The sequence below is a fragment of the Canis lupus genome, chromosome 9 (genome assembly GCF_003254725.2).
Source record: "Canis lupus dingo isolate Sandy chromosome 9, ASM325472v2, whole genome shotgun sequence".
In the NCBI taxonomy this organism is placed as follows: Eukaryota; Metazoa; Chordata; class Mammalia; order Carnivora; family Canidae; genus Canis; species Canis lupus.
This window is the reverse complement of record NC_064251.1, coordinates 54,907,324-55,475,476: the sequence shown is the minus strand read 5'-3', so window position 1 is coordinate 55,475,476 and position 568,153 is coordinate 54,907,324. Positions and strand designations below refer to the sequence as shown.

At 48.7% G+C, this 568,153-nt stretch overlaps 12 protein-coding genes, 2 long non-coding RNA genes and 2 pseudogenes across 60 annotated transcripts; 7 read left to right on the top strand and 9 right to left on the bottom strand.

The window, feature by feature from the left end:
• Window positions 1-11,294: 11,294 nt before the first annotated feature.
• On the bottom strand, window positions 11,295-14,509 carry LOC125755846 (uncharacterized). Its single transcript, XR_007413253.1, has 2 exons — window positions 13,816-14,509; window positions 11,295-12,005 (listed from the first exon to the last, which is right to left on the bottom strand). It is a non-coding gene; the product is annotated as an uncharacterized LOC125755846 (long non-coding RNA).
• Window positions 14,510-24,758: 10,249 nt separating this feature from the next.
• Window positions 24,759-32,158, bottom strand: C9H9orf50 (chromosome 9 C9orf50 homolog). 10 transcript variants are annotated; one of them, XM_025475434.3, is made up of 7 exons: window positions 31,459-32,150; window positions 30,890-31,079; window positions 30,672-30,785; window positions 27,381-27,544; window positions 25,609-25,777; window positions 25,250-25,352; window positions 24,759-24,958 (listed from the first exon to the last, which is right to left on the bottom strand). In XM_025475434.3, the coding sequence occupies exons 1-7, from the start codon at window positions 31,964-31,966 to the stop codon at window positions 24,851-24,853; spliced, it is 1,356 nt and encodes a 451-aa protein (XP_025331219.1). In that variant the 5' UTR covers window positions 31,967-32,150; the 3' UTR covers window positions 24,759-24,850. The 10 variants fall into 10 exon arrangements, with proteins under 10 accessions (XP_025331219.1, XP_025331216.1, XP_025331218.1 ...); XM_025475431.3 differs by having other exon boundaries at window positions 25,250-25,421; window positions 31,459-32,148; XM_025475433.3 differs by having other exon boundaries at window positions 25,250-25,421; window positions 27,381-27,493; window positions 31,459-32,148.
• Window positions 32,159-35,148: 2,990 nt separating this feature from the next.
• Window positions 35,149-44,342, top strand: NTMT1 (N-terminal Xaa-Pro-Lys N-methyltransferase 1). Of its 6 annotated transcripts, XM_025475446.3 has the most exons (5): window positions 35,363-35,528; window positions 38,050-38,217; window positions 41,036-41,247; window positions 42,016-42,268; window positions 43,432-44,342. In XM_025475446.3, the coding sequence occupies exons 2-5, from the start codon at window positions 38,202-38,204 to the stop codon at window positions 43,686-43,688; spliced, it is 738 nt and encodes a 245-aa protein (XP_025331231.1). In that variant the 5' UTR covers window positions 35,363-35,528; window positions 38,050-38,201; the 3' UTR covers window positions 43,689-44,342. The 6 variants fall into 6 exon arrangements, with proteins under 6 accessions (XP_025331233.1, XP_025331232.1, XP_025331231.1 ...); XM_025475448.2 differs by lacking the exons at window positions 35,363-35,528; window positions 38,050-38,217 and adding an exon at window positions 35,149-35,288; XM_025475447.3 differs by lacking the exon at window positions 38,050-38,217 and having other exon boundaries at window positions 35,356-35,528.
• A 172-nt stretch (window positions 44,343-44,514) lies between these two features.
• Window positions 44,515-50,120, bottom strand: ASB6 (ankyrin repeat and SOCS box containing 6). Of its 2 annotated transcripts, none has more exons than XM_025475442.3 (6): window positions 49,869-50,120; window positions 48,186-48,367; window positions 47,091-47,197; window positions 46,876-46,984; window positions 46,174-46,260; window positions 44,515-46,049 (listed from the first exon to the last, which is right to left on the bottom strand). In XM_025475442.3, the coding sequence occupies exons 1-6, from the start codon at window positions 49,979-49,981 to the stop codon at window positions 45,382-45,384; spliced, it is 1,266 nt and encodes a 421-aa protein (XP_025331227.1). In that variant the 5' UTR covers window positions 49,982-50,120; the 3' UTR covers window positions 44,515-45,381. The 2 variants fall into 2 exon arrangements, with proteins under 2 accessions (XP_025331227.1, XP_025331229.1); XM_025475444.3 differs by lacking the exon at window positions 49,869-50,120 and adding an exon at window positions 49,496-49,751.
• A 15,891-nt stretch (window positions 50,121-66,011) lies between these two features.
• PRRX2 (paired related homeobox 2) lies at window positions 66,012-119,163 on the top strand. The gene is made up of 5 exons (XM_025475451.3): window positions 66,012-66,065; window positions 67,995-68,598; window positions 112,637-112,824; window positions 113,488-113,666; window positions 114,788-119,163. Exons 1-5 carry the CDS (start codon window positions 66,012-66,014, stop codon window positions 114,921-114,923), a joined length of 1,161 nt encoding a protein of 386 aa, XP_025331236.2. The 3' UTR covers window positions 114,924-119,163.
• A 6,644-nt stretch (window positions 119,164-125,807) lies between these two features.
• Window positions 125,808-136,593, bottom strand: PTGES (prostaglandin E synthase). Its single transcript, XM_025475452.3, has 3 exons — window positions 136,324-136,593; window positions 132,288-132,370; window positions 125,808-126,374 (listed from the first exon to the last, which is right to left on the bottom strand). Exons 1-3 carry the CDS (start codon window positions 136,450-136,452, stop codon window positions 126,125-126,127), a joined length of 462 nt encoding a protein of 153 aa, XP_025331237.1. The 5' UTR covers window positions 136,453-136,593; the 3' UTR covers window positions 125,808-126,124.
• Window positions 136,594-171,451: 34,858 nt separating this feature from the next.
• TOR1B (torsin family 1 member B) lies at window positions 171,452-177,620 on the top strand. Of its 2 annotated transcripts, XM_025475453.2 has the most exons (5): window positions 171,462-171,706; window positions 172,287-172,552; window positions 174,454-174,629; window positions 175,263-175,390; window positions 175,724-177,620. In XM_025475453.2, exons 1-5 carry the CDS (start codon window positions 171,508-171,510, stop codon window positions 175,963-175,965), a joined length of 1,011 nt encoding a protein of 336 aa, XP_025331238.1. In that variant the 5' UTR covers window positions 171,462-171,507; the 3' UTR covers window positions 175,966-177,620. The 2 variants fall into 2 exon arrangements, with proteins under 2 accessions (XP_048970945.1, XP_025331238.1); XM_049114988.1 differs by lacking the exon at window positions 175,263-175,390 and having other exon boundaries at window positions 171,452-171,706.
• A 2,813-nt stretch (window positions 177,621-180,433) lies between these two features.
• TOR1A (torsin family 1 member A) lies at window positions 180,434-187,802 on the bottom strand. Its single transcript, XM_025475454.3, has 5 exons — window positions 187,561-187,802; window positions 186,887-187,152; window positions 185,407-185,582; window positions 185,182-185,309; window positions 180,434-181,053 (listed from the first exon to the last, which is right to left on the bottom strand). The coding sequence occupies exons 1-5, from the start codon at window positions 187,736-187,738 to the stop codon at window positions 180,803-180,805; spliced, it is 999 nt and encodes a 332-aa protein (XP_025331239.1). The 5' UTR covers window positions 187,739-187,802; the 3' UTR covers window positions 180,434-180,802.
• A 1,241-nt stretch (window positions 187,803-189,043) lies between these two features.
• Window positions 189,044-195,999, bottom strand: C9H9orf78 (chromosome 9 C9orf78 homolog). Its single transcript, XM_025475456.3, has 9 exons — window positions 195,811-195,999; window positions 195,413-195,472; window positions 194,409-194,460; window positions 194,207-194,277; window positions 193,371-193,448; window positions 192,433-192,630; window positions 191,436-191,572; window positions 191,244-191,342; window positions 189,044-189,697 (listed from the first exon to the last, which is right to left on the bottom strand). Exons 1-9 carry the CDS (start codon window positions 195,891-195,893, stop codon window positions 189,606-189,608), a joined length of 870 nt encoding a protein of 289 aa, XP_025331241.1. The 5' UTR covers window positions 195,894-195,999; the 3' UTR covers window positions 189,044-189,605.
• Window positions 196,000-196,053: 54 nt separating this feature from the next.
• USP20 (ubiquitin specific peptidase 20) lies at window positions 196,054-239,364 on the top strand. 7 transcript variants are annotated; one of them, XM_049114987.1, is made up of 27 exons: window positions 196,054-196,203; window positions 208,838-208,954; window positions 210,136-210,232; window positions 213,861-213,930; window positions 214,077-214,130; window positions 215,803-215,865; window positions 216,232-216,363; window positions 217,473-217,569; window positions 218,047-218,116; window positions 219,654-219,767; window positions 221,393-221,471; window positions 224,098-224,545; window positions 224,923-225,063; window positions 225,287-225,402; window positions 225,693-225,865; window positions 226,372-226,466; window positions 231,803-231,836; window positions 232,036-232,081; window positions 232,982-233,162; window positions 233,235-233,361; window positions 233,857-234,026; window positions 234,109-234,190; window positions 235,216-235,324; window positions 236,164-236,266; window positions 237,465-237,536; window positions 237,927-238,101; window positions 239,160-239,364. In XM_049114987.1, exons 9-26 carry the CDS (start codon window positions 218,058-218,060, stop codon window positions 238,085-238,087), a joined length of 2,310 nt encoding a protein of 769 aa, XP_048970944.1. In that variant the 5' UTR covers window positions 196,054-196,203; window positions 208,838-208,954; window positions 210,136-210,232; window positions 213,861-213,930; window positions 214,077-214,130; window positions 215,803-215,865; window positions 216,232-216,363; window positions 217,473-217,569; window positions 218,047-218,057; the 3' UTR covers window positions 238,088-238,101; window positions 239,160-239,364. The 7 variants fall into 7 exon arrangements, with proteins under 7 accessions (XP_048970944.1, XP_048970943.1, XP_025331242.1 ...); XM_025475458.3 differs by lacking the exon at window positions 213,861-213,930 and adding an exon at window positions 205,078-205,237 and having other exon boundaries at window positions 196,066-196,203; XM_025475459.3 differs by lacking the exons at window positions 196,054-196,203; window positions 213,861-213,930 and adding exons at window positions 201,588-201,703; window positions 205,078-205,237.
• A 3,507-nt stretch (window positions 239,365-242,871) lies between these two features.
• Window positions 242,872-395,026, bottom strand: FNBP1 (formin binding protein 1). Of its 19 annotated transcripts, none has more exons than XM_049114978.1 (17): window positions 383,827-384,060; window positions 329,445-329,560; window positions 316,782-316,838; window positions 315,939-316,086; window positions 301,648-301,710; window positions 301,128-301,232; window positions 274,028-274,156; window positions 272,578-272,724; window positions 270,480-270,674; window positions 269,348-269,530; window positions 263,536-263,550; window positions 259,327-259,436; window positions 254,018-254,150; window positions 252,174-252,295; window positions 251,762-251,901; window positions 250,178-250,336; window positions 242,872-246,079 (listed from the first exon to the last, which is right to left on the bottom strand). In XM_049114978.1, the coding sequence occupies exons 1-17, from the start codon at window positions 383,848-383,850 to the stop codon at window positions 246,072-246,074; spliced, it is 1,854 nt and encodes a 617-aa protein (XP_048970935.1). In that variant the 5' UTR covers window positions 383,851-384,060; the 3' UTR covers window positions 242,872-246,071. The 19 variants fall into 19 exon arrangements, with proteins under 19 accessions (XP_048970935.1, XP_048970938.1, XP_048970937.1 ...); XM_049114981.1 differs by having other exon boundaries at window positions 251,762-251,898; XM_049114980.1 differs by lacking the exons at window positions 242,872-246,079; window positions 383,827-384,060 and adding exons at window positions 392,139-392,291; window positions 394,885-395,026 and having other exon boundaries at window positions 246,822-250,336.
• LOC112677738 (U6 spliceosomal RNA) lies at window positions 268,007-268,101 on the bottom strand (annotated as a pseudogene).
• Window positions 384,624-389,034, top strand: LOC112677327 (transcriptional adapter 3-like; annotated as a pseudogene).
• A 27-nt stretch (window positions 395,027-395,053) lies between the features above and the next one.
• On the top strand, window positions 395,054-475,474 carry GPR107 (G protein-coupled receptor 107). Of its 6 annotated transcripts, XM_049114984.1 has the most exons (21): window positions 395,124-395,264; window positions 412,848-413,077; window positions 416,167-416,302; window positions 424,193-424,315; window positions 424,634-424,684; window positions 424,934-425,013; window positions 425,973-426,112; window positions 427,675-427,712; window positions 429,288-429,344; window positions 433,784-433,894; window positions 434,214-434,347; window positions 438,458-438,533; window positions 440,025-440,098; window positions 440,511-440,628; window positions 443,667-443,797; window positions 447,179-447,222; window positions 449,439-449,507; window positions 461,152-461,201; window positions 462,354-462,437; window positions 463,267-463,385; window positions 470,562-475,474. In XM_049114984.1, the coding sequence occupies exons 3-21, from the start codon at window positions 416,279-416,281 to the stop codon at window positions 470,656-470,658; spliced, it is 1,620 nt and encodes a 539-aa protein (XP_048970941.1). In that variant the 5' UTR covers window positions 395,124-395,264; window positions 412,848-413,077; window positions 416,167-416,278; the 3' UTR covers window positions 470,659-475,474. The 6 variants fall into 6 exon arrangements, with proteins under 6 accessions (XP_025331268.1, XP_025331267.1, XP_025331269.1 ...); XM_035721050.2 differs by lacking the exon at window positions 416,167-416,302; XM_025475483.3 differs by lacking the exons at window positions 412,848-413,077; window positions 416,167-416,302 and having other exon boundaries at window positions 395,054-395,264; window positions 449,442-449,507.
• A 10,819-nt stretch (window positions 475,475-486,293) lies between these two features.
• On the bottom strand, window positions 486,294-493,967 carry LOC112677330 (uncharacterized). Of its 2 annotated transcripts, XR_007413083.1 has the most exons (4): window positions 492,194-493,963; window positions 489,367-489,573; window positions 487,298-488,188; window positions 486,294-487,171 (listed from the first exon to the last, which is right to left on the bottom strand). It is a non-coding gene; the product is annotated as an uncharacterized LOC112677330 (long non-coding RNA). The 2 variants fall into 2 exon arrangements; XR_003146988.3 differs by having other exon boundaries at window positions 486,294-488,188; window positions 492,194-493,967.
• On the top strand, window positions 491,165-540,888 carry NCS1 (neuronal calcium sensor 1). The gene is made up of 8 exons (XM_025475487.3): window positions 491,165-491,313; window positions 514,245-514,269; window positions 525,426-525,564; window positions 526,780-526,858; window positions 528,059-528,147; window positions 528,508-528,585; window positions 530,126-530,243; window positions 537,380-540,888. The coding sequence occupies exons 1-7, from the start codon at window positions 491,250-491,252 to the stop codon at window positions 530,222-530,224; spliced, it is 573 nt and encodes a 190-aa protein (XP_025331272.1). The 5' UTR covers window positions 491,165-491,249; the 3' UTR covers window positions 530,225-530,243; window positions 537,380-540,888.
• Window positions 540,889-568,153: the final 27,265 nt, after the last annotated feature.

Genomic DNA, 568,153 nt, shown 5'->3' with positions numbered 1-568,153 from the left:
GGCGTCCTGTTTCGTTTTGTTTTTTACGATTTTATTTATTGATTTGAGAAAAAGAGAAAGAGCAGGAGCAAGGGGAGGGGCAGAGGGAAAGGGAGAACCAGGCTCCCTGTTAAGCAGGGAGCCCCATATGGGGTTTCATCCTAGGACCCCTGGATCATGACCTGAGCCGAAGGCAGACTCTCAATGGATTGAGCGACCCAAGTGCCCCTGTGTCTCAGTTTTCTTACCTGGCTAGCAGGAAGGCGTTTTTTTTTTTTTTTTTTTTTTTTTTTTTTATTTATGATAGTCACACAGAAAGAGAGAGAGAGAGGCAGAGACATAGGCAGAGGGAGAAGCAGGCTCCATGCACCGGGAGCCCGACGTGGGATTCGATCCCGAGTCTCCAGGATCGCGCCCTGGGCCAAAGGCAGGCGCTAAACTGCTGCGCCATCCAGGGATCCCAGGAAGGCGGTTTTGATGCTTAGGTGTCATTGTCTTCTCTCGGTGCTCCCTCTAGCAGGAGCAAATCTGTGGTCCTGGGACCCTGAGAACCTGCAGGGTGGGCTCTTCAGACCTGGGGAAGGTGGCGCTAGGGCCCTCAGCAGTAGTCACAAAGCTGTGCTCCCTCTGGACCCACAGGCAGGTCATATGGTGAGGATTTGGTTCTCTTGGGAACTCACCGAAGCACACCCTAGGTGACCAGCTGAATGTTTACAAAGTGAACCCACTTGTATAACCAACATCCAAATCAAGAAATAAGCTATATTTCTCCACTCCCCAGAAGCCAGGGAGAGTGGGTATTTACATAAAGCAATCCCAGTCCCCACAGACCAGCATGTCCATCTGGAGCTTTGTCTTCCCTTGTAGACAGCAAAGGGATACTCAGCTCTGCAGACCCCTTTGCCCCAGGCTACCCCACCCTCATCTCACATTAGCCAGGGTCGGAGCAACCCACATGGATAAGAGGCAAGAAGATCTAGCCAGGCCCCACCCTCTGGCCCTGCCCCTCCTCTTCATCAGATCAGGGCTCCTGTGGCCAGCCAAGGGGCCTCCACCTCCCCTATCAGAGGGGAGATCTTGTTTCAGATCTTGAGCACATCTCTGGAGCCCCACTTTGGGAGCCAGGGAAGAGCCCCACTCCGTGAGGCGGAGTGGAGAAGCAGGAAGGAGAACAGAGCCTGAGTTCCTATACTGCCCAGCTCCTTCCACTGAGCCACTTGTTGATACCACCCAAGGTCCCACTTTAAGGAAATACTCGAACACAGGGCCGACCCACTCCAAACCCCATAGCTCCTTCAGCAGTGGAGATCATTACCGTTATTTTACAGATGAGGAAACTGAGACTCAGAGAGACCAAGAACAGAACCAGGACTCCCATGCAGGATTTTGGAATGTCAGGCATCCAGGTGAGGGACTGAGCTTGACCTTGGCATTCCCCTGCTCAGAGCCCTCCACTGGGGACAAACCTTCCTAGATCCCTAGCCCTCCATAGCCTGACCCTGCCAACCTCACCTCTCCTCCCCTGCCCACAAGCACACTGGTCTTTTCCTGATGGACCGCCAAGTGCCTTTTGGACTCCAGGTATCCATATGTGGCTGTGTCATGACTTACTGAATACCCAGCTTACCCTGAAAGAGCAGGGATTGGGGCTGTCTTGCTTTCAGCTGGGTGTGCTATGCCTGGCACAGTTCCGGGCACACAGTGGGTCCTCAATGGAGATGTGCTGGAGGGGTGGATGAGGCTGCAGCAGACAGGCAGGGAAGGGATGGCAGAGGCAAGGTGCATTAGCACAAAGCAGCCTTGGGGGCACAAGGTCTAACTCCTCTTTGCAGGAGGCCTGGGGAGGGACAAGGACTTGTCCAAGGCCACTCACTGGTGTGTGGAGGGTCAGGATGGAAACTCAGATCCTCCGCATCCTCCAGACAGTTCTGGGTGGGGAGGCCCTTCCCTCCTCATTTCCCTTCCCCTCTCTTTCCCTCCTCCCTAGAGGCTGCAGGGCCAAGCTGCCCTAAGACAAGGGGCTGGGGGCCCCTAACCTGACCTTCCTTCCTCCTTCCCAGGCTCTGGGATATGTCAGCAGCCTACTGAGAAGACCCCCCTGCAGTGTCCCCTCAGAGAGCTGGCTCTGTAGAGTCTAGGGCCACTAGCTCACTGTGTGGCCATAGATGAGGCCTCTCCCCTCTCTGAGCTTAGTTTTCTCATCTATAAAATGGGGATATGACGCCCGTCCTAGAGGCGTTGGGGAGACTCTGGTATAAGGACGAAATAAACCCCCAGCAGGCTCCTGAGAAGCGGCAAGCGCAGGCACTTCTCTTGAACCTGCCCGTAGCGTCCTCTCAACACGCAAGATGTGGGAACTACCCCGGTTTATAGATGAGGCTCGGAGAGGTCACGCACCTCCGCAGACCGCAGGGTCCCAAAGCCCGTCTCGTCGGGCCAGGACAGGCTCCCGCGCTTGGCGCCTGCCGCCCTCTCTCCGCGGGAGCCACCCTGCCCCGCCCCTGGCGTCCGTCCTTCCTCGCGGCGGGCTGGCGGCTCCCCGGGGGCGGGGGCGGGGGCGGGGGCGGGGGCGGGCAGTGGAAGGGGCGCCGGTCCGCGCCTGCCCGCGTGGGTCGATACTGCGGCGGGATGAATGGGAGAGGAGAGCAGGGCGGCGGGGGGAGGGGGGGAGGGGGCAGGGGAGGAGGGGGAGGGCGGCCCCCCGCCCAGCGGGCCCGGCCCGGGTGTGCAGCCGTCAGCGCCGAGCGCGGCCCCGCGGCCCCGCCGAGGGATCGATAACTAATTTCACCGCAGCAGCCGCCCCAGTTTTTTCCCGATAATTGTGCGCCGGCAGCTGCGAGCGAGGCCCCCAGCCCGGCGCGCGGCCCCCGCCCGCTCCCGATCAATTGACACCGCCACCGGGCGGCAGGAAAACTCATTTTTCTCTCCCTCCCCGGCTCCCGGTGGGCGCGGGCTAAGCTCCGCCTCGGGCCGGGGGCTGGGAGGGGCGGGACGAGGGGGAGTCGGGGAGGGTCCCGAGAGGGGGGCGCGGACCGGCTCCCCCACCGACTCGGGTTTGGGAAGGAGGCTTCCAGCGAATCCGAGGAAGCCCGGGGTGGGCGTGGGCGTGCCTCAGTTTCCCCAGTCTACGCGTAGGGGGGTGGCCAAAGGCGGGGGCGCAGGACTGACTCCGCCCCATCTCGGTATTCCCCGGCCACCCCTGGCGGCTCCGAGGAAGGGCTGAGCGCGCAGGCGCCGGGGTCCGCCGGGCGCGAGGGTTCGAGTCCTGGGTCCAGCGCTCACCGCGGTGACCTTGGATTCGTCCTTGCCCTTGAGCCCTTCCTCTGTGAGCCTGTTTGCGCATCTTCCCAGAGGGGCCCGGCAGAGTCCTGGGCACACAGCTGTTGATCAGAGGCAGTGAGGCAGCGCACAAGAAGGCGCCCCGTACGCCATGGCCCCCCTTAGCTCCCATTAGCGAGCGAGTGGGAAGGAAATCGTCATCGCTTGCTCACTGAGCACCTACTGTGCGCCGGGCTGTTCTAGGCGTTGCGCGGACAGAAATCGCTGCCCCTGCGGAACTGACGTTCTCAGAAGAGGATGAGGGGATGGCTGATAGATATAATAGATAAGTGAACAGTGAGAAGATGGGAAATGCCATGGAGAAAAATAGAGCAGGGCAAGTGGGACAGGGCTTCGTCGGGAGAGAGGCCCCCTCGCAAAGCTCTGAGCTGCCAGCTCTGCTCTCAACCTGCTGGCTGCTCAAGGTCGCGGGAAACCTGCAGACTTGGCATTCTCAGAAGAAGGTGGTCAGGAGGAGGGAGAGAAAGAGGAGGGAGAAGGCAAGATATGGAGCAGGGTGAGGGGAGGGGGGGCGGAGAGGGGGCACAGGGCAGGCCAGAGGGGCCAGAGAGAAAGGGGGTGCAGACAGAGGGAGGAGAGAAGACAGAGTTCTGATGGCCAAGGCGTCCTGGAGGGTCGGTGTCAGAAGGGACCTGTCCCAGCTGCGCCACTGAGGTGGGCTCCTGGGTCCTGTCTCCAGACCCTGGGGAAGGATAAGACTCTCCAGAACGGAGAGAAGAGGGAGTGGTGTGGGCGGCGGCCCGTGGGCTGGGTCAGGGGATGCTGGGGAGCCTTGCCGGGCCTCTGAGGCAAGCCAGAGCTTCACGGACTGTGTTGGTACAACTCCTACAACTTCAGGAGGAGTCGGAATGACTGGTTGGGGTTCAAGGAACCCCTACTGCTGACCAGATCCTTCCTGTGCGCATGGCCCAGGCCCCACGGTCCAGGCCCCACCGCCCGGCCCCGCCCCCGCCCCGCCCCCAGGCCTTGGCCCCGCCCACGACCCGGCCCCGCCCTGCCCCGACAAAGGCAGACTAGTTCCCAAAATCTGACCGAGAAGTCCTAAGGCTTTTTCCCCACAGCGGTCGGTGAGCCAGGCAGGGCTGGGGGCCCACGGCTACTGGAGGGAGGAGGAGTGGGGGGACACTCTAGGGCCGAGCAAACCTCAGGACTCTCCCCCTGCTTCCGTTTTCTCATCTTGAACAAGGTCAGGTGGTGCTGAGGCTCTGAGGTTCTGTCAATCTTTCTTCCCTCCAAATTCCTGGCACGCCAAGCCGGCAAGGGGTTGAGAGCAGTGACTCCGCAGAATTGAAAGGGAGATTGCTAGCAAGCAGATGAGGCTAGCTAAGGAGGGGAGGGCAGGGCTGGCTGGCTGGGGCTTGGAACAATGGGGGGGGGGGCGGAGGTCCCGCCCACCTGCTTGTCCAACTGTCCGTCCCTCCACCCACCCAGACTTTTGTTGTCATCCAGCACGTATTTAGTAAGTACCAACTCTATGTGAGGCACCATGGAGGGGAGTAGGCATAAGGTCCCTAACTGTCCCAGCCTCTCCCTTTCCCCATGACCTCCACATTTTCTCTTGGAGTGTGGATTGGATCTCTTGGAGCACTGGATTGGGAGTCAAGGCTGGACTTAGGCCCACCTGGTGACCTAGGCAGCCTCTTTGGCCTCTTTGTACCTTGGTGTTCTGGTACCCTGTTAGCTGGACCCACAGTCCAGAACCAAGCAGCGGACACAGGATTGCCCACTCTGTCCCAATGCTTCCCCTCCCTCATAGGATTTGTGCTTCTCCCTGCAGCTTTAGGTTTGTCAGTTCAGAGGTCCTGGTTACCTGGGCTAGGGGAGGAAGACAGAAATGGGGAAGCCAGGAAGCCCCAAACAGCATGGGTCTCACTGAGCTCAGAGCTGTGACTATCACCTTGACCACTTTGGGATCCGTGTGCCAGAGATCAGCAGGCAAAGGGGGGAGTGACTGTTCAGGCGCGGGTAATCTACCCCAGATGTAGCAAACTGTCTGCATAAAGTCTTGCAGGACCTGCAGATAGCCAGCAGGAAGGGGGCATTAAAGGCCTGGACCCCGTGGAAGACAGGGACAGAGCTGAGTGCTGCAAGGGGCAGACTGTATGAACATCTCTGAACATCTCTTGCACACAACTTGAAACCCTTAATCCAGGCCAGCTGTGGTGTCGGCCCCTGCCGACTTTGGCCAGCTTGAGGCAGCCACAGCCTGATGATGATGCTTCAGGCTGAAAACTGCATCTCGCTTTCTGCCCTGGGGCTTTTTGGATGTCCTGTGTGGGTACCCCTCCCTGCCCCAGGAACCCACTCAGGACCCACACAGGGCCAGATACAGTACCCTATAGGCCAACCCTTGATCCAGGGTGGAGATGGAACCACAGAGTAAAAGCCTCCCCCTTTCTTCTTCAGGCAGATGGTCCTGAGACATACTTCATAAAGAATCTCAGACAATCCCAGGGGACTGGCCACCCAGACCTCCATAATAATGAGCTCAATAATGTATGTTTATATCTGCTCTTTCCTGTTTCACTACCCACCTCCTCATCCCTCACTCTTGCTCCTGGGAATATGCTTGCAAACAAACTCCCAGGCCCTTCCTTTAGCCTGCTTTCAGGGAACCCAGACCAAAACAGGGATTATGGACTAAAGCATGTCCCCCCGGAATCCATATGGTGAAGTCTTAACCCCCAGACCTCAGAATGTGACTCTATTTGGACACAAAGTCTTTAAAGAGGTAATTAAGGTTCAGTGAGGTCATTAGGATGGGCCCCAATCCAATATGACTGGTATCCTTAAAGAAGAGGAAATAGGACATAGACACACACAGAGGAAGGACCATGTGAAGACGCTGGGCACAGGTGGCTGTCTACAGGCCAAGGAGAGAGGCTTCAAAAGAAACCAAACTGGCCCACACCTTGATCTTGTACTTCCAGCCTCCAGACCCCCCAAAAATAAATTTCTGTTGTTTGAGCCCTACCTCCACCCACAGTGTGTGCTACCGTGTTACAGCTGCCTGCCAGACATATGTTCTGTTATCACCCCAATTTTATAGCCAAAGAAACTAAGGCTTCAAAAGGCAAAGGACTCACCCAGGGTCACAGAGCTAGTAAGTAGAGAGCCCGAAGTCAAACTGGGATCTTTGGGTGACAGAGTGCCAGCCCTTGACACTAAGGAACCAAGTGAGACCATCTGGCTCAAAAATCCTCCTCAAAAAAAAAAAAAAAAAAAAAACTAAAAAAAAAACTAAAAAAAAAAAAAAAATCCTCCTCACTTCTGGCAGGTTTGAGAAGCCCCTCCTTCCTTCCTGGCCCTCCCCCTGCACCCCCCAGACATGCCCGCTTGGATTGCACTGCTCTTGCAGAGGCTCCTGGAGCTCCCTGCCTCTGGGCCTCTGGTTTCACTGCTGCTGCAGAGCTGAGCTATTCCAGCTCATCCCCTTCCTCCCCTCCTCTGAAGGCTCTTCCTTACCAGCTAGCTCACTCACAGCACACACACACACACACACACACTCAGTTCTCACCTCCCTTTGGCAGCCACTCTGAGGCTCTCTCTACCGCCTTCACTAATGCCTGCTGCAGACTAGCTGCAGAGCAGCTTTGGGGGTACCCCCCTGAAGACCACACTCTGCTCCTCCCCGTGCCCCTGTTGCCTGTGAGCCCCCTCCTGCCTGAGCAGCACGCCAGGAAAATGTGCACAGATGGTCTCATTGACTCTCACCCCCCTGTAGCAGGGACTGGTACCATCTTCATTTCATACACTAGGACTTGAGGCCCAGAGAAGGGCAGGGCTCTGCCTCAGGATACACAGCAGAGAGTGGTAGGGCTGGAATTTATCCTGGCCAAACTCAGAGAATGGAATTTATTCCAAAATGTCATGGCTTACATGGGACCTTCCCTGAGAGCAGGTTGTAATTGGGGGCAGAGGGCAGGGACCCAGCAGGGCAGCCAGAGGTCACCCCCCCTACCTCCCGCGCCTGCCACTTGCCCCTTTGGAGCATTCTCATTCCTCAAAGGACAAGTATGAACCTCCACCCAGTCCACAATCATTCCTGTGTGGCCACCTGCCCCTCAGGCAAAAGGGTGCCCTACACAGACCCTCAAAGACTCCTGCTGTAGGCGGAGGGATACTGGCCATGACCAACCTTCTGTGAGCACCTCCTCCATGCCATGGTCTTTGTTGTGTTGTAGCAATGGAAAGGGGAACCAAGCCAGGCCTGACCACCCCCCAACCCAGAGCTTGGTCTAGTGGAGAAAACACACCCAATTATCCCACTAGCAACTATAACTTTCTGACTCGGGGCATCAGGGTGGCTCAGTCCATTAAGTGGCTGACTTCAGCTCAGGTCATGATCACCTGGGAGTGAGTCCCACATTGCTGCGTGCTTGGTGGGGAGTCTGCTTCTTCCTCCCCCTCTGCTCATACTTGCTCTTGCTCCCTCTCAAATATATTATATATATATATATAATATATATATATATATTTTATATATATATATAAATTTCTGACTCAACAATGCTGGGAGGGATGAAGTCAGTCTGTGAGGGGAGTAGCAGATCTGGAGAATGAGTAACAGTTAATCAGATGAAGAGGGAAGGAATAGCATGTGCAAAGGGCCTGTACAGGGAGGGTCAGAGAAGAGGAGAAGGCCTGTGCCCTGGAGCTCTGGAGGCTTCTGGAAGGTGTTAAAAGGGCTCCCCAGGGCTGGGCCAGGCAAGGTCCAGTGAGCCATCTTAAAGGCTCTCATCTTTATTCAGCAGAGAATTGTGTTTTGAAGACCCTTGCCCCAGCTCTGTGTGATGGAGAAGAGGGTCAAAGCACAGAAGCAGGTAGAAAAGAGAGAGGTTGGCTTGTGTCCAGGTGAAAGAGGCCTTGGGAAAATGACAGCTGGCATGAATATTAAAAAAAAAAAAAAAAGAAAAGAAAAAGAAAAAGAAAAAGAAAAAAAGACCAGGACTCAGCAACAGAGGTAACACAAACAGCCAGTCTTGATTTCAAAGTGGGAGTGATCTTGGAGATTGCCAGTTTACGGACACACAGTTTTACACATGAGGAAATGGAGGCCCAGAGAGGAGCTGTCTTGCCTCCACGTGACTCTGCTGGTTCATTCATTTGACATTTACTGAGCACCTACTGGGTGCCAGGCACTGTGCTAGAGGCTGGGGACAGCACACAGGTGAGCAAGACAGATCTGTCCTGTTGTGCCAGTGCCACACCAGCCAAACCTGTGTGGTCCTGAGGGCTGGAGGGGGAGGGAGAGACAGGGAAATGATAATGATGATGACAAAATTTTACTTACCAAGCATTTTCCATTGCCAGACATTGTGTCAAGCCTTCTGTAAACATGATCTCATTAATTGCTACATTGCTACAAACAAGTGCTGTTGGGCCATTGTACAGATGACAGGATTAAGGGTCAGAGAGGTGGAGTGACCTACCTCACCAGTGAGGGCCAGGACAGGCCCTCACCCCACCTTGCCACAGATCCTGCCTTGTCAGGCCCTCTGGCCAGACCAGGTCCTCCTGGGGCCCCAGACCTGAGGCTGCTGGGGGCGGGGGAGGGTGTGGGGGATGGTGGTGCACAGAGGGGCATCCAGAAGTGCCTTCCCCTGGGGACACTGGAGGTTCTTGCCCCTTCCCCGTTCAGTGGAGGGGCCCAGGCTGGCTGGGGGTCAGAGGGAGGTCAGGAAGGAAGCAAGGAGAATGTGTCAGCACTGAAGCTGCAGCCTGCAGGTCCCCCTTCCCGCTCACTCAGCTCTCCTCCCCTCCAACAACAAGCAACCTCAGTAAGTCCACTCAGCCCAGGGGAGATGGGACCAGAGTAGGGAGCCGCACACTCTGGTCACCCCCTGCTCCAGCCCTCTCCAAGGCACAGTCTGGGCCAAATCACTGTCCCTCCTCCTCCATCAGTAACTGGTGCTGCCTACCCCTCCCAGGTTGGGCAAGCATGCATGTGCACACGTATGTGGTTGCAGCCTCCCTGCTCACTCATCCAGACATGCACACTCCTTCATTCACTCAATAAAGCTTTGAGTACCTGCTCTGGGCTGGACCCTGTGCTGGGTACTGGTGACAGGGGTGGACGCAGCATTCTGTGTTCCTGCTATCAGATGCCTGTGGGCTCAGAGGGAAGAAGGATGCTCATGAGCCATTATTGTACAAGGCCGTGCTGAGACCAGAAGAGGACACAGGTGGGAGGGACCAGGGAGGAAACGAGAGAGACAGTCACCCCAGCAGGGGTGACAGTCAGTGAAGGCTACTTGAAGGAGGTGATAACTTTCTAAGACCCTAAGACTGGATAGGAGCTAGTCAATAAGATGGAGAAAGGAAATGTGAACCAGACAGAAGGAAGAGCATGATAGAAGGCCTGGACTCCCTTGGGACCATGCCCACTTGAGGAATGGAGAAGAGGTGGTCAGGGTTGGTTCTTGGAGGAACAAACTGGGAAGTTGAGGGTAAGGCTTAGGGGCTGCATGGGACGCATGGGTGGCTCAGTGGTTGAGCATCTGCCTTCCGCTCAGGTTGTGATCCTGGGGTCCTGGGATCGAGTCCCACATCAGGCTCCCTGCAGGGAGTCTGCTTCTCCCTCTGCCTGTGTCTCTGCTTCTTTCTCTGTGTCTCTCATGAATAAATAAATAAAATCTTTTTTAAAAAAGGCTTAGGGGCTGCAGGAGTTCCAAAGCCAGGAGCTAGACTGGGCTGGGTCCTGTAGGCCATGTGAAGATTTGAACTTCTCCCTTGGGAAGTGAGGCCAGGGAGCAGGGAAGTGATAGGTCAAAGGTGAATTTCAGAATGCTCATCCAGGCTATGTATACACCTGCTCACTCCTGTACCAGCCTTCACGTGTGTACCTGTTCACAAGTACCCGCACAGCCAGACACACACAGGGATCCACCTGTGTGCCCGACCCTGCGCAGAGCTCTTCACAAACACAGCCCCCTGTCAGGCCCTACAGCTAGGTTGTGTCTAGTGTCTGCATTTTACGGAGGACGACACCAAGGCTCGAGGGTCGGAGAGGTGGAGAGTTTGCCCAGAGAGACACATGATGGCTCAGCAAAGCAGAGACTCCACGCCTGGACAACTGGCTTCCAGCCTGTGCTTGTGACCACCGGGCAGAGAGCAACCCAGAGAGAAGCAGCAGTTCTGCTTTGGAAGGACAGGCTGGAGTTCCTCCTGCTTGCCTTGTAGGCTTTGCCCCAAGGTCCAGCCCGTCAAACAGCTGGGGTGTGTTTCCTGGGGAAACTAGAGATGGAAAGTCCCAGATAGGCACCCTGGGATGACTAGGCTGTTCATGAAGCTCCCATTCCTGCCCCTTGGCCCTGTAATCGTTTATACAGCAGGGTTACTCATATTATTTCTTTTCATTCTGGAACTCTGAGCTGGCTAAGACCCGGCTAAGCTGGAGAAGATGTGGTACAGCCACTCTGTATCAGTTTCCCATTGCTGCTATAACAAATGACCACAAATGTAGTGGCTTTTTCTTTTTTTTAAAAAAAGATTTTATTTATTTGTTCATGAGAGACACACAGAGAGAGGCAGAGACATAGGTAGAGAGAAAAGCAGGTTCTCTGCGGGGAGCCCGATGTGGGACTCAATCCCAGGACCCCAGGATCATGACCTGAGCCGAAGGCAGATGGTCAACTGCCGAGCCACCCAGGTGCCCCTGTAGTGATTTAAACAACACAAATTTGTTCTCTTTCAGCCTGGAGGTCATATGTCCCAAAGTCAAGGTGTTGAAGGGCTGTGTTCCTTTTGTGGACTCTAGAAGAGAATCTGTTTCCTTGTCTTTTCTAGCTTCTTTTTTTTTTTTTTTCTTTTCTAGCTTCTTGAGGCCACCCACCGTCCTCAGCTTGTGGCTCCTTCCTCCTTCTCCAAAGCCAGCAAGAAAGCATCTTCCAACTTCTCTCTCTCTGACTCCAACCTTCCTGTATCTCTTTTTTTTTTTTTAAATATTTTTTATTTATTTATTTATGATAGTCACACACAGAGAGAGAGAGAGAGAGAGAGGCAGAGGGAGAAGCAGGCTCCATGCACCGGGAGCCCGACGTGGGACTCGATCCCGGGTCTCCAGGATCGCGCCCCGGGCCAAAGGCAGGCGCCAAACCGCTGCGCCACCCAGGGATCCCTCCTGTATCTCTTTTATCAGGACCCTTCCTCACTACTCCTTTTAAGACCTGCTGCTGGATCTTGTTAATGCTTAATAAAGAAGCACATTTATTATGACATCATGAATGTAATCTTTAAAAATCCCGATAGCTGTATTTCAAGTTAACTGGCTTCCTGTGTAATCAATCCTATGTATTTGTTATGCTTTTACAAACAAGGCAAGGTATGAAAGTGTCACCAAATGCTCCAGTCATCCGTGGCATGGAAAAAGTCACAGACATTCGCACTGCCCAGGAAAGTCTTGGGATCTTGGATATGTGGCCAAGAAGCTGGGCCGGAGGACTTTGGGGGTACCTGTCTGGAGCCTGGAGGATGGGTGACTTCAAAAGCTCCAGGAGGTAGCCTCTCTGAGTCCCCTTGGATCAGGTCAGGCTCAGTCCTGGAGGCCACAGCCCAGGCCCTGAGGCAGGACAGGAGGAGGAACTCAGATGAGGGGGGCACCCAGTCCATTGATGGGGCACACAGAGACGAGAGCAAATTCCATCGGGTTAGTTGTTCCTTCTACAGCAAATCCATGCAAGCAAGCGCTGCAGAGATGCAGAGAAATATCAGTGCTAGAGCCAGACGGCCTTAGGTTCAAATCCCAGGTTTGCTACTTGTCACCTGGGGGGCCAGGGCAGCTAATCTGGCCAATACTACCTTTCAGTTTCCCTACCATGAGGTGTGGTGAGGATTAAATGAATGACTTCAAAGAACAATACTAAATACACATCTGTCTGTCCGCTGTGACCCACTGCAATGATGATGGCGATGACCATTCTGACCTCTATTGTCTATTGACCATTCTGACCTCTGCCCTGGCTGCCAGAGCTCTTTACTCCTATAAGAAGAGTGTATTCCGAAGAAAAGGTGTTCTAGGCCAGTGGGCAGAGTGGGGCCTCCTGGGCTGGATTCTGTGGATTCCCAGGTCCTGCAAAGTCCTGTTCCACCTACCCAGCTCCCAGGTGCTCCTCCCCGCCCCCCCCCCCCCCCCCCCCCGCCCGCCCGCCTGTGTCCTTCTCCCTCCCACAGAGCCTTCCTCTCTGTCCCCCTGACACAATCCAGCCCTCTCACCTTGCCCCTGCCCCTCTCACCACTCACCCTCCCCACCCTAGCCTTGGTTTTAGAAAGCCTAGCCACTTTCTCCAGGAAGCCTTCCCTGCTGTCTGTGGCTGGGTTCGAGATTTTTCTCTGAGCTTCCTGTAGTTCTATCATCGTGGCCTGTATTTATGGGCCTGTTTATCCCATTCAATGATAAATCCATCCTTGCACAAGCTGGCACATAGTAGGTGTGCAGCAAACACTTGTTAAAGGTAGGAAGGAAGGAGGGGGTTAGTCCAGCCCTTCAGGAACCATGAGACAACAGGCTGAGGAGCTTGACGGGGGTAAGGAGTGGGGGTCAGCTCTCAGCCTGCGGCCCCCCAAGGGCAGCCAGCCCTCTGTTCCCTCTCTGTCTGCCTGCTGATCCCCAGGGACAACAGAATGGGGTGGAGTGGCGGCAGCGGGAGTGGTGGTAGGGGGTTGTAGACAGAATACCCAACACCCTGGGGAGGGGAAGGCTGAGCTCTGAGGTCTCTAGAAAAGCTGGAGCAGGTGGGGAGGGGAGGCTGAAGCTCATATCTGGCTTTGCCCACCCAGGCAGCAGCTCCTGCAGGCAGCACATTCATCCCTGCATCACTGCCACCCTCTACCCCCCTCCTGCTCCTCCCGGGGAGGCACTAGAGGCCCCTTTCACGGCCGCCCTTGGGTCTGTGTGCACGTACAGCCAGTTATGCAGACTGTGTGTATGAAAACCTAGTTCCTGAGACATTGCAATTTACTTGAGGTTCCTGCCAATTTGCTCCTGTGTCTCACTTAGGGAAGCCTCCCCACCACCGAAGGATGGTGCTTGGGCCTGGGCTGGCTCATGCTCCCAGGCACCTTGGTTGAACAGAGTCCTAGGGTGGAGTGTAGCCTAGGGGTAGGAAAGGAAAGGCTCTTTCCTGAGCCCTGGCACTGCACTGGGAGAGGTCGCCTGGATCACCAGACTCGGCACAGGGTTGAGCAAGCAGCTGCGGAGCATCATGGGATTCTGGGGCAGGGAATCCAGAGGCCGGGGCTTTCTGGGGGCTGTCAGTGGCTGATCTCAAGAGCGGAGACAGCAGCTGGAGCGCTGTGCAGAGAGGGCAGGACTCTGGCCGGAGATAGGGGAAGGGCTCCCCAGCTTGGTATCCGAATACCTGGCTCTGGGGAGCCAGGAGCCTGTGATGTCCTCGAGGAGCCTAAATTCTTGCTGCCGCCACCCTCACATTGGCTTGCCCCAAAGCCTTATTATTATCACGATTGGTATTGTCCTTTTCTCCCCCAACATCTACCCACCCAGGTCCAGGCTGGCTGCTGCAAGGGTGCCCTCCTGGAACTCTGGGGCTAGGAGTCTGCAGGTTGCGGATGACCAGAGTCTGTGCCCCTATGGGGGTCGCTGAGGCCGTGGAGCCGGGGAGGGGGTGGGGGGTGGTTTCTGGGAAAGCCCACAAGAAGAGTGGAAGCCCAGACCCTAAGGCAAATAGCCAAAGACCGGAAGGGGGTTTCTGGCAGGAGGAACATTAAATGCCAGGGCCCGGGATGGGGCAATACCTGGGAACCACAGTTATTCTGTCCGCGGCCCAGGGTTCTGGGGGTTAGCGAGGCACTGGGTGGCGGAGGCAGGGCACCCACGGGCAGGGCCTTGAACGCCGAGGACAGCGCGCCCTCCCGCTCCTTGGGCGGGGCCTGCCCCCACCGGCGCCCCCCACCTCTGTGCCCCCCCAGCCCGCCTCCTCTCCGTCTCCTTCGGGCGGGCCCGGGGAAGGCTATGGACGGCCGCGGCGCCCTTTCAAGTCCGCCTCCCGGAGGCTCCCGAGCCGGCCGGGCGCGGGGGCCGCTGCGCCGACATCAAAGCCCGGCGCCCCCGGCCAGATCCGGTTGCGGAAGGGGCGGGCGAGCCGGGAGGGAGGCAGGTTTCGGCGGATTCCGCTTTCATCCCCCGGCTCGGCGGCCGCGCACCTCCGGGGGCCCCGCACGTCCCTGCTGGGCGAGTCCGCGCAGGGCCGCGAGCCGCGCCGCGGGGCCGGGCGGGGCCGGGCGGGGCCGGGGGGCGGGGGGCGGGGGGCCTCGGGCGGGGCCGGGCCCGGCTCCGAGCCTCGGGCACCCTCCCCGCCCCGGGAAGCCCAGGCCGGGTGGGGGCGGGGCGGGGGGCGGGGAGACGCCTTTGGGGAGCGGCTCCGGGAGGCGCGGGAAGTCTGGACCGCTGACACCTGGCGGGGACGGGGCCTGGCGGGGGTGCACCTGCGCCCTGCTCGCCCAGGCCGCGGGGAGGGGGGGGGGCGGCCGCAGAGTCCCCTGCAGGATCCCACGCTCCCCGCCTCTGCGCCTCTGGCCTCGGCTCCCTAGCGGGCCTCGCTCGTCCTTCCTTCTTGCGAAACGGCTCTGCCTTCTGATGTCACAACAGTAAGAATGACAGGGGCCACACATTGTCCCCGCTGTTCCCAGCGTGGTTGACTCAGGACTTCCTTTCTCAGCTGCGCAGCCTGGGGCTCAGGGAGGGGACTTGACTTGCCCCGGGGTCACACAGCCAGGAAATTGGAGCCAGAGGTAGGCTCCGTGGCCAGGATGCACTTGGTTTCTGTGGCCTCTGTCCTCCACTGTTCCTGCCTGCTGCCCCCCCTCCCACCCCGGATTGATCACAACACAGGCATGGAGTAGGGGTGAGGCCGGGCTGGGAACAATGACAGCAGACACTGATTTGGCAGCACCCCAAGAGGAAGGTGTATCTATCACCCCCATTTTACAGACGGGAAAGCCGAGACACGAGGAGGTCACACAGCCAGCTAAGGAGCAGGGCCAGGTGTTGACCTAGTTTTTGGCTCCAGGGACTTGAGGCTTGGCCACCGCTGAGGGAGGGTGAGACAAGCAGAGCCCCCAGAGCACTTACTGTCTGTCAGCCCCAGGCCAGGAATCAGCTGAGTCAGCCCATGAACCTCAGCTGGGTGTGTGGGGGGTGCTGCTCTATGCCGGCTATTCAGCAGAGGGACTCAGACACAGGGAAGTGAAGCATGGGCCACAGCGGCCAGGAAATGACAGTCAGGCTTTGCACACGGCCTGTCTGGCTCCTGCCTTGATAGTTGTGGTGGCGAGAGGGGCACTAGCACCGCCACCCTACCCCCACCCCCACCGGCCACGCCGCTCAGTTGTGGAGCCCTTGAAGGGCTTCTCTGGGCAGGGCCTTGTCTGCCAAGAGGGGGCAATTTTAATGGGCCTCCCCAGGATGCCAGGTGCACTCAGGCTGGTGGGATGGGACCGGTGCCCGGGTATCAGGCAGATGCCACCCCAACCCAGAGATTTAAAATTCCTCCCTGGAAAATCAGATAATCAAGGAAGTCAAATACCGTGAAATGAGTGTGATCCTTGCCAGAAACCCAGAGGGAGCATCAGAAAATCATCACATGGCAAGTGCAGGCGTGTGACCCACCTCCTTGTTTTACGGGCAGGGAAACTGAGGCACAAGACACAGCAGCATCTATCGAGGGCCTCCTTTGTGGCCAGCTGTGTGTTGGAACCTATTCAGTGCCTGCGCTCCCTGAGCTCGGAAATGTGCTGAGACTGGTTCCTTATGTGCTAGTAATGTTACCATTATTCAATTCTGATCCAGGAAGCCTTCCCTGAGGAGGACACATCCATGGTGAGACCTGATCTTAAGTAGGAGTCAGTGAAGCTGGTGAGAAACACAGTTCAGGCAGAGGGGAAGGCATGTGCAAAGGCCCTGGGGTGTGAAGGAGTTTGGCGCAGGAGAATAAAGAGGCTGGAAGACTGTTGCAAGAGTGAGGGGGAGAGGCACAAGCATGGAGAAGCCAGGGAGAAGGCAGAGGGCGCAGGACCTTGGGGGTTTGGAGGAGCCTGCCTAGGCCAGTCAGTGCTGGATGGAGGGAGAGGAAGCAAGCAGGGGGAGTCAAAGCTGACAACTAGGAATCCAGCCCACAGTGACCAACGTCAGGAGAACCCTGGCTGGGAGCAGGAGAGAGGAGGGAGCTGTCTCTAGTCCTGTTTTAAATCCTGCTCTGTTGAGCTCCTGAAAGAAAAGGGGAGATCAAAAGGTAAAATTTGCAAGTTAGATTTACCCTCAATTCTATTAAAGCACCGAAAGCTGTTGAAAAATAGTATTAGGGTCTTAATTCCACAAATGTTGGAAATCCCAGCCTGGAAGGCCCTGTCCTCCGCATGGGAGGAAGGAGGATGGGGCAACTGCCTGGCCTGTGGGCTCAGCTAATGTGGGCCAACAGGAAGCTGCCGAGGAGAATCCATGGCTACCCAGACTGGGTTTGGGCTTCTCAGAAGGGTGCTGTATACACAGTTGGGCTGTTTGGACCATAGGATGCCCAACTGCTGATGAGTGGGGTGGGGTGGGGGCAAGTCTTATCTTTGTCCCTGGGTGGGGAAGGGGGAAGGAGGGAGAGGGAGGAAGAGGGGCAGAGAGGAAGGAGAGAGAAGGAAGGGAAGGAGAGGCCCATGCTGGGTAGCAGTCACTGCCATGATGCGTCTGCTCTTGGGACCCACACTGTCCCTTCCTTCCCTGGTGGAACAGCATCTCCGCCGAGGGGGTGGGGGGCTGTGCTGGCCCCAGGCCCTCATCTGATCCTCACAGAGGTCTGGACCCCAGTCACCCTGCTCAGCCAGACACCAAGCCTGGGCACCTAACCTGGGACTCTGCACCCCGGTCTCTCTTGGGGCCTCACCCACAGCTGTCCGGCACCGTGTGTGTGTGTGTGTGTGTGTGTGTGTGTGTGTGTGTGTGTGAGCACGCATCTGCAGATGTTAGGTTAGGAGTGCAGACTGGACCAGACTGGCTGGGCCTAAATCCTGGCTCAGCCACTTGTGATCTGTGTGACCTTGGGTGAGTGACCCAACCTCTCTCTGTGCCCCAATTATGTGGAGGTAATGAGTTAATCTGAGAAACCCCATAGCATAGCCCTTGAAATAGAGTACGTGCTCTATGTTAGCTACTAAAAGGCTGACAATAAGATTCCTTCAGGAAAAGGCTCTAAACTGAAGGGAGGGGGTCTCAGAAGGTTCTAGAAGCTCCTGAATTAACTACAAAGCTTTGTGTGCAGGTATGTTTTTTCGGAATCGAGAAGGTCCTTAGCTTTCATCACAAAGTCTCATGACCCCCTCAAAAGCTGAGCAACCTTGAGGCAGCATTGACAGCCTCCCCCGTGCCAGGAGGGTCCATTTTCACGCAACATTTGAGGGGCTGCCTGTTGCCTGTCAGCCCGGGCAGGTGGGTCTTCAGCTGTCCTGCAGAACCCCACTGGCACCCACACATGGGGGGCCATGTGTGCGCAGGGACACTGAGCCCCTAACTCCAGAGGAATTATTTTTAAGGCTGAGAAAACACTGCACATTGTACCCAAACCAGCTCCTTTCTTCAGGATGGGGAGGCTCAAAAACAGACTTCAAAGGCAAGCTTTGAATAAACAAAACACAATAAAAATAACTCTTGGAACCCAAATGCTGAATCACAGCCCCAGGCACACTAAGCCAGTGATGCCAGTCCTCCCTGACGACAGGGACAGGCCCTCGTGCTGGGGCCTAGGAGGCCAGGCATCCTCATTTGCCTTACCTCCCAGCAGGCCATCCTGCCCAGCCTCACCCTCCAGGCCTTGCTGGAACTCCCACCAGCTCTATTCTGGTCGCTCTGTCGGGTTACAAGGGTCCTTTGCCCAATTCTTACCTGCTGAAGTGAGGGGCTTCCCTGTCTGGCTGATATCAGGGAGGCTGTGAGTATATGGTACCTGGCAGTGCCGCCCTGGGGAGCAGGAACCTGCTCCTAGGAGGCAGTGTGGCTTTAAGGATTCTGATCTGGGTTGGGCTGTGTGACCCCAAGATGGTCTCGGAGCCTTGTAGAAATGGGAATGACACAGCACCCCTTTCATGGCAATCCTTGCAATGAGGACAGGAGAGTAGCTGTGGGGGAGGCCTGGGTGTATGGCCAAGGCCAGCTCCCAAGCATGGGTGACCAGAACACCCACACTTACTGTGTGACACTCGGTCCCACTTTCTCCATCTATAAAATTGAATGATCTTGAAAGATCCTTCTATGAGATCTCGGATTGGGAAATGCGAGCATATTAGGTGTTAAATAGTGAGATGCCTGGGTGGCTTAGTGGTTGAGTGTCTGCCTTTGGCTCAGGGCATGATCCCGGGGTCCCGGGATCGAGTCCCACATCAGGCTCACTGCATGGAGCCTTCTTCTCCCTCTGTCCATGTCTCTGCCTCTCTCTCTCTGTCTCTCATGAATAAATAAATAATATCTTTTTTAAAGTTTAAAAAATAAAATAAACTAGCATGTACCATACAGAATGTACATACAGTTGATATTACAGAATAAATATATGGGCATGTTGGGGCGCCTGGGTGGCAGAGTCAGTTGGGTGTCAGACTCTTGGTTTGGGCTCAGGTTGTAATCTCTGGGGGGTCAGGAGATCGAGCCCCCCATCAGGCTCCATCCTCAGTGTGAAGTCTGCTTGGGATTCCTTCTCTCCCTCGCCCTCTGCCCCTCCCTACCCTCGATTGTGCCCTCTCTCTCAACCAAATAAATAAATCTTTTAAAATATAGGCATGTCTGTACTTCCTTGTATGTGCACAGAATACCTCTGGAAGGTGCCCAGGAAATGGGGTTACCAAGTGGGAGGGACCATGGCCAGGTTGGGGGGTGGCTGGGAGGGGCTTGGGGCTTGTGTCTGCCAATGCCGTGCCACACATGGACATTATCTAGTACAGACATGCAGGTGGATTTTTTTTTAAGTCCTTTTGGAGGTTTGATGGTCCCGACTCCTGCCTGATGCTGACCCAACTCCCAGGAGCTGCCCTGGGGGATCCAGGGACCCATGACAGGGATTTGGGGTGACAGCAAAGCCCATTCCTTGGTGTCATCTCCTGGGATCTGCTCCCCTGTCCTCAGTCTGGTCTCTTGTCTCTTGGCCCAACCAGCTGGAACTCCTCACAAGCCTTCAAACAAGCCAGGCAGGGCCTTGCCTTCAGGCCAGTCCACCTGCAAGTGTCTCCAACCCCCTTCTCCCAGGTGGTCTGTGGGCCCCCCATACACCATTTGTGCCGATTAGTATCTGTGTCCAGGACCAGCCACACAATTTGCCAGGGCCCAGAGCAAAATGAAAACACAAGGCCCCTTGTTTAAAATTGATTGAGAATTGGGCACCTGGGTGTCTCAGTCCGTTGAGCATCTGTCTTCTGCTCAGGTCCCCAGATGGAGTCCTGCATTGCGCTCCCCACTTAGGGGGAGTGTCTGCTTCTCCCCCTGACCCTCCCCCCTCTTGTATTCTCTCTCTCTCTCTCTCTAAAATAAATAAAGTCTTTTAAAAAATTGAGAATTTCAAGAGGACACTAGAAGACCGATAAGCCTGGTGTATTCTCCTGCAGGGGCCATACCTCTGTGAAGCCAGCCCCATCTGTATCTCCCTCACCAAGACATGGGCTCCCTATTCAGAGAACTCAGGACAGAGTTTGGTACACAGTAGATGCTCAATTAATGTGTCCTATGAAGGAAGGAAGGAAGGAGCAGTAGAGCAGTAGAGCAGAGGAATGGCAAAGTTTGCCAGCCACGGCCAGCCTGTGTACATTGGCTACAGCCCTGCCCTCTTGGCTGGAGGAAACCTGAGCCAGCTTCCAGGAGGAGGAAAGCTCAGCCTCAGAGGAGGCATCTGCCCCTGTGCTCCCGGCACACCTGCCTGTGCTTGTCCCCATCACAGCACTTACCACTGGTTTCTTCTCTGGGGCTTAGCTGTGTGACCCTGGGAAAGTGACTTACCCTCTGTGCCCTGGTTTCTTTATAGGGCATATTGGGCTAGGGGTGGTGCCTCCTTCATCACAGAGTTGTGCCCTCCTTCGTGGAGAAGTCAGTTCTAAAACTGGCAGTCTTTAGACCCCATCTGCACATGGCACCGGCTCAGTCATGTCCATTGTTACTCCTCGGTGATTCCTGGCTGCACTCTAAGCTCCTGTGGACTCCTGCTCGCCCTGGTTAATATTACAGAAAGCCTGTGGCTGGTGGAAGTCACCTGTGAGCCGACCTGGGGAGGCATCCTCCCCTGGGGGACACAGACTGGGTCCTCAGGGTGCCTATGAAGTACCTGAGCCAGCAGGTTCCTGTAGAAGATTCTTTGGGGGGTTTGCTGGCTCTGCAGCCAGGAGAGCTGGAAGTCTGCCCAGAGCCCAGTGGGGGGCTCCCTGGGCACTTGGGGGTGTCACCGCAGTCCCCAGAGCTGCCAGGTGCAGACAATAAACCAAGGAAACCCTGGTGAGTGAGTCATTAGTGGTCCCCTGTGCCTCGTGATGGGAGATGGCAGGCAAGCTGCTCCTGGTTGCTGCTCTTGGGGTCCAAGTGCCACCGTTCAGGAGGGTTCCAGAGCCCAACCTGGTGGGTCAAATCCCTGCTTCTGGGGTGGACTCTGCCTGGCACCCAAAACTGGTTCCCATGGGTCCCAGTGGCACAATGACCACCAGCGGCTGACCACCAGTCGCCCCTGCTTCCTGAGGCTGTTTATAGGGGACGCTGAGGCTTACACGGGGCTGCCTGGAGGTGGCAGCGTGCACTGTCTCCGTGGAGGCCTCTGAAGGCCTTCACCAGGGTCCCCTGGAAGATGCAGACCATCTGTCACTTAGGACATATTTAGAAGAGAATGACAAAGGGACCCAAAGAGGCAGAAATGTTGGGGAGGGGGATTTAGATAATGGCAGACAAAGGCAGAGGGACTGGGAGGAGCAGTGGGCAGCCCCTCTGGGCTGGGGGACACCGGCCTTTCCCTCTGTCCAGGCAACAGCCCTCCTGAGCCCCTGGCCCCAGCCCCCTGCCCGTGTTGGGAACTGTGGCACCAGCCTGGCTGCAGAGACTGTGGCAGTCACCGCCCCCCCATCCTGGCTTCTGTCCTCTGTCCAGGTCTCATCACGCCCCCACCTCATGGCCCTGGAGAGTCCCAGTGTCCACCCCCTGCCCTGCGCAATGGCTCAGGTCCCCCACTCTGCGCCCCCAAATCCCCAGGCCTCCCACCCTCGCACTTGCCACTCCATCCTGGAATCACCCATTTGAGTCCACATCCTACACCAGACCCCAGACTGTGACCTCCTGAGAGCAGAGTCAGTCATGCGGGTGCCTGCTGTGTGCCCAGGGCCCAGCATGTGTGTGGCACACGGTAGGTGCTCAACAAACTGCACAATGAAAGTGGGAGTCCACGGGGCAGCTCGTGTCCCCAGAGCTCCACCTGCAGTTCCCATCTTCAGTGGCTCCCCATGGCTACAGAGCCCCTCTCTGGGTGCCCCCAGCACTGCCTTTCCTGCTCCATTCCCTTGGGAAATCTTGAGGCTTCCTGCCTCTGTTGGGGGGGCTGGGGGGGTTGGGAGGGGCTTGGGCTCTTGCATTGCACTTAGGCTTATCTTGTCTTCACATCCTCCCCAAATTCCATCTGCTCTGAACAAATCTCTCTCTTCCCCTGACCTTGCTCGGTTCACCCTGGTGCTCCTTGTGCTAGAGTATAGATACCCAGGAAGGGACGGTCCTCCAGATCACCCCATTTTGGGGTTTGAGGAGAGGGAGCCCACATGGCAAGGCTTTCAGCGGTTGACACGGGGAGTTGCATGTTGGGGTCAGTCTCCTGGCCAACACTTAGTCTGTGTGACCTTGGCCCCCAGCTTAGCCTCTCTGGGCCTTGGTTCCCCTCCCCCACCCCCACCAGGAATGGTTGTACTGAGTAGCTCGAGAGAAGAGCTGGAGGCGGGGCGCTGGGGTAGGACAGCTGAGGGCCTCGCCTCAGCTCCAGCTCCCACGCCTGTGCCAGCCGGAGCAGGACCCCCTAACCTCTCTGGGCCTTGGAGTCCTTATCAGCAAATGGTGCTCAGGAGATGCTCTCACAGGGCGGAGGGCTCCAACCAGGGAGGGAGGGAGCATTCAGGGGAAAGGAGCAGGGATTTTCCTGCCTCTCCATCACTGCCTTCTGCCCTGGGTAGAGTCATTCCTCCCAGTCTGCCACCCACCAGCTAGACCCAGGCCCCACCCGGCCTGGCCCAGGTCTGCACAGGGCCCAGGACAGGGTCACTGGTGCGGGGATGGCATGGGACCTGGGGGTGTGATTATTCCAGGGGAGATGGCAGACTGGAACTGGGAGGACTGGGATGAGTGGGGGCAGGGATACAATTGCCATGCTGCACCCTCCTACGGGTGGGTCCGGGGTGACAGGAGAACAGAAGCCACCACGGCCGCTTTCTGGGTCCTTCCAGACATGAGGCTGCCTGGATCCCAGGTGGCCAGCCCTGAGTGGAAGTGTCCCAGTGAAGGGGACCCTACTGTGCCCCCCAGGACCCTGGGTGCCCCCATCCCCATGCAGCACCCCCGTGTGCTCCCTTCCCGTTCGATGTCGCCCAGAGGCAGGTGGGACCCAAGCAAGGAACGCAGCCGCGCATGTGGGGCCTGTGGGGCCTGTGGGGCCGGCCGCAGGGAGGGGCCGCCTGCGTGTGCTGTGGCCCGTGTGTGCGTGTGCGGGGTCTCTGCGGCCTGGGCCTGCAGGGGGCTGTGGCCGGGGTCCCCGTCTGTGCGCGCTGTGAGAGGCGGGATGGGAGGCTCGAGGCCCCTGGACACGGAATCCCCGTCGTGGGGGGGGGGGAGGGGGGGGAGGGGGAGGGGGAGGGAGAGGGGAGCAGAGCCGGCCGGTCCGAGGGGAAAGCAGAAGCCAGAGCGCTCTGCGGGGACCGGGTCGGGAAGGGCACCGGGGCCGCCGGGAGGCGGGGCGGGGCGGGGCGGGCCCGGGGTGCGGGGCGCGACAGGGCGCCCCTCCCCGCCCCGGACGCCGCGGGCTCAGGTCCCGGCGCCCCCGCCCCCGGGAGCTCTTCGCGGGCCTCGACTTCCAGCCTGGTCGCCCGCAGCGCCGCTGCAAGCCTAGCACTTTTTGGCTCAATAGCAACAAAAAGCAGCGAGAGAAGGGGGGGCCCGGGCCAGCGGCGAACCCGGGGCAGGTGGAAGGCGGCGCGGCGCGGGCGGGAGACGCGGGCGCGGCGCGAGGGGAAAAGTTTCCGACCCGGAGCCGGAGGCTGCGAAGTTTCGGCCGCGCCGGGCGGCGCCAAAGCCAGGCCAACACTGCCCCCGCGTGGGCGCGGCGCGGCCCTGCAGCGGGCAGCCGGGGGAGGGCCCGCCGCGGCCCTTGGGGAGAAACTGAGGCTCGGAGACGGGGGGCGGGGGGAGGTGGGCGGGGCAAGGTCACGGGGGAGGGGGCGCGGCAGAATCAGGCCTCCTCTGAGGCCCGCAAGCTCTCGGAGAAATGGAAATCCTAGGGCGGGGTGGGGGTGTCGTGAAAGCCCAGGAAGGAGGGTGCAAGGGCGTCATCCCAGGCAGGGAAGCCTCATCCAGTGCCCAGGGAAGGGGAGTTGAAGTGTTGCCCCCATCCCATCCCCCGCAGGGTTTCTCCAAACCGCCTAGATCTGTGACCTTTCTTCTGGAGGCAGGGCACCCCTGCCTGTGAGTTGCATGCAAATCCTCCCCATCCACTACCCTCCTGGCCCTAAATCCCCACCGCCGGCCCCCAGCCCAGCACCCCGCTACCTATCCTTTCTGCGGGGCGCCTGGGTGTGGATTCCGTGGCTGTTTCCTCACTGGCCAGGAGGTGGCGATAAAGACCTGGATCTTGGGCTTGGCGAGAGGTTGGGGCCCGGCCGCTTGGACACAGGGGAGGACAGGAGGCTTCAACTTTGCCCGGGAGGCCAGTGCAGCGGTCAGATCAACCCACCTGGTCCTTTGCCACCACTCGATGTGATTTTGAACACTGCCCATGCCTCCTCCCCCCACCACTAGGAAAGCAACATCTGGTACCCACCCGGGATGCTTGCCCTCCAGGGACCAGATGGTGTGAACCTGGCCTGGGGAATGCAGTGCGGAAGACAAAGGTTTGTCCACTCCTTTGGAGTCTGGACACCCTCATCCCATGGTGGAGGTCAGCAAGTGGCCTTTGGTTCCAGTCAAAGATGGAAGCTGGCGGGGCCTCAGGGCAGGTGTCTGTTTCAGGTGTGGGTTGATCTGGGTTGACAGAGGCTTGGTCCCAGGTTTGAAGTGTGTGTGGAAGGCTTCTCGCCTTCCAGAAGAGGGGTTCACCTGGAACAAGCCCTGGCCCCATGAGGATGCCTTGCCCCCACCCCTCAGCCTCATCTCAGCCATGACTTTGTCCTCTCCTTCTCCTAGGTCCAGGAGCCTTGGAGCCCAGCAACTTGTAGGGTGAGACATAGCAGGTCCCAGCCACTTGAAATGCATGTTTATTTGTGGGGCAAGAGAGGCCTCTCCTCACCCCCTGGCCCGTGTCCACACATGGGCTGGAGCTCCAGTAGCCATTCACCCAGGAGCCTGCTGTGACTTCGTGGAGGGCAGGAGCAGCCGGTAGCCCTTAGGGCGGCCTCGCTTCAGGATTGTGTGCAGCACCAAGCTGGGCAGGAAGGATTCCTAGAGAGACAAGGAGGACTGACTGGACGCTCCAGGGGCCTCTGGGCAGGAGATCCCAGGGGGATTCTATACCCCCAGTCCAAAGGGGTGGGCACTGGAGTCAGCCCCAACGTACAGATGAGGAAACAAATGCAAAAAGCCCCCAGCACCTGCAAGTATGGAGCTGGGAATCTGAACCCAGCTCAGCTCGAGACCCCAGCCCTCAGCCACATGCAGGGAGGCTTCACTCGGTACCCCAGCCACCCCCTGGGCAGGAGTGCTCTGGGTGGTTGGCTGCCAGCAGGTGCTCACCAGCTTCTGGCTCCAGGAGCAGGGCGATTTGCCCACTGGCTCCAGAGTGTGGTCGGTGTCCAGCAAGGTTTTGAGGTCACCTTGCTGCCTCTGTGTGCTGGCCCTGGGGATGAAGGGCAGGCTGTTCATGAAGGCATCCTCAGACAGGTGACTCTGTGGCTCCTGGGTGGGCCTGGGGAGGGTGGGGACAGGAGCCTGTGAGTTGCATGGACTCTGAGTTCCAGGTCCACCCATGGCTGGCAGGGCCCTCAAGGGCCCCGACCCTTAGCCTGCCCGCCACTGGGTGGGGTAGTCGACAGGGTGAGGAGAGGGCGCCCTGGCAATGCGTAGGAGTCCTGTCCCCTTCCCCGAAGCCTCACAGGCCGGGGCACTCCCAGCAGAACAACGAGACGCTGGCCATGGCCTCCTCCTGGGCCCTGGGGCTTAGGGCTTTGGGCAAACTCTCCAGCCATCTCCCGACACTCCCGGACACCCGTTCTGATGTCGATGATCGGGTGGCTATCCCATTCTCGATGTTGCTCTGCCGGACTGGAGGAGAGAGGGCTCCAGTGAGATCTCTACCTGGCGGGGCTCTGGCACCCCCACTCTCCCCTCCTCCCTCTCTGGCAGGCAAGGCTGGGCAGAACCCTGTCTCCATGGCAACCCGAGGCTCCCCCGTGCCGTCTGGCTGCCTCCAGAGAAGGCTCAGGTTTTAAAACTATCTTGCGTGACTGTTTCTGCCTTTATGACCCAAACTGTGCCCCCACACACACCATACCCCCTCCTGCTGCAGCCCCAGATGGGCCTTCTTTCCCATAATGGGAAGGCCAGTCACGCCACCGTGGAAACCCAGAGACAATGCCGAGCCTCCTGCAGGGGTGGAAGGGCTGAGAGTCTTTCTTGCCCAATAGCTGCCCTTCTGGCTGGTCAGGGACCCCAAATTCCCCAATGGCTGCCTCAGGATGGAAAGGGCTGGGAAGCAGTCAGCTGGGCCCCGCTCTGGTGCCCTGGGACGTGACCACAGCTCCCGTGGCCACGGCGGACAAAGAAGCTTCTCCTGTGTCAGCTAACTGCCATTGGCCTGAAACTTTCTCCAGTGTTTGTCTGGGGACACTCTGGCTTCTCTTCTCGGCCGCCGTGTCACCTGCTCTCTGGGCTTTGGCTTCCCCATTAACCAAGAAGTTAGACAAAACTGCAGCTTTTATTTCCAACTTCCTATGACCTTAAGGGGCCTGAGTAGGGTCCCTCCTGAGTCAGTGAAGGTCCTGGATTTTAGGGCTTTACCCACAGCTAGGCTTTGGAGCAGCCGTTTCCTGAAACTGCACACAGGAGGTGGTCAATAAATAGATGGAAGCTCTTGGAGGCCCTGGGGCTGCTATATCCTGAGAAGTGAAGAGGCCGGGCTGATGGAGAAAGGGGTGGGAGGAGGATTGGTAAAGGTTATACCAGAGCAAGGACACGGATTCTTCCCATCTGCCTCTTGACACCCTTTTCAGAAAACACTGAAAACCGTGCCAAAGCAGACACCATCACATCCATTCCCAAATTGCTGAGAGCAAACTTCTATTCCCAAACCCAGGTCTGGTGGTTCCTAGCTTCTTTTCTGGCCTTCCCCAGAGAGAAGGTTGGATCTTCTAGACCTTTCTGGGCAACTCCTCAGACAGCCAGCCTCTCTGGGCAACTCCTCAGCCAGGTCTTCTAGACCTTTCTGGGCAATACCTTCATGGATATGGGCAGAAGGTGCTTTAAGTGCCTTTGCCACCTTCTTCAGCCCCTGTAAGCCATGGAAGGGGCCAGACAGGGGTCGGGAGGCCATGGGTGCCACCTGTTCCAAGGTGGGCAGATATGGCACTTCCTGAGAACCCCTGGCAGCAAGAAGTCCTGCAGCGGTGACCAAGCCTGGGTAGCCATTGTTTCCTGCACTGTGGCTGCTCTCTGGTGCCACCCATATTCAGACACCTCTGCAGGACCTCAGACACTCTACACGGTCTTCGAGGTCCTCCTAACACTCTCTGGAGAAGCCTTCTCGGCAGCGTCAGTGGATTCCTGGCCTTTGCAGGCCGGCCCTTACTCCCAGGGCCATAGCCTCTGCTCTCTGGGCTCCAAGCTGGAACTTTCTGGAGTCCTGGCGCTCCCCATCCTGTCTGCCTACCTGCACAGTTGCGCTCCCAGTAGCGGAGTGCTGTGTCCCGCAGGGTTTCATCAGCAAATCGCACTCGGAAGGGGCAAAACCGCCTGCACCGCCCTGAGTCTTCCCCTGAGGAGCTGTGGGTGAGCACAGTCTTGAGCTTAGGAGCCTGTATATTGTGGGACCTGCTGGGAGAGGTGAGAAGGGCAAGGGAGGGCCAGGGTCTGAGCCCCCAGCCCCACATTCCACCCCAACAGCACACATCCACTCAACCAGAGCTCGCTGTGTATCCTGACAACCACAATACCTGGCCTTTTCAGGGAACGCTTTGCCTGCCAAGGAGGTGGATCAGGCCTGTCACATGCATCAGCCCACCAAACCCACACAGCTCTGGGAAGTATGATTATTCTCCCCATTTTGCAGATGAGTAAACTGTGGCACAGAGATGTTTTACAACTTGCCCAAGGTCATGCAGCTCGTAAAAGGTAGAGCCAAGATTTTTTGTTATTTTTTTTTATTTATTTATGATAGTCACAGAGAGAGAGAGAGAGAGAGAGGCAGAGACACGGGCAGAGGGAGAAGCAGGCTCCATGCACTGGGAGGCCAATGTGGGATTCGATCCCGGGTCTCCAGGATCGCGCCCTGGGCCAAAGGCAGGCACCAAACCACTGCGCCACCCAGGGATCCCGATTTTTTGTTATTTTTGAGCCAAGATCTGAATCTTAGTTCCAGAGCCGGCATGCTTATATATCAAGCAATTCAGCAGAGAGAAGAAAGAGAGGAAGTTGAGAGTCAAGTCATCCTGGGTTTCCAGCCTAACTCTTTGAAGCATCAGTTTCTTTATCTGTAAAATGGGGCTCATTACCACATGGGGTGGTGAGATGAAACGGATGGCAAAGCACTCCACCTGGATGTGTGGTGCCCAGAGTAATCATTTCTAACTTCTAATTGCTCTTTTTTTTTTTTTAAGGTTTTACTTTATTTATTCATGAGAGACACAGAGAAAGAGGCAGAGACATAGGCAGAGGGAGAAGCAGGATCCCTGCAGGGAACCCGATGCGGGAGTTGATCCCAGGACCTCGGGTTCGCGACCTGAGCCGAAGGCAGACGCTCAACCACTGAGCCACCCAGGTGCCCCTCAAACTGTTTTTATAATCATTAGTCTCAGTTATGCCCTTTCTCAGGCACATGAGCTTGGGCAGACCACAATCAGGTCTCCATTTTGCAGTTTTCCTCTTTAAATTATGTATTATATATTGTAGAGCAATATAATAATAGCCTCCTTCTAAGAGTTTGGAAAGTATCAAATAACTTATGGGAGGCGTCTAGTACAAGGCCTGGCATGGGGCCTGCACTCAATAAAGGGCATTCTGTTGTTGTTACATTTATTAATTTTAGCCTCAAGGGCAAGCCTGCAGGAGGGCCTGCTTGATCCATCTGTGGCTCTGTTATTCAGAAATGTCACGTTCCACCTTAAGGACACACATATTGATGTATCTACATCCATTTATCTGACTACTTCTTTTTTTTTAATTTTTTTAAAATTTATTTATGATAGTCACACACAGAGAGAGAGAGAGAGAGAGAGAGAGAGAGAGGCAGAGGGAGAAGCAGGCTCCATGCAGGGAGCCCGACGTGGGACTCGATCCCGGGTCTCCAGGATCGCGCCCTGGGCCAAAGGCAGGCGCTAAACCGCTGCGCCACCCAGGGATCCCCCTGACTACTTCTTTATGTCTGTGTGGACACGTAAAGGATGCTTTCATCAGCCCACTAAAGAGCCAGGCAGACAGGAGACGGCTACAGGTGTTGGGACCTACTTAGTGATCCGATAGTTGCCTGCTTATCAAGGCCCAGTCTGTGCTAGCCTCAGGGCCAGACCCAGGTGCATCCTGGCTTTGCCCAGAGGACTGAAGTCTCAGCTTCTCCTGTCAAAGGCTTCTGGAGCCCATTCCAGGGCACCCCGGTGTCCCCTGTAGGGCCTACCAGACAATCTCACACACCATGAAGTGCTCAAGTATTAGCTCTTAAATGTGAAACACTGTGATTATGTCCATCCCTGCTGTTTGTCATATTTGAGATAATGAGTTCCATACTTGTACTTATTATGTCTTAGGAGAAGTAGTGTGTTTCTTTGGGGTGATTGATTTAAAGTTCCTGGGTTGGCAAATGTGTTTCACTTCTGGCACCTATTCTGATCCACTGGTAGCGTCTGCCTGGAACACTGTGTCAGGAAGGGTTTGAGGCCCAGTGGGGGAAAAATGCTGGGGTCAAATAATACTGTCAGCCATGGGTCCAAAAGGAGAAGGGATGGCATGTATGTAGTGCATTTACTTTCCTTGCTCTTTAAACTCATGGGCAATGCTCTTCACCTTTCACCTCTGTTTAAGCCTGTTTATGCTGGAGGAGTTTTTTTTTTTTTTTTTTTTTTTTTCTACATTCTTTTCCTCCATTAGAGCTATGGCATTGAGATCCAGGTAAGCTATACTGCCCAGGCTCTTCTACCTCCATTCCTTATCTTATTTCCCCCAACATTTGACACGTAGCAAAACCTAATAAAAGCTAGAGGAAGAAATGGACGAATTGATGGTGGGATGAGTAAAAGGATGGAAGATTAGGTGGGTGGATGGATGGATGGACTCATGAATGAGTTAATGAAAAGGTCTGAATAGGACTGGATGTTAGAGGGATGGGTAGATGTATGGATAAGTGGATGAATGCTTCTGTATATGGGTATGTGGACTCGTAGATGGCTTCATGACAAGATTATAGATGGACAGTACCCTGGATTTACAAGTGCATGGAAGGATTTGTAGGTGACTAATCACTGGATTCAGGGATGGATAGAACCGTAGAGTTTGTGGATAGAAAGATGACTGGCTAGATGGATGAATGGATGGATAGATGGATGGATGGGTGCGTGGGTGGAGAGAGATTCATGGATGCATTGTATAACACCTGGTTCGCAGAGAAGCTGTATGCAAAGATGGATAGGTGAATGGGAGCAGGAATATCTGAATGGATTCATGGATGGATTATGAATATGTTGGTAGAGGCCTGATGAATAAATGGGTGGATGGATTCATAGATGTTGATGGATAATCCTTGGATAGGTTGGGAGGAGACCTGCTCTGGGATAGATCTCTGGGTGGATGCATGGACGGATTATGGATTTGGCAGAAGACCTGATTCGTGGATGGACACATAGATGGATGTATAGGTGGACAGATAGGTAAATTCATGGGCAAAAGACAATAGGAAAGAAAAGAAGGAATGCTCCTTTTCCCCACCCCCTACCGCCAGGCTCCTGTAACTCACTGGTTGCCTTTCTTGAGGGTGAATTGTGAACGATCTTTCCTCAGGGTCCCCGCGGCAGGTATCTGATGGAGCAAAATCTTCTTAAGACTATCCTGGAAGTATGATGACTGGCCCCTTGAAGATAAACAAGCCACACCTGGCATGAGTGGTCAGGGTCCTCCCCACCTTCGGATCATTGTCAGCAACCCTGTCCCCATCAGCAGGTAATGGATACTTACCTCAGGTCTGGAAGGAAAGAACAGTGGGGACACTGGGGAGAATTGTGGCATTGCTCTGACACACTCCTTTTGGGTCGTGATGCTGAGGATGCTAGCCAGGAGGAGGTGGAGATAGCCATGAGCCTTTGCTTGGGGACGGTCCTTACGAGGCTCTCCCTAGTTATATGGCCTTGGGCCTCGGTTTCCTCAACTGTACAAAAGGGGCAATGGGGGACACCTGGGTAGCTCAGCGGTTGAGTGTCTGCCTTTGGCTCAGGGCGTGATCCCGGGATCCGGGATGGAGTCCCACATCGGGCTCCCTGCATGGAGCCTGCTTCTCCCTCTGCCTGTGTCTCTGTCTCTCTCTCATTGTCTCTCATGAATAAATAAATAAAATCTTAAAAAAAAAGGGGGGGGGCAATGGGAGACCCGCCCTCCAGGGGTGGTCGGCAGGACTTCGGCGGGCGGACTCCGCTAGCAGTAGTAGCTCCATTCGCTCCGGAAATGACTCCGCCCCGCCCCCGCCCCCCGCCCCGCCCCGCCCCCGCCCCCGCCCCGCCCCCCCGGGGCCGACCCGGGCGGGGCCTCACCCGGCGGCGGCCCTGCGCGCTCTGCCCGCCGCTGGTGCAGGAACTCGCGGACCCTGCTGGGGAGGAGCTCTCCTAGGAGACCGCGCAGCGAATCCGGGGCCTCCCAGGCCGCGCCCCGCCAGGGATCCTCGCTCTCCCCCGGCCTGGCGCGCGGGGGCGCGGGTTCCCGGGGCGCCCTGGCCAGGAGCGGGGGCGGCAGCAGGAGTGACCTCAGCTTTGTCCGGTTCTGCGCCGCCCGCTGGGCCGCGGTGGGCAGGGCTGGCAGGCGCAGCGAGGGGCTCCTGACGCCCACGCCCATCTCCGGGTACGAGGACCCGCTCGGCCACCACCCGCCGCCGCCTACCCCCGAGGCCCTCCAGCTGTCGGGGACCCCCGCGCCCGAGACCTTGCGGAGCTGCGGCAGGGGCAGGCTGGGCAGCAGCGGGCCTCCCCTTCCGCGAGCGCCGTCGCCGGGGAGCCCCTTGAACGCCATCTGCTGGGCCCCGGGGTTGGGGAGACGCCTGGGCATTGTCTGGCCCTGCGCTCAGCTCAGGGCATCCTCACGCCAGAGGGGGGGCGGGGGGTGCCGTGTGAAGTGGAGAGGAGGGCATAGGCCAGCCCCCAAGCCATAGTGCCCGGGGTGGGGAGGGACTTGTGGTTAGGGGGTAACGCCACTGTCTCTCTTCTGGCCGCCAGTGGCTTCAGGCCAGAGCTTGCCCAGCCTCTGTTTCCTCACCTGCAAAATGGTCACGTCAGAGTACATGCCTTTCTGAGTTGCTGTGACGTTTAGGTGAGTGAGCACGTGTAAATGGCATAGAATAGTGCCAGGCACTTTGTGCATGCTCAATTAAAGCTAGCTGCTACTATTGTTGTTATAATTACTTTAAAATTGTTATTTAGGATTTCGTCTCAGTTCCACTACTTATTAGCTTTGCAACCTTGGACAAGCCAATTGATTCACTTCTCTCATGCCTTTATCTGTAGAATGGGGATAACAGAGCACCTGCTCCTCTGTGACTAAGCACACTGGAGTGTTCAAGGTCTATTATGCTATCTATTAGCACTCCACCGGGAATTAGGAAACCTGGAACCAGGTTTGAAAGGAGACACCTGCCTAGCAGTTGCCCAGTCCTGCTGGGCCGTTAGGGCCCCTTGGGCGGAGAGCTTGTTGAGAGTACAGATGCCTCAGATTCTGATTCAATAGGTTTGGAGCCAAGATACATATTTTTTCTTTAAGATTTTATTTTTAAGTAATCTCTACCTCCAATGTGGGGCTCAAACTCACAACCCAGAGATCAAGAGTCACAAGCTCTACTGGCTGAGCCAGCCAGGCGCTCCAAGACACATATTTTTAACAAACTTGCCCTTTGGGAGACAGAGTCCTACACTTGCTCCCAGCTTTTGACACAGGGGGGGGGGGTGTCTTAGAGCCTGCTGCCTCCCTACCACACTCTCCTCCCAGATTGTTATCTCTGAGCTGGCTCCTGGTGTTACACTTACCTTAGTGGGGCTTCTAGTGGATCCAGAGAAGGTCCCTTGAGTTTAGAGCCCCCTAATCGGTGGGCTGGTCCTTGGGAGATCCCATCTTCCCAGCCTGGTCTCTCTGCTGCACCCTCCCTGCTGCCTCAAGGGCCTGTTCAGGGTCATTGTGATCTGCCCCTCACCCAAGGCCATGTGAGGAACAGTGGGCTTTTGGGCCTGAAGACAGAAGGTGGGGCTTTGTGCTCAGGAAGCCAAGGCTATATTCACAAGGGAGTTGGTGGAACTCCTGACCAGGGCAGCCAGGCCCAAGCCAGGGGCAGAGGGCTCAGGGTTCCACTTCCCTCTCTGGATCTGGGAGGCCCAGGTGGGTCAAGTTTGAGCTGGGCAGCTCTGGAAGTACAATTTCAACCAGAATCCTGGGCAGTAAGAATATAGTAGGCCTGGAAATGAAGAGAACCAATTTCAGATCCAGGCTCTGCTTCTGTTTGCTGTGTAATGCTGGAAAGTCTGTCTGTTCTCAGGGCTCCATAGTAAAACAGACTGTTGGGCCCCATCTGTGACTCTTGACTAGGAAGGGCAGGGGAAAAGCTTATTCTGTGAAACATGAGTGGGGGAGGATTGTTTGGACCAGCAATTTCACTGGAATGATATCATTTTACAATTTTGTAAGTCAGCCTGGAGGAGGCATCATAGCTGATGTATTCCCATTTTCTGCAAATACTCAATGGGATGGAAGGGCATACCTCCTCAGGAAATTGGAATATTGAGTGGGGAAGGTGAACCTTTTTTATATTTATTCTAAGAGCACATGAGTTTTTAGAAAATGGATGAGGAGCACCTCACTAACTAGATGATTTCTAAAGAGCCCTCCAGCCCTTGGCATGCTGCAAACATTTCTTGACCAACTACTGTGTGCAAGGCTTGGGAATTCAGTGATGCAAGAGGCTTTGAGGTTGGAGCTGTCCAGATCTGGAAAGGCCTCAGAGACCAGGTGTAGGGAAGGGACTTTCTCATCCATTGACAGGAAAAAAAAAAAAAAAAAAAAAGGTGGGGGTGGATTTTTAGGCACCCCTAAAAGAGCCGGGCTCAGAGCTGCCCCCAAAGGAAAATTATAGATGCACCTAGCATTTGAGATTGCTTAGGATTTATCCCCTTCTCTTTAACGTATGGAAAATGAAGCTTAGGACAGGGGCCCAGGTCAGGGAAACCAAGTCTGACCTGGAGTACTCTGGAGAGGATGCCATATAATATATACATAAACGGATTTGGAGGACTCCACAGCAGTCAGCAGCTCCCCCTCCCATAGCTTTCACTTCGTTAAACACTTTTTTAAAAAAGATTTTATTGATTTATTTGTGTGAGAAAAAGCATGAACAGGGGGAAGGGGAAGAGGGAGAAGCAGACTCCCTACTAAGCAGGAAGCAGGAAGCTGGATGTGGGACTCAATCCTAGGACCCTGTTATGACCTGAGCAAAGGCAGACGGTTAACCAACTAAACCACCCAGGTGTGCGAGCAAACACACTTTTAAAGAACCTCCTGTGTGCAAAGCCCAGAGGAAGGCACTGTAAATCTAAGACCAGAGCATCAGTTTGGGAAAAATGAACTAATGATAAATACTATTTACTGAGAGCCCCCTGCAGGCACAGGGCTGAAGGTTGGACCTGGGCTATCCTACACATTGAACACTGGCAGAAGAGGAGACTGAGGCTTGGAGAGGTTCACAAGGCCTACCCACCTGCAAACTCACATTCCATCAAGGTTGTTTCAGGGACTCCTCCAAAATTTCTATATATGGGAGGAGCCTATGGGAGGGCAGGTTTTTTGGAATGGAAACTTCAAGAACTAGTTCTGTGTATTTGGGCTAACAGCCCCTTGGCACTGTCAGGGATATCTTCCTTTCTTTCTCTGTTCTTTCCTTCTTTCCTTCCTTCCTTTGATCTGTATGTTTTTATTTTTTATTTTTAAAAAAGATTTTATTTATTTATTCATGAGAGACACAGAGAGAGAGAGGCAGAGACATGGGCAGAGGGAGAAGCAGGCTCCATGCCGGGAGCCCGATGGGGGACTCAGTCCTGGGACTCCAGGATCACGCCCTGGGCCAAAGGCAAGCGCTAAACAGCGGAGCCACCCAGGGATCCCCATGCATATTTTTTTTAATGCAAATTATTACGGGTGCAATTTGGGTAATAAGGCACCTCCTCCCCCTCGCCCCGCCTCTTTTTACCCAGTGGAAACCTACAGAACGTTCGCTTTCAAAAGTCCAGCCTTCAGCCTCTAACCGCACTGGTGCGCGTGCTGGAGGCAGGAGAGGCGCGGCGCGGAGGCTCCAGGCCCGAGAGGTCCTGCACGGACCCAGAAGTCAACTGAGGTCAGCAGCCCGCGGGGCGGGGCGAACCGGCCGCGGGGCGGGGCTAGCGGCGGCCCCGCCCCGGGCTCCCGGAAGTGACGTGTGGGGACAAAGGCAGCGCGCGCCGCGAGGTGTCGCGTTTGTCCGCGGTCTGTCGGAGCTGGTGGTGGGCTTGTGGGGTCTTCGCCGCCGCCGCCGCCGCCGTCTTCCGCATCCTCTTTCCCGTCCTCTTCTCCCGGGTCCCGGGAGCCCCCGCCCGGGGTGAGTAGCGCGCGGCGGAGCGGGGAGCCGTGGCCGCCGGGGGAGGGGAGGCCCCGGTCCCCAACTGCCTCGGCGCCCTGAGGCCCCGGCTCGTCACGTGACCCGGCGCGAGCTGCCCGAGCCCCACGTGCGGGCCCCGGGGTGGTCGGACCTGGGCCACCGGTGGCGGCGGGTGGGGGAGGAAGGTCGAGGCGGCCGGACCCTGGACGGGGCACTCCCCCGGGGGTGCGTCCGGGGACCGTAGCTAGGCCCTTTCCCATCTGAGCCTCAGTTTCCCCTGTGAGAAACGGGGATTAAGGAGAGCACGCACTCGGAGGGGAGGTGTCAGGAGTCAGTAAAATGCTCAGGTCAGAGCCGGGCACAGTAGTGCCCGTTGCATGGGAGTCGCTATCGTATTTCACCTTGGACCCAGCTCCCGTTCCAGTTCCCCACTGGTGCCACTCAGAAGGCAGCTCCCCGCGAGAGCCCTTGGAGCCAAGGTCAGCCTGTTTGCCCAGGGGCTGCCAGATGGAACCAGAGGCCCAGGCTCTGCTGCCCATCAACAGCGGGATCTCTCTGGGATAGAAACAGCCGGTGTCAGAGGCCCTGGCAGTGGGGCGGGTCGGTCTTGTACAAGGTCTGAATGTGTAGAATGATGGCCCAGAGAGAGAGGATGATCCCCTGGGGGATGGGGCCCTTGACTGTGTTAAGGGGTCTGAATTCCCTCCTTGGCTGTTCTTGGTTTCCTGTGTGTGTTTGTGTTAAGGCACAACACCCCTTTAGTGGAATGGCTTTCTGTCGGTCAGCTGGGGCCTGGGGGAGGGTTGGAGGTACATGCAGAATGCGTTGGTGGGGCCCAGAAGCCATAGGGTCACAGAGGTAGCATCTCCAGAATCTCTGCACTGTTTCTGTGCTGGAACAGATGGGAAGCTCACTCCCCTCCACTGCAGGTTTGCAGAGCTGTTTGTCTGCTGGACCGACCCCCCAGCATAACAGTAGTGATCCCTTAGGTGTTGCCAGCACTCTACAGTTCATAGGGCACATCACTGCATTTTTCCCATTTGATCTCTACAATTGGCAGAGAGAATTGATGAGAATTTCATTTGACAGAGATTTCTGAACTTGAGATAATATGTACCTGCCACTGTACAGATCACTGGATGCTTTCACACCGACCTGTGACGATTGTCACAGCGTTTCTGTAAAGTCAACATTGCTGTTTCCATTTTATAGATAAACTTAACTGAAGTTAGGTGTCTTATCTGAGATTAGACAGCCAGAGAAAAGCAGAGCCAGGATTCAGATGTGGTTCATTTGACTCTACCAGAGCCTTAGTTTGGTTTCAAACACCCCATCTCTCCTCCTCCGTCACGCCTTTTTTCGTCTTGTTTACTTCCTCCTTCCCTTTCTTTTTCATAGAGCACCTTGCCATTCCCATATGTCCAGCTGCTGTCACAGATCCAGGGAGAACAGGCCCTGTCCAGTAGGCTGCAAGAGGGAGGAAGTAATGTCAAGCAGGCTCTTGCCTCCTGTTGCTTCCAGGTTTTTTCTTAGAGGCTGGTAAATGAGGAGGATGTGATGCCTCCCCAAAGCACTGATGGTGACAGTTCAAACACCATTTTTTTCCATGGACCCTGGGAGAAGTAGTAGCTGGGGCGGCTGCCTAAACACCTTGGAGGGAAAGAGGAGGTGGCTGCATGACCATGAATGATGGACAACACGTTCTACCTGCTGAAGAGCATAGTCCACTGTGAACAAAAGGCTTCTCTTCCCATCCAAGCTAGCTGAGGATGCACACAAAGCCAGATTGTGTCCAGGCCTTTTCCCACCCCTGCAGCCACATAGCTCCTCACCACAACCTGGGCAGAGTAAAGGAGGACTTACTGCTATTTGACTGACAACCCCACTGTTCCCTTGGACTCCTAGGGTCCTCTTTCCCACTCTGATCTGGACACTGGGAGATAAAGTGTAGACAGGGCCCCAAGGAGTCATGTTTACTAATTAATCAGCTGTTGGAACAAATGTCAAAATTATACTTGCCATTTCCCATCCTGGATGTTCCTCCCCTGGCTTGTTCCTAGAATCTGCCTGTAAGTGGAGTTCTTGTAAATTAGATTATTCAGAGGACCTTGACATTTAAAGAAATCATGTTGTAAGGCTTTTGGTAAAGCAAAAAATTACATTGTCGGTAATGCTTTCAATGTTACCAGTTTTGAATGGTTGGATTTTTATAAGACTTTTTCAGAAGTGGAGAATGTAACCACAGAAAGCTCATTCTTTGAATCCTTCAACAATTAGCAAACCCCCACCTTGTATCAGGTGCTGGGCTAATGGGGTATGAGGTCCTGTCCCTGTCCCCAAGAAGCTTGCTTCCTTGGAAGGGAAGGCAGACAGGCAAAGAGAGTACAGCCAGGTGAGTGGGCCCACATTTATTCTGTTCATTTAGTGGGGATTGAATTTTTTGTTGAATGCCTGTATGCTACATGGGATATGAGAGAAATAACAGTGATGCATCTCAGGATATTGCCACTGTTTTTCTAAGGAGCTCCCAGGCTGGTGGAGACAGATATGAAGACAAAACCAGCAGTTTGCCAAGACTGGCGGGCAGTGATGGGGACGGAGTTGGTGTTGCCGAGCTCCCGTCTGAGTGCTGAGTAGGAGCTCTGCTGGCATGCTGTGAAAGAGCTGGCTTTGATGCCATCTGTCCTGGGTAATGGTGGAGAGGCTGTGACATGGTGGCTGTGGGTCCTGTTGATGGGGGCTGGGCAGCCCCAGACTGAGCTTTGTGGTGACATTCAGGCTGGTGGCCCTCTTTCCTGTCAGCTGTCCGGGAAGTACAGTGATCTTCATTCTACCACAGCTGGCATTTCTGGGTGTCGGCAGGTTTCTAGTTCTCTGGCTTACCATGTGACTCAGGGCTGGAGCGGAAGTTCATTCCTGTTGAGCTGTGTGCCACTTTCTCTCTAGGGGGTGGAGGAATAGCCTCGGGTGCTAGGACACTGGTGTGGGACATGGCGGTGAGCCAGGGTGAGGGGATGCTATATTTAGAACCAGGGCCCCCCAGCCTGTTACCCCAAAGGGCTCTTCGAGTGACACAGTAGTTGGAACTTGCCTTCACTGCAGTCCCAGACTCTTGTACCTGAACGAAGAAGCTAGAGCATCAATCTGAGAGCTGATTCAAGAATCTGAAGGGGCACAAAAAAAAAAAAAAAAAAGAATCTGAAGGGGATTGAAGGACTCTCCACACAGCAGAAGGGCTCCAGAGGACGGAAACAGTGACAATCACAGATCTAAGAACTGGACCTGCTAGGGCATGTGGATGCTGTCGCTTTTCTTCTGATTCCTTAGAGGGCTAGTGTGTGGCCTTGTCCCTGAGGAACATACAAATTCAGGAAGAAGCCAGGGGTTGGGGAGGAGGACCCTCCCCTGATGCCCCTACTGGCTAGCTGGGTTCCCTAGAAAGGGCTGACCTGATGGAAGCAAGATTGCACCAGTGAGGAGCATTCCTGAGTTGTTGGGTGGAATTGGGCCTGCCGCTTCTGGAAGGCTCCTTGTCTTCTAGGACAGGTTCAGAGTACAGTTGTGCATTGGGGACTAGTAACAAACATGGCCAATGAAAATTCTGTCCTTCTAGTCAGAATGTATTGAGGGCTGTATGCTTGTCCTTAGGGCACTTTTCTGTTTCCCATCTGATTACTTCTCTTGAAACTCTTAAAGCATTCGTGCATCCTCGGGGTTTTTTACTTGTTTTTGAACACTATTCTGGGGTTCCACATGAAGCTTTCTGTGTTAACCCCATCTTCCAGGAGTCCTGTGACCCGTGCACTGAGGGACTCCTGTGGGCTCAGTGCTGGGGACACAGTGGTGAAAAGGCAAGGTCATGCCTCTGGAGCTTCCATCCCACTGGAGGCTAGACAGTAAGTAAACAGTGTAATATAGAAATATACATTCTGATGGCAGGAAAATGTGGGGATTGGATCGAGGTGTTGGAGGAAGCCACTCTCGCTGGGCTGCTCCTGGAGGGCCTTTGGGGATGTGACCCCTGAGCTGAGAGCCTGTGATGGGAATGTGCCCCTGTTGCTATCTTCCTACAGCGCTGCTGCTCCTTATCCCAACTGCCAGGGTGGCTCCTGCTGTTCCCACTCTGCCAGTTGGTCCCACCCAAGCTTATATCCCAGCATACCTTGGGCCCTTCAGAAACTCTCAGCTCATTGGTTTTCCATTACCAACAGGCTAGACCCATGGCCCCCAGCCTGTTGCTGGAGCCTCTTGTACCCAGGACCAGTCTGCCCATCTAAGCTCATCTCCCCATAATAACCCTCTTCCTCTGCATTCCAGTCAGCCCAGGCCATCACAACAGTCTTGTGGGTGACACACGTGCCCTGCCCCCTCTGTGTCTCTTTGTGCTGCCCTCCCCCCCCCCCCCCCCAGCATTACTTGTCTTCCAGGGACTAGCTCAGGTTGCCTTCTCTCAGCCGCTCCCCTGTCTGCCATTTGGAAAGGAATCCTCCATTCTTTAAGTTTCCATAGTACTTTTGGCTCAGTGCAGACCCATTTTGATGCATGCAGATGCCTCAGGGTAGAGATCTGACCCTTCTGTCCCTCCCTGGCATGAGTGGCTGGGCTGGCTGGGTGTGGAGCTGCCAAACCCTCCCCTCTCCCAGGCCCAGGCTCTTGCTTTGTCATTGCCTCTCCACCTGTTCTGACAAACACCCTCTTGTTGCATCTGCTCTCACTCTCGCCCTGGAGTCCACACAGCTTGTCAACTGAGTTCCAGAAACACATCTCTTGTCACTTCCCTGCTTGACTCTCGAGTAGTTTAAGCTCCCTGCTCTTTAGCGAGGAGTCTAATCTACAGATGTGCTCCCCTGACTATGTATTTCCAGTTGCAGGGGCTCTCTATGTGCTTTTCATGCCTTTCTTCCCGGAGCAGGCTTGCCTGGTTGGCTTAGTGAACCCTTCCTCATCCTTAGTTTTAGCTGATGGTCGTCACTCCTCAGGGAAGCACTTCCTCTGGGGTGTGTTGTGCTTATGTCTTGTACTTGTCTGCAGCCCTGCACAGTTGCCATTGTGTGCATGGAGCTATAGAGAGTCCTGGCACCTTAACAAAGGACCAGACCCCACAGTGAGCTTCATTCTGTGCTCTAGAGTGAGAGGGGAGGCATGCAGACTCCCCAGACCCCTCCCACAATCAGCTGGAACATCCACTGTGGAAGGTGGGGTTCCCTGCTTCACTTTCCTCAAGTGTAGACTGGGGGTTCTCGATACCCTAGAGTTAGAAGCCATCGGGTCAGGTGTCATGTATAGTAAGGAAAGGACTAGAAGCCCAGGACTCTGGGTCTTCTCCTCTGATACAGAGGTAACTTTGCAAAATGTCTTGAATACGAGAGACAGCACTGTCATCCAAGGAATAGCAGTTTTGGGGACACTGGACATCTCTCTGCATTGGACAGGGTTGCATGACCAGTGAAGCGTGGGGTGAGACTGGGGCCCTTGACTTGGCTGATTTGCTTTTTTTTGTTGTTCAGGAGGCACTGCTGCTGGGTTTGGTGCCCGAGCTGACTCGGTTGGTGACAGCATGACAAGTGAGGTGATAGAAGATGAGAAACAGTTCTATTCAAAGGCCAAGACGTACTGGAAGGAAGTCCCGCCCACAGTGGACGGCATGCTCGGGGGGTATGGCCACATCTCCAGCATCGACATCAGCAGCTCCCGGAAGTTCCTGCAGAGGTTTTTGAGGGTAGGCAGGTCTGGTGTGCTGTCCAGGAGCAGAGGATGTGGCCCTGGTGGCCCTCCCTGTTCTGCACGGGGCGCCACTTTTCACACGGATCACCGCAGGGTTTTTGGTTATCTGTTGGCGTCGACCACCCAGGCCTCGAAGGCTGGGGCGGGGGCAGCATGTGACTGGGGCCTCTGTCTCAGGGTTGTCAGATGGGAGCTGGTCACTGTGCGAGGGTTTCCGGCACCAGCACGGAGTCTCACTTTAACCGTTCCGTTTTGTCTGGATTGAATCCTTCACTCTCTTGCCATGTTTGCGGGCTGTTGGGCTGTGGGTGCTGGCTGTTCTGCTGAAGGCCGGCTCCTAGTTGTTCACCTGCCCTGCCCTCCTCTGTGCCAGGCTGGCGTGTGCCCAGCTGTGGCCTCCCCTGGTGAGCGTCAGAGGCTGGTGCTTGCTCCTCATTCTCTGCTCCTCTCTGCCCACTTTCCGTCTTCCATTCTTTCACTGCTTAAATTTTTTCCATCCTGTTGTTTTAACGGGGCTCTGGGAGTGAGAGGAGATCAATGCGCCTATTCAAATTACCCATCTTTAAGTGGAAGTCGGCTTTTTAGACAGGTGGCCCAGGACAGGCACAAGGTGTGCTCCTGCCCACTGGCGACCCCACAGCCTACATGCCTGGTCCTACTGGAGTGACCTTGGGAGCGTGGGAGGAACAGCCCTTCCTAGGGACAGGGTCCCTCGGGCTTTTTGAGCCTTCCTTACGGAGTCTGTGCCTTCTCTGCTTCTTAGGAAGGCCCAAACAAGACGGGCACCTCCTGTGCCCTGGACTGCGGAGCCGGCATAGGCAGGATCACCAAGAGGCTGCTGCTGCCGCTCTTTGGAGTGGTAGACATGGTGGACGTGACAGAAGATTTTCTGGTTAAAGCCAAGACGTATCTGGGGGAAGAGGGCAAGAGGGTGAGGAACTACTTCTGCTGCGGCCTCCAGGACTTCAGCCCCGAGCCGAACTCCTACGATGTCATCTGGATCCAGTGGGTGATAGGTGAGCTTTCCCCAGCCCTCTCCACCTTCCACACACCTCCTGCCACAGAGGTGGTCCCCCCGGAGTCCTGGAAGCCACCGCCCCAGGGCACCTGCAGCAGGCAAGATGGCAGGGGTTTCTCTAGTCTTCCCAGGGCTCGCCACGACTGTGGAAGGCACTCCCTTAAAGTACACCTTCCATGTTTTATCAGTACCTTTTATGACCCTTTTGGGTGCAGTTTTTTTTTTTTTGTTTTGTTTTTTTTTTTTTTGTTAAAGATTTATTCATGAGAGACACAGAGAGGTAGAAACATAGGCAGAGGGAGAAACAGGCTCGCTGCAGGGAGCCCAATGTGGGACTGGTCCCAGAACTCTAGGATCATGCCCCAAGCTGGAGGCAGACACTCAACCGCTCAGCCACCCAGGCATCCCTGGGTGCAGTTTTTTGGTGAAAAAGTGGAAATGAACAATAACTTACTGCATTCAAAGAACTTGGAAATGAGTTTTTATAAGTAAATGTTTTTTATTAAAGGAAATATTGAAGCCTTGGCTGCTCCTGCTGTTCACAGTGAGTAAGCCGTGCTTTACCGTCCATCCTGCACCTACTTAGCCTAGCAGCACACCCAAGGCACTCTTCCTGGGCTGCTGACTTGGCAGCAGGTGCGGGGGGGAGGGGGGGGAGGGCACCGTACCAGCATTTGGCCACCCACTACATACTCCATAACAGATACCACAGCCCTGCTGGGGACACACTGGGTCTGGCCCTATATTTTGTGGTCCCTAAAAGCCTATCTGGAGGTGTTTTTCTTGTTTTGTTTTTTTGCCTGTCTGGAGTTCTAATTAGGGAAGGGAACAGTTTGGTATGTTCCCCTAATCCAGGCCTCAAAGCAGGGGGATTGGCATGGAGCGTAGGTGTCAGGCAGGGCCCAGAAGTCGTCCACTCAGGGTGAAATCCCAGCTGTGTACTTTGTGACTGCTCTCTGGTGAGTGGCTTCTGAGCCAGCTTCCTCTTACATGGAATGGGATTTGGTAAGCTTCTCTGGACTGCTGAGAGCCAGGGAGGCCCTGTGTGTTTAGACAGCTCAGTAAGGCAGTGAGAGGAGGCGGAGAGCCATGTATGGCCAGTGACATATACGTGCTTGGCACCACTCCCTCCCTAGTGACCCCAGCCTCTGTTGTCCCCAGGCCACCTGACTGATCAGCACCTGGCTGAGTTCCTGCGGCGCTGCAAGCAGGGCCTACGCCCCAATGGCATCATTGTCATCAAAGACAACATGGCCCAGGAGGGTGTGATCCTGGATGACGTGGACAGCAGTGTGTGCCGGGACCTCGAGGTGGTCCACAGGATCGTCCGCAGTGCAGGCCTCAGCCTCCTAGCCCAGGAGCGCCAGGAGAACCTCCCCGATGAGATCTACCACGTCTACAGCTTAGCCCTGAGATGAGCGGGGGCTGGCAGGAAAAAGGGACCAGTGTGGGGTGGGGACTGGCAGCCGGGCAAGACCCAGAGGCTCCATGACGATGGTTTGGGAGTGTTGAGCAAGACCGCTAAATATACCTGTCTGCCGTCCATCACTAGACTCTTTTTCAAAAGACATAATGGGACCCAGTGAGGAAGGGTGCCCCTGAACGGAGCAGTGAGGCTGGAGCCTGGCTCTGCTGCTTCTCTGGGCAGTGCAGACTCGCGTGACTTCAGGGCCCCTGGTGCTCCCCACTGGGAATACAGTGATCCCATCAGAAGTGGAGATTCCCTGGATCTCCCTTGTACCACCTGGCCTTCCAGCTGTAGGCCTGGCTGCCTTAAGAGGAAGAGAACTCTCGGTCATAGAGGACTTTTTTCCCTTGGGGGGAGGAGAGGAGCCGGGCCTGGAGCTGGCACTGTCACCCTGTTGCTACGGCGAGCCTGGGCAGGCCTGCTACCTCCTGCAGCTGCTGGGGATGTTTGCTTTCTGAGGCCTGTGTGGTGATGGAGCCCTGGTGTCCCTAATGTGATCGTTACAAGTCTGCAGCCTCACTCCTGGCTGGGCCTGGCAGCTCCTCCTCGGTGAGCATTTTCAGTCAGAAAATAAAAGGGTGAATCCTGTAATGGGAAGGCCCTAGCCAGTGTGGAGTGGTACTCTTTTTTAACTGGGACAGCAGTGCTGTGTTAATTGTCCCCACCAGATGCTGCCGTCCCCTAGTGCTTCTCACCTCTTAATGGCTGCAGTGGGAGCCTTTATCTGAGGCTGGGGAAGGGTGAGGGGCCAAAATGTCACCTTGAAGGCCAAGAGAAATGTTTTACTTTATAATGTATCTTTAGTTGCCTCAGCTTGCTTCCCCAGCATTTACACAATTCATAAGGGCCCATGTGCCTGGGACTCGGCTTTGTGAGGGCTCGGCCTGGGCAGTACAGTCAGCTTTCAGCAGTGTAGCTTTCTTCATCAGATGGACCCCTCACAAAATTGTGAGACATTTTGGAAAGGACTGTCTCTGGTCATGCAGAATTGCTTTTAGCAGAAGACATGGTCTCCCAAGGTCCCAGGTTTGGCACAGACAGCTGCCACCAGAGTCCAGTCCCGTGCCTTGGTGGCTGGGCCGTGGGTGACCTGGTCCCAGAACGGCCAAAGGTGGCAGGGGTCAGCTCAGCTTTCTCCCTAGCCCACCAAAAGCACTTCTGTATGTGACATAATCTAGCATGAGGAGAGGCTGGGAGTGAAGGGCCTTGCAGGGTTGTCCCCCACAAGCCTACCATGCTTCCTTCTGGCTTTAGTTGGGCCCCATGCAAGACAGACCAGCCTCCTACAGTTCTCAGGAGGACAGAGACTCAAAGCTACCCTGCCTGATGCTCCCTGCAGACGAGGTGTACACTTGTCCCAAATCTACACCCTGTCCCTTTTCCCAATGTGGTTGAGACTTGGGGGTTCTGGCAGACAGAAGGGGGGGCAGTCCCCCTGGAAGACAGAGTTTTTTTCCCACAGGAATGACCGCAGCTGCTGGGCTCCACCTGTGTTCTTGGTACACAGTTAGGATCAAGTCTCCTCTCCCAACCTGTACCTTCCGGAAGATGGCCAGAAGGTTCTCCCCTAAGGCTGCCACAGGTACCAAAATCCACCAGCAGGCTGAGCTGCCCAGACCCTGCACCCTTCCATCCGGGAGTGGTCAGATGTCCTCTTCAACGGTACCACTATGCTCACTGAGGAGGTACCATTTCAGCCTGTCAGGCAGAGGTAGGGCTTTGACCTTCGCATCCACAGGCCAGGGCTGAAGATAGAGCCGGATGTAAACCCGACATAGGTGCTTGAGGGATGGAGGATAGCTCTCCAGCTGCCTCAAGGAGAAGTGAAGGGCCTGGATCTTCTCTGCTAGACTGCCCACAGGATGGATATCGAAGTTTTCAGGCAGCTGGAGTTTCTGGGAATTCGTCACCATGAGATCTAGGACGGTCTCAGCTTTGCGCAGGAGGTCCACGTGGCTCTCATCTTCAGCACAGCCTGGGTGGGAACAGAGCCTCTCAAAGATGATGTGGAAGCCAGACCAGCAGGATGCACCATGGAGGGAACAGTTATAGGCAGCTCCAGACTCCAGCAGGAAGCGCAGGAGAGGGAAATGCAGTTTGAAGCTCTTGAGGCAGATGTGTGTGAGGGACTCGTGGGCTGGGCACTCGCTGGGGTCAGCCCCATGGGCCAGGAGCAGCTGTGTGACTTGGAAGCAGAAGCGGCTGATCATCTGGGCCTCTTCTTTGTCCCCTCCCACCGTCTCACCAAGCAGGAAGATGATGCAGGTGAACACAGTGTCCCCGTCTTTGGTGGTAGCCTTCACATCTGCCCCTACAAGAGCCAGTCAGGAAAAGAGAAAACAGGAGAAGGTCTTAAATCCCTGCAAAGTAATGCTTCATGTTTAATGGTGGGAAGAAAGAGAAGGGCCTGGGAACAGCCTGTGGACCAGCCTCACCTCCTTCCAGTAAGAGCCGGATATTCTCAGTATTATAGATCTGCACCCCGTCACTGCTGGCCAAAGCATGGAGCAGAGCAGTCTTTCCTATGGAAGGAAGAGAATGAGGAGTGTGGACCAGGAAACCAAGGTCAGGACCACCCCTCAGGTGCAGGGGACACCACAGGATGAGAAAGTGGACTTTGTTTTGTCCTCAAGGATTTTAAGTAATCTTTACACCCAACATGGGGCTTGAACTCACAACTCTTGAGATCAAGAGTCACATACTCTACCAACTGAGCCAGCTGGGCACCCCCAGAAAGCAAACTTTAAAAAGGACCAACTTCTCAGCCAAGGTGGAGGGTGATCGGTTTCTAGTCATTCCCTTTCCACCAACACAGAACCAAGAGCAGAGTGGCCAGAAGACGTGGGATATTTCTGGACACGCAGATGCTGCTACCTGAGACCCGGGCTTAGTCTCTGCCAAGAAGTGCTAACTCTGCCTCAGAATCTGACCACATGCATGCCCTACTTCCTCCTGCAGACAGACCTCAAGGGGCTGGCGTGGGGCCAATGGCTGCACCACTTCCTGAAAGCTTCTGCAGGTCAGCAAAATGCAGCAAAATCTAGCCTGCACACCTAGCCACTGTCCTGGGGTGCTCTGGCTTTCCCTCGCAAAGCACCCGGTGCCAGGTGCCCTGCTTTCCTGTGGGAGGCACCCACCATGCTTATCAGCCGCGTTGACGTCTGCTCCAAGATCCAGGAGGCGCTGCAGGCAGGGCAGGCGCTCGGGCTCCTCACTGGCCAGGTCCAAGGGGCTGCTCTCATGGATCTGAGCCAAGAAAGCATAGCTGAATGGGCCTGGGGGCCTGTGAGGCTGCCCATAGCCCCCCACTCACCACATCCCTGCTTCAGAGCAGGCTGGACCCAGCCCTTACCCGGTCCCTCCGGTTAATGTCGGCCCCGTGGCGCACCAGCAGCTCCACCATGTCCGGCTGGTTTCGCAGGACGGCGATATGCAGGGCCGTGTAGTAAGTGACAGGGTCTGCAGGCACAGACACAGCTCGTCTAAGTCCTATCGGCCCCAGCCCTCTTTCCTGAGGAGACCCAGGCTTCTGTCACCATGAGGGGTCAGGACAGAGCCATCCTCATCAGGTGCCAGCGCACAGGCTCTGGAGTCAGACCTAGGTCAGGATCCTGGGGGCATCCTAGTGGGCGCAGCACCTCACCTGTCTGGGCTTTAGTCTCTTCTGTAAAATGGAACTGTAAGGGGGCCTCTTCTCAGGCTGTTAGGAGAAGCACCCGGAGTGACAGCTTCTGAAGCCTGGTAGTAACAGCCACATCCTCGAAGCCAGTCTCCAAATGACTGACTTCCTAACAGGCCCCGTGCCCCTCAGCTCCTCAGCCCTCCAGGAGCCTAGCACCCTCTGAGCCTGTCCTCAGACGGGGAGGGGAGGCGTGCCTGGCCATGTGCTGTGTCGGCTCAAAGACCAACTCAGTCGCAAGTCAGCCCTGTATGTCTCCTGGCTGACCCTGCCCACCCTGGTAAGAAGGCCAGAGAAGTAAACTGGCTCCATCCCCATCCCCTGGCCCTCTGGGCTAGAAGCTAACCCAGCCCTGTCGTGATTTACACCCAGTGTCACTTCCGTGTTTTTCCCTCTCCTGTGGCATGAACAAAAATGCGAGATGGCTCTGAATAAGTGGCAGAAAATTGCTCTCCCTGAGCTCTGGGCACAGTGCCAGCAACCACATTTTCATGTTAATGGAACCCAGGATTTAGCTGGGCAAGTGTGCTGATCAATCACATGGTGGAAGCAGCAACCAACTCGCCCTTGAAGCAGAGGTGGTAAGAACCATCTGAAAGCCCACAGGGGGATGGGGTTCCTTAGTCACCACCCATGGAAGAAATAAGGAAAGTGGCTCCCAGGAGAACAGGAGAAGCAGTGCCTGAAGGCTTGGCTCCCCACCCAAGGCAGAGCCCCACTTAAGCCACCTATCCACCCCACCCCCAGCCCCTCTGGGCTCCAGCTGACCTTCAAAGTTGAGGTTGGCCCCATTGCGCAGGAGAACGTCGGCGGCCCGGGTCAGTCCCAGCTCGGCCATCTTCAGCAGGGCATTGCTCACACCTTCCTGGTAAAATGGAGAGTGCGCCTTTCTCTCCAGCAGCTCGGTGAGAACAAGGATTCGGCTCTCCTCGCTGGCAACATAACTGGGCCTGGGGCAGGAGAGAGGTGGACCAGTTGGGGTGTGGGGGGGGGATGGCTGTAGGACTAGCTAGCCTGCACACCCTGTGGGTGGGTGGTCTGCTGTCATCACCCCCATCCCCCACCCCCAGGGAGGATCCTGGTTCTGCGAGGGCAGGAAGTCTCTTTGGAAAAAGGCCCGTGGTATAGCAAGCTGGATCTTTTAACTTCAGATGACTCCTTGCGTTTGCTAAGAACTGGGGCTGTCTCCAGCCTCCTCTCCAGTTGCCCAGACAGTCTGGTCCCTGGATTGAGTACAAAGATTCACAGCTATGGTGCTGGGCCTGAAGGGGAGCCTTTGCAGCCAGGTGCAAGAAGCAGACATTGGCACCCTTTCCCCTGACACTGACTGTCCCTGAGCTGCAGAGGAGGCCAGACCAGGCAACCCCCACAGCCAGGGCAGCCCAGGCCCTCCTGTGCTCACACTCAGATGTCTAACCCCCCAGGCCCCAGAAGGCTGAGTGCACACGTGGCCCTTCACACCCCAGCACCAACCCAACCTGTCTTCCAGCACTGACCTCCAAGAGCTGCTGTGGCTTTCTCCAGAAGCTCAGGCCTGCAGGCAGCTCCTTCACAGGCCACCACCTCTGGGTGAGGCCTCGCTTCCTCACCGATGCTCCCTACTCCCCTTAGCCTCACCCCTCTGGGACCCTTCAGTTGTCAGAATCAAAGTCCGACCCCCCACCTGGGCAGGATTCCGACTGTTTCCCCAGCCTGGGAGGATGCCCGGTGCTGGACGGATACACAGCAAAAATTCTGGTACTAGGAAAGGCCACACAGCAGGCCCTTTGCTGCCCCGCCCTCACCCTCACAGCAGCCTTAAAGTTAAGGAAACATCTCACACTGTTTTCAAAACAAGCCTCAAAGCCAACAGCAGCGAAGAAGCAAGCCTGCTTCCACCGAAGTCCCCAGGGAGACGCATGAAACCCACTGGGTTTGAAATCCCAAGGGATCCCAGAAACATGCCTGCTTCTCTCCGTTACACCGAACGGACACACACCCGACTAGGGACCGTCAGTCTCTCCCCTCTGAAGTATGAGCATCCCCGAGGCTGGGGGTTTCCTTTAGCTCACTGATGCATCCCCGAATACCTTTCCCACCTGCTCGTCTATGTAAGATGCAAACTCAGCTGCAGAATTCAGTTTCGCACGGCTCTCGGGTAAACACTGAGGCCCGCAGACTCCTCCCTGCTCCCTTGCAACTGGCAGGCAGGGCCGAGGGTGGGGCATCGAGGCGGAGGCCCCGCCGGCACCCCACCCTCCCGGCCTCCCTGCGCGGGCCTGGAGCACGCTCCACCCTGCGAGGGGCAAGACCTGGGCCAGGTGCAGGAGCTCAAAGCAACGCAACCCCGGCCTCCGCCCGCCTCTGCATCCGTACAGCGGGGACACAGCCACCCCCCCCCCCGCCACGCCTGTGGAGACCATTAAGGGGGGCAGCGCCGGGTCGGCCGCCGGCGGCAGGGAAGCTAGTTACCCGTCCAGGGGCTCCTGCCGCTCGGGGTCCTGGATCCCCAGGGAGCCCAGGATCGCGTCCACCAGCGGCTGGTACTCGAAGATGATCCTCCGGAAGCCGTGCAGGAACGGCATCGCGGCGGCCTCGGCGGCGGCAGGGCGGCCGCACCTTCCCCGGAGGCCGAGGGGCCGACAGGCGCGTCCCGGCGGCCGCGGGCTCCACTGGCTCCTGCGGGACCAGCCCCCGCGCCCCGCCGGCCCGCCGCCCGCCCCGCTGCTCCGCGGCGGAAGCGCGAGGGCCACTTCCGGCCCGCTCCGGCTAGGGAAGCGGCGGGCGGCGACAGCGCCCCCTGCGGGCTGGGAGGGCCGCGGCGCGCCCCGGAGCGCGAGCCGGGGCCTCCGGGCTGCAGCCCCGGCCGAGTGGGGGTCGCGGATTTGCCGGCACAGCGGATCCCCGCCCGGCGCTGCGATCCCGCCCCCGCCGCTGGGCGCCGCCCGAGCTCCGCCCCTTGCGCTCCCCGGCCGGTCGCTGCCCAAATTCCCGGGCGTAGAGGTGCCTGGACCCCGGGCGGCGCCCCCGGGTCACACCTCCTAACGGCGGGCCTGGCGCTCGCCTCCCGGCGCAGGTGGACGCCCCCCCCCTCCCCGTTCCGGACTCTCCCCCGCAGCTCCTGGCCCTGCAGGCCGCCAGCTCCTTCCACTCTCCGCCTCGATGGACCCCGTGAACCCGAATTTCTCCTCCGTAAGACGCGCAATCGTACCCACCGAGGGCTGGGTCGGGAGCTCTGCGGGTGTCAGGGCGGGGCGGGGCCTCTTGCCCTAGGTCATCGCTGCGACCTCCACCTCCTGGAGCCCCACATCGGAGCCCGGCCGCCCTCCGGGACCCCAGAGTCCTTCCTCGAGAGCTGTGCGGTCGCGGTCCCGGCCTCGCACCCCGCCACGCGCCCCTGGGCTCTCGCCCATCCGGCACCTGCCTCGGTGAAGGAGAGGAGGCCTAGGGAGCCGTTCGAAGACAGTCTTCCGCCCCCACCAAGGGCCGAACAGATTCACCCGGGAAACCCAATCCTAAGCGTCTGGCTACAGGGACCCAGCAGGGGCCAGTCTGCGGCAGGGGCTGCATAATTAATCCTTGCTGTTATCGTTAAGTTTACAAGGTTGCTGCACAGATCAAATGACAAGCTATCAAAACCTCCATTGGCACTCAAAACACCTTTTTGCCTCTGCCTCTGTTGCCTGGAAGGGCCAGAAGGAGGGGTGGGAGGGGTGGGCAGCTTGGACTTGGCTGGAGGGGCTCCAGACCACCGGGTCCATGCCTCCCAGCACACGCTTGCCTTGATTCTCACTCCAGGAAAGTGTGTCTGTGTGAAGATTTTACCTATTTGAGAGAGAGAGGGAGAAGCAGGCTCTCCGCTGAGCAGGGAGCCCAATGCAGGGCTTGATGCCAGGACCTCAGGATCAGGACCTGAGCTGAAAGGCAGACGCTTCACCAACTGAGCCCAGGCACCCCAAGAAGTGTCTTTGTGAGCGACATTGAGAAATTTTGCTCACACTGATCTGGAGCTTTCCATCTTATCCCATAAAATCAGAAGATTGGGTCCCTGGGCCCAAATTCCCATCTGGCAACAACAAGCATCTGAGTGGGGCACTTGCTCCAGTGTGCCTCAGTCTCCCCAGGTGTTAGTCCCCGCCCCCCAGGGGAGGGGGTTGGGAATGTCTACCCCTCTTTGAAGTGTCCACACCCTGCCTCTCCATCCTGAGGTCCTCAGTGGTGTGGCAGCTGATAGGCAACCAGAGGCTTCTCAGCCCTTCCCATTTGATTCAGGGTCACTTGCTCCATGGCACAGGTCAGGGGCCTGACTTGCCCCTGGGAATGTGGTGAGGAGGCCTGTTCGGATGGGGCCCAGCACAGACCTGGGGGGACCACATGGGCTGAGGCCCACTGCTACCTGGCTCCGCTGGTTTCCTAAGGCCGTCATAGCAAAGCATCGCAGGCTGGGCAGCTGGAAACAGCAGTGTATTCTCTCCCAGTTCTTGGAGCGAGAAGTCTGAAAGCAAAGCGTCAGCAGGCAGAGACTTAGCTCCATCCAAAGACTCTAGAGAAAGTTCCTTCCTAGCCTCTGCTGGCTCCTGGAGGCCCCCGGCTTTCCCCGGCTTGTGGCAGCTCTGTTGCCATTTCTACTCCTGTGTTCACGTGGCCTTCCTCCCCATGTCTCCCAGATCTTGTTCTTTCTAACTGACTCCAGTCATTGGATTTAGGACCCACCCTAATCTCGTACAAATTCATTTTAACTCGATTACATTTTTGGGACGCCTGGGTTGCTCAGCAGTTGACTGTCTGCCTTCAGCTCAGGACGAGATCCCGGGATCCAGGATCGAGTCCCACATCTGGCTCCCCTCAGCGAGCCGGCTTCTCCCTCTGCCTGTGTCTCTGCCTCTCTCTGTGTGTCTCTCATGAATAGATAAAATCTTTAAAAAGAAAAAAAAAAACTTGATTATATTTGCAAAAATACCCTATTTCCCAATAAGTTCACCAGCAAAAGTACCAGAGGCTCTGATGGATGGACCCCCACCCTCCATGGCCCTCTGGTCTCGGGTCTCAGTTTCCTCACTGAAGGCCCTTCAGCTGACAATCTTGCAGCCCATAAAGAGGTCCTTGGTGTTGCTGGTGGGCTCTGCCAACAAGAAAGCTAATTATCTTGTGACCAATAAAGTAACGGTAATGAGTTAGCGGTTACTTACTGACACTTTCTGATGTGCCAAGCTCTGTGCTAATCTCAGTCAACTCCATTAAGTAAATGATGGTGTCGTACTATTTTTCAAACAAGAAAACAGGGCTCAGAGAGGTTTGGAGGCTCCCCTGACGTTGCACAGCTGGGTTGAGGGACGTGGGTGCTCCTCCCTCCATCTGGTGTTTAGGAGTGGAGTGACCCCGCAGCTCCTCTGGGTGTGGACCTGAGCGGGTCTGCAGAAGCAGGGGTAAGGAGCTGATCCCTGCTCTGTCACGGCCCCTGGGCACCACACTGTGGAGCCAGGCCCCGCCGCCTGCCTGTCGCCCAGGCTCCTGTCTTTAGAAAACTCCTTGACCTCTGACCTCCCTCCTGTCAGCAAGGGCAACCTTGTTTCCTCCATCTGTCTCCCATTAAGGCTCTGTCACTCAGAGCCTCTGATTTAAGTTCCGAACCTTCTCTCTTCTTTCCTTGCCACTGCCTCTCACTGCCCTGCCAGCCTAGCCACTTCCTCCCGCCTAATTCCAGGATTCCTGAGCAGCCTGGGGGTTCTGGAGCCAAGCCCCTGGTGCTCAGACTCTGGCTGGGTCTGCCCCCTGCCCCAGGGAATTTGGGAGTCCCTCTGACTGTCTGGTGTACAGAGAGGGCTAACCTTAATATATAAAGAACTATTAAAAATCAATAAGAAGAAGGCAGAAACACTAACAGAAAAACATGCACAGGTGAGTCCCAAAGGATGAAAAACTATTAACCTCGAGAAGTTTAGCCTCTCTGGCTGACATCAGCAGGGGTAACAGCTGATGTGGGACTTAGCTCACGTGAGACTCTGCTCTATAGCAGTTGAACAAAGCCAGTCAGAGAAAGGAGGTACTATGTGATTTCCACTTAGGAAGAACTGGCGTGTGCGTGTGTGCACCCGTGTACCCGTGGGTACGTAAGCAGGGCTTTGTTGATGGCCCTATGCTAGGATGTTGGTGGCTCTTTCCAGTGCTGGGATCTGAGGAACTTTTATCTCTTTTTGTGTTTCTGTGTATTTTCTTCCTTTATATCAATGAGTGTCTTGCGGGAGATTCAAGACATTGAATCAGCCACAGGCGGGGAATCAGGCCCTGCACACTCCTCCTGTACCTAGGGTCGAAGAGAAGGCTTTGAACGCCAGAGCCAGGCCCCGCTCTGTCCACAAAATCCTTCTCCCAATGCCGTCAAGTGACATCCTTCCCAGCATGCAGGTCACCTGCCCTGGTGGCCCCCCAGCCAATGGCAGCCATGGTGGAGTGTCCCGTGTCCCGTGAATTAGATTAGAGGCTCGATGTGCACGATCTCACCGACTAGTCATAAAACCCCAGGCAGGAAGGAGCAGCAGGATTCCCACATTGCGGTCCGAGGCTCAGAGGCCAGCGAGTTCCTGAGGGGCCCCATCAGGAATCAGGATTCACACCCGGAGCCTGGCTCTTAACCTCTCCCCGGAGCCACCCGTCCAGCCCCTGCCCTGCTCACATGCTCTGGCTCACACACTCGTAGACCCTCACACGCTCAGGCACGCATACTCTCTCACACTCACGCATGTACTTGGGCCATGGACTCTCACACATGGTCCTGAAGGCTCACACGTGTGCGCAAACCGATGGCCACACTCACGAGCCATCCTCACACCCTGTACACTCTTGCCAACATCTTTTCACACAGGCACATGCTTCCTCAGCCTGGTCTCTATTGGTCTCTATTTAACCTCGCTCACATGGTCTCTCTCTCTCTATCACACACGTGCACACACGTGCACACACTCGCACACACAGGGTGGGCAGCTCCGGGGAGGGGCTGGGCCTGCTCCATTCCCAGGACCCTCACCAACCCAGACTCCTGTGCCCACAGCAGGGAGGGGTGTCAGCAGCCAGGTCTGTCCCTTTTAAGGCCCTCGTTGGGGACATTGGGTGAAAGGCCCCCCTTTCATTTCTTTTGATTTGGCCGAGGTTCCGTAAAGTGAGATGTTTGGACACGTGGCCACCCGTCTGCAGGAATATTGCCTCCTCTTGTTTTTGGGGCTGCCGCCAGCCTCAGCCCCTGGCATGTCCTAGGGGCACCGAGGCACAGAGATGGAGGGTGGGGAGGATTGGTGATGGGAGCGGGGCCACAGTCATGGGACAGGTCACCCCCGGGGCTTCCTCCGGTCTGCCCTCCTTCGGCCCCCTCTTCCTCCCCCTCTCCCTTCCCCTTCCCCTCCCCCACACCCTGACCCCACCCTGACCCCTGACTCTCATGGCCAGAGCCTGCTGGGGGCAGGGGTGCTGCTTGGAAGGACAAGGCCTCAAGTCTCTGCTCCCAGAAGCTCAACCCTCTGTGGGCTCAGGGGGTAAACTGAGGGACAAGGAGGCCGGGAGGAGGAGGGGACGGTAGGATCTTGAGGCCAGGGAAGACTTCCCTGCCCCTCCCGCCTTCCATCTGTTCTCCTAAGATGCCCCTGACACCCAAGACCCCCCAGGTCGGCTGGCCAGAGCCGGCTCCGAGGGCAGCCTCCCCCGGACACGGTCCCTGCTCCACACGGATGCAGCAGGTGCTCCCTCAACCGGGCAAGTCCCAGGGGTGCTCCGTGAGTGCTGACCCCAGGTGGACAGGCTGCGAAGGTGCTTGGAGCCTGCCTTAGCTACTCTGGTTGCCACAACAAAATACCATGGGCTTGGGGCGGGGCGGGGGGTGGGGGGGACTTACACAAGGGCCATTTATTCTTCAGGGTTCTGGAGGCTGGAGGTGGAGGGGCGTCCAGGATCAGGGTGCTGGCAAGGGACACTTCACCCTGAGCCTCACTGCTTGGTTAACAGGTAGCCACCATCTTCCCATGTGCTCACCTCTTCCTTGCATCCACATGCAGAAAAGGTATGCTGGGGGCTGGTCCTCTTCTTAGAAGTGCAAGAGGGGTGCAAAGGGGGATCCCCTTCTGGGGGGGTGTCCATGCTCATGACCTCATCTAACCTAATTACCTTCCAATGGCTCCACCTTCTACTCCCATCACCTTGGAGGTTAGAGCTTCGATATATGAACTTGGCAAAGGGGGGCAGTGGGGGCCACAAACATTCAGTCCACTACACAGCCCTTCAGCCCCTTGCCCCAAGACAGGAGGGCTTCTGGGGCTCAGGCTCTGGCCTGGCCCTTTCTCAACCTTACCGCCCCATCTATATAAGAGGATGGTGGTTTGGGGGCTTGCCCACATGCTCTCCTGCTCCAAAAATCAGGGGGCCTCCTGAGACTGACCTTTAGCCGCACGTGGGGGAACCATCCCAAGATGTAGCGCCCAGGCCTCTCCCTGGCATCGTCTCACCTCCCAAATCCTGGTCAGCCTGCCTCTGTCTCTCTGGTCCCTGGCAAGCAGGGCCATGTGGTCTCAGCCCAGGCCTCGCCCTCTCTGAGCCAAATGGGTGTGGGGAGGGTCCCTGGGAGGTCTGAGCCTGCCTCATCTCTGGCTGGTCCATGAACCCAGAGTCCTGATTCCAGAGACTCTCCCTCCTGAAGCCGCTGGTACCCCGTTGGCACCAGTTCCTGGCAGGCCAGCCCAGAGGCAAAGCTCAAAGGAAGGGACCACTGGGCCCCCTCCAGCCACTGTAGCCAGGCCTGGTCAGGCTGTGCCAAGGGAGGGCTCAGATCCCTCGGGGAAGGAGAGAGGGCTGAGGCGGGCAGAGGGTCCTTTGTGCTCCCCAGAAAGCCCTCCTCTCCACCCCCCACTGGCCCTGCTTGGCAGAGCAGACACAGAAGGAATCTGGTCCGCCATCCGTCAGGGAGACAGAGTGGGCCCGTTCGAGGAGGGGAGCCGGGAAATTTGATCATTAAGAAACCCTCCTGGCTGTCTGGGGGAATTTAATTAAATTGCTGGAGAAAGCTATGAGAAGACCACATCTGGAACCAATATGTGGGCTTTGATTTTTTTCCTCCTCTCTCTCTCTCTTTCCCTCTCTCCCTCTCTCTCTCCCTCTTCCCTCCTTCCCTCTTCCCATCTCACTGCATAAAGGGAACACAGTAGAGCCCCGGAGCATTGGTTCCTCTGGGATAGGATTCCTGGCAGAGGCAGAGAGAATCCCCAGGCAGGGACCCAGGCACAGAATGGGGAGAACAGAGGTGAAGTCTGAGACAGAGACGAGGAGAGAGAGCCGGGGAGGGAGGGCTGTGTGGCCTGGCTGCGCCTGGGGTTCTGGCTGTGAAGTTGTCAGCAGTGACAAAAGGTAAAGGCCTACTTTGTAGACGAAGAGAGTCATTCTAGAGGATTCCAGAAATCAATGCACCTGGCCAAGAGTCCGTCAGGCAGCCAGCATTTATCAAGCCCTTGAACTGCTTGAAACACCCATGGTGGGGTGACTCATCCCCATACCCTGAGGCATAGATCCCCCATTTACAGATGAGAGGGAAGTTACTTGCCTAAGGTCACGAGTCACAATGGCAGTGCGGGAGTGGTGGTGGTGGTGGTGGTGGAGATCTCGGGCCTATCTGGATGCTGTCTAGACAGCCGTGTGGGTCACTCTGATTGTTATTACTTCACTCGGTGGCTATTTGTTTCATGCTTGCCACTGCCGGGCACTGGGCTGGGCTCCGGGGAGGCAGGAAGCTCAGCAGGTCTGGGAGGGGCTGGGTACTGACAGGGACCAGGACAAGGGGACCTCACCCAGGCAGAGTCAGTGGCGGTGAATGTGGGTCCTGTGCCTGGATGGGAGTCGGCAAAGGGAGGAGGTGGCAATGGAGGCATTGGGGTCTCTCTGTTGCCCTCATGGAGCAGGACCCAGGTGCATTGATTTCTGGAATCCTCTAGAATGACTCTCTTGGTCTACAAAGTAGGCCTTTACCTTTTGTCACGGCTGACAACTTCACAGCCAGGCCCCTGCCCTGCACTGGGCCAGAGTGGGTACCCATAGGGGTGGAGATGAGTGGACAGCTTCCCAGCCTCGTTCCCCTGGCTGAGCCATTGACAAGGGCCTAGTCCCCTCTTGCAGCCACATAGCAATCCTGTCCCTGGTCTCCAAGCCTACCCTGTCCCCCAAGATCCTAGACCCCTTGGGCCCAAACAAGGTTCCCAAGGGCCAGGGCTGTAGGGGGAGGACACGGTCCCCACTCCAGGCAGGCAAACTTCTCCTAAAGCCCAGCTCCCACTCTGCAGCCCGCATAGCCAGGAAGGGGGGTGGATGAGGGGGTGAGGCCTTCTTGACCCCACCCCACCCCAGGATGCTGAAGTCCTACTCACATGCGGTATCCACTTATCCACTTCCCCCTCCCTCTGCAGGCTGTGAGGGCTAGGGGTCTGAGGGTGCGAGCCGGCTCCAAGCAGCGCCCAGCAAAGGCTCAGGCCCAGCCCCAAGAGCAGGCACAGGAAGGAGTAAGGCACACATTTGTGGAATGGGTGTCTCACAACCTTGGTGCACACAGAGCAGATAATCATGTAATTGAAGCTCAAGAGCTTGGCAGGGAGTGGAAAATGAGTCACAGTGAGGCCAGAGAGGATGCTACTGCAGGCCCCTTGGATCCAGTCAGGTAGGAGGCTCTGTGGGTCCTCTGCACATGCTGGGCCCCCTGCCCAGTCACCCTAGACCCCAGCCCCTCTCACCTGCTGAATCCTGCTTCCACCACAGGAGTTAGCTCAATGCCACTTCCTCAGGGAAGCCCTCCTGGCACCCTTCCCCCATGAGCCCCAGATCTTCTCACTGTTTCTCTACTCTCTCTGGGCTGTCTGGGTCACCACTCCATCCCTGAGCCCCAGCCCGGCCCCAGAACTGGAAGGCAGTCCATGACAATGTGTGGATAGAGGTAATGAGCCAGGCATTCAGGTGCCCCTGGCTTGTGAGCTGGGGGAGGCAGGGAAACAGGTCAGGTCCTGCCTGCAGGCTCTGCTCTATGTCTGGGGAGGCCAGGAACAGCGGTGGTGACAGTGGCTATGGCCGTAAGTGGACATGTACCATGTGCTGTGGACCAGGCAGGTGCTAGGGATGCCCAGACAGAACCTTCTTACAGCCTCATGGCAACCCCAGGAAGGGAGAGTGGGTCACTCTTATTAGCCCCATTTGGCAGATAAAGAAGTGAAAGTTTGGGGAAACTGGGCTGCTGGCCCACAGCCCAGAGCTTGAAAGGCTGAGCCTGGGGCAGAGCCATCATCCCCCTGGTGCAGGGAGGAAGGCCTCCAGGAATCCGAGGGACCCGAGGGACTTGCTCTGAGCAGCAAGAGGTAGGTAGGCTCTGGGGAAGGAAGAGGGCGTGAGGCCGAAGGGCTGTGCTAAGACCTGGGTGATCGGGTGGGGGGTGGGGGGTGCAGGACAGGGGCACAAAATGCAATGATCAAGGCTCCAGGAAGCGGGTGAGCAGGAGACCAGGGGCCACCAGACTGCGGGCCATCCGCGGCCCCGCTAACCCGAAACAAACACAGAGGGAGACGCAGGGTCCCTCTCGTAGGCCCTGACAGGGTGATGATATACAGAGTTTTAAATAAATGTATCTCATTAGGGACATATTGTCTGGCAGGAGAAAAATGATGCCCTTTCCCACCCTGGCCTCCCCTCCCCCTCCCCCCCAAAAAAAGGTGGGGGGAGGAGGAAAAATCCAATGCTGCAGCTAAAAAGGAAATTGCATTAATACAGATTGTTTTATTTAAAAAACCTTGACCTCCACTTCAAAAAAAGTCATTAGACATTCTCCTTCTCAAAGGCTGCTGGAGCGGTTATGGGGAGGCCTGTTCATTCTTCAATGACTTACTGTTCCCGCGCTCGGGGAAATGTGTGAGGGATCGGGGAGTAATTTAAGGCTCCCTGCAGAAAGGTGTGTAAATCTTTGCATGTCTAAAGAAACTTTACCAGACCACTAAGTCAGAGGAAAAGAAAACTGGGGGAGCCCCCCCCACCGCCGCCACCACCCTTTTTTCCGTTTCTTGCCTTTGGAACTCTGATCCCTTTGATGGTAAAAATGGTCATATTTCACCCCCAAAATATCAGCAATCAGCGAACTAAGGAAGTAGAAGCCCATGGGGAGTTTCACTGCCGATTAGGCCCTTGGTTTAATTATTTAACGCCTGCCTGGATTGTGCAGGCTGTGAACACACTCGCCTGGCGTGAGTTCAAGAACAAGTTATAAATAATAATAACCATTATATCCTCAATTAAGCTGGTGAGCTGAAAGCCTCTTCCCCCCTCCCCCGCTTCCATCCCCACCTTGTCGTCAGCCACTGCCCCCACCTCGTGGCACAGCCCCCCCCCCCCCCATGCTGTGTGCAATGAGAAGCCCCACAAGCCCCACCCCACTCACCACAACGTAATCACAGCAAGATGTTGCAGGGCCCAGGAGGGAGCTGGGGCAGGCCCGGAGGGCTCCGGAAGCCTTTGTGAAGGTTCAGGGCTCCCCAGGCTTCAGCCTGGGCCCCTGGCCCCTGGCATCCTTCCCCAGACTCCCAGAGAAGGCAAGGCTGCAGTGGGTAGGAGCAGTCTTCCAGAAGACGGCCCTGGAGACCTGCATTGTGAGGCGGGTCCCCAGTTTGGGATTGGTCCTTTCCCCTTTGGGCCTCGGTTTCTCTACCTGTGACAAGAGGGAATTCTCCAGCAGGGGTCGTCCTGGTTATTACATGGGTCCCAGCAGCCCGAAGCCCACAGCTTGGCAGGCAGGTTTGCTGTAACAGGGTGGCCAGCCCAGTGAAGTCTAGTCTGGGATGCTCAGGCTCCGAAGGCGGACAACACCTACTTAGAGTCCTGCCAGTGTGTACGGCCTGGTGCTCTCCCAAGATCACAGTAGGTGCTCAATAAATCACTGTGGAATGAGTTGTTCAGGACTGTTTCCTGTTGCCCTATCTCCCCCAGGAAGTGGGGAGACCCCACAGGGTAGCAAGAGGGTTGCTGCAGGCCTGGAGCCTGCCCTCTGGGAACCCTGCATACACTAGGTATTCAACAGGAGCCTGTCAGGCCCTAGGCCTGGAGACTGGCCTATTCTGGCCCCACTGGGTCCTCAGGACTCCAGACCTGCCTTAGTGTCCCCCTGGCACCAGCCCATGCGCAGTCTACCGTGCTGGCTGGGCATCTCCTGGGCGGTGGGGCTTCAGGCCCCCCGCTCCACTCCCATGCAACCAGCCATTCACGCTCAGGAAAACCATGTATGAGTCCTACTGTGTGCAGGCAGGGCCTGCATCGGCTTCTCCTTTTTTCCCTTCTATGCGAGGTTCTGGGGACACAATGATGAGAGAGGAGGAGAGCAGGCAGTTTGCCAATAGGACAGGAAGCCGAGGCGCAGTGGGAAGCCCGTGCTCACAGTGACAGCAGGTGCACAGCGGGGCGGGGCTGGCGGCAAGTCCTGTCCAGTCCTCCCCCCGTCTAGGTCAGGTTCCGTGTGCTCTCCTGGCTTTATCAGAGACTTTTCTTCGTACCTTCATACCTTTTCTTCATATGTTCGTCCACCATTTCCCACGTGCCAGGCTCACTCCATGAGGTGGGCCCTGTCGTTACCTCCGGCTGACAGGTGAGGAAACAAATCCAGAGAGGGACCTGAAGGGACCCATTCCCACCACTGGAAAGTGTCAAACACAAGGTCGCTGCATCCAAAAAATCCAAAACCGAAATGGGAAAAGAAAGGGCCATGTGCAGGCTGGTCTGAAGGTAGTGGGTTATCTCAATTTCAGCCAGTTACAGATGGGGCTCCTTGTCCTGATCTTTCCTCTCTGCTCATGACTACATTGGGCTAATCTTAGAAAAAGAGAGAGAGAGAGAAGAAAGAAAAGAAAAGAAAAAAGAAAAGAAAAGAAAAGAAAAGAGAAAAGAAAGGAAAGGAAAGGAAAGGAAAGGAAAGGAAAGGAAAGGAAAGGAAAGAAAAGAAGAAAACAAAAAGAAAAAGAAAACAAAAAGAAAAAGAAAAAGAAAAGAAAAAAGGGGCACTTGGGTGACTCAGTCCTTTGAGTGGCTGCCTTCAGCTGAGATCATGATCCCGGGGTCCTGGGATCGAGTCCCATGTCGGGTTTCCTGCTCGATGGGCAGCCTGCTTCTCCCTCTCCTTCTGCCCCTGCTTGTGCTCTCTCTCTGTCAAATAAATACATAAAATCTCAAAAAAAAAAAAAAAAAAAGCCACGTGGAAAGAAAAGAGAAGCTAATACACTGACTTGCCATCGGGACAGATAAAGTTACTGTGATTATGTCCTCACCTTAGCTCTGGGCTTCCTGGTTAGCAAGGCAAAAAGGGAAATGCCACAATTGACCAGGTCTCCTTAGTTTGGTTTTTTTTTTTTTTTTATTGTTGTTATTTAGTTGTTTTCTTTTTAAAGTAGCGATCATAATTCTTCCAGAGGAACACGGAACTTCCTAGTCCTAAATTCTCACAGAACAATTTGGCATGATGGTTCGGGGCCTCACAGACTTAGTGGGACACGGAGCGTATGCTTTCTGAGGCTCAGTTTCCCCTCCCGGCACGGTAGTTGTGAGGATGCTGCAAGACAGCATGGTGGGCGCATCGCCTGGCTCACAGTAACACTCGTGGACTGCAAGCCCCTGGGATCACTGAGCGCATCTCTATCTCTGGATTTGCAGGTGAGGCAGAAACATTTTTCGAAGCTAGAATATTTCAACCCTTGCCAAGAGGTAAGAACCAGCCACTCAGCGGGACATCCAGGCCAGGAGATCCCCAGGGAGGAAACCGAGACTTGGGAAAAGTCTGGGGCAGTGAGCGGAGGGAGAGGGCCAGATGTCCTGCCCCGTTGGGCTCGACTCCACTTCCCACAGGGTGGACCGGCATCCGGGATGAGCGGGGAGCCCTGCTGTGACTGCAGCCTGACACAATATTTACAGAACCCTGTGATCTGTCATGGTCATGCCTGGTCACGTCTGAGTCACATCAGCCTGCAGTGTTTACGATTCCCTAGACGCGCGAGGGTGAACACAGTTTAGCTTGTGTACCACTGTGTGCCGTCCCTCCTAAATCATCTCCTTTGAAAGAGGCTCCTGGGTACGTGGCCACCGGGGCTGATCAGGTGACCCAGAAGAGCCTCAAGTTTCTGTGTCATCCTTGGTCTTGGCTTACCCGTCTGTGAAATGGGCCCAGTACTTGAGTGATTGACAGCCAAGTGTCCTGCAGAGGCTGTTGTGACCAAAGAATGACATCAGTGTAACTCCTGAAGAAATAGCACTGCAGGAGGAAAATGGGTAGTGACCATTAAACCAACATCTTGCAAATAAATGCAAAAGGTCATTAAATACCAAAAAATATATTTACCTTCCGCGATAATTCAATATATGCAGGTTGAAACAGGAAATGCCTTTCAAATTTTAAAATAAATTATTATTACCATTCCAGCTCAGCGCTGCCGATAGAGAGGGACAGCCACGTACTCCGCCGCATCACGCTGCCCGTGACTGGCATTGACCACAGGATGCAGAGGAGATTCAGGAGCTGGCTCTTGATGCCAAACAGTGGTTAGAAGAGTGACTGCCACCCAGTGGCTTCCAGAAATTTCTGGCTCACAACATCAAGGAGCTTGAAGTAACAATGCTGGTGAGCAACGGATCTTATTGTACAGGGGGTCGTCAACACCAGGCTGCCTGGGGAAGAACATGAGTAGGTAACTCATGTGCATGTTTTATTTGATTTGTTTGACAGAGAGAGAGAGAGAGAGAGAGAGAGCACAAACAGGAGGAGCAGCAGGCAGAGGCAGAGGGAGAAGCAGACTCCCGGCTGAGCAAGGAGCCCAGTGTGGGGCTCGATCCCAGGACCCCGGGATCATGCCCTGAGCCGAAGGCAGATGCTCAAATCAGACTGAGCCACCCAGGTGCCCCTATTTGTGTTAAATAAAACCAGAAAGACATTGTTGCCATAAGCAAGCAAACAAAATAGCTCAAGCAAACCGGGATGCAGAGACACTACCCAGGAGTAGAAATTGATACAACCTTTCTGGAGGCTACATGGCAATGTGATCAAAAGTCTTAAATCTTTTGCAGAATCTTTGACTCAGCTTGTGAGTTTTCTATTTGCTGCTGAAACCAACTTTCCGATCTAGAGATCAGATAGTCCCGGGCTAACATCAAGGCAGGGCTGGGCAGGGCACACTGGCCGCAGGCTCTGGGGAAGAATCTGTTTCCTTGCCTTTCCCAGCTTCTAGAGGCTACCTACCTCTTTTGGTTTCTACCTTCCTCCTTCAAAGCCAGTACCGGCCAGTTGAGTTTTTCCTCACACGGTGTGACTCTGACACTGGCTCTCCTATCCTCCCTCTCCCACTTTAAAGGACCTGTGTGATGATGCCGTGATCTAAAAGCATCTCCTGTGTTAAGGTCACCTGACAGGCAAGCTTAATTCCATCTGCTACCTTAATTCAGCTTTACCAAATCCACAAATTCCGGGGATTATGATGTGGATGGACATCTTTGGGGAGGCTATTATTTGCCGACCACATCCAGATATCCTAGGTATTTATCATCAAGAAAAGAAGTATGGATGTACAGCAGTAGAGAATGATGTATTGGGATCCCTGGGTGGCGCAGCGGTTTGGCGCCTGCCTTTGGCCCAGGGCGCGATCCTGGAGACCCGGGATCGAATCCCACGTCGGGCTCCCGGTGCATGGAGCCTGCTTCTCCCTCTGCCTGTGTCTCTGCCTCTCTCTCTATATCTGTGTGTGACTATCATAAATAAATAGAAATTAAAAAAAAAAAAAAAAAAAGAGAATGATGTATCACCGGGCTTTCATTAAAAATAGTGGTGGAGGGGGATCCCTGGGTGGCTTAGTGGTTTAGCACCTGCCTTTGGCCCAGGGCATGATCCTGGAGTCCCGGGATCGAGTCCCACATCGGGCTCCCTGCATGGAGTCTGCTTCTCCCTCTGCCTGTGTCTCTGCTTCTCTCTCTGCTCTCTGTGCATGCTCACGAATAAATAAATAAAATCTTTAAAAAAATAAAATAATAAAGTATTAAAAAATAGTGGTGGACAAGACACAGTGAGCAAATCATAAAAAGTTGACTTTTTTTTTTTTTTTAAGATTTTATGTATTTATTCATGAGAGACACAGAGAGAGGCAGAGACCCAGGCAGAGAGAGAAGCAGGCTCCATGTGGGGAGCCTGACATGGGACTCATCCGGGGACCAGGATCACGCCCTGAGCCAAAGGCAGACGCTCAACTGCTGAGCCACCCAGGCATCCTGTTAGCTTGACTTTTAGAAAATATTTTATTTATTTATTTGAGAGAGAGAGAGAGATAGTGAGAGAGATAGAGATAGTGAGAGAGCATAAGCAGGGAGGAAAGGGAGAAGCAGGGAGCTTACCGCTCGAGCTTGGGGCTCCATCCCAGGACCCTGGGATCACAACCTGAGCTGAAGGCAGACACTTAACTGACAGAACCACTGAAGTGCCCCAATTGTAGCTTGACTTTTAAAATATGCATATCTTTGTCTGCCTAGAAGGTACATATAAGCTAGAAAGATATATTGTAAAATTATTTTTAGCTCATTCCTTTTCCTTGTCTTATTGCTTTCCTTGGCCTTACTATTGAATAAATATAGTGACTATCCTCAATCTCTTTCATTAAACTAACTTTCAAAAAATGTATTAAATACCTGTTATGTGTCAGAGAGCTCTGGGAGTGGGATATATGTGATTTTTATTTTATTTATTTATTTTTAAGATTTTATTTATTCATGAGAGACACAGAGAGAGAGAGAGAGAGAGGCAGAGACACAGGCAAAGGGAGAAGCAGGCTCCACGCAGGGAGCCCGACGTGGGACTCGATCCCGGGTCTCCAGGATCATGCCCTGCGCTGAAGGCAGCGCTAAACTGCTGAGCCACCCGGGCCACCCTGATTTTTTATTTTCTTAATTTTACTTATGTTTTCTAAAATCTCCACATTAAACATCTTATTTCGGTGATAAGAAAATTAACTTTTCTTTTCTTTTCTTTTCTTTTCTCTTTTTTAAGTATGTGAGCTTTTGAGACTCAGGCAAATATGCACTTCCATTCATGGTCAGACCTAGGATCTAACCTCCAATGGAGCCACCAATTAAGGATCAGCTCTTTCTCCATGGAATCTTCTCTGGCGAGCAGGGACCATCTCTGGCCCCTTCTGTTTGTCCTCATCTCCACTGCCTGGAGCAGGGCCTGGTTCGGGAAGTCCTATTTGAACTGAGGTTCCCAAATAGGGTCCCTTTTACCCTTAATTCCCTGCTCTGGGTTAACATAATAGCATGGATCTAAATCATCACAGAAATTATTATTTCTTTTCTAGCTGTATCTCTTTGGGGTAATGAGTTCTGTCTTCTTGGGGTTACCTGGCCTTTCCTTGGGTGCATTTCCAGGCTCCAACAGGCCTGGAGCTCTTGCCCCACTCTGCCCTCCCCGTACCACCCTGGCCCCCAGCTCCAGGATTGGCAAGGGTGGTAACAACTCAACAGCAACAACAACAATAATAATAATAATGTCAAATTCGCGAAAATTCATTTGGGTTGGTCCCTTTATTATCCCTATTACGGATGATGGATCAGCCTCAGAGAGAACTAGTGAGTGACCTCTCCAAGGCCACACAGCTAGTAAGTGGCAGGGAAGAGATTCAAAGCCCTATCCCCTCAGCTCCAGAGTCTGAATTTGCTATCACTGCCCAGCACTGCTTCTTGGAATAAATGTTTTAAAAATAATAATTGTTGACACTGAGTGCTCATTATATGCCAGGTGCCCCACTATATATGTATGTATGTATATCAACTTACTGAATCCTTCTAACAGCCCGTTTTACAGATGAGCTAACCGAAAGAAACAGTCTAAGGACACTTCTAAGATCCATGCCTAGGAAGTGCAAGATCTAGATTTGAATCCAGAAGCCTGGGGCCTGAGCACCATCATCGTACACAGATACAGGACATTACTTTTTTTTTTTTTTAAAGATTTTATTTATTTATTCATGAGACACACACACACACACACACACACAGAGAGAGAGAGAGAGAGAGACAGGCAGAGGGAGAAGCAGGTTCCATGCAGGGAGCCAGATGTGGGACTGGATCCTGGGACTCTGGGATCATGCCCTGAACCAAAGGCAGAGGCTCAACTGCTGAGCCACCCAGGCATCCCAGGACATTACCTCTTTGTCTTTCTCTGCATGTAGGATGAATGAATGACCGAGTTGATGGAGGAAGCCACTGTGATGGAGACCCAACCACTCTAATTCTCAGGCCTGGGCCTCAGTTTATCCATCTGTTCAATGGAAGGGCTTGGACCGAACAATTTTCATGGTTCTCACAGCTCTGGGAGGAGCCTCTGATTTTGTTGCCTCGGTTTCCCCATCCAAGGGAACAGGATATATACAGTCCCTCAGGCCCTTCCCAGCTCCACAGGCCCATATTGACAGTGCCCTCCCTGTATTCTAGGCCACGGGCAGGGTGGGGAGGCCCTCCCGGAGAGTTCCCAGAGCCCACTCACAGCCCCACTCTGCTCCACTGTCAGGAAGTTGTTGAGCCACACACGCCATGTGTCCTGCCACCTCTTCCGCCAGCTTTTCTCACTGGGCACACCTGGGGGCAGCGCTCCAAAGAAGAAAAACCCCGTTATCTCCAAACCCTCAATCTCCCCATGTGCGTACCTCCAGGACTTGCCCTGGTTAACATCACTTGGGGGACACTCAGCCTCATTTTAGGGGTTTGCCCATTGTCTCTGGGGTGAAAATGATTCACGCAGGATGCAGTGTGCTGGTCTGCAGCTTCTCAGGCCTGTTCCTGATGGGCTTGTTTTTGTGGCTGGGACATCTTGGTGGTGTGGGGATGGCAGGAGGACAGGGCCAGGGCCCCCCACAGTAGCCTGGGGAAAGAGCTGTGGCTCCTGAGGGCTTTCAGTCTCAGCTCTGCCACCGGAGGCATCTTTTCCTTGAAAAACAAAAACAAGAGCAGAGACCCAAGCCTGCCTCTCCCTCTTACCTTGTCACCCATCTGTCAGTCTGGCTGTCGTCTGGCTGTCTATCCTCTGTGTGTAAACTGGGAACTCTGGAGGGAAACTCTTTCCTGAGGGCTTGGTCTTCCTTGGGGAGGGCCTGGAGTATCCCGGAGGTGGGGTACCAGGGGTGTACTGGGGGCGGGGAATGCCTACCCCCCAGAAGTTTGAGAATGTGCTGCTTTCCGGAGTGGGGTCCAGGTGGAGCGAAGGAAGTGCACCTCGGCTTCTTTCCGGCAGCTTAGGAAGGAGTTGGGGTGCACGGGGGCCCGAGGGTGGAGCTGGCTGGGAGTTGGGCTCTTCCCCGGCAAGCGTCTCTGAGTCGCCCCCCTTCACCCTCGAGGAGAAATTTGTGAACGGAAGGGGCGCTGGGGGGGGCGGGGGGCGAGGGGGGGTGCGGCCGCTCCTTCCACTGCCGCCTCCCCCGACACTTGTTGGGGGACTCCGCAAACCCCCGAACCCCGAGCTTTCCCCTCCTCGCGATGTGGGTGGGGAGGGCGCAGGGAGGACCCCCTCCTTCCCGCTCTCCCCGCCCCCAGCCTCCCGCCGGACTCGGCGCAGGACCCCCTCCCTCCCGGCGGCCGCAGGGTGGGGGCGGGCGAGGCGCGGCGCAGGGAGGCGGAGAGGCCGGGCGAGGTCGGCTTCAAGAGGGGGCGTGTGGCCCGAGGAGCTCGCGCTCTAGCAACTCGGGGCGGGCGACGCGGCGGAGGAGGGAGAAAGTTTGCTTCCCCGACGTCAGCGCCGGGCGGGCCGCGCGGCGGCCGGGGCGAGGAGGCGGCGGGAGCGGGGCCGAGCGCGGGGCGGCCGGGGCGCGCTCGCTCCCACCCGCGCCTGCCACCCGCGCCCGCGACCCCGCGGCCCTCGCGGGCATGGACAGCGCGGCCGCCGCCGCCGCCGCCGCCGCCTTCGCCCTGGACAAGCCGCCGCTGGGCCCGGGGCCGCCGCCGCCACCGCCCGCGCTGGGGCCCGGCGACTGCGCCCAGGCGCGCAAGAACTTCACGGTGAGCCACCTCCTGGACCTGGAGGAGGTGGCGGCGGCCGGGCGGCTGGCGGCGCGCCCCGCGGCCAGGGCCGAGGCGCGGGAGGGCGCGGCGCGGGAGCCGTCCGGGGGCAGCAGCGGCAGCGAGGCGGCGCCGCAGGACGGTGAGTGCGGGCGCGGGGGGCCGGGGCCGGCGGCGTGGGAACCGAGGCGCGGGGCCCGCGGCGGGCGGGGGCCGGGGGTCCCGGGGTCCCGGGGTCCGGGGTGGGGCGGGGGCCGGGGGGTCCCGGGGTCCCGGGGTGGGGCGGGGGCGGGGGGTCCCGGGGTCCGGGGTGGGGCGGGGGCCGGGGGGTCCTAGGGTCCCGGGGTCCCGGGGTGGGGCGGGGGCCGGGGGGTCCCGGGGTCCGGGATGGGGCGGGGGCCGGGGGGTCCTAGGGTCCCGGGGTCCGGGATGGGGCGGGGGCCGGGGGGTCCCGGGGTCCCGGGGTCCGGGGTGGGGCGGGGGCCGGGGGGTCCCGGGGTCCGGGATGGGGCGGGGGCCGGGGGGTCCTAGGGTCCCGGGGTCCCGGGGTGGGGCGGGGGCCGGGGGGTCCCGGGGTCCCGGGGTCCCGGGGTGGGGCGGGGGCCGGGGGGTCCCGGGGTCCCGGGGTCCGGGGTGGGGCGGGGGCCGGGGGGTCCCGGGGTCCCGGGGTGGGGCGGGGGCCGGGGCGCTGGCGCGGGGCCCGCGGGGGTGCGGCTGCCGGGCTGGCCCCGCGGCGGCGGACGGACGCTGGAGGTCGTCTGTCTGTGACCCTCGGGGTGGGCCCCCGACGCGGGGAGGGGCCCGGCCGGGACACCGCGGCCAGTCGTGGGAACGGGGGAGGCGTGCTGCCTTTGTGCGGGTCCGGGCGGCCCTCGCGGCGCTGCCGAGTCGCCGCCGCCGCCGGGGAGGTGGGTGTGATGACTGCCGCGTCGCCGCTGGGGAAACCGAGGCTTCCGAGGGGCAGAGCAGCCGAGGCACGCAGCTGGGTTTCGAGCTCGGCCCGGCTCCTCCGATCCCACTCCAGCGACTGCTAGGTCTTACGATGGGTTCCTCGGCTAGAGTGGCGATGCCTGCCCCCCCCCCCCCCCCCCCCGACCCAGGTTGCCCCCCTAGCAGCTTCCTAGGTGGAATGGCCCAACCTCAAGGAGTCAGCTAGGCCTCTCTCCTCTGCCGAGGTGAAAGGTCATCAGGAAAGGAAAGGGCTTTAAAAACAAACAACCCACCCAAGTGGCTTTTTTTTTTTTTTTTTTTTTTTTCCAGAAAGTCACACTGGATCACAGGGGCCAGAGCCCTTGGTGAGGAGGGGGAGGGGAAGCTAGAGCAGGAGAAGATAAAGATAAGGCGGAGGTTCCCTTCCCTAGACAGTTTCATGGGGGCAGAGGAGAGCCCTGAGTCCCCACAGCTCCCCTACAGCCTGCAGAGGAGGTGGGGTAGCTGAGACCACAGCTCCGGCCTTAGCTCTGGAGAGTAGGCTGGCCTGCCACCAGAGGCTCTGGGCCCCTAAAAAAGTCACCCAGTTGACTCTAGTGGCCTTCCCACCTGCTCCCGGGGACCCCCACTTCCAGCACCAGCCGCCAGGTCTCAGCTGAAAGCCCCAGCTGGCTGCATGCCCTGCTTTGCAGATGAGAGGAGATGCAGGGGAAAACTGAGGTAACTTCAGCCTCATTTGAAACCTTGTCCAGGAGCACGTGCATACGTGAGGCATGTCTGACACACAGCTGCACCCCAGAGAGCACCCAGCTGGTGCCAGCTGCATCCAGTGCTGCCTGGCCCCCTCCCAGTGGTGCCCACTGCCCAGCAGCCACAGCGGACTGGGATCTCTCTGCACCCTCCAGGGTGAGCACGAAGTGGGCAGACCCAGTCCTGGGAGTTGGAGTTCCCTGATGGAAAAGTGGAAGTGGAAGAGTGGATGGGGGTCAGGTGGCGTGCCTCCTGGTGCAGGAGGAGAGGTGCTCTCTCAGCCTGAGTTTCTTCCTGAGAGGAGGGGCTGGCTCTGAGCCAGCTTCCCCTAAGGGTAGAGGAGAGGTCTCTGGTTTTTCCCTGACAATTGGGGGGCCCCCTTGGGAGTAGGGAGCGAAGGAGGAGCAAACTGAAGGTGAAGCAAAGAACCGGGGGAGAAAAGGAAGGAGAGGAGAGAAGAGAGGCATGCAGGAGTGATGGGGGGAGGAGGGAAGGAGGCACAGGCTTTCTGTACTCAGTCCTGGCCAGGGGCTGGGTGCCTTTTTCCACCCTGGCCCCCAGCCGTGGGGAAAGACAGTGGAAGGCATTGCTTCTCTTGGACACAGCGTAGAAGGTTTCCAAATTCAGGGTTTTTCTGGGGAGTTCCAAAACAGCTTGTGTCAACTGGGGACACAGCGCCTGGACCGGGCCACTGGCAGCCCCCAAGCAGCTCTGTGGGTAGTGGGCCTCCCCAGCAGCCCCCTGGGGCCCAGCCACCCTCAACAGGAGCCCTGGTGGGGCTTTCCTGAGGTGAGGTTTCCGCATCCCCCCCAGGGCACGCAGGCAACTGAGAACTGAGAAGGCCTTGGGTGTGGGGTCAGGTGGGACTGGATGAGAGCAGCATTGATCCGCCCCAGAGGTGGGCATCTCCTTCCCCTCATCTGGGAGAGACAGAGGGGCTGCAGGCAGAGTTGGGCCAAGCTCACCCAGGGCACCTAGGGCTGCCTCCTACCTTGGAACCCCCGCCCAGCGCCACCTGGAGATGTGCAGTCCATCCAGCTCAATGCTTCTGGCCCACGGGGGGATTTTCTCCAAGGCTTCTGAAAAGTGAAGCAGACGGGACAATATGGAGAGTTCTTGGGGAAGCTGCATGTTTCAGTTTAAAGGATTCTGTGTGTTTGGGATTATATCCTTCTTCCTGGCTTTTGGTGTTAAAACGCCCTTCCTTTTATGAACCAGGGATCATAACTAGAGATTGTTTTATTTTAATGTCCTTACTTGGCAAAATTAAAAGGAGGTAACCCTATACTCATTCCTTAGATTGAAAGCAAATCACTAGTCCATGAAATCCAAATGTTTTATATAGAGTCAAGCATCTCCCCAAGGCCAACTGGGCGCGTTCCAGGGGTGCCCGCTGCCAGGCAGAGTTCCCCTGGAGAGGCAGGCGGGGCGGCAGAGGCGGGGGCACTGTGTGGCCGCCCTGGCCTTCGAGAATCCGTCGGCCCCACTGTCTGGGTCTGGGCCTGCAGAGAGACGGCAGAGGCCAGCTGCCCTGCTCTCTTTCCATATCCTTCTGTCTCTGCCAGGTACCCACTCCCACTGCCACTCAGTGTGGATTCCCGAGTCTTGAAGTCTCCAAAGTGGGAGAGAAGGAACCTCTCGGTGGGCCCAGCCTGTGTCACTGGACCCCTTCCCTAATGGGGCAACTAAACCTCAGAGTGCCGGGACTCTGGACCCCAAGCCAGCAGGCACAGGTCCTGGGCTGTGACCTTGTCCCCTAGTCCTGGGCCTGCCAGGTGTGCTGGCGCCTCGCTGAAGATTTGGACATGCTCAGAAGTGGGTTTTCCTGTGGCTTCTGGAGCTGTTCCTGGGTCCAAAGAAAGTAATGGACACCAAAGAGAGATGAGAAGGGACCCTTATTAAAAATTAGGGGCTAATGGGGAAACTCATGAGTTAGAAAACTGATACATTTTCAAATATGCCAGGATAGCAAGGCTCAAAAAATGTTTTTTAAAATATTTTTTTCTCTTTTATTTTCACAAAGCCACCAGTAGATGTAGCCCATTCTTGCCAATGATTTTCCCAGAGCAGGCGCCCCCGGAACTGGCCTGGAGGCTGTGGCTCCGCTGGTGACTCAGAGCAAACCGGGGTCTCACGTTCCTCCCAAATCAAACGCTGAAGTCTGCGCCGGGCGCTGAGCTATGCCAAGCACGTTAGGAAAATAAACCCTCGTTTGCTGCCTTTGCAGTGACTTACAACAAAAGAAACCACATTAATAACTGAGATTTTCTTTAAAGCATTCCCTCCTGTGGGCAGGGCGGAAACAGGGATGCGGACACACTGGGAAAATAAACAAAGCCCCTGGAGCCAGGCAGGAGAGGCCCCCCGGCCTGGGAGCACCCCACCCCCTAGCCTTTGCAGGGCTGGTACCTGTTTCAGAGACCTCAGGACCAAGCGATACACTTCCCAGAGGGTCAGGGCAGCCTGGTGCTCGGAAGCTGAGGCACAGGCTGGAGCCCCTGGGCAGGGGAGGCTGGGGAACCCTTCTCGGAGCTGCTCCTCCAGACACATCTGCTAATGCAGGGACAGGAAGCCGAGGGTGAACCTGGTTTGAGGTGTGGACCTGCCCCTTCCCCTTGCCAGTGATGGGCGAGAAGGGCCCAGTGTCTGAGTAGAGGACTCGAAGGGACCATTGAGTTCTAGGATCGGCAGACTTGCCTTCAGGTTCTAAAATGTTTATTCTAAAATATGCCCAATGGAAGATTTCCCACTTTCACCATTTTTAAGTGCATCGTTCAGGGGCACAAAGCACCTTCACGCTATTGTGCAACCCTCAGTACCGTCTGTCTCCAGGACTTTTTCATCTTGCCAGAGTAGAGTTCTGTACCCGTGAAGCCCTGACTCTGCATCCCCCTCCCTCCACGCAGCACCCAGCGCTCTCCTCTCTGTCCTTATGAAGCCAACGACTCTAGGGACCTCGTGTAAGGGGAAGCTCACAACATTTGTCCTTTGGTGTCTGGCTGATTTCACTCGGCGTGACATCTTCCAGGTTCCTCCACGTGGCAGCAGGTGTGAGAAGCTCCTTCCTTTTGAAGGCTGAGTAATATTCCAGGGAGCATGTGTGCGTGTGTGTGTGCATGTGTGCATACGCATGTGTGCCAAGTTTCGACTGTAATTCATCTGCCAATGGACATTTGGGTGTTTCCACCTTCTGGCAGTTGTGACTAATGCTGCTGTGAATGTGGGCGTGCAAATACCTCTTCAAACCCCTGCTTTCTCTTCCCTGGGGTTTATACCCAGAAGTGGAACTGCTGGGTCATGCAGTAATTCTATGTTTAGTTTTTTTGAGGACCTGTCGCACTGTTCTCCGCAGCTGACCTCAGGACTCAGCCGCCTCCCTCCCCAGCTTGCTGTGATAGGTGGCAGCGCAGCCCGTGGGGCGGAAGCCAGTGACCCGGACAGGAGCTGGGCTGGTGCAGGGCAGACAGAAGGGTTTCGCCAGAGCCGTGCCTCTTCAGAGCGAGCCCAGAGCGAGCCTTTCTTCCCTCTTCCCCTTGCTTTCCCTGCCTCCATTTCTGGGGGGCTGGGGGGCAGAGCCATCTGCTGTGGGCCCTGGCTCTTGCTGCCCCCTCCGTGTGTGACCTTGAGCATGTCACATCCCTTCTCTGGGCTCAGTTGCCACCTGAACAATGAGAGGCAGGACACAGATGTTCAGAGAGGCCCCCTCCTGTCCTTCATTGTGATTTGATCCAGGCTGGGAGAATGCCCCCTGGGAACGTGGAGTCCCCGGGGTCTGGGTCCTGGCAGGGCCTAGAGAGGGCAGCCCTTGGCACGTGCCCTGCGCAGGAAGAGAGGAGGAGGTTGAGTGAGAGGCTGAGGAGCCAGGCCCAGGAGCTGAGAGCCCAGGGAAATTCAGTTTGAGAGCTGCTGGGCCTACCAGGGTGGCTGGTGGGAGGGCTGCTTCTCTGGCTTTTTGTCAGCAGGGTGGGTTCTTGCTTTGGTGCATTGTTCTCAGCTCCAGGGTGGTCTCATGCCTCTAGTAGATCATCTGCGTGGAGCTTGAGGGTGTGGCACAGGAACCTTGGACCAGCTAGTGCCCCACGAGGGCCCTGCCCCATGGGCAGAAGTTCAACAGGGCTGGAGGTGTTCCCTCCCAGAAGACTCTGGAAAAGTAGCTTTGGAGCCGTAGCAATAATGCCGGTTTGCACGGTGCACGCGAGGCCCAGAAAGCATCCCGAGGCTTAGCGTTGGTATCCATGAGATGGGACCACGGACAGCGATGTCTCTGTTATAAGCGAGCTGAGCCCTCGCCTGGGAGATGGCACGCAGCAGGTGCTCAGTAAAGGGGCTCCGTTATAGTTCATTGAGATGTTCACAGCAACCCTGTGCATCAGGCGGGGCTAGTGATTTGCCATCCCTATTTTTTGGAGGCCCAGAGAGGCAAAGCAACCTGCCCAAGGTCTCCCCGCTAGGAAGGGAGGCGTGGGATTTGTTTGGGGAACTAAAGAGGGCAAAGAGGCAGGAGGGGATAGGTCTTGAGGGCTGCACACAGTGGGGCCATTGGGTCAGTTGTGCCATGTTCAGGGTTTCTAAATAGGTAAAGACAAGAAGGAGGGGTTGTGGTGGCTTGTCCTGAGCAGGAATGTGAGGTCAAATGGACGAGGCAAAACAGTGCCTGGCCCTAGGTGGAAGTGAGTCTTGGGGGTGACTTAAGGGGGAGCCGGTGGGTCCCCTGAACACATCCTACAAATGGCACGTCAGCGTTGGGACCTGGCCAGGAGCTGTGGTGGGGTTGGAGGCTGTGGGAGTTGAGAGGGACGTGCCAGTGACGTGAGAGTGGCCAGCGGCCCTCACAGGCATGTTCGCCAAGTGCTCACTGTGCGCCTCTCAGGGCGCCACTTGCCTCACCCCTGTTGTCATCCCACCGTGGAAGTGGGTCCTTTTATCATCCCCGTTTTATGCGGGTGGGGAAACAAACCACTTGCCAAGGTCACATCTTCCTGTGAATGTAGGGTTCCAGCCCCGGTCTGTCCTGCTCCGGCCCCTGTTCTCTGCCACTACTGGAAGCCATCCCTAGAGCCCCTGGGATGCTGGGTGGTCTGGCCGGGGATGCCCCCCACCCCTGGGCAGGTGTGGGCTGCACTCAGTGGAGGGGTCCCTTGGGTCACAGGCCTGTGGGAGATGGTCAGGCCTGGCAGTGTTGGGGACTGCCCAGCTTGGGTTTGGGAAGGTGGGAAGTAAGTGGGGGGTCCTCTACCCCTCCTGCCCACAAACATCTAGAATGACCTGCCTCACTTACGCAGGCCCGTCTCCAGTCTCCTGGACCCAGGAGAGCAGTGGAAGGTCCCTGACCCTGAGGAACATCTATAGGATGGCTCCCTTCCCAGGCTAGCCCAGCCCCCTTGCTCACTCACTTACTCACTCACTCAATCCTTCCCAGGCTAGCCCAGCCCCCTTGCTCACTCACTTACTCCTTCCCAGGCTGGCCCAGCCCCCTTGCTTGCTCACTCCCTCACTCACTCACTCACTCACTCACTCCTTCCCAGGCTGGCCCAGCCCCCTTGCTCACTCACTCACTCACTCACTCACTCACTCACTCCTTCCCAGGCTGGCCCAGCCCCCTTGCTCACTCACTCACTCACTCACTCCTTCCCAGGCTAACCCAGCTCCCTTGCTCACTCACTCACTACTTCCCAGGCTAGCCCAGGCCCCTTGCTCACTCACTCACTCCATTATCCTTTCCTGAGTGCTAACTATGTGTCAGGCCTTGAGGTCCTGCCGCCTGCCTAGACTTTAAGATTTGAGGTTTCCAGGGGCTGAGAGGGACTAGCACGAAGTTGCCCAGAAAAGCCATGTACTCACAACAACCACCGTCCTGCTGCCTCCGGTCCTTTTATCCAAGAGAAAAACCTGCAGCATCTCAGGGGAAAGACTGATCCCCAAAACTGACCTTATCTAGCTTTAAAAAGTCACAAATTGCCCCTATTTTTCTCATTTTGAGGTAGTCAGTGAAGACCTACATGGGCTGGCATTTGGGAACCACATGGCAGACTCGTTTTCCCAGACACACAACCAGAGATGCACCCTCATGCACACACACTCATGCACACGCTCACCTCACAGTCACACAAACCTATTCTCTCACGCACACAATCACACTCACATTCAAACCTGCTCACAACTCACACATCCCAATCACACATGCCCTCTCACGTACACACAACTCACTCACCCACACACAAACTGGCACACATGCACACACACAAACCCTTTCACCCCCCCAACTCCACTCACACACAGAACCCCACTCACACATTCACATACAAACCTAGTCACTTGCATACACACACCCCTTCATCAACACACACTCACATGCACCTGCACACACTCACACTCAAACCCAAACCCACACACTCACACCTCCTTGTGAGAGCTCCAGTCTGGCCCACATGACCAAGTCCAGGCTCTTAGTGGGTAGGGCGGCTGCAGGCGGCCAGTGAGCAGTGAGCAGCCATAAGGGTTAAGGGTTACAGGCCAAGGGTTAAGTGCCTTTTGTGAGGTGGTGAGTAGGAGAGCACCCTGGGAGCTTCCTGTTTAGACAGGGAGGAAAGTTATGCGTCCAGCTCCCAAGCTGAGCAGTCAGGATGCTCCCGGGGCTAAGCAGGGGCACGTGGAGCCAGGGGCATGTGGCAAGGTGCTCCTCACCCAGGGGCTGCTGCCCAGAAGAGTCCATGACCTCCCTGGGAACGTGGGCCTGCTGGTGGCAGCGGGGGCAGGGCCCACCCTGGCCAGAGCCCAGGAGTCAGGGCACCGCAAGATGTCCTGACCACGAGGTCACTAAACCACTCTGATGCTCTCAGTGCCCCTTGCTCTGTGTCCCTTCCACATCTGGGAAGCTGCCTGGCCCCAGCCTGGCTCCGAGGGGCCACTGCGATGACAGGTGCCGTCCACATGGGGTACTTTACAGCCGGTGATATCTTTTATTGCATCCTAAAAGATGAAGCAGGCTCTGCATTATTTTTGGTCCCTCCTGTGATCCATTCTGCTTTTCTGTCATGGAAGGGGCTGCTGGAAAAAAAAAAAAAAAAAAAGGAAGGGGCTGCTGGGACCTTCGGGTTTGAGGGACAGTGGGTGCACGGAGTTCTAGAGAAGCGCGGGCCTGGCGGCCAAGAGGTGGACAGGGGCCGCTGGGCATACTGTGGGCGCTAGGGAAGGTCCTTGGTGCGGGGCAGTGAAAAGGCAGGGAGACCTGGAGGCTTCCACAGAGGCCTCTTCCACCCCAGAGCTGAGCCAGCACCTGGGTTGCTGGAGCCTGACCAGGTGAAGGTGTGTCACCTCTGTGAGATGGCTGCCCAGGAGGCAGTAGGTGGGGCCCCAGCCATGGCCTCTCGCTGGTCTCAGGGGGTTTGGACCATCTGTTTGTCAACAATTTCTGGTGGTCCCAGAAATCACTACATTCAAATCACTCTGGCAGCTGGTTGAAATGCATGTTCTTTTTAAATTAATTTTATTTGAATATTTAAATATTTATTTATTTATTTGAGATGCATGTTCTTAGGCTCTGCTGCAACCCATGGAATGACACTCCATGGGGCCTGGGCTGGGGCATCTGCATTTACCAGGTCCTTTCTGGGCATTGCAGGGTGAGCATCTCTGCACTCTCAAAGGCCCTTTCTACCAACTCTGCTCCTCTACCACCTTCCTTGGCTTGAGTGGAAGATGGTACTCGTGGGGGGTGGAGAGGCCAGGTGGAGCCTCCGTGGGAAGCCAAGGAAGCACCTGAAAGGGTCCAGTGTCCAGGAGGGCAGGGAGCTGCCGGGCGTCCCCAGAGACCTGACCTCAGGCTAGGAGAAAGCCATTGCTGTGGACCATCCACAGCATTCTTTGAGCACCTACTGAATACCACCAGCCCAAGGCGGCTCTCGGGGTTGGAGGGGGGCGGGGATGTGGCCACAGGGGAAGGCTTCGGTCTCCCTCTCAGGCATCCTGACTCCCTCCAGCTGTCAGCAGGGGGGCACGGGGTGGGGGGTCAGAAGCCTCTGCTGAGCTGGGCTCCCCGCCACTCCATCCCTGTGAAGGTCCCCTGCCCACCTGCTGCTCTCTGGCGGGGGGGCCCCAGGGATAGCCCCTGCTCTGGCCCCAGGTACTGTACGCCACCCGCTCCCCCTCCCCATCCATCCCCCCGTCTTGCCGTGGGCGCAGACGTTTCCACACCAGAGATGGCGTTATTAAAAGTGACATTTAACCAGAGCTGGAATTACCACGCGGATGGCTGCAACCCGCCGAATCAAAGCGGGAGCCGCCGGGCGTGCCTGGCAGGGCCCGGGCCTCTCCTCCACCGCCCGGGGAGGGCCGCCTCCCGTATAAACCCCCGCAGAACCCGAGGTCTTGAAAGCCAGTGCACCTCCTTTCATTAGACTAACAAATAACACGTAACAGAAAACATCTGTTAACAGCAGCCCCTAATGCTCTCAAGATGGGGCCACAGGCGGCCGGTCCAGCTAGCGGGGCGGCAGGGGGCCTGGGTTCTGGCCGCCCCCTCCCAGGGTGGGTGTGGGCCCCGGGGAAGAGCCCGGCCCCTCGCTCCCCGCCCTCCGGGGCCTCCTGGCCACCCCCTACCCAATGGAAGCTGGGGGCCCCCTCCTCCCATCCCATTCTCTTCTTGCTGATGACAAGGAGTCATCCGAGGGTCTGTTTGCATGGAGACAGGGCACTGCAGTCCTCTACACCAGCCGTGTCGCCCAGGCAGGTTTCTTCCTCTCTCTCAGCGCCTTGTTGGCCAGTGAGTGAGGAGAAGACCGTGCCTCCGTGCGGGGTGGCTTTACAGATTTGGGGAGAGGCTGAAGCAGAGTGCAAGTGGATGCTGGAGTGATGCTTAGCAAGGGCATCTCCAGTTATGATGACAGTTGGAGAAACAGAGGCTAAGAGAAGTTGAGTAACTTGCCCAAGTTACATGGTGGGTGGAGAAGCGAGGTTTGCTTGTTTGTTTTATTTATTTATTAAGATTTTATTTATTTATTCTTGAGAGACACGGGAAAAAAGGCAGAGACACAGGCAGAGGGAGAAGCAGGCTCCCCTCAGGGAGCCTGATGCAGGACTCTATACCAGGACCCCGGGATCATGACCTGAGCCAAAGGCAGATGCTCAACCAGTGAGCCACCCAGGTGCCCCAAGAAGTCTACCTCCTTTTCGAGACCCTGCGATGCAGAGTGAAAGGCACAATGCCCAGCACCTTGGGCATCCTGCTGCAGTCCCCTCCCTGCAGCTGATGGCGGAGGACCAGCTCATCCCCGAGCACAGGCTGAGCCTGCCCTCCCTGAGGCCCCACATCCCCTCCCAGCCCCACCACTCGCCCCATGGGCTTGGAAGCCAGAGAGGCCTCTAGATGCCACGTCTTCCCAGATGGGGGCCGGGAGACCTGGCTGCCTCTCCGGGACCTTGAGCACCATCCTCTGGCCCCAGACCCAGAGGAGAAAAGGCTGCCTCCCACACCAGGGAAGGGCCGTCCAGAAAAACATCCCAACAGTGGGAGAAAAGACAACTTGGCACTGTGTCCCCTGTTTCCCCTTGTGGTAAAGCTACAGAGAACAGGCCTTTTGCCTTCCCCCGAGAGACTTCTAAACTCCATACCTCCCCAGGCCCCTTCCAAGAGACACCTTGCTTTGGAGTTCCAAGAACACTGGATGGGATTCATTAATTAGCCCATTCATTCAGGGCACACGTGTGTTTTGAGACATCGTGCTGGGAAAACCCCAGGGGACAGGCGAAGCCTGCTCCCTCACCAGGGACTGGAGCATGCTGCCTGTGGTTCTGTCCAGCCTTTCACATCTGCCTGGCTTCCAGCTTGGCATCTCACAGAAAAGGAAACTGAGACTCAGAAGGGCAAAGTGACTGCCCAAAGCCACAGAGGACACATGCAGTGATCCCCAGAGTCTAGGGACAAGGCTGGCCACTCCATGCTGGGACCCCAGGTAGCCAAGGAGCTGCAGCCATCTCTTGTTGGAAGCAGCCCAGGCCCTGCCAGGAAGGGACTGTTCTTCCCATCTCCTACCTGGAAACCTCTGCAGTGCCCTGAGGAAGGCACTGCTTTTCCAGGGACACCTTGGTGCAGAGCCTGCCCCATAGCAGTCAGGCAGGAGGACCCTGGGCTGTGCTGTGATGGAGAGACTGGGGCTGGGCTGGGCTGGGGCTGGGGGGGGTGGGGGTGGGGGAACAGGGAGGGACCCTAGCCTTTGGGAATCTCGTGTTTCCAAGAGACATCGTGTTTTAATTGGAAGGCCAGCCTCTCCTGCAGAGCCAGCTGCCCTGCCACGACAACCCCAGGCGGGGAGAGTGTCAGGGCTTGAAGCGGGAAATTGTTGGAGACAAGAAGGACTGCTCTGGTTTCACCGGGAAGGAATAAAGGAAAGGCGAAGATCTAATGTGGCTGAAAGCGAGGTCATTGTTTCAGGCAACTGTTGCTGTTGTGGTGAACTCAGGTCTGGGCTGAGCAGTGCTCTCGAGACAGCGGCCTTTTCAAGGGCCTGATTTCTCTCAGGGGAGGAAGAATGAGGGAGGCATCCTACAAATGCTTCCCTCCTTCCTTCCTGCCACAAATATTTGCTGAGCACCTACTCCATGGCAGGTGTGGGCTGGATACTGGGATCCCGGTAGGGATCAAGGGAAGTGTGGTCCCTGCCATGAAGGAGACGCCCCGGCTGCTATGAGAACAGAGAATCAGACCCCCTACGTGGTCTGGAAGTTCAGGGAAGGCTTCCTGGAGGAAGCCGAATTTCAGATGGGACCTAAAGGGTGAGTGGAGTTGACCAAAAGAAGAGGTTGGGAAGGGTGCTTCAGGTGGCCGGAAGAGCAGATACAGAGGTTCAGAGGTGAGAAAGAGATTGGCTGTTCCAGGAGCGGAGGAAGGAGCACCGTGGGAGTGATCCAGTGAGCAAGGCCTGGTCTAAGACTTGTCATTGTTGTATTAAGAGCTGTGGGAGCACTTTCTACTTGTCTGTGGGTGTCTGGAGTGTGCAGAGCATCTAGGCCTTCCCGGTAGCTGCCTCGGTGAGCCAGTATTCCCTGTTTTGTGGGAAATGAGTGGCTAACTTGGGAATAGCAGGAGTCCTGGCTACCCAGAGCCTCCAGGGTGCCCCTTTCTCCAAAGGAGCTGATCACAAGCCCCAGCTGGCTGCCCTGGGTCCAGTGGCCCTGAGATCCGAGATCCCAAGTTGGGGAGGAGAGGCTCCAGGAGCTGTTCAGAACCAGAGACGAGACAGGTCCTATTACCAGCATGGGGCTCACTAACCTGCCATCTGCCAGATGGATCCAACACTAGGGCTTCGTGCCACAGGGGACACAATGACCCTGAGATGGAAGCTTCCTTAGCAGACCTGCAAACTAGGCGAGGAAGGCTGCCCCAGGCCATCTGACTACAAATCGTGCATCCCCAGAGGGATGGAGGGAACGTGGGATGCTTGTGGCTGAGTCAGGGCAGTGGAGCTGGCTGACGTGTGGGTGTGTTCACCTTCAGCATCATCATCACTGAAATCCCAAAAGTCAGAACCTTTTATTGTGCAGCTAGTATGTGCTAAACCCTCCGTGGTTCATCTCATTCATTCCTCCCAGATCCTCTAGGAGGTCGGTAGTCTTCTGGCCCTGTTCTCCAGACACGGAGGCTGAGGCTCTGAAAGATAGACTGTGTATTGAGAACATGGGGGTGCCAGGTCTGAGGTCCTTGTCCTTGGCATGTTCCCCAGCCTGGCTGGCCCAGAGCCTCACTCAAGCCTCACCCAGCCTCTCCAGGTTTGCTTAGGAAGGGATGGGCAAGGGGTGCCATGGTGCTGGAGCAGAGGCTCCAGCTTGACCCAGGCAGGTGGGCTGGGAGCCTGGAACAGGGGCAGCCTCCCTGGTCCCCTGTGTAGCTCGATGGTGACCCTGGTATAGAAACAGAGGGCTGGCCCCAGAGAGTTCCAGTGAGCCCCCCGTCTCCTCAGGAGCAGGACATGCTGCTGATAGGGCCTGGCATGGCTGTGGGATTCTGGTGCCAACCTCACCCCGATTTCTGATGATCTTGGGAAAGTGTCTTATTTCCTTGGCCTCAAGTCCTGCATCTGCAAAATGGGTGTCATGATAGCACCCAGGGCATGGGTTGTTCAGAGGAGTTGATGAAACGAGGCAGACAGGGGCTCGGTGCTATGCCCACCTGGCCAATCTGTTTTCTCTTTTACTTTCTCTGATGCTTGGGAGTAGGAGGCAGATGCACAGCTTAGCACCTCCAACCCCTCTCACAGGTGGAAAAACCAAGGAGGGTGAGGTTTCCTAAGGCCCTGCAGGAAAAGGAGCTGAGATTAGGACCAGAGCTCTGGGTCCCAGGAACTAGCTCTAGTGGCCTTTGCTGGTACCTAACTATGCTTTCTAGAGAGGACAGATTATCTAGCACTGGGCACCCCCACCACCACACACACACACACACACACACACACACACACACACAAATGACCCTGCCTGGTGACCTAGGGTCCCCTGGAAGGACAGCATTGATTTGCTGCTGCCCCAGCCTGGCTGGTACAGACTGCTACTCCCATGCAGAATGAGCATCTTGCTTTATTTTCCACCGCACAAATTGTAACCATGTATAATTTCATGACAAATACTGCCTATAAAACACAACACAACTATTTTTATAATGTGGCATTTGAGGTTAAAAATTCAAATTAGAGATTAATTGCAACTTCTAGAAGGTCTGTGGATAAGATGGTGGCTCGGGGAGAAAGGCTGAGATATTCAGATATGCTCCCTCAGGGATTACAGATGGGTTCTTGCCACATAGCCAGAACACGTGTGTGTATGCGTGCGCGTGTGCACGCACGCACACACACACACACACACACACACACATATGCATACTCAACTGATCCCCAGGCTCCAGCAGAGCTGGTTTCGACATGGTGTTTGCACTCATGGGAAAGCTGCTCTTGATGCTGGCTTCTTTCTCTGCCCATGACCCCAAAGTCCAAGCAGCCATCCAAAGCAGATTCCATGTTGATCAAGCAGCCCTGGGTTTGTAGAGGCAGATGGCAGAGGGAAATGCACAGAGCTTGGGGCGCCAAGAAAATAAGTTAAGGTATCAGGTTTACCTCTACCGGTGCCAGGCTTTCAGCTTCTCCCGAAACCCTCCCCGCCTCCATCTCTCAAAAACCAGAACCAGATGGAAATCTAAGTGAATAGTGGGTCCGTGGACAGGGCAGACGGCATGGGAGGGAGTCCCAGGCAGAGAGGAGGGGGAAAAGCCGAGCAAGCCCTATTCCAAAGAGGCCAGGGGTGGGGTGTATCTCCTTTGGCACCCAGGGGCCAGCCCAGAGCCCCCACAGTAGAACCTTGGGGTTCTGGAGAGCTCCCTAGCAGCTTCTTGGGCTCCACAGATCATGGTGAATGTTCGCTGCTTTCTTCAAACTGGGGTCCTCTGCGCAACAGGTTTTCATCTCTACCTTCCCCTGGTACAGGCAGGTCTCGGAGGAGGAGGAGGCCTGGCCCCCGTGAGGGAGGCAGCAGTTCTGAGGAGTTCATAGCCAAGGGCTGGGTCCTGGTGGCCTTGTGTGTCTAGAGGGCCCCAGGGAGAGGAGGTCCAGAGTGGGGCTGGTGAGTCAGAGCAGGCCCAAGTGGCTCCCTGGGGCACAGGGCTTCCCCCTTTGGGCCTCAGTTTCTTCATCTGCAAAGGAAGGGTAATGACAAGTGGGTCGTGAGGACGCAGAAGGAGGAAGCACTTGGTGAATGTTACTGGCACATGGCCAGCTGCTGCCTCATCACTGCCCATGTGGGTCCCTAGGGTCCCTGCCTCACCCCTGGCAGCTGCTGATCCCTAGGGTCCCTCCTCTCCCCAGCAAGAGACAGAAACTGTCCCGGCCCAAATCAGCTCCGTATTAAGGCGACAACTCTCCCTCCACCCTGAGCCCCTCTAGGGACCGGGCAGGTGCATGGGCTTGTTTATCCCCACTGTCTGCTGGCACTTCGGGGCGGGGTGGAGGGGAGGGGGCACAAGCAAAGTGTCCACCCCGCTCTCAGCAGGGGCCATGTCCACGCAGGGGGACTGCTCGGCCGTCCGCAGTGCTACCCAGCCGTGGACACGGCACCTCCAGGAACCTGGGCCGGCACAGCAGGTCAGGTCAGGAGCAGCCCAGGGGCAGGGGGAGGGTGAGAGCTTCCAGCCCACAGTGGAGACCTCAGCCCATTACCTGCATTCCCCCCTCCACCTGCCTGTCCCTGCCACTCCCCATTATCACCACTTCTGTGGGTGAAGTCACTGTCCACAGGGACCCCTGTGGCACCCCCCTTCGTACCATGACAGATCATCCCCCTGGGGAGGCTCCCACTTGGGCCTAAGCCCGGGGCACAGTCTCTCCCTGCCAATCTTTACAGACGCCTACCAACATTCCCATTTTACAGGTGAGAAGTAGAGGTTCCCCTACTCAACAGATATTTCTTGAGCCCTGTACCAAATGCAGGCACCAGGCGGAAACCACCCATCAGCCTTTAGGAGCTTCCGGATAACGGGAGGTAGGGAATTGGCTGGTAATGACCCAGACAGGTGATGAATTGCAGTGCCGGTAAATTCCACCAAGTTTTGATGCACGGGGGCCCCTCTCGGGCTCAGAGACAGGAGCTGCCATCCCCAGGTTGCACAGCCAGCACCTGGCAGAGGTGGAGTGGGACCCCGGAGCCCTCTCATCCTTGCTCTCCCCATGGTGCTGCGCTGTGGCTGATGAGAGCCCCTCTGAACAGGCTGCAAAGAGCCACACCCCAGATGCATGGGACAGGGGCCCACGACACGCAGCACACAGGGCAGGGGCAAGGCTGGGGGCAGAGGAGACAGAGTTCCAGAGGTGGGGCCCTCTGGTGCTGTACTTGGGGGGAGGGGGTGGCCCCCATGGGGAGCACATGGCTCTAGTTCTGCCAGGGTAAGGACGGAGGTCCGGATGTAGGAGAGGCTCCAGCTGTGTGCTTGTCAGCACTGTCACCTACAATGGAGAGGAAAACGGCCCCCAGTGGCTTGAGCAAAAGTAAGATAGTGAAGTGCTTAACTAAAAAAAATCCAGGGCGGGACTTCAGGCACTACGGGATCCAGGGCTGAAATAAGGGAGCAGCCAATATTCCTCACCCAGGGTCTTGCCCTGCACCTGAACCCCATGGACCGGGACGGAGAGGGAGGCTACTCTCCAAAGGGTCACTGTCTGGTATAACAGAGCTTACATTTATAAGGAAGAGTTCCCCAAGTGGCACTGGGGCCTGCTTTGCATGCTTTCCACATAGTATCTCACCTAACACTCACAGGGGGACTTTTATATGCCCGCTTTATAGACGAGGCAGCCAAGGCTCAGAGAGGTCAAGTAACTTTCCCAAGGTCACCTACCTTGTGGATGGAGGAGCCTGGGCTCACTCCAGGGCCTCTGTCTCAACCTTGGCCCTCAGAGCAACCAACATCCATCCAGCTGGCCTGGGCAGCTGGCACTGGGACCACCCTTCTGCCGTCTTATCCCCTTCCACCAGCAGCAGGCAGTTGTGTCACCAAGGCCCCACACCCCACTGTTCCTGGGGCTAAGTGTGTCTGTTTGGCCCTGTGGGTCTGTCCAGCTCCCGAAGAACCTGAGCGGTCTGCATCCTGGGCTGAAGGCTGGTGGCGGGAAGCTATGGAGGTAGCTTCAGCAGAGGTCGGTCACTGCCCTTGCCTGGGAGCTGGACGTGCTAGGGTCTTGCTGGGCACAGGACCCCCTTCCAGGAGCAGTGTCCCCGTCCCCCTCCCTTTAAAAACCCTCCGTGGCAAATATACTTTATCCACAGCCAAGAGTGGTGGTGGATTTCGGTTGTCCAGCTGCCATGCCATCATGTGTGGCCAACATGTCATTACCCATCTGTTAATTACCCTGCCACATTGTATTCTCGAACCAATAAAAAAAAAAATGTATTTTGGGTCTTCTACTTTCCTGGGCCTTTAAAAAGCTCCTGGGCCAGGGTGCTTGGGTGGCTCAGTGGTTGAGCATCTGCCTTCAGCTCAGGGCGTGATCCCAGGGTCTTGGGATCGAGTCCCACATCAGGCTCCCCACAGGGAACCTGCTTATCCCCCTGCCTGTGTGTCTGTGTCTCTCATGAATAAATAAATAAAATCTTTAAAAAAAGAAAGAAGAGGGGATCCCTGGGTGGCTCATGTCTGCCTTTGGCTCAGGGCATGATCCTGGAGTCCTGGGATCGGGTCCTGCATCAGGCTCCTGCATGGAGCCTGCTTCTCCCTGGGCCTGTGTCTCTGCCTCTCTCTCTCTTTGTGTCTCTCATGAATAAATAAATAAATAAAATTTAAAAAAAAAAGAAAAGAGTAAAAGGCTCCTGGACCTTAGGTTTTGTGGGTCTAAGGGCTAAACAGAGCGGGGCTGTGAGTCATTCATGCATTCATTCAGTGTTTATTGAGCACCTACCTTGTGCCAGGCACCACTGTCAACACAAACAACCCCGGAGAAGGATAGAGGGAAACAGGCTGGTCTGGTCCAGGGGAGTTTAATTGATGACTGTAAGGTGGCTGGGGGTGGCAGACAGGCCCCCAAGCCTTTGTGTGGTGGGGTTCCTATTGGAAGCGGTGCCTAAGGTGAGAGGTGAAGCCTGGGTTGAGCTTCAAGGCAAGGGTGGAAAAGTGTTCTAGCCAGAGGGAACAGCAAGTGTGAAGACAGAAAGTGACAGAGTGTGGCTGGCGAGAGGTTTGTCGGGGGGTGAGCAGGAAACCAGATGAGGTTCCATTGGGAACGGAGTCAGGTCCTGAGTCTGGGATCCAGACTGGTCTGGCGTTTTGGCTCTTCTCTGGGTCTTGCTCAGGACCAGGGTAAGGAGAGTGAGGCATTCGAGGCACAAAACATCAGAAGGTGCTCGCTGTCGGGGCTGTGCCAGGGAAGGGTGGACATCTGAGAGGGTGCCTCACCCTGGCTTGGCGTCTGCTCACTCACAAAGGATCCCTGCTCTTCGGGAGCCTCAGACTTTGTCTTCACAATCAGTGGCCCCTCCCCCCCGGAGGTCCCCTCCCCCCCTCTCTGAAAGCACTCCAGCGGCCTGATTTTCTGAGCAGGGGGCCTTGGTGGGTCTGGTAGGGGGAGGGTCTCGGCAGAATGCTAATGAAATCAGAGCTGCCCAGGTGGGGGCCAGGTCCCAGTTAGGGTAGAATTAAGCAAATGTGCCCAACCTGTTGCAAACTTTTTTCCATTCTTGATTGATGCTGGCTGGGGGACAGCCACCCGTCACGCAGCCCCCTGCAGAGGGAGATGGGGGCACGTGATTGGTGGGGAGCAGGTTGCTTCCTCAGTCCTGGGAGCCTGTAGACATGGGCTACGCTGGGCATTCAGGGAGGCTTTGTGCAAGAAAGGGGCCAAGATGGGCCTTCTGGCTGGCAGGGAGCTTGGCCTGTCCAGCCCACCCCCTCCGGACAGGTGAGGTGTACAGGAGGCCAACCTTATGCTTGTCAGCCATAGTGACACCTGTGGGTTCCCTATCTTGACTTCTTTCCAGACATCACCCTGCAGAATCCTCACAACAATCCATGAGTGATGTGTTACCCAGACAGGGAGACTGAGGCACAGAGCAGTGAAATGATTTGCCAAGGTTGAGAACCAGCAGCCTGGTTGCTGCAGCCCCATTTGGCCACCGTACCCGAGTCCATGGAATCAGCACAGCAACCCGGTGGGGAGGGTACTCTTATTATAGTCACTCGAGATTTGGAAGCAGACGGGTAATATGGCCCAGGCGCTAAGGGCAGGTAGACTTTAGCTCACATCCCAGCTGGCCAAGCCTGAGCAGGCCACATCGACTCTCTGGACCTGTTTCCCCTCTTGCAAAGCAAGGTCATGACCATATCCCCCTTGCACCATCTCTAAGGGTGGATGAGAGTGGGTTTTGAGGGCTGGAAGGGTTCCCTGATGTGAAGAGCCACCCTCCACCCGGGCTCCATGTGTTGGCACGGACCGTGAGCTGCCCACCTCCTGCTCTGCCGCTCCCTCTGTGCCTTCCTCCCTGCTCCCCAAACAACTACAATAGCATATCAACCTCCTGTTTTCTCCAAGAAGCTCTGTCGGTGTCAGGACAGGGTCTAATGGACTCTGAAGGAGAAATGTGTGGCTCCCAGGGCCCACATTGCTGCTGCTCTGTCTACCTCTGTCCAGTCACTCTGGGCCCAAAAAGGCAGCTGGGAGCTCACAGCCTAGGAGACTCAGGACAGGAGCCCAAGCCTAGAAACGAGTCTTGAGGAGGCCGAAGCAGACATATGCACGAGGGGTTCTGGGCATCAGGGGGGCTTTTCATGTAGGGTCTTGTAGGACAAGGAGTGTTTAGTTCACAGTTCCGTGCTGCACCGCTGTCTGCCCGAGTGGCTTTGGGTCTAGCATACCTCCCCCCACCCCTCTCTCATTCATAGAATGGCACAGAAAGTAGCTGCTCTGCTGAGACTCCCCAGACATTATGGACAATGAGGGTCTCACAGGAAGGAGGTGAAGTATGCACGTTGTTGCTTTCCAAGAGGCCTATGGCTTAGGGGGGCTGTTCCCCTGGCACAGGGAGACACTCCTGTGCTCCTTGCCACACCCCCATCTCCCCTCCAAATCTCTCCTCTTTCAGCTTTCCTGTCTTCTCTGGGCTCCCTGGGCACTCATGTCTAGAGCCAGAAGCCTGCCCACTCTGGTCTGAATCCTGACTCTGCCTACCAGCTAGCCGATGACCTTGGGCAGGTCCTCATTGTTCCTGAGACTTGGGCCACCCCCATCCGTAAAAGGGGAATGAGTGATGGTGTTTATCTCCCAGGATGGTGTGCTTGGCTCAGGGCCCTGCACGTGGGGATTGGTCCACACATGGGTGAGGACAGATTCCATCATTTCACGTCCTCCCACCTTATACCTGGCACTGTGGTGCTTGGGCACCCAAGTTATCGTGTGGGACAATCCACTTCGCAGCTGGAGAAATAGGCTCATTTTGGCTAAGTGGGCTGTGGCCCTAGGTCCGGGGCTCCATGAGGCTGGTCTGATGCCCCAAGACCATGCCCCAAGACCATGCCTTTGGCATTGTCAGTGAGTGGTTCTCAACCCCAGCTGCACAATAGCTTTACTTGGAAGTGCTCAATGAACACTCACGGCCAGGCCCCAGCCCTGAGTCAGACTCTTGAGGGTGGGGAGATGGGTGGGGCTGGGCGCATTATTTTTAAATCCCCACCCAGGGATTGTGCTGAGCACCTACAGCTAGGACCCCTGTTCTACCTGGCCGCCTCCATCCCTCCCACTGTACCCAGCCCATCCTTCCCCCGGGCATCTGTTTTGGAGGCGTGCACCCCTCTTCCCCTGATAATCGGTATGAAACCTGAGTTTCCTCTGACACGTTTGAGGCAATGACTCACTTTAGAGAGGCTCAGGTGTTCAGAACAGGTGATATTAGACGCCTGCATTGCGTCAGGTCACTGGGAAGGATCTGAACCCTGGCGACCATGTAAGCAGGATGTGGGGGCTTGACCCCCCATCATATAAGTTTACAATTGCACAAGTTATATTTATTTATTTATTTTTAAAGACTTTATTTATGCATGAGAGACACACAGAGAGAGGCAGAGACACAGGCAGAGGGAGAAGCAGGCTCCGTACGGGGAGTCTATATGGGACTTGATCCCAGCACCCTGCCCTGACCCAAAGGCAGCCAGGCGTCCCTGTACAAGCTATATTTAAAACGAAAGCAGTATATACTCAAAAACTCACCTCTTATCATTTTACTACATTTACTATGATTCATATTCTTGGGATTATTCACATCTGTGGCATCTGGACAGTGTAAATACTGTACCCAGGTGTGCTTCTGCGCATGCCCTCCTGATTTTACCTTCATGAGTGTCACACTGTAGCTAGAACCTGGCCATGGTGGAAGCATTTATACCCCAGGGATTGGCAAACATAAATCCAGGGTCCCTCCTCACAGAGAACCAGTTGTTACCATTTCGCAGCACACCACCGGCTAGAATTAATTTATTTTCCTTTTTGTTTTCCCTTTTTAATACTTTATTTTATTTTATTTTTAGAAGTTTCAAGTTCACAGCAAAATTGAGCAGGAAGTACAGAGAGTTCCTATGACCCCTCCCCTCACACACATGGTCGTCCCCACTCTCAACACCCTGTGCCAGAGTGACATGACTGTTAAAATTCATGAACCTAAATTGGTGCGTCATTGTCACCCAGTCCATAGGGTTTGGAAAAATAGAGGATGACAGACATCTCCCATCGTAGTATCATACAGAATAGTTTGCTGCCCTCAAAATCCTGTGCTCCACCTGTTATCCCTTCCCTGTCTGGCAACCCCTTTTTACTGTTTGTATAGTTTTGCCTTTTCCAGAATGTCTATAGTTGGAATCATACAACATATGGCCTTTTCAGATTGGCTTCTTTCACTTAGTAGAGGGCACTTAGGGTTCCTTCAAGTCTTTTCATGCCTTGATAGCTCACTTCTTATTTTCTTTTCTTTTTTTTTCTTCTTCTTCTCCTCCTCCTCCTTCTCCTCCTCCTTTTCTTTCTTCTCTTCATCCTCTTTCTCCTCCTCTCCTTTTTCTTCCTCTTGGTAGAGAGAGAGCACAAGCAGGAGGAGGGGTAGAGGGGGAGGGAGGGATAGAATCTCCAACAGACTCCCTATTGAGTGCGGAGCCCAACTTGGGGCTTGATCTCAAGACTCTGAGATCATGACCTGAGCCGAGTCAAATGCTTATCTGACTGAGCCACCCAGGTGCCCCAATAGCTCTTTTCTTTTAACACTGAATAATAGCCTATTGCCTGGCTGGACCACGGTTTATCTGCTCCCATCCTGGAGGACATCTTGGTTGATTCCCAGTTTGGGCAGCAAGGGATGAAGCTGCTAGAAACATCCACCTGTGGCTTTTGGTATGGACATACAGTTTCAGCTCCTTTGGGTAGATACCAAGAAGCGTGACTGCTGGCTCATATGGTAAGAGTAGGGTTAGTTTCATAAGAAAACTGACCCACTGTCTTCCAGAGTGGCTATATCATTTTGCGTGCTCATCAGCCATGAACAAGAATTCCTGCTGTGCCACATCCTCATCAGCATTTGGTATTGTCAGTGTTCTGGGTTTTTTGTTTCAGGTTTTTATTTTTATTTATTCATGAGAGATAGAGAGGTAGAAATATAGGCAGAGGGAGAAGCAGGCTCCCTGTGGGGAGCTTGATGTGGGATTCGATCTAGGACCCCAGGATCATGACCTGAGCTGAGGGCAGACGCTTAACCACTGAGCCCCCCAGGTGCCCCTCGTGTTTTGGGTTTTGACTGTTCTAGTAAGGATGTGGTGGTTATCTTGTTGTTGTTTTTTTAAATATTTTATTTTTTTATTCATGAGAGACACAGAGACAGAGAGAGAGGCAGAGACACAAGCAGAGGGAGAAGAAGGCTGTGCAGGGAGCTTGACATGGGACTCCATCCCGGGTCTCCAGGATCACGCCCTGGGCTGAAGGCAGCGCTAAACCACTAAGCCACCGGGGCTGCCCATCGTTGTTGTGTTAACTTAAAATTTCTAATGGCATGTAATGTGGAGCACCTTTTCCTATGTTTGTTTGCTATCTCCATCTCTCTTCTACAGTGAGGTGTCCTTTAAGGTCTTTGACCTAGTTTTTTAAAAATCAGGTTGATTATAATTTAGTTTTGTCAAAAAAAACTTTCTCATGGTGGCATCTTTTATTTTATTTATTTGAGAGACAGAGAGACAGTAAGCAAGAGAGAGAACATGAGCCAGGTAAGGAACAGAGGGAGAAGCTGGCTCCCTACTGAGCAGGGAGCCTGACATGGGGCTCAATCCCAGGACCCTGAGATCATGACCTGAGCCAAAGGCAGCCACTTAACTGACTAAGCCACCTCAGATGCCCCTCATGGTACCATTTTAAAAATAATTGTTCTCTCACAGCACAACTTGCCTTGCCAACATGACCTAGCAGGGTGATATTTCTGTGCCAGGGCCAGAATATTGTCCTTCGTATATATATATATGTCAAAGGAGGTAGGATGATTTCTCTTGCCACCACTGAAGCCCTGGATGAGGGTTGCTTCCTGGCAATGCCAGATTGCTGCTCCTTTAGTTCCTTAAAGAGGCAGAACTGAACATATCTCCCTCCAAATGTATTTCTGTGACCTATGTGGAACTTCCCAAATGAATGTGTCAGGGGTCAATGGGCAGCGAGATGGTGGCACTTGCAAACACTGCTCTTGAGGTTGAAAGAGCCCAGAGAGGGGAACAGAACATATGTTCCCTTCTCTGGCTTTGTTCAGAAGTCTCCCAGCACCCTTGGGCAAGTCACGCCTCTTCTCTGGGCTCCATCTTCTGCATCTATAGAACCAGGACATTGGAACCAGGCTCAGGATTGACAATGTCCGAACACCCTCTTCCTGAGCCCGTAGCAAACAAGGCTAATCTACAAGGGCCCTTCAAAATCTCCTTTAACGCAGTGTTCCAAGCAGCTACTAGCTGGACTTTAGAAGTTGTTGGGGGATGACACCCACCATGAGGCAGCCCTGGTCTGAGTGCTCTCTAGAGCCCCTTTCGACTCTACCTATGTGGCCTCCTGCCTGGGGAGGGGGAGGACGTGTGTACACACTCACCCACACTCAGCAGGAACATGGACCCCATCCCAGCAGGAGGCAGTATGGTTCAATGGTTAAGAGCTGGGGTGCTGATGTCTGGTGTGTCAGGCTGTGAGTCCCTAATTAGTCTCCCATGAATAGGCTCTGTGGCCTTAGAGAACTTATTAGTCCTTTCAGATCGTATTTCTTCACCTGCATGAGGGGCTGATGATGATATGTCTGTTTTCTGGAGTTGCAGGTGTGAGGACTCTGCAACGTCATGTGTATAAAGTAGCTGGCACATAGGGGAGGGCAGCTGGGGGAGCCCCTTTCGGAAGCATGACAACTAGTATGGTGTTTACACACGGTCCTCATAGCTGGGCCAGGCCTCTAGCTTGGGAAGTTCAATGCCCCTCGGCTCTCCAGCCACCCACCCCAGCCTCTGCCTGTCTGTAGCTTCCAGATGAAAGGGGCTCAGCATGCATAAGAAATGGGGCATGCTATAGGCCTCACAGACAGGTCTAGGGGCAGGGCCACAGCTCCCACCAGTTAATCTTTGGGTGTCACCCGGAAGCCTGGGGAGGAACTCAACACCTCATGGACCAGAGGCTGGGCTTGGTTGGGGCCAGGGCCTCACAAAGTCCCAGGGCCTGGAAGTTCCAGAACTCCCACTTCCAACCCCCACCCTGGAGGCTGGACTCTGGCACCTGCAATCAGCATCCCCTCCACCAGTTTCTGGCTGAGGAGGAGGGAGGGGAGGCCACCAGCTGGAAGGGAAGATGCTGGAAGGGGATGGAGTTCTGTGACCAGAAAGGGCCACCAGCTCTAGTACCAGGAGAAACTGCCTTCGCTGAGAGACTGGATGCAGAAATGGTAGATGCTTTGTGCAGAGCCAGCTTCCCTGCAAGTTAATTGTCACTTGCTTTCTACTTGGCCAGTTTGTTTGTGGGGCTTGGTTTTTACACCTGGAGCTGACAGGCTCCCAGGCCCACCCAGCATGTCTTACCAGGGAATGAGGGGGGGTGGTGGGGGGTGTTTCACATGGGAGGGGGAAGTAAGGGCTGGGAGCTGGGTTAGGAGCCCCCCAGTTTGCTGGAGCCCCCCTTTCTGCACTGCGCTGCTCTGCTCCCAGCCCCACCTTCTGGGTGGCGGCAAGGGGTGGGGAACAGGGCCCCACGAGCCCCGATTTTAACATAGGACTTGGCTGGAAAGTAAAACCAGAGCGCTTCTGACGACGCCTGGGCACATTCACCAAGGCCATTACAGAGCCTATTACCTTCAGGCTGGGAACTTTTTAAAAGTGTGGTTTTGTTCTAAAACCCAGAATTTCTGATGGCCCAAGTTAACAAGCCCCCCAAGTGAATTCAGAGGGTATTAATGAGAAAGTTCTGAACAGAATGGAGGCATGTTGTAAGCAGCTCAGAAAAAAAATGCTCTTCTTCTAGTTTAAGGGCGAGTGTGGTACTTTGATGTGGGTCCATTTTCTTATAAAGTCCCCTCCAAGGTGTGTGGGGGGGTAATGCTAAAATTTAACCTGGAGCCAACAAATTACTTGCAATTTGCAAGCACACGTGCTTACCCTTAGGGGCTAAAGGGGATGGATGGATGGATGGATATATAAAGACAGAGAGAAACCCACTACCACTTAACTGATCCCTTTAGCCCACTCAGATTGAGATCCTTTAATCTGGACAGTTCCTTTTTTTTTTTTTTTTTAAGATTTTATTTATTTATTCATGAGAGACACACAGAGAGAAGCAGAGACACAGGCAGAGGGAGAAGCAGGCTTCCTGCAGGGAGCCGGATGGGGACTTAATCCCAGGACCGGAGCCAAAGGCAGACGCTCACCCGCTGAGCCATGGGGGGGGGGGGGGGGGGGGGGGGGCTCTGTCCTATCCGGACAGTTCCTAAAGATCATAGCTTCCTTTCAAAGGCAAAATGCATCGTGTCAGACACCCCTGGAATAATAAAAAAGGAGCTTCCAAGACAGAGCGGTCCCCTCCAGAGCGGGAGTGGGCCCGGAGTGCACCCTTCTGGTGCAGGGTTTGATCCAGGGAGTGACTCTGACGGAGGAGCCGTTTTGGAACCTTGCCAAGAGTCAGGGTCCACCCAAATTGGGGGAGTACCCCCGGGAGCCTCACCACCTCCGGGTGCTTGGGTCAAAGGACCTCAGCTCACGGCTCTGGGGCGCACAGCTGAGGAGAGGTTCCCTGGGGGGGGGGCGCCCCAGGTCCCAGGTAAGGGCCTGTGTGGCCACCGACTTTGGAGAGACCCTGGGATCCAAGTGGCTGCCTGCAGGCGGAGTTGAGGAAGGGGCAAAAGCCGGTGCGGATCTGCTTGGGGGGCCGGGATCCAACGGCCCGGTTGAACGCCAGCTCGGTTGCCTTGTCGCCGGACGGCCTGCGGCGAGTGACCGCTCCGGCCTCAGTGTCCCGGCTGTGGACGGTGGCAGCGTCTCGTCGCCTCGCGGCGTCCTGGGCGGCGATGCGCCCTGGCCGCGCCCGGCCCAGCACTGGGCCCTCCGTGCGCCCCGGGCCAGCGGGCCGTGCCTGTCACCAACGGGGGGTGGACTTCCGCGAACTCCGGTTTCGCGGGACAGGGAAGGGCCGTCCCGGTTCCCAGCCGGGACCTAGCGGAGGCTGGGCCGGGGGGCGGGGGTGGGGGGTCGGGCTGGAGGGCCGAGGGGCGGCGGGGAGGGGACAGGGCGGGCGCAGCGCCCGGGGCCCCGCGCGCCCCGCGCCCACCCCTCCGCGCGGGGCCCGGGGCGCACTCCCACCGAGCGGCTTGGCGGCGGCGGGCGCGGGCCGCGCGGGGCTGGGCGCGCCGATCTATTAACGTCTGTGTGTCTGGGCCGCGGGTCTGCGGCGAGGCAGGCGCCAGGGGCTCGCCTGGAACCAGATGTGCCGCGGCGCCGCTCTGGCCGCCACCGGCGCGGCGCGCTCGCACGCACGGGCTGGCGCGCACATGGCCGGGCGGGGCGGGCGGCGGCTGGCGCGCCGGGCCGGGCACCCCCTGGCTTTCGGGGCGCCCCGCGGCTGCGTACGAGCCACCCCGGCCCCGCCCGGCGAGGAGAGCGACCCCCGGGACGCCGGGCTTCCCCGGGTGGGTGGGGTGCGCCCAGCCTGCCGCCTGCCTCCTTCCCCGGGGAGGGAAGGGTGGCCTCTCGGAACGCCCGGCCCCACCCCCAGGACCGGGGACTCTTCCCGCCTCCCTCCCTCCCCCCCAAAGTTTGTTTTCTTAAGTTTGTGTGTAAGATTTTTAAAGTTCTGAGTCAGAGCTTCCCCTACGATGAGGACTTTGGGCCACACTGAGAAATGCCAGAGGGGGGCAGGGGAGCAGGAAATGGGGCGAAGGAAATGTAGGGGTTGGCGGATTCGTAAGGGAGCTTTTTCAACCCACTGGGGTCAATAGAGGGATTTCTCTGAGGCCTGTCCCAGCTTGGCACCGAATCAGCATCAACCACGAGGTGGTCTTCAGCCCTGGCTGTGTGTCAGCCTCTTGCCCCATCCCCCTCCAGGGCAGCTTGGGGTGCCTTGGGTGCTGTGCTCTTCCCCACGCCTCCTTCCCTCCCTGGGCCTCCTCTGTGATGGTGTGGTGATCAAGGGACCTAGGCCCTGAGCTCTCTCAGGTCTCAGCAGTGCTCTCACCTTACAGGCTCCCAGAAGTGCCCTGACAGTGACTACTCCCAGGAGGGAAAGTTGGGAAGATGGGGGTGCCGGGGTGGGAAGGGGGCATTTTGGTCTCCCCAGATGGAGGCCCCATTGAGAGCCAGGACAGGGTGGTGCTGTGTGAGCCAGCCCAGTCTGGCTGCAGAAGAGGCAGCCTCACCCAGGGCCATGGGGTTTGGGGTGGTCCTCTTGGTTTGCAGTCCTTCCCGGACTTGTGGGAAGAGTGTTGCATAGAAAACCTTTGAAGATATGTGGAAAGAGTGGATGTTCTTGGCCTTGCTGCCTTCCTTGTTCTGGAAGTGGGGAGCCAGGATACTGAGTGGGAGAAGGGAGTGTCAGCCCCAGAAAAATCAACACTGGAAGGTGAATCCCCATTAGGTGCCTGTGGGGTGGGGACCCCTGCACCGCCTCCAGGAGCTCAGGATGGCATGGAGGAAGCGAGACCCAGAGGCCCAAAGCTCTGGTCAGTTGGGCAGTGCTGCAGTGGACGCTCCCTTGTGCAACACTGCCGTCTTGTTGGAACACATCACATTGCTCTCAAGGAAACCGAGGCCCAGAGAGGAGACAAGCTCAAGGTCATAGAGCTGTAAAGTAGAGGAGGTGGGATAAATTCCATCCCAGGCTGTTGGACTCTGGAGATCAAACTTTGGGATTGGGATCAAATCTCCTTTGCATTTGGAGGCTCAAGGAACAAGGCAGTTCCTGACTTTTGGAAGGGAGGATGCTGGACCCAGTTGGAGAGGGCATCGGGGTAGTCAGCTGCCTGTACCTCCAGTCCAGTCCCGCCATCCCTCACCTTTCAGGGCAGGGAGAGGTGGCTCCAGCCCCCCACTACCCAGCTCCCCTACAAGAAGAGGAATGCTCCTGTTCCTTTGACCTTGAGCACCAGCAGAGCCAGGCTGAAGCCTTTCCCTTTGGGAGGGGCATTTCTCTGGATCATGCTCTAGCCCTTAAATTTAGAGCAACAATAAATATATTAGATTCTATAGATAGGAGGGTCAGGAAAGTGGGAGAGCTTCTAACACTTTATCCCAATCTATAGTGCAAAAAAAGTCTTCACATATTTGGGCGGGCACAGAATTGGGATCACCTCCCCTGGGACCCAAATCCCGTTCATTCATTCATACATACATTCAGCCATTCATATATTTTTCTTTCAGTATTTATTGAGCACCTACTATGTGCCAGGGTGCTGAGAATAAAGAGACAAGTTCAGTCTGTGACTGGGAAGGCTTCCTCCTGGATCCAGCCGCACTTCTCTGGAAGCATACATGACAGACAGATTCCTGAGGCAGCTTCAGGGCAGCCTCTGTTTTGTGTGTGTGTGTGCACTGGCTCTGGAGATAAGGCATCCTAGTTATTTAGGAGTGAGACTTTAGTGTGCCAGGCACACAGTTGCCCAAGATACTCTCAATAGTCAAAGTCTTCACTCCACAGATACAAACATGAGGTTCAGAGAGGTTAAGTAACTTGCTGGAAGGTTGCACAGGCAATATATGGTGAGTTTGGAACTCAAACCTAGACCCATCTGACTCCAAATAAATATACTAGTGGTTAATGTGATTTAGTATTTAACCAGGTCCCAGGCACTGTTTTAAGAATTTTATATATGGTAGCTCATCTAATCCTCAGCTAGCTCTATGAGGGAGATTGGAAAACTCACAGAGAAAGGATCACACAACTGTGAAGCTGGGATTTGAACCCCAGGCAGGCCAATTCCAGAGTCCAGCTCTTAACCATTGACCCGGGTGAATCAGCCTTTATACTTGTGTGGGGAGCCTGTTCTGGTTGACTTGGTGTCAAGAAAGAGCCTGGAAGGTCCTGGCAGAGATGAGGCTGTGGTTGTGAGAACTTCTACTGAAGTAGGTGGGGCTTGAAAATCCAGTGGAAGGACAAAGAAACAAGCCATTTCCACATCATTTACAATAGAGAAAAATTGCAAAGAACCATAATGTCCAAGAGGGGAAGGACCAGTTAAGCAGGTTCGGTATTCCCACCAGGTGAAATGAGGCAGCCACTCACAATGATCCTGTGGAAGAGGGTGGAGATTAAGTGAGCACCAAGCAACAATGTGCTGAGCCCTGATTGGTGCCACTCCCAGCAAAGGGCTCACTGGATCTGCTCCATAAAATCGTGAGGTAGACAGATGCCTGGATAGCTCAGTCGGTTAAGCATCTGCCTTCGGCTCTGGTCATGATCCCAAGGTCTTGGGATCAAGCCCCACATGGGGTTCCCTGATCAGCGGGGAGCCTGCTTCTCCCTCTGCCCCCCACGCGTGTTCTCATTCTCTCTATATCTCAAATAAAATAAGTAAAATCTTAAAAAAAAAAATCATGAGGTAGTAATAGTCGCCAACATAATAGCAAAGCGACTCGTGCGCTTCCTAGGTGCCAGGTATTGTCTAAGTAAGCACTTTAGGGACTGCTGTTTCCATTTACAGCGAGGAAACTAGACTCAGAGGTGAAGTCACTTGTCCACAGAGCTCACATAGCTGGTGCAACATGAAGCCGGAACCTGAATGCAGCTATTTCTAGAAAGCAGATAGAGTCTAAAGGGTTGTCCACTGAATAACTATAGGGGGCACCAGCTACACTGTTATCTATAGGGATGGTGCCCTTGGCGTTGTGCAGTGCACAACGTGTGAAACCATACATGCTGTCGCCTGGTATGTCTGATCTTAATCCTGGCCTTTTCATCAATGTCCCATCCAAAAAAGAAAATGATATTCATGCACCCTGTAAGTGGGCTCACGTGCAGGCTGGGTACATGTGGATATAGGCCAAAAAGTCCACAAAAAATTAGACAGATATGCTGACGTGGTGGGATTTAGGGATGATTTTTCTCCTCTCAAATGTCCTTTAATGTTGATCTTTGTTGTGGTTGTTCCCTTTCCATTAAAAAAGAAGAAAAATTGGAATTCTAGAGCAGCTCCATCCGGTATGACTTTCTGCAATGGTGAGAATGTTCCCTATCTATGCTGTCTGGTGCGGGAACCACTGGCCACCTGTGGCTATCGAACCCTTGAAATGTGGCCAGGGTGACTGAGGAACGGGATTTATATTGTCATTCCAGTCAAATCAATGCAAATTTAGACGGCTGTGGGTAGCTGCCTGGGATGGTGCAGAGCTAGAGCGTGAATCAGTATTTTTGATATTTTTATGTCGAGCCATGTTTTTCCCTTTGCTCTCCTGATGCTCACAGTTGCTAAACTCGTGGGTGAAAGTCTGCTGCAGATTCCCAGCTTGCCTGGGGCCTGCTGGATTGGAATCCCACAGGATGCGATGGGAATGTCCTTTAAAAAAAAAAAAAAAGATTGTATTTATTTATTTGAGAGAGAGTGAGTACGAGTAGGGGAGGGGCCGAGGGAGAAGCAGACTCCCTGCTGAGCAGGGGGCCCAATGCAATGTGGGACTCAATCCCAAGACTCTGAGATCATGGCCTGAGCCAAAGGCAGACGTTTATCCGACTGAGCCACCCAGGTGCCCCCAGGAACGTCCATTTTTAACAAGCTTCCCTGATGTTCTGAAGCAAATGGTCAATGGACACCCCTTTGAGAAATTAGGACGAGCTGGTGTCACCCCAGGGGTGGTGAGAGGGGCAGGGAGTTTCCCAGAGTCGAGCATAAAGGCGCTGGAAAAACTGTCTTCAAGTGTTAGCAGCCCTGCTGGAGAAGGGTCCCCATGTGCTGCCCTCAAAGCATGAACCCCGGACCACTGGGGGACCCCCAGGGATATGGATTATGGCTCACCATAGCAGAGACCTTTCTGGAGTCAGGGTTGGTTGTTCGAGGGTGTGACCAGGAACACACTAGGCGTGTCCCAGATGGCTCTGTGCCCAGGTTCTGAGAGTGCATGCTGCTGGGGAGGCTGGTGGGTGCTGGGATGCAGACAGGCACCACCCTGTGACACATGTCAGGGGATCGCCAGGCCCTCGAGGGCACCAGGACCTGGGAGCCTGGTGGGCAGGTGTGGGCAGAGGGATCAGATTTGCTCAAGGAGCAGAGAGGCCAACCGGGCTGCAGAAATCCAGGGCATCTCTGCACCCAGCCATCAGTGCTCACACTGACTCCCAGCAGGTGCAGGCTGCCGCCCTTGAGAGGCTCTCGGGCTCCACAGTGAGAGAGAAAACCCACATGGGGCCTTAGCAGCAATGTCACTGTGGTCTAGAAATGGTTAACAAGGGCTGCTTTCCTCCAGAGAGCAATGGCTTTGGGGACAGACAGGAGTGGGCATAAATCACTGCTTCATTGCAGCCTGGCTGTGTGACCTGGGTCGGTTGCTTCGCCTCTCTGAACCGTACTGTCCCCCACTGGGTAAGGCTACAGACTGTGCCTTCCGCATTTCAAAAGGCAGGACTCTATACCCCAGTGCCAGGCATGTCATAAAATTTAGTAAATGGGAGCCAAACAGGGAAATAAAGGTGGGGGGGGGGGGAGTGAGGAAGGAGTCCTCTGTCCTCACCCACAGGCCCAGCTGTGGCGGGAACACTCAAGACGGCCCTTAGAGCTCCTCGGAGCCTCAAACACATTTTCCAGCGTGCCTGGAACTCAAACGGGTCGTAAAAACCCTCCAGCGATGCTTTAAAGGTCAGCCTCTGTGGGAGCACAGCAGGTCCCAGAGCCAGCCTCCGAGGAGGGGCTGCTGGGCCTGGCCTTGCTCTTGGCTGCTCTGCTCCCTGTCCGGAGGGAGGCCGGTGGGGACCCCAAAGTGGAACGGGGGCAGAGCGGCAGGCTCTCCTGGGGCAGAAGAAATGTGACTTTCCATCAGGCTGACATTACAGGGTGAGGTCTGTGGACGGGATTCAGAGAGTCTATGAATCACCCAAAGTTCCAGGCAAAACTGCGTGTGCACCTGTGTTTTTCTGGGGCCGGGGCCCATAGAATTCCTCAGATTCCTTAAGGGGTTCGCGCGCGAAAGAGGGGAAGGACCAGTGAGCCAGGACCTGGGTTTCGTTTGGGAAAGAATAATAGTGGGGAGAACTCGAAGCCCCACCGTGTTTAGCATGTACTCGGGAAAGCCCTAGACTGTTTGGTCCTCTCTGTGTCACCCTGAATTGGGGGGGATTGTAACTGTGGTCTCCCCATTGCACAGATGGGGAAAGTGAGGGCCCAAGAGGAAGGGGGAGGGGGTTTTCCCCATTCTCAGATGCAGGAGGGGCAGGGGGAAGCAGTCATTTGCTCTCTGGGTGGGCTGCTGCTAGCCCGTCCCCCTCAGCTCCCAAGCATGCAAATTGCTGTGTCAAAGGTCAGCTGCTGTGGGTCCTCCCCCATCCTTCACCCCCTCCAGGGACCTAGGGATGGAAGGAGCAGAGAGGAGGCAAATCCTCAAGGGTGGGACCACAGTGGGCAGAACTTGGGATCCCCTCTCCTTGCTGGGAGCCCTTGGGCCAGCCACTGTGTCCCCTCTTTGCCTCAGTTTCCCCATCTGCAAAAAGAAAGGGCTTTGACAGATGGTCTGGAAAGTCCCTTCAGGTCTGAGTCCTTGAGAAGACAAAAGAGTCACAGGCTTGAGCCCCAGAGCTGTTTGCGGGTTTGCTTCAGAACCAAGCTGCGGGGAAATCGGAACATGTCTCTCCCTGGCCAGCCGCGCTCCCGGACTCCCAGCAGGTGCTGGCTCCAGGCCTCGAGAGGCCTGAGAGGCTCGCAGGCGCCTCGCTGGGAGGTGGACCCCACACTGGCCCCCGAGCGGCAACCTCACTCCGGTCTGGAAATGGTTAACGAGGGCAGCTTTCCTCCAAATACCAACCCCTTATTAAAATGTAGGTCTTACAATAAATTTGGCATTTGGCCACCAGCCTTAGATTAAAACCAGACGGACAGACGCTAACCTCCTTCTTAGACCAGTTTTTGAGCAGAGGGCTGCTCTTCTTCCTCCTGAGTGACTTCCTGATCCCCATCTCCTCCCTGAGCCCCCACTTCAGCCAGGGGCCCCCAACTCTCTGGAGGTGGTTTCAGGGTCTGAGGAGGGGAGAAGGCTGGGCCAACTACAGATGTGGCCTGAGGAGGCTGGAAGTTTGAACCTGTGGCTCTCGGGCTGCTGTCACTAGAGGCGGTCAGGCCCCAGAGCCCAGAGGCCTGGGAGGCCCAAGGGGAGGCTCGGGAAATCCAGAGACTTTGAGGTGGTCAGCTATAGCTGGCCTTGACCTCCTGGCCCTTTTCTGGGCCTGAGAATAGGACACAGATATCCTGTCTCTGCTCCCGCCTTGGCCCAATGACCCCCTTTGTTCAAAGGCTCCTGGGCCGGAGAAGTTTTGTCCTCCCCTGTATCCATCACCAGGCCTCCCCAGGGGGGCCTGCTATGGCAGCCCCCACAGTGGAGACGTTCTGTCCCAAGAACCCCGCCTGGTAGCAGCTTCCTCACTGAGGGTCTCCCCAAAGACTGAGACCCAGAGAGGCTCTGGGGCTAAACTGGCCGTGCTGAGCCATCATCTGGGCCTTAGCTCTGGGAAGGGCCTCGCATATCCAGGGAGGGCTCCTTTCCGTGCCATCTCTGCCAATCCCAGTGGCTCTGTCTGCCACTACTTCTTTTTATAGAACAATTTATTGAGATAAAATTCACATACCATACAGTTCCCCCATTTAAAGTGTGCACGTCAGTGATTTTTAACATATTCAGTTGTGCAACCGTCACCACAATTTTAGAGCATTTCCGTCAGCAGCCCCCCTTAAAAAACCCTGCCAGCCTTAATCATCATCCTTCCTCCCCGATGCCACCCTTCCCCAGCCCCAGGCCTGAACAGCCACTGTCTCTATGGATTTACCTGTTCTGGATATTTCTTTTCTTTTCTTTTTAAAGATTTTATTTATTGATTATTGATTTATTTATTGAGAGACACAGAGAGAGGCAGAGACACAGGCAGAGGAAGAAGTAGGCTCCCTGAGGGAGGAGCCTGATGCAGGATTGGATCCCAGGACCCTGAGATCACTACCTGAACCAAAGGCAGACCCTCCACCACTGAGCCACCCAGGCACCCCTGGACATTTCTTAAAATTGGCATGCATCATGTGACCTTTCATGGATGGCACCGACTTCTTTCACTTAGCATGATATTTTTAAACATAAGTAATGTTTTTAAGGGTTTGTCTATGTTGTAGCATGAGTCAGCACTTAATTCCTTTTTACACTCAAAAAAACATTCCCTTGTGTGGACAGACTACGTTTTGTTTACCTATTTATCCGTTGATGGACATTTGGGGTGTTTCCAAGTTTGGGCCATTACGAGTAACATTCATTCGTATCCAAGTTTTTGTGGGGCTCTGTGTCTCGCTTCTTTTGGGTATGTACCTGTGGGTGGAATCGCTGCGGCCGATGGTAACCATATTTAACATCTTGAAGACCCTCCAGAATCTTTTCCAAAGTGGCTGCACCACCACCTTATATTCCCACCAGTGGTGCACGAGAGTTCCGATTTCTCCACATTCTTGCCCACGCTTGTTATTATCCGTCTTTTGATTCTAGCCATGGTGCTGGGTGTCAAGTGCTGTCTCATTGTGGTTTCGATTTGCATTTCCCTGATGACTAATGATGAGCATCTTTCCAATGCCCGTTGGCATATTGATATATTTTCTTTGGAGAAATGTCTATTCAGATGCCTTGCTCATTTTTTTTTAAAGACTTATTTTACTTATTTTAGAGAGAGAGAGCATGCATGAGGGGAGGGGCAGAGGGGGAGGGAGAGGATCTCCAGCAGACTCCGTGATGAGCATGGAGCCCAACAAGGGGCTCGTTCCCACCACCTTGAGATCATGACCTGGGTCGAAATCAAGATGCAGACACTTAAGTGACAGAGCCAGCCAGGCACCCCAACTCTTTGCTCATTTTTAATTGGATGACTTGTTTCTTTATTGTTGCTTTTAAGAGTTCTTAATATTTCCTAAATACAAGTCCCTTACCAAACATGACTTGTGTCCGTTTTTCCCATTCTGTGGGTTGTCTTTTTACTTTCGTGTTGGTGTTGACCCAAGTTTTAATTTAGGTGAAGTCTGATTGATCTTTCTCTTTTTAGTTGCATATGCTTTGGGTGTCACATTTAAGTAACCGTTGTCTGGCCTTTGGGAGGGGAAGGCAAACTGGCTTTGGAAGTCGGGACTTCCCATTATTTTCTGGAATGAGGCATTCCTTCATTTATATAACCACTCAGTCATAAATATTTTTGAAACCAAACTTCTTGCCCGGTCCTGGTGATAAGGAGGTGACAAGGCAAACCCAGCCCCTGCTTTCCTAAGAGCTGAGTTAAATGGAAGAAATAGCACAGAGTAGATAACCAAAACAGAAGAATGGCTTAATTACAGCTGTGTAGGAGAGGGAGAGGGCCCAGGAGCCTGTAACAGGGAGAGCTGGCCTGGCCTGGCCTGGATGCTGGGAAAGTCTCTCAAGGCAGGGAATTTAGGCTCAAACTAAAACCTGGGTAAGCCTGAGTCAGACAGAAGTGGTGCAGTGCTCCAGGCAGAGGGAACAGCATGAGCAAAGGCCCTGAGGTGAGTAGGAGCTCATGCTGTCTAGTAAAGCAGATCCCACCAGTGTCTGGCCCCTCCACTGGGTTTTCTTGGGGGGTCCAGTCATCCTATGGAAGTGTGTGCAGCACACCATGGCCTTTGTGCATGGAAAGATCCAGAGAGACCCAGCAGGGCTCTACTGAAGTTTCTAAGGAACTGTGGGAGCCTCCTTTAGCCTCCTCCAGACTCTAGGGCCAGCCCAAGCCTGCTTAGTCCCCCTTGTAACCACACCAGTCACTGACCTGGGGGTGTGTGGGTGCGACAGGCCCAGGTTGTTCATTCATGCATTTACTCAACACTCAGAAAATATCTGTGAGGAGTTTACCTTAAGCCAGGCCCGGGATGGGTTCCAGAGAGACCAAAGAACCAGTAAGTTCCAGTCTCTGTTGGACAAATGACCCCACATTTACTCTACAGTATGATACAGCTACGACGGGGGTTCTGGGATGGCTTCCTGGAGGAGGTGGGATTCTACTGAGACACGCAGGTGAGTCAGGGAGGGAGAGAGGAGGAGTTGCAAGCCCAGGAATGGTATGCACAGAAGTCCACTTGTGAGGAATGTGCGTGTTCAGTGCAAGTACCGACCTCGAGGAGGTCACAAACTCGGGACAGCAGTCCTGAGCCCTCCTGAGTTCCGGGCCCATCCAGGGGGTAGAGCCAGAAAGGCCCTGTAGAGAAAGCCTCCATCCTTCCGTTGTGTTCACCATCAGATTTGTTCCGGGGCTGGGCTGGGGGCTGGGGGTGGGGGCTGGGGCTACGTCCTCTCTCCATTATCCCTGGCAACTGGTTACCAGGGATGTATCAAGAAAAGAAAGGGCTAGGGGATGGGCTTTCCTTGCTGTGTGACCCTGGGTAGGTCCTGAATCCTCTCTGGGCTTCCCTCTGTCTTCTCTCTCTCGGACAGAGACAGACCTGCCTGCCCCTCCGAGGCTGCTGGGGACCTCCAGGGAGGTGATGCTGGGAAGCCTGCCTGTGTGATCTCACTAGAGGACCTGAGCCCCTCCTTTGGGTCTCAGTGTCAGGGACCAAGGCCAGCTTGATTGGACATGAAACCAGCTCTTATGTCCCTTGCTTTGGATCCTGGCTGGAGTGTGGCTGGCCGCCTAGGGAAGCTCTTCTCCAGAAGGCTCTGGGGACCATGTTTCTTCTCCTTCCTCCTCCCTCCTGTCATTCCTTCCTTTCTTCCTCCGAATGCTGGCCTGACTCGGTGCCATGCCTCACCCTGGCCCTGGTAGGTCTCACAGGCTGGGCAGCCTGCACGCTTTTGCCTCCAGCATGCACCCCACACAGCTCCAGAAACACCTCCGTGGCCTTCGGCCTTCCTCCTCCTGGTGGTCCCATTCACCCTAAGTCCACAGAGAGACCCTCAGAACCTCCCTGAAGAAGGAATGGAGGTCGGGGGATGCAGGCCCTCCTAGGACCGGGTGCCCTGTGCCCAGATGGTTACAAGCTTGGGATCCTTGCCCATCCGCAGGTTCAAATCCTAGCCCCGGCCTTTACCAGTCATACAGCTTTGACATGCTGCTTAACCCTGTGAGCCTCAGTTTCCTTATCTGTAACATCAGGCTAAGAGCCCCTGTGTAGGTTAATGAGGTAGCCTCTGTTATTCTCGTTTTTCAGTGAGATTCTGGAGGCTGGGAGCTGTTCAAAGGCTTGCCCTCAGCCACTCTGCTGGTGATTGGGGGGCCTCTTAACCACTGGGCAGTACTGCCTCTCTCTTCTCACCCCAAGAGGTGAGAGCTAGTACCCTCAGGTCCCTCCGGGTGGCACTCAGTGGCAGCCCGAGGACGGTTTCCAGAATTCCTGCCTGAGCCCGAGACACAGGAGAACCAGGGGTCCTTCAAAGGAACCCTCCTCTCTTCCAGAAGACCTGGGGGTGGGCGCCGAAGCCTTTGCAGGCCCCTCTGGGCCCTCCACCTCCACTTCCTTCCTCAGACTTTCCTGGCTGTAAATATTTCTGCAGCTTGGAGCTCCTTTGACCAAGGCCCGGTGTTAATTTGTTAAATCCACATCAAGGTCCCGGGGACCCGTTGTTTATTTTTGTGAACGTGTTGGCAGAGATCACGTTGGAGGGGGGAGAGGGGGCTGCTTATTTGGTCAGAATAGATGCTAATTAATAAAAGTTATTTATTTGGGTTGGAGCTCGCCGCGGCCCCGGGGTCAGGCGCAAACTGACTATTTGAAGCAAAAACAAACAGAGAGTGTCTCTCAACGGCTTGAGAAAGGCAGAAATGAAGAGGCCGGGTTTATTTGTCTTAGGAAGAATTTGCAGTTAATTCCCTCCAGACTATTTAGACCCTTAAATCACATGGAATAAGAAAAACCATGGGTGCAGGGGAGAGGAGCCAGGAACACTTGATCATTTGGCCGAGAGCAGGGTTTTTAAACGTCTTTGGCTTGCAGTCAGCCAAATAAATGGTATGTGTGAAATAATTTAATGGCAGAAAACTGTGCACAAGTCATTTTTTTGTATTGTAATGTAATCGGGAACGAAGTAATTTGGTTTGAAGGGAGAGAGGACGGCAGGCCGGGCCCCATCCAGCCCCTCACCACGGCACCTGAGCAGCCTGTGAAAATGCAGGCGGTTTCAGGCTTTATTTTGAACCCCAGGAGAAAAGCAGGACTCTTTCCTGAACAAAAGGAAATTTGGGGCACAGCCTGACTTGGAAAGAGTGGAGCCCCAGCAATCTCTGGCCGGAGGCTTAGTGAGTATTTATTTCTTTTCCAAATGCTTTCAAGTCCCAGCCCAGAGCCCCCAGGGGGACACACACGCCCACCAGGATACATTTCTCAGGAGGTGACGCAGGAACTTCAGGTCACAAATGGCCAGCACATCCGCCAGGAAGCAGAGGCCAGCCCGTGGGTTCGAGTCCCGGGTCACTGTGAGGACGCTGCTCCAGCTGTCCTCAGCCTCGCCTGCATCTCAGCCTCTGGCTGAAGCAGAGACTTTGGATTTGCCTTTCCACGACGGGGCTGGGGCCAGGGGACCCAAGGGCCCTTGGAGAAAGACCCTTGACCTCGGCCATGAAGCCATTTGCACATAAGCACCGATGCTAAGGGCAGTGACCATTTATTGTGCAATTACTATGCTCTTGGCACGGAGTCAAACTCTGCTCTTTGGGCATGAGTGTGACTTTGGGTAAGCTGCTGTCCCTCCCAGCTCCCAGAGGGGAGGTCTTCCTTTGGAACAAAGAGGTGCTGAAGATGGGGGCCCAGGGGCATTTCTGCATCCGGGAGGTGCTGTGAGGCTGGAGGCCTCCTAGAGCCAGGACTGTCTCACCTCCCCCAGGAGCAGGTTGGGTGAGGGAGGAGACCCCCACAGCCTGAGCCGGCTGAGCCTTCTGACAAACAAGAATTCCCACCCAGAGGTACAAGCTCAGCCTCAGTTTCCCAACGTGTGAAGTGGGGTAACACCTCATATGGTGGGGGCAGAGATCCAGTGGGTGGAAGCATGTGTGGCACCTGGCACCGCTCGTGGGCCAGCCAAATCAGTGTTTGCTGAGCATCCCCCATCGGAGCTGCCCTGATGAGACCCCAGAGAGAGCGGACCCCAGACCTGCGGGGAGCCTAGCTGGTGTTCGTGGGGGAGGCCTGGGCTTGTTGGGGGGGCCCCGGTGATAAACGCCTTTGCGTGAAGATTTCAGCTCCAAGTCACACAGTTTAACTGGCAGAGAGAGCTGGGTTGTTTCTTCCGGCACCCACTTGGCGGGGCGAAGGCTGTGAAATGGTTTTCATTTAAACACCCTCAGTTTTGAATTGCTCAGAAACTTCTCGAAAAAGTCTCCTTTTTTGGCTGAAATGCCTCCCGCATTGGGTGCGTGCCCAAACAGCATTGCCTGGAGGGGGACGGAAATCGTCTCTGGGATGGCTAGTGTTCCAGAAACTTCCGTCCTGCTTTTGGGCTATTGACCACCACCCGGTTTTCAGCTCATGGGCCCTTGTTGTTTTGGTTTAGCTCTCTTCTCCCTCCAGGGGACGGGGATGCGGGGCAGAGACATTCGCAGGCACCAGACATTCTCATCCATCTTCGCCTTTTCTTGGAGGAAAGGGGTGAGGAGAGAAGGCTGGAGCCCAGCCAGGGGACGAGGCGCCTCCCTTGGGGCCACTCGCATTCCCTGCCACTGCCCCCACACCCCATCCTGTGTTTGCAACAGTTCTTGAGCATCCTGCTAGCCCAGAGCTCTGAGCATCGTGAACCAGATGATTCTTCGGTGTGGGGGCCTGTCATTGTCCTGAAGGGCTGACCGGCCTCTACCCGTTCGATCCCCATAGCACCTCCAGCCCCAGGGTCCTGACCATCAAAAATGTCTCCAGACACTGTCAGGTGTCCCCTGGAGGCAGATTGCCCCCAGTTGAGAACTCCTGGGTCAAACTCAGATGTAAAGTCATCTTTTCCCAGGCACCGCCCTGAGTCCTGCCTGACGAGACCCCCCATCTGCTCTCATGATCACTATTTACCAGTCTCCTGGAACGTTTCCGCCTCAAACTGAATCAGTTGGTTGCTCAAGGGTCAATTAACCCTGCTAATGTGGGACCTTATTTAAAAGCAGGGATTGAGGAGTATCCACCGTGGGGCCTGGAATGTTCTAGAGGCTTAGCAAAGCAAATGCCCAGCATTGTGCAAAGAACATTGGATGTGTTAAGGGAATGTGTTGCTGGAGAAGCAAAAATGCAAGGTATGGACTCAACTTCAAAAGGCTGACAATATGTTCTGCTGTCCAAACCAGGCGAAGCAGACCTTCCCATACACCACTGGTGGGAAGCCTGGGGGGGGGAGGGGTGCAGATTCTGGCCATTTCTAGTATTTTTCTCACTGGCCTAGCAATCCCGCTTTTAGGAATCTGTCCCAAATATGCACTGGCAAAAATAGAAAATCATGTTTGCATGAGGTTCTCCACTGGCATCCTTTCAGTTGCAAAGGATTGGAAATGTTGCAAGTGCCCATCAATAGAACTCCAGTGGAACAAACCACGGGCGATCCCCCAGCCAAGTGCTTTGGGAATGTATAACTGGGAAAGCAAAAATACAAGGTATGGACTAAATCCCAAAAGCTTGACAATATGTTCTGTTGTCCTAACTAAGCAAAACAGACCTTCCCATACACGGCTGGCATATAAACCACTCGCTATAGAAAGGAGGGTGAATGATTTCTATGCATGGGATGGAAGGATCCCTGGGTTCTGCTGCTAAGTAGGAAAAGGTGATGTGCGGAACAGTACATGGTATGCTCCTTTCTGATAGATGAGGGGGAGAAAATATTATATGTATTTTATTATATTTGCAAAAAAGCTATGCTGGCTGGGAGGATAAAGCAAGAATTGCTTTAAAAGATCAGTTCCTTCAGGAGCACCGGGGTGGCTCAGTGGTTGAGCATCTGCCTTCAGCTCAGGGGGTGATCCCGGGGTCCTGGAATTGAGTCCCCCATTGGGCTCCCCACAGGGAGCCTGCTTCTCCCTCTGCCTGTGTCTCTGCCTCTCTTTGTGTGTCTCTCATGAATAAATAAATAAAATCCTTAAAAAAATCAATTCCTCCAGGTGGAGGGAGGGAACACGACAGAAAAGAGAGTGTGGGGAACAATCCAAATAAAGAAGGTTACGTTTGTTGTGCTGAGATGGAATGGTATCTGGAATATTATCAAGCGAAAATAGGCAAGTTGAAGCACCAATGTGTTCAGCATGATCTCATGCTTGTAAATTTTTTAAAATGTGCATTTGTAATCTTGTAAAGCATGGGGAGTGGAGCTGGGGAGAGGGGAGTATTTTGTTTTACTTTTTACCCTTCTCTGGTATATGAATCCATTACTGTGACAAGCAGTGACATTACTTGGTTATTAAAATATACATTTTTAATAAAATCAGATACATAAGGAAGTGCTGAACGTGGTGGTGTTGCACGCATGCTGGGTGAGTGCAGGAGGGGATCCCACGTGGACCCAGGTGGGCCAGGAGGACCCAGGTGGGTCAGGAGGGCCTCCTGGAGGAGTGGGCAATGACCTGGGCCCTTGGGGACAAAGAGTCAAGTTCTGCCCCTCAATAAACTTGAAATGTGGCAATAGTGTCTGTAAGCTCTCCCGACCTGCCCCCTCCAGGGAGAGGACGGGTCTAAAAGGTAATAGTTGCTGACCCCAGGCCTTCCCCAGGGTTATGCTGGGCATCCTTACCTGAGTTGCTGACTCTGCACCAGAGGCCAGCACGGACCCGTGGTCAGCTCCTCCGCTGGGACTCACCCCCTGGTCATTTCCACCTCTTGTGCCTTGCCTCAAGTGCCCTCCTCCCTCCCTCTCTCTGATCTGATTGGAAAGTTCTTGTACCTCCTTCAAGATCCAGTTCAAAGCACCACCTTTCTGAGGAGCCTCCGCTGATCATCTCCCACTCGCTCACCAGAGCCGAGTATCCTCCCGCACCCTGGCCACCCTGGTGTGACTTTTGTCGCAAGCCACTGAGTGTCTTATCCTGGGGCCAGCCTCCCTCAATCTGCTCCATCTCTCCCCAGTACCCAGCACAGCCCCTGGCCCATACTGGGTGCTCAGGGTGCTCTAACATGTCTTTCTGCCTTGTGCTGTCAGCAGCTGGCAAGTTTGGTGAACAGGACCAGGATTCTGGTGCCAAGCTGATGGTTCAAATCCCTTCTCTACCACTGGGTGCTTGAACTTTTGCCAGAGGCCTTGGCCTCCCTGAATCCCTCTCCCTTGTCCCTCTGTAAGTTGGGGGTGATGAGCATGGCACCCCCTGTCTATATAGGATTGCTGTGAGCAATGATCACAGGTGCTAGGGAGCCTGTGAGCCGTGGCCCGGTGCAACTGACTCCTACTGCTCTTTGTCATGTGTTATGTTAGTTGCACAACAAATATCCACAGAGGGCTTACCATGCCCAGAGCCCAGGCCAGGTGCTGAGGACACTCAAGTGCCTCCTGGGCCTCCCTGACCTGGTCAGTCGTCCCTCCTGGCAGGGGGCAGCTTGTGCCCTGGCTTCAGGTTAGAGGTCCGATGGTTTTTGTTCATTATTACATTCCTTGTGGGCACTGCGCCTGCCACATAGTAACTGCTCAGTTAATAGGTATTGAAGGGGGACACCTGGGTGGCTCAGTGGTTAAGCATCTGCCTTCAGCTCAGGCCAATCCCCGGTTATGGGATCGAGTCTCGCATGGGGTCCTCATGGGGAGCCTGCTCTCCCTCTGCCTGTGTCTCTGCCTCTCTCTCAGTGTCTCTCATGAATAAATAAATAAAATCTTTGGGACGCCTGGGTGGCTCAGTGGTTGAGTACCTGCCTTGGGCTCAGAGCATGATCCTGGGGTCCTAGGATCGAGTCCCACATCGGGCTCCCTGCATGGAGCCTGCTTCTCCCTCTGTCTGTGTCTCTGCCTCTCTCTGTGTCTCTCATGAAGGAATAAATAAATAAATAAATAAATAAATAAATAAATAAATAAATAAAATCTTATAAATGAATGAATGAATGAATGAATGAATGAATAAATAAATAAATAAATAAATAAATAAATAAATAAATAAAATCTTTAAAAAAATAAGTGTTGAAGGAGTGCAGGAAGGGATGAATGAAGGGATGAAAGGAGTGGATTCCAGGGATCTGCTCCTGCTCTGGGAGCCGCACCATCCATCTGCAGTGGGGGAGACACACAGCGCTCAGGGCAAACTGCCCGGCTAGTGCCTGTGGGCGCTGGCACCTCCGCACCCTGGGGCTCAGGGCAGGGGCCTCGCCTGCGGCCAACCAACCTGCTGACCCTCACGGCCCCCCCATCCGCCCCGCAGGTGAGTGCCCCAGCCCAGGGCGCGGCGGCGCCGCCAAGCGGAAGAAGAAGCAGCGGCGGAACCGCACCACGTTCAACAGCAGCCAGCTGCAGGCGCTGGAGCGCGTGTTCGAGCGCACGCACTACCCCGACGCCTTCGTGCGCGAGGAGCTGGCCCGGCGGGTCAACCTCAGCGAGGCGCGCGTGCAGGTGAGCGCTGCGCACTGGGGCATCCCACCCCACCCCATCAAACCCCCATCCCATCCCACCCCCACCCACCCCACCCCATCCCACCCCACCCCGTGGGAGCGCACCGCCACCTATCACTTGGGGCAACGGAGCTGCTGGGGGTGGGGGGAGGCATTTAAGAGCAGGAGTATCTGAGCCCCATAGGACTGAGGTTCAAATCCAAGGCCGGCCCCTCGCCAGCTGTGTGCCTTGAGCGGGTCCCTCAACCTCTCTGTGGTGAAAGTATCCTCCCTGTCAAGTGGGGATCACGTGGGCCTATTTTATAGAGTCCTTCTGAGAATGAGAGGAGCTAACATATTTGTCAAGTGCTTAGCACAGTGCCTGGCGAAGGGTTTTGATAAATCAGAGTCACATTAAAGTGTTAAATGCTGCTCTGCCCCGGCCCTGAGCCAGTGCTTTGTAGGTGAAGTGCTCGGCTGCCTTCTCATTCCTTCCTCCCCCGTCTCTGAGGCTGCTCACCCCGCAGCAGGGTCATCCCCCTTTTACAGATAAGGAAACCCCCCGGCCGAGGTGAAGCTGGCAGTCCAGAGCTGGTGGCGCAGGGGGCACATCCCACATCCACCAGGGTGTGGGTCCCCTCTGCAGCCTGCTGCACCCCGTCCAACACACCTCCCCCGCCCCCAGGTCTGGTTTCAGAACCGCAGGGCCAAGTTCCGCCGAAACGAGAGGGCCATGCTGGCCAACCGCTCGGCCACGCTGCTCAAGTCCTACAGCCAGGAGGCCGCCATCGAACAGCCTGTGGCTCCCCGGCCCACAGCCCTGAGTCCAGATTACCTGTCCTGGACCACCTCGTCCCCCTACAGGTGAGAGCGGAGCCCCTTCCAGCAGGGAGGCCCGGGGCCACTCAGGGTCCAGACTTCTTGGAGGCTCTGGAGGGAGCTGTGAGTGGTGCCCAGGCACCCCTGAAGCCAGGGCCTACCAAGCAGTGTGTAGCCGGTGCGTGTGTGCTCATGAGTGTATGCGTGTGTGTGTATTGGAGGAGCATGAGCATGTGCACACAAGTGTGTTCTTATAGCAATATATGCATGTGATTGTGAGTGTGCATGCACGTGCTTATGTGTGCATGAATATGCATGTGCATGATTGTACATGTGCATGTGAATGTGTAGGGGCAAGAAGATAAAGCCTGTCTGGACGGGAAGCAAAGAACTCATGTCACCCTGAGGACACTGGAAACCAGGAGGAAGATTTCTGGGCTGGCACAGAGCCCCAGCACCCTGTGCAGGCCTCCTCAGCCAGGAGGGCTGAGGGAATGGCCTCCCCATCTCAGAGGGCATGGCTGGGGTCCAGAGCCAAGGTCTGGGGCAGTTTTGCCACAGTCAAAGCTGGATAAAGGTGGCAGGGCAGGAAGAGGGAAGAGGTGCTAGGGAGTTCTGTTTCTGTACCCACAACTCCAGGGGGCACCACCAGTCCCTTATCTGTGTGAGGCACTCTGCTGGAGCCCTGGTCTTGTGGGAGGCAAGATCCAGCAGGTGGGCCTGTGGGGTCAGAATCCTCATGCTGCCCGTGGTGGCCAGCTCTCCTGCCCCATCCTTACCTGGAGCAAGAGCACCACTGAGAAGCATCCTCTGTACATGTTCACACCATCTCCACCCCGCTGTGCGCAGGGCCCAGCGCAAGACTGGGGGTGAACACGACCCAGGCTCTGCCCTCAGGAGGCTCCTAATCTAGGGAGAGAGGCCTACAAACCCGCAGGGGCTGTCCTGTGGCCCAGTGCCATCTGTGGGTGTTTTTGACTCCTACCCAAATCCTACAGCCCCCAAGTTATGTCCTGCCCCTGGGGGGAGGGCTTCCCAGGAAAGTAAACTGAGGTGGGGAGGCAGGGGGACCAGAGGCCAGGGTCCGGGGTTGGCAGCCAGAAGTAGTCAGCTTTGGGCAGCATGCCAGCTGCAGCTGCATGTCCTTTTACCTCTGTCACCCCCAGCACGGTGCCACCATACAGCCCTGGAGGCTCGGGCCCTGCGACCCCGGGAGTCAACATGGCCAACAGCATTGCCAGCCTCCGTCTCAAGGCCAAAGAGTTCAGCCTGCACCACAGCCAGGTGCCCACGGTGAACTGATGGCCAGGCCACCAGGACCCAGCTGCCTCCTGGCCTAACCATGGCCAAGAGGGCGGACATGCGGGGAAGCGACCTTCTCCTGTCCACCATCTCTGAGACAGGCTGCTTGGGCTCTCTTGCCCCCTCTCTCCAATCCAGACTCCTGGGCCCGAGAGGCTGCTGGGATGCCAGGAGCCTGGCTCAGCCCCTGGTCTGCAGCCGTGGGAGACTTTGGCCCCTGACCTTTGGAGGAGTTGGCCAGAGGCGGAACAGGAGCCCACCAAGGACTGCATCGATTTTGTGTATTAAAACCGAAAAGCTTTTGTCTTTAAGAAATAAAAAAAAAAAAATTTAAGCCCCCCAAAATTTGAGGGAGGGCGGGTGAGGGCAGCAGAGCAATTGAGTGAGGGATGGCCTTCTGGGGCTCTGCCCTAGCCTGCAGCAGCCGCAGGAACTGCTCTGGGTCCGGCTCGGACCCACAGCTGTGGCAGGGCCAGATGCCCTCACGTCTGAGCCTTCTTGTGAACGAAGCCCTGGGTTGCCCTGCAGAGCCCCACACATGGGAAGTCGGCTAGGAGAACAGAGACCCACACCTAGGTGTTTGGGAGAAGCCCTGCTGTGTGACTCAGGACAGGATCCCTTCCCTGTCTGGACAGGGGGTGTCCCCTCTGCCCTATGGTGGGAGGCAGGGCAGGTGACCATGGATTTCTGGACTGGTCAGACTGTGGGAGGAGGGTGCAGATGCTGCAATGAAATCTCTTATCTCTGGGCATGCAGAGGGTGTGGGACCTTCCTGGGCACTTGACTGTAGGGGGCCCTAGTCAGATGGTCTAGGAAGTGGGTGTGCAGAGTGGGGGTCCCAGGTGGCCTCCCAGGACAGAGGATTGCTCCTAACAGCCAAGGACACCAGAAGACCTTGTCCAAATACCCCCCCACCTTTTGGTAGATGATAACTGGGGGTGACAGAGGACACATACGCCACCAGCTAATGACATCACTTACAGGGAGTTTGCAGGAAGCTGGGGTGAAGGGAGTGGTCTGAAGCCAGCCTTTTCCCCCTGCCCCCATACCACTCCTTCTGTGGGTGCACACCCTCTGGGGGAAGTTCAGAGTCATCTCTGTCTGGATAGTGACCTCAACCGGCCCCTAAGAAGTAGGACAGCACTCCCTGATCCCCAGAGAGCACAGATGACCAGCCCTTCCCGGTGAGGGCCCTGTACTGACACAGCAATCACACCCGATGGAGTCAATCAGCTGGACCTTTTCCCAAGGTCTGCCTTGCCCATGCTGCAGCAAAGTGCCCCAAGGTGTCAGCCCTCCCCACTGTGGCCACATCTCCTAGATGACCTCAAACACCTCAAAGCCTTATCATGGTCCTTGTGTGAGGGACAGTCCCCGTTTTTTTGTTTTAGGAGGTATGGTAATTCTAACTATGAGTGAAGTGAGGACCCCTCCCCATCCCCCATCCCTCCCATCCCCCCCCATATCTTCTTCTCCACACTTTGTCTGTGATTTCACCCTGAATACTGGGTTCCTGTGAGCTGAGCTTTGCCCTTTCCAGATGTGCAAACAAGCCCCAGGACGCTCACCACGTGACTTCCTTGCGGCTGGACAGTTGGGACTCTGTCAGCAGCAGAGTATGGGGCACCGATGAGGGTGAAGGCGTGGGGAGGAGGTATTCTGCTGTCTGAAGGGGGCTCAGGCTTGCCTGACTATGAGAGCCAGAGAGGGGGAGACACCTGTGCCCTGGACTGGGGTGGGGGGCAGAGGGTGGTGAGTGGTTTGGACGCAGCCAGAGCTATATTAGTTTGGCCTCTGCCTTGGCTAAATGATTTCTGGGCCCCCGCTTACCCTTCATTCACTGAACAAATATGACATGTGTGTGCCAAATTTGTGAACAAATTTGTGACATATTTGTGAACAAATATGATATGCTTGCTGTGTGCCAGGGCTCTGCCCTGGGCCTAGAGAAGAGAGCAGAGAACTGACCTGGGGTCCCTTGCTGCAGAGGCCATGCCAAACACGGGGAGCCCCAAAGCTAGTCTAAGACATCTGGGCAGTCTTCCTGGAAGAGGAGTCCTGGAAGGGTGAAGAGTTTGCCGCACAAAGAGAGTGGGGGAGAACATTGTTTCTGGCTAAGGGAACAGTGTGTGTGAAGGCCCTGGGGGAAGCAAGCCAAAAGCTGTTTCTCTGCACCAGTGGGATAATTGCAGGGCTGGATCTCTTGATGCAGGATGAAGGTGGAGAGAAGCAGAGGCTGGCTCCTGTGGGGCCTGCGTGGCCAGATCTAGAAGTTGGATGTCATCTTGCCAGTGGGGAGCCGTGGAGGGGATTGGCTGGGTGGAGGGACACCCCCGCCCCAGGTTCTGTGTGGAGGAGTGGCCATAGGGCTAGGAGCAGAGGCAAAGAGACTCCTGCAGAGGCCAGGGCAGATGTCCAAGGAGGGGCGGCAACGGCCTGGACCAGATGGGGACAGAGAGCGCAGATGTGGGAGGTGTCCCAAACACACCAGGGGCACAGGTAATGATCGGATGATGAGCTGAGGGAGCCAAGGGAGGCTAGGGGCACCAGGATTGGGCTTAGGCACACAGAAGTGCCGGGGAGGAAGAAGACCCTGGAAGCAGGACCTGCCGGGCAGAGGTGTCGGGAAGATGCTGGCCTGCCCTTCCACCCAGACAGGAGCTGGGGCCTCCCTCGTGAGCAGCTCACCATTCCCCCTACCCCAGGAATCTGCACCAGCCAAGGGCCGGCCTACCGGGCCAGAGCAGCCCTCCGGGCAGGGCAGCCAAGCAGGCCTCTTTCCTCCCCAGAAGCACTCAACCAATAGCAAGTGACAGGCCAGCCCAGGCACTGGCCAGCGCTCCAGAGCTCAGATGGGGGCACAGCGGTCTTTCTAATCCAAAGGGAGGGTGCCATGGAGCATCGCCAGGCTGGGGCTGCCGGCAGCAGGGATGGGGTCACCCTGGGAAGAAGGCTCTGGTTGGGGCCTAGAAGGTAGGTCCCAAGAACACCAGCTTCGGAAAAAGCTGGGGACCTGTTTCCCACGGAGGCACTGGCCCTGCCATTGGGCCACAAGGACGTCAATGTCACTTCCTCCCAAGCATGCTGGAGAAAACAAACCGGCTTAATCGTTTACACATGCTCCTCCTGGGAGCGAGGGAGGGGACACAGCAGCCCTCCCTGCAACAGGCTGTCGCTATTGTCGCCCTAATTGCAGGGCTGTGTGGGCAGCCTCCTGGGCACCCGTCCCAGGATAGAATTTTCCATGAGGATAAGGTACCCAAGGCCTTGGCCCAGGCTGGGAGAACTTGGAATCTTCCTCTGTCCGACTCCTTCTGCCCATTTGGCCAAGCAGGCTTGGGAGAGGACATTGTGTGCATTTGCTGCTAGTTTTTTGTTTGAAATAAAAGAACTTGATTGAAAGAAAGAGAAAAGGCAGTCTGGCTCTTGCAAAACCCCAAACCTGAGAAATAGAGACCAGTTTTACCTTGGGCACAGCACTTCTGCAAGCCTTTTCTGTGAAATGGGCCTGGCAACAGGTAGCAAGCACCCAAGACACCTCACGGGATTGTCGCACAGTTACTTTCTATAAATGGACACTTGGGTGTTTATGATCAAGGGGCACAGAGTAGAATTTGAGGGAGTCAGAACACTCCACGTCCTGGGGTGCAATAGCACTTCTCCTGACCCCAGGACTCAGCACACGCGCTTCAGCGGCTCTGTCCCGTCCCTTCCATGCCCACACTCCAGGAGCGCCCTTGAGGACCAGAGCAAAGTGGCATTCCCTGCCCTTGTACCCCTGTCATCTGCCCCTGGAGGGCGCTGTGAGGTCGCAACTGGGCGCAGAGTTGGGTCCACCCAGCCTTCTCTTCAGAGAAACAAGCAAATCCCAAATCACCAGCAGGGGTCACAGCATAAAACTCGGCACCAGCCTTCCAGAAAATGTCCCGACAGTCGTGAAAATGTTCACATGCCGTCACCAGGAATTCCATCTCTAAGCCCCACTTGGAGAAAGAATCCAAAATTGGGGGTAAAAAGCCAGTATGTGCTGACCTGTTAAGCACACATCTCATCCACGCGATGTAGAAACTCTGGGAAGGCACAAACACAAATATAAATATTATAGTTTAAATTGTTATACTGGCTTGCAATCCGCTTGTCTGTGTATTTTCTGTGATGTGGCTAATATCCTCATAGAGAAACAGAACGAGCAGGCCTGTGTAGTAATCTCAACTGCATAAAGAGCTCCTTTTTTTTTTTTTTAAGATTTTGTTTGCTTATTTGAGAAAGACTGAGAGAGCACACACACACAAACAGGGGGAAGGGGCAGAGGGAGAGGGAGAAGTGGACTCCCCCACCCTACGTGGGGCTGGATCCCAGGACCCACTAAGCCACCCAGACGCCCCTCATAAAGAGCTCTTAAAAAAAAAAAAAGATTTTATTTATTTATCCATGAAAGACACAGAGACACAGGCAGAGGGAGAAGCAGGCTCTACGCAAGGAGCCCGACGTGGGACTCGATCCCGGGTCTCCAGCATCACGCCCTGAACCGAAGGAAGAGGCTCAACCGCTGAGCCACCCAGGTGTCCCGAGAGCTCTTTAAAGATAGAAAATGCCCACATTAGCTTCCTGTGGGGAGCCTGCTTCTCCCTCTGCCTGTGTCTCTGCCTCTCTCTGTGTGTCTTTCAAGGATAAAGAAATAAAATCTTTAGAAAAAATAAAGATGGGAAAAAATAAAGAAAAAATAAAGATGGAAGATGTGCTTGCTTCGTGCTGTGGCCCCCGTAAGGAGCGGCCCCCTCCAGAGCTGGGCACTCCGCTGCTTGTTACTCTGCCCTCACTCCTGCAAGTCTCAAAGCTGTGTGGTCGTCAGTACCTCTTTTCTGCATTGCAGAGAGTGTGTTTGGGGGCTTCTTAACCCTCAGGCCACACCGTGGAAGGACTGAGCTTGAGATACGAGGGGTCAGGCACGGGCACCTTGAGATTAGAAGGAGCACTCAGAGGAGAGGTGGGGTGGTAGGCATCATTCTGCAACGGCCCTGGGTTCTCACCCAGGGAGCTGCAGTGCGGTGTAACCCCTGTCCTGTGTGAGTGTGGGTGGAAACTCTGACTTGCTTCTAACCAAAAATGAAGTTAGCAGGTTTAGCTAAGTTCCCTCATCAGTTGACGTGACTTGATCAAAAGGGAGACTGATGCTCCTGGGTGGGCCTGACCTGAGCAGGTGAGCCCTTTAAAGGAGAGTCAGGTGTTCCCTGAAAGAAGGGATCCAGAGCAGAGAGATGTTCTTCTGCCCGCCGGCCTTATGACCCAACAGCCCTGTGGCGAGCTGCCTGTGGAGGGGCGGCCCCCAGCAGCAGAGGGCCTCAGGCTGACAACCACCGCACCCAACTCAGTCCTGCCTATAATCTGAATGAGCTTGAAGAGGATGCTGAGCTCCAGACGAGGCCTCAGCCCAAAGTCCTTGTTGACTGCAGCCTGGTGAGGCCCTGACCAGAGGAACCAGTCAGGCTGTGCCCCAACTCCTCACCTGTAGAAATTGTAAGATCATGAGTGGGTGTTGTTTTAAGCTGCTACGACTATGGCAGCTTGTTAAGCAGCATAAAAAATGAATTCAGGTGGAGATGGAGCTTGGACGTCCACCTGCGCTTGGCCTTCCTTCCTCTGCCCGTGGCACACCCAACAACCCCAGACCCACTACAGAGGAGACACGAAGCCTGTGCTCAAACTATCTGCCAAGACACAGGGAGAGCCTCCTGTCTTATCTCCTTTCAGGCCATTCAGCACAAGCTGACAGATTTCTTACCCTAAAACCCGGCTTTGATCATGTGCCTCTGCTGTCCAAAGCCTCCTGTGTCTCCCTAGGGCTCTCTCAGCAATGTTCCATCACCCAGGTCAGGTGTTTGAGGCTCCACCATCTGGCTCTGCTCTCCCTGTCCAGCCTCAGCCCTCACCTTGTCCCCCACCCCAGACCCTCCAGACAGTCCCTCTTCCCTGCCATGCTCCTTCCTCAGGCCATTTCCCCTATGGCCGTGAGTATGCCTTCCAACAGGGGTTACAAAAGAGGGTCGACTTTTTTAAAAACAAAGTCAAATTCTAGACAGTCAGCAGATACCTCTGCGTGTCTGGGGAGTTCTGTGTAGTTTGAAAAAAGAATAATTCAGTGTTATAATTTTGTATTTGGAAATGGGAAGAAAAACCCTATTATTTTCATAATTCACACTTTAAGAAGTGAAGTTATTCAAAGTTTTCTTGGCTGGCACAGGTGCTGAGGGGAGCAAGCCTTGTCCCGGGGGTGGCACTTGGCGGGCCCCCAAGGAGCAGAGGTAAAGAACCATGGCATACCTCACAATCTCTTTGGAGACATATATATGTACACACACACTAATATAGAGTGTATATAAATATATGCGTATTAAATACATATAACTATTATATGCATATTATATGTATTTAATATGCACAGATACAAAATACATACCATGCCCATTACATACAATATGCATATATACAATATGCATAGTAAAAAAATCTGGAAAGTAATAAGCCATAATATGCACAATGATTTTCTTGGGGACATGGGATTGTGGGTGGTCTCCATTCCTTATATATACACTTGTAAATTTCCCTACTTGGGTACTAAAACTTGACAAAACTCTTTTAAAAATCCCATCCAAATTGGAACCATCTTTTTGGAGGACAACATATACCACAAACACTAAAAATGTGCTCAGTAATTCCACTTCTAGAATTTTACTAAGTAACTCTCAGTAATTCTACTTCTAGAAACGGACCTTCAAGAAACGGACCTGCACAGAAATCTCTGTGCAAAGATGCTCGTGAAAGCATTGCTAATGCTGACGCATCCTGGAAAATTAATTTCTCTTTTTAAAAATTTTTATTTATTTATTCATGAGAGACACAGAGACACGGGCAGAGGGAGAAACAGGCTCCCTATAGGGAACCCGATGTGGGACTCGATCCTGGGACTCCAGGATCACGCCCTGAGCCAAAGGCAGATGCTTAACCACTGAGCCATCCTTAATTTCTCCAACAATAAGGGCAAATTAAAGAAAAGATGAGGTTACCCAGGATATTGGAATATCAGGGAGCTGTTAAAATTCACGTTACCGACCATCAAAAGCCCAGGGAGGAAACGCAGAGGTGCCGTTAGGGAGGATCTCAAACGATGACAGAAGAGCCAATCTGACCTATAGCTGCAAGCTTGTGAGCCACAGATGCCACCCACATCTGTGACACACCGTCTCCCCAGCGCTGAGAAACCTATGACAAACACTTTTTGTCGTGGAATCACACGCTGGGGTAAAAGCGCCCCTAAATCCGTATCTCCATATTATACCTACACAAGCGCATAGGCACACACAACACACACACACACATTTTGCACACCACTCCTTCACTTTGAGAGACATCCTAGGAGCCAGGTGCTCTTCCAAGACCTGGGGACACGGGTACCGTAGGACCCAAACCCCTGACTCCCAGAGGCACACAGTCTAGAGGGAAAGACCAACAATCGAGAAGATGAAGAAGATGCCAGCCTCCCGGGGAGGAGGCTGCTGGAAGCCACCAAGGCTCAGCACGCAGGCGAAGCGTCTGGCTCAACGTGGGGAGTGCACGGTGGGGTGGGGCCGAGGGGATGCTGACAGGCTGGGAATCCCGATGGGGAGCCGCTACAATGACCCAGGCCCTCATGGCAAGGGGCACAAACCTGGAAGGTGACCCAGGATGGCCTCTGTGTGCTGAGAGTATGGAAGGTGTTTATTTTCTTCTCTGAGCTTTTCTGTAGTTTCTAAACCTTCGACGTTGACCCTTACTCGTACAGTTTAAAAAACAAAAACAACCCACCCCTTTTTTGGGTTCCAGTTCAAAGGACAGCTGTCCTGGGAAGCCTGGCTGGATTCCACCTGCCAGACAGACACGCCCTGTTCCGCGACTGCCCGAGGCCCAGCCCACTCGGGAGCAGAAGTCAGTCTTTCTGTGAAATCAGGATTCTTTGCCCTTTCAACACTTGCCTATTCCTCTAAGTCCCTCTCACACCAGGGAAGCTCTTGGAAGCCTTGAGCCAAGAAATCCATTGGAGGAGGGAGCCCCAGGAGCTCCTGGGGGGGCCCATCATGGGACAGAGACCATCAGCCATCACCTGTCCCAGGCTTCCTCCGTGGAGGGTGTGTGTACTGGAGACAGGTGGTGGGAGGTAAAGGTTCTATAGCATCAGACAAAGTAGGCAACATTTTGAGGGGAAGGTCCCAACTTGCAGCCCAGCACCCTGACCCTGGGGTGTGTGTGACACCCCAGCCTGGCTCTGGCCTTTCCGGCTTACTTGGGGACCACAAGAAGATGCCCCCAGGCCCTGCATCCCAGCCAGGGGCAGCTCAGCTTTCCAGGCCCGGGCTGGGGCCCAAAGTCCTTGCTCACCACTCACACATCACACCACCCCCAACGCGTGGGGCTAAATCCGGGCGGATGGTGGTGGGCATGTGCACTGCAGAGACGAGGGCTGGACAACTCGCACTCTGTGCCCTGTGCCCGAGGTGGCCTCGGGGATGGCCGAGTGCGCTGCCTCTGGCCAGGTCAGCAGATGTGGACTGGTCTTGGGGACCTTGCCTGGCTTGTGTCCCCTGCTAGGAAACAGGTGCTGGCTTCCCTGGGCCTGGGTGTGCAGCCCTGGGGGAGGGGGCAGCTGCTGCCAGGGGACCGCTCCCAGCCCTCCCCCATCCCGGACTACGTCCCCCTGGGGGGTAGGAGCAGATCAGGCCCCTGGGCATCTGTTTCCCTGAAAAACCCTGCAGCTCCTGCCCTCTGCCCCCTGACAGCGCTCGGGGCTGGCCCCTCCCTGCTCTCTGCTCACACCTGCCTCTCCTGGGCGAGCAGGGTACTGTCCGCGGCACCCAGGGAGCAAGGGCCCCTGCCTGGCTCTCAACCCCACTTTGCCAGCTTTCTCAGAGATGCTCTTAGGACACAAACCCAGCTACGCTGATCCCCCCTCCAATGTCCCCAACATGGCCCCAAAGCCTCAGGGGAGCCCCACTGCTGCTGACCCCTTCAGCCCCATTCCCTGCATGTCCCCACCCCCTTCATCTCCCCTCCACCCCTCACCTTCCCTCATTCTCACCTCCTCTTTTCCCTTCCACCCCCACCTCCCTGGACCCTTCCTCCCCTCCACCTCCCTATGCCCCCACCTCCCATTTCCCCTTCATCCTCCCACCTTCCCTCCATCCCCACACCCCTCCACCCTCCACCTCTCGTCCACTTCCCTGGTGCTCCCACTGCTCCATCTCCCCCCATTAGGGTGCTGGCACTTGGGATTGTCACTGTCTGTTGTCCTGCTGCCCCCACACACATTGCAGCTGCCTCCCCCAACATCTAGGGAGATTCCAGAGATGAATGGTGTTGCACAGGGGCTCCACGGGCCAACCCCTTCACACCGGTCCCATGTTCACAAGGTTTCTGTGGTGCCGGGTGGCTCCAGAGTTAGGCGCTGTGCCCCCTCAGCCCCTTTCCCCAGGAGAGAAAATATTACAACATAAAAATACATCCTAGGTCTGCTCCTCTGGCCTAAACCATATCCCAGCTCAGGGACCTTGGGCTTGGGCGTGACTGCTCTCCGCCCCTCGAGCCTTCCTTCCCTCAGCAAAACACAGAGATGCCCCTCTCCAGGGATGGGGGATTTAAGAATCAAGTGAGCCAGGGCTTAGCAAACAGCAGGCTCCGCAGCAGCAGTGGAGACTAGAGGCCCGTCTCGCCACCAGGGGGGAGTGTCATCCATTCCTGGCTCGGCTCGGAGCGCGGAGCTTGGAGCGCGGGGCTAGTGGCTCAGGGTCCCCTGAGCCCCCATGAGGCCCCCACCCAGCAGGCCCATCAACCCACCAGGGCAGTCCAGGGGCTGCAGCCTGTGGGGAGACACACCCGGGGGCTTCCCAGATCCTGGGGAAAGGGGGCAGCCCTGGGGAGGAAAGTAGGGGGACGGAGGCCATGGGGGACAGCAGCCACAGCAGGGCGTGGGAGCCCAACAGGCTGGATCCACGGCTGGCCCTGTGCTTCAGGTCCGCCCCTCAGTGTCCTCATCTGTGAAAACTGAGTTGATAGACCATTTTACTCACAGGAGGCAGGAGGGGTCAGGTGTCAGAGCAGCTTATTGCTGCACAGCTCAACACACCCAGTCAGGGTGTGTTTGTGTGTTTGCCAGAGACGGTGTCCTGTCAGTTTGGCCCCCACACACATACCAACAAAACTATCCAGCGAAAATTACCAACTTGGGGGGTGGACCCCAGGAACAGGCAGCCGGGATGTCCTACGGTGGTGGGCCGAGCTGGACAGACTCCTTTTAATGACGAAAGCCACATATATCTCAGAACAAGAGTATGGGAGACACACTCACAGACTCCCCACGGGGGTGCTCATTTGTGGGTTTTCAAACCTTGTAGTTACTAAAGGAGCTGGAAATTTCCTTTAGGTTGTTAGTGTTTCAAGGCCCAATGTCCTAGCTTGACAAGCCTTTAGGGGACACTGACTCCTCGGAAAGAGAAGCCAACTGTACTGGGGGCCCCTCCTATGGGCATCTGCACCTAGAAGATGATCCCGGGAAGGATGAGGACTGAGCCGAAGGGGGGTCAACCAGACACAGAGGAACATAACCCTACCTTCACCTTGCTAAACTCCCACCACCCTATCCTGGGCCCTGCTTCTGGAGGGACCTGGCAGCAGTGGCTCCCAGGCCTGGCCATCAGTGGGACACGGGGGGAGCTTTTGTAAAAATGTGGATGCCCAGGGCCTGCTCTGAACTAGCTAAACTGGAATCTCTGGGGTGGCTCTTAGACATTTGCATTTATCATAGCCCTGGATCTGGATGGTCGTCTGGTTTAGGAACCTGGACTGAGTCTCCTCCGATTCTTAGCAACAAAGAAAGAATGTGGTTTTTAATGCTCTGGTATTTGAGTGGAAGGATTTTCTAGCAATCCTGACATCTCTACGTGGTCCAATCAGCCACTTCACCCGGAAATCCAAGGAGCACGCACACATACATGTGCATACGTTCATGCCAACACACGCAGGCCTGCGGTGCCCGGGATCCTGTGTTCAGCACGCTGCCAAGAAGCCAGGTCCTGGGAGCCTATCACAATCTTGAAGGGATGCCCAGTCCCCCAGGTACAGTCACAGCGGCTCATGGCCAGTGGTCTGGTGGCCGAGGCGGTGTCAGCTGCAGGTCACAGGTGGCAGGCTGCTTCCCAGACGATCTGCAGGGCCATGGAGGCACAGGGGAGCTGGGCCACGGTGTAGGCCAGGGAGCGGGTGGGTGCCCGCAGCTTCCCCAGGTAGGCCACGGTGTGCACCATGCGGCCCAGGAAGAAGACGAGGAAGTGCATCTGGGCGATGAAAGGGTCAGGCCCCAGGAAGGAGTAAACGAAGCCCAGGAACAGGAAGGGGTAGATGGTCTCCATGTCATTCCGGTGGGCTCTGGGAAGGCAAGAGCACATGGTCAGTCAGGTGTCGGCATTGATAACATCATGGGGGCTGCAGCCCCCTGCCCTGAGAGGCCTCGCACCACCGGGATCATCTCAACATGCCAAGTCCTTTCACGGCCAGGACAAAGAGATACCACGGAGGCAGGAGGGACAGCAGCTCCAAGCTGGCACCTGCCACAGCTGAGGGATGAAGCCCCGCTTACAGGCTAGGAGCCAGGACAGGCAGCAGGCTGGGGTTTCCTTATTTCCTTAGGAAGCTCTCCAGGACTTGCCCCCCCCCCCCACTCCCCACCGTCTTCCCCTCTGGCCTTGGACACCAGGTGGGAAAAGTGGGGCTCTGAGGGTTTGAGAGCTGGGTGGAGTCCGACTCGAGCCTGTGCCCTTTACCGCCAGGCAGGGCTTCTCTGAGGCCACCCTCCTGAATGCAGGTGCCTGGGCACTCCTGAGTGGCATGGGCTAGAGCCTAAGAGCATGCATCTGAAACACTTGCCTGATTGTTCTATTCTGCCCCTGAATACCAGCAAACCCTCCTTCCCCTTTCGGGGACCATAACAGAGCTACTTCCACTCGCTGGAGCTGACCCACCGCTGGTCGTTGGTGAAGCTCTTCCTTTCATCATGCTATCCCTGTTGTTGTTGTTGTTGTTGTTTTAATTTTGTTTAAAATGATCAAGCGTGTGAGTATGTGTGGTGGTGGGGGGTGCAGGGTGGGGGGCGGAGTGGGAGGGCTGTGCATAACCCCGCCATAAATAAATGACCAAGAAAGAAAACTCATCCACTTCTGCAAAGAGTTAGGTTCACATTTTCCATGACTCCTGCTAATAGGCAGTTTCCTTGGGAAGAGGTGGGGAAGGTCAAGTCCCATAAATTAGAGGCTGAGCCAGCGATTGAGGCCATAGATGGTTCGTTGGAGGATAAACAAGAAGTGGGCTCCGGGGCTGTGACCTCCCCCAAGGACAGGCCATGTGTACTGAGGCCTGGGGACTCTGCTGGAACCAGAGCACTTTCTTCAGGTCCTTCCAGCTGGAAGGCATTTCACCAATACGGTGCCAGCAGGCCAGGCCCAGCCCCACAGCTCCCAGGTGCTGGGCCTGCTGCAGAGTCCTTCCCTCCCACTTGCAAGGAGAGCCTGGGGCAAGGGCTGACCTGGGCCTTCCCTCCCACTTGCAAGGAGAGCCTGGGGCAAGGGCTGACCTGGGCCGGGCAGGGCAGGGCAGGGCAGGAGGAGGCATTCCTCAGAGGCAGCCCAATGCTGCTGGGGTCTCAGCCCCAAGACTGCGGTAGGTGTGGTCCAAGCAAGACATTTGCCCTAAAGCCTGGATAAGGAGTCATCCACAGGTTGCCCCGACAAGGGAAGAACTTCCAGGGAATGAGATTGGCAAGCACAAAGGCCTCGAGGTGGGGATGAGCATAAGCTGTTCAGGGCACACAGTGACCCAAGCGTCTGGAGAGTGGTGGAATGAGAGGGAGCAAGGCAGGATGAGGGCAGGAGAGAGGTCTTGTGAGTGGGGTACTGGAGCCTGGGTACTATATAGAAGCTTCCATAATCCCAGGGGGTCTGGATCTTCCTCAGGTCAGACTCAGGACATAGTTGGCGTCTGTCCTGTCTTGGAGTCTACAGGAGCCCTAGTTTCTCCTGAGTCTCCACTGTGGGACCCGGCCCCGGGGAGAGCAAGTCTGCAGCAGGGCACATCTCGCCCAGCTCGGGGGAAGGCTGCTGCTTGCCCGTCCCTGCCCTGGCCACAGGAAAGAACTAGACGGGGAGGCTAGGCCGGGGGCCACCCCAGCTCCCTGGGCAAGCAGGTCCCTTACCTTACTTGTGTGGTCTGACTGGGGGAGGGGACAGCAGGAGCTCCCCTAAAACGGCTCTTCCTGAAGGAAATGGGGCTTTGTACCCCGGCATACCCCAATACACTATTAGAGACACTTTTGGAAAACCTGTTCTAAGACAGTGAGTCAGTTTTTAGAACGCTGTTAAGAGAGTCATGGGCCAAGGACCCCTGGGTGGCTCAGCGGTTGAGTGTCTGCCTTCAGCTCAGGGCATGATCCCAGGGTCCCGGGATCAAGTGCCACATCGGGCTCCCTGCATGGAGCCTGCTTCTCCCTCTGCCTGTGTCTCTTGAATAAATAAATAAAATCTAAAAAGAGAGAGAGAGAGAGAGAGAGAGAGAGAAACATGGGCCAAACTCCAAAGAGCAGATGAGGGGGAGCAGGGTGGAGAGGAGGGTAAGATGAGCCAGGTTCATGGCAGGTGAGGGGCATCCCCACTCTTCAGGGCAGAACAGAGAGGCCAGGAAATGAATATCCCCCGCCCACCCCCCACCCCCCTCGCAGAAAACCAAGCAGTGGTGCTGAGCCCACCTCCTAGCTCCGGGGACCCAAGGGCGCAAGGGTCACCAGTGAGGGAGGAGAGGTGGCCATGAGGCTGAGATAGCCCTGAGGCTCTGACTCTCAGTGTCCCAGGCTGGCACACACGTCCCTCCTCCCTCGGGTAGGTCTCCAACCACAGACGGAGGCCCCCACGAAGCCACAAGTGGTGCCAAGGGCAGGAGGCTGTGGGGAAACCAAAAGTGAGGCAAGAAAATACTTCCCTTCCCTGGGGGCCTGGATATACACTGGCAGACATGGAGGGAGTCACGTACAGGAGAGACGCCTCAGCAAAACGTGTCATTCCAATAATAACCACTTTTTAACGTAAAAGTCACCCAAAGCCAGTCCCTGCTAGACTGGACTTGCTGGGCCTCCCGCAGCACCAGGCCGCCTCTCCCCCTCTCCAGATGTTGCAACACACCCGCTGCAGGGGTGCAGGTGACGGGTGGAGAGAGGGAGACCTGCGGGTACCCCCAGGCAGCTGGCAGGGGCCACTGCGGTCTGTCCTCTTCCCCGGTCCCCCTGCCGCCCACACAGCCATGCGGTTAAATGCAGGCCTCACGGTTGCTCAATCTCAAAGGCAGGTAACAAGTAGAGTACAGTCTCATTCCTTTTTATTTTATTTTTTTAAAGATTTTTTCCATCCATCCGTGAGAGACACAGAGAGAGAGAGGCAGAGACACAGGCAGAGGGAGAAGCAGGCTCCATGCGGGAGCCTGATGTGGGACTTGATCCGATCCGGGGACTCCAGGATCACGCCCTGGGCCAAAGGCAGACGCTCAACCTCTGAGCCACCCAGGTGTCCCTAAAGTCTCATTCCTGCAGAGCCAAGGGGTCAGACGGCCTGGGCCAGCCCCTCCTGGGGACATGTCTACGAAGTGCTTGGAACACTGCTGCCCCCAGGGGGCTGTGTGCCTGATTAACTTGCCATCCTCCTCATCCTCCTCATCCCCCTTGTTGCCCTTGCCAGCCTTGTCCTGGACGTGACTGTTAAGGCTCATTCCACCCTTGCCGGCCTCCCCCCTCCCCCCCCCCCCCCCCCCGCCCCCGGGGCGCCTTGGCCAGGTGAATGAAAGTCCCTTAGGGAGCAGGAGAAAGGAAGGCCTGGCAGGAGCCTGCAGTCTGTTCCTGGGCCTCAGGTCACCATCCACAAAATGAACCTGCTGGATGGATGATGTCTAGGGGCCTTCTAGGGTTGTGGTTTAGGGCCCAATCTCCTGACAAACTGGTTCAGTCAGATTAAGGATTAAGGCTGCACGCTCCAAATTTAGGTGGAAACTTTGCAAAGCATGAGTCAGGTGTGTGTCTTCCTTCTTTGGGGCCACTCAGGTACTTCCTCACTGCACTTTCATACACCTAGGCTCAGGATTTGGCCTGAATCCATGTCACCAGGGAACTCAGAGAGCGATCATGGAAGATGCTGGATTTCATCGTTTCCCTTGAAACCTGGTTCTGACTTCTCCCAGAGTTTCTGCTCCAGCGGTGTTGCTAATCTGCAAGGCAAATTTATCCTCCAAAGACCAAGGCCTAAGGGCTTTCCTGTCTGTGCAGAAGAAGAATGGACTGCATCACACACTCTGGGCTAATATTTAACCAGCTTGCTTCTAGGGCAAGTCCTCCTCAGGTTCCAGCTTCTCCGGCAGTGGATGATGGGATGTGTGATGTTCTGAGCTCTGCACCTTGGAGGTGCCATGATGTTATGTGAAGTCAGGAGGAGGGGGAGGAGGAGGAGTGCCAGGGGACTGCCAGGGGACCAGGAACCTCCAGGTCTGGGCTGATGAGTCCCCAATACCTGTGCAGCAGGTTCCCCCCACCAATAGACACTTGCCGAAAGGATATAAAATGTTATTTGATAAGAGGTCCTCGAAAAGTGCTGAATTGAAATTCCAGCCATTTGAGCATCACTCTTATGGAGAGTGGGTCATTTGGATCAGAAGGAAAAATTGCATTGGGTGGGTGGAAACATCTGGGCACCATGTGGGTCTGTTGGTTACAGTCGCTAAAAAGAAACTAAAGGTCCTGTAAGTTCCTGTAACCGCTCTGTGCCACAAGTAAGCTTGCTGCACAGAATCCGCGAACCCTGGGAGAAGCTGGGTGTACCCCACAGTAGGCAGCCTGCTGCCTCAACTCATGCCTTTCTCCACTGCCCAGGAGAGTCAAGCCAACCAGGGCGAGGGTGAGATAAGGGTCACCAGTATGGCTTCATGTAGGGGTAAGGCTTTGGTCACTAATGTACAACCAGCACTTAGCACAGTGCCTTGCATTAAGTGCTCATTGCACGTTGGATGGACGGATGGACGAATGGATGGATGGATGGATGAACCTCATATGAAGAACTACACACTGGAGTTTTATTAGAAAGGATGGAACACGAGGCGCCTGGATAGCTCAGTTAGTTTAGTGTCTGCCTTCAACTCAGATTCCAGGGTCCTGAGATCAAGCCCCGCATCAGGCTCCCTTCTAAGCACAGGGTCTGCCTCTCCCCCTGCCCCTGGCTCTGCTCGTGCTCTCTCTCTCTCAAATAAATAAAATCTTTAAAAAAAAAAGAAAAAGGGTGGAACAGCAAAGAATTTTACTTCCCACATTTACTTTACACATTTCTGTAATGTTTAACAACCACAGGTATGTATATTATTTTCAATGGCCAAGAAAACGCAAAGAAAAAAAAAACACACCCCACTCTCTTTCAATAAAAGAATCTCTATTATTCATAGCACAGCATCCCACCCATCTGCCCGTGATGCATGGGAATACACTGAGAATTATCAGACTGTTCGCCTCCTGCCTCCCTCCTGGACAGCCTCCCAGCCTCCCACTTCTCCCCCCAGCTCCGATGCTGGTCCCTCTCCCCTGGAAACGCTGCCGCCTCACTCTCTAGCCCACTGGTATGAACTGCAGCAAACTGCCAAACACTTGCTCTGTTATGAACAGTGCCTCAAAAGCCCTCGCACTGCCTTAGTGTGTATGTGTGAACAAAACCGCAGGATGCATTTAAGCGGGAAGAAATATTGCTGAATGGTGCACAAATCGACTTTCACCACAGAGAAAGCCTGAGAACGGCCTTAATGCCCATTGGAGGGGAACAGGCCAGACAGCTAAGAACCATCCCTTCGGCAGGGTAATGGCCTAAGTCTGACAGCGCTGACCCAGTAGGTGAGACCCTGCTGTGAGCTGATGGGGAACACCCCCTGTGAATGGACCAGTGGGTGAAGGTTACCCTTTGGGGGTAAAAAGGAAGCAGAATGAGTCCCTGAGAAGATGCAGAGACGCCCTGTGTTTGCCCCCCAGAGGGTAGAGCTGGGTGGGGCCTGGAGGTCAGAGGGGAGGTGGGGACTGAGTTCTCACTGAGCATCCTTCTCCAACTCTGGGCTCCTGAGTCATGAGCATGTATTACTTTTCCACAATTAATTAGTTATTAAATCCATGAGTAAATCAGCACTGTCTGAGGGGCTCAGGAAGGCAGAAGACCTGGGTCCTCTGGGTGTCCCCAGCCCCACGGCCCAGAACAGGCCAGATGGAGCCCCATCAGTACTTGCCTGAGGCAGCGATCCACATCCTGGTCACTCCGGCAATACTGGAGGCCTCCGTGTCTCAGGGCGTCCTCAGGGTTGGCAAAAGCCTGGAACGTATCAGCCAAGAATTACTGTTTGAGCTCCAGGTGCTGGCACTTGTCATGAACGAGGCTGCTGTGGACTGAATGCATATGCTCCGCAAATTCATATGTTGAAAGGTAAACTCCAAGGAGGTGGGGTGATTGGGCCTTGGGGGTAGAGCCCTCGCAGATGGGTTCAGTGCCCATTAAGAGACATCCCCACCCCCCCGAAAGCTCCCTTGCCCCTCTGCCACTGGAGGACACAGTGAGAAGATGGCCATCCTGTGAACCCAGAAGGGAGCCCTCAACCAGACTCCAAATCTGCTGGGACCTTGGACTCAGACTTCCCAGACTCTGGGACCATGAGAAATAAATCTGTTTGTAAGCCCCCGCCGTCCACGGTCTGCTGTTATAGCAGCCAGAACAGACTAAAGCAAAGGCCCTCCTGCCCCTGCTCTTGGGAAATTGCCTATGAACACTGGAGGCCTCCGTGTATTGGGAAATTGCCTATGAACCGGGGAAGACCAGGTGGTGAGTGTTCAAAAAGAGAAGACCTTTAAAAAAAAAAAAGGGATCCCTGGGTGGCGCAGCAGTTTGGTGCCTGCCTTTGGCCCAGGGCGCGATCCTGGAGACCCGGGATCGAATCCCACATCGGGCTCCCGGTGCATGGAGCCTGTTTCTCCCTCTGCCTGTGTCTCTGCCTCTCTCTCTCTCTCTCTCTGTGACTATCATAAATTAAAAAAAAAAAAAAAAAAAAAACAAAGAGAGAAGACAAGTTTGGCCTTGAGGATGTTCACAGGAGACCTGACCACGTCTGGGGGTCAGAGAAGACTTCTGTGGCCAAGCTTTGAAGGATCCAACATTAACCAGATGAAGGCAGGGTTGGAGAAATAGCATTGAAGATATACAGAATAGCACATACAAAGGCCCTAGGGTCAGAAGATAGACATGTGTGAAGGACAGAAAACCAGTGTGGCTGGAGTATAGAGAGCAAGGCCCAAGATGAAGTTGCTGGGGTCCTGGAGGCACTCTTAAAAATGTGGACTTTGAAGTAACAGCAATGAGAGTGTTTGATAGTCAAGGGCAGGGAACCCCAGTTCTTTACTGACTAGCTGCACATTTGTTTTAAAGATTCATTCATTTGAGAGAGAGAGAGAGTTCATATATGTGTGTATGCATGGGGGCTGGGGGCGTAGGGTGAGGGGGGAAAGAGATGGGAGGAGAGATGGGGCGGGGGAGAGGGAGAGGATCCCAAGCAGACTCCCCCGTGAGCACAGAGCCCAACATGGGGCTCCATCTCATGACCCTGAGGTCATGACCTGAGCCAAAAATCAAGAATCAGGTGCTCAACCGCCTGAGCTTCAGCTCCCTCATCTGTGAACTCTGGATTCAATGGAGGTCCTTTCCTATGTGAAGAGTAAAGGAGAGAACTGGAGAGGCCTTTGCACGACGCTTGGCACTAGGCGGGGGTTCCATGAATGGTCTGTGGGCAGGAGGGACTTAAGGTGAAACTTAAGTCGTTGGAGGCCCACACCCCGCACCCACGTGCCTCTGGCAGGCCAGCCCCCCAACTCCACAGCCACCCCGAATCTCAGCAGCAGGCTTTCTCAAGCACCCATCCAACAGGGCAAATCCTGCTGCCTCGGACTCTGGAGCCCTGGTGACCTCTGTCCCCAAGGCGCTGATCTGTCCCACCCGGTGGGGCTGCCCCTGCCCCACCCCAGAGCTGAACGGGCCCATGCCTGAGGCCTGTCATGGCCAGGATCCGAACCCCCACACCCAGAAGTCCTCTCCACTGGCCTTTTGGTCAGGGACTCGCCAATTTGGATGGCTCCATCCAGCCATGGTTTCCTTCCAAGGATCCTAGCGTTTAGCAGGGACCTGCTTTTGAAGTTCAGGGTTCTGGGGTTGCTCACTCCTAAAGGCAGGACTGGAATCCAAGCCCCTGCTGTCAGAAGCTGGAGAGCTCCCTCTAACTGGGCCGGGGGTGTAGAGAGGCTGGCTGGCCTCAGTGTACCCCCCTGAGTGAGCTGTGGCTGCTGCCTTCAACTGAATTCCAGTTTTTGTTGTTGTTGTTGTCTTAAGATTTTATTTATTTATTCATGAGAGACACACAGAGAGAGGCAGAGACAGGCAGAGGGAGAAGCAGGCTTCAGGCAAGGAACTGGACGCGGGACTGGATCCCGGGACTCCGGGATCACGACCTGAGCTGAAGGCAGATGCTCAACCACTGAGCCACCCGGGTGTCCCTGAATTCCAGTTGTTAATAAGTCATGAGAACTTTGGTGGAGCATTTGTTGTGTGCCAGGTGCTGACTTCTGGCTCTACCATGACTACCCTGTTTCCAGATGAGGAAACTGAGCTCCCGCCCTCAGTCCAAACTGGTGGGCGGAGGAGCCAGAGGCCCACATCCATCATCTCCCTGCAGGGTGACTCCTTAGCAGAAACGGGAGGGAAGTTCTCAGATAGTAAGGAGCCTCAGGGGACAGCCTAGGGGCTGGGAAGGTTTCTCTCTGCTCCTCCCCAGGACACTGGGGAAAGGCAGTCTCAAGTCGTCCCTTACAATCCCTGAATTCACAATGAAAAGGAAGCTCTTGGCCCCTGCAGCTTGTGCTGAGAACTCTATGCCCCCAAGTTTATGGAGCCAGACACTGCCCCCCACCCCTACTTCAACCTCTGCTCTGTGGCCTCCACAGGTAGAGTCTCCTCTCAGCCCAGGGTCCTCACCTGAAAACAAGGTGAAGTAATTTCCCCCCCTCCTCCCCCAGAATCAGGGTGTGGATTAAACACTCAGCTCCAAGGAAGGACTCAATGGGTGAATGCAGCTGTCCCTGCTGGGTGCCTGGTGGGTGCCTGTATCCCACACCCAGGATGGATCAAGGCAGGGGGAGGGCAGAGGCCATCCTTGTGCCTGTGCCTCTGCCTCTGGGCATAATTTCCCCCACGGAGCTGCTCTGCCTTGAACCCTGCCTGCACCTGTGCCATGGGCTGAGTCTGACTTCCCAGTAAGATCCGGGCTCCCCGGTGTCCACCCCCCAGAGCTAGCTAGCCTTGCTTTGCTTTTGAACTGGACAAAGGGGCACAGCTTCTGGAAACGATTCCTCTATTGAATAATGGGACTGCTGGCCAGCTTGGCCTGAAACTTCTTGGGCTCGGGCTGTCCAATGCGAGCCGAGTTGTTCTGAATGGGTCGTCCCGCCCACCGGCTCACCCCGGCTCAAATCTCAACCTCTTTATTGTTTTGGCTCTGGGATTTGGATTAGTGGGAGAAATTCCTCCTTGAAAATTCCAGTGGAGGGGTGCCTGGGTGGATCAGTCAGTTGAGGGCTAAGCATCTGACTTGACTCAGGTCATGATCCTAGGATCCTGGGCTGGAGCCCTGGGCTGGCTCCCTGCTCAGCAGGGAGTCTGCTTCTCCCTCTGCCCCTCCCTCGGCTCGTGCTCTCTCTTTCTCTCTCAAATAAATAGATAAAATCTTTTTAAAAAGAAAAAAATTCCAACGGAGCCTGGCGAGACCCGGCCTCTGGAGGCTGCGGTGGCTTTGTACGCAGCCTTGCCACTGAGTTGGGAATTTCCACTTTTAAAGAAAGGTTTCTCAGCTCCTGTGTCATTAGTTCCCACTCCACCCAAATAACCAAATATCAGATCTCCTGTGCTGAGAAGCTTCCAGGTTGGATGGAGGCTTCGTCCTGTCTCACTCCACACTCAGGGACCTGCTTCTCTATGAGACACAGCAGCACTCACCATGCCAGTACTTACCTGGTGGCACAGCAGTGAGTAAATGCTCCTTGGAACAGAGGACAAGAAGGTGTGGGCCCGGCCATCTCACAGGACTGGAAGAGGCACCTGGGTCCCCCCGGCCCTCACACCCTGGCCCTGAACACACGGTGGCCAAGCTCCCCATCCCCACACCTTCCCAGCAGGGCAGCCAGAGAGCCTCCACGTGGGGAGGTGGGGCTCGGGACTCCGGGGCGGCATACCTTCTTCCGAAGCCTCACTTGGCCGGTGATGACAGCCACCACGTACATCTTGATGACCAGCAGTGTGCTGCAGAGCAGGAAGGCTGGGAGCGCCTGGCCACTCACCAGCGCCAGGACAGGGGGAGGCATGTCGATGCGCAGGCGGGAGCTCTGGGAGAGACGGCGGAGCAGCAGGCGTGTGGCTCAGTCTCCAGGAGGTGGGGAGGTGGAGGAGGCGGGGAGAACCGGGAGGAGGCTTGTCTGCACTCAGCCCCCGCCCACTCTCAAGGCAGAGGCAGCTTCTGTCCCCAGATGCTGGGAGAAGCAGAGGGCTGAGAGGTGGCCCCGATCCAGGCTCCGCCCCCAGACTACCCTCTCCGGGGGGCCAAATCTTAAAGATTTTCTGTTTCCTCATCTGTAAAATGGGGGTGTATAGCAGTGCCTGCCTTCTGGGGGTGTGACAAAGCTGGACATCTGGCAGGAGCTCCCCAGGTGGCAGTTGTTGCTGATCTGTGTGTGCTTCCCAGAGGGTCAGGGCAGGTGGTGGGCATGAGAACTGAGCCATCTGTCCCCACTCTCAGCCTGGACATTTGAACCACAGCCATAGATACCTTGATGTGACTTTGCCTTTTTGTAGTGCGTTGCCTAATGGCACCCCAAAGATGTCTACAGTCCCTGGAATCTGTGACTATGTTCCCATACATGACAACAGGGACTTTGCAGATGGGATTATGTTAGGATCTCGAGACGTGGGTGAATTCAATTCAATCACAAGAGTCCTGGGCAGCCCGGATGGCTCAGCGGTTTAGCGCCAACTTCAGTCCAGGTCATGATCCTGGAGTCCGGGGATCAAGTCCCACGTCAGGCTCCCTGCATGGAGCCTGCTTCGCCCTCTGTCTGTGTCTCTACTTCTCTCTCTGTCTCTCATAAATAAATAAAATAAAATAAAAAAATCACAAGAGTCCTCCGAGAGAGAGAGAGGCAGTCGAGAGAACAGATGAAAAGACAGAAACTGAGGTCAGAGCGGAGAGAAGAATGCCATACTGCTAACTTCTAAGATAAAGGGGGCAGGCCATGACCCAAAGGATGCAGGCGACCTATAGAAACTGGAAAAGACCAGGAAACAAATTTCCCCTGAAAGCTTCCAGAAGGAATCAGCCTTGGGATACCTTGATGTTTTGGCTCACTAAAATTGGTTTGGGACTGCTGGTCTCCAGAACTGTAAAATACTGTTGTTTAAAGCCATGACATGTGTGGTAATTTTTTACAGTCGCTATGAGAAACTAGCACACCATTCTCCTTTGTTCTGTAGCATCTCTGGGCAGCCATCCCTTGGAGATGTTGCGGGTTCCATTCTCAACCATGGTGATAAAGGGAGTATTACAATAAAACGGCTCAAATGAATTTTTTTGGTTTCCCAGCAGGTGTAAAAGTTATGTTTACTACTGCACTGTAATCTGATAAGTGTGTGAGAGCAGTACTTCTAGAAAATAGGGCACAGGGGCGCCTGGGTGGCTCAGCGGTTTGGTGCCTGCCTTAGCCGGGGGTGTGATCCTGGAGTCCTGGGATCAAGTCCTGCATCGAGATCCCTGCATGGAGCCTGCTTCTCCCTCTGCCTGTGTCTCTGACTCTCTCTCTCTCTCTGTCTCTCATGAATAAATAAATAAAATCTTTAAAAAAAAAAAAAGAAAATAGGGCACATACCCTTATTTAAAACTGCTTTATTTCTATATAATGCTAACCATCATGCCAGCTTCCACTGAGTCATCATCACTGAGCGCAGATCACCATAACAAATATAATAATAATAAAAAGGTTTGAAATATTGTGAGGATTACCAAAATGCAGCAGAGACACAAAGTGAGCAAATGCTATTGGAAAAGTGGGGCTGACAGGCTTGCTCAACATAGGGTTGCCACAAACCTTCAATTTCTTAAAAAAAAAAGAAGAAAGAAACAAAACCAAAAAAAAAAAAAAAAAGAAAGAAAGAAAGAAACAAAACCAAACCAACTCCAAACCCACAGTATCTGCAGAGTGCAATAAAGCAAAGCGCAATGAAATGAAGAATCCCTGTACTTTTCTGGGAGACTCCCGGGCAAATGGTTTTATTACTTACAGGAACTTCCCAAAAGATCCATCGGCTCTTCAACAAAAAACGCCAACAGTCTGTGCCCTAAAATCTTTGAAACTCTGGCTTCAAAATCCTCACCTTACTGTGTCCCCCACCCCTCCACCCCTTTTTCCTGCGTTTGCAGCAGGACCTCCGAAAAGGCAGGAATCTTGTCCCTTTTGTTTTCCCAGCATCACTTGCTTTGCTGGGGGGGTGCCCTAGGGCGGTGGGGAAGAGGGAGAATTCAGTCTCCAGTATCTTCTTCACCCTTGGGCCTGTCCAGAGGGATGGAAATATCAGTTTGGGCTGGGTCCAAGGCAGCAGCAGAGAAGGACTGGCCACAGGGCAGAGACCCCTCCATGGGCTCTTGAGCCAGACTCAGCTGACGCTCAATCCCAGAGCCAGCCCTTGGTGGCTGTGGCGCCGGGCAAGCAGGTTCCTTCTTTGAACACTTGTTTTCGGCTGTAACACACCGCTGATTGTCACTCTGCACAGCAGTTGAGAGAACTGAAGGGAGTCATGTTTAGGTATTAAGCAACTGGCACAGAGTAAGCCCCCGTCTGTATGAGTTTCTGAGCCTCAGTTTCCTCTTCCTCAAAATGGGGATAATGCTTGGGTTGCCAGGAGGGAGGCTCTTGGAAACCCTAGTCCTTGCTGCTGGGGTAGGGAGTGGAGTGAGGGAAGATTGCTTGTCTGTTTGCTCTGAGCCCAGCCTTCCATTATCTGGATAAAAGATGTGCTTGTAAATCTACACCCATGTTTCTGGAACATGGGCTGCCAGCCCAGGGTTGTCCCAGCTCCGCAAGATAAATGATAGGTCATGATCAGGGACGGGACCTAGAAACTATCGGGTGTCCTGAATTAGGTTTTAGCCCTGCCTGTATGTTTGAAGAAATCGTGCAAGCTTGCTCCCTGCTGACGTTTCTGAGAACAGAGGATGCCTATCCATCTTGTCTCTGGATGGGGAAAACCACCGGAGATGGCTGTCTGCCCTTTCAAAAACTTCAGTTGTGGGGTTGGGGTCTGGTGGCTGCACCACCCCCAGAATCGTGGACCAGACATGGCCCAAAAGGGGTGTTCACCCTTTCCCGGACTAGGCGGCAGGCTCTGCCCTGCTTGGTCTTCTGAAACACGATGGAAACATCACCAGCAGAGGCTAGGAAAAACCAGTGTGGGCAGAGTGGATTATTACCCACCCTTACCTGGAGCAAAAGTCAGAGGGACCTTGTGGGGAAGCCCTTCTGACTGATAAGCATGACTTCATGGTAGGAATCTTTTCCTCGTCGTAGGCTGGAATGAACCAACTAAGCCAGGGCCTGGCAGTGAGGACAGCCCTCTGATCTCTAGCAAGAATTTCCCTAAAGCCTCTGTCAGCCAGTGGAACCCCCTGCTGTTGTTTTTGGTGGTGATGGGGTGAATGGGGGGGCAGGTACTTCTCTCTGAGCTCCGGTTAGGTTCTTTGCCCCTAAGAGAAGTGCCCCTGACATGCAGGGTGGGCCAGCGAAGCACTGGGTGGGGATGGGAGTGCTGGCCTGGCCCTGGTCTTGGGGCTCCAGGAAAATACAACAGTGATGGTAAGAGAAGCTCCAGGGCTGCCCAGGAGGAGACACCTGGGGTGTCAGAAAGGTGTTCATATGTGGGACGCCTGGGTGGCTCAGTGGTTGAGCGCCTGCCTTCAGCTCAGGGTGTGATCCCGGAGTCCCGGATCGCGTCCACATCAGGCTCCCTGCATGGAGCCTGCTTCTCCCTCTGCCTGTGTCTCTGCCTCTGTGTCTCTCATGAATAAATAAATAAAATCTTAACAACAACAACAACAAAAGGTGTTCCTACCACCCCTGGGTGGTGGTCATGCAGGTGACTGTAAAGATTCGCTCCGATGTATCTGCACAAGTTGTGCCTTTCCTGTGTTGACGCACAACAACCCCCACAGGAGTTCTCTGGTGGTGGGCTATAACCCCCGAGCAAAGAGCAGCCGCTTCTTCCAGCTCACCCTGCCCGGCATTTCCTGAGCATCAGAGGCCCAGCTCTCGGGCTGTCTGGGACTTCAGAGCAGCTTCAGAGAGAAGGGAAGTGGCCCCACCTCGGCCACCGGTTCCTGACCCGGCTGAGCGGTGCTGGGGCTTTCTCCAGCCAGGGATGGGGAAATGCAGCGATCAAAGAAAGTGACTGTGGCTGCAGTGAGTGACCTCGGAAGTCGGATCCCTACTGCGGTCAGCGCGGCTTCCACCGCTTCTCACCCTGGAGAAGGGGCGTTTGGGAAACGCGGCCTGCGGGGTGCGGAAGGGGTGCGGTGCAAACACGGGTCAGCGCGCTTCCTGCGGCGCAGCCCCTGCGGGGGCAGATATTCCCCCCCCACCCCCCCCCGGAGTCCAGGAGCAGCAACCCCGCGGAGGGCTGTTGTTTTGCGCGGCCAGCTCACCTCTCCCTCCTACCTTCTTCTGGGAAATCGCAACTTTCCTTTCAGGAACCGGACCCCCATTGCCTGTAATGCTAAGTGGCACAGCCAATCAGAGGACGCCTTTTCTTGGGAGGGGTGGCCACGTGACACGGGGAGCCAATCACAAAGTCCCTGACATCGGGCTACTGTGATTGGTCCGAGCAGAGCCAATCAGAGACTTTCCCCAGGAGTTTATATGGCGACGCGGCCCTCAGACCCCGATTGGCTCCAGGACTGAGCCCCGGGGCCGTGGTCTCCTGGAGCTGCTAGTGGCTCTTGGTTTCCTGCTCCCTGCGCGCCGGGAGCCTGTGTCCTGGAGGCAGCAAGGCCCCAACCTCTGACTCACCCCGGGGCCTGGGAGTCTAGGAATTTCCTTCTTTGCTTAAACAAAACATCAGTCAAATCACGCTTGTTCTTGGCTCCAAACTGTAGTGGCTCCCATCTCGCTCTGAAGAAAAGCCAAAGTTTGGATGATGGCCCGTGGCCCCATCCCATCTGGTCTCCATCTGGTTCTCCCTGGATTCCTTCTCCGCTCACTTAGCCTCACTGCACTGTCCTTGCTGGACCTCATGCATGCCAGACACTGGCCTTGACTGGGCCTTCACTCTGGCTGGTGCCTGTGCCTGGAATTCCCTCCCCACCCTGGGTATTTGCTGTGTAGACACCTCACCTTCAAATATTTGCTCAGATGTCAGCCCCTCCAGCCCCTTTGACCACCTTCATGCTCTCCAGTGCACCCTCACCCCACCCGCAGCACCTTGGCTGCCACTTCCATGCCCCTGCTTTCCCTTTACTTTCCATAGCTCATTTCACTCAATGACACCCCATATAATTCATGTATTGTCCTTACTGTCTAACACCTGGCTTTCCTAGGGCAGGAGGATTGGCTTTGTTTGCCAATAAACCACAAGCATGGGTCTCATGCCTGACATAGAGGCCCAACTGTAATTTGTTGAGTTGAATTAAGCTCCTTTGGTTAGAATTCCTTTCTTTGTAACCGAAAGAGTCCAGACCAAGATAAGTAAAAAGCTCCTGAGTTTGTTTTTGGGTCCTGCTCCTGCCCGCCTACTTCCTGGAATGCCTGGGGGAGCCTGGCTCCCTCTCCTGACAGGCACAGAGCCAGGGAAGAGGCCTCTGTGTCTCTTGAGTGGGACAAGCTGCCAGGCAGGCTGGGACCAGAACAACATAACCCGCCTCTGGTGCCCAGTCAGTAGTGCCGGAAAGAAAATGCAATTTCAGATTGAGCTCAGTTACATGCAAAATCTCTCACCCAGCAGGGCAGAAACATAGTAGCTGACATTTACTGACAAGGATAAACGGTGAACACTAGAGGCTATATGTACCAGGCCGCTTCCCTGGGCTCTCAAGCTCCGCCTGGCCCCTAATCCCATTCCTGAGACCGCCAAGATTGCCTTGGGAGATGGTGTCATCTTGTTTAAGGACACTTAAACAAGGACATCTTGTTTAAGATGGGGGTCATTTGGTCACAGGATCGCTGGGCAATGCTCTCACACTCAGCACTGGCCTAATCACAGATGCCATCGTATTTAATCCTCCTGAGCGAGATAAGGCTCTTGGACCCATTTTTCAGATATGGGGCCCAAGGCCTAGGTGGGTGATTGGACTCACCTTGGGGCCCACAGCTGGGTTTTGATCCAGGTGGATGTTCTTGTCACAGAGGCGGTGCTGTTCTAGTTGTGGGGCTGTGGACTCCAGCCTGGGGGAACTGGTATGTGGTAAGCACTCAAGAGGCAGCAATCTTTTATGTGTAACATAAAGTTCTTCTACTCTTAGTATTCTTCCCCGAGTCAGAAAACTCCCAAGGAGCTCTTCTCCTCTTGGGAGTGAGGAATAACAAGGTTGCTCAGCTGGAAAGCCCAGTGGTGAGGAAAGCCTGGCCAGCCACACAGTAGAACACTGAGCCACCCAGTAGAACATCGTTCAGCCTTCAGAAGCACCTACTATCACCACACGCTACAACGTGGATGAGCCTGGGAAACATCAAGCTAAGGCGCCAGACACAAAAGGCTGCTTAACATGTGATTCTACTTATAAGAAATGTCCAGGATGGGCAAATCCATAGAGGCAGAAAGCAGATCGGTGGTTGCCAGCGTGAAGGTGGAGGGGGAATGCGAGTGACGATTTAAGGCATATGGGGCTGAGGCTTTCTTTTGGGAAGACAAGAAAGTTCTAGCAATGATGCTGATGGTTGCACAACAGTGTAAATGCACTTGGTGCCACTAAACTGATACACTTTAAAATGCTTACTCTTATGTCGAAAAGAAAGAGAAAAGAAAAACTGGGCCCCTGACTTATTCACAGCTGTGTGTATGGCGCCTGGTGAGGTGTCTGCACGGGGCTGTGCTTCCTAAGTATCTGTTGAAAGATGGGCCACCTGAATGTGTGCCTGAGATGCTGTGAATTCCTGGGCCACCCTCCTCCTGTCCCAGCAGGGAGAAACACACTGTGGCTCTTCCGTGCTTTGAGCTAGCACAGCCCTTGACGGAGCCCATCTGCTGCTCCCTGCTCCCTGACCCCAGGCCTCAGATCCTGTTACTGATGCGCAGAGCTGCGGTCAGGCAGGAGCATTTCCTGGATGCTTTTTGGGGACAGCACAGAGCTGACAGGAGAGGCGGGTGGGGGACGAGAGATGAGAGAAATGTTTGTCTCAGCACAAATCCCTGCCAAGACATTTCCAGAGAAGCTGCAGTCCTCTGAGTGTGGCTCGAGAGGCAAGAGGCTTGGGGTCAGGGAGAGCCAAGAGCTTCCCAGGCCCAGGCTGCCAGTGTACACACGCACATCGCCCCCGGATGCTTTCCCGGGGCATTACCAGCGTCCGGCTCTGGACACAGAAGGAACCCATTTCCTAGGAGACCCCAGGAGGGGAGCTTTGCATTCCTGGGATCACAGTTCAGCCAGTCCTGGCTCAGGGGACTTTCAGCTGGACGGGGCTTTCAAGTGCAGGAAGGATGGGAGCCCTCCTGCTCCTCAACTCCAAACTTCCTCAGTTCCCCCAGAAGCACCACCGTCTTTCCGTTGGGTCTTTGTCACAAAAAAAGGAGTTTATGATTGCGGGTTTTTAAGCTAATCATCCAAATATGCCAGATGCTGAGATGGTTAAGGGGGCAAGGGGTGTGCTTGCAGCCCCACGATGGTCCATCTCAACTTGAACCCTGCCAATCTAGGAGACTCACTACTTTACAGTAATAACCACAAACAGTAACAACAAGAACAACAGCAGGCAGCTATCATGGAGGTAGTCACATTTATGTGCTTTTTTTTTTTTTTTCAAGATTTTACTTATTTATTCATGAGAGACAGAGAAAGAGAATGAGAGAGGAAGAGATATAGGCAGAGGGAGGATAAGCAGGCTCCTCGAAGGGAGCCCGATGTGGGACTCGATCCCAGGACCCCAGGATCACACCCTAAGCCAAAGAGACGCTCAACTGCTGAGCCACCCAAGAGTCCCACGTTTATGTGGTTTATGTATAAATTCACCTTATTTTATCTTCAGCATCATCACCCTGTATCATGGAGCTTTATCAAGACACTGTTATAGGTAGAAAAATGGGCTTGGGACTGTGAATGACTTGACCTAAGGTCACAGATCTGGGCAGAGGTGGAGCTGTTTGCAGCCAGAGCCTGGGCTCCTCACTCCCAGGCAGAGTTGAGGTTTGAAGTCAAGTCAGCTATTCCCTTTCTTGCACAACTCCTGTGCAGAAAGAACTTTTTACTCATGCTGAGCTGGAGCTGCCCTTTGGGGCCACAGAGGACATGCATGCTCGCTTCTCCTCCCCACAGCCCTTAGATTTTTTTTTTTTTATGATAGTCACAGAGAGAGAGAGAGAGAGAGAGGCAGAGACATAGGCAGAGGGAGAAGCAGGCTCCATGCACCGGGAGCCTGATGTGGGATTCGATCCCGGGTCTCCAGGATCGCGCCCTGGGCCAAAGGCAGGCGCCAAACTGCTACACCACCCAGGGATCCCCCCACAGCCCTTAGAAATTGGAAGACACCGCCAGGTTGACCCTAAATCCCCTCTTCCAGGCAAAACAAATGCCATCCCAATCAGCTCGTCCTTGGACCCCATGTTTTCCCAGCCCCCGTGACCTAGTTTGTAAAAGTCCCTCTAAGAGGGGCCATGACCCTGTGTGCCATGGGCCATGGGCAGGCCAGAGGGGGACCACCACCCCTTGCGGAGACTCCTCCTTGCTACAAGCACAGGACAAGCTGTGCCGCCAAGCAGGTCTGGCTACATCATTTGTGGGGCCCCATGCAAAATGAAAATGCAAAACCCCTTGTTCAAAAGTTATTGAGAATTTCAAGCTGCTGACAGTGGAGCATTAAATTGGGCGCATGGGACCCTGTGTGACTACATGAGCTGGCCCTGATTCTGAGCTCAGGGTCACTCAACATGAGATGAGTAAGGAAGGCGTGTCTGATTCAAAGCCAGAGAAAGAATAACATCAAAGCTTGATAGAACTTTTCATCACCTCTGTCTAATATAATAGATGCCAACATTTTATCATAAATAACAACGTGAACAAGAGCAGCTTCCCAAGATTCAGGCAACATGCAGTACTTTTTTATTTTTATTTTTTTTAAACAACACTTGTACGTGGGCACCTGCTAGCTCAGTTGGTGGAACATGTGACTCTTGATCTTAGCATCATGAGTTTGAGATCCACGTTGTAGGTAGAGGTGACTTGACCAAAAAAAAGTAAAGAGGAAGAAAGGAGGGAAGGAAAAAATGAAAGAAAGAAAGAAAGAAAGAAAGAAAGAAAGAAAGAAAGAAAGAAGAAAGAAAGAAAGAAAGAAAGAAAGAAAGAAAGAAAGAAAGAAAGAAAGAAAGAAAGAAGAAAGACTTATATAACACACACGATGTTTCTGGGAAATGATAACAATCTTCAACATCCAGTTGAGGTAGGTATGATGATTCTTCCCCCTTCACAGATGAGGAAGCTGAGATATGGGGCAGTTGAGTAACGCACCCAGTCACACAACTAATAACTGGTCTCACACCAACATGGTGGGGTCGGTCCTCATAACGCCCTTACCTCCAGTTTTCAGAGCAGATGCCTGAGCCTCTTGGGAGAGGAAGCAACCATAGTAAAGAGGTCATGAGTGGAGGGATCAAACTCAGGACCACACAGTTGGGAGGCCCACACCCTCTGCAGTCTGGCCTCTGCCAAAGACCAAGTAACAGGCTTGTAGTGTACTGAATAGTGTCCCCCAAAGAGCTGTGTCCAAGTCCTAACCCATGATATCTGTGAATGTGGCCTTACTTGGAAAGAGGGTCTGTATTAGTCAGGGTTCTCCAGAGAAACCAAACATATACAATCACTCGTGCAATTATAGAGGCTGAGAGGTCCCACACACGTGCTCTGCCATCTGCAAGCTGGAGGTGCACAAAACAGTCTGTCCAAAGGCCTGAGAACAAGGGGAGTGGATGGTGTGAATCCCAGTCCGAGGGCTGGAGAAAATGGTAAAAGATGTCCCAGCTCCACAGTGAGGCAGTCCGCTTTGTTCTATTCAGACTCTCAGCAGATTGGATGAAGTCCATCCACACCGAAGAGGGCAGTCTTCTGGGTCTGCTGATTCCAATGTTAATCTCATCTGGAAACATCCTCATAAACACACCAGAAGTAATGTTTAATCTGGGCACCCCGTGGCCAGTCAAGTTGACACATGAAATTAAGCATCACAGGGTCTTTGCAGATATACTGAAGTTGAGGACCTCAAGATGAGACCACCTCTGAAAGTGGACTCTGAATCCAATGATCTGTGTCCCTATAAGAGGAAGCAGAGGGAGACTCGGACATGCAGAGGTTGGAGCAATGTGGCCACAAGCTGGGGAATGCCACGGCTTGCAGGCAGCCACCAGAAGAGAGCCATGAAGTGGAGCTCACCCTCAGAGCCTCCAGAAGAAACCAACCCAAGCCAATAGCTTGATTTCAGATCTCCGGCCTTCAGGACTATGAGAGGATACAGTTCTATTTGTTTTAAGCCACACAGTCTGTGGCTTAAAACATATGCTACAGCAGCCCTAGGACACTCGCACACTCCTTCTTGTGTTTTTAGAGGTGTTTGCATGTTCACAGAACATGGGTACCTCCTGGTTGGATCTCCAGAGAAAGCTTCCTTTGTATAATTCAGCCAAACACTAAAGATTCATTTAACTGATACTGCTGATTTGAAAATAAATCTACAGACTCCATCTTGGACTCTCAGGGACCTGAGGACTTCAGATTGGAGCTGTGGCCCTGACTCAACAACTTGTTTATAAACAAGGAGCCTGAGAGGGGAAGTGGCTTCCCTGTTATGGTTCCAGAAGAACAAGGAGGGGCTGAGCCCTTCTGGACTCCTGTTGCTCCAGAGAGTGCTGTCCAGCAGACACAGAATGCACACCCCAAGTGCAAGCCACACAGGTCATTTGAAATTTTCTCATAGCCATATTAAAAAAAAAAATGAAACAGAGGCACCTGGGTGTCTCAGTTAGTTAAGTGTCTGCCTTCGGCTCAGGTCATGATCTCAGGGTCCTGGGATCCAGTCCTGCATGGAGCTCCCTGCTCAGCAGGGAGCCTGTTTCTCCCTCTCTCTCTCTCTCTCTCTCCCTCGGCCCCTCCTTCCTGCTTGTGCTTTCTCTCTGTCTCGAATAAATAAATGCAATCTTAAAAAATAATAATAAAAATAAAAATCTTTAAAGAAATAAAAATAAGTGAAACAGATGAAATTAATTTCAGTAACGGTAGGAGATTCCTGTGGCCACTGTGACAAGTTACCAGAAAATCTGTGACTTAAAAGAACAGAAATGTAATCTTTCACAATTCTGGAGGCCAGACATCCAGAAACCAAGGTGCTGGCAGAGTGTGCTCCCTGCCACAGCATCAAGGGGAGACACTGCTCCTTGCCTCTTCCAGCTCCTGGGGATGCCAGCATTCTTTGGCTTGCGGCCACATCACTCCAGCCTCTGGCTCCACACGCCTCTCTCCTCTTCTCCGGGTGTCTGTGTAAATCTCCCTCGGCCTCTCACTTATAAAGACACGTGTGACCACATTTGGCATTTACCTGGATAATCCAGGATAATCTCCCCATCTCCAGATCTGTAACTGCATCACAATGGCAAAGAAAGATGCCTCTTCCATACAATGTAAGACTTACAGGTTCCAGAAATTAGAAACTGGTATCTTTGGGATATTATTCAGCCTACTCGAATAATGTAATTTATTTAACCCAATATGCCAAAAGTACTATTTTACATGTAGTTAATACTTTTAGATTATTAATGAGATTTTTTTTTTTTTCTGCATTAAGTCTTTAAAAATCGGCATGGGTTTTGCAGGCTGGGAACATCTCCGTTTGGACTCAGCAGGTTTGGGGAGCTCGAGGACCACATCTGGTTGTGGCTGCCACCGTGGACAGTACCCCTGTACATACGAGGCTGGCTAATGCCATTTACCTCTTGCTGTGCCATAAAGTGTTCTAGGACTTTCTGGTTTTTTATTTCCTTAAGACACGTGGCACAAAGGGCACAGATGTGATCAGACTCTCAGATGAAATGCATGCCTCAGTTCAGATCCTAAGATGGGGGAATCAAGATGTCAAAGCTGTCCTTGAGGTATGTGCCCAAACCATGGGTGGAATGGACTTATAGGTCAAGTCTGCAAAGCCTGATTTATTGCTGAAAGAACAGCAAAACTCCTCTTCCCATGTGTGATAATGCCCACTTAGGCAGCTGAGGAGCAGGGAGGAGCACGAGCCCGGAACCAGGGCCTGGTTACTCTCAGGTACCACTGCCTCCTCACTGAGCCCCATACTTCCCCTCTCCAAGCCTCACTTTCTCCATTTCTAAAATGGGCGCGATGGTAGATCTTCCTTCGAGGATGACTAAAATAATCTAGGCGGCCTGTGGAATTGTGCCTAGCATTAAACATAAACTATCAGAGCTGCTGCTGTTTCAATAACTGAGATTCAACTACGCCGAGTCTCTCCAGAGGCAGACCCCAGGGGCTGGAGATGCGAGTGTGAGGGTCCGTCCCCACCCCTGCTCCAAGAAGTTATCAGTCCAGGGCCCGTAGAGTCTGGTAAAGAACTAATTACTTCACAGCAGGATAAGGATCATAATGACGTGTGTGTATCAGGTGAGAAGCTTGGGGGGAGGAGGAGGGGCTTTTGCTGGGTCCTCCGGGAACCGGGTTAGCTGGTTGGAGGCTAGAGGGTGGATGTATACGGGACTGGGCCTAGAACGAGAGCCCTGCCTGAGCCCCCGTGAGGAGTCCCCCGTACCCCCAACACTAACACAGCGAGACACACCTCCAGCAAGGAAGCAGCCCAGGCAATTCCTGGGGCTGAGCACCACAGCCACAGCTGACTGGACAGTGCAGAGCACCCGGCCACAGGCAGCCGGTGCGGAGGCCTAGCCAACAGCCAATGGATGAGGCAGCCCGATGCTCCTCAGGTGTAAACAGAAGAAACCCGGAGAGAGATGGAAGGGTGCACATGGGCGTGGGAGGAGACTGAGCAGAGCACCCCTGGGGTGGGGGGGGCAGGGGGCTCTGAGCAGCAGCTGCAGTGCAGAGAACCTTGACAGAAAAACCCGTCTGTGAATCCACTTCTGGTCCTGGCCAGCGCTGGGGTCCTCACCTGTGTTCCCACACCCAGTCTAAGAAGTTCCCCTTGTACCACGAGCATCCTCACCGTAAGCCCCTCTGTCCCAGAATGCTCAGACGGTTCTGCCCTCGGGACAACAAAAGGAGCCAACTACCACTAACCAGAGCTGGTTGACATGGGTCCAACACCTGCTCTACAGGGTGCGGGGCTCCACCAGGAGCCAAAGCCCCTCCGAAGGCCTTTTTGGATCCTGTTTGTGTTCTGGGCACTCTAGGGTGAGACAACATTTTCTATGCAAGCCAGCTCCCCAACTCTAACTCCACCACTGTGAAGGCCTCCCTGCTCTCACCTTGTCTCAAGAGCCAGATCCTCCCTGGCTCAGAGGAGCACAGTATTGGCCCAGGTGAGCCCCTTGCAGCCAGCAACCCTCTCTGCACTCTGTATTTCTTACCAGACTCTTCTCTGGGCACAGTTCTGACTACCTGGACCCAACAAAGGCCTCTGGGGTGGGAGGCTGGGGTTGTCATGCCGAGCATGTCAGAGGCAGCGGCTCCCTGGGCAGGCACAAACTTGTCTAAGACACACATAGGACCTGGTGAAAGAGAACAGGTTTTTCCCCTTCTGGACAGGGCCGCTGAGAGACAGAGCTTCAGCTGGAGTGGGGAACGTGAGCTGGGCAGTAAAACTTGGTGATAAAATAACAATTATCATATAACCAAAGTAACGATATTGCCAAACTTTACCTGCCAGACACCGTGCCCAGTGCTTTATACATATGAGCTCAGTGTCTTCTCATAACAGTCCTAGGAGGTGGGTCTATTATCCCCATTTTAAAGATGAGGACACCGAGGTTTAGAAGAGTGAATCTGTTTCTGTGCTAAACCACAGTGCCAGGGACACATACGTGATAGGTGTATGTGGTGAAGACCCATCAGGGAGCCCAGGGGCGGAGGACTTGGTTGGGAAGGGGCCGCTCCCCAGAGCAGGTGTGGAGAGCCCTCAGGCTGATCACCCCTGGGCCCAGCTGGATGCTCTGACCTCCCTCAGGGCCACCAGGTTTCCATCTTGACTGTGCATCTCAGAGCTGCAGGTGGTGACACTTGTGCTGTCATCTGAGTGCTCAGCCCCGGGCACTGGGCTGGGGGGAAGGTGTCCTGGAATTGTTCTGAACTCAGAGCCTAGAAAGGACCAGATAGGTCCCCTGCTGTCCTCACCAGGCCCCAGGAACCCAGGTGACCCAGTGTGATGGTCCTGGGAGGCCCTGGCCCTTCATCCCATCCTGGGGACAGTAGTTTTTGGCCTCTGAATTACCCAACATTATCCTGGAGGGGAGCGAATGCTTCTTCCTTCTGGCTGGATGTCGAATTTGTACCTGGTCCTGGCCAGCACTGGGGTCCTCATCTGTGTTCCCACACCCAGTCCAAGAGGTTCCCCTTGCACCACGAGCATCCTCACTGTAAGCCCCTCTTTCAGTAACCCCTCAGCTCTGCAGAGTGAGCCACACACCTGAGTCTGTGAAAATGGTAGGCTTGTGACCACAGTGCCAGGGTGAGTCCTGGTGAGAACCAGGGATGTGTGAGGTCCCAGCTATTTCTGGGGGTTATAGAATTAAAGTAGGGGAGGGCACCCAGCAGAGGTGCCTTTCTGGCTCATTCATCCCTTCAACCCCTGAACCCTGAGCACTAAAGTGTGCCAGGCATGGTGCCGGGTGCTAGGGACACATGACTCATGTCAGAGGCGTCCTGACCTTGGCAGTGGTTTGGAGCTGTCTACCTCCTGACCTCTCTCCAACCACATCTCCACCCCATGACCTCTCTCCAACCCAGGCCTGGAGTTCCACTGGGCCAGCCTCAGCCTTCCCTGTTCTCAGAAGCCGCTGCCTGAACTCATGGGTGATGACTTCAGAGATGTCACACCCAAGGCCTGGGCCGGCTTGATGTCTGAGGGGCTTTGGGTTCTTGCCTTCCCCTCCCTCTCTCTCTAGCATGACTCAGCAGGGACAGGCCCCAGGCTGTGGTAAGACTCTCCATTTTTATGCAACCGCTTTCTTCTTGCCTGTCTCTCAGTCGCCTGCCTCTCAGCCCTCTGACGTCGGTATGCCCAGATGCTGGGCAGATAGAGGTCCTCACTTCTGCTGAGGTCAAGGCCAGTGTTTTGTCATATCCGGGGACTCAGGGGGAGGGGGTACCCCCAGAGAGGGGTCCAGTGAGGAGGCTGGTGCTGTCGCCCGGATGAGAGGCGATGGAGCCCGAGGAGAACTGGAACAGAGAGAAGTGGCAGACGTCAGTGGCCGGCTGGCTGTCAGGTTTAGAAACGGGAGGGAGGGGGCAGCCCTGATAGCCTAGAGGTTTGGCGCCGCCTTCGGCCCGGGGTATGATCCTGGAGACCCGGATCCAGTCCCACGTTGGGCTCCCTGCACGGAGCCTGCTACTCCTTCTGCCTGTGTCTCTGCCTCTCTCTCTGTGTCTGTCATGAATAAATAAGTAAAATCTTAAAAAAAAAAAAGCACCTGGTGAATCCTTAAAAAAAAAAAAAAAGAAATGGGAGGGAGGTGAAAACAGAATGCCAGTAGCAGTTGGAATAGTGGTTACCTCTGGGCAGAGGAGGGGGATTGACTGGGATAGGACCCTAAGGAACTTCTTGGGTGCTGAGAGATTTCTGTCTCCATCTGGGTGGATTTCATGAAAAAAAAGAAAGAAAGAAAAGAAAAGAAAAGAAAAGAAAAGAAAAGAAAAGAAAAGAAAAGAAAAGAAAAGAAAAAAGAAAAGAAATAAAATCCCAGTGGCCCAGATCTGACTCGAATAGCTAAGTAGGAAGGGATGCCACTTACTGCAGGGAGAAGGCCTGGAAGAAATGCTGACTTGAAGAAAAGATTAAGCATTCCATTTTGTGTTTAACCAATCGCTGGACATCTAAATTGTTCCCAGTGCATTCCCCAGGATAAACAATGCCAAGATGAGCATCTGTGTGCATTCAGATGAATTCCTACAAGTCGTATTTCTGGATCAAAGTGTGCCCTTAAGACTTTGGCTTCCCATTGCCAATGAGGTTGTCTCAATTTGCATTCCTATCAGCGTTCATTTATTTGTTCATCCATTCCTTCTATGAGTGCCAGGCCCTGTTCTGGGTCCTAGACACGTGGTGGCAAAGGAGACAGGGAGATTGCTGCCCATCCTCTTCCCTGGAACTCCCGACCTGGGATGGGAAACAGGACAGGAAGAAGGGCCCTCTTGTTCAGAGGGATCCATTCAACTCTGAATGGGTGCACACATTGGAAATATGCTTGCCCACAGCCTTGGCCTGAAACCAGTCATCAGCTGTTTGTAGTGGCTTTTCTTCTATAGCCAGAGAGAGACAGTTATATTAGAGAAGGCTTGGGTGGGGTGCGGGGGAGGGGTAAGAAAGCACAGAATGTGCAAAGGTCCTGCAGTGAAGAGTATAGGGCAGGGAAGCAGGGCCAGGCAAGAGGTATGAGCTTCATCCCCAGAGCAATGGGAGCCACAAGAGGATTTTCAGCAGCCAAAGGACTTGGATTTTTAAAAGATCATCTGACTGCATTAGGGGAAAAGCTGGCAGGGATAGGGGTGGGGGGAGGAGTGGAAAGTGTGTTGAATAAGTTAGATGCTCTTTTGTCCACAGCAGAATTTGCATTGAGGTCCTCCACACTTGCCACTAGCTAGCTGGCAGCTTATTCACAAAAGAAGCATGGCCTTTAGTCAGCAAAATTAGTGTGATGTTAGGTTATATTGACAGAGGTTCACTGTCAAGACATGGAGAGATGGTCACATTTTTTTTTTTGATGGTCACATTTTTTTTTTTTAAGTTCCAGAACAATAGCTGTTGTGTCAAATCCTTTTTTGGTACAAACCAAAGCAAATATCCACACATAGAAACAGTCCTTCACTTAAAAAAAAAAAAAGATTTTATTTATTTATTTATTCATGAGAGACACACAGAGAGAGGCAGAGACACAGGCAGAGGAAGAAGCAGGCTCCTCAAGAGGTGCCCGATGTGGGACTCGATCCCGGTACTCCGGGATCCTGACCTGAGCCAAAGCCAGATGCTCAACCACTGAGCTACCCAGCCGTCCCTAAACAGCCCTCCACTTGTTTGTTTTTTTAAAAGATTTTATTTATTTATTTATGAGAGAGAGAGAGAGAGAGGCAGAGACACAGGCAGAGACACAGGCAGAGGGAGAAGCAGGCTCCATGCAGGGAGCCTGACGTGGGACTCGATCCTGGGTCCCTAGGACCATGCCCCGGACTGAAGGCGGCGCTAAACCGCTGAGCCACCCGGGCTGCCCTCTCCACTTGTAAAAGCAGAGAAAAATTTCTGGAAGTAGGAACAGTCAGCCAGTAACTGGGTGTCTCTGGGGGGAAGGACCAGAAAGGTGGGGGTCTGACATGTCTCCTTAATTACACACTTCTGTATTGTGGGAGATTTTATTAAATTTTTAAGCAAGATTTATATACCTATTTGAGAGAGAGAGAGAGAGAAGTGGTGAGGGGCAGAGGGAGAGGGAGAGAAAGAATCCTCAAGCAGACTCAGCTGAGCGCAGAGCCTGACATGGTGCTGGATATCATGACCCCGAGATTAAAACCAACTCAACTGACTGAGCCACCCAGGCACCCCAGAATTGTAGGAGATTTTAATCACAGGCTCATCTTTCACACCATCCAGACTTACTTTAACTTCCAGTTTAGAGAAAATACGAGGGATGGAGGAATAAGTTAGATCACACCAAGAGGCAGCAAGGGACAAATCCGGAGGTTGGGGCTTCCCTGGAACACCTGGCCCCATCTCTCTGACAGATTACAGACAGATTACAGCAGGTCATAAAACAATATATTTTGTTCAGTCCCCCAGATGAAACCACAACAAGATCATTACATTGACCCCGACATCCTCCTATCCACAGCACCCCCTCATCCAGTGATCTGGTCGTGTGAGGTCTCAGGAAGGAAAACAAAGCCCTAGACTGGGTAGACACCTGCCTGGTCAAAGATCTGGAAGTCTCTGGTATTTGAACAGCCATGTCTGGGTGGTGGCGATGTGACATTTTTGTTTGTTTTTGCTTGTTTATTTGTATTTTCTCATTTTCTTCACTCACATGTCCTGTTTCTGTGATTTAAAAAATATTTTAGGAAAAAATAAAAATAAAAAATATTTTAGGGCAGCCCAGGTGGCTCAGCGGTTTAGCGTCACCTTCAGTCCAGGGCATGGTCCTGGAGACCCGGAACGAGTCCCATGTCGTGCTCCCTGCGTGGAGCCTGCTTCTCCCTCTGCCTCTCTCTCTCTCATTCTCTCTCTCTCTCTCTCTCATGAATAAATAAATAAATAAAATAAACTGCTTTAAAATAAATAAATAAATAAATAAATAAAATATTTTAAAATACACACACACATTATGGTACTTTATTTTTTTTTTAAGATTTTATTTATTTATTTATTCAGGAGAGGCACACACAGAAAGGCAGAGACACAGGCAGAGGGAGAAGCCGGCTCCCTGTGGGGAGCCCGATGCAGAACTCCAGGATCATGGCCTGAGCTGAAGGCAGATGCTCAACCACTGAGCCACCCAGACGTCCCTGTACTTTTTATTTTTTAAAGCTCTCAAGTCAAAGGAAATGATGTGTGGCAGCCTAAGGCATCTCCACGGTTAGACCCTTCTCTCTGTTGTTCAGGGTCTTTCCAAAAACCTATGTGAGGTCTGAGATGGAGGAGAGATGCCCGCCTACCACCCCTAGGAAACCTTGCAAGGAGCCAGGGCCCAAGCCCTGTGCCCAGAACCATGCATCCTGGGGCCCTGCGTCTTGGCTTCGCCCCAGCGGTGCCTCTGGATCATGCATTTGGTTTGCTCTCAGTCCTGGCGTCCCACCTGCTGTATTTACCCTTGCGATCTCCCCGCCTCGGATGCCCCCCCATCCCGGCCTGATCCCACCCCCACCTGTCACAGAGGTGTTGGTGTTTGCAAACCCTGAGCTGGGCTGGAGGGAAGTTGGTGCCATGTGGAGCACAGTGGGCACAGGACAGCACCCCGGATGGGACAGAGATGCAGGGTCAGCAAAGCAAGCTGTGAAGCCAGTGCTTCAGCGTCGCAGTGCTCAGAGTTGGCTAGAGTTGGTTCAAATCCGGGCTCCCCCACTCTCAAGCCTGAGGACTCGGAGCAAGGCTCTACTACACTGGGGTGATAGCAGCTCAGCTCTATGATTAGGACACAACCCCCCACCTGTCCTCTAAATGTGGGCAGCAGCCCCCACCTGGCTGTTCCAAGAGTTCCCCGAGATGCTCTGTGCACAGTTCTTCCCTCAGGTGCCTGGCTCCTTCAACTTCTCACACAAGCTAGCAATTTTCATTAATTTTGGTTCAATTCCAAATCTGGCTTCCCATGACAACCAAATGCAAGACTTAGTCCTTGATTAGATCTTGGGATTGTTTTTTTTTTTTTTTTTAAGATTTATTTATTTATTTATGATAAACATAGAGAGGCAGAGACACAGGAGGCGAGAGAAGTAGGTTCCATGCCAGGAGCCCGATGTGGGACTCAATCCCAGGACTCCAGGACTGCGCCCTGGGCCAAAGGCAGGTGCTAAACCGCTGAGCCATCCAGGGATCCCCTAGATCTTGGGATTAAAACAAACAAACCTCTAAAGGACAGTACTGGGGTAATTGGGGGAATCTGAATGTGGGTTGCATTATTGATAATATTATATTGAAATTAAATTGTGTAGGGTAGTGGTTTATGGTTTTACAGTTGTCCTTAACCACAGGAAATATGTGGGATACCTGGGTGGCTCAGTGGTTGAGCATCTGCCTTTGGCTCAGGTCGTGATCCAGGGGTCCTGGGATTGAGTCCCCATCAGGCTCTCTCCATGGAGTCTGTTTCTCCCTCTGCCTGTGTCTTTGCCTCTCTCTCTGTGTCTCTCGTGAATAAATAAATAAAATCTTAAAAAAAAAAAAGTAGGAAATATGCAATGAAGGATTCAGGGTTAAAGTTTAGTGATGTCTGCAAAGCGCTTTCGAACTGGTCAGCGAAAGGAATAGAGATGTGGCCCAATGGCAGAGCATTCATATTGGGTGGATCCATGTGAAGGACACGTGAGCATTCACTGTAGTATTCTTTCTATTTTTCTGTAGGTTCAGATTTTTCCCCAAAAATAAAATGCTACCAATTTTCTAAGAAGGAGGCTCTTGCTTTCTTGTTGCATTTGGGATGGTGTTGGGAGCTTTACTCTCCTCTCTTTCCCCTGTATCACCCTGGGGCATACAGTTGGGTGTGAACATACGTGGTGGGCTAGCCTGGGAACCCTGGCACTCTTTTTTTTTTTTTTTTTTTAAGATTTTATTTATTTATTCATGAGAGACACACAGAGAGAGAGGCAAAGACACAGATAGAGAAGCTGGCTCCATGCAGGAAGCCCAACGCAGGACTTGATCCCGGGACTCCAGGATCACACCCTGGCCAAAGGCAGGCGCCAAACTGCTGAGCCACCCAGGGATCCCCAACCCTGACACTCTTTTTTTAATGCTGTTCCCAGGGAGAACTGGTACAAGCACACTTCCAGAAGCACCCACCTGCATCCTTACTGGGCTGGTGCAGCCTGGGCATTGGTTCAGGATCATGTCACTTTGGTCATTGCTGGGCCACTGTCCTCCAGCTTCCACCAGGAAACACTCTGAGCAGGGTCCCCACACAGAGGCCCACATTCTTTGACCAGAATGATAAAGAACACCACCTAATTTAGACTGACCTCACTGAAGCAACTTCACTTAGTCCAGAGTCGTGCTTCTCTATATGGGAGGATGGTCACGGTACCCTCTGAGAGTCTGAAAATTATAGAACTTCTCCCAGAAAAATCACACACACTCATTTTGTGTGTCAAGAAACTGACAGATTGTGTGAAGTCCACTCACTGGCCTTAGGTTAAACTTTTTTTTTTGCAAAATATTTATTTATTTATTTATTTGAGAGAGAGAGAGAGAGAGAGAGAGCGTGAGCACAAGTGGGGGGAGTGGCAAAGGAAGTTGAGCTGAGCCAGGAGCTCTATCCTAGGACCCTGAGATCATGACTTGAGCCAAAGGAAGACACTTAATTGATTAACCCACCTAGGCACCCCCCACACCCCCAGGGTTAAAATTTGATGTACCAGACAGAAATGGGACACAACCTAAATGTCCTTATAATGGGGTACTATTCAGCAATAAAGAGTAGTAATCGACAGATACATGCTACGACGTGGATGACCCCTGGAAATAGTGTGCTCAGGGAAAGACGCTGAACACCAAGGACCATATGTTATTGACCTATTTACGTGAAATGTCCAGAAAAGGCAAAGCTATGAAGATAGAAAGTAGATTCGCGGTTGCCTGGGGGTGAGGACAGGAAACAACAGAAAATGTGCAAGAGGGAGCATACTGAAGAGATAAAATGACTTAACACTGGGATGGTTGCACAACTTGGTAAATTTGCTGAAAATCACTAAATTGCACACAGGAAAAGGGTGAACTTGGTATGCAAATACGCCTCACTGATGTTATTTTAAAATGTCACTGGGCTGGGTCATATTGACTAATTGTGTTTTGTTGTTTTGTTTTGTTTTGTCTTGCTTTGTTTCAGAGAGATTTCTTTTTGAAAGGCCTGCCTGTCATATAGGGCCTCATGATTCGGACTCATGATCTTATCCTCAACCTCACATCCTTTGCCCCCAAAGCCTCACACATTTGCTCTGCCCCAGCTGGGCCATGCATCACGGGGGCGGGGAGGTGGGCGGGGGGGGGGGGGGGGGGGGGGGGGAGGGGGGAGGGGCAGAGTCTGGCTTACTCACCACTGTGTCCCAGGGCCTACACAGGAAGCTGGCTTCTAAACACTTGTGTAAGGAGTGAAAGGAGAGAATGGTGTCACCACCCCCACCTCCCGCCCCGAAGAAGTGCAGGGTTTCCAGCTGTTCCTTGTACATGATCATCACACATCCAACGACTTTCCTTCCCCGGCTGGGTGCTTGGGGATATCTTTACCCCTCCAGAAAGCATTAAACTTTGTCCACTGTGTTGCTGGCTTGACACCCCGTCCTTGCTCCCAGGGACGACTTGCTTTAGAATGGCGTGAGCATTAGTACCTAATGTTTCTTCCGTTCAGTAAAGGCCTACTATGTGCCCGGGGCTCCGAGTGTGTGATCACATTTAACCCATATAACAGTCCGGGGTAGCTACTATTATTGCCCCCAGTTGGCAGATGGGAAAACTGAGGCCCAGAGAGGTTAAGACTAATCAGCCAAGGTCACACAGCTGGTCAGAAGCAGAGCCAGGATGTGGACTTAGGGCCTTTATGCCAAAGTCCAGACACTTGCGACTAAAAGCGGATCATTCCACCTTCCAGAGGGTACCTATACACCTCTGGATCATTCAGTGGATGGGAGGGAGATGATACCAGCAGGCATGGGGGTGGGAGCTGGACCCCTTGCTGACCTGACACCTGTAAGGCCGAAGAACTGCATCTTGGGTAATTTCAAGGAGTCAGAAGTCTGAGTGGTATTGCTGCGTCAGCCAGCAGGCCTTTTGTTACCTGGGTGCGGGTTTCTACCTCTACCTGCCTCTCCTGCTCTCAGATACGTCCCCCGCCTCCCTCCGCGGCGGGCTCGGGAGAGCTGCTTCTTCCCCCTTCTGGGTTGCTGGCGCCATCTGGTGGCCAGACTTGGGAACTACACCAGCCTCCCTCAGCCTCCCTTCAGGTGAGGCAGGGTTTGAGGAAATTCACTCCTTCTAGCCCTTCCCTCCTGGGCAGAAAGAGCAGCATTCTTCAGCTTGCCAGATTCTCCAGCTGTGTTCAGGCTGCCTTTCTGGAGGCCACTCTAACTCTCGTATTTAATCATGAACTATTTCATCGAAGGAAAGAACAGACCAGCCCAGATGTAACAGATGCTACTTTATACCATCATAGTTCCCTCAGCTCTCTGTATCTTTTTTTTTTAAGATTTAATTTATTGGGATCCCTGGGTGGCGCAGCGGTTTGGCGCCTGCCTTTGGCCTAGGGCGCGATCCTGGAGACCCGGGATCGAATCCCACGTCGGGCTCCCGGTGCATGGAGCCTGCTTCTCCCTCTGCCTATGTCTCTGCCTCTCTCTCTCTCTCTCTCTCTCTGTGACTATCATAAATAAATAAGAATTAAAAAATAAAATCTTAAAAAAAAAAAAAGATTTAATTTATTTATTCATGAGAAACACAGAGAGAGAGGCAGAGACACAGGCAGAGGGAGAAGCAGTGACCCCAGACCCAGGATCCTGGGATTACGACCTAAACTAAAGGTAGACGCTCAACCACTGAGTCACTCAGGTGCCCCTTCTCTGTATCTTTCATAAAAGGAAAGCTCCAAGCCCCATCCCTTTGGTCTTCCTCCCCAAAAGTCATCTCTATGCTGAGATTGGAGTGTATCAATTCCTTGTCATCTTTTGTTTTTATTTTAGATGTACTTGGATCCATAAACAATGTGTAGCACATGTGCATTTTTTATTACAATTTTATTTTAATTCCAGTAGAGTTAACATACAGCATTATATTAGTTTCAGGTGTATAATATAGTGACTCAACAATTCATTACTCTGTGCTCATCATGATGCGTGTTCTCTTTGACCCCATCACCTATTTCCCCACCCCACCCCACCCCAACCTCTCCTCTGGTCACCGTCAGTGTGTTCTCTATAGTCAAGAGTCTGTTTCTTGGTTTGTCCCCGTTTCCTTTTTTTCTTGGCTTGTTTGTTCTGTTTCTTAAATTCCACATGAGTGAAATCATATAGTATTTGCCTTTCTCTGACTTATTTCGCTTAGCATAATATTCTCTAGATCCATCCAGATTGTTGTAAATGGCAAGATTTCATTCTTTTTTATGGCTGAATAATATTCCACAGTGTGTGTGTATCACATCTTCCTTATCTATTCAGCAATAGATGGACACTTGGGCTGCTTCTGTGGTTCGGCTATTATAAATAATGCTGCAACATATATAGGGCTGTCTGTATCCCTTTGAATTAGTGTTTTTATATTTTGGGGGTAAATACCCAGTAGTATGATTATTAGATTGTAGGGATAGTTCTATCTTTAGCTCTTTGAGGAGCCTCCATACTGTTTCCCATAGTGGCTGCACCAGTTTGCATTCCCACTAATAGTGCATGAGGGTTCCTTTTTCTCCACATCTCCAACACTTGTCATCTTTTGCCTTGTTGATTTTGGCCATTCTGACAGGTGTGAGTTGATACCTCACTTTTTAAAATTTACATTTCCCTGGTAATGAGTGCTGCTGAAATAGCATCTTTTCATGTATCTGATGGCCTTCTGGATATCTTCTTTGGAGAAATGTCTGGTCCTGTCTTCTGCCCATTTTTAAATTGGGTTATTTGGTTTTTGGGTGTCAAGTTGTATCAGTTCTTTGGACACTAACGTTGATCAGATATGTCATTTGCAAATATCTTCTCTCATTTTATAGGCTGTCTTTTAGTTTTATTGATTGTTTCCTTTACTATGCAGACGTTTTTTTATTTTGATGTAGTCCCAATAGTTTATTTTTGCTCCTCAGGAGACATATCTAGAAAAATATTGCTATGGCCAATGTCAGAGAAATTGCTGCCTGTGCTCTCTTCTAGGATTTTTATGGTTTCAGGGCTCACATTTAGGTCCTTAATCCATTTTGAGTTTATTTTTGTATGTGGTATAAGAAAATGGTCCAGTTTCATTCTTTTGCATGTAGCTGTCCAGTTCACCCAGCACCATTTGTTGAAGAGACTATCTTTTTACCATTGCATTTTCTTTCCTCCTTTGTTGAAGATTAATTCACCATATAATTGTGGTTTTATATTCTATCAATCTATGTGTCTATTTTTGTGCCAGTACCAAACTGTTTTATTACACCTTTGTAGTATAACTTGAAGTTGGAGCACATGTGCATTTTTAATATGTAAATAAATGGCGTGCTGTGCTGTATCCTTTTGCTACTTTTTCACTCAACTCTAGTGCCTGAGATTTACAGACATTTGTACACATAGTTTAAGCTCATCCATTTTTACTTGCCACGTAATATTCCATTGTAGGACTAGACAATGGTTTGCTTATCCATTCCCCTAGTGATGGAAAATTAGTTTTGCTTCCAATTTTTAATATTATAAACAGAGCCTCAACAAATATCCTCAAGTGTGCTTCCTGTGCACAGGTGTGAGTCCCATTAGGACTTGGGACTCCATGCTATGAATGGGCTGCAGGTGGGCAATTGGCAGCCAGAGCCCTGACCCCAGTCCCCTCATCCAGCAGCCCCTCCACTGATCCCAGTGGGATGTACTCGTTCTTTCACTTTCTTTTTTCATTTTAAGATTTTATTTATTCATTCATGAGAGAGAGATAGAGAGAGAAGCAGAGACACGGGCAGAGGGAGAAGCAGGCTCCATCCAGGGAGCCCGATGCAGGACTCGATCCTGGATCCCAGGATCACGCCCTCAGCTGAAGGCAGACACTCAACCGCTGAGCCACCCAGGCGTCCCTCTTTCATTTTCTTCATGTGCCATAACATGATGAAAGCTTGAAGAGTGGAATTTTTGGGTCACAGGGCACATACATCTTCAGTTTTGCCAGGTATTGCCAAACTGGTCTTGTCCTCTCTCTTATCTCTTTAACTGACTTCAGAGGGGAGCTCTTGCTCCCCAAAAAGATCGGGGTGATTGCTATTTCCTGGTTATGTAGCTGAGAACTGCAGAGCATCCAACCGTTCATTCATTTCACATATATTTATTGGCATCTGTGCCATGAGTAATTAAGTCCCCATCTCTGGCCTAGAAAGCTCATGTCTTTGACAGCCCCTATGAAGCTGGAAGGCCAGCATGGGATCTTGCAAGCAGGGTGAAATCTGAGCCCCTTTGCCATTCTTGACAAGACACCCCCTTCCCCACCATGTGCAAAGCACTATCATAAGCCCGAAGGGTGCAAAGAGAAGGGTCACCCTTGGTCTATTTTGAAGGGTCTGATGGTTAATTTTATGTGTAGCTCAGTTAGGTCATGAGGTGCCCATATGTTTCGTTAAACATTATTTCTGGGTGTGTTTGTGAGGGAGTTTCTGGGTGAAATTAACACTTGAATCAGTAAACTGAGTAAAGAGTAAAGCAGATTGCCCCCCTCCATGTGGGTGGACCTCATCTAATCTGTTGAGGGTCTGAGTAGAACCAAAGGCTGAGTAAGAAAGAATCCTCTGGATGAGTGAATGAATGAAAGGACTTAGGTTTGGAATGGTGCTGAGCAGGGCTGTTGGACAGAGTGAGAATGATTGGCAGGCATAGGGATCGTGCTGGAGGGCACCAGGAGATCCACACTAGAGGAGGATCCCTTTTCGGGAGCAGTCCTTTCCTCACTTGCATGGGCCATACCAGGGGATGCTGTCCCCACCCCAGACCACAGCTGGCTGGATTGGGGGGCATCTGACCCAGGCTGGGCCAATCAAACCTCTTCCCTGAGAATTTGGAATTGGGGTTGTGAGTGGAGAGGAGAGAAGAAGTCAGTGAGTGTGTGGTCTCTGGGTGTCTGGAACAGCACACACAAAGCCAGGTGCTATGCAGAGAATGAAGCAGATGCACAGAAGGAAGGTGATGAAAAAGAAGGAGGGGGAGAGGCAGGCACTCTGGACATGACTCAAGTCCCTCCCTTGGCCCTGAGCACCTCTGCATGTTAGGGGAGGTCCTGTGAGTCTCCGTCAGCCTGATGATCCAGTTCCTTTTGCTGCTTAAACCAGCACTGGAGTCTTCTTTAGCTCGACACCGATAGCCCCTATGGATGCCATCCATGAACCATCTTCTCTAACGTTGGGTTTGGACCTCAGAGGTGCGTGATCCATCTAGGCAGCAGATTTCCTTTGCCTGTCATGTTTTGCCTAACAAAAGGTTGGCAGACCTTGAGCCCACATCCATGGGAGGTCAAAAGGGGGACCCAGAGGGAGAAGAAGCCAGCTTTGGGTTAAACACATTCTGCAGAGAACCCATGAGTAAATATCTGAGACTTGACTGGAAATAAGTGCGGAGGACACACAGCCTCCAGTGGTGTGGCTGGGTTTCCAAGCCAGGCCAGTCATTCTACAGCCCAGCCCTAGGTCATCTGTCTGTGGTTGACTGGGGGACTGGAGGTGGCACTTGGTCAGGGAACTATAGTGAGGAGCTGGAGTGGTATGTGTAAGCACAAGGAAGACAGAGCTTCAGATCAGCTTCAGTAGTAGCAGTAGCAACACCTTGGGGTGTTTTTCAATAATATTGTGTTCATAAAGAACTGTCCATGGGGCAATTGTTTGGTCTTAAGTGACATTGGTAGAACTTGGAGGAAAAAAGTTTCAAGGGTGGGGGTGCCTGGGTGGCTCAGCATCTGCCTTCGGCTCAGGTCATGATCTCAGGGTCCTGGGATTGAGCCCTGTACTGGGGCGGGAGGGTCCCTGCTCCTTGTGGGGCATGCTTCTCCCTCTCTCTCTGCCCCTCCCCTGCTTGTGTTCTCTCCTGATCTCTCTCTCTCAAATAAAATAAAATAAAAGTTTCAAGGGATTATAAATGGGAAACGGGAAATATTTACCCCTGCCATGGTACAGACAACGCTAAATTATAATTGCTGGGATGTGCCGACTCCCACAACCAGATGGGAGCCCTGCTGGGTGGCACCAAGTCTTTCTTACTCACTGGGAATCCTGAGGAGGCAGGCACAGTGCCCAGGAAGATTTTGGCCCCTAGAAGATGAAAAGAGCACATTTCCAACATGAGCAGAACAGACAATAGCAGTCCAGGAGTTCATGATATCAAGGAGATACCTTCCCAGAAGTCTTGTTTCCCACACCAAGGCCTCCTTACTGCCTCCCTGGTTCCTGTCGTGCACTGCACGGCTGTCTGGCTGCACTTACATCCCACACCATGACCCCGTATTCAGTCATCCTGCCCAAGCCAAGTACGGTGCCCCCACACTCATCATCTCAAGTGACCCTGAGGGCAACCCTGTAAAGAAGACACTATTGTTACAAACATTCTACAAATGAGGAACCTGCACCTGGAGAGGCTCAGTAACCTGCCCAGGGTCATACACATGGTCATAGCAGAAGCAGAATTTGAACCCAGGTAGCTTGTCTCCTGCTTGGTGAAGGAGAGAGAGGGGCAGATCGGTGGGTGGGAGCTTAGGGGAAGGGAGCTCCGGATGAGCGGAGTGTCCATGCTGGTTCCACCACTTTCTACTCCTATAGTAAGCATCCCAGGCACATTAGCTAACCTCTCTGGATCTCAACTTCACCTATAAAATGGAGATTTCCACTGCTATTTCACAGGGTTGCTTTATTTATTTATTTTAAAGATTTTATTTATTTATTCATGAGAGACACACACACACACAGAGAGAGAGAGAGAGGCGGAAGGAGAAGCAGGCTCCATGCAAGAAGCCCGACATGGGACTGGATCCTGGGAACTCCGGGATCATGCCCTGAACCAAAGGCAGATGCTCAACCGTTGAGCCACCCAGGTGTCCCACAGTGTTGCTTTAGAATTAAATGAGATAATGACTTAATGTACCCGGAACCTGGCATTTAGTGTAAAGCATTTAACAAACAAAATAATACATCATGTTATTTCTAAAACATGCAATATTCTATGAAAAGCATACTAATCTACAGTGATAGAAAACAAATCAGTGGCTGACAGGGGAGGGACATGGGGGGCTGGATGAGAAGGAAGGATGACAAAACGACAAGAGGAATCTTCTGGGGGTGCTGGTCCCAGTCTTGATTGTGGTGATAGTTTTGTGAGAGTATACAGATGTTAAAACTCATCAAACTGCACCTGGGCCTTTAAAAAGCTCAGGGCAGGGGCACCTGGGTGGCTCAGTGGTTGAGCATCTGCCTTTGGCTCAGGTTGTGATCCTGGGGTCCTGGGATGGAGTCCTGCATCGGGCTCCCTGCATGGAGCCTGCTTCTCCCTCTGCCCGTGTCTCTGCCTCTCTTTCTGTGTCTCTCATGAATAAATAAAATCTCTAAAGATTAAAAAATTAAAAAATAAAAGCATATGTAATGTTCTATAGCTGTAAGATTTCCTAGAAACAAAATGGGTATCATTGTATGCAAAATAACAAACAAGAGAAGGAGCACACCAAACTGTGGAGGCCGAGAAAATTAAGGCCATTCCACCTTAAGTTCATCGTTAGCACAGGTACAGCCATCTCAGGCCCTAGTGAATAAGACCTGAACTTTACCTCAGTTAAGCCCCATATTAGAATGAGAACAGCTCAATGCCAGTGGCAGGAAGCCTCATATTAGAATGAGAACAGAGCTTAATGCCCTTGAAAGCCCCATATCAGAATGTAAACAGAACTTGAGAAATTCCTCCACCCCTTCTGGAGCTCCCCTAGACCAGCCCATAAAACTAAGCTGGAACCCACCTCGGGGTCCAAGTCCCTGCTCCGTTGTGTCGGGTACACTTGGACCCAAGCTCGAGCTTGTTAATAAACCCTCGTGTACTTGCATGGGTGTCGGCTCCTCGGTGGTTTCTCGGATTCGCAATCTTGGGCACAACAAAACACTGTGCACTATATACACTGATAAGACTTGGATGAGAACAAGGGTTAATGTAAACATTGGCATTTTAAATAATCTGGGCTTTTGAGCTCTTTTGGTTGTCATTATTTTCTGTGACCTTCTGAAGGTCGAAGCGGTGGTAAGTGGTAGAGTCAAGATTTGAATGGGCCTCTCTGAGTCCTCAGACCAGCAGCTCACGAGCACCCTCTAGTGCTTCCCTCCCCAGGTCTTCCCAGAGCCCGGCCGAGCCCCACCCAGTCTATCCGGTAGGGACACCTCTCTGGGCAGTCAAACCCAAAACTCTCTGGAAAAATAGGTGCGACCAGGGACGCTGTCTGTGGTCCTGAAAATCTCAGCCCGCGGGGAAACCAGAGGGCCGAGCCCTGCCTCCAGCAGAATCACCTTCCAAGGCTTTTCTGGTCGCTCTTTCAACTTATGACAGCCTGTAGGAGTCAAACTGGTGCTTTTGAATGCTTTTGACCAACAATTTAAACACTGAAGGCAATACTCCAACAGATCGATGACAGAAAGAGTAAAGGGAATGGTACAACATGAGGGCCAGGGGATGGGTGGAGGGTGAAGAAGGCAGCCGGCTTCCAGTTACAGTGACATGAAATGGCAGCCAGCACAGGCTTGGGAAATTTATGAAAACAGAACATACAGCCTTAGGATAGAACGAGGATCTAAATACCCAGAATCACTCCCCTTTGTAAGATTTGTAACAAAAATGAATATGAATGGAGTAGTAGTTCTAATGGAGTGGCCACCCAAGAGCCATATCAGTGCCAGCAAAATGGCAGAGTTCGCGTAGCATCAAAGGTATCCTACAAAAGCTTTGGTGTCTATTGATGTCTTAAAAAAATATGGAACTCCCTCAGCCACCGAAGGACAGTATTACAGCAATTAATAAAAAAGAACCATAAGCTTCCACTACCTTCCCCCTGATCTGAGTTACACAGTCTTCATTTTCTATAGAAGCTAAGTTTCTAGGTATATTTTACAGACCTCAGAGCATTGGAAGTTCCCATTCTAAGGGAATGTATCCTAAGATACTGTATATGATAGTATTTTTTTGTCCATTTGAAATATATAAGTTGTTTTATTTTTTTTTAAGATTTTATTTATTTAGGGACGCCTGGGTGGCTCAGCGGTTGAGCACCTGCCTCTTGCTCAGGGTCGAGTCCCACATCAGGCTCCCTGCCTGGAGCCTGCTTCTCCGTTTGCCTATGTCTCTGCCTTTCTCTCTGTGTGTCTTTCACGAATAAATACATAAAATCTTAAAAAAAAAAGATTTTATTTATTTATTTGAGAGAGAGCAGGAGCAAGGGGGAGAGGCAGAAGGAGAAGGGGAAACAGACTCCTCCTGAGCAGAGAGCCCAATGTGGGGGTTGATCCCAGGACCTTGAGATCATGACCCAGGGTGAAGGCAGACACTTAACCTGCTGAGCCACTTAGGCAACCTACATAAGTTATTTTATGGGACAACTTAAAAAATTTTAGGGACGCCTGGGTGGCTCAGCAGTTGAGTGTCTGTCTTTGACTAAGGGCATGATCCTGGGGTCTAGGATAGAGTCCCATGTCAGGCTCCTGTAGAGAGCCTGCTTCTCCCTCTGCCTATGTCTCTGCTTCTTTCTCTGTTTCTCATGAATAAATAAATAAAATCTTAAAAAAATAAAACTTAAAAAATTTAAAATTTCTTGGAGTGTCTGTGTTGGCTTAGTTGGTTAAGTATCTGCCTTCAGCTCAGGTCATGATCTCAGGGTCCTGGGATCAAGCCCTGCATGTGGCTCCCTCCTCCTCCCTCCTTCTCCCTCTGCCTACTGCTCCCCTTGCTCGTGTGTGCTCTTGCTCTTTCTCTTGCTGTCAAATAAATGAATCAAATCTTAAAAAAAAAAAAAAAAACTTTTAAACTTTTTTAAAAGAGCAGGAGTGGAATGCAAAGCAGTATCAGGATGGTTATTAGTTGGGGGGCAACTGTGGGGTTCTGCTATATCCACTCCTGGGGCTCCAATGCATCTTGGACCCCAGCAAGCTCTTTGGGAGGGGGCTTTGAGGCCATTACTCTTGTGGCCATCTTCCCACTTGCCATGGATGGATTCCAGTGTCCAACTTCATGATAAATGACCAAAGGACAAGTCAGGAAATATTCACATTTTTAGGGAAACATAATGTCATAGAAATATGTAAAATAGTACAAAGTGGGGGCTGCTCTGGCACAACAACACCCTTGCCCATGGTTAGTAGACACAAGATCGAGATACCTGACCCAGGTTGGGCCAATCAGATTCTCTTTTCATGAGGACAGTGCCAGAGCATCAAGGACCCAGAGCTCCCGCCACTGTGCCTGCACAACCCACACCTGGGATCCTCCCTTCTTTTCATGGATATAAAATAGTTTATCCATTTCACATATGCTGCATTTGGTCTTTTGAGCATTTCTGCCCATGAAGTGCAATTTACTCACTTTCACAGACCAACTTCAGTTTAAGAAGAATTAAAGCTTCTGTGATGATGATTTTTTACAATATCACTGATGGTCAGATAGGAGCACACACAAAACTGCTTTTTTTTTTTTTTTTTTTAAGAAAGGAAACCTTTTATTTTGGATTTACAGAAAATCTGCAGATAGTACAGACAATTTCTATACAGCTCCCACCCAATTTCCTGTATTATTAACATCTTCCTGTTAAGGGCTCCATCCTTATGACCCAGCCACTTCCCAAAGACCCTTCCTCCTAATACCATCACATTCAGAATATGAATTTTGGGGGATGAGAACATTTAGTCCATAGTGGCATCCCAAGCCCTCAGATCAGAGTCTGCCCTATTAGAGAGTATGCGATACTTGAATGTTAAACATATTTATTGAACACCTACTGTGTATGTGGCACAGTTGAGAATTAGAGAAACAGAACACACGGATACTGTCCTCCTGAAGTTCTAGTCCAGAGTGAGAGATAGACAATAGAAAAGGACACAACTGGGGTGATAGGGGCAGTAGGCCACTGGTGGTGGAAGTGGGGGTTCCTTTAGATGAGGCAGGTGGGCTTCAAGCTGAGGCCTGAAAGTTCTTTACCAAGTGAGACTCTGAAGCAAGAGTCCAGGCAGAGAGGACAGGGGTCTCCTTGCTCAGGAGAGGGAAGGGGTTGTGAGATCGGAATACAAAGGGTGTTTTTTTTCCTAAGGGCTTTTGGAAGCCATTGACAGGTTGAGCAAAGGAGTGACAAGATCCAATTTGTTGTGAAAACGCCACCGGTCCCTTTTATCATGGGGAGTATGGATCAGAGAGGACAAGTGCAGAGGCAGGGGACTCCCTGGGGGCTACTGTGGCCATCCATGATGGAGGCTTGGACTAGGAGTGGCCAAGAAGATGGAGATGGTGACTGAGGAGCTCTGGATAGGTTTTGGACGTGAGGTCAGCAACCTGCTGATGGATTAGAAGTGGGGGCTGGGGGAGAAAAGAATCCAGGACAAGTGCTAGCTTTGGGTCTAAGCAACTGCTGGAAATGAGTCCACTTCCTGAGATAAGGACCATGGGGGAGGGACATGTTTGCAGAAAACAATTAAGGCTTCTGTTTGACTCTATGGGTGCTGACATGTCTGGGGAATAGCCAAATGGAGATATCCAGTGTGCAGCCAGATGCAGGGTCTTGAGGGAGAAAGTTGGGGCCTTTCACCCAGGGAGAGAGGAGGGAGAAAGAAGGGGTCTAGCAGAGAGCCTCAGGGCAGGCTAGGATTGTAGAGTGGGGAGACAGGGAAGATGTGGCAACAAAGAGGCTGATGGTGGAAAGGAAGGAGGCCATCTGGCCAGAGAACCAAGCTCTGGATCCATACATAAGTCCTTTCTTAGCCACTGCTAATCCAGAAGGGAGGCACCAACTACATAAATTCAGTGCAGAGCTAACATGAAGGATGAAGAGCCAATGACTACCAAGCAGGGTATGCTTTCCAGAAGGGGTTGTCACATGTTTTTTGCTCACACATACTCCGTGCATTTTTAGACTGACGTTGAAAATTTTCATCATAACTTTAAATGGTTACAGAAGACCCGATTTCCTGTCTATTGTATCAACATCTTAAGATGATACTGTTACTTTGCTCTTCTAGTGTAATTCAGTGGAATCTAACCCCACAGCAATGTTACTCCATTGTTCAGGTCTACACTGAGACATGGAGGGGAGCCTTCCCCAGGCTGCAGACCGGGTGAGGTGCCTCCTCTGTGCATCCTACATCACAGCACAGACCACACTGGATGTAACCCATCTGCTGCTCGTCTGGCTTCCTCACTGCAGACCGAGAGCTCTGTGGAGACAGGTCTCTGTCTGCCCTGCTCCTGCTGTATCCCCAGCATATGGCATTCTGACACAGAGCTGGTGTTCATTAAACGTCTGTTGAAAGGTTAGCTGATGGGTAAACTCAGCTAATTTCAGCAAAGCCTGGGCCAGCTTCCTTACTGAACAAAACAGCCAGAGGGATCTCTGTGTGAGACGCCGCTCCCTGTGCGAAACCTTCTGTGGCTCCCTATGGTCCCCAGAACAGGGGGCGGACTCCTTACAGCACTTGCAGCCTTCCCATTCCAGTATCTGCTGGCTCCGCATCCTCATTCTCATCAGCCTCATGCACGTGAAATACTTCCCCCAATTGCACTTTTCCTTCTTCTTCTTCTTCTGTAAGATTTTTGTTTATTTGACAGACAGAGAGAACACAAGCAGGGGGAGCAGCAGGCAGAGGGAGAGGGAGAAGCGGGCTCCCCGCTGAGCAGGGCCTCCCCGGGATCAAGACCTGAGTGGAAGGCAGACTTCACCCACTGAGCCGCCCAGGCGCCCCTTGCACTTTCTGTTCTGTGTAGACGGCCCACTCCTCACTTCTTGACCAACTCCTTGGATCCCCAGTGTAGACGGAAGCCTTCCTTCGCTGCTCCACGGCCCCGGGGCTCCAGCCGGCCAGGGCCCACCCCCCTCCTTCACCGCCGCGTCCCCCTGTCCCCCGGGCACCGGCTGGGGCCGGCCTCGCAGCAGGAGCAATGGCACAGCGGGCTTGGGCCGGACTGTGCGCCGGGGACCGCAGTCGTGGTGCCTCCCGGGGTGGGGTGGGCCCAGGTGCCCAGGGCGCAGGGCAGCTGTCTCAAGGAGGCAGGCAGGTGGGCATTCGTGGAGAGGGTCACTACGGTCCAGGGGAAGGGCTGGCAAAGGCGGGCGTGGGGCGCGGAGAAGGCAGGGCGCAGAGCGGTGAGAACAGGGCGGGGCCGGGGCGGGGCCGGGGCGGGGCCGGGGCCGGGGGGCGGGGCCGGGCTCACGACAGCCGAGGCCCTGGACCGCGCTCCCGCCACGCACAAAGATGGCGGCGCGCAGCCCCGCCCCCGCTCCGCCCCCAGGCCGCGGCCGCGCCGAGGGGTGGGTGGGCCTGCGGGGCGGAAGTGCCGGGGCCGGAAGTCCGGCCGGCGCCTCGGTGAGCGGGCGGCGCGGCGCTGAGGCTGGCGGGCTGCGAGCGGGGCGATGCGGCGGGCGGCGCGGCCCGGACGTGCGGCGGCGGTGGGGCTGCTGCTGGCGGCCCGCGCGGTGGCGGGGCTGGAGCCCATCAGCGTGGGCATCGCCATCGCGGCCGCGTCGGCGCTCACCGGCTACCTGTCCTACACGGACCTGTTCTGCCGCTTCGCCGAGTGCTGCCTCGAGGAGCAGCGGCTCAACGCGTCGGGTAGGGCGGGTGGGCCCGCGAGGGGCGCGGCGCTCCCCCGGAGCTCGGGCGGGCGGGAGGACGGACGGGGCCTCGGTCCGGACTGCAGCCCTGGAAGCCGTGCCCTCTGAGATCCATGCTCCCGGTCGTGGGGCTCCGCCCAGCCTCCTTCCTGCAGGCCTCGGATTCCCTGCGAGTACAGTAAGAAGAAGCTGAGAGCAGCGTGCCCAGCTCTCTGCACCGTGGCAGTCCTATTAAGTAGTTTTCAGACGTGCAGCGGCTGCCCAGAAAGCCCACACGTGGCCCTTGGTTTTCTTACAAGCCAGCAGGGGTGTCTGGGGAATAGCATGCAGGTCACTCAAGAGAGGGCTCATCCCTGGATGAATGAACACGTTTAGCTTCCTTATCAGACACTGGAGTATTAAGGAGGACATCCGTGGAAGTGGCATCTGCCTCCGGGCCAGCCCTGGGGTTTGGCAGGCACCCTGCTGAACTGCTTACTAATATGTGCCTTTCGCTTTGGCCAGCTGGGGAAAGTGCTGCTTTTCTGGTGCCTGTTTAATGTGTGTTTTTCTCTCTGTTCTCCGGCTGGCTCCTGCAGCCCTCAAGCTGGAATTAGAAGAGAAGCTCTTTGGGCAGCATCTGGCCACAGAGGTGATTCTCAAGGCGCTGACTGGCTTCAAGAACAACAAAAATCCCAAGAAACCGCTGACTCTTTCCTTACATGGCTGGGCTGGCACGGGCAAGAATTTTGTCAGCCAAATTGTGGCTGAAAATCTTCACTCAAAAGGCCTGAAGAGTAACTTTGTCCACTTGTTTGTCTCGACTCTGCACTTCCCTCACGAGCAACAGATAAAACTGTACCAGGCAAGAGAATCGTGTTATCCTATCCACAGGCCACTTGGACTGGTCTGGGCCACCTGCTCACTAACTCCGGCCTCTGCTGCTGCTTTTTGCACTGCAGTAGTCCCAGGCCCCATTGAGTTAAGGCACACTTGCCCCCAGTAACCTTTTGCTATTTGCAGAGCTCTCCCACGACTTTTTTTTTTTTTTTTTCCATTTGATTACAAAATAATACAGTGGGACAGGTGAATTTATTTCCATTAAAAGATTGAGCCAAGAGAGGCGAGGGCACTTGCTCCTTATCCCTCTGGCCTTGTGGGAAATCAGAAACTTGGGCCCAGCTCACCAACTCTGGGTTTGCAGAGTAACCACGTTCTACAATGAATGAACGTGTTCAGATTTCTTGTCCCAGCCCTTGATGAAGGAAGGGGAGCAGTCTTTTTATTTTTTTTATTTTTTTTTATTTATTTATTTTTTAAAGGTTTTATTTTATTTTATTTTATTTTTATTTATGATAGTCACAGAGAGAGAGAGAGAGAGGCAGAGACACAGGCAGAGGGAGAAGCAGGCTCCATGCACCGGGAGCCTGACGTGGGATTCGATCCCGGGTCTCCAGGATCGCGCCCTGGGCCAAAGGCAGGCGCCAAACCGCTGCGCCACCCAGGGATCCCTTTTTTTTTTTTTTTTTAAAGATTTTATTTATTCATGAGAGACATAGATTGAGGCAGAGACATAGGCAGAGGGAGAAGCAGGCTCCCTGTGGGGAACCTGATGTGAGACTCAATCCCAGGACTCCGGGATCACAACCTGAGCCAACGGGAGACGCTCAACCACTGAGCCACCCAGGTGCCCCTGACATGGAGCAGTCTTAAATGATTTGTTCTGACATGGCTTCATGAAAGCCTCCCACCTATGATGCAGTGTCTGTAGTTAACACTCTGCATTTAGCACTGTAGACTAGAGGATTTTTTTTTCCCTCAGTAGCTGTTATTTCCTTTGTTCTTCCCATCCAAATCCTTGGTGTTGCTTTCTTTCTTTTTTCTTTTTTTTTTTTTTTTGCTTTCTTTTGTCAAATGAAAGCCTCGCAGAATTGACCCTTTATGATCATTCTTCCTTTTGAGATATTATTTCTACATTTAATTTCTATTAAGTTGTCTAGTAGGGTTCTTGTTTCAGTGGCCTTCGTTCTTATAAAGGTTAATAGCCCCAGTGTTAGGTGGGGACCTAGATAAGAAACAAACTGAACTGAACAAGGAAATGACAGTGGCTATTTGCCACACAAACTGAGCTGGGAAATTGCTGAAAAGAAATAATTTTGGTTTCCTGAATTCTTTCATGAATCTCTAGGAAAACAGTAAATAGATGAGGGTGCCTCTGGAGCCTTTCATGTGTTGGGGTGTAGGGCTTGTTGCTTGGATATCTTTGTCTCAGGAAAGCATAGGAACAAATGCTTTCCATGGAATGCCAGCTCAGTTTGTTCCCTGCATCGGTATAGGCACAGCTTGAGGGCACTGCAAGCCTGAGTCCAGCTTCTTATTCCTCAGTCTGTCTGCTAAAATGAACTTGAGATTTCAGGCCACAGTGAGCTAAAATTATGGGCTGGTTAACAGTGAACTGATGAATATCCATGCTTCTTGCTCTTACACCTTTAAAAAGTAACATTTAGCAAACCATTTGAGTTAGGGTGGGGAAAAAAAACAACTTTGCATTTTAGCACCTATCTGCCAGTTTCCACTTTTTATAGATAAAGTTCCGGAAAAGCTGTTACCCAGTGAATGGACGTTAGGGGGCATTTTCCAAGCTCTTACTGAAATCCCAGAGAGCTCGAATTTGTCATCTCGCAGAGCATGAGGAACCGTGCTGTGCTTCTCCCCTAGCCACAGCCTTTGAGCCTCTGCATCCTCTTTCTTTTATGGTTGGTCTAGGACCAGTTACAAGCATGGATTCGGGGTAACGTGAGCGCATGTGCGAGCTCTGTGTTCATATTTGATGAGATGGACAAACTGCACCCTGGAATCATCGATGCAATCAAGCCGTTTCTAGACTACTACGAGCAGGTTGATGGCGTGTCTTTCCGGAAGGCCATCTTCATCTTTCTCAGGTCAGCGGGATGTGGCTTCTCAGGGGCACAGAAGCCATTCATTCTCCCGGTGCTAGAAGGAGGTCCTGGCATTCTGTTGCCCAGGGACAAAGGTAGCTGGCAAAAGTGAATTGCTGACTTTTACTTTGGGGTTGCTATTATTGGCATGGCATGGAGTGTGGGCAGGAGAAAATGCATTAGATACTGCTGGTAACAGGCGATTTTGTTACCTGCACATGCCTCTGAGGGTTATCAAAAGACAGCATTATGCGGCAAGTTCTGGAAAAGCAGATTTCTTTTTCTAAAAATATTTATTTATTTGAGAGGGAGAGGGTGCACAAGCAGGGTGAGCAGCAGGCAGAGGGAGAGGGAGAAGCTGGCTCCCAAATGAGCAGAGAGCCTGATGTGGGGTTCCATCTCAGGACCCCATGATTATGACCTGAGTTGAAGGTAGACGCTTAACAGACTGAGCCACCCAGGTGCTCCTGGAAAAGCAGATTTCAAGCTCTGTAAGGGCAGATGCTTACTTTGTCCTTTTCCAGGAACACTTAGTAAATATTCCTCAGTTAAGAATAAACCCAAGAGCAGGTATGATTCTTGATCAGACACAGAATCTTAGTATGTAATCTTACTCTGCTACTTTGGCAAATTCAGCAATGCAGGTGGGGACCTCATAACTAAGATTGCCCTTGACTTTTGGCGGGCGGGAAGAAAAAGGGAAGACATTCAGCTGAAGGACCTGGAACCCGTGCTGTCTGTCGGCGTCTTCAACAATAAACACAGTGAGTCTCCCAGGCTGAGGAGCCCCCTAGCCCTCCCTGCAGAGTCACCTCTTTCTTTAAACCTTCCACAAAGCCACCGAATCCATGTGCCTCTGTCTTCACTGAAGTAGGGACTTAATCTTCCAGCATTCTATAATAGAAGCCAGTTAGCAGGGGGTAACTGACAGTCCTTTTACCAGGCTTGTTACACACTTGAGAAAAAGAGAATCTGGAGGGGTATAGGCATGAAGAATGCACTGTGGATCAGGATCAGAGTGGGCCCTGTAAGAGCAGTGAGCTTGGCTGGGTGACAGCGACAATGATGGGAAGACCCAGCTGTGTCTTGCTTTGCAGGTGGCCTGTGGCACAGCGGACTGATAGATAGGAACCTCATCGATTACTTTATCCCCTTCCTCCCCCTGGAGTACAGACATGTGAAGATGTGTGTACGGGCAGAAATGAGGGCCCGTGGTTCTGCCATAGATGAGGATGTTGTCACCAGAGTGGCAGAGGAAATGACATTTTTCCCCAAAAGCGAGAAAATCTACTCAGACAAGGGCTGCAAGACTGTGCAGTCACGGTTGGATTTTCACTGACCTCATTCAAGTGGAGTAAGAGGCCGCTGGGAGCTGAGCGAGAGTCTTGCCTTATGGAAGCACTTTGGAGCCCTCTTTGGGGTTTGCACATTTGCACCTGTGGACTTTCGGGATGTAGAAGTTTCTAAGAGTTGAATTTTGAAAAGACACTAATCTATTGAGTGTTTTGGAGCTGACAGCAATCCGTCTGTTAACTGCGGTGGAAGATGAACTTTTAAAAACACATCCCCACACACACCTCCTTGCTGACCTTGAGGAAGTGCCTTGCAAACAAGCTGTGTGAGACCTAGAGCTGGTTCTGACCCCACAGTACCCACACCTCAGAAGCTGCTGCTCTAACTCAGGGAGTCAAGGGCCCTGCCGCAATCCGTGGAGCAGTTTGCATCTACTGAAAACCTTCTCTGTTTCTTTGCACAGAGAGTGTTCACTGGCTTGACGTATCTCAGTTGAAATCGGTGGCACCTTCAGGTGGACAGTGTCCGGTGGGGATGTGGGCTGCACACAGAGCATTCTCGACCAGGTGACCTGTCTGTCTGTGCTGTGGGGTCTCCATCCAAGGCCTCTGCAGCAGGCCTGTCTGTTCTTTGCTCTGGCTGGTCCTGGAATTCCTCTGCCGACTCTCCCTTGGTTTTGATCTCAGCCTTCCTTGTACCACTTCTCCTGAACTTCAGTCACTTCGAGATTTGCCCCCAACCACTTGTCATCATTAGAGTCAAATCAGAATGGGACTGTTGGTTTTGAATTTGAGTCTTGGTTCCCACGATGAATTGTCTGTAATAATTTATGCCTGGGGCCATCTCTCACTTTAGAGAATCATTTGAAATCCATAGGACACACTCAGTCTTCATGGATGACATGTGCCACTGAGTGGTCAGCTTGCAGATTCTGCATTGCCAAAGAAGTGTAAGTATCGTACACCACAAATGCTGGAATTTTCAAGGATATGTTTGTTTTTTTATAATGTTTTTACTTGTGAATCTCAGATAATAGAAAAATACAGGACATAGCTTATTTTAAAACATGTGAAGGACATACACAAAAAAGGAATAATTGCCTATTCCTTTATCAGAAACTCTTTAACAGAAACACTATACATTTTTATCGTTAAATGCGTGGTAATACCTGGTCACTGTTATAGATTGAACAAGGTCAGTGTGAAGCAGCGGGTCCTGGGTGTCCTCTGCTGAGAACACCCTTTATGGCAGTGGCAGGCTGGACTGCCCTGGTCACCAGAAATAAAATGGATTCCAGCCCATGTGAATTGTTGTCTACGTGTCACAGCTGTGATGTGACCACAGAACAATGTGCAGTGTGTTTATATGTAAGATGTAGAAGGCACATCTTTACGACACAGGAGTGCCTTACAGAGGGTCACATTTAGTCTTTTAAAAATGCCAAGTTCAGGCTTAAAATTTTTAGAACGTGTTCTTACATTGGAGCCGGGTTACTTTCTTTCGTAACCCTGTGAGTATCTGGTCAGGCAAGACCAGGTTTTCCCTGTTCATAGTGACGCAATTCACCACGTGTGGGCCACCTTTGGACTTGTAACCCGAAGAGGTTATGGCTGACAGCCCAGCCTCCCTCACCCCATGTAAGAGGTAGACAAGAACTTGAATTGACCTACTGTAAAATAAAGCCTAAATTTTATCATGTGACACGTTCCTTGCAAACATTTTTTCCCTCTAGTTTATTTGGTAGCTCTGAAAAGTTTGAGCTTGGGATAAAGGCTGTCAGGGTGTGGTGTGAGGCTTGCCACGCCCCGGATATGCTGGCAGGTAGTCTGTATGTCAGTATTTACCTTCAAGGCTGGTATTGCCAAACACAGTTACATTGGATTAGGTGATGGGTTCACCATATTTCCATGGATGAAAATGCCACGTGGAGCTTCTTCCTAGTAAGTTTTTTCTCCTAAGATTAACACAGGAAGGAAATTGAGGCAGTGGGAAAACATGACTTCCTGCTGACATTCTGAACCCAAGCAAGGCTGGGCTCAGACGAAAAATTAGAACTGGTAAAGTGAAATCCTAGAGAAGCTAACCAGGTATCAGTTCGGTCGCACTCCACCTGGCCTCTTACCTGTGAGTGAATCGTTAATACCAACCCTCTTTCCAGGCCTGAGGATGAGCCAGCTACTTTCTAGAAAGTTCAAACCCTCTTCAACATCTCACCTCTTCCCCTCATTTGTCACTTGAAGGTGCTCAAGTCCTGAGACAGAACTTTCCGGGTCTGCTTCCCAGCCTGGTGCAGTTTCTGCTCCACCCTGTACTGCCTCATCTACAAAGACTGAACTTGCTGAATTAAGTCAGGGGACTCCTGTGTTCCCTAACTAGGGGCTCTCAGGTGCTGGGGCTGCCTCTCAAAACAATTAGCCCCATCTGTGACTCCTGGGAACAGGCCAACAGGCCAACTTCTGCTCTATATAAACCTTCCCACACTTGGGGCACCTGTGTGGCTCAGCCGGTTAAGCCTCTGCCTTCGGTTCGGGTCATGATCCTGGGGTCCTGGGATTGAGCCCCACATGGGGTTCCCTGCTCATCAGGGAGTCTGCTTCCTCCTCTCCATCTGACCCTCCTATCTTATGCCCTCGCCCTCTCAAATGAATAAATAAAAAAATCTTAAAAAAGAAAAAAAAAAGACCCAACACTTGCAGCTGTCCTTAGGAGGCCTGGACGCCCTTAAAGATTAAGGAGGCTCTGGGGATCCCTAGGTGGCGCAGCGGTTTAGCGCCTGCCTTTGGCCTAGGGCGCAATCCCGGAGACCCGGGCTTGAGTCCCACATCGGGCTCCCGGTGCATGGAGCCTGCTTCTCCCTCTGCCTGTGTCTCTGCCTCTCTCTGTGACTATCATAAAAAAAAAAAAAAAATTAAAAAAGATTAAGGAGGCTCTTTGCAGGCCAGGTACCACGAGGCAGAGGGGTCCTGTGGCAGCGAGGTGCCAGCTGGTCCTCGGCCTGCAGGCACACGTGGATGTTACATACAGGTATGTGCAGCCTCCTAACAGTGGTCTATACTCCGCCTGGCATCTCAGGTGGGATTATGTCTCTAGATTTGACTCCACAGCTGGGTGTCAAGAGTGCCATGAAGCCCAATGCAGCGGAGCAAAGAGCAAGTAGGGATCCTCAGAGTCCCTACACTAGACTTCACTCCAGCCTGCACTGCACCGGTTAGGTCTTACTTCATAGCTGAGGCACAGAAGATCTATACTGGAGGGCTTTTTTCTCCTTCAAAGGTGTATTCACAAATTATAATTTTATTGTAAAATAGTAGCTGTTTGAAGTTGTAAGTAAAAAACACTATTCTTGGCATCCTCGGGGTGGATGGGGGGCAGTTAAGCTTTTCTAAGAGGTTTTGGGGGTTCTCATTAAACAACAAAAATTAATGGGGCACCTGGGTGGCTCAGTTAAGTGTCTGCCTCTGGCTCAAGTCATGATCTCAGGGTCCTGGAATCAAGCCCTGTGTCAGGCTCCCTGCTCAGTGGGCAATCTGCCTCCCCTTCCCCGCCCCTTGCCCCCCACTTGTATTCTCGATGTCTCTCTCAAATAAATAAAATATTTTTAGAAGGAAAAAGGTCAAAAGAAAGAAAGAAAGAAAGAAAGAAAGAAAGAAAGAAAGAAAGAAAGATAGATAGATCCTGAGAGACATGATAAGAGAGAGAGGCAGAGACAGGCAGAGGTAGAAGCAAGCTCCATGTGGGACTTGATCCCAGGACCCCCGGGATCACGACCTGACCCAAAGGCAGCCACTCAACCACTGAACTACCCAAATGTCCTAAATAAATAAAATCTTTAAAACAAAATTACAAAGGCTAATAATGAGTGCAGTTTTTAAAAATATGGCAAAACTTGCCAGACAACACATGGCTCATTCAGGAATGGAAAGCAGAGAAGGGTCTTCCTTTGCAAAGCTGAATGACTGGCAAGTGACAAGCTGGAAAGATTTTTCTTTTCTTTTTTTTTTTTTTTTTTAAGATTTTATTTATTTATTCATGAGAGACACAGGCAGAGGGAGAAGCAGGCTCCATGCAGGGAGCCTGATGTGGGACTCGATCATGGGTCTCCAGGATCAGGCCCTGGGCTGAAGGTGGCGCTAAACCACTGAGCCACCAGGACTGCCCAGAAAGACTTTTCTTTCAAGGAAACTGTTTCTAACAAATGTTCACAATGTTGCTAAGATCATTCCCATAGTTCACAATGTTACTGAGATTGGAAGTTGGAAAGGGGATTTAAGGCTTATCTGTGACTTGCCTGAGTGTTCTCTTATACACTTGTCCTTTTATTTAAACACTTCCTTGCCCCTTGCTCGCGATGGTCATCCCGTGACAGGTCTGACCACTGCTCCAGCCTTCGTCCCCGGGTATGCCATCTTAGGGACTACATGCCAAGGACCCAGGCTTGTGCTTTTTTGCAGTAAAGACAAAACATTAGATGATATGGTGACAGGAACTTAAAAAAACACACAAAGCCAGCAATGTAGAGCCTGAAAAGTTTCTCATAATGTTAAAAACCATTTTAAATAAAGTTACCACATTTTCAATAAAACTTAGACGTCCTTCCTTGAAACAGAAACACTTAAGATTAAAACATGATTTTTAAAAAATCATGAGCCCTGGGCCGAGTGGATTGGGAGCTGCTTCCTCCTCTGAACGCTCTGGGGGCTCTTTCGAAGTCCACGATCTGTAGGGTAGGACACTGGCAAGGCTCTCTGGATGAACACTGCCTGGGGCAATGCCTGTCCTGTCCCACAGGAAGCATTCACTTTAGTCCTCTTCCAGTGTATGGAGCTGGGGGAGATATGGGAAAAGAGCAGAGTGTTCCAACTTGAAGCAACTCCAGTGCCGTGTCAGTCATCGTAGTAGTAATCTAACTTGGTGAACACGGTTTTGCAGCCTTTGTCAGAGAAAACTCTCTCTTCTTTGGGGAAAAATGTCATCTCGTCGGCCACTTTGGTGACAATGTCCTCATCAATATCAAAGCCTCGGGACTGCATTTCAACTCTGATGCACATTTTTAGGTGTTTATATTCCAGGGGGAGGAAGGGAACAAAATAATCAATGAGATTTCGGTCAATTAGGCTGCTATGCCAGAAGCCACCTGGGAAAAAGAAAAAGGGGCTGTTCATCCATTGTCCACCTGCCCACCCATCCATCCCTCACACATCCACTAGGCGCCAGACACGGAGGTGGGGCCCACGATCCAATGAGGCAGAAGTAACCTGGGACCTGTCCATGGGCACAATCAAGCTGTGATGCCTTCATGAGAGTAAAGCACAGGTGACGTGGCACCTTCCTTATGCCTCGGGCTCAGGGGAGGTTTCTTGGATGGACTTACAGATCTGAAGCGGGAGAGAGACAAACGAACCCAGGCTGCTGGGAACAAGCAGAGGCAGAGGGCAGTACGGAGGGGACCAGGTCTCCAGGCTGGCAGGGTTTCAGAGAAAGCTCAAGGAGAAGGGAGTCCCCAGGGAGGGACTAGCCACTCCTTTACTTGGGGAACCCGGACTCACTGGACTTTTGGCAGCTGGATCAGCAACAGGGCAGAAACCGGCACCGCTGCCCGCACGTGCAAAAACACAGCACATCCAAACCACATGGGGCATTGAGAGACCGAGAACTAGAACCCTCAGCACCATACTGTGTGAACACAGCACTCTGGTGCGGCCACAGGGTACAGATTTTGCTGCGTGTTTTCACCAAGGATGAGTGCTGGCTCTATGTGCACCCACCCACTGACCCAGTCACATCCCCTCCTGGATTCCCGGGGGGACCCAGCACACGCTCCCTCCTGACAATAGCTCACCTGCTGCTGGATCACACCCAGCACTTCCACACTTGGAACAGTTTCTGTTCCGCTTTGCTGCTTAACTCTGGTGCCTTAATTCTGGTCTCACTCTGACACCAATTCTGACATGTGGAGGGTTTTTTTTTTTTTTTTTCCACACCTTTAAGCAATTCTCCAATACTAGCTGGGTGTGCTACAATTCAGTTCAGTAAAAGCCTATCACCCAGATGGAAGAGACGCAGAGGGCAGGGAATGCAGAAAGGATGTGAGGCTTCTATGCCCCCTCCCAGGGGACCACTCTCCCCCCACCCTCCATGCGTTCAAACTGGAAGCTCTCTGAACCTCCATTCTTTTGTATATTTATGGAAGCTTCGTTACATAGGCATGTCTGATCAAATCCCTGATTGCCACTGGTGACTGATTCCAACTCCAGCCCCTGGCCTCTCCCCAGGGGTCACGGAATGGCGCTGAAAGTTCCAACCCTCCAGGTACAATGCTTGGTTCCCCTGGAAACCGGAGCATGCCCCTTAGATGCTTCCCCAAAGTCCTCTTATTTACACAAACTCATGTTTGGTTAACAAGTTTGTTATAAATATCAAGACATCTTTATGGCTCTTGTTACTTAGGAAATTCTGAGTGTTTTAGGAGAATTGTACCAGAAATGGTGACAAAGAGCTAATTCATATTTCTTCTTATAAATCACAAAAAACATACTCTTTCCTTTCTTAGCAGTGCTTTGCATGGAACTGGTGCTCAATAACGATCTCACTGCCTGGATGGGGTGGAGTATGGCCATGGGAAAGAACGCTAGTGGCTAACAAGTGGGACAGCTCATTTCCTGAAGGCCTGCTGTGTCAGGCAAGGCAAGCCCTACACCCTGGGGAGAGAGCATGGAGCCAGGCAGACATGGATGCTGCCCTCAGGGATTCACACCCTGATAAGCCGGTTCACAATTTCAGATAGTGACCGGGGCTGTGAGCACTGAAATGGGGCGAGTGGGCAAGGAGGACAGGCTACTTGGCCAGGGTGGGCAGCCAAGGCCCAGCTGAGAAGGTGACCTCCGCGCAGAGCCCACACGGCCAGAACAGCACCACGGGAAGTGCTCTGGCAGGACAAGGATCTCAGTGTCTTGAGAAATCACCTATAGACGACCACTCCCCAATCTGTACCCTTAGCTGAGCACCCCTGGGGAACCCCACTGAACAGCCAAACATCTACCCTGATCTCTACAGGGGTGCCTCGCTCACCGTCCACAACTGTCTCCATCTCCCATCTGGCCCCACAAACTTGCAATTCCATAGTCTGTCCCCTGAAATGGCAGTGCCACCCTTTCCACTGAGCAAGCCGGATCCCTGATTCGGTGCTCTCTCATTACCACACCGATCCTTCAGGAAATGTGACTGCACCTTCTAAATGTTTCTCCTTTCAAAATGCATCCTCATCACACCATGTCGCCCGATCCCACTGCTGGCACAAGGACACTGTCTACACTGTCGGACAGCTCCTGCCTGTGTCCCTGCCTCTGCTGCCTTCAGTCTGTTCACTTAAAACCAAGCCTGGTCATGTCACTGTTTGCTCAAAACACTCTAGGGGCTCCCTCCTCCATTAGGAGTCAAACCCAAAGCCTCTCAATGGCTCTCTGGGCCTTCCATGACCAGTACTGCCAGTGCAAGTCTCACCTCTTATCTGACCCCCTCTTCTCCTTTGTTCCTCCTGGACCCCCACAGGAATCCTGGGCATACCCCCACCTCAGGGCCCTGCATGTGCTGTTCCCTCTGATGGAATGCTGTTCCCTGTGGTATCCACATGGCTCACACCCTCATCCTTGGAACAGCTCAAATGTCACCCTCACAGTGAGCCATTCCTGACCACTCTATTTAAAACTGTAGCCCATCCTTAGTCCAGTACCCTCAAGCCCTCTTTATTAACTTACTTTTTACCTATTGGGGGTGGAGAGGAAAACATATCTCTATCTCTACATAGATACACATATCCCATCATCCGACCCACTTCCTTCCTTATTTATTACCATTAGGATATAAACTCCTTGAGGATAAGGATTTGCTTTTGTTCACTGCGATGTCCCCAGCTAGACTAGTGCCTGTTACCTAGTAGGTGCTCAATAAACATCTGTGGAATGAATGAATGAATGAGTTCAGCCATCTGCCTGAGGCCACAATCAGAAATGGCCAGGTCCGTCAATTCTGAAGCTTATTCTCTGGAACCCTTTGTAACCTCCCAGCACATGGGTTCTAGGCAACTGGCCTCATCTTGCTGCAGCATTTAGGCTAAGGCTTCTCGTGCATGTGTTCATACTGCTTGCATGCCAGGAAACCATCCGACAGGTTACAAAATATCCTGGCTTTCAGAGTAAATACTCCAGCTACACAAACAGATATAAAACACTCCATACTGGGCAGCCTGGGTGGCTCAGCGGTTTAGCGCTGTCTTCGGCCCAGGGCCTGATCCTGGGGACCTGGGATCCAGTCCCACATCGGGCTCCCTACATGGAGCCTGCTTCTCCCTCTGCCTGTGTCTCTGCCATTTTCTCTCTCTGTGTCTCTCATGAATAAATAATAATAATAATAAAAAAACAAAAACACCCCATACTGTTCACATATTTCTGCAATACCACAAATTCCTTATTTCAAAGGAGAATTTTTGTTTTCTAAGCTCATGAAGGAAACTGAACAAAGCAGACTTTAATGGTAACAGCCCGCATGGCTCCCAGGTAACCTGGTGAATCATTCTGCATTGTGGGGTCTTCCTCCCTCTAAGGGTTCAAGGTCAAAGGTGTGTGAGTACACTGGGAAAACCAGGAGTTTGGCAGTGAAAGGCTCAGGCTCTGGGATCAAAGACACCAAACAGGCTGGGCGGCCTAGGGCAAGTGGCTCCCTCTGGGCCTCAGTTTCCTTGGGGACAGTGACAGTTTCTACCCCACAAAGTTATTGTGGAGATCAGAGGATATCTGCAGGTAGAACATTCTACATGGTGTCCAGTGCAGAACAAGGGCCCACCCACTGCTTGGCTGTTATTCTTGTGCACAGAACCTCAGTTCCTGGGCAACACAGAAAAGAAAGGGACCTGAGAGGTCCTCTCTTTTGGAGGCACAACTACAGCAGCCCTTCTTTGCTCAGCTGCCTGCTTTTCTTCCACAAAGAAATAGGATATAGCTAAAGAAAACAAGGAACTAGTTTTTAAGACCTTGGTAATCAAGAACGTCCCTCTTTCTTTAGAACAGCACTTTCCAAACTTTAGGGTATATAAAAGCCACTTGGAGCTTAACACAAATTCTTCCAAGAAATTCTGCCTCAGTAGGTCTGAAGAAGGGACTGAGAAGTGGCATTTCTAGCCAGCTCCCGGGCCACGGTGATGCCAATGATCTACAGCTTAGTGACAGAGAGTCATGAATGAGAGAGGTTAGTAAAAGCGGGCACTTACTGTTCTTGTTATTGAAGGCCGACACAGACAAGGCCGGCTCCATGTCTTTGAGCCGGATCTCTTCCCTCTGCTTTCCACTCCTCCAGAAGTCCAAAGCCACGTCTGTGATCCTTTCTGCTCCAGCATTGCTGCAACAGAATGCCGGTGAGTGAGGACTGGGCTTTGTTCCGAAGCCCACGGACTTGGGCTCAGGGTTCTTCAATCATGTCCCGGCCTGGACCTTACCTGAGAAATATGAAGATGGCTTTCTGGTAGGAAACCCCATCCACATGATCATAATAGTCTAGGAAAGGTTTGATGGCATCTATGAGGCCGGCATGCATCTTGTCCATCTCATCGAATATGAAGATGGATCTGGCACAGGCGCTCACGTTGCTACGTATCCACAATTGTAACTGGTCCTTGAGTGACAAAGGGGAAAAGCCAACACAAAGTTCTCAGCAAGTACAATGGAAAACAACTGGCATAAGCGTCAACGCTACAACTGTTTCCACAATGGCCGTGTTTACGGAAGGCTCACTGCGTGCTCGGCACTGTACTAAGAACTTTACACACAAGCTCCTTGGTTCCTCACAACTCCATGCAGCGCATGTTATCATACCCATTTTATAGATAAGGAGACTGAGGTACAGAGCTTCATCATCTTGCCCAAGATTACAAAATTAGTACGTGGTAGAGCTGGGATCTGAACCCTGCCCTGCCTGACTCCAAAGCCCCACGTTGATTGTAATTCCTGTGCTGTGCGGATATCATAGTGATGCCGTGTCACTGAATTGCTGGTCCTTCTCATTAAAATGGCGATGTTAATACGTATCCTGTGTGCACACCAGGCTTCTTCAGTCCCAAGATGACACAGCTGGCAAGTGGGAGAGTTAGGACTCACAACCTGGTGTGTCTGCCGCCAAAGTCGAGGTTATTAATCAGTGAGTTAAACCGTAAAAGCAGTTTGTAACACTTCAACTAAACAGCCTTAGGCCTTTCTAGAAATGTGTCCTCTTTTACACACTGAGTGAAATGTGATGCTCCTTAGGTTGGACGTAATGACATTCACCTCTAACCCCACTTACTGGACTGAGAATCATACCGGGCCGTTTTCAGCAACCACCGCAGAGCCTGGATGGTATAACCGCCCCATACATGTCAAACCCTCCTAACTTCCACACCTTTCAAAGGGGGAACCCACACGTGTAGACGTCTTCAGGGCTCACTCATTCTTTTTTTATTTTTTTTTTTAAAGATTTATTTAGGGATCCCTGGGTGGCGCAGCGGTTTGGCGCCTGCCTTTGGCCCAGGGCGCGATCCTGGAGACCCGGGATCGAATCCCACATTGGGCTCCCGGTGCATGGAGCCTGCTTCTCCCTCTGCCTGTGTCTCTGCCTCTCTCTCGCTCTCTCTGAATAAATAAATAAATCTTTTTTTTAAATTTTTTTTAATTTTTATTTATTTATGATAGTTACAGAGAGAGAGAGGCACAGACACAGGCAGAGGGAGAAGCAGGCTCCATGCAGGAAGCCCAACGTGGGACTCGATCCTGGGTCTCCAGGCCTGGGACCGCCGGGCTGCAGGCAGGCGGCGCTAAACCACTGTGCCACCGGGGCTGCCCAGGGCTCACTCATTCTAACTCACAATCCCCAAATCCTACCCCACAACAAAGAAACCCCCAACCCTGCATCATCCAGGAAGGATTCCAAAATTCTGCTCTTGCCTTATACAGGGTGATGTTGGAGGCATGTGGAAAGTGCAGGGTGGCCACAAACAGGTGGACATAGTCACTGTTCAGACCTCCCTCGTAAATATTCTCCGCGATGATCTTGCTGACAAAATTTTTGCCCGTGCCCGTCCACCCGTGCAGAGAAAGGGTGAGAGGTTTCTTCGGCTTCGGGTTGCTTATGAAGCCAGACACAGCATTTAAGATGACTTTCTTTGCGAGATGCTGTCCAAAGAGCTTGCTGTCCAGATCCTTCTGCAGCGCTGGGAAAAACAAAGCTAGTCAGCGAGGGGGTGTCTGTGTCTGGCGCGAGCTGGCCGAGGCGCGTACAGGCGCGTGGGGCCGCGGGCGAGGCCGGAGAAGCTGCTGGAGCACCCGGCGAGCCGCGGGGGGCGGGGGGCTGGAGGCTGGAGGCTGGAGGCTGGAGGCCGCGCCCCGCCCCGCCCCGCCCCGCCGCGCAGGAGGGGGCCGCCCGGACACTTCCCACCACCCCTCCCGCCCCAGCTGGGAAGAAGCGAAACTCTCGGCGGAGGAGGCGGCCCGGCCCGCAGCCCGCCTGCTCGGGTCTGCGACCAACGCTGGCCCGTCCCCAGTCGTGGCCGGGAGCCGCTCCGGCTGCGGCCCCCGATCCCCCGGCCCGGCCTCGCCCCGCGGCCGCCCGCGCGCCCTACCCTCCCGGCTGAGGCTCCGCTTCTGGCCGCAGCACTCCGTGAAGAGGCAGTAGAGGCGCGGGTAGATGTAGCCGGTGAGGACGCCGGCCAGGGCCAGTCCCAGGCTGATGGGCTCCACCGCCCGCACCGCCAACGGCGCCAGCAGCAGCAGGCCCAGCACGGCCCGGCCCAGCTTCATGCCCGGACCCGCGCCGCCCCGCGCGTTCTGGCGCTGCCGCGGACCGGCGCTACGGCCAGACCGCGCTTCCGGTTCCTCCCCGACGCGGCCGCCATCTTTGTGCGGGGCGGGCCTCCTCGCGTCGCCATCTTTGTGCGGGGCGGGTCTCCTCGCGTCGCCATCTTTGTGCGGGGTGGGGCGGAACCTTCTCCCGCTTCCGGGAGGCGAGCACCTGAGCGCCGGAGGCCGCGGGGGTGGGGGCGGCACTATTTTAAAAGTAAGCCTATTTTCTGGGAACAATTTTAGCTATATGGAAAAGTTGAGTAAGTACAGCGAGGTATGCCCTCCCACGTAATTTCTCTTATTAACATACTAGTATGTTATATTCATTTAAAATAATGAACCTATATTGATACAACTAAAATTTGTTCAGTTTTCCTTAAGTTTTTACCTGACGTCCTGTATCTGAGCTAGGATCCCATCCACGATACATTATATTTCGTTCTCATGTCTCCTTAGTCTCCTCCTTGGCTGAGACTTTCTCAAGCTCTCCTTGGTTTTGATGACCTTGGCAGTTTTGGGGGAGTGTTGGTCAAATTTTTTGTAGGATACCCCGCTGTTGGGATGGGATGTTTTTCTCATTATTAGACTGGGGACAACAGCGTTGGGGAGGAACATTCTAGATGTGGGTACGGTGCTATTTTCATGACATGATATGAATGATACAGCAACATGATTTATGACTATTATTGACCTTCACCACCTCGATGAGGTCGTGTTCCTCAGATTTCTCCAGAAAAATTACTTACACTCATTCACTCAGGGTTTTGAGGATTCCCCATGTGTCGGGTTATGGACTAGACTTTGGGGATTTAAGAAAATGAGGTAGATGTGATTCCTGCCTTCACTGACCATGCATTTTAATGGAGGAAAAAATACAAAAATAAAACACTGTCTCCATTTTACAGATGAGAAAACAAGCTCAGAGGGAAAGAGATCTGTCCAAGGGCAAAATAGGCTGTGAACAGGGCTCAGCTCAGACTCCAAGCCAAAGTCTCTAACCACAACATCCACTCTAAAAATCAGCCCAAAGGTCAACCAAACTGGCTCTTTTCTCATCTCAACTTGTATAAGTGCTCAGGTAAATGAAAGCACAGGGGGCACTGCCCCCAACAGCCAGCTGATTGGAGCCTGCCGAAGTCTTTTAAACTCGAAGAGAAAATCTCTCAGTAAACAAATTTTGCTTTTGAGCTACCAACCCCCACCTCCAGGCTCACAACACATTACCTAGTGTTAGTATAAGGAGACACAATACAAACAAGAAGGTTGGATTCATTTCATATTTAATACTTAAGTCCTAAAAATGATAGAAACTGTTTCTCTTTCTTAGTGAAAACAGGTGACTGTAAAAGTCAAAAAATATCAGTGTCCCTTTGATCCCATCCTAGATTTTCCTGCTGTCAGGTGGATCCATCATAAACAGTGAAGGATGTATCTCTGAACTCCAGGTATTTGAAAGTAGAAGACACGATTGCATATATAATAATTAGCAGCACAACCTAAAGAGTTTATCTCACTCTGAACAGCTGTTTCCTCCAGACTCAGGGCCAATATTAAGAGAAAGTCAACATATTTACAAACAAGATTTAATAACGCTCACAAGAATAGAATTTGTCCCCAAATAGGGAAACTACACATTGTTTCAGAAGGTTATAAATGCAGTGCCTGAAAAATCCAGCAGGTAAGCAGCAGGACTGTCTGTTTTTGGAATGGTCTGCTAGCAAATAGAACAGAAGCAAACTTCTGTTCAAGAAGCATTTTGTCAAGGGAGTATGGGAGGGACAACACTATTTACATCCCAGTCTGCAACTTCTCCCTTCTCCCACCCTTAGTACCGTCTGTTCATCTTCTTGAACTTCTCATAGTGATAGTCGTCAGTGGCCTTCTCATTAGCAGGACGCTTGCGGTTAGGAGGGGACCCTGCAAAGGAAGAGGAAAAGCTGTTTGCCGTGTTGGAAGCCACTGATGGGTTTCAGCTCTGCTTAGGCTAGGACCAAGCCCGTCTCATTCCCCACAGGAGCCCCAGTGCCTACCTTGGTAAATAGGAACCTGGTAGGGCCTCAGTAAATACTTGTTATTGAGTGAATGAAAATTAACATAGGGTGGAGTCAAGTGATAGTATGGTGGTATATGCAGATGTCAGCAGCAGACTAGGTGGCCAGACAGTCGGTGTTTCACTGCAGTGAGAATCTGGCTATGTACAAGGCCTGGTGCTTAACACTTTCAGATATGACTTCTTTTAACCTTCACAGCAATTCGAACAGGGGCATGTTGCCATCACTGTCCAGAGTGACTTCCTCAGGGTCGCTCAGAAAGCAAAAGTAGGTTGAGAGTTGAACCCAAGTCTGGTGACACCAAAGTCCTTGCTTACTATGTGTGAATAACACAAAACTCTGGCAATCAAAGACTATGCAACCAAGATGGTACAGAAAATAATTTCCCAAGTAGGAGGGAAAGGAAAACAATAGCCTGCTCAGCTTTTCCTTAGGATCATCCCCCCTCCTCCCACTGGTGCTGGTTAGCAAGAGGGAAAGGGACACAGCTGGATGTTGCTAGTGGGGGAACAAATCACCCCACTTTTAGAGGAGCATTTGGTGACTTCTTGGCCTGGAGCCTAAGGACATGATATAGGCAAAAACAGTGTTTAAAAGGGAAAGATGAGGGGATCCCTGGGTGGCGCAGCGGTTTGGCACCTGCCTTTGGCCCAGGGCGCGATCCTGGAGGCCCAGGGCGCGATCCTGGAGACCCAGGATCGAATCCCACATCAGGCTCCCGGTGCATGGAGCCTGCTTCTCCCTCTGCCTATGTCTCTGCCTCTCTCTCTCTCTCTGTGACTATCATAAATAAATAAAAAAATTAAAAAAAAAAAAAAAAGAAAAGGGAAAGATGAAAAAAAAAATAAATAAATAAAAGGGAAAGATGAGAAACAACCTAAGTGTCCAGCCAGAGGGAACTACAGTATATCCCTACAGTAGAATATGAGATGGCCACTCAACAGTAAAATATCTATCTACTGTCATAGAGAGACATGGAGGGCACACTACTGAGTAAAAATCTATGAGATCCTATTGTATGTATACAGTATATGTTTCTATACACGTTTTTTTAAAGTCTGGAAGGTTATACATAAAAATGTTAGCAGCGCATATCTTTGGGTGAAACTGTGAGTAACTTTTAATTTATTTTTGCTCATTGAAATGTCCTAGTTTTTTAATTCTCTATTGTATTTGATAGCCCAGTGAATCCTCGGAGCAACCCCAAATGTGTGGTTTTATTACTATCCCCATTTACAGATGAGTAAACCGAGGCCTGGAAAGGGGAAGGCACATGGCCATGGTCCAGAGCACAGAGTGGAACCCAGGTGCCCTGGCCCCACAGCCCAGGCTCTACCCCAGCCAAAGTCAACCCTGCCTCCACGGGCCCCAATGACTGCTCCAGGCAGCTCTTAGGCCTCTGATACACTCACGCTCAGGCTCTGGCTTCTCGGTGTCACCCACTCTCAAGGGTCGGGCTTTGGGCTCATCTTTGTTTCTCCGTACGGGGGCATTGAGCTCCTCATGATAAACTGGATCAAAAGAGACCAGGGAATGTGTCAGACAAAGTATGGGAACGAGGGGACGTCACACCAATGTGGCAGGGCTACTTCCCCAGAGCTTACATCGGTTGTGCTGCACATAATTCACGGCCATGTTGGTGGGCACGAAAGATGTCTCACTGTCTTTCTTCTTGTTCTGCTGCTCTGCCAGCAGACGGGCCTTGGCATCCTCCGTGGAAATGATATTTTTTATTTTAGCACTGTGGGGAAAAAGGAGCCACATGTGTTAGATTGCCTTACCTTTGGTCCTCAGACAGAATTAATGGTCAGGCTAGAAGCCCACCAGTGCATAAGGAGATCCACTTTCTTGGAGCACAGTGCTCTACAGTTTACCAAAGCTAGAAGTCCAGAAAAGAGGAGGGAATCTAGATGTCTTCCAACTTCCTACAGCACCCAAAGAGGATTCTGACCATCGTATTTCTTCCATAACAATCCTGTGTTAGAGCAGAGGTTTTGCAAAAAATAAAAAGGAGGATCATGGGGTAGGTAAGCCTTCAACATTGCTCCTGCTAGAATAAAAGAGAGGAATACAAGGGTCTGAATAGAACTGAAGAGCTGTGAACAAAGAATAAAAGCAAACACTTGTATACAAATATCGAATCAGGGATCCCTGGGTGGCGCAGCGGTTTGGCGCCTGCCTTTGGCCCAGGGCGCGATCCTGGAGACCCGGGATCGAATCCCACGTCGGGCTCCCGGTGCATGGAGCCTGCTTCTCTCTCTGCCTCTCTCTCTCTCTGTGAGACTATCATAAATAAAAACAACAACAACAACAAAAAACCCAAATATCGAATCATTATGTTGTATACCTGAAACCAATATAATGCTACTGTATCTCAAGAAACAAAACAGCACACTTTTGCTTTCAGGAGACTGTCCCTTAAGTCTCATAACACCAACTAATCCTCCAGAGACACTGTGGGCACAAACATCTCAACCTGCCAGAGAAAATATAGTTGTTATTTGTGAGTTTCCAAGGAGACAGTCCCCTTAACTGGAAAGCAGAGCGCTCTTCAGTGGGCTAGGGGCAGGAGAGAGGCCAGACCAGGAGTCTGAAACGTACTCGATGCCCAGGTCCACCTCGGGGATGCCGCTCAGCATCTGGTTGGAAAGCATCTCTTCGGTCTTCTTTGCTGAGGAAACACGGATGTTTTCTGGAAGTTCGTAGAGACAGTCCTCTGCATTCTTTGGCTTGACTTTCTGTTCTTCATGTTCCACAATCCCTTTCCTCTTTTTCAGCTCTGTCTCAATGTACTTCATCCTGAAATGAGAAAGCCACAGGCCTCAGGGAGAGGCAGGAAGTTCACAAAACATGTCTTTGAAATTAGTGATCCCCAACACTGGCCCACAGGGCAGTGATGGTCCATGAAGTTTTCATCAGTTCATGGAAAAATGAGATACAGAAAAATAACTTGAATTTTTTCATCAAGCAAACTTTTTTCAACTTAAAGCAGTAACCTCTATTATGACATTATGCCCTCCCAATCTATTGATGTTAATAGATGTAAGGCTCATTGAAGACAGAATGATAATGGTAGATGTAGTCATTTGTTTAAGTCTTGTTAACAAAAAAGTGGGCAAGTCCGATGTTTCTTCCTACAATGTTCAGGAAAATATTACTAGTCAAGGAATCTAAAATCCCAAGAACCACCCTTTTAAAGAATTTTTAGGGGGATGCCTGGGTGGCTCAGCGGTTAAGCATCTGCCTTCGGCTCAGGTCGTGATCCTAGAGTCCTGGGATCGAGTCCCACATCGGGCTCCCTGCATGAAGCCTGCTTCTCCCTCTGCCTGTGTCTCTCTGCCTCTCTCTCTCTGTCTCTCATGAAGAAATAAATTAAAAATCTTAAAAAAAAAAAAGAATTTTTAGGAAAGCCTAGGTGGGGTGACAGGCCAACTTTGCTGCCTTTGGATAATTCTGGATAATGTCATCTGTGACTAAATATTTTGGATTCTATCTGGCTGGAGTCAACCCCTAATCACTCACAGCAAACTGATACCCACATGTCGGCATCCTCATCCCTTCTGTTGGTTTCTGCGGAAAATGACGTCCCCAGGTGGAGGTCTTCCTCTTCACTGATCCTGAAAGGAGAAGCAATGAAGCAGTCTTAAAGTCACAACTCAGTGAGGCCAAATTTGATATTATACAAGCAAAACGTGCTCAAAAAAGTACTTATGGTTGGGGAAAAAAGTGCTTATGGTTGGGAAAAAATATATATATGATACATAAGTAGAAGAAACAGAAGAAAGCAAAACTGTTGGCCTCTGGAGATTTCTCTGGGGAATGAGTAGATACTTTTATTTCTTACTTTTCTACTATTTTTATAATTGTGTTTTTATGTTCTTTTTAGGACATAAAAAAAAAAACTTCTACAAGGATTTGAAACACACTAAACAATGCACCTTTATGAAAGGAGAGTATCTGTAGCACACTAAGCTAACTTTTCAAGAGTTTTTGCTTTTGGGGTGCCAGCAGGGCTCAGTTGGTTGAACATCGAACTCTTGATTTCGGCTCAGGTCCAGATCTCAGGGTTGTGGGATCAAGTCCCCCGCTGGGCTGCATGCTCAGCAGAGTCTTCTGGAGATTCTCTCCCTCCCTCTCCCTCTGCCCCTCCGCCAGCGCATGTGTGTGCACACACATACTCTCTAAAATAAATAAAATCTTAAAAAAAAAAGTTTCTGCTTTCATTTGTTTTTAAGCTACATACCCTTTACAAAGCACAAAGGAAACTTCAGGATGTCTCACTAAAGCTGCTGCTGCAGGCCCCAGCTCTCTGGGGTCACACAGACCCAGGCAGGGCCTATAGGTTAATGTGTATCTCAGTGATGCCTGCACTTACTTATCTTTGCCTCTTTCCTTCAGTTTCTTCATGTCCACCATACCACCTGTCTTCATCTGAAAGGGATCATCCTGCAGAAAGCAAACACAATTAAAAGGAAGCATCTATATAATTGGCAGTAGCCTTCTTTTTTAAAAAACACAACCACCCACTGGAGAGCAGCCACAGCTTCCCATTACCCAAGGAGGACCCCACAACTTACCACTAGGGTAGTCTCTTCTTGTACCTTCTCTCCTACCAGCAGGGCCACAGCACTGAGCAAAAACAAAAAAGGAAAAGTGAGAGAGTGAGAGTGAGAGAGAAATGGCACAACCGAGATATGAGAAAAAACACTTAGGAAGTTTGTACGTTTGCAACATTAGAGCAAAGGCAAGGTCTGAGGAGTGGGCCTCAAAGCCAGATGGGAAAGCCTACAAGCATGAAACGGAGTTCCGCGAGCACTGGGTTGGGGGCGGGGAGGGTGAAGTGGTACACTCTCTTACAAGGCCATTTGACATTATCTTGGCATGGAAACCTCATTACTAAGATTAGCCTTTGGGCAAAATGAAGCTGAAGGCAGATGTAGAAAAATACCTATTGCACCCTTATTTGGTGATCATTTACGTTTTGGCCCCTACTAAGTAGGGGATTAACTGACAAATTATGGCACATGCACGTGGCAGAATACTATGCTGCCCCTAAAAAGTTTTTTTGGAAAAATAACCCACAATGTTAATGCCCGAAATGTGAAAATGAGTTGCAAACAGCATAGAAGGAAAGCACTCACAATCTCTACAAAAGAGACAAAACAGATTGGCCAGAACATTGAATGCTAACACTGGTTACCTGTGGATGGGAGAAGTATGGGCGCCGATTATTTTTCTGATTACACTTTTCTAAATTTTCCACACTTCTAACAGTAAATGTGCATTTCACAATCGGGTCCAAGAAAAACATGAGTTAATATATCGGGTGCAATAAAACCACGAGTTAATAACCCGTTTCTGCAGCTCTGGAGCAAACCTCAAGACCACACAGCTGAGACCATCTCCTGATTAAACATCTTTAAACAACGCTGCACTCCTTTCAGGGCAGTGGACGCCCTACAGTGTGTCAAGAGAAGAGGCTCTGAGGTCATCGCGACGGCGACCCAGGCGGGGGCGTATCCCTGCCACCACCGCCTCCTCCTCCTCCTCCTCCTCCTCCGGGTCCCCCGGTGGTACCCACCTCACCCCGTTGGGCCTCTTCCTCAAGTTTTGCACCTCGCGAGTCTCTTCCAGTTTTAATCTGAAAAAAGGCAACGCACAGACTTAGAGACCCTCGGCGGAACCCAGCCTTAAAAGGCGGCTTCGACGGGTGCCCGGCCCAGATGCCGAACGGCCGGCACAATGGTCCAGGAGACGACCCCGCGCTTAGAACCACTGGGTGTCAGATCCACTGTGCATCCTGGGGTCACCTCTCCCAACCGTGCGGCCTTGCGGCGGGGGCCTCAACCCTAGGAGCCTCAGTTTTTTTGTCTGCAGAAAGGGACAACAATCTCGGCTCACAAAGAGGCGCCTCGCGGGGGCGGAGTCCCACGGGCGGCTCTCTCTTCTTGCCCCTTGAAAGCCCCATCCCAAACGCACCGAACCTCCTCTGAGTCCTGCTCATCTTCCTCCGACTCCGAGTCGGCCCGGCGCCGGCGGAAACTCTTGCCGGTGACCGGCATGGTAGCGCCGGCCCCGCGGTCCCGCCGCCGCGCCCCAGTTCCCGGGCCGGGGCTGCTTCCGGCGCGTAGCAGTGCGGTCAGAGCGCAGCGAGCCCAGCGCCGGCCCCGCCCGGCCCCGCCCCACGCTCGTCTGGCCCCGCCCCCGGCCCACACTGCCCGCCGGCCCCGCCCCCAGCCGTGGCGTCCGCCTCTCCGATTGGGCGGCCGAGGGGCAGGAGGCGGGGCGCGGTCCGCGGGTCCCACGGCCCTGCGCCCTGCGGCTGTGGGTGCGCTTAACTGACAGGCGGCGGCGGCGCGGTTGCGACGGCAGGTGAGTTCCGGGCCGCAGCCGGCTGCTTCGGGGGCCGGGCCTCTCCCGGCAGGGGCCCCCCTGGCCTGGCTGCGGGCCGGATGGGGCCTGGCCCTGCCGGGTGCGCAGGACGCCGCTGCCCGGTGAGCGGAGCCCGGGACCCCCGGCCGCTGCCGCCCTCTCCCCTCCTCCGGCGGCGCCGGGGGGTGCCCTCGGGGCCCCGATGCCCCACTTGCAACCCTGGGGGGCTCGTTGCTGCTCCGGAACTGGGGGCCGCCATCTCCTATTTCTGCGGCGCCCGACCCAGCACGAGTTGAAAGCGCGAGTGCGGCGTCTGGGGGCGCTGACTTATTCCCCCAGGGTCTGGGCCTTGACGTGCATTTTTTTTCTTTAGGGATAAAAGATGACCGCCTCTTAGCAATGGTAGATTAAGGTCCTGGCGCCGACTGCCCCGCTAGTGGGGGCCTCCAGCCACTTCATCCCTGCGTCCGAGGTTTCGAACCCACTCCGGGGGGTTTGAGGGCAGAGAGAGGGCCCTTTGTCGTGTGCTTGCCGGCCGCCTCCCCGGACCTGCAGGGGCCTTGTTTTCGTCCTTTGTCACGACGACTGTCGCCCTGCCCTCCGCCTTTCCACCCCGAGGATGCTGTGAGGATTACGTTTATTTGAAAAGAAACAGGCAAACAGGCATCAACGAACCGCTTAGGAGATAACTAAATGTATCGAGGATGGCTTACAGGACTTCTAGAAACCTCTTAAATAGTTTTCCCTTTCTCAGTATAGGCCGGTCCTTTACCCCGAAAGCACTGCCTCTTACTAAGCACTGCTGTGTGGCAGGCACCGGGCTAAGCATCGTCTCTGTGAACTCCCACAATCCTATGAAGTAGATCGAGTTATTTTTCATTTCGCAAGCGAGGAGACTTTGGCTCAGAAAGGCAATAGGTGCCTAAGGTTACCCAGCGCGAAGGTGGAACAGGGATCAGTGGCAGGCCCACCTCTGCTGCAGGTTGTGCACAGTAGAAGCTCAGTAAATGTTTGCTGTAGCTGTTGTGATGGTTGGTTGGGGGGAGGCGCTGATGGAGACTGTTTTGGTTTCCTCTTCTGGAAGACCATTCAGAAGCAGGGCAGCACTTCTGGAATGCCTTCCTTTTCTCTGGAACAGTCTCTCGAGATTGCTGCTCTTTTTCCTTGGACCGAGACAGATGGACTCAGGACTTCTTGGAACAGCTTTTTGGCTTTGGTCAAAAGCCATATATTAAAATCTCAAAGTCTTGCCTTCTGCAGTCTGGTTCAGCGAGCCCCAGATGCACCTGGGAATCACTGGACACCCTGTCCCTGCTGGCTGAAGGGGAGGCTCCCTGGGCACTGCTGCGGGAACCCAGGGAGTTCCATGTCTGCAGACGTCACGCTTTTCAGAGGTGGCTCTGATTTTGCCCACCCAGCAACCCTCCTACTAGGAGGTATTGGACAGCACTAAGGAGAGGGCCAGAAGGCCAAGGACATTTCTAGACCCCTCTTCTCTTCTGACATCCCAGGCAGGAGCACCTGGTACCAATGAGCTGTCCCTGCTTGGCAGGGCCAGAGTGCCCCGTGCTACTCCCCTCCTGGGTTGTGGCAGGTCTGAGATCTGTTTAGCAAAAGCAGTGCTTGGAAAGTGGCAGTTGTGAATCTGGCAGTGGGTGGCTGGGCAAAGGGGCTGCAGACTCTTTAAGTGTTGCTGGGCCTTTTTGGGGGGTGAGATGAAAGTGCTTCTCAGAGGGAGCCTCCAGGAAATTTGGGTTCTCTTTAGAGATGTGTCATGTTTTGGTTTTGACAGTGGTGGTTTAAGGAAATGTATGGGTTTGGCTCATTTTGGGTTGGTTTGCTAGCAGCTCCTTTCTGGAGTCAGACTTGTTTCAGGGTTCAGTGAACATTAATGTCTAGGTAGATTTGGGATGAAGCAAAGCCATTGCAGTTCACAGCCTGGCTGCAGTAAGTGTTCAATAAAATTTTGTTGGACTAATTTATTTATTCAGGTATTTCCTGAGCTTTTACTATATGAAGCAGGCACTGTTCTAGGTGCTTGAAGTATGCCAGGGAACAAAAGAGATGAAAGATCCCTGATCTAGTGGACTTTAGGTTGTTGTTGTTGTTGTTGTTGTTGTTTTAAGATTTTATTTATTTGAGAGAGGGAAAATGAGAGCATGAGGAAGGAGGGGATAATGGGGAGGAGTAGAGGAAGAGGGACAAGAGGACTCCACACTGAGGGCGGGGCTCTCTATCCCACGACCCTGAGATCATGACCTGAGCAGAAATCAAGAGTCAGACGCCCAACCAACTGAGCCACCCAGGCACCATGGACGTTAGGTTCTAATAACATAAGTATGTAAAGTATATTAGCGGGTGATGACTGGTATGGAAATAGAGTGAGGTGAGGGAATCACGAATAGGAGGTGGGACCGAATTGCAAATTTAAATTGATATATTCTCATTTGTGGTTAGGTCGGTAACATGATATAACAGTAGAGTGAATTCTAGGTCCTGACTCTCAGTTCAAGCCCCAGCTCTGCCAATTTACCATGTGACTCTGGGCATGACCCTTCCCTTCTCTGAGCCTCTTTCCCCACTGGAGTCCCTGTTCTGCCATTTGCTGTCTATGAGACTTTTGGCATGAACCCCTCTGCGCCTCTCCTGCTTTGCGGTTTCAGGGTTTTTCAGTCTATATTTCTGCTTTTACTTGAGCACTCCAGGGTTTGTGGCTTCTCAGTGGCCGGGACCAGTCACTGCTTCCAGCCTACTAACCCCACAAAACTGCCAGCCTGAGGTGGCCCCAAACCCATGCCCTCTCCAGTGAACTGACTCTTCTTCCAGAGCCTGGAACAAGTTGCAGTGCCAGGCTTCAGAGGTATTCTCCTTGACTTCAGGAGTTTAAGTTGAGAAGAAAAGTGCTTTGTGAATCATGACTCAGAAATGGCTCCTGTGAAGGAGGCCAGAGGAAGCTGCCCTTGGAATGAGGGTTTTGGCTGGGAGGAGGTAAAGATCGTCCCCACTTCAGGCTGGCTGGAGCTGTTTGGGAGAATGTGGAGCTGACAGTTCAGAACACTGACTTCAGGGAGGGCAGTCCTGGGTTCAAAACCTGGATCAGCAGCTCAGTAGCTGTGTGACCTCCAGCCAGTTACTCCACTTCTCTGACCCTCAGCCTCTCCTCCTTTAGTGATGGAGGTGGAGGTGGAGATGGATTGAGCACCCGGTGTTGCCTGCCTTCCAGGACAGCGGTAAGGATTCAGTGAGTGCCGTTAGTATCAGTTTCACTGCATGGGGCCATTCTAGGCAGGGGCGAGGTGAGTAAGGCAAATGAGAACGGAGGTGTGGGGGAAGCAAGACTTGTCAAGGCCACTCCCAAGGCAGTGGGTTCTGCTTGGGTGTCAGGAGGATGTTGAACTCTAGGGAATTAGGACTGGGTTGATGGAAGGGATGTATTTGGGCTTTAGGGGAAATGGAGTTGCTTGGAAATAGGAGAGAGAGAAGAGGGCAGGAGGAAGGAAAAGGGATCATACTCTGAGGGTCTGAGGGGTATGGGCAGGTGTGTGGAGTGTGAGATGGCTGGTATGATAAGGATCAGGGCAGGTAGGTGTCCCCGTGTTGGCAGGGGCTTGGCAGCATCCCATCTCCCGTCCTAAGGAACTGGGCTCCCAGCTGGGAGGAGGAGGTAGCCAGAACTGCCAGGAAAACGATGAGTAATGGGCACCCTAGGCCTGGTCTGAGTGGCTGGTGCCCGGCCCAGAGGTGCTGCCTGTCTGCCTGGCTGGAGCACTTCCCCCCTTCCTTGCTGCAGGTTCCCCTCATGCTGAACCCTATCGGAAGCCTCACTGGGGCCTGACATGGGTGGGCTCTGTGCCAGACCTGCCAGGGCCTCTTTCCTGCAGCTTTCTCTGCCCCAGGAGAGGAGGCCAAGCGTTCAGAGCAAGTTGCTGAACGCAGGGCTAGCTGTCTCATTGCCTCCTTCAATTAGGGTCAACCCTGAGGCTAACGTATGTGAAAGCAGCCAGCATGGGGTATGAGCACAGGAAAAGGTGGCTGCCACTAGTAACGATCACATCCCCAGTGGCTGCAAACAGCTACCCTGGTGTTGAAATACAGGCCTATGTGCCCATGAGGGCAGGGCCCAAACCTGGCATGTGTCCCATTACCCCAAGCCAAGCCAGTTGGGTACCAAGATAAAACGAAGTGAAAGCTTCTAGGCAGTGGAGATAAATGCAACACAGGCCTGTTGACCAGGTGCTTCTGACATTTCAGGTGCTGTGTGCAGAACAGTAAACACCCACGGTTTACGGTACTGCCACTCAGCTTTTCCTTCCATACACACTGATGTTTTTAACCATCAGCTCTGAAAAAAAATGTTAATCAACTTCAAACTTTTCTTTTTTTTTTAATATTTTATTTATTTATTCATGAGAGGGAGAGAGAGAGGCAGAGATACAGACAGAGGGAGAAGCAGGCTCTATGCAGGGAGCCTGATGCGGGACTTGATCCCAGGACCCCAGGATCATGCCCTGGGACAAAGGCAGGTGCTAAACCACTGAGCCACCTAGGGATCCCAACTTCAAACTTTTCTGTTGGGCGTGCTCCTTGGTAGGCAGATAAATTTAGATAGTGGATCTAGGAGGAATTTTGTCAATATGTATCCAGAGCCTTCAGAACATACATTTTGACCCAGTAATTTTTCCTGGTTCAAAGATGTAGTCAAAGATTTATATCCCAAAATATTTCTCACTGCCTTTTTTATAATCATAACACACACACACACACACGCGCGCACACACACACACACACACACACACACAAATATCCTAAGTGGCTAAGAGTAGGAAAGCAGCCAAGTAAGGGGTAGCTTAAATTGTTTTCTTTTTTAAAAAATTTTATTTATTTACTCTTGAGAGACACAGAAAAAGAGGCTGAGACATAAGCACAGGGAGAAGCAGGCTCACCACGGGGAGCCTGATGCAGAACTCATCCCAGGATCATGCCCTGAGCCGAAGGGAGAAGCTCAACCACTGAACCACCCCAGCATCCCAGGTATAGCTTAAATTGTATGTGAGATGTTATTCAGCCATTAGAAATGAAGTTGTTGAAAAGAAGTTTAGTGACAGGAAAAATCTACATGATATAAACAGAAAAACCTTGTATACAAACTGTATCTGTTACATTCTAGTTTCATTCATACACATGAACAAGAGTAACTAACACAGTAACCACCACCACCACCACCACCACACCCCTGAGGATCCCAGGTGATTTTTATGCCATTTTATGTTTGTCAGTGTTCTCCAGCTTCTACAGAGGTGTATATTAATTTTATTGAAGCCACGTAAAAAGCCTTTTTCTATTTTCAGGATAGGCGGGAGGAGATGAAAAATTATAATCTAACACGGAAGTTAATAAGACAAAAACAAAGGCATTAAGAGAGGATCTTCAAGTGAATGAGTCACATGGTGAAGGGTTAGACTTTCAAGACACTCAGCAGCTGAGGCACTTCCTCTGTCAGGTATTTTGGGACCACTCAGGTGCTGCCCCCTCTCTAAAATGGACCTCAGGTGTCCTGTTTAGGGTCTGGAGAGCCCCCAGGGAATGGAGGTCAAGCTTCCCCAGTGTTCTCTCAGGGATCTGGGGAAAAGCAAGGGCCCAGGAGGGACAACTTATGTACCAACTAGGCCAGACAGACTTTCTTTTTATTTTGGAAACTTTAAAGATACTTACAAGTAACCTATCAGGTTGTGTATTGTGTATTACAAAAGCAACATCAGTTCATTGTTAAAATGCAGACAAGCAAAAGAGAAGGAGACAAAAATCACTTTGATTCCATCCCCCTGGAATGATGATAACATCATCGTAGGCACAAAGCAAGATTAGTTTATCAAAGTGGAATTTTTCTGTGGTGGTGTTTTATGGCTTTTTATACTTTTGATCCATCCAACAAGTATTTACTGAGAAGTCACTGTTTTAGATGCCATTCTAGGTATTTGGGCTGTAGCAGTGAACAAAACAAGTCCCTGCCCTTGGGGGGAATATGTGTGTGTGTGTGTGTGTGTGTGTGTGTGTGTGTGTATGCAACCTCAGAAATTTTTTTTATTTTTGAAAAATTTTTTGAAATATCATTAAAATACATATAAAATGTAGCATCTTGGTCATCTTTAGTGTGCAGCCTCTTGGCATTAAAGCACATTCACACTGTTATGCAACCATCACCCCCATCCATCTCCAGAACTTTCCCTTCTTCCCAGACTGAAATTTCGTCTCCATTAAGCATGACCCCTCCCTCTCCCTGGCAACCACCATTCTACTTTCTGTCTCTATAGATTTCATTCCTTTAGGTAGTTCCTAGAAGTGGAATTGTATAGTATTTATCTCTGTGTCTGGCTCATCTTACCTAGCATAATGTCCTCAAGGTTCATCTTTGTTGAAGTGTGAGTCGGAATTTTCTATCTTTTTAAAGCTAGAGAATATTCTGTTGTATGGATATAGCACATTTTTTGTATCTGTTCGTCTTTTGACGGACCCTTGCATTGCTTCCTCCTTTGGTTCTTGTGACTAATGCTGCTATTAACATGGTGTATGAATATCCAAGTCCCTGCTTTGAGTACTTTGGGGTGTATACCAAGAAGTGGGGGGCACCTGGGTGGCTCAGTCAGTAGAACATGTGGATCTTAATCTCAGGGTCACGAGTTCAAGTCCCACATTGGGCACAGAGCCTACTTACAAATAAAGTAAAAGAAAAAATCTTTAAACAAAAAGGGACTTTTGATCAACTTTATTGAGCTATAATTTACATGCACCAAAATGCATGCACTTTAAAGATGCAATTCCTGAGATTTCATAGGTATAGAGACCTGGCTAAATCCCACCCCAGTCAAGATCTAGAACATTCCAACACCACAGAAAGTTCCCTCTTGCCTCTTTATAGTATGGACTCACCCTCTGCCCCAGGCAACCACTGACCCAGTTTCTAATGCCTTAGATTAGTTTTATCTGTTTTGAAATTTCATATAAAGAGAATCATAGACTATGTACTCTTTTGTAACTGACTTCTTTGACTCGGTTTAATGTGCTTGGAATTGCCCCTGTTGCTGTATATCCTGGGCTCTTTTTTTTTTTTCTTTTCTTAAGATTTTATTTATTTATTCATGAGAGACACACAGAAAGAGAAGCACAGACACAGGCAGGGGGAGAAGCAGGCTTCATGCAGGGAGCCTGATGTGGGGCTCGATCCAGGGACTCCAGGATCACGCCCTGGGCTGAAGTGCCTGCCTTCAGACAGACGGCTGAGCCACCCAGGGATGCCCTATCCTGGGTTCTTTTTGATGCTGAGTAGTATGTCATTCTATGAATACACTGTTAGTTGGCTTCAGTCTCCTGTTGTTGGACCCGGGGAGGTCTTTGCAATTTTGAGCTGTTACATATAAAGTTACTATGAATGTTTGCATACAAGTCTTTGTGTAGAGGTATGTTTTCATTTCTCCTGTGCAAATATCCAACAGTGGAATTGCAGGGACATGTGACAAGTATATGCTTGACTTTGTAGGAAACTGCCAAGCTATTTTCCAGCTTTTGACATTGTTTTACAGTCCTATTAATGAAATTCTTTCACATCTTCAGCAACACCTGGTATTATAGATTTTATTAGTTTTAGATGTCCTTGGTGTTGTGAGATGTTATCTCAAAAACAATGTTGAGGGATCCCTGGGTGGCGCAGCGGTTTAGCGCCTGCCTTTGGCCCAGGGCGTGATCCTGGAGACCCGGGATCGAATCCCACGTTGGGCTCCCGGTGCATGGAGCCTGCTTCTCCTTCTGCCTATGTCTCTGCCTCTCTCTCTCTCTCTCTCTGTGACTATCATAAATAAATAAAAATTTAAAAAAATAAAAATAAAAATCTTAAAAAAAAAAAAAAACAATGTTGAGCATGCCTTTATGTGATTGTTGGCCATTCTTACCTGGTGAAGTACTTGCACAATCCTTCACCTATTTCACAAAATCGGACAGTTTATCCTTCCACAGAGGAAGTGAACACTTTATCCTCCTTTGGTTGTATATATTTTGGATATTTGTTAGATACATGTAATGTGAACATTTTCTCCAAGTCTGTAGTTTGCTTTTTCATTTCCTTAATGGCATCTTTTGAAAAGAAAAATGTTTAATTTTGAAAAAGCTCAGTTTTTCAATGTTTCCTTTTATAATGAAGACCTTTTGTGTCCTAAGACATTGCGGACTCCAGACTTGCAAAGGTTCTCTCCTATGATTTCCTCTAGAAGTTCTAGAGTTTAAATATTTACTGCTGTGAAGTCTGAGACCAGAACTGGACACCTGGACTATGCCAGGGCTTGTCATGGGGGAATCAGGGATGTGGGATCACTCAGATCCACCCCTACTGAGGGAGGTGCATCTGCAGCAGCACCCTGGTAGCTCCACGGATGGACCTTGAAGGCTCTGCGGCATTTGCAAAGCTCCCAAACCAAGTATACAGAAAATTGGTGGACAGGGGCTACCTGTCACATTATGGCTATAGGTTAATCTGGATTGGGAACGTGGATGTTAATCAACTCCTATTCTTCACAGATTTGTAGTCTCCAGGGCATTCAGGTACTTCCCACGGTAAAAAAGACTGCACAGGTAGAACAGTACAGAGTTTTAATCAAAGGAGGTGATGTTGGGGCACCTCGGTGGCTCAGTCATTAAGTGTCTGATTTTGGCTCAGGTCATGATCTCAGGGTCGTGAGATTAAGCCCCGTATCGGGCTCTCTGCTCAGCAGGGAGTTGACTTGTCCTTCTCACTCTGACCGCCCCCCCCCCCCCCCCACACACACACTCACTGCTCATGCTCTCTCTCTCAAATAAATACATCTGGGTTTTTTTTTTTTTTTTAAGGAGATGGTGTTCAGTTGCTGCTCACAATAGCTGATACCCCAGGATTTGGAGATACAGCCCATAATGTAATTGCTGGCAGCCTGTTTTTGACCACATTGCTAGTAAATTTGAAGACTAAGTGCAGAATTTCCGGTGAACGGACATCAGAAGCCTGATAAAGGTGCGGTGTTGCTCTACTTCATTGCTCCTTCAGGACATAAGCTTAAACCGTTGGACATTGAGTTTATGTGAAAATGAATGTCATCTCACTTATTGCCAAAGCAGACATGCTCACTCACATCAGAGGCTTGCCAATGGTTTTAAAAAAAAAACAGATAAAGAAATACAAGCACATAAAATATATTGGGGGTCCCAGATGGTTCAGTCAGTTACGCATCTGCCTTTGACTCAGGTCATGATCCCGAGACCTTGGGGTCAAGCCCCACGTCAGGTTCCCTGCTCAGTGCAGCATTTGCTTCTCTTTCTCCCTCTCCCTCTGCCCTCCCCCACCTCCCACTTATGCTCTCTCTCTCAAATAAATTAATAAAAATCTTAAAAAAAGAAAAAGAAAACATACTGAGTTTATGGAAACAGAAGGTGAGGAAGAGAGAAGGCTTGTTAAAAACACAAAGGACTAAAAAAAAAAAAAACACAAAGGACTAAAAAAAAAAACAAAAACAAAAACAAAAACACAAATGACTGTTTAGCCCTCGTTATGGCAGGTAGCAATCATGTGAATGAAGTGAGAGGCAGAAGAGTTGGAGGAAGGCAGGGTGCTGCCGGGGTTGAGAATGGTGAACATTGGGGCTTTACAATTCTAAGAAGTATGTTGATAAAAACACATGCATAAGCCTTGAAAGATGTCACTGATCACGTATGCTCTGAGAAGGGCAGTGGCAGGAAATAGCAGCGGGGTCTGGTAATGGAGGAGCCAGGCAGCATGCCCAGAGCCCTCCAGCACAAATGGAAGAAGGGAGTGTGTGGCTCGGGGAGGATCTGCAGATGCAGCAGATGACTGATGTGAAGGCCAGAGAAAAAGGGGAAAAACTGAAGGACTCTGGAGCTGAGCTCTGGCAGTGCCATGAGCAAACGAAGAACTAGAGGAAAAAGAATTAGGGGAAGATGTCACATCAATTTGAAAATGGGAAAGCAATCTGTGCATCTCAATGATGTATATTGGAATAGCCCGACTATTTGAGAACCTTGGAAAAGAATAAGAAGAAAGAGAAGATCTTTTAAAACCTCTATTGGCCACCAATTACATAGTCTGTGTTCTATTTCTAAATAAGCTTTGTGTATGATGTGAGGTAGGGGTTAAAGGTAATTTTGTCTCCCATATAGAGAACCTCTATTGAAAGGACTGTCTTTTGCCTGTTGAATTATATCCGTACCTTTAAAAAGAAAAGATTTTATTTATTTAAGAGAGAGGAGAGGGGAGAGAATGAGCAACGGGAGGGGCAGTGACAGAGGGAGAAGCAGACTGCCCACTGAATGTGGAGCCCAATGCAAGGGCTAGAACCCAGGACTCCAGGATCATAGCCTGAGCTGAAGGCAGATGCTTAAATGAACCACCCAGGCACTGCTATCAATACCTTTTTTGAAATCATTTGACCACATATGTGCAGGTCTAACTCCAGACGCTCGCTTCTACTCTCTTGAGCTGTGTGTCCGTGTTTGAGTTAATGCCACACTGACTTGATGATTGAATCTTTATAGAAAGTCCTCACTCAGATGGTCTAAGTTTTTCATCCTTGTCCTTTTTCCAAATTGTTTTGACTTTTTTCTGTATGCATTTTAGAACTAGCTTGACAATTTCTACAAGAAAGCTTGCTGGAATTTTGACCGAGATTGCATGGAATCTGTAGACCAATTTGGGCAGAATGGATATCTCAATATGGAGTGCACCAATCCACAAACATGGTGTATCTCTCTATATACTTAGATCCAGTTTAATTTTGTGGATAGGAAGATTCAATATTTACATTTCTAGTGGCTGCACAGTACAACAGAGTGTGGGTGTGTCATTATTTGTCTGATACCTGTTGTCATTAGCTTAGATTATGTCCAGTTCCCCCCATTATAAACAGCACATATCTTTTATCATTCTGTCTTTGCACACACCCTGAGTATTTACTTGGAAAAAATCTGGAGCCACGTTAAACCTCTGGACTCTTCTTTGCTATTTACCTTATTTAAGATGGTGATTTGCTGTGAAACGTGGAATGTCCGTGAGCCAGGCTCATTTTGGTGAGATCCCAACAGCACAGTAATTTAGAACAGGAGGCAGTAAGCTATGGAAGCAAGCCCAGGTTATTTTGCAGAGCTCTCAAGCTAAGAATTTTTTTAAAGATTTTATTTATTCACGAGAGACACAGAGAGAGAGAGGCAGAGGGAGAAGCATGTGGGGAGCCTGATGCGGGACTTGATCCCAGGACCCGGGGATCACGATCTGAGCCAAAGGCAGGTGCTCAACCACTGAGCTACCCAGGTGCCAAAGAATTTTTTTAAAAAATTATTTTAACACATTTTTTTTGTTTTAATACATTATTAAAAAAATACAAAGAATGTGTGATAAAGATTAACATGGCCCACAAAGCCTAAATTATTTACTGCCTGGTAGTTCCTAGACAAGATTTGCCAAGCCCTGATTCAGAGCATGGCTCTGTACCAGATAATCTGATCAAATACCCACCCATGACTTACTAGCTAAGGATTGACTGTGGCCAAGTCCTATAGTTAACTAAGCTCTAGTTTTGTTTCTTCTGTAAGACAGGGGCAATGAGGGTATTTGGAGGGTTGTTGGCCACAGGGCTCTTTTCCCCCCCATCTGGATTTGGAGGAACTTAAGTAGTCTGATTGCACATGTGAATCAAGACGGGCCTGTCACCATCATCCTTGTCCTAAGCATCGTTTGTAGCTCTGGGCATCAAGCTCATAAGCTGGCTCTGTGATCTAGCTGGAGAGATGGGGCACACACCAAAGACCCTCCCTCCCCACTCTGCCCATCCCCCACATGTACTGCAGCTTGCCAACCCCGTGCACTTAACCTCAGTGGAAATGGGGAAAAAAATTAAAAAAAGCAAAAACCCAAAACCCTAAAAATCTGGCTTCAAGTGAGGAAGCTTGGAATTTAGAACCTTGAACCCATCATTGTCATGTGACTATTTTAAGTGTTAGCTTCTAACTGCCTCTCCCGTTTTGAACTGCCCACATCTGGGAGACTGTGGCCCAGTAGGGAAGTGGGGTGGGGGGCAGTGGTGACATATGGATGGGCTCCGTTGTGCCTCTAACCTGGGGTTGCTTAAGACTTGAAGGTTGGGGATTCTGAGCAGCACAGGATCCTTGGAAGAGGCACAAAGAATGATCTGAGGGTCCCAGTGGCATGCGTGAGAGGGGCTGAGCCTTCTGCCTGGAGGGTTAATGTGCTGTGGCTGCCAGAGGGAGCAGTAGCTGGAGAGGCCCTTGGCCTCTCTTATAGACCCTTAAAGGTCAGTGCTCTCAGGGATCATAAAAGTAATGCCCAGCAGTGGCTACTGAAGGGTTGCACACCCTCAAGGTGGGGCTGGCTCTATTTGCCAGCTCTATACAAGCCTTCTTTCGCTATCCAGGTAGTGGTGTGTTTTTATTGTCCAGCTTATAGGTTGCCCAAATATCCAAAAATTCACTTGCCTCCCCCCACCGCCCCCGGAGGAATTTGGGCCAATTTTCAGCCTCTGGTCGGTGCAAAGAGGGATTTTAAAATAATAGAGCTGCATGAAGTATAGCTGGTTTGTCTTCCCAGGTGCCCTGCCTGAGGCCTCCACTCACCCCTGCTGACGCGGCCACCACTGTTGGCTCTCCACTGTCCACGGAGGATGCAGATGTCAGCTGCTCCCTGGGGGTGTCGCTTTACACAGAGGTAGGCCCACAACCTTCCTGTCTCCAGGGTAGCCCTTAAACACGGACTGAGGAAGAAATTCTTTTGGGTGAAATAACGGAACTGTGGTTATATCTTTTTTCTTCTTTCAAACCCTTATCTTTTAGAAGAACGTGCACAGATGAAATGGTGTCGTATCTGGGAATCTCCTGCCAAAAAAAAGAGGAAGTGGGGGGTTGGGCTGAAGCAGGGTTGGCCATGAATGGCTCATGGTTGAAGCCAGGTAACGGGTGCATGGGAGGGAGCTGTGCAGTTTTGTCTGCTTCTGCGTGTTTACATTTTCCCAAGTTAAAAGAGAGCGAACATGGGCAGGGCCTTGGCTGTAGCACTCCTTCCTGTGAGACATGAGCTAAGAAGGACGCCCCGTTTCCTAATCTGTAAAATGGGGTGAACCACAGCTGCCTCGAAGATGGCTGGGGAGGTTTGTAATGAAATAATGCATGGAAACCACTCAATGTGCTACCTGGAACCTGATGGCACCCGTGGCACCTGTTCTGGCTGGGAGCCTGGGCTAGTTGCCCCCTGGCTGACCATTTCTGATTGGGAGGGGCCTTCCAGGAGAGGTAGGGGTCAACCTCCTGTGGTGGACACAGACCCTCTGGCTTTGATTAAACCACCTTGATGCCACTCAGTCCTTGGTTGGTTTGGACCTTTTGTGGCAATGGTTTGGAGCTAGAATCAGCAGTCAGGTGGGGGTGTGATTTCTGCTGAAGTTTTGAGTGGCTAAAGTGAATTCCATTTTTATACATTTTCTTTTGAAATAGTAGTAACTCTCAGGGCGTTGCCATAAATGTGCTGGGAGGTCCTAAATACATTTCACTCGGTTTCCCCCAGTGGTACCATATCTTTGATATGTCTATAGTACAGCATTCCAACCAGTAAAGTTGACATTGGTACAACCCACAGGGCTTATTCACATTTCACCAGTTTCACATGTAGCCATTTGCGAGTCCTTGAGCAACCCGTTGGGATCAATGTCACTGTCAGGCCCAATTCCCAGAGAAGGACACTGAGGCTCAGAGAAGTTAGGTAGCTTCCTCGAGTCACCAGATGATATGTGGCAGAGCCAGGATTCAAGACCGAAGTCATGTGGTGAACCAGTAGCCCCTGCCTCCCTCCAGCAGTGGCTGCCATTAACCCAGGCTCCCTGTGTTTTCTTGTAGGTGAGACCAGGCCAGAATGGGGGACTCCAGGGACTTTTGTCCTCACCTTGACTCTATAGGGGAGGTAACCAAGGAAGACTTGCTGTTCAAATCTAAGGTAAAGGGTCAGGCTTTACAGGGCTGGGGCCCACACCTGGGGCACTGCAGTCCTGAGGTAGAGGTGTTTCCAAAGGTTTATGGAAGATCTGGCTTCCCGACAGTCTCTGCTTAGCCTTTTGTGTAAATGGAAGGGCTGGCGTCTGTTTCCGGGGGCTGTGTCTTAATAGCCGTTAATTATCACTTAGCCCACTCCATTTGGAAGCCACCGATGCTCAGTGCATTAGCTGCCAGAGTGGGAGCATGGAGCCTTTCCAAGGCAGAGAATGAATCATGTTTTGAGAGTCCATGGGCATTTTGACACCTGTGACCTGAGGAGGGCCCTGAGAGGCCCAAAGCGCAGGTGGGCCTCTCTGACTGGGGTTTCCTGTGGTTCAAAATCAAACAATATGAAAATATCAATGTCGAGAAATCCCCCTCCCACCCTATGCTCACTCTCCCTGTCCCACCTTTAGGGAGCCACTTAGTTTCTTTTGTTCCTTTTCAGACTTTTTAAATACAAATATGCTGATTTTTTCATTTCCCCCTTCATTACCTAAAAGGTAGCATACTGCAGATACTTTTGTAACTTGCTTTATTCACAGGACAGTGTATCCTGGAGCTCTTCCAACCCTGTGTACATAGACAGTTTTCTCGGTCTTTGCCCTGTAATTGCATGGTATCTCGTTGTATGAGCCCCATAACTGAGCCTCCATGGGTGGGCACTCTGGCTCTTCTTCTCATGTGGGGGATATGATGCTGTGATGAAGGGTCTCCTGGAAATGCCATTATGTGTAGGGGGTGGTGGGGAGGACAGATCAGAGGGTAGAACATGTGGAGGACACACTCCCCGGGAATGGGGTCCAGGGTCAGATTCCTAGACAAATTGCCAGCTCTTCTTTCCGGGCACAGGTCCTGGGTTTGGCCTGAGCTGGCTTCATCTGAGCCTGCAGGCAGGATCAGGTCTTCAAAGTACCTGTGGCTTCTTTTGAAGTAGTTTCTCGCTTCTCTGTGGTCTGGAGGAGGGGTGGAGTGAGGCTGTGGTGTATTGCACTAACACTGGGTTCTCTCTGAGTCTGCACAAAGGAATAAATGAGACAAGCCAAGGGCATTTTCCTCCAGAAGAGACAGGAATAGGGGGACCTGAGGGCAAAGAGGGGAGCAAGGAGGGAAGATCTGGACTGGGTCATACAGCCTTTTGGAAGTGTTAGTGCTTCTGGAGCTGGAAGACTGAGAACATCTGGAGATGTCTCAGGCCTGTATTTCGGGGAGCGTGTCTTCCACCCTTCTCTGAGCATCCAGGAATCTACAAAATGAAACCATGGTTGTTTTTAAAATACCGGAAGAGGTAGGGATAGGAACAGGTCACAGTGGAGGAGATACAAATGGCCAAGAAACTTCTAAAAGAAGATACTTGACTTCACCAGTGGCCAGGGGTATTGCTGGTGATAGCAAGGTGATGGCATTTTCATCTGCCGGGTGAACCACAGGCCAAAGCGATCAGCGCTGACAGTGATGGAGGGAAGGAGACCACACACATGCTGGGCTAGGTAGGCATTCCTGTTCATTCGGAGATGCTATTCCACTTCTGGGAGTTTATCCAGCAGAGACATAAATAAGCACCAGTTATAAAGATACAAATGCAGCAGTCTTTATCAAGCATCATTTGTAAGAGAAAACTGGCAGCAGTCTGAATATTCATCAAGAAGGGAGGGGGTCAATTGTGCTGTGCCTACAGGGTGGAGCACCTTGTGGTCATTGCAAAGGACGAGGTGTGGTGTCTGTGTACAGACTTGGAAAGGTGACCACAAAAAGGTGGCAGAAGCATGAGTCAGAGGAATACGTATAGTATGAGCTTATTTTTCCTACAAATCACACCCCTTGCCCTAAATATGTGCATATACATCTGTATCAGAAGAAAGTATGAAGGGACATGGTTTACATTATTCCAGCACATAGATGCTTTCTGCATTTATATTCTCTCCTTTTTAAAAAATATTTTATTTATTCATGAAAGATACAGAGAGAGGCAGAGACACAGGCAGAAGAAGCAGGCTCCATGCAGGGAGCCCGATGCGGGACTCGATTCCGGGACTCCAGGACTGCGCCCTGAGCCAAAGGCAGGCGATAAACTGCTGAGCCACCCAGGGATCCCCCTGCATTTATATTCTCTACTTCAAATTGTGTATCGTGTGTATGTGTCATCTGGACTATTAGAACAAGCATACCCAGTGCCTGGCTGGCTCAGTCAGTAGAGCACGTGATTATGGATCTCGTGGTCTTGAGCTTGAACCCCACAGAGACTCAGAGCCTACTTAAAAAAAGAGAAGTGCTTGATACTGTTGTCATTCAAATGACTGAAGCAAAAAGGACGCCCTGGAAGATGGAAGTGAATTGTTGAAATCAGAAAATCACAAGAGTTAACAAATTCAGGAAGGTTAGGGGCTACTGCTTCAAGGGCATGAAGTAAATGGGTCTCCTGCTGCCCATGGCAACCTCAGCAGGAGACCCTGTCAGGCTGTGAACCTCTGTTCCAACTTTCTTCACCTCAACCCGACAGAGCCATAAACTGTGCTTCATGAGAATGAGAAGTTCCCCTTGGAAGCATGGGAGGAGGAGGTCTGCTTTGCTGGTGGGGGCTCGATGACTCAGCCTCCCCAGCTTCCCTTTCCCAAGCCTGCTCTGTAGCCCAGCAGGACCTCAGAGCCTCAGTTCCTCATCTGTCCAAAAGGAGTGCAGCATAGAGTGGCGGGAATAATGTGAGCAATGTGTGAAGGACTTGGCCATGGTCATCCTCAGCAGGTGTCCCTCTTGCTCTGACTGAGCCCCATGCTGTATGTAACTGCTGTCAGAGCTGGCACTTAGAACCCACCTCCACTGATTGAGGCCCCTTGGGCACTGTGGAGGCTTACCTGGGAATTGCTGTTTGACACATGTGCAGACAAGATTATTTAGGGCACATTTTAAGTTGTAATGAGACCCTGAGATACAGTATCTTTAATGTGGTAGACGTTTCCTTTTCTCTCCTGGAACAGTCCAGAGCTAGGTGGGATGGCAGGCGGGGTGGCGCTGCCATTCTTAACACATGGCTTTCATCTCTGAGTGCAGAGTGCTTGCCTCTGCTCCTGCCTTTGCATTTGCCTTCCAGCCAGTGGAAGAAGGAGAAGGCATTGGGGGTGGGGGGGCGCACGCGCGTGTGAGTGTGTGTGTGTGTGTGTGTGTGCATGCACAGCCTAGAAGTGGCACATATCACTTCCATTGTCACTGTGTCCAGAACTAAGCCTGGTAACCACAGTGAAGGTTGAGAAATAGTCTGCGGCTGGCTGGCTGTGTGCTCAGCCCAGAGCCATGCATTCTGTTACTAAAGCGAGAAGGGGAGACACTGGTAGACAAGAAGCAGGCTCTGCCACCCAGAAGACCAGAGCACTCAGTGTTTTCTGTGGTCAGCAAACATAGTGATCTCCCAGTTTGTACCAGGCTCTGTGAAGTCACAAGGGTAGACAAAGACCATCCCTCTTTCATGGAGCCCAGAGTCTAGATGGGGAGAAAGGCTTACACGGTCATCAAAGGAAGAGTGGAGGGCGCGATAAAAGAGCATATTAACAGGTCTCTTTAAGTTTCAGATGATTTTATGGAAAATGTTTTTGCAGCACATGATGAAATAAAATTCAAACAGTAAAGTGTAAAGTGCCCTGTGAGGAAGGACATTTAGATTGGCAGGTGGGTGAAAGCCTTTTCAAGGCAAAAAATAAGCCTTTAAGTGGAGAGCTTTGGGGTACAACCGTTGGCAATGGTGGGGGTGTGTGGCACCTCTGGCTGGAGTGGCTCCTTCAGGCTGCTCACTCTTGGCCCTTCCTCTCACACAGGGAGCCTGTCAGTCGTGTGGTGTTACTGGACCAAACCTGTGGGCCTGTCTCCAGGTAAGGCATCCTTGTCGCCTTTGGGAGTGTGGAGCTTGGTCTAGACTCTGGGCTGGGAGCGTCTGTCTCTGGTGGGTACTCCTGGAAACCTCAGGCAGGGACACGGGGCCTGGATGTCTCAGGTGCATGGCCCAAACCAAGAGGGCGCCAGAGACCGCACATCCCCCAGCTGGCCACCTGGCAGCCACTACAAATAACAAGAGAAAACAGGAGGTTGTGGAAGACCCTGGTGTAAATGATCCCATCTGTGCGAAAGGCAACATCTATACTCGCACATCTATGTGAGACTTGCTGTAGGCATCTCGGCTTGGCTCTGAGCCCTGGCTCTCCTTAGTAGCAGCCTGTCCCTGGGCCAGCCTGGGTCTTGTCTCCCAGCCTGTAAAGGAGGGGCCACATGCTGGGCAACTGTCCCTGCCTCGTGCATGGGGTTAGGGGAGATTTGATGAGATATGATGCCTGTGATGGGTTCAGCGGGGTGCATGGCCCATAGACCATGCCCAGTAAATCTGGTCACGTCTCATTGTTATTGCTTATTAAAAAGAGTAACAGATATCTAAGCATGGCAGTTTTCTGTCGGGGGTAGTAGGGGGGTGGAATTTGGGCTAGTTTCCATTTTGTTTCTGTAATTCTGTAGTATTTTCCAAATTTTCTAAAAGTATGTATTTATTGCATTTTATAATCATGCCAAAAATGACTGCCACTTAAAATTTCTTTAAAAACAAATACAAGGGCAGCCTGGGTGGCTCAGTGGTTTAAGCGCCTGACTTCAACCCAGGGCATGATCCTGGAATCCTGGGATCGAGTCCCATGTCAGGCTCCCTACATGGGGCCTGCTTTTCCCTCTGCCTGGGTCTCTGCCTCTCTCTCTGTGTGTGTCTATCATGAATAAATAAATAAATAAATAAATAAATAAATAAATAAATAAATAAATAAAATCTTAAAAAAAAAAAGTTTTAAAAACAAATACAAAAAAAACCCCAAAAAACCCTGACCTGAGCAGGTAAGGACATCACAGATCAAGTCTGTCTTTGCAGAAGACACAGGGGCCAGCCACCAGGGCACTCTGGTTTCATCCTCTAGGATCTATCACTCCGTTATAAAGTAGATCACAGGGTACAGCCTGGGCCCTCGGGGGACAGCAAGAAATGTGAGACATGGTCCTGCCTTCTGGAAGCCCTCTCCCCTAGGAGAAAATGACACATCCTTTGTGACCAGAGGTCCTACAAGCCTGTATAGTGCTGATCTGTGGAGAAGCAGGCTGATCACTGGGCTGGATGCCTGCAGTTCGGCACAAGGGAGCACAAGGCCAAAGGCGAGGTCATCAGGAACATACAGGCCCCTCTGTGGGCCACAATTGTGGTCCAGTTTGTGGGTCCTAATTACTGCCCCAAAAGGAAGTGTGGGAGAGTGCTGGGTGCCACATAGCCAAGCCTCAGCTTGGCCCGCATCTAGCTGTGACCCCACCTGGGGTCTTTGCAGGAGGCCTATAGCCCAGGGCACCCTGCCCACCTCACTCAGAGGTCAGGGGCAGCTTTTATGGTAGCCATCCTGTCCAGCTGGAACTGCAGGTGTGTAAACCTGTTGTCCCATGGAGTGGCAGGGCCTCAGTCACTTGTGGGTCCTGATGGCAGAGATGAGCCAGCCCCAAGCCTCTCCCTTTCCCTCTCTGCAGGTCGCCTGCCCCTATGTTGGCTGCGGAGAATCCTTCGCTGACCACAGCACCATTCATGCTCAGGTGAGTGCTGTGGCCAGGAGCGTGGGCCCTGCAGGTAGCTGGCCCCGAATTCAGGCCCTGGCTCCAGCAGCCTCTGAGCTCCATCTGCCCCCTCTGGGCCTCAATGGCTATGTCTGTAAAATAAGAATAAGCATAACCGGGTTCCTATAAAGGAGCAAGTGCTGATATGCAGGTGCAAGCTTATAGCATATGCATGTGTTTGATCAGTGGTGGCCCTTGGCGTTCCTGGCTGGAGGATGAGCAGATTCTGAGCTTCCAGGCGTCTGTCCCAGCAGGGCCTTTTACTGAGGCTGCCCTGCTGCAGCCTCAGGGCACCTGCTACTAGGCCAGTGTGTCTTCAACCTCATTTTGGATCTTGCCCTCTAGGCAAAAAAGCATAACCTGACGGTGAACCTGACCACATTCCGGGTGTGGTGTTACGCCTGTGAGAAGGAGGTGTTCCTGGAGCAGAGGCTGGCAGCCCACCCAGCAGGCCCCTCACCCAGGTTCTCGGAGCAGGTAAAGGGGGTGCAGTGGGGTCAGTGCAGGTGGTGATGACACATGTCGAGGGCAGGGCCTTGTGACCCAGGTGTTGGTAGAACAGGGATTGGTGGGTCCCAGATGGCATCTGTTCCTGGACAGTGTTCTCAGGTGCCAGGAAATGCGTACTGAGCCCTGACTTTGGGCTAAGGCTCACGTTGGGGGTTGAGGACACAAAGGTCCTCTTGGGAAGGGCCTCCCTTTGGGAGTTCATAGGCCATGGGGAGGCTGTGGGCAAGTACAGGGCTTGTGGGAGCCCTGGCCTGGGGCCTGTGGAGAGCCCCCGCAACCCCAGCTCTAAGATATATCCCACGGGAACCCCCAGTGGTCACCACGGCATGTTTCTATGTGGGAAATGTCTGGAAACCCTCCTAACGATGCTCCAAGCAGGACCCTGTGCAGCACTTGTAGGTGGTGGGCCCAGCAAGCCCACGCCTGGAGGCCAGCCTCGGGCTAGGGTCAGTATGCTGGCTGTCAGATTGGCCAGCTGGAGTGGGAGCTCAGGGAGGCCTGTGCATGTGTGTGTGTGTGTGTGTGTGTGTGTGTGCCGTGACTCAACATTTACATGGCCACCATCACCTACTAGGCACTCCATGAGTGTTTATGGAATATGTTTGCAAATATGGTAGATGTTTATGATTTTTTACAGAAAAGACTATAAGACAGTATGTGTACAGTATTTTATTTGGGGGCCTGTGTGTGCTAATAGTTAAAAATCTGCATAGCCGTGTATATGATTGTCTATGCATATGAGGTAGAGTGATTGTCTCAGGAAAGTTGCATTGTCTTTTGCTATTGTTTTCTATTTTTTGCCAAATCTATTACAAATAAGATTATTTTTTAATTCTTGTAAATAAAATACACGTTCCCAGGGTAAGGCCGTCGGTGCCATCTCTTTCTGGGGTGTCCTCTGCTCAGATGGGCTGACTGGTGCAGGCTCGTAGCTAGGGGCTGGGCTTCCTTTTCCCCTGTGGGTGGTGGGGGAGGGGCGGGGGCCGGGCAGTGCATGGGGCTCTGACCCCCACCCCTCCCTCCTTACCTCCTTACCTGTGTTAAGGAGTGTTCCTCACTCTACATCTTTCACACAGGACTCTCCACTGCCCTCCCATCCACTGAAAGCTGTCCCTATTGCTGTGGCCGATGAAGGAGAGTCCGAGTCAGAGGATGATGACCTGAAGCCTCGAGGTAGCTGACCCCAGAACAAGGGGGTGTTGTTGGGCCGGACGGGGGGGCCTCAGCTGTGGGTGTGCCTTGCGCCGCATGGGCAGGGAAACGTGGTTCGATCGATATCCTGTAGAGCAAGGTGGCTTCCCTTGGAGTGCTGGCCGTCCAGCTGAGTCCTAGCAGCCTGCCATCCTCATCCTCCATCTCAGCTGTGTGCTTCGTGGGCAGGCTGGCCCCTCTGCTCTGGGCCTCCTCACCTGTGCAGTGTGGATGGTGGGCCGGGCTGGGTGGAAGGCAAAGGAGTCCGCCTATTTGAAACACTCAAGCACCCACAGCTGTTGTGAGCAGGAAGCACATTAACTCACTTGGCAGATGTCGGGGGTGGAACACCAGCCTCCCATGTCCTCCCCTGGTTGGGGCCTGGTGGCTCAGGAGCCACAGCTCATGTAGGAGGGGCAGGACCCTCACCTTCTGTCCTCCATGTGCCTTGGTTCCTAGGCCTCACGGGGATGAAGAACCTCGGAAACTCCTGCTACATGAATGCTGCCTTGCAGGCCCTGTCCAACTGGTAGGTTGTTACATCGTCTGGGAGCTGGAGGCCAGGAGCTGCCGCCCGGCGCCCTGGAAGTAGCAGCAGCCCCCAGGCTGTGCTGTGTGTGTTTCCCACAGATGCATGTATACGGTTGTGCGTCAGAACCCTTAGAACACACATGCCCTTTGACCCAGCAATCCCTCCTGTCAGAATTAATCCTGGGAAGGTCATCTGAGAAGTGGAGCACGCCCTGGGGGGATGTTCCTATCTTGTTGTTTATGGGGAACCGTTTAATGGTCTACATTTAGTTTTTTAAAAGATTTTATTTATTTATTTGAGAGAAAGAGAGAGCATAAGCAGGAGGAGGGGCAGAGGCAGAGGGAGAAGCAGATTCCCTGCTGAGCAGGGAGCTCGATGTGGGGCTTGATCCCAGGACCCTGAGATCATGACCTGAACCTAAATCAAGAGTTGGCCGCTCAATTGACTGAGCCACCCAGGTGCCCCAATGGTCCACATATTTTTTTTTTTTAAGATTTTATTTATTCATGAGAGACAGAGAGAGAGGCAGAGACACAGGCAGAGGGAGAAGCAGGCTCCCTGCAGGGAGCCCGATGTGGGACTCCATCCCGGGTCTCCAGGATCATGCCCTGGGCTGAAGGCGGCACTAAACCACTGAGCCACCCGGGCTGCCCTCAATGGTCCACATTTAAAGGCCAGCTTTACAGTGAGTGCAGGACAGTATTTACTAAATTGGAGGGGGTCAGAATATGGCGAGGGGAGGAAGGAGGTCATGAAGCTTTGTGTGGCGCAGTCCCATTTGGGGGAGAAATGCCTAGTTTCTCTCTAGGATAGGCTGCTAGCTCCGCGAGGCCAGGGCATTTCCTATGCCTGGTACACAGACGTCTCACCTGGTAAGGATTCAGTACCTGCATATGTGTAGGAGGGAGAGGATGTGTGCCTAGGAAAGTCTGGAAGGCTATGAGCCTAAAATCTTCAGAGTAGTTGTCTTCACATGGTAGGATTAAACTCCCTTACTGTTTGCCCATCTTCAGGTAGGGGAAGGTTTCCACAGAGTGGGCTGGTGGGAGGAGCAGGTACTGGATCCTGTCACGGCTGGGCAGCAGCCGTCCATCCCCTGACCCCACGGGCCCTGAAGTGGACAACTCGGCAGCCCTGAGAGAGGGAAGGGGGCCGTTTAGTGTCTCGGGGTGGCCTCTCTTGACTTCTAGATGGCGACCTTCTCTTTGTGTCTTCATGCCATCTTCTCTCTGGGCATGTTTATGTCCCATCTCCTCCTCATGTAAGGACACCAGTCATACCAGACTGGGGCCCACCCTGAGGACCTCATTTGAACCTAATGACCTGTCTCGAAATACAGTCACCTTCTGAAGTCTCCAACATGTGAATTTGGGGAGACACATTTCACCCCATGACAGGTCATCTGCAGACATTTCTTGCTCAGAGGCAGCAGTATCCCCCTCCCCCCCAGAGGCTTTTGGTTCTCTACCCAGTTCTTTCTCACCAATGCTACGTGCCCCTCCTTTTCTGAGCCGGCTCTTTCCCTTGCCCTTAGCCCTCCACTGACCCAGTTCTTCTTGGAGTGTGGAGGCTTGGTGCGCACAGACAAGAAGCCAGCCCTGTGCAAAAGTTACCAGAAGCTGGTCTCTGAGGTCTGGCACAGGAGACGGTGAGTGACTGAGCCCCTGACCTTGGGCGGGTACGTGGGGCTGGGGATTTTTCTCTTGGCCCCTCGCTGTGTACTTGGCCACACTTCACATGTGTGATTCTCATGGCAACCTTGCTTTACAAATTGGGGGAACTGAGGTGCAGAGAGGTTTATGTGTCTGGCTCAATGTCATCCAGCATGTGAAAGATGGAGCTAGAATTTGAATGTGACATTTCCTAGAGCTTGCGGCCACTTCCCAGATATGGATACCAAGGCCCAGAGACATGCGCCGTGACTCCTCCCAAGTCCCAGCCACCACCATGCATGTGGGAGAGACTCGCACAAGTGGTGGCTGGTGCTGACGGGGCAGGGGCTTAGTTCAGTATGAATTGAATTTATTTATTTATTTTTTAAATGTTTTTTATTTATTTATGATAGTCACAGAGAGAGAGAGAGAGAGAGAGGCAGAGACACAGGCAGAGGGAGAAACACGCTCCATGCACCGGGAGCCCGACGTGGGATTCAATCCCGGGTCTCCAGGGTTGCACCCTGGGCCAAAGGCAGGTGCTAAACCGCTGCGCCACCCAGGGATCCCAGTATGAATTGAATTTAAAGACTAGAAGTTTGGAGTAAACCTGTTTCTCCAGGAAAATTGGGAGTAGCTTAAAATGAGAGCGTAGAAATAAATATGCCATGTGTAAAAGCAGATGATAAAACAGTGTGATGGAATATAATTCCAGTTCTGTTAGAAGCCAAGTTTGTTTTCTTTCTTTTTTTTTTTTTTAAGATTTTATTTATTCATTAATTCATGAAAGACACACAGAGAGAGAGAGAGAGAGGCAGAGACACAGGCAGAGGGAGAAGCAGGCTCCATGCTAGGAGCCCGATGTGGGACTTGATCCCGGGTCTCTAAGATCACACCCCGGGCCAAAGGCAGGGGTCAAACCGCTGAGCCACCCAGGGATCCCCCCAAGTTTGTTTTCTCCCTGTGTCTGTTTATAGGGAAAAATCTGGAAATCTTTTTTATTTTTTAAGATTTTATTTATTTATTGGAGAAAGAGAGCAGAACAAGAGAGAGAAGGAGGGGCAGAGGGAGAGGGAGAATCAGACTCCCCCCTGAGCAGGAACCCCAACTTGGGGCTTGATCCCAGTACTCTGGGATTGTGACCTGAGCCGAAGGCAGACGCTCAGCCGACTGAGCCATCCAGGTGCCCCAAAATCTGGAAATCTGAATGGTATTTATCTCTGGGTGGTGCTATTAGTGGTGATGTTTCCTTATTGGGCTTTTCTGAAATTTTAGATTTTACAATAATAAACATGTATTACTTTTGAAATTAGAAAAAAACACCATAAGTATTTCAGAAAGAAACCAGTTTTAAAGTAGGCTTGTCCTCGACTAAGGGGAAATGATGCTGAGCCAGTCAAGAGTTCTTTGCCTGGTTGAGCGGTGACTTGACATTTTCCTTGTTGACTGTGGGGATATGGGAGCTGGCAGGGACTTCTGGCTGAGTTAGGATGTCCCAGAGTTTCAGGAGACACTTCACTGAGTCTGATGCAGCCACCCTGGTCCATCTGCTTACCAACCCTCATGGGATCATGTGGCTCCGAGTGGGCCACCTGCGCTAACAGGTCTGGTCTTTCTACAGCCCAAGCTATGTGGTTCCCACCAGCCTGTCTCACGGGATCAAGTTGGTCAACCCGATGTTCCGAGGCTATGCTCAGCAGGTAGGCCATCCGAGCTGTGCAGGGGATACCCAGGGCCATTACCAGGGCCAACTCTGAAGCCCAGACCAGCATGGAAGACAGCAGGGCAGCTCGGCATTACAGGGCAGGTCTCCTCACACTGCCTGAGCCGTTCGTGTGTGTGAGGACACGGTAGCCTCTGGGTGTTCTCTCTACTTGACGGTATGGAGGCTGAGTCACTTGCCCTGGCCACGTGCCTGGTACATGGCGGAGGGGAGATTGGACCCTCAGCAGGCTGGCTGCAGAGTCTGACTGCGTGCAAAATGGCACATGCTTTCTCATTCCCCAATCACAGGCAGACTTTCACTTTTATTAAAGGAAGATGTTTGATTACAAGTTTTTATAAATCTAGGGGACCCTTTGGAAATCAGTGATACTTTCTATTGCATAAACTCAGGACCAAGACGAAGCAGAATGCAGCCACATGTTTACCCTGGTCCCAGGCTGAGCTGATAGTTCAGATGGTCTGGTCCCCGGGTCAGATGCCACACGGCCTAGGGCTTCACTGCAGGCTTGCTGGTAGAGCTGGGTCTGTCTGGGTGGCTGTCCCTGCAGCCTGAAGGTGGGGGCCAGGAAGAGAGCAGCGGTCAGACAAGGGATGCCTTCCATCCTCTCCCTTGGCCCCCACTACCCTGCCTGCCGTCCCTTTCCAGGATGAGGGTTGCTGGGCATTCCTCTCCCTACACCCTCAGTTGGATGAACACCAGGCTCCTGACTGAGAAGCTAGCACTACCCGAACACCACCCTTTTTAGAAAGTGACCGTGTCCTCCATGATCACAGTTCACCATCTCCCATTTATTAGGTTGTCACTTCCTGCCACACAGGGACAGCCCTGTTTATCCTTGCAGAGCTTTCCTGAGGGGGGCCCTGTCATCACCCCCATGTTATAGGTAAGGAGCTGAAGCTCAGAGAGGTTCTTCAGCTTGCTCAGGTTACACAGCACAGAGCAGCAGGGTGGGACACAGGCCGAGCTGAGCCATTCCCCAGGCTCTCTATGAGGACACCATGGAGCAGGCTGTTGCCTGACACTCACCGGGCTCCAGAAGCATCCCTGTCTCTGGTTCTTACATGTAACACAGGGAACATATTTCTGAGTCTGAAACGTAGATGCAGCTGTGGACCTCTGTTAATGACCAGAGCATGCTGTCACGTTTCCACAGGGCTTGAGATTTTAGCAACAAACACAGTACCATTATCAAAAGGAAGAACCAGAAAGAAAAGTAGATGGCATTTCGATGGCCCATTTCTTTTTTTTTTTTTTTTTAAGATTTTATTTATTCATGAGACACACACAGAGAGAGAGAGGCAGAGAAACAGGCAGAGGGAGAAGCAGGCTCCATGCAGGGAGCCTGACGTGGGACTCGATCCCAGGTCCCCAGTTTCAGGCCCTGGGCTGAAGGTGGCGCTAAACCGCTGAGCCACCTGGGCTGCCCTCGATGGCCCATTTCTTAAACCTTCCAGGGCCCCTGACACAGGACCCATGAATCCCTCCCCCCAACTCCCCAGTGCAGGATAAGCTAGTGATTAATTTTTCTGATCTTTGAGTTGGACGTTTTGCCTGAGGAAAATCATCTAGAGCCCTCCTTTCCCTGACCCAAACTGAGAGAACGAGGCCCTTCTCTTTATACCCTTGATGGAAGGCTGGGGAGGCTTGGCTGGGTGCAGCTACTCCGTGATCCAACATGGTGTTGATCAGGTGTTGGGCAGGGGGTACTGCTGCTGATGCCGGGCACCGTGAGGGGCAGGGCCTTGAATCCAGTGGCCCAGCATGGCACCAGTTACCCCAGCCATTGGAGACCAGCCGCCGCCACTGGCTCCTGGCCTTCTGAAGCACCTGTGTGTGTGCACCTCTTGGCTGGGCTCCGTGAACAGGTGTGGGCAGCCTTGCCACCCAGGCTTTCTGCTCGGTGTGGAGATTTAGTCAGAGGTCATAATAAAAGTGCCACTGCTGTGATTCGAGGCCCAATCAGCCTGAAGGGTCAGCTTCAATAGGTCATGCTCATGTCTCTGGAAGGGTGCCATCCTGCCTCCAGAGCCTGTCCCCATACCACACAAGCCACAATGGTGAGGGAAGGAGTGGGCCCACGGACTGGCAGAAGGGTGGGGAGAGCAGGGAGGACCGGAGGAAGGGTGGGGTGGAGGGTGCAGGCCCCTGGCCTGCTGCCTGGCATCACCCCTGCAAAAGTTACCTGAGCTGTCACATACACATGGGTCTGTCACCTTCATCCTTCCCAGGGTCCCCTCCTGTAGACAGCAAGGTGACTCCGAGGCCGAATGCAAACCCCTCCGCTCTTTCACACTGAGTGGAAACAGGGCTATAAGTGCTTAGCATGAGCTGGGGAGTCACACGGACCCAGTGGGGATCTTGGACCTGCCACTTCACAGCTGCATGACTGAGGAGGGGTCACTTACCCTCTCGAGGCCGCAACATCCTCAGTAGAGCAGGGGTTGGGACAGAGCTGCCATGGAGGCCACTGTCAGGGCCACCCAGTGCATCTGCACATGCAGGATGGATCCACTGGTGACCTTGGCCGCGGAAGCAGCGGGATGCTTGCGGCAGGTTCCTCTGCGCCGGGGAAGCCCTGGTGACGCGGCCCCTGCTTCCAGGACACCCAGGAGTTCCTGTGCTGCCTGATGGACCAGCTACATGAGGAGCTCAAGGAGCCAGTGGTGGCGGCTGCCGCGGCGCTGGTAGAAACACGGGACTCAGACTCGAGTGACACAGACGAGAAGCGGGAGGGCGACCGGAGCCCATCAGAGGATGAGTTCCTGTCCTGTGACTCGAGCAGCGACCGGGGCGAGGGTGACGGGCAGGGCCGCGGCGGGGGCGGCTCGCAGGCTGAGGCGGAGCTTCTGATCCCCGACGAGGCGGGCCGCGCCATCTCGGAGAAGGAGCGCATGAAGGACCGCAAGTTCTCCTGGGGCCAGCAGCGCACCAGCTCGGAGCAAGTGGACGAGGACGCTGACGTGGACACGGCCATGGCTGCCCTTGACGACCAGCCATCGGAGGCCCAGCCACCATCGCTGCAGTCCCCCAGCCCCTGCCGGACCCCAGGTGCCAGACAGCTGCTTGGGGATCCCCACCCGCTTTGTCCAGCACGTCCCACGTGCCAGGCACCGACTTGTGCTGGCCCGCTGGCCTGTCCCTCCCTGTAGGGCCCCCCATCAGAGCCCCTCTGGGGCGAGGACCACGTAGTGTGCAGACTCACTCAGGAGGGGTGTGGCTCAGCCTGCCCTGTGGCCCCCACTGGACACGAGGACATGTGTCCTGCAGGTTTGGTGGGCACCAGGGCGGCGGGGGTCAAAAGGCAGAGGACACCTGGTGGGCTCTGGCCTCGGGCCACAGTAGATGCTGGCAGGTCCCCTTCCTGATCAGGCCACGGAGCTGGAGTGGCTCCCCAGGCCCAGCAATGGTCTCCTGTCTGCCCGTAGAGCCAGACAACGAGGCCCACATGTGGAGCACCTCCCGTCCCTGCAGCCCCGTACATCACCACGAGGGCCACACCAAGCTGGCCAGCAGCCCTCCTCGGGCAAGCCCTGTGAGGATGGGGCCATCGTACGTGCTCAAGAAAGGTTTGCAGGGTGGGGCAGGGAGGGCGGGTCAGCAGGGCATCCACAGGGGTGCGAGTGGGGGCTCCCCATCTTAACTGACAGTGTTCCAGGCTCTGGGAGAGAGCTGCATACCCCACCATGTGACACAGACATGACCCCAAGTCCCCGCCAAGCAAACCCCAGTGCCACTCCTTGCCCCAGACTAGCTGGTGGGGCTGGGCCTAGTCCTGTGCTGTGCCCCCAGCCCAGGTGTTGAGTGCAGGCAGCCGCAGGCGGAAGGAGCAGCGCTACCGTAGCGTCATCTCTGACATCTTCGACGGCTCCATCCTCAGCCTCGTGCAGTGTCTCACCTGTGACCGGGTGAGCCCTGGGAGTAGAGAGGCCCAGGCCAGCCTTCAGTGGCCCTGGTGACCAGGTTGGGGGTGGGTGAATGGGTTGGGGTGGGTGAATGGGTTCTTCACCAGGGGGCCCCTGCCTTTCTGGATGGGGAGGGCCCTGATGGCCTGGCTCCCATGTCCAGGGGCTGGGGAGCCAACCCTCTGTCCTCTACCTGCCATCTGGTGGCTGGGCTTCGGGCTGCAGACTCTGCTTGGTAAGGGCAGGGCGGCACCCTGGAAGGTGGAAACCCAGGCTGACCTTTAACCTCACAGGTGTCCACCACGGTGGAGACATTCCAGGACCTGTCGCTGCCCATTCCTGGCAAGGAGGACTTGGCTAGGCTCCACTCGGCCATCTACCAGAATGCGCCGGCCAAGCCGGGTGCCTGTGGGGACAGCTACGCCGCCCAGGGCTGGCTCGCCTTCATCATGGAATATATCCGGAGGTAGGCCTGCCTTCCTGCCTGTTGGAGACACGATGTGCGGATGTTGGTTGAGTGGGGCGGGAGCTTCCTCAGCCACACTGGGATGGCCTGGATTGGGTGGGCCTTATCTGAAGGGAGGGAATGTCAGGGGAGTCACCAGGCGGCAGCTAGAAAGGATGACAGCAGCTGGAGAGCAGGCCTAGCCCGGCAGGGAGAGCGGTAGGCAGCTTTCCGGAGCCCCCACTGTGTGCCACGAGGCCTGCAGATGGCCAGGGGAGTCCCATCGGCCTAGAGGATGGGCCGGTGCGACCAGAGCCACTTCACAGATGTGAAGATGAGGCTCAGGGAGAGGTGATGTCACTCTCCCAAGGACACTGGGCTGCTGGCTGGTGGGCCCAGGTGTTTGGCTCCAGACCTCTGCCCATTCCACCCACCAGGCTGAGATGCCTCTCTGGGCCCAAAGTGGCCAAGTCTTTGTCTCGCCCAGACCCTGGCAGTACCCTGCCACCTGCTTTCTGTCTCCCTAGGTTTTTGGTATCCTGTACCCCCAGCTGGTTTTGGGGGCCAGTCGTCACACTGGAAGACTGCCTTGCTGCTTTCTTTGTTGCTGATGAACTGAAGGGTAAGTGGTATGTGCTGGCTGGGTAGGGGATTGCTGGGTGAGCATGCAGCTGGTTTCTGGAACTCACTGTTAGTATCAGCCCCCCTCACCGCCCCCATGTCCTGCTGGGCTTGGGACTGCATATCCGCCCAGTCCCACCACCTGGAGCTCTTAGGGCTTCATCTGTTTTTCTTTTGCTTACCCATTTAGTGGACAGAAATGATAACTGTGCTTTCATTTTGTATTTCCTTGGTTACTGATGAGCTTGGACAGTTTGCATAAGTGTTTTGACTCTTTGATTTCCTATTTTGAAATTCCCCATTCCTGTCCCTTTCCTATTTTTCTGAGTGCTTGGCATCTTTCAAACCTTTGGGAAAGCTCTTTTTAAAAATCAGATGAATTGTGATAAAACACACATAACCTAAAATTTATCATCTTCATCATTTTTAAGGATACAGTTTAGTAACATTGATGGTATTCACATTGTTGTGCAATCAATCTCCAGAACTGTTTCATTCTACAAAATGGAAACTGTCTACCCCTGTGACAGCACCTCTCTATTTTCTCCCTCCCCTGGCCCCTGGCGCCCACCATCCTACTTCCTGTCTCTAAGAACTTGACCACTTTAGGCACCTCATCTAAGTCAACTCATGTGGTATTTGTCTTTTTGTGAGTGGCCTGTTTCACTCAATGTGATGTCCTCTGGGTTCATCCGTGTTGTAGCAGGTGTCAGAATCTCCTTCCTTTTTAAAGCTGCGTCGTATTCCACTGGTAGACCATGTGTTACTTATCCGTTCAACTCTCAGTGGTCACATGGGTTGCATCTGCCTTTTGGCTTTTGTGAGAATGATGCTGCAACAAACATGGGTCTGCATCTGTCTCTTCTAGACTGATTTTATTTCCTTTGGATGTATACCCAGAAGTGGGGTTGCTGGATCGTATGGTGGTCCTATTTTTAATTTTTTGAGGAACCTCCCTGCTGTGTTCCACGATGGCTATGTCAACTTCCATTCTAGCAGTTATGCACAAGATCCCCTTCTCCACATCCTTGCCAGCACCTGTTCTCTCACTTTTTAAAAATTTCTTTTTGATTAGAGGTATTCTAACAGATGTGGGGTAATATCTCATTACGGTTTTTATTTGAGTTTCTCCTGATGATGAGTGATGTTGAGCATCTTTTTTATGTACCCGTTGGTCATTTGTTTGTCTTCTTTGGAAAAATGTCTATTCAGGTCCTCTGCCACTTTTTGAATGGATTATCTGGGGGCAGGGTTTGGCTATTGATTTGAATTAATTCCTTATTTATTCTGGATATTAACCCCTTATCTGATATATGGTTTCCGGATATTTCCCACCATTTCTGTAGGTTGCTTCTTTATTTTGTAAGTTGTTTCCTTTGTTGTGCAGAGCTTTTTAGTTTGATTTATTTTTGCTCTTGTTGCCTACGCTTTGGTGTCCTGCTTGTTTATTTTTGCTCTTGTTGCCTACGCTTTGGTGTCCTATCCGAAAAATCATTGCCAAGACCAATGTCAAAGAGCATTTTCCCTGTTTTCTTTTTTTTTTTTAAAGATTTTATTTATTTATTCATGAGAGACACAGAGAGAGAGAGGTAGAGACACAGGCAGAGGGAGAAGCAGGCTCCATGCAGGAAGCCTGATGCAGGACTCGATCCCAGGTCTCCAGGATCACACCCTGGGCCAAAGGCAGGCGTTAAACCACTGAGCCACTCAAGGACCCTCATTTCTGGGCTTTCAATTCTGTTCATTGGTCTGTGTCTGTTGTCATACCAGTACCACACTGTTCTGATTACCGTAGTTTTGTACTATAGTCTGAAATTAGGAATTGTGATGCCTCTAGCTTTGTTCTTTCTCAAGATTGTTTTGGCCATTTAGGATCTTTAGTAGTTCCATATGAATTTTAGGTTTTTTTTTTTTTAATTTCTGTGAAAAATATCACTGGACTTTTGATAGGATTCCATTGACTCTATCGATGGCTTTGGGTAATATGGACTTTTTGACAGTATTTATTGTTCTGACCCATGAATGCAGGGTATCTCCTCATTTGTCTGGTCATTGTGTAGGAACAACTCTGTCTTTGTCCTATCACTCTTACAACACTCCTGACACCAGATGTGTGGTGGTTTCCCATACCAAGCAGTTTCGTGACACCAGCTGGGTATTGAGAATTCAACTCCATTGTGACACTGTCTACCTGGAGACAGCATCAGATCCCCCAGGTTAAGGACTCAGTCCTACAGGATTTCCCCTCCCCAACTTGAGGCCAGTCATAAGTCCTGGTTGTCGCCTGTGCTTCTGATTGACCAGCTATAGATTGAAGGTCCTCCTCCTCCTTGAGCTTGAGTAATTTGCTAGAGCTGTTACTTACTAGATTACTGGTTTATTGTAAAAGGATGTAACTCAGGAACAGCCAGATGGAAGAGAAGCACAGGGCAAGCTATAGAGAAGGGGCACAGAGCTTCCACATTCTCTGAGCTCTCTACTTTCCCTGTCTCCATTATGTTCACCAACTTGGAAGGTCTCCAAACCCCTTGCCATTGAGATTTTTCCTCATGTAGGCAGGATCAGTTATAAACTCTCTGTGTAGAACATGAATGTGGCTGAAAATTCCAAACTTTTTGTTTAAAGATTTTATTTATATATTCATGACAGAGAGAGAGGCAGAGACACAGGCAGAGGGGAAACAGGCTCCATGCAAAGATCCTGATGGGGGACTCGATCCTGGAACTCTGGGATCACGCCCTGAGCCGAAGGTAGATGCTCAACTGCTGAGCCACCCTGGTGTCCCTGAAAATTTCAAATTTCTAATCATGGTTTGGTCTTTTTGGTGACTAGCTCTGATTCCAGAGCCATCCAGAGTCATCGTGTTAATTTTTTTTTTTTTAGGATTTTATTAACTTTATTTTAGAGGGAAAGAGAGAGTGGGTGCACATGTGAGCAAGGGGAGGGGCAGAGGAAGAGGGAAAGAATCCCCAAAAGCCTCCACACTGAGCAGGGAGCCCGATGCTGGGCTCAATCTCACGACCCATGAGATCATGACCTGAGCCAAAACCAAGAGTTGGATGCTTAACCCACTGAACCTCCCAGGCACCCCCAGGTCATCTTGTTAGAATGAAAGTTAACTGCCAAAAGTTAACTGCCATCACCTAGGGAATTCTGAGGGGCTTAGGAATTTTGTGTCAGGAAGCAGGGTCAAAGAGCAAATATCAGAACAAATGGTGCTCCTAGTACTCTTACCACTTAGGAAAGTATAACGACTTTAGGAGCTCTGAGCCAGGAACCTTGGGCTATGTTTTCTATAGTCTCACAGCTATTTTTGTTAGTGCCACGCAGGCATCCCTCAAATGCCTTTTCTGTTTCTGTTGAGAGGATCAGATGATTTTTATCCTTTATTCTATGAATGTAGAGTATCATGTGTACTGATTTGTGTATGATAGACCATACTTGCCTCCCAGGGTTAAATTCCATTTAGTCATCCTTTGTGTGATCCTTTTAATATGATGCTGGATTTGGTTTGCTAGAATATTGTTGAGAATTTTTCCATCTATATTCATCAGGATATTGGCTCATAGTTTTCTTGTAGTGTGCTTATCTCACTTTGGTATCAGGGTACTGCTGGCCTCATAATGAGTTTGAAAGTGCACCCTACTCAGTTTCTGGAAGAGTTTGAGGATTTGTGTCAGTTCTTTTTTAAATGTTTAGTAGAATTCACCAGCAAAACCATCTGGTCCTGGACTTTTGTTTGTTGGGAGGTTTTTTTTATTTGTTTGCTTGTTTTGTTTTTTATTGCTTCAATTTCCTTACTCATTATTGGTCTATTCAGATTTTCTATTTTTTCATGATTCAGTCTTGCTAAGTTGTATGTTTCTAGGAATGTATCCATTTCTGCTAGGTTGTCCAGTTTGTTGGTGTACAGTTAATTGGCCAAAGTGCTTCTTATGTTCCTTTGTGTTTCTGTGGCATCAGGCATAAAAGGCATAAGAGTCCTCTTCCATTTATAATTTATTTGAGTCCTCTCTCCCTCTCTCTTTCACTCTCTCTCTCTGTCATTTTGCTAATCTAGCTAAAGTTTTTTTCAGTTTTCTTTTCTGAAAACCAATTCTTAGTTTCAGTGACCTTTTTTCTGTTCTTTTCCTCATCTCTGTTTTATTTATTTCTGCTCCAATCTCTATTATTTCCTTCCTTCTGCCAAGTTTGGGCTTAGTTTATTTTTCATTTCCTAAATCAGGTTGTTCATTTGAGATCTTTCTTTTTTTCTTAATATAGGCATTTATTGCTATGAAATTCCCTCTTTGAACTGCTTTTGCTGCATCCTATATGTGCCAGTATGTTGTGTTTTCATTTTTGCTTGTCTTGAGATACTTCCTGAGTTCCCTTTTGATTTCTTTGACTTGTTGGTGGTTGAGACGTGTATTATTTGTGAATTTTTAAGTTTTCCTCCTGTTAATGGTTTCTGGTTTTATACCACTGTAGTTGGAAAAGATACTCAATATGACATTCATCTTCCCAAATTCATTAAGGCTTGTTTTGTGACCCAGCTCCTGGAGCTGTTCTGAAGAATGTTCCATGGGCACTTGAAAATGTGCATTCTGGGGCAGCTCTGGTGGCTCAGTGGTTTAGCACTGCCTTCAGCCCCGGGTGTGATCCTGGAGACCTGGGATCGAGTCCCACGTCGGGCTCCCTGCATGGAGCCTGCTTCTCCCTCTGCCTGTGTCTCTGCCTCTCTCTGTGTGTGTGTCTCTCATGAATAAATAAATAAAATCTTTAAAACAAAACAAAACAAACAAACAAAAAAAATGTGCATTCTGGTGCAGTTAGATGTAGTGTTCTGTATATGTCTGCTAGGTCCATTTGGTCTATACTCATTCAAGTCTGGTTCCCTTATTCATTTTTTGTCTGGACGATCTGCCTGGTGTTGAAAGTGGGGAATTAAAGTCCCAACTATTAATTGTAGTGCTTACTATTTCTCCCTCCAATTGTGTTAATATTTGCTTTAAATATTTAGGCACTGCGGTGGTGGATGCATATATTTACAATGGTTACCTCCTCTTGTTGAATTACCCCTTTATCACTATATAGTGACCCTCTCTGTCTCTTGTGACAGATTTTGACTGAAAGTCTCTATTATTTGGTATCAGTACAGCCACCTCTGCTCTGTTGGTTTCCATCCGCAGGGAATGTTTCCTTCTGTCCCCATCTCTCAGCCTCTGTGCCCTTAAAGCTGAAGTGAGTCTCTTGCAGGCAGCATATTGGGTTATGTTTCGTAAGCATAAATCATTATGTTCACCTCTGTTCCCATTTCCTGTCACCGTTCACTGTTGTCTGCATTTACTGCCCTAGGTGATAATATGTACAGCTGTGAACGGTGTAAAAAGTAAGTATGTGTGTTCTGGGGGTTCTCCCCAACTTCCCGTCCCGACCCCACTGTCTATCTGTGTCCCGTGTACTTCTCTGGTTCCTCCAGAGAGTTTGATCCTGACCTCACAGAGGTGACCATGTTGGGAAGGTGCTCATTGGGCCCTGTTGCCCCCACATGGGATGCTCACCACTTCTCACCCGTTCTTCCCTGCCAGGCTGCGGAATGGGGTGAAGTACTGTAAGGTCTTGCGGCTGCCCGAGGTGAGTAGAGCAGCCTCTCGTTGTCTCTGCCTGCCACTGACATGTGGTGGAGTGTAGGACAGAGGGAAACCCCTTTGCCTCAGGGAGCCTGAGCTGAAGAGGCCCAGGGCTGGGGGGAGTCTACTGCTTTGGCTGAGAGACCTACAGGGAGGGGAGGGTCCGGCAGGTGGAGGGTTTCATCTTTCACTTTGTGGCTTAGGACTCTCCCTCAGTGCCTCCTATGCTCTGCAGGTGTGGGGCAGGTGTGGGCCGAGGGTGCCACTTGGAGGAAGGCAGGTGTGTGGGGAGGGATGTGGCCACTATGCTGTCCCTGTCAGGGAACACCTTTCTGTGGAAGTGGGGCTGAGTGAGCCCTGGGCCCCCAGGGACTGGTGTCAGCCTCGTGGGGGGAGAATGAGGAAGGAGCCAGTGGCAAAGCTCTGAGGCAGGAACGGGCTTGGCCAAACCCAGGAAGGCCTGTGTGGCTGGAGCAAAGGAGACTGGCCCAAGACAGCAGGTGCTGGGGGTGGTGCTGAGCAGGGTTGGGAAGCCCGTGGGAAAAAGCTGTCTAAAAGTCAGTGCCACAGAACTGGTTGTCAGAGTTCTGACAGCCAGCTTCCTGTACCAACCAGCGCAGCTCTCGGGGACAGCCTGTCTCTACAGCCAGTGCTGTCAGTGTGGCCCTGCCATCACGTGCGTCTCTGTGAGGGGACATGAGGTGACCCCTCAGCTGGCCCAGCCTCTGGAAGGCTCTAGCTGCTAAGTTTCCTGTTTTCACCTGGTTGATGAGATCTGGGTGGGTCCCACAGTGGGCCAGTGGGGGTCCCAGAGTCCAGCCTTGAGACCCTGCTTGGTTAGCAGGGGCCACAGGGCCTGGCCAGCCCTGCCTGGAATGACCTCTACCTCCCTCGCCTCCCCCAGATCCTGTATATCCACTTGAAGCGTTTTCGGCATGAGGTCATGTATTCGTTCAAAATCAGCAGCCATGTCTCCTTCCCCCTCGAGGGACTGGACTTGCGTCCCTTCCTTGCCAAGGAGTGCACGTCACAGATCACCACCTACGATCTCCTGTCAGTCATCTGCCACCACGGCACAGCAGGCAGTGAGTCCAGCCACCCCTACCTCATCCCCGCCCCCTAGGGTATCTGTGACCAGCCTACCTCTCCCGGCACAGGTGGCCACTACATCGCCTACTGCCAAAATGTGATCAACGGGCAGTGGTATGAGTTCGACGACCAGTATGTCACTGAGGTCCACGAGACGGTGGTGCAGAGCGCTGAGGCCTACGTTCTCTTCTACAGGTGGGACCCTGGGCAGGCCGTCGTGGTAGGGCTGGGTCTGGCTAAGGAACAGACCGGTGACCTGGGGGCCTGGATGTGCGTGGAGGCAAGTGGTGCCTGGGAGGGTCCTAGGCCCGGGCAGTTAGGGTTTCAGTTTGTAAGAAAGAATCTTCTGGCTGAGGGGAAAGTGGGAAACCCAGGAAGTTGAGTTTGGGCTTTCTGTGGGGGTCCTTTGGAAGGTGATATGGCCAGAACTCTGGCAGGGGTGGCAAGGCTGCTGGGATGCTGCTGGGTCGCTGAGGGGTTGGGGAGGGCAGTGATAGGTGGCTCCAGACACGCCCCTGGCAGGTGTGGCTGGTGCCCCAGCATGGAGAGAGTCTGAACACAGCAGCTCCTGATTTTCCTGCCCCACCCCTGTCCCACCCCTGTCCCATCCTTGCCCCATCTCTGCTCTACCCTGCCGTACCCCTTGCTCTGCCTACCTGTGCCCCACCCCTGTCCCATCCCCTGCTGCAGGAAGAGCAGTGAGGAGGCTGTGCGGGAGCGGCAGCAAGTGGTGTCCCTGGCTGCCATGCGGGAGCCCAGCCTACTGCGGTTCTACGTGTCTCGAGAATGGCTCAACAAGTTCAACACGTTTGCTGAGCCAGGGCCCATCACGAATCACACCTTCCTCTGCTCCCATGGAGGTGAGGGCGCTTCCTCTGGGATTGGGGTGTGGGACGGGCGGCCGAGCCCCCCAGCCCTCCATCCCTATGCCTCCCTCCACAGGCATCCCGCCCCACAAATACCACTACATCGATGACCTGGTAGTGATCCTGCCCCAGAACGTATGGGAGCACCTCTACAACAGGTAGGGTGTCGTGCCGGCTCCTGTCCTAGCCAGACATCAGTGGGGTAGAGAGGGAAGCTGGGGAGCAAATGCCACCATGGTCCCCACCCTCCCACCCCCGCCCAGGCAGCAAAGCAGCATGTGACTGCAGCAAATGAGACACGTGCGGGCATCCCTGGGATCCTCACAGTCGGGAGGGAGAGAGACCGGCCCAAGCAAAAGCAAGCAAGTTCCCCTTCCAGCTAGTCCTGGGAGTGCCGGCTCGGGGCGGCCCAGGCTCTGTGGCCGTGGGTCTTCCAGAAGGTTCAAGTCCCTCACGACCAGAAGCATGTGGCTCTCGTGTTGAGGACCTGCCTAGGCCCAGGTGGCTCTGCAGATGGGCAGACAGGATGCATCATGCCGGGAGAGTGGCCAGACAGGTTGGGAAGGCCCCTCCTAGGACAGGCTTTGCCACCTCCTCTGGCGGGTCAGGTGCAGACTCAGCCTGGTTGTCAGTTGGCGGGGGGGGGGGGGGGGGGGGGGGGGGGGTGCGGGTCAGAGCCCCACAGAGAGCTGTGTCCCCATATCCCATGAGCATCCACCCTCCTATCTGCAGACAAGACAACCTTCTGCCTCCCTCTGAATGTGGGCTCTTGGCCACAGCAGCTCATGCCCAGTAGCCCGGAGAGGAAACGAGAATGCTCATCTGTCCTTTGGCCTTTAAACAAATATTTGTGACACAGCTGCCCTGGGGCAGGCACTGTGCTGGACGCTGGGGCACACCAGCACGCAGGTCCCCTTGCCAGTCTAGTGAGGAAGACAGAAAGGCAAACAGGCTGTGCACAGAGCACCCAGAGCTGCCCGGGGGGCGGGGGGCGGGTGGCAGCATCTAGGAGCCATGGAGGAGGAGAAGGAGGAGGAGGAGGAGGAGAAGGAAAAGAAGGAGGAGAAACTCACCACCTGGCTGGAGGTTCTTGGCCAGCTCTAAGGCCTCCCCTACTGGAACGCTCCCCTCAAGGGCTGTGTCTCTCTCTCCCTCTCTCTCCCTGCCCTCCCTCTGGGTGCAGGTTTGGGGGCGGCCCTGCTGTGAACCATCTGTACGTGTGCTCCATCTGCCAGGTAGAGATCGAGGCACTGGCTAAGCGCAGGCAGATCGAGATCGACACCTTCATTAAGGTGTGTGTGGGTGCGGGAGGGTGTCATGCCTGCAGCCTCTGTTGGGGACACATGGGGATTTGGGGGCCAAAGAGCCATGTGCAGTCAGGCTCTCTTTGCAGGGCCTGTCTTGTGGGAGAACAGTGACCAGGCATTTCAGATTTTACTGGCAGGAGGGTCGGGTTCAGGAGGCTGAGGTCTCTCTGCTTGGTGTGCTATTAAGCCACTGTGGAAAGAGCAGAGTGCTGCTGTTTGGGGCTGGGGGATTCTTTATCGTGGGGACTGTCCTGTGTGTGATAGGACAGTTAGTGTCCCCACCACGCCCCAGTGAGAACCATGGGGTTCTACAAACCAACAGGGCAGGTATATTAAGTGAAAAAAGCAAGTGGCAAAACAGGACCCAGGATGATCCCATTTAGGAAAGGGGCTTCTGCACTGGAAGTAGGTGTGTGTGAGGCCAGGGTGGGTGGGGGGTCCTGAGCATGACCCCGCCTGGGCCTGGGGCTGCTCAGAACCGGGTGACCTGGGACCACCCGCCATTCAGTCAGTAGTGGAGCGTGGGTAAAAGACCGTTGGAAACGTGGAGCTTTGTGCCCCTGAGAAAAGGATGCGTCAGTATAGTTAATGAGGGAGCAGATCAGTGTGTCCTGTTAAGTGGAGGGAACCATGCCTGCCTGTAATCTCAGTTCAAGAGATTCACCAACATGTTACCTGCGGGACCACGGGAGAGGTTTCTTTGAGCTTGTCTGGGAGCTCCTTGAGGATCCGGTGTTTTCTAAGGGAGGAGGGGAGGGGGGAGGGCAGGGGTGTTGGGGCCCTGGAGCTGACCCTCCCTTCTGCTCCCCCTGGTGGCCGCCCAGCTGAACAAAGCCTTCCAGGCGGAGGAGTCTCCCAGCGTCATCTACTGCATCAGCATGCAGTGGTTTCGGGAGTGGGAGGCCTTTGTCAAGGGCAAGGACAATGGTGAGTGGAGCATGCGTCTGGCACACCGCCTCCAAGAGAGCCACCAGGCTTCAGATCTGCCGGGAGTGCTGGGGGAGTGGGGGGCCCTGGGTCTGTGGCTGCCCAGCAGGTTTTAGGTGCCACCCTTCAGGCAAGTGTCTGCCTCCTACAGGAGCAGAGAGCACAGGTGTTCTTCTGGCCCCAGGGCTGGGGTCCCTGTCCACCCCCTTGCCGCCTCCCATGCCCCGGGGCCAGGTCACCCCATACCCCATGCCCCAGGGCCAGGCCTTCTTGCTGCAGTAGGATAGGAGCCGTCTTGCTCTGCCCCTTCCCTCACGTACTGTCCCTCATGGTACCAGACAGGGCTGCCTTCCACCTGCTGGGCCCTTTCCTTTGTGGGGTCTCTTGACCTAAATCAAGATTTAAGTGGACAGACGGCTTCAGACTCTTAGGAAAGCACATGGACATGGTGTCCTCTGACCTCTGGCCTTACAGAGGCGGAGGCAGCCTCCCGCAGATCCGGCAAGAAAGAACGGAGCTCAAGCTCTGGCCTGCCAGCGGCTGCCTCACCACCCCCAAGCCCCACATGCAGGGTCGGCAGGGCCAGCAGGCTCTGCAGGGGACATTTGCCCTTCAGGGCCTAAGTCCTAGCCTGGCCTCAGGGCAAGGAGAGGGGCCTCGCTGCCATCCAGCCCCATACAGGGGTGCCCGAGGGCTCCCTAGTGTATGTGGAGGCGGTCACGCCTGGCTGTGGTGTCGCAGCCTTGCCCTCGGGCCCTGGCATGGCCTCCTGCCAGCTTTTCCCTGGGCAGTCCTGTCCCCTGCCTCTGGAAACAGCTCTCGAGTCATGTGATGTCGAGGATGACATGAGGTCTGGAGAAGGGTGCTCAGCGAGTGGCCACTGCCATCAGCAGTGAGGGGTCTGAAACTAGTGCACATGTCCCAGAAGTCCCCTTTGCAGGCTCCAGGGATACTCCGAGTCCCTTCTGGCTCTTCAACTTCTGTGGATGAGCCTCTGGTGCCCAAGCTCCTGTCCCTGTAAGGACGTTACACAGACCCCTTGGGCCCCGGACAGCCCCTCCAGGGTCACAGTGTAGGGGTCCCACCTTGAGGCTGTCTCTTACCTGTGGAGAGGTAGAGGGCCGTGGTGGGGGGCTGGAGTCTCTTCCTGCTGCTGCAGAGGCCCAGAGGCACTAAGCCTGAGCCACGTCTGTTCCAGAGCCCCCGGGGCCCATTGACAACAGCAGGATCGCTCAGGTCAAAGGAAGTGGCCACATCCAGCTGAAGCAGGGTGAGTCTCGCCGGCGCCAGCCCTGACCTCCCAGGCCCACCAGGCTCCCCACGGTCCTTCCAGGCCGCCAGTCACAGGCCCAGGGACCCCGCTGCTCATACCCATACCCTGTGCCGGCCTCTGCCTGTCCTTTGCGTGAACCCCACACCCCAGAAACGGCAGCAGCCAGAGATGTGCCTTCCCGGGTCCTCAGAGGATGGATGTCCCACTGGAGCATCCTGAGAGTGCTATTTAACAGCTGTGCGGGGAGGTGCAAGGTTGCCATCCCTCCCTTTTGGGGCCTGGACCTCCAGGAGCCCCCCCACTGCCAGGGACCCTGACTTCACTGAGGGGGGGCCTGCAGGTTAGCACAGGCCCAGCCTCAACCAGGTGGCCTCTTGGGCCCCGCAGGAGCCGACTACGGGCAGATTTCAGAGGAGACCTGGGTCTACCTGAACAACCTGTATGGTGGTGGCCCGGAGGTCGCCATCCGACAGAGTGTGGCCCAGCTCCAGGACCCAGAGAGCTTACACGGGGAGCAGAAAATTGAAGCCGAGACCCGGGCCGTGTGACTTGGTGCCAGTCTGTAAGTCCCTTCCCTTTGCAGAGACCCTCTCCTGCCCCTGTGCGTTGGAAGAACGCATCCCTCAACACACCTTCTGTGAGGCTGTTTGGAAAAACACTCCTGTGGGCCCCGCCGGGCTGAGTGACCCAGGTGTCCCCACAGGCCCCTGCCTCTGCCCCCATCCCTGTGGAGGGTGTATCTGTGCCTGGAAGAGAGGCAGCCGCTTTGGAAACCCAGATGTGTAAAGAGGCAGAAAAGTTGTTTGGGTTCCAGTGAATAATGTCACAACCAGGAAACATCTACTTCAGGCTCTTCACACGACCAGGGCTCCTTAACTTCCTGGGTCCTTAACTGGGGCCTTTGTGTCCACTTGTTACTGTCATCGGGGCCCAGCTTTGGTCCCTGGAGCTGCAAGTCAGGGGCTGTGGCCTAGAAATGAAAGGGCGGGAGGGGCTCCAGGAGATGCTGGGAGCTGGGGTGCTGGAGTGCTGGAGCCGACTCCTCCCCAGCCCCCGCTTCGGCCCCATCCTGGGGATCACAGGAAGGCTCCGGAACCCTGGGCTGCTCTCGGCGTTTCACCTCAGACTGACAACTCGGGGCTCATTTGTGATGGGGACCCAGGGTGAGGGCCTGGGTCTGTCGGTAGAGGTGGTTTCTGGAGGCAGCTGGTCCCGGTGTCCCCGGCTGCCCGTGCTGCCCCCACCAGGGAACCAGACAATGGGACAGAAGCATACCCCGCTTCACTGTCCTTTGCTGTGAATGCAGCTTCCAGGGTGGGGACTCCCCCTTTCTCCCTGCACTGTCCTGGGGAGCCTGGGGAGGTGCGGCTCTGCTGCAGAAGCCCACCCTGGATGCTCAGTGAGGCTGCGCTGGGGTGAGCACAGGGGGCCGGGTCTTGTCTCCGGTGGCCCCCAAGCCCCTGGACGAAGCCACTGGGGCGAGCTGCCCACCTGGTCAGGCCCAGAGTGCATGGGAGCCAGGTCCCCGCACCCCGTGGCCTTCAGGCTCTAGAAGCAGATGGGGCCGGGATCCTGGCAGCGCCCTGCAGCTTATCCGGTTCCTTCCCCGCTCCCCCCAAGGTAGCATGTGGTCCAAGAACAAGCGCCCTGGAAATCCCTTGACATTTGCTACAGTCTATTGAAAGTTCCTGCTGCAGCCGGCTGCCGGCTGCAGGTCGCCCCCCGCTGGTGACAGAGGTTCCGCGCCAGGTTGCAAACTCGCCGATGTCTGCGAGGCCTGTCCATGGTCAGACTGTCCTAATAAAGACTTGTGCGTTCCCCTCGGCCCACACTGTCGTCTGTGTGCCACGCTCGCTTTGTTATTGGAGGGAGGAGGGGGGGTCTGCATGGGGTGGGGGTGGGGGCCGCACCGGGTGACCAGCCTTCCAGACCACGGCATGCGGGCGTGGGCTCGCGGGCGTGGGCTCGGCGGGGCTTGGAAACCAGGCTGCCCCTGGATCCTGCAGGAGTGGGCGAGGAAGAGGGGCCACGAACACAGGCCTTCCTCTCCTGGAACCGGGCCCAACCCCAGAGAAGTGAGGCCAGATGTGGGGTGGGGGTAGGGCAGCACACCCCAGGGCCTATCCCCGATTGGCACCGCACCGTGCCCCGGCCACTCGGGGTATACCCTGCAAGCTGGGAGCACCCTCCCCCTGGCTGACGGCGGACATTGGTGCCTCCGATCACAGCATCGCAGTTGCCGGGGTCCTGTGCGGGGAGCTCCCTGATGTTTAATGATACTAGTGTTTTATTTTCCCTGTGGCTTTGGTTGGGTTTTCTTTACACTTCTTGGGGTTTGGTGGGGAGAGAAGAATTGGAGATTTTTATGTACTTCTGGAAACACACATATACTTGGGAAATCCCATCAGATGTGAGTGTGCAGACCCATCACCGGTCCCCACGAGCCCCCGTGGGTCCCTCCTGAGCACAGCTACCCCCTCCACCCGCAGGGTTAGCTCCTGGCCTGTCCCTCATCCCCCACTTTTCTTTATAACTTTCCCACGTCCATGTGTATCTGAATCTAAGCACTGTTTTCAACTTTGCTCACTTTTGAATGTCATATACGTGGAATTCCACGGTACAGATTTTGGGATTGGCCTTTCTTGTTTACTGTGGAAGATGGGAATGAAGAAGTTCTGTCTGGAACGTAAAGACTGCTAACTCTGGGAAACGAACTGAGTGTGGTAGAAGGGGAGGAGGGCGGGGGGTGGGAGTGAATGGGTGACAGGCACTGGGGGTTATTCTGTATGTTGGTAAATTGAACACCAATAAAAAATAAATTAAAAATAAATTCTTATCAGAGGGAAAAAAAAAGTTCTGTCTGGAGGATTGAGTGATTTTGGAGGTTTGGAGACACACGGTATCTGAACTATAGGAAGGTGCGGGAGACAGGGAGGTACCACTTGACCTTAAAATCCTCCTTTATATTTTCCGTTGACACACCGGGCTTTTAAGTGGTTCTGCCAAACTTTGATGCTGGATTCTGGAGACAAAGCAGGAAGCCTCAGGTGTTCACCTCACAGACCTAGTGGGGTCAGGAAACTGGGCAGCAGGGGGGCCCCCTCTGGTCTTTCTTCCACATGTACCCCCCCCCTCCCCTTAGGCTGGTCCAGCAGCATCTTTGAGAGGAGCCAGAGCCCTCACTGGGCGGGCAGGGGAGCATGAGGCCCAGCTGCTGCAGAGTGCGCAGGCCTTTCTGTCTGCCCACTTCTGCCCACAAACCTGCGTCAGAAAATGCATTTGCAAGGTACAAGCCACCCAAAAAGTGTAGCTTCCTACCTTTCGTTCTAGATAGAATTCAGTGCAAACATAAATGACCCTGCAGGTCTCACCCCACCTCATTTTGAGCCCCACAGAGCCTTGGGGAAGCAAGTGGTGGTTTGGAATCACCCCAGCTCTTTTCCCTGCTGCAGAGAGGGGCATTGGTTGCTGTGGAGGAGCAGGGTGCAGAAAAGAGGACCGCCCTTAGGGGAAGCTATGGAAAGGGCAGTCCACGTTGCAGACAGTGTGTGTTTCTGAAAACTGTCCTGTCCTGAGGACGCCTTAGGATGCCAGCCCCAGCCCTCCCCTGGATCTGAGACCAGTGAGCAGCCTGGCCTGGGCAGTGTCTGGGGTGCCTGGGGTGACGGAAGTGGGGACAGGGCTCCGCCTGGTACAGTGGGAAGGTGTGCACACCGAGGGGCAGATGCTGCCCAGGATCCTCCCAGCCCCTCCCGCACTCTACCCTCTCCTGCACCCCCTCCTCCCCTCCAGTGTGGGGGGAGGGGGCTCTCAGATTCTGCTCCACCTTTTGTGGCACAGCAATGCCCCCAGCTGGTGGGAAGTCATTTATAAGTAAAGGTCACTCACCCTGGACAGGTAAGGTTGAAACCAGGCCCTAATGGACACACCTCTGGGAATGTAGCTCCTGATGTACACGGAGTGGCTGCTGAGTGCCGGTTCACAAACTGCGCTTTATTTAAGATTTCATTTATTCATTAGAGAGCACAGCAGGGGCAGACACAGGCAGAGGGAGAAGCAGGCTCCCTGGACCCCCGGGATCATGACCTGAGCCCAAGGCAGACACTCAAACAACTGAGCCACCAGGCACCCCCAGATTTTGCACTTTAATCCCGGGTCCAAGAGGGTGCTTGCCACAGCCTTACTGCTTCCCCTTCTTAGAACAGCAGGGGCCAGGGAGGAAGGGGTGGCCTCCTGTAGCCAGGACAGGGGGACCTTGGCCCCACTGAGCTAGGCCTGCTTCGTTTCTGTTCCAGGGGGCCCCTCCACCTTCGCTCATGATTCAGAGTTGGGGCCTACAACTCCAGAAACTTCTTTTGCTTTAAATAAAAAAAAAAAAAAAAAAAAGGGGACACTCGACACCCCTCCCCCCCAGCCTACTTCCACCCAGTACCCCCGCGTGGCGTCTTGCCTGGTTCACTGGCCCCTCTCCTGCTAGGGGTTGCCACTGCCCTAGCGGCGAGCGGCCGTGTGGTTGGGCTGGGTGCGCGCTGGGTGTGGCCAGGAGAACGGGCCAGGCCCTGCGGGGGTGGGGGTGGCCCCCCCCCCCCCAAGGCTGCCCGACCCACCAGTCGGCTGCCTCCTGAGTCAGGAGCTCTAGCTTTTTTAAAGGCCACTCACATCGGATTGTGGGAAGAGGCTAGGGCCGAGGGGAGGCCTGGCCTCTTCTTGGTGGCCTCCCCTCCCAGCTCTCGGCAGCTCTGCGGCCGCTTCACTCTCTCCCGACTGTTCTCAGCGGCCCGAGGTCCTGCAGAGGCTGCACACAGACCGCGTACCATCCCCCGAAGCCTGGGGTGGGATTCCCCGAGCTGGCGGGGAAACGGAGCCTCCCGCGGCGCACATCCTGTGGGCCCCCACCCTCCGGTGTCCCACCCCCGCGCTGGAGCCTGCGGGTACTGCCGAGCCACCGAGATGCCAGATGCCGGCAGACTGGCCACGGGATGCAAGTGTGCCCTGTGGTCCCTGCACCCCCACCCCACACATCAGGGTCCCTGAAGACCCAGAGTAGCTGCTGGCTGAATGCACGTGGAAAAAACATTTCCTGCTCCTAAGGAGCCTTCCCCAATCCGTCCTGAATCACCCTGAATCCCACATCACAGTGGCCCCGGCAGGCAGGGGTGGTGGTTAGAGCGAGCTAGGTTGCAAGCCGGCCAGAGGGGATGGCAACGGGACTTGTCTTGGGTTCACACAGTACATCAGTGAGGTGCACATGGGCCCAAGCCCCCAGCTCAGGGGCCCTGCCTGCTTCCGGGACCCGGGTCACCTCTCCGCGTGACAAAGTCCCATGACAACATAACAGAGATTATACTTTTATTTAACATTTAGAGGATTAACATATAGTTACAAGGTCAATATATAAGCCTTCCAATGGAAGCACTTTATTTGGTTTAATTCCATCTCCAGAGACAAATGGGCAGTTCCAGAACCTTCACAATGGCAATGGGCCGTGACAACACTGAAATGCCTTCAAAGTTTAGGATTAGTGCCACACACACAAATAAACCAGAAAGTTTAAAGGTGCTCAACATCAGATTAAAATAGAATTTTGGATCACTCTTTAAAGAAGTGTTGTGACGATACAAGCATGGGAGGCAGAGGCATGAGGAAGTATGAAACTAAGATTTCTGGAAAAATACTTAGCATCAATGTAACTTTTTCATGTTCAGTAAACTTTCTCCTGTAGTTACAGATGTCACCAGAAGGCATGAGGGGCCTCTGTGCTGTGGCTAGCGAGATAAGTAAGCCTCAGCTTATCTGGCCTGAGCCCGGAGGTGAGCACGATAAAAACCCAAAGGAAAATCCCATTACAGCTTTCCATGCTTTTTTATCTTGCAAAGGAAAAACCGGGTAAATGACAAGTTCCTCTCTTTCGTTTTGTTTTCAGGTCATGTTCAGGGCAGGTGCTTTAAAACTTAGTCATTCTTAAAAACAACACTATTCTAGCATGGGCGTAGACACGACAGGCATCGGGGGTGAGGGAGGAGCTGAGAAGCAGATGGGAAAGTTCCCCGTCTCTACTCTACGTGAACTGGTCCATACTCATATATAGATGAGTTCCCAGGAGGATTCCCAGAGTAAATGATACAGTTCAACTATCCTATAATAACTTATCTCCTGTAATGAGCTTGGGTTTGCAGCATTGCCCTTCCCATGCAGCTGTACAGACTGGCTGGGAGGCAAACACCCAGGTTAACACTGAGAAGCGCTTATGATCCATTCTCTTCTGGACACAGGTGGTACAGAAGGAAAAAAAATGGGGGGGGGGTTGCACAGGGGTTACAAGATACGAGCATATTCTATATTGGGCTGAACAGACATTAAAAGAACAAATCACTGCAGCTTATACCATTTTCTCTACATTGCGAGAAATTAATCTATCCTGACCCAGAATATGAAAGATGCAACGCACATGCATTACTGAGGCTCTAAAATCAATTTTATAAAAAGACCATTTAGCATCCTTGTGGAGCGGAGGAGAGTGGCCAGCTTGGGGTGGTGAGATTCAGAAGGCCCTGGAGATTCCTGATCATCCACCCACCCGCTGGAGGAGGAGCCCTTTGTGGGGCCGCCAGGACTGCCCATCCTAACCACATGCCTGTGGGTTTTGCAGGGATGCAGGGGAGGCCCGGCTTCTAGGGCATCGGCCAAGCCAGCCCTCTCACGAGATGGGGTGGGGGGTGGCTCGCTACAGGTGGGCCGCCGCCATGGGGAAGGGGCACTGTTGCCCATGTAGCAGCCCCGAGACACCCATGGTGTATGCTGCTCCGGCAGGGAGGCTGGTAGTCTTCAACCCAAGGGCCTAGCCCCCCTTCAGGGCAAAAGACGAACAGAGACAGAGACAGAAAGAGACAGAAGAGGAGGGGCTCATGCTGGCTGGCTCGGCTCAAACCCAAAGCCACTTCCTCTTTACCTGCTTTACCCCAGGCATTTGCTGGCTGGAGGCTTCTAGTCACTGATTTGCTCTCAGAGGGTGGGGTGTGATCAACCCTGGTTTGCTGAGAGGAACCACTCTTTGGGGGCCACTGAACACAGGCCCAGCCCTTAGCACCTGTCGTTTCTGCCCTGGTCCCTTCAGCTCCTATAAGACAGCCTTGTCTTAGACTCATAAAAGTCAAGAAGAATTGAGGATGAACGAACTGACCACCCAGTTACCAGAAGCCAAACGAGAGAAGAAAGAGGCCCGATTTCCTTCTTGGGCTTCGGATGGTGCCTCATTCACAGAAATGCACAGCCAATGATTTCTCTCGACTGTATCTGCACCAGAGAAGAAGGGGCTACTGCTGCTCTAAGGCATGAGTGGCCATGAGCTACATGACCTCATGTTTTCCTCAAGGATCCATAAGAAGAAGGAAACTTAGGTCAAAAAGCCAACTCGATCCCGTCTCTGGGGCCTGCGGGGCACGTGAGCATATGCAGAAGCCATCGCCACAGATCACCCGAAGGACCACACGTAGCACAGGCTCTTTGGTGAGGAAAGCACTAAAATCTTAAGATGCAAATCTCGGAATTCATGGGAAGATGGGAATTGTCACCTTGTGACGAGCTAACGCCGAGCTGTGATGCTTGTTTATAAAGTGCCACGATCTGCCATTCTCATTGACGGGGCGATGACAGGGAGAAGGTGGGCTAGGTCCTCCCTGGACCCCACGGAAGGTGGACACAAGAGTGTGTGGCCCTCGAGATGGAATTGGACTTCGAGTGGAGACTTCTCCAAGCCAGAGCACAGGCGCCAAATAAAAATGCCTGTGTGTGTGTGTGTGTGTGTGTGTGAGTGTGTGCGTGAATGTGAGTGAGCTTGAGTGCAAGCCAGAGGGGGATGCATGTGTGCATGTGTGTGCATGTGCGCGCCTGCCCCAGGACCCCCCATGGACAATCTCAGGCCATGAAATGTCGTCTAGTACAAGGTGAGGACCCATAACCAGAAAAGGATCACTGAATGGTCAACGGACTCGGGATACATCTATGACACTCAGGTGCTCAGTCCACCTGAGCACACCTGACCCTCCTTGTCCAGATTCTGTCGGTCTCCCCAGGGGGAGGCCAGTGGCGAAGTTTTCACGAAAGGCACAGTGTGAACCATGGATGGGCCAGGATGCTCCAGGTAGACCAAGGGCCAAGGCAGGGGCCCGGGAAGGAGGGAGCACGTGTCTAGCTGTCTTCCGTGGCCCCACACGCACGCTGGGGACAGGGATGAGGACACGGGACAGACCTGCTCCCGGAGAGGTGGCTGGGCTGGGCCACGGAGGAGGAGCTGGGCCACGAGAAGCATGCTGTCAAAAGAAAGGAATGAAAAAGGCAAGCAGCCGCGTGGCAGGGGCAGGTTAGGAGGGATGTCGCTTCAGGCTGAGATGTCGCAGGGCCACCGGCCCGCCCAGCCCGGGAGCAGTCTGCGTGCGCGCGGGCGCCCAGGCCTGTGGAGACAAGCAGACCGAAGGGTTTCTCCTGGGAAGGCTCACCGAGGCTCCGGCTCCGGCTCCGGCTCCGCAGCGGCCTCTAGGAATCTACAACACAAAAAGACAGAAAGAGAAAGACCTTTAGAGGGAGGCGGGCGGTCAAGGGCGGGCATTCTGCGGCCTGGCAAACTGCACCGCCGGAGGGGACAGCTTGAGAGCGGTGGGTTGTTCCCCCAGTGGGGTGCGGGGGGCACATCGGAGATAAGGAACTTTCACGGTTTCAGGCGGGCTCAGGAGCTAGCCTTCCCTTCCCTTCCCTTCCCTTCCCTTCCCTTCCCTTCCCTTCCCTTCCCTTCCCTTCCCTTCCCTTGGGGCGGTGGGGGGAGAGAGCCCCCACCGGAGACCCTGCGCCCATCCACCCCGACCCCTCTTTCTGGGGACACTGAGTTTCGGAGGAAAGAAACAGGCCTGGCTTCCCAGGAGGATTCAAGGAACGTTCAAGGCCCGATTCTGTCCCCAACCGACACTCAGACCTTTTATGAAAACATGGAACATCTTGGCGAAAAGGAAACACTTGTCACTCAATGTCGACTCAGCAATCAACAGTGAAAGTTCTTCATCTTGAGGGGGCAGGAGAGGAAGGGGAGACAGACTCTTGAAGCCCTCAGGTGCGTACAGGGCGAGAAACAGAGCAGGTGTCATCATTTAAAAGGGGGAGCAAGGGCAGATTTTTAAAAAAGCATTTGGCTGGAAAAAGTTCCCCATTACTGAAGACAAAAAGAGTTAAATCCCCGTATGACACAGAATCATTTTCTCGGAAAGGTGACAAATCATTTAAAATACACAACACTGAGAAAAATACGTTTATTAGAGAGGCAGGTACGAGGGTACAACTAAAAGGTGCCAGACAGATTCTTTTCTTTTAGGGTAAGGAGAGAGAGAGAGAGAGAGAGACAATCATGTTGGCCGTATTGGAGCAGAACTTACTCAGAACACAAGTGTCTACAATAAACTCAAGCGCGGAGCTGCCGGCCGGGGACCTAGTCCTCCCGGCTTCCCCAGTGGTTACAAAAACAAAAAAGGTCATTAGGCAGGAGAATCACCAATAAAACAAACAGATAAAAGAGTCAAACGTTAAAACAATGAATTCAAGTTATCTTTTAGTTTTTAAATGGCAGTATATACAAATATCTGGAGGGGGAGTGGCTGAGGGCTGGGGATTACGGAACGTATTTAACAAGAAAACAATTTAAAAAACAAAACCAAAATCATAAAGGAAGATAGTCACAATCCAACTGACCCACTGGACGTTCCTCTAGTCTAAATATTTTGGCAATTATTAAATAGTCATCGTAGATAACACACACACACACACACATGCACACACACAAATGCACAAGCACAGAATAGCTGCTTGGAGATCTGGGCGTTGGGAAGCAGCAGCCCCACGGGCTGGGATGGGTTTGGGGGGACAGTGTTCTTGGGGGTGCCAAGCAGATTGAGAAACCAGGTGGGGAGGACAGGCTTCTACACATACACTAGTCCCCTCTAAATGTGTCTCAAAAGGAGAAAACTTTCTAAACAAGTTGAGACTTGGCTTCTTTCATTTTATCAGAAATAAAATTTAGGAAAGAAAACCAAAGTATACGGTGGGCAGAAATGGGGATTCTGATTCTTTGGGAATGGTTTCAGGACTTCTTCGAATACTTGGGGTGCACTGACCGGCTGGCACTGAGCTGTGAAGTGTCTTTCACTGTTCTGTCCCTACCCTGAGCTGTCTCTGCTAAGGCTTGGGGCACACAACTTAAAATCATGAATGTTAACTTATGTGCCCAAACCCGACCCCCAGCTCCCACAAACCAACTGATCCAATTTCTGAATCAAATTGGTGCAATTGTTAAGGAAAAAAAAAATAAAGTAAAACCACAACAACGTCACAGACGCCATACTTTCCAAGGGAGGCTTCAAAAGGCTCATGTTGTCTTGGCCGTTTTAAGGCTTTTTCACTGTTTGGTTTGCTTCCTGCTGCAGTTCATAGGCTGGAGCTGAGTCCATCACTGGACAGAAAGCTCTGATTTTAATATCTTAGGTCCCCCATTCGCTTGGGTCCATGCCTAGTGCTGTGACCGCCCCCTGCTCCTGAAGAGGAATCCCTGTGGTTTCAGGGTCAGCTGAGTTACTTGCTGCAAATATTTATTTATTTATTTATTTATTTATTTATTTATTTATGCTGCAAATATTTAAAAGGGGGAACAGAAATGATTTTCCTGAGGGGTCTGGGGTCCAAGGTGAATGGCTTTATCAATGTTATGTCAGTAAAGGTAGAATAAGGCAAAAGAAATCTGAATCATGAAATTATATTTCAAAAAGCAGGCTGACCCACGTCTGTTTCCTGCTTTTGGTATTATACTACAGTTATGTCAGAAGCCACCGCTGGAGGACCCTGGCTGAAGGGCACAGGGATCGATCGGGTTTTGCTGTCTTTGCAACTTTCTATTATTATTTTTAAAGTAAAACGTGTGTTAAAAATCAGGCTGCCATTAAAATTTATTAAATTTCATTTCTGGCGGTCCTTGGGACATGTAGTGACCTTTCTGCTAGAATCCAAACAAGCACCTTTAACTCCCGCCAGGTGTCAGACTCCTGATGAGCTGCTGCTGCTTCATAAATCAGCTTTTTTTTTGGGAGGAGGGGGTAAAGTCAGCTTTAAATTGACTTGAGTTTATAAAAGGGGTTCACAATGTAAAAGCAAGGAGCTAATTTTCTACTTCAAAGTAGGAAGGACATGAATAAGTAATTCTCAAAACCAAATAAAAAGAAAATCTGAGCCTGACACCTTTACTGTGAGCCATTCATAGCTGGTTCTCTGCGATCTCAGGGTAGATTCCCGGAGTGGGCACAAACAATGGGTTTGGTACCCATCTACATGTGACCGACTTCACTACGGATCTTGCCAATTTGAAAAATGCACATCCCCACGTGACCCAGATTCCTTTCAAGGTGGTGAAATACTTTATTTCAGTCTGGCAATGATTAATTATATAAATGAGCTAGCAATTCTAAAATGACTTTCAGTGAATTCATGTTGGGTCTTAAAGATACCAACGATTAAAACAAACCAACCAACAAACAAACAAAAAACCTAACAAACCCAAAACACTTCTGAGAAGTGATGAGCTGGGGTCTGTGTGTCGAAGCAGCTGCTGCACCAGATTCTTTTTACAGCCCCACCTGGGGACGTGTGAGCTGAATACAGCTCCACTTGCCACCAAACCTCCAACACAAGCATGCTAGGTTTTTTTGTAAGTTCTCGAAACAGTACCAGGGAATCTGATCAACCCTGTCAATGGCAGAGGGGAGCTCAGTGGCCTTTTTTTTTTTTTATTTTTTAAGTGGTCTTAAGTAAAAAAAGTCAACTGGTTCATTGTTACCAGGCTTTTCTCCGGATTGCAACTAGTTGTTTGGGATCATGCAGATGTGATAGAATGATCACAACGATCTACCAATGATCTTAAACACGTTTAAGGAAAACTATACACTTTCAGTACCAAAATAGGAATCATCTTATTCTTTCAAGCAGGGGGGGAAGGTTTTATTTACGACTTCCTCCGAAGCAAGTGACTGTAAGATTAAACAAACTAGGGTAGTTAAAAAACAAAACAAAACAAAACAAAACAAAAAAACCCAAAACCTAGAGTAGTTCAATGTGTTAAGTTACCAAATATAACATTCTCAGGTGGTTCAATTTATGGCAGATTATGGCAGATGCTTGCTAGAGATACGAGAACCAAAGTCTTACCCGCCCCTCTGATGTGTGTGGACTTTTTAAATCCAGAGATACCAATTAGAAGCTAAAGGCAACTTTTTTTGGGATACCTACAGATACTGCCAAAGTACGAAATGTTTATCAGATTTCAAATGACAGAACCGTAAATTGGCAGTTGGCAGCTTTCCACATCATATTTCACGAGCAAGAGAAACATGATTATAGTCAAAACTAGCCAAGGAAATTCGGGTGTTCAGTGGATGCCTACAAGTCCACCGTGTGGCCATGTGACAACATGCACTCCGGTGTCCTCCATCCAGGCTTTGGAAGAACCGCCTATAACAGTCCTAGTGGTAAGGAGAGACAACTCCATTTTTTTTTTTAACAGTTTTTGTGGGTTTTTTTTTTTTTTAAGTGGTATTAAATATAAGTCTTAGCACCTTTGGCATTTTTGTCCAAATAGACTTCGACGTACGAAGTAGGGACATAACCCTCTTCATCTTCATTTCTCCGGATGCGGGTCCATCCGTCACCTTTGTCTTCCTCTATCACGTACAGTGTTTCTCCTTCCACGACGGAGACGGTCCCTTCGTTCTGACCTGGAGGAGCAAGAACAGAACCTGTCAGGCAGGCTTCTGTCAAAACAAGGCGGAGCACACAGGGGAGCAAAGCAATGAGTAGACTGCAGCAAGCGACAGAGGCATGGACCCTTCCGGGTCCCTGCAAGGGCTCCTCCCACTCGGAAGCTTCCAGGCCCTCACCCTGCGGCTCTCCAGCTCTTCAGAGAGCCCCCCTCCCCCACCCAGGAAGCCAGGTGTTTCCCCAGGGAACATCTTTGCTCTGCTCTTCCTCTGTCTCTAACTTTAATGACACCTTTTCAGACACTATCCCCGCTTCTCTTTGTCTGGCCCTGGTTCTTGTCAGGAGCTCAGGTTCCACTTCTGCCTGAAACACACGTCCACCTCCATGTTGCCCTGAACCTGGGTGGGCTGTGTCTCCTCCCAAACTATAACTTCCTCCTACCTTCCCACGTAGGTGGGGCCCTAGGAAGGCACCTTCGAGAATCCTCACTTCCCATCAGCCATGGGTCTGAGCAGTTTGTTGACCTCGGCATCTCCGGGCCAGCTCTTTAACCAGGGTCCCCAAGGCCACTTGCAAAGACCAGCGTCCCACTGCGCACACAGCATTCTGGAGGGCAGATTGTCTGGGGAGCAGCCTCCAGGGGTGCCGTGGGGGCAGGGCTGAGGCCTGGGAGTGAGGTAAAGTCGGCAACACTGAACCTGGTGCTTTCTTGTCGCATTGAACGTGTAGCCTGGCGTGAGGACATCCGTAAGCTCCCTCTGTCCTGGAGCTCCCCAAATCTCCCTGAGCTTGGACTGCTTCTTACACAGCATCCTTAATATCTTTCTATGGTACAGCGTTCTGGCAACTCTGGGCTGGTTTTTCTTTCTTTCCTTTTCTTTCTTTCCTTTTTTTTCTTTTCTTTTCTTTCTTTCTTTTTCTTTCTTTCAGGTTATTCATTTATTCATGAGAGACACTGGCAGAGGGAGATGCAGGCTCCATGCAGGGAGCCCAAGGCAGGACTCCATCCCAGGACCCCAGGATCACGCCCCGAGCAAAAGGCAGACACTCAACCACTGAGCCACTCAGGTGCCCCTGGGCTGGTCTTTCTAACCCTTTATCCCTGTTCTCAGATTGGCCCTACGCACATGATGATAAATGTCCTAAGGTACAGCTCTCATGGTATCATCATCAAGACAAGAGCTCCAGAAATATTGGATGAATGGATGAAATAATCATTATTCCATGCTATGTGCTGCAAATAAGCTCCCCAAAAGCTGTTGTTCCTTTGTATGGACCAGTGGGCAAAGTACACAGCCATGAATTAGATAATGATGGTGATGACCATGAGCAGAACAACAGGGTAAGAAGAGAGAGAAAGATCTGGAAGGCTTCGGAAGAAGGTCCAATCACAGCAGAAGGGTCAGTGTGCGCAAGCAGGGAGCCAGGCGGACGCAGGTTACCTTCGAACGTGTAGAGGGCTTTGCAAGTCCCGATGGCGGGCAGGGGCTCCTCCTCATCAAACTCGTCATCGAAGTCCGTGGCCAGCACCTTCACCTCACCCTCCTGACTCTGCTCCTCCGTGTAACTGCCATCCGGGCTGCTCAAGAAATGAAACCACACAGCAACTATAGCGACTGCCCAGCAACACTCACAGCCCCTGACTGCTGTCACAAAGGCCATCTCAGGTCACCTCGTGTGCTCTGTCACCAACCCACATGGCACCAGGGACCCAAGTGGTGGGGAAAGGTCAGGTCAGGCACCACTGGCTCTTTGGTACAGAACAAGCACCTTACACTCATTTCCAGACATGGGACATGAACACAAAGCAAACTTGCTTCCTGCCGGACAGCAGGCTCGGTACAGATACTGTACCTCTCACGGTCCTGAGCACAGCTGTTGACAGTGGCCGGGTTCTGGGCATCGAACATTCCACTCTGCCGGCGGCCCTGCTCACTGCGCGCTGGCAGCCTGCCTTCCACCTCAGCCAGCCAGGCCTGCAAGCAAAAGCCACCAAAGACCTGGTCTGAGCTCAGCTGAGGGCTGGACCATAGAGTCTGAAGGCCCCAAATGAGGGGGGGCTCAATGGTCACTGAAGCTGAGATTCGAGAACAATCACATGGGGTAGGGGGCCCCAGTGTATCTGCATTCAGCTATATAAGGGACTCACAGGCAACTGCTTCCAGTTCATCTCACCTTGGAGAGATAGAAGCAAATGTGTTTAGACAACGGTCACAATGCGACAGAAAGAGCACTGGACTGCATTACACTCTTGGGCTTTTTTTTTTTTTTGCATGGACCTCGAATTCACAACTGTGAGATCAAGACCTGAGCTGAGATCAAGAGCCAGATGCTCAACCTACTGAGCCCCCCAGGTGCCCCTCTACTCTTAGGCTTTTGAAAACACCTGTGTGATTTCAGATAAGTCACTTCTAGTTCCTTCTGGTTCCACAATTCTGTGACCGTGAGGTCACACCGAGAACAGGAGGGCCCGGTCACACGTAAGCAGTGACTCAGTGTGAGAGCCACATTCTTCCCCTCGCCTTTTTTTTATGGACTGTCACTCTTTTTAATAGTAAAGAAACCTGTATAGAGGAAGTCAAATAAGGTAAAATTATCTTTGGCAACATCTGAAATAGTGTAAAAAAAAAAAAGACGGGATCCCTGGGTGGCACAGCGGTTTGGCGCCTGCCTTTGGCCCAGGGCGCGATCCTGGAGACCCGGGATCGAATCCCACATCGGGCTTCCGGTGCATGGAGCCTGCTTCTTCCTCTGCCTGTGTCTCTGCCTCTCTCTCTCTCTGTGACTGTCATTAAAAAGACAAAAGGATAAAAATGACCAGAAAAGGATATTTCTAGGTTCTAAACACTCCAACAGTAATAACTGACTTACAGATTCTAGCAAGACTTTTTTTTTTTTAAATATATTTATTTATCCATGAGAGACAGAGATACAGGCAGAGGGAGAAGCAGGCTTCATGCAGGGAGCCTGACGCGGAACTCGATCCCGGGTCTCCAGGATCACTCCCTGGGCTGAAGGCGGCGCTAAACTGCTGAGCCACCCAGGGATCCTTAAGAACACTTTTAAAAAGCCGTATCTGATCCTTCATTGCTAGAAGTAACACCTACTTGGCCTGGAGCAATCAGTCACTGACGTATTTTTCCATGTTCTGTAGTCTCTAAATTTATAGATAAAAGAAGCCTTTTGTCCATAGTTCTTGAGTGCTCCTCTCTCTTTTTCTCTCTCTCCTTAAAACATTTATTATTTATATTCCCCACTCATTTCTCATTTGTGTCTCTCACCAGGTTTAACATATATAACCCTTTGATAACGTGTCCTTTGTAAGAACCATATTTGACATGATTTCTTTAACTTCTGGACTCACGATCGCATGCTCCCAGCTGGACCCATTATCAACAGGCGCTGAAGCAGGATAAGTACTAAGTGATACACTTAAACCAAAGAACAACATATACAAATACAGCTTTGATCAGTGTAGGTTTTAGGGGACATTAGGGACAGAGGGGCAGAACAGCCAGTGAGTGACTACTTTTCCTTTTATCATGACTCGAGACACACCCTGCTGCAAATCCAACTGCACCTCTTGCAGCGCACGACGCATGGGTGCTCTAGAGCATCCCCATGCCGCGCCCCCACCCCCAGCCCTTACCCTGTTTCTTTTTTTCCGACAGAGCTTTTCAACCACAGCTTTTTCATACCTCAAATTTCTGGGCTTCTAGCCGCAGTTTTTCTATATTTTGGCTGACTTCTGCTAATTTGTGATCCAAACTGGCTGGGTCTCCCATCTGAGGATTCTTTAGGTAAACATCTTTCATTTTTGTTATGGCATCTCTGAAAAAAAAAAAAAGAAAGAAAGAGTAGGACACAGTGAAGGTGATCAGCCAAGTGGATTCTCCTACCACCCTGAACACTGTGCGAATGGGAGCACATGAAGACTGTGTCACAGTATGGGATGGAAGGGAGGACTGGGGCCTGTTTTCATCCTAAAACTCTCTAAGAATCCTGCTCCCCAAATCTGTATAATCCAGAGCCAGATATGAAATTTTTGGTTGCCTTTTCTAAATGGTATCTGGTACCTCCCAGTGCCCTCAGCAACTGAGAAACATAAATCAGTCCTGTCCCTCCCTTCACCCCAAACAACAACAAAAACAAACAAAACCCAAATAGCCAGGTGCACATTCTTGGTGCAAACCAAAGCTACAGCTGGCATCTTGGGTCTTCTGGGCTACCATCTGTTCCCCTCATGGAGAAGCACAGTTAACTGCTTTGGAAATTTCATTATACACTTTAAACGGTTGAGAAACCAAACCCACAGTTGGTATCCACGACAGGCAGGCAATGCAGCCTCAAAGCTACATATCGCAAGATTCCACACTCTTCCTGAAGTCTACTTGGAGGCGCGCCCACAGCAGCCTGAGTAAATGAATCCCTACAGAAGTGCTGCAGCTATGCTTGGGGAGATCTTCAGGCCCAAAGGGCTCTATTATTTTTGAACTCTGGCTTCCAGGGACTTTCAGAAGGGTTCGAGATGTAAAAAGTTCAGGGCAAATGACTCAGCAGGTGGTAATGGGTCAACTTTAATGAGCTTCATTCAGTGAAAAAAGCAGTCTAAACCTGCTATACACATAAGACCAACGAACCAAGCCATATTTTGAGTCATGGGAAATAGTTTCACTGAAAATACAGAAATATGAGGAAGAGAATTTCCATCAGTCCTCACCACGCCTCTGCTCATCCTCACCCCTCCATCCTCACCCCTCCATCCTCACCCCTCCATCCTGCTGCTCCTTTGGGGGTACACTTCACTTTCCCTGAGGCTGCATCTCCATTACAGCCCTCCATCCACCTGCGCTCACCGCCCCCTGACTTTGCTCCACTTCTTTCTCACAGTGTGTATACTTCCCGACATTATATAACTTATTATTATGCTTATTATTGTTGGTCTCTTCCTACTAGAATGGAAGCTGTCTGAGGAAGCACTATGAGCTCAAATTCTTTTGTTAACTCTGTTATCTCCCCGGGGCGGGACAATACTTGGCACACAATAGATGCTCAGTAAGTATCTGAGATGAACAAATGTTCTTACAGCAAACAAACTGTAACGTCCACCTTTAACAAATTCCTCTCTTGACTTTATGGCTACACCTCCAGCTACAGCCCTATCTCTCTGCAAAACTTCTCAAAAGACTTGTCAAGATTCATCACCTTGGATTCTTCTCCTTCTGTCTCTCCTGATAGGTCTCTCCAGAAGTTTAATTTTATGCATCTTTTCAAAGAACCAATTCTTGGATTTGTCGATCCTCTGTGATGAGTGCATACTTTTTTCCTATGTCATTAATTTACACTCTTTCCTGGCTTCTGTTTCCTCTGGTTCCCCACTTGCTGTGTTTTTTCTAACTTCTTAAGATGGATACTCAGCTCACTGATGTTTACTGCTTTTTGTTTTCAATATGTATAGAAAGCATAAACTTCCCTTTCTGAGCATTGCTTAGTAACTGAGGTGTACAATGTGGGTTCGGGTTCAGCTCTGCTCTATTTTCCAATATTTCTTAGGATTTCTTCTTTAGTCTCTGAGTTATCTGGAGCTACAGTTCTTTTTTTTTTTAAGAGTTTATTTATTTATTTATGAGACACAGAGAGAGAGAGAGGCAGAGGCACAGGCAGAGGGAGAAGCAGGCTCCATGCAGGGAGCCCGACATGGGACTTGATCCCAGGTCTCCAGGTTCACGCCTAGGGCTGAAGGCAGCGCTAAACCCCTGAGCCACCCAGGCTGCCCTGGAGCTAATTAGTTCTTAATTTCTAAATGTTCTAAGCTTTACTGCAGGCTTCAGAGAACACATCTTGAACGGTGTCTACCCTTGGATGTTTGTTGAGATTTGCTTCATGAAAACAGGACATGCTCAATTGTTGGAAATGTTCTATGTGTGCTTGAGAAGAATGTGCACCATGCAATTATTGGATAGATGTGTACAAGGCCAATTTTATCAATTATATTATTTAAATATCTTACCCTGAACCTGTTAATCTGTTCTATCAGTTACTCAAGAGAAGTGCGTTAAGAATCTCCCCCCACAACAATGTGTTTTTAAAAAAAAATTTTTAACAATGTGTTTGCATTTCTTGCACATACTCATGTCAAAGGGCTAATCGCAAAACCTTTTTTATGTTTTGAGGTCATACAGTCGTACAGCTTGAAACTGAGCTGTATGTTACTTGAAGCACTTATTATTATGAAGTTGATCTTCTTGAGCTGACTAGTTCGAGGGTTTTTTGGCCTGTAACTCAGTCTTCCTTTGGTTGGCACTGGCCAACCAGTGCATAGTGTAACTTTTTCCATTCTTTTGGGGTTTTTTTTGTTTGTTTGTTTAAAAATTTTATTTATTTGAGACAGAGCAGAGAGAGACAGAGAGCATGAGCAGGAGGGAGAGGGACAAGCAAGACTCTTCACTGAGCAGGGAGCCTGATGTGGGGATTGATCCCAGGACTTTGGGACCATGACCTAAGCCGAAGGCAGACACTAAACCTACTGAGCCACCCAGGTGCCCCAATCTTTTTCCATTCTTTTATTTTCAACCTTTCTATACCTTATGAATTAGATGTGCCTTTTGTAGGTAGTATACACGTGGATTTTGGGTTGTTGTTGGTTTACTCTGAAAATCTAATTGGCACATGTAGTCTGTTTACATTGAACATATTTTATTTCATTTCATTTTACACATATTATGTGCCAGCTATTGGTTCAAGCACCTCCCACACACTGACACATTTAATCCTCATTATTAACTTCCTTTTCAAGATGAGGAAACCGAGGTAAGGTCAAAAGGTTAAGCTCAAGAAGAGCTTAAGAAGGTTGTCCAAAGTCGGCAACAGAAATAGGTGGAACCGAGAATAGGTTTGAACCCAGGGTATTTTAATATTTTTTAAAGTTTTATTTATTTAAGTAATCTTTACACCCTACATGGGGCTGGAACCCACAACCCCAACATCAAGAGTGGTATGCTCCTCTGACTAAGCCAGCTGGGCACCCTTGAACCCCAGGGCATTTTAAATCTACCCTCACACTTTGTGATTTGATTAGTCCTGCCTTGTTCCTCTTGTACAAAGTGTAAGTTGCATGAGGACAGAGGTTTTATTTATTTTTTTTAAAGCTTTTATTTATTTATTCATGACAGACAGAGAGAGAGAGAGAGGCAGAGACACAAGCAGAGGGAGAGGGAGAGAAGCAGGCTCCATGCAGGGAGCCTGATGTGGGACTTGATCCCAGGTCTCCAGGATCACACCCCGGGCTGAAGGCGGCGCCAAACCGCTGTGCCACCGGGGCTGCCCTGAGAACAGAGGTTTTTATGTGTTTTGTTCTTCGCTTTATTTCCAGGGTCTAGGATATTTCCTTGTACACAGTAAATGCTCAATAAACAGTCATCTAGTGAATGGTTAAACAGGACTTACCTTGTTACCAGCAAGGCTACTTTGAAGGTTATAAAGTTAACCAGCTTCCAAGGCCACAACCCAGCGGCAGAGAAATTTCTCTGCATAATTATTGGACAATTTCTACAATGTTGTTTCAGATACCTGGGTCAGAACTTCTTATTCTCGTACAGAATGTAACTGCTCACCCACTTGGGGCACCTGGGTGGCTCAGTCGGTTAAGCGTCTGACTCTTGACTTCAGCTCACATCATGATCTCAGGGTCGTAGGATCGAGCCCCATGTCAGGCTCTGTGCTGGGCGTGGAGGGGTCTCTGCTTCAGGTTCTCTCTCTCCCTCTGCCCTCCACCCCCACCCCCATATGCTCTCTCTAAAAAAAATAAAAATAAAAGTAAGTAAATAAAGCCACCCATTTCTCAGAAGTTGCTCTACGAGGGGTAAAAGAACAAACAAGTACTTTTCTTTTGCTATGTACTAAAATGGTACTGCCTAACTAATTTTGTTTGTTGGTTGGTTGGCTTTTTGCATAACCAAATTTTAACCCCAGCTTTGCCATAACTGCATTTATGTAGCATCACTTTTCAGCCTATTTACAGAGCACAAAATCTCAAGTATATCTTTTAGAAAATCTCAAATAGATGAATGATTCACCTAATTCACTCAGAATCTATAAGGTGAAAGACAGTTAATAAAGGGGTTTTCAATCAGGATCGTTAGCAAGTATCCCCTAAGTGGTAGAAAAGATCTTCAAGTTATAAATGTGGGGAGGGAAGTGCAAATGAAAGGAGATATCAAATCTTTTCTTCTTATTATTTTTTTGTATGTGTATCATGCTGGGATCAAACTTCTAAAACAGCTCAGAAAACCAGGACCCCCAGCAGCGGGATCCTGATGCAGAAGCTTCTCAAGAGCAAGCAAATACCACACCTCTGACGGCTAGCAGTGTGTGTAATAAGACATACCGTGATTTGTTTTCTAGACATCATTAATACGCTTTATAAAAAGGTAAAGAGACATGAGAAACTGGGAAGGTTGATTGTCACTTATTCTCAAATAGAAAAGACAAGGGCATCTTGGACTCAAAGCTGGGATGTGGGGCAAGGAAGGCGGTAGGAAGAGAAATGCCACGTTTGTCTTCCTCACTTGTACAAAAAACTCAGCTACACACTCATGAATAAAAAAAAAGAAGAAGGTGGGGGATGGGGGAAACAGTGTCCCAAGGGGACACTTAATGCACTGAGTGATGTATAGAAGTGTTGGCTCACTGTACTGTACACTTGAAACTAACATAACACTCTATGTTAACTCTACTGTAATTAAAATTTTAAACTTAAAAAGAAAAAAGGAGAAGTGTTGAAATACAGAAAAAAAAAAAAGATAACCAAATGTATTTTGTTCCCCAAACTCAGAGTAAAAACCTCTTTGTTAAAAGAATTCTCCCGATCTGTAATGAAGCCATCCAGTAGACCCTCTGTGACAAAACACAGGGCTGAAATAATCACTTCTCTTGAAGCTATTTTAGGGTTTCCCATCTTTCTACACTGAAGCTGAATTTCTTAATAAGTCGTATCACTCCACTCTACCTTTGATCCATCTCCTTTTGAATTTCTTTATTTAATTCATCGACTTTCTGTTGCAGCTTTTTCCTTCTCTGCTCAGGTGGGAGGTTGCTGAAATCCTCCGGTGTGGCGCCCTGCAAATGCAAACATGCGTGAGCCAGTGGCACTCCTTGAGGACAGACACTAAGTGAAGCCTGCAGGACAGATTCCCCAGACACCAGGGGATGCAGATGTCTGCGTGTGTTTTCATGAGCTACAGTGAAGCTCTTTCCCACGACACCCAGCTGAGATGTGAGTTCAGTGCATGCAAACTGCAAAAAAGTCCCACAAACCGGTTCGGGGTTCGGGTTTGCTGGCCAAACCACCACTGCAAAGGCAAGGAAGCAAGGCCACAGAAAGAGAGTGGGGAAGAAAAAATTCTGACCCCTGCGAGAATGGATGAAAAACCAGTTTTGAAGCGGATTCTTCACTTGACCGGCAGTGCTGGTAGCAACCCTGAAGTGTGAAGGAAGTTTGAAGTTTCTGCTTCCTTCATGCAACAGGGACAAGTACCCCCAGCGACTGTTTCATGTCCAAGGCACTGCTTTACTCCCTAGTCTTTCTTCCCACTTCTTCACACAGGCTGAGGCCAAACATTTCCATACCCAAGTGGCAGAGGGGACATCTGGTTCCTTGGAGAATGTGGGTGAAAGGGACATGAAAACATTGATGTTTCCTCTCCCTGCTGCCTCTAAAAGTCTGGTCACTCCTTTTTGACATCTGTAGGGTGACCTCACAAAATCCATGTAGAATGCGTGCTCCTTGACCTCCGCACCAACTTCCCAGCGCACAAAATCCATGTCAGCTGTTTCCAATCCAGCAGAAGGAGCCTATTTTGATATCTTGATCCCCTTTCAGAAACAATTACTGTCTTTCCAAGGTGCGTGCCATCTAAATAGAGCTTGCAGACTTCCTCAGATGCTTACATGTCAGAAGCTGTGGCTAAGCCACTGGTTATCAAGTGCTTTTACTTCAATGAAGCGTTTTCATAAGGAAAGAGAAGCGTATTCAACAGCTAAGGATAAGCCAAGAAATTTAAAAAAGAGGTTTTACTTTAGAACCAGTTAAACACACTGGTTTGGGAGTGTGGGTGGAAAAGAGAGGACCTGGATAATGGAATTCCAAAATCGAGCTGAAATTGTTAAGCAGCTGACATGATGCTTGTGACCGAGGCTCCCTGGCTGCTTATGACAGAAGGCCAGGCTGCTGTGCTGGAAGCGTGTGATTTAGTAATTTACCGGAAGGCCATGTACAGCCCTTTCAGTGGAGTTTCTCAGACTCGTGTGTGTGTGTGTGTGTGTGTGCATGTGTGCACATATGTAAGAGAGAGAGAGAGGGAGATGAGAGAAACCAGAGCACAAATGGCTATTCCCTCATGGCAAGCCAAGCAAGCTTAGTTGCCTCTAAAACTAAGATGATCCAAACTCATCTTCAATATGGAAATAAATCAGACTTGTTTTCTTCTGTCCCATATGCTATTACCATCTGTAATACTTGAGACCCAAATTGTGTGCTTGTCACTGAGCCCGAAAGCACGATACCTCGTATGTACTCATGCTGAGTTTACTTAAATTGGATCAGCATGTTTTCCAAAATTAAGATTTGTTTTGTTTTTTTCCAGTGCCAGAATGCACCATAACACAGGGCAAGACACGCTGCTTCAGAAGCCAGGAAATCCAGTGAGTGCTCCATGTTAACTCATTAAGAGTTACTAAGCCTAACTAACTAGGGGCTAGCAGGCCCAAAGAATTTTTTTCCTACAAAGAATGGAAAAGTTCTCATCTCTGCACTAGTCAGTACAGTAGCCACACATGGTGCAATGGTAGAACTGAATTTTACATTTTTATTGCATTTTAATTAACTAAAATGTAAATAGGCACACGTGATGGGTAGCTACCGTATGGGATGACATGGGTGTAGACTATGAGCAGGTGGTGGGTTTGCAGTGGTGCGTAAACACAGTACTTGTGACTTATAAACAAGTTCCCTATACAGTGAAACACTTTAATTATTATTAAATTATTAATTATTAACTTTAATTATTTATGAAAACTAAAAACAGTTAAATAATAAACCAATGAATTAAGTCCCTTCCAATAGATATTCTGTGTTTCTGTATCATTATTTAGAAACTAATCTTATGAGCAATGCCCCAAACAGACTTCGCATTGCTTTCAGGTCATGGCTTCTTCTAGATCCAAAGGATCATAAGGTGTCTGGAACTACCTTAAAAGGCCATTGTGTCCAATTAGCCTTTTAGGGCTTGGATTATTTTAAACAATACACTGACCTATGATTCATTTTGCCATGAAGGGATTTATATTTCTAGCTTTGAGTCAGAGTAGACGTTCTGAAATCTTTGGAGGGGCCCAGTTTGCAAAGAGACTGGCCACACCTATGTCACTGGTTTTGCAAGAGGGGATCAATGCGTGTGGGGATATTTTATATGGTTGTGGCTCTAGGAGGAGCTTGTTTTACACACTTCGGGAAGCAAACTCTTGCTCCTGAGCATCTCCCCCCGATAGCACAAGCAATAGCTAGCTGCTTCTTGTGATTTTACTTTTTTTCCACCTCGGGCATCTTTGGGGAACACTTCCTTTCTTTATTAGCTTCAAAGTAATGGTATAAAGCACCAATTCAATACCAGATCAGTAAAATGATTCCCATGTCAGACAGAAAGATCGCCTAATATTATTATTAATATTATCTTTTGCTGCTAGCACCTCAGCAAAAGAAGAAATACAGGGGTGTCTGGGCGGCCTGACGCAGTGGCTGAGCCTCTGCCTTTGTCTCGGATCATGATCCCGGGGTCCTGGGATTGAGTCCCACGTGAGGCTCCCCATGGGGCACCTGCTTCTCCCTCTGCCTGTGTCTCCGCCTCTCTCTGCATCTCTCACCAACAAATCAATCAATAAGTAAAATCTTAAAAAAAAAAAAAAAAAAAAAAGAAGAAATACAGAAACAGCAAGGAAGGAACCCCGGTACCTTAGAGATTCCTACTTAATTGACCCAATTTCTCCCAAATTCATGCTGCCGCCGAACGTAGTTCATTGAAACATTTAGAATGTTTTCCTTCTCACGGAGACCTTAATTAAGGACTCGTCTGGGGATTTTATTTCACGGTCTAAGAAATATGTTCCATTTAATAAAATATTCATTTCCTCCTGGGTTGGGTTGGTTGCCAAATACTGAGTCAGGCTGAAAAAATTCTGGGTATTCACACATATGCGTATCCCTGTACACACATACAAATATGTATATAAGGATAACCCAGAAACCACCATCCAGCATTAGCAGCAGCAGTGCCTAAAGCAACTGACCTGTTTGATCCCGGGTTTTGGCACCAGAAAAAAAATAAATAAATAAAAAAATAAAAAATAAAATAAAATAAAATAAAATAATAAAATAAAATAAAATAAAGGAACTGACTCTATTCCTGGTTGAATTGTTGCAGTTTATCATTGTTCATGATTTTAGGACATTCTCAGCTGTGGTGGTGAGAATACTATGTAACTTACACATATCTGCAGTATAGTTAGGGGTTATAAAGTTAAGAGTTTCTTTTAATAAATTAAATGATTAGTCTGACTGTTTACTAGGGCTACGCAATTAGGTAGGAACGACACGGAACACTAAGTCAATTATTTTAGAAAGGCTTAGGAGGCTCTTTTCACTGTCCATAAAGTCACCTTGTGATTTCTTCAATCAGCTACTCACAAGGCACCCTCGTGTTTATGAAGCAACTTAGATTCCGTGGTTTGGGATTCTCACAGGCCGCCTTGGACCTGAGTTGAGACTGGCACCATTTCTGCACGTCTCCTTCAGGTTCTGCGCATTTTTCATCTGCTTCTGTGGCTCCCAGGGAGGAGCATCTTCAGCTGTCAAATTTACTTTTACTCCAAATGATCCAATAAATAAACTCCCCCATATTAATATTTATATTTATGCTCACATTTAAATAAAGTTTACTAACATTTGCCATCCTCTTAAGGCCCCAATCAGAAAAGAAACCAAATCATCAGTTAAGCGTTAATTTTCTTAGCAACTGGAAAAGATTAAGACCACCTTTAGTAGATTCTGGACCTTTGTATGGCAAAGGTCTAATGAAGAAACACCAACGAAAGCACACGCAAGAGAAACATACACCAAAAAACCTGATAAGATTCAGGACATGCATAGAATAATTGTGCTTACCAGCTTGAGAGAAAGCTTCATGTAAAAATTGGAGACGTAACAGGGGGGAGAAAAGAGAGAAAGAGACAACACATCAGAAGAAGAGGAATTCGGTCAGTTGCACCGTATTAACATAACACATAAATTCACCTGTCGCTTGTGAAAATGACTGCAGCGGATCTGTGCAAACGTTCACAAGAGGGGCTGGCCCCTGCCAAAACCTTCCTGTAGCTGCCACGTTGCCAGGGCAAAGGATAAAGACAGAAAAGGAGACTTTCTATTCACAGTTCTGTATGGGTCACATCAGCCTGGATATAAGCTAAAATAAGTTCGCAGTTGGTGACACATGCTGATAATAAAAGACAAAAATAATCACGTAGGCTTTTTGTTCACCGCATTTACATGGAAAGTTTTACTCGCAGGGGGTCTGAAGAGCAGTGACTTCCACAATGTACAAGTAATGTATTTATCTTAAGAAACTCTAATAAATATGAACTCTTGAAGGCATTGAGGCAAATTCTTGAATGGGTGAACAGGTAACCAGGGACTGCAAGCTGCTCTAGGAAACCACCCGCAGGAGCCAGGAAGCTTCTCTGCATGAGGCTGGAGGCAGGACAATGCTCTTGCACCACTTAGAAGGTGTATTCAGAGGCTCTCCATCCACTCTGAGGCCTACCCATGGGGATAACATAGTATTTGGGAACTGACGGGGGTAGCTGCCCTGAGAGTTACTGTTAGGAAACAGAGAGTCAACTATCTCAACTACCAAGGAGGTAAGCCTTGCTATGGATTTCCTGACAATTATCAGGACATAGCAGGTGTAATTCTCCTGGGTCTGGGGATTAACAAAGGCATAGTGATCACTGGACATGAAACAGATGAGAAGGCATCTCAAAATTAGAAAAAAAAAAAAACAAAACAAAACCCAAAACATCTGGTTCTCCATTAATGCCTGAGACATGCTCTGTGGCTGTAAAGCAGTGTTTTGTGAGTGTGGTGCATTTTTACTCAGCGGGCATCAATCCTAAAAGTTCAGGCAGTTGTGGTAGGATCAAAAATATGTTGGAGACAAAGTACCAAAGAAAGCGCCCTTTGATTTTATTTTTTTTATTTTATTTTTTATTATTTTTTTATGCCCTTTGATTTTAAAATGAGCTGGAGGGTGTTAAAAATTCCTTAAGCAGATTTAAAAAAAATCTTATACATAAGATTAACTCAAAATTGACACTTCTTTTTTTTTTTTTTTTTTGACACTTCTTTTTAAATAGGCATCCCACTTTTAAAGAAATTGCCCCTGTGGGGAAAAAGACTTGGAGGAAAGAAGAAACAAGACAAAACTTTTGGGAGAACAAGGTATATCCTGGCATACTCATGACTGTTCTCATGGGCCTCTCCTGTGAGCTTTAGCACAGATCGATTTGTCACATCTTGAGTTCTTTACAGACAACACTGGGTGCACAGCGGAAAACTTTGCAAATATCTTCCTTATAAAGCACGCTACCACCTACAAATGTCTTCTCACACGTTACTATCTAAATGTCACTAATTCAAAGACCCGACATTTGCCCTCTGTACACTATCTGGTCTCTATTTGGGTACTTCTGTTACTCGCAGGCATAGATAAATTAAATATTCTTCCTTAAGCATTCCAAAAGAAGAATTCTAACATCGGAACTAATAGCAGAGGAATATTACCACTTCGTAATAACAATGAGTTATGGGGACCGAAACGAAATCTGAGTACCAAGAGGAAATATCGGATTTTCGAGACAAATTCAATTTTCTGAAGTGCACAGTGATGGGTCATCTACAAGGAACACCATCATGGGATGTGGTCTTCTTGTAACAATCACAAACCAGTTTCCGGTCTTAAGTTGGTAAGCCAGCCAGTTAGATCACTTAACATTAGAAACCGAATCATTTAAGAGAATACTTTTAAAGATTGCATTAAGTGCATTGCAAGACATCTGAGGAACTAAAAAGCTGTCAGTTTCAGGCAATAATTATGGAGCCTTGGGAGCCACACATGTCAATAACACATGAGGGAACACAGAGCTAGCGGATCCATGTGTTACTGTGCAGCCACAGGTACTAACCTCCAGTACGAAGAAAGGGGACAGTGAAAATAAACATATAAGTAAATGGGTTTAAGGTCCATGCAAAGCCACATTACTACTCCGTGACCTTGCTCATACTCCAGTGATCATTTTGGTTCTGCAAGTTTTAGGGCATCACCCCCTTACGGATCCACCTCTTTCAAACGGGGATGTGGGTCCTCGTGCAACACAACTGCCGTCTGTTAAGAGTGTCCTTCTGCTGTGACCACACTCTGCAGTTGCATTTATGGGTGCGATTCTGCTGTAAAATCGTACCCAGTGACATCTTCTCAGATGGCAGTCGCGGTCAACACAGAGGGGGGAAAAGCCAAGCTCAGTTCATTGGCATTTTGAGGAAGTTTGGTTGTCATTGGGAAGTTGGTTCTTTCTCCCACCCAAGTTTTCCAGATGAAGTAGGTTGGGGTTGAATTTATACTCATAATTAGGCCTTTTCTGGGTCCAGATCTCCCAGTGGAGAATTTCATCGCTGGGTCCCCAGTCTTGGTGCTCTCATAGGGGTTAGTACCTGTGCTGTGACCGTATGCCGTGGCCGTCACAGGTAAACTTACAACATAGTCCCTAGCTTCAAAAGCATACGTGGGTTTCCCTATTGTCCTCTTCATGAGTTCTTTGTGAAAACAGAAAGACTGAGTCTGCCAATAATCAGCAAGAGAACAAGATAAATAAAATTAAAGTGACCACAAAACTGTAACATCTGAAACAATCAGTAAGGATTTTCCAAATCTTTTGATCAACTTTCATGGGATTTTTCCATGCAATGAATTCTAAAACATGGGGAAACTATGTCCATAGTTTAGTTCTAGAAGGACCTTGCCCAGACCAGAAAAATACATCTTAATTTAAGACAATAAGATTACATTTGTAAATTGTAAATGGAGATCATACTATCTAGTTTCATTTTTCCTTGACTTACATAAAGATGAAAAAACAGTTAATAATGCTCAGGTGGCATACTTTAGAAATGTTCAGTGAAACAAAATTTCCTTACAGATGCCAACAATTTACAACAAAAAACATTTTATCCTGTTTACTTAGACACAAAATCGGCTATGCTAAGAAATGTCTGCATAGGATTTATACAGTAATAGAAACAAAAGATTGAAATCTGGGTCTGAAAGCTGCAAAACATGATAAATTAAAAGATGTGTTAAAATCACAGATTTATTATTCTAGGACACTTTTCCTATCTTTGGTACAATAGTCTTAGAGTTAAAAAAGAAGAATAAATGAAAATAAGGACAGTATCATTTTCGTCATGGGCCCTGTAATCCATATTCCTTCCGTGTTGAGATTGCTTTAAAATCAAATTTATTTCCCCAAACTTCAGATTTGCTTTTTATTTTTGAACTTCCTAATTTTACTTCTGTGATGCATTTCCTTTTTCTTTCTTTCTTTTTTGTTCACTGCTACTTCCTGAAGGAAGGGACCTCAAATCTGACCCTTGCTAAGAAAAGGCTGATCAAAAAAGAGGGAAGAAGAAACATGTTTCTATTCATTTACTAATGCTTCTAGAATGCGTCTGTGTGCACGTTAACTCTCAGGAAAACACACTCAGCATTGAGAAAAAAAAAAGTTTTTTTTTTAACTGTTTTTGCTGAGCCCAGATTTAAAGAGTAAGAAATAGAACTCATTTGCCAATTAGCAATTTTTAAAAGAGGGGGTTTCCTTTAAATCATAATAGCCTGTTTCTCATTTCACTGGTTTTTTTTTTTAAGGCTTGTATTTTTCCTAGCTGTCTTTCCTGTACACTTATTGATTACTGACATTCTTTGGTCTTTTCCTAAACATTTAGAGAACATCAGGAAACACAGATTCGGAAAACCATTTGCAACCAACAGACTGTGTAGTGCCGAGAGAATGGAACAGACACAGAAACAAATGGTAAACAATCACAAATATTCAACATACTCCATCGTGAGATTCCAAAAGACCATTCAGAGGTACTTATTAGAAACACAATAAATGAGTGCTCTATAAAGGTCCTGCAAGTGGCAGAGATGGTTAACTGACTTACAGTTAATGTAAAACTTTATAGTCCAGCAAAAACACCCTGGCCAGATGTTGGCAATTCTTCCATGAGCAAGCAGGATGGACGGGGAGTTTTAAAAGCCAGCCTGATCCAGCCAGGAACTGAGATCTAATTATAGAGCTCAACGCGATCTATCATCCACTTCTGAAGCTCTGCCTTCTAACAATGGCTCTCTTGAAATCTTGAGGAAATTGATTTCTAATTCTTAACCTGATATGCTGAGTAATCTTAAGAAAAGGTAATTTCACCAACTATATGTATTCTTCCCATAAAACGTTGAGATTGAACTCTGTGTATAAAGAAATGGGGGGGGGGTTGTCCCTCATTCTATTTATTTACTTATTTTTAAAACATGGAACACCACAAATTTGAGTGCCGTCCACAAGCAGGGGACATGCTAATCTCCTCCGTATCCTTCCAATTTTAACATATGTGCTGCCCCCTTGTTTTAGTCAATTATACATTTACATTCTTTTTTACCCAAAGGAAGGAAGAGTAAAAATTATGTTTGTATGAAAACACATCCCACAACCACTGTACCACAATTCCCAAAGGTCAGGATAAAAGACCTTAGTGGAAATGTCAGCACACATGCCTGTTTACTCTTGATTACCACGTTTCATTATTTATTATAAAGGATATCTGGGGATGGCTTAGACTATGCTGCTCAGTTAGATTTCTTCGGGAAGCTCCAAATGACTTTATTCCAGTCTTTTCCTATAAACCAAACTGGTAACTCTTTTTGGTTACTGGATCAATTTCACAAAGCCCTGTGAGCTAGGCACAATCATAATTGAATGGCAAACTGGAGTCTAAACGACATCCACTCATGAGTCAACCATATCTATATAATAGATGCTCCCTGAATGTGGACGTCACAGAACCTCAGACTAAGAGCAGCCTCTCTGGCTTCACCTCTTCCGAACTTCATCTTTTTAGGCCTTGGTTTTCTTACCAGTAAAATAAAGATGTCTTAGTACCCAGGGTCCTAGGCCAGTTGAAGGAAAGTAAGTGGTCCCATGGAAGAGAGTCTGGTACATCATAAGTGCTCAGTAAATGTCAGCCACTTATTATCTTAGCCTCTAAAGATAAATCCGGCCTTAGGCCTTTCCAGCAACAGATATTTTAGCACCATCATATAAATTCACCATCATATAAATTCACCAACATAGCTAAAGAAATCCCTGTAAACTCGTGACATTTCCCCTTTGAACCCTGAGGCTTAGCTCAGAGAGAAGTATCTTTGTGACGCTTGCATTATTGCAGCAATTATCAAGCAATTATTTTCTGAGTATACAGTGACTTCCAATTCCTCATCTCGTCTGCTGCTGGCTTTAGCAATTGAATCTAAGCTTCCTTTTTTGGTAAAATCAAGGTAGAATATTAATGACTTAGATGTGTTCAAAGGGAAGTGGAGAAAAGCCTTTCTAAAATGTGCTCGAGACATAAAGGACTCTGGGCTGGCTTGGCTGGCTTTCTCTTCTTCTTCCCATCCATTCTGCTTCCTTCTTTCTTCTCTCCTCTTTCTATCCTTGTTCTTCTTTCTAGCTATGGTGAATCACAGGTCCTTACCGGTTCATGTTATGGGGAAAACACAATGGGTTCATTCACAAACAAAATGGGTTATGCAGAACAACACATGCAACCAGAGCGCACAAGAGACACACGATTCCAGAGCAGAACTTACCCCACGCTTTAAACTCCTGAAGCAGTGCATTTTGGGTTTGGAGGTCATGAACTCGTTGAAGCGATGGGAGAGGGGTTCCTTTTGCTGCTTGGGAGACTGGGGGCCGTTGGGAACAGCAGAGGGTGAGGCAGAGGCAGGGGGAGGAGGGGGAGGCTGATGGGGGGATGTTAAAAGGGACATAAGCTACATGTAAGAGATGGAGCAGTGACAGAGTAAAATCAGAAACAAGAAGATAAGACACAAAACAAAAATAAGCATCAAATCATATTTGAAATCCAAAGCAAGTCAAACACAAACGATTAAATATTTAGGCCATGGTCCAAAAGAAAACATGTAGAATATGACGAAAGTGGAAGTTTTAGTAGTCAAGCAACAGAAGAAGAGCAAGAAATCTCTGACAAGAAGCTCATGCAGACTCTCACATGCAAACTGTTTCTGATTAGTTATGCTAAACCAGTTAAGGCCAGAAGGGTAGAGATTTCTAAACCACCTAAACCAAGAGAGCTCGATGAGAGCAAATAAAGGACCTTAGATGCCAAGGTTATCAAAACAGCAAGACAGTCTTTGAAAATTAAATTCGAAGTTATTGTCAGGAGAGTGCAGTAGTGCTGCCTTGACCGCATGTGATGCCCAGGTTAAAGCTGTCATGCACCTATGTATCACGCTACCAAAAGAAAACGCAAAATGTTCATGGAAGCACATGGTTAACATGAATTCAGACCAAGTTTTAGCCCATGGAAACGATTTCAATCAGAGCTGCCAATAAATCGTTCTAGAAATTCTGCGCAGTGTCCCCTCTCCCAGCCGAGGTGACCAGGTGGCTAGGAGACTTAGCAGTGAAAGGCATGATGGGAAATGGCCGAGAGGTCAGTAGAGGTCAGTGTTAGTGTGGTTGACACCATACAAGTGGCAATGCATCCGAAATAAGACAAATGGCCATGGCAAAGGTACCACCACCAAAGAAATAATAATTTAAAATAAAATAGCACACTAGCTAGCTAGCTCTTTTTTGCATTCTGCAAACTACAGGTTTAAGTTCTTAGGTTTTTGGTTTTTTTAAAGACTAACAGAGAAAGTAAAAAGTCTCCACATTTTATAAAACCCATTTCACACTGGGTCCAACCATCAGTACCTTATTTTTCTTGATGAATGGCCATAACTTTCCTTTGGATTTGCCACCAAATTTGAGCTCTGATTTGCCTTCTCTGGAATTCGAAAGGCTGTTATCCGACACAGTGCGCTTCATGGGCTGAGTGTAATCCTCAAATTCAATGTCCCCGGGAGGTTCAAACCCGGACTTATAAGCTTCTATTACCAGCTGCGAATCCTGAAATTACAATATATTATATTATATAATATAACCATATTATATATGGTTTCCTGGGAATCAAGTGAAGGAAGAGCAGGTAGGAGAGTGTTTGAGTGGGGGCCGGTGCTGCTAATAGTTCAAGTTCTTGAATATGAGCTTGAATGAAGACCTAGAAAGACTCTTGGATTTAGTAACATAAAGGTTGTAGGTGAAACAGAATGATCAGTGATATAATGGGAAAACAAGGCTCCCATAATGGGAGAAATATCCTAAAGATCTAGGGTGCTCACAATTTCCCATATAAAAATGATCAAGGGAAACCATCATTCAGACATGATCTTATAAAACTGTGAAGTTTCAAGGAAAAAGACATTTCCAAGCTTCTAATACAAAAAATTAAAATCAGGGTTGTTTCAGAATTTAATCAATGCCAGAAGTCAATGAAGCTAAGAAAAAAAGCCAAGATTCAATAGAGGTGAAAGCTTACCTATAAATCTCACGATTATTATTTCCCTTTAAAAGATCCCTCCCTACAGTCATTTATTGGCGACTGCTGACATTTTAAACACTGTGATGAGGGAAAACCTCACCAAGACTATTTCTCGATCTCTCTCCATGAGCCAGGCATCTATGAGCCACCAAAAGACTTTGTCCAAAGCTGAGGATGCAAAGATGTCCAAAATCAATGAAGTAACAGCGGTAAGAAAATGGAAAAGGCACTCATACCATGGAAAACTGGACTGCATGGATGCATGACCAGTCACGTGTCTCAACCAAGACTCATGTTCAGCAAAAGGACTTAGAGGTGCTTAAAGGAGATAAAACCATCAAATAAAGAGATTTTCAGTGTAAGAAAAGGATGGTTTGATCACTTACAACTACTTCTTGGCATAATGTAGCTTTGTGGGGGAAACACCATCAATTAAGAAGCATCAGTAATTTCCCCCAAAAAAGTTAGCTGAAATCACCAAAGAAGGAGGCTTTGGCAAATAGATGTTAATAAAAATAGAGATCGAGGAATTCTAAAATAAAAAGAATATGCCTGCTACTGGAACTATTCTTTCTACAAACACTATCATTTAACACATTTGGAAGTATTTCTGCACATTGGATTGATAACAATTTTTTTACACATATGGCCTTAAATGTTAATACACCTAAAATGTCCTTAGGGCAATGAAGAATCTATATGCTAAGATATGCTCATATCGGAAAGACAGCTTTGATTCCTTGCCTGGGCTCATTCCAAGATGCTCTTATGACAAAGAATACTCTTGACATTGCTTTTTGTTAAATATTTGGTTTTGCAAATTAATAAATGTTTGTAAAAGCCTACAGTGGTATCCTAGTTATTTTTGTTGAGGGAAATAGGTAGGTTTCTAGGAAAGGAATCCAAATGAATGACACTGGCCCTAAGTAGTGTTCTCAGATGGAGACGATTGTGTCCTGCAAGGGACATACGGCAATGTCTAGACACTTCTGATACTTATAACCCAGGGAAGGGTGCTACTGGCATCTGGTTAGTAGAGGCCATGGATGATGCTACTACACACTCTGAAGTCCTCAAAACAGGCCCCTACAATAAAGAATTATCTGACCTGAAATGAAACAGAGCCCTAAAGAACCAGATCCCAGTGTGTGGGGTTACTCAGCTAACTGACAGGAAAACATTTCAATTTAATTCTGTAATGTCCCAGACTTATCTGTGTTTTTTTGGAAAAGAAATGTGAGAGCTAAATCCAAAATACTAAGGCTGAACAGAACACTCTAAAATGGTGTTACTATGGCTGCAAAGTACTCGTAAGAACTGGAAACAACTATCCATCTTGAGATAATTCAGCGAGGTCACTGTGGACAGAAGAGAAGAAATAATGGAACCAGAATCCTTCGTTGTAAATTAAGTTCAAACTACAATACTTACATTCTTCTGATCGATTGATTCAGCTGCCTTTACTATTTCATCCAAGCATTTCCCAATGATCGGAATCACCTGCCGATCAACCTCCGCGTAGGTCTTCATTGATTCTCCGATCCGCACTATCCTCCGTTCTTCCATCTCCTGTATTTTCTGCAACATTAGATTTTGCATGAAATCAATCTGGTCCACTATGACTCACAGAAGTTGCTTTCAGTGGCATTGTTACCTTGAGCAAACAGTCTGGGAGGGAAATAGGCCGATCGGTAGGGTTAAGGCTATACTTTCATTATGATTATTGCCTCTGTCTTGGTCAGCTGTACACATCTTTGATGAGTTGTTAGGCTGCCCAAATGTATACTTTATGGGATTCCATTCCAATTTCAGTGAGAACCCCAAGCTCAAGTACTTTTCCCGTTGACACCATTTGGTGATACATTTCAAACATCTCTGCCTTTGATCTGCTACTTCACTCTACCAAAAGCCTGGTGTCGGTTAACGGTCTCAACCCAACCCAGGCTGAAATGTAACGAGTGTATCTTCCCTCTACTAGTTGGAGGTTCTCGTCTGCTGTCTGCTATGTGTGTAGACACTAAGAGGCAAATACTTGTTATTTTTTTCTACAATGGGACACGAGTTGTAAAAGATTCCCAGTGTGGGAGAACAGGTCTATAACTTTTCTCATGCCATTTCTGACAACCTAAAGTACCCAGAAGAAAAACAATGTAAAGAAAAAGACTGTCAGGGATCCCTGGGTGGCGCAGTGGTTTAGCGCTTGCCTTTGGCCCAGGGCGCGATCCTGGAGACCTGGGATCGAATCCCACGTCGGGCTCCTGGTGCATGGAGCCTGCTTCTCCCTCTGCCTATGTCTCTGCCTCTCTCTCTCTCTCTCTCTCTCTCTCTCTCTGTGTGACTATCATAAATAAAAAAAAAGAAAAAGACTGTCATGTGTTCAAATCCTACAGCCGTATGGATTCTGCTAGGACTCCTAAAATTTAGTTGGCATTTTATAATCTGAATGGTCCTTTTAGCAAAGAGGGTGCTAATCTAAGACTTGTACTTCTAAGACTGGCAAAGAAGGCTGCAGTTGCAAACTAAGGACATCTACAAAGGTCATTGATTAACCCTGAGATTAAGATTATATTTCTTCTTATTGCCAGTCAATGCTTGATCTGGATGCTCGATTTGTTTGTTTATATTTTTATTTTTTTTAACTAGGCTCCAAGCGCAGAGCAGAGCCCAACTCAAGGCTTGACCTCATGACCCTGAAATCAAGACCTGAGATCAAGAGTCAAGTGCTTAACCGACTGACCCACCTAGGCACCCCCTGGATGCTTCAAAAAGTGACTTCAGCTCAAGGAAATGCAGAATTCTGTAAATACTCATAAGCCCAGCAATCATGATTCCAAATGTGTCTCTAAAGGCAAAGCCAATCTGAGAAGCCTGAATCACTTACCTGAAATATGTTGGGGATGTGAGTGTGGTAATATTCGTGCTGCTCATGGTTGAATTTCTGGAGAATTGATGAGTAATCTGCTTTGCTGTCCTCTGCCATTTGGTGACGTACTTGAGCTTGTTGTCGAGCCTTGGGGAAAAAAAAACGAGAGTATCCAAATGTTTACATATGATAAGAGCCTGGAGTTGCAAACTGGAGGGGTTTGCAGGCAAATCGACCTCCAATGCATTATATTTAGCAGGTATTATTTTCTAGAAATTGTTTAGATCTTGAATTTAGTTTAGGTAAGGATGTGCACCCTAGTTTTTCACAAACCCTACCATTCTCTATTGTCTTAACTTGGCATTACTTTCTAGTTTGACACAAGTGCCCCTATTCTTTATTGTTTGTGCTTGGCCCAATTCACATATTTATGTTACCTAGATGGCCCTTGTGAGAACCTGTGCTTAGATAGATAGATAGATAGATAGATAGATAGGAGGGGATGGAGGAATCCAGAATTTTTTTTAAATTTTTATTTATTTATGATAGTCACAGAGAGAGAGAGAGAGGCAGAGACATAGGCAGAGGGAGAAGCAGGCTCCATGCACCGGGAGCCCAACGTGGGATTCGATCCTGGGTCTCCAGGATCAAGCCCCAGGCCAAAGGCAGGCGCTAAACAGCTGCGCCACCCAGGGATCCCCAGAATTTTTTTTTATGCAATTCTCAGTGGAGTTCATGAATTACAAAGGCATGGAACCAGTGATCCTTATGGACCTAACACTCTCCACGATGTTTATTATTATTATTATTATTTTTAATCTCTACACTCAACATAGGGCTTGAACCCAGAGATCAAGAGTTGCATACTCTACAGCTGATCTAGGGAGGTGCTCAGATGTTTACTTTTAGTGTATAGTTTAAAGAAGTAGTAAATATGGCACCTTCTTTGTGTTTTACTGCATTGATTTTCTCCTAAATAATCAATAATAAAATTCATGCATTTGTTTCTCTCTTCTAATTCACATTTTGGTTAATTACACACCTACGCAAAAGGGGGCAGTTGTCGACAAACTGCAGAATCAATTTTATTTATTTTTATTTTGTAATTAAGCAGGCTCCACGCCCAACATGGGGCTTAAACTCATGACACCAAGATCAAGAGTCGCACACTCCACCAACTGAGCCAACTGCGCATCCCTGCAGAATTGATTTTAAAGCTTGAACAAGGGACGCCTGGGTGGCTCAGTGGTTGAGCACCTGCCTTTGGCTCAGGGCATGATCCCACAGTGCCAGGATCTAGTCCCACATCGGGCTCCCTGCATGGAGCCTGCTTCTCCCTCTGCCTAGGTCTCTGCCTCTCTCTCTGTGTCTCTCATGAATAACTAAATAAAATCTTTTTTAAAAAAGAAAAAAAAAGTCACATTTGAACAAAAATGCCTGAAAACTCTGAAGTCATTCACAAATACCACTGATGGTTATGCTGGTGAGCCCACTATAGATTCATCTAGCACTTTGGAGATGTCTGGAGAAGTATGACCTCATGAATCTCTAACACAGTCTGAATTCATGCAGGGCAAAAACTACCCCCTGCCAGATGAAGAGGTGGCTTGGCCCGCAGGTGACTTGGCCGACTCCCACACTGAGCCAAAAACACAACAGGAAAAGAGCCTCGTTCCAACATAACCAAGAGAACTTTTTGTTTCTTTGTTTTTTGTCTTGTTTTAGTAAACCCAATCATTTTTAAGGACAAAAAAAGAACACAGACATGTTCAAATGTAAAGCCGGTGCCCCACTTTCTGCCTGACCACCGGGAGCACCTACTATCAGATTTTCAGCATCTTGGTGTTCTGTAGGGTTTCCTGCCTCTGTGACTTGGAGGCCTCACCTGATTTTCACTTCCTTGACACATTTCACTCATCTGCGTGTTGGTGAAAGCTCAATGTGGTTGTTCAGAGTTGCTTCCTTCATCCTACTCTCCAACACGTCTCAGACAAAGGTTAACAATATAAATATTTCCAAACTGATTTCCTGATTACCTGAGGGTTTTTTTTTCTTGGTTTCTCAAGGGCTTTAGAGATCTCAAAACCCTCAAAATCTCATTTTTATATACTTCTCATCTCCCCTTGGTTACTTCAACGGCCATATTCTTCCTCTTTGTCGGCCGTCTGTTAACTCCCTTCCTGACCATATGCTCTAGCTTCCGCTTCTACTGTGTCCACTAGTAAATATATGAATCTGGTCCCCAAAATGTTAAGTCCCCAGCTACCCTCAAAAATCCATGCCCTTTCAGTATACTCTAGGCCTCCTCTGTTTAAATAATAGCTTTCCCACCTCCGTGCATACCATCTGTTCTCCTAATGATTCCAACACAAAAAGCCTTTAACTCTTTCAATTACTTAGTTTTATCATGTATCGCTTTGTTGTGACTATGAAAAAAAAAAAAAAACAAGGAAACTCCCAGGTAGACCTTAAATTTCTTAAAAATTCTCTATTTCATTTATAAACCTTCCTCAGAAAAAGTCTTACAAAAATTCAAGGGGGACGGGTTGTTTCCTCATCTCCTTTGTAAATAAGAGTAACAAGTTACAAGATGGAGTCCCCTTATTTATTTTGGAGAAATTATTCTAACTTGGTGAATTTTTAAAATAGCTTGAGCTCTGAAACAGAGAGCAAAATATCATCATTATGCATGTGTAGGTAGGTACATACACACACACACACACACACACACACACCCCGAGCAGATACAAGCTTCCTGACAATACACCCAACATATTAACCATGGAATGTTTCACTCATAACTGGAGCACCCTGCCAGAGGTACCCCACCACCATCTGTTTGGAAGTGGCAGCGATCACCTCCTCAGTTCCCCCGAATCCCTAATAATACTGTGTTCACTTGGATTACATAATTGCTTTCATGAGCATATTAACTCGTAATAGTTTCACGATGCCCTTTACAAGCTTTATCTGCAGTGATCCTGGAACCTAACTAGGGACCACTAGATGGGAGCTGAAGAAGCTGAAATCAGGAATGATTCATATAAACCTCCAGCCTGGAAAGCTAGCTGAGTAGAAGAAAACAAATCAGACAAACATATGTCAGAGGGAATGGTCTACCTTTTATGTTAAAGAAGCATCATCTCCCTGGGAGATTTTCTTGAATGCAAACATGTGGACGTAAAGTTGCAAAGTGTATGTGTGTATGTATTATTTTCCTACAGTCTCTCTCTCCTCCCTCTCTCTCTAATTGGACAGAGAAGCACTTAAAGGCAGTAAAATATTGTCCCACATCAAATTCCTGCAGGGCTGGGGCAGGAAGACAGGACAGTCTTATTCTCAATCCCAGCATCCAGCTGCTTTGAATTAATACCCACTTTTGAATCCCGGGCCCAGGAATGTGCCATTGTTTGAGCAAGTTTTACTATGGAAAATCTATTTTTGTTTCATAAGCTCTTATGTTAATTTTGTGATGGAACTTAGAAGAGTCTCTAAAACTAGCCTTGAGTCGGTTACTCACGTTTACAAATACGTTTTTAAAAATATCTTTAAAAGTGCTTTCAAAAACTCATCCGGAGTGACCCGTAAGTCACTATATATTTTAGAGAGTGTATCTCCTAGTCTAAGGCTAAATGAAGATCATAAAGACCACTTTTTCTCATCTCTGTTTAAGTCATTCTAAAAATAGTGACTATTATCTTCAAGAGGTATTTCCTTCCCAAGCCAGACCATAAGCTGTATCTTGCAATTAAATTAAAGTTCTTGTTCTAAGAATACAAGACATTACATCTTATAGCAACATAACTGTAGGGCCAAGAGAAGTTCAGAGGGTTCTGGGGTTTTGTTTTTCTTTAATGAGTCAGTCATAGAATTTAGAGAAAATATTCTTAAAAAATCCAGAATGACCACAATTGCCTAAGGCTGTAAATCACAGACATCTTTGAATAAGATCTAAGCCACTTCCACTGTCAATCAGAAAGACTGAATTTAAACTTCAGAATTTCTTTGACAAACCCTTGGGAATCTCCCCAAAGAAATCCAAACAGGCCTAAGTATGTACTGCTTGAACATGACTTCACTGCATGGTTGCTCTTAACACAGCTCCTCTAAATGTCCTATGGAAGTAAAGCTGGATTGCCTGAAAGGTCAGAGTTGAAGTATCTAAATAAGGAAAACAATAATTTAGAAATTGAACTGCAGCCCGATGCTTCTAAATCCTTACGGGTTTAAAGATAAAAATACTATAATCCATTTAGTTAGTTAAATTTAGACTATTAGCATTGGCCAAAATGTGCAGCTACTTCCTGTTCAGTTCAGTGTTATTTTTTCCCTTAATATTTCAGATATTAAGGGAAGAAAACAACGCTGTTAGCCGAGTCTCAGCTGTCATAAGTAGAAAATGTAGGGTGTACTAAGAAATGTGTTCACTTTCATGTGGGGAACATGGTTGATTTGCTTAAGAAATTACACACTCACATTTTTTCTCAGGGCTGCTCATGGCTTTTGACCTTTTCACAAAAATGGGCAAATACATACTGGTTCCATTTACATATTTACCGTAAATAAATAATGAGATTTATTAATTTTTTGAACATGGCCTCAGATCTCCTGCATTTTTATATATGCTCCTATTTCTTAAATGATAAACCATTTAGTACAGCAGTGTTCAGAGGTTTAGGAAAGCCACTTTTAACTTTGTTAAAGGCATGTAATAGTATACATTTAAAAGGCGCATCTTTTACTCCCAGAAATCTGGGGACAGCAATGAGGAATAATTTACAGTCACCATGGTAGCTCAAATGACAGTAAATGTTTTTTCAGAGCAGCTATACTTTCAATGTGTTATTTTATCATTATCATAAAAAGAAACCAACTGTATTCTAGGCTGGACAGAAAAGGGGACTAAATCGAGATTTTATTTGGAATTCATGATTTTGCATTATTGCCAGGGTGCCCATAATCATTATCCAATAGCTGGAGACTGAGGCAGCTCCACCCAGGGAGCAGATGGGCTTGACCACTATCCCCAGGATCCAGAAGGGTGAGTGGCCTGGGCTTCAGGCACAGCAAGGATCCAGTAGGGCTCTTGGCTTCAAATGTACCCCCTTTAAACTACCTGAGCCACTGATTTAATATTGTGGATAAAACTGGGGAGCCTGGCTAGTTCAGTTGGTAGAGCATGTGACTCTTGATCTCGGGGTTTGTGAGTTCGAGCCCCATATTGGGTGTAGTAGAGAAGATTTTAAAAAGATAAAGTCTTAAAAAGATATATCATGGATGAAATAAAATCTACAAATTTGGTAACCTGGGTTATCTGGCCTCTCTCCATCATTAGTTCTTTTTTCACCCAGTTACAAAAATTTGCTTGCTGTACATGATTCCCATTTACAGAACTGTGTGGTTTAGAAAGTAAAAGTGCCTGTACATTCCACCCTCTGACAACCACTGGGAACATGACAACCTGGAGTCCTTCATCTGTGATCTGTGAAAACACCAACAGCAGGTAAGGCAGCCCGGGGCAAGCCCTGGACAGTCCAGAAGCACAGCTACATGATGCCATGCAATGACACCAGCACATTACAACAATCCCCAGTCCACAGATGGCAAACTTGGGGATTCTCAGATTGGCAAGGAGCTCTGACCACCAGAGCACCCCTTCCCTTTGGACTCAGGGTCAGGGTTAAAGAGAAGCACACACACTTTGGCAGCACACAAAGAAGGAAGGGGCCACTGAATGCTCTAACCTATATTCTAGGCATTTGAGACCCATTAAAACAGCAACCAGCCCAGAATCCCTGAAAACTAGTTGGTATACTAGATTTCTCTAGGATTTGTCAGTGATTAGGAGTAAAACTTATGTTTCCTAGTCCTTGACTCAGCATCTGTACTTCTGGGAATTTATCCTAATGAAATAATTTAATTAATTCATTCATTTTTATGTGTATTTATTTTTTAAATCATCTCCACACCCAAGGTGGGTCTTGAACTCACAAATCCAATAACAAGGGTTGTATGTTCCACCAAATGAGCCAGTCAGGAGCCCCCCTAATGAAACCATTTCATTTTTCTTTTTCTTTTTTTTTAATGAAACCATTTCAAATGTCCACAAAAGATATCCATCATAGTATTATTTATAATAGACAATAACTTGAAACAAATGCCTAGTAATATCATTGGTTAAATATGTCATATCCTTGATGACCTAAGATGCAGTCAAATATATATATATATATATATATATAAAAGAGTATTTAATGATTAGGGAAAATGAAAGCTGTATGTGATTTTAAAAAAATTTTCTTGGGCAGCCCGGGTGGCTTAGTGGTTTAGCGCCACCTTTGGCCTGGGGCATGATCCTAGAGTCCTGGGATCGAGTCCCATATCGGGCTTCCTGCGTGGAGCCTGCTCCTCCCTCTGTCTGTGTCTCTGCCTCTCTCTGTGTGTCTCTCATGAATACATAAATAAATAAATAATCTTAAAAAAAATTTTTTTTTCTTGGGCAGCCCGGGTGGCTCAGCAGTTTAGCGGTGTGATCCCTGGAGGTCCAGGATCGAGTCCCAGGATTGGGCTCCCAGCATGGAGCCTGCTTCTCCCTCTGCCTGTGTCTCTGCCTCTCTCTCTCTCTGTGTGTGTGTGTGTCTCTCATGAATAAATAAATAAAATCTCTAAAAAATAAAAAATAAAAAGTTTTCTTAAGTTTCCAAAACAGCATTCTCAGCATAATTATTGTGAAAATAAAACATTAATAGTGATCACTTCTTAAAAGAGTAGTTAAGGAACATTTTATTTTGTCAAAAAGATTAAAGAAACAAATTCTAATTCCAAAATATTAAAAATTGAAGAGGCATGGGTTGCCTTTGAGATAGAAGAAGAAGAAGAAGAAGAAGAAGAAGAAGAAGAAGAAGAAGAAGAAAGAAAGAAAGAAAGAAAGAAAGAAAGAAAGAAAGAAAGAAAGAAAAGTAATGAAAGAAAGAAAGAAAAAGAAAAAAGACTCTAAAAAGAAAATGTAGTAGGAGGGATACTAACAAAGGAAGAGATGAAGAAGTTCTCTGTCTGGAACAATGTTATTGTATGATAAATGGCATTGTTTAAATTTCCCAGCAAACTGTTGCATCTAGAATGCATTTTCAAGTTCAAGACTAAGAATGCATTTAAAAATTCCTATTCAGATGGAGTGCTGGGAGTTTTTGTTGGAGACTTCCAAGCCTGGGACTTGCCAAAACAATGAGTCTGTCTTTGATAAATTATAAAGGCAGCTAAAATACAAAACAGAGAAAAACTTCAAAATAAGTTAACCAAAGAAATATGCTTAAAATATTTCAGCAATTTCCTGATTTTTTTTTTAACAGTCTTACAACTTCTAGCTCCAGGATTGTAGGTTACTTTGGTGCACAGTCACTGAAATAGAAGAAGAAGAGAACACAGGAAGATAGCAAATGAGACTAGCATCTCAATCCCACATGGGCCATTCACTTGCTAAACAGTTTTAAGAAAAGGCCTTCTGTTTCCCTATACTCTGGTTGCCTTGTTTGAAAAGTAGAAATTGAAATATCCATTTACTCAAGGTGAGTGACCATTTTTGCTAAAAGAGAAGCCAAAGCTGATCTCGTTCATCTTAAGGTTGGCTCTGTCTCAAAGTAGGCTGGTCAAAAATTCAGTATGAGCTCAGAGAGCTTGGTAAAATATAAATCATGGTCTCCAAGAGTTGGCTCCCTCTCTTCCCCAGTTTCTAATGCATTGTCATTGGCAAGAGACTTGGCTTTCAGTTGTGGCAGTGTAAAAATTGATGATCTCTTTCTCTTCTCCCTCTACTCTCAATAATAACTTCACCCCAGAATATGACACTCATAAGGTTTCAAATACAGCTGAAGATGACAGCCTGGATTCTAGAAAGTTAATGCCCAAAGAATCATTCTCTATGGCTGTGGTGTTACCGTAAAGAACAAAAATACTGAAAGCACTTGAATGCAGTTCTAGAAAAGATACATTCCTCGGAAGAGGAAAAAAAAAAAGTAGTCATGTTACATTCCCCAGGGAAAGAAAAGAAATACAGGCTTCCTGTTCTAAGAAATCTGATGTGTTTGGTGGTAGGTTGGCAGCTGTTCACCCTTAGGACCCAAGTCACAATAGATGTTTAATCAGTAAGGTTTAATACTAAAAATCTTCCACGTGGTATTCAGCATATACCATCAGTGAGTTCAAGACATAAGACCACAGGCCCTTTCTTTACTTTAATCTCAATGTTCATCTTCTCTGCTTTTCTTTCAGCGAGGTCATACCTAACAAAATTTCTCTAGTGACCAGAGAAGACAGCAAGGAAGCTTGTTAAGGTCTCAGGCAATGTGGTGGAGTAGAGGAAGTGCATCCTCTGAGAAACAAAATCTTAAACTTGTATCTATTATTACAGATGGTACAAGAATTCCCAACCCAAGTAATTAACATAAAAATTAGTCCCAGGTTGCCTGGAAGAAACCGATATAAAAACCTTGCTGGGTTCCATATAATCCTGCTTTTATGAGATTCTCAGAGAGAAATAAAAAACAGCCCTATTGAAGACATGCTCATACCAAAAAGACAATAATCATAAATGCACAAGGAAATAAACTACCATGAGAGGTGACACAATAGAGAGAAAAATTATCACCATAAGAACTTGAGCTAAAAGAACAATTTGGAAGAAAATATAAAACAAGAATATTCAAATACTTTATTTAATTAATTTGTCTATTTGAGAAAGAGAGAGAGAGCACGGGAAGAGGGGCAGAGAGAGAAGGAAAAGCAGACTTCTTACAGAGAAGGGAGCCCAATGTGGGGCTTGATCCCAGGACCCTAGGATCATGACTTGAGCTAAAGGCAGACACTTACCAACTAAGCAACCCAGATGCTCCCCCTCCGCTTTTTAAATACTATATTTTATGTATTTATTTATTAGAGAGAGAGAGAGAGAAAATGAATATTAAAAATAATTGAAGAAATAAAAGAAGAAATAGAACTCATGAAAATAATGACATTATAAAGTTGAAGCGGGGCAGCCCTGGTGGCGCAGCAGTTTGGCACCGCCTGCAGCCTGGGGTGTGATCCTGGAGACCTGGGATCGAGTCCCACATCGGGCTCCCTGCATGGAACCTGCTTCTCCCTCTCCCTCTGCCTGTGTCTCTGCCTCTCTCTGTGTGTCTATGAATAAGTAAATAAAATATTTAACAAACAAACAAAAAGTTGAAGCATATGTGAAAAAGAACCAAATAGAATATCTAGAAACTAAAAATACAGTCACTGAAATTTTAAAATGTAATAGGTGAGTTAAATAATAGAATAATTAGGGAGGCCTGAGTGGCTCAGTGGTTGAGAGTCTGCCTTTGGCTCAGGGGGTGATCCTGGGGTCCTGGGATCGAGTCCCACATCAGGCTCTCCGCAGGGAGCCTGCTTCTCCCTCTGCTTATGTCTCTGCCTCTCTGTGTCTCTCATGAATAAATAAATGAAATATTAAAAAAAAACAGAATAAAGAGAATTCATGAAGTAGCTAAGAAAGTTACATAAAATGTAATATATAGAGATAAAGAAAGGGAAGGAATGAAAACAAAGCTAGGAGGCACATGAAATAGAATGAGAAATTTCACACACATCTACTATGAGTCCCCAAACCAACAATTTGAGAGAATGAAACACAGGCAACATTTGAAGAGTTAACACCTGAAAGCTGTCCCCACATTTACAAAAGGAACAAATTCCCATTTGAACCCAAAGTAGAAAAACTAGAAAGGAAAAAAATCTATACTTTGAAACATCATAGCGATGCTACAAAACACCAAAGGCAGAGATAGTCTTAACACCTGGGGCAGGAAAGTCACATATCTACAAAGGAATGCAATTAAGTACACAGCCAACCTCCCAAGAGGAATGATCAATGATCAAAGACAATGGGATGATATTTCAAAATATGTTTAGGGATCCCTGGGTGGCACAGCGGTTTAGCGCCTGCCTTTGGCCCAGGGTGCGATCCTGGAGACCTGGGATCGAATCCCACGTCAGGCTCCCGGTGCATGGAGCCTGCTTCTCCCTCTCCCTCTGCCTATGTCTCTGCCTCTCTCTCTCTCTCTGTGTGTGACTATCATAAATAAATAAAAATTAAAAAAAATATATGTTTAGAGAAAATAATTGTCAGCAGAGAATTCTATATCTAGCTAAACTATCGCATTCAAGTGAAGGCAAAATAAAGACATTTCAGACAAATAAAGAACTTACTGCTCACAAACCCTCATGGAAAAAAAGTAAAACAACCTCTCATCCAGGAAAGAAGAAATTTAATCCAGAAAGGAATAATAGGTAAGAAGTAACAACTTGAGGCCTGCCCCACATGTCTAGAGCTGTGGGGATGGGTGGTAAACAGATGGTGGCTGAGGCCAATCCCTGCCTCTCCTCCTTGACTCCTTGATACTGAGGCCTCATGTCAATTGCTATTTATCATATCATTCCAACTCACTAGCACCTGCATAATTCCATAGGTAAGAACAGTGGTTAACAGTAAAGAGCTCATTTAACATAATCAGTAGTGAAGCCATATGGTCCTCTAAATTTGATGCATAGAAATGTGCTTCAATCTTGGCTGTGTCATATCCAGCAGGGCCACTGTAGGCTGTGATAATTCAACGTTTTATAGCCTTATCCTTTTCATCTAGAAAGGGACAAAAGAATTCTAGAGAGGATTAAAACACTTTTGGAAAATATAAAGCACTTTTCTAGTGTGAGTTTTTTGAGAGGTTCCATAGCATTTAATCAGGGTCACATTCATTTTGCCATTTGGCTTTTAATATCCATCGTAATCTGTTCTCATTTCATCTCTGCAGGAGATTCTATTCAGTCGCCTATCCCACCAGGCAGGTCAACATGGGCAGCATGTTCCCCTCAGAGCCTAGATGGGGTTCTTTCCACTGAGTTGCTCTCTGTCTGCTCCATCTTTTCAATTTCTGCACATCGTTCATCTTCATGCCCCAATTCTGTCCTCAGGCCTATCTCAACAACCTGTAATCTGCATAGAGCTTTTAGAGATGCAGAATCCACAAACAACTTTGAATTCCTAGTATCTGCTGCTTAGAAGGCCAGGTAATTTTATATACAATGTATTTCATAAACTAATTTTTAAACTGCTATTGTTCTAATTATCTTCACCACGCAGGTTTGCATATAACATATGATACTCTATCTTATTCTCCAATGGACTCAAGTTTTTTTTTTTTTTTTAAGATTTTATTTATTTGGGAGGTGGGCGGGGGGTGGGAGTGACTGGGTGACGGGCACTGAGGTGGGCACTTGACAGGATGAGCACTGGGTGTTATTCTATATGTTGGCAAATTGAACACCAATAAAAAATAAATTTATATATAAAAAAAGATTTTATTTATTTATTTATTTGAAAGAGAACATGAGTGGTGGGGAAGGACAGAGGGAGAGGGAGAAGCAGACTCCCAGCTGAGCAGGGAGCCCAATGGACTCAAGTTTTCCTTGTCTCTCCATTTCATCATTATTGGCTAACCAGGGGCCTCACGAAACACACCTTTTATAATCTTATTGATGCTGTGCACTATTTGTTCAATAAATATTCTTGTGGAATGCCTAGAGTCCTAGAATATTCAAAATATACCCAACTGATTCACAGTAGGTTGGGGGCAGAGGAACAGAGGAGGAAGGAGCTAAAAGTAATCAAAAGAGAAGGGCACAAAAAGGCAAAATACAGATGAGGAAAACAGTGTTGACCAATTAACTGCAATCCAAAAAAAAGCCTCTCCTTTATATATATCACATACCACTGGAACCTCACCACAAGCCCTTGAGGTGCACAGTATTATCTTTATTTCATAGAATAGGAAACACACTCAGAGATGAAGCAAACTGTCTCATGCCGTACCATTAGTGAGTGGTATAAAGAAGAAATGAACCCACTTCTATATAGTAGCAAGATTATAACAAGCTCTTGCTTGGATATTTACTATCAGTGAAAATTAAAATATTTTATTAAACAAGAGGTTCCTGGGTGGCTCAGTCAATTAAGTATCTAACTCTTGATTTCAGCTCAGATTGTGATCTCAGGGTCCTGAGATTGAGCCCAGAGTTGGGCTCTGCACTGAGCATGGAGATTGCTTGGGATTCTCTCTCTCTCTCCCCTTTTCTCTGTCCCTACCCTCTCTCTCACTCTCTAAAAATAAAATAGAATAAGATAAAATAAAATAAAAATATTTTGAGTGGGATCCCTGGGTGGCGCAGCGGTTTGGCGCCTGCCTTTGGCCCAGGGCGCGATCCTGGAGACCCGGGATCGAATCCCACATCGGGCTCCTGGTGTATGGAGCCTGCTTCTCCCTCTGCCTGTGTCTCTGCCTCTCTCTCTCTCTGTGACTATCATAAATAAATAAAAAATAAAAAATTAAATTAAAAAAATTTAAAAAAAAATAAAAATAAAAATATTTTGAGTTGCCATATGAAAGCCTTTAAAACAGCGAGAGCCAAGTGTCTAAAGCTACACACTATCACACACACCTCAATAAGTGAATATCACTTTAATGTATTTAATTCATTTTTATTTTATATGTGTATTCATATGTTCATAAATATTATGAATACTTATATTTGTATTATTATTATTATTTTAATAATATTTTTTTTAATTTTACTTATGACAGTCACACAGAGAGAGAGAGAGAGAGAGAGAGGCAGAGACACAGGCAGAGGGAGAAGCAGGCTCCATGCACCGGGAGCCCGACGTGGGAGTCGATCCCGGGTCTCCAGGATCGCGCCCTGAGCCAAAGGCAGGCGCCAAACCGCTGCGCCACCCAGGGATCCCTTGTATTATTTTTATTTAATTCATCTTAATCGTCAGGTCTGGGGTATAAGAATGATCGCTATATCATCTTACTGGGTTCTACTGCTATTTTGCAGATTAACATGGAGGTTTGTCAATGGTTATGCTTTTAGGAACACTAAAACAAGGCTAAGGCAGATTCTCATGTCAACATTTTAATGTAAATGAAATAATGCAAACTGGAAATATTTCCTTGAAGAGACTTTTATATGTATTTCATCTCTATATAAATTCACTTTTGGTAGCACTTCCACCCCCAACATTCCTGATACTCTTGAGATTTTGACATTTTGACTTCCTTGTTTCTTTTTGGATGTTTATTTAACCAACTCCATTTTTCTTTTTAGCATAAAAACCACTACTTCAGAAACAAATAAATGAAAATTAAGGTTTACGATATAGAGATAGTAACAAATGCTAGCAAATGAATTAAAACTTGGAGCTGGGCAGCCCTGGTGGTCCAGCAGTTTAGCACTGCCTTCCACCCAGGGGTGATCCTGGAGTCCCAGGATTGAGTCCCACATCGGGCTTTCCACATCGGGCTTTCCGCATGGAGCCTGCTTCTCCCTCTGCCGGTGTCTCTGCCTCTCTCTCTCTGTGTCTCTCATGAATAAATAAATAAAATCTTAAAAAAAAATTTAACTGTAGTAAATAAGGCATGTTTCAACATTCCTATCACATATTCATTTATTTAAGTTTATTTATTTTTTTAAGTAATCTCTACACCCAACATGGGGCTCAAACTCACGACCCAGATATCAGGAGTTGCACACTTTACCAACTAAACCAGCCAGGTGCCCCCACAAATTCATTTTTAATGGTATAACTAACATTAAGTGTCATAGCCTTTAAAAAAAACACAAAACTCATCCTACTAATATTCCCTTATGATATAGATCAAAGTTATGTCCTGTTTCCAAATATAAATACATTTATTTTTACACCTAATAATTGCAGAAAATTTTCATTAAATTCCATTGCCCATGTGAAGTGTCAAAAGAGGAAAACATATCCATTATCACCCAGGACAAATATTAAGAATCGAAACAACTGAAACCATTCAGGATGTTCATTTAATACAGGCAAACTGAGAGACAAAATAGACAGAATATAAACTCTACAGATAGATATGTAAACAAGAGAATAGCAAAAGTGTTTTCTCCAGAATCTTTGAGTTGAACATTGATTCACTTATAGCAACAATATCCATTTTTGAGAGTCTTTTTTTAATTGTACACATTTTTCTCTCATTGTAAATAAAAAGCATTTTCAACCAAAAGATCAAGCTGCAGTTGCAAAATTTGTTTCCTGTATTCATATTGACCACTTCCTCTTTCAAAAAAAATTTTTTTTTGCTGTTTTCTTAATTGTTACAGTGAATAATTCCCTCAGATAACCAGTCAGGCATTTTATATGAAATGAATTTGGGAAAAGTACTCAAGATATTACCATGTTCAATAAAGATGTCAAACCTCATAGTTAGAGCAAGGGCAGTGAAAAAATTCAATACTACAATTCCTTATACGTACAATGACTAAAGTAGTCTTCTTACAAGAGGCTGTTTCCCCAAATGGTAAAAAAATTTAACACTCTGCTATTCAGCTGGCTTCAGTTAGAATAGAAGCAAGCCTTTCCTGCCAGGACTTTACAGAGCCTTCCACACCACTTCCAACTGAAGAAGCCTTCAACTGGTACATTTCATTTGCTTTATTGAGATAACTATCAAACAGATAATCATTCCAAGTAAATTCCTTCATTCTTGTGTAAAATTAGCATAAATTATTATACTTTAATTTTTCTCTTTAAAATATTCAATTATATAACATATGGCATACAAAAGAGCCCATGTGTATTTTATTATCATTGGAAACGTGAAGTTTTATCACATACTTCTTACAATTCTACTTTCCTTCATAAATGGCTCAGAAGTTCCTAATCTACTTCACAATAGGAACATCTCTATAGAATTTAAAAGCTAAGAACATTCACAGCCACATATTTTAGGAGGCATAATATTACACAAAAATGGAAATGCAAACTCCCTGAGAAGCTGATCCACATTTCTAAGTGCTGATGGTTGGGATTTGAATTTAATTTAACTTTTAAAACATTTCCTCAAATCAGGTTATATAACAAGACTCAGGAGTAAACCCAGTAAGGGAACCTCTTGCATTGTATGAAGAGAATTCTTCTGGTTGGTCAATACTCAGAATTGCAATGAACTTGAATAAAGAAGCCACGGTTAACTGTTTCATGACAAACAACTGCCTATAAAATTCTGATTCTGGCAGTAAAAGAATCATACAAGATAAATGAAACTGGACCTATATGAAAGGGAGAAACTGACACCAGAGTTTAAAAACATAAATTGAACTCACTCACAATTATTGTAGCTACTTGTAACCACGAACTGCAGTTTTGGTTAAACAATATCCTATTTTGCATTTAGAAATTATGTAAGAGCCAACAGTCACAAGGCAAGGGTGAATTAGAGAAAGGGAATTATTCATTGCCTGACATGGATGAACTCCGTGTAATGCATGCATTTAGAAAACACTGTTCTCTCTGTTCAGAAATATTAGTTCACATTCCATTCATTTTGATAACCTTTTCCTTTTTCATCCCAACACCACACTAACCAACGGCAGCTCTATCAGAATGCAGAGATTAGGCACTGCTCCTCACCCAACTTTGTCTAGCATGCTATTCTTCCAAAGCAGAGTGACAGATAAAACCTGACTATAAAGACTTTGTCACCAAAATGCCATTGAAGAGTTGGTTAGAGGGCAAATGGGAAAATTCACAACAAAGAGAGCTGACTACTAGGAAGAAAATGAAAGGCAAACTCCTGAGAGTGGACGAATGTGTGATGTGATTACATGCTGGTGTTCATGCCACTCCCACACCTGGCCAGCACGCGATTGTGAGATAATGGGTCGGGGAATGGATGGGTGAGCATGAACATTTTGCAACTCAACCCGTTAAATGTTTTTTGAAAATGAGACTAAGACCAAGAATATTTGGTCATGATTCTAATATCATGATTCCATTAGAATTCCCTAAAATTAAAACAAAAACCAAAAACAACAAAAATAGCAGGGAGGGGAGCATGTGAAAATAGAAACAGACAAATTCAGAATTTAGTTGGATAAAAAGCTCTACCAAGCAGAAGCAAAGTGCAAGAAAAGAATGAGTAGAAACATTTTTTTAAAACAAATGAATGCTTGAATTCTGATTCTCTCGAAGTAATCTCCAAATTACATAAAGGTTGAAATATTGACTCCATTAAATTGCCCACTTGTCTACACACTAAGCTCTAAACCTAAAAAAAAAAAAAAAAAGGAGACTAGATGAAGAGTTTAATTGCTCAGGGTGTCAATGAACAACGGTCCTTTGGCACCATGTCAGTTCTGATGGCGCCGGGCTTCTGAGAGATGGGGCCAGGGAAAGACAGGCTCTCTGTACTAATAAGTATGATCCTTAAAAATGTGTGACTTGGAAACAATAATATTCTGCGCGTCAAGGCTTTTCCATTGCACAAGGATATTTTGATAGCAATGATGAAAATTATAAGATAAACATCACCCCCCTATCAGTTAAAGGTATACCAAAAGATTTTACTGGAATAAGTAAAGATATTTTAAACAGAAAACAATAGGTACCAATCTTTTAAAAATATACTGGTAAAAAAAATAAATAAATAAAAAATAAAAATATACTGGTAAACTGGACTTCATTAAAACTGGTAAGTCAAAACAAACAAACAAACAAACAAACAAAAAACTGGTAAGTCATGTTCATCAAAAGACACCAGACACAAAAGCATACTGTATAAGAATATACATACCTATGAACATATGTATAAACACATACATATACACACTCATAAAGAATGTCTATATACCAAAAAGAAGAAAATCTATTTTTATTTTTTTTAAGATTTTATTTATTTATTTATTTATTTGAGACAGAAAGCAAGAGCAGGGTGGAGGGCAAAGGTAGAGGGAGAAGCAGACTCCCTGCTGAGCAGGGAGCCTGACGCAGGGCTTGATCCCACTACCCTGAAATCATGACCTGAGCTGAAGGCAGACACTTAATCGACTAAGCCACCCCGTCACCCTGAAAATCCACTTTAAAATGAGCAAAAGGGGATCCCTGGGTGGCGCAGCGGTTTAGCGCCTGCCTTTGGCTCAGGGCGCGATCCTGGAGACCCAGGATCGAATCCCACGTCAGGCTCCCGGTGCATGGAGCCTGCTTCTCCCTCTGCCTATGTCTCTGCCTCTCACTCTCTATCTCTGTGTAACTATCATAAATAAATTTTAAAAAATTAAAAAAAAAGAGTGGGTTCATGAGATCCCAAATGTTTAAAAAAAAATAAATAAAATGAGCAAAAGATTTGGTCACTTCATAAGACAGGTTATTCACATGGCTCAAAAAAATGCTCAACATCATTCTTGATCAAGAAAATGGAAGCGCAAATTAAAACCACTACAAGATTCCACTCTTCACTCATCCCAAAGGCTAAAATAAAAAGACTGATAACACCTATTGTTGGTGAAGATGAGGAGCAATCCCTGCAGGAGTGTCCATTGGTACAGCCACCTTGTCGAGCTCTATAACAGCAACCAGAGCCAGGTACACACCTATACCCAAGAAAAGTGAGAGACCATGTCCACCAACAGACATGTATAAAACTGTTCATGGTAGCTTCTTCCTTAATTTAGCCTCAGTATGGAAGCAATCCAAATGCCCATGAACAGGAGAATGGATAAGCAGATTGTAGTATATCCACACGTGGAACACCAGATGGCAATAAAAAATGGGCAACACCATCTATCACCATATGCAACAAAATATGAATCTCACAAACATAATATTGAGTCAGAGAAGCCAGACAGAAGACTATCTGTTGAATAATGTATATAAAGTACAGAAGCAGGCTAAACAAATATATGATAGAGGTCAGAATAATAATTACCTTTGGGGCAGGGGAGTGTTCAAGGGAGCCTATGGAAGTTCTGGAAATGTCTCCTATGTTAGATGGTAGCACATGATTTCACATATGTTTGAAAACTCAGTGAGCTGTCCACTTGTGATGTGGCCACTTTATTGTATGTAGGTTCACCTCAATACAAAAACTTTTTTTTAAGTAAGCTCTATTCCCAATGTGGAGCTTCAACTAATGACCCCAAGATCAGGACTTGCATGCTCTACCAAGTGAGCCAGCTAGGTGCCCCAATTAAAAACTATTTTAAACATTTTTAAAAAAGATTTTATTAATTTATTCATGAGAGACATACAGAGAGAAGCAGAGACACAGGCAGAGGGAGAAGCACGCTCCTTGCAGGGAGCCCAATGCAGGACTCCATCCCAGGACCCCGGGATCATGCCCTGAGCCAAAGGCAGACACTCCACTGCTGAGCCACCCAGGCATTCCTAAAAAACTATTTTTAGGAATAGTTCTATTCTAGAAGGATACATACCAAGTGGCAAGAGTGATTGCTTCTGAGGAGGGCCTGGGATTGGGGAAGGTGTGACAGCATAGGATACTTTCATCTTATCCTCATTATTTTAGAGGAGAATTCTATATTTGAGTAAGACACAGATGGTTTGATTTTTCCATGTTCCCTTGCAGTCCTTTGACTTCTCAATATTACAAGAAAGATAGTAAGGATTATATTTTTCACCTCATTAAAAGGAAGGAAAGTGCTGGTTTTACCTTCTACTTAAGCACATGGGTCATACCTATTCTAACATATATTGGTTCTTTTGCAAATCCCTATCGCCTAATTCCTAATCACTAGAACTCATGTTAAGTCTTCAAGTTCAAAACTTTCTGACAGCTGCATCTTGGCAAAGGGATACTTTGCATACTTCCTTGAGTTTCTTTCTTTCTTTCTTCTTTCTTTCTTTCTTTCTTTCTTTCTTTCTTTCTTTCTTTCTTTTCTTTTCTTTTTTTAAAGATTATTTATTTATTTATTCATGAGAGACACAGAGAGAATGAGAGAGAGAGGCAGAGACACAGGCAAAGGGAGAAGCAGGCTCCATGCAGGGAGTACCATGCGGGACTGGATCCCGGGATTCCAGGATCACGCCCTGGGCCAAAGGCAGGCGCTAAATCACTGAGCCACCCAGGGATCCCACTTCCTTGAGTTTCATCACCAATAAAAACCGTTCCTTCCCTCATCATTCCTTTGAGGAACATGGCATCCTCACAGCATCCAAATCTATTAACTTGCCCAGAGATAAAACCACCAGTTTTTTTAATGTCTATTTTATAAATATAAATTTATTTTTAGTTAAGCTGGGTGCCTCATGGACAACACAAACCCTCTTACAAACAAATTACTAGATATCTGGCCGCATACTGACGCTGAACATGAAGCAAAAGTCTACTGTTGCCCCACACGGACTTGGACAGGTTTAGGTGATTTCAACACTGTGTTTAGGAAAAGTGCAGGAATCAGGCTGAAACCTAGATCCTAAGTAGCTCAAAAGATGCATGCACATATAATTCACATTACCTGGATCATCAAACACAAACACAATTTAGAAAAGTCCATTCTGCCAATAGTGGGAAGAGTTGTGTCTTTGTAACCACAGTTATATCATTCCAAGTGTTGCAGAGCTGACTGCTGCACAAGAGGATGAGAATTATTTCTAATATAATTGGATAATTTAATCATTTGCAGAAACTGGGGGAAAAGACATTTATATTAGATTCAAAGACTGTCAGAAGTCACAATGGGAAATTACATATATAGCAATAAGAACTGAAACACCACATCCTTTCAGCTTGATACTGAGAAGAGGCTTAACCAGCGATAAAGCAGAGCATTGATACAACAGTCAAACTGCTGTTTGGGGAAATTATAGTGTTCCAAGTCACACTCTTAGGCAAAATAACTAACTAATTCCAATGTTTTGACACTGCTATACCTGCTTCAATGTTTGTGATGCTAAAATCGGGTAATTTATCATATCCTTGGAGAGGAGATAAGTGGTACTTGCATAAAAATAATAAGATGATGTTCTCAGGATAAGAAAAAGTAATATATCCTTGGAAATAGTAAAATAGTCAAGGAGAATAATTCAATTTGGCCAGGACCTATCAGAAAGTCCTAAATCCATACCTGGATTCAGCAATTGGACTTTTGATAACTAACTTGAGTCTGACCTGAGGGAGAAAAACAAAGAAAAAAAAAATCATTGTGGAAATTTCTAAACCACATAAAGGGCCAGAACTCACACAGCATGTGTGGATCTCAAACCCCAAGCTGGAAATTTAGATTGATGCAGTCCTGGCTTGGTAGGGACCCCAGGGAATGCCAGATTCCCAGAGAACCCATTTTATACCTAGGCCACAGATAAAAATCTCAAGGAACACACATTCATAATCACGCCATCTGTTCTGTGTGCCTCACATATTTTTCTGCTGTGATTTATACTTTTTTATAGGACTGAAATATAGGGCCATGACACTGGTATAACACACAAGCCTTGCTAACCATATGCAATTTTTCACGGTATGTTTATGTTAACTGGGAAGATATTTCTTGCTGTGTGAAAATGATGGATAACTGCCAAAAACTACCTCTTGGATCAGAATTCTCATTTTGACGAAAGTAGTCTCATTAGAAATGAATGCTCCCAAGGACCTATATCTCTGGAGGTCCTAATACTTGGAAGGACACACATCTCAAAAACAAGAGTTATGATGCTCGATACAGATGGCTAGTTTTAGTAGGGTTGTTGTTTGGTTGGTATTTTGGTTACAAAATTCTCTAACTGTTGAGTGATCTGTTTCTAGGCCTATTTTCCCTAGAAGCAATGCTTGTTATTTTTAGAAGTGTTCTAGCAGAATGGAAGGTTTGCAGCAATGCATGTATGGGATTATAGCAGAAATGTATGTATCACAAAATACACAAGGAAATAAGTCACCATGAGCAAGTCAGCAGAAACAACAAATTGAAGAATCAAGCTCACAAAGATTATAGATACTGAAATCAATCAAAGAGGGAATATAAAATCAGTATGTTAATACGTTTCAAGAAGTAAAATATGACATAGAAGTGTGACAAAGTCACCAGAAAATAACAAAAAGACTACACAGATTTTAAAGGGAGCCTAAAGGCACTTCTAGAAGTGAAAATGTAACAACTGAAATGAGAGAACTAAGGGATGCATTAAACCACAGATTAGACACAGCTTAATAAAGAATTAGTGAAATGAAAATTATATCTGAAGGAATTAGATGGAGCACAGCAGGGAGAGACAAAGATGAGAAATATAAATGCAGGTTAATATAATAGGCAGAAAGGATACAGAGTAGAAGTTTTAACCTGCACCTTATAATCAGAGTTCCAGAAGAAATAGCAGAATGGGAGATAGACATGCTTTGGAAAAACTCTAACCAAGAGCCAATAAACTCACTGAATCAAAAGCAACATGAAAAAGAAATTCACAGTTAGATACATTATAGTGAAATTCAGTGAAGAACAAAGACCCAAAAAATATCTCTGTAGTTACCAAGAAAAGATATTATCTTCAAAGTATTAACAGTCACACTGACTTCTTGCCCACTGTGACTTCTCAACACAAATGAGAGCCAGAAGATGGTGGAATTAAGTTCCTCCTCCAGGTACAACACAATTGTCCTGACATTGTATACATGGAGAAATCATCTTTCAAGAATGAGAGTGATGACCATTCCAATCAAGCAAAAACAGATTTTACTGCAATAAATCTCTGCTAAAGGCAGTTCTAAAGGATGCCCTTTGGGAAGAAGGAATAAGATCCCAGATACAAAAAGAAATGATAAACACAGAAAATAGAAGGCATACTTACAGGACTGTATGAAACTACAAAAGCCTAACTTGTATAACTGAACCCCAAATACTCACAAATAAATTACAGTAGTCAAAGGGAGCTGGTTTAGTTAAAGTGTTGGTTGGGAAAACATTAGTAAATATCCTAAAAGACTACATAGTTTGAGCTGAATATGTACATTAAAATGTCTAGGAAGCACAGAAAGGGAATACATAATCTCCAAAGTGGTATAGGTAAAAATATGGAATGAAGAAAGTAAACAAAACAAAAATTTCAAAATGCAAGAAGGCAAGAAACAAAGAGTATCAGAGCAAGAGGTAAGAGAACACAGGGAAAATGAGACAAAGAGGAAAGAAAATGAGATGGTCAGTATACATGAATCCAGCCAGATTCTCCAGGGAGAGACAAAGACCATCAGACTGAATTAAAAAGAAATTTAGCCATGTGCCATTTATGAGGGCCCCATCTAAATATGAGGACAAAGAAACAAAACATGTAGAGTAAAAGTATCGGGAAGATTCTCCAGGCAAACACTAGCCCAAAGAACTGATATAAAACAGGCAAAACAGACCTCAAGGCTGAAAGCATAACTGCAGAAAGAAGTTCACTACACATGCATGAAAAGTCAAAACACACTAAAGATATTACAGTTATAAAATTAATTAATTAACTAATTTATTTATTTATTAAAGGCTTTCTTTTTTTTATTTAATTTTTTAAAAAAGTAATCTCTGCACCCAACGTGGAGCTCACACTCACGTCCCCGAGATCAAGAGCCAGCTAGGCAGCCCTCAAATTTATTTTTTAATAAAATAACTTTACAATAGACCTAAGTGTAAGTGTAAAGATTAACGCAGTGAATACTCTCATCAGTCCTGTTCTTTTGTGTTCCCATTCTACAGACAGGAAAAGCAAGGCATACAGAAGTCACACATCTGTCTCAAAAAATTATATAACAAATGGCAAAAAAAAAAAAAAAAAATCTTCATGGGATGCCTGGGTGGCTCAGTGGTTGAACGTCTGCCTTCGGCTCAGGTCATAATCCTGGAATCCCGGGATTGAGTTCCACATCAGATTCCCTAGGAGAGCCTGCTTCTTCTCTCCCTATGTCTCTGCCTCACTTTCTGTGTCTCTCATGAATAAATAAATAAAATCTTAAAAAAAAATCTTCATGATGGGAAGATTTGCATAAATCCTCAGCATATTGGATCTAATGAAAATATGTAAAGATGGATAATACACATTCTTTTCAATTATTTATAGAATGCTGGTAAAAGCTGACCATGTACTGGGCCATAGAACAAGTTTCAACAAACACCAAAGACTCAAACTCAGACTTCCTAGAATGATGATGCAATTAAATTACAGAAATCAATAATGAAAAGACAAATTTAAATATGTCATACAATTGGAAATTTTTACTTTTTTTTTTTTTTTTACAAAAGATTTATTTATTCATTTGAGAGACTGAGAGAATGGCAGAGGGAGAGGGAGGAGCAGACCCCCACTGAGCAGGGAGCCTGATACAAGATTTGATCTCAGGACCCCGAATCATGACCTGACCCCAAGGCAGATGCTTAACCGACTGAGTCACCCAGGAACCCACAGGTGGAAATTCTTTTTTCTTTTTTTTTTCACAGTTGGAAATTCTTAAATAGGCTTCCAAATAAATCACAGGAGAGATTCAACAGTAAAGGAAATGAAAAGTATCTCAAAATAAACGATAGTAGCACTCCATATCAAAATTTGTGGGTTGCAGATAAAATTGTATGTGAATGAGAAATGTGCTACTTTCTTTTCTTTTCTTTTTAAAGTAGTCTCCCAACACAAGGCTTGAACTCATGACCCTGAGATAAAGACTTGAGCTGAGATCAAGCATTGGACACAACCGACAGAGCCACCCAGGCGCCCTGAGAAATGTGTTAAACGTTCACACTACAAAAGATGAAAACCTGAAATGAGGTCGGCAAGAAGAAAGAAATTTCTGAAAGGGCAAGAGGATACATCCAAAGAAAAGGAAGAAGAAGAAGAAAAAGAAACTAAATGAAATAGAAAATAAAAATAGATAAGGGAAGCTCCACAACGGTAAGTTTGGGGTTCTCGGAAAACGTGAATGAAAATGATTTCAGGAAAGAGAAAATCGTATAAATAAGCAATATTAGGAGTCAGTAAAGAGGAGGACACAACAACAGAGGCAGCAATATTAGAGAGAATATTATAGGCAACCTGAAGGCAATAAATTTGAAAACTTAGAATAAATGGGTCTATATCTAGAAAAATACAATCTGCCATATGGACCAAAGAGGAAGCAGACAACAATGAAGGAATTGACTCAGTAGTCAGAGACTTTCCCGCAGTGAAGTATTATGAAACATTCAAGAAACAATTTCAACTTACATGCATTATTTCAGAGAATAGGGGGGAAAAAAGCAATATTTTGAAACTAATAAGTAAAACAAACTAGGGCGGAAAAGAAAGAGAAACATTATAGATCAGTTTCAATGAGAAAAGATTCAAAACTCTAAAGTAAAATATTCACAAAACAGATTCAGATTATGCATTTAAAAAAACCATCACCACCTAGCTGGATTTGTCACAGGATTGCTAATTTGGTTCAATATAAGAAAACCAACTGTGTAATCTATAGCATTAATGGATTAAAGAAAACAGAAAAAGTATTTGATAGTGTTCAATATCAAGTCAAGTTGAAAGAAAAACTTCATGACAAAAAAGGAAAAGAAAGGAATCCCTTAGTTTGATGAAGGCTTTATTAAAATCACGCTCAATGGAGAAACATTCGAAGTATTCTCTTCATAATCAAGAATCAGGATAAGGAGGGCCATGACAACTGCTTCGGCCAGCACAATGGCGGTTATGACCAACAGAGCCAGATAAGAAAAACAAAGAAAAACCATAAGGATTTAAAAATAAGAAATAGGGGCAGGGGATCCCTGGGTGGCTCAGCGGTTTGGCGCCTGCCTTTGGCCCAGGGCGCGATCCTGGAGACCCGGGATCGAGTCCCACGTCGGGCTCCCGGTGCATGGGGCCTGCTTCTCCCTCTGCCTGTGTCTCTGCCTCTCTCTCTCTCTCTCTCTGTCTCTCATGAATGAATAAATAAAATCTTTAAAAAAAGAAAAATAAAGATGAGAAATAAAACTGTCATTATTTGCTGGTGATAGGACTGTCCCTACAAAAACAAAAACAACCCACAAAAAAACCAAAGTGGAGATAAAAAGAGTTTAGCAAGGCATCTGCTTCCAACATTAATGTATAAAAGTCACATGCTCTATACTCCATGTGAATTAAGTAAAAAAAACATAATAGTGAATGAAAAAAAAATCAAGTCCAAAGAAAATAAATGAAAGTATGATTTTGTTTACATAATGGAAGAAATTATAAATATGCTCTTTGGAAATACATATGCCTGTGGTAAAGTTGGGACAAACAGCATGGAGGCGATTAACACCAAATTAAAGATAAAATACACCTGTAGGGTGGGGATCAGGAACAGGAAGTTAGGGACAGACTTCAAAGGCATCAATAAGATTTTCTTTCTTAAACTGGCTTCTAGATTAAAAGTGTTCTTTTGGTTCTTATTCTTTACACTGTACTTATACTTTTTTTTTTTTAAAGAAAAGTCTCTGAAAGGTAAAATAACTTTTATTAACAATAGTTGGATGTTTTAATATTTTTCCCCCTTTAGCTGCTTGCAGTTTCAGTTCTTTCTTTCTTTCTTTCTTTCTTTCTTTCTTTCTTTCTTTCTTTCTTTCTTTCTTTCTTTCTTTCTTTCTTTCTTTTTTAAGATTTTATTTAGTTATTCATGAGAGACACACAGAGAGAGAGAGAGAGAGAGAGGCAGAGACACAGGCAGAGGGAGAAGCAGGCTCCAAGCAGGGAGCCCAACATGGGACTCGATCCCAGGTCTCCAGGATCACACCCTGGGCTGAAGGCAGCGCTAAACCACTGAGCCACCGGGGCTACCCTCAGGTATTTCTATAATAAGCATGGATAGGTTTTATGTTAAGAAAAGGCCATGAAAGTAATTTCCTTTTTTTTTTTTTTAAGATTTTATGTATTTATTCATGAGAGATATAGAGAGGCAGAGACACAGGCAGAGGGAGAAGCAGGTTCCCTGTGGGGAGCCCGATGTGGGACTTGGTCCCAGGACCCTGAGATCATGACCTGAGCTAAAGGCAATCGCTCAACCACCGAGCCACCCAGGTGCTCCTAAAAATAATTTCAAAAAAAAAAAAAGGTCTTTAAATGAATACAAATCACTGTGATCTTACCTTTAGGATAATAAAATATTTGATAAAGGATGCATACCTTTGCTAGATATGTTATACATATACTGACATACCTCATTTAGCCCCGAACAATTTTTTGATAAACTCTGGATCAACGTATTTTATGAGTCACATTTTAAATCCTTTGGGGACTGGGTGATTTCATAGGAATTTATAACAAATTGATGGTAATTTATGGTAACTTTATCAGCACATTAATATATCTTTTGGTAAAGTATCCCCACTCAAGCTCAAATAGAGACACCAAGGATGTGTATTTTAATATATTAGATAATTCTCAAGGAAGGTGTGCTAATATAAACGTAGGCTTTAAGCAAGGAATTTGGCAGCCTTGGACAAATAACTAAACAATCTATACTGTTTTTCAACTAAACTCATCTCTCATGAATCTGGCAAAAGTGAAAGAAATCTATGAAAACTGTTGGGCTTCTCCCCACGTAAAGCATGACGCTGCAAGATGCCAAAACAGCCCCGGGGAAGCCATGGGATGAATACAGTCTTTTAACAGCCTAATGTTGTTTACACTGTATTGATGACTTTTAGAAAAAGAAAATTCAGCTTCTAGGGAAAAACACATATGAAACCACAAGAAGGTACAGTACTCGCTTTATCATATTCCTAACTGCAACGCAAGTCCGTTTGGAGAAAAGCCCCTGATGGGACACAACCTGCCAACAACCTGAGTGTATCAACTGCAAGTCAGGCTGGCCTGCGAGTCCCTTTATCTCCCTAGCGGAAGCATTATAAGCAAGCCGAGCTCTTCCAGATGGTGCTGAGCTGGTCTGCTCTGGCTATTAAAGGGGTTGACTTTTTTCTTTGAAAAGCCATTAAGGGAAAGCCACAGCCTCCGGAAGCTCCCCCACCCCACCCCAGCCACTCCTGGGCTAAGCCTCTGTGTTATCATCCTGGGACTATGCAGGTCAACAAACTACCCCAATCATTAACACTGGAGACTCCCCAGAAGTCAGCTTCTGGTCCCCACGACAAGTGACACAAAATGTTAACAGCTGATCCTAGGTTCAGTGGGCTTTTCGGTGACATCAGAAAGGAGAGCCAGGGTACAGGCAGTCTGGAGGAGGCGTGACAGGCACGCAGAAAGGAAGTGAAAGAGGAGCTCTCACTTTCACCTCACCTTTTCAACATCTGCTTTGGTTACATTGATGTCAGCGTCCATCTTCTCAAAGTACTGCTGTGCCCTGTCCGCCTCTTTGCAGTCACGTTCAAATCGTCTTTTACTCTGAAAGTAGAGGCAAGTGGTGGCAGGAGAGCAGTTGTTAATGAAACCTCAAGATTCCTAGGAGAAGCTATAATTTTATCTAAATCCCCCAAAGAGCTTTCTCCTCTGAGCTGATTTGTTACATGTCCTATTTTCAAAGAGTTATTCTACAATCTGCATTTATTTCCACCCAAACTGTCTAACCTTTGTTCTTTCCACATGGTTTATTAGAAAATCACTCTGCTTGAGCTCTTTGGGCTCAACATTTTAGCCTCGATGATGGTGTCTAGAAACACCATCAATTTGGAAAAATCTCTAAAGGCATCTCTTTGGCCTTATTTTTTACGCTGTTTTTGTTTTACACGGGCTGATCTATTCAAGCCCACATTCAAAATAGAAAGTCTACAGACATTTCTTGAGTTGTTTGTTCACTTACTGATTCAAGTTGCTTCCAGCAGATCTCTATGTGCTGTTGTGCTTTCCGCCCATCATGAAAGTACTGGAAGCAGAAAACACAGTAATTAGCACCCCCTTTTTCTCATATTCACACGTGAGAAGAAAATTCATCCACTTAAATTATATTTAAATTTTTTTTAAAGTAGGCTCTACACCCAGCGTGGGGCTTGAACTCATGACTCTGAGATCAAGAGTCACGTGCTGTACCGACTGAACCACTTAGGTGCCCCTCAATCACATTTAAATACTGAATCTCTAGCACATGCACCCCAAAGAAACATAAGAGTTAAAAAAATAAAGAGGAAGTGAAAATGCAAATGGTCACGGAGTTCCCTTTAAGACTTCAGATATGATAATATTGAATTCTAAGACTTACAGACACCACTTGTAAAAATGACAGGAATGTTTGTTAAGACAGCAATCACTTAGATCTTTATTTTTAATTGCTTTGAGAAGGAATTCATATACCACACGATTCACCCATTTAAACTCTACAATTCCATGCTCTTTGGTTTAGTCACAGAATGATGCAATGATGACCACAATTTGAGAACATTTTTATCCTCCCAAAAAGAGAGCCTGTATCTCTTAGCTGTGGTCCCCACCTGCATCCTCAGCCCTAGGCAACCACCGCTCCACTTTCTGTTTCTATAAATTTGCCTGTTCTGGATTATTTCCTATGAATGGAATCACACAATATGAGGTCTTTTGAGACTGGCATAATGTTTCCATTAGTACATAATGTCCACTTAGCAGAAATGTCTTCAAGGTTCATCCATGTTGTCACGTGTATCAGTACTTTATCTCTTTTTACTGCCAAGTGACACTCCTTTGTATGGATATATACACATTTTATCCATTCACAGCCCATGAACATTAGGGCTTTCCCAGTTTGGGGCTATTATAAATAATGCTGATGCAAATATTTTTGTAAAACTTTTGTGTGGATGGATGTTTCCATTACTTAGACCTTTTTAGATTTAAAAATAAATTCACTCCTCCTGCTATCTGTGAAGTCTCTGAGGCAGATAAGTGCCTTGTGTTGACTAAGTAAGGATCCTAGAGTGCTAGACCAGGGTGAGCCTCAAGTATATTAGGAAAGGGGGTCAGAGGAGAAAGAACCAGACTGTATAGAGTCTTGTAGACTTTTCATCTGAATGAGCTGGGAGCCATGGTTCACTCTGAGTATAGACGGGCCATGTTATGAAGGAAGGTTCTAGGTAGGAGGCTTTCTCCAACCCTAGAGGCAGGAGACTTGGACCACAGGGTAGCAGTGCAGGTGGTGAGCAGGGGTCAGAATCTAGGTGTCCTTTGTTCAGGAAAACCCCAGGATCAGATGTGGGCAGACACTGAGCTCTGAGGTTGCTGGTCAGAGCTTTAGGAGAGAGGCAGGCCTGAGGGAATTGGACACAGCTTTAGATGTGTTAGGCTGACATTCTAAGAGACCCCCAAGTGGAGGCCTAACAGGTAGCTGGATGGTCAAGGGCGAGCTCAGACGGTGGTCAACGCTAACACACCAGGGTGGGCATCAGCAGCAGCAGGTGGGTGGTTAGAGCCACAGCCTCGATGAGATCACCAAAAGAACGACCAGTTGAGAACACATGGAAATATTAAGAAAACGGTGTTCTTTCCATCCAGTGGCCTACAATCCCCAGTGTTTCTTAAATCCTGCCATATCCTATATCTGTGACATCACCAACTTTCTCAATGTGGCAGGGATTTCCCAAATCCATTCTCTGCCCTGTTCCGCGTCCCCAGAGGCAGGCTTGCATGGATCACACACAAGCTCCCTTGCCCTCCAATCCTGTCAGATATGCTACAGAGGCTTGGGCACATCAGAGGGCATGAATTATTTATATATCTATATCTATATCTGTATCTATATCTATATCTGCAGCTTCCTCTTGCTAAGATGCTCTAGGTTGGCTGGGTCCTCAACTCAAGGCCACAGCTCCAGCCAAGCACTCCCGCCTGCCTCTGAAGTGCCTGCAATGCTCCCTTTCCCCCATAAGACCCAGGGGCCATGGCAGCTTGCCACCCTGACTAGTTCCAGGGTTCTGCACCCTACTGCTTCTCCTACACCCCCTCCACAGCAAGGTGAATGCTCCTTTTACTAGACAACCTCTCTTCAATGGCGGGGCTTGAATGTGCTGTGTTCAGAGGGACAAGGCAGGCCTCCGTGGTGGGATGTGCCATGGCCAGGAGGCAGGTGGAAAACATGACCCATGGAACAGGTCTCCTCAGCACAGCCTCAGACCTCTCTGTCCCCACAAGCCAGAACGCAGGCTGAGTCACCAAGGAGGGCTGGGGACTGGGGAGGACAGGAAGGAGGAGACCAAATCAGATTTTGTCTTTTTAAGAACAGTGCTCTTGTATAAGGGATTGTTTTCTTGTCTGTCTTTTGAGACCACTTTTCACTGTTTTAAGCTCCTTTTTACGGCAAGTTTTATCCATCCAGCAATTTTTTTTTCTTTTTTCTTTTTTTCTTTTTTTTGGTCTCTATGAATCCAAGAGAAACCCCTGGGGGCTTCATTCCTCAAGTTTCGTAACAGACACAGGGATGACACCAAACAGAGATTGAGTCTAAGGTTAGAAATAAACAAGCGAAACAGGATGAAGGCCACGGATGTAAGAAGTAGAGCTGAGGGCAGAGCTCGGAAAATCTTGAACTTTGGAGGAAATACAAAACGCAGGCGAGTTTTCTGAAAGCCACATAGATCACTTGAACACTGAATGGAGGGCAGGACTGAGGGAGGCCCTGGCGGCGGTGCGCGGAGACACAGACAGGAAGGCAGAGAAACAGGCTGAGCGGTGCCCTCTCAGGGAGGTCCCAGGGGCTCTGGGAGTCCCGCCTGGTCAGAACCATGATGTTCTTGAATTGTCCAGGGGATGATCCCTTATTTTGCAAGCAGGATCAGTGTGTTCTGCGATTTGTGGAAAAGATCTCCCCATTCTCCCCCCAATTTTATTTTGAGATTTAGACAGACCCAAAGCAAGGGGGAAAAACACCCCTTAGGGCCAAATCAGAGCTACACTCTAGGTTCATGCTATTGAAATTAATGTTTTCACAAAATGCGAGACTGGTCCTGGACCTAGAGAGGAAACGCACACACAAGAACACGCAGATAGTGAGTGACACGCACTGCCAGGAAAGGTTGACTCGGCTTTATCATCAAAGAAATCTTCTCTGAAGACAATAGAGATTTCCCCTCCCTTCCTAAAAGATCACATTCTGGGAGCGTGAGGGCTGAAATTAATTGAAAACCCACATCGTAAATTATCTTGCTACTCTTGCACTTAATATTAAAAATAAATATGAATTTATTTTTCAAGCACAGGTGTGGAGCTTGACTTCACTGACGAGCTTTCTCCCACAAAGGACTGCACAGTTCTTTTTTTTTTTTTTTTTAAGATTTTATTCATTCATTCACAGAGAGAGAGAGAGAGAGGCAGAGGGAGAAGCAGGCTCCACGCAGGGAGCCCGACTTGGGACTCGATCCCGGGTCTCCAGGATCACAGCCCGGGCTGCAGGCGGAGCCAAACCGCGGCGCCACTGGGGCTGCCCTGCACAGTTCTATCCAACTAAAATAATCGTCTGAGAACTACACTTGAGATCCTAATGTCTCCTGTGATGTAAGGAAAAATCAAGGTGTCAGTCACTTTCCTTCATATGTATCTCTCATAGTATGTGTTCCTCTAAAGTTCATTTGGGTACAACACACCCAAAAATATGTGGTGCTGCCCAATTCCTTAGGAAATCAGAAGGTGGAACCGAAGCCCTCCTGACCATCCAGGGCATCCAGCGACCTAGGCAGCAGTCATCTGTGTCCTCCTTCAATCGGAAAAGCTAGTTAACAGTTACAAAGATAAACAAACAAACCAGCTTGCCAGATGTGTTTGTGACTTATTCACAAACAATGGCAAAGCATTTCTTCGCTGGACAGTGAGCAAGTGTGTCTCCAAAAAGTGTGCCTCCGAGCTCTAAATAAAGAGGAATTGTTCTCGAGAGAAAGATAATAAGTCTTTTGGTGCCACAAAGTGAAGTCATCATGGTGCTTTTCTCCTATCAGCAGAGACGGGAAATGGCCTCTCTAGAGACCCAGAGAAATGCTCCTGACTTTCTCTTGCAAGCAAGATGTTTCATGTCTCTTCAGATGTAATAACAGACTTGTGAAAATGCCTGATGGTATCTCAGCTGACAGCTAAACCTACTTTCCTTTCAACTTTTTGGTTGAACCTCAAAACTATACAGGTAAAACCTATACAAATAATAAAAGCATCCTTCCAATTTTTTGTTAGGATTCTCCCAGCGACCAGGGGCAGCTGAGATAAGAATCACAGGGAACCTAAAATAAGCAAGCACTAACTTAAAGAAAAACTACAATGACAAAGCTTCCAAGAAGGTTTCACTGCACTGCAAGAGATTATACTTAGGCTGTGAAGATGGTTATTATTCACACTCCACAATTAGGTACAACAGCTGCTTGCTTTTACTCTATTTATATATAATTGACCATTAATTCTTAAAACTCCATAAAAAAAGCAAAATATGGCATTGATGTGAGAACAGCCACTTCCAAAAACAAAGTGGAAAAAAAAAGAGAATAAACACTCAATTGAGGACAGTCAACCATCTGGAATTTTAAATAAGACTCAGATTCCACAGATGAAAACAAAGGAACACAAGACTTGAAAAGGGCAAAGAAAAAAGGAGCTTGCAGAAAATATGTCTGTGACAAATATTATAATTTCCTCAAAATCCACAGTGTGGTGGGTCTGAACACTAGCAGCCTCTAAGCCTGACTCCGGATTAATTAATGCAACTCTGCATCTCTGTGGCAGAGGCATGGATGGGGACCCTGGAGGAAACTCAAACATTGTCAGCCCTGCTTCAGGGAGGACTTCACTCCCTCACTCCAATCCCAAACCATAAACCTTGAAGTGTGATGGCAGTCAAATTCTGATTTACCCAGTATGGTCAAATGATTAAATCAATATGATTTATTCAGGAAGGTCCATTTTCTCCAGTCCATTTATAACACAAATACCTTTTCAGTGAACTTATTTCAAGTTCCTAACATGCCTACTTCCCAGTGTCATGCTTAGTTAACCACTCATCCCCCACCGACCATCTGGGCACCGGGCAGGGGACCCCATGCATGGTCCAGCAGCCAGTGCCAACTTGCCTTTACTCTGTCTCCCGGTGTGCCTTTTCCCCACTGCTCCTGTCATTCTCATGCTGGCTTTTGCTACCCAGACCGCTCCACACTTCACAATTTACCTGGAATCCAGGAGGCTTTTGTCCCTTCTTCAGAATAATCCCTTCTTTCATATTCCTTAAAATTCTCATTGTTTTGAAGAATCTTAATGAACCAATTTTTTTTTTTTTTAAGTAAGCTGGATGCCCAATGCTGGGGGGCAGAGGAAGGAGCTTGAACTCATAACTCAGAGATCAACAGTCACATGCTCTATGGACTGAGCTAGCCAGGCATCTCCTGAATGACTCTTAGGATGAAAGAATCTTAAAATGATCAATATCAAACAGTGAATGAATCATGTCCTTCACTTGACCCCTTCTGCTACTTCCAAACCCAGACAAGGAGAATCACCATCAGTAAGTTTCAGACACAGTGCCAGGTTGACCAAGGGTGAGACTTTAGGGGTGGTAATTCCCCCCCCCCCCAGGCTGAAAGCTCTTACAACCGAATTCAGTCATTCATTCTACGCATATTAACTGCATGTCCCCACGTGCAGGTTGCTGCTCATGCCAGGTGGTGTCCTTTTAAAACCTATTGGACAGAGTGGTAAGAGAAAGAGGGCAAGGGAATGGGGGTGGGAGGGTGGGGGGATGAGGGGTGGGTGCAGCGGCATTTTAGATAGATCTGGACAATGTAGGCATGAACTTGAAAGGTCGGGGGAAGGAAACATCCTTTTGAGCAGCTGGAACAGCAGCGGAGATGTCCTGAAGCAGGAAAGGGCTTGGTGTGTGTGTGTGTGTGTGTGTGTGTGTGTTTTAAACAGATATTAAAGATTTTATTTATTTATTCATAGACACAGAGAGAAAGGCAGAGACACAGACAGAGGGAGAAGCAGGCTCCATGCAGGGAGCCCGATGTGGGACTCGATCCCGGGTCTCCAGGATCACACCCCAGGCTGCAAGCTGCGCCAAACCGCTGCGCCACCAGGGCTGCCCAGGCTTAGTGTGTTCATACAGCGGCTAATGCCAGTGTGATCAGACCGAGATGAGAGAGAAGGTAGAAGCAGGCAAGGGCTGGACCACAGACGGCTTCCCAGGCCACGTGAGCGTGAGGGAAAGCTACCAAAAGGCTGAAGAAAGGAAGGGAGGAGGTGGTCTGATGTGCCTTATCACAGGGTTGCGTGGGCTGCCGTGTGGAGAATGTACCGAGCGAACAGGGCAGGCACAGCAGAGGGACCAGGGAGGAAGCTGCTCCACTTGCTCATGGGACAGCTGGTGGCACAGGTGGTGATGGGGAGCTGCACCGTGGACCATGGGGTGAGCCTGGGAGCAGAGGGATGAATTAGGAGGTCGGGGACAGTCCTCCAGGGGAGATGATGAGGACCAGACGAGGGGTGAGAAGCGTTTGGATTCAGAACATTTACTGAAGGTAGAACCGACAGGATGATATCATATAGAAGATGGGATGTGAAGGAAAAAGAAGCCCTGAGTGCCCTATGGTTTTGGCCAGAGCAACTAGGTTAAAAAGGACTGCCATTTACTGATCAGAGGAAATGCAGATTGGAGTGGGGTGTGATAAAGGAGTTTGGGGGACCCAAAGTTTCTTTTTGGGTAGGATAAAGAGACCACTGCATCTCACAGCTCTAGGGCATCATTCCAACTACTGCTGGGCTCCAGGGCCCTCGCTGACAATGGTGAGCTGGGGTGTCCTGGGATCGAGTCCTGCACTGGGCTCCCCGCAGGAAGCCTGATTCTCCCTCTGCCTATGTTTCTGCCTTTCTCTCTGTGTTTCTCATGAATAAATAAATAAGCTCTTAAAAAAAATAGGTTCTAAACATAGTAGGGTCAGTCCATGCTACAAAGCTTCTTTATGGGAAATTAAGCTCCTCCCTAAGTTCCTAAATAGGACCTACCCAATACCTAACTTGGAGTCGACTGTTCTTTTAGCATCAATTTTTAAACATCCCTGAAACCTCAGGGAAAAAATATAACTGGTCAATTCCAAGTAATGTGAGGTCTTGTAAGCACTCTCTGAGTTTATAAAAATTTTAGTGAGTCACTGAAGGTATTGTATAATTGTTTCCTCTAGAACTTTTCAGAAACCACTGCCAAAAAAGCGATTCTGCTCCTGGCCAATATTTTGTAATGAACCATACTTTCCACCTGCTGGGAGAAGTTTATTTGGAGGTTCCAGTAAATGTTGGCCGGAGCCTCCTGACTCCCCTTCCGGAGCTACAAATCTCCATAAATCCCTCTTATGCAGTTAGTGGTGATCACTGTGGATAGCCCCTGAGACAGATTCAAAGGCTGGAACTGAACCAAACAATCTCTCTGAAATTCTCTAATAATCTGATTCAACGTGCAAAAATTGACAAGAGTGTATTTACCATAGTTCTTACGGAAGAACATATCTGATAGCAATTCCGAACTACCCACATCTCAGATCTGCTAATTCACATCCACGTTGATCATTTCAGTGACTTGGGAATCTCATCTCTACTTGACCAAAGTTTAATTAAGAACCATAAATCATGTAGGCTTTGACTTCATACTCTCTGGGAATTTAGCTTGGAGGAATGATCCCCACCCACACACTCAAAATAGCTATTAAAGCAACAAGTTCTCTGTAGTATTGTTCATATAACTAAAAGTAAGTAAATAGAAACTGGGAATAGCCTATAGATCAAATATTAAAGAATTAGTTAAGTGAACGATAATAGCATTAGAATAATGCATTGCCACTAAAATTCCAATTATTAAAACTACATGTTTCATGCAGAAAATGAAAACTGCTTTGATATTAAATTGGGAATAAAGAAAAATATAAATTATATCTACATATGGCTAAAATGCTTAAGTGTTTTATATATGTAATATATTTATATAGAGATATTGCATGTACACATCTATACCCGTCTCTATACATATCAATAGATCTTTGTCTATAAGGGACATCTAGAAGGTAACTTGGAAAAAATGAGTATTTTGTTTTATAAAAATTTTAAGTTTTTGTTCTTTCACCCAGAGTTTTGGTAACATTCTTTAAAAATATTGGTAACTAGGGCAGCCCCGGTGGCGCAGTGGTTTAGCACCGCCTGCAGCCTGGGGCGTGATCCTGGGGTCCTGGGATCGAGTCCCAGGTCTGGCTCCTGCATGGAGCCTGCTTCTCCCTCCGCCTGTGTCTCTGCACCCCCGCTCTATCATAAATAAATAAATAAAAATCTTTAAAAAAAGCAAATAAAAAAAATATTGGTAACCAATAAATGAATCATAGGACCCTCCGCCTTCAAAAAAGGGGGGAGAGTACATAAAAGGACTAGAAGTTCTTTTTTTTTTTTTTTTAAGGAAGCTCCTTGCTGAGCATGGAGCTCAGTGTGGGGCTTGAACTCACAACCCTGAGATCAAGACCTGAGCTGAGATCAAGAGTTAGATGTTTAACCAACTGAGCCACTCAGGAGCCCCAAGAAATAGAAGTTCTTTTTGCATGTGGTCAGCTAAAAGAGATGAATATCATATTCACCGTAAATCTATCAAAATCTAGGAAAATCAGGCAAGTATAAAATTTCTAGAATTTACACATTAAAACTACTCGTGTTGCCTTATAAAGAATGTTGATTTCCCAGTAATTTCTACAGAACACCAGTAAGTCCTAGACATTGTCACATAGTACAGATTTATTGATAATTTACATTTGCAGACAAAAAACTGAATACAAAGCAAAGGAACTGTCACTGTGTACTTTGATTTATCTTCACCCAAAGACTGGCCACTGAGTCTATTAACTTCAAAGAGAATGTAAGCATCTCGCCAAAAATATAGTTTCTGCAGTGGAGCCCGTTAGGTGAAGAAATTAAGAGCTTCCTCATTGTGGGCTCCCAGGACTACTCACACTTCCCGATGGGAATTGTCGCTGGCTCAGACATCAGGCAGGAAAGAACCTAAACTCCTTGCAGACAGCAAGTCAAGGTTTCCTTTTAAAGTAGTTACTTTTGAAAAATCAATGAATTTTCATAAAAGTGAGCCTACAGATTTCTGTCTTGGGACAAACACTGGTTAATCATAATACTATGTGACAGAGCTACATGTAATGTGGGAACAAAGTCAATGTGGACATTGCTCCCTAAAACCCATCTTTTCTCCAAAGAACATAAACAGCAAGTATTATCCTATTTTACAACGAGAGATTTTTAAGATTTAAAGGACAAACAGCTGGCTCAGTATCATAAAATGGCCCCCAAGATGAGAAGAATGTCCATCTCTCCCTCTACTTCCTTCCTTCTTTTCAAATCCAGAGGGAAGGAAACATCTTCTGCAGAATGAGCTATTTATTTTTTGCCATGCAGACCCTTATTAGAGATTCATCTATTTAAACATAGCAAAATCATGAGGAGAAATAATTTCACAGCAGTATTCCAAACTGAACTTGGAAATACTCTATACAGTAATGAGATCCAGCAGTAATCCTGTAAATTCAAAATCATCCCTGTAGGCAGATAGGATTTCGCCGCTATATCAAATGGCCCAAAACATATTATACTAATGGTTAAGACTGGTACTTAAGCAAGACATTATTTCTGGTCAGCTATGAGAAATACTAGCTAGACCTAAAATGGTGAAAGCAGCTTGTTTCAATGCCATCCACCAATTTAACATTTTTAGAAAGGTCTCTTTAAATGCACTGGGCCATATTATTATGATATATGGTCACTGGGAAGCCTGTGTACAGTCCTGCTTTCTGTAACAAACCCTGATCAGAATGCTCTGGGGTAGGGGTGCCTGGGTGGTTCAGTTGGTGAAGCATCTGCCTTCAGCTCAGGTCATGATCCCAGGGTCCTGGGATAGAGCCCCACGTTGGGCTCCCTGCTCAGAGAGGATCCTGCTTCTCCCTCTCCCTCTGCTTGCTGTTCCCCCTACTTGTACTCATTCTCTCTCTCCCTCAAATAAATAATTAAGATCTAAAAAAAAAGAATGCTCTGGGACAGAAAGGAGATTTTGTACAGAGAAACAGAATGATCATGATAAGAGCTACCGAGGATGCATGCCTATGTATCAATACACCCAAGTGCGATGCTCCTACGTGGCCTGCAACAACCTGGTAAGGTGGTTGTGATCAGCTCTCACTACAGACTCAGAACTCCGGGTTCAGAGAGCCTTTGTAACCTTGTCTGATGTTTCACAGCTGGTCGGCTACCAGAATCCCGAGCCCATTTGTTGACCGGAATGCCTGTGTCCTTTCCTCTCCTGGCCTGACAGCCATAAAGGGAGCCGTGAACACACTACTGGTTTGGGTTCTCCCTTTTCTAGAGAAGATCTGAACCATGCTATCAGCCCTTCCTGGCAGCACGGCAAAAAAGCCAACTGGATATGACACCAGAAGACCTGGATTTGAGTTCCAACTCTGTTGTGGGACTTCTGCTAGTCACTAATGTCACCAGAAAGTGGAAAAGATCCCATTCTACTGTGTTTTCAAGAGTCATCTTTTTGAAAATAAGTAAGATCACTCGCTAATAAGAGTCAGGCAAGTCAAAAGGGAAAGCTCTAAAGGAGAAATATTGATTATTTCTATGAGGTTCGACCTCAAGGAGCGCTTTATCTACAGCTAACTGCCCGTGAAGATGTTCACACTGTATAACCTGGCATCCTTGGATGTAGGTTAAAGAACATAACTCAGTGGAAACAAAAACATGCATGCGAACATGCATGGGCTTAGAGAGACACCCAGCTGCACCACCTTGTACGGGACTGAATCCCAGCCTTGCCACCTCCAGCCTCCTGGTCTGGGGTAGAATGTGTAATGTCCCAAGGGGTGCTATGAGGATGAAATAAAAGCCTAATAGATATTGGTGATTATAATCCATAAAAATGAAGACTTGAGGACAAGCAATTAAATAGCCAATATTATCAGAATAGTTTTTAAAATCACACGGCAAAGCAACATATAACATAATGCCACATTATGCAGTCATTCAAAATAATGGTAACTATTACACAGAAGAAAAGCAAAAATGTTCATGATGCATTGTATTAAAACAACAGGGATATGCATTTGCCTATTGATTCTTTCTAGAATTTTAAAAGGTTTCGAAATTTCCTAAAATGTCAATTTAATGTAATGACAAAACATTTCAAGAGAGCATGGTCTTTGCAGTTCTTCCTAGCAGAACATCTGACTCAGAGATGTGTGCTTGTAATTCTCCCTAAAATAAAAGGAACACTACGTATTGCAAGATATTATTTAATGTGTATCTGTATCACCTATAATTTACTCTATAAATTACTATAATTTCTGATTAAATAAAGGGAACAGAATTCAAACTACAAATATGACTGTACGAAAAACATATGATTAGCAGTGAGTGAATAAAAACAAAAGGACCAAATCACAACACAAAAAAGAAATAACAAGGATCCTCAGCTAGTGACACAAAGTCTAAGAATTAAGTTGAGTCTAAGACTGCTTCTTTCTACTTCCTAAATTTTTCTCCCACCCTGGGAGTATTTCTCAGGAGCCTGCTTCGTCCCAGCCTGGCACTCTTCCAGGTGCTCAGGATACGAGATTAGCCCAGAAAATTCTTGCCCTCGTGGAGCTTACATTCTAGAGTGAGATGAAAGAAAACAAACAAACACATAAAATGTTAGATGCTGGTAAGCACTATGGGAAAACAGTAGAGCAGGGAAGGATGGTGGAAACAAGGAGAAGAAGGAGAGGTGGGACTTTGTAATTTTTTTTAAAAAGCTTTTATTTGGGGATCCCTGGGTGGTCAGAGGTTTAGAGTCTGCCTTCGGCCCAGGGCATGATCCTGGAGTCCTGGGATTGAGTCCCATGTCAGGCTCCCTCCATAAAGCCTGCTTCTCCCTCTGCCTGTGTCTCTGCCTCTCTCTCTGTGTGTCTCTTGTGAATAAATGAATAAAATCTTTAAAAAAAATTTTTTTATTTGTTTATTCATGAGAGACATAGGCAGAGGGAGAAGCAAGCTCCCTCCTGGGAGCCTGATGCAGGACTCAATTCCAGGACCCCAGGATCATGACCTGAACCAAAGGCAGACACTCAACCACTGAGCCACCTAGGTGCCCTGAGACTTTGTAATTTTAAATAGGTGGACAAGACAGACCTCAAGGAGATGATATTTCCAAGAAAGAAGTCAGCAAGTAAGCTCTGCAGAAATCTGGAGGGAAAGCTTTCCAAGGAGAGAAAAGCCAGTGCAAAGGCCCTGAGGCAGGATCACACAAGGCAAGGATGAGGAGCAGCAAGGGGGCCATATTGTTGGAGGAAGAGAGATTCAAAAAAGTAACAGGAAGCCAGGTTATGTGGGTTCATATCTCATGATTCACTCCAGAAACAGAATTTATACTTTGTACTAAGGTAATTGCAGAGAGTTCTTGTTTAGGGTGGTGGCTAAATTTCTAAGCTGTATGGGTGGATGCAGGTCAGTCAAGAAAAACAAAGCATTGCACAAAGAAACAAACAGGGAAAAGGTATAAACTTTGCAAGGTTGAGGGAAGTTCAAGAACCCAGGGAAGCAGTCCAACATCATGTTCAGATTTATTGTATTTGCTTCATGATTACATTAGGCATTTGTGGTTCATTCTGAACCTTAGTATTCTGTTTCACTGCTTCCTTTCCATCACAGAAAAAAAAAAAAAAAAAAAAAAAAAGATCTTCTTTAATGAATGGCCTGGAAGATGCTGTCATCTAACTTGGGGCTCTGGGGCAGAGTTTCTCAATCTGGGCACTACGGACATTATGGGCCAGGTAATTCTTTATTGATGAGGCTGGCCTGCTCACTGTAGGACGTTTAAAGCATCTCTGGGTTCTACACATGGCAGCCTTCCCACCCCCATCTAATCCCCCAGACAACCAAAACTATCTCCAGATACTGGCAAATGTTGCTGAGGTGGCGAGAAAAATTGTGCCCTGTTGAGATCACTGCTCTAATGTGAATAGATAAAAACTTCATCTCAGTTTATGAATTGTGTTTTATTTATATATATATTTTCCAGACGAATGGGTGATCTTAAGGGCACAGGTCTGTTCCTAACTATTAAACATACCCAAAGCCATGTGCTACCTACTTACAGCTTAGATAGAAGTAAACCCTTCAGATGTTCCAAATACTTTCCTGTCTCAGGGCCTTTGCACTGGCTGCTCCCTCTATTGCTTGTCCCAGGCCACTCCTATTCATCCTTGTTAAAACGTTAGGTGGTAAGGGCCTTGGCAAGCTGCTCCCGGATTCTGAGCAGGAGCATGTTAGGTATTCCTATCATCTGCTCCCATAGCACCTGTACTCATACTTGTAGCAACTATCACAGTTGCAATTAAGTAAATATTTTGGTCATTATTATTTAATATCTCTCCCCATTTCAGCAGGAACCACATCTTCCCTGTTGGCTCCTCCATCTCCAGCAGACTAAAAGAATTACAGTGGACTCAAATTTAAATGAAAAAAGTATTATCACTGGCCAGCTTTACTACTTTATTACTGACAAATTATGACGTACCGAATAATTGAGCAGAGAACAATGATACAGACCACAGCTTAAAAATAGATCTTTTAGGGCAAAACCTCGACTATGAATATACTTTGTGTGAGCATACATTTTTCTCCTTTGTTAACAATAAAAGCTATGAAAAGATTATAGTGAAGGTAGGAGGAACACAAATGGTCCTCTCCATTAGAGGATGAAGGAGCCAAAGAACAGAGTAGATGTACCTGGGATCATCTTTCTAGTTTTTTGAACATTTTATAAGGATTTATTTTAATACTATGTATTCCACACCGCATATATAATCTTATATTGCTTACTCTTTTTATGACTCTTTTTATGTCCTCAAATATAATTACATTCCTCAAAGGGATTAGCATCCTGGCAGTCCCCAGATAAGTTTCAGTGGCTGAGGGACCCTTAAAAAGACCTAGAAACACCTTCTAAGAACAGAGTCCATAACTTTTACACGATTCAGTTCAAGTTCAAGACCTACCACCTTATATGACTGTATTTAATTTGAAAGCTTCTAGGGATATTCCCGTTACCCCTGGTCCATCGCTTATGAAGAAAAAACATATTTTTCTTACCGATTTCCTCTCTTGCTTCAGTTCCTGGACGTAGCGGGCTAACTCCACAGTGATGTTTGAGGTCATGTTCTCAGAGATAACTTCATGCTGCCCAGCATAATCGTTCATTTCGTTCAGGGTGGAAAGGAAGGCTTTGCATGCCGTATACCTGCGGAAGTGAACACACGCCACTCTTTTCAAACAATGCCCCGTCCCTTCTGTATGTGCTGATGAAATATTAATTAAAATCAGGTTAATGTGCATTGACCTCCCATAGGATCCTGACAGTTCATTACTCATGAGTGTTCTCGTTGAAAAGGCTCAGAATTAATTACAACTGAAACACTTTGCATTTTGTGACACTGAATCACTCTACATAAGCAGTACTTGCCTTTGTTAATACTTGGTCCAAATATGACCCCCAAATACCTTTACCTGCTATAGGTACTAATGCAACGGATGTTTAGATCTAAATTAGAGACATAATACATTATAAGGGCTGTGCACGGTAAGGGGCCTTAATTTCTAACTGAAAAGGACATATTTCTCAATGAAAGAGACTCTTGATATTATAAAAGCAAATCAACACTGTGGAATGCATAATCCACACTTCCTGTATTTGCTTAGATTATATTCTAAGCTTTTTCCAATTACCTTAATTGAAACAATCTGGAATAGGTCTAGTGACTCAGCATAAGTTAGTTGAGTAGGGTTTTTATTGTTCTCACTGCCAATTTTACAACTAGCACAAATATAAGCGGGGAATGCAGCTTCTTTTTGCTGATTTCATTCATCCTTTCCTTCATCCTTATCACGATGGGTATAAAGATATCACCACATAATTATCAGCATTATTAAACAGACCTGTATTCTTCTTCCTCCTTTGAGTTCTTCTTAGGCTGGTATTTCTTTGCGAGGTTCCTAAAAGAAAAATGCAGACCTGTCACCTTCTATAGAAAGATGATTGAGAAATCAAAAAAGAAAGATGGAAGTCAGTGCTTTTGCTTATGAGAAAAAAAAAATCACAAAATACCCACAACTGAAATTCATTTATTTCCTTCCTTTTTTTCCCCCCTCTTTTTAAGTCATCTCTACGCCCAATGTGGGATTGGAACTCATGAGTCCAAGACCAAGAGTTGCATGCTCTTCCGACTGAGCCAGCCAGGTGCCCTTGCTTCCTTCCATATTTCTATATGAGTGATAAAGCTCAGGATATGAAGGATCACACAGCTTTGAATCTTTTGCTTCAAAGGTAGAGCACATTAAGAACAGAAAGGGCCAGGCAGCCCCAATGGCCCAGCTGTTTGGTGCCATCTTTGGCTCAGGGCGTGATCCTGGAGACCCGAGATCGAGTCCCATGTCGGGTTCCCTGCATGGAGCCTCCTTCTCCCTCTGCCTGTGTCTCTGCCTCTCTGTGTGTGTCTCTCATGAATAAATAAATAAAATCTTAAAAAAAAAAAAAAAAAAGAACAGTAAGGGCCACCAGCTGGGTGTTAGCCTGGCTGTTAAGACCTGACTTTAATTGGAGAGTATAGACTATATGTATACATGCAGTGGCTTTCACCTGTAGCACTGAACTTTCCTACCAGGCCACCGTTCCCTCCTGATCATCTTCACGATGATCCAAGGAAAGCATATGGACTATGTCAAAATGTTCAAATTAAAAATCCAGGGGATCCCTGGGTGGCGCAGCAGTTTAGCGCCTGCCTTTGGCCCAGGGCGCGATCCTGGAGACCTGGGATCGAATCCCACATCGGGCTCCCGGTGCATGGAGCCTGCTTCTCCCTCTGCCTATGTGTCTCTGCTTCTCTCTCTCTGTGACTATCATAAATTAAAAAAAAAATCCAAGTGCTGGGTGCCTGAGTGGCACAGTTGGCTAATCATCCAACTCTTGGTTTCAGCTCAGGTCATGACCCTGGAGTCACGGAATTGAGCTCTGTGTTAGGCTCCATCCTCAGTGGAGAGTCTGCTTGGGATTCTCTCTCTCTCTCTCTTCCCCTCTCTCTCTGCCCCTCCCATTCATGCTCTCTAAAATAAATAAATAAATCTTTAAAAAAAATCCAAATGCCAGTGACATGTTGTCAAGGCTGTGTGGCTGCTCCCACAAAAGAGATAATGAAAAAGAAAGGAATTTGGGGGATGTTTGTGCTAAGACATTTAATTAGGAACTTTCAACCTGCCTAGCAGGTTTGCACTGAACACACTCAGATGAGCCAAAATCACTTACATTTCTCTTCCTAATCTCACCTCTGGGTCAAGAGTCCAGATAATCTCTATATTCAACATGCTTAAATTTACACAAAAACCAGGAGGTAAGGCTGAAAACACAAAACTCACTCACATGGGTCTCACTGGCTGATTTCTCATGGGACCTGACTTTAGTGGCTACACTTTATGGAAATAGTCAGAAGAGGCTGACTAATGGTCCACAGTCAGGGTCTTCACTTGACCGCATCTCAGTACTCACTTCCCTGTTTATCCCATGTTTCTATTCCTCTTTTCTAGTAACTCCTTTCATTATTTCACATTCTTTCATTTCCCCTGAATCTACAGATTGACCTAGAAAAAATACACCACCATAAATTTACAATTTTGATCATGGTACACTTTACAAAGTGGACATGATTTCATCTCTAACAGGTGCTACTAGGTGACATGAGGCAATGGACTTTAGTAAAAAGGACATTGCTCTAGGATGGCATGACTCCAGACAAATGACTGAGCAAGTCTGTGGGTCCAGCTCCTCATTTGTGCATTCAAGGGGGTTGGATGAAATGACCTCTGTTGTTCCTTCAAGTTTGGAAATTCTGGGAGAATATGTAACACCCAACAGAATATCGATTGTTGCAACTTAAAGATATGAAGGATGCCTGGGTGGCGCATTCGGTAGAGCCTGACTTTTGATTTCGAGGGTCATGAATTCAACCCTGACATTGGGCATAGAGCTTACTTAAAATAATAGTAAGAAAATAAAAGTAAACTGAAGACATGAGTATATAATTTCAAAATTATAATTAATTTTTAACTATTAGGGACACCTGAGTGGCTCAGCAGTTAAGTGTCTGCCTTTGGCTCAGGGCATGATCCTGGAGTCCCAGAATCGAGTCCCACGTCAGGCTTCCTGCATGGAGCCTGTTTCTCTACCTGTGTCTCTGCCTGTGTCTCTACCTCTCTCTCTCTCCGCTTCTCATGAATAAATTAAATAAAATCTTTAAAAATAAATAAACCATGTCACATTTTCTCTGCTGATACTCTGGATGCATAGTACAGTTACCTAATAACATAGGTCCAAAAAAAAATGTTGAAAAGCAGTTATTTCCTTAAAAATGTGGTTTAGGGGCCCCTGGCTGGTTCAGTTGGTGGAGTACACAGCTCTTGATCTCAGGATTGTGAGTTCAAGCCCCACACTGAGTATAAAGATTACTTAAAAATAAAATCTTTGAAAGAAAGAAAGAGAAAGATACTTGAAAAAAAATAATGCAAAGGAGAGAAATCATCTTTGCTGAAAGCAGAGTAAAGCTCTTGAGTTAGTTTACCAATATCACTCCTTAAAAGGTAGACTTAATAAAAATAGTCCATCTTAGTTATGGGTGGCAGGGATGGAGGGGAACACATGGAAAGCAGATGTCTATATAACCAAAAAGTTTTTTCCACATATACATAGAGAGGCATATATGGGAGACTGGGGTATTAAAAACCCTAGTAGCTGCATGTGAGAATATTTTTTTCTGTAGAGAGGAAGAGGGGTGGGAGGAAGGTGGGGGGAGGGACAGAGGGAGAGGGAGAGAGAATCTTAAGCAGGCTCCACACCCAGTGAAGACCTCAGTGTGGGGCTTGATCTTATAACCCTGATATCATGACCTGAGGTGAAATCAAGAGTCAGATGTTTAGTCAACTTAACTACCCAGATGCCCCTGTATGTGAGATGTTTTTAATGCATGGTTTAAAATATTAATCATTTCTTCTGTTAACTATAAATTATAAATTGAAAATATCACTTCTAAATTCACATCTTATATAAAAATTCTTTTGAAACTTTAAAAAAATATATTTTATTTATTTATTTGAGAGATGGGGGAAGATAGTGAGAACGAGCAGAGGCAGGGGAGAGGGAAAACAGGCTTCCCACTGAGCAGGGGGCCCCATGAGGGGCTCGATGCCAGGACCCTGAGATCATTACCTGAGCCAAAGGCAGACACGTAACTGAATGAGCCACCCAGGTACCCCTGAAACTGTTATTTCAACGATTTATTTAAATCCACATTTTCTGGGGCACCTGGCTGGCTCAGTCAGAAGAGTGAGTGACTCTCGATCTTGGGATTGGGAGTTTGAGGCCCACATGGGCTCTAGGGACTACTTAAATAAAACAAACCAAAAAAAACCCACTTCATATTTTAAAAATGTATTAAAAATTAATAAATCCACATTTTCCTTTTAGCTTCTGGTCTTAAGCCTTCATAAAAATAATTTAAATTTTGGGGCAGCCCCAGTGGCGCAGAGGTTTGGCGCCGCCTGCAGCCTGGGGTGTGATCCTGGAGACCGGGGATGGAGTCCCACATCGGGCTCCCTGCATGGAGCCTGCTTCTCCCTCTGCCTGTGTCTCTGCCTCTCTCTCTCTCTCTCTGTGTCTCTCATGAATAAATAAATAAAATCTTAAAAAAATAACAATTTAAATTTAATATCCAATTGAAGGAAATGTAGCTTGAATATATTCAGGTAAAACGAGCACTCTTTAAAAAAAAAAAGATTTTATTTATTCATTTGAGACAGAGAGAGAGAAAGAGAGAGCATGAGCAGGAGGGAGGGGCAAAGGGAGAAAGAGAAGCAGATTCCCTGCAGAGCAGGGAGTCAAACATGGGGCTCTATTCCAGGACCCAGAGATCATGACCTGAGCTGAAGGCAGGCAAGACACTTAACCATAAGAGCCACCCAAGTGCCCCCAAACCAGCACTCTTTATAGTTCCTTCTTACTAGTCCAATCCTAACCAGGATTAAGGACCACGGGTGATATTCTGTTGTGGGTGACAGCCTGTAAAGACCATCAAGTTGTGATGAATGAGTATCACTTTGACCATGTTAGCATATACAGCATTCAAAATGCTTCTTAAAAGCACCAATGAATAATTCACTCTATAAATGCCAGCAGAAAACTAAAAGCTTAAAAGGTCTGGAAGGGAAAATCAAGATATTTCTCTCAGGGACCACTAGAAAGAAAGATCAACTTTCATTTCCATTCTCTGGAAATGGGCTTTCTCACTCTATTTTGTATGAGGTTACTCAAAAAACAAGCAAGAAAAAAAACCACAAAGAGTAGTTTTAAATTTATGGGATCTTTCTAAGAAATTTTAAGTGTTTTATATATTAAACTTGCTCTTCAGACAGGCTAATTAAGAGGTAAGAGAAAAATATAATCCTCTCATAAGGATACTGGATTTTAAACTTGGTTGATCTGAAGAGCCACAGGGAAGCTTAAAAAGGAGATACCTGGGCCCAGTTCCAGGCCCTCCGAAATGGAAGGTCCAGGGTTGGGTCCAGGAATGTTTTGTTTTTCTTTCTTTCTTCTTTCTTTCTTTCTTTCTTTCTTTCTTTCTTTCTTTCTTTCTTTTAAAAAAACTCACCACAAGATTTCCAGATAAAGACAGCAAAATAAAATTTGATCAGAGAATTGTGCTTTTCCAAAAAGAGGTGAAAAGGATGAAGCACAGAGAGTATCTGCCCCAAGTTGTGTTACTATTGAATGGAAGAATCAAGAGTTCATTCCAGGTCTTGGGGCTCTAGTGTCTGTTCTCTTAACCACTTCACTGACCTGCCCATATTGAACATAAGTGAGGAGAAAAGATATGATATGTAACATGGAAGAGAAGGAAGGAAGGAAGGAAGGAAGGAAGGAAGGAAGGAAGGAAGATTGGCAGGAATGAAGGAAAGGAAGGAAGGAGGGAGGGAGGGAATGATAAAAACAAAAAACAAAAAAACAACAAAACAACAAAAACACCCAATCTGGAAGAAAAGAAGCAAAAGCAAACTCCTCCAGAATATTTTACACTACTGACAAACTTAATAAAAACACAAAGCCAATAAAGCAAAGAGTTCCCAGACCACAAACTAAAATAGACCACAAAACTAAGGAAATGAACTAAGAACTAAAGCACACACTACAGAACTAATAAATGAAGTGGGCTGGATACCAAATTGAACAGAGCAAAGTTTTGAGATAATCAAAATGAGGAAAGCAACTAACAAAAGCAAAAAAAAAAAAAAAGAAAAAAATTTACCTAAAGAACAGAACTCTCTGACATGAGGAAATCTCGTATCTCTGCAGTATGTACAACCCAGTAAGTAGTACAGAAAAAATATTTAGATGGAATTGAAGAACATTCCCCTGAAATGAAGAGTTGAATCTGCATATGAAAGGGCTCTAAGGAAACAGACAAAGAATGATCAACCACAAGGCTGAGCTTGGAGATGTTATCAAACTGCTAAATGGAACAAAAAATTCTTCACATATATTGTCAAAAAAGCAAGTCACTTACAAAGAAAAAAATATCTGGCCGGCTCCAGACTTTTCCACCAAAAAACAATGCAGCAGCAAAGTTTGGAGAGAAAGAAAACATGACTGGAGAACAACCAGGCCAAATTATTATCAGGTGGGGGGTATTCTCAAACAGGCATGAACTCGAAGATTACTCCACAAACTCTCATTAGGGAAGGAAATATTTGCATTTATTTTTGATGCCAAGAGACAGTGGAGAGGCTGTGGTAGAAGGAATGGTGGTGAGAATACATTTATATTTAAATACAGAATTAAGGGGCGCCTGGGTGGCTCAGTTTAGCATCTGACTCTTGGCTTTGGCTCAGGTCATCATCTCAGAGGCGTGGGATCCAGCGGGGATCGGGCTCTGTGCTCAGCACAGAGTCTGCTTGAGTCTCCTGCTCTCCCGCCCCCCCTCCCCCACCATGCACACACGCTCTCCCCCTCTCTCTCTTAAATCTAAACAAACAAATAAATAAATGCAGAATTAAGACAAATTAACTGTGGGACCATGTTACAGAACAAATTATATAACTCAATTAGAAGAGGAGGCAAAACATGTAAATATTATTTTCTCTATCTTACTTGGCAGTGAGTCAGTTGAGTCTGTTTAAAATTATAACATGGAGTTAAAATGAAAACAGAAATGACATCCTGCAAGTTTTCCATAATCGTTCTGCTAAATCTTATATATAAGAGTTTAATATTTATGGTTTGGCAAATCCTTCCATTTGCTTTGTATGTCTTTTTTATTGTGAAAGTAAATGTAAGTTGAATTCCTTATATATACAATATGCATTATGTTTTATAAAATGATTTCTATATAATTACCCTTTATTGACAATGAACTCCAACTTAAGAAAAAAGCTGAGCAGGACATGGATGATTCATCAAAAAGGAAGTAAAATGGCTCAAATGTATAAAAACAGACTCAATCTCACTGATAATAAGAGAAACAAAAATAAGACTCAGACTCTCCAATTTTTACTTATCACATTGGCAAAGATAAAAAAAGACCAGCACCAAGAAGTACTGAGGGTCAAGGTAAGTAGCACTGCACATGCTCTGGTATGAGCCACAAGGGTTATGGCCTCTCAGTGGCAATTTGGGGAACTCTATCGGAACCAGAACACTCCTTTTAGGAACAAAGTCTTTAGACAGTCTTGTCCAAGTGGATTACTCAAGGTTATTGCAGCTTGGTTCAGAGTTGCAAACAATTGGAAACAATTAACATGTCCACCAACCCAATGTGATATTCTAAAACCGCAAAAATAATGAATCCTCAGAACAATCTCCAGGATGTATTAAAGCAAGGGCACACAGTACTGCTGGGGAAACAAGGAAGAAAACACACCCTCGTGTGCCTGTGTTGGCATAAAATTTCTCAGGAAGGATAAACAAGTGACTGATAACATTTATTGTACCCAGGGACAGGGTAAGAGAAGGGACCCTTCATGGTACACCATTTTATTTTATTTTATTTTATTTTATTTTATTTTATTTTATTTTATTTTATTTTATTTTATTTATTTTATTATTTTACTTTATTTTATTTTATTTTATTTTATTTTATTTACTTTTAAAATATTTTATTTATTTATCCATGAGAGATACAGAGAGGCAGAGACACAGGCAGAGGGAGAAGCAGGCTCCATGCAGGGGTAGCCCGATGTGGGACTCAATACCAGGACTCCAGGATCACTGAGCCGAAGGCAGACACTCAATCGCTGAGCCACCCAGGCGTCCCTCATGGTATATCATTTTATACCTCTGGAATTCTTAATCATATGAGTTCATTATCTGGTCATAACAAATAATTTAGCTTTTTAAAAAAAAATTAACAGTTGAACAGGCAATCAATAATTGGTGCTCTTAGATAGGTCATATGAGATGTTTTAAAACTTTGTTAGGAATTTGACCTTACATTGCCTTGAAGAAATATTAAATAACTCTGAAGTAAGTATAACAAGGGTCAGTAAATTTTTTCTGTAAAAGATAAGATAGACTTGCAAGTAGGTCACATGGTCCTGTGGCAACTAGTCAATTGAAATTGTTTTTCAGAAGCAGCCATAGACAATACATTAATGAATGGATGAGGCTGTGTTTCTATAAAACTTTATTTACAAAACCAGGCAGTGGATGGATTGGGACTTGGCCTGTAGTATGTCTAAACCTATAGAAATCAGAGCCCTAATTCTCATCCTTTGCTTCTAAAATCAGTTAGCATTTCTTTTCCTCTAATGTTAAAAAAAAAATTAAAATGACTTAATACCAGAGGTCTCCCCAAAAAGATCATGTTGCTTTTTCAACATCATACTGCTATTTCAAGCAAGCATTTATGGACTATGCATCAGTCACACTGGCCTTTCCATTCCTTGAACATGTTTCCGCCTCAGGACCTTTGCACTTGCTGATTCTTTGGCCTGGAAGAGCTATGTCCAGACTTTGGCATGCCTGCCCTCTCTGTCCTTCTGTTCTCAAGCAACAGTTTTCCCTGTCCTGTCTAGTTAAGTAACCCCCACCCACCATCATGCTCTATTACATCACTGGCTTTTCTTATCTGGGATGATAAATGTTATCTTTAAATGATTTGATATTTTGCTTATTTGCATGTGGAGTCTATTTTCCACAGTGAGAAGGTGAGCTCCAAGGTATCTCATTCCTTAGAGCTCCCCTGGAACTCTGTTGACATATTATTGGTTGTTCTGTTTGTTGGTAAGCCCTCATCAGCTCTCACAGCCTGTGCAAACACATGATTCTCCTTGAAGCACTAAGGACCAAACATCTTAGATCCGGACCTGTCAATTCACTCTTTCTACAACTATTTACTGAGTACCTAGTATGCATCAGGCATTGTCCCATACTACTGGGATACTCTAGGGAACACAACTCAAATCCCCTGCCCTAAAGGGGCTTCTTCCATTGTAGTGGAGAGCAGTGGAAAAATGAGCAGTAAACATGATATCTAAGAAAATTATAAAGAATGTTAGGAAGTTATCAGTGCTATGGAAAAGCCATAAAGTACAGCAGATGAGGTAGGCCTCACTGAGCAGATGACATCTGAGGAAAGACTTGAAGGAGGCAAGGGGGTGGCCCTGTGGATCGAGGAGAAGAACATATAAATGATACCCACATGGAAAGGTGAGCCCTGGAGTGATAGCATGCCTGGTGTGTACAAGAAACAGCAAGGAGACTGGTATTGCTAGAGCAGAGAGGAGGGAGAAGGAGGAAAGAAATGATGTCAGAGGTTGGGGGATATGATCACATAGGGCTTTGTAGGACATCCATGGTAAGGATTCTAATTTACGGAGTAAAATGGGGAGTTGTTGGAATTTTGAAGAGACTGCCAAGATCTAGCTGCTTTGTGGAAAACAGACAAGAGGAAATAAGAAGGGAATAAGAGAAACCAGTTAAAAGCCTCATAATAACCCAGGTGAGAGGTGATGGAGACTGGACCACGGTGGAGTTTACCAGTAGGGGTCAGATCCTGCATAAACTTTCGAAGTACAGTCACCAGGACTTCTCAATGGCTTAGACTGGGGATGAGAGTGGGTAGTGGCAGAGAAAGAGGGGAGCCAAAGGAGACTCCAGGGTTTCTGACCTAACAAGGAAGGAGGCAGCTGCCCTCAAGTGCCTAGGGAAAAGTTGGGCTATGCAAATGTAGATTTTAAGTGGACAGATTCGGTTTCAGACACGTATTTCAGATAGGTTTTATTTATTTATTTTTTTTTAATTTTTTTTTTTTTTATTTATTTATGATAGTCACAGAGAGAGAGAGAGGCAGAGACACAGGCAGAGGGAGAAGCAGGCTCCATGCACCGGGAGCCCGACGTGGGATTCGATCCCGGGTCTCCAGGATCGCGCCCTGGGCCAAAGGCAGGCGCCAAACCGCTGCGCCACCCAGGGATCCCCAGATAGGTTTTAGACATCCAACTGGAGATGATGCATAATCTGTGTCAGAGTCCAGGATAGAGGTCTACCTTGGAGGAACACATCTGTGAGCCATTGTCACAGAGATCATAGTTAAAGCCAGATGAGATTCTCGAGGGAATACAGATCGAGAGGGTAAGATGACAGGGACTGGGTATTAGCGCACATCGGATGAAGAGGCAGGGGGAGAAGGAGAACCCAGCAAGCAGGGTGAGAAGGAACTCCCAGTGAGGTAGGAAGGAAGCCAGATTGGAATTTCAGAGGCCAAGAGAGAAGGAGGAGGAAGCATCTACCTCGTCAAAGCTGCTAATGGGCCAAGGACTCTGAACTGAGGATAGGTGACTGGGTTGAAGGATATGGAAGTCACCTGAAGAGCAGTTCAGGCTGAGTGGTGCAGGGTTAGTTTAACATAGAGAGAGGGAGGGACTGGAGCCAGCAAGGAAGATACTCCTGAGAAGTTTGGCTGGAAAGGGGAGCAGAGAAATGGTGGCAGATGGTGAGGGAGTGAGTTCAAAGGAAGTTTGTTTTTGAAGGACGGCATGCTCATGTGTCGATGGGGATAATAATCCACCAGAGAATGAAGAACTGAGGGCATGGGAGAGAGAACCACTGGGGCTGAGTTCCAGAGTCAGAGGTAGAGGTGACACCTGGTGCACAGGAGGGGTGCCTGGATTTAGACAGAAGCATCTCGGGGCAGGGGGCACAGAGACATGCGGTCAGATGCTGAGAGTCTGAGGAAGTCGTCTTCTGACTGCTTCCATGTCTTCAGTGACATAGCAAGCAAGTGGTGAGGATGGGAAAGGAGGTGCTGGATTTGCAGAAAGGGGAGATGCTGAGTCACCTGGGTGAGTGGGGAAGCAAACCCCCAAAGGAGAGAAGATGCTTATGTATCAGCACTGCAGCTCAGTATCAAGGAGAAGAACAGTCTGAAGGGTTAGTAATCATCTTGAAGGCATTTGTTCAATCAATCCTGATCCTGTATATCACCTTCTCCCAACAAGGACAAATTGAGACACCTCTTAGGGATGTAATAAAACAAATGTTAATAGTTAAATCTCAGGGGGCACCTGTCTGGCTCAGTTGGTGGAACATGTGACTCTTGGTCTAGGGGTTGTAAGTTTGAGCCCCACATTGGGCGTAGAGCCTACTAAATATCTATTTAAATCCCAGGAAAAGTACTTATCAAGAGATTACCATCAGAACCCTAATACTAATCCTCTGTTTCAAGTTGTGAAACATGATCTACAAGAGGGCAAAACATCAATGGAGAGCCATTATACTTTACCCTAAACCCACACTGGAATTTGCATTCTTTTCCAAGAGCCTCCCATTTTGTTACTTGCATCCTCCATCCCTCACCTAGGGTGATGAGAAAGGGCAAGAAGCCAGAGTGTGATCCAGAGGAGGAACTAAGAAAGGCCTTTCCCTTCGTGATACAGAACGGAGCAGACACTTGCTAGTGCTGAATTAATGGCATCTAATTACAAACCTCCCAAACAAAACAAGATCGTGACAAAGGTGTCAGGGAAGACAAGCGTCAGCTAATAGAAAAAGAGAGACAACAAACACAGATAAATCCATAAGGCAAGACCGTGTTTAGGCTAAAGATGTATGTATCCCATTTTCATAGGAAAGCCATTTTATGACTACCAGTGCAATATTTAGATAATCAGCATGAAGCAGCCCCTTCCCTATTCCTACATTCAGGATGAGAGGCTGATTCATATACGCAGTGCTAGAAATCGATCTGGATTCAGCAAGTCATAACGGTTGTTTCATTGAGCAATATGTTTTATGTTTTATTTACTCAATGGAAGCAAAACTTGTCATCCATAAAAGCAATCCATATGCACCATTAAGGTGCTTATTTATAAACAATACCAGCTCTAAAAGAATCTACCTTCTCTCAGTGACACATGAATATACTCCTTCTACAGACACTCTTTGGGTTCAAATTAAATGTTTCTATGCCAAAAGTCATCTGGATCTTTATCAGGTTTCTTTTTGTGTGTGTGTATGGTGGGGGGGGGGGTGTCAGATCTTTAATAGGCCTTAAAACAATCTGCATAGACCAATTCAACCAAACAAGAGATCATTAAAGATTGTGCATGCCACATCAAGTTCCAGCTTTGTTCTACCAACAACTTTTACACATTTTATCTAAAAACACACATTTCTTGGATAATTTCATCGTTAAAGATGTAAGAGGTCCAAGCACTTTTAAAATGCTGCTCCACAGGACTCTTACAGGCTGCTGGATGGAGGGTAGATCGGGAGAAGCATTTTGGAAAACTGTTTACTTAAAGCTAAACATCAATGACCCCACATTTCCACTCCTGGGTGTAGACAGACTTTATAACCCCACACAGGGGACAAGCAATCGCCAGTGGCAGCGGAATGGATGGACTGTGGTATACTCACACACCCAGATGCCAACCACCAATGAAAAGAAGCTACCACTGTATGCAGCCACATAAATGAATCTCACAAACATTAATGTACAACAAAAGAAGGCAAATACAAATAGTGCCTAATAAGTGAAATATGTTCACATGAGGTTCAAAAACAGACAAGACTGTCTGTGTCATTCGAAATCAGAAGAGTGTACAACCATGGGAAGAGGGTGATGCACCAGAAGGGCAGGGGGCCTCTGGGGCTGGATTTGCCTGTTTCTAGTATCTGGGTCCTGGTGACACAGGGGTGTTCACTCTGAAGATTTCTGGGGCTGTACACTTAGGATGTGTACTTCTCTGCACAGATACGTTATATTTCAATTAGGAGTTTTCTGAAAAGAATATACTTATTTTTCCAAGTATATTCAGAAAATATCCTTCAAAAAAAAAAAAAAAACCAGAGCCGGAGGGCAATAACTTAGTTTTTATTTTTATTGTTCCATGAAAATGAATTTTCTATAGTAAAAGCAATGATTTCTGTTCAAATATATTACCTCACATAAAAGAGGAAATGAAATATTTAAAGGACTATACATTCATAGTATAAATGAGAATATAAATTATAGTTACATCCATTTTGCAGTTAACCAATAGCCTTTTTCTATATCAACTTACCTGAGTTGCTTTGCATAGCTGAGTTCGATCTCTGTCCTCTCCTTTACAAATTTGATGTATTTCTCAAGAATGTCAATTCCCCACTGTGTGTGTTTTTCTAAGTTGTCAAATTGATCCTGTTTAAAAAACAAAGAGAGAGAGAGAGCTTATAATCCTTCCCTGTGATTAATATAATTTCAGTGAACAATTCTCTCAACAATATGTGGCTGCGTAGAAAGCAGTTCTAATATTTTCCATGATTGTACTGGGTGCTTTTCTTGTTGAGCAGTTTTAAATCAACATTACCAAATTTGGTTCGAAAACTGCCTGGGGTACTGAACTCTGACCCATTTGTTCATGTTAGAAACATGGTTTGGGGATATAGTTAACGTCCCGGTGAAAAGGAAAATATCTTTCCCAGATTCCAAAAGCCGAGAAGTGAAACACCCAGGTCAACTCAGTGGTGCTGCCAGCACCTTACCTGCTATCTCTGATTCCTAACAGCTCATGGAAATTTGGGGCAAGCAAATGGGAGCAAGAGGAGTTGAGGAGTTACAAAACGCTGCTTTCTTCAAACAGATAAATAAAATGACTCATGTGGACTTTATTCAAACATTGAAACATTTATCAACCCCACACTGTGTGTCAGGAAAGGAGCCGGGTAACCGATGAACAGAAATAGAGCCCCATCTGCAGATGCCTGCAGGTTCCTAGCCTGGAAGAATGAGAGGAGTATTCTAGCCACAGCTACTGCAAAGGCATGGACATATCCAGGAGTGGGGAAGGGGGGGGGACTTGTCAGGCTGGAGCCAAGGTGGGGCCTGGGTCCCACCATCCAAGGGAAGGATGGTGGTGGGTAAGAAACTAGACAGATTCCAGCCCATCACCCCAGGCCTCAAACAACGAGCAAAGTAGTTTCACCTCTCTGAAGTGGGCACAAGTGAGCTGCTGAACCTGCAAGGGGAGAGGGCTCCCCCACAGACGTGTTTGGAATCGCCAGGAGGTGGAAGCTGGGAGATGGTTCCCTAGTCCAGGGGAGGGAAAATGGGAGGAGAGGGAAGGACGCATGGACCTGAAACAACTACAATCAACTCATCTCAGCTGCCGATTGCAGGAGGAGGCTGCAAAGGGATATGAAGGAGAAGCGGGATTCTGGGGGCCTCCCTGCCTCTGGCTCCTGGGACTAGAGAGCCCAGAGGTAGCGTTTGGGGTGAAGTGGCATGTTGCTCGAGGGAGTGTCAGGTCCAGGAGGGAACTGGAAATGCAGATCTAATTCGGAGTTCAAGGCGGGAGGCCTGTGGGCTAGAGTTGCTGAAGCCACAGCCAGGGATCCAAGAGTAAAGCTGGCTGCAGCTCTGCACTGAGTTAGTGAGGAGGGCCTGACCCACAGAGCCCACAAAGGCCTGGGCAAGTAAAGGGAGTGTCAGGGAAGGGGGAGCTGCCACGAAAGAAAGGTGTCTGCTGTCTCCTGGGGCTGTGTGTGTGGCAGGAATAGAAAATGCAGGTCTGGCCCCAGCCTGGGACTTCACCACTGAGGGCCACTGAACATAGCCCAGTGTATAATCATTTGCCTAAAGATTCAGCATCAATCCCTGTCTAATTTCACAACTCGGTCATGAAGACCATGTCAAATGGGAAAAGAGTCCAATCGAGCATAAAAATACAAAGCCACAATTTAATCCTGTCAAAAGCGTGTGTGATCCAACAGGACACACTGGGTGCCATCCCACAGCTTGTTTTTAAAACCTAGCATCTTGGGACGCCTGGGTGGCTCAGTGGTTGAGCATCTGCCTTCAGCTCAGGGCATGGTCCTGGGGTCCTGGGATCCAGTCCTGCACCTCCCTTCTCCCTCTGCCTCTCATGAATAAATAAATGAAATCTTAAAAACAAAAACAAAGAACAAAGAACAAAAAAGACTCTAGCATCTTCGACCTGATACCTGTACTCACACTTTTATTCTGTTTTCCATTCAAAGCTGTGCAAACTGTAAAATGAGTACACACAGTTCCCTAGAAGTCCAACCTGGGTGGGTGCGGGCAGGCGGCAGAGTCAAAAACACTTTTTCTCCAATGTCTGAAATTCTATTTTTTTTAAAATTTATTTATGATAGTCACAGAGAGAGAGAGGCAGAAACAGAAGCAGGCTCCATGCACCGGGAGCCCGACGTGGGATTCGATCCTGGGTCTCCAAGATCGCGCCCTGGGCCAAAGGCAGGCGCTAAACCGCTGTGCCACCCAGGGATCCCTGAAATTCTGTTCTTAAAGAAAACTCATTTCCTCCACCTTACTCCCACCCAGGCCCACAGAACAGTTTGAGAGACTGTTGGGTTTTACTGGTGTGTTTCTTCTCATGGAAAAGAATCACTGTCAACTGTTTGTCTTTCGATCGAATGATCGTTTATATTACCATGTGTTTTTTATGGGACAGGGCAGCCCTGGTGGCTCAGCGGTTTAGCGCCGCCTTCAGCCCAGGGTGTGATCCTGGAGACCCGGGATCGAGTCCCACGTCAGGCTCCCTGCATGGAGCCTGCTTCTCCCTCTGCCGGTCTGTCTCTGTCTCTGTCTCTCTCTTTCTGTGTCTCTCATGAATAAATAAATAAAATCTTAAAAACAAAACAAAACAAAAAAAAAAAACAAGGGACAACTATTAGAGGTTCTCATTGATTCTTGGTCTCCAATAATATATTCCACAGGCATCGAGGTTCCACTTCAAGAAATGCTAGTCAGGAAGGTGATTTATTTATGCCATCTATAAAGACAAGGGTTGCCAAGCAAATTAATAGTGTAAACAAGACTGTAGGTCACTTGAAACTACTTGAAAGAACAAATATACAAACAACTCAAGTAATGCTTACAAACCATTCCTAGCTATTTATTTGTTATTTTTTAAAGATATTATTTATTTATTCATGAGAGACAGAGAGAGAGACAGAGGCAGAAACAGGCTCCACGCAGGGAGCCCGACGTAGGACTCGATCCCAGGTCTCCAGGATCACACCCCGGATTGAAGGCGGCGCTAAACCGCTGAGCCACCCCGGCTGCCCCATTCCTAGCTACTTAGAGCAAGGCTTGTTTAAAGCTCTGGGCTGGTCAGTAGGTAACCCTTTGCTAATCTAGTTTCATAGCGATCCTATTTATTTAAAAACTCCTTTCCACAGCCCTCCCATCATTTGAGAGTCCTCTCCTGTTTCCTCTCCCATCCTCAGAACTTTACTATTTTTCAGGAGTTATAGGGGTTTCCCTGAAAACTTGCTAACACCATCATCAGTTCTTAGATTGTCCTGAGGATGGTCTAACTACATGTTTTTCCCTATTAGTATGGAATTCTTTTTTTAGCCCCATGTATACAATACAGAACAACAGCGCTTGATGCCAAAACTCTTTTTTTTTTTTTTAAATCTACATTTGAATTGAGTCTACCTTAAAAATTACCGGTCCCAAACCAGCAATATGTTTTCAATAAAGTTATCTATATTCAGGAACATTTGGCAAGCTATAATAAGGCACTTAAATAAGGTCAAAATAAGATAGAAGATCTTAATACTAAAAACCTTACTCAGTAGTAACAAATAAGGCTAGTACTTGTTTGTCGATATAGTATTGTTCTTTTTATGCTGTATTAAAACATCTCTAGGGGTGCCTGGTTGGCTCCGTTGGTGGAACAAGTGACTCTTGGTCTCAGGGTCATGAGTTTGAGTTCCACTCTGGATATAGAGCTTACTTAAAAAAATAAACGAAATAAAATATTGTCACAAATAAAATTTTTAAAAATACTAAAGCATTTCTAATGTTGCCACACTCTATGGCTCCCATCACATGGATTGCCACAGCATGGACTTTTTTGACAGCAACTAAAAGCAAATTCAAAACAGATGAAAAACTAATCAACCCACTTACATTCTTGACCAAAATGTGGAAAACTTAATGGAAAAACATTCCAATATTAAAAAGACTCCTTTGTGGGCAAATATCACAAATGGCCCTTTAAAAAATAGCCGTTGCCACTTTTTTTTTTTTAAGATTTTATTTATTTATTCATGAGAGACACAGGCAGAGGGAGAAGCAGGCACCATGCAGGGAGCCCGACATGGGACTCGATCCTGGGTCTCCAGGACCACGCCCTGGGCTGAAGGCAGGCGCTAAACCACTGAGCCACCTGGGCTGCCCACCATTGCCACTTTGGAGATGGGGCCATTATCAAAAATGCACCCCTTCTCTTGTGATATTATATAATAACAGTTCTGAAGACTCCTTAAGGATCTCCAAAAGCTTTTATTTATGTGGGTTATGGCTATCATAATTTACTCTATCAGATATTAAAAACTGAGAGAGTTTTTAAACATATTTATTAATTCATTTAAAAAGACAACACTAAATCCATTACATGTTAAAATAATTAGCACTGTTTTCTTTTTAAGAACTTTCCTTTCCAAAACAATAAGAAAAAGAAGTGAGAAGACTGGCACTGTTGTGTATTTTGCAAATCTCTTTCATGTCTGGCTTAATAGAAGACAGCTGGGTGTTCAGATGCTTCTGCATTCAATCTGGTGTGATTCCTTACTTTTGGTTGAAGTATACAAAAAAAATAAGACTGCACACAGATTCATAGTAAAAAAGTGGAGGAGTATTTCAATGGTCTTTTTAGGTCATTCTGGATACTGTTTGATGATACCACACCAAGACGCAACTAATAGAAGTTTCTTAAAGGTTAGTTGCAATGTGAGATCTAAAACTATACCAATGAATTTTTCATATCGGGTTATAATAAAATGCACTAGTCAATTCTGTGCTTTGAATGGATCTTTTACCTGCATGTGATTGTATTACATCATGCCCTGGTCATTTAGAAATATTATTTCACTGATACTTGCAAGATCTTCCAAGTGTTTACACATTTCACATTTCAACATTTTATAATATATTTTAAAACCACATTTGTTTATACTGTTAACTATCTCATATTCTCTAGTGAGTCTTTTTTATTTTATTTTTGATAAAGTAAGCTCTATGCCCAACATGGAGCTTGAATTTATGACTCTGAGATCTAGAGTCTGATGAGTCTTTAAATACCAGGGACCTGTCAAGCTCACAGTGGCAAATACAAATTTTTCAAAATTCTAATTTTTTAAAAAAGATTTCATTTATTCATTCATGAGAGAGAGAGAGAGAGAGAGCGACAAGCAGAGGGAGAAACAGGCTCCATGCAGGGAGCCGGATGTGGGACTTGACCCCCGGTCTCTAGGACCACGCTCTGGGATGAAGGCAGGCGCCAAACCGCCAATCCACCCAAGCATCCCTCAAAATTCTAATTTTTACTTAAAAGCTAGGATTTTATCATCGGCAACAAATAGTTGTTTCCTTAAAGTGACAGGCTCACTTCACTTATTTTTGAGAAAATATCTGACAAATGCCCAAGAGTTTGTCCACCAATTGTTCTCTTAAGTAAAAATAGTATCCAGGAAAAAAGCAGTTATTTCAGCTTACAACACCATCACCTGAGTATCCTGGTAACACTCAGTGCTCTAGGTGTACTTCCCATCTTGCTGTACATACTATTCAAAAGGCATAAATTCAACAGTTTAGATTTAGTAAAATTACTAATCTTACCATTTCATCAAGGACATTTTTAGATAAAACTGATTAAAAAAAAAAAAAAAACAGCTAACAGTGAAGAATACAAGAGCTATTGGTACGATGTGGAGTCACTGCCCTGATTCACGCCAGTGGCCTTCCCACCATCACTTTTGTACAATCAGTGTAAACATCCACATAGTGAGAAAGATAATGTCTTAGTATCATTATGAAAATAATTTTGGCTCTGTGGACTCCATAAGAGGGTTTCTGGAACCTCTGGAGGTCCAGGGATCACACTTTAAGAACTACTTCATGATACATACTCTAAAATTTCTATTTGAAAGCTTCAAAGTTTCTCTTTGAAAGGAAGTCAGATGATATATGACCTAATGGAAAATTATGTTTAATGTACAAGTGCCTACTATATATACACTCAAGAATTAACTCCAAAATTGCCAAGAGAAGTTCAAATGGATGTTTCCAAGTAGCTGGGTACAACATGATGGGCCCCCTCTTGACCTCTTATTGCTCCTTGAATTCAAACCAAACAAAGGTTCGTGCCAGGAGCTGTTGGCTACAAGAGGCTGAGTAAGCTGCAGAGACAAATGAGGAGAGTACATGTACATTAATCAAATGCAATTACTGTATTTTCCAATTATTTTCAGGTCTGGTTACATGCACACTGAAGACTGAACCAGAAGTATGAACCATGGCCATTGTTTGGTTCATTATGTCTTCATCAGAGTTCCTAAAGAATCATGACAAATTCAAGACAAATTTTGCCTTCGTGTACTTACAATAGCAATTCATCGGTCTGTGCCAAAACTGGGCTCTCTAGGTCAGTATATAAATGACTGCTCTTGGCTATGCTTAAGAAGTCTTCTGAAATCTGATTTTTCTCTCCAAGTATGCAAAAGAACTGACAAGAAAAGATAGTTCCTTTAAAGTGAGGAGACCCAAGTCAGCCACAAGGAAGTTTTTCTCCAAAGTATGGGTCAGTTTTTAATACGGTACTTCCTGTCATTGAAAAGTGTACTAAACCCCAACACAAATTCAAAATCCCTGGAACAAGCCAATCTGGTAAGAAACTAAGTTGCTAAAGTTACCTCCAGTGTCAATGGCTCAGACTCCAAGGAAGGGTATCCTGAGGCCAGCTCTCCACAAATCTCTTTCTTGCAGCAAGTGACTCACTCAGTGAAGAGAATTATCCCTTCTATATCATGGGTCCACTTCCATCCATGTGGTCTAGATCACTGTTTTAGGGTATTCTAATTTAGGATAAATTCACTTTCCTAAGGACTAGGGCACTTTGAGAAGCAGACCTTAAATGGTGCTATTTGAACAGAATCCCTCGGGATAATATTACTGGTATTAGCTTCCTCTTATCTTTGAGAGAAAAGTGTCAGCACATATAGATTTACCCAGAGTAAATGTAACAAAACTTCCATTAAAAATGTTTTTAAAAATCAATTTGGTTCTGAATACTAAAGTAGCTGTATATATAGGAAAGTTTTATAAACCTTTACAAACAAAAATGTGTCATCACGAATGTCACCCAAAATGCTAGATCTCAAATGTGAAACAAAGACTTCAATTAATCTCCGTGGACAAATAAAAGAACTTTTCTCATACATAATATTAGAAACAGAAATACCCTTGGGGCACCTGGGTGGCTCAGTCAGTTGGGCAGCCGACTCTTGGTTTCAGTCCAGGTCATGATATCAAGCCCCACATTGGGCTCCATGCTCATCAGGGAATCTGCTTGAGGATTCTCTCTCTCCCTCTCCCCCTCCTACCCCACCATTTGGCTCTCTCTCTCTCAAATTAACAAATAAATCTTAAGAAAAAAGGGCAGAAATACCAAAATATCTATTTTCAACATAAAAGTGTTAAACCTTGAAGTGATGAAAAAAACATTACCAAAGGAAGTTCATTGTCTAGACAGAAAGAACAGATCAAATGTCAAAGGACAGCAATAGAGGGTTTATTTTAAGGAGCACAGACACCTTCTGGCTTCACAATACCAGTAAACACAGATCCTGTAAAAATCACACATTTATCTGCTATTTCTGAAATAGGTTCTATGAATTAGGAAGGGTGTTCTGATGGGTGGAAAAGCAAGAGTCTGTGACATGATTGACAAAACAGAAGCTCCAGCATCAGAGTGTCATGGTTGGACAGTCAATTAATACAAAAGATTTTAATTAGAAAGGAAAAGCAGGGGCAGCCCGGGTGGCTCAGCGGTTTTAGTGCCGCCTTTGGCCCGGAGCATGCTCTTGGAGACCCGGGATCAAGTCCCGTGTCGGGCTTCCTGCATGGAGCCTGCTTCTCCCTCTGCCTGCGTCTCTGCCTCTCTCTGTGTGTCTCTCATGAATAAATAAATAAAATATTTAAAAAAAAGAAAGGAAGAGCACACAAAATGAAAGGCTTTATTGAATTCAGAATCTCCTTAAAATGGAAGTCCACAAATAGCCAGAAAACCAGGTACTGATTAAGGCATATTTGCTGTAACCAGTCACAATCTACCTAACTCTGTTGTGAAAATGAAAATCCTAAGGAACTCTTCTGTTTATGGTTCTTTCCAGCAATTGTATTCTGAATCCAAGAAGTAAGAATATAAACAAACACAAGATGAAAACATATGTATGAGTTAAAAAAAAAACAACAAACTTTAGGGGTGCCTGGGTAGCTCAGTCAGTTGAGCATCCAATTCTTTTTTTTTTTTTTCTTAAGATTTTATTTATTTATTCATGAGAGACACACACACACACAGAGGCAGAAACACAGGCAGAAGGAAAAGCACACTCCATGCAGGGGGCCTGATGTGGGACTTGATCTACTCTAGGATCACGCCCTGGGCTGAAGGCAGGCACTGAACCACTGAGCCACCCAGGGATTCCCGAGCATCCAGTTCTTGATTTCAGCTTAGGTCATGATTTCATGGTCCTGAGATTGAGCCCTACATCAGGCTTCACTTTCAGTACAGAATCTGCTTGTCTCTCTCCACCCCCATGCTTGCTCTCACTCTCTCTCTCTCTCAGATAAATAAATAAAAACTTAAAACACACACACACACAGGAGAACTTTCACTGAAGCTTGCCTCACTAAGAGGCAACAGAATGTGGATGAAGTCAGTGATATAAAGAATGTAGAAAAGCAGACAGAATCTGAAAGCTGCATTTTCATGTTTTTATAACAATAATTATATTGTGTAAAAGGGCAGCAAGGAGGCTGATGCTGGATGTAAAACAAATGGAAGGGCATGGAAAAGAGCAGATGTGGGGCTGATGAATGCACGGATGTCCTATGCCAAATTTCACACTGCATCCTGAAAGGAGAAGAGAGGGTGAAAAATTTAACTTATACCAAAAGCCCCAGGATTTTGACTATCCTGGAGTCTGATGAGATTTGGAGGGGAAATCGCTACAGAATATATTCCTTTAGGAAGCCACGATAACCTTCAAACCTATTATTTCAATGTTCTTAGAACACCTCAATCACTTTTGGCTCCCCTCCGTTCCCCTGGATACAGTAAAAGCAACAAACAAAAATAAACACCTTTACCTGCCTCAAATTACTGAGGGAAAGAGACTGCAAAGAATACAATTTTCGAGCCACCTGGCTGGCTCAGTGGTTGAGCATCTGCCTTTGGCTCAGGTCGTGATCCTGGGGTCCTGGGAGATCAAGTCCTGCATCAGGCTCCCCACAGAGAGCCTGCTTCTCCCTCTGCCTGTGTCTGCCCCTCTCTCTCTCTCTCTCTGTGTGTGTGTGTCTCATGAATAAATTAACAAAATCTTTTAAAAATAATAATAAAATAAAAAATTAAAAAGCAGTAATTTTTAAAGTGACAATAAAAATTACTCCTTCAGTCAGACATTGTCAAATATCTTAGTAGAAGAGGAAAAGTATTAAAGATGATAAAGCAGTAAAACTCGGGTTTAGAAAGATGGCTCTAACTCGGAAGTGGGGTGCGTTGAATCTGCTCTAATGAAAGACAGAAACGAGCCCCAGAAAGCAATATCTTGCTCTTTAAAAGAAAAAAATGCCGTCTCCCTGTGACAATGCAAGAGGGGCTTTGTAAAGTCGTGATTGTGACATGAACATCTTTAATACAAATGTTCAGTATCATTAGTGTCTGGCGTCAGCCTGGAAATGGAATCCACTTGCTCATTTCCTGGTTTCTATATATCCGCTCAGACCAGCCTGACTCAATATGAACTGGTCTCTTGTCCTGAGCCTGCTCAATCAGACACAAGAGTTCAGTTACCTGCCCTCTGGCTGCCCCGCATTCCTTTAAATCCTGGAGAACTAAGTATACCTCTCAAACATCCCACACTGTTCTCTCTACAGGTGATTCTCGCCCCCAGGAAACAAGTTCATGACCAACCTAAAGGAAGAAGAAAAGAGGGAGGGGGAAGAAGGAAGAAAACACACTCTAAATACCAAGAGGACTTTGAAGGCAATCCAAAGCCTAAACGAGAACAAAGCATATCAGCTAAATTTTTAATGAGAAGAGAAAAAAACAGATTTTTAAAGTCCTGACTCATTTCTAAACTCTATAAGTATTTCCATGTGTGTGGGGAAGGGGTGTAAAATATTAGAAAAATATCATAGGAAAAAAATTTTTAGGTCCTGTCACCTGAAATTTAGTTTTAACATTAATGCAAAAGATTTTCCAAACACTTGGCAATTAACTCACTTCCAATTTTAAATAAAGAAGGTTAAGCAAGCACATATGTGTTGTTCTCTTTTTAAGACAAGGGATCCCAACTCTCCAGCCCATTGCCACAGTTGAGCATCTGAACCAAAGGACCCATACAACACACTAGACTGGACCAACCAGAAGCTCTCCAGGAACAGGTGCTGAAGCTAAGAGGTGAAATTTATCCCTGTGCATGCCAAATTAGGAAAAACAAACAAACAAACAAAAAAACCACTTGTCTCCAGAGATGGGAGACATTATCCTGGGTGTTCAAAATGGATATACCTTTGAGCTTTGCACTGGCTTACTGAAGTCCTCTGTGAGATTGGCCAGTTCTTCCAGCCTCTGATTCTGTAAGATATCCCTTGGGACAGACCCTCTTGCTGCTGGACAGGCCAGCAGCTACCCCATTGTCATCCCACCTTGCCTTTGGCAAAGCACCTCAATTATATCTTTTCCCCGCCCCTTTGCAGCTAGGACATGGACATGAGCTGTCACCCTGGCTAACTAGATATGGGATATCTATGGGTAGGACTACTGAGAAAGGTCACTCTCCCTAAAAACTCCTCTTCTTCTTGACTTGGCATGGTCATAACTGCCTGTGATGGTTGGAATTGCCATAACCATCCCGCAACCATGAGGAGGAAGCATCCCTGATATGCTAGGATAGCAGAGGAAATCACCAGACTCACCAATCCCAGAATTCCTTGCCTCTGGACTCTGTAGTGTGAGATGATATGTGTCCTTATCATCTGAGCCACTTTTCTTGGTCTCTGTTACTTTCAATCTAACCCATACACCCTCTTTCCAATAAATTGCAATAATTCAACCATTTCTTACTGAGGGCTGACCATGACCCAAGCTCTGTGCCAGGCACTAGAATTACAGTGGAGGACAGTGGAGTTTTAACTAAGATAAAAGGTAGTGGGAGCACAGAAGTGTGGGATTGGTTCTGGACCTGGCATTAAGAAAGGCCTTTCAGAGGAAGTGATGTTTAAGCTGAAAAAGGAGAAGGAAGTCAGCTAGGCACAATGGGGAAAAGGTGGGGCAGGGGGAAACAGTCTGAGCAGAGGGAAGAGAACGTGCAGAGGTTCCAGAAAGGAAAGAACATGGCAAACTGGAGGAAATGAAGGCTATCCAATATACTTTGTGAAGATAAAGAGGAAGAAAGGTATGAGAAGGAGAAAGACAGGGGCTAGATAAACCAGGGCTTTGGAGACCACAGCCAGGATACCATAGGACAGTTTTGTTTGGGTGTTTGCCAATTAATACAATCCCTCTTTTTCTCTAAGGCTTCTTTGTGACTTACAGCCTGTGTTTTAAAATGATTAAACAAGGGGCGCCTGGGTGCTATAGTCGGTTAAGTGTCTGACTCTTGGTTTTGGGTCAGGAAATGATCTCAGGGTTGTGAGGTCAAGCCCCATGTCAGGTTCCCTACTCAGCAGGGAGTCTGCTTGAGATCACTATCTCCTTCTGCCCTTCCCCCAGCTCGTGCCCTCTCTCTCTCTCTCAATAAAAATAAATAAAATCTTAAAAAAAAAACACTAGAGAAAACTGGAATAAATGGAGAGATATGAGCCATGTTCACAAATTGGAAGGCTATCTACTGTAACTACATCAACCTTCCTCCAAATTATCTGTAGATTCAATGTAGTTTCAAGTAAAGTCCCACCAAGTTTTTGGAGAACATAATTCAAAGATTCAAATGGAAGCTGCAAAGGTCAAACACTAGCCAAGCACAATGAAGGAGAACAAGGTGGGGCAATAACCATATTGTACACTGACTTATAATGAAGTTAATTTAGAAGCTGTGTGGTACTGACCAGGGACAGAAAAATAGGCAAATGCAAAGAACAGAACAGGCCCATCCAAAAACAACTTTGTATGGGAAAGAAGAAGCCATATAGAAAACATAGAGACACTGATGGCTGCGGACCTGGGATCTGGAGCTAGAATGGCTTAGTTTGAACTCTGGCTCTTTGACATCCCAGCTATGTCACGTGAAACAAGCTACTTAACCTCTCTGTGTTTCTGTTTCTTGTCTTAAAAAATGAGGATAAAACCAAGATCTATTATAGGGTTACTGTAAGGATTAAATGTTATGCCGAGAATACTACCTGACACATGGTAAACCTTCAGTGAGTATTAATTATAACCACATCATCATCATTGCCACTACTGTCATCCTCAGTCAATGGAGAAAGAACGGGCTGTTCAATAAAAGATTCTGGGACAGGGGAGCCTGGCTAGCTCAGTCGATGGAGCATGCAACTCTTGATCTCAGGGTTGTGAGTTTGAGCCCCACATTGGGTATAAGGATTACTTAAAATAAAATCTTCAGGGGTACCAGATGGCAGAGTCAGTTAAGCATCTGACTCTTGGTTTTCAGCTCAGGTTGAGATCTCAGGGTCATGAGATTGAGAGCCCTGAGTTGGGCTCCGCACTCAGTGTGGAGTCTACTTAAGTTTCTCCCTCCCTTTGTCCCTCCCTCCTGTGCTCTTTCTCTCTCTCTCAAATAAATAAATATTTAAAAATAAATAAAACATTTTATAAAGGTGTTGGATGATTGAATATCTATTGGAAAAAATGAAATCAAACCTCTTTCTTACAATATATAAAAGCTAATTCAAGATAGATTAAGGATCTAAAAATAAAAGTTAAGACCATAAAGAAAAAAATTAATAAACCTGACTGTATAAAAACTAAAAACTTTTGGTCATGGAAAGAAAGATATTCCAAGGTAAGTAAAATGATAGAGGATAAGCTGGGAGAGGATATTTGTAACACATACGGTCAACAAAGGATTATTATCTACAATATAGAAAGAACATCCTCAAATCAGTTTCCTTTAAAAGATGAAATAACTCAATAGGAAAAGGGTCAAAAATAAGAATTTTAAGCATGAAATGATATTTAGCACTATTATTAACCAGAGAGAGGTATATTAAAACTATAATGAGTAGTTTGCCGGCCTGGCAAAAATTTAATAAGAAAACACCAAGTGTTAACAATGCACTGCACCAGGAGGGGCACATGCTGCTGGGGGCCTTGGAAAGCAAATTGGTTTTACCTGGTAAAGGTGAACCTGTGCCCCTACATTACCCTAGATATTCCTCCCCTACGTATATACATACCTTAAAGTCTAGGACTAGACAGTAAACTCTTGCTCATATGCACAATGAGACATGTGTAAGAATATATAGTAGCATCATCATAGCAGCAAAATATTGGAAACAATTCAACTGTCCATCTCCTTTCATTTATATGAAGTCTCCAAACAATATATTGTTTACTGCTACAATCTTAAGTGACAAACTTTAAAGAAAAACAAGAGAATATCTTTTAACACAAAATTCTGGATAATTCTCAATTAGGGAGAAGGATGTGATCACAGTGTGGCCACAGAGAGTTTCTGCGGGGTGGGGGGAAGGGGGGCAGAGTAATGTTCTATTTCTTTACCTTGATGGAATTTCTTTACATGGATGTTCATCTCACTGCTATTTTTACACATACTGTATCATTCTATACATACATGTTTTCATACACTCTTTTGTAATATGCCATAATTAATACTTATTGTTAGTTTACAATTGGGTTGATGGGAAACTCTTCAGTATAAAGAGAAACTTAAGATGATTCGAGCCTCTGTCAACTGGAGATTAAAAATGAAGTTAAAATGTTTATGAAAGCAAAAATGAAGCCAATAGAAAATTCTATCACATAAAGTATCGAACTATGCCTTTTCCCTTGATTGATGGGCTTCCTGTTTTGTTCCCATATAAAAAATAAAACATTCTTAGAAAATGGGTGTCACTTAATACCCAAATATGGATTGATTATTGATCAAGACTTCATACTTAGAGGAAAAGCCTTTTTAAAAAACCCAGGACCGGGGCACCTGGGTGGCTCAGTTGGTTAAGCGTCTATTGGTTTCCACTCAGCTCATGATCTCAGGGTTGTGAGATCGAGCCTTGAATCAGGCTCTGTGCTCAGTGGGTGGGTGGGGGGCAGTCTGCTTGGGACCCTCTCTCCCTCTCCCTTTGCCCCTCCCCCACACCCCCAGTCTTGCTATCTCTCTAAAATAATAAATAAATACATCTTTTTAAAAAAATCCTGGGCTATTATTGTCTAAAAGCCGAAAATATTTTTCACAAACCACCACCGGAATATAATAGATACTTTTCCTGAAATAAAATGTTTATAAAATGTTAAGAGAACACAGGACACTATAGTAACCAACATACCCTATGCCAAAATCACTTTTATCTATTTCTACTCTATGCCAAATTCATAATTATCTATTCAATCATCCAACAATATTGTACTGAGCACCTATTACGCATCAAACACCATTTTAGGAACTAAAGACATGGCAGCAAACAGAAGGCAGGTATTCTTCATTCTCATGGAGCTTAACTACCAGTAGATCTTTACTATACAAAGCCGAAAGAAATTCCAGAAAGATTGGTTTATATTTCCATAAGAACTACCAAGTCTTCAGACAGGAACACTTTAAAGCCCACTGATACCTATTAGCAGAGGTGACAGTCACAATATTTAATAAACAATTATCAACAGATTCCCCATCTAATCAGAACAGAGGCCAGCTCGGCTGAGACATCGAGGCTTAAAACCACTTTACCTGTTGCCCAAATCCCTTTCCAGAAAGGCAAATGAATAACATACTCCCCAACAGAGTACTATCTGACCAGTACTGAATATCACCATTTGTAAAACAAAAACCAACTAACAAAAAAGACCAAGAGGAAGAAAGTTTTGCTTATTTGATAAGCAAATGCATTTCTTTCATTATTTGAGAAATTAACGTTTTCAGTCATGTTCATTAGCCTTTGGAATTATTTCCTTTCTCTTTTTAAAAAAATATTTTATTTTTTAAAATATTTTATTTACTAGAGAGAGAGAGAGAGAGAGAGTGCATGAGTGAGCATGAGGGGGGAGGAGGGGCAGGGGCAGAGGCAGAGGGAGAAGCAGGCTCCCCCCTGCCTGCCTCCGAACAGGGAGCCCAGTGTGGGGCTCGATCCCAGGACCCTGAGATCATGACCTGAGCCAAAGGCAGATGCTTAACCCACTGGGCCACCCAGGCACTTGATCTTATTTTATTTTTAAATAATCTTTACCTGCAATGTGGGGCTCAAACTCACAATCCCAAGATCAACAATCTCTTGCTCCACTGACCAAGCTTCTCTTCTTAATCTTTATTCATTTATATATTAGGAACTCCGTATTTATCTTATATCTTGCATAACCCCTTCATATATTGGGACTGTCATACTAGCTCTGTCATATCTGGTATACACGTTGTTCCTTCTTTGATTAATTATAAATTTTATATACATTTTGGCATGGAGACATATAAATGCATGGTTACCTCAAGGGTTTAGAACTTGAGGGGTTCCCCCCACTATTTTACACTTCTCCATGTGTTCAACATTTTCTTCAGTGAGCATTTGTTCTGATCATCAGTATAGTATAATATTGATTTTACAAGTTACTATATTTTTAAAAGATTTTATCTATCTATTTATTTATTTATTTATTTATTTATTTATTTATTTATTTATTTATTTATTTATAAGAGAGAGTGAGTGAGCATGAGAGAGGCAGAAGGTCAGAGGGAGAAGGAGAAGCAGATTCCCTGCTCAGCAGTGAGCCGGACGCGGGGCTCAATCCCAGAACCCTGAGACCATGACCTGAGCTGAGCCTATTAACCAACTGAGCCACCCAGTCATCCCACGAATTACTATTTTAAAGACACTTAAGGGGATCCCTGGGTGGCGCTGCGGTTTGGCGCCTGCCTTTGGCCCAGGGCGCGATCCTGGAGACCCGGGATCGAATCCCACATCGGGCTCCCGGTGCATGGAGCCTGCTTCTCCCTCTGCCTGTGTCTCTGTGCCTCTCTCTCTCTCTGTGACTATCATAAAAAAAAAAAAAAAAAAAGACACTTAAGAAAATCACATAGGTAAATGTCTATTATGAAGTAAGTTCTACCTCCATTTTGTTGTATTACCATTCCCTTCTTGGCAGCAATTAATGACAAAATAGCATAAACACTGTCATTTTATTCAAGTTTAATACTTTCAGTAAAAGGAAAAATGTCTCTACCAACATGTCATATAACATTAAGTAGAAATCCAGGATTCAGGGACACCTGGCTGGATCAGTCAGTAAGGCAAGCAACTCTGGATCTCAGAGTTATGGGTTCAAGCCCCACATTGGGTGTGGAGTCTACTTAAAAAAAAAAGAAAAGAAAAATGAAAGAAAAGGAATCGAAGATTCATTTTCAACTGCCTTTTCCTCGAAATTCCTGAATCTACTGCCAAGTGCTGCTACCTTTATACTAAGCCACTTATTAAAGGTGCACATGCGACTCTTTCAAAGTTTTTTGTTTTTTTTTGTTTTGTTTTTTTTAAAAGACACATTTATTCAGCGTCATGATCAGACTATTACATTTAGCAATCAACAGCATGGGTGCAAAAAAAAAATCTACATTAAAACCCTTTGTTGGAATGCTTTACACTTTCCACAGAACAGAAACTAAAATAACCTGTTATACAATTAGTCACAAATACAGTCCTCGAGTTTTTTGCCCATACACATGAGTATTGTCTAAAACATGTCCTCTCTGTAGCAGCTAGGCCCTGCCACCACTGTGCTTGGCTGAATTCACAAATCTGTTGTAAGTTTTTTTTTGTTTTGTTTTGTTTTTTTTTTTAATTTTTAAGTAATCTGAGGATGCCTGGGTGGCTCAGTAGTTGAGCGTCTGCCTCCGGCTCAGGTCATGATCCTGGGGTCCTGGGACTGAGTCTTGCATTCGGCTCCTTGTTGGGAGCCTGCTTCTCCCTCTGCCTATGTCTCTGCCTCTCTCTCTCATGAATAAATAAATAAATAAAATCTTAAAAAAACCCTTTTTAAAAAAAGTAATCTGTACACCCAACATGGGGCTTGAACTCACAACCCTGAGATCAAGAGTTGCACCCTCTACCAAGAGAGCCAGCGAGGCACCCCACGCACGTGACACTCTTAGCAACAGTGCTAACATTGGTTACCTCTCTCACTCGGCATGCCTCACCTGTACGTACCTGACTCCACATCCTGCCTCATCAGTCAAGACTAACATGGCACAACCACCTGCCACCTGGATACCCTTTGATAAATATTTGCTGAATGAATGAATGAGTCCATGGAAACCTCTCCAACCATCACTGTAATCCGACCATGTAATTCCTTGCAGCCTATGTTCAAAGTAAGTTTAGTTCACATACGTAGTTTATTATTCTGGGTTTCAGGATAATGTGTGCCAGCTGCTCAGCAAAGTGCTGAGGAATGCCAACTGGGAGCAACAGAAGAGTGCCCTGCTCTCATGGAGCTACTGAAAATAGTATTTATGAAAAAAAAATGAAAATAGTATTTATGAAGAGAACACCCTCATATGAAATTTTACATATATAAGATGATATATTTTTTTTCCAGTCATTCCATTAGGAGCTTTCAAGTCTCCAAGGTCCATGCAAAAAAAAGTTTTTTAAAAAACCTCTCATGAATAAGTAAATAAAATCTTAAAAAAAAAAAAAAAATTCTGGTATGCAGCTGCCTTTCCTAAGGTGTTGCCAAAGAATGTGAGATAGTTAAATGTTTAGTTACCTATAATCCTAGTACAAGTGTATTCCTTTTATTAACTATACACAGTAGTCAGCTCTCCTAATAGCCAGAAGCCATTCAAGTTTTAGAAGTAACCATTAATAGATATTTCAAAGAAGACCCACCACGCTTGGCTCTATTTTGGAGTAGTTGTAAATTATTTCAGCTTCATCTTACTTCAATGTTTTGAGCTTCTATTTCTGAGTTAAAAATTTATTTTGGGGAAATGCTAATATAACCAACACACGAAGCATTCTATGCTTTAAAAACAAAAGAAGGGGTGCCTGGGTGGCTCAGTCAATGGGCTGCCTTCTTCTCAGGTCATGATCTCAGAGTGCTGGGATGGAGCCCCGCAGTGGGCTTCCTGCTCAGCGTGGAGTCCGCCTCTCCCTCTCCTTTTCCCCCTCCCCCTGCTTATGCTCTCTCTCTCTCAGATAAATAAATAAAATCTTAAAAAAAAAAAAAACACACACACACACACAGTAAACTGAACATGCACAGCACTGCTGATCACACTAGGCACTTTTCTGCAGGAGTTGGAGGGTGGGGGCTGTGTTGCAGATTCTGCAGCATGAGGCACAAGGGTCAGACTGCCCATGCTCCAGCGAATACTCTCGCCCCACCAGCAATAAGTCACTTCACTTCTGTGCTAGTTTCCTCACCCAGAAGTGAAAACAGTCATAACATCACACTTAATGCCACTGAACTGTACACTTAAAAATGGTTAGAATGCCAAATTTTGTGTTATGTGTATTTTACCACAATAAAAAAAAGTTTATGGAGAAAGGAAAAAAGAGTTAGAAGTCAGAAAGATCATGTTGGGCCAGACCATCCAGGGCCACGCTGGCCATGAAAAGGATTTTTTGGAGTCTGCTGGGAAGTCACTGGCTTGCTCTGAGAATAGTGAATTTATACTGATATTGTTTATGGACTCTCTGTATCCATTTCATGCTTTCTAGGCTTCTGCTTTAACACAAAGACTGCAAGGGTAAACACTGTTTCTCTGACTACTTTGTACTTAGGGATCTGGGTTTGGGTTTCTAGAGAGGTTGACTCTCATGAGATCTCAAAACCAAAAATGAGGCAATGAAAAAAAAATATGGTACCAACTTGGTAGAGCTGTTGGAACATAAAATGAGTCAATACAGTGTAAAGTGCTTTAAACTGGCACTGAGGAAGTAAGTAGCTAAATAATAACTTACTACAAATTGAACATCATAGCAGTACCATAACAGGTCAGATCATTAACATTTGTGTCCTAAAAGAGCAGGTAAAACCATCTTTAACTCGGGACTCCATTTTCTTTTTTGGCACATCAATTAGTCGTGGTGTGAGCTAGCAACTAATCCCACACTGCCGGTGGTTATATGACCATCACCCTGAATATGTGAGCAGAAATCCCAGTGTTCTAGAGATTTCTGGCAGGACCATCAGAATTCCCTAATTTAGAGAGAAGTGCCCATATTTCTTCAAAACATTATGCAAATGCAAGCAATTCTATTGATCCGGGATGTATTGGTAATTTCAGATAATCTACCGGGTCAATCTGGCTACATCTTTTGGCAGGGGTGTTAATGGTTTAATTCCAATATATCTAATTTTGTTAGTCATATCAATTGGGCTAGTCTCCCCCCCCCCCTTTTTTTTTGCAATCACAGGTAAAGATTTGGTAAGATTCATTTGAAACAGACATCATCTATCCTGAGTTCCCAGTCTCCTGAGTATAGATGTTCAGGTTGTGGATAGTAGTAATCATGACTAGCACTTCCAGTGTCTGTACTGTGCGCACTCTGCTCCAAGCACTTACACAGTTCATTTAATTCCCACAACCATCCTAGGCAGCAGACACTGTTACTACTCCCTTATATGAGAAGGGTAAAAGAGGCCCAGAAAAGTTAAAGGACCTGTCCAAGTCCACACAGTTATTAACTAGAAGAGATAAGATTTGAATCCACAGCTCCAGAGTCTGTGTACTTAACCTCTTCTCTAGACAGTTTGCTCAAAATGATCCTTGCTCTTGATTTCTTCTGGTGTTGGTTGCCCACACGTTGCTAGGTCCTTCACAAATCTTGCATCTTTTGCCCCCACAATAATCCCATGGCAATCCATTTTTTGACAGGAGATCATAGCTGTTAGCTAACAGCTCAGAACTGGAACCTGAACCCAGTTGTGATTCCAAAGTCTGTAATTTTAGCCTCTATGGAGATGGAAAAGAGTTGAAAAACATTCATGAAAGAAATTGGTAAGAGAGAAGGATTCAGGTGCTTTGTTGGAGTGGGGTGGGGGTATTTATGGTGGTAACCTAAGTCAGAAACCCACCACATATAGGTTGAGTGGGTGTATTTATTTATTTATTTATTTATTTTTGAGTGGGTGTATTTAAAAAAATTTTTTGTACTTAAAATTTTAAGTGGAAAGGAAGGAGCTGGCCTCTGACCCAGCCTTAAAGATAGTAATAATACTCTTGAATATTCAACTGTATAGTTTAATGCAAATAGTAAAATGTGAAATTTTTAATGTTTAGATGTTATCTTATAAAAATACTGAAACAAAGTTACATTTCTTCCATGTCCTTCAGGCAGTGCCATGCAAATTTCCATGTCATTTTAAACCTACGTTTATTCCAGATAAAGGAAATAAATTCCAACCATACAAGAGGAGGTTACCTTACAATCCTCATCATAAATTACTATAAACAGTAATTAAAACAAGTCAGGTTTATGTTTTGCTTCAAGAAATATTTAAACAAATAGCCTCGTTCTCATCTCACTGACCTGAAGCACCTCTAACATAAACTTCTACTTGAAGGTTAACTTGTTTGTTTGCTTCTTTGTTTACTCCTTAGAAATAAATGTGAATAGAAATACAAGCCAACCACACGAACAGATCATAGTCTCGTTATTGCAAGATAGCACCATTATGAACTTGACTTTTTAAAATATTCTTGAAGATACACTTCACTTTCTCTTTCATAAAAATAGAAGAAAAAAATAGGAAATATTTAACTCATAAATGGAATCTTCAGAAAGATGTTATTTTATAAATCATACATCAATAAAACATTATCTTCTAAAACACAAGGTCTCTTTAAAAGGTAGGGGAAAAAAAAATCAATGCAGGTTCTTTTAGGTTTAAAATAAAACCTGCATGGATACCTGGGTGGCTCAGTTGGTTAAGTGCCTGCCTTCAGCTCAGGTCATAATCCCAGGGTCCTGTGATCCAAGCCCTGTGTTGGGCTCCCTGCTTATTGGGGAGTCTGCCTCCCCCCCTCTCTCCCTCGCCCCCACTTGTGCTCTCGCTCTCTCAAATAAATAAATAAAATCTTTTAAAAATAATAAAAAGAAAAACTGTAGATAATTTTTTCCCTTTTCAACAGCTAACAGCTCCAACAACATAGTCAATGATATAATAGGTTACTTAATGATCTTAGTGCTTCAAACTGATTTGTTTTTTAATTTAATTATACTTTTTCTTCCCCCAGGGGCGCCTTGATGGCTCAGACTGACTCTTAGTTTTGGCTCAGGTCAGAGTCAGCTCCACATTCAGCAGGGGTCTGCTTGAGATTCTCTTTCCCTTTCTCTCTCTCTCAAATAAATGAATAAATCTTTAAACAACCAAAGAAGATATACTTTTTTCCCAGCAGTTTCAGGTTTACAGAAGAACTGAGCAGAAAGTACAAAGTTCCCATACACTACACCTACTTCTCCAACCCTCCAGTTTCTGCTATTATTAACATGTTGTATGAGGGTGGTACCTTTGTTACAATTGATAAGCCAATGTTGGCACATTATTATTTACTAAAGTCCATAGCTTACATTAGGGTTCACTTTGTGTTGTATGGGTTTGGCAATGGAAAATGCCCTGTATCTACCATGATGATATACAGAATAGTCTCATTGTCCTAAAAATCCTCTGTTTCACCTATTCATCCTTTCCTTCCTCCTCACCACTGGCAATCACTGGCAATCTTTTCACTGTCTGCATAGTTTTGCCTTTTCCAGAATGTCATAGAGTTGGAATCAGATAGTATGCACACTTTTCAGACAGCTCTTTCACTTAGCAATATGCATTTAAAACTCCTCCGTGTCTTTTTGTGGTTTGATAGCTCACTTCTTTTATTGCTTGAATAATATTTCACTGCCTGAATGCATCACACTTGAATTATTCATTCACCTATTGAAGGGTATCCCACCTCTGAGTTTTGGGAATTACAAGTAAAGCTGCTATAAACATCCATGTGCACCAATATTTTACCTTTAAAAAGAGAAATTCTTTTTAATTCCCGGGGTTCTCTTTTTTTTCTTTCTTTCTTCCTTTCTTTCTTTCTTGCAACATTCTTGGTTTCTAGCAACATTCTTTCTTTCTTCCTAGCAACTTACTTACTTTCTTTCTTTCTAGCAATATTGATAACAAAAAAAAAAAATTACAGAACTACTTTTAAAGCACACTGTACAAAAAAGTCAGGATTTCCTCAAATTAAGTGAACTTTCTCTTGGATGATTCTCTCTGCACCATCAGTCATTTATAAGAAACACTAATGAAGAAAAGGACACAGAGCCTCTCTGTTGGAGAACTACGAATAATTTAATTGTAGGCATGGCTGTGTAATTCTTTTTTCAGGCCCTATTCGTAAAGATAGCATAAATTAGCAAGACAATATTCACTTCTCTAGGGAAGCCTCTTGGAATTCCCCAGACTTCTTAGCTGGCTCCTTCTCATGTCTGTTCTCAATGTTCTCAATGTTACGTATCCTGTTCTTTGTGGCATGGATCAGAGCATGAATCCACATTTATCTGATTAGTAAGCTCTATGAGGGCAGCCCCCTCTGTCCATCTGTGTTCACCCCTGTATTCCCCAGGACATAACAGAAAGAATAAATATATTGGCAAAACTGTTATGTTAATAATATCTAAAGAGCCAGTGTTAATGAGAAATTCCTTAAACTTAGAAACATACTTGTAGTCTTGAGAAGAGTCAAATGACATTTCACACACAGCTAATTAAAAATTATTGTAGAAAGAAGAAAAAAGAATTACTAAGGTTCATTCTAATTTTCATTATCTCAAAATCGTATTTAGCATATAGAGAATCCACTTTTATATAGAGTTAGTTACTTCTTACTAAAATAAGTACATATGGACACAGAAGGTGTGGGTTTTTTTTTTTTTTTAAGACTTTATTTATTTATTCATGAGAGATACAGAAAGAGAGAGGCAGAGACACAGGCAGGGGGAGAAGCAGGCTCCATGCAGGGAGCCCGACACGGGATTCAATCCCGGGTCTCCAGGATCAGGCCCTGGGCTGAAGGCGGCGCTAAACCGCTGAGCCACCCGGGCTGCCCAGGTGTGGTTTATATATATAATATAGAATATTTAGCCATGAGAAAGAAGGAAATCCTGCCATTGGTAATAGCATGGATGGGCCCTAAGGGCATTATACTAAGTGAAATAAGTCAGAGAGAGACAAATACTATATGATCTCATTTATATGTGGAATCTAAAAAAGCTGAACTAGAAATAGAGAGTAGAGTGGTGATTACCAGGGACTGGAGAAGGGAAGGTGGGAGGAATGCGGAGATATTGATCAAAGAATCTAAACTTCCAGTTACAGGGTGAATAGATGCCAAAGATCTAATGGACACCATAGTGATTTTAGCTAAAAATGCTGTATTATATACTTGACAATTGCCAACAGAGTAGATTTTCAATGTTCTCACCACAAAAAAAGAAACGGTAATTATGTGACATGATGAAGGTGTCAGGGAACTCCATGGTGGTAACCATTTTGCAATAAATAAGTGTATCAAAATCGTATATCTTAAACTTACACAATGTTTATGTCAGTTATATCTCAATAAAGCTGGAGGTAGTGGTTCCCCAGGTGGCTCAGTCTGTTAAGTGTCTGACTCTTGGTTTCAGCTCAGGTTGTGATCTAAGGTCTTGGGATCAAGTCCCACGTTGGGCACCACGCTCAGCACAGTGTCTGTTTGGGATTTTCTCCTTCTCCCTCTGCCTTTCCCCCCACCTCGTGCTCTCTCTCTAAAATAAATAAATAATTTTTTAAAAAAGATTTTATTTATTTATTCATGAGAGATGCACAGAGAGAGGCAGAGACACAGGCAGAGGGAGAAGCAGGCTCCCCCGTAGGGAGCCCAAAACAGAACCCATCCCAGGACCCAGGGATCACAACCTGAGCCAGAGGCAGACAGATGCTCAATCACTGAACCACCCAGGTGCCCCAATAAATAAAATCTTAAAAAAATAATAAAGCTGGAGGTAAAGAAGAATAGAGCATAGCTAGATTGTACTAAGAAAATTTCTACAAACTCTGAAAATTCTGTCCCCTGAAAACCCAAAGTGGGAACTTTATTTCAACCAAGTAAGAATCACCTTTTGCTGGGTAGAAATAATAAAATAATAAAATAATACATCAAAAAAAGACACTCAAACCGGTATATTCTTTCCTCAGATAAAAGTCAACACAAACCAGCCAAGATTTTTTTTTGGATTAAGCTGACAATTCAAATGCATTGGTTTCATAAAAATTCTTTTCTTTTTTAAGATTTATTTATTTATTTATTTATTTATTTATTTATTTATTTATGAGAGAGAGAGAGAGAGAGAGGCAGAGATACAGGCAGAGGGAGAAGCAGGCTCCATGCCGGGAGCCCGACGTGGGACTCGATCCCGGGACTCCAGGATCACGCCCTGGGCCAAAGGTGCTAAACCACTGAGCCACCCAGGGATCCCCTCATAAAAATTCTTGATGGGTTTGACAGTGATTATTTTGGATGAAAGATATGTCCAAGGAGAGATTTAAGAAAATATTTCAGAATATCAATTTTTTAATTTGCTGTAATGTTTACAAAAATCAAGGAGTAAAGCTCCAAAAACAGATCATCATGACTGCTCCATCTGGAGCCAAAATCTGCCACATAAATTCAAATTTGGCAATAATTAGCTGGAAAGAAGTCAACGATTGTTTGATTTGTTTGTCTTGTTGTTTGGTTAGGTTTTCAGAGCAATGGCTGGCCAAGGAGAAACCTCAAATTTTTTTGAGAAGTCAAAGGCACAATGCTGATTTTATCTATCTAAACACTGGACTATTTTAACAAGTCTCCGCTAGATAAAAAATAAAAATGTCTCCAGAACTGGAAAGTAATCACTACAAGCCCCCTTTAGAGCTGTTCTGCTGATTTGCCTTTTAGGCAACAGAACTGTTTTAGTCACACTTCTCAATGGGAATGATGAGAGGGAAATTCAAATTTGCTCTTGAAACCCTAGCATGATACAAATAGTATCCACAGCAGTGACTCCACCTAGGAGACCCTTGTGATATAGGTTTATTTTCACATCAGCAATATACATGAACATGGGTTTTCTTATTGATTGATTGATTGAGACCAAGAGAGAGAAGGAGCACAAGTGAGGGGGAGGGGCAGAGGGTGAATCCCAAAAAGATTCTTCTCTGAGTGCAGAACCTCACACAGGGCTCCATCTCACCACCCTGGGATCAAGACCTGAGCCAAAACCAAGAGTCAGACACTTGGGATCCCTGGGTGGCTCAGTGGTTTAGTGCCTGCCTTCGGCGCAGGGCATGATCCTGGAGTCCCAGGATCAAGTCCCACTTCCGGCTCCCTGCATGGAGCCTGCTTCTCCCTCTACCTGTGTCTCTGCCTCTTTCTCTGTCTCTGTGTCTCTCGTGAATAAATAAAGAATCTTTAAAATTAAAAAAAAAAAAAAAAGAGTCAGACACTTTACCAACGGAGCCACCCAGGCGCCCCTATCAGGCTACTTTAGAACTGCCTCTAACTATTCTTGTGTTAGGCATTGACCACCCCCTTCCCTTTTTGATTCACTAAATGTTGTCTAATTTCTATTTGAGACCCAACAGAACAATAATCACTTTAAGACTACTATTTCCAGGGGTACCTGGGTGGCTCAGTTGGTTGAATGTCGGGCTCTTGCTTTTGGCTTAGGTTGTGATCTCAGGGTGCTGGGATGAAACCCCGAGTCAGGCTTGGTGCTCAGGAGAGAGTCTATTTCTCCTTCTTCTTCTTCTTTTTTTTTTTTTTTAAGATTTTATTTATTCATGAGAGACAGAGAGGCAGAGACACAGGCAGAGGGAGAAGCAGCCTCCATGCAGGGAGCCCGCTGTGGGACTTGATCCTATGCCTCCAGGATCACGCCCTGGGCCGAAGGCAGCGCTAAACCGCTGAGCCACCCGGGCTTCCCTCTATTTCTCCTTCTCCCTCTGCCCCTCCCTGCTCATGCTCACTCTAACTCTCTCTCTCTCTCAAAGAAATAGATAAAATCTTAACAACAGCAAAAAACAAAACAAAACAAAACCCTACTATTTCTGTAACATGTAAACTACCCTACTTCAACAAAACCAAAAGGTACTAGTGAAAACACTGAACATTACGAACAAGAACAATGAATGAATAATATGCTACACCAACTCAGCAGAAATGTAGTCCCATTGAAACCTGAAGTTTCTTACTCTCTGCTCTGAATGCCTGAACAGATTCAAGGCAGGTGAGCACTCAAGAACTTAGGAAGGCTCCCATTTTTCCAAGTGGCCAGCAGCTTTCAGCCCTTTGTCAGAGAACATAAAATGTGTAGATGTCAGGGCAGAGTCAGATTTACTTCTAACATCCTCCATTCCTAAGGCTAATTAAAATCCCTAGTAAACTGATACACATAGATTCCCATCTCTGTTTTAAAAAGAGGGGGGGGCACCTAAGTAGCTCAGTGGTTGAGTGTCTGCCTTTGGCTCAGGTCATTGATCCCGGGGTCCCGGGATCGAGTCCTGTGTCGGGCTCTCTGCAGGGAGCCTTCTTATCCCTCTGCCTATGTCTCTGCCTCTCTCTCTGTGTCTTTCATGAATAAATAAATAAAATCTTAAAGACTTCTCCAAAACAATGTCAAATTGTTGGCTATTTTTTCCAAAGTACCCTTGATAAAAGATCACATAAAATCGGTCATTCAGAACAGATGGGGTTTTAGGTAATGAAAAATTATTATAGCACTTTCTAGAAATCTCACCCCTATTAAACTTAAGGACGGCTATCAGATCTTCATATCTATCCCCCTCGGCAGCCAGCTCAGTGCCTTGCACAATATGAGTTTGTGGAGGTGAGTTGCAACACAGGTAACTGGATAATGTTTATAACCAATCTAACTATAGTAGCCTTTAAAAAGAACTAAATGGTTATTTTCATTCACACACTGTAATCCCAGTAAGGGATAAAAAAAAGTTAACCTTGACGGTTCACTGTGAGCTCCATTCATTCCTTTCTACCTTGGCCCACACTTTCCATACTCAGGGAAAACCGCCATTAGCCAGATGAACTGAAACCCACAACATACTGGTTTTAGCAGACAGCTGAACAACTGATTGGCAGATAATTAATTTGCAGAAGGAACAACCCCCAGTTAATTCTTTGAGTCTGGTTTGATGTTGTGGCTATGATTTTAAATAGTGCCTAACAGACTCTCACAACCTGTTTTGCAGCAAGATTATGTAGACCATCAGGAGGGAGACTTCAAACACAACACAGGGATCCTTTAATTACTTGGAAGAATATTTACAGGACCCTTCTGAAGAGCTAAAGATCAATTGCTTTATACAGCACCCACAATGGCTTTTAAATTTCTAAAAACCAATGTGGTTCCCCAATGACTTCTTTGCCATCATGAAGATAACTAAGATGCCCAGTATCAATCTGTTTTATATCTTTTTTCTTTTCAAAATTGAGATGAGATTCACATAACATAAAATTAACCATTTTAAAGTCAACAATTCAGTGCCATGCACTGAATTTACAATGTTGTGAAACTACTACTTCTATCAAGATCCAAAATATTTTCATCACCTTAAAGTAAAAATCTGTACCCAGTAAGCAGCCACTCCCCATTTCTTCCTCTCCTGGCCTCAGCAGACACAGATCTGTTTTCTGTCACCATGGATTTACTTATTCTGGTTATTTTATATAAATAGAATCACATAATATGTGGTCTTTTGCATCTGGCTTCTGTCATTTAGCTTCATGCTTTTAAGGTACATCCAAGTCATAGTATGGGTCAGTACTCCCTTTTTATGGCTGGATAATATTCCATTGTGTGGATATCTCACATCTTGTTTATTCATTCAGCCATCCATCAATGGACATTTGGGTTGTTCTTACCTTTTTGTCACTGTGAATAGTGCCGCTCTGAACGTTTTGGTATGAGTATTTACTCTAGTAAATACTATCTTCAATTCTTTGGGGTTTATACCCAGGCCTGGAACTCCTGGATCACATGAGAATTCTATGTTTAACTTTTTGAGGGACCACCAAATGGTTTTACACCATTTGGCTGGAATGTAAAGTGGCTAAGCCATTTTACATTCCCATCAGCAATGGACGAGGGGTCCAATTTCTCCACATCCTCCCTAACACTTGGTATTTTCCATTTTCTTGGGTATAGTCATTCTAGTCAGTGTGAAGTAGTATCTTGTTGTGGTTCTGATTTGCATTTTCCTGGTGACTAATGACACTCACCATCTTTTCATGTGACTATTGGCCATAGGTATGCCTCCTTAGGGAACCAAGGTCCTTTATCCCTCACTTCTGTGACAAATATAAATTTTAATCTTTACTATTCCTTTTTAAAAACTGTTCCTTCTCTCCACTTTTTAAATCTATGTTAGGAAGTCACATGAGTTAGATAACAGCTTGAACTGGTGTATCACCAGCACCTAGAATGGTCCCTTGCATGTAGTAGGTGCTCAGTAAATAAGACAGCTGCCAAACTGGAAAAAGACTCGGATTTTGCCTGTGACAGTACACCAGTCACATGAAAAGATGGTGAGTCAATTTTTAGAAAACTCTTCGCTATTGTATATCAAGTTATACAGCTCTAAACCTTTGTCTTAGGAGATTTTTTTTTTTTTTCAGTAAATGTATGACAAAAAAGGACACAGGTATGGTAGTCAGTCTAAATGTAGAATGGTATGGTGTTAAAAGAGACAGGCTCTGGGACGCCTGAGTAGCTCAGTGGTTGAGCATCTCTGCCTTCGGCTCAGGGTGTGATCCTGGGGTCCCAGGATAGAGTCCTTCATCAGGCTCCCTGCATGGAGCCTGCTTCTCCCGCTGCTTATGTCTCTGCCTCTGTGTGTGTGTGTCTCTCATGAATAAGTAAATACAATTTTTAAAAAGTAAATAAATAAAAGAGACAGGCTCTAGGGCACTTGGCTCACTCAGTTGGAGGAGCATGTGACTCTTGATCTTGGAGATGTGAGTCTTGCACCCCACACTGGGTGTAGAGATGACATAACAAACAAACAAACAAACTTAAGAGAGAGAGAAGCTTTTATCTAAGTCTGCTTGCTTTCGTCAATAAAACATTCTTGGAGATTAGATTTAATGTAGCTTCTCTTTTCTGAGTTATTACTATGCCGTTATCTAAGATGAGGTCATTTTGCATCAGCCCCTTAGCAGTGTACTCACTTGGTAAACCACATTTGCATCCTGCTTGTCACCACCTAATGGAAAATTGAAGAGAGGACTTGAAGAGTTTACAGAAAAGAAGATGGTTCTTAAACGTTGAAAAGATATATGAAAATTAGAACCACACCAAAATGACATTTTCAGCCACTGATTAGCAGATAGCAACCTGTTTGACCACATACTGTCAGCGAGGATGTAGGACCACGGGACTCTAATCCATGCCAGGGAGAGCCCAGGCTGTTGGGGACTCTTTGGAAGGTGGTTTGGCCTATACAAGCTCCTGATGTCTATCCTCCAAAGACATATGCAAATGTATGAGACTATTTATCTGTACTCTTTTTAAAAAAGATTTATTTATTGGACAGAGAGAGTGAGAACATAAGCAAGAGGAGGGGCTCAGGGAGAGGACAAGAAGTAGACTATCAGTTCAGTAGGAAGCTCGACACAGGGCTTATCTCAAGGACCCCGACCAAAATCATGATCTGAGCCAAGGTCAGATGCTTAGCCAAATGAACCACCCAGGTGCCCCTAATCTGTACTATTTTTAATAGGGAAAAATATGGAAAACAATCTAAATGGCCATAGTAAGTTCTAATATATCCACAGAATAGAATGTTATGTAGCCATTAACTAAGAATTGATACTGTTGGGGTGCCTAGGTGGCTAGTTGGTTGGACACCCAACTCAGTTTTGGCCGGGGTCATGGTCTCTGGGTCCTGGGATTGAATCCTGCATCAGGCTCCATGCTCAGCATCTGCTTGAGGATTCTCTCTCCCTCTGCACCCACCCCCACCCTCATGCATATGTTGTCTCTCTCTCTCTCTCAAATAAATAAATAAATCTTTTAAAATATATATTTAAAAAGAAGAATTGATACTTGTGGGGCTATTGGCTGGCTCAGTCAGTAGAGTATGTGACTCTTGATCTCAGGATCATGAGTTCAAGTTCCACTTTGGGTCTAGAGCTTCCTTAAAAAAAAAAAAAAGTTACATTAAGAAGAATGAGGTAGCTAAGGGAAAAGAGAAAACAAAGATAGTGTAAGTGATAAAAAGGAAGGTACCAAAGGTATGAATGTTGCTGTTTGTTATGGGGCTCTGAGAGAGGGGGCTGTTATTTACAAACACTTAAGAGCTCTCTGGAAGAATTCACAAGAAACTACTAACAGTGGCTGCCTCCAGGGAAGGGAAAGAGTAGCCGGGAGAAATAGGCACCATGAGCACAAGTTGCTATTCAAAAACACATGAAGAGGGCTCCTGGGTGGCTCAGATGGTTAAAGCATCCACCTTTGGCTCAGGTCATGATCTCAGGGTCCTGGGATGGAGCCTCAAGCTGGGCTCCACACTCAGTGGGGAACCTGTTTCTCCCTCTCCCTCTGCCTCTCCCCCACTGCTCATGCTCACTCTCTCACTCTCTCTCAAATGAATAAATAAAATCTTTTTAAAAATACGTGAAGAATTAAGAAATAAATCCTGCTTCTGGGATCACAACTTCTCCCCAATTTTGCATCTTTAACAGAGACTTCTAGCATGCTGAACTATCAGAGTTCATTTAAGTGTGTAACTACATGAAGGATGTCATTGAAATCCTGCAAGGACAGCTAGCAGAAAGAGGGGAAGGGCCAGGGAGCTACCTGGCATAGGAGCATTCCTGGCAGAAGGCAAAGCTAGGACAAAGCAGTATAGAGCTGGGGCACAAGCAGGCTGGCTTGTCTGAAGGATAAGAAGCCACAAGTGGCTGGAAGAGACAGTGTGCTAGGGGTTGTCTAAATTTAGCTGTAACTCTGGGACGTTCAGGCCTTGTTAGGTTTGCACTCAGGTCCCAGACTCACCTACTCCATATTAGGCAATCCAGGTTCCTAAGTGTTCTCTCCACAGCACCCTTGGAGCTGCCTACAGTATCGAAAGGATGAGTCTTATTTTTTCCTTTTCTTTTCTTTTCTTTTCTTTTCTTTTCTTTTCTTTTCTTTTCTTTTCTTTCCCTTTCCCTTTCCCTTTCCTTTCCTTTCCTTTCTTTTCTTTTCTTTTCTTTTCTTTTCTTTTCTTTTCTTTTCTTTTCTTTTCTTTTCTTTTCTTTTCTTTCTTTTCAATTCTGGGCATTTAGCATTTTACCCAGTTTCCCTGAACTCAGCTTTCCATCCACATTAGCAAATCCTACATGCCCCCTAGGCTCTGTCTTTTCTCCTTTGCTTTCTTTATTTTCATTCCATATGAGATTGCCTCGTGTCTAAGGATTGGCCCACACACAGTTCAAAGATTACCAAGTAAATAGTACATACAACAGTATCCTTGGGGATCCCTGGGTGGCGCAGCGGTTTGGCGCCTGCCTTTGGCCCAGGGCGCGATCCTGGAGACCCTGGATTGAATCCCACATCGGGCTCCCGGTGCATGGAGCCTGCTTCTCCCTCTGCCTTTGTTTCTGGCTCTCTCTGTCTCTCAGTCTTTCATGAATAAATAAATAAATAAAATCTTAAAAAAAAAAAAAACACAGTATCCTTGAATCTCCCTTTGAGCTATACTAGTCTCTGCTACACTGAAAAATCAAGATAAGGGGGCACCTAGGTGGCTCAGTGGTTGAGCATCTGCCTTTGGCTCAGGTTGTGATCCTAGGGTTCTGGGATTGAGTCTTGCATCAGGCTCCCTGCATGGAGCCTGCTTCTCTCTGTGTGTCTCTGCTTCTCTGTGTCTCTCATGAATAAATAAGTAAAATGTTTTTTAAAAAAGCCAAGATAAGTGTCATCTTCAGTGTGGCCTACCTTGGCAATCATTGAACAGCCAGCCTGCACACTCCAGGCACGTGATCTGGGTGGGGTCTGTGCCCCAAACAAATACTACTTGTTTTTTTTTTTTAAAGATTTTATTTATTTATTAATGAGACACACACACACACACACACACACACACACACACACACACACAGAGAGAGAGAGAGAGAGAGCAGCAGAGACACAGGCAGAGGGAGAAGCAGGCTCCATGCAGGGAGGGAGCCTGACTGGGACCTGATCCTGGGTCTCTAGGATCAGGACCCGGGCCGAAGGTGGCGCTAAACCGCTGAGCCACCTGGACTGCCCAATACTATGTGTTTTTAAACAAACAGATCTTTTCTATAGATCACCACATATTGGTGATACCTCACTGAACACTACTGACATTTCTGCAGTTGACTATGAAAGTTTTCAATCTTTTTTAAATAATCAAAGGTAATTTCTAGATCTGCTTGGAGTTAATCAGAAACATTTTTTATCTCAGCCCACTCACCTTCCAACTCCTCCTGAGAGTTTTCTTCTCTAATTGACTGGTCATGCCACTTTCTTAGACAATTACTGGCACTTCATAGTCAAAGAAATCCAGAAAGTGAAGAAGAAAGAACCCATCAGCCTACATTCTTTTCCATTAGGTGGTTGAATATTTTTACCTAGAAATGAAGCGCCTGATTGCCTAAAGTCTTTCTGGAATGGTATCATTTACCTCCCTTATTTACTTGTTGATCTACTAAAGTGACAAATCAAACGACAAGCCATTCAGGTTTCTCGGCCAAAAAGTTCTTGTTGAGCAAAACAGTCCCTGATATTTTTGCCTACGGTGTCACACCCAAGACATTCAATCCGTACCGAGTGCCTGACAACTTAAGGAATGTATCCAGTGATTCTATTTATGTGTCACTTTTTGAATTGTTGAACCTTTTACAAGCCTCCTATTAACATTAGCAATTGAGCTCCAGTGTGGGAACTATACATAAAACCTCTCAATAGAGTTTCTTGTCTTGGAAATAGCTACTCTACCGTCAGTGACATGTTCCCCACTTACAATGCATCAGTACTTCTGAGATGACTTTCTCAACATCAATTGATCCCAGAACTCAGACTACCTTAGAATACGTGAGTTGAAGGGACTGGAGGTTGCATGGTCTAGTTTATATCCAATTCATTGATCACTTCTACAATCCCCTAATAAGGAAGTACCCATTCAGTTTCTTCTGGACATGAGATTGAAGACATGAATGAAATATCACCACCAGCGGTACATAAAGGTGACTAATGACAGCCAATGCTCATATAGCTTATTGTGTCAGACATTTACTGCTCTTAACTCTTAACATTTACTGCTCATTAACTCACCCGACATTCTCATTGAACTTGTCAAGTAGGCACTATGATTATCCCCATTTTATAGATGAAGGAACCAAAGTTAGATGACATGCTCAGAATTACTCAGCTAGTTAGGATCAGGCTACGAACTAAGTAGTCTGGCTCCAGACCTGACTCTCGAATGATATGACACACGAAGTTGTAGAAGGCTTGTAAAAATAAAATAGAGCAATTTTTAAATAAGCAACCATTCAGAGACTATCTAGCTCCAGTCCCTCACTCAAAGAGTGAAGATGCAGAGAGAATGAGTAGCAGAGACAGAACTAAATCCATATGTTTGGCTTTAGTCTGGCAGATTCATTGCCTCCAGAACACTGGATTGTCTGTAGAATGAAGTTCCCGGGGCACTTGGGTGGCACCATCAATTAAGCATCTGCCTTTGGCTCAGGTTTTGATCCTGGGGTCCTGGGATCGAGCCCTACATAGGGCTCCTTGCTCAGGGGGGAGGCTGCTTCTCTCTCTGCCTGCTGCTCCCCCAGCCTGTGTGCTCTCTCTCTGTGTCAAATAAGTAAACAAAATCTTTTTTTTAAAAGAAAGTGAAACTCTAGAAAAATTTACATTTTATTTGATATTCCTCAAACAACACTTTTTTTTTAGACTTTATTTATTTGAGAGAGAGAGAGTACAAGCGAGGGGTGGTGGTGAGGGGGTGGGGGCAGAGGGAAATGGAGAAGCAGGCTCCTCACTGAGCAGGAAAGCTGACCCTAGGACCCTGGGATCATGATCTGAGCTGAAGGCAGATGCTTAACCAACTGAACCACCCAGGTGCCCCCCTCAAATAACACTTCTGAAGTGGATCAGCACGGCTTCCATCTCAAAGAGGAGATGGATTCAGGGGATCCTTGGGTGGTTCAGCAGTTTAGGACCTGCCTTCAGCCCAGGGCATGATCCTGGAGTCCTGGGATCTAGTCCCACATCGGGCTCCCTGCATGGAGCCTGCTTCTCCCTCTGCCTGTGTCTGCCTCTCTCTCTCTCTCTGTCTAATGAATAAGTTAAAAAAAAAAAAAGGAGGAGATGGATTCGGAGAAGAAAATTGGTAAAACTATTTCTTACAAAAGGGAATCAAAATGAGGTGTCCTTTCCTGCAGGTGGATGGATATGACCATAAAGTACAACCTGCGATTTTATAAAGAATGATACAGAATCATTGTATTCAAAGTGCATAATCTTGTGACTAGAGCCTTAGAACAAACTGTTTAAGAAGTTTCTTTTTCTTTTTTTCCAATAAGTCTTCATGTCAGAGCTTCTCAGTTTCCTATTCCATCACCTTCAGGGAAAATATATATAAAAAGTTATCTTTAATGTTTTTTTTAAATGTTCTTCCACTTTTCAATTTCGTATTCGGAGGGATTTCTTCAAAAAGAGAGTAATCTTATTTTTCCCCTTAGGGTAGAATAAGAGGATACATGGTAGTCCTGTTGTTGAATAAAGAGAGAAGGGGCAGTGTTACTATTAACTACTATGACATCCAAGGATATTTTTCCAATTATTATTGTACAATAAATCACCACTGAAACTTAGTGGGAAAGAGCCATTTTTATTATGGGTCAGCAATCTGACAAAGACAACTTATCTCTGCTCCTCTGTGGCTGGGGCCCCAAATGAAAAAGCTTAAAGGCTGTGGGGACTCGATGGTGAGGGGCTCGAATCATCTTGGAAGCCTTTCACTCATATGGCTGGCAGCTGATTATCAGTGTTAGTTGAGACCTCAATTGGGCTGTCAGCAGGAACCTCTACAGTTGGCTTCTTCATATGGTCTGTTGATGTGGACTGTCTGGACTCCAAGAGTAACATCCCGAAAGAGCAAGGCAAAAGTGCACACCATATGTGTGATCTTGCCATGGAAATAACAAGGCACCACTTTCACCATACCCTGTTGGTCAAGACAATCACAAAGATCTGCCAAGGCTCAAGGAGAAGGGACATAAGCCCTTTCTTTCCTCTGAATAGAAGGAGTTACATTGTAAGAACATGTGGAGTGGGAGGGGCACCTGGCTGGCTCAGTTGACTGAGTGTCTGCCTTTGGCTTGAGTCATGATCCCGGGATCCTGGGATCCAGCACCCCATCGGACTCTCTGCTCAGTGGGGAGTCTGTTTCTTCCTCTCTCTGCCCCTTCACTCTTCCTTCCCCTCACTTATGTCCTCTCTTAAATGGATAAATAAAATCTAAAAACAAAAAACCAACAACAACAACAACAACAAAAAACATGTGGAATGGGAGATACTATTGTGGCAATCTTTGCAAAATAGAATCTGTCATCATTTGAAGTAGAGCTCTCCCCAAATCTGATTTATTTATTTAATGATCCTGTATTACCAATTTTAAACTATCTCTGAGAAACAGAAAGAGGAAAATAAACAATATTAGGTGCAACAGAGATCTCAGCCCACAGGTGTGAATTGAATGATTCTCAGCATTCCCTATTCATCTCCAAATGTCAGAACAAGCACCTCTCAAACAGGTACAGTCTACCCTATTAGACCATGTACAAAACCCTATTAAAATGATACACGTGTGATGTTAACTTCTCCAATCATTACCCAAAACAAAATGCCCATCAGTGGCCATTTATTTTTATTTTTCTCATATTTGAAATGGTACGTTGGTTTTACTTCTAAGCCTATCAAAGCTTCAAGATCTGTTTATTGGGCTTTTATAACAATTTACAAAACCAATCAACTCTTTTTTTTTTTTTTTAAGATTTTATTTATTTATTCATGAGAGACAGAGAGAGAGAGAGGCCGAGACACAGGCAGAGGTAGAAGGAGGCTCCATGCAGGGAGCCTGACGTGGGACTTGATCCCGGGTCTCCAGGATCACACCCTGGGCTGAAGGCGGCGCTAAACCGCCAAGCCACCCGGGCTGCCCAAAACCAATCAACTCTTAATAGTCTACACTCCTCCCGATATAAAACAAGTTCCACATAATGATTTTTAGTAAGGTAAACAGTTCAGCAAACAGAACAGCCACTGTCCAAAAGGGCAGTGTATTATGATAGTTTTGCTAAATGACAGAGTTCTAAAGTTAAATAAGAATACTTGGAGCGAAGCACCTGGGTGGCTCAGAGGAGCACGTGACTCTTGCTCTCTGATAGTGAGTTCAAGCCCCACGTTTGGCAGAGAGATTACTAAAATAATAATAATAGGGGGATCCCTGGGTGGCTCAGCGGTTTAGCGCCTGCCTTGGGCCCAGGGCGTGATCCTGGAGACCCGGGATCGAGTCCCACGTTGGGCTCCCTGCATGGAGCCTGCTTCTCCCTCTGCCTGTGTCTCTGCCTCTCTCTCTGTGTCTCTCATGAACAAATAAATAAAATCTTTAAAATAATAATAATAAACTTAAAAGGGAGAGAGAGTTTGGCAGACTATCACTCTAACAAGAGCTCAGAATTTTATCATTTTAATTCTAGTTTTTCTGATTACCCAAACTCCTATTGGGCAATCTGACCCAAACAGACTGGCCCTGTTCCCAGAGTTCCAGATGCATATATTTATCTACTTGGCACTAAATATATTTCAATATCTAATAGGCATCTTGCAAAGATGTCCAGCACTATACTTTTGTTCTCCTCCCCATCAATCCTAATCCTTTAGTTCCCAGTATTTTACACTCTACACCCTTATTTTTCTCCATAGTATTTATCACGATCAGATATGTTATATAAAAGAAGGGTGCCTGCCTGGCTTAGTCGGTAGAGCATGTGACTCTTGATCTCAGGGTGTGAGTTCAAGCCTCACGTTGGGTGTAGAGATTATTTTAAGAATAAAATCTTTAAAAAAAGAAAGAGGAAGAGATAGAAAGACCACATAGAAGGGCAAAAGTTTTTACATTTTGGCTCACTGCTGTTTTCCCTTTACCTAAAACAATGTCTGGCAGATAGTAAGTGGTCAATGATACTTGTTGAATGAATTAATGATGATTTAACTGGGTACTTGAGTAAACCACAACTAGAAAAACATAATGAACAAGAAGTATCTTGGAATGGTTATGTTTGTAAGTGGTTGGCAGGGTTAAGAAAGGAGCTCCAAAATGTGGCTACCTTTTACATTTCTTATAAAGAATGAAAATGAGCAGAAACCTAGAATGCCCAAGAGGAATCAAAATGTGAAACAGTGCTGCCTGAGCCACATGAGAATGACCTAGGAGAGCTTTTCAAATGACGGATTCTCAGATTTGCCAGTTTGGGAAATGTTAGAAAGTGAGATGATGAGCACCCAATATTCAATCAGGGGACCTGGAGGTAATCTCAGAGATACAAGATTGAACAGAGATTAGAATTTAAAAGGTCTAAACACAATTAAATACCCCGTAGACTCTCTAAAAAAAGAATAGATTAAACAAAAAAGAATTGGGGCACCTGGTGGCTCAGTGGTTGAGCATCTGCCTTTGGCTCAGGGCGTGATCCCAGGGTCCCCACAAGGAGCCTGATCCTCCCTTTGCCTCTATCCCTGCTTCTCTCTGTTTGTCTCACATGAATAAATAAATAAAATCTTAGAAAAAAAAGGGAATCATATATATGACATGGATGAAACAGACTCTATTCTGTCCTTAATGCAAATCCATCCTTCCAGAAGAGATAGATGCCTTAGGTTTCCATAACTTGGTGTCACAATGTATTAAATTCATCCCAATCTATTTTGATTTTATGCTCTCCAAGAAACTTTGTGTAGAATTTAGCTTTTCACATAGATTAGCCTACAGGGAGAAAACGTGTAGATCAGCAAATAGGAATAGCTTGTCTCTTTATGGATATACTTCTTATTATAAATTTAAAATCTGCATTTAGGCTTAAATTTAAAATCTGCATTTAGGCTTATTCATCAGTCTTGGGAATTTGATTAGTGTGAGTCACCTCCAGGCATACTGAAAATACTATATCTGTTAGCTTAATAAACTATATCTGTTAGCTTAATAAAGGCTGAGGTACAAATCCTTGCCCAAACCTGGTCAAGGCTGTGCCACGTGAGCAAGAAACGAGAGGACCAGAAAGAATTGACTGTAAGTTTTGGTTTTGTTTCCAACTGAGGGACAAAAAGACCTGAGGCTGACATACTATTTAACCCACAAGCCAAAGGGCTGAATTGGCCTCATCCTCCCAACCCCCTAGCTCACCACTCAAGATGTACCCTGCTAGACCTTCGTTAGGCGTCCAAGTCTCCTAGCAAATTCATTCTAGCCTAATTCCACCCATATAAAAATAATATTAATGGGTGCTCTATACTCCAACCCTTGCCATGATTCCAATCAGCTCTTAACCTAGCAGGGCCTAAGGCAATCTAGCTTCTGTCCAACCCCCACCCTGCAGTAAGGAGACTACAAAACCGAGCACGTGGCTACCTGCTTTCCTCACTTCAAGGGTATCATGTGTGCCCTCAAGACAAAGCCATAATGCTCACATAGTTGTCAACCTCAGTCTACCTTTTTGGGCTCCTCTTGACTGGCTTTGCTTGCTCTCCAGTCCCGTGTCCTCTTCTATGTATGGACCTTTGGACACAGCATTTACTCCCTGTTCCTGGAAGGCTGTCTGGATCACCCTCTCAACCTGACTCTCCCACCTTCACCTATGGAATCAGCTAGCCCTTTAGGATTCCACATGGAAGACACTTCTTCCCCAACTGAGTTATATTCCTGTGTACATATTCTCGTGGAGTTACCCTACCTTAGTCCTTCTCACACTGCACTGTGATTTCTTGTCTATATTTCTGCATCCCTACTAGATTATAAACTACTAGAGGATAAGAATCATGTCTTGGCTCTTCGATGCTCAAAAATAGGTACGGTGGGGGCACCCGGATGACTCAGTCAGGTAAGTATCTGTCTTCAGATCAAGTTGGGATCCCAGGGTCATGGGATTGAGCCCTGCATCAGGCTCCCTGCTCAGCAGGGAGTCTGCTTCTCCCTCTCCCTCTGCTGCTCCCACTGTACTCTCTGCTCTTTCTCAATAAAATTCTTTTTTTAAAAAGATATTTTGGGCAAAATATGGAAGTTTCAATCATACACATCACATCTGTATCATTCATCTGATATAGTTTTCATAATTTTGTTTAGTTTTTTTCTTTTACATACTAAAGTCATAATTATTTGCCACCAACATCACCAATCCTCTTACCAAAAACAAGAACAGCAATCTAGAATTAAATCTAATCCAGGGTGGTGGGATGGCTCAGCTAATTAAGTGTCTGACTTTAGCTCAGGTCATGATCTCAGGGTCCTGGGATCAAGACCCACGTCAGGCTCCCTGCTTAGCGGGGAGTCTGCTTCTCCTTCTCCCTCCCCCTTCCCTTCCTTGAGCTTGTGTGCTCTCTCTCAAATAAATAAGTAAAATATTTTTTAAAGAAAAGAATTAAATCTATCCTAGGATGAAACTTTTCATGTACACCTTAGTATCTTTTGAAAATTAAACATAAGGGGATAACCCTTTTTTAAAAAAATGGGACATGATTATTCTCTTTATTTAATGATTAAATCCTCATTGTACAGATGAGAAATCTTTTTTTAAGTATAATTAACATACAGCATTATATTCATTTCAGGTATACAATAGAATGATTCAATAATCTATATACATTACTCAGTGCTCATCAGGGTAAGTGTACTCTTAATCCCCTTTATCTGTTTCACCCATCTCCCAACACTCTCCCCTCTGGCAACTATCAGTATGTTCTCTGTATTTAAGATTCTGTTTTATTGTCACTCATTTTTTGTTTGTTTTGTTTCTTAAATTTCACATATGAGTGAAATCGCATGATCTCTTTCTCCGACTTATTCCACTTGGCATTTACTCTCTAGATCCATCCATGTTCTTGTAATGGCAAGATCTCGCTCTTTTTTACAGCTAAGTAATATTCTATTGTATGTATGTACATCTCTTTTATCCATTTATCTATGGGTGGATACTTGGGCTGCTTCCATATCTTAGTTATAGCAAATAATGCTGCTCTTGATCTCAGGGTCATGAGTTCAAGCCCCATGTTGGGTGTGGAAACTACTTAGAGTTTTTCTCTTTTTTGGGGTAAATACTCAGTAGTAGAATTACTGAGCCATGTGGTAATTCAATTTTTTAAATTTTTTGAAAGGCCTCCATACTGTTTTCCACAGTGGCTGCAACAATTTGCATTCCCACCAACAGGGCACAAGGCTTCCTTTTTCTCCATATCCTCCCCCCACCAACATTTGTTCTTTCTTGTCTTTTTGATTTTAGCCATTCTGACAGGTGTAAGGTGATATCTCATTGTGGTTTTGATTTGCATTTCTCTGATGATTAGTGATGTTGAGCATCTTTTCACGTGTCTGTTAGCCATCTATATGTCTTCTTTGGAAAACTGTTCTCTGTCTCTGTCCATTTTTAATTGGATTATTTCTGGTTGTTTTTTTTTTTTTTTTTGGTGCTGAGTTGTACAAGTTCTTTATATATTTAGGATATAAATCCCTTATTAGATATACCATTTGCAAATATCTTCTCCCATTCAGTGCACTTTGTTTTGTTCATGGTTTCCTTCACCATACAAAAGCTTTTTTTTTTAACAAAAGCTTTTTATTTTTGTGTAGTCCCATATTGTTAAAATGTTCATATTACCCAAAACAATCTACAGAATTGGATGCAATCCCTATCAAAATGCCAGTATTTTTCACAGAAGTAGAACAAATAATACTAGATAACCTACTGTTAAGGCTAAGTAAATTTAAATTTTAAATTTTAAAGTCATGGTAAAAAAATATATTTTACATGCACAAACACTCATAAAATCCAAATTTCTTTGCCCAAACATTGCCAGGTATTTCCATATATATCCATCCTAAGGCAGATATTTTAAAGCTTCTTAGTTTTCTTTGCTAAGTAGAAATCAATCTCAAACTAAGCCGATGTGTAGAATAATTCATCAGATGTCTCGATCAGCAAACATCCAGCTTCTGGGGGGAAATAATGTGACTTCAGTATACCTTTTTTAGAAATTGAGATAGAATTGACATAAAACACTATTGGTTTTGGATGTACAACATAATGATTCTGTTTGTAAATATTGTGAAATGATCACAGTCTAGTTAACATACAGAATTACAATTTCTTTCTTGTGATATGACAGAGTAACTTCATTTTTAAAAAAAGATTTATTTATTTATTTATTTATTTATTTATTTATTTATTTATTTATTTATTTATGAGACAGAGAGTGTGAAAGAGAGCAGAGTGGGATGGCCAGTGGGAGAAGAGAGAAGAAAAGATGAGGGGCTCCATCCTACGACCCTGAGATCAAGACCAGAGCCAAAACCAAGAGTCAGATGTCCAACCAACTGAGTCACCCAGGCATCCCAAGGACAGAATAACTTAAAAAAAAAATTGTGGTGGGGTGCCTGGTAGCTCAGTCATTTAAGTGTCTGCCTTCAGCTCAAGTCAAGATCTCAGGGTCCTGGGATTAAGCCCTGCCTCAGGCTCCCTGCTCATCAAGGAGTCTGCTTCTCACTCTCCTTCTGCCTGCCACTCCCCCTGCTTGTGCACTCTTGTTCTCCTGCTCTCTCTGTGTCAAATAAATAAATAAACCCTTTTTAAAAATGTGGTAATAATAGTCAAAGAGAACTATTTCCCCTGGAGAGGTAACATTAAAATTATATCTTAAGTAGACTCAAGTATATTGCTAAGCATTATTATGGTTAGTGTTTTGGAGTACATTTTTTTAAAAAAGATTTTATTTATTTATCTGAGAGAGAGGGAGGGAGGGAAGGAGAGAGAATAGCATGGGGAGGGGCAGAGGGAGAAGCAGACTCCCTGCTGAACAGGGAACCGGATGCAGGGCTTGGTCCCAGGACCCCAGGATCACAACCTGAGCTTAAAGACAGACACTTAACCAACTGAGCCACACAGGCACCCCTGGGGTGCATTTTATATTAAAACACTTTTTACAGAAAAAAGATAAATATGCATGGTCTCCTAAAATCCAGACTTCCTTTCCAAAGCAATGATTTCCAGGCATTTTTCTACTATTATTTTATCTTATTGTTAACACATAAGAAATTTAAATCAAAGGACAAAGCCTTTGCTGTGAAAACCAGAACGCAAGGACAGTGAATGGCTTATTTTTCATGAGTTTTGCTTGCAACAGGAGAATTCTGCAATTGGTTCCCAAGAAACAGGGTTTTTTTCTTTCCCATTATTATACTAATTCATATTTACCCATCACCTCTCATCAAACCATCTCAAAGTACTTTACAAACAAGCACTCACCTTTCTGCTTTCTTGTGAAGAGGAAGCAAGCATCAAACCACTTCATGGGTGGGGAAACCCAGGAACAGAAATGTGAGGGCTTGCCCAGTGCTAATAAGTTATTTGGTTAGGCAAGCAGTGAGGCCCAAGTTGAGCCCTGCTGTGCTTTCTCTCACCTGGCAAAGCCCACACAGTTTCTCCCAAGAACCTGTTGGGCATTTTAATGCATTTCAGGAACCTGCTCTCAGTTTTGGTTGTGTAAACAGGAGTATAAAGGGAATAGATCCCTTTAAAGGTGTCACATTTTCTTTTGCTGTAGATAAGAGGGGAAATGTTTTTGTTTCTTTTTTTTAAAATATTTTATTCATTTATTCATGAGAGACACAGAAAGAGAGGCAGAGACATAGGCAAAGGGAGAAGCAGACTCCTCACAGGGAGCCTGCTGCAGAACTTAATCCCGGACCCAGGATCATGCCCTGAGCTGAAGGCAGAAGCTCAATTGCTGAGCTACCCAGGCATCCCAAAATGTTTTTGTTTCTTAGTCCCCAAGAACCAAAACTTTGAAGGCCCTGCCCAGGATAGCCAGAGCACCCCTGAATGGTTCATATCAACCACCTCTTCATTCTTTCTAAGTTTTTTTTTTTTTTTAAGATTTATTTATTTATTTATTCATGATAGATATAGAGAGAGGGAGAGGCAGAAAGACAGGCAGAGGGAGAAGCAGGCTTAATGCCGGGAGCTGGACATGGGACTCGATCCCAGGACTCCAGGATCGCGCCCTGGGCCAAAGGCAGGCGCCAAACCGCTGAGCCACCCAGGGATCCCCTCTTTCTCAGTTTAAAAAAAAAAAAACTTTTCAACAACACTTTACAACCAGACATAGTTTTGCAAGACAATGATATCAGAAACTTTTTTTAAAAAGATTTTATTTATTTATTCATGAGAGACACAGAGAGAGAGAGGCAGAGACATATGTAGAGGAAGAAGCAGACTCCCCACAGGGAGCCCGATGTGGAATTTGATCCCAGGACCCTGGATCACGCCCTGAGCCAAAGGCAGACCTCAACCACTGAGCCACCCAGGCATCCCTGATACCAGAAACTTGATCTTACTCTTAATACCTTTACAAATTAATTTCTTTAAACTAGAAAGGAAAAAAAAAAAAGAACTTTGGATTTAAAAGAATGAGGGAACCACTAGACACACTCAAAACACCTGCTGGAATATATGTTTCATTCATAACAGTTTCCGCTGGGGCTTAATACCATGAGTCACTGGTTCTCAATGCTTCTCAATATGAGTAACACCAAAGGTTTTAGAAAGCAAAACCTACATCAATGATGGGGAAATATGAGTGAGTGATGGATAGAAAAGGGCTTGCAAGCTACGAATACAGAAGATGCAGTTTTTAAAACTACATTTGCCGGGTATCAGGAAACACACACACACACACACACATACACAAAACAAAACCAACCCAAACCTATAGCACGGATACTAGCATTAGTTGTTTGATGAGTCTGGTAAGTAGCTTCACCACTCTGAGACTCATTTATAAGATGGCAAAAAAAACTATTAAACTCACATGCTCTTTGTTGGCTTACACAAGGATACATTTAAATCCTCTAATAAAGGCATACTGGGCACATAACAATTGGTTAGGTTGTTTTCACATTTTAAATGATAGGCAGAAGAATTTTGGTTCTCTGCCTAATTCCTCAGAAAAGTGAGGTAGCCCTGGGTGGGTCAGTAGGTTGAAAACCAGACTCTTGGGGATTCCTGGGTGGCGCAGCGGTTTAGCGCCTGCCTTTGGCCCAGGGCGCGATCCTGGAGACCCGGGATCGAATCCCACATCGGGCTCCCAGTGCATGGAGCCTGCTTCTCCCTCTGCCTGTGTCTCTGTCTCTCTCTCTCTGTGACTATCATAAATAAATAAATAAAAATTAAAAAAAAAAAAAAAGAAAGAAAACCAGACTCTTGATTTCGGCTCAGGTCATGCATGATCTCAGGTTTGGTTCTGCACTGGGCATGGAGCCTGCTTAACATGTTCTCTCTCTCCAGCTCCTTCTGCCCCTCCCCCACCCCCTCTCTATTTATTAAAAAATAAATTAAAAAAAATAAAAGATACACTAGAAAAGTGAAGTAGCAGGCTAGCATTACTATACGCAGTGAAGACAAAGGTCTCTACACTATGTGGGGCCAAAAACATAAGACAAAGAATGCCAACGTAGTATCTTCAAGCTGGATGGTGAGTACAAAGGGGTTCATAATATTACCTAATGTAAGTATGTCTGAAAATGTCCATAATAAAGAGTTCAAACAATATTTTTGAAAGCATTAACTTATAAATTTTTATTTTTTAATTAATTTTTAAAAGTTTTATTTGTTTGTTTGTTTATTTATTTATTTATTTATTTATGAGAGACACAGAGAGAGGCAGAGACAAGGAAGAGTTGGAGAAGCAGGCTCCCCACAAGAAGTTTGATGTGGGACTCCATCTCGGGACCTTGGCATCACGCCCTGAGCCGAAGGCAGATGCTCAACCACTGAGCCACCCAGGTGTCCCATATTTTTAAATTTATTTTAATTGATTTTTTTATTAAGTAATTTCTATGCTCAATGTGGGGCTCAATTCACAACCCTGAGATCAAAGAGTCGCACCCTCTACTAACTGAGCCAGCCAGGATCCCTTTAACTTAAAAAAAGTTTAAAGGTTGAGGAAGAGGGCTCTTATAGAGCCCTATAAGAGCTATATCTATATCTCATAGATGTGGCATCGAATCTCTACTTCCTACTCGGTGAACTTGGGCAAGTTATTTTGCCCTTCTGAGCTTCAATTTCCTCTCTTGCAAACCTTATAAGTTAATGCTTTCAAAAATATTATTGTTTGAACTCTTTATTATGGACATTTTCAGACATACTTACATTAGGTAATATTATGAACCCTTATGTACTCACCATCCAGCTTGAAGATAATATGTTGGCATAATTTTCCTTATCTTTTTGGCCCCACATAGTGTACTTAGAGACCTTGGTCTTCTCCACTGCATATAGTAATGCTAGCCTGGTACCTCACTTTTCTAATGTATCTTTTATTAAAAAAAAAAAAATTAATGGTGTGGCTGCAGCCAGTGCAGAGATGTGCCACTCATATCTCTCTTCCAGAAAGAAATTGCTGCCCATTGGCAAGTATAGTGAGCAAACTATAGGGTCTGTCTTATCTTGTGAGCCAAAGTCACAGTCTTCTTGTGGCAACCACCAACAAAAGATTGAGTAAGATAGTAGCCAAGGTCACACTGTTCTTGGGGTAGCCCTTGGCCAATGAATGTGCAAGGCAGTACAACAGCCTGGCCATTTCTGTCCAATGTGAGATTCCTTAAATGGGTACTCTTTGCCCTGGTCCAGTGGATCCTTCACCCAATTACACTTCTTCTCTCTTTTCTTCACAGGTGTGTGTTACTTCCCAGTTAAACTCTGCACTCCTAACTCCTTCTCAGTATCTTCTTCCCAGATGCCGGCATAAATGGTACTTAACTCACTGGATTCTTGGGAAAAATTAAATGAGATGATGGATGGAAAGCACATGGGACACAGTAAGTTCTCAATTATTAGCAATGTGGATGGTAACTATTCAACAGTGTGTGTAAGACAATAGGGCATGCTACATGTGAAAATATTATAGGAACTATAGAGTTCATGCAACTTATAAGCTATTTCTACTTTTATAACCCATAAAGAGGGTAGAGAAGCACAAATGGAGACTATAGCTGCTGAACTGTATATGCTAAAACCATAGATGTTAGTCTACAAGCTAATTCTACTTATAAGGGCAGCCTCGGTGGCTCAGCGGTTTAGCACCTGCCTTGGGCCCATGGCATGATCCTGGAGACCCGGGATCGAGTCCCACGTCAGGCTCCCTGCATGGAGCCTGCTTCTCCCTCTGCCTGTGTCTCTGCTTCTCTTTCTCTCTCTTGGTGTCTCTCATGAATAAATAAATAAAATCTTTAAAAAAAATAATTCTACTTAAAACCTCTATTCTAATTACTAGAATGGCATGTTCTAAATTTCAAAAAACACACAATATAGCTATTATGATATCATAGCTTAAATGTGAACAGGTATTATAGCTTTTGCAACAAGAAATTGGAAGTGTCCTCTTTTTGTTGTTGGGGGAGGTTGTGGTTTATTTTTTATTATTATTTTTAAGATTTTTTTAAAAATTTATTTATTCATGAGAGATACAGAGAGAGAGAGAGAGACAGGCAGAGACACAGGCAGCGGGAGAGGCAGGCTCCATGCAGGGAGCCTGATGTGGGACTTGATCCCGGGACTCCAGGATCATGCCCTGGGCCAAAGGCAGGTGCTAAACCGCTGTGCCACCCAGGGATCTGATGGTTTAAATCTATTTCTAGTATGGAACAACTGAAGTCAAGTTTTCCATAAATTAGCACAGAATTCACAAACTGGGTGAGATTTAGGAGTTAAAATTTGATCCAGTTGGAAGACCATGATTAATCAATGTTAAAAATCTGCATACTCTCAAAAAACCCAAATTTGTATACTCTCAATAGGTTTCTTTCTCCTTCCTTTCTTTCTTTCTTTCTTTCTTTCTTTCTTTCTTTCTTTCTTTCTTTCTTTCTTCTTTCTTTCTTTCCTTCCTTCCTTCCTTCTTTCTTCTTTCTTTCTTCCTTTCTTTCTTTCTTTCTTCTTTCTTCTTTCTTTCTTCTTTCTTTCTTCTTTCTTTCTTCTTTCTTCTTTCTTTCTTTCTTTCTTTCTTTCTTTCTTTCTTTCTTTCTTTCTTTCTCTTTCTTTCTCAATTTTATTTATTTACTCATGAGAGACACAGATCCAGGCAGAGGGAGAAGCAGGCTCCATGCAGGGAGCCCGATGTGGGACTTGATCCCGGGACCCCAGGATCAGGCCCTGGGCTGAAGGCAGGCACTTAACCGCTGAGCCACCCAGGGGACCCCTCTCAATAGGTTTCTAATATAATATACATATTTGGCCTTTTAATATTTTAACATTTAAAAATATTTTACTTTTAAGTAATCTCTACACCCAATGTGGGACTCAAACTCATGACCCCAAGATCAAGAGTTGCATCCTCTACTAACTGAGCCAGCCAGAGGCCCCCCTGATTTTAACTTTTTTTAAAAAAAGATTTTATTTATTTATTTGACAGAGAGAAAAAGCATAAGCAGGGGAGCAGCAGGCAGAGGGAGAGGAAGAAGCAGGTTCCCCACTGAGCAGAGAGTGGACACAGGGCTGGATCCCAGGACCCCAAAATCATGACCTGAGCCGAAGGCAGATGTTTACCAACTGAGTCACCCAAGTGCCCCTGATTTTAACATTTTTTTAACTAGACAGATTACTAGGCTGAAGCTAGTATGAGTATAGATTACTAATAAAGGAAACAAATATTTCATTATAAATACTAATTCCAGAAGATTTCACACCCACATTCTAAAATCTAATTAGATTAATTTCCTGGGGCATTCATGTATTCTTGGTAGCTTGCAATTTTTAAGTGTCAAAATAAAGCCTTGTTTTTAAATGTGGGCGGTGTTGATGAAACAAGTATGAGTAATACTTGCAGGAAACACAATATTAGCTTTAGCTAGGAAGTGGGTGATACTTGAATAGTCCTCCAAAGAGCATTTTCCGGGTCGCACCAACGTAAAGCAAGAGTTATAATGTGGTCACACAGTAAGCACCGACATTTACAAAACTCCTTTATAGGGCTTGAAATACAGTGTTATTGACCAAAAATGCAGTTTATACTAATTTTCAGGATTACGTCTAGTGTACAGAGTCAAGGCAACAAGCTGATGAGTGAATCAGGACTGCCAGACCTCCCACGTTTTGTTTGATATATACTAACCAGAAAAGGTGGTGCAAAGCCTATTTTAATGGAAAGGCACGGATGACAGAATTAAACTCAACCTAGACTATCTTCTAAGGCAGTTCTGCTCCACTCACCACAGATCTGTCTCCTCTGTTGGTCTTGCTATGTTTTATCCCAATGGAAATCTCTGAATGGTTAAGAACAAAAAGAGCAACCTGTTGTTAATACTGGCCTACATTTAGGATTCTGCAGTAAGAAGAGGTAATCATTCACCCAAACCTGGGACTTTTAAGTCAATTATTCCAAGATTAAGAAAGAAATAGTTTGCCTAGTTTTAACTCACTGTGAAGTGTTCTTATATTAAAAATGCACACACTTAGCCAGCAGAAGTAACATGAACAGCAGAGGAGATAAAATAAATCTTCAAGCCTTGGCACCCCTGGGCGGCTCAGAGGTTGAGCGTCTGCTTTTGGCTCAGGGTGTGATGCAGGTCTGGGGATCAAGTCCCACATTGGGCTTCCTGTGAGGAGCCTGCTTCTCCCTCTGTCTGTGTCTCTGCCTCTGTCTTTCATGAATAAATTTAAAAAATCTTAAAAAAAAAATCTTCAAGTTTTACCTTAAAAATAAAAAGGGGGACACCTGGATGGCTCAGCAGTTGAGCATCTGCCTTCTTCAGATCAAGGCTTGATCCTGGGTCCAGGGATGGAGTTCCCCATCCGGCTCCCCACAGGGAGCCTGCTTCTCCCTCTCCTATGTCTCTGCCTCTGTGTGTGTGTGTCTCCCATGAATAAATAAAATCTTAAAAAAAAAAAAAAAAGCAAAAAAGGTGCCTGAACCATGCATATTTGAGAGCAGGGTAGGTATATGGGAATTCTCGGTACGTTGTACTCAATTTCACTGTGAAACCAAAATGGCTCTAAAAAATAAAGTCTATTAAAAAAAAAAAGATGCCTAGAATTATCAAAAATGTTTACAACTGCCAAAGGGCAGAAAGGCGGTTAAAATGACTCTCCCGTTACTTTAAAAAAGCAAATGTTAAAACAAAAGGGAAAAATGGTTCATTCATTTATCCAATAAATATTTACTGAACTCCTACTATGAGTCAGGCATTGTTCTCAGTACAGTTGGTAGATAACTCTTTCAGGGCTGCCTCTAAAAAGTGTACACCACAATCAATATCACCACAGTCAATATACTGTTGAGCATACATAGCATGTCTGGCATTGTCCTGGAATTTCAGGTTAAAAAAATCTCTCTGCTTGTTTTCTTGCTTTTTGATATTTTGGGCTACTCTAATTTCTTATTAGCACAAAGTAAAGAAATGAAGATGGCAGAGAGGACACCAGGAGACCACAAGACTAGGTTCTGCCACTTAGTCATTTGTTAGTGGCAAAGATTAGAATAATTATGAGGAATGCTAAAATTTCCAGCAGGTTTATTTATACTTCGCATTAATGAGCAAGTGAATAAAAAGCTGAAGTGATACTTCAGTAACTTGTTACTTCCTTCTACTAAGTAAGTAACAAAAAACATTCAAATGTAAGAAATTCTTGCTTGGCCATTTCTCCAATGACCAGTCACAATTTCAACAAGTCAGCACAATCAATTTACCCTATTAATGTTACCTTTTGTAACAAAGGCTTGTGTAAATGCATTTGGGTTAATCTTAGAAACATAAATCTCTCTTTTGACTCTGATTTTGCAGACTAGAGTTAAAACCTACTTTGTAGGGTTTCACCAAAATAAGCTAATATCCTTTGATATATATAACATGAGTTAGATCCAGTGTCTTACACACAGTAGTTGTTCAATAAAAAAAAAAAATTAAAAATCGATTAAAAGGGAAAAGTATGGGGGGGGGGGGCGTGCCTGGCTGGCTCAGTCAGTAGGGCATGTGACTCTTGATCTAGGGGTTCTAAGTTTGAGTCCCATGTGTAATGTGGAGTTTCCTTAAAATTAAAAATAAAAAAAAGCACACCAAAAATAAAAGAGACTAGTATTAAGAGTTGTACAAAAACTATTTAATGATATCCGAATCACTTTAAAACAGCCATTTATACTTTGTTATGACCCTTCTGATACAAAAATAGCCTCCCATTTAAATACAAACTAATCCAATAAAGTTATTACAAATTATGGGTTTGAGTTCATTTTTGTAGTGGTATGATGACTTTCTGACATTTCATGATTTCTCAAAGTTTCCTGGAATATAAAAGCTCACCCCTTACAGAGATGTTAAAAGAGAGAGAGAGAGAGAGAGAGAGAAAGAAAGGTTTTACTCTACCTAAAAGGAGGACATGCCTTTAGAGCAAGCCTTGAGTGTAAAGTGCCCATTAGAAGCCCGAAGGTTTTAAAAGCCTGTGTGGATCTTGACTAAAGTCCTAAAATATGTGTAAAACCTGGTGGTATTTGTGAAAGTCTAGAAAAGCTGCAACCACCTGCTACAAATAATTCATGGTCATCCAAACCATAGCACAGTCTCCCTCCACCTAGAAACATAATTCTACCAACTTAGGCTTTTGCACCCCATCGTTATCTCATTACCCGCGTGCATGAGTCCAAGCCACCATTCAAAGAAAACCCTCAATGACTGCTCTCCGCTGGGCTGTGTGGTGCTGCCCAACATGACACTTTACCCAGTTTCTTACCACTGAAGGACTGGAAGCTTCTTTATCAGAATCCTTCATTACTCCAATAAAAAAAAAAAAATCTCAAGTGCTAATAAAATAAAGCAGCTGAAAAGAGACATTTTGTTGCCCTTATACTTCTTGGCATTTTTTTCTTTCTTTCTTTCTTTTTTTTTTTTACTTCTTGGCATTTCATCTTAAAACTCAACTAGTACATTTCTTTTATGAATGCAAGTCATGTGTTCATTCCTCCCCCCCTCCCCAGTAAACTATAAGCCACTCAAGGACAAAGGCCCATACTCTAGTGAAATGCTTTTTTTCAGCAACTCTTCATTGACATATACTTGCATATACAAAATTCTAACTGACCTGTTCTTTCTTGTAAACTTACCAAGTGAAAAAAATGTCTAGTACACACTACTCCCACCCCTTAAAAATCTTTTCCACTTACTTTTATTGCAGAAAATTCCAAGCATACACAGAAGAATAGTATCATGAGCCCTTTTATGCCGGTCACCAAGCTTCAACAATTATCATCTCGTGACTACTCCTGTTTTGCCAACATCCCTACCCACCACCACCCCAATTTATTTTGAACCAATCAAGACTTCATATCACATATCATATATATTCCAGTTCCTATTTATTTTCAACAAAATTGTCTTTGCACTCTCTCTCACCCCTCTGCCTCCTAAAAGAAGTGTAGAACAAGGCAGGTGACTGGAGCTACTGTACCATTTTCTTAGCATAGCTACTTTCTCTTTCTTGATCACCTTTTATGCCATTCAGTAACATTACTGAAATGTCCATATCATGTTCACTCCCTTTAGCCCTATCTATTGCACTCAAAAATATACTGTATTTTTTCCTCCTCAATTCCTTTCTCTTGTTTGAACAAGTGAAAAGAGATCGTGCCAGAATTTCTCTTATCTTGATAAAATTTACTTCTGATCTGTTCCCCCATCCCAGGTAAGCTAAGAGCCAAAGGGAGTAGAGAAGAAATAGAAGAGGGAAGAATCACTGCCCTTAACATGATAGACTTTGCCTAAGTACATATGTAAAGCCATCAGTTACTTTATTTTAAAAATGAATATTCATACACATCACCCGAAATCTTCCAGTTCCTTTGGACAGAGGATGTTTGTAAAATGAATTACTCTAATTTAAGGGAGCTATTGCCTTCAGGATTTTGGTGTCAATGACAGTAGCTGCTTCTGAGCCTAAGAAATGGTTATGTAAAAACAATTAAAGCCAAAAAAAAAAAAAATTAAGGGAGGATGCGCTCTGTTTCTGTAGCTGCTCTAACCTTGTTTTATTTTGACGTGAGATTTCTTGGCCTCAGTTCAGACAGCAACCACCACCCTACACTTTCTCCTCCACACCCTTCACAAATGGAATTCCGAAAGGAGGCACTTTCCCGGCTCACCATGGGAAATGGCTCATCTTGAGAACATTTCAGTGCAATGATGGAGATTTCATCCACTCCTCCCTCTGAACCCTCCCTCTGAACCCTCTGAACAGATCCGTGCCCATCCCTTGCCCAGGGATTTCCCCGGGAATCCAGAGAAAGGCAGAGAAATGAGCTCCCTTCCACCAGCCACAGCCTCTCCTCTCCGGGGACGGCCTGTGCACTGCCTCGGCATCCCCTGGTCGCCCAGCTCCGGCTCCGGGGACACAGCTTCCAGCAAGAGCTTCCAGACACCGCGCTGCTTGTTTACCCATCCGCAGCCCCAGGTTAAGGACCTCCGAGGGCTGCCCTCGCCGCCAACCTTTCCCGTACGAAACTGTTTCCTCTGAGCAGTTCTCGCGAACGCCTCTTCCTGAAGGCGATCACACAAAATTCTCCCCTAACTCCGCTTACTTTCCCCTCTGGGCCAAACGCCGCAGTCCCCACGGCAAATCCGGCATCTGAGCTGCTCCTCCAGAACTACAAGTGCGCCCCGCGCCGCCACAGGTCAAAAGTCCTCGCCTCCAGAGGGAAGACGCCACTTCTCGCCCCTGTACCCCCAAACCCAAGACCCGAGACCTGGCCGGGCCGAGGCCACCCCGCCCCGGAGAGAAGCGCCAGATCCGCCCGCACCTCTCCAGGAGAACAGCCCTAGACACTCGCCGCTGGGGCGCCCGAACAAATAACGCAGCCCGCAAAAATCCGAGGGCCTCCACGCCCCCCTCGAAGCTGGACAGCCGCGCGTCGGTTCCTCGCCCCGAGGGATTAAGGCTGCTCCTTCCACACACCGCACTGGCCTCGGGGCGCCGCGGAGGGGAGGCCGGCCCGCGCCCCCTCCTCAGGCCGCGGGGGGACCCAGATCCGCACCTCTCGCCCAGACCCCCGGCGGGACCTGGGCCCCTACCCGGGCACGAGGGTGGATGGCTCGACACAGATCCGTGCCCCCTGCTCAGGCCGCCGAGGGGGGTGGACCGAGATCCGCAACCCCTGCCCAGGCCACCGGGGGGACCCAGATCCGCACCCCCTGCCCAGGCCGCCGGGGGGGTACCCAGATCCGCACCCCCTGCCCAGGCCGCCGGGGGGCCCGGATCCGCACCCCCTGCCCAGGCCGCCGGGGGGGTACCCAGATCCGCACCCCCTGCCCAGGCCGCCGGGGGGGTACCCAGATCCGCACCCCCTGCCCAGGCCGCCGGGGGGCCCGGATCCGCACCCCCTGCCCAGGCCGCCGGGGGGGTACCCAGATCCGCACCCCCTGCCCAGGCCACCGGGGGGACCCGGATCCGCACCCTCTGCCCAGGCCGCCGGGGGGACCCGGATCCGCACCCCCTGCCCAGGCCACCGGGGGGCCCGGATCCGCACCCCCTGCCCAGGCCACCGGGGGTACCCAGATCCGCACCCCCTGCCCAGGCCACCGGGGGGGCCCGGATCCGCACCCCCTGCCCAGGCCGCCGGGGAGCCCGGATCCGTGCCCTCTCCTCCGGCGGCCGAGGACCCACACCAGCTCCCCTCGCCTCGGAAGGGCGAATCGGGCTTGCACCTCCTGCTCGGGCCGAGGCCGACTAGTGGCACAGCCCCGCGTCTCCTCCGCAGGCCGCGGGGACCCCGACCCGCACGCCATCGCCTCCACCAAAGCAGCCCGGCCCGCGCCCCCTGCCCAGGCGCGCAAGGCACCTTCCCCCCGCCCCCCAGCCCGGCGGGCCCGGCCCCTCACTCACCCAGAGCTCGGTGCCCCAGCTCATGGTGCAGGGGGCGGGAAGGGGCGCGCCGCGCGGCAGGCGCGGCTCTCCGGTCCCCCTCCCCGGCGATCCCTTCGCCCCTGGAGATCCCCGCGATCGAGGAAAGCCCGGTGCGCGCGCGGCCGCCGCCTCCTCTAGCTCGCCGCTCTTCTCCGTGGGTCGCCCCAGCAGCTCCTCCTCCTCGTCGTTCTTCAGCAAAATGGCCCGAGGAAGCAGCCGCCGCGGCCGCCGCAGCGCCCGCCAGCCCTCCCCACACCCGGAGAGCGAGGGGAGGGGGAAAACGAGGGAGGGGCGGCGGCGGGGGGCGGGGCGGGCGGGGGCGGGGCCGGGCTGACAGCTCGCGCACGCGCGCGCCCCGCCCACTGCCCCCCTCCTCGCGGGCGCCCTCCAGTTGGCCCGCGCCGCCGGGGGGTCCCTGAGCACGCGGAGGGAAGTGGGGAAGGGGGGTGCGGCCGGGACCTGGAACCCGCAGAACTCTCCCCGCCGACTTCTTTATTATTAGCGACCACACTCTCTGCTCTTAGAACAACCTCTCGCCTTTGAACGGAGCCGGCCCCTGTTATTACCGGGGCTCTACGGAGGCCTGAAGTTGATCCGCCGCGCCAAGCACCAATTTGGACTTAAGGACAATACTTTTCCTTGGCAGCCATTCACGCGGACCAGAGTTCGCTCAGGATGGGATGCCCTGTCCCTCCTACCCACCCCCCCCCCCCCCCCCCCGCCTAGCAGCCGCGGAGGCCTGAGGTGCCCTGCAGCCTTGCGCGATGGGCGTGGGGCCTGGTTCAGTGAGGTCTGTGCAGGATACAGATAGGGACAACGAGGCCGAGAGCGACCAAGCAGCTCCGAGCATAGTGGTTGGGGAAGGAATCCAGGGACATACAACCCGTGATTTCCAATCTCTGAAATCAGTGGTTCCCAACTCGTTCGGCCAAGAAACGCTCAGATGTGAAATCACGTTGCCGCTTAGTGGCAAAGGCGCTGGGTCCACCGAGAACGTGTTGGGTTCCAATCTGGCCTCCCACCTGCACTAGCTGGGTGGCCACAGACAAGGACTCCATCCCTCTAGAAGTTCAGAGCCCCCGCCTGCCACATGGAGTTGGTAACTACCCATCTCAACATGTGCTGGTAAGGATCAGGAGATAAGCACCTGTTACTTGGCCCATGGTTGGTAAACTGTGAACAGATTTTTTTTTTTTTTTTAGAATTTATTTTTAAGTAATCTCTACACCCAAGGTGGGGCTTGAATTTACAACTCTGAGATCAAGAGTTGCAAGCTCCACCAACTGAGCCAGCCTGGTGCTACAAGAGCTGGTTTTTAAGTAGGTACTTTTCTTTTTTATTTTATTTTTTTAACATTTTATTTATTTATTCATGAGACACAGAGAGAGAGGCGGAGAAGCAGGCTCCCCATCAGGAACCCAATGTGGGACTCATCCCAGGACTCCAGGATCATGCCCTGAGCTGAAGGCGGGCACTAAACTGCTGAGCCACCCCCAGGTGTCCCTAGTAGGTACTTTTCTACCTCTTGTTCCAAAGGTCTACACAATTGTTTCCAAGAAGCTATGTTGAATTCTTGGAGTTCCAACTTTCTTTTAATCACTGGGTCCTGTCTCCCCAACTTTTCTGATTTAATACTATTGAACGCTTGGGGCACCTGGGTGGCTCAGGTGATCCCGGGGTTCTGGGATCGAGTCCTATAGGGCTCACTGCAGGGAGCCTGCTTCTCCCTCTGCCAATGTCTCTGCCTCTCTCTGTGTCTCTCATGAACAGATGAATAAAATCTTTTTTAAAAATGATAATAATGGGGATCCCTGGGTGGCACAGTGGTTTGGCCCAGGGTGCGATCCTGGAGACCCGGGATCGAATCCTACGTCGGGCTCCCGGTGCATGGAGCCTGCTTCTCCCTCTGCCTGTGTCTCTGCCTCTCTCTCTCTCTCTCTCTGTGTGACTATCATAAATTAAAAAAAAAAAAAGATAATAATGGGGCAGCCTGGGTGGCTCAGCGGTTTAGCGCTGCCTTCAGCCCAGGGCGTGATCCTGGAGTCCCAGGATCAAGTCCCACTTCGGGCTCCCTGCATGGAGCCTGCTTCTCCCTCTGCCTATGTCTCCATGCCTCTCTCTCTCTCATAAAAAAAAAAAAAACTCTTAAAAAATAATGACTTTTCTGAGCAACTTTGAACTAAAATGGGCCCCATTTTAGAAATATTGCACAGTAATGCATCTCTCCCATACCTACCACCCCACCACGACCGGCCTCAACAAGTTATCATTCTCTTCCATGGAAGGGTGGAGCTGAAAACCCTTGCAGATAAACCTACAAGTCTACTTCCTTTGTTGGACACAGTTAACAATAAACTGTCAAAACTGTTTTGGTCTTTTTTCCAGTTACAAGTTTCCCCTATTTGTTTGTTTTTAGTGTGTGTTTAAATATTTTGTTCTCACTGTTACCAGGTCTGAGAGCTCTTTACTCTAAGCCTGCTAGGTATGTAACAATCAAGATGGCCAGCCACTGACTCCCAAGGCGATCTGATAACCAGAGTGAATTGGAGGGCTTAAAATTTCAAACAATGCTGCACAATTTAGTTTGCTATTTGGAAACAGTAAGTGAAATGCAGGTTGGCTTACAAAGATCTTGCTCAGTAATCAACTCAATTTTCCTCCCTGCCAATGCTTGAATATTTTTCTAAATACAATGATCTAATCTTGACTGTGTTCTTAGAGACTTCTCAAAAAGAGTGACCATTTGTGAAAATATGCTAATCAGGAGCAAAGACAACCTGCTGCTCTAAAGAAGGGAAAGAAGAAGAAAGGACAGCAGAAGAAAAAAATGCCACATCAAGGCGAAACCTTTTAGGATGAGTAAGCAGGAAACAGTTACAAGAACCCATTAGAAGCCACAGTAGCAGCATTATATGAAACCAGGTTAACTAGACTGCACCGCATATATCTTTAACTTCATTAAGTTTGGGCAATACCTGGAAAAGGTTTGAAAATGTCAAACTCTAAAACAAAACTAGGGGCAGCACTGGTGGCTCAGAGGTTTAGTGCCACCTTTAGCCCAGGGTGTGATCCTGGAGTCCCAGGATCCAGTCCCATCAGGCTCCCTGCATGGGGCCTGCTTCTTTCTCCCTCTGCCTGTGTCTCTGCCTCTCTCTGTGTGTGTCTCTCATGAATAAATAAATAAAATATTTAAAAAGTATATATAAAATAAAATTAAAAAATAAAACAAAACTAAACTGGGCAGCCTGGGTGGCTCAGCGGTTTAGCGCCACCTTCAGTCCAGGGCCTGATCCCTGCAGACCCAGGATGGAGTCCCACATCGGGCTCCCTGCATGGAGCATGCTTCTCCCTCTGCCTGTGTCTCTGCCTCTCTCTCTCTCTCTCTCTCTCTCTGTCTCTTATGAATAAATAAATAAATTCTTAAAAAAAAAAACTAACTAAACTAATCAACCACTGTTCAGGATAAAGAGAAGCCTGCAGGAGAAAAAAAAAAAGATAAAACAAATACAGCACAGCCATTAAACAGGCGCACTTCTGTGCCAGACACTGAACGGGGCTCTTGACAAGCATCCTTTCATAATCCTCAGAACATCCCGGGTAGTTCCACAGGGTCCCATATCCTGGACCATGAGTGTACTGAAGGACTGCCCCTTGCAGTTCCATGACTTCAAGTCTGTGGACCACCTGAAGGTCTGTCCATGCTACACGGCTATGCTAGCCCGCTCTGAGGATGATGGCATCGGCATTGAAGAGCTGGAAACTCTGCAGCTGGAGCTTGAGACCCTGCTTTCCTCTGCCAGCTGGTGCCTGTGGGTTCTTGAGGCCGAAACCCAGATCCTCACTGACTGGCAGGATAAGAAAGGTGATTGATGATTCCTGAAGCTGGGTCGAAACCATGAGCTTGGAGCTTCCCCCAAAACATGGAAAGCCGAAGAAGCAGAAACTGGAAGGAAAGGTGGGACATGGGCTGGGCCCTGGTCCCCGGCATCCCAAATCCAGAAACCTTCAGCCCAAGATCCAGGAATATGAATTCACTGATGACCCAATTGACATGCCACGGATCCCCAGGAATGATGCCCCCAACAGGGTTTGGGCCTCTGTAGAGCCCTACTGTGCTGATATCACCAGTGAGGAAGTACGCATACTAGAGGAACTACTAAACCCCCAGAAGACGAGGCTGAACATTACAAGATCCCACCCCTGGGGAAGCACTGCTCCCAATGCTGGGTACAGGAGGACCTGCTGGAGGAACAGAAGGATGGGGCCCGGGCAGCAGCTGTGGCTGACAAAAAGAAAGGCCTTATGGGGCCACTGACTGAACTGGACACTAAAGATGTGGATGCCCTGCTGAAGAAGTCTGAGGCCCAGCATGAGTAGCCTGAAGATGGGTGCCCTTTTGGTGCTCTGACGCAGCACCTCCTACAGGCCCTGGTGGAGGAAAATATCATTTCCCCTATGGAGGATTCTCCTATTCCTGACATGTCTGGGAAGGAATCAGGGGCCAATGGGGCAAGCACCGCTCCCTGTAATCAGAACAAGCCCTTCAGCGTGCCACATACCAAGTCCCTGGAGAGGCACATCAAGGAGGAGCTGATTGCCCGGGGCCTGCTAGAGTCTGAGGACCGCCCTGCAGAGGACTCGAAGGATGAAGTCCTTGCCAAGCTGCACAAACTGCAGACCGAGCTGAAGGTGCTCAGTGCCCATAATCGTACCAAGAAGCACAACCTGATGAGGCTGGCAAAAGAGGAGGTAAGCCAGCAGGAGCTGAGGCAGCGGGTCCACATGGCAGACAACGAGGTCATGGACGCCTTCTGGAAGATCATGGCTGCCCGGCAGAAGAAGCAGACCCCAACCAAGAAGGAGAAGGACCAGGCCTGGAAGACTCTGAAGGAGCCTGAGAGCATCCTAAAGCTGCTGGATGGGTAGCCCTCACCCCTAATTGGAAGCTGACTTCCCCTGGCCTGGGGGAAGGAGGGGTAGGAAGCCAACTTCCTTCTCTGGGCTGCCTGAACCTCAGGCCTGTGGCTGCCTATTAAATGTCAAATCGTGACAGTCTCTAGAGGACTGTGGCCATTCCCTGGGGTCTTTTGGCCTAGCTCTGTACAGCCAGGACATGGGAGGCCCTACTGGGCTTCCCTTCTTTACTATCCCCCACTCCTACTTCCCTCTCCCTCAAGGACTTCTCCCTTGTGGTTTTGTAAAGTGCAAAGCTAAAAGAAAAGTGACTGCTGTGGTTTTTTAAAAAGCAAAGCAAAACAAAATAAAACAAAACAAAAAACAAATACAGCACAGTATTTTCTAGGAAGAACTAAATCTACTTCCGTTTCTCTTATAGGAAAACAATAATTCTAATACAAAGAATTTTCCCAATTAACAAATTACTGTGACTTAACCTACTTAGGATTCAATTTTCATAGGGGGTATTCTGAACCTTCTCTATGTAAATGTTTGAATTACACAGAGGATCAATCTGGGTTAAGCACACCTGATTCCCCTCTCAGGAACATTTGAAGGACAATGATTTACAAAATTATGATCTGTGGGTGACTATATAGTTTTACACCAAAATGTCTGACCATGTGGACCTTATTAGAGACTCTGTACAGGTTGCTATGTAGTTAGAGGCCAAGAATTCTACTAGGGCTTTTTGACGATTCTAACACTGCTAGCAAATAATAAACATCTCACTCAGGGCCTTTGATATATAGATATTTCTATCTTCATCTCATCCATTTTACAGGAGATCAGTTTTGTAATTGCTAAATTGGAATTTTAGTGTCCCACACTTATTAGATGTGTGTATGACCTTTGCATGTTAACTTAAACTGAGCTTCAGGTTCCTCACTGGTGAAACAGGTACCTTGTAGATTGTTCTGAGGCTGAGTGAGAGCGCTGGCAGTGCGCACAGGCTTTGGTGATAGCCAGATTGGGAAAACCCTGTACAGAAGAGCTCTAAGAAATGGAAATAATGCTACTTACTTCAAAGTCACGAAGACTTGTAGTTGCACTTTGAGGATTAAAGAATATGTGTAAAATGCTTAGCACGTAAGAGCACCAATACACCAATATTGGTTCCTCTTCTTTTCCTCTTGTTTTCTAGAGGATTTTTACTTGTATCAAGAAAGCAATCTTTTAAGCACTTCTGATGCAGCAAAGCGGCTTGCCTGAACTACAATTGATTGGTTGTCTATTGCTGAGTAACTATTCATAACAAACTTCCCAGGATTTTTTTCTTCCCCTTTAAAATAGCTTCCATTAGTTTCTACCTTAAAATTCTTCATTTGTTTAGCATTCAGACTTCTCACTAAGGACCCAAGAAGGCAGTCAAGTGTAAAAAGTTGGAGTGGGATAAAAGTAGCAACTCTATGGTGAGTAGAATCTTAAAACTGCAACCAATTTTTGTATCTGATGGTGGAATTCCCCTGAAGATCTACGAAGCTGTGCATGAAACCAGGAAAAAACCAGGTGTCCTGTGGCTGAGCAAGTTATATACCGTGCCACTAAATTGAGAAGTGAACTTCACGGTTTTTTCCAAACCATGGGATTTAAGACATGCCAGAGCCTACTTTTTCCAAGAAGATGACTCCCTGCAAGACTTGGTTGGCTTCCCATGCCCCAAGAAGTGACATTTCTTTTTCTTTTTTTTTTTTTAGATTTTATTTATTTATTCATAAGAGACAGAGAGACAGGCAGAGACATAGGCAGAGGGAGAAGCAGGCTCCAAGCAGGGAGCCAGATGTGGGACTTAATCCTGGGACTACAGGATCATGCCCTGAGCCAAAGGCAGACGCTCATCTGCTGAGCCACCCAGGCATCCCACGAAATGATATTTCAAGTCAAAGAATGAAAGTGACATTTGACTTCTGAATGTATCGCCAGTTGCCAATTTCATCTCTGGTTTTTCACACTGTGTTTATAGAGGTTTTGGTTTGAAATATCAACTCTTTTGATAAAAATGAATGGCAAGGGCACCTGGGTGGCTCCATCGGTTGAGCAGTTAAGCGTCTGCCTTCAGCTCAGGTAATGATCTCGGAGTTCCGGGATTGAGTCCTGCATTGGGCTCTCTGCCCAGCAGAGAGTCTGCTTCACCCTCTCACTCTCCCTCTATGCTCTCCCCTCTACCTCAAATAAATAAAATATTTAAAACAAAACAAAACAAACAAACGCCAAGTATATCTTATTACAACCAGAGAATATTAACCCACTAATTTCCATAAGGTTTCCGGAATTTTAAATTAAATTTAATTTAAACTAATACCAAATTTATCAAACAGTACTAGGTTCAAACTATAAATTCAGCTATTGGGATGCCTGGGTGGCTCAGCAGTTGAGCATCTGCCTTCGGCTCAGGGCGTGATTCTGGAGTCCCAGGATTGAGTCCCACATCAGGCTCCCTGCATGGAGCCTGCTTCTCCCTCTGCCTGTGTCTCTGCCTCTCTCTTTGTATCTCTCATGAATAAATAAATAAAATCTTAAAAATAAATAAATAAATTCAGCTATTAATGGTAAACTTTAATGGATCCTGCAAAGTTAGAGGAAATGGAAAAAAAAAAAAAAACAATATAGACTTGACTAAGAGAGCGAGGTTAAAAGTCAAGTTTAGGAGATGAGTCTTTCCAGCCCCTCCAGGCTTTTTCTGTTGATACCTTAAAGTTTAATGTCCCTTTGAAAATGGTGCCAGGGAGGAGCAGGCATAACTTGTTCTGTTACTCAACATGTCTGTTTCCAGTTACAGCATCATGATTATGCAAATAATCTTTTCTTGAAACTCTGAAATTATGTGCCTAAATATAATTGCCAAGGTAGTTTGCACTGAATTTGAAAGGTAACTGTCTAAAAACATTTTGTAATTAGCGTTCCCTTTCCTAATTCTCTCAATTTCAAACTAATGACGGGTACAATATGGCTCTCAAATACCTGAAGGAAGCTATTCCTTATAAACTTCTGGACAGATACTATTGGTATGTGACCCTGTGAAGGTCACATAGAATTCCCAAGGGAAAAGAAGCAAAGAATAAGAACCCAATTTTAATCCCTTGTAAAATTGTTTTCCAGAAACTAAAAGACAAAAGCTATCTATTTTATAAACTATTTAAATGTTTCATGAGTATTAAATCACTTTATGAAATTAAGACTCTTCCCAATCGTTCTACTTTTAGAAGCCTATTGGTATATTCAAATTTAAAACCAGAGAGTCTCAGAAATGGTACCCTGCTTTAAAAAGTAAAGAACAGAAATACTCTAAAGCATTGCAGACTGTCTTTAAAAATGAAACTGTAATTAAAAATTACCTTTTCAAGCATGGGGGGTGGTGCTCAGGGGTGGCTGCCTTTGGCTCAGGTCATGATCCCAGGGTCTTGGGATTGAGCCCCGCATCAGGCTCCCTGCTCCGTGGGCAGCCTACTTCTCCCTCTCCACTGCTTATGCTCTCTCACTCGCGTTCTCTGAAATAAATAAAATCTTTTTTAAAAACCCACCTTTTCTTTGAACAACTAGTTTCACACCGAAATGAGAATCAGTTGTCTTTGAAATATCCTCTTGATACCAAAAGGAAAGTATCACTTATTTTATATTCCTACTGTGTTCTCTCACAATGCAGAGTTTTAAAATGCCTTCTGAAAATTTTTCTAGCATTTGATAACACACTAGTTACTTATATTCTGGGCTTTAAAAAAAAATTTTTTTTTTAAATTTATTTGAGAGAGAGTGAGCAAGAGAGCTAGAGAAAGAACACAGGAGCAGAGGGCAGAGGGAAAGCAGACTCCCTGCTGAACAGGACTCCATTCCAGGACCCCAGGATCATGACCTGAGCCAAAGGCAGATGCCTAACTGACTGAGCCACCCAGGTGCCTCTGGGCTTCTATTTTTTTGAAAGATTAAAATGATAAGAGTTAGATAACCATGTATGTATACTGCAAGAAGCGCAGACCCATGTCTGAAGCAGAGGAGGTTCTAGTCCTGGTTCTAAAGGTACTTGCAGAAAATTATCAACTAGTTATATGATCATGAGCAAGTCATTTGAGGTCCTCGGATTTGTTTTCAAATTTGTTAAACACCTAGATGGATCTGTTGATTATCCAAGGACCCTTCATGCCTAATATGCAAATGATTTTTTACAATGCAGGACAGAGATTAAGTTCTGGGCTTTGGGGTTGTGGCCTGAATGAGAATTCCATCTGGGTCATTTATAAATGAGCAGAGGTCTTTGAATGAAGTAATTTAACCCAGTCTCATCCTTTATTTTTATTTTTTTTTCAGTCTCATCCTTTGAAAAAGGAATAAAAATATATACCTTATAAGGATTTTGTGGCCTTAAATGAGATAAGTATATGTGAAGTACTGAGCAGAAGAGTTGGCAAATTTAATCACTCACTAAATAAACTTAACTAATATCATCTCCCTTTATGGATTCTTAAAATATAGTTTCTAGTTCTCAATTTCTTTATCTGTAAAATGGGGGCGTAAGATCAGATAAAAATTCTGTTCAAAGATATAAGATTACATATTTGTAATAGACGACTGAAGATCAGAGGTTGGAGAAAAAAAAGAGATATGCTTCACCCACCAGTACAATGCCTCTAACTTCCTGCCTCCACCTTAGTGCCCTACTTTCGTCCTTAGGGAGGGTGTGTCAGAATTTGTACCGGTTTTTTATTCAAGGGAGGAATTCAGAGATTCATGATTTTACCAAAATTGCACACAGCTAAAAAAATAATAATAAATCTAGGACCTTCCCTTTCCCCGAATCCTTCATCCATCCTTCTCCTACTCTGTATTTTCTCAACTGATTTTTTTTAAACCTGAGTGCAGCCCGTTAGGGCTATTAAAATATATCATGTTAATTTCAGTTCCTAGTTCCAATTAAAACGTTAAGAATCCTTTTCTGTCATAAAATACACTAGTGGTTTTTACTTTCTCTTTTACTTAAACGATTTCAGGCAGACTGCATGCATTACTTGTATGGCAAGCTAAAACAGAATCTAAAAACTAAATAAGGGGCAGCCCCGTGGCTCAGCGGTTTAGCTCCGCCTTCTGCCCAGGGTGGGATCCTGGGGACCCGGGACCCTGCATGGAGCCTGCTTCTCCCTCTGCCTGTGTCTCTGCCTCTCTCTCTGTTTCTCATGAATAAATAAAAATCTTAAAAAAAAAAGTAAAAATTAAATGAACTTGGCGAATCTATCAGCAATTTTCATAAGCATGTTCTTTTATGACTTCTTGGCAAAAAATGGTGAGAGGAGGGAACCAACTATTTAATTCACTATTGAAGATCTCCCCATAAATCCCTCCAGATTAGGGACGCTTTGGTGGCTCAGTGGTTGACTTGCCTTCGGCTCAGGGCGTGATCCCGGGGTCCTGGAATCGAGTCCCGCACTGGGACCTTGCCTCTCTCTCTGTGTCTCTCATGATTAAATAAAATCCTTAAAAAAAAAAAAAAATCCCACAGATCAGAAGCAAAAAGTTTCCACGCGGAATTAAGAGAAAAACGTTAAGACTCAGATTCTTGAGGTTGCACGAAACAGCATGAGGCAATATAACAGTCTTTAAACGTTTCCTTGTGACTGTCAGCCTGGAACAAACGACTTAAGTTCTCAGAGCCTCAGTTTGCTTACCTGTAAAGTGGGCATAACGATCATACCTACCTCCTACCTCACCAGATTGTTCCAAGGATCAAATACAACAATGCACGCAAAAGGACTCGAATAAATCCTATTCCTGCAACCATGTCGTCTGACATTTTAGTGTGGGGTGCCTCAACAAAACCAAGGGACCTATGACAAGCCAGGAACTCGGTATTTTCCGCCGACTTAAGGCCGCTCTTGAAACCAGTCGGCTCATCCGCCGGGCACGGTGCTGTAGCCGCAGCGCAAGACTTCCCTCCCGCAGAAACCCCAGATCTCTCCGCGGTCGCTTGCAAAACTCCTCCCGGCGGATGTGAGGCCCCGCGAGGGTAGCGGCGAGGGGTGGGGGTGGGGATGGAGGGTGTCGGGGCCCGCGACTGTCGCCATGGCAACCGCCACAGATTTCTCAACCCCCTACCCCGGCGAGGCTCCACCTCTTCCGGCCACACCAAAAGGCTGCACCGGAGAGACTAAACTGAACGACCCAAGGTGGCCGCTCTCGGCCCCTCGGCAACTTTCCCGGCCTCAGGCCCCAGAAGCACCGCAGGCCCCACGCTGCCCGCCGCTGACCTCCTCTTCCAGGCACTTCCGGGAGCCGCCGCCCTTTGCCCCCGGAAGTGGGCGGGAGAGGAAGCGGCTGGTGATGCTGGAACAAATATGGCCGTCCCGGCGCCGGTCGGGCCTTCGGGCTCCCGCCGTCCTTCGCTGGCCGCCGGCCTCCAGCTGCTCCCGCTACTGGGGCTACTGCAGCTGCTGGCCCAGCCTGGCTTGGGCCGCGTCCACCACCTGGCGCTCAAGGTAGGGCCGGCCAGGGCTAGGCAGGACCGGGCAGGGCCGGGCGCGGGGCGGAGGCCGAGGCCGCTTTCCCGGGCTGAGGACAACTTTGCCCCACGGTGGTGGGTCTCTGAGCGGTTGCCCCCAGCCCGCCTAGCCCCCGGCGCGGCCTCTCTCTGTGAGCGGGGTTTTGGGAACTGTGGAAATGTCCGGGTCCTCGGGCCGCCTGGAAGGGGCAGGAAGACTGGAGCCGAGCTCAGAGGGGAGGGGGCTGCACAGCGGCCTTAACCTCAAGGGTTGGGGGCGGGGGGGGGGGGGGAGGCTTGGAGTCCCTGCTGGCTTCCCTCGGTTCCTAGCAGAGAGCCTCCAGCTCTTCCCTCTGCACCTCTAACTCTTCTCCCCCACTTCACTTGTCCACGGTGTCCACTCTTCCACCCTCTTGTGCCCCTCGAAGGTACGCGAAACCTCAGCCTCAGTTTCCCGGTTCGGCTTAGTGCGCTGTCTGGACTGATGAAAGTGGGAATCTTCAGAAGGAATTTCAAGTCTTGTCTTTTTTTTTTTTTTAAGGAATTTCAGATATTGCTTGAAATACACGACCGAGAATTTAAAACCTGCATCAAAAATGTGTTTCTAATTAGAGGGCCTGCCCTTTTCTCCCTCGTTCCTGTCATTGTCTGTTTAGGGAAGAGATTTATGATAGGCCTCGAATGACCCCTTGGATCTTACTTTATAACTCACAGCTAACAGTCGTCTGAGGCTAGAACGTGCCTCCAGACAGTTCATCAGGTTAATATATTTGGGGAGTAGAAACATAAGTCGTTAGGACCCAAAGCCCTCTACATGTTTTTCATAATGTACAATTTTCTAAGAAGTTGCGGGATTATAGGAAGTTCGTCTTATTAAAACACATTAACAGACCACAAAGTGTTGTATTTTGTGAAGGTAGAGTTTAAAGAATATAAAATGCAAATTAAAAAGCCTGGCCAGACCCATGCACCAACCTTTGGTTATCAGCTTTTGTTGTTTATAAGTAAAAATTATCCTAATTAAAATGATTCTTAAGTAAATGGCTCCTTTTGAGAATCTGTCTATAGATTCTCCACACGTGGGGCTTGAACTCACGACCCCAGATCTATAGAACCTCTCCCCAGAGAAGTGCAGGTAGAAATGTAGACAAAGCATTCTTGTGGAATTTCTGGGACTTTTTGATCCTGCTGAAGTTTATCCCTAGGTCCTCGTCCAACTTAAGAACTCCAGGTCTTCAGAGTGCTTTCATTTTATAGGTTGGGATCCTTAGATTAAGTAGTGTTAACTGAGTTCATACAGGTTATAAATTAGAGATGAAGCTAGTAATTGAACACACTGGACCATGTCCCTTGGTTCCCAGTCCAATGCTCTTTGTATATTTCTAGAATTAAAATGTTAGCATCATTGGGTAAATACTGATAGTGTTGGTAGAGATGAAAACATATGCGAACCTCAGTGGCAGAAGCAAACTACTTGGTGTAGTTCTGGTAATCGATTTCTTCCTGTTGTGCTAAATTACTTAATGTTTTTCATCTGTGTACATGTTTCATAAGTATTGTGGTAGTCATTGCAAAATAATACCGTAGTGCTTTCTTTTCTCATTTAATATTCTGACTTCTTCCCTAAGGAAACAAATCACCCGAAGGGAGCCTATCAGAGCAGCAACATTAGATTGTCGTGTTTTGCTGGAGACTGGGAGAAATAGGAGACTTGATCAGATTGTACACCTAGACTGACAGAAGTAACATGAAGAAGTCACTAAGTACCATAAATATGTGTAGATCTGTTTAAAACCTTTTTATCATGGAGAATTTCAAACAGATACCAGTAGTAGACAGAATGAACTCCCATGTACCTGTCACCCAGCCTGAATAACCTTTATTAACCAGGGGCTGGTTCTGCACCATCCCCACATACAGTACTTCTGTCTTCACATTCTTTGTTTTTTATAAATAAAAGTGAATCTTTTCGTTTTTTTTATTCACTCTTCTTGTTCCATACTACACTTTTCTTTCTTTTTTAATCTCTCCGCACGTGGGGCTTGAACTCACGACCCCAAAAATCAAGAGTTGTGTCGCACACTCTACTGATTGAACCAGTTAGACACTCCCCCATACTATACTTTTCATCATTCTTCTGGTTTTCCCAATTTTCTCAAATTCCTTTTTTTTTTTTTTTTTTTAAGTAGGCCCCATGCCCAGCATCAAGCCCAACTTGGAGCTTGAACTCACAACCATTCCATACCTTTTTAAGACTACCTTACTGAGGTACAGTTTACATTTCATAAAATAAATCCTTTTTAAGTATACAGCTCAGTGATTGTTAGTAAATTTGCTGAGTTGTGCAACTATCACCACAATCCAGCCATAGAACATTTTCATCACCACCAAAAGATCCCTTGTGCTGATTTGCAGTTAATTCCCATTCCCTTCCCCAGCCTCAGGCAACCTGTAATCAATCTCCTTCTTTTTTTTTTTTTTTTTTTTTTTTTTTTTTTAGAGTCCTCACTGGAGATTTCCATGTAGGACATAATTTTTTTTTTTTTAATTTATTTATGATAGTCACACACACACACAGAGAGAGAGAGAAGCAGGCTCCATGCACCGGGAGCCCGACGTGGGATTCGATCCCGGATCTCCAGGATCGCGCCCTGGGCCAAAGGCAGGCGCTAAACCGCTGCGCCACCCAGGGATCCCCCAATCTCCTTTCTGACTCTATAGATTGCCCTTTCTGGATATTTCATATAAATGGAATCACACAATATAAGGTCTTTTGTCTATAGCTTTTACTTAAATTTTTGAGGTTCATCCATGTGTACCATGTCTTCATAATTCATTCCTTTTTTATGGTTGAATATTATTCCATTGTATGGATAGACCACATCTTTTCTTGATTCACCAGTTGATGACATTTGAGTTTTTTCATTTTTTGTCCATTGTGAATAATACTGCTACAAACATTCACATGTGTGTTTTTGTGTAGACATGTATTCTCTAGTTTAGCCTGTTTGTCTGTCCTTTAATTGTTAATTGGATCCAGAGGCTTGATCATGTTCAGAATTGATTCTTTCGGCAAGACCACTTCATAGTTAGTGCGGTGTTCCTCCATTGAGAGGTGTGCTGATCGTCTTTCTTTTTGTCGAGTTTGTCCTGTTGATGTCCAATGCTTACATCTCTGTTTGTTAGTGTCTTTAGCCTTTCCAAGCTGCTACAACAGAATACCACAGATTGGGCAGCTAATAAACAGCATAAATTTATTTCTCAGACTTCTAGAGGCTGAGAAGTCCAAGATCAAGGTGCTGACTTTGTGGAGGGCCCTATTTGTGGTTCATAGCTGGTGTCTACTTGCTGTGCCCTTATGGTAGTTGTGGTGAAAGGATCTCTGTAACGAAGGGGTCTTCGTTACAAGAGCACTAATTCCATTCATGAAGGCTCAGGCCTTATGACATAAGTACCTCCCAGAGATCCCTACCTCCTAATATCATCATCTTTGGGGATTAGGATTTCAACATGAATTTTGGGGGAACACAAACATTCAGATCATAGCAATTAGGCATTTGATCCTTAATTGTGCTGTTTGCTGTCAAAGTATAGCACTGTCTTGATTAAAGTTATATGTTTTATCTTACAGTAGATTTTGTTATGTTTCTCAAATATGACACATGAGGACAAAGGAAAAGTGTGTAAAGTAGAAACAAGTATTATTTCTTAGACACTCATATGCTCAGGAAAAATAGATAGTTTATATTAGTTATGATCCCTACCCAGATGCCATGCAGGCATGGAGGTTTCAGACCAGCAAAGAAAACAGATATGGCCCTCCATATTCTGAGTATAGACTTCCCTCTGTTGATGGGAGTTTTTCTCAGTATCTTAATACTTAATGACTTCAGAAACTTAAAATATGGAATGTAACAAAGCTTTTTCTGGATGATGGGTGGTTTCCATTCATTTAATCACTGTTTATTTTCTGATTCCTAACTTTGAATAAATGGTGTGTTTAAATGATCACTGATGTTGTTCTACTTTTTTTTTTTTTTTTTTTTTTTTTTTTGGAGAGAGGGAGTGCTTGCATGAGTGGGGTGGGAAAGTGCAGAGGGAGAGAGGGAAAGAGAGAATCCTAAACACGCTCCACACCCAGCGTGGAGCCCCATGCAGGGCTTAATCTCACAACTCTGAGATCATAACCTAAAAAGCTGAAATGAAGACCCATTCAACCGACTGAGCCAACCAGGCACCCCACTGATGTTATTTTATTTTATTTTATTTTATTTTATTTTATTTTAATTTATTATTATTATTATTTTTAAAGATTATATTTATTTATTCATGAGAGACACACACACACAGAGGCAGAGACACAGGCAGAGGGAGAAGCAGGCTCCATGCAGGGATCTCCAGGATCAGGCCCTGGGCTGAAGGTGGCGCTAAACTGCTGAGCCACCCGGGCAGCCCTTATTAGTATTTTTTAAAGATTTTATTTATTTATTCATAAGAGACACAGAGAGAGAGAGGTAGAGACAGGAGAGGGAGAAGCAGGCTCCATGCAGGGAGCCAGATGTGGGACTCGATCCCAGGTCTCCAGGATCATGCACTAAACCACTGAGCCACCCTGGCTGCCTTGATATTATTTTAATAGTCATTTTTAGATTCTTACTAATGGGATAAAAAGGGATAATCTGAGTTTTATGTTAGAGTTTGTCTGAATATAGTTTTTACATGTGAACTTTTATTTACAAATACAAAATATTTTGATTACTGATAATTTTAGCTTTCAGGTAGCTGCTGCATATGAGATGGTAGCAAGAGAGTTTTGCTAAACTTTGAGTGCTTTGGTTTAATTTGGACGTTTCTTGGGCTGAGTACATAATTTTATGGTAATCATCCACAAATTATAAACCATAGTCATAAATCAAAACTTTATACCAGCAGTTTAATATAGTTTAGGAAATTGCATGACTTTGGAATAGACAGATGTCAGTTGGAATCCTGACTTCCTTCCAAATAATGCTATAATTTTTAGAGTAGTCACATAAGACATCCTCTACACCAATGGGATCTAGATCAGAAGGTGTTAAGTGAAAAGGTGGATTAAAGCAGAAAGTTGCACAAAGAGTATGTACCTGAAATGTGTTTTTTTTTTTTTTAAGATTTATTTATTTATTCATGATAGACAGAGAGAGAGAGAGAAAGAGAGGTAGAGACATAGGCAGAGGGAGAAACAGGCTCCATGCCAGGAGCCCGAGACAGGACTCCATCCAGGGACTCCATCCCGGGACTCCAGGATCACGCCCTGGGCCAAAGGCAGGCACAAAACCATGGAGCCACCCAGGGATCCCCTGAAATGTTTTGTTTTGACTTAAAACCTGTGTGTGTGTGTGTGTGTGTGTGTGTGTGTATGTTCATTGACTAACACGAATGATTTTAAGCTTACTAGATGATTTTGCAACATACGCCTTCTCTGGTCTTACTCATTCAGCAGATACTCATCAGGTGTCTTTTTTTTTTTTTTTTTTTTATTCATGAGAGACACAGAGAGAGAGAGGCAGAGACATAGGCAGAGGGAGAAGCAGGCTCCATGCAGGAAGCTCGACATGGGTCTCGATCCTGGGACTCCAGGATCACACCCTGGGCCAGGTGCTAAACCGCTGAGCCACCCAGGGGTCCCTCATCAGGTGTCTTATATGCTGAGCAGGCACTCCTCTAAACACAGGCTGTGTCAGTGAAAAGGGCCGAGACCTTGTACACATGGAGCTTTCATTCTAGAGGTAATGGACAGTAAGTTCTGAAACACATGAACACATAAGTAGTCTAAGATTGGGATGAATTGAAAAGGAAATAAAGCAGAATCAGGGTAAAGAGTGATGGAGTTGGAAGCCGTTCTTGATGGGTTTCTGAGAGGGCCTCTCTGAAGAGATTGTATTTGAGCAGAAACTTAAAGAATGAGGCAAGCATTTGAGGGTCTAGGGGAGAGAATTGCAGGCAGAGGAAGCAAAAGTGCAAAGGCCCCGAGTAGGACAGTCTTCATTTCATTTGTCTTGGAAACTAGGGGGAGACCTGTGTGGCTGGAGCAGAGTGTTCAGGGGTAGAGTGGAAGGCAGGAGGGGAAGATAAGGAGGTACACATGAGCCCAGGCCTGAGATATGTGTATTGTATTTTGTGCAAGGAGGAACGTGCCTTGGTTTTTGGCATAAGGGAGGAGTTCCGTGAAGAAGGGACATTAAAACAGACCTGGGAAGTGAATAAGAATATGCCAGGGAGGGACACCTGGCTCAGTGATTGAGCATCTGCCTTTTGCTCAGGGTGTGATCCCGGGGTCCTGGGATCAAATTTCACATCAGGTTCCTTCTCCCTCTGCCTATGTCTCTCTCTTTCTCTGTGTCTCTCATGAATAAATGAATAAAATCTTAAAAAAAAAAAAAGAATATGCCACGGTGAGGGGGAGTGTGGTTAGAGTGTGAGTAGAAGAGAAAGCATTAGATACCAGTGTTCAGGTGCTACTCTGATCCTCAGTTCTCTCATTTATAAAATAGGGATGATGCTTGTTCTCTCACAGGGTAGTTATAAGGCTTAGGTATAATTTATGTAAAACCATAGTATTGAGTAGTAGAACAAACTAAATAGTAGTTCATTCCTTCAACATTTATTAAATGGCTACTATGTGCTAGGCACTAGAAATGCAAAAGTGAGACAGGCACAGAAACAGGTAGTTGGGGCAGCCCTGGTAGCTCAGCGGTTTAGCGCCGCCTTCTGCCCAGACTGTGATCCTGGAGATCCAGGATCAAGTCCCACGTCCGGCTACCCACATGGAGCCTGCTTCTCTCCTGTGCCTCTGCCTCTCTCTGTGTGTCTTTCATGATTAAATAAATAAAATCTAAAAAAAAAAAAAAAAAAAAGAATTAGTGCTGGGCAGCCCATGTGGCTCAGCGGTTTAGCTCCTGCCTTCAGCCCAGGGCGTGATCCTGGAGTCCCGGGATCGAGTCCCACGTCAGGCTCCCTGCATGGAGCCTGCTTCTCCCTCTGTGTCTCTGCCTCTCTCTCTCTCTCTCTCTCTCTCTGTCTCTCATGAATAAATAAATAAATAAATAATTTAAAAATATATATCTTTAAAAAAAAAAGAAAGAAATAGGTAGTTGTATTTTGGGGGCATTTTTTATTGTTTGTTTTCTAAGTAAACTTGATGCCCAACATGGGCCTTGTACTCACAACCCCAAGATCAAGAGTCCCATGCTCTACCGACTGAGCCAACCAGACAACCCTCTTTTGCGTATTTTTAATTGGATTTTTTTATTATTATTGAGTTTTGACAGTTCTTTATATGTTCTAGATACTAGCTCTTTGTCAGATATGTGCTTTGTGCCCTGGAAACTAGGAGTTTTGATACAGCATAGTGTCTTTAACAGTCATGCCCTGGGACTGTGGGAGCACAGAATTCAGAACCTTTTCTGAGAGCTTAAGACAAGATTTCCTGTAGGAGGTAACATATGTGTTAAACCTCAAGAGTTTACATGTTAGGAAAAGGAATTAGCTAAGAGAAGCATGTGGAAAGAGATCGTCCAGAGTGGACAGCTTCATGAGCATGGCGGCAAGAAATAGTCTACTGTCGTGGTGTTGGTGTACAAAGTGAAGCGCAGAGGAGAAGAAATACGTAGAGGTAGGCCAGTAATAGCATGTAAAGGCACTTTTGAGTCTGTAGCATTCAGGGAGCCACTGTAGTTTTTTTAGGTTGGCAGTGACTGATTTTACATTTCATTTCATTTTATTTTATTTTTTTAAGAGAGAGAGAATGTGAGAGTGGGGAGAAGGAGAGAGAGAATCCGAAGCAGGCTCCATGGTCCGTGCAGAGCCAGCATGGGGCTTATTCTCATGACCCTGAGATCATGACCTGAGCCAAAATCAAGAGTCAGACACTTACCCAGAGGAGCTGCCCAGGCACCCCTGAGTTTACATTTTAGATAGGTTTCTGTGGACGCTTGATCAGGGGGACAGGACTGGAAGCAAGAGATGAGCCAGTTATAGGTGGAGTCTGGGTGCAAGATTAGGGCCTAAAGTAGGGGGCACTGTGGAGGTGGGGGGGAGAGAAGAGGGTATAGACCACTAGCTGTTTTTGTTTTGTTTTTTTAAGATTTTATTTTTAAGTAATTTCTACCCCCCAACACAAGGCTTGAATTTACAACCCTGAGATTAAGAGTCATGCTCCACTGACTGAGCCAGCCAGGTACCCTGACCACTAGCTCTTTAGAATGTTAATAATGGACAGATGTAGAGGCGAAGGAAGGGGGTAGCATCCAGGTTGCTGGCAGATGTTGTAAAGGTGGATGCTGGTGCCACCACCTAGCAGACTATAGGAGGAAGACCAGGTAATACTGTTAACGTGACTTCAGATTTGGTAAGAGAATGCAGGAGCAAGATGCATATCTATCCCCAGATTGTAAATATATGTTCCCACTCTCCCACTCACATTCATGGTAAAAGGATTAAGTCTGGGGAGATGATTATCGAACTAGCATTTTTGCAGGATATGAAGGGCAGTTCCTGTGTTATTACCCATTATCAAAGCTGAATTACTCCTTTTCCTCCTATTAAACCAACAGAGTGAAGCACTGTAGCTTCGCTTGAGCACATGCTGCTCTTTAGTTAATTGGTATGGCCAGAAGACAGCAGGTTTCCATTTTGTTTGGGCTTGAATAAATGAACATATGGATTGATCTGGGTCTTCTTCATTTTTCATAACCTTTCCTACCTTTTATGCACCAAAGTGGGATAGTTGATAGCACTTTGAAGGATATTTTAATACCAGTACTGGCCATTTGATCTAGAAAGAACTCCTGAGTGAACCTCACTGTTCACTTTATTTATTTGTTTAAAAAATATTTTATTTACTTATTTGAGAGAGAGAGAGAGAGCATGCCAGAGAGATTAATCACAGAAGGACAGGGAGAGGGAGAAGCAGACTCACTGCTGAGCAAAGAGCCCAATGCAGGGCTTGATCCCAGGACCCTGGATTATGACCTGAGCCAAAGGTAGAGATGCTTAACTGACTGAGCCACCCGGGTGTCCCTCAGTGTTCACTTTAAATGGTTCCTTACATAGACCTTTCAGGGTTTCATCTCTTTTAAGTACAACTATGTATCAAGCATCCAGTCTTCAGCATATGTGTATATAAGCACATAACAGGCCTTTTTTTAATGACTACCTTTTGGTGGCATATATGCCAATTTGCTTTCTTCTAAGAATAGTGCAGAAGAATCAAATATTTGATCACTAGAGTTTCTTAATAAAACAACCCTAGAAAATTCTAGTGATCGTTTTGTCTTTTTTCCATGTTTATTGCCCCTGCCCCTTCCACTAATGCTATTACACATTTTTGTTTCTTCTTCTTCTTTTTTTCTCTCTCTTAGCGCACCCTCACATGTAGTTTACTACTTTTTTAACGTAGGAAAAATGTTGGGGTCAAAAAATATTGGCTGGACTAGCGAGTAGGTTTTCTTTTCCTTCAAGCTCTTTATTTTTTTTAATAGATAACTGATTTTTAAAAAAAATTTTTTTATTGGAGTTCGATTTGCCAACGTATAGCCTATCACCCAGTGCTCATCCTGTCAAGTGCCCCCCTCCGTGCCCGTCACCCAGTCACCCCAACCCCCCACCCACCTCCCTTCCCACTACCCCTTGTTCATTTACCAGAGTTAGGTGTCTCTCATGTTCTGTCACCCTCTCTGATATTTCCCACTCATTTTCTCTCCTTTCCCCTTTATGCCCTTTCACTAATTTTTGTATTCCCCAAATGAATGAGACCATATAATGTTGGTCCTTCTCCGATCGACTTATTTCACTCAGCATAATACCCTCCAGTTCCATCCATGTTGAAGCAAATGGTGGGAATTTGTCGTTTCTAATGGCTGAGTAATATTCCATTGTATACATAGACCACATCTTTATCCATTCATCTTTCGATGGACACTGAGGCTCCTTCCACAGTTTGGCTATTGTGGACATTGCTGCTATAAACATTGGGGTGCAGGTATCCTGCCGTTTCACTGCATCTGTATCTTTGGGGTAAATCCCCAGCAGTGCAATTGCTATTTTTAATTCTTTGAGGAACCTCCACACGGTTTTCCAGAGTGGCTGTACCAGTTCACATTCCCACCAACAGTGCAAGTGCAAGAGGGTTCCCCTTTCTCCACATCCTCTCCAACATTTGTTTCCTGTCTTGTGAATTTTCCCCATTCTCACTGTGTGAGGTGGTATCTCATTGTGGTTTTGATTTGTATTTCCCTGATGGCAAGTGATGCGGAGCATTTTCTCATGTGCTTGTTGGCCATGTGTATGTCTTCCTCTGTGAAATTTCTGTTCATGTCTTTTGCCCATTTCATGATTAGATTGTTTCTTTGCTGTTGAGTTTCATAAGTTCTTTATAGATCTTGGATACTAGCCCTTTATCGATAGGTCATTTCCAAATATCTTCTCCCATTCTGTAGGTTGTCTTTTAGTTTTGTTGACTGTTTCTTTTGCTGTGCAGAAGCTTTTTATCTTGATTAAGTCCCAATAATTCATTTTTGCTTTTGTTTCCCTTGCCTTCATAGATGTATCTTGCAAGAAGTTACTGTGGCTGAGTTCAAAAAAGGGTGTTGCCTGTGTTCTCCTCTAGGATTTTGATGGATTCTTGTCTCACATTTAGATCTTTCGTCCATTTTGAGTTTATCTTTGCTTCACCTCTGTAGTTGAAGGATAACATATGAGCTGGGTAATTAAGATCTAAAACACTTCAGTGTGAATGATTAGGAGGATGGGTATGTGTGTGTATGTATGTATACACACACACACACACACACTGCATTGACTAGTGTCCCTCCAAAATTAATATCTACCTGGGACCTCAGAATTTAGCCTTATTTGGAAATAGAGTGTTTGCAGAAGTAAGTAGTTAAGATTAGGTCATACTGGATTGGAATGGGCCCTACTTCCAATATACTGGTGTCCTTATAAGAGACACACACAGAGAAGGAAGGCCATGAGAAGACAGAAGCAGAGATTGGGGTAAGGCATTTGCATATCAAGAAGATCCAAGCATTGCCAGTAGCCACCAGAAGCTCAGAGGACAAGGGAGGATTTTTCCTTAGAGCCTTTACAGGGAGGACAGCCATGCCTACACCTTGACTTTGAACTTCTAGCCTCCAGAACTGTAAGAGTATAAATTTCTGCTGTTTTAAGCCACTCAGTCTGTGGGCATTGGGACAGCAGCCCTTGGAAACGAATGCAATATGTAATAACCTCATTTCAAAGCTCTACCTTCTGGGACACCTGGGTGACTCAGCGGTTGACCATCTGCCTTCGGCTCAGGGCATGATCCCGGGGTCCCAGGATCGAGTCCCATATCAGGATCCCCACAGAGAGCCTGCTTCTCCTTCTGCCTGTGTCTCTGTCTCTCTCTGTGTGTCTCTCATGAATAAATAAAACCTTAAAAAAAACAAAAACAAATCTCTGCCTTCATAGCAATATGTTATCACTTTGTTTTTGAGTAATGACTTTTTTTTTTTTTTTAGTAATGACTTTTTTTATATTCTTTTATTGGGGTTTGATTTGCCAACATATAGTATAACACCCACTGCTTATCCCATCAGGTGTCGTCCCCCTCAGTGCCCATCAACCAGTCACTTTATCCCCCTGCCCACCTCCCCTTCCACTACCCCTTGTTCGTTTCCCAGAGTTAGGAGAGTAATGACTTTTAGAGAACATCTTTAGCAATTTGATGTTGTGATGATCATAAGTAGATAAATCAAGTCCCTTTGCATGAATACTTGAAAACCACTACCACCTGATCAGGATCACACCAGCCTTATAATGGTGGATCTTACTTAAACCAGTGGTTTGGTTTGTGAGCCCTCCACCCCCAAAAAAAGGTATCTGAAAAGTTTTGGGAAATGAAGTCCTTTTTTTTTTTTTTTTTTTAAATATTTTATTTATTTACGATAGACACAGAGAGAGAGAGAGACAGAGACACAGGCAGAGGGAGAAGCAGGCTCCATGCCGGGAGCCTGGTGTGGGACTCGATCCGGGGTCTCCAGGATCGTGCCTTGGGCCAAAGGCAGGCGCCAAACCGCTGAGCCACCCAGGGATCCCCAAGTTTTGGGAAATGAAGAGAGAATCTTCCTTATCCATGCTTTGCCTCTCTCAGGGTCATGGACCGTTAGCTGATCCATCTTGGTAAACCTCATACCCTTCCTAGGCAGCCTCCAAAACTGGTCATTATGTAAGATAAATGTGGTTAGCTTTGTCCAGAGTATTGATCAGGGTAGTGTAGAAAAGGATGCAGGGACTCTTGGGTGGCTCAGTCAGTTAAACATTTAACTCTTGATTTCGGCTCTGGTTATGGTCTCAGGGTTGTAAGATCAAACCCCATGTCAGGCTCAGTGCTAAGAAATGGAGCCTTTTTAAGATTTTCTCTTTCTCTCCCTCTGCCACTGCCCCTTTCTCCCTCTGAAAAAGGAAAAGGGTACAGTGTGCTCCTGCAACAGCGTAAGGTCAAATCCCATATCTGGGCCTTGGGAGCATGGAAGACGACTTGGTCAAGGCAGCTAGCAGTTCATCCAAGGCAACGCAGAGTGAGACAGGAAGTGAGCTGGGTGAATGGGACACTGAGGTAGATGCTGTTGGTACATTCAGTGTTATTTTAAATCTTTCATCCCTGCTGCCAGAATTGTGGTATGTGAGGTTGCTGTGTGCAGAGTGGAGACCACTGGTCCAGGGACAGGTGTTCTGGGCTCACTTGGAAATGAGGTGTCCTGTAGAATATGTTATAAGTGGTGGTAATAGCTACTTGTTTATTAAAGTATCCAGTATAAGGTAGATATTGTGCTAAATATTGGATATTTTTATTTGTTAACTCTTTGTCAGCTCTTTGAAATAAATGTTATCCCTACTTTATGAATTAGGGAAACAGAGCTTGGGTTACAGAAGTGGGGGTGACAGCATTTGAGCCCAGGATCAGGGCTCCTTCCATCTTACCACTTGCACTGGGCAAGCAGCCCTCACTTGACTGTTACCAACGAGAGCCCTGATTGCCAGGACCCCAGACTTCTGTGTTTTGCATTTTCTTTCAGCTTCTAGTTTTTCTCTCATATGCTTAGCTGTCAGAATTTTGCTTTACACTTGATCTTAGCCAAAAGGCCGAGAAGCGATCAGAATTTTGCTTTATTGAGTAAATCTGACCTCATTCCTTTTATAAGTTGCTGTCTAAATACAGTGAGCTAAGAATTTGATTATTAAGCTTCATGAGGGAGTGTTTCCTATCATCAATAGTAGGCAGGCAGTGAATGGTAGATGGTAGTATTCTTGCTTTTCTCTGTTGTAGAGAAACTTGATTGTGGGTGTCTTTTGCTGAGAGACACGTTTGCTTACCTTTCGGATCTGATGTTTGGTTTGTTTTATTTATGTTTGTTTGTTTGTTTGTTTGTTTTAAGTAGGTCACAGGCTTAGATGCTATTAGAAACTAGGTAGATACAATGTGTGAGCTGGCTTCAGGAGACCCCAGGGAGCATGGCCAGCTGAGGAGCACATGTTTCTTCTGTAGGCGGCTGCTGCTGCTCCACTTTTGCTGCATTGGAATGTGGCCTAGACATACTGGATCTTATGGTTCTTTTTGTTGTTCCTTCAAGAAACGTTAGAAATTCTGGCTTTTATATGCTATTAGCTAGCAACTAATTAAAATTAAAAAAAATGTTGGCCAAATATAACACATTTTACAGGCCATACCATCTGTGGACTGCCAGTTGGTGAGCTGTTTAAAATGAAGTCACCAGGTAGGTGACCTTCAGCTAGCTCAGTTAAGTGTTACTGTATTTATTCTTTAAAGTTCAGTTTATGAGAACAACAAATTGAAGTATCATTACTCCACTTGTGTTTATATTTGAAAGCAACTTCCAACTGTGAAATTTTGGGAAAATTAAAGCAAAAGTATTCCTCATATTCTGATATTTAATCAGGAGACCAGGATTGTTCATGCAAAACAACTATTGTTAAATGAGGAGAAAAGAAGAAAATACACCAGAATAGTAATTGTCTTTAGGGGTTATGAGTGTTTGACCTTTTTTTGTTTTGTTTTTAAAGGTTTTATTTATTTATTTGACAGAGAACACAAGCAGGGGACCTGCAGGCAGAGGCAGAGGGAGAAGCAGACTCAGCTGAGCAGGGAGCCCCATGTGGGGCTCGATTCCAGGACTCTGGGATCATGACCTGAGAAGAAGGCAGACGCTTAACAGACTGAGCCACTAGGAGCCCCATATCAGTATTTTTTCCTATTTCATGTCCAGATCAGATCTTTCTTCTGGAGCTCTGGATAGTAAATCCATCTGCCTATCCCAGCTTCTGCCCACTTGTCTTGTAACCACCTCTGCATGTTGGCAACCCACTTGTCCTTCCACTCCTTCACTCCCAAACTATATACTTTTCCTCCAGATGGTCTTTCCTTGGTAACTGGAATCACCAGCTACTCATTTTCTCAAGCCTGAAATCTCTCCATGACGGTCATCACTGAGTTCTGTGAATGTGTGTTCTAAGTAGCTCTCTCAGTCCATTCACTGCTCTCTTTTGTTACCACTGCTACCATTAGGTCAGGCCATCCTTCTACTTTATGGGCCAGTGTGATCTCCTAGCTGGTGTCTCAGCATTAGTCCACTTCATATTTGTCTTGTAGCTGGAGTGAGCTGTCTAAAAACCAAATCCAGTCACCTCACTACCCTTTTAAGCCATCAGGAGCACCCTGTTCACACCTTAGGGGGGAGCTCACATTCTTAGCGAGACAGCCAGTCTTTCTGTGAGTTCCTCTCTTCTTGCATTGCTGATTCTTTCTTTAGTATTTCAGCTGGTAAGTGTACAGCTTGGTGAATTTTCTTATGATGGAACACCCCCATGTAACCAGCACCCAGGTCAAGAAACAGGATCTTACCAGCATTCCAGAAGCCCCCTGGCTCTCCCTTTTAGTCCCCAAAAGTCCTGAAATAGCCAACACAAATCTAAACAGAAGAGAGGGCTTGTCTTACTTGATTTCAGATCATAAAGCCATATGATACTGTAGTGGGAGTGAAACAGATCAATGGGACAGAGTAGGAAGTGCAGATAGAGACTTAGATCTTAATGAGATATTGATACATAATAGAGCTGACCTCACAGGACAGGTTGCTCTGAAATAGTCTTAGGACAACTGGCATTCCATATGGGAAGAAAAAAAGTAAATAGAGAACTACCTTACCCAAAAATATATTCCTAGGGACGCCTGGGTGGCTCAGCAGTTGAGCGCCTGCCTTTGGCCCAGGACGTTATCCTGCAGTCCTGGGATCAAGTTCTGCATGGGTCTCCCTGCATGGAGCCTGCTTCTCTTTCTTCCTATGTGTCTGCCTCTCTTTCTGTGTTTCTCATGTAAATATTTTATTTATTTATTCATTCATTCATACATACATACATACATGAGACCAAAACGTGGAAACAACTCAAACTTTTAGAATAATGTATTAGTGGTTTATGGCCTTGAATAGAGAAGGATTTTTTTTTTTTAAAAGGTTAAAAATACTATCAGGAATAAAGATTGATAGGCTTTGTCCTTCAAAATTGAAAAACACTTCTATGGCAAAAGATACTACCCAGTTAAAAAGACGAAAAAAAAAAAAGAACGAGAAAAGACTGGGAAGGTACCTGTGACATAGAAGTCAAAGATTGAGAGGCAGAATATATAAAGAACATAAAAAGAAATCCAAAAGGAAAATGAGCATAGGCCATAAAAAAGGCATTTTGCAAAAGAAAACCTCAAATGCCTAATAAACAGATAAGGTGCTCAAACTTATGAAATATCAGGAAATGCAGCTGAACTAGTGTCAGCATGGATTTCTCTCAAGAGTAGGCAAAATGGAATGTCTGACATCAAGGTTCAGTGAGGATGTAAGGAAACTTTCTATACTTTGGAGGTCCATTTAGCAATTTCTAGTAAACTGAAGAGTGCACACTCTGTGTTCAGGATTTCCACATCTAGATGTATATACCCTTGATGTCCACACAAATATGCATAAGATTTGTACAGGGGTGTTCATAACAGCACTGTTACAACGTGAGTGAAAATTACCTGAATGTACATGGATGGGGAAGTGGATATACAGATCTTTCTTGACTCATAATTGAGTCCTGATAAACCCATTGTAAGTTGAAAATGTCACAGGTTGACTGCATTTAATACATCTAACCTACCAAACATCATAGCTTAGCTTGGCCTACCTTAAACTCCTAGAACACTTAACATTTGCCTACATCTGGACAAAATCACCTTACACATAGTCTGTTTTGTTATGAAGTGCTGAACATCTCATGTAGCGTGTTGAATACTGTACTCAAAGTGGCAAACAGAATGGTTGTCTGTGTAGGGGTTGGTTACCATTGTGATTGCAGGGATGCCTGAGAGCGACAGCTTGCTTCCACTGCCCAGCATCATGGGAGAGGATCATGTATACCTCTAGCCTGGGAAAAGAGCCAAATTCAAAAATTCGAAGTAACGGTTTCTACTGAATGTGTATAGGCTAAAAAATTATAATTTGAACCATAAGTTGGAACTGTCCATATTGTGATGTACATGTGGTGGAATACAAGCAGGTAAAATGTGGAACTAGAGCATGCTAAATGTATCAACACAGGAAGGTCCTCAAAAAATATGTCTGAAAATGAAAGTTACAGAAGTATTTATACATCATGACACAGTTTATCCAAAGTTTTAGAACACACAATGATACTATATGATATTTATGGTTATGGATATATCTAGTAAAAGTATTTTTAAAAGGAAAAATAGGAAAGCACCTAACCAATTCATGAGTGAAAAGGGGTGTGGGAGATCAGGGTTCAATAGAGAGGTACAGAGGCACTTAATTCTTTGTCACCAGTGTTTTATTTCTTCCCTCCCTCCCTTCCTGTGGATCTGAAGCAACTATAATATAGACATTTAGTAAGTTTGGAGGGTGGGTAAATGGATATGTGTTGTTACTCCTTTTACTTTTGTACAACTGGGAGGATGGTGAGCCTCCTGAAGCCAGGGGCTGGCTGGCTTATCTGGCTGTCCATTTGATGCATGGTGCCCAACACATGGTAGGAGTTTGGCAGGTGTATGTTGAATGAGGGGTTGAATACATTTCTGTGTCCTAGTTTTTCCTCAAATGATCGCTTACTACTGGAAAAGGTATTGTTGCCATGTTTGTAAAAATAGAAATTCTCGGGGATCCCTGGGATGGCTCAGCGGTTTTGCGCCTATCTTTGGCCCAGGGTGGGATCCTAGAGCCCCAGGATCGAGTTCCACGTCGGGCTCCCGGCATGGAGCCTTTCTCTCCTTCTGCCTGTGTCTCTGCCTCTCTCTCTCTCTCTGTCTGTCATAAATAAATAAAATATTAAAAAAAAATTCTCTGAATCTGGGTAGTGGGCTTGTGAGTGCCCATTAACATGACTAATCTTGTTATGGATGCCACCATATAGCAAGACTATACGTTGTGGCTCTGCTTATACCTTTCTAACTAACATATGTTTTTTACAATTTTATTATTTTTTTTTTTAGTAATCCCTGCACCCAACGTGGGGCTCAAACTCAGGACCCCGTGATCAAGAGTTGCATGCTCTATGGACTGAGCCAGCAAGGCACCTCTGTTGTTTATAATTTTTAAAAGTTACATTTGATTGTAAAAACTATTGTAAATCTCACTGTCAGAAGTCAAAAATGATTTTGTGAATATAATACTTCATTTTTAGAGGCATAGCTGGTAGAAAACCAAAAAGTATTTTGATTGGGTAAGTATAAATGAGAACATGAGTTTCAGTTACCTTTCATAAAGCATTTGAAAGAATGAAATAGTATTTAGTGTGTGAAAGGTGACTTTTTGCTGATCCAAAAGCCCGCCTACGAGGGCCACAGGCATGTTGAAGGGTCCTTTGTGCTCCCTATTCCCTGGTTGGGTTGGTATGTCATTTTTCTACAGAACTTTAATGATCTTCAGATGCACATTCCCCACTTAACAGGTTTCTTTCTTTTTTTGGCGTCAGCACACTTATAAAATCTAAGATCAGGTTTTGGGCAGAGCTCTTCAGTGACTTCTAAGCCAAAGTCCAGCCATACTAGCTTCTTGTCCTCAGGCTACCAAGCTTGGTGCTGTGGCCTGAAGCACCCTTCCCCCTGAGGTCTGCGTGGCCCATGCCCACTCTGTCTTTTCTCTGCTCAGAGGGACTCCTCAGAGATGTTCTCCAGGACAGTTCCCCTCTAAGTGGCTGAATGGTCCAGCCTCCCCCTCCTCTCCTCTCCCTCCCCTGCACTGCCTCCCCTTCCCACTTTCCCTCCCTTGCTCTGTCTGATTCTCTGCAGCACTCCTTGGCCACTCCTTTTTACTGTGTTTGTGTTCCTATATCCTTTCTCTATTAGAATACAAAGTCACCAAGGCAGGACTTTTTTTTCCACCTTACTTAGTGCTCATTCTCAAAATCTAGAGCAGTGCCTGTGGGTACTCATTGTAAATACTTGTTGAATGAATGTACCTGTCTTTTTTTGTTTGTTATCTTACAGGCTTTCTTTTTTTTTTTTTTTTTAAAGTAGGCTCCCTGCCAAATATGGGGCTTAAATTCATGACCCTGAGATTAGGTATTGTCTGCTCTACCAGCTAAGCCAGCCAGGCACCCCTCTCTCTCTTTTTTTTTTTAAGATTTTATTTATTTATTCATGAGAGACACAGAGAGAGGCAGAGACACTGGCAGAGGGAGAAGCAGGCTCCATGCAGGGAGCCCGATGTGGGACTTGATCCCGGGTCTCCTGGATCACACCCCGGGCCGCAGGCGGCGCCAAACTGCTGCGACACCGGGGCTGCCCCCACCCCTCTCTTTTTATTGAGGTATTTTAAAAGATTTTATTTATTTATTAGAGAGCAAGAACAATGGGAGTGGGAGAGAGCCATCAGGAGTTGGTGGGGGGAGGGGCCGAGGGAGAGGGAGAAGCAGACTGCTGAATAGGGAGCCTGACAGGAGAAGCCTGATGTGGGGACTCTGATGCCGGACTCCATCCCAGGACCCTGGGATCATGATCTGAGCCAAAGGCACATGCTTAAAGGATTGAGCCACCCAGGAACCCCAGGCACCCCTCTTTTGCAGACATTTTTTATTTTTTATTTTATTTTTTATTTTTATTTATTTTTTATTTATTTATTTATTTATTTTTGTGATAGTCACACAAAGAGAGAGAGAGAGGCAGAGACACAGGCAGAGGGAGAAGCAGGCTCCATGCACCAGGAGCCCGACGTGGGATTCGATCCCGGGTCTCCAAGATTGCGCCCTGGGCCAAAGGCAGGCGCTAAACCGCTGCGCCACCCAGGGATCCCTGCAGACATTTTTTAAATGTTGGTATGACGGGCCTGCCTACATCCTTTTTTTTTTAACCACTACACTGATACTCCATTATAAGGAAGACTCGTAATTTATAAAAATCATTTTTTGTTTATAGAAATTTATATTGCATTTTATTGATTTTAGTAATTCTGAACAGCTGCTGTGACTATTCTTGTACATATATCTTTGTGTATCAGCTCTAGTACTTTTGTGGTGTAGATTCCTAGGCATGGGATTCCTTTAAATAGAAGGTACCAAATAGCCTGTATCTACATTCTGTCAGTTCACACTTCCACATGTAGTGTATAAGAGTGTTCAGCGTTCATTTACCCACATATTCACAACACACCACACTACGTTTTAATAACTTCTACTAACCAGATAGGAGAAAGGTGACAAACATCTTGTTTTTTTTTTTTTTTTTTTTTTTTTCAAACATCTTGTTTTAAGTTAACTATTGGTGAGGTCAAATCTCCCCAAGTTTATTGTATTTTAATTCAGATTTTCTTTGTAAATCAGAAACTTTAAGAGAACTTATTTCAATAAGAATTTACTCCTAAATGCTTATAACACATTTGTGGTGGTAAAAATAAAGTTGCATGCAAACAAAATAGGAAAAAGAGGGGGAAAATGCATCCATGATGATGACCTGAAACTGTAACACTTTAAACATACTTTTTGGGTAAAATTTTGGTGTAGAATTTTGATCCTCTTAAGATGAAGTTTTAATTTTACAAATAGTTTATTGAAGATAAAGACAAACTTTTCAGAAAAATCTGAAATCAGAATAATCTGCTGGTGCCTTTCCTCTAATTGGATCCTCTGTAATAAGTTAATTATATATTAATTCAGATTGTTTCAGCAGCAGCAGCAGCAAACTGATGCTTATTTCCTTGTTTGGATTAGTACTTCTGAGACTAATTGTGTTTCCACTGATTTCAGATAATATAAGTCTGCAAGTTTTTACCAGTAACCATATAAATATGTACCTGGGAATAGTCCTGTATTTTATGTTCCTGTAAACTTGACTTCTCATGGATGAGCAATCTTGTTTAATTAACCTGATAAGCAGTTTATTTTGGCTAAGAGCATAGCATGTGATTATGGTTATTTTTTCTAAGATGCTCTTATCAGTTATACACAGAAATATATTTTTTTAATATTTTATTTGTTCATGAGAGACACAGAATGAGAGAGAGGCAGACACAGGTAGAGGGAGAAACCGGCCTCATGCAGGGAGCCCGACGTAGGACTTCATCCCAGGTCTCCAGGATCATGCCCTGGGCTGAAGGCAGCGCTAAACCACTGGGCCACCCGGGCTGCCCCGCAGAAATATTAATAGATGATAGAGCATCAGAGATTTGAGTCTATTTAGAATAAGATCCCATTTAGATGAGATTGTGGGTGGGGGGCAGTATAGAGGATCAAAGTGGACCATGAGTTGGTGGTTTGAAATTTTCTACAGTAAAAAAAAATTTTTTTTTAAGATTTTATTTATTTATTCATGAAAGACACACAGAAAGAGGCAGAGACACAGGCAGAGGGAGAAGCAGGCTCCCTGCGGGGAGCCTGATGTGAGACTCAACCTGAGGACCCCGGGATCATGCCCTGGGCCGAAGGCAAATGCTCCAGCCACCCAGGCCTAAGGTAAAATTTTAAAACAAAAGATAAACTCTCTATTTTGGTGGTAAAGAGTATGAGGTGGCTAAAAACACATGTTTGGGGCTTAAATAAACCTGAGTTAGTATACTGGCTTTGTCAACTACTAATGTTAGGATTTTAAGCAAGTTTTACCACTCCGAGCCTGTTTTCTCATCTATAAAATGGGCACAATAACACCTACCTCGTAGTGTTGTAGTAAGACTAAGTGGTGGTAGATAAAGCTCTTAGCACAGTACTGGCTACAAGATCAACTGTTTGCAATCTGAAATCTTTGGAGAGACAGACAAACATTACTGCTGTGTCAGTGCTAATGGAAATAATACTGGGACACCTGGCTGGCTTAGTTGGTGGATCATGTAATTCTTGATCTTGGGGTTTTGAGTTCAAGCCCCACGTAGGATGTAGAGATTACATTAAAAAAATCTTAAAAGAAATAATAAGGTGGTTGTTGAAAATGTAATTAAATCTTCATTGCTTGTGTCTGATATTGGCATCCTAACCCTACTCTGGCACCCCCTTCTTGCCTATGTCTCCTTTTGCTTTGTCACCCTGTCTTCCAGAAACTGACCTCGCTGCTCTTTCTAGGAGGGAGAAATTTGAGTGCTGAGGATTCTCTCTCACTCCTACCCCATTTCTAGATGTTGGTTGGAGTGCTCTGGCATAGGAGGTACAGACAGAATAGATGGGGCATTTGTCCCAGAATGCCCAATCTCTTTGGCTTCCACGGTGGAAGGAGAGGCTTCTATATTCCTGTTCAGTCAGGACTGACTATTGGCAATTTTTTTTTTGGTACTGAGTTATTTTTCACTTTTGGGGCCTCAGCCATTAGTGGTGTTTTGTAAATATTGGTTTACTTACACTGAATTGAATCAAATACAGTTGAAGGAGCAATTATGTATGACCTTCCTAGTTCCTTCTAGTTTCAAAATTTCTGTTTCTATGATTTATAAAGCGAAATAGGGTTTGTAGTTGGTTCCATACATATCTTATTTGATATGATAGCTTAAAATGGAGATGGTTATGTGAGGGTCTTATATATAATCCTGGCAAATGAATATACTGAAAAATTTTTTGATTTTTTTAAAGTTATAAATACATGACCATTGTTAGGAATTTTATTTTTATTTTATTTTATTTTTATTTATTTATTCATGAGAGACAGAGAGAGAGAGAGAGAGAGAGAGGCAGAGACACAGGCAGAGGGAGAAGCAGGCTCCATGCAGGGAGCCCGACCTGGGACTCGATTCCGGCTCTCCAGGATCACACCCTGGGCTGAAGGTGGCGCTAAACCGCTGAGCCACCTGGGCTGCCCCAGGAATTTTAAAAATAGAGAAAAGTATAAAGAAAAATTGTTGCCTACATCCCATTGGTACTATTTTTTTTTAGGACTTTATTTATTCATGAGAGACAGAGAGAGACAGACAGACAGAGAGAGGGGCAGACATAGGCAGAGGGAGAAGCAGGCTCCACACAGGGAGCCCGATGTTGGACTTGATCCCGGGACTCCAGGATCACACCCTGGGCCAAAGACAGGCGCTAAACCGCTGAGCCACCCAGGGATCCCTGGTATTAATTTTTTCGTAGTTTGATGAATTTCTTTCAAATCTTTTATAAATAAATAAATATATATTTTTGCAAATTTAGCTCTTACTGTAGTTAGTTGGATTTTGCTCTTTGCATGTAATACAAAGAATTGGTTTCTTGAAGCCTAATTTTTTTTTTAAGATTTTATTTATTTATTCATAGACAAGAGAGAGAGAGGGGCAGAGATACAGGCAGAGGGAGAAGCAGGCTCCACGCAGAGAGCCTGACGTGGGACTCGATCCTGCGTCTCCAGGATCACGCCCTGGGCTGCAGGCGGCGCTAAACCGCTGCGCCACCGGGGCTGCCCTTGAAGCGTAATTTTTGTATGTATTTAAGATGTATGTGGTGTTTTGATATACATTATAAAATTATTATCACAGTCAAGCCAGTTAACATATCTATCACCTCACATAGCAACCTTTGTGTGTATGTGTGTGAGAACAAGATTTACTCTCTCAGCAGATTTCAGGTGTACAATACAATATTAGTTCCCATGCTGTGCTCTGAACTTATCTGATACTTCATACCCTTTGACGAACATCTCCCCATTTCCCTCCACCCCCTGGCCCTTCATAACTACCATTCTGCTCTCTGCTTCTATGAATTCACCGTTTTTAGATTTCATGTGTAAATGACATCATGCAGTATTTGTCTTTCTGTGTCTAATGTATTCTACTTAACATGATGTCCTCCTGGTTTATCTATGTTGTTGCAAATAACAAGATTTTATTCTTTTTAAAAGCTGAACAATAGTCCATTATGTGTGTATATGTACACATTTTCTTTATCCAATTTATCCTTGACAGCCACTTAGGTTGTTTCCCTACTTTGCAATTGTAAGTAAAATGCTAGGAGTGTAGCTATATCTCTTCAAGATTTTGATTTTATTTCCTTCAGATGTATACCTAGAAGTGGGATTGCTGGATTGTATGATAGTCCTATTTTTAATTTTTTAATGATGCTTTTTACTCTTTTCCATAATGACTGTTCCAGTTTCCATTTCTACCAATAGTGTGCAAGGATCTCCTCTTCTCTACATCTCATCAACATATGTTCCCTTTTGACTCTTTGATACTAGCCATTCTAACATGTATGATGTGATTTCTCACTGTGGTTTTAATTTTCATTTCCCTAATGATAGGTGATGTTGAGCACATTTTCATATACGTGTTGACCATTTGTATGTCTTTTGAGAAATGTCTATTGAGATCCTTTGCCCATTTTTTAATCAGGTTATTTGGGGTTGTTTTTGGGAGGGGTGGTTTTTTGTTTTGCTATTGAATTGTTTGAGTTCCTTATGTATTTCAGATATTAGCCTCTTATCAGATACATGGTTTGCAAACACTGTTTTTCATTCCAAAAGCTTGTCTCTTCATTCTGTTGATTGTTTCCTTTCCTGTGCAGAAGCTATTTAGTTTGATGCAACCCTGTTTGTCTATTTTTGCTTTTGTTGCCTCTGCTTTCTTGGTTACCCCAAGAATCATTGACCATACCAGTGTCAAAGAGATTTTTTCTTATGTTTTCTTCTAGTAGTAGTTTTACAGTTTCAGGTCTTACGTTTACATTTTAGGTCTTTAATCCATTTTGAATTGATTTTTGTCCATGGAGTGAGAAAGGGTCCACTTTCATTGTTCTGTATGTGGAGATCTCATTTTCCCAATACCATTTACATTTTTCTCTCCCCATTGGGCAATCTTGGGACCTTTGTCAAAGATCAGTTGGACATAAATGTGTGGATTTATTTCTGGGCCCTTTCTATTCTGTGTGTCTGTTTTTATGCCAGTACCATACTGTTTTGATCACTGTGGCTTTGTAATATATTTTGAAATCAGGCAGTGCAGTGCCTGTAGCTTTATTCTTTGTTCTATTCAAGATTGCTTTGGCTATTTGGGTTTTTTTTTGTGGTTCCATTTGAATTTAGGATTCTTGGGGCAGCCTGGGTGGCTCAGTGGTTTGGCGCCACCTTCAGCCCAGGGCATAATCCTGGAGACCCAGGATCGAGTCCCACATCAGGCTCCATGCATGGGGCCTGCTTCTCTGCCTGTGTCTCTGCCTCTCTCTTTCTCTCTGTCTCTCAAGAATAAATAAATAAAATCTTTTTTAAAAAATGAATTTAGGATTCTTTTGCCTATTTCTGTGAAAAATGCCATTGGAATTTTGATAGGGATTACATTGAATATGTAAATTGCTTTGGATAGTAGGGACATTTTTACAATATTAATTCTAATCCATGAACACAGATTATCTTTCCATTTGTACTTTCAGTTTTTGTCATCATTGCTTTTGTAGTTTTCACTGTATAGATCTTTCTCTTCCTTGGCTAAACTTACTCCTAAGTATTTTATTGTTTTTAATGCTCTCGTAATTTTTTTTTATTTCTCTCTCCGATACTTAGTTGTTGGTGTCTAGAGATGCCACTGATTTTTGTATGTTGATTTTATACACTGTAGCTTTAAAGAATTTGCCAATTTATTAGTTTTAACAGTTTCTGGCAGTCTTTCTTGTTTTCTATGTAAAATACATGCCATCTGTAAATATTGACAGTTTTACTGCTTCCTTTGCAATGTGGATGTGTCTTATTTCTTTTTCTTGCCTAATTCCTCTGGATAGGACTTCTAGTACTAGATTGAAATAGGTGTGTTGAGAGTGAGAGAACTTCTCTTGTTCCTCATTTTAGAGGAAAAGCTTTCAGCATTTCACCATTGAAGATGATGTTAGCTGTGTGTTTGTCCTATATGGCCTCTATTATACTGAGGTACATTCCTTCTATACCTAGTTTGTTGAGAGTCTCCATTATGAAAGGAAATTGTATTTTGTTGAATGCTTTTTCTGCATTTATTGAGATGATCATAGGATTTTTTTCCTTTCAATTTGTTAATCCTTGCATCCTAAGGGAAAATCTCATGTGATCATGGTGTATGACCCTTTCACATGCTGTTGAATTCAGTTTGGTGATATTTTGTTGAGGGGTGTTTCATCTGTACTTAATCAGGGATACTGGCCTGTAATGTTCGTTTTTTGTAGTGTCCTTATATGGCTTTGGTATCAGGATAATGCTGGCCTTGTGAAATGGGCTTGGACATGTTACCTTCTCTTCAGTATTTTGGAAGTTTGAGAGGGGTTCTTAATTTTGCCTTAGCTGTCTTTCCTCTTTGATTACCGATTCAGTCTCCTTATTCACTATTAGTTCACATTTTCTCTTTCTTCATGAGTCAGTCTTGGGAGGTTGTATGTTTTTAGGAATTTGTGCATTTCTTCCAGGTTGTCCAACTTGAATTTAATATTCTATCATGATTACTTTCATATGTTGGGAGAAGGTAGTGTGAAAGTGGCTTTTACATCAGATCAGTGTTGAAATTCCAGCTTCACCACTTATGGTCTACATTGTTTTGGGTAGTCATTTCACCCTTGAACTTGTGTCTGCATTCCTATCGTGGAGCTACTACTACTCTGAATTAACCCTGGGCTGGAAAAGGATGAGCTATCACAAGAAAGCCTGTTTCTCATTAGCTGTGGAAAATGTGAAGTTGTGCTGCAGTTATCAGTGTTCAAAATATTCTTCAAAAATGTGTTTTTAGTGGCATTATTTCATTAAGTGAAATGATAATATAGAAGTAAGAACAAACAATAAAGGAATGTAATGATTATATGGGAAGATCAACTGTTATAAGCTTGTAATTGAAACATTTCCCCCCAAAATGCCTGGAGAACACATTTTGCGGTAGACTAAATGAGTTAAGCAGTTTTTAACAGGCTTCCATTTTGCTGCCCAGCTTCTAAATTCTGGTTAAATTAAAACAAGCATACTTGTAAAATTTGAACCTTTTTGTATAATGTACGGCTAAAAAAAATACTATTAGCTTATAACTCAGTGAATTTCTGCAGTATAAACACACTTATGCAACCAGCAACAAACAATTTTACCAAGCACTTCCAGAAGCTCGTTAAGCCACCCCCACCCCCCCAACCCCGCTAGTGACTGCAAGTCTCTTCCTCCCAAGAATCATCCTCATCCTAACTTCTGTCACCATAGATTATTTCCCCCTGCATTCGATTTGGTTATACCCATGGTGATACGGCTCGTTTTGCTTAGTATCATGTTGTGAAATTCATCCATGTTGTTGCATGTGGCAAGAATTTGTTCATTCTGTCTCTCCTGCTCTTCACATCTGGGAATTCTGTCAATGAAGCCAAAATGTCCTAAGGCATCCATCATATGTAGTTGAATTGATTTTTCTCCTGTGCATCTAGGATGGTACTAGCCTTGTAGCATCTTTGGGAGAGTTTTGAACATAGTCAAATCATTTCTCTTAGAATCCTGAGAAAGGACATGAGCTGTAGCTTTTCTGGGTTTTGTGGTCTAGCAGCCCTCTTCTGCCTTTCGGGGGATAACTTCTATTATCTGCTTTTTTTTGTTCTCCCTGGGGGTTCTGGTGTACTGCCCACCACTCCATCCTACCAGGAAGCGGAAGTCCAGAAACATGCTTTAAATGCATAGCTGGATCCTGGGAAAATACAGGAAATTCCCAGGGGCCAAAAACCAAAGATGGCCAGGGTGCTGCAATCTCGGAGGGTAAAAGAATACAAGCCAGGGCTGCCCTGAGGCACTGCGGAAACTTGGCCTCTAGAGCCTCAAAGTATGAGTGGGTGGCTAGGAGCAGGCACCAAACAAAGCCTTGGATGGGGTGGGGGGATGATGGAGCTATGTCCCTCTCCATAGCCCCTAATCTTATAGGACTCTCAGAGCTATATTCCTTGAATAGAAGAGTGGGCTAGAAAACATAACCCTCCTAATGGCTAAAAAATGTGTTTTAGCTCTGTAGAGGGTTAGAGTTTATGATTTTTCTGCCAAAGATCTGATCTACAGCCTCTCTTTGGAGGTCTTTGGGATTTGCAATTAGACTCCCTCTGAAGTCCAGGAGATCCAAGTCTAGAAGGAGAAAATTACCACTGAACCAAAGATACATACAACCTGCTGGCAAAGCCAGCAGAGACAACTGAAAAGCAGAACTAGAGCCTCCAGAGCATCTCGACATGTTGTCAAATAACTATATTTAAAATCAAAAGAAACAAAGGGTAGAATTTAAAAATATGAGCAAGATACAAACGGTAGCAAAAATGACTATGCAGATTTGAGAAAGAACCAAATATAGGTTTTGGGAAAAGTGCTTAGTTTGGGGCCTGGCATTTAGGAGCTACTTAATAACTGTTAGCTTATTGTGGCCTTACTGAAGGTGCTCTCATTTAGGCAAATGATTCTCTATATAAAACTCATGACTTGGGGTGCTGGGGTGGCTTGGTCGGTTAAGCATTTGCCTTCAGCTCAGGTCAAGATCCCAGGATTCTGGGATTGAGCCCCACTTTGGACTCCCTGCTCAGCGGGGAGTCTACTTCTCCCTCTCCCTCCCTACTACCCCTCATCCTGCTCATTTTCTTTCTCTCTCAAATGAATAAATAAAATCTTAAAAATAAAAATAAAACTCATTACTTTACACAGTAGGAAGTGTCTTGGTGGAGCTTCTACTTGAGAAGTATTCACTAATACTATTGTTCTGTTGGCCTTAAAATTTATTGACTTAGTTGATATTGGACTCACAGCTTTGAGGCAGTTTCAAAAGCAAATGTGGTAGGCATTTGCCCACATGGTCAGTTTCAGCATATCTCAGGGTTATCCTATGTCCGAGAGATCTGTCTCCACCTGGCTAATTCCTGGATTCCTTTTGTATAAGGCTTTGTTTCCTGCAAACCCATCATATGTGATGTCATTTTTAGATGCAAATGTAGAAAAAATTATAGGTTAGAAAAGTAACATCAGGTATCCCTCATCATCCTTCAATGGGAGGAGCCAGGTACATAAAACTCATAAGACGTTTATGAAAACGAGTATAGTTTTGGGGCAGCTTTGTCCTCTTCTCCCCTCACCCCCCAACATGTTTTGAGTGCCTCCTGGATGCTAGGCCTGTGCCAACAGGAAGCTTGTGAGGATGACGAAAACATTGTTCCTCCTTCCCTGAAATTCACACCTTGACCACCAAGTCTGCTCCTTACACATGCATATAAATGAATTGAATCTATTATGTGCTTCTTTCTGCAAAACTCTTGATATCTTACGAATTTCTAATGAGTCTTCAGCTTTTGGAGCAAGATAAAGTGTATATATATTGTATATATTGCCAAGCATATGACAACAGTAACTAGCTAGCTAGATACTGTGGTTTTTCAAGCAAATAAATAGGTTCAATAATCAAGTTAACTTTTCCATTACTAATTCCACCACTTCAAATATTTTAGGATGATGTGAGGCATAAAGTTCATCTGAACACCTTTGGATTCTTCAAGGATGGCTACATGGTGGTTAACGTCAGTAGCCTTTCAGTCAATGAACCTGTAGGAGCCACAGACAAGGACACAACTGTAAGTGCCTTCCCAGGAGGTCAAGGGCTTTATCCTTTTCTGTTGATTAGATGAGAGCTTCACCCCACACTTAAATATGAAGTCTCAGAATATGGAGAAAATTAAACTTGTGAATAGGCATCAGATAGTTTTACTTTAAACACAGAAGTTGTCATTCTTGAATAATTTTAGTAATTAGTGATCCCTTTTCAAAATGAATGCTAAGAAAACCAAGAGAAGGCTAGGCCAAAGAATCACCTTTTCTGCTCTTAGAGTAAGAAAGATTGGATGCCAGAGCCTCATTTGGATATTTACCTCTACTCTTTTTACCCCTCCTAGATTGGATTCAGCTTAGATCGCACAAAGAATGATGGATTTTCTTCTTACCTGGTGAGCATTCCATGCATGATCTGATCACTCCTTTCACATGAGTCCAAGACGCTGGGTGGGAACACCTGGCTTCTGTCAGTGTTCTTTTCTTACTGTGGTGGCTGGTTTGATTCTGTAGCATCTCTGAGCACCCACAATTGTATTGTTTGGGATAGAGATTGGAGCATTCATTTGCCTTGTGTCTGAAAACTTTTTCTTATTCTAGTGTGAATGAATAAGATGATATACAATTGGGTCTTCCTTTCTCAGGATGAAGATGTGAATTACTGTATTTTAAAAAAGCAGTCAGTCTCTGTCACCCTTCTAATCCTAGACATCTCCAGAAGTGAGTAAGTAATTCTAATGTTCCTTCAGTTCTGTCCTTGAGTAAAGTTTGGGAGAATTTGTTTGTTCAGCTACCATTTACTGAGTGTCTACCACGTGTCAAGTACTGTGCTGAGTGCTGGCGGTTAGGAACACGATGAGGGAGATGGAGGTGCCACACCCGAGGAGCTTGTAGGTTAACGAGGGAGGCCAAACACCAATACAGATGATCATGGCAATATAGAGAGGTAGTGGGGCAGAGAAACTGTGAGCCATAAAAGAGAAGGGAAGGCTTCAGGCAACTCTTGGCCCAACCAACCTTTTAGTGAGTGGACTTCACTAGATAAATAAGGGAAGAGCATTGGAGGCAAAGGCGGAGCAGTGTGAAGTAGCATGGTGTATTCAATAGAGTGAGTTCATTATTCACATCCAGCTGACATCCAGGGAGACAGGGAGGCCTCTCCCTTGTGAAAAGTGCTTCCCTCCAGCTCAACTGTGCTAGATTAGCTCGTGTGTCCACTCCTTGGCAGGATGATGTCTGCTCAGAAGGGAGAAGAGAGGAAATGCATATTAGGCAGGCCCCTGTTAGTGCCTCCTGCCCCTCACTTGCCCCCTAGAGTTCACTTGAACACCTTACTGGTTTTTTATCCCTTGTTCCATTCCCCTTGTGGAACACATTATAGACACTTAGGGGGAAAATATGTCCATCCGTGTGGGTGCTAGGAAGGTAAGTTTCAGAGTGAGAGTGCTGGATCCTCGTCCAGCTGCTTCTGGCCTCAACACTCTGGGGCAAGTCATTAAGATTCCTGAGTCCCCATTTCAGCAGACACACAACACGGCCAGTACAGTACAGTCTACACTAGGGATGTCGCAAGGACTGTCTGAGATGATGGATTTAGACCCCGAGATGGTGTCCAACACATGGTACTTAGATGGCCATTGCATTACTTTGAACTTCCTTTCTTTCTTCTTATTTTGAATGTAGGGTGAGAGTAAGATCCCCACCAGAAGCTGGTACCCAGTTGCCAAAGATCGTCTTCAGCAAGGATGAGAAGGTCCTAGGCCAGAGCCAGGAGCCTGGGGCTAACCCTGTTTCAGCAGGCAACCAGACGCAGCTAAAACCAGGTCAGCTGTCAGGCCCAGAACAGCATCTTCTTCACTGGCCTGCTCTTTAGACTCTTTTTTTGTCCCTAAGTAAAAACACACACAGTCACAGCATTATTTTATTTCGGAGGTTATACAAAAATACTTAACCATTAAAAAGGTATAAACTGTGGGGAAGGTGAAGGAAAGAACAGTTGTTCCTCCCTCCTCATAGCACCAGAACTTTAGTAATCTGGGCTCCTTCTGGGCTCTTTCCTGGGTCTGGAACATTTGATTTTTAAAAGTCATAATTTCCTAAACATCCCTGTTCACTCAACGTGCAGACACTTCATTCTTACCAGACCTCCTATTATGTGGATACTGTAACTTGCTCAAGCTTTCCCCTTGAGAGGTATTTCCACTGTTGTGCTGTTATATATATTGCTGCATGGGGAGTTCTTTATTTGGAGAACTTTGGTCATATCTAGAACTTTATTTAGGATGGATTCCCAGAATTGGAATATTTGGTTCAAAGGGCATGAATACTTGGGAGCATATCGATGCATATGTTCCATTCCTTTCCAAATGCATTGTAAGAATTGATGCTCTTTTTCAGAAATATGGGAACTTCCCACATCATCATGTCCTAGCCAGCATTGGGTTTTTGGTGTCTGTTTGTTAGTTTGTGTTAATCCCAAAGCAAAAAGTAAAAAAGATATTCTTGGTTTTGTATTCACACTCACTAGTTAGGCTGTACTTTTTCTCCAGACATTGATTAACCAGTTTATATTTATTGCCTCTTTTGTTAACTGTCAGCTTTGTCTGATAGTTTAGTTTTTTTTAAAGAATTTACTATTTATTGTATTATTTACACATTTTTTTTCTCAGCTCATCAAAACTAACCCAAATTAAAAGACATACAGAAATGTTACATTTGTGTGATGGTGTAGCTTAGTGTCTGCACACCATTCCTTTCTTGTCCATGTTCCTCTTGCTTACATAAGCATGCCCTGCACAGAAGATATTCTTTTCCTTCCTTTATTCTGAAACCCTCTCCCTGCAGGGAGCTTGAAATCCTGTCTTCCCCATGGAGGGTATCTTAAGTGAAAATAAGGCATAGATGCTTCTCTGATCCATGAAAGAAGCCAGTAGCAGTCTTAACACGCCTTGTTGTGGGGGGGGATAAGTATGAATTGTGCTCATATTATTTGCTATTAATTTTTCCATGTGTATAAATAAACATATATGTATTTTAAAACAAACTCTTCAAATGTGTTAACTTAGAAAATGGGGGAGGTCATCACTTCATATGGCATCTCTGACAATAACATACACTAGATTATTTAGAGATGATTTCCCTGTTGGTACTAAATATTGTTTTTTTTTAGAGAACATTTATAATGTAACAAGCTCTAGTTTGCTGCTCCTGCGGCTTAAGAGTTGTTTTGGAATCTGAGGAGTTGTCAGTCTACAAGATCACAAACAGCCTCCCCTTTTGTTTGAATTATTTGATATTAGGCAAGCTAGAGCCTCATAAAATGATATTGTAATACATATACAAGCTGAGTCATGCAATAATATCTTTTAAATGTTTCTGCTTCTAGACAGTGGAAAATCTAAAAGAAGTACAGTAGATTCAAAGGTAAGAATTGATCACCCACTGTGCTCAGCTTTCCTGGCTGTATATGTACATATGTGTATATGTGTGTGGATATATATGTGGGGATATGCGTGTGAGTGTAGATGTATTTATTTACATACATACATACAGGTACACACCTAAACACATATGCACGTGTAATCCACAGGGAATTGCTGTCTGTTTGGAGAGATAATGTTACTACATTTGAAGAGTTTCAAAGTAAAATTGAGTTCTGAGTTGTACAGCACTTACATAGTAGAGGGTCAGATAGTGAGGGGAGACTCCTTGGGGAGGAGTTGTCATCAGGGCTTGGACTGGTGGATTTGTTTGGGGAAGAGGAAGGAATGTCATAAGCAAAGACTGGAAATGGGAACAAGCATGACAAATGCTGGGTGCCAGCCTATGGGAAGTAAAAGGTATGTCTTGGGAGCAGAGAGAGGCATCTTAGATAATATCAGGCCAGACAGTAGAGGGTATTTATTTATGTGCAGAAAATAGGAAGCCATCAGGAGTTCTTGATCAGGAAGGACTATGATACAGATGGTGTTTGGGGCAGATGTTGTTATGAAAGTAATGTACAGAGCAGCCTTGGAGAGGGAGACACTGAAATTAGGAAGACCAGGCAGAAAGTGGTTGTGACAATACAGGTTTAGTGTCCTGAGGATCTGTGCCAGAGCAGAGCCGTGGAATGTGGGGTAAGGGATGAAGATGGTGTTGGGGGGAGGAGGTAGAATTTTTACTTAATTATTTATTTATTTTGGTAGAAGAATTAGATGGTAGAGATAGCAGAAGGAAAAATTGGGAACATTTTGGTTTGGGATATCTTGATTTTCTCAGTGAGGGGCATCCAGATGGTTTTAATAGCAGTGTTGAAGTACAATTGACATACAATTAACTGCATATATTTGAATTGACAATTTGATAAGTTTTGACTTCAGTGTACACCACCACCACAATCAAAACAGTGAACATAATCATCACCTGCACTTTCATCTTCCCATCCTCAAGCAGCCCCTGTTCTGCCTCTGTAGACGAGTAACATAGAACTTTATACATATGCATCATGCAGTACATGCTTTTTGTCATCTTTGACTCAGCATAATTGCGTTTGAGTTCATGTATGTTGTTGGGTGTATCAGTAGTTCATTCATTCTCATGGCTGAGAGTTAGTCCATTGCACCAATGGCAATAATATGTTGATCAAATTGTGAATACGTCCAGGTGACGTGCTAGGATATAACCGGGGTAGGCATCAGTAGTCCTGCTGAAGCTGTAAGAATGGTGATGTGCTCCAGGCAGAAGATCAGGGGGCGGGGACAGGGAATAGAAGGTTAGTGGGCTACAGAAGAGACTGTTGAGAAAGGAAGTGGGTGAGGAAGAGTTACCATTCCTTGTGAAAGGGGATCACACACATCTTAAAAGGATGGTGAATTTTATTTTCAGAGAGTTTTTGAAAGGTCAACAAATTTAGGATTTAAAAAGGATGTGTTTTTGTTTGTTTGTTTTTGTTTTTTAATTAGTATATATTTCTGCCAGTATCGTCCTAAAACAGGTTGTGTTTTTTTTTTTTTTCAGGCAACGGGAGAAAAATCCTTTTCTGTTCACAATAGTGATGGGGCAGTTTCTTTTCAGGTATGTATTCTCTTTGAGTAATCTTCATAGGATTTATCTTTACCATGTAAAAGGATGAATTTGCAAAGGAATTTTGAATGCCTAATAATGATTTAGGCATACTACCTATCAAGTGATATTGCTGTCACTTGAATGCAGTAGTTTTCTCTGCATAGCAAACCTTCAAGGTGGCTGTTGTTACCCACCACTTAGTAGATCATGTATCTAAGAATGAGTGACTTTGTGAATGTCCAATGTGAGTGACAGGGCCCAGATTCCAATGCACATCTGCCTGACTGTCACCACGCCTCTGCCTCCCATTCAGAGTGTGCCAGAAGCACCGAATTCTGTACCTAGAAGGACCATTGGTGATCATTTAGGAGGTTGGTAGGATTTTAGAGAGGAGTTCACTGAGGGTCAGTAGCCTTGAGTGAGCTGCGCAGCTGGCCCCATTGTTCACTGTTCATGAGTGTTTATGGCAGCATCACAGCCTATGGATGGGGTAGGACGTTAGATGGGGTCTCAGCAACCACTTACTGGCTGACCTCAGACAACTCACTGAACTCCTAGATCTTGCTCTTAATCATCTAAGAGTGAACAGTGATGGCATTTATCTCATAGAGTTGTTATAAGTATCATTTTTCAAATATGAAAGTGCTTTGGAAGTACTATACAAATAATCTTTTATCATGAATTTATAAGAATCACTGCCCCTTTTCTAACCAGTTTATAGTAGTTGAGGTATAATTTGGGTCAAGTGCACAGGTCTTTTATTTATTTAATTTTAAGATTTTATTTATTTACTCATGAGAGAGACAAAGAGGGAGGCAGAGGGACAAGCAGTCTCCATGTAGGGAGCCCGATGTGGGACTCAATCCCGGTACTCCAGGATCATGCCCTGAGCTGAAGGCAGATGCGCCCAACTGCTGAGCCACCCAGGCATCCCAAGTACACAGGTCTTTTTTTTTTTTTTTTTTTTAATTTTGTTTATTTATTCATGAGAGAGAGAGAGCGGCAGAGACACAGGCAGAGGGAGAAGCAGGCTCCATGCAGGGAACCTGATGTGGGACTCGATCCCGGGACTGGGATCATACCCCGGGCTGGAGGCGGCGCTAAGCCGCTGAGCCACCCAGGGCTGCCCTGCACAGGTCTTAAATGTGTAGTTCAGTCAGTTCTGACAAATGCATGCACTATGGAACCCAGTCTGTCAAGATTCTCTATATTTTTACCACCTCAGCGTCCCCTATCCACTGTTCTGATTTCTTTCAGCATAAGTTGCTCTATCTAACAATTATTATGTGGTCTTTAAATTTAGTAACTGTAGGTATTAATTGCTGACTGAGAGCCTGTGGATGCTTGTCTGCCGTGAACCCTCAGCAGCTTCCCATCTGCCTCAGAGCAAAAGCTCCAGCCCTTCCTGGTCTGCAAGGCCATGTGGTCTGGCCGCTGTCTTCTCTTTGACCCCAGCTCCGGTTTCCGCTCCAGCCACAGAGGCCACCTTGCCCAAGAACAGTCAGGCCTTCGGCTCTTGTCTGTACTCACTGGCGGGAATGCTTGTCTTCCAGAATCCAGTGATTAATTTCTTCCTCTTTCAGGCCTTCCTCAAATGTTATCTTCTCAGCAAAGCTTCCTCCATTCACCCTGTTTTATTTTTATTTTATTTTTATTTTAAGATTTTATTTATTTATTCATGAGAGACACACAGAGAAAGGCAGAGACACAGGCAGAGGGGGAAGCAGGCTCCATGCAGGAAGCCCAACGTGGGACTCGATCCCAGGTCTCTAGGATCACATCCTGGGCTGAGGGCGGCACTAAACCACTGAGCCACCTGGGCAGCCCCATTCGCCCTGTTTTAAATGCAGTTCCCGTCTCTTCCCTCCTGCTGGTTTTCCCTTAGCACTTCTCCTTTCCAACATGCAATGTACTCCACTCACTTACCTATGATTATCTTCTGTGGCTCCCTTTAGAAGGTAGCCATAAGGAAGAGGGTTTTTTATTTCTTTTCTTTCCAATGTATATGAAATCCCTAGTCTTGGGCCTGGCCTATGATAGGCTGTACATTAGTAATTATGGAACCGAGTAGATGCATGCCGGGCAGGGTGTGGAGTGCTTACACATTGTCATTACCTCAGTTCATCCTGCCAGTAACTCTGTGAAGGAGGTACTGTTGTTATTCCCCTTTTACAGATGAGGAATCTGAGGCTCAGATAGGTTAAGTAATTTGCCCAAGGGGAGGATTCAAACCTGGGTTTGTCTGACTCCAAGGCCCATCCATGTGTTTAACCACTTTGTTTACTACCTCAAGAAAATATAAAAGGTATTTTTGTTTCTCTCACTTGAAAGTGCTTATTAAGACCATAAGTTGTTTTTTTTTTTTTTTTTTTAAGATTTTATTTATTTATTCATGAGAGATAGAGAGGCAGAGACATAAGCAGAGAGAGAAGCAGGCTTCATGTAGGGAACCCTTCATGTAGGGACTTCAGGGAAGTCCATGATCCATGGACTCCAGGATCACGCCCTGGGCCAAGGGTAGGCGCTCAACTGCTGAGTGACCCAGGCGTCCCAAGACCAGTTTTTTGAAATTTCTTTAAGCCATTTTTAAAAAGAAATCACCAAGGAAAGCATGGTAGGATATACACATTTGTCAGTTACTAAAGCTTTGTGTTAGGGTGAGTGTCATGGGGAAAGCAGCTTGTGTGGTGATTAAGGACATTTGTTGAGATAACCAGTTCATAAGATTCTCAAGGTACATGAAACAGGCAGTGGACAGACTGCCTCTTCTCTGGCTTCACGTCTTCACGTAAAGAAGTCAGTAGGTGACCGCTTGCTGTTCTGCTACCCAGGATCCTCCTAATTTTGGACAAGGCAGTCATTGTTAGCTTTTCTGCTCCATCCACAGAGCAGGGATGATAGTTTGTCTGCCTAAAGCAGGAAAAGGACTGTTAGGTGTTATTCCCACTCTAAAATATACATTTTTGTTTGATTTTTTTTTTTTTAAGGGTCAGGTGCCTACTCTGATCAACCATTGATGGTTCTACTGACTTTTTAAAAAATTGTATCTCTTAGAAACCTCCTATGATTCTTATTTTAGGAACTAAAAATTATTAATATGTTTAGAAGAGTTTTCTGGCTACCCCCACGTGGACTAACACACACGGTTTTACATTTACATTGCTGAGTTTGGGACATGATTTAACAAAGTAATATTTCAGCTTGAATATTCTGGGTCTTTTATTTCCATCTTCTTGTCAGATGTCTATTTTTTTCTATCCTTTTTAACTGTGTGGTGTAGTATGCTTGCAGAGGAGCACATTGTATTTGTCAGGTACAAATAATTATAAATAATAATCTTTGTAACCATCAGTGGAGAACACTGCCAGCACCCCAGAGACCACGTGTGACCTTCATATCCCCTCCCAACTGTTAGGAAAACTGTTATCGCTATTGGTTCTTTGCTTCTCTATGTAGTTTATCTTCTATATCTTTTAGGCTTCTAGCAAAATGCTCTCTAGAATTGACCAAGGAGTCATACTCTGTGATCTTATAAATAAAATGTCTTTGGATTTACATTAAACTTCATTTGAACACAGGAAGCATGTGAGAAATAGAAAAATGTGTACATGTAGAAAATGTAGACTGTGTCACTGTTGCTGAAATCACAGGAGTAGATTTTATTTTATTTTATTTTTATTTTTATTTTTATTTTTATTTTTATTTTATTATTTATTTATTTATTTTATTTTATTTTTTTTTAGGAGTAGATTTTAAATTGGTCCTTTACCTTCCCAAGCAGCAGATGAGCCTCCTTTCTTTTAGGAGTATTTTTTACCTACACAGCAAAATAATATGTTAGCTTGAAAACGAGGTACCTGCTTCGTAGATTCTTCCTGCAGCCAGCCCTCAGTGGAAGCTACCACGGGTGGGGAGAGGGGGTCTACGTCAAAAGGAGGACGGCAATGAGTGGTCATAGAACCTCGGTGGTGGGGCATATAGGTGTTCACTGGGCAGTTCTGTCCCCTTTCCCATTACCTTGAAAATTGTTATAAGAAAATATTGAGACAGAATAACAGAATAAGAAAACATCTGTTTTGTTGTTGTTGTTGTTTTGTTGTTGTTGTTGTTGTTTTAAGATTTTATTTATTTAACTGAGAGAGTGAGCAGGAATGGGGGAAAGGCCAAAGGGTAGAAAGAGAAGCAGGCTCTCTACTGAGCAGGGAATCTGATGCAGGGCTCAATCCCAGGATTCAGATCGTGACCTGAGCTGAAGGCAGATGGTTAAGTGACTGAGCTACCCAGGCACCCTGAAAACATCTTTTTAAACTCTGCCCTGGGAAAATCTGATTAAGTGATGAGTCCATCTGTATTTTCTTTTGTCCATAGCATTCATGAACTATTTCTAAGATTTAGACATTTAGCTGAGGATTTGCGTACTCTTAAATTTTTGTCTTCTTCACTTTCAGTTTTTCTTTAACATCAGCACTGATGACCAAGAAGGCCTCTACAGTCTTTATTTCCATAAATGCTCTGGGAATAAAGTGCTGTCTAGCGACAAGTTTTCCTTCAGCCTTGATGTGAGTACTGTCTAGAAGATGTTCCATGTGGATTTTGTCAGTTCTGTAAAATGTGAGACATTTATTTCATTATAAGAGCAGGTTTTAGCTTAAATAGAGTAGGAGAAGAATGTGGCCAGAATCCCATCTCCACAGAGGATTCACAAACAAGAAAATACAGAGCAATTTGGGATGGTTTTACACTTTAACCTGTGCATTAGGAATGTGATTATTACCTGCTAATACTTCCTTAGCCAGGTGAAGCAGCTAAGGTGACAGATTGCTGACTGTGGGATGATCTGTTCCTGAAAAGTAAGCATTAGTTTCATGTTCATTTCAGATTGAGATCACAGAGAAGAACCCTGACAGCTACCTCTCCGCAGGAGAAATCCCTCTCCCTAAATTATACATTTCCATGGCCTTTTTCTTTTTCCTTTCTGGAACTATCTGGATTCACATCCTTCGAAAACGACGGTGAGTTGTTACTTCTTGAGCCATCCAGCTTAGAGTGTGTTGAGATGTGCGTAATTTCATATTTTGCTGGCTTCTGAGCCTTGGAGGGATTGGCACTAGCAACCTTGTCCTCTTCAAAGGGCATCTTCCCTGAAACAGAGATTATGCAAGCCTTGCACTGTGGGGGGCCTTTGCATGCCCTGGTGTTTGTTTACTTCCCTTTGCTTTGTTTAAAAAGCAAATCCAAATATTTTAATAATAGGCAAAATAAAATGTATAAGCAAGTGTTACCATAGTGAAGAGGATGTGGTCCAGGATTCAGGGTGAGCTCACTGATCCCATTCAGAGGCTGTGTGTTCACGAGAGGAGGTTAGTGACAGTGACCCACTGCCTGGCCAAGAGCATGGCATTACTGCTTTGTACAGAAGCTGCCTGCTCAGAGGTGTTGGCTTCCAGAGGCCTGTCCCTGGAGAAAACTTACTCAGAACCCACCTGCCTGGCTCTTGGACTCTCTTCTGAAACCCGAAGGCTTTACCTGCCTGTACTCAGTTCTTGAAGGGAGCAGCTGTGTGTATGTGGATCAAGTGTTTAAATCTGTCTCCTTCCCTCAAAAAAACTGAATAAAAAACTGAATAAAAAACTTTCTAATTTTCAGTTAGAGAACAGTGTGAAGTATTTGTTATATTATAAAGCCTGTTAAATAAATGATGGGATGTGAATATGGGATTGTAATGGAATTAATCTAAATTCATAAAATAATTAAGTGCCCCAAATACCTCTTTCTCTGGAGCATTGGTCAGAAATTGAGATCTCTTCAGTCCCTAGTGGCCTGTCTTCTGGTGGACATGCTCAGCTGGAGTGGTGAGCCTCGACGGGTGCACTGCTAGTTCCTATTTGTCATAAGATTCACTGCACTCACCAAATGGAAAGAGCCACTTGTTTACTTGTGAAGGACCCTTCATGGTCATGTTTAGAGTAGGCGATTCGGCAGCTTTTAATAAGAAAAAAAGAATCTTACCAATTTAGCTATAAAAAGGTTTTTAAGTAAAGTTTTGCTTCTGCCTTTATTAAAAAAGCAAGAACTGGGAATCAGAGACCCAATTCCAAGTATAAATGTGGATTGCTCCCACCTGTGTGTCTTGTTTCACTCTCTGAGCCACAAAACTGGGACAGGGTCATTGCCCTGCTTTTCTCTGTGGGTCTTATTAGAACCTTAGATATGTTATGTGATTCCCCCCAAAATATTGTGTTCTAGAGGGCTTTATAAATCAGAGTGCTATGCAAATATGAGGTACATACAAAATAGTTGACCAGGCAGGTGTTCAGTGGTATTTGAGTTTCCGTGTATTTAGCAGTTGTCACTGGTTCACTTACATAAAATTGTGGGAAGTTTTAAATCTGTGGTTAAATGAGGCCAACCTATTTTGTGCAGCATGTGTTTAGCTTTCTTGCTGAAGTGCAGTATACACACAAGGATATATAATTTAAGCCTTCCACCCCATCTCCTTGTTTTTCCAGGAGACTTACAGACAGTTCTGTTGGGTTGGAAATTTGAATCACATAAAGGATATGACTCCAAGGTTTTGTGCATTTCAGAGGCTCGCAGTCCCTTAGAGTTAGAATGAACTGGGAGATCTTTGCCTCATTTTATGGAGGTCTCGAGAGGAGAAATAAGAGACAGCAGCTAGTGGCACCTGCCAGAGCTGGGAGCGGAACCTGCATCTGCCTGGCGTGCGTGTGCGGCTCCTCTCAACTCTCCGAGTTCTGTCCTGGGCCCTTGAGTGTGGGGAGGGTAAGACAGCCAGTCGTTTTTCCATGTCTGCTCCTTGCCCAGTTAAGCACTTGATGCTAGTTGTTTCACCTCACCATCCAGCCACTCCTTGAGCTGGGTGTTGCCCGTTTTCAGGAGAGGTACCTGAGGCTTGGTGGGATTACAGTTGTCAGGGTAGAAGCAGTATGCAAGCCAAGTTGCTGTGGCTTTCAAGTATGTGTTCATCTCAGACATTACTACCTGGCATGTGAGTGAGTACAGGGCTCGGCAGCCGGCAGTTCTGCGCTCTGGGTACCTCTTGATGCTCTTCAGAAGTGACACACTCCTCTGGCCTTTACTACATTTTTGACCTTCAAGTAGGTAGGCACCAGACAGGAAATCAGCCCGAAAGGGAGTGTGTGCCAGTTCAAGACACACCCACCTTATCGGTCTGTGCAAGGCCCCTGGTCTTCATTTCCCCTTTGTTTTCTACCCCTCACTCATGCTTTTCCCAGCTACTTAGATGCAGGTAATATCTATGCTGGGCATGTGTGTGTTCTTATAAATAACTAATGTTTATTGATACTGTGTATTTTAACTTCTATAAACTGTATTATCTATAGATACTGTTCTCATTTTTCACACCGTAGTGTCTTTCTTAAGACCTAGTCACATTGCTGTATGTCTATCTAGTTTGTTAGTTTTTAGCTACTCCATAGTGTGCATCCCCACATTCTACTTATCCATCCTTTTAGTGAGAGACCCCTCTCTTGGCCTCCATCCCTGTCTACTCCAGGTTTGTCATGACCGCCTACTCCCACCCTGGCCTTGTCCCCCCTTATGGCTCTGTGCAGTGTCTGCTGTACACTCCCAGAAGGAGGTGCACTGGGTCTGGGGTAAATTCTTATTTAATTTCATTAAGTGCTGCCACTTTGCCTGTACCAGTTTATTCTTCTTCCAGGGGTGCATAGGGTTCCTGTTTCCCCTATGTACCAACACTGCCAACTTATTTTTTGCCAGTCTGATGGATATAAACTGGTACTTCATTTATTTTGCATTTTCCTAAATACTAATGATATGAAATATCTTTCTAGGGACTTGTTAACTATTTGGGTTACCCCTCTTGTAACTGCCTTTATGGTTCTCTTGGGGTGTCTCATTTTCTTGTCACCCTACATGAGTTTCTTGTATATTTTCGATATCAGTCCTTTGTCTGTCTTAGACATTGCAAATTTCTTCTCCCAGTCTGTTAAACTTGTCTGTGGTATTCATTGTTGAAAGAAAGTCTTTCATATTAATAGAGTCAGAACTATCTAATTTTAGTCTTTGGGGCAGTGCTGCTTGGAAGAAACCTTTCCCTACTCCAGGGTCACAAAAGACATATGTTATGTTTAGCACTGAGATCCATCTGGAGTCCTCCTTTATGTAAATGTGAAGTAGGGACACAGCAGTGTATGTATACGTATACGCACACAGGTTTGGGCTGATTTTCCCTGTGCCGGTTAAACCATCCATCCTGTTTCTACCGATTTGCTACCCCTTTATCTATCATATATCAAGGCTTCATACACTCAGGAATCCATTTCTGAGCTTTCTGTTCTGTTGGTTTGTCTGATGCTGTACCCATTCCATAGTTTTTACTGCCATGGCTTTGCAGAATAGTCTTGATATCTGACAGTGTGCATTTCCTCTGTAGCTCTTATTCAAGTTTTAGGCACTTTAAGAGTTGTCAGTTTGTCTCCCAGATGGTCTTGTGTCCTATTAGGTCAGTTCCCAGGGTGAGGTGGAAAAGTATAGAGGAATTTAGTGGCCGGCAGCCCAAAGGTGGACGAGTCTATTGTAGGCATGGTGGTGGGAGTGGGGACTTTTCCCCCACTGGCCTGGTGAGTGTGGCGGGTTCCACCCTATCTGCCGCCTGGCTCCAGGCCTGCCCCCCCCCCCAGCCTCCAGGGCCGCAGCTTGCCCCCACAGACCCCACAGCCGAGCCTAGGCACCTTCCACTCCCACCCATGGGTTTCTTGCCAGTTTTGTGGATCCCACCGCTTCATTCTTGTCTCTCTGGCCTTTCAAGGGCAGTTTCTGGGCACGAACCTGGCAAGCTATGTAGATTTCCATCTTATCAGGAGCTGGAACTCATCCTGTCTGGCTTTGGTGCCTGACTTTGTTCTAGTCACAACACAGACTTGTGCATGAGAGGTGACTCTAGGGCTCCATTGGGGCTGTTTCTGCTGGTAGAAACTAGGTTTCCAAAAGACTTCATGTTTGTGGTTTGCTGAGATTATAGTTACTACTTCCTTATAAATGTATCTGATGTCTGGAGCTTTGGCCATCCATTGGAGGAATGGACTATTTCTTTAATTCTTTTCTCTCTGTTTTTATAGGAATGACGTATTTAAAATTCACTGGTTGATGGCGGCCCTTCCTTTCACCAAGTCTCTTTCCTTGGTGTTCCATGCAGTATGTATTAGTATTTTGGATCATTTATGAAATGGTGTACAGTGTCTATATAATTAGGAAAAATGAATTGGAAAGAAGGGGAGCTAGGTCATGGGAAACAAGATGAAAGAAGACCTTGTCTCATGAAGCCTTTGGTGCAGGAGGGGCCATCACAGGGGTAAATCATGACACCCTCTGTCCATGACCCTGGCCCAGAGACATCTTCCTTTTTTTTTTTTTTTTTTAAAGATTTTATTTATTTATTAGAGAGAGAGAGAGAGAGGGAGGGAGAACATGAGTAGGAGGAGGGGGAGAGGGAGAAGCAGACTCCCCACTGAGCAGGGAGCCTGATGCGGGGATCTATCCGAGGACCCCAGGATCATAGCCTGAGCCGAAGGTAGATGCTTAACCAACTGAGCCACCCAGGTGCCCCCCACTAGACATCTTCTAATGCTACCTGCATACTCAGAGTTTTCCTAGAGCTTTACTTGTTTTTATTCCTGTTTGTCGTTTTTCGAGGTTAGAGTGCCACCTGCTGAATTGTTTCCATGAATTAATTTTTCTAAATACTTTGCCATGTTCCCATTTGATTTGAAGTCGGTGTTAGCATATTTATTTGAGAGAAAAAGGATACTCTAAAGAATGAGATGTGTGAACTAAGCTTATACTTTGAATATTTAGTCTGGATGGGAGATGAAGTGCACCTGCCTGTGGGAGGAAAGTCACAACTGGCTCGTGGCACCTGCCGGCTGTGCTCATAAGGGCGACAGTTTCCAGACACATGCTCTCCTACACTTAAAAAGTGTTGGTATCAAAGAAGTAGTGATGTGTCCAGTTACAGTCTCTGGAAATGACAGTTATTTGGATAATTTCCCATTTGGATCTAAGTTAAAAGAAATTTTCTGGAACTTTGTAGATAATGAATGACAAGACCCTTGAGTCACTTCAGTGTCTAGTTAGCCATTTGTGACAGAATAAAGATGAAATCAATAACAGTGTCTGTGAGTTCTGCCAGGAACCATTGTGGGCGCTCTCCTGAAACTTGCCACTTTAATTAAAACGTGTTGGTGGCTTTGAGTAGCTCTAAATGTACAGAGTTTCTTCAAAAAAACAAAACAGAACAGTGGAAGCTGCATGACTCCACATGGATTTTTTTGCTGGCTGGCTGACTGACTTGTGTAATAAGCAGCTGCAGTGTGCAAAGTGAAGTTCCTGGCTGAAATGCTGAAGAAAGATGGGTGACATTTGGCCCTTGGAGATTTTAAACAGAACAGGCCACCATTTGCCAGTGTGAATCTCCCGCCTGAAGAGAGTAGCCTGGCCTGGGTGCTGGTGGTGTTGAGATCTTGTGGCAGGTTTCTCTTGCTACCTCATGTTAGTGCCCTCACATGCTGAATTGTGAGGTATTAGGACGTGGGGCAGAGGAGACCCCCTCCTCCTATGGTGAGGTCCTGTGGCAGCATTTCCTGTTTGCTGTGTGGACCTTTCTGAAATGCAGTTGTTTCTTTGCAGATCGACTACCACTATATCTCCTCCCAGGGCTTTCCGATCGAGGGTTGGGCTGTCGTGTACTACATCACTCACCTGTAAGTATGCAGAGAGACACATGAAATACTCCTCCCTCAAGGTGACATGCAAAGTCGGGGAGGCCATGGTAGGAAGAGACTTGCCTTGCGATAACAGTCCTTGCCCTCTTGTGGCAGCCCGTCTGGGTTCCTGCCATGCCAAGGGTGTGTGGCACACAGGTGGCTGTCTGGACCTGAGAACTCGGGGCTGTGGGTGTGCTCCCAGGAAGAGGTTGCCTCCATTGGAGGATTAGCTGCTCAGGGAGTGGGGTATGTGGCAAACTATTTGTGTGCTGCTTCACTTAAGAGAAGTTCCTAAACTTGGCCACCTACCTTTTCCAAGAAGCACGTGAAGTCATAAATGAGTTGTGTAATGGAACTTGCACAGACACTTGGAAGAGACCATTAGTGTCTGGAACTTTTTCTTTTCCAGCTTGAAAGGGGCACTACTGTTCATCACTATCGCGCTCATTGGCACCGGCTGGGCTTTCATTAAGCATATCCTTTCTGATAAAGACAAAAAGATCTTCATGATTGTCATCCCGCTCCAGGTAAAGGGACCCTAATCTTGCATGTCTTGGTTGTGTCCTGGCACTTTGCAAGGCTCAGCTCTGGGCCTGTCCAGGCAGAGGGGGTCCACTCGCCTTGAAACCCTAGCTATTACCACTGGGCTTCTCTTGCTGAATTCTGGCAGACCTGGGCCTCAGGTCATTGCCCTGAAAGCTGCCTGCAATTGCTCATCTGGCGAGCGGCTTATGGATGCCTACACTTGAGTGGAGAGGTCAGAGGACATACTGCCTGCCTTCCTGCATCTGGCTTCCCTCTGACAAGACTGTCCTCTTAGCCAAGCTCAGACATGTAGTGTTTTTATTAACAAATTATTTTAAAACTGTGAATGACACCGGTGAGTTTTCACAAGGTAGAGTATTAAATAGAGATCAGGGCAACTATTTATTAAACCCTCCCTGGTTTGAGACCCTGGGCTGAGGCCAGCCTTGCCCAGTTGTGAATCCCTTGGGAGAGGAACCTTGTCTTCTATGTAACAGTCTTATCGAAGGCAGAGACTGGGCATAAAGAACTCACAATAAACAGAGGGCCTGGCAGGAATGCATGACTGCTCCATTCCACTCAACCAAAGAGCAGATGTGTGATAAAGTTGTTCTCATGGCCTGATCTTGTCTGGGAACATAGTGTGGGTGTGGCAGGTGAAGGAAGGAAGGTGATAACGCCCTCACTCTGGTGGTGGGCAGTCTGGCCGTGTTTGCAGCAAAGCCACCTTCATATTAGTGAAAAGGGACTTGTGTTAGCACTAACCAAATGGTGCAGACCAGTTGCTGTAGGTTTCCCAGGAGAGAGACTAATCACTGAAATTTGAATGTCTAGAAGGCTTCAAGGTGGAAAAGGGCCTTGCCTACATTTTTATTATTTTTTTAAATTTTTATTTATTTATGATAGTCACACACAGAGAGAGAGGCAGAGACATAGGCAGAGGGAGAAGCAGGCTCCATGCACCAGGAGCCCGATGTGGGACTCGATCCCGGATCTCCAGGATCGCGCCCTGGGCCAAAGGCAGGCGCTAAACCGCTGCGCCACCCAGGGATCCCGCCTACATTTTTAAGGAGAGAAATATGGCAGGCAGAAGGGCAATAGCAGAAACCAGTGCTGCTACTGCCAAGTAAACAGATGCTAAGGAGCTGGGGGTCCTGGCTGTAGAGCTCCCAGGGGTACTGCTGTGCCTACAGTGGCCAGGCTGAGTTCTGCAGCCTGCCACTGCCACCGAGCTCAGAAGGGAGGGCCTGGGTTTTCTTCCTACAGTATTATACTGCTCCCTGTCCCCCTCAGAGCTGCTACCATCCCTCCAGGCAGACCTTCTTTCCCCTACCCGAGCTGGGATGCGATGGGCACAGCCCTCCTAGCTTCCCTCTTTTGCACCCCTGAGGTAGCTAAACACAAGGTTACATGGCAGGCAACTCTAAGGAAACAGGACGTTGAAAAAATTGAATATAAGGAAGTTATGCATCGATAAACGTAGAGACTAGTCTGGGGAGGCCTTGAACATCAGCCGGGAAGCTAAAACTATTTCTTTGTGGCCACAGGGAGCCAGTGCACATTTCTGAATGAGAAGTGAAAGATGTACAAAATGTACCCACAGACTTTCAGGAACATTTTTGATGCTTTGTTCCACAGTGGGGAACATTCTGTCTTGTGTCGAGAGTGTGAAGTAAGGACCAAGTGGAATTATGAATTTAAGTCAGGAAAGCCTTTGTTTCCTTTGTCTTCATAGATAGAATCCTGGATGCAGGTGGTTAGGTTGTGTGTGTCAGAGGATGACTGAAATTTCAGAATAATTTTTGCATTTGTGTCTAGTGAAGTATGGCTTTTGTGATCATTTCACTGAAGTGTCCTAGATTAAAAAAAGAAATTATACTTAGAGATGTCCCACATAGCAGCGCAACAGATTTTGCATCCTTTGTCGAAGTGTACAGACTTACCTTTATAGCAAGCAAGCAAAGTGATTGGGGCCTTGGACTTTGCATGGAGCATAGAGGTGGACTTGTCAACTCTGTACCCCACCTACTGGAAATCTCCCAGAGAGTGTCTCCTTGATTATGCTGAATAGTAGCCCAGGTTTGAAATACTAATCCAGTTTAGCCAGCTCTGGGACCTTTTGCAGCCCACTGGTGCAGAAACCGAACCCCTGAGGCTGGTCAGAGTGGAGCGTGGACAAGCCATATCCCAGGTAGAGGTGGCCCAAGTGGGGTTACTCCTAGGAGGAGCAGTGTGGCCACTCAAGCATGCGCCAGAGTCTGCCGGTCCCGTTGCTCTGGTCTCTGATAACAACTTCGGGTACCGAGAATACTGGCTGTCTCTGAGAAGCAGCGGTAGACACACAGGGAGAATGTGGACCTGAGGAATCTGGGTGTCGCAGCCAAGTGGGCTGTGCAGTGCCTCCTGTACGGCTCTGGGGCCTAAGGAGCAAGGCAGAGCATCCTGGTGATCTGTGCTGCGTCACCAGTCATCCCAGATGCAGTGATAGAAAGCAACAGTAACCACATATTCGGTCATGTACTGTATGGTCCAGGAATTGAGGAATGGCTGCACTGGCCTCATGCGGTTAGATGGGGCTGCCTCGAAGTCTTCATTTGCTTCCATCTCCTGGGCCAGGAAGACTCGATGAGGCGGGGCGGCAATAGCTGGGACTCCTCTGCCTCTTTTTCTCTGCCTGGTTTCTCCACCTTGTCAGCCTCGGGGTAGCCAGACATCCTCCAAGAGGGCTCGGGGCTCCAAAGATGTGTGTCCTGAGCAAGAGGGCCAGTCAGAGGCAGTGTCCTTTTTATGACCCGCTTTGGAAATCCTATGGCCTCACAGCCACCTGACTGTTGCTTGGGGCTATCCCAAGCTCGGGAGGAGAGTACAGAGACTACTCCTTGAGGGATAAGCATAGTGTTCTGAAAAGCATGTGCCACTGGAGAGAATGCTATAGCCATGGTTGCAGGCTTGCAGGCTGCAGGGTCCCCTCACCACTGGGGCTGCCATCATAGAGATCTGCCCTTGCTCTAGGGCCTCAGCAACTTCTCATGTCCTGTAGGTACTGGCAAACGTGGCCTACATCATCATAGAGTCCACCGAGGAGGGGACAACGGAATATGGCTTGTGGAAGGACTCTCTGTTTCTGGTGGACCTGCTGTGCTGTGGAGCCATCCTCTTCCCAGTGGTGTGGTGAGTGCCCACAGGGAGGGGGCCGTGGGGCACCCGAGGGCTCATCCGCTGGATGAGGCCAGGTCGCCGGATCAGCCTTTCCCAAACCCGTCTGAGTCATGTGGGGCATTGCTTCCTGGGTCCCCTCCAGGAGCAGGAGGCTGGAGGCCATGTCTTTATCCAGCTCCTTAGTGCATACCCAGATTGCTGAACTGGCACCATGGCTTTTAGCACCGTAGACAATAGAGTCTGGAAATGAGAACTCAGGGGGCAGTGTAACCTAGCAGCATGCATTTGGAGAGAAGAGAGTTGAAATTCCACATACAGCCTTTCCTTGCCAAATTAGAAAGTGCAGAGTGCATGAACATAATACTAGTGAGAGTTCCCAGCACATAAACACATAGGTATCCTCAGGCTGTAGATACACACATGGTGCTTCAGTTATGTGCAAAGAAACATTAGTGCCACGCCACTGGTTGATGAGAAGAAATAGCCTCATTAAGCCTTATGCCAGGGGCAGCCCTGGTGGCTTAGCGGTTTAGCGCCGCCTTCAGCCCAGGGCCTGATCCAGGAGACCCGGGATCAAGTCCCACATCAGGCTCCCTGCATGGAGCCTGCACAGGTAGCCTGCTTCTCCCTCTGCCTGTGTTGTGTCTCTGCCTCTCTCTCTCTCTCTCTCTCTCTCTCTGTGTGTGTGTCTCTCATGAATAAATAAATAAAATCTTAAAAAAAAAAAAAAAACCTTATGCCAGGTGAAGGGAATCACTGGTTCAGTAGGAAGCAAGTAGAGGAACAAAGGCTAGCAAAAAGAAAACACTCTCACAGTGCTCTAGTTCCATGGCTGTTTGAAAGCAGTTCTTTTGGAATAAAAATTTTTTTAAAAGATTTTATTTATTTATCAGAGAGAGAGAGAGATCATGAGTGTTCACAAGCAGGGGGAGGGGCAGAGGGAGAAGCAGACTCCCCACTGAGGAGGGAGCCTGATTTGGGGCTCCATCCCAGGACCCCGGGATCATGACCTGAGCTAAAGGTAGATGCATAATCAACTGAGCCACTCAGGTGCCCCTTGGAATAAAATTTTTAAAAATATATTTACCTGCCTTATGTTAGAAATGAGGTGGTCCACGCTACAATGGCCCCATGCTGTAAATTCTTTTTTTTTTTTTAAAGATTTATTTATGATAGACACAGAGTGAGAGAGAGGCAGAGACACAGGCAGAGGAAGAAGCAGGCTCCATGCAGGGAGCCTGATGCGGGACTCGATCCCGGGACTCCAGGATCGCACCCTGGGCTAAAGGAAGGCGCCAGACTGCTGAACCACCCAGGGATCCCTGTAAATTCTTATATTCAGGATCCTGGGGTTTATAACTTCATTCAGTTACTCTTGATTGTTTAGAAGCTGGTGCTAATGGTGTGTAATCGTATTTCCTGCCAATCAGACTCACTTTTTTTTTTTAATATTTTATTTATTTATTCATGAGAGACACACAGAAAGAAAGAGGCAGAGACACAGGCAGAGGGAAAAGCAGGCTCCATGCAGGGAGCCCGATGTGGGACTGGATCCTGGGACTCCAGGATCATGCCCCGGGCTGAAGGCAGTTGCTAAACTGCTGAGCCACCCAAGGATCCCCTCAGACTCACTTTTGACCCTTACTCCGTCATGTATCACACGCGCGCACATGCCCATGCAGCAGGCAGCCTCCAGCAGAGATGACAGAAGACGAGTGAGTCTTTTCTAATCTCTCTCACTGCCCCACATCCTGCCCAGGAGCAAGTTATTCGGGCATCTGTGGCAGGATGCCGACATTGTCTTCAGGTAAGAAAGAGCATTTTACTGTTCTGGAACAGAGTATAGTCCCTTCTCTTCCATCTGCTGTTCTCAGCAAAAAGAAGGGACTTAGGTGTTCGGGGAAGACACAAGTGAGCTATAGGGGCTACAAGTGACCATTTCCAGCCCCATTTTCATTGTAGCATGAATGAGTACATGCCCCACAACAAGGTTCTTGAAGGTGGATGTTCTGAAAGTTGCTTTAAAATGAAAAACATCGGGATCCCTGGGTGGCGCAGCGGTTTGGCGCCTGCCTTTGGCCCAGGGCGCGATCCTGGAGACCCGGGATCGAGTCCCGCGTCGGGCTCCCGGTGCATGGAGCCTGCTTCTCCCTCTGCCTATGTCTCTGCCTCTCTCTCTCTCTCTCTCTCTCTGTGTGTGACTATCATAAATAAGTAAAAATAAAAATAAAAGATTTTAAAAAAATTAAAAAAAAAGAAAAACATCAAGTACTGGAGGTGACTTAAATAGTATCGACGCTTCTTTTGAAGCATTCAGACTCCGCAGGCATGGGTTTGGTGCCAGTTTTGTGTTAGCTCACTTCCCTGTTGTGCACTGTTCACTTCTAGGTGGGAAGATGACAGGGCTGGGGGGAGGTTCTTAGGAGAAAAGACTTATTCGTGGTCAGGTAGAGAGTGGGTGGTCGGTGAGAACTTGAGCCCACATGTGAGACCCACCCTCCTCTGCCTAGGCTGGATCTGCTTGGGCTGTTCCACATTCTTTTGAGACAGTCTTTCTCTTCCAGTCTCTGCACTCTACCTAGAACTCTGAACTGTAGCCTCATTAACAATGTTAGTGTTCCCTTGCTGCACTGCAGTGATGTAATTAGTTACCTGGCACATCACAGCAGGGGAAAAAAAGACTCCTTGGAGCCCAACACTTTTCAGCAGAGTTCTGTGTCTCTAGTTGGTGAAATAGGGAGTTTGCAAGAAGCCATGTGCTCACAAGCTCCTAGATCTAGACTTTGGAAATCAGCCTCCAGCCTTGGTGGGGCAGCCATGTTCCCTAGGTAGCAAGTGCGCTCCATGGCATTATTGAGGGGTGGGGTCCTCGTGGGAACTGTAGATTTAAGTAGAGAGGGAGATCAAGAGTGTTGAAATGATGGTGTTTTGCTTTGTTTTTCTGGCTCACCCTGGCCCCTGCCAGACCTTTTTCAGCCATTAGAGGGCATCCTTAACTCTCAGGCTTGAGCACCTGATAGGGCAAGCTGTGGGCAAGTTGTCGGTTAGCAAAGACCACATGTTTAGGGAGAGTGCTCTAAAAACATCCAGTTCATGGGCAGCCTGGGTGGCTCAGCGGTTTAGCACTGCCTTCAGCCCAGGGCATGATCCTGGAGACCTGGGATCGAGTCCCACGTCGGGCTCCCTGCGAGGAGCCTATTTCTCCCTCTCTCTCTCTCTCTCTCTCTCTCTCTCTCTCTCTCTCTGTTTCTCATGAATAAATAAATAAATTTTTAAAAAAATAAAAACATCTGGTCCAGCCGTTTCATGCATGGCCTTGAGTTACTCATGCTGGAAGCAGAGAAGAATGCAGACCTGTCAGCTAACCTTTTTTTTCCCAATGTTTATTTTTAGGTCAATCAGGCATTTACAAGAAGCATCAGCAACAGATGGAAAAGGCAAGTTCCCTTGTGTTCTTTTGTGCTGCTGGGCCTTCCCCGAAGCCACATGCCTGCTCACTGCCAGGAATAGTGGAGGTGGAGGTGAAGGCAGAAGGACCACAGTCTCCTGGGAGGCAGGCTTGGGGAGCCCCCGGGGGCTTTGTGAAAGCAGGTGGGATTGTTTGCAGGAGAGGCAGGGGGTGAACTTTGCAGAGGTCAGCTGTGGAAGGAGACTTGGGGGTGATTGCTGCTTAGTGAGATGATTCATTCCATTTCCACTCCTGAGCGTGATTTTCACCTTCTCCAAACTGAGTCAGGAGGAGAAAAATCTCGTCTGGGAAGGACCAGATAGCACTTCGCTGTGAGAACAGGAGGTATTATGGATTGGGGATGGCTATGTGTAAAGCATCCCTTCCTGCTGACTTAACACGCTTTCAAAATAGATGTGTCGGTATTAATTTAAGATGAGAGTGATGCCAGAGAGAACCTTTGAAACTCTCTGGTTTTTATTCTTACTATTATTTTTTGAAACTCTGGTTTTTGAATGCTCGTGCCATGATAACCCTTCTGCGTCTCCTTGGTTTTCTAACAATTCCTAAGAAAAGATGCCACAAAGAGAATGTTTTGTGCATTTCTGAGCTTATTTGAATAGTGCATGATCACAGGCTGCAGTGGCATAAAAGGAGACTTTGGAGCGCCAGGGATGGAGAAACAGTGCTTTCTCAGGGCTTTCTCAGTGCTGGGAGCCACCTCTGGGTCCAGGAAGTCACATGCCCAGTGTCAATAGCAGTGTTCCTTAAGGCAGATAATTCATTTGTTGTTGATGAGTTTGGTTGCTGACCCCCTTTTTTTAAATTATTATAAAAGTAATGTGGATTCATTTTAGAAAAATTGGAAATCAGGTAATAGGTACAAATCCAAGTTCACACTTGCCATATAATTAATACCACATTTTGTTTAACTAAACCTGATTTCAAGGCTTCACTTCAGTGTCCCGTGAGATCCTGGGGTTTTTATGTAGAGCATAGTACTGGGGGTGTCTGTGACTTTGGTGGTTTTGGCTCACAGTGGTTGCTGTGGAGACACCCCCCACCACCACCCGCCCTCCGCCTTGCCCCTAGCCCTCAGTAGCGCTCTGGCCTCTAGGCAGCCTGGCGCCATGGGGTCCTGCCTTGGCTGGGAGCTTCAGTCAGCGTTGAGTCCAGTTTCCCTAGGCCCAACTGGCCTGAGTGGCTGCAGGCAACCACTCTCAGAACATGCCAGCTCGTGTTTTCTTTCTAGTCCTGGGAAATGGCTCTTTTTTGTTTTCTCCCTTTTTCTTCAAAAGCACTGGGTTCCCTTCTCTCTCTGGGATAGATTCTTGTCAGTGAGTTTCAACTTGAACTTTTTATAAATGTTTTGCTTTTAGCCTGGCTCGGAGCTCAGAGAACCCTCTTGCCTTCTTGGAATAGGATAAAGGATAATTACAAAATATAAAACACAAATTAGAATCCTCATAAAGCACCCTGACACAAACTGAAAAATTCAAAATAAAAAATAAAAACTCACCCTCTGGGAATAAGTGTTATTTGGGAGATATTCTTGTTTTTTTTTTTTTTTCTGTAGTTTTCACATAAAAAGATACCTTTATTATTATTTTTATAACAAATTAATTTTAATATGTCAAGGGGCACCTGGCTGACTTGGTATGTGGAGTGTGCGACTCTTGATCTCAGGGGTCATGGATTCAAGCCCCACGTCGGGTATAGATGTTACTCAAAAAAATTTAAAGTTTAAAGATTTTTTTAATATGAGCTAACACATTACTTTTTCATCTTTATACACTTCAGTATTTCTGGATTCATTTTCCTTACTGCTTGGCTGAAAATGTTTAAAAATTCCAAGGGGGATGTTCTCCAGTGAGTTGTATGGGTCCTTTTCTTCTTGGCCTTGCCTTTCCCCTGCGTGGATTCCTCTGAGCCTTCTTCACCAGCTCCCTTCCCCTTTTCTCCGTCATCCTTGTCCCTCTGACTACCTGTGCGCTTTCTGCATCCAGCCTTGAGAGGGCTTGGGGGTTGCCTTGGTGATGAATTGTCTCTGAACTGTTTATTCCAGAATGGTCGATGGTTAGCTGGGTGAAGCCCAAGACAGGTCTACATTGTCCCTGTGCAGCTGTAGTGAAGAGAAACTATAGAACCCAAATACGCTTGTCATCATTTCCTGGGGCACACATGTCAGTTTCTCGTTTTTTCCAGCAGGTGACAGCATGCGACCTCTTCAGCAGAGAGCGAATATGAAAACAGGAAGTCACACCAGCACACCAGGTTCTCCTTCACCATTCACCATTCTCGGGTTGACATCCTGTTAAGAAAGCACCTGTTTCTCATCAGCAAATATCACAAACCCTTTGAAAGGGAGACAGAGTAGTTAGTTACACTGCGGGTGTCTTGATCCATGTTCTTTCACTGAATTGATGTAGGTTGTGGCTGTTTTTTAGCTAATCAGCAAATGCATATTTCATTCAATACTTTGAAAAATGATCATGCCTGTAACACTTCCAGAGTCAGGGCAGCTGTGTGCCCACGGTCAAGTCCCCCCTGCAGAGAACTCTCAGGAATAGCATCCCCCTGCCCCTTGGTGGCAAGCTGCCCTGTGGTGTGAGCACAAAGCAGATTGGGACAGAAGTGAGGCAAAAGCTGGAGTGAGCACGCTGCCGACCACCCAACCTCCACGGGTTCCCAGGGGTTGTACTTGACCCCCTTCGAGTGAAGACCATGGGCGGTAATGTCTCCTACGAGATTTGGAGGCATTGCTGGCTGGAGGCTGATGCTCTGGTTCCTGTTCTTGGGCTCATTGTGCCATTGACTCGGTGCATGACCTTGATGGTGACTTGGCTTGAACCTCTCAGCGTATGTGCAGTCCAGGCTGACTAGTTGCCGATGGGGGAAGCGCTGTTTGCAGTGGCTGTCCCCGCGTTTGGGACGGCGGGTGGCTTTCAGAGTGCTGCTTTGGATGTTGTTGACTTCTTTATCTCTGGAGTCCTTTTGACTGAGCCTGGGAGAAACAAGGAAGCTGCCCACTATCCTTCAGCCGTGTCTTTATCTCCTCTGTCACACGCTATTGCTTCTCTCAGCTCCTCTGTCATTTGGAGTCACTGATGCACTGCATTCTCTGAGCAGAAAGCGTACCGAGTCTCCCTCAGACACCGAGCCCACGTGCCACCGTGTTTTGCTCCCCAGCATTGGCTTTTACTGCCCTTGAGTGTGTACATGTTCCCTTCTTTCTCCAATGCCATTACCTCAGAGGACTGGCCAGGGCATAGATTCCACACATTTAATTAGCAGTCTCTGCTGCTGCTCATCTCCCTCCCCCCCCCCCTTGTGTTTCTGAGGAAGATTCAGAGGAAATGTTCTGAAGACTCTGGGCTTTTATGTGAAGTTCAGAGGCATTTAAACAAATGGTGACTGGCTAATTGCAGATTTGTAGAGGCATAGCTTCATTCAGAATGGCTGCCATGTTCTGCAGGTAGCTGTGGCCGTGGGAAGTATTCTTCAGGGTGGCGGCTCCCATGGGGGTCCTTGGGGCCAAACAGGTTTCATCGCCAGACATAGTCATCCTTTCCTTTCTTGCTGTTGATGTTTGCACCAATGGTACAGGAGCAGTAGTGGGTCAAACAGCCACTGCCTGAGTGTGATTCGAGGCAGTAGCACCAAACTGTATGAGTGGCCACTGCTTTCTGTGATGCTGCCGGCTTGCAGGGGTGAAAGAGACTCGTTTCACTCAAGAGTGGCCTCAACGAAATAGTAAAAACTACTAATGTTATTAAATCTAAACCCTTAAACGCAGGTCTTTTATTATTCTAAGTGTCATGAGATGGGAAGTAGATGTAAAGCACCTCTGCTGTGCACCGAAATACAGTAATTGTCTTAGGGGAAAATATGTGTAGTTATTGGAGTTGCAAGCTGAACTAACGGTTTTTCTCTTGGGACCTCATTTTTATTTGAAAGAATAAAACTTTGGTGTGGTTACTCAGACGTGAGGTTTAGCCAGACATTTTTTTTTTTTAAATGAATGAAGTAAACATGTCAGTTCAGGGATATAACTAGAAGTACTTGTTGCTGGTGACCTCATTTTCACTTGAAAGCACAAATGTTAACTTAGGAAAACTTGTATCTACCACTGAAGCTATCTATCTGAAGCTATCAAACTGAAGGTTTGATAGCTTCCCAAGTCTTAAAAGGCTCATGTGAGAAGGAGTGATATTAACAAATATGACTTTAAAAAGATATTTTTTTTTAAAGATTTTTATTTATTTATTCATGAGAATGCACAGAGAGGAGAGAGAGAGAGGCAGAGACGCAGGCAGAGGGAGAAGCAGGCTCCATGCACCAGGAGCCCGACGTGGGATTTGATCCCAGGTCTCCAGGATTGCGCCCTGGGCCAAAGGCAGGCGCCAAACCGCTGCGCCACCCAGGGATTCCCTAAAAAGATATTTTATGATAAAAAGTGTCAATATTTCAGAGACCTGCATGACTCAGTTGACACTATTTTCTACCTGGCCAATGCATGTTACACAGTCATGCATGAATAAAAGATCCATTCAAAGTGCAAGATGGACCAGTGGATTTTTTTTTTTTAAGATTTTATTTATTTATTCATGAGAGACTCAGATAGAAAGACAGAATCATAGGCAGAGGGAGAGGCAGGCTCCCTGCAGGGAGACTGATGCAGGACTTGATCCTAGGACCCTGGGATCATGACCAGAACGAAAGGCAGATGCTCAACTGCTGAGCCACCCAAGCATCCTGGATTTTTTTTTTTTTTTTTTTTTTTTTTTAAGGGACACACGGGTGGCTCAGCAGTTGAGTGTCTGCCTTCAGCCCAGGGCATGATCCTGGAGACCCAGGATCGAATCCTACATTGTGCTCCCTGCATGGAGCCTGCTTCTCCCTCTGCCTGTGTCTCTGCCTCTCTCTTTCTCTGTGTCTCTCTTGAATAAATAAATAAAATCTTAACAAAAAAAAAAAAAGTATGAGAGAATCTTGAGACCAAAAGTTTGGGAACCACGTGATAGGGATGAGGCTTCTTGAATCTCTTGTGGTCATGACAGCTGTGACCAAAAAGCCTACCTGGTTCTTTTTTCCTGTGCCTGCAGAGTTTATTTCAGACTCACTTGGCCAGATTCTTGTGACTATTTAGAGTCCATTAGTTCTGGGCATTTCATGCCCCCCCCAAATATGTAAATATGTTTTATTTGAGTATGTTCATATAAACAGACCTAATGAAAAACCCATTGAAGAGAAAGGAAGAAAATTACCCGTTTTTTTTTTTTTTTGTTTTGTTTTGTTTTGTTTTTATAAGATTTATTTATTTGAAAGAGAAAGAGCATGAGCAGGGCAGGGGAGGGCAGAGGCAGAGGGAGAAGCAGACTCCCCACTTAGCAGGGAGCCCCATGTGTGGCACCATCCCAGGACCTTGAGATCATGATCTAAACTGAAGGCAGATGCTTAACTAAGCCACCCAGGTGCCCCCATCAATGAGGTTTTATTAGAATATACCATGCCTGTTTGTATATGAGTTGTCTGTGTTTGCTTTTGCACTTCAGTGGCAGAGTTGAATCACTGGGGCAGAGATCATCAGGCCCACAAGGGTGTTCTCCAGCCCTCTATAGAAAACGTTTGCCAACTCCTGGCTGTTGTAGACATTAAAGAGATATTATTTTAAAAATTGTATCTGTAATAGAGTGATGTTGACCAGTGACTCTTCACTCTACTGAGTGCTTTGGAAACTGTGAAACTTGTATAGATAGAAAAAATTACTGCTTTTAAGCATTTACTAAACTCTATTTTGTGTCCGGAGCTGTCTTGTCAGGGCTCCTGGGTGGCTCAGTGGTTGAACATCTGCCTTTGGCTCAGGTTGTGATCCCAGGGTCCTGAGATTGAGTCCTGCATCAGGCTCCCTGAGGGGAGCCTGCTTCTCCCTCTGCCTGTGTCTCTGCCTCTTTGTGTGCCTGTTCATGAATAAGTAAATAAAATCGTAAAAAAAAAGAAAAAAAAAGTTGTCATTTGATTGGGGCAATAGCTTTTGCATCATCTGCTCTGATATTTTACCTAACTTATTATCTTAATGGGAATCTACATTTTTCTTTGACTAACAAGATGGCTTTTAACATAAATTGCTCTCAGTTTACTAGCAGAGCTTTGGGTTATACATTTCAAGTGGGGCTGATGTTTATAAGTACTGTCTTCCCTGACTCCTTTGACTCAGTTCTTGGTTATAATTTCGGATTTGTCCAATCTTTATTTACATTTTCCAAGTAGAAACTAAGGTGCCCCAGGCCCATTGATTCTGTAGGCACTGAGGATTATTATTAGGTTAGACCTGAACGCCCTAGGTCAAAAGCCCTAGGGTGAAGGAGGTGGTCAGGAGAAAGGGGAGCCTCCCAACCACACATTTTGCTGTGATTTCCCTTCCCCAGCACGCAGGGAGGGCTCTAGGACTGGGTGCTGCCTGGGTAGGAATGAGTTCCTCCAGAATTGTTCCATGCTGTTTTCTGCCCTGCCCGTGAGGATAGCATTGGAATTACCCCCTCCGGAACACTGTTTCAGGATAGTAGGAGAAAAGAGGCAGGAAAAAATGAGATGCCCTTTATCTGGTCACTCAGAAAATTTTCGTCCTTCCTTTTGTCCCTGGGTGTATAGCTAAAGCATATGCTTATAATCCTCTCCTGATTCTGAAGTCTGAAGCTGTACCATGAGAGCACCGTAAACAGTCCTCTGCTCCAGAAACGTGGCATACTGGCAGGCCAAGAACACTTTCTCTCCAGCTGGTGCGGTGCAGGGGCTTTTTTTTTTTTTTTTTTAAGATTTATTTATTCATGAGAGACACAGAGAGAGAGAGAGGCAAAGACACAGGCAGAGGGAGAAGCAGGCTCCCCACATGGAGCCCAATGTGGGGCTTGATCCTGGGTCCCATTCACACCCTGAGCTGAAGGCAGACACTCCACTGTTGAGCCACCTAGGTGTCCCTGCAGGGGGTTACAAAGCCCCTCCTGTGGTATGAGAGTGGCATTCTGTCTTGCAGTCAAGACCACCTCGTGTCAAGAGTGTGGCCAGCTCTCTAGTTCACATATTTTCCACATGGCATCTGTGAGTGCATTATGGGAGGGGTGTGTGTGGGCGCCAGAAACTTCCTGAGATTTTGTGCATGCATGCATTTACCTGGGTAGAGGGTTTGTGGCTTTCCACAGTCTCAAAGCAGTCCATGAACCTAGAAAGGGTAAAACAACAGCTAAATAGACTATTATGAAGAAGCAATGAGAAAGAAAGAGAATTTGATTAGACTGGCTTTAATACAATGATTTTTCATTTCTTTTAATCCCTAAAACTCTGTTTTCATTACTTTCCCCTAGCAGATCACCCAGAAGTTCTTCTAATGTCATTAATATAACAGCTTCTGCTTAACATTTCAACATAATTAACCATTGTCACCATCTTGAGTTAATATTCTACAGCCAAAAGCAGAGAGGCCTCTATCCCCAGCCTGAGAAGCAGCCACATTCTGGACACATTGTCATTTTTTTTTTATTAGGCCTGCAAAATATTGGGGACCATGCTGTCTTGGGGGGCCCTTGGCCATGCAGCAGGCCTGGTTTGCGATCTTGGTATGCTCTCCCTGGTCCTGGACATAGTCCTTCTGCCTACTGGCCTTGCATTGCATTTGGTTTCTGTGAGTCTCGAGTCACAGTTGAAACTGACTCTTCTCAGTTGATTACCCCAGTATTTAGGAAGATCTGGTTCTCTTACGGGGAAGGTGTTGTCTGCTGTTGACCAGGCTGTGTCATCAAGCAATGGGATATCTGACCTTCTTCTCACCCAGCTCATTGCCAACTGGGAGTCTGTGCCATGGACAGCTGGGGGAGCAGAGTGCTCCTTGGCTCAGCCCAGCCTCAGCTGCAGTGTCAGACTAGCGAGGCTCCCAGCATCATGCATGCTGCCGACTGGCAGAGACGGGCAGAGTCAGATCAGCATGGATCCTCAGGATCCCACTCCCACTCCCACTCACAAAGAGCCTTTGGTGTTTCTAGAGCAGAAGGGAGGCAAAAACAGAGACTCCCCAGATGTGATAGCAGAAATCTTACAGCTAGCCTTCCCTAAAGTGCTCTGGTTGTCAGCCAGTCTCTTGGGCCATTTTTTTAAATAATAAATTTATTTTTTATTGGTGTTCAACTTGCCAACATACAGAATAACACCCAGTGCTCATCCCGTCAAGTGCCCCCCTCAGTGCCATCACCCAGTCACCCCCACCCTCCCTTCCACCACCCCTAGTTCGTTTCCCAGAATTAGGAGTCTTTATGTTCTGTCTCCCTTTCTGATATTTCCCACACATTTCTTCTCCCTTCCTTTATATTCCCTTTCACTATTATTTATATTCCCCAAATGAATGAGAACATATAATGTTTGTCCTTCTCCGATTGACTTACTTCACTCAGCATAATACCCTCCAGTTTCTTGGGCCATTTTTGTTTCTTTTTATTGTTCCTTTACAATAATATTTGCTTATAATAAGATAGCCCTTAACTATTCAGTTTGGTGAATTTTGACTGCTCCTGGATCATTGTTTTAAATGTATATTGTGGGAAAAATGTATATTGGAAATGTACTTTGAACCACTTTTCACATGATTCTCAACAGTTCAAAAATCAGTTTTCTTCTCTGCAGAGTTCTTGTCTTATCACAGCTGTTGCCATACTTGCACCTGATACTGTCTTTGTGGGATGGATTAGTGGGATCTCCTCTCAGCAGAGGTCAGAGAGCACCAGCTGAGCTGATCTCTCCCCCAAATGGACACTTTCAGGTCAGTGTGGGCCCCCCATGCAGAGGGAGCTTGAGCTCGGAGCTTACGCAGACTGTGGAACCACTGAGCTTGAGGGTGAGTCAGAGAGACATTGACGCCAGCCAGGCTTTGCAATCATCCTTATTTCTGTAATTTTTGTGTTTGACTCAAAATTCTCTCTGAAGCACGGCAGGGAGGAAGCAGAAGGAAAGGATGTTGGGTAGGTGGGGATGGTTTTAAGCCTCAAGGCTTTCTTTATACTCAGAGGAGGATTGTTTTGGAAATTTTTCACCTTTAAGAGACTGTCATGGGCTTTTGCTTCTGTATGTCTCATAAATCATCCAGTATTAACTCTTCAAGATGGATTGCTGGCAGCTCCTGGGCATTGCTCGGCATTTTGAGCCCTGGGTTGCCAGGGGATTACAAAGCTATGAATTGCCTTTCTCATAGTGCAACGTGTGGGCATTGAGAGCATGGTCTTTTTTTTTTTTTTTTTTTTTTTAATTTTTATTTATTTATGATAGTCACAGAGAGAGAGAGAGAGGCAGAGACACAGGCAGAGGGAGAAGCAGGCTCCATGCACCGGGAGCCTGATGTGGGATTCGATCCCGGGTCTCCAGGATCGCACCCAGGGCCAAAGGCAGGCGCCAAACCGCTGCGCCACCCAGGGATCCCGAGAGCATGGTCTTTAGAGAGAGGTGGACTTGGGCGTTGAGTACTGGCTTCTCTGCTTATAAGCTGTGTGATCTTGATAATTTGGTAAACTTCTCCGGGCCTGAGTCCTTCCTCTGTGAGGCAGTGGTCATAGAGGTTCTTCCTTCGTGGAGGCTATCACATGAAGCATGAGATGTGCTTGACACATGGTTCCCACTCAGTCGATGGTGACAACCACTGTCAGGGTTCAAGACCATGTAGGCAGGTCCACTGGGGAGGAAGGTGACCATCTGTCTTCTTGCCTGCCTCGTAGTTCTCTTGGGCAGACGGAGGAAAGGCAAAAGTCTAGGGAAGGGGCAGCAGCTCCTTTAAATGGGGTACCTTTGCTCTTGCTGCTACTGGTCACAGAGATTGCTGCCTTGGTAAAGCATTTGAAACAGCTGGGCACTTTCTGCCTCCGTGGGTACTTGTTCTGTTCTCAGCAAAAAGTAGTTGCCAAAATCCAGAGTCCTGGTGATTTCCTGGTTGGGGGGCGCCCATAGCAGGAGGTAGGTCTTGCAGGAGCTCCTAGAGCCAGGTACACAACCTCCCTGCCCTCACCCTCACTCCTTCCCCATTCCCTGGGAGGTTCTTCAAAGTCCTCTGGCCAAGTCCAGGTCTATGACAGGGGCAGTCAGGCATGTGTACTAGGAGAAGCTCTCAGGGTGATTCTGGTGCTCACCCCAGGGAGAAACATTGCCATAAAGACATCCTCCTGGGCAGCCCCGGTGGCGCAGCGGTTTAGCGCCGCCTGCAGCATGGGGTTTGATCCTGGGGACCCTAGATCGAGTCCCGGGTCAGGCTCCCTGCATGGAGCCTGCTTCTCCCTCTGCCTGTGCCTCTGCCCCCCCCCCCCCCGTCTCTATGAATAAATAAATAAAATCTTAAAAAATAACTAACTAACTAAATAAATAAACTCTATTTAAAAAAAAAAAAGACATCCTCCTGCCCACAAGCAGACCCATGCCTGAGAAGGGAAGGCCAGGCCAGGCCCAGGCCCATGGAGCCATGACGGTGCAGGGACTGGAACGTGGGACTCTGGGCTCCTGTCCGAGGTTTTTTCATCCCACTAGACTCACTCTTTTACCATATTTGCTATTGGTGGTGGTGGGGTCAGAAATAGCCAGCCCAGACTTTAGGAGCCTCTGCTCCCGTGGGAGCCCGGCCTGCCGTGAGCCAGTGAGCGTCAAGCTCAGCAGTGTTCTCAACTCTAGGGGCAGCTTTTTTGGGAAAAAGCAGAAAGAGGCTTGGGATTCCAGGCTGCGATCTGCTGCCTTTCTCTCTGCTCCTTGTATAATGCTGGTGAGGTTTCCCTTCTAGGGTTGAATCTTCTCAGCAGGCTAACACATCATGTGCAGATGGCAGCACTGCTGTCAGGAGAGCCCAGGGCATGCTGGCAGCCCCCAGACCCCCACTTTGTCCAGTTGCACTCACTGGAGCCTGGATTCTTGCCAGATGTGGCAGCCGCTGCAACAGTCTATAGCCCATTTGGTGTTCAGTCGATATTATATAATCCCAATACTGTAATATTAGACATTCACTGAGTGCTTACTGAGTGCTGTTTACTTTCCACATACTGTCTCACTACCTCTGCCAACAGCCTTCGTGGAGGTATTGTTATCTTTCTTTTACAGATGAAGAGACTGAGGCTCAGAGAGGTTAGATGGCTTATCTGAGGTCACACAGCTAAGAGGCAGTAGAGTTGGGATTTGAACCCAAAATGTTCAGATGTGCACTGTTACCCACTTTGGTTTCTCAGTTCAGTAACTCAGCTCCCTCCCTGCCTTTGCTGTCTTGGCTGTGACTAGAACACCCAGGTGGGAGCCTGGCCTCGAGAGTATGTTATTAGTCTCATAAACAAATGTCTTGTGTGTGACTGGAAGTGACATCTGTCATGACTGGCGGGTTTTGCATATGACCCTGAGCTTTACTTACTGTGGCTGCATTTCCTAGAGGCAATGGTGCTTGTCCCCAGGTCTGTTTGTCCGTCCTAGCACATATCCTGAGACGGCAAGGCATCAGTGCCGGGGGTGGGCACCCTGCCTCAGCTCAGGGTGTCTTTCAGTGGCCTGGACCATGTGACGTGGTGGCTCTTGACTCCAGGGAGACGTTAGATTGGCGCCTTCCACACCCTTCCCTTCAAACACGGTCTTCATCCTTCAGCGCCTTCACCTCTATCTTCCCTCTCCATCTACCCCAAATTCTTCCCCCTAGTAGGGAGGAAGGGGACCATTAGACTTACCTTGTCCGTCCCATCTCTTCCAGCTGGCCCCTGAGGTGGGATCTGCACTGATGGAGAAGTGCCTTATCACCTTTTAGAGGGACCTCTGCAAATTCGAGGCTTTTGACTTCATTTGAACTCTCACTCTTGGTTCTTTCCATCCTTTCTCTAGAGAGATTATTCTCAAATGTAGATGTGACCATGTCTTCAGACCCTTGAGAGGCATCCTGGGGCTGTTGGTAGCACCCAGGACAGCTAGTGGTCCTTTGCATCAGGCTCCATTTTGGGCTCTCCCCATGGCCCCCACTTATTCCCTGGCCTCCCCCACAGCCCAGCTGTCAGGCTCCCTCTTCCCCATGTAGCCCCCTGGGCCCTTGTACCTGCTCTTTCCGAGCATTGTCCACTGGCCTCTTGCTCCCTCCCGAGCCCCGGTCAGGCCTCTGCTGAGACACCAGCTCCTCTAGTCTAAGTTGGGAGCCCTTTGGGCGGGCCCACAGCAACCATATGCTGTCATGGCTCCTTGACACACAGGACTAAAAAATTCACGCTGCACTCTAGTCTGGCCGATGGTTCTTGGTGAAACAAGGGCAGGAGTTTCATTTGTAGGATATATTTCAGCAAATGAAATTCAGGAGAGACTTTTTAAAGCATTTTTATTATTTAAAGAGTAATCATTAATGTTCTTCCTCGGTTATTCACAAAGAAGAGAACTGAGTGTTCGTATGCAAGAACGATTTTGCTTGTTTTGGGGGGCAGGCCATTTCCTTGACCACGTGGGCAGGAAACATCCACACAGAAAGACACACGGAAGGAGTACTAGTTCATACTGGTTCATACGGATGTGTGAAGCGTTAAATCCGTGGTGGCTTAGCCATCCGACACAGAATTCTCGGGCTTACAACTTGGTCTTCAGTGGAGCTTCTGCCATCCCCGAGATGGGCAGGAGTACCTGCTTCTATCACCTGCTCCTATCACTCACTTGGTTCTCTGCGCACCTCACGCTGGGTGCGTAGTGCCTCTCTTTCCCTGGGGCAAAGGCCACAGCTGCCCTGCCTCAGTTTAGCTGCATCCTGGAGCCTGGCCCAAAGGCAGAGTGAATGGCAAACTGGATGAGAACCAGAGAGATTTAATTTTAAAACTAATGAGACTACCAGAGAGGTTACTAGATAAGAAAGCTTTTGCTGATCTGCTTTAATTTAGCTTTTTCGAACGATACACGTGTTAGTCCAGTCCAGCTTGACACCTGGGTGTTATGGCCTCTCACTTGTGAGGGTTAGGTGTTCTCTAAAGATTTTCTGATCCTCTCCTCATGGAGCCATTCGGTTTCTCCGAGGACATTCTTGCAGATACTGTTGGTTGATAATCACATCAAAGATTATTTTAGGATTCCAGGAATTTCTTTTGGGACCCTAAGCCTGACTGCCCTCCACTAATCCTGAGCGAGAGGAGGAGGAAGAGGAAGAGGAACTTTCTTCACCCACAGTGCCATTCTAAAACGGAACCAGTAATTGAATGCTATTAAGCCAAATTAATTTGCCTCCTGCAGGAAGGTTTATGATGAATGAAAGGCTTGCTAATCGGGGAGAGAGCCAGGCTACCCTCTGTGGTCATCAATATTTCATGGCCATAGGCGGTGGCAGGAAGCTAGCTGTCCTGGCTCTCTGACCTTGAGTGATCCAAAGGTAGGACACAGCCAGCAGGGTTGTGTTTAAAGAGCTTGTTACAAGTGAAATTTGCAAGATGCATTCATGGGTTATTTGAATTTATATCCTCAGCTAGTGGGAGGCTCAGGGACCCACCTGAGACTGATCCTAGTGGGGGAGTGCAGCTCTGTCAGCCACAGGGGCAGAGCTGAAATGTTTACCAGTGGCTTTTGGGGGGCGGGGGAGTCTTGATTTGTAGTGTCTACCCATTTCTCTGGTGTCAGCATCCCCACAACATGGCAAGTTTAAAGTTGAACCATGAGTGAGGTGACACACACCAGCACACCACTGGAGCTGGGAACCCCAGCCTTCTGCTCCCATAACTCCCTGATTCTTCCTGGTGATTGGGGAAGATCCTGCCAAGCTGATGCATTTCCAGAAATATAGATGTGCCCCATGGGCAGTACTCATCTGCATTGGACTTGGCCTCTTGACAGAGGGCACCTGAATGTCACTTGCTTTTAAAATGAGAAAAGAAGTTAATATGCCTGTCATTTTGTTCTTTCTTCTCCCTAGCTGCTATTAACCTAGCAAAGCTGAAACTTTTCAGACACTATTACGTCTTGGTGAGTAAAAAAAATCCTAAATCTGTAAATAAGATCAGTTTAGGGAGTAGAGCAAATGAACTTCCAAAGAATTGGCAAAAGTACAAGATGTGTTACCTGGAGCTGTGCATATTTTATTTTATCAAACCAAATTGTGTCTTTTGATAGGGGAAATTAAACAGCTGAGTCACTCCTTCTTAAATGTTAGTTTTAAATTTGGCTTTAAATACTCAGAAACGTAGTGCATGCTTGATGTTTTCTTACAATGTGGGGATTATAGAGTCAGAGCAGAAGTGTTTTATGACCCTCATCTTCCCCACCCCACCTCCCCCAGGTGATTATCATTTACAGTTTGGTAGTTATTCCTCTAGGTGCTCTTCCTGGCATGTGCCATACACAACTGACTCTTGGCTGGTTTGTTTTATTCATTTGCAAAACGGAGATCATGCCTAAAATCAGGGCTGCTGGATGTGAAAAGTCCCTAATGAGCATACACTAAAGGCAGGACCTGCTATAACTTATTACGATAATAATTTCTTGGAATATGTAAGGTACAAACTCTTCTAGAGTTTGCTTCCTGCCTCCTAAAAGAAAGTTTCTGGGGCATCTTGAATCTGTGGGTTGGACGATTCCTTCCCTGCAAGCCCAGCCGTCCTGGGAGTGGTCCCAATGAGCAGGCCGTGCTCCAGCGGCCAGAAGGGTAGATCCTTGCCATGTCCTCCCTTACTGGAGCACTCAGTGTTAGGGTGTGTCCTCTGGTATGGGCCTTAGATGCGCACAGCCTCTGCCAAAGAGGTTAAAGTGAGCTTCGTTTTGCTGCTGCCACTCAAAAACATTCCTCAAGGCCTGGGAATAAAAAATACTGTCCTTTGGGGATTGAAGTCAGTATGTTATGTACGTGAAAAGGCAAGGAAAGGGTGACTCGAGAGTTAAGAGCCGCCACACCAAACATTTTGTCCTCCCCATGTTGGGTGGTCACCTAGAGATGAACAAGTCCTTTTAAGTGGGACCAGCAGGGAAGCTGTCTCTGCCACACTTAACAGCACCTGTCCAGTGACTTTCTTCAGGTCATTCTGTCTTCTTATTTGTAGTTCTTTGGTGACAGCAAGTTGTTGGAAGAAAGTGGTACTGTAATTTCTACATTGATTTTATTAATTTCTTTCTCTCCTATAGATCGTATGTTATATATACTTCACCAGGATCATTGCATTTCTCCTCAAACTGGCTGTTCCGTTCCAGTGGAAGTGGCTCTACCAGGTGTGCTGCTTGTGGGGGACAGTGCCAGAGACACTCTGGCTGAGGATAAAGTCTTGAGGTATAATGTAAGGTTACTCCAAAGTTATCAAGCAGTGGCCACTTCTGTGTCTTCTGGTCCAAAATTAAGATCATCTCTTTGTCCAGGAAAGCTGCTGGATTACATGAAAAATAAGGAAGTAATTGCATTATTGATTTTAGTTTTCAGTTTTATAAGACTTTGAAGAGAAAAGCCTCAGGCAGAGAGTGTGAGATTTGCCCTATATAATTAAAACCCAGTGAGACATGGTCTTTCCTTCTGTTATGGGGCTTAGAGAAGCTTAGAATCCAGAGTGCCCTCCTTCTATGTACATTAGTGTTTCAATAATACAGTGTCTTTGCCATATGCTAGGGCCAGTTAACTACTAGGGTAAGCAACCAAATAATTTAGAGCCTTTTCTGTTTCTTGTCCTTACCTGAATGTATAGTTGGTACACAGTGCTGGGTTACTTCCAGGTGTACACACAGTGATAAGACTTTCCCTGAGGCACCTACTTGGTGCTGAGGACGCTATAAGAAACAGGGATACAAGAAGCTCTTAAAAGATACCAGTGAAGACTGGTTAAAGTGTAGTGTCTTACATGTCATCTTTGGGCAGAATGCTCCCAGCTGAGGCTCTGGCCCAGTTTGTGAGGAGACCCATCCCTAGCGCTGCCCTGGCCTTTGAGTGAGTGGTCAGCAGTTGGGGGGCAGCGTGGGAGGGCTGGGCTAGTTTGTTTAGTTCCACTGCTTTCTGAAGAACAGCATTGCTAATCCCTTTTTTGGGGGGTGGGGGGGTTGTTTTAATTTGCAGCTCCTGGATGAAATGGCCACGTTGGTATTCTTTGTTCTTACGGGCTGTAAATTCCGTCCAGCTTCAGATAACCCCTACCTACAACTTTCTCAGGAGGATGACTTGGAAATGGAATCAGTGTAAGAAATCTTTCTTGCCCCTCCTCCTTTGCCCCTTGACCCAACTAAACAGCACGGTGTGAATTGGAGCAGCTTCTCTCTGCATTTTGTTGCTCCAGAGGTGGTACCTCTATATTTAGCAGAAGGAAATGGACACTTAAGCCCCAGGCTCTCTTACTCAGATTAAAGTACAGCATCTGCCAAGCATCGCTCAGTCTTTGCAGGGAAAGTGGAGCTGGCCATCTGATTAGGCATCCCTGAGCATCGTTAGAGCCTGCTTCTAATAACTCAGGGGTGAGAACTTGGGCATCTGCTTGACCCTTTCACTGCTAGGCTTGGGCAGCCCCACTTCCTGTTGGACCCCTGCCACTGGGAGCTGATGTCTGAAAATGTGATAGTCTGAGTCGTCTGTGAGTCCTCTAATTGTCCTCAGACTCCTCAGTCATCAGATAATGAAATGGCTTTTCACAGCTAGCGCAGTGATTTGACCTCTATCAGAGCATTCAAATGGGTTTTTCGAGTCATAGGGCAAGTGACTCTTTAGGGTCGTATTTTCTGGGAAAGGGTACTCATTATCTAGAAAAGGAATAGTGATTAAGAGTATTGGCTTGTTTACCAATGAACTGTGATGGGCCAGGTCAGTTGTTGTGTTTGAAGATTAGCCTCAGGCTGAGTTTCAAGTGTGCTGCCTCCAGCAAGGCAGGTGGCCTTTTGACATATCCGGATTCAGAGGCTTAGCCTCTTGCCTGTGCTGGGCCCTACTGAGCTGTAGGGCAGCCTAGGACCACTCTTTATGCTCCGCCTCACTATGGGAACAATAAACCTGTGGGCCCCAAACCACAGCTCTGTGTGCAAAGGAGGAAATACCTTCTTACAGTTAGCAGAGAAGAAAGTGGTAGAGCCGTGAAGGGTGCCTTTTCTAGAAATAGCAGAACCTGAGTAAGGAACTTGGTTGAAGGGGCCCAAATGCAAGTCAGTCAGGTAAGAAGCAGTGAGCGGGATGCAGTGTATTTATACACTGCCCTCACGGCAGGGCTTCTCTGGGGTATGCAGCTAGATGCTGGATGATGGGGCCCTTCGATGTTCTCACCAGCAGTGTAGGAGTTCTTGTTCCTCCGCATCCCCACCATCAGCCATTGTATCAGAAGCATGGACACATTGTAAAGGTGTTTTTGTCTCATGGTAGGATTTTTAGAAATTTTGTTTGGATTTTTGTTTCTTGCTGGGAATCTGTGATAACTGCAGGACAGTCTGTATGTTCTTGAATCAGGGTAGGGAAGTGGGGGAAGCGGACAGACAGACCACAAGTCATGTGGAGACTGGAGGGAGTGTGTGTCTTTAATTCTGGCAGGCTGCGGGAGAGATCGGAATGCCAAGGGGTGTCTGTTGGTTGCCTCCGCTTACACTCCTGTTCTAAGGGAGGAGCGCTGTGATGACTCCGTGTTTTCTGTGGCTGGCTAAGTGGGAGCCATCCTGTGATACTAAGGGAGCTTCTCTTCAGTGGCAGAAGGGCTGAATGTGTACCTGCAAGAGACTCAGACCAAGGCAAAGGCTTTGTTCAGGGTGGTGCTGTTTCCAAGAAGCACTAGTCCCGCTTAGCCTGTGAAAAAGAAGTTGGGGAGCTGACTGAGGTCATGTGCCTTTAATTTAGCAGGAAAATTGTTCTGGGGCTTCTCTCTGGCTGGGAGAAAGTTCTGCTGTCGAGAAAGTTCTATAGATTGATCGAATGTGACAGCAGAACAGGCATGTGGTAAAGGCCCCAGCCGTCAGCCTGCCATCCATGCTCACCTGCAGGTGACAGGCGAGCGTGAGGGCTCTTTGCAGATTCTCGGGGTGCCACTGCGCCCCAAGCTGTCCCCTCCCACTTCTGCTTGGAGGTGCTGTTCCTGGATGGCACCTCTTAACTCTTCCAGAAATAACTCAAGCCAGAGGCAAGCAGAGCTGTTGTTTGTGTTTTCTAGAAGATCATGAGCTCTCTGTCATCCACATTGGAGGGTGTTTCCTGTTAAAAAGGAGCTTGATCTGCTTTTCACCACAGAACAAGTATTACTTCCTCTTTGTGGGAAGGAGTATTCCTTAGGCCTCACATACCTCAAAACAAATCCTCTTCTAACGAGTCTTACCCACTGGTGGCATGCAGACTCTGACCTGGGCCATTCATTGACCTTATTGGCTGAGATTCTGGGTAGTTTCTCTCTCTCTCTCTTTTTTTTTAAGGTTTTATTTATTTATTAGAGAGAGAGAGAGAGAGCGTGCACACAAGAGCATGTACACAAGCCAGGGGGAGCAGCAGGCAGAGGGAGAATGAGAAGCAGACTCCCCGCTGAGCAGGGACACCCCCCTCAACCCCCTGACATGGCCCAATCCTCCCAGGACCCCGGGATCATGACCTGAGCCCAAAGCAGATGCTTCACGAACTGAGCCGCCCAGGCGCCCCTGGGTAGTTTCTCTTCTACCTGTCTTTACCTCCTTCCTCTGAAGTGCAGTGTGTTTGGGAGGCAAGTCTTGGCAGTTGAGGCCAGGACAGGCCGGGCTCCTCCTGGGGGTGGAGTGCTCCCACCAGGCCTCACCCAACTTCTCCAGCTGAGCCTACAGAGTGAGGGTGCAGTCAGAAGTACCTGACTTCCTATCTTTTTTTCCTTTTATTTCTGGACACACCTCTTTTTGGGCTAAAACTCACAGAGGCTCACCAATTTTGGTAAGAGAATTTTGTTATAAAAAGTACAGCAAGTTAAAAAGTATTAGATGTAGTTTTAGTGATCAGACTTAGTAACTGCCTCCTGTGCTGTGCATATACTTGATGATGTGAATTACTTTCTGCTATCTGGAGAAGTCAGAATGGGAAGAACCATTTGGTGTAGGGTCCAGGGCCAGGACATTGGCTCTCCGGGCTTCCCATTCCCGAATACTAGCCTCAGGGTTGCTGGGAACCTTTTCCTACCTGACTGCTGTCCTTCAAGTGGTGGGGCAACAAAAGTGGAAACGGGTATTAGAGACTAATAGAATTGTTTCCCAACCAGACGTCTCTACATCTTGAGTCCAGAAACCTGTTTTTAGTTGGGTTCTACATTATGATTTGGTTCGGTTACAGAAATGATGTGTCCGGGGGCCCCATAGGTGCAGCATCAGGAGCAGTGGGTGCCAGAGCTCCCCCTCCTATCTTGCCTGTGTTCAGTAGGCCTGTTTGGCCACACAGACCATCAGGGTCCTGCTGGGAGAGGAAGGGGTCACCTTTTAGATGCATCTGAGCAGTGAGAGACAGCACTGGGTCCTTCTGCTCTCTCCAGCTCTGCCCTGCTCCCCCCTTACCCCTCTCTGTCCTCCACATGCTCTCCTGAGTCCACAGGGAGCGCATCTGCTTGGCCCATCACAGCTACTGTCACCTCAGACCGGCCCAGAAGCTGCCGGCCCTTGAGCCCGGTGCCCTTCTTTCTCAGTGCTGCGGTGTCCGAGTGTCAGTTGACGGGCAGACCAGGCTCACCCACAGCTTGGGCACCAGGTGTCCTTCCCATTTGTTGGCAGTTTGCTGGACAACAGGTTGCAGAGGCCCACCCAGCATCATGGCCATCAGGTGTCTTGCCCTGCTTCCATTTACCTCACCATTGCCTGCTCCCGTGACATCCTTCTATGCTCACATACTCCCCGATTCCACCAGCCAGGGGGGCTTCCATTCTGCCTCTTGTCATGGGGAGGGCTCACCCAAGCCTGAGGTCGCCTGGCTGTCTCCTCAGTAACCACACCCCAACCCCAGCTCCAGCTGCTTCCCTCTAGCCACCTGCCCATCATTACCCAGGTTTCTGTCCCCTGCATTCCCTATAGGCCTTGATGGCACTGTTTTCCAGCCATTCGCCTTCAGCAGCATGTGGCGATTGACCTCCACACCTCCCTCTTCTCAGCCCATGTGGAGTGAGACTTCTTGGGGACTCAATGTTGTGTGTCCTCTCCCTCTCCTCCTTGAAACCCCAGGACCCTGCCTTCCTACAGCTGTCCTCGTCCCTGGTCCCTCCTCTGAAGACTTGATTCTCAGTGTCAGGACTCAGTTACCTCTGTGCCTTTTTAGCTCCCCAGGGCATCCTGTTTGAGCCATGACTGAGAACCCTGGCATAAGAAGCAAATCCAGCCTCTGTGGATTCCAGAGGAATACTCCTTCCCACAAAGAGGAAGTAATACTTGTTCTGTGGTGAAAAGCAGATCAAGCTCCTTTTTAACAGGAAACACCCTCCAATGTGGATGACAGAGAGCTCTGTGGATTTCCACGGCCCTGCCCTGCCCACCCTTGACCTTCCTGCCACTCACCTTTGCCAGCAACTGCTTAGCACTCCCTGAACCGTGCAGGGAACATTCTTTTGTTTCTTCCATGCTTTTTGTCCGTTAACATTTCTTTTGTTCAGAAACTCCCTGGCCCTTTTCCCACCCCCCATATCGCCCCTGCTCCTCCTCTTTCAGTACTGGCATCGAGGCTGCCCCCAGACCCTGACAAGATGATTCTGCCCACCCCAAGCCATTGTCCCACCTGCTCAGAGCTCTCCTGTGTGTTTCCAGCAGCTCTGTGTGTTGCTTTGGAAGACCATCTCCTGCTGGGCTGCGGGCACCCAAAGGGCACAGATTTCTGATTTCTGTCCCTCTCTGTCCCAGCCCCAGGTTGGCATGACGGAGCGAGCCTTGTTTTCTCAGTTGGTCTGCCAGCTGGAAAGCAGTGTATTCCTGGGGAAAGACAGGTAGCAGGTGTGTCTCCCAAGTCACAGCCCAAGCCCCACTTGGGGTCAGATGAATGGGCTGTGCTCACAGCCCCAGCTGTATGGAAGCCCTTGCCCTTTCCAGTGGGGGCCAAAGCCCTGTAGCAGCTGCTGTCACCATGAGTGACACTGTTGAGACTTGAGGTTGCATTTCTTTATCTCAAGTGTTTAGAGAAACCATGCTGGAGCTAGAGAGGCTTCTGGTTCTCTTGGGCCTGCAGCTGCTCCACCTGCCCATCCCAGTCTGGAGACAGGCAGTCCCATGAGGACGAGCCCTTTGTGCATGCCTGTCACCCTGAAGAGGTGCATCCTTCCTCCAGTGCTTGGGTCCCGGCCGCACCAGCTGACAGGAAGTGACATTGAGCCATATGACAAAATGTGGCAGTTTCCTTTGTCCAGGGGCCACATTTCCACTCACAGTATCTGTAGGAGCCCCCTAGATCCCCCTAAGAACCATGTCTTGGCAGCCCATTATGTCCTGACTTTGCCAGAGGTATAGCTAGCCTATGAGTCTAAGGGACTCTTGTCTAAGTCCCAGCTCTGGGGCGGACTGGGTGGCTCTGAGGCTTGGTCGCAGCAGCAACATGAATGAAGGAATGAAAGGAGAAATAAAAGGGGGAATTTTTCCTTACCCCATAAAATCATTTATCTGCCTTTAGGTCCCAGTGGACGGGGTCTAGATGTGTCATGTGTACAGCCACTGAATTACCATTCGTGGCTGAAGGCTTTGATAGCTGATGGGGGGACAAGGAGGATCCTTGGAGAGATCTGTTGAGTTGACTGATTGAATTTAGTTTACTGCTTAGGAAATTCCTGTTGGTCCATGATTGGGCACATAGGTGCCTTGTTTTCTAGAGTAGGTAGGGAGATGCTGGCCAGATATGTTTGTTGATCTGTTTTTAACTGACTCTACTTTTTAGAACAGTTTTAGATTCACAGTGAATTGAACAGAGGGAACAGAAATTTCCCGTATGCCCCTTGCCCCCACCTGGAGAGCCTCCCGTGTTATCAGCCTCCCTCTCCAGAGTGGTAGGTACCTTTGTCACAGTCGATGAACCCACATGGACATGTCATTATCACCCACAGTCTGTAATTTTTTTTTTAAGATTTTATTTATTTATTCATTAGAGACAGAGAGAGAGAGAGAGGCAGAGACACAGGCAGAGGGAGAAGCAGGCTCCATGCAGGGAGCCCGATGTGGGACTCGATCCAGGTCTCCAGGATCGCACCCTGGGCTGAAGGCAGTGCTAAACCGCTGAGCCACTAGGGCTGCCCCACAGTCTGTAATTTACCGCAGACTTGGTGGTATGCATTCTGTGGGTTTGGACAAATGTGTCATGACATGTATTGACACTACAGATGCACCCAGGGTAGTTTCACTGGCCTGCAACCCCTCTATGCTCTGTCTGCCAGTTCAATCTCTCTGCTTGGTGTCTTCGGCTATGAAGCAACCCAGATTCTTTGTAGATCCTGTCCAGCTCACATTTGTGAGGCAAGAAGTTGTCTCCTCATAGACCCCACCTTCTCAAGAGACGTCATGACTCGCTGTCTGGAAAGAGTCACTCTGCTCAGCCCCTCACGCCTTCTGAAGCCAGGGTTCTCCCAGTTTTGATCTACGTACACATTCAGTGTAGGGCTTCATGGCATCTACTTAGTATGAGGCACCAACAGAGATGATGCTTCTGTCCCAAGGTCACAGAGTGTAGGCAGAGCCACGTTCTCTGACAGCCGAGCAGCCTGGCCCAGCATGCAGAGACCGGGGCCCAGATTTATAGAGAGCAGCCAGTTCTGTTGCTCATGCTCAAAGACTCTCTGGGACAGAAGGTTCCTGAAAGGCTGTGGTTCTGTCCCATGACTCAGAAATGACAGTTGTGACTAGTTATTAAGACGACACCTGATGAGCTTGCTTTTTAGGAGGTTAATTAGGACACAGGTGGTGGTCTCGTAATCATAGTCATGTAGATACACAACATAATTTGTGGAGGCCACGACAGAAAGAGAGAAACAGATCAATGGTGATGGTAATAACAACAGCTGGTATGTATTGATTTGGAGAATCTCCTTTTTCCCTGACAACAGTTCTCGGAAGCGGGAACCATTTATTGTATTTAAGAACAGAGAGGTAAGGGGCTCCTGAGTGTCTCATTGATTGAGCGTCTGGCCTTAAGCTCAGGGCGTGATCCCGGGATCGCATCCCACATCCAGCTCCCTGAAGAGAGCCTGCTTCTCCCTCTGCCATGTCTCTGCCCCTCTCTCTGTGTCTCTCATGAATAAAGAAATAAAATCTTTAAAAAAAGAAAAAGAACAGAGAGGTCGGCTTGGTGGAGGTTACACAGCGAGGAGCAGGGTCAGGACTGGAACCCAGGTCTGATTCTAGAGCCAACATGCATAGCCACTCCACTGTGCTGTGGTGACTTTAAGACTGAGGTTTTTCTAATTGGTTTTTTCCCCCCTCATCCAGAGTGACGACATCAGGGGTGATGGAGAACATGAAGAAAGTCAAGAAGGTGACCAATGGCTCAGTGGAGGCTCAGGGTGATTGGGAAGGCACCGCATGATGGAGCAGATTGAGGCTGGGACTGTCAAAGAGAACCTCTAATTTATTAATCGTCCTAGTGGTGAGCAGGAGCAGTTGGCACCTCCCGACAGTGACACCACAGAGCACGCGGCTGGGAACAAAGTGCCACGGAAACCTAATTTTTTACTCTCTCTTATGGAAACTGGATCTGTGGCTGGTTATGGGCAGCTAGAATTCTTCAGATGGGAATGGCGGGGAGGGAGTGCAGACAGGAGGAGGATAAAAGGAAGACTTTGTAATTTATATTTCTCTCTTTTTTAAATTGAGAACTCTCAAGAAATACACAGTTGTGCCCTCAAGTGTGTGGCAGCAGGGAGAGCGGTGGTGGCAGGCAGGCGGGTGGCCGTGCAAGGCTGGGGCTGGTCACAGTTCAGGAACAGGGGATCAGGGGCTGAGGTAGGATACAGAACTTAGAAGGGAAGGGGAACTTTGAGGGACAGAAATGAATGAAAATTAGGTTATTTTAGAAAGCAGAGTCAAAACCCAATTTAGTAACCGGAGGCTGCCGCAGGATTCTGGCCCTGAACCCAGATTCTGAAAGTGACCAGGAGCCAGCAGCTCCTGAGGCCCAGTGGTCCTCTCTTCCCAAAAGGCTCTGTTGTCCTAGGGCTGAATATCACTGTCAGAGTCATGGCTCTGGAATTATGGTGGGAAGTGCTATTCTGGATTGAAGCATATTTGGTGTTGTCTAATGGATAGACAGAAATGTATGTTTAAGCTCAAAAAGCATTATCTAGTAGGATTCTCTTGAACATCTGGCTCCCCCGACTGCCCCGAGCAAGACCACCTCTTTTCCCTCTTCTGTGGCTGTGTTGGTTTTGTGTAATCAAAATATGGAGAGAAACGGGAAGGAATTTCCTTAAAAGGAGCAGCTGGGGGCAGAAAAGCTAGTGTTTAAGCAAATATTTGAGTACAAGCAAATTGTCATCATTATAAGTTTTTCCTATAAACCTGGTCGGCTTTCTGACAGGAATGAAATGGGCCTCATCCGTGTCTCCCAAGGGCATGCACTCGAAGAGAACAGGTGTGGTTAAACAGAGCTTTTCTCTCAGGGACTGGGGATGGCGAGCTCTCTCTCAAACTCAGCCGAGGGCCCTTCCAAGCTCTTGGAGCCTGGGGATGGGTGCGGGAGCAGTGGTGCAGCTGGTAGCGGAGTCCTCTGGATCATAAGATGAGCTCAGAAGGTCCACTGCAGCCCAGGGGACGAGGGCTCGCGCTGAACTCCTACCAGGGTTGTGGTCCCCAGGCCTGAGACCAGAGGAAGAACCATGGCCTCATGGGGAACGCTCCCCGGGGGTGCCAGGAGCCCACATCTGTGTGGGGGAGAAGGGGCCACTGTCTTCCCTTTGGCTTGGAAGCGTCCACCAGAAACTGCAGAACCTGGGGGTTGTGCTCAGCACCCCAGCTTCAGGCACCTGTAGAGTCTGTCCTCAGTTGTCCTTCCCCTGTGCTGTCCTCTGTCCTGGACGAGGGAGCAGGAAAGCCTTCTTTCCACGCACGTTCCTCAGTCCTCAGTGCACTGCACAAAGGAGACTGAGGCGTCCCAGCCAGCTGTGTGCTGCCACCCAGTGTCCCCCCTCTTCCCAGGCGGCTGCTCACCTCTCCACAGATGTCAGGGGAGGGCCATGTGTCTCCCCACCTTCAGGAGCAAGGAAATACGCCCCAAGTATTTATTTAAAAGTCTTTCTTTTTCTGTCTTTCTTCCTTTTTTCTTAAGTGAGGGCTACACGATGGGAGCCTTATGGAAGTTGCAGGGACGATGGGAATATTAAGAGTCTGTTTTCTTGGCGTAAACATAGTCCCGGGACTTCCAAAGTGTCTCATGCTATGGCCAACCTCCACCCCCCCCCCCCCCCCTTAGGTGCTTCCCTTAGAGGGACACCTTTGCTGTTTGTCCTGCGAGCAGATGTTCTTGACTAGGCCATGATGACTTCTTGCAAGACCCGGAAGTGTGAGGAAACTTCCCCCCTAGCCAGGGTCCCCACAGGGGTGTTCTCAATTCACTTGCTGGAAGCAGGGGAGTGAAGGAGGGAGGGAAGAAGAGAATAGGTGGGGGTAGCCTCTACCTCCCCGCCACTACCCGAGCCACGCCGGGCCTCGTCTGCCAGCTCATGCTCATAGCGGCTGAGTGGCTGCGGCGGGACAGTCCTGACCCCTCTGAAAGGGAGAGTGGTGATGTCGGAGTACAGGCTAATAAGCAGCGTGTCTGCCCAAGTCCTACACTGAAACTGGCAGAAGGTGTGAAGTGAAGCCCTGTTATCAATAAAAATCAAACCCCCAGCCCAAGATGGGGAAAACTGGTTTTCCCACGTTTGTACAAGTTGTTAGAGTTCTCCATCCTGTAAGATGTCCACGTTTGTACAAATTGTTGGAGTTCTCCATCTGTAAAAATGTCTTCCCTTTCTCCCTGTCTCCATCATCTAGTAGCTGTGACCGGCACTCCACTCTCCCCCCGAGGCAAGATGACTAATGAGGTCCAAAGCCAGGCAGTCACCCCTGTCCTTCCAGCAGCTCGGTCTTCACCACCACACGCAGCGCTTCCACACTTAAGCCCTTCAGTGTTTTGGGGAGCAGGCAGAAAGGATCGGGTGCGCATCATAGAGTGATCAGCAGTATTTATAGCCTTGCTTTGTGCTCCTACTCCGTGTTTCTGCCTACGCACAATACCCATGCTTCCTTTGAGACATCTGTGGACTGGAAGTGCGGCTGGCTGTGAAATTGTAGGAAGTAAAGGATCTGTTTTCATGTAATAAAGTGTGTGTATTTTGCTAGAAAATTACTACTTAGACAACAAGAACAATCATCGATCTCTTAATTTTGGCTTTTAACAGTGGCCAAAGACTTGGTCAGCCTATTTCTTGGTTCCTTGATGCTTTAAAATTTCAGTAGCAATGCATTTTAACCTGCTGAATACAACTCTGGTGAATAGGTGGCCCATTCTCCCGTTAGGAGCTGCTTACTCTGCTGTAAAAGATGGTTTCTCAGACCATAGCTTAAGTCAGTTCAGTTTTCTTCCAAGAAACTGCTCTGGAGTAAAATGTCCAGGTTTGGTTTCTCCTGGACATATCCGGGCAGCCACAGCAGCACTGCCTCATGTTCTGCGTGCCTGTTGTGGCAAGATTTCTGTTCCTGCATTATGATCTCCTCAGGATATCTGTGCTCCCTTGTTCCACAACTGGCCGTCCCCTCCCTCTTCTCCTCCCCTCCCCCTTCTCCCCCTTCCCCTCTCCTCAGCCCACAGCTATTGATTCCACATAGGCTCAGTCTGGGAACATGGGCTGAAGGCTTTGGTGCACTGCAGCATTTTCTCCCAGTAGCTGTGAAGGATGTACTTTCTAACCCAAGGAGAATTTTATCAAGAGCGTACATACTAGTGTTGCATGTTACGCTTTGGACCCCCCACACTAAAATATATTCTTGTTTAATACTTGAGAGGCTGTTGCCAGGAGCCAGTCCTTACAGACCGAGAAGGGTGTGAAAAATGCCTGTTTGAATTGTGAGTGGCGTCCTGGCCATCTCCCACATCCTGAAGCATCTTCTCCAAGGAAGGCTCTCAGAACATTAGATGGTCTGCTGAAGTGGTTGGTGCTGCTCCATACACCCCGTGGAACAGTAAGACCGTTCATGCTGATAAGCTGCTGGATTTCACAAGAAGCAGATCCCAGCCCCCTCCTCAGCCCGTTTCCACACTCCACACTCACCCCTTAGTGCTTTCTTCTGACACTCTGGCCTTTTAACAGATCGAGAATGTACCAAGTCCATGATGCCTATGGCTGGCCTGCTGCCTGCTTCTCCCATTCAGGATTCAGTAAATGAGTAGGTTCCCCACTAAAGAATTTAGGCTCTGACTTGGTACTTCTTGGTATATCAAGATGTCTTCATCTGGAACGTACTGTATGTTCTAAGAAGTTGCTCTTTACTCCAGGTTTCTCCAGGGTGTTTTGGGCAGGAAGTCTTTAAAAAGAGGCCCACCTGAGTTGATGCTAGTACTTGTCGCACCTGAAAATGTAGCTGAACACTCCAGGTTTGGTGAGCTGAACATTCCAGGTTTCCCCCAGGGCTTCTCTGCAGTCTGGCAGCGCATCTGTGCCCCCCATGTGTGGTTTATGCTTAAAAAACATGTTTCTCGATGGCTCTCTGTTAGGGCATGGGACATGCATAAGCCCCGAGCTACCATGTAAGGAAGGCAGCCTGGCGGAGAGGGACAAAGCGGTGTGGGAGCAAGGATCTGGTCATGCTACATAGGGACTGTTGAGGTTCTGGGGGCAGGTAATCTGCAGGCAGGCTGTTTGGGAAGGAGGAGTTCTGGACAAAGTCAATAAGGTCTGACATGAGACAGAAAAGCTAACTCACTTCGAAGACAGCTTATTTAGGGCAGGCTCTGGGGTTTTGTGGTGGGCAGCCAAATCAGACAGGGGGACCAGTGGGGCAGCCTTCTTAGCATAAGATACTTATTACAAAAGGATCCCCAAATCCTGGCCACACAAGGGGGCAGTTCTTGACGCCTTAAGCCTCTTTTGCCAACCATAAATTGGATTTGCCTGGTCATGTGATCTCAAAAGAAGCCAGACACATCGAATCCAGAAATAAGTTTCATTTGGGGGAGAAAATGCCTGTAAATATCATTTCTTTCCAGGTTGGGATGCAGGAATTTTCAGTATTTTTTTTAACACTGATGATCATTGAAGAGTATTTATGTAAACATATAATGGGTGGGGGTTCTGATCAGGGTGACGTATGGGATGGGTTCTCTTGCTGTGATGCAGACATGTAAAATAAAGATTCTCTGACAGAAATGTATGTTTGTAATCCTGCAGGGAGTCACTGACTCCTGGCTGCTGTCTCTCCTCCCGCTCATCATTTTTTCCTTTGTGATTCTTGTTCATTAAATTAGTTAACTGCCTCCCACCTGCTCGTACTGACAACAGTGACTCCTACTAGAGAAGTTCTGCATACCTCAGCAGGCCATGTCGGCTGCACCGCCTGGGGGCTCGGTTCTGGAACAGACCTGTTTCCCCATGCCCTGCCTCTGAGTTGAGGCCAGTGGGCACCTTCCTGAGCAGGACCTGCACGCTGCTGCCTGCGGCCTGCTGCCACTGGAGGGGAGGTGACCGCGCAGCCTCAGGGTGAGGCACTCGCTGCCACCGGCTCTCTGACGCTGCTTATCAAGCAGGCTGCCAGTTTTCCCACATCAGAATCATAGAAATCCAGGACTGTAGATGCAGAACATTTTTAGAAGTGCAATCCCAAACCCCTTATTTTATTACAAAATTTTTTTTTTTTTTTTTTTTTTTTTTTTTAATGATAGACATAGAGACAGAGAGAGGCAGAGACACAGGCAGAGGGATAAACAGACTCCATGCCAGGAGCCCGATGTGGGACTCGATCCTGGGACTCCAGGACCACGCCCTGGGCCAAAGGCAGGCGCCAAACCGCTGAGCCCAAGGATCCCCACTACAAATGTTTTAAACTGAGGTGTAACTTAACATACAGTAAAATTCACTCTTTAAATGTACAGTTGGTTGAGTTTGGACAGATGTGTATATGGTTCTGTAGCCTCCACCATCATAAGGACAGAGCATTTCCAATCCCCATAAAGTTGCTTCGTGCCCCTTCTCAGCCAGAACCACCCCATCCCTGGAATGCCCCCACCACAGCTCTGCGGTTTTAGAGCGCTGTATGAATAGAAGCCTACGGTCGGTCCTTCGTGTCTGGCTTCTTCCACAAGGCATACTGTTTTGTGGTTTATCACTCCAGTGCTCTGGCTTTACAGCTACAAAAATAAGGGCTAGAGAAGGTTTGCCCCTTCTCAGGTCTGCTGGCTCCAGCCTTGGTGAGGATTAAGCCCTCATTCCTCATGGCCTAGACATTCGGGGCTGGGGATGGGGTTTACAATCCATGTTATTTGGCCTGAGTTTTCTGGTTCATGTTGGTGCCTCAGGACCCTCTGGGGTCCTCAGATTACCAAAGGTGTCTGTGGAATGAAGCATGAGGAGTAGGATGGGTCTTCTAGTGGGAGAATCCCAGGAATCAGGCAGGACTTCCAGGAGTGAGAGCTGCGGGGGCATCCCAGAAAGGGGCAGCCAAGAGAAGGTGTGGAAAGGACCTTAGGGACCACCTGAACCAGGTGAGCAAGCATCGGCCCTCTGGAGGGCCCAGAGTCTTCCATGGGACCTGAGAAGTAGCACTGCTAGCAAGCTCCAGGTGACACACTTGAGAACCACCTCTGGGAGCCAGCCAGCTCCCTTCTGGAGACGCCTCAGTCACATCGCTGGCACGTCTTCCGTCAGCTGGAGCTGCAGTGAGCAGCGAGACCACTCTGGCCCGGGGCCTGCCAGTGGGGTGACCGTGCTCAGCAATGAGGGGTGCTAACAGGGGCTTGGGGGCCCAGCTGAACTGCTTTTTGATCAGCATTGGCTTCCTGCTCCCCAACAGCCAGGCTAGGGCTTCCCCCAGTTGGAAAGGCAGTCCTCTGGGCCTGGAGCCGTGGGGCCTGCAGCCCAGGACCGGGGCTTGTGTCGAGAAGGCCTCACCTGCTTTCCCCGTTCTGGGGAGATGCAGAACAGGCCAAGTCGGGAGCCTAGCTGAGAGCTGCCACTGCCTCCCCGGCCCAGGCGCCTGGTGAAGCCCTCCCTGTGCCCACATGAGCCTGTGGATGTCCTGTCCTTCCCCAGGAATCCGGCAGACGGCCAGCCACACATCCCCCCCCCCCCCCCCCCCCCCCCAGCTACGGAACAGTGGCAGGTAAGACCTTCCTCATGCGCACCTGGTTCTTCTGCAGTGCTCCTGAGAATTCGCAGGGCTCCTGGGCACCAGCCTGGCCCCCACCTGGAGGGAAGTTGGCTCTGCAGTCTGGAGACTGGTGTTTAGTGGGCTGGGGTGACATGCTCAGGAGCTGTGCCTTCCACAGCTCCTGCCAGTTTGCAGGGGAATGCTGACCTTGAGAAAATGAGGAACCTGCTCATTAGAACAGATCTGCAAGGACTGAGCCAGAGGCGCCTCGATCACTCAGGAGTGAAAGTAGTTCTACACGCACTCGTGTTTCTGGGGAGCCTGGTGTTGCGGGTGCATGTGGGGAGAAGTATGGGCCATGCTGGGGGCCCTGCCACCACATCCTCCTGTCTCCCCTCTCACCCTTTTCCATTTTAACAGGCCCCTTCCCATCACAGTACAACTCCTTTGACTTTTGCGTTCAAAACAACCCAAATCTCCCTAGGCCACCAGCAGCCCCCCGACCCCGACTCAGACCAAACCACCCGAGTGTGCTTCACCTCCCAGCCCCCTCCCCCCCAGCCAACTCCCTGCAGCCTGGTTTCCACCATCCAAAGTCACCTGCAACCTCTTGGGACTGGGTTACTATCTGTGGGGACTTGAGGGACTCTTTCCCTCTTGAGACGCACCCTCAGACCCCACTGCACCGCACAGCATCACCTCCTACTGGCCAGGTTAGACTTCCAGCCGCTTCCTTCTCCCTCTAGTTGCATGTCCACTGTTGGCTTCCTGTGGCCACTGCCTTGGTGTTAGGTTCTTCGACAGTGTCCCCGCTCTGGCCCTGGCAGCTTCCTCCATTCCCCTGCGCTCCGAGCCCAGAGTGTTATTTCTAGCCTGGGACTGCTTTGAGCCCCTAGTGGCTTACCCAGCTGCCTCCTGGGCTGTTTTAAAAGCACTTCAAAGCCACACTTTCAAAATGAATTTGCCACATCTCGTGTCCTTGTACGTGTGATCCAGGCCAAAAGCCCGGGCCTTACCCTTGACCCTTTCTTATCCCCCACCCCATCCTAGTGCACCCCCCTGCCTCCCCACTAACGCTGCCCAGGCCAGCTACCCTCACCTTCACCTGGATTACACCACCAGCCAGTCTTCCTGCTGGCAGCCTGGACTCCAGTCTTGCCCCACTTCCAGCCTTTTGCCATGCCTCAGCCAAGGGATTTTTTTTTTAATAAAATAATTTTTATTGGTGTTCAATTTACCAACATACAGAATAACACCCAGTGCTCATCCCGTCAAGTATCCCCCTCAGTGCCCGTCACCCACTCACCCCCACCCCCCGCCCTCCTCCCCTTCCACCACCCCTAGTTCGTTTCCCAGAGTTAGGAGTCTTTATGTTCTGTCTCCCTTTCTGATATTTCCCACACATTTCTTCTCCCTTCCCTTATATTCCCTTTCACTATTATTTATATTCCCCAAATGAATGAGAACATACACTGTTTGTCCTTCTCCGATTGACTTCCTTCACTCAGCATAATACCCTCCAGTTCCATCCATGTGGAAGCAAATGGTGGGAATTTGTCGTTTCTAATGGCTGAGGAATATTCCATTGTATACATAGACCACATCTTCTTTATCCATTCATCTTTCGATGGACACCGAGGCTCCTTCCACAGTTTGGCTATTGTGGACATTGCTGCTATAAACATCGGGGTGCAGGTGTCCCGGCGTTTCATTGCATCTGTATCTTTGGGGTAAATCCCCAACAGTGCAATTGCTGGGTCATAGGGCAGGTCTATTTTTAACTCTTTGAGGAACCTCCACACAGTTTTCCAGAGTGGCTGCACCAGTTCACATTCCCACCAACAGTGTAAGAGGGTTCCCTTTACTCCGCATCCTCTCCAACATTTGTTGTTTCCTGCAGCCAAGGGATTTTTAAAAAGTGTCTACCTACTGTGTTAGTACAGAGACACAAAAGTGAGCAAGGAGGATAAAAGATCAATATAGAAAAATTAACTGCGTTTCTATACACTTGTAGTGAAAAATCCAAAAATGAAATAAAAGCAATTCCATTAAAAAAAAAAAAGCAATTCCATTTACAGTAGCATCACAAAGAGTAAAATCCTTAGGAACATGTTTAACAGAAGTACAAAACTTGCACTCTGAAAACCAAAACATTGAAAGAAATTAAAGGAGATCCAAATACATGGAAAGCCATCCCTTATTCATGGAGTAGAAGACAGTATTGTTAAAATAATAATATTCCCAAATTAATCTACACATTCAGGCAATTTCTACCCAAATCCAGACCAACTTCTTTGCAAAAATTCACAAGCTGATCCCAAAATTCATCTACAAATGCAAAGGAACCAGAATAGCCAAAACAATCTTGAAAAAGAAAAGCTGATAGACTCCCACATCTCAATTTCAAAACTTATAAAGCTGTTAGTAATTAAGAGAGAGTGGTACTGACATAAGTATAGATGTATACAGATCAATGAAATAGAACTGAAGTCCAAAAACAGACCCACACATTCATGCTCATTTAATATTCAGCAAGGGTGCCAAAACATTTCAATGGGGGAGAAACAACCAAAAATCTTTTTATTTAACCAATGGTGCAGGGACAACTGGATATCCACATGCAAAGAGTCCATGTGTAGCCCTACTTCACACCATATACTAAAATTACCTCGAAATGGATCATACACCTAAAACTACAAAACTCTTAGAAGGAAGTGGATATGTTTTCATTACCTTGTGTTTTCGCAAGGTTTCTTAGATATGACACCAAAGCATAAGCAACAAAAGAAAATAGATCAACTGGACTCGATCAAAATTAAAGCTTATGTGCTTCAAGGACACATCAACAGGGAAAAGACAACCAATTACTTGCAAATCATGTATCTGATAAGAGTCTCAATTCTAGAATATGTACAGATCTCTTACAACTCAATAAAAAGAACCCGCTTTAAAAATGAGCAACATCTGAATTTCAGAGTTCATACATGTTGTAACGCATATCAGAATTTCATTCCTTTTTAAGGCTGAATAATATCTCATTGTATGTATAGACCACATTTTGTTTGCTCATCCATCCACCGATGGGACACTTGGATTGCTTTCACTTATTATTGTGAATAATGCTGCTGTGAACATGAACATACAAATACCTGTTCACGTCTCTGCTTTCAGTTCTTTGGGATATATACCCAGAAGTGGAATTGCTGGATCATAGAATAGTTTTGTGTTTAATTTTTTGAGGAACTGCCACACCATTTTCCACAGCAGCTGCACCATTTTACATCCCCACCAGCAGGGAGTGCACAAGGGTTCCAATTTCTCAACAGTGCTTATTATTATTATTTTTAAATTTTTAATTATTTTTATTATTATCAATAGCCATCTTAATGGCCATGATTTGGTACCTCATTGTGGTCTTGATTTACATTTCCTTAATGACCAGTGATGTCGAACATCTTTGTATGCTTATTGGCCATCTGTATGTCTTCTTCAGAGATATAAATATTCAAAGCCTTGGCCCAGTTTTATTTTATTTTAGTTTGGTTTTAATTATGGCAAAATACACATAACATAAAATTTACAATCTGAATCATTTTTTAGTGTGGAGTCAGTACATTTGCATTGTTGTGCAGCCAATCTCTAAAACTTTTCATCTTGCAAAACTGATGCTCAACACCCATTAACCAACCACTCCCCATTTTCCCCCACCCACTAACCCCTGGAAGCCACCATTCTAATTTTCTGGCTCTATGAATTTGATATAAGTGCCTTGTGTAAATAGAATCCTATAGTATATGTCTTTTTTTGTGAGCATGATGTCCTCAAGTTTCCCTTTGCCCATTTTGAAGTTTTTTGTTGTTGTTGAGTTATAGAAGTTCCTTATATACAGTAGATTTTAGTCCCTTATCAGATATATGATTTGCAAATATTTTCTCCTACTCTGTGTATTGCCTTTCATTCTTGATAGGTTCTTTGATGCACAAGAGTTTTAAATTTTGATAAAGTCCAATTTATTTTTTCTTGTATTGTCTGTACTTTAAAAAAAAAGATTTTATTTATTTATTCATGAGAGACACACACACACAGAGAGACAGACAGAGACAGAGGCAGAGACACAGACAGAGGGAGAAGCAGGCTCCACGCAGGGAGCCCGATGTGGGACTCTATCCCAGGTCCCCAGGACCACACCCTGGGCTGAAGGTGGTGCCAAACCGCTGAGCTACCCAGGCTGCCCTGTCTGTGCTTTTGACATCATAAACAAGGAATCACTGCCAAATCCACTGTCATGCTTTCCCTCTATGTTTTCTTCTAAGATTTTCATAGATTCAGCTCATAGGTTAGGTCTTTGATTCATTTTCAGTTAAATTTTGTATTTAGTGTAAGACAAGGGTTCAACTTCATTCTTTTGCATGTGGAGATCCACTTTTCCCAGCACAGTTGGTTGAAAGGACCATCCTTTCCCCACTGGATGGTCTTGGCATCTGAATAGGCAGCCAGCAAGCATAAGAAAAGATGCTCAACATCATTATTCACCAGGGGACTGTAAGTCAAAATTAGTGAGATACTGATTCACCTCCACTGGTGTGACTGTAAAAAAAGGGACTCCTGGGTGGCTCCGCAGTTGTGCGTCTGCCTTCAGCTCAGGGCGTGATCCTGGAGAGCCAGGATTGCGTCCCACATCGGGCTCCCTGTGAGGACCCTGCTTCTCCCTCTGTCTGTGTCTCTGCCTCTGTCTGTGTCTCTCATGAATAAATAGATAAAATCTTTTTTTAAAAAAGACATAATAACATAAGTGTTGGTGAGGATGTGGAACAGTTGGAACCCTCATACACTGCTGATGAGCATGTAAAATGATGCTTTGGAAAAATCTGGCAGTTCCTCAAAAGATTAAGCATAGTCACCACATGACCCAGCAATTCCACTCCTAGATACACAATCAAGAGAAATGAAAACAGATGTCCACACAAAGACTTGTATATAGATGTCCATAGCAGCATCATTCCTAAGAGCCAGATAGTGGAAATAACCCAAATGTCCATCACTGATGAATGCATAAATAAAGGTGGTCTACCCAAAGAAATGACATAAAAAGGAATGAACAACTGACATCTACTACAACATGATGGACCTTGACAGCATTTATACTAAGCCAAAACAAGCCAGATGCAAAAGGCCACCTACTGTATGATTCCGTTTATAGGATACGTCTACAATAGGCAAGTCTGTAGAGATAGAAAGTAAGATTAGTGGTTGCCAGGGGGTGGGGGTGTGTGAGCACAAGGTGTCTTTCTGGAAGTGGTGAAAATGCCCTAAAATTATGGTGATGGTTGTACAACTCTACAAAAATACTAAGAATCATTAAATGGGTGAATTGTATGTGAATTCTATCTCACCAAAAGCTGTTCAAAAAATACAGTGATCCAAGCTGAGAGGTGTCTGGCAACACAGAGCTGGGCCCCCAACCTCACCTAGGACAAGAACAGCTCCAGGGAGGAAGTACCATCCTGTATAGGATGAATTAACTCAATGAAGCAGGTGGTAGACAGGTGTTCATGCAGGGGGATCAGCATGTGCTAAGGCTGGTGATGAGAGAGAGCCTGGCATATCTGGACAAATCTAGTGGAGCTGGAACCATGAGCGGGAAGTGGGGAGCAGAGAGATGAGACTAGAGGAGCAGGTATGGCTGCATGAGGAGGCCCTCTGCTAGAGCTTGGACTTGCCCCCGAAGACAGTAGGAAGGCACTGGAAGCTTTAACAGGGAAGTAATATGGTCAAATGGCACCATGATCAGCACACTGGTAACTAGCACAGAGGAGTGACATGGGGGCATCTCTTGGCTGCCACTCTCTCTGGTTTTCATCCCCTTTTCTCTACCTCAGATCCAACCTCTAATTTCTTAGGATTCTAGTTTGAGTGAGACCCCACATTCCTGGCTCTAGACTTGGGCCCTGATTGGTTTTGTTTTTTAAGAGATGGAGAGCACATGAGTGGGGGTGGGGAATGAGGAGCAGAGGGAGAGGGAGAGAATCACAGGCAGACTTCACGTTAAGCACAGAGCCTGAGGTGAGGCTCGATCTCACGACCCTGAGACCATGACCTGAGCAGAAATCAAGAGGCAGATGCTCAACCGACTGAGCCACCCAGGGTGCCCATAGCCCTCATTGGTTTAAACTGATCAGCACGTTCCTTATCTCCTGCTGCCTCTACATTGATTGGTTCGAGACCAGACACATGACCTCCTTCAGGCCATCTGAGCCAACGAGACACCCATCTTGGAATCTTGGTTGACAAGGTAGAGAGGAAATGGGTCACTTTTAGCAGGACGTGAGCAACGGGGAGGCCCTGAGCTGCTGCCTGTAGGCAAATTGGAGAACATTGCTCAGAATGGCCCCAACACTGAGGAAGCAGGGCGGGAAACGAAGAGAGGAAATTTAGTTCCTCTCTCTCATAGCCTGGAGCCTGGATCAAGCCTTGCCTGAAAGCAGTACTGCCGGACTCCTGAGTTACATGAGTCAGTAAAGTTCTCTTTTGCTTTAGCCAGTTTTGGTCACGTTTTCTGTTATTACAAAGTGCTTGCCAGAAGCGATGCACAGGGCCTTTGCAGTCTCTCTGGAAGGTCCAAGAGGACTGCCCATAAAACGCTGGGGCTGAATTCTGAAAGACGAGGAGGAGGTAATTAGCAAGGTAGGTGGAAGGGCTGTCAGGGACAGAAGGGATGATTTATACAGTGTCTTTCCTGAGGACCTACTAATGACATTCATTCATTACCAATGCCTGGAAGGCAGACAGCCAGGGGGGATTTCAGTAGCCTGTCGGACAGGAACCCTGAGCCCAAACCCACAATGAGCACGAGAGGGGCCCTGAACCAGGACTGACTGGCACTGAATCCGCTCATCTGCCCTCCTTGCTCACAGGTGTACCGTCCAAGGTGAGGCCCCAAGGGGTCCATGGACATGCCCACGGCCACACAGCAAGGGCTGGACCTGGGGCCCAGGTGTGCTGTTTCCTGTGCGCAGTCCTTTCCTCTCCCCCCTTGGGGTTTGACTAGAAGCAACAAACCTTTAAGGGCCGAGCCTGGGAAAAGCTGATTTTGCTGTTTTTGAGAAAAAGTTCACTTACCCCATCTGGAATTGATCCCAGCCCCCTTCCCTGGAGGCCCCTGGCTATGGCTCTGGCCTCTTCACTGTCAAGGACCTCATAAAGCCCGTCCATGGGGGGCCTCATTGATTTTCTTTTTTAAAAGATTTTATTTATTTATTCATGAGAGACACAGACAGAGGGAGAAGCAGGCTCCACGCAGGGAGCCCGACGTGGGACTCGATCCCAGGTCTCCAGGATCAGGCCCTGGGCTGAAGGCAGTGCTAAACCGCTGAGCCACCTGGGCTGCCCCAAGACAGAATTATTAACAAGGCTGTATTCACTTGGGAGGGGATTGCGGGCCACACAGCAAAATGGGAGAATCCGGGGCCACTCTGGCAGTAAAGGGTCTAGTTCCTGCAGGGCTTTCCCACCCATGGCCCGATGCTTCCAGAACTTCACCCCCAAACTCAGCCCTGTGCCCCCACCTACTACCAGTGGAATTTACCCTATATCCTAATTTCCAACATTCCCAGAAACCACGTGAAGACCCAGGCTGAGCCCCCATGGTGGGCAGGAATCCTGCGTGTGGAGCTCCAGGCTGGGTGTGAGCATGGACTTCCCTGGGCAGGGGGCGGGGGGGGGGGGGCCGGGGGTGCCCACTGTCAGCATGTTGATGATGGCCTGAGGCCACTGAGAAGGAAGGCTTTAAGGATCCACTACAATGGATGGTTGTCTACTGTTTGCTGGACCCCAGGAACCAGCAGGGGGGCTATGAGCAGGAGCGGTCCCTACCCTGAGCGCCCCCAGGGCTGTTTGGAGGAAGGAGCTATGGGGAACTCACTCATCCAGGCATCCGTAAGTCCTCGGCAGCCCCAAATCATGCGGATCCCCTGCCTTCTGCCGGCGTTGGTGAGCTTTGCAACCAATCAGAGTGACACATATGTGGGTCTCAGCAGAGCACACATCTCTTCGTACCCAGATTCCATGATGCTTTTGCAGAGTGAGCTCTCAGGCTGGGGCGCCAGACAAGCCTGACTTGAATCCCTCTGGCCAGTCAGCAGCTGTGTGACCCCGGCTCAGCTGCACGACCTCTCTGGGCCTGCCTGCCTATCTCACAGGATCCTGCCAGGGCTCAGGGGCTGTTGCATGGGAAGTTCTTGGCTTACTGCCTGGCACGCTGTAAGGGTGCCGCGAAGTGGTGGCTGCTGTTGTTACCCTGGGACCTGCACTTTACCAAGTTCGAGTCTGAAAGCAAAAGGACCACAAGAGAGAAAGATGTCCCGCTTCTATCCCTGTCAGTTCTGACCCTCCAAGACTGGACCCCAACTCAGAATAGTTAAAGTACACCGCGTCTCAGTTGGAAGGAACGTTGAAGCCCCTCCCTGTACAGACAGGGAGACTGAGGTCCAGAGGGTGAGCATTGTCCAGGTTTGCACGGGAAACTAGTGGGCCTGGAACCCAGGACAGAGGCCTCCGCGGTCCTGGATCCCGTATGTGATTGACCCCCAGGAGACAGACGGACTTAAAGTCATGGCCAAAGAGGAGGTAAGGGGCTGAGGAGTCGCCGCCCAACCACCCGTCACTGTGGTCTGAGTTTCCTCTCCAGGTTGGGTCCCGGGCAGGAGGCAGCAGCAAGATGCACATGATCCGGGCTTCATAGGCCACCCCGCACCCCAGAGACAGCTGATGTATGGGGGCCGGGTCCCAGAGGCCATCAGGGGCTCTCCTCAGAGCGGCTCCTGGCATCTGCCCAGGAGTCCCTATCCTGCTCCCCACACCCTGGCTCAGCCTGCTTCTGTCTCTGCCTCTCTCTCTCTCTCAAGAATAAATAAAATCTTAAAAAAATATATTACCTCTTTGTCCTGTGCTTGTGCAAAGCATTTGGTCCTTATAACCCTGCCCCCCATGAGAAGATCAGATTGGTTTATAAGATGGGAAGTGATCTGCCATAAGCCTCACAGTACAGAAGGGAAAGGGACAGGACCAAGGCCAAGGGGTTTTATGCTCCATGCTGGGGGTTCAGTGGGACCAATTTTTAGCACCCTCCATTCCCAGCAGCTGACTCTGCCCTGGGCATCCTCCGTTTGTACCCCTGATCTCCACCAGGCCGTGGAAAGGAAAGGACTTCCCTGGACACACCTCCTTTTCATATAAAGTGCCTCAAACCCAAGGACCAGGTGCCTGTGGGCAGCTGTACCTCAGGGGAGCTTGAAGTTACCTGGAGGAGTCAAGAAGGCTCCATGGAGGTGATGTTTATGTGGGGACTTGAAGCGACATTCAACAGTGCTGCCCAAGAAGAAATATTATGTGAGCCACATGTGCAATGTTAAAAGTTAAGATATTGAGGGACACCCGGGTGGCTCCGTGGTTGAGCGTCTGCCTTCAGCTCAGGTCGTGATCCTGGGGTCCTGGGATGGAGCCCCACATTGGGCTCCGTGTGGGGAGAGGCAGACTCTTCATTCTCCAAAGAATGAAAATTTAAAATCTTTTGCTTTTTAAAGATTATTTGTTTATTCTTGCGAGACACAGAGAGATAGAGGGGCAGAGACACAGGCAGAGGGAGAAGCAGGCTCCGTGCAGGGAGCCTGATGCGGGACTCGATCCCAGGTCTCCAGGATCACACCCTGGGCTGAAGGCAATGCTAAACTGCAGAGCCACCCGGTTGCCTGAAAATTTTAAATCTTAAAAAAAAAAAAAAAATAGTTGATATCGAAACTTTGCATCCAAAATAGTACTCATTCCATATATCACTGCATTTTTAAAAATATTAATGAGGGATTTTTCATTCCTTTTTTGGGGGTACAAACCTTGAAAATCTCCTTTGGACTGGCCACCTTTCATGTGCTCAGTGGCCTTTGTGTGGGAGGCGTCCCTGCACTGGACACTGCAGGTTTAGGCCATCACTATACTCTAGGAGGAGAAGGGAGGGCCGCCCTGGAGGAGCAAGCCCTGTGAGAGGGAGCAAGAGGGGAGTCAGGAGACAAAAGGGCTTTGAGAGCCGGCAGTGGCTTGATCAGCCTGGCCGGGGGTGGGGCACAGAGGAAGGTGTTCAGCCTTGAGGTCTCTTCAGGGAGTGAAATCCAATGGACTAGGTGCAGAGGATGGATCTAGATGGATCTAGAGAGTAGGGTCCATGGGGAGAGCAGGGTGTCCAAGACGTTTCAGATTTCTGGCTGGAGTCACAGTATAGAAGAAGCCATTTATTTGCCCACGGAGAGAAGATTCTTTTTTGGGGAAGAGGGGGGTTTGATAAGTTATGTTTCTGGCCTGATGAATGAGGGACACCCACATGGACACACCCCGCAGCAACCTGGATACACACACAGGCTGAGACTTGGGAGAGACTGGGCTGGAGCTGCTGATCTGGCCCGGGAGGTAACGACGCCAAGGACGCAGTGGCGCAGGGAATATTTAATCCAGACTCTGCCTACCACAAGTACGTCACTTTTGTTTCCCAAGGGCTTTCTGGAAGAACTACTGAGCAAGCTTCTGGGGTCACTCTTCCAGGCGAGCTCATAAAACAAGACAAGGGACTCTCTGCTGAAAGGCAGGGCAAGGACCAGAGGCTGGGTTAGGATGCAGATTCCCAGGTCATGCCCCCACCCCGTTCAGCTCTGCCCCTTCTGGATGGGGCCTGGGCAGCTGGGTCACCGATCAGTGCCGGCAGGTGATTCAGGCAGGCACCTTCCCTGGGCTACCTGCAGAGGAGCGAAATGACTCTATCAAATGTTTGTCTTATTCAAAAGCACTGTGTTGATTATTATTATTATTATTATTATTATTATTTTGTGTGTGTGTTTATTATTTTTAAAGATTTTATTTATTCATTCATGAGACACAGAGGGAGAGGCAGAGGCTTAGGCAGAGGGAGATGCAGGTTCCCTGCCCGGGGAGCCCAATGTAGGACTCGATCCCAGGACCCTGGGATCATGCCCTGAGCCGAAGGCAGACGCTCAACCACTGAACCACCCAGGCGTCCCTACAAGCAATGTGTTCAATTGTAGAACACAATCTGTACAAAATACAGATGAATTTCTGGAATTAGTCATGACGGTTGCACAACCCAGCGAACCATACACATTAAAACAGTGAATTTTATGTTATGCAAATTATATCCCAAGTTTTTTAAATGCAAGGAAAAATACAAATGAGGGCAGAAAATAAAGTGACTTGCATTCCCACCGATACTGGTAACAAGTGATAGAACACTCTGGAGGCAGAGCCTTCAGATTGCTTTTTACAAGTGTACGTAAGTTAATTTCTATTACTTTACACACGCTGGTTTATAACCCTTGGGGAGCCACCCTCAACCCCCCCATCCAGGGACCCATCCCTGTCCCCAAGGGCTCAGTCCTCCATGCTCTCCTTGCCTACCCTCCCTCCTTAGTGACCTTATCCTGCCGTGTGGCTTACAATCCCAGCTCTATCAGGATGGTTCCCCAGCTCATCCCCGCGGCCTCCATGTCCCTGAACTCCAGACGCTGACATCACCTGCTTCTGGGGCCTCATCCAACATGCGTCCATACTTCTCACGACCTGAGCTGGACTCCTGCTCTTGCCGCCTCCATACTTGTCCACTCCCCATGTGAGCGATGGACCTCCCCCTCTAACAGTTGCTCAGGTCAAGATCCTTGGCATTGACCTTGACTCCCTTCTCTTTGCCCTACACCCCCCATCCAGTCCATCAGGCTATCCCACTTTCGCACTATAACCTGAGTCTAACCAGTTCTCTCCATGTCCTGGCCTGCCTTGCTGGACCCGGCCACCACCCTCCCTGTTGACCAGGGAGGGGGTCCTGATTCTGCCCATGGCTGCAGGGATCCCAGGGCTGGGAGCAGCAGCCAAGGGATCCAGTTAAATACTGGTTCTGACTTACCTCCCACCTCTCCCTGGCTCTCCAAGCCCCTGCGAGGCCACATGTGGGCCTTGGGGCTCCAGGGCAGGGTCTGGGCACTGCTCCCCCTTCTCCAGGCCTTCCTCCCAATTCCTTGCAGAATGGGTAGGAATGGGTTCCTTCCAGCTGGCAAGTATGTGCCCATCTGAAGGCTTCCTGCGGTCTGAGGCTCCATCCAGGGGAGGCCATCTAGGGAGAGGAATCGGGAATGGGCCCTGTTTGGAGGTAGGAGGCGGCATCTGGGGGCTGAGAAGCACTCGCAGCCCTGGTCAGGCTTTCTCTGTCTCCTCAGTTCCTCTGTGGACTCTGGACCCCTTGGGGTCTGTGCCAAAGTGGGGAGAAAAAGAAACCCTGCCCACCACCTCATCCTTGCCTCTTCCTCCCATGCTCTGTCCACCCTCAGCACCTTCTTTCTCATCACAGAGGTTTGCTGAGTGACCACGACAAGTCAAGTGCCTTCTAGGTGTTACAGGTACAACCACAAATGAGAACCCTGTCCTCAGGCGGCTCACAATACAGGGGATGAGACACACAAAGAATCATCACAACCAATGAAAAGGAGACTAGGTCTGCAGGGCTTGCAAAGGAGAAAAGGATACAGCTGGTTAGGAGGCAGGAAAGGTCCCCACACACTGACACTGTAGATGGGGTGGCCAGGGAAGGCCACGGGCACTCTCTCTCGCCTCTCTCCATCCGGGTGGAGCCTTGGCCACTGGCCTCAGCCTCAGCTCGGCCTGGAGGACCCCTGCAGGGGAAGCCACCTGCAACCCCCGCCTGGAGGCCAGAGAAGTAGAGAAAGCAGATCTGCCCCTGTCACCCCTCTGCTTAAAGCCCTGAGGCCCACCCAGCTCCTTGCTGAGACGGCAGGCGGGTGCCCTCTGGCCCTGGCCCTTCCCTGTAGTTTCAGATTGTAGCCCCTGCGCCTGCGGCCCTGTGCACTGAGAGGGGTTCCCCCTCGGGCTCAGGTCTCCCAGGCCTGGAATAGGCGGTCCCAATCGCCCCCTCCGTCCTCAGGGCTTGGAGGTCACCTTCCCGCACCCCCCCCCAGGGGAGGTACCCCCACCAGACAGGTGACATCTTGCCGCGGGGAGGGCCGGGACCGCCTGTCCCATTCACCCGCGGGTGCCCGGCGCCCAACAAATCTGCTCGAATGAATGAGTTTCTGGGCGCAGAGCCTCGGCCTCATTCACATCAGATCTTCCGGGCCCTCCCCGCCACCCCCACCCCCACCCCCACCCCCACCCCCCCGCGCCCCGCGGCGCCGCGGGGGCCGGGGCGGAGGGCGACGGTGAGCGCCCCCTCCTCCGCCGGCCGGTCGGGGTCCGCGGGGCGCGGGGCGGCGGCGCAGGCCGGGCCGGGCCGGGCGGGTGCGGGGCGGGAGGTGGCGCCGGGCGCTGAGTGGCGGCTCCGGGCCCACCCCCGGCGCGCCGGTGCGAGCGGGAGGCGGGAGGCGGGAGGCGGGAGGCGGGGAGCGCAGGGGCGGCGGCGAGAGGGAGCGCAGCAGCGAGCATGTGCCGCGGAGCCCAGTAACCAGGGACGACCGCGGCCACCCCGCGGCCGCGTCGCCGCCCAGCCCAGCGCAGCCCCGCGCCGCGGCGCCCGGACGGCCCGGGCCTGCGAGCGGCCGCCCCGCGCCCCCGCCCCGGCCCCGGCCCCGGCCCCGGCCCCCGCCCGGCCCCCGCCCCCGCCCCCGCCCCGCGCCGCGCCCAGGGGGGCCGAGGCGCCGCCAGCCGCGCGGGCCCGGCGCAGACAAAGGCGCGGCCCCGACCCGGCCCGGCCCGCCCGGCCCGGCCCGCCCCGGCCAGCCGCTCCCGCTGGGCGCCCCGACGGGGTCCGGCCGGGGGCGGGGGCCGCGGCCGCCGACGATGGGGAAATCCAACAGCAAGTTGAAGCCCGAAGTTGTGGAGGAGCTGACCAGGAAGACCTACTGTGAGTGCGCCCGGACCCCCGCCCCCGCCCCCGCCCCCGCCCCCGCGCCCCTCCCCCGGCCCGCGGCCCTCCTCGGCCGCGCCCGCCGCACCCCGCCCTCCGCCGTTCCCCGCCCCGCCTGGGCGCCGGCCCCTCCGCAGCCCCGGCCGCGCCCCCCGCCCCGCACCTGGCCCCATTGTTCTAGGGCGGCCCTCCCGGTCCACGCGCCGGGCCGCCCCCGGGCCGGCAGGACCGACTCCGGCCCCGCGGCCCCCCGACCCCCCGACCCCCGCGGCCCCCGACCCCCCGACCCCCGCTGCCGCAGCGCTGTCGGCCGGCGCCGGGCCGTGCCGGGCCGAGGGGGCCGGTCGGGGCGGGGGCTCCCGGCTGCGCGGCGGCTGGGGCTGTGCGGAGCCGACGGGCACGAGCGCAGCGGGGTGGGTGATTCATGCATCACGATGCCGCCGCCGCCGCCGCCGCCGCCGCCGCGAGGTTGGCCCGTCGCCCCCTCCCTGGCCCCAGTCGTGTGCGTTGCGGCGGGAGCGGGGCGAGACTTGCCTGAGCGCTCGAGGCGGCGGTGGCGGCGGCTCGGGGTCCTGGGCGCCGCGGGGGCTGCGGGATTTGCAGGCTGAATTCTCCCCTGGCCCCCATCTCACCTCCCCCTCCCTAGCCCCGTCTGCCGCACTGGGAAATGGGGGGTGATCTGGGCTGTCTCAACAGGTCACCGTCTGGGGCACCCCCAAGAGGAGGGTCTGCCCATTTCCGACTTCTCCAGAGCTGGCTTCTTGCGTCTCTCCACCTGGCCCCAACTTCACAACCGTTCTGTCCCCTCCTATCTTCGGTTTCTCCAATGAAGGACTTCTGTCCCTGCAGCTCTTGGGGGACACCCCACGCAGCTTACCAGGGGTTCATGGCACTGGAGATCCTCTTGACCCCATGCTCTCTCTTTTGGGGGACGGGGAGAAGGATGACTGCATGGTCTGGAAGGGCTGGTGCCTGGGTGTCTGACTTGGAAGGGCGCACCAGCCCGGGTGTGGGTTGGAATTCAGAACCCATACCTGGGCAGCAGCGTGGGGCCAGCCCCTTTGCCGGAGATTGACTGGCAGCCTCTGCGTGGATGGAGGCCGGGGAGGCAGCTTCTGGTGGTGCATTGCACAACCTCTGCCCCCCCACCCCCATCGGTCTTCTGGGCACGTTGGCAGGTCTGGCCAAGCTCACACTTCAGCTCCATGCCCCTCGCCCCCATGTGCTTAGAACAATGGGGGCTTTCCTGAGTGGGTGCTAGTCTGCTGAGGGGTACTGGTCCTTCTCCAGTGGAATTCTCCAGCAAGGAGCTCACATCCCAGTAGCTGGTCCTGGAAGTGTTGAAGCTCCAAGGACTGGGACTCTCTCCTTACTGCTCTTAGCCTCTTTCCTGGGGGAGCCGATGGGTTGTGGGGGGACGGGGTGGCCCTGTTCGGCTGCTGTTCTGTGAGATTTGCTGGGCCTTCCCTCAGGCTCTGGCCAGATGTAGGCAGTAGCTGTCTGCAGGAGGCTGCAGGTGGGACTTCCCAGGCTCTGGTGCCCTGGGCGGCAGAGGGCACCACGGGCTTTGACAGGAGTGGTGGGCTTGGGTCGCATCAGGGTGTCCCCATTGTGGTAGAGCCGGAGAGCCACCTGAATGAAGCCAGGTCGCCTACTTCCTGAGCCTGTCACATGTCAAGCCCTTGGCATCATTAGCTCATAGAATTCTCAACCGCCCTGCACGTGGTGGGCAATGTTCCCAACCTCATTTATAGATGAGGAAACTAAGGCTCGGAAAGGTGAAGTCGTGTGCCCGAGAGCCACGGCCAGGGGCTCAAACCCTGTCTGGTCTGTTTCCAAAGTTATGCCCCTGGAGAGATCTCAGAAGTCAGGCCGAGAAGTCAGGAGGGGCTTTTTTTCTGTGGGTCCCTGTCTGGTTGCTGCTTCAGCCCGCGATGGTGGATTCTGGATGCGAAGGGGTGGGGGCCGTCGTTTTGTCCGCCCTGCCCCCCTCACCCTGGGCTCATCTGTCAACTTTGGGAGAAGTTGAGTCAACAAGGTTTTGTTAGGAGCAGGCCTGGTGGTGCTGTGCTGGCCTGGGCTATTTTTAAAGGCCTTTGGAGACATGGAACAGTTTCGATCAGAGAGTTAGCCCAGAGTACTTCGCTCCATAGAGGCCTTATTAGGTGTGGGCTGGGGAAGGTGCTGGTGGGTTCTTTTGCCTCCTGTCTCCCTTGCTGATGCTTGGTGGTGCTGGCTCGTAGTAGGCCCACAGATATTTGTTGAGGAAAAGTCTCCCAGCAGGAAAAGCAGAGAAAGCCTCCAGCTTGTTCTTAGGCCCCAGATGGGCTTCCTTCTGATGGGGACTGGAGCCATCTGTTCTCTGTTGCGGGGGTTCCGTGTGTGGGGTCAAGAGATGAGCACTTAGCAAGGGCCATCAGATGGCAGAGTCTCCTGGAGAACTTGTTAAATGCCAAGTACATGGGTTGCTTTGCTCTTGGATTTCTTACTCCTGAGGTCTGGGCTGGGTCCAGAGCCTTGCGTCCTTGATACGTGTTACCATGCAGGTCTCAGTTCCCGGGAGCCCCAGTTGAAGACCTGCTCTGGTTCTGGGGGTCCCGGCATGTGTAAGTGTCACCTGGGGGCTTATGCCACCTCGGGGTAGCACAGATGGCTGCAGGGCCCAGAGGGGAGCTCAGATGTTCACACCTGAGTCATGGCAGCCGCCACTGCTGGTGGTGACTCTCCTGCTCCCTGGGAGAGACTGTCCTGATGGGGTGTTTGTGTGAGAGAAAGAGAAAGCAGGAGAAGGTCTAAGACACATCAGATGCAGCCTCGCTAAAACCCTCTGTCTTTCGGGCTGAAGACTGCAGAGGAGATCGTTTTCCTCCTCTGCAGATAAGATTTGGTAAACCACCATGCCCCGTAGTGCCATCCTCACCCTTCCTGGCACAGCTCACACCCAGAAGCACAGGAGGTTCGAGACTGATGGGAGCCCCTGCCCAGCCGGGACTCAGCATAGTCAGTGTGGCCGGCAGCCCAGTTTCTTGGAGGTCTGGCCCACTTTCTCCCAGCTTGTTGGTGAGGCCGTGGTCAATCCTGTGTGCCCCGGCAGTGGGACAGTCCAGCCCCTCACTTAGTGACCCTCAGCTTCCTCATCTGCAAAATGGGTATGCTCATGGTACTTGGCTTCCTGGGGGATGGAAGGCATCACCAGAATAATTCCCTTATAGCCTAATACCTGGATCCTTTGGTAAAGGGTCCTCCTGGATGCATGGCGACAAACAGCTGCCAAGGGTGTCAGGCTGCGTGTGAGCGATCGTTATAATGTCGCTTTGGGTACACGATTCAGCTTCCTCTTGAATTGATCTTAAATACATCTCGTGGGCAGAGTTCATCTGTCCACAGAGGAGTCCTCCCACGGCCCTGGACTTTGTGGCTTGCACACAGGAGGCGGAGAAAGGTGGGAGCTTGGGCTTGCCCGAATCTTCGCAGATGCTTGTTTTACCTGCAGTGGTCTCCCCGCACCCCCTACTTGTTAATTTTGGGTCTGCGCCCGCTTGCTGTTCATTGAGTGCTCACTCTGTACTGGGTGCAGACATTGGAACGGGAGGGAGGGAGATGGAACTCTTCTTGCCTTCAGATGGAAACCAGCCAGATGCTCCAAAAAAACCAAGCCGATGGGGCTCGAGCTATTTGTTGTGGTCCGAGCTGCATTGGCTTAAAGCTCCTGGGCTCCAGCCAGGCAGCCCCAAGAAGCAGACACCTCCACCCTGCCTCCCTTCCTTATCCTCTCCCCCGGGGTGCTCACGGCACTCCCCAGGGACCCTCTGCCCAGGACTCGGAGGAAGTCACCCGTTCCCTGTCCCTCTTGGCCAGCCTAGGCTCTGCCTTGACCTTGCTAGCCAACCTTGAGCCTCCATAGCCTTTTTCCTGATGCCCAGGATGGTGCCTGGTGCATGGCAGCTCGTGCAGGGGAGGAGCACCCAGATGGGAAGTCCGGGTGGCTGGCAGCCGATGCCTCTGCCACCCAGAGCCGAGAAGGGGACCCTCGTTCACGATCAGGAGTCTGTGCTTAAGAGAGGCCTGGGTGTCTCTAGTTGGGTTCTTGTGACTCTGGCTTTGGGAAGGGTCACACAAAGGTCCCTTCCTGTAAGATAAGGAATATTCTCTGATGATCACTGCCCCCACACGGTACTGCTCGACCAGAGGGGGCAAGGCATTGCCGTGGGGGGAGGCAGCATCTGCTAAGAGGGCGAGACCAAGGAAGCCTGTTCCCTCTCTCTACTGTAGGTAAGACAGAGCAGCAGCAAGACAAGTTGATATTGGGGGGTTACACTAGGGTGGGCGTATGGGCAAGAAGCATCGAGCCTGCTGTTAGGAAGGAACCCAGTTTCCTGGAGAAGGGGAGCTGGGTCCTCAGTCAGGCTCTGTGACCTTGGGTAAGTCGCTTACCTTCTCCGAGCACCAGCTTATTCATCTGTAACGCCTGCCCATGTGACTCCCTGGATCCAAATGGGAGGATGCTTTGAGGTCCAGAGTGTGGGCCCGAAAGGAAAGGGGGGCTCTTTGGTGGCAGAGTCTCAGGGAGGATGGTAGGCCTCCAGGGCCAGATGTGCTGGGGTTCTGGCTCTTTCCTTGCACAAGCCCCCTTCTCACAGAGCTTGACTTTCCTCCTATGGAAGATGGGCATCCCCGAGGCCCCAGAGTAGGATTCATGGGTGGATGAAGGGTTTAGTGTAGTACCTGGTGCTAAGGGGGCCCTTTAAGCTTCTGGTGGCACCTGGTCCTAGGATCCTCTGTCTCCTAGAGCAGGAGGGCTGAGTGGGCCCTGTAGAGAGACGTGAAGGAGGCCAGAGAGGTGCAGGGACTTGCCGGGGGTCACAGAGCCCAGGCCTCCTCCTTATACCTGTCTGGCTCTTTCTGCCTCCTCTAACTCCTCCTGTCTCCAGCCCACTCCCACCCCACCCCAGAGATTCTGGCATAGTGAGGTGACAGCCCTTTCTCCTGGCCACCCAGCCCCTCTCCTCCCAAGGCCGGAGCTCTGCAGATGATGGGCGGTGGGCAGTGCAGCTGTCCACTGGGCCAGTCTCACGTCACTGCTCACCAAGGGCCCCGAAAGCCATGGGATGGGATCTGCACATTTTCTGAGATGGGTGCGGGGCCATGGAAGGAAGTGGTGGAGAGAATCAGATGTGGGTTTGGAGAGTGTTCTTTTTTTTTTTTTAATACGTTTATTTTTTATCGGTGTTCAATTTACCAACATACAGAATAACACCCAGTGCTCATCCCATCAAGTGCCCCCCTCAGTGCCCGTCACCCACTCACCCCCACCCCCCGCCCTCCTCCCCTTCCACCACCCTTAGTTCGTTTCCCAGAGTTAGGAGTCTTTATGTTCTGTCTCCCTTTCTGATATTTCCCACACATTTCTTCTCCCTTCCCTTATATTCCCTTTCACTATTATTTATATTCCCCAAATGAATGAGAACATACACTGTTTGTCCTTCGACTGACTTACTTCACTCAGCATAATACCCTCCAGTTCCATCCACATGGAAGCAAATGGTGGGTATTTGTCGTTTCTAATGGCTGAGGAATATTCCATTGTATACATAGACCACATCTTCTTTATCCACTCATCTTTCGATGGACACGGAGGCTCCTTCCACAGTTTGGCTGTTGTTGGAGAGTGTTCTTATCTATGGTCCGAGAATGGATTGGAGGAGGGGTGGTCGTCAGGGCGGGGGGTGGTCATGGCGATGAACTGGGTGTCGGTGGGGATGATATGGAGGGCAGATTCTGGGGATATTTAGGAGGAGCATTCAGTTGGACTTGGTGCGTAGGTTTCATTCCCTTATACATTTGAGATTATATACTTCTTATTTTCTAACTTTTTAAAACCTAAGAATTGTGAATGTTTGCTCACATCATTAAGTATTCTTTTAAAACATGATTTTTAAGGGGCACCTGGTTGGCTCAGTTGGTTAAGCGTCCCACTCTTGTTCTCAGGCTCAGGTCTTGATCTCAGGGTCATGGGTTGGAGCCCTATGTTGGGCTCCATGCTGGGCATGGGGTCTACTTAGAAAAAAAAAAAAGTTTAAAACATGATTTAAAAAAAATAAAAAGCATGACTTTTAAAAAATGGTATGTTGTATGAATGCAACGTTTTATTTGATCCCCTGCCATTGGACAGTTAGGTTGCTTTCTTAATTTTTTCCTTCTTTCCTTTCTCTTGCCTTTCTCTCCCTCTTCTTTTGCCAATATCAAGAGTGCTGTGATGAATGTTTCTCTACTCAATCTTTGTATGAACATCTTTGTGATAAATTTTTGCACATAGCTTTTCTTGAAGATAAATTCCCCAAAATGAAGCTGTGGAGTTAAAGCCCGGAGATGTTTTAAAAAGGCTTTTGATAGAAAAATTGTTAAATCACTCTCCAGAAAGTATATTCCAATTTCCATCTTCAGCAAAAGTGGATGAGAGAGTGCCTGTTTCCCTGCATCCTTGCCAGCACTGAGTCTTACTGCTTTTCTGGATTATTGCTGATTTTGTGGGGAAAGAAAAGAGGTGCTCACTCTTTGAGTGTTCCTTCCTTTGATTATTTTTAAACAGAATCCTAGAATCTTTGAGCTAGAGGAGACTTTGCAGGGGGTGGAGTGGGTAGGTCATTTGGTCCAGTGCCTTTATTTTACAAATGGAAAAATCGAGTACTGGAGAGGCAAAGTATCTCTCCCAAGGTTACGTGGCAAATACCAGGCAGAAACCCAGGACTGCTGGCTCCTGTTGGGGCGCTTCCCACTGTGCTATGCATGACGGGTTGGCTGTTGGGGTTGACGTAGGGCTGTCTCGCTTTTTTCTGATTTGGTTCATCCTGTCCTAAATATCTCTTGCTCTCAGGTAAGGAAAAAACCAGTATCAATTAAAAAGAGCATCCTTCTTACTGGCTTTTTGAGATGAAACACTTTGCACGTCCTGGGTGTGGTCTATTTACCAGGGCAGAGAACGTCATAAATTAATGTGCCAGGTTTCCAGGTAACTTGAAATTGGGGTCAGATTCCCAGCTGAGAGCAAGGCAGCAGAGTGTTGAGGGCTTGTGGGACAGCTTGCTGTCTTCTGGCTGTGGCTCTGTCCACCCCCTCAGCCCTCTGAGTTCTGGGTGTCTTATGTGTGACGTGGGGATGGACAACGGTGTGGACATAGGGATCGGCATGTAGTGAGCGCTCAGTAGATACTCTCACAGGAAAGGCTGCTTAGCTGTTGGTGTCAGGGGACAGCGGCCCTTGGCTGCTCCCCTGGGGGTCACGGGGTGACCTGTACAAGCCCTCTGCTACATTGTGAGTCAGTGCCAAAGATGACGGCCTCTGTGTCTGGCCCAGCTGGATGGTGGCAGCATCATTCTGCATTGGGCTCTTGGCTCACTGGGTCAGGGAGGGAGGATGTGCTGTGGAGTGCTGGACTTCAGGTCCCTGCGTGGACATGGCCTTGGAGGGCCAGAGAGATACCCGCCTGGGCTTCAGTCCCAGAACCATCACAGCCTGGACAGTGACCGTGGGGTCACCAGTGCCCCTTGGGACTCAGTTTCCCTCTCTGTATGATGTTCAGATTGCCAGCTGGTGGGACTTCTCTGGGGCAGCTACCCTGGGGACCTCTGGTGTCTGCTGACCTGGGATCATGGGCTGTCTCGGCCCTGGGCACAGCTCTTAGTTTCGCGGGCCTCGGTGTTCTCGTCTGCGAATTGGGGCTGTTGGGGGGCGAGGTTAGAGAGTGTGGAGACATGAATTTGATGGCTCCTGAGTGATGAGGGTGAATCTGTAATCAGAAGCTGTGTCTGCTGCATGTTCCCGTGAGCCCAGCCCAGCCCAGGTGTGCACGTGCCTGTCACCAACTCCTCCCCCCAGGAATCCTGGGCGGTCCTTGCTTACAGATGAGAAACTGAGGCTCACGGGGGATCGGGGTACAGGGTTGGCCCCAGGCCACCCATGTGGTGACTGATGCAGCTGCCATTCGATCCCGGGCCAAGCGCGGGCCCTTGCAGGTGGAGGTGCCAGAGAGCCGCCTTGGAGGCGTGGGGGTGATCGTGAGCAAGCGTGGGTGCCTGGTGTGGGTGTGTGGTGGGGCAAGGGCTGTGGATCACATGTGGGAGCCGTGGTTCACGGGGGCGGGCTCCGGGTGTGAGTGACGGGGTCGTGGTGTGTGTCGGGGGTGGATGAGCCGGCGTCTGTGCAGGCGCATGCGCATGCTGGCGTGTGTGAGGGCAGCTCTGCGCAGGTTGTAAATGCAGATGTGCAAGGCGGGCGGGTGGAGGGGCACAGACAGGCCAGGAACGTGGGTCAGAAGCCGACTGCGCAGTTGCTGCCCTGGGACCAGGCGACCCTGCTGCCACTTCTCAGCCTCCTGCCCCCGCCACGGTGGTCCCTGGGAGCCCATCTATCCTGTTATCCAGGGGGAATAACAAAAGTGACAAGCCCCGTTTACCGAGCGAGGGTGCAGTGCCAAGAATCCTGAGTACAGATTTGCCGCCGTGGGGTTGCACCATAACCCTGGGACTGGGGACTGTTGTGCCCATTTTACAGGTGAAGAAAACGAGGCCCAGGCAGATTCAGAGACCGCCCAGCCCATCAGAGGCCAGGTCAGGGCTCAGGCTCAAACCCTTGTCTGCCAGAGCAACGCCCCTCGCTGTGCCTGCCCGCTTCCCACAGTCTCTTATAACCTTAGAGCTGCTGAGGAGGGTAGTGAGCACCCCATCCCTGGAGGCATTCAAGCAGCTGTTGGACATCAGATTCTGGCCAGGTAGCCCAGATTCCTGGGCTGGGCTGGATGTGAGGTTGGACACTGGGTAGGATCCTTCCAGCTTCCTAGCTTCACACACGGCCCTACTGGTTCCAGATGTTTTGGCTCCTGTGAGGGATTTGGGACAGCCCTGGCCTTGGCTTCCTCCAGGAGTAGATGGCCCTGGGCCTGCAGGAAGGCAGCTGGAGGACGGTTGTGAGAGTCCAGGGGGCATCGGTGGGAGTGGACATCAGGGGCTGCCTCGGCCCAGCCTCTGAGGCCCTCCCAGCTTCCGCTCGTCCCAGCAGAGGCTGCAGTGCTCACCTGGTGCCCAGTGCTGTGCCCTCCTTGTGGGATCCTCCCAGCCCGTGAGCTCAGGAGCACCATCCCTGCTCCTGCGGAGTCTGCATGCTGGGGCTGGGAAGCAGCAGGCCACCGGAGAATGCGGCCATGGAGACCAGCAGTGCCCCCTGGAGCCTGCCAGTGCCCTGAGGAATGTCTGGTAGAAAGTGGGAAACCACAGGGGCAGTGTGAGGCTCGGACACAGCAACACAGGGACCTCAGGGGCCTGAGGCCTGGTAGCAGTGCCCTGGGTGACTGTAATCTCCTTGAGGGTTGGGACACGCCTGGTGAATTTGATTTTTGTGCAGTACCTAGCCTGGAACCCCACACAGGGCACACCTGTGAACACCTATGTATAAGGCTTCACGTTTTCCAAAGTGTTTGTCCACATGTTTTGTTTTGATCTTCCTTTGACCGGGGTGGGCCCTGCTTGTGCTCCTGACCAGCAATCGGATGGGGTGGGGGTGCAGGGTGTGGTGGATCTCCAGCTGGGAGTTGGAGTCTGGGGTCCTGGTTCCAGTCTGACCTGCTGTGGCTTCTGGCTGCCCCCCTTAGGATCTCAGTGTCTCTGATGTCCTGCTGTCTCTGTGATGGGGTATCACCTTGGCTTAGCCTGAGAGTGTCCTGAGGGGCCCACCTGGGGGGCACTGCGCCCCACCTAGCGAGCCCATGCTGGGGGCACCCAGGAAGCAGAGCAGGGCAGCCACTGCCTCTGGCATCCTGGTCTCCTACGGCGGCCGCAGGAAGCTGCTGGGGCGTCCAGGCCACTGCGCTCGGATTCCCTGGCAGGGGAGCGGGAGGAGGGTGGGAGGAATGTGGCTTTGAGGAATGTTTAACCCAAAGCAGAAATAGCACTCTGCTTTTTTTTATTTTAGGCTTGGGTTTTCAGCTAGGAAGTGGGCTCAGAGTGCCATCCTCTCTCTCTCCCTCCTCCCTCGATCCATCTCCAGCCTCCCCCAGCTCCCCCACTGCTCTGGCCTTTTGGGGACAGAAGGTGGCCTCTTTTTTTTTTTTTTTAAACCAAGAAGCTGCTGTGAGAACCAGGAAGGGCCCCGGATGTGGTGGCAGTGGAGCTGGGTTCTGATCCCTCATTCTCCCCGTCCCGGTCCTGTGGCCACTTCCTACCCTGAGCCTCTGCTTTGTTGTCTGTGGAACCAGGGGGCTGGGTGACACAAGCAGAGAGGGCTTGTCGCCATGTCAAGCGCTCCTGCTCAGGGAGCCGCCAGGCCTGGGTGTGAACCCCAGCTCCTCTCCTGAGCTCTAGGACCGTGGCCCAGCTCTTTCCCTTGAGCCTCCTCACTTCACCTGTAAAATGGGCACATGACAGCAACCCCAGCTCCCAGGACGGTGGCTGCAATTAGTGTGAAAATATTGCCCAAAGGACCCGGCAGGCCCAAGCTCCTGCACCCCAGTGGCCTCGCACATAAAATGGGCACACGCCTCTAGCAGGCTTGCTGGCAGGTTGAACGAGGGTCTGGGTCCTGGGTGAGGGCAGCTCGGAAGCGCTTTGGCCTGACCCTTGGTCCTCTCTGCTGGGTGTGTGCTCAGCCCGCGCCAACACCCCGGAGGCCTTCCTGTAGGAGGTACCCAGGGACCAGCCAGCGTCCCTCCCCAGACCGGGTGGCAAGGACATGTTTGAAGATCATTGGGCTGTGAGCACCGTGAAGACAGACTTGTCTGGCTGCGTGGGTCACTCTGTCCCCCCAGCTCCTAGAACAGGGCCTGGAACTAACCAACGAGCAAATACGAAAAGGAACAAGCTGGCAAGCAAGCAGAGCTGTCACCCATCTCGGGTCTGTGCTCTCTGCTCCTGTCCTGCCCCGTCCTACCTCCCAGACTGGAGTTGGGGCTGGGACTGGGGCTGGGGGGCCTGCCCATCTGGGGGGTGGCTGCATCCTGAGAAGTCAGGCTCTGGGAGGCCAGGCCCCAGCAAGCCAGGCCTGGCAAGGACCTGGGTCCCTGTGACCTTTGGGAGCTGGGGACATGAGGAGGGGTCCAGCTAGCCAGCACGGCCTCTCCCTCCAGCAGCCCCCCACCCCACCCTGTGCTCCTGTCTCTTTGTAGGAACTGAGACATTCCTGTTCAAAGGCAGGAGATGGGGCTATTTTTGGCATCGTGGGGGGAAAAGCGAATGCTTCCCTTCTGTTCAGAAGTCTCTGGCATGTGTGCTGGGCAGACGAGGCCCTCGACAGGGCTCAAAGCCTGAGCTGCCTGGGCCTCTGCCCCCCGCACCCCCACCCCCGGCCCCCAGGGTCCCCGTACCCCGTCTGAGGCCCAGCAGCCTGCAGCCTGTTGAGTGATGGTGATTATTTCCCGACTACCCGTGATGAGGCCCTTGCTGGGCCTGAGCAGAACATGATCTTAATTAAAACTAACAGCAGCCCTCACAATAAAGGAGAGGAGCCTGCAGGCCACTCTTACCTCGATAAGTGTGTCCTTGGCTCAGGCTCTGTGTTGCTGGGGGTGCTTGTGGGAAGGGGGCCCCCACCAGCTAGGGGCGAGTGGCTGGAGACCCTGGGTGCCTGTGTGGGGTCACTTTGGCCAAGGGTGTCCCGAGGCCACCTTGCCACTCTTTACTTCTAGATGCAGAAAGCCCTTGTGGAACAGTTGCTTCCCGACAGTTCTGTGGGTGCCAGGATGCAGGGCAGATGGACGGATGGGTTTCTGGCCTTCCTGGAATTCACACTGAGGTGAGGGTAACAGGAGGCTAGGGGAAGCATCAAGACAGGGCATTCCACAATGCTTGGATGGCTACTGGGTCTGGGGTGCATCAGGGAGGGCTTCCTGGAAGAGGTGATGTTTCAGTTGAAACCTGAGGGTAGGAGTTGCCAGCCATAATAACCAGTTATTCATTATTGATCTGAAATCAATGTTGAGAGTGTTTCAGACAGAAGGAGCAGCATGTCCCATGTCTGGAGGCATCTAGCTGTGGCAACTCTGAGGAGCTAGAGAAGGTGCAGTGGCCAGAGTAGAGAGGAGGTGCGTGGTAAGGCAGAGGCCTGGTAAATTAGCCCTTGGAGGGGCCGCCGACCAGCAGGGCAGGGCTTACCTGGAGGAGGCACTGCTGGGGGCCAGTCTCGGGAACCTGGTGAGCCAGGTGAGGCCCCAGGGCTCGTGGGGGGGAGGTGGGTGCTCCCCCTGCCCGAAGGAGGCCTCCTTCTGGCCTCCAGGGGGTTCTGGCCAGGCTGACAGGTGCCTCTCTGTGCCCCATTACTGCTGGGAGTCCCTGTGCTGGGGTCATCCTGCTGCCAGGTCCAGGATAAGGACTGGGGTGAGTTACTTGTGTGCGGAAGGCAGGTCAGGGCCACCCTCTGTTCTTAGTTCTTAAAGGGCCACAGCCGGGCCCACAGTGTGGCTGGGACCCAGATGCTTGGGGCTCAGGCCCCCACTCTACCAGAAGCCCTGGGGTCAGTGCCTCAGCACCTTGTCCCCACCGCCTGTCCCGGGGACAGCTGGGCCACCCTAGTGGGGCTCTGATGCAGACAGAGCATCAGAGCCTGCTGCTGGCTGCTCACATCTGGGGTGGGAAGGGGAGGACGGTGTGCTGGCGGTGGCAGAGGTGGGGCTGGGTCCTGCTGACCCTGTCACTGCCTGGTTTCCATTCCCGGTATGTCCCACTACCCCTGTCTCTGTCTCCCTGCCAGTGTTGTCTCTGTCACCCAGTATGGGGGCCTTGCACCTTCCCCGGGTCTCAGTGCCTCACCTCTCCCAGGTCTGGGGATGAGGCCGGGGAGTGGGGCCTGTTGGGGTAGGCAGATGCCACATGCCCCAGGACAGGGCTTCTTGTGCCCCCTCCCACCTCAGGTGCCCAGGTGACTGGCCCTGGTCATCTGGCCATGTCTGTGAGTGCTTTGACACCTTTATTCATAATCGTAGTGATGGTTAACATTTTGAGGCCCTCGCTGTGCTCCAACTGCCTGGACCACATCATCCTTCTTCGGGCCTGTTCTCTGTTCCAGCGAGATGTGGCTTCCTGGGGTCCCCTGAGCTCACCACACTCTGTGGCATCTCCCTTACTCTTTGTCTGCAGAGGCCTGCCTGTCCTTTTTATGTCAGCCTACGTGCCCTTTCCCCGGGAACAGCCCCCACCCCCCCAGCTGGGTCAGGTTCCCACTTGACGCAGATTGTTAGACAGCTGTGCTGCTGTGTGCTTATGTCCGTCTGTCCTGTTACAGCAGACACTTGGAGGACGAGGACCTGTGTCTGGGCCAGTGCTGTGTTCCCAGAGCCCAGCTTGGGGCCTGGCCCATATGCTCAGAAATTACTTATTGGGGGAATGAAGGGGTAAAAACTATCCTGTTTGTCTGCCCATCCTTCTTTCTTTTCTTTTCTCTTTACTTTTTTCCTTTCTTTCAAGAGAGGGAGAGAGGGAGACAGGGAAGGGGAAGAGAGAGAGAGAGAGAGAGAGAAAGAGAGGAGTGCCATCATGGTAAACCCATTGATTAGCCAGGAGGAATAACCTTGAGTTCTAGGAAGTAAAAAGAGGTGCATCTGCTTCCTCGCCTAGAACAAGCATGACACACACACATTCTCCAAGAACAGATATGCATTGAGCATCTACTACGTACCGGATGCTCTTTTATGGCCAAGGCTTAGGCAGACACAGATCCTGCCCCACAGGGCCCCCCACCACTGAGAAAAGACAAAATCAGAGAATCCAGGCAGGCAGAAGGACGAGGACAGAGCCGCTCCTCCTGCTGTCCAGGCTCTACCTCTATCTGTAGCCATGGTAGGCTTTATCCTCAATCTCCTGATGAGGAAACCGAGTCTCAGATTAACTGACATGGCCAGTGTCACACAGCTGGACCGTGGGAGAGCTGGGATTGGAACCTGTTGGACTGTGGATGTGGGTCGCTTGGCCAGAGCAGGTTAATAGATGAGCAGATATTGAGAACCTTTTGCTTCCCAGCCCCAGTGGCCCTTAGCTGGGGGAGTCAGAGAAGCCAAAGATTCGGTGCCTCTTTGAGGGCCCCAGATGATACAGTTCGGGAGTCAGGCAGGAAAGTGACTCCCAGAATGCATTTGCGTGATGCTTGAAATGCTGAACCTCTCCCGCAAGTCCTGGAGTCCACGGGCCCTGGTCCTGGTCCCAGCCTCACTGCAGACCGACATTGGTCCTTGGGCAGGTGGCTCCACCTCTCAGTCCACAGTCCCGTGATCTGTAGAAGGGGGATACTGAGTCCCTGTCTCACAGCATCGTTCGGGCACTGAAGGAGATTAAAATGCGAGAAATGCTAAGTAAATGGAGACTTTTTGCACCTGGAAGCTGTGAGACAAAGGACATCTTTCTGCAGTTTTGAGAATTTTTTTGAGGGAGAGGAGAGAGTCGTTTACCTTACATAGAGATTAAAATCAATGGATAACTTTATTATTAGGGTAAATTAAATATTTATCAACAATGGAGCAGAATGCAAAACTTGTGGAAATATTTGAGCTGGAACCCAAGATTGGAACGACACCTTGTTTGCCGTGGCTTCCTGGGACTCTGCCCCCACTCCCTGGGGTGACAGTCCTCTGCCCTCAGAGGCTCTGGGGAGGGCACCTTTGGGGAGCCCCTGGACTCCTCCAGCACGTGGCCCTGCTCCAGGGGCCAAGCACGTTCACCTCCCTGTGAGCCAGTGGCAGTGAACACCCTGACCCCATCTGTCAGATGAGAAAACTGAGACAAGACGCCAGTCACGCTTTATCCGGTAAATTCAGAGGTGGGAGGGTCTTGAGGTCTGGGAGAAAGACAAGGGTCACCTGAGGACTGCTGCTCCCTGCTGGACGGTGCACTCACACCCTGTGCACCCAGAGCCTGGCCCACTGTAGGTGCTCAGTGAGTGCTTGCCGCGGCCCGTGGGGCTCTGTGGGTGGCCCCCTCCCTGCGGACCACCGTCCGCAGGCCAGAGCCTGCTTGAGCACAGGCTTCGGAGTTGGAGGGACCTGGGTGCCCCCTCCACTCCTCACCACTGACTGTGACCCAGACAAGTGCCTTTACCTCTGTGAGGCCTCAGTTGTTTCACCAACGAGATGGGCTGGCGGAGACCTCCACCTGTCAGCACAGCGTGTGGGGCTCAGGGATCCTGAGGGTCAGGAGGGAGCAGGGGCATTTGACTCGGGATCTGAGCAGCCCTGAGCAGCAACCTCACCTCGAGCCCCTTGAGGGCTTGGTTCCTCTCTGCGTCCTAGGACATTTCCCATCAGCCTCTCTGCCTGGTCCTGCCAGCTGCATCTCCTGCTACTGCCCTGGTGGCAGTGAGACTCCTGACTTCTTACTCTAATATCCTGGCTGTCATCGGGATAGCCTGAGTCGCTGTGTCACTTGTCACACGCTGGGCTCAGTGCTGTTGCCCTGGATCCTCTTATTGGCTCCCATGGCCGCTCTGTGAGAGGGAGGGGAGACCAAGGCTCAGAGAGGGGAGCACATTGGCTGGGGTCACACAGCAGCTAGGTAGTGGGTGACCTGTCCCTACAAAGGCCTGTGGTGGGAGAGAGCCCAACTTCTAGGGCTACAGGCAGGTCAGCCAGAGTGGGAGCACTGGCAGGGGGTGGTGGGCAGGTGGCTGAGCTCTGGCCGGAGCTGTGACCCCTGGAGCTTTGTGAGGCTTTACAAATCCTGTGCGCAAAGGGCGGGGTGCAGGGCTGGCCTGGTAGCGGCTCGCAGGTCTGGTGGAGGTGGGTGTGCTGGAGGTGGGTGTGCAGATGGCAGTCCGAGGCCCGCCAGGCCCTGCAGGGGGTCAGGTCCTCAGGTCCGTGTGAGTGTGGCAGGAAAGTTCCTGCAGACTGTGGGGGCCCTGGCCAGTGTGGGTGGTGGGTGGAGATCGTGCAGAAGAGGAGGCCCAGGGTGGGGGCAGGTGTCAGGGCCAGGCTCTGGGGACCTCGCTCCTTCTGGCTCAGCTCGAGGGGTGTCTGCAGCACCCCGCTCGGCACGGAGGGCCCGGGAACTCTGGGCAGGAAGCCAGGTGCCTTTCTGATGAGCTCAGGCCAGCTCCCTGCGGCTGGGCATTTATGGAAGACAGGCGTGGGGCATGCGGAGGCCCGGCTGGCTCCCTCCCTGCCTAGGAAGAGGCCCGGAGCCGGTCAGCAGCGCTGGGCACATGGTGCCCCGGTGCGTGGCATGGGCGTCTGTCTGACCCCGAGGGCTCCTTCTTGCAGATGAGCCTGCCGCCCACCCCCCCAGCCAAGGGCACCTAACACCCCAGTGCAGCACCTGGCCCGGGTTGTCTGGCCTACCTTCCTGTTTCCACACCACCCCTGGGGTCCCTGGCCATCGGCTAGCTGCCTGCAGGTCACTTCGTGGGGTGCGGGAGCTGGGGACTGGAGGAAGCTGCACAGCCAAGGTGGACAGCCCAGTCCCTGGCCCCCACGGGGACGTCCGTGCGTCACCCAGCTCGTGTTGTCTGACTGCAGCCTCCCTGGCTCTGCTGGGAAGGGATTTGGGGCTCGGGGCACCTGTGCCACGTGGAGGCCAGGGAAGTGCGGGGGTCTGCTCCCAGCCCCCTGGGAGGCAAGCTCCCAAGCATTTGAATCCCTTGTCTCCCCACCTCTGGGTGTGTGGCACTTCACAGTCAATGCTGCTGGTAACGTCTGCGGGAGGAGTCACGTCCCCTTTCAGAGACAGGGAAGGTGACCGGTTGGCCGCAGGGGAGTAGCAGGCCCCTGGAATCCGGGTCCCAAGAGCCTACCCTGCTATGCTGCCTTCCCTCTAGGGAACTGCGGCTCCTGGAGGTGGGGGTGCCTGCCAGGATGGGGGAGCATCTGTAGCAGCTGCCCTGCTGCCTTCTCTGAGCTTTGCACCAAATTAGGGATGTTGGCAGCTGCTAGACTGCCAACTAGATTGGGGACTAGATTGGGGGGGGGCATGGGAGGGTGACAGGTGCCCGGAGAGGGGGTCCTGTGTGGGGGACACCCAGCTGGCCTGGAATGTAGGGGTGTTCCTGTGTTTTCTGCCTAGGAGAGCAGGAAGAGGGGCGTCCCCAGGAAGGGGAGGTCAGTCTGAGGTGAGAATCCCTTTGAGCCCTGTGGAGCGTGACGGGGCCCCTGGACGACTGTGAGGAGAGTGGACAGGGGCTGAGCTAGAGGCGGCCGGTTGGGGAGGACCTTGACCATGAGGCGTGTAGATGCATATGCTGCCCCCAGACAGCCCTGTGAGCCAGGGGCTCAGAAGACCTTAGTATTCGGAGGTTGAGCAAAGGAGAGGCCTGGGGCCTAAGGAGGGTGCTACACTTCTGGAAGCTTCTTTCTGCATTTCCGAGCACATCTTTGTCCGAGTGGTCAAAGGCGTCAGGACTAACAGGTCGTCAGACTAAATGACTGGGGCCTGCTGGCGGCCAGGCCCAAATGGCCCCACTTTCTCTTTTGGTGTTAATCAAACAGGCGCCTTCTTGCTGCAGTGGAGGCAGGAGGCCTCGGTGACCCCGGCGGTCAACCCAGCCTGGGGCCCTGGAGATGGAAACAGGGCCTGGACTGGCCACAGGATGGTGGCTCGAGAGGCTGGAAGGAGCGGGCCACCTGCCCTCCCGCCGCCGCCGCCAGCCCCTGTGTTCCGTTCCCACCCTGTTTGAGCTGAGCTTCAATCAGGAGAGAGGTATTTTGCTTTAGGGAAATCACAGTGAGACTCAACATTTATCCTGGGCTCCAGGCACTGGCTCTCTCGCGTTCATTCCTGGCAGATGAGAGCTGCGCGAGGGAGGAGGCGCAGGGAGCAGCCTGGGGAGCAGGCGCTCTGTTCCTGCCATCCTGGTGGGGGTGGCGGGGGTGGGGGTACTGCTGGCGCCCTCCCCCCCACCCCCCTCCCCCCTCCTCCACCCCCCACCAGAGGGCGAATGCCAGGTTGCCCTGAGCCAGCTGGGGACAGCAGGGCAGCAGGCCACAGCTGGGCCCCTCCCCACTCCCGGCCACCCGCAGGCTCCAGCCCCCCACCCCCCAGCTGCCCCAGCTTCTCAGGGAGGGGAGCGCTGGGGATGCCCAGCTCCTCTCTTCCTGGCTCTGGGCCCACTCTGGGCCTGGAGTGTTCCCTCTGCCTCTTAAGAAGCCCTACCAACGGCTCCATCTGGTAGGCGTTTATAACCCCATCCTTCAATGAGGAATCAGGCTCAGAGAGGGTAAGTAACTTGTTCAGAGTAACCCAGCCTACAAATGGCCAAGATGGGACGCTGACCCAGAGCCTCCCGCTGCCTTGGCCAGGTGGTTTTAGATATTGGTTTCCTAATGAGCCTGAGCCACCCCCTGGCCTGTAGGCAGGAGTGGGCCAGAGAAAGGTAGCCCATTTTTAAAGTTGGCCAAAGCCAGTGGCAGCTGTAGAAGTAAACATGTGGTGAGAAACATGCTGTGAGGTGTGTCTCACATGCAGCCAAGTGGCTTGGTGATGATAGGGAATCCACGAGGGTTTACTGTCTGCCTCCTGCATACAGGACACTGGGCCGGGTACTGGGGCGATGCCAGGGATGCCAGGATGCCTTAGCGTCCAACTGGGAAGAGGAGAAAATGTGCTTCTGTTGAGCACCTGCTGGATGCCAGACATCATGCTTTAAGTACACTCTCCTCCCGTAAGACAGAGGCTGTTGTCCCATTTTCAGATGAGCAAACCAAGGCTCGGAGGCCGGGAGTCATTGCTCAAGGCCACACAGCCTTCAGAGCCCTTGCCTGGAGTGCTGGCCGGGCTGACCCCAGAGCCCCTTCTGTGGGCCACTCCCTGTGCCCACTGTCCCCCTCCCTGGCCTGGTGCCGGTGGGCGGTGCCCAGTCTGACCTCTGTGTGCAGCTCATGGGAAGAGAGACTCTGTGGGGAGCGGTGATTCCCGCACGTTGGGGGTTTTCAGAAGGGCTGTGGCAGGGCAGGAGGGCTCTGTGAGAAGGGACATCCTGGTGGGGATTGGAAAGGTAGATGCGGTCACCTAGGTGAAGGAGGTGAGGACGGGTGTCCTGGGCAGAGGAGCAGCAGGTGCAAGAGCCAGGAGGCAGGGTGGAGGCGGGGGTGGTTAGAGAGGGGCTTGGAGGACTGGGGAGTCCTGGGCTGAGGACAGCCTGCCTTCCTACCTGCCGGGCCTTGAGCCCTGAGCGTGGACCCACCCAGTGTAAGCACCATGTGCGTGTGCATGGACGCCTGTTTCACTTCACACCTGGATGAGGGCCCGGGGCAAAACTGGGATGCCTGAGCCTAGGAATGTCGCTCTGGTGTCAGGGCGGAGTGTGGAGCAGAGGGACCCCGTGATCCCAACCCCTTCTCCCCCCGAGGGTCTGTGGGGTCAGAGCTGCAGGACCCCCAGCCCATCTGGCTGCGGGTGGGGCACACACAGCTTGTGGGCTGATGGGGACAAATATCCCCCCCAAAAAAACTTTCATTTTGAAAGCGAGAGAAACATTAAAATAACAGCTCAGCGAGCACCTGTGTGCCCTTCATCCAGATTTGCCAGCAGCCAACATTTTGCCGGGCTTTGTTGCTTCTCTTTCTAAATATATGTGTGTACATTTCTGACGAAGCTGCTGGCATCCTGACCTCACCCCCAAATACTTCAGGGCACATCTCAAGTGAAAAGGGATATTCCCCCACATATCATGCCCATGCTGTTCCCAGCCCTAAGAAAATCAGCAGTGAGCCCATCAGGGCATCTAATCACACCCTATGGTGCATCTTCCCCAGCGATCCGAATAATGTTTGCTGTGGCTCGTCTTTAACACCAGATCCGGGACCCAATCCAGGCTCTGTGGGTTGCATTTGATGGCCTTGGCTCCTTTTCTGGAACAATCCCCTGCCTTGTTTTACCTTTTATGGCCCCGACATACTCAAGTGTCCTGGCCAATTGTCTTGTAAGATGTCCCGCCTTCTGGATTTGTCTGGTTACATCCTCATGATCAGATCCAGGTTGACTGTTTCTGGCAGGAGAACTCCGTGGATACCACGTCCTACGGCATCAGGTCAGGGGGGCACCTGATGTCGGGGCGTTTCACTATCGGAGAGGCCAGGTTTGATCAAGGACAGTCATCTTCATGGTCATATTTTTGTTGTGTGTTAGCTAAGATACGGGCAGCACAAGTCATTGGTAATTTTGTGGATATTGAAGCTTAGACTGAATCTGGATCAGGCAAGTAAACGAAGTAAATGAGCTGATTTAAAGAAACATCTCGAGTGAATCATCGGACTGGTGGTTAGGGAAGAATCGAGAAGGTAGTATGGGAATGGCTGGGCTCCTGGAAACCCAGACAGAATGATAAGAACGCAGGTCTCGGCATTGGGCAGATCCGGACGGTGACAGTGGCCATGGGTCCCTTCCTCAGGTCCCTGGCTCAGCTGCCTTACCTGGACAGTGATGTCCACACTGGTCACCTCCAGGTACCTGAGCCCAATAGAGGGGCTTCAGGTAGAAGGCTGGGCCTCCAGGGGGCTGCCTGCTGTCCGCTCCACTCAAGACCCTGCATGGCTCCAGGTAGGGAAGCAGTGATGGCCTGCTGGCCCTGGCCTGGTGCCAGGGGACACCTGATGGCTTCTTCTGTTTCCTAAAGGTTAATTAGCTCCTTAAAGCATCAGTAGGGCCCGTCTCCCCCACCCCAGCTCACGTCCCCTGGGGCTTGGCTGCCTGCTGATCACCCAGTGTTCTGTGTTGGGGACCATTCTGATGGGGGAGGGGCAGCCAACTGTGGCCCCCCCCCCCCAGTGGCTTCTACATCCTGGGGACTTGGGGGGAGCTTCTGAGCTAGGGGACTCCAGGGGAGCCTTCTCTGGCCCTGGGAGCCCAGAGGTCAGCAGTGGATCTGCCACCCAAGCTCTTACCACTTAGCTCCTAGTGTTTCTGTCACGTGATGCCAAGGTCACACAAAGTCATGCAGCTCTTCATCTGATGCTCTGGGTGGAGGAGGCGCCCAGCGGCCTTCATCCCAGGCTCTGAAGGCAGTCCTGGCCCTGCCGTTTCCTGGCAAGGTGACCTTGGGTTACTTCAGGCCAGTGGACTCAGCTGCACCGCGATGTCGTCGGGGAAACGGGCCCACCACCTGCCTGTGGGATTCGTGCGCCCGAGAAGGGCATCAAGTCATTTTAGTCAACACAATGGCCTGTGTTACAGATGAGGGAACTGAGGCTTGGGGAGAGGAGGTGCTTTGTCCAAGGACCCACAGCTGGTAGGAACCCAGGAGGCCTAGTCTCGCCCCAGAGTATGTGCCTGGAAGCTCCCGCCTGTGCTGTGCTGGGTCTCCTGGGTCTCTCCAGGTTTGGGCTTTGAGCATCATCCCCTCGCCCCTGCTGCCCTTCACTGCCGGGTGTGGGTGGTGAGTCCAGGGCAGCTGAGCCCGGGTTAGACCAAGGTCTCCTTCCTTCTCCACCCGCACACCTGACTCCTTCCCACCTTCTACCCTCCGCCAAAACTCCCTTGGAAAATGGCATTTTTTCCACCAGGTCTGGCCGATCCAGGTAACCCGCGCCGCCCGCTATCGCTGTACCTTCTGTTTATCAGCTGCCTAGTCAGGGGCTGGTTTCTTCCCTCTGCCTGGGATCTGGGCTTGTGGGAAGAGGGGCCTGGGGGCGGCCTCCAGCCTTCCCTGGGAGGCTGACCACCAGCTTCTAGGCCGCAGAGTTCAGACCCTTATCCCATCACTTTGTGTCCTGGCCCCTTCGTGCCTCAGTTTCCCCACTTGGAGCCAGGGCAGAGTAACGCTGTCTTCCCTCTGAGTTGTAGTCAGGGCAGCTGAGCCAAAGCACAGAGGCCCGCCTGGCATGGAGCCGGTGGCCACTTGGTATTTGGCAGTTGTTACAAGCTTCTCTTGAACTGGGTTTTTAACAAGTGGCCTCCTCAAGTCCAGGCAGGCACAGCAGTTCAGGGACACCCCCTCGGGCCTCCCCTCCCGCTTCCCTGGGAAGAGGCTGCAGTTCCTTTTCTCAGCTGACCCCACCTTGCGCCCACATTCCTGTCCCTTCGTTCACTTGTACGTGCGTCCCTTCCTTCCACAAGCCTGCACTGAGTGCACTGACATGCCAGGGCCCGTGCCAAGGATGCACGAGCTTTCACACCTGTTTTGATCGAATTCCCAGGACAGCTCATGAGGCTGGGATGTTACTATTATGCCCTCTTTACAAACAAGGAGAAACTGAGGCATGGGTTGCTGGAGGTACCCTCCCAGAGTCAGCCTCGCAGAGAGTGAGTGTGGCCTGGCAGGGGGTCATTACATGTTCTCATTCAATAATTAGAGAGAGAACCCTGGTTTGTTTCCAAGCTGAGCCAATTTCATATTCTTCAGGAAAAAAATTGTTTTTTGTTTGTTTCGTGGTTCAATAAAGAATGACTCTTTGGGCTCAGCTGGATGTTCGACCGCACTATGTGGCTTGTCCTGGGTGTTGGTCATGGCCCTGTTCTTGTCTTGCCTGGAAAAGAACCTGCAGCTAGGTGCTGTGGGGGGTTGGGGGGGCAGGCCGAGGAGGGGAGGGTGCCCGGTGCTGCCAGGGCCCTGGGGTGCTCAGCCTCTCTGCCCCGGCCCACCACATGCAGGCCAGGCAGCTGAGCACTTTCTCTGACTGTGCTACCTGGGGATGAGAGGTGGGGCACGACGGATCTGAAACACTGGCCTGTGGGGGTGACGCTCCTTCCTGCCCCCCACCCAGACAGCACGGAGAGCCAACCCCTGCGTGTAAGGGGCTGCCTTTGCCTGTCCTGTCCTCGTGGGATGAGGGGGGTAGGCCAGTGCTGTCCCCGCTGGACACAGAGCTGCTGACTCGACTGTTTACCTGGGGGCGCACGTTCTTGTTCGGAGCCAGCCAGCATGGGCGGCTGTGGGGCCACGGGGTTGGAGAGGGCAGGAAGGGGGCTCCCTGGGGTCTGCACAGCCCCTGGCACCTCCTAGAGCTAAAGGGCTGCTTCTGTTTTCTCTTGCAGTTACCGAGAAGGAAGTCCAGCAGTGGTGAGTAGCTGTTTTTTCTCAAACTGGGGGGGTTGGGGGCAGGGCCTGGGGGTGTTGGCTTTGGGCTGATGGGACATCCATCCAGCTGCCCAGGGCAGGGGCATGCAGACAGGCTTCTGAGTGGGGCTCAGCCACCAGCTGGTCCAGGTGGCCTTCGTTTAGATTCTTTTGGTCCAAAGGGACTGAGGCAGAGCCAGGTGAACTGGGAATGGGGAGGGAGTGTTGGGAACTCCTTGCCTTGTGTGTCATCTCTAAGGCCTACTGCCCTGCTCACCAAAGAGAGGGGTTTGGACCAGAGACGAGCCAGGAGACTGGGTCCCAGGCCTGGCTCTTTCCCTAAACCGCTGGTGGCCTTGAGAAGTCTCTTCCCTTTTCTGAGGTTGAGCCACCTCTTCTATAAAGTGATCAGTTAGACTGGACCAGGGATGACCGAGAGGTTTCTTCTTGGATGCCAGCCCTGATCAATCCGTAGTGGGCTATGTTAAGAAGGATTCTGAGGCTCTATGTCCTGGAGCAAAGGGAAGGTGGAGCAGCGAGGGACTCATGAGGGCTGTAATGGGTTAGTGATGCCTGCCTGGGCTGGGGGAGAGGGGAGGGGCATATTGTTGTCTCTGGGTCACCTGTGGGATGTTCGTGGTGCTGACAGGGAGGCTCACACTAAGGTCCACCTGAGGTTAGGTGGTCCAGGAGGGGAGGAGGCAAGCCCGAATGACTTCCAGGAAAGTTTGGTGGTTTAGAAATGGACTCTGGGGCACCTGGGTGGCTCAGTCGGTGAAGCATCTGCCTTTGGCTCAGGTCCTGATCCCAGGGTCCTGGGATCGAGCCCCGAATCTGGTTCTCTGCTCCGTGGAGAGCCTGCTTCTCCCTCTCCTTCTGCCTGCAGCTCCCCCTGCTTGTGCTCAATCTCTGTCAAATAAATAAATAAAATTAAAAAAAAAAAAGAAAAGAAAAGAAACGTTTGTAGAAATGGGCTCTAGAATGCTGACTAGGCCTCAGGTGATTCCCTGAGCCTCAATTTCCCTGTGTGTATGGCAGGAATGATGATACCCTGGAAAGACATTCCCTGGGAAAGTCATAGCATAGTGGCCAAAGGATGAAAGCCATGGCCAGTGGTCTTCTGTGCACTGTTCCGATGGGGACTGGGCCTAGAGATGTCATACCCGCCCCCCCCCCCCCCCCCAGCCACGAAACTCCTGGGCAGCTCTGCAGGGGGCAGGGCTGGGCTCCCCTAGGGGCCACTCAGCACAACTGCCCGTCCCTGAGTCCAGGCCACAGAGGGGGGCAGCTAGCTGGGCGACTCTGCTCATCCCGTGCTGGATACGGAGCTGGGTGCCCAGAACGTGGATGGTTCTTGGGGGTAGGGTGCGGGGGCACATGGAGGGAGCAGCCACCACCACTTTCCTCCTCCCCCACATCCGAGGACCAACATGTGGGTCTGATCTGCCTCTGACCTCATTTTCATTCCTCCACTTCCCCAGGTGAGCGTTCCAGAAATGTTCCTACTTCTAGGTCTTTATACCGGCGGCTCTGCCTTCTAGAACTCCCCGCCCTTCCTTCCTGGGCCCTTGTCTACTCATATCTACCTTCTGGAACTCCCTCCCCTTCTTTCCTACCTTCCTGAAAGCCAGCCGAGCTTTCCCCTCCCAAGGCTCACCTGAGTCTCCCCCTCTAGGAAGCCTTCTGGGATTCCCCATCTGTGCATTTTCTCCCTCCCTCCCACATGGCAGCCAGAGGGGACATTGTTGAATGAAAACCTGACAATGTCCAGCTTCTGCCTAAACCCTGCCTGGAGCTCAGGGGAAGGCCATGCCTTCGGTAAGGTAAGGTAAGGTGAGCGTGAGGACCTGTGTGGTCTGACCCTGTGGGCCTCTCCAGTCTCACCGCTGTCTCCTTCTGCCGCCTGGCCTGCCTGACCACCTTGCCCTCTGGGCCTTCCTGACCTTTGCCTGGTCTGTCACCATGCCCCCCTGCTCCCCTGGGACACCGCTCCACTTCTTTGCTTGGCTACCGACCCCCCCCCCAGGGCTTCTCCCCTGAAACCCCAGGACTCCCAGGTCAGTGAAGGCGCCCCCCCCCCCCCCGCTACAGCCGGGGACACAGCAGGCAGTGGTTACTCATCTGTCAGCCTCCCTGCTTCCTTTCCTGGCCCTGAGGGCTGGCCCTGCTTGGTTCACCCCTGCATCCCCAGGGCCTGGCTGCAGCAGGTGCTCAGCCCCCAGGAAGCACATCCAAGGGCCTCACATCCGTTGCCTCATTGACTCCTGAGAGCTGCCCTGGGGGCCGGAATTGTGTCCTGCAAGCTCTCACCCGTGGCCTCATTCCGTTCCTCCTCACCGGCACCCAGAGGACAGAGGTGGATCCCTTAATAGCATTTCCTAGATGGGGCCCCTGAACCTTCAGGCCCTGCCTTGCTCACATCTGTGCTTTCCCTGGGGAAGGCAGGGCAGAGCAGCCAGGTGGGCTTCAGAACCAGGGCGCTGGGCTTGAGTACCCATGCCCCACATTGAGCAACCTTGGGTAAGTTACTTGACTTGTCAGGGCCTTGGTTTCCCCATCTGGAAAATGAGGGTAATGATAGTCAAACTTTATAGGAATATTGTAAAGAACAAATGATCTAATCCGCATAAAAATTCTGGAGTAGAGCCTAGTGAGCGTGTCCCTGTTGTTGGTATTGATAATGATCCTGATATCATCCATCATCAGTACAACCCATGGAGCGGTCTGGAGATTCACGGTTCCCTCCTCATTATGACTTTGGGAAAACTGAGGCCCAGAACAGTGGCATGACTTTGGATCATTTGCCAAGCTGGTATTTCAGCTTCGAGCTGGACAAGGACTCAGCCATGGGAGGGCTCAGGGGAGAGCAAGCTTGGAGATGCGGTGGGAACAGGCTCAGCATGTTTGAGGCCCGCCCGTGAAGAGCCGTGGCTGAGGCTCCCATAACAGAGCTGGGGCCCCAGGCCTTGTGACACCCAGTCCTCAGGGTGGGGTGACTCTCTCTGAAGAGTTATAAAGACAAGAGCTGATCTTTCTCTGCCAGAAAGTTCTATGGGCCTCAAGTACATGTCCTTTGGTTCGTTTTGGAGGCGCCTTCAAGGTGAGGAGACAGCAGACTCAGTGCCTTCCTCCAGCCCTCCTGGGTCAGCCCACGGCCCAGCTCACTGTGGTATTCTAGAATGGCTACATCCTGTAGGGTGAAGCTAGACTGGAGATGATTAAACAGGACACACATGCCACCACTCTCCCTGCCCAGTGCCCATAGCAGACATTAGTAATGGATCACAGGTTTGACACTCTGGATCAGCCTCCTCCAGTGCTGATCCAGTGGCACTGGGAGGCCAGTGCCATTGTCACAGGCACACAAAATGAGACCACTTGTTACCCCTCGATCGCCCCGAACCTCACTGGCTCACTGGGGCTATAGGTGGCCCACCATCCCCTCTATGTTTTGCAAGGAAACAGGTAGGATGAGCACCTGCATCCCAAGGGCCCTGGCCCCTTCTCATGGGATCCTCTTTCCACTCAGCCCCCAGCTAGTCCTTTCATGTCCTCAACAGCTCTCAGGGCACTCAAGAGCTGGGGACCGTGCCAATGCCTGCCCTCCCTGGGAAAACTCAGGGCTCCCGAGCCTCACCTGCCAGGGAGCAGACCATCTGGGTGGGAGTGGGGAGCCAGGAGGGAGGCATATGCAGAGACCCACCCGGCCACATAGAGTTTTCTCTCCTACCTGCGAAGTGCCTGCATGGATCCAGCCCGAACAGTGGCTTTGGCTTCCTCCTGTCTGTCTGTCTCTCTGTCTCTACTCCACCCTCTCTCAGTGCACGTGGAAAAAAGCTCTAATCCCTTACCTCGCCCTCCCCGGGATCTCGCACTTCACCTTCTCCCTTGGCCTTGTGGGACCCACTGGGGACCCCCACTTGCTGTCCCTCACCCACACCAGGCTCACTCCTGCCTCCTAGAACCCCCGTCCTTGCTGTGCCCTCTGTGCCCACATCTTGGCATCTCCACCCCAGTGTCATCTCTTCGGAGAGGCCTACCTGACCGCCCAGTCCCTATTTCTCCAGTGTGCTGTAGGATCACCTTGTTTCATGCTGACTTTCTGAAGCCACTGTGCAGTGGGGTAACCAAGGCCTAGGTTGTCAGGAGTGCAAGGCCAGACTGCAGCGTTGGGGTGCTCAGGCCAGCGGCCCCAGGGCTTGCATTCTGCACCGGGCTCCCGTTGAGTGCTCCCCGGGGTCATCTCAGGGTCTCGCAACCCTGCACTGCTGTGTGCTTCTCTGTATTTGTGGGGAGGAGGCTGGAGGCTGAGGGGTGAGGTCAGGGTCGGGGTCCACAGCCAGCTTGGGCCCCTGTCCCTTGCTCCTGACCATCTCCGTTCCTGTGCTGAGCCTGATTTGTCACCACGGCGGATCTGGAACCTCAGTGGGGATTGAGAAGCTGCAGCAGGTCCCAGGCCCTTATGATGATTGTGAAGTTGCTGTCACTCAGAGAGGAGACAGCAGGGCACAGATAACCTGCCCCCCCTTCCCCAGCCCCGGATCCCCATGAACACAGGCAGAGGGCCAGGAAGCTGGGAAGTAAGTGTGGGGTGGCAGCACCATGTGTTAAGGTTACCTTTCTCTTTTATATTTTCTATTTTCCAAATTTTCTGAAGAACTTGAAGCTCAGAGGGGCGGAGACACTTGCCCAGGTGGCCCAGTGCTGTGTGTGTGTGTGTGTGTGTGTGTAGTCAGGGCCCAGCTCATTCCACCTCCATGGCCCAGCCTGTGGGAGCTCCATTCTGCTGGCTCTTGCCTGGGCAGCCCCCCAAAGCTGAAGACCACAGGGGCTGAGGGGAAGGACAGAAAGGAAGAGGCATCCTCCTCATGGGTGTGTTTGGGATCCTCCTCCAGGATCTGCGCTGGGAGAGGAGCACCACGGGAGGGGGGTGTTTGCAAAGGTAATGGTGCACCACTGGGGCCGCACTGGGGCTGATTGCAGCCGGGGGGGAAGGGGTGATGCTCTATGGTACATCTGTGTCTTCCCCACCCTTCCCGCTGCAGAAGGCCATGTTGCCACACTTTACCCTGGGCATGGAGGGAGGAGGCCGGCAGGAAGCTGCAGCCTGGTCTCAAGCTGGCTCCCGGGGTGGAGTGAATCTTGGGAAGTCCTAGCAGGCTGAGGCCTTTGGGCCTTGCTCAGGGGCTCTCAGAGGACAAGAAGCCAAACTGGAATTGGACCCCTGCGTCATGGCAAGGATTTGTTCATTCATTCACCCACTCATTCACTTGTTTGCCTGGGAAGCCTTTACTGAGCACCTATTGTGTGCCAGGCCAGGGCTGGGGGCCAGCCAGCACCCAGGGAGACCTGGTGGCTGGAGTCCCCTGGGGGACACAGGCATGGCCCAAGCTGGTGCGGTGGGGAAGTGCTTCTGTTAGTGGCGTTCAGCCTTTGCTGCTTTATGAAATGACAGATTTTTTTTTTCCTTTCCCTTTCAAAGAAGTGTAAGAATGCACTTGTCAGAGCTCCGACTTTGTCTTCTCATCCCCACCCTGTCTCGGAGAGCTGGCTCCCAAACACAGCCAACCCTGTCACACACCCCTGCTCATGAGGCTGGGAGCTATGCAAGGTGCTCAGGAGCCGTGCCCGTTTCCCAGGTGGGGTTCTGTAGCTTTCTTTCTGATTCCCAGAGCTGTCTCTGCTCCTGGGGAACTAAGACCCCCTGTTCTCGAACAAGACTTCAGGACTAGTGACAGGTACAGAGATCATTGATTTAATAAAATGTCTTACTTCAATAAAAAAAAGACTTAAAAATCAAAAAATAGCTTCCACAAGTCCTCGTAACTAAGGACGGTTTATAAAAGAGAAAGCAAATCTAGGTAGACTTGTGATTGTCGTTTGGTTTGGTTTTTCAAAGCTTTTGTTTGCTGCAATAATTTTTTTTAAAGTTGCTCATTTTTTTTTTTAGTGGCGAATGGTCGATTGTTTTCATGGTTCATTGATCCATGTGGATGTAAACAACTCTTACTCTCTAGGATTCATTTTCTCTAATCACACACTGTATTATACCAAACTCTATCTGTATTTGATATTTTTATACCTTCTCTGGAACATTCTGTAATACTTTTCATCACTTTTTTTTTTTTATAAGATCCTACTTATTTGAGTGAGAGAGAGAGAGAAAACATGAGCAGGAAGAGGGGCAGAGGGAGAAGCAGACTCCCCACTGAGCAGGGAGCCCCATGCGGGGCTTGATCCGAGGACCCCAAGATCAAGACCTGAGCCAAAGGCAGATGCTTAACTGACTGAGCCACCCAGGTGCCCCACATTTTTTCTTTAATGTGGTGAAATACTCATAATGTAAAATTCACTATCCTGACCATTAAGGCTGTGTAGGGGAGTGGCCTCCGAGTAAGTGTCTCGGGCTGAGTGACTGGAATGGGTGGGGGCATTGGGGGTGTCAGTGTTCTAGAACCTCCTCCTTGGGGCAGCTGGCAGGACAGGGTGGCTGGGGCGGGGGGAGTCCATGGCATCTCGGGCTCTGCTGTGTGGGAGAGGTTGGGAGTAGGAGCTCGGCATCCAGCAGATGTTCAGGGCATCCTTCACTGTCTACGACTCTGCTGCCATTTGTGGAAGCTCACCCAGGGCCTGGGAGGCAGGTACTGTGTTGGTTCCCACCTCACCAATCAGGAAACTGAGGCTCAGAATGGGGAAGTCACCTGCTGAGGGTCACACACGGGTCAAAGATGGGTGCTGGGATCGAGCCCGGTCTGCTGAGGAAGCTTGAGCCCTTCCTTTTCAGTTCTTAAAATTATAAAAAAAATTTAACTTGTTTATTTGACAGAATTCATACATGCTCAGTGCAGCCGATGAAACCATCAGCACAGAGCTAATAATAATAAATAAAAGGATCTTTTCCCACCTCCTTTCCACCACACGCTTGGGGCATTTGTCTGAAGTGGGTGGCATGGCTCCGTGAGGTCTGTGTGGTGGATCTCCAGGGCTGTCAGTCACTGATGGTGCCTGGAGATTGTGGGGCTGGGCCCCAAGATCCTGCCCCAAATCCTGACTGTTCTGGTCACCCCAGGTTATCAGTTTGTGGTGGTAACCGCAGCACGATTTTTGTGTCTCCCTCCCCTCGCCCCCCGCCTGGCCTGTTCTGCCCCAGTGGCAATGCTGGGACCTCTGTGGCCTCCCCCGGCCCCCTGAGTCCAGAAGCAAGCAGAAGGGGCTGAGGAAGTGGGTCCACTGAGCACTTTGGGCCTCAGAGGGCAGGATGTCTGATCCAGCCCTCCCTCCCTATCCAGCACAAACACAGAGGTGTGGCAGAGGGTTCTAGTTCTGGCTGCCTCATTTGCCAGCTGTGTGACTCCTTTCAGCATTTACTGAGCACCTACTGTATGCCAGGCACAGTGTTGGGCCTCACAGATGCAGGGCTGGTCTAGGAGACATGGGCCACCAGTGGCCTGGGTGCTGCACCCAGTGGTCCAGCATCACATAGGTTATGCAAGTCAGTCACCAGGCACAGCCATACAAGGTGCCACCGAGGCCCCGGCCAGGGAGAGGGTGCTGGGAGTGCTGGGACCAGAGCGTGACTTGCTCTGCAGTGGCCAGAGGGAGCTTCTGTAGGGGAGACACCAAAGCCAAGAATGAAAGGGTGAGTGGGAATCAGCAGGGTAGGGAGGGGAAGAGCCGGCTAAGCAGAAGGCATGCTGAGTGAAGGCCCTGAGCCAGGGCAAGACTTGATCTTCCCCAGCCTCAGTTTCCCCATCGGTAAAATGGGCATACTAGTTCTTGCCTTCTGGGCTCAGTGGAACCACTGGGTGACATCGTGCCTGGAAAGTACACAGCCATTTGCCTGGCTCTCAGTAGGTCTGGGGTCCCTGCTGTGGCTAGGCAGAGTGCCCCCACCTTCTCAGGATGAACAAGGGGGTTGCACGGTGTGTGGGTAGCAAGGCTTCACCAGGTGTTAATGCAGCGGTGTTCCTGCCTGGCTGGAGGAGGGGCAGGTGATCCTGGGAGGCAGGAGAGCTGGGTCTGAGCCCTGATCTTGCTGCTAACTTGCTGTGTGACCTCGAGCCAGTCTCTCTCCCTCTCTGGGCCCCCAGTTCCCTGTCAATCCACAGAAAGGTGGGGAGACATCCATGGTTCTCTGGCCATCTGAAAGATGCTCTCAGGTTCTGGCCATGGTCCCAGGGGCTCAGGAAGAAGACACTGGATACCTGGGCTCTCACTCCCCTTGCCCCTGTCTGGCAGTTTGTATGCCTATCTGTCCGTCCGTCCATCCATCCATCCATCCATCCATTCATCCATCTCCCTGGACAAACACTTACTGAGCCCACGTGGTACACCAGGGCCTGTGCCAGGCAGGGGGCTCTGCAGTGTCAGAGCGGTTACAGTTGGATGGGGACACAGCCTGGGGCACACATGATACAGTGCTCTGGGGTCTTCCAAAGAGTGAGGGAGCAGAGGAGCCTGTCAGGCTCTGGGGGACCTGGCCTGCATTCGCGGAACGAGTGACAAATAAGCTGGGACTTGGTAGTGGTAGGTGAGTGGATCAGCCCAACCTTGAATAGAAGGAAGATGTGTGTTTTGCAGGCAGAGAGGACCCGTAGGCAAGGAGGCCTGGAGGCTGGAGATCGTATGGCAAGTTCTAGAAAGTATGGTTGGGTGTGGAATTATGGAGGTGCCCGGCAAGAAGAGCCTGGGGCATCAGGCTGGGACATGCCCCCCCCCAGGGGTGGGCTTCCTGGGGACCTGTGACGGTGACAGCCTTTGCAGGGGTAATCGGACAGGCCGCCCCCCAAGGCTCCCCACTCTGTCAGCCTCCAATAAAGGCTATAGGGCCTCCACCACGGGCTCACGCAGCTGCTCTTGGCTCCTGCCATGCTGAGCAAACCGCCTTCCCCTCCCAGAACCCCCCCCCCCCACCAGGAGCCACCCGCAGCCACCCTCTGGGAGGGACTTTTGTCTTCTCTTTATTATTGTAACAGTCTTTTCAGATCACTTAAGTACATATATCCACTGTGGGGAAATGAGGGGCTCTGGGAGTGATCTGGTGACATAGGAGCCTGTGTGGGGGGGGTGCAGGGGGCCAGGCACGTCCCTTCCTCCTGCCCAGGGACCTGTCTTGGCCAGGGGGCCCCCCGGGTCTTGGACCAAGTCTTGTCCCTGAAACGCGCCTTCTCCCCAGCCGTGTGTTCTGCTCAGGTCTGAAGTTCGGAGTCCAGAGCACCCGGCTGGGAAGAAGAATTTAGGGGAGGGACCTGCAAGGGGTGGAGTGGAGTCCCTTCTTGGTACCTGTGGTGGGAGGGCACCCGACCTCTTACCTCATCTGTGAACCCCGCATCACTGAACCCACCTGGCAGGACTAAGGTGGCGACTGCGGTGGGGAGCAGCCAGGAAGGCTGAGCTCAGAGCCCGGGACCCGGGGCTGTCACCAGAGGTCCAGATGGAGGGTGAGATGGGGCAGCGATCCTGTTCCTGAGCAGGGACCTGGCCTCCCTGGGCCTCTGCTCCCCCAAGGGCCCAGGGGGAGGCCCGGGGATGGCAGTGTGCAGAGACCTGGCCTCCTTCCTTGACCTTCAGCCCAGCCCCAGGAGGGAAGCCCCCACCCACCTCATTCCATCTTCCTGCCTCCCCCTCCCCCAGCTGGGGAGCAGCTGGTGTGTTAGCAAGAGGCTTGTTTTCTCATTAACCTCTGACCTCAGTTGTGAGGCTGGAGATCCCTGAGTGTCCTGCATGTCCCTTTAGGTCCCTGTGTGTGCAGAGACCACCCAGGCCCCTTAGGCCACCCCCTGTGGGTGGAAGACGGAGGCTTCTCCACATGCTCCCTCTCTGGAGGGGCCCCCGCCACTGTGCCACCTCCGAGGGTCCAAGGTCCAAGCACGGGACGCTCGGAGTCAACCTCCCGGGACACGAGGGTCAATGACACCTTCACCAGAAGGTCTCCGTTAGAGCAGAGCAATGGGGCAGGTGAAAGTCTCAGCGACGCCGTGGCTCTGAGCATCTGGCCTCTTCAGTGTCGCCTTTGACCCCCGCCTCAGCTCCAGTCCGGGGTCGTGAGGACGAGCCAGTCCCCCTCCGGAGCCCCAGCCTCCTCACTCTTCAGATGGGCTTCCCTGCGAGCTTGCAGCCCGGCCGCCTTGGGCCATCAGGGAGCGTGGGCCTGCACCCAGGGGCCCCGAGAGCTAAGGGCTGGGAGCAGGTAATGGCTGATCCCTCGCTAGCTTCCCTTTATGCTGGGAATCCTCCTCCTCCAAGGAATCCTCCTCCAGCTGGGTTGCTAAGCTACCCACAGGAGCCAACTCATGAATTGGTTTACAACAACTCCTCCGAGTCCCTAATACGAAAGACCATGCTATTGATGATTTTTTTATGCTCAGCCCCGTGTTAAGTACTCTATTTCATCTCAGGTGATCCTGACCCCGACAGGTGTGATAGCTGCCCCCTTTTATGGATGCGGGCATCGAGGCTCAGAGAGGTGAAGGCACTTGCCCGAGGTTGCACAGTCTGCAGATGGCAAAGCTGGAGTTTGGACTACAGAGCCGTGCTGCCGTCAGCGGGCTGCGTATCTGCAGGATCCTGTGCTGGGCCCTGGAAATACAGGGTGGACCGAGCAGGATGCCCTCTGAGCTGGCTGCGTCCGTTAGCACAGATCCCTGGGAACAGAGGTGGGGGTGCATACTGGGGGTGCAGGCGTGTGGGAGGAGCCAGCTGCCAGCCCCATATGGTGGCTCTGCCCACCAGCAGCACCGCCAGCACCGCCAGCCTGCCCCCCTCTGTGGTGCCAGGAGGGGCTCAGTGGAGAAGGTGGGGGAGGCGGAATGCCTGATGTAAGCGCCACTTTGGGGGGGCTGGTTTGTGTTAGTTGTTTCAGCTCCGCCGTGTGGAGTGCAGGCCTGGGGGGCTGAGTGCTCTGTGCACAGTGTTAATTCTCACGGCAACTCTTACACCCCTTGTATGGATGAGGCTCAGAGAGACGCAGTCACCTGTCCCAGGTCACACAGCTAGCCAGAGGCAGAGGTGAGATGAGCCCCTGCTAGGACGGCCAGGCCTGGGCCCACCACCCGCCGGATGGAGATCCACAGCCTTCCGGGGTGCTGGGCAGGAGCTGCTGGTAGGTGGGTGGTGTCGGCGCCTCCTTTACCCTCTCTCACCTGGTCTGCTACCTCCAGGTACAAGGGCTTCATCAAGGATTGCCCCAGCGGGCAGCTGGATGCTGCAGGCTTCCAGAAAATCTATAAGCAGTTCTTCCCATTTGGAGATCCTACCAAGTTTGCCACGTTTGTTTTCAACGTCTTTGATGAAAACAAGGTGAGCTGGGGATCGACAGGCCGGCGCCCAGCCCAGGTCCCCTCCCTCCTGCAGGCGCCCGCAGCGTCTCCACACCCACGCTCTCCTGCCGATCTTCCCTTCTGGAGAAGGAACATGCACCCATGTGCACATGCACACACACGCACAGACGCTGATGCATACAAATACATGACTACGTCTGCACACACGTGCACACACGTACACAATGCACGCACCACGCCACATGGAGATGTGTGCACACATACACATATGCACTCCTATGTATACTTGACCTTTCTCTTACAAGCACAAAATGCAAATGCTTGCAGGGATAATCACAGGATTTAGAATCATGACTGACATTTACTGAACATTTACTACGTGCTAAGCTTTTTACATGGATTATTTTGACTGAGGCTTTGCAGTCAGCTACCTGTGGGGTAGGTCCTTTTAATAACTCCATTTTGCAGCTGGGGAAACTGAGTCTCTGAGCTCTTTTTTTTTGTGCCTGCCTCCTTTCACCGAGCATTATGTTTTCAAGGCTCATCTGTGTTGTAGCACACGTCCCCTCCTGGCGATGGCCATGCTGACAGTTGGCGTATCCACTGTCAGGGCGCCCACGGTCCTTAGCACCCCGTCCCACGCCTGCATTTTTTCAGTCTCCCTCATGTTCATGGTGGATTCACTGTGACGAGTTTGCACGCTCTGTGCTGCAGGACACTCAATTGTTTCTGTCGTGTCATGCCCTGGCTTTCTCCTCAGGTGCCGTCAGGCTGACAGTCACACTGCCTGGCCCTGGGAAGAGTTCTGCCCTCCCCAGGTCTCAGTTTCTCCTACTTGCAAAACAGATTTGCAGAGTAAAGTCTAGAGCCCTGACTCCTCAAAAGCGTGTGAGCCTGTAGTTCTAGGCCAAGGGGAAAGGAGATTTCCAGGCGGCTCCGGCCCAGAGAGGGGGTATGTGTTGGTGGTGCCTTCTGGCTCTTCGTCCCATCAGACGTGGAGTTGGGCTCTGCCTTTAGCCTCACTCCTTCCTCTGTCCCCTTGGCCTGACCTGACCCATCTGTAATCCTGCCCCCTACCCCATCTCTTGTCACCTGACTCGCACCCTCTCCACTTGGGCATCCGTCCATCGGCCGTGGGTATCTGGTGCCTGCCGCCGCCCATCACACACCCACGGTCCAGCCTGACCAGAGACCCAGTACTGACCGAGGCCACCCCGCCCCTTTCTCCTGTCAGGACGGCCGGATTGAGTTCTCCGAGTTCATCCAGGCGCTGTCGGTGACCTCGAGGGGAACGCTGGACGAGAAGCTTCGGTGTAAGTCCCGTCCCTGGTTCTGTCAGGCAGCCACTGCCTGGGCCCAGGCTTGGAGGGAGCCCAGATCACCGGGCCAGGCCAGATGTCCTGCCTTTCCAGGTCAGAGGAGCTTCCCTGGGGGTGGCCGTGGAGGAGGAACACAGCTTACTGAGAGGCAGGGTAGACAGATGGGGCAGGTCAACAGGTGCAGACGGAGGCCGCGGGTAGTGTGGTGTTGCATTAAGAGACCTGGTTCCAGTGCTGGCTGCACCTCTTAGGACGCCACTGCTTTAATGACTGGTGTCATTCAGCCACTTCCTCACTCATTCACACAGCAGATAATCCACAGTCCACGGCCACAGTCCGTGCTGGCCAGGGGGCCGGGAAGCCGCGGAGAGCCAGAGGGGCAGGCACCCACTCACAGCTGGCTGTCTAGCATGGGAATATGATTTTGAAAAATCCCATAAAACTGCAGCTGAGGCAAGAAGGGGTGGGTGAGCGGGCGGACAGGAGAGGAACTGACCCTCTGAGGTGTCAGGAGCTGTGCCAGGCAGGGGGAGAGCTGGCCTGGCCAGGAGGAGGGAGGAGGGTGTGCAAAGCAGGGGAATAGCATGTGCAAGGCCCTGGGGCCGAGGTCCAGGCCCAGGCTAGAACATGGGGTACAAAAGGGAGTCTGAAGAGAGGGTGGAAACAGTCAAGCCAGAATTCACCATTCTCCTGGACCTTTATGCTGCATTGCGTTGGCAACAAGAAAACCCTGCAGTTTCTCTTTCTTTCTTTCTTTTTTTAAGGAATAAAGGAGGATTTTATTCTTGTAAAAGCTACACCCCCACCCCTATCCTGGGTGTATTATCTTACTTTCTAAGTTGACCAGAGCAGGAAGCTGCGTGATTATGGGAGAGGAGTGGGTGAAGAGGAGGCAGAGAGTGGTGAGGGGAGAAAGGGGGTGCCCTTGGGGGTCCCCCTCACTCAACCCAGCCTCAGCTCCCGCTCCCACAGACCCAGAACCCTCTCCTTATTTTTAGTTTCTTTTTTCTTTTTTTTTCTTTTAACCCTAGTTGAAATGTGTGTATGTGCATGTGCCTGTCTGTCCATCCCTGTTTGTCCTGATGTGAATCCTTGTTGCTGATGAGTAATGTGGCTCCCCAGCCTGTTGCGGGGCTGGAGGTGGGAAGGGGCATGACCGAGCCTGCTGACTCCATCCCCACTGCTTGATTGCAGGGGCCTTCAAGCTCTATGATCTGGATAACGACGGCTACATCACCAGGAACGAGATGCTGGACATTGTGGACGCCATTTACCAGATGGTGGTGAGGCCTGGGCCCTATGGGGTAGGAGGGGCAGGAGGGGCAGGAGGGGAAGGAGGGGTGACACATTTAGGGACAGGATCTGATCATCCCCGAGGGTGCCTGCTTGCCTAGCTGGCTGCTCCCTGCCACCCCACCCCACCAGGGTGAGAATTGGCCAGGGGAGGGGTCACCATGTGCATCTGCAAGGTGGGCAGGGGCTGGGGGGGGCAGAGTGTTCCAGAGCAGGAGGCGGAGAGGACAGGGGTGGAGTGGGGAGTGTCTGCATCTGGAACCACCCAGATCTGGAGGGCAGATTTTGGGCCAGGACCCCAAAGCCCTGAGTGCCAGGAGCCCACTGGCCACCTTGTCTCTCCCTGGCAGGGGAACACCGTGGAGCTCCCTGAGGAAGAGAACACCCCCGAGAAGAGGGTGGACCGGATCTTTGCCATGATGGACAAGGTGAGCCCCGGGTGAGGCTGGTCCTTGACTGGGGAGGTAAAGTGGGGGGACTAGGCCCTGGACCGCAGTGGGTGGGCCAGGCAGACCCTCAGAGATGCATAGATGTTCAGCTCAGGGCCTGGCCTGCTTCAGTGTTCACCTGTCAACAGCCACCCCCATCAAACGCCCAGAGTTTTAGGTAAGTTTACCCTACACTTCTTTCCTCAGCTAAGATTCTTGACCGTTTTTCCTTCTTGACGTGGACCCCTTTGACATATTAGAGAAGTCTCTGGGTGTCTGTGAATAATGGTGTTCGGCGCATCAGATCAAATCCATAGGATCAAAAAGGCAGCTAATGATTTTGGAATAGAGCCATCAAAATATTTTTTAAAAAGAATTTGTGATATAGCGTTCTATGAACTTCTTTATGAACACATTAGATGAGAAGGTGTAGCTGTGGGTGTCACCACTTTCCAGTTTCAAAGCGGTGACAGGTGTATGTGATGCCTGCAGTAGCGGTGATGTGCTGTGAAATTGCCCATGACCCCCACGGTTGACATAGGTCACAAGTACTGCTGGTTCTCTTGGGTATTGTCAACTACCATCATCATGGGTGGTTCGATGCTATTTAAGGGCCAAGGCCACACACTCCTTAAATCTCCCTGACTCATACCTCCTTTATTTAAGGAAACAGAGCCCACCATCCCCCAGACTGGTGTAAATTCTGCCTTCCCCAGTGACTAGCCATGGGGCCCTGGGAGGTGATCAAGCCTTGGTTTCCTTACCAGCCAAATGGGGATAAGATCACCTCTTCTTAGGGCAGCCCTGAGGAGCCTGTGAGACCAAGCATGAGACACGAAGTATGCACAAGGCCCACGGTGAGCCATCCTCAGAGCGACCCACAGGCCTCACTGTGCTTTATGGAACTCCTGTTACTGCCAGTTTTCTCTGGGGACGGGATCTAGGGTGGGTGGTCTCCAGGCCCTTTTTTTTTTTTTTTTTTTTGGTTCTCATGGTTTTCCTTGAAAGATGCTGCAGAGGCAGGGATTCTGGCCCAAATCACCCCTACCCTGAGAGACCCACTCAGGTCCTTTTATGTGAGCTCTGCTGGGTCTCCTGGCATCCGTTGTAGGCTACTCTAGGAGTGGTTTAAATGCCCTTGCAAGAGTGACCCCAGAGAAATGCATGAGGCTCTCAGCCCTTTGGGATTAACTGCCGTTTATGGAATTAATTGCTGTGATAATGAGAAGTATGGAGTTAGGGGCGCTTCCAGGCTGTGAGCACTTTGCACATCTTGGGCTCACAAAACACTCACTCCAGTGCCCCGAGGAATCAACGTGAGCCTGGAGAGGTGGGTTATGTCCCTGGGGTCACCCTGCCAGCAAGGGCTGGGTCTGTCTGTTGCCCAACTCCTCTTATATGGGAGTTGCACTGCCTCCTTCCTGACCTAACTGGGGAAGCTCTCTCTGGGCCAGTCCTGGGATGGGCCTGGGGAGCGGGTGTCAAGGGTCCCAGAAGGCTGGGTGTCCCTCCACTTTCAGCCACTTCTCTCTGCTTGCAGAACGCCGATGGGAAGCTGACCCTGCAGGAGTTTCAGGAAGGATCAAAGGCAGACCCCTCCATTGTGCAGGCGCTGTCCCTCTATGATGGGCTGGTATAGTCCAGGACCCAGAGCTGGGGTGAGTGAAGGGGGACCTGGGAGTTGGGCTTGGGGGTGGGCGGAAAGCCAGTCACAGGACACCTAGGATTAGCTGGGTCTCCTGGCAATGCCTGGGGTCTGCCGAGCTGGAGCTGAGCTAGTAGGAGGTGGCCTGGAGGTGGGGTTCAAATCAGCTAGAGCTCCTCTATCTTTGACATTTTTACATGCCCAGATTCAGCTTGAGAGTTTGCATAAATAGAAATTTCCTTGGATTGAAAACACTTTGAAAAGCACAGTTGTCAGGGGATGGAGAGAGCAAGGCTGCCCATGCCCTCCGTGTGTGGACCGTGGGAGACCCGAGCCCCTGGCTCTTGTTCAGTAGCTCAGATACTATTTGTTGTTTCATCCCGTTGAATTTCTGGAAGTGCTGAACTATAGTGCCCAGAGAGGCCTGTGTGGCCAGAGGAGGACTGTCTCCTTTATCCTTCCTGATTCTCCACAACCTCTTTTTTTCTGCCTCTTCTCTGTTCAGTCCTCCATGTTGCATGGGAGGAATGGGGGTGGTGACCCCCCAAGGTCATTCTTGAACGTGCCTTCTGGTGGACAGATGATGCGTTCTCTCGGTGTGTATCTGAGGATCACTGTGGGACACAGGATAATGTGTGTGTTCCACTTCACTAGATGCCATTTGAGTTTTCCCGTGTGGCCACCACATTTGATACCTCACCAGCGGTCCCCCGGAGTTCTAGCTGCCCAACTTTGCCAACACTGGATATTCCCTGTCTTTTACATTTTATACAGTAAAACGTGCACTGACTGGGCCCTCGTGTGCATTGTGATGGCTTGTTATTTTAGTTTGCCTTTTTCCGGTGAGCACAGACATTGGGTGCCTGGTTATATGTACACCATCCTTTTGTGAAGTGCTGTCTCAGATACCTATTACTGAATACTACGTTACCTCAAAACAGCTGCTGAAAAGGACTGACATCAGGAATTTGGGCCCAGCTTAGCTGGAGGCCTTTGGCTTGAGGTTTGTCATGAGGATATAGTCAAGCTGTCAGCAAGGTGACCAGCCATCCTTGTTTGCCCGGGACTGTTCCAGAGTTAGTGCCGAAAGTCCCAAGTCCTGGGAAATGCCTCAGTCTCAGGTAACCTGGATAACCCTCCGCTGCTGGCCAGGGCCATGGTGTCATCTGAAGGCCTGGTGTTGGTGGTGGGATACCCACTTCCAAGCCCATTCATTTGGTTTGTCAGCCTTGATCCTCACTGTGGGGACTTCTGCTGGTTTCCGTGGGGGTGAGCTTCCCAGGAAGGAGGAAGAGTGAGGACCCGAGATGCAGCCATCCATCTTTTCATAACCTAACCTTGGAAGTGACCCCTCATCACTTCTTTTTCAGGAGTGCCTTGACTATGTTAGGCTATGTGCATTTCTACATCAATTTTAGAATCAGTGTATCCATTTCTACCACACACACACTGGGGGTTTTGATTGAGATTGAGTTGACTCTACAGTTCAGTTTGGGGGAGAATTGGCATCTGTGTCTTCTTGTGGAGTGTTCCAGTCCTTGAAAATGGTATATCCATTCATTTAGGCCTTTTAAATGTTTCCTCTATGACATTTTAATTGATTTCAGCTAAAAGATCTTTCACATCTCATGATAGATTTATTCCTAGATGTTCACTGTTTTTGGTGGTATGATAAATAGTAATCCTAAAATTGTATTTCCTATTTATTTCTGGTTTCTAGAAATTCAGTTGGTTTTTGTTTATTGGTGATTTATGTAAGCTGCTAACGTCATTTATCAAATCTAAGGGTCTGCCTTTGATTCTTTGGGACTATCTATGTTTTATTTCTTCCTCTCCTATCCTTCTGTCATCTATTTCTTCATCCTGCTCCCTTGCACTGGCTGGGCCCTCCAGTGCAGTGTCACTTAAGAGTAGTGAAGGTGAGTGTTTTTGTCTCCCTCTTGGTCTTGGGAAACTGCTTTCATAATTCACAATTAGATTAGTTATTTATAATTAATTCAATGGGAATTATTAGGATATCTGGCATAGGTCTTCTGTGGATAGATTTTGTCAGATTTAAAAAGTTTCGTTCACCAGGAATCATTTTTTATTTATATTCATTTATTTTTAAGTAATCTCTGCACCCAACGCAGGGTTCAAACTCACCACCTGGAGATCAAGAACCCCATGCTTTTCTGACTGAGCCAGCCAGGTGGCTCTCTTATGAGTTGTTTTTTAAAAAAATCATGAATAATGTTGAATTTCATAAAAAAAAATTTCTGCATCTATCAAGATGCTCATATGACTTTTCTCCCTTTTTGGATTTTAACCCGATGAATGACACTGATTGGTTTTTGAATGCTAAGCCACCCTTGCATTCTTAGAATAAACTCCACTTCACCCTGGTGTGTTAGCCTTTTTATGTATCATCAGATTTGATTTGCTGATGCTTTATTTCGGCGACTTATGCTGTTCTGAAGTTTCTATGAGGCTGCTGCTGCTAATGATTTTACACAAGAAATCCCTTTCCATTGAAGAGACATTAGACAATATGTTAAAACAGAACACCTCCATACAAAAAGTTTATTTTTAAAAACCTTCATGTATAACCCAGATATAACCACTGTGAGCATTTTGGGTCCAGAGTGATTTAAAAGGAATCGAACACTCACAAAAACTTAATACTCAGTAACTGGGTCACATGGGGATATATAATCAAACCAATTTCTAAAGGAACCATCATAGTTATTTCTCTGATCTGAGAAGCTCTCCGTATATGGCTCTGGGTCCCATGGTGTGTATGATCCATTGTCTCATTTCCCAGAGGCTCCTTTTGTGTCTTACCACCAGTGGCCTCCATGGCAGCTGTCCTGTGACGTGCTGCTTTGTCTCCCGCAGGCTGTGGAAAAAGTGGTACAAACATAGGTTCTTGATATATTCACCCCCGAGAAGAACTCATGCAGTGCCACTAATTTCTTTACGGTGCGCAATTATTTTTCAGTCACCCTAATTGTTTCTGCCTTACGGTTTTCTGTGAGCACATATGTGTTTGTAGTTCCTCAGCAACAATGAGTTCATAACCATATGTTGTTGGCTGTTTTTTTAAAAAAAAATTTTTTTAATGAACAACTTATAGGAAACGTTTATGTTTACTTTTGGAGACTCAACACTAAGAAAAGAGAATTTTTTTTTTTTTTTTTTTTGAGAGAGGCAAAGAGCATATGTGCATGAGCCAGGAGCTGGTGGGCAGGTAGAGGGAGAGGGAGAGAGAGAATCTCCACTGGGTGTGGAGCCAGACACAGGGCTCGATCTCATGACCCCATGATCATGACCTGAGCCAAAATCAAGAGTCAGACACTGAACCAATGGAACCATCCAGGCACCCTAAGAAAAGAGATTTTTAACATGTTTTATCCAACTTGGCAAAAAGTTCACATTTTGCTGTATCTCTGCATGGGCTTTCCTTAACACCATTTATGGAGATGTCCATGTGACTCTCACCAGCAACATGGTGGCCAAGAAGATGTTACTTTATATCCATGACAGGCTTTTCAGACAACCCCCAAAATTGCCTCATCCCCAAAATTGCCCTCTTCCTTTTCTCAGGCTTATCCTAGAACTTGCTAGATATTAATCATGTCCAACTTATATTATGTTCCATCATTTTTGTCATGGATTTGCCTTTTCAGATTTCTGATGTATCATAATTGTTATATAAATTACTGTTACATAATTAACAGTCCCTAAAGAACTGAGATCCTGCATATTTTCTGTATCAGTAAAAATATTGTCTGAGACCATCATTTTTTATAGCTGCATAGTATTCTATTGTGTAGTTGGACCGTGATTTACCCAGTCCCGTGCTGTGGGACACTTAGGTTGTTGGAAATCTTGATGTGGATTTTTAAGAAAAACCTTAGTAGTCACAAGCAGTGGTGGAGGGAATGGTATAATCCCATTACTGATCACCAACCTTCAGAATCACCAGTTTGCCACCAGTCTTGTATCATCTATACCTTCTACATGCACTTTCACAGTGGTTATTTTGAAGCAAAGTCAAGACATTTTGTCATTTCATACATAAATATTTAAAAATGTATTCCTAAAAGATAACGATTCTTTACAAAATCCACAATAGTAAAAACGTCAATACTAATGCCTTAATACCCTCCTCCCCCCAAGTCGGCAGCTGATATTCCCACTTCCTCTTACCTCACAGGTTTTTGTATAGTGGAATCAGAATCTGAATAAATTCCACCTATTACAGTTGGTTGATAGGTCTTTCAAGTTTAGTTTATTTTTTTTTAAGTTTATTTTAATCTGTGTTTCTCCTTCCCTTTTTGGCTGGCTATTTGTTGAAAAACACATTCTGTAGAGTCTCCTACATCTAGAGTTTGCTGATTGTGCCCGATGGTGGTTTTAACATGTTCTTCAGCTCCCTGTTCTTCCTGGAAAGGGGCAGTTAGATCTGCAGGCTTGCCCGGTGCTCTGCTCAGTTTGGTTTCCTTTGTTGAGAACACCTCCCATTGGGGCTGTGGGTGTCCACCAGGTAGCATGTGAGGTCCGGTGACATCAGCAGCCATTGGTGATGACCACTTCATTCTTTCATTCTGTAGGTGATGTTCTAAAGATGTCTGTCCTTTGTTGGTAGCTCAGTTCCTTCTATATAGGGAAGCTTCCCCTCATCAACTATTTGGTTACTCTAAAGCCTAGGTTGTTTTTTTTTTTTTCAAGCCTAGTTTTCATAAGAAAGGCAGGAAAGATACTTGATTCTTCCTCCTTTTCAGTTTTCAAAATGAGTTGGATTTTTTAAGATTTTATTAATTTATTCATGAGAGACACACACAGAGAGAGGCAGAGACATAGGCAGAGGGAGAAGCAGGTTCCCTGTGGGGAGCCTGATGAGAGACTTGATCCCAGGACCATGACCTGAGCCAAAGGCAGACGCTCAACCACTGAGCCACCCAGGCGCCCATGAGTTGGATTTCTAACATCCTTTTGAGATGACCAATGACTTTTTTTTTAAATATGTAATCATGAATTTGTGGATCTAAATGCATTTGATGAATTTCATCATGTTTGCGGGTTTAACCAGAAGGTAATGCTGTGGATCACCAGGGTTCACAGATTGCCACAGAAGGCAGAGCATGCGATTAGAAACCCAGCCAAGCGCCCCAGGGTTGACACAAGGATGGAAGGCTGAGAGGACACAGGTCTCTCCCTGGGTGACTCTTCCCCCCACTTGCACTGTGGCGGCCACCCTAACTCCAGTCTTGTGGGGCCTTACTGTTCCTCCAGGGCCACTGCCACGTAGCTTCTGACTGACCCAGATGATGCTTTCAGGTCATCTCACACAGATATGGGAAGTAGCCCCTTTGGGATCAGACACCTACATGCGCATAGTCAGGGAAGCAGGATGTGATATTTAAGTGGAGCAGGTTACGGGAAGGATCTGTGGATGGTGCAGATGCTAAAAGACAGGACTGTCCTCCATGCCTTTTTTTTGTAAACGTTTGAAAACATATCAAGGCAAAATTCACCTAACAAAATTAACCATTTTGTTGTTTTAAAAGATATTTATTTATTTTAAGGAGGCTCCATGCCCAACCTGGGGCTTGAACACCCATCCCCGAGATCAAGAGTTGCATGCTCTAGTGACAGAGCCAGCAGGGTATCCCTTCGCAGAGGGGAAGAGTAGGTTAGGTTGAACCATTTTCAAGTGAACAATTCAGTGGCATTTCGTATATTCACAATGATGTGCAACCATCACCTCTGTCTAGTTCCAAAACCTTTTCATCCCCCCAAAATCAAACTCTGTATCCACTAAGCCATCTCTCCCCATCCCACCTCCAACCAAGCTCCTGGAAACCACAGCCTCCCTTCTGTCTCTATGGATTTGCGTATTTGGGACATTTCATATAAATGAAATTTTACATATAAATGAAATATGTGGCCCTTACTGTCTGGCTCCTTTCATTTAGCATATTATTTTCAAGGATTATCTATGTTGTGTTGTGTTTCGGGACTTCATTCCTTCTTATGGCTGAGTCGTGCTCCACTGTGTGGACAGACCACGTCTTGTTCATCTGCTCATCCACTGATGGACATCTGGATTTCCACCTTTCTTTTTTTTTTAAGACTTTATTTATTTATGAGAGGCACAGAGAGAGAGGCAGAGACACAGGCAGAGGGAGAAGCAGGCTCCATGCAGGGAGTCCCATGCGGAACTCGATCCCAGGACCCCGGGATCATGACCTGAGCTGAAGGCAGCCGCTCAATGACTGAGCCACCCAGGTGCCCCGGTTTCCACTTTTGACAGCTGTGAATAGCGCTGCTGTGAATGTTGATGTGCATGGATTTGAGTCCTGATTTTCAGTTCTTTGGGGTGTATACCTAGAAGTGGAATTGCTGGGTCCTATGGCAACTCTATGTTTAGCTTTTTAAGGAACCATCAGCCGGTTTTCCACAGCGGCTGCACCATCTTACCTCCCCACCAGCAAGGGTGAGGGGCCCGGTGTCTCCACACCCTCACTAACACTTGTTATTTCCCTGTATTTTGATGATAGCCATCCTAGTGGGTGTGAAGTGGTGCCTTATTGTGGTTTTTATTTGTGCTTCCCTGATGGCTAATTGTGTTGAGCTTATTGGCCATGCCATGCGTTTGTTTTTAATGGTTGCAAGTCATTTGACCCTATGGCTGTGTCCTGTGTATCCAACCAGCTCCCTATTAATGGGCACTGAGTTCGCTCCCTCCCTTTCTATTTTGCTATTATGGATGTTGCTGCAGGAAACACCATATTTATTTCTTAAGGATAAATACCGGGACGCCAGAGTGGCTCACTGGTTGAGCATCAGCTTTCAGCTCAGGGTGTGATCCTGGGGTCCTAGGATCAAATCCCACATTGGGCTCCTGCATGGAGCCTGCTTCTCCCTCTGCCTGTGTCTCTGCCTCTCTCTCTGTGTCTCTCATGAATAAATAAATAAAATCTTTTTCTTAAAAAAAAGGATGAACACTAAACACCAAATGGCTGGATCAGGGGGTGTGCTCGTGACATTTGAGGGCTTCTGACAGTGTGCCACCTGCCCTTTAGCCGAATCTCCCTCTAGCCCCAGGGGCGCATGTGCCCAGCAGCCAGCTCCATGCCTATCTCACCTCCTTGTGTCTTCCAGATGCCTGGGAACCACTCACCTCCTCCCGTGCCATGAGGCCACCGCCGCCCCAACACCACCCTCTGTGTCCACCCAGCCTGTCCGCATCCATGGCCAGCCGGGCCGCCCTGGAACCGTGAGGCCCGGCTCTCCTCACCCCTGCCCCGCACCCACCGCCGCCTGAAGCCACCGGCTCCGATCGCCAACAACCTCTGCTTGTCCAGAAACCGACATGAAACGGAAAAGGCTATAGCCCTCTGCAAAACCAGGGACCCGGCTGCTTCGCAGGCAGCCCCTGGGTCCCTCCCGCTCTCCTGCGCGTGTGCTTTTGTTTTTTTATTTCAAACAGACATTGAAAAAAGAAAAAAAACAAAAACAAAAACCCAACAGCTACCTTCTGTCCTAGAAGGTACAGACTGACAGATGGGGAGAAGGCCAGCGTAGACCTCAGAGAACACTGCCTCCCGCCTCGGCCGTCCCTCGGCAGCCGGAGAGGCCGCGGGGAGTCGCGTGGACGTTATTCCACGTCCCATCCTCGAGCGGCGAGACCACCTGCGTGGCTAGGATGATTAATGATGATGATGATGATTTTTTTTGTGATAACAGTATTGTGCTTTTTGTGGGGAAAGTGAATTTTTTTTATACATATATAATTGATATCTTTTATTTATTGGTTGTTAACTGTTGCTGCTGCCCCGTGTGTCCAGAGCTCCCAGGGATGCGGGGCCTACCGTTTACATGTGCACGCCCTCGCCCACCTGCGCTTGGGGGGATGGTGGCCTGCAGCGGCCAAGAAGCCAAAAAACTTTCCTCCTTCTTCTCCTCCTTTTCCCTCTTCTTCTCCTTCTTCTAATTCTTCTTTTTCTCCTTTCTTTTTTTTTTTTTTTTTTTCCCAGATACCGTGCTCGATGTTTGGAGAGGGGAAGGGTGGGTCTCTAAAATGGCTAATGCACTGTTCCCTCCAGCCCGAATGCCTCCTCTTGAACTCCTTTTCTCTGCTTCCTATCCACACTCCCCATCCTGGGTCCTTCTCTGGCTCCACAGCATCTTTTCTGAGGACAAACAGGGGACATCTTTGGGTTTCTCAACTCTTGCTTTGGTGTCTGCAGCAGCATGGAGACTGGGAGCCAGCAAGAGTGGGGGACGGGCATTCTTTGCAAGCAAGTGAGCAGAAGGAAGGGCTCCTTCTCCCTCCTTGGTGGGTTTTAAAGATAGTCGCTCAGTTCTCTCCCACTCGCTCTTCTGTCTGCCTGTCTGCTCTTGACCCACAGAGCATCCTCCTCCTCCTCTTCCCTCTCAGCTCAGGTGCTGGGAGGGAGGGTAGGAGAGAAGGGCTGCAGGCAGTCCCACCCAGTAGTGGCTCCTCGGGGCTGTGGCCCACATGTGCTCCTAGGATGTGTCTAACTCTGCCTGCCACCCAGACAGGATGGCCCCAGAACTGCCACCAGGAAAGTCAGATGACCTTGGGCCAGAGGCTTGGGCTGATTGATCTGGAAGATCCTTTTCCGTGCTGACACTGTATGGTTGTAAGCCTGGGTTTCTTGCAGTTTATGATTCTATGGTCCATGCCTAAGTTTGCCAGACCCCAAAAGACATGGGAAGGGTCTGAGTCACTATTTGGTCTCTTGGCACGAGTCTGTGGGGACATGGCAGCCGCTGGGTGTGATGTGTGGGGTCAGATGACCTACCTGGTTCTCTCTGCAATCCTTCCTGGTCTCCCCTGGACTCTTGAGCTGTGTTTCTGGCCCCAGACAAGTCCTCATTGGAAGGAAGCCTTTTGAGGTGGGAAGCAACCCCCTAGAGTCTGTAGGGCAGGCCTGAGTCTAGAATTCCCACTTCTTTGCAAGGTCAGCAGGCTGCCATCTCCCTGCTTGCCCCAGCCCCAGGAGAGGAGAAGCTGGCCCTTGGTCCTCACTTTGAATTGTCCTTGGTCTTCACTTTGCACTTTGCCAGGAGGCCAGAGTGTCTGCTAATTAACCTTCAGCTAACAGACCCTCCACCAGAGCCTGGCTGTGCCAGTACAGGGCTTGCATGTCCATTCCCGCTGGCTGGTGCACTCAGCAGTCCCAGACTCCCTTGTTGCTCAGCAGAGCCTGTGGCTGCACCCCACCTCCACTGTAAGCCCCCAGATTCCGTGTTACAGGGAGCACTTCCATTTTCACAGGTGACCTTGCAGGGTGGGCCCCTCAAGGTCGCTGGGGTCACCTTTCTGCTCAGGCACTGGCTCGGGAGCCTCAGACTCCCCACCCAATCCTGGCTCTGGCCTAGGACCTTAGTGTGGGAGGTCATGTTGGTGGTTTGGGGGTGGGGGGGGTCCTTCCACATGTCACAAGACTTCTCTGGCTTCTGCCTCAGCCTCTGGCCCAGTGGGGAGATGCTGTCCTGCAGCCCATGCTAGAGGCATCGTCTCCGTAAGGGACCTGTAGCTCAGAATCACCAGGGTTAAGCCTGTGGATCCCCCTAGCTCAGGCATCGATTCCCAGGCATCAATGGAGCATCTGCCTGTGAGGCCTTCCTCCTACCTTCTTGCCCTTTGACCTTTTGGTTTGGAGCCACGGCTGTGGCTTTTGGCCTCAGCAGGCCTTCCGTGGACGCATGGCTCCAGCGCACCTTGGGTCCATGCCCCGGGGCGGCCCAGAGCTGCCGGCAGGGTGCTGGACACTGGCCATTTGTGCCCGAGGTTCCTGGGCAGGGACAGTCTGTCCCCTCCTCTCACCAGGCCTCTAGATCTGGAGTCTTGAGCAGCTGTGGGTCTCTGTCCCCGGCAGGGATCCCTGCTCCCCTCCCCAGGCCGTCACTCGCTGCTCCCTGGGGATTCCAGACCCACCGGAGGCCAGGCTCTCCTCCCTCTCCTGACCTTCCGGCCCCTGCCTCCTGCTCAGGGCGTCGCTCCCCGCTCTGTGTTGGTGGCACTGAGGACGATGCCAGAGTTCCCGATACTGAACCGGGCAACGTTTCCAGTAACGTCAAGGCAAACGTGTGTGTCCTCCCTTCCCCTGAACCGCTTTTCTGTTTGGCAGCCAACTTCCTAGACGGCAGGCCCACTGGGCTTTCGGGAACCTGCCTTTTCTCCGAGGGGAGGAAGGGGGGCCGCCCCCCACCCCGGGGAGAGGCAGCCTCTCCCTGGAGAAAGCCCCTCCGCGCACCCCGCACCCAGAACCCGGTTCCCGGTGCAGCCTCGCCTCCGCGTCCGGGGAGCCTGGGGGACGTGGGCGCGCCCCCTCGTGGCGGGGAGCCGCAAAGGCACGTGGGGGTCCCCACAGGCCGAACAGGCGCTTGGAGGGGCAGCGGGAGGTGGGGTGCTAGGAGGGGGCGCGGATCTCGCCCGGGCCTGGGCTCCAGCCCGCCTTCTTGGCAGCGTGTCTCCCAGATGCCCCTCTTCTAGGTCCCCCCCGCCCCCCGGGGATAGCAAGTTAATTAGCTTAAGGGCACCATGATGGGAAGCCTTGCCCTCTACCCATTTTTTTAATATCTGCGGAATAAACCCAATGGTTGATTTTTGAATGAATAAAAGGCTTTTGTTGAATAAACAGTTGGTCCCATCTTCTGTCTTGGCATCTAGGCTCAGGCTCTCTCTACTGCCCAGAACCGGGACACACGCAGAATTCACGCCCCCACCCCCGCCTGCCCCACCGCTCCGCAGCCTCTATACTTGTTTTCCCTACGTCCTTGCAGGGACCTGGGGCTCCCAGTCTGACTCAGTGACCGGCTCTCTGAGACTCCGGGCCCGTCAGCCCTGCTCAGCTCCTCTGACCCTGGGATGGGGAGCAGGTGTCTGCTCAGCCCCCCTCACAGGGTCAAACGAGGAGTGGAGACCCAGCGTGTGCATAGGGGTCGGAGCACCTTGCAGACGTGGTAGGCCAGTGGGGCAGTCTGAGTTGTCCTGTACCCCCCACCTGGTGCCTGCAACTTCATACAGGAATTAGGGCAACTCTTAACCAAAAAAAAAAAAGCAATGTCTCCTGGCTATGGTTGTTTTCTTTCTGTTTGCCTTTCCAACTCCCTCTGAGCCTCTTTTTGGGGTGCTGTCCTGTCTGAATGCGCTGGTATGTGTCTCTGGGGAAGAAGCAGGTCCCTGCCCTGGTGGCGCAGGTGGGGGCAGGGTGAGGCCCCAGGGTGGTCAAGGGCCACTTAGCGTGCCCAGGCCTCCTCTCGTGCTCCTGATGTATGTCTGCCATGTCATGCCAATTAAACACGCTTCCTGACTTGTCCTTGGCTCCCTTGTGTGGACCTGTTGCTTTGTCCGTTTCTGTTCTTTTTCATTTCATCTTTAGGTTTCTTCCTCCTCCTGTGACACCCTTTCTCTTGCTTTGGGTGTTGTCTGCCCAGTTTCCCCAAGACAAAGACTGTGCAAACCCTGGGGCATAAAGATTAAACCAGAACATATCAAGCAGTGTTGTGGGAAGCGGAGAGTTCAATGGGGGGGGGGCACCCCACATCTCACTCCCAGCCAGCATGTCCATTCCTGCCTGTGTCGTCTCCCGGGGGGGTCTCTAAAGGGTTTCTTGGGAGACTTTAAAGGGTACAAACACAAGACTGGGGCCTCGGCTAGTTCTTCTCAAAGGTGAGTGTATGTCAGTTCGGCCCGGGGTGCCCGCCTCGCTTCCAGGCTGCTGTTGAGCTAGCTCTGGGCCGAACCTATGGATTGGCTTTCCTCACAAGTTCACAGGCCAGGCTGAGGCTGCTGGTCTGGGGACTGCATTTTGAGAAGCCCCGGTGAGTTGTTTCTACCGCAGGCTGTCCAGTTGGGTCCTAAAGAGGAGTCCTGTCTCCATTTGCCTGGGGTTCAGGCTAATCATTCACCTGTGGGAGCTCTCAGAAAGGCACCCCAAGATGTGGCAGGTGTTGGGGCTGTCCTCTGCCGTGGTGCCTTCAGCCTGGAGCCTGGGCTTTTTGGGGGGGGCTCCTCCTCCCTCCAGTCAAGTAACCAAGTGTTTTCTCAACACACCTGGGCCCTCCGTGCACTGAGTGTTTGGGGTGAGGAGGAATCAGAGAATGTGATGGTCCTTGCTCTCTGGAGCTTGCTGAGGAAGCATGAGTTTGGACAATAAAAGGCGATGTTGCAGTAAGAGTGTAACTATTCATCAGAAATAGACTATTGCTCTTGGCTGAAGTCTCTTGGAAAACGTGTATATCAGTGAGGCCCAACGGCCAACCTTAGAATGAACCATCACCTGCAAAAACAGGTCACGTTTTGGAGCTGGTTTTGTGACAAATCATCGGGGCAACACCGCCTGCAAGACAAAGCTGGAGGGCCCGACATGACTTCCACTTTGGGGGTAAAGCAGCCACTGAGAAGGGACACCCAAAGATGGCACCCTCCATGGCCATGATGGGCACCCCACGTAGTGCCTTGGCTGGCAGGGTCTGGGGTGAAGGCCAGAACTCCTCTAGACAACATGACAGCAAATCAAAGGCATGGTGGGAAGACAGTGTGTGTGGGGTGGTGGTTAGGGGCACAGGTTCCAGAATCAGATTTGATTCCCAGCCCAGCTCCATCACTTGACATTGGGCAGGCATTCTAGATGACCGGGTTTTCTGGTAAAAATGTGAACTCCCAGTGAGGGGCAATGATGGCTTCACAGACACCCCCCCAACACACACACCCAACAGCCTTGCCACCAGATGGAATGTTATAACAAAAGCAGGTCTTATCCTGTCAAATGTCCAAATATTTACCAGCAAACAGGCACAAAAGAAGCCATACACCACCCATCTGTCCAAGGAGTAGGGGAACAGGGACCCCAGGGCCCTACCCCAGAGCACAGCTCTGGGGGGTCTTGGGCTGCTGAGCTCACTGCCAGGAATCTTTTTAGCCAACTGCCTATCTGGCCACCTCACACTTCTCCGAAGAAAAGGGATTTCTAATAGCCCTTTGCTAATGAACATACTGTAGTGTCAATTGTAATAACAGCATGTTATTAAAATGCTAATGTGATTCCTTCTGGAGAGCAGATTCCTAATGAGGGTATTTCAGATACTAAGGGACTGTCCCTGAGATGGAGACTAGAGGTAATATACATGCACACCCTCCATTTCCACCAAAGCATTGAAAATAAATAAGTGCATGGGGGCACTGCTCTCTGGGAAGACCAGGATATGGCTCAGAAGGCTGATGTGGGGGTAGCCTGGGGCAATGTTTCCAGCACATGGTGAGCTCGCAGTGGGTATTAGCTGTTGCTGGAGTTGGCTCCTGTCTTTTCTAGGCAGCCTGGGGAGGCATCTGTAGGGACGAGGTTCAGAGCCTCTGCTCCCCATGTGGTGTGGGCAAATAGATTGTGTGGTCATAGATTGAGGTCTGCATTGATCTGCCCTTGACCCAGCCTACCCTGGGCAGCTCACTGTGGGTTGAGGCCCACTGGAGGCAGAGACCTTGCCTCTTCTTCTCCACCTGGGCCACCTGCTTTTCCAGGATGCCTCTAGCTGGCTGCCATTTCCTGGGCATGATAGCAGAGATCAAGCCCCCAGGATGGCCCCATTTCTCCCCACTGACAGCCTTCTACCCTATCCCCTTGCTCTGCCAAACCTGACTCTTGTCTGCATGTTAGAAAGTACTTCCCTAATTCATCTTCCCTGGAGCCCAACTCAGACATCATCACCAGGCCTAGAGAGGAGGAGGAGAAGAGAAGGATGGGCAGTGGGGACAGGGGTGGGGAATGAGAGGTGAACCCCTGCTCTGGCATGGCTGCCTCCTTCCTGCCATCTTTTGGGGTGAGCCTGTGCAGGGTGCATCCCATGGCAACAGGTTCCCTGGTCTAGAAGCTCCTGGTCAGGGTGATGGGCATGGAAAGGAGCTTTAAGGCCATCTGGGTGCAGGAAAAGTGAGCCCACATAGCTATGGTAGAGCCTTCTGCTTGTTCTCATATCTCTTGACCCCTTTTAGCGGCACTTGGGGCTGCACAGAAGAAAGGACTACATTTCCCAGACGCCCTTGTAACTGAGTGTGGCCACGTGACCCAGCTCTGACCAATGGGGTGAGAGCGATGAGCACACCTCCTCTCTCACGTCCCCTTTTCCTCTGGCTGGATGGAGGACTCAGAAACTAGCCTTCCTGAAACCGGGGTCCCTGACCCGCGGAGCTGCCACCCCAACCGTGAGCCATTTACACAGGGACCGCTAGGAGGAAAAGAAACACACTTCGATCTTGATTAAGCCATCCTGGGTCTCTGTGTCAACAGCCACATTTAAATTCTACCTAATATACTGAGCAATCTACTGGATCATTTTATTTTATTATTATTTTTAAATATATTTTTTAGGGGGATCCCTGGGCGGCTCAGCGGTTTGGCGCCTGCCTTTGGTCCAGGGCGTGGTCCTGGGATCTGGGATGGAGTCCCGCGTCGGGCTCCCTGCATGGAGCCTGCGGGGGGGGCGGGGGGGGTGCAGAGACACAGGCAGAGGGAGAAGCAGGCTCCCCACATGGAACCCCATGCGGGACTCCATCCCAGGACCACACCCCGAGCCGAAGGCAGATGCTCAACCGCTGAGCCACCCAGGTGTCCCTTATTTTTTTTTTTTAAAGCAATCTCTACACCCAATGTGGGGCTCGAACTTAATCCCAAGATCAAGAGTCACATGCTCTACCAACCGAGCCAGCAGCCGGGAGCCCCTGGGTCATTTTAAATGATCGGATGCCACCTATAAATGTTTGCATCTAAACTCTCAATTTATGCCAGAGTGATTTAATAAAAACTGTACAGTGCAGTGTGTCACCTCTTCTCACTCACTTCCTTTTTCCTCTTCCTTTCCCACTGTGTACTCCTCCACAGGCTCAGGAGACTGAGGGTTCCAGTGGGGAGGGCTCTGGGGGCAGAGTTTTCTTTTGCTAAAGGACTAGAGATGGGGGGCAGAGGCCAGGGGGTTTGCGGGGCCCTGAAAGACTAGGCTAGTTGGGTCTTTGCTGGGAAACCACAGTGAGGGCGCTGGGCAGGCTGGCCTCACACTGGGGGGCCTGGGAAGGTGGGGACTATGAGACCAGAATTCCTCACGTCTCTTCAAACTCCCATCTCAGAAATTGTACCCTTTTCTCCAGAGACCCGAAATAAAGCCATTGCATAAGCAGATCTTAGAATTAACAACTGTGATGAAGCATAAACCAGCATTGTTCAGAGAGGAGGAGGAATGGGTGGGAATCATCATCTGGCCGAGGGTGGGTTCTATTTTAGTCATAGGTCTGTTGGTTGCCCCAGAGGTGAGGGGAAGTCTTTGTGATATTGTGGAAGGCCCACATTAAATTTCGAGGCTCCCGAAGACCCCACTAATATGTGTCAAAAGGCCTTCCTCCTTTAGAAAGAGCATATTTGTGCAAGCTCAGAGGCCAGAGCTGGGAACCGGGTAGAAGGTACAATGAATCAGCCTGGGAGGAGAAGGTGGGGGAGCTCCTCATCACTGGGATGGAATCACCATCATCATCATCATCACCAGAGAAAATCTCCAGCCCACTCTGAGATTCAGAGTCACCAAAGCCTGTGCATCAAATTAACTAACCCAATGCTGGGTTTTCTAAGTGATTTCTAGGTAACAGCCTAAAGCTAACTGGAGTCCCTCACCAGCTTCTGCGGGGATGAGTGAGTCTGGCATGTGAACTGTAGGGGAGGACAAATTTTCCTCTGACTCTTCCAGGTTCTGTGGCTGGTCCAATAATTAAATTGACATGAGACAGATTAATGGGAAAAGCCAACTTTAATTACATACATACACACGGGAGTTACAAAAAGATATTACTCAAAAGGGACCAGATGATTTGCTTACATGCCATCCTGAGATCAGGACAGGGGGAGGGGGCTTCTAGGTGTGGGGGAAGGATTCACAGAAAGATGAGAGGAAGAAATGTATAGGACACAAAGTTTGCCTTGTTTTGCAGACAAGTCTCTCTGGTGGATAAAAAATGATCTCTGGTAGTAGCTCAGTTCCTGGTACAGGTACCCCTTCTAATGGAAATTTCCTTTACAAATGTAGATTTCCCTTCTGCTCTGTTTCTAGAGCTCCTCCTGCACCTGCTGTTTCTCAAAAAAATAATCAGCTCAAAATAATCCTGATGCCAAAGAGGCACATTTTGGGGTGGCATCTTCTGCTACCCTTCAGTATGCTGGGTGGTCACAATGTCAGGCTTTGGCCACAGCCTTTGATGAACGTGCTGGTGGTTCAAGAAGGAGAACACACCTATAGAAGGTCATGAACACCAGCCATAGTGGGTAATGCTGGCCAAGTGACCCAGTATGGGTCTCTGAATGAGACCCTCCTGGGCTGACCTTGAAGAATGGCCACTCACAGGGTCTCAGTGAGTGAGGAGGAGGGAAGGTCATCCCAGGCAGGGAACAGCAGGTGCAAAGGTGCAGAGGTTGGATTAAAGGAAATAAACAACTGGAGGCGGGGAGAAGGCAAACGGGAGCCAGTGGTCGCTGCCTATGTGCCAGTGAAAGGTCAGATTTTTCTAGAATATGAATCCACCCAGAAAGACAAGATGCAGGAAGTCGGCACCAGCACAGGCCAGGGTGGTCTGAGCTCATCACCCTGTGGCTCTCTTTCTGTGCTTTTTGGAAACCTGAGCAGAAAGGCTCTTCTCTGTAACTCACCCATGTTAACTGTTAGCAGAGTGATCATAACCGTGTTAAGCATAATGATCATAGTCAACACCGCATGTGTGCTTGGTTCACCTGCAGTATCTCATTTACTCCTTATGGCATCGCCCCCTTGAGGCCAGTCCCAGTATGATCATCCCACATTTTACCGACAAGGGTGCTGAGGCCCAGAGGGGAAGTACTTGTCAGTCTTACAGGCTGCAAGGGGCTTCCAGGCTCCAATCAAACTGTCCTTGGTCAGAGGAAGGGGCCGGGGGAGGTAGCTTCTGTTAAGTCCAGATGTGGGCGGTTGCTGTTCACCATCATCCTCCCCTAGGCATCTAGTGCTCAGGGAGGTAAGGTCTACCAAGGAAGGGGCCGGGCCAGCTGGGGCCCATCAGTGGGAGGGCCAGCGGCTGGAGGGAAAAGAGGCTCAGAGGCAGGTTGGGAGGCAAGGGGACATGGGCAAGGGCAGAGGCTGGGTATGGGGAAGAGGGGTCCTGCTCACAACCTTTTTGGGGCTGGGAGTGTGGTACCCAGAGGGGTGCCTAAGCCTTAGAGCCCCATCCCTGCCTGGGCAGTCAATAGGCATGAAGTGTGGGAGGTGGGGGTGCTGCTGGGGGTATGCCGGAGACAGGGGCTCTCCAGGGCACAGGAAGGGAGGCAGCAGGCCTGAACAGGGTCCCAGGGCCCGTCCTGGGCAGGATGGAGCTGTAAAATGTTCATGGGACTCACCTCACTGGGCATTGTCATGAGCACCACGTAGCGCCAGACTCTCCAGTAGCACCCATATACTGAGTGAGGACCCCACCCCACACTGCTGCAGCTGTTGTGATGATGACTTTGCTTACACTGGCTCTCGGCCCCTCCTCGCCCCTGTCTCTGCCACCCCCACACCTGTGTGCTGTTCTCTCACACCCAGTGGGGTAGCTACTGTCCTTATGTCCATTTTTCAGGTGAGGAAACCTAGTCCCAGAGAGGTTCAGTGATTGCCTGGGGTCACACTGGTAATAAATGGGAGAAGAGGGACCTGAGGCTGGGCCTTATGGACCCAAAGCCATAATCACCACTGCAAGCCATCACCTCAGACCTGGGGTTCTCTGTCTTGGGTGGCCTAGAACTGGAACTTCCCAGAGTCTGGAATTTAGCTATGGGGCTAAAACCTCATGAGGAAATGTCGTTTTCTTGATGCAGAGACAAGTCAGATCCTTGGTTCTCTAGAACTGCTGGCCCCCAGCTGGGTGCTCTTGGCTGCCTTCTGGCCTCTGCCTGCCTTGGATTCTCCAGGAAGCAAGGGAAGAATGACTTAGCCACTCCCATGATCCCTGTCCCCACCCTCCTGACCACTCTTTCGACAAGGCAGGAGAAGGGGTTTCTTCTACAAAAAGGGATCTGATAGACCTCCCAGTGGCCTGGGGACACTTGAAATTCCAGGGATAGAGTGGGGCCTAGGAAAGACTGCTCTCTTGGGCATTTATGGATGGTTTCAAGACATCTCCAAGCCATACCACTTGCTGTACCATCTGGCTGTAAAATAAATACCACAGGGGTTAGGAGGAGGATTTCTCACCTCTCCCAAAGTTTCCCACCTCACCAACATAACATAGTTATGTTCTTCTGCTGGCTTCCAGTCCTGGCTGCACCACTGCAGCTAAGGAATTTGGGATATTACCTCTCTCAGCCTCCCTCTCCTCATGGGTAAAGTGGGGACCATGGAAACACTTTTTTTTCCCCATTGAGAATCAATGAAATGACAGGCCTGGAGACCTTTCACAAAGGGAAGAAGTTAAACTGTTCACAGCAAATGCTCTGCATCCCAAAATTGCTGCCCTTTCATTTGGTCCAACTTTGGTCCAGCGATATAGCCCTCAGCTTTTATTTGTCACCACTTCTGCCCCTGGATAGACTGCACTCGGAGTCCCAAATTCTAGAGGAAAATACAGAATGCAAAATCCTTCTGTAGCCGAGGGAGGCTCCCTCCCGGCTGATGTAGCTTCTGCCCTGCAAACCCCTGCCCACGTTGCTCTCTGGAGCTCCACAGCCCCTAAAACCCTCGAGGTGCAAAAAGGATGCTGTGCCACTAGCAGGGAGAAAGCCCCTGCCTCCCTCTGCTCAGCCGTGGAGGGGTTTAGGCTTCACCGTGACCTTCCTGGGGCCTTCCCCACTCCCTCCTTTCCTGGAGCCGCCAGGACTCACGTCTAAGATGAGCAGAGAAGTTTGCATCAAATGCAGCCTGGCTGTGGGCAAGTCCCTGCCACGAGAATCGATACCTGGAAATTCCCCAGATCAATACCCAGCACAAAATGGGCTGAGCTCTGCTCAGTGCCAGCAGAAAATTAAGAGCTTACAGAGACACAGGGGACAGAGAAGGATGAGAAAATGACACCCCCCCCCCATAAAGTGAAATGATTTGTAATGTGTCCTTAGTTTCTTACCAGCAGAAGCAGCTTGTCCGGGGAGCACCAGCCAGGAGGATGGTCAGCCACTTCCGGAGTCCCGGTTCCCACACTTCCCCGTAACCGCTGGCTGGCCTCGGGTGGAGCAGACCAGGTTCAGATCCAGCAGAAGCACCAGCTTGGAGACTCAGAGCAGCTTCTATTCTCTGATCTGTGCGTGCGCCTTTACAGTTGAAAAGATAATACATTAAAAAAAAAAAAAAGAATACATTGAATACGTTGGTGCAGTAAGTGTTCTACAAAAATGAAAGACCAAACTAAATTACATCAATGGCATGGGCTTCAGGTAAGAGCACAGAAACAAGGATCCTTTTCTTTCTTTCTTTTTTAAAGATTTTATTTATTTCTTCATGAGAGATACGAGAGAGAGGGAGAGACACAGGCAGAGGGAGAAGCAGGCTCCATGCAGAGAGCCTGATGTGGGACTCGATCCCGGGACCCTGGGATCACAACCCGAGCCAAAGGCAGATGCTCAACCACTGAGCCAACCAGGTGCCCCTCATTTTTTTTTTATTGATGTAAAATTCACATAACACACAGTTGGCCAGCAACCATTTTCATGTGTACAAATCAGTGGCATTTAGCACATCCACGATGTCGTGCGGCCACCTCCTCTGACTACTTCCAAGACATTTTCATCACCCTTGAAAGAAGCCCTGTTCCCAATTAAGCAGTCACTCTCTTCCCCCTGTCCCTGCTCCTTGGCAGCCACTAGTCTGCTTTCTGTCTCTGGATATTTCATAAAAGTGGAATCAGACAATATTTGTCCCTTTGTGTTTGGCTTCTTCCAATGGAGCATGATGGTTTTTTTTTTTTTTTTTTTTTGGAGCATGATGTTTTTGTGGTGCATCCATATTTGGGCAGGTACCAGGGATTCTTTCCTTTTTATGCTTTTTATGTGCTTCCTAATCTTTAAGAAGGAGTGACCAAGGTCATAAGGATCTGTGGTAGGGGAAGGAGTTCCTCCCTCTTGGCAGGTTTGCCTAAGGACAGATTCTCTGAGTGGCTCCCATCCACACCCAGAGTGACCAGGAGGGTGCAGGTGACATTGAGTTTCACCTGTGCCACTATGCTGAGCAATCAGACTGACAAATGAACTGTCACACACACAATCCTCGGATCAGCACCAGTAACATGCTCTTTCTCGGCTCTTCTGCAAAGTGGGGATCCCAGCAGGATGTAACTCCCAGATCAGTGTGAGACTCAGGGAATGGGATGATGCACAGAAACTCTGCACACAGAAAACACTCAACAAATGATCCTGTGATCCTTATTGCTATTACTCCCCCAGGCAGGCCTCTGCAAGAATCCCCACTGTTCGGGGAAGAGCCCTCGAGGTGATAAGTTCTAAGGCTGGGGGCTCACACCCAGTTCCAGGGACGCTGCTTTCAGCCCAGGGTTCTCCAGATCTCAAAGCCGAAGTATTCTCTCTCTGGACTCTACTAGTTGCTTCAGTCCCCATCTTACTTTCAGACCCCCGGGGAAAGGTCCTCAGTGAAGGCTTTTAGGACAAGGATTTATTGGGGAGGTGATCCTAGGGAACCACTGCACCACCTGAGAGGTGGGTGTTGTTACCCCCATTTTACAGATGAGAAAACAGAGGCTCAGAGAAGCTGAATGGATATTGACATTACACTTGGACTCCTGTTAGATTTTTTAATTGTATTTTCTTAAAAATCCAATTTTCATGACCAGTAAGCATGTTGAACACATTCAACTTCATTAGTAAACCAAGAAATATACATAAAAATAAGTATAATACATTTTAATTTACCAATTAGTACAGATTTTTTAAAAAATATTTTATTTTATTTATTTATTCATGAGAGACACACAGAGAGAGGCAGAGACAAAGGCAGAGGGAGAAGTGGGCTCCGTATGCAGGGAGCCCTATATGGGACTTGATCCTGGGACTGGGATCACGCCCTGAGCTGAAGGCAGATGTTCAACCGCTAAGCCACCCAGGCGTCCCTGGTACAGATTTTTTTTTTTTAATATCTTATTTATTTGAGAGAGAAAGAGAGAGCACAAGCAGGGGGAGGAACAGAGGGAGAGGGAGCACAGAGCCAGATGTGGGGCTTGTTCCTGGGACCCCAAGATCATGACCTGAGCCCAAGTCAGTTGTTTAATCAACTGAACTACCCAGGCACCCCTGAATTTTTTTTTTACTTTATTATTTCTTTAAAAAAATTATTATTTTTGAAAAGATTATATTTATAAGTAATCTCTATACCCAGTATGGGCGTGAACTCATGACAGACCCCAAGATCAAGAGTTGCACACTCCACCAACTGAGCCAGCCAAGCACCCTTAAAATAACTTCCAATATTGGGGAGTGTGTAGGAGAATTAAGACCTCTACTCACTGCAGATGGAAGGATATGCTGGTGACACATTTTTTGAAGGTACTCTATAGTTTATATCAAAAATATGTATTTTGGGGGTACCTGGGTTGAGCGACCAGCTCTCGATTTCAGCTCAGGTCATGATCACAAGGTCGTGAGATAGAGCCCTGCTTTGGCCTCTGTGCTCAACATGGAGTCTGCTTGAGATTCTTACTCTCCCTCTGTACCCCCTACCCCCAACTTATACTCTTTCTTTCTAAAACAACAAACCAAAACTTTAAAAATATATTTTTTCAATTCTTCAGCTCAGAATTCTGCTTCCAGAAAACTTTTTATCCAATTTAATTACGAATATGTGCAAAATTCAGCTCTAAGGTACTGAGCGTTAGTAAAAATAACACTGGTTTGTATTTAGGAAAGTAATTCGAAACATGAAAATAAGGCAGAAAGTCATCCTTTTTAAAGTCAGGCTGTGGTATTTTCTAAGATGGGTTGATTCTTTTAGGAGTTGTAACTTCCTTTGACTTCCTGATATAGCCATGCATTAGGGATCAGCTATTTTACATCTCTGGGATGTTTGAGGCTAATTTGTAAGCAATTTATAAAGTACAAAGATTTTCTTTTCTGCCAGGGAGAAAGTTACCCCCCACCCCTTAATAATCCCAGTGTTGTATCTAATTTAGCAATCTGTCAGCATTCCTTGGTCCCCCAACTGTGTGCAACCCCAGCCTTTTCACAGTCTCTGAACCAATACTGTCCTACTCCTGCTGCCCTAGCTACTGAACTTGGCTATGTAATGCTATTTACTTATATGAAAAATCACGTTTTTTATTATTTTGAAAATTTTGCTTTCACATATGTAATATCAAAGATAAGACATGATGTGAATGTCTGATTTTTAGGGCTCTGGCTACAGAGATTATGGTATACCTGTGGTACAGTGGATTACAAGGCAGTCACTAAAAATCAGTTTGTAAACAGCCCATGGGCATATTGTAAATGCGCCCCCTCCCAAATTCATATGTTAAAATCCTAACCTCCAAGGTGCTGGTATTGGGAGGGGGCCTTTGGGAAGTGAGGGTCATGAGGGTAGAGCCCCCATGAATGGGATTAGTGCTCTTACAAAAGGGACCCCAGAGAGCTAGCTCCCTGGTGGTTTCTGTCCTGTGAGGACACAGTGCAGAAAAGGTCATCTATGAGCCAGGAAGCAAGTCCTTTCTAGACACAGTATCTGCCCGTAGCGTGACCTTGGACTTCCCAGCCTCCAGAACTGTGAGAAACACATGTTTGTTGTTTATAGCTTTTCGTTGTGGGTGTCTTTTTTTTTTATTGTTTTAATCACAGCCCAAATGGACTAAAACACAGGCAAAGATAGGGGTGTGGTTATATTTACCAAGATAACAGTGGTTATCCCGGGGAAACTGGTTTAAGAAATACTTTAAAGCTCTGTCATGTGTTTTCATTTTAAACATGATTTTCTGCAATTAATATATATATATATATTTTTTTAGATGGAAAATGTCTGAATTAAAAAGCTCATACAGGGGTCTCTGGCTGGCTCAGTCAATAGAGCATGCGAACCTTGATCTTGGGGGTTGCGAGTTCAAGCCCCACATTGGAGGTAGAGATTACTTAAAAAATAAAAATCTTTTATTTATTTATTTATTTTTAATTTTTAAAAAAAATCTTTTAAAAAATAAATGAAACCTCATCTATGTTATTTTCAGAACTATAGATTGATAGCTCTTTCTATCCTACACTAATCTTTTTAGGCTTCAGTATTTTTCAATCTTTGAATCAAAATACAGCAAAACTGACTTCATATTTTGGTGTAAAGTTCTATGAGTATTAACACTTGTTTAAATCTATGTAATCATTACCACCTTCAGGATCCAGAAAACATCCATCACCTCAAAGAGATACCTTTATGCTGTCTCTTGAAATCACTGGCTCCCCTCACTCTTACTTAACTTGCAGCAACCATGGATTGATTCTCATCTATATCGCTAGAGTTTTGTGTTTTTGAGAATGTTCTGAAAATAAAAACGTGCACTGTCTCTGGAGGTCATCGAGAGGATGAGATTGCCAGCTGACCCGAGAGCTGGACCCGGGCAACCAAAGGCTCCTCACCCTCTCCCCTGTCCTGGGAGTCCTGTCCCCAGTTCCCACGGAGGGAGCTGAGCTTTGAGGACAGAGCCTTAAGAAAGTAAAATGTTGCGGAGATCCCCTGGAAGGTGTATGTGATGGAGATCCATAAAGCCTCTATAGAAATGTCTAACATTCTGATGGTGGGTGAGGGATCCACTTGCCTTGTGGCCCCTAAGATAAGCCTCCTAAGTAAATGCCCTTGCTTCTTACACCTGCCACCTGCCCATCTGGAGTGGCCCGCCTCAGTCTTTGGCCTTTCCCCTGCCTTCCGAGTATAGGGAGCCTGTTTCAGATGTCACTCCAAGGTCCCAAGGGCACAAACCAACCCACAGCACATAATCCTTTAGGTTGGCTTGGTTCTTTTGGTCATTGCACATTGTTGCCTGTGTGTGCGTAATCTCTCCTGCATTGCAGGGTAGTAAGGAGGGATCCACTCACCAGCTGAAGGACATTTGAGTCATTTCCGGGCTTTGGCGATTATGAATAGAGCTGCCGTGAACATTCATGTATGAGTTTTTGTATGAACCTCAACCTTCATTTCTCGAGGGTAAATGCCTAGGAGTGGGATGGTTGGGTCACATGGCAAGTGTATGTTTAACTTTATTAGAAGCCGCTGAGCTATTTTCTGGGGTGGCTATACCACTTTGCATTTCCACTTGCCATGAATAAGTTTCTTCGCATCTTCACTAGCACTTTGTGTTGTCACTCTTTTTATTTTTATTTATTTATTTTTTACCTTTCTATCTTGCTGTTCTACTAGGTACGTGGTGCATCTCACGCTGGCTTAATTAATGTGTGTTTCCCTGAAGGCTAATGATAACCGAACATATTGAACATGGGCCTTCCAAACGTTCTCCTAGGAGTGTTATCTTACTGTTGAGTTTTGAGAGTTCCTTATACATCCTGAATACAAGTCCTATGTGGGATGTGTGATTTGCCAATATTTTCTCGAAAACTACGGCTTGTCTTTCCATTCTCTTCACAGTGTCTTTCGCAGAGCAAGCACTTTTTTTTTTCTTTTTTTTTTTTTTTTTTTTTTTTTTTTTTTTAGAGCAAACACTTCTAACTGTGGTGAAATCCATTCTGTTTGTTCTCTTATGGGTTGTGTTTTTTGGTGGTACCTCTGAGAACTGGATGTCTATCCCCAGGTCATAAATATCTTCTCTTGTTTGTTTGTTTGTTTGTTTTCCTCAAAGTACTGTAGTTTCATGCTTTTTATATTTAGATCTACAATCCATTTTGAATTAGTTTCTGTATAATGTGCAAAGATAGGTCAGCGTTCTTTTTTTACTGTTGTCAATTTTTGCATATGGATGTCCTATTGGTCCCAAGATCACTGTTGAAGAATTTATCCTTTCTCCATTAAATAGCTTTCACACCTTTGTCAAAATCAATCGGCCACAATTAGGAGTGTCTATTTCTGGACTGTCTCTTCTGTTCTATTGATCTGTGTAGCTTTCCCCTCACCTGCACTGCTCTGCTTGATTGGTTAACTGTTGCTTTAGAGTAAGTCTTAAAATCAAGGAGAATGATTCCTCCCAATTTATTCTTCCTCAAAAGTGTGTTGTGTGTTCTAGTTTCTTTGCCTTTCAGTAGAAATTTTCAAACCTGTGTTTAGATCTTAAAGCCTGCCAAGGGAGATCTCTGGGTGGCTCAGCGGTTCAGCGCCTGCCTTTGGCCCAGGGCGTGATCCTGGAGTCCCGGGATCGAGTCCCACATTGGGCTACTCTCTCTCTCTCTATCATGAATAAATAAATAAAATCTTTTTTTTTAAAGTCTGCTGAGATCTGTATTGAAATTGCATTAACACCATGGATTGGGATGCCTGGGTGGCTCAGCGGTTGAGTGTCTGCCTTTGGCTCAGGGAGTGATCCCGGAGTTCTGTGATCGAGTGCTTGTGATCGAGTCCCGCATCGGGCTCCCTGCAGGGAGCCTGCTTCTCCCCCTGCCTGTGTCTCTGCCTCTCTCTCTGTGTCTCTCATGAATAACAAATAAAATCTTAAAAAAAACCCCAAAAAACAAAAAACGTGTGTCGATCTGGGAGAATTGACATCTCTGCTGTTAAGTTTTCCAATCCATAAACACAGTATGTCTTTCCATTTCTTCAGATTCTCTTTGCTTCCTTTCATCAGCATCTTACTGTGTTCAGCATATGGAGCCTGTAGATGTTTTGTTAGATTTATACCTAGGTATCTCATCTTGGAGACCTATTGTCAAAAATAAATTTTGATTTCTTTTTTTTTTTAAAGATTGTGTTTATTTATTTGATAGCAAGAGAGGGAGAGAGAGCGCTGAGGGAGAGGAAGAAGCGGACTCTCTACTGAGCAAAGAACTGGATGTGGGGCTTGATCCCAGGACCTCAGGATCATGACCTGAGCCAAAGGCAGACACTTAATCAACATAGCCACCCAGGTGTCCCTGAATTTTTTATTTCTGATTGTTCATTACTAGTAGATAGACATAAAATGGATTTTTGTGTGTTGAGCTTGATTCTGCCTCCTTGGTAAATTGACAAACTAGTTCTGTGATTTTTTTGGAGGTAAATTTATTTATTTATTTGTATATTTTTTTATTGGAGTTCTATTTGCCAACATATATTTTTGGAGGTAAATTTAATGGATTTTTCTTTTTTAAAAAAAGATTTTATATTTATTCATGAGAGACACAGAGATGCAGAGACATAAGAAGAGGAAGAAGCAGGCTCTATGCAGAGATCCTGATGCGGGACTCAATTCCAGGACTCCAGGATCACGCCCTGAGCCAAAGGCAGAGGCTCAACCGCTGAGTCACTCAGGCATCCCTGGTTTTTCTATTCTGACAAGCAAGTCATCTGAAAAGAGAGACAGTTTTATTTCTTTCTTTCCAATCTTTAATTAGGCCCCTCCTTTTTTCCTTGCCTTACCACAGTGACTAGGACTTCCAAAACAATGTTGGAAAGGAGAGGTGTAAGTGGACATCTTTTCCCTGTTCCCAATCTTAGGGAGAGGTTGTTCAGTCTCTCACCAGTAAGTATGATGGTAGCTGCAGCTTTTTGTAGATGCCATTCCTCAGATTGAGTAAATCAGCTTCCATTCCTATTTCCTGATAGTTTTTTCATGAATGGATATTGAATTTTGTCTAATTCTGTCTCTGAATCAATTGATTTGATCATGTACTCTTTCTTCATATGGTAGTTTACACTGATTGCTGTTGAATATTGAGTATCGCATATCTGGAATAATCCTCAGTCTTTTTTAAAAAAAGATTTTATTGATTCATGAGAGACACACAGAGAGAGGCAGAGACACAGGCAGAGGGAGAAGCAGGTTCCCTGTGGGAAGCCTGATGCAGGACTCGATCCCAGGACCCTGGGATCACGACCTGAGCCAAAGGCAGATGCTCAACCACTGAGTCACCCAGGTGCCCAATCCTCACTTAGTCTTGGTATATATTTTTGTTTTCTAAATTTGGTTTGCTAATATTTTGTTGAGGATTTTGGCATCTATGTTTGTGAGAAATATTGATCTGTAGTTTCCTTTTATTGCATATCTTCATCTGGTTTTGGTGTTAGGGCGATCCTGGTCTCATAAAACTAGTGACACAGTGTCCTTTTTTAAAAATTAAAAAACATAAATATTTGATATAATGACCAGTAAATTGTCTGAACAAGAAATGGTCCTCTTTGGATTCATTTTTTAATTTTTATTAAAGGGATTTATTAATCTGTTTTAGAGAAGAGAAAGAGTGTGTGCATGTGGGGGTAGGGGCAAGGGGAGAGAGAGAGACAGTCTTCAAGCAGACCTTATGCTGAGCAGAGAGCCCAATGTGGGGTTCGATCTTACCAACCTGAGGTCACAACCTGAGCCGAAACCAAGAGAGGGACACTCAACCCACTGTGCCACCCAGGCACCTCCATTCTCCATGTCCTTTATTAGTTTAGGATGAGTCAGGTTATCTGTTTCAACTGGGCCGAGTTTTGATACTTTGTAGTTTTTGAGGAATTTAATTTCACCATCATTATTGGATTTATGATATTACTTTATCATCCCTTTAATGTCTGTGTAGCCTATAGTGCTATTCCTTCTTTCATTTCTGATATTGGTAATTTTTTTTCTCTTTTGTCTTTGTCAGTTTGCTGGAAGTTTATTCATTGTATTGATCTTTTCAAAGACCCAGCTTTTGGTGTTATTGACTTTTTTTTTCTAATTTTTCTGCTTTCAATGCCATTAATTTCAGCTGTAATTTTTGTTCCCTTCTTTATGCTTTGCATTTATTTTGAGCTTATTTTTCTAGTTTCTTAAAATGGAAATCTAGATTATTGATTTGAGACCTTGCTTCTTTTCTACCATGAGCATTTAAAGCCATAAACTTTCCCCGGGCTTTACCTGCATGCCAAATATTTTGATATATTTTCATTACATTTTTCCTACTTGATTTCCTACTTGATTACTTCATGATGGTCAGAGGACCTACTTTGTGTATTCTAATTCTTTCAAATTTGTTAGGGTTTTTGATGCCCTAGGCCATGGTGTATATATCTTAGTCATGGTCACAGCTGCAATTGAAAAGAGTGTATATTCTGATATTGCTGGGTGGAATGTTCTCTATATCTCAGATACAGATGGTTGATGGTGGTGTTCAGTTCTTCTATATCCTTGCAGGTTTCCTATTTACTAGCTCAATCAATTATGGAGAGAAGCTGCCACTTGTTAGCAGTTTGTTGTGTAGGGGACAAAGTGCCATGTGTGAAGAACACCATAGGTTGGTCTCCAACAGGCTGTGTCCTCATGGCTGCATTGGTGTCATTTACTGTGCCATATTTGGAGGCAGACACACATGAGTTTGAACCTCAGCAGTACTCCTGCCCCTTAAGTGGGAGCTCACGGTTAATGGTTGAGTTCCAGATATGACCTATGTATATCCAAATACACATATGCCTAGAACTTACTTATCCTCATGTTCTTCTTATGACATTGTTGAGGAGAGAAGGCTGATGGAGGCTGGGCATTCACTGCCTTTCCCCCCGCTTGACTCCTAATGAACGTTTTGTTGCCTTCCCTGAAACTCTGTGGACTGGTGGGGGTTGACGGGTGAAGTTGGGACAAGTCTAAAGGGGCTAAATTAATTTACAGTTTACAAAGGGGCTCATGCTGGGGTGCCTGGCTGTCTCAGTCAGTAAAGCATGCAACTCTTGAACTTGGAACCCTGAGTTCAAGCCCCATATTGAGTGTAGAGAGTACTTTAAATAAATAAAAACTTAATAAAATAAAATAAAAATAAAATGGGCTCATTGCTATTGGAAGGAAGAAATAATGGGTTGAAAGAGAGAGGGAGCTGGAGTAAGGGAGAGGAATAGAAAAATTTGGAGGTGCAACTGGGACATATTTGGGGAGACATGTGGAAAGGGGACTTTTTGAGAGCAGAACGGGCATTGTGAGTGTGATCCTCCCTTTGCTAACACCTAAAAGTCTTCAGTAAGGACCAACTCGACCCATACCTTTGAGTTGCACTTGTGTTTCTTCTGGCTGATGTCTTACCAAGATGGACCTGGAGGTCAGACCGAGGCCAAGCTATCATGCTCAATGCATGGGGGACACTGTACAGAAGCTTGGGGCAGTAGCTTTTCTCTCATTCCAGCCCCAGAAGGCACAGACGTGTGCTCCCCATACCAAGGGGAGGCTTGGCAAGAACGTTCCAAGTTGGAATCCAGGGAACTCCTTAGTTATGGAAGTTCTGTATTCCTAGTGGAGTGCTTCCTCCAAGAGCAGGTCATCAACTCCCTCAGTGAGCACAGTCTCCTGATTACATCAAAAATATGTTTTCCCCCTTCTCAAGTTCATAGAGTTGGGAGGAACCACTTAGGGTGAGGCTTTTTTTTTTCTTTTCTTAAAAGATTTTATTTATTTATTCATGAGAGACACAGAGAGAGAGAGGCAGACTCCATGCAGGGAGCCCGATGCGGGACTCGATCCTGGGTCTCCAGGATCATGCCCTGGGCTGAAGGTGGCGCTAAACCACTGAGCCACCCGGGCTGCCCAGGGTTAAGTCTTAATTGGAGATGTTTGGAGGAAAAGGGGAAACAGCCTATCCAAGACCCAACCCATCTGCCCCTCTCCTGTCCCTCCTCTCTGTAAATGGGAAGGAAACATTAGGACCAATGCTAACAATAGCATGTACCTAGCAATTATTGAGTGCTTGCTGGATGCCACGTCATTTTACAGACAGTGGAAGTACGTAGGCCAGGACCCAGCATTAGGAAGATGTTCATTAAATGTTTGCTGGCAGGATGGCTGGGTGGCTCAGTGGTGGAGCATCTGCCTTTGGCTTGGGGCCTGATCCCAGGGTTCCCAGATCGAGTCCTGCATGGGGCTCCTGACTCAGGGAGCCTACTTCCCCCTCTGCCTCTCTGAGTTTCTCATGAATAAATAGATAAAAAAATCTTTAAAAAAATAAACATTTGCTGACTATTACTGGTGTGCTCTGCCAACGGTGTTTCAGTTCTCGGAGATTCTGCTTCTTTTAACTAACTGTGAGTCAGCTGCTATCTCAGGAGAAAGATCAGCCCATGAGGCCATTTCCTGAATAAAGCACCATTTATCCACCTTCAATATTTAGGATTTTGTTGTAAATGGCAGAAACCCAAGCCAAATGAGCCTGAGCAAGACAAAGAAACTTATCAATGCACATAATCATACCAAATGGTATGGTGGGGAGAGTAGAGACTCAAAGGATGTCAGGCTCCTTTCTCTTGCTGTCTGCTGGCTTCCCTGTCTCCTACTGCAGACGGTCTCCTCTCAGGGAGTGGGGAACATGCTATAGCCATCTGTCCATTGGAAGTCTTTGAGTCCCAACACCCCAGAAACAAGATTCTTCCCTAGTACAAACATCCCAGGGAAGGATGTTGGTTGGCTCTGCTGGGGTCACATGTCCATCACTAGACCAGTAACTGCAGCTGGAGGGCTGGGACAGTAGGATTAGTTCAGCCTGGCTCATGTGACCATCCTGTGGTTGGGGGGAGTCTGTTGGAAGTTACCAGAAGGAATGAATCAGTGTTCTTAACTGTGGGCAACAGAAGCTAACTTCTGCCGATGTGAGCAGTGCTACTGAGTGCTCACAGGTGAGCTAGAGAATCACACTTAATGCTAACCAGGTGGGAACAAGCCTGATGACGAGGGGCTGCAGCTCACATCGCTGCCCCTGTCCCGCCAAGCCTTTGTTCCTGCCACGGAGGCCTGTTTCTACTAAATATCAAACAAGAGGTAATAGGTCTCCTTTTGCAAAGAATCCACCTCATAAATCTTGCCACTTGGCAAGCAGCCCCTCTTCACGCTAAGAAGGTCATGGTTTGATGTCTGGGCTGGGGAGCATCACTTCTCTTCTTCAGATTTCCAGGTGGGGTTTCTTGGGAAGCAGCTCCAGGCACCATTAATTTAAACATCTTTAATCTGATTCCTTTTTGCAATTTTCTGCTTTCATCAAAGGTCAGCTGTCATGGCTCAAGTGTCAGATCGATCTGTTTCTTTGACTGACATGATCTCCGTGACACTGTGGACACTTCAGTGCAGACTTCCTGAGGGGAAACTGAATTGGCAGGATGGTAAAGGAGGCTGTGGGGGTGGGGGGTTGGCAAAGCTCCAGGGCAGGTGGGAGAATCCAGGTTCCCCCCCCTGCAGGGGCTGGGCTCAGTGTCACCAGAGCTGGCCACCAGATCCCCTGGTCATCCAAAAGCCTTAATTTGGTTTTCCACCCATCCTCCCCAGGCATCCACACCCTGCCTCTTTGTGCGTGTGTGATGAAATACACATAACATAAAATTCACTATTTTCATTACTTTGAAGTATACAATCCAGTGACATTTAGTACATTGACGGTGTTATGCAATCCTCAACCCTGTTTAGTTTCAGGGCATTTTCATCACCACAAAGGAACCCCCATACCTGCTAAACAGTCCTTTCCCACTCTCCCCTACCCCCAGCCCTAGCCAAATACTTGTCTGCTTTATGTTCCTATGGATTTGCCTATTTCATTTTATGGATATTTCCAGATTCTATTTAGGTGACTCCATATGAATGGAATCATACAGTCCATGGCCTTTTGTGTCTGGCTTCTTTTACTTGGTATCACGTTTCTAAGGTTCATCCACACTGTGGCATATATCAGTAATTCCTTTTTATTGCCAAATAATATTCTGTCGTTTGGATCCACCAAATTTTGTTTATCTATTCATCTGTGATGGACATTTGGATTGTTTCCATCCCTCGGCTATCAAGAGTAAAGTTGTTATGAGCACGGGTGTGTGAATTCTTGTTTGAACACCTGTTTTCAATTCTTTGAGGTCTACATCTAAGAGTGGAATTGCTGGACCATATTGTAATTCCATGTTTGATTTTTTTGAGGAAATCCCAGGCGTTCACAGAGGCTGCCCCACCTAACATCCCCATTGCCCTGCTCTTCTTGACCTGGCATCTTTAAATGCTCTGCAGTGATTTTTCTTGGCTGTCATGCTTCCCTCCCATTGCCCTGGAGACAGGCTCTCAGAATCTTCCGTTGACAAGAGCCGGTCTGCTGAGCAATCCAAGTTAATGGACTGATAAGAAAGGGGGGCTAAGGTCATCTTATCTGAGCCAAGTGCAGGGGCCTTCTGGAACAAATTCCTTCACCTTTGCCATGTAACTTGGAGTAAGTTGTGCTAATGGTGGGCATTTAGGCCTAGTAGGATGGAAATTGCCTCTGTGGCTGGAAGGGCTCTGATTTGGGGGCATCGCTTTTTAATGACCCTGTCCCCAACAAGACTGTCCAATTCTGACCATGCTCTTCAAACACCTGGAGGAAATTATTCAAGTAACAGGAGAGTGTAGATTAAGAGGAGTTGGTAAAGGAACAAGGATACAGCTTGTGGAATTTAATGATACTGATTAAGTTTATGGATTTATAAAACTGTGTGGAAGGGCTTGGATTTTTCTCGTCTTTCCATCTATCTGCACAACACTTATTTATTGAGTTCTACTATGTGACAGGAGCTATGCTGGGGCTTGAGGCTCTGAATGAAACATACTCACATGTGGTCTCAGTGCTTTGGGGACATTATTTGTGGGTCACTTTTCTGCAGCTCTCAGTGACAGGGTATCTCAGCACCTGCACCAAGGGCTGGAGTCCAAAGTCAACACACAAGGACAAGTAGGACATAGTTGTGTCAAGTAGTATACCATATGAAGGAAAATCACAAGGACAGGCATATCGCAGTGAGAATGCTTTGGCTGCAAGTAACAGAGAATGCGACGCAATTGGCTTAATTAGAAGGAAATGCACGATCGCACATGAGGAAAAAGCCATATGTCAGACTGCTCCAAAGTGCTCTTCTTAGCAGGCTGGCTTCCTCATGGTTTCAGCTGCAAAGTTCCAGGGTCCTAAGCAAGACAGGATAGCAAGTGGAAGAAGAAGGGCTCTTTTTTCCATGTGCTTCTTTTTCTAGAAGGTTTATAGTTTAGCTTTTACACTTAGGCTTATGAATCATTTCAAATTAACTTTTGTATATGGTGTGAGGTAGGGATCCAGGTCCATCACTATTCCATACAGCTGTCTAATTGTTCCCACACTATTAGCTGAAAAAGACTTTCCTTGTTCCACTGGCACCTCTGTCAAGAATCAGTTGCCCATATATGTGTGGATTTATTTCTGGGCTCTCTTTACTACCCTATTGGCCTACTCACCTTTCTTTTGCCTATATCACATTGTCTTCATTATGGTTATTTTAGAATAAGGCTGCAAGTCTGGCAGTGTAAGTCCTCTGGCTTGGGAGTGACACTAGCACATGTTCCTTTATGTCTCATTGGCCAGAGCTGCATCAAAAATGCCCATTCCCAGACTAATGAATGGAAAGAAGAATGGGACCACAGGGGTGACCTATTCCATCAGGATTTCTCTCAGAGAGGGGAAAGGGTCACATTTCCTTAAGTCATATGGAGGAAGAGTAGACACCTGAATTAGGAAGCCAGGGTGGAGTAAGCCAAGCTTTCCAGGAAGAAGGAGGGAGAGACTCTAGGGTAAGAAGTCAACAATGTGCGTCAAATTGTATGAAACAGTTCCATGGAATTTTATTTTATTTATTTATTTATTTATTTATTTATTTTTTATTTATGATAGGCACACAGTGAGAGAGAGAGAGGCAGAGACACAGGCAGAGGGAGAAGCAGGCTCCATGCACTGGGAGCCCGACGTGGGATTCGATCCCGGATCTCCAGGATCGCGCCCTGGGCCAAAGGCAGGCACTAAACCGCTGCGCCACCCAGGGATCCCAGTTCCATGGAATTTTAAATTATTAGATAGATAGATAGATAGATAGATAGATAGATAGATAGATAGATATGGAGAGAGAGGACAAAAAAGTTAAAAGGGACAGACAATAAACCTCAACTCATTCTGGATATTCTAGCCAGCCGCTGATGACAATGACAAAGGTGACATCATGGCCATAAATGACAGCAGACTTAGTGTACAACATAGTGAGTTGCCAATGGGGCAGGCTCTTCTACCCTGATGACAGCATCAAAGGCTCGGTGGCACATGAGCTCCATCCAGAGGTCTGAGTGGTGGGGAGTGAGTCTTAGAGCTCTTGGCTCTGGTTTAGCTCATGTAATTATTTGTTCTTGAAAACATGGGGATGAGCAAGAGTTCCTGTGTCTCTTGAGCTGCTCAAGTATTTCTTGGGACAGTCTCAAACCATTCCTTATGGTACATGTGATTTGGAGGCTGGCTCCTTAGAAGGATTGGATTCAGCAGTAAATCACTCAAGTGCCTGGCTGCTTGGAGCCCTTGGCGGTTATGCAGATTCTAAATTCCTGGCTCCTCCTCCTTATCCTCGGTAGCTCAGACTCCCTGCTAGCCCTGTCCTCCAGGGCCCTCACTTAATTCTTTAATTCCTCCCCAGAAGAGATAAATAAGACTGTTTCTACTTCTCAAGGCCCTGGGCATGCGGCCACGGAGCAATGGGCAGTCCACCTGCTAATCTGTAAGCAGGCTGTTTCTCTTGCATTTTGCCCAGGCGGTTTGGTTAAACATGGGGTGGATAGGACTCTTCAGCATTTCAAAGGTGCTAAGCATCTGAAACTTGAGTCCAAGTCTGGTGGTGTTTTGCAGAGTGTCTGCCACTCAGTAAGGGTTGGCCAAATGCTCTCCACTATTGGTGTTTCCTTTTTTTTTTTTAAGATCTTATTTCTTTGACAGCAAGAGAGAGAGAACAAGAAGTGGGGAGGGGCAGAGGGAGAGTGAGAAGCAGACTCTGCTGAGCAGGAAGCCTGATGTGGGGCTCCATCCCAGGACCCTGAGACCATGACCTGAGCTGAAGGCAGAGGCTTAATCGACTGAGCCACCCAGGTGGCCTTCACCATTGGTGAGGACCAGGGCAAATTCCTTTAGGAAGAGGGCTAGGTGGGATGAGGTAAAAGGTGCTGGTTAAAATCAGAGAATCTAATGTGGTCCCATTAGGATACATTTAGGAAGTGTGACATAAGGAAACATAAGGAAGGCCACGAGTAGGGAGGGGCCACTTTTCTTTGACTGACCAAGTGTCCAGAGCCCTAAGTTCTGATCCAGCCCCCCCATCTGGTCTTGGATCCCCAGTGTAGACACAGTGGACAGGACTGGATTTCTAAGCCAAGGCTGAGGGCGGTGGGGTGAGCAATAACAGTGCATGCTTCCTGCAAGTGGATGGGCCAGGCCCACAGTGCTCTCCACAGCAAACATGTGGTTATGTTAGGAAACAAATAACTCCTCTGAGACTGCTCCTTCTGGAAATAGGGGGAAAATGTGGATTATCTTAAGTTCAAAAATGTGGGCTCCCAGGTGGCCTGGAAGGTCAAGATGGTGGGATGGAAATTGATAAGGTTGAGCTGTTTCCTCTGGGTCTTCTGTGCTCTTGCTGGGTACTGGGGCCTTGCTCATGGGTGGTGACCATGGCTACATCCTTGGCAAGCCCTGAGCACCTGGAGAGGCCCATGCTTGGGCAGCACACCTGGCCACCCTGGACGGAGTGATGGGTGGGTGCCTGCCCAAGGCTCTCTCCCATGGCAAGTGAGGAGGCTTTGTCTCCATGAGCTCTGACGATCTCTCGAATCCTCTCTGTGCCTCCAAGGGCGTCCTGGAGGTGGTTTAGAGTGGTGGGGCTGCAAGAAGCATTAGCCGCCCTCCATCTCAAATAGTTTTACAAATGGGTAAACCAAGGGCCAGAGAGGGAAGGGCCTTGGTCAAGTTCACAAGGCTATTTCAGGACTCGGATCCATGACCCCACATGCCTTTGGGATCAGCCCAGGGCAAAACATCTTGTTTTCTTTGGGGTCAGCTCTGCTCTCCCGTCCTTGGGGAGGAGGTTTATGGTTTCTCAGTGTCTGCAAGTGCTACCCTCTGAACCTCTGCCTGCTGTGACCTTTCTGAAAGGCAAATTGGATGAGGTTGCTTCCCTGCCTGATATTCTTCAATAGCTCCCCAGTGCCTTTGGAGAAATCCCATGCTCTTCGCAAGCCATTTAAGGTGCTTCAGGATCTGGCCTTTGTCCCCTCCTCTGTCATCACCTTCCAGCCACCCTGGGCGAGCAGTGGGTGTCTGACTTCTCACCTTTGCACATGCTGTTCCTGCTGCTCCAATACCCTTCCCCTCTCATTCTTAGAGGCTTCTCAGGCTCACTCTGTGGCCTCCTGTGACCTCTTCGGCTCAGCCCCTCCTTCCACTGAGCTCCCAGAGCTCTTGGTAATTCCTTTATTAGCACTTATGTCATTGACTTAGAATGATTTGTTTACTTGTCTTGTCTCCCCAGGGTAGGAAGTTGTCTTAGGCATCTGTATGTCCCCCCTCCCCCAACAGTGCCTAGCAGCGTGCCTGATACCCAGCCTGGGCTCAACCAGTGTCCGGGGAGTGAATGACCGCAGGAGGTATTTGTCTCCAAAGGTCCCCTGCACCGCGCCTGAAATGTCACCGTCTGTAAGCCCTGCCTGATCCTGGCTCCTGTTCGCCTTTGCTTTTCCACAGCTGGAGCCTCTCTTCTCTCTCCAACAGCTGGCCCAGCCCTGCCCAGGCTCTGGGGCCAATCACCGCCTTAGCCCAGGGAGATTTAAAGAGCTAGCGTTCCAAAGTGCAGGTGACTCAACTTCCTGTGAGCGCCGCTGTGAGTTCTACTCTGGCCTGGGCCTGGGCGCTTGGCTCCCACCCCATCCTGGGAGACAAGGAGCTCCATGAAGATCATTTCCCCTGGACTCCAGCCCCTCTTACACAAGGGCCTTGCCCTGGTCTAGAAGTGAGTCCCTGAGGACAGCCAGGGATGCCGACTCTCGCTCCCCCGCCATTGCCAATGCCCAACAAACAGGCCTCCCTGATACCCACTGACCCATTCATGGAGCAAGACTTCCTTGGGCACCTGCTGGGTCCCAGGCACTGGGTCTGTGCTGCCACAGAGCTCACAGTCAGGGTGGAGGGGACAGACTTGCAGATATGACACTGGTGATAGTGTGGTCTGTGTTAGGACAAAGGATCAGGCAAGGGGCTGTGGGGGTCACTGAAACAGTCTCAGAGATGGGATATGAGCTGAGATTGAAGAGGAAGGAGGAGGTATGGGTTGGGGGGGAATGACTTCCTCCTGCTTGAGGGCTCTGAAGGGGCAGGGGCTGGAGAGCACCCCACCCCCCCATGCTGACAACCAGTCACTAACCCAGCACCCTTAGCTAGGTCTAGGGGCCTACCTGTCCTTGTCCTGGGAACATGGTTCTGTCAGAGGAGGGAGTGGGGTGGGGGTGAGCCGCCCTCTCTCACATGGCCCTCAAAACCAGGCAGGCCCACTGTCTCTTCCTTATCTATTCAGGCAGCATTTAATGAGTCCCCAGCATGTGTCAGGGACTAGGCTGGGAACTGGGAGCTAACTGGGAGAATTAAGACACAGCCCTGTCCTCGAGGGGTTCTTAGCCAGTGAGGAGGGAGGGATAGAACAAGCCAGGAGAGCACAGCCTGAGATGAGCAATGGTGGCAGAAATGAGCTCTGTTAGGGCCGGGGAGCCCCAGGCAGCACCAGGAGCACCTCACAGGTGTCCTGGAACCTTCTCAAGCAACCCATGGGATCTGGTGAGGTAGGTGGGCAGAGGGGCATCCCCCATCCTCTGGAGTCATCAGGTGACCTGTGACAATGTCTTACAACACTTAGGGGAGGCAGCAGAGCCTGGGGACTTTGGAATCTCTCTAAATATGGCTTCTGGGATCCCTGGGTGGCTCAGCGGTTTAGTGCCTGCCTTTGGCCCAGGGCGGGATCCTGGAGTCCCAGGATCGGGCA

Bases quoted from the DNA above. Each gene is read 5' to 3' on its own strand.
- C9H9orf50 (XM_025475431.3), bottom strand. From the start codon at position 31,966: ATGCCCAGGCGTCTCCCCAACCCCGGGGCCCAGCAGATGGCGTTCAAG. The intron at 30,786-30,889 runs GTAAGTATCCAT...TTTATCTTCAAG, and splicing joins TCTTTCCTTCCAGACCTGAG to GGGCCAGTCATCATACTTCC. The intron at 25,778-27,380 runs GTAGGCAGACAG...TCTCTCCTCCAG, and splicing joins CTGGGAGCGCAACTGTGCAG to TCCGGCAGAGCAACATCGAG.
- NTMT1 (XM_025475445.2), top strand. From the start codon at position 39,388: ATGCCTCTGGAGCTTCCATCCCACTGGAGGCTAGACA. The intron at 39,425-41,035 runs GTAAGTAAACAG...TTTGTTGTTCAG, and splicing joins ATCCCACTGGAGGCTAGACA to GAGGCACTGCTGCTGGGTTT. The intron at 41,248-42,015 runs GTAGGCAGGTCT...TCTGCTTCTTAG, and splicing joins TCCTGCAGAGGTTTTTGAGG to GAAGGCCCAAACAAGACGGG.
- ASB6 (XM_025475442.3), bottom strand. From the start codon at position 49,981: ATGCCGTTCCTGCACGGCTTCCGGAGGATCATCTTCGAGTACCAGCCG. The intron at 48,368-49,868 runs GTAACTAGCTTC...CTCCTGCCCCAG, and splicing joins CGGCAGGAGCCCCTGGACGG to GCCCAGTTATGTTGCCAGCG. The intron at 46,261-46,875 runs GTGGGTGCCTCC...TTCCTTCCATAG, and splicing joins CAACGCGGCTGATAAGCATG to GAAAGACTGCTCTGCTCCAT.
- PRRX2 (XM_025475451.3), top strand. From the start codon at position 66,012: ATGGATCAGCCTCAGAGAGAACTAGTGAGTGACCTCTCCAAGGCCACA. The intron at 66,066-67,994 runs GTAAGTGGCAGG...CCCCGCCCCCAG, and splicing joins TCTCCAAGGCCACACAGCTA to CCTCCCGCCGGACTCGGCGC. The intron at 113,667-114,787 runs GTGAGAGCGGAG...TGTCACCCCCAG, and splicing joins ACCACCTCGTCCCCCTACAG to CACGGTGCCACCATACAGCC.
- PTGES (XM_025475452.3), bottom strand. From the start codon at position 136,452: ATGCCTCCCCCTGTCCTGGCGCTGGTGAGTGGCCAGGCGCTCCCAGCC. The intron at 132,371-136,323 runs GTATGCCGCCCC...GATACGTTCCAG, and splicing joins AAGTGAGGCTTCGGAAGAAG to GCTTTTGCCAACCCTGAGGA. The intron at 126,375-132,287 runs GCAAGTACTGAT...TTGCCTTCCCAG, and splicing joins GATGTGGATCGCTGCCTCAG to AGCCCACCGGAATGACATGG.
- TOR1B (XM_025475453.2), top strand. From the start codon at position 171,508: ATGCGGCGGGCGGCGCGGCCCGGACGTGCGGCGGCGGTGGGGCTGCTG. The intron at 172,553-174,453 runs GCAAGAGAATCG...TGGTTGGTCTAG, and splicing joins AACAGATAAAACTGTACCAG to GACCAGTTACAAGCATGGAT. The intron at 175,391-175,723 runs GTGAGTCTCCCA...CTTGCTTTGCAG, and splicing joins CGTCTTCAACAATAAACACA to GTGGCCTGTGGCACAGCGGA.
- TOR1A (XM_025475454.3), bottom strand. From the start codon at position 187,738: ATGAAGCTGGGCCGGGCCGTGCTGGGCCTGCTGCTGCTGGCGCCGTTG. The intron at 185,583-186,886 runs GCAAGAGCAGAA...TTGTCACTCAAG, and splicing joins CCAACATCACCCTGTATAAG to GACCAGTTACAATTGTGGAT. The intron at 181,054-185,181 runs GTAAGTGCCCGC...TCTTTTTCCCAG, and splicing joins GGCCTTCAATAACAAGAACA to GTGGCTTCTGGCATAGCAGC.
- C9H9orf78 (XM_025475456.3), bottom strand. From the start codon at position 195,893: ATGCCGGTCACCGGCAAGAGTTTCCGCCGGCGCCGGGCCGACTCGGAG. The intron at 195,473-195,810 runs GTGCGTTTGGGA...GCCTTTTTTCAG, and splicing joins CAGGACTCAGAGGAGGTTCG to ATTAAAACTGGAAGAGACTC. The intron at 193,449-194,206 runs GTAAGTGCAGGC...TTCTCCTTTCAG, and splicing joins AAGGAAAGAGGCAAAGATAA to GATCAGTGAAGAGGAAGACC.
- USP20 (XM_049114986.1), top strand. From the start codon at position 210,152: ATGGGGGACTCCAGGGACTTTTGTCCTCACCTTGACTCTATAGGGGAG. The intron at 216,364-217,472 runs GTAAAGGGGGTG...TCTTTCACACAG, and splicing joins CACCCAGGTTCTCGGAGCAG to GACTCTCCACTGCCCTCCCA. The intron at 235,325-236,163 runs GTGTGTGTGGGT...GTGGCCGCCCAG, and splicing joins AGATCGACACCTTCATTAAG to CTGAACAAAGCCTTCCAGGC.
- FNBP1 (XM_025475468.3), bottom strand. From the start codon at position 383,850: ATGAGCTGGGGCACCGAGCTCTGG. The intron at 251,902-252,173 runs GTACAGTATCTG...TCATTTCTTGAG, and splicing joins TGTGCTCAGGACCGTGAGAG to CAGCCCGGATGGCAGTTACA. The intron at 250,337-251,761 runs GTAACCTGCGTC...TTGCTCCTCCAG, and splicing joins AGCCCTCTACACGTTCGAAG to GTCAGAACGAAGGGACCGTC.
- GPR107 (XM_025475482.3), top strand. From the start codon at position 395,124: ATGGCCGTCCCGGCGCCGGTCGGGCCTTCGGGCTCCCGCCGTCCTTCG. The intron at 427,713-429,287 runs GTAAGAATTGAT...TTTTTTTTTCAG, and splicing joins GAAGTACAGTAGATTCAAAG to GCAACGGGAGAAAAATCCTT. The intron at 449,508-461,151 runs GTTCTCCTTCAC...TCTTCTCCCTAG, and splicing joins AAGTCACACCAGCACACCAG to CTGCTATTAACCTAGCAAAG.
- NCS1 (XM_025475487.3), top strand. From the start codon at position 491,250: ATGGGGAAATCCAACAGCAAGTTGAAGCCCGAAGTTGTGGAGGAGCTG. The intron at 491,314-514,244 runs GTGAGTGCGCCC...TTTCTCTTGCAG, and splicing joins GCTGACCAGGAAGACCTACT to TTACCGAGAAGGAAGTCCAG. The intron at 528,586-530,125 runs GTGAGCCCCGGG...CTCTGCTTGCAG, and splicing joins TCTTTGCCATGATGGACAAG to AACGCCGATGGGAAGCTGAC.